Here is a 454,838-nt window from a genome sequence, read left to right as displayed (position 1 = left end):
GGGGGGGGGGCCGGGGGGTCAGGTTCAAGTCAGTTGGTATCTAGACAGAGATGAAGCATGGATATGGTCGTAGTGAATGAGGAAGTAACCAAAGAAAGTAAAAATAAAAAATAGATATAACGACACAGGAAAGAAACGCAGTGAAATGCCGTGCACGTGTCAGCAGTACGTGGCCGGAGCAAATACAGAATGCAGAGCGTGGAAAACGAAAGGCAAGCAGAAACGCATCTACAGAAAAGGAACGAAAAAGCATCGTCACCCTTGACACAGAACTCAACGTCGGAACCAACGTCCAACACTACGTCTGAACACTTGGTCAGTTATCACGTGGATCACGGCTCGTCTCGTCTTTCCTTTTTTCCTCTTTTGTCTTCCTCATTCTCCTTCCGCGTTGCCTTCTCCGTTTCCTAGGATAATGTCGTAGTAAAACACGGCTCGTCTGCAGTCGCCCCCTTCTTCCAACATTTGCAGGGGTAGCCGGCTATTCTTGCATTTTCTCCGCATCACATCGACAAATCGACAGGGGACGGAAACACGGCGATCCAAGCTCCGTTACGGTTTGCTCGCAAGGCGATCCAAGCACCATGGCCTTGGTTCTTGGGCTGCGCTCAGGCCCTGTTTATTTATTTATTTATTTATTTATTTATTTATTTATTTATTTATTTATTTATTTATTTATTTATTTATTTATTTATTTATTTATTTATTTATTCTCTACTTGTTGTCCTCGCTTCGCTCGCAATGGATGGATCACCGTAAATCCCCCCTGCGGGTCAGTGTCGCCCGCTTTACTCATACAAATGGCACGGCATACTCCCTCGCGCCCTCGGTGCAAATCAAGACCACCACCGAATCCTGCTGCACCTTGACAACATCCCGTGCCTCGGAGCAAATCTTGCGCAGACCAGCCAGCGTCGCCGCACCACACGGCCCCGCGGCCACGCCCTTTGCACCCGCCGCGTCGCTCTCGCTCGTCTTTTGGTCGGTGCCGCCCATCGGCTCGTCGCCGTCTGCGTCCGCGTCCGCGTCCACGCCCACGACACTGCTGTCGGCGTTGAGCAGCTGCTGGACGGCCACGTGGGCCTGGCGGTCGGAGACGGCGACCGAGTAGTCCACGCCGGCATGGAGGATGGGCCAGGCGTTGCGCGACAGGGTGCCGCAGTTCAGGCCGCACATGATGGTGTCGGCGGTGGCGACGGTGACGCGGCGGCCGACGGCCTGCGAGGCGCGCAGGCAGGCGGCGGTGTCGGCCTCGACGGTGAGGACGGACGTGACGGGGGTGTCTGTGTCGGCGTGGTCGTCTGGGCCTTTGGCGTCGTCGTCCACGTCGTTGGCCAGCGCCTCGGCCGACTCGATGCTCTCCTGCATGGCCTGGCCGGTCCCCACGGCGCCGCCGCGCCCGTGCGGCGCCTTGTAGTGCGCCGTGACCGCCTGGGCAATGGACCCCACGCCGACGGGCACGACGACGTGCGTCGCCGGGCGGCCGCCCGTGGCCTGCCGGACCTGCGCGTCCGCCTCGGCCAGCAGCGTGCTGTAGCCCTCGACGACCCACTGCGGCACGTCCTCGTAGTCCTCGAGGCCGACGTCCAGCAGCAGCAGCATCGACGAGTCGCGGTCGGCCTCGGCGCGCACGAGCGTGACGCAGTCGTCGTAGTTGGCGCCCGGCACCACGCGCACGTCGGCGCCCTCGCGCGCCAGCAGCGCCTGCGTCGCCTGCGGCATGAACGCCGGCACGTACAGCCGGCACGACACGCCGCCGGCGTAGCGCGCCATGCGGGCGACGGCGCGGCCCCAGTTGCCCTCGGTGCACGACAGGATCTGCAGCGGCCGCAGCCCGTTTTCGCGGTTGTGGCGGTCGTTGTGCGCGCGCACGGCGGCGGCGAGCGCGTCGAGGGACACGGCGTCGGGGCCGGTGCTGGGCAGGCCGACCGCGCGGGCCAGCGCCTTGTAGACGGCCCACGACGCGCCCAGGATCTTGAACGACGGCAGGCCAAACCGGTTGGACTCGTCTTTCAGCAACAGGTGCCCGATCCCCAGCTCCGCGGCCAGCGTCGGCAGGCTGTGCATGGGCGTGACGGCATAGTGCGGCAGCTGGCGGTGCAGGGCGGCGACGGCAGCCGTGTCGATGGGGGGGATGTCGGGCATCACCACCACCTTGTCCTTGAAGTGGGCCGTGGTGGTCGGATCGTTCATGGTCGCTGGTGAATGGCGGCTGGGCCGGCGAGAGTCGTTGCAGCTGGGTCCAAACGTTGCGAGCTGGCCGCCCGGCCGTTTGTAGATAGAGGACAGGAGAGAGTCGAGAGGAGCTGGTCTGGTCGAGCAAACACGGCGTCGAGGGTCGTAGATTGTGTAGATTGCAGGCAGATTGTCGCCGTCGTCGTCTTGGTTCGTGCTTCGACGCTGGCCGCGGTGTAGGTTGTTTGGCCGCAGTCTGTCAGTCGATGTAGTATGTCAATACCAAGATTGAAAGTAGAAACGGTATGGAATGACGTCGAATAATACAAACCAGGTCAGTGCATCAACACGAAGGAATCATGAAGCGAAAAGGCAGCGAAGCAGAAAAAAAGAGAAAATGGCCTCGTCTGTCGTCCCAGTTGGGGAACGCCAATACAACACTATATATAACTGGGAAGAGAGATGGACGGCATTGGGTACATGGACGAGAACAACAATGGCGACGGCCTCGTGCATTGGAATCGAGAACCAAAACCGAGATCGGGGGAACAACAAAAGCAGCGGGGAGACGTGCCAGGACAACTGCCCGAACGACAAGTCGCGGCGCTAAAGTGACGTCAAGCATCTCGGGAAAGGCCGCGCCCCGAATTGGGCAGGTGCGAGCCAGACACCCACTGTAAGTCGATTTGGCTGCCAGAAAACGCACCAGTGATGAAATGATAGGCATGCGACTCTGTTCGAATACAAGTTTTGGCACCGAGGGAAATACTCCAACGGGGAAACAAGGATACAAGGTCAAAATAGGGTCTCGGTTGGGCTGGGGGAAATGGGCAAAATACGGAAAACAATACGGAAAACTACAACAAATACAACATGACAAGAAAAAATACAAAAACACGAGTTAGCTGAAAGGACTGAATGCTCCGAACGTCTTTCCTTTCTCCATCCAATGGCCAATGGCCTAGACGTGTCCATGGAAGAAGGCATTGTCTTGTGCTCTTGTGCTCTTCCGTCATGGCGTCATGGTGGCGTCCTCGAAGCTTGTTCTTGATTCAATCATCAAATGCACATCAACAACATCGTTTTCCTTCTGCGTCTGACCTCTTGTCCAAGTCTTCGCCAAGACCAAGGATCACTACCATGGATGGCTAGGCTGACTTGCGTATGGGGGGCCCTGGAGCTTAATCGCTTTGGGAAGTTGAGACGCGGCCACTGCATATGATTTGGGAGCAATATCGATTCAGGCCTGCCACCAAATCGCGCCAAAGTTGCAGCCGCAAGGTCCTCCGTCAAGATGGACGCAAAAGACGCAAAAGGCAGTAAAGGGACTACTGCAGATCCGACGACAGGCCAGACAGATTACAAGGATGCCGAGGATGCCAAGAACACCACCTCCGCGGCCACCACCTCGCGCATCGTAGCGGCAGCCGCTGAGCGCAATCGCCTTGTCCAACAGGTCGCCGCCACACAACACGCCAAAGCGACCCTCGGCCAGCTCGCGCCGCAGATTACCGACCTCACGAACAAGGGCTTCGATGCCTCGCAGCTCGTGGCGACGCTGCTGGCCCAGCTGCGCGACCAGCGGGCCGCGCTCGACAAGCACCAAAAGAGAGCGGGCAGCTCCGTGTCGAGGCTGTTCCATCGGAGCGACCCCAAGGCGCTCGAGGCCGAGGAAGATGCGTACTACGAGGCGGAGGCCTGGGCCGCCAAGGCCAGGGTCAAGCTGGGCCGCATCGACGCCGACTTGGACGCCCTGAAACAGCAACGGGCCGACCTGCGCGCGCGTCACGACGAGCACACGGCCGCGCTGAATGCGCTGGACGAGCTGTACGCCGGCGTGTTCGACGGGCCGTCGCCGGACGTCGGGGAGGGCGACGAGGACGCATTCGAGGGCGCCGTGCAGGCCGCGCAGGCCGTCTACGATGCCATCCAGGCCCGTCTGGCCCATGCCCTGGCCGTCGCCGGCCACCTGAACGCGGCCCGCGGCAGCGTCGTCGCCGCCTTGAACCACATCGCGTCCGCCCTGCAGTACTCGCGGCAGGACATTGTCGACTCCAACGGCGTGCACCACGGCTCCGCCGCGTCGGCCGCCAGCATCGTGAACCCCCATTTCTCGTCCGCCCGTGCCGACCGTCTCGAGCGCGATCGTCTCAAGCTGGTGCCCGCCTGTCTCGCCGAGGCCGAGCACCATCTCGCCCTCGCCAAGCAGATGGACCCGGCCCATCTGTCGCGGTTTCTGCTGCTGCCCCGCGTCCCCGTCGCCGGCGAGGGCCACAGCGTCGCCAACCTCCTCGACCAGGCCGTCAACACGCCCCTGACCGACTACCTGTTCCACATGGAAATCGAGGACACCCAAGAGGGCGTGCGTGCCTGCCTGGACGTCCTGGACCCAGAGGCCGAGCAGGCCGAGGCGCGCGTCGAGGCCATCCGCCAGGAACGCGAGCCCGCCGAAGCCGCGCTCCTCGAGGGCCGGCGCCAGCTGCTCGACCTGCGGGTGGAGCTGTTTGAAAAGGTGCTGCGCGCGCGGGACGGCGAGAAAGAGGTAGAACCGCCTGCGTATGGGTGAAACATGATGGTACAAAATGGTTTTTTTGTCCTTTCTTACAACTGGTTATGATATACTTCAGGTTTACTTCTAAGTTTTTTTTTTTTTTTTTTTTTTTTTTTTGTATGACAATAAATATTGTTTAATTTATGTTTAACGCAACGTTTTTTTTTACCCCAAAGTCCAGGAAAAGAAACAAGTAGAAATAAACATCCATTTGAACTAAACAAGTAAAATTTACTTGCAAATGCCTTTCCTTAATGACTGCACCACTAAAGTCGCTTTAAGCATGTATCAACGGAGATAAACGTCCGATGAGGGCCAGTCCAAGCTCAGCCGAGAACAAAGCGCCTCACATCATGAACGAACCCAATCAGGACAAACATACTTTCGCAACAGGACCACATCCCTTACGTTCCGAATCAAAGGCGTCTTGTATAAAAAAATACCGCCCAAAGCAAATGCCTTCCAAACAAGGTCACGTGCTCAGCCTTACTGATTACTCATCTGTCTGCCCCGCCAGACTTCAGCCGTCGCCTTGAAATTCACAGCCTTCTGCCTACCCTCACGACGACGACCATCGACTCATACACACCTTCACACGTCCACTCATTCACTCACACGCATCTGCACGGCGCGCCACCTTGTATACGTGCTACGCTGCATCCCACGATGGCCGACTCCACCCCCAACGTCGCCGCGCTCCGGCCCATCGAACTCCAAAATGCCTGGCAGGTCGACCAGGCCATCGTCACCGAAACCGAGCGCGTCGTCATCATCCGCTTCGGCAAGCACACCGACCCGGACTGCATGGTCCAGGACAAGATCCTGTGCAGTATTACGCCCATCGTCATGAAGTTTGCCACCATCTACTGCTGCGACAACCAGCAGGTGCCCGACTTTAACAAAAGTATGTTTTTTTTTCTTTTTTTTCTTTTTTTTTTCTTTTTGGTCCTCGCTTCGCTCGCCTTCATGGTTTTTGCTGCACCCGCTCTTCCTCTCCTGGCTTTGCCATCACACGTGAGGCCGCTCGCTAACCGTCTAGTGTACGAGCTCTACGACGCCTGCACCATGATGTTCTTCTGGCGCAACAAACACATGATGATTGATCTCGGCACCGGCAACAACAACAAAATCAACTTTGTCATTGAAGACAAGCAGGAACTCATCGACATCATCGAGGTCGTCTACCGCGGCGGCAAGAAGGGACGTGGTCTGGTCAATGCGCCCAAAGACTACTCGACACGCCACCAGTACTAGGCCAGCGGCCGACACGCTGTCTTCTTGTCTCACCAGTCTCTGGGACGACATGACTTTCATTTACGAGCGCGCGTTGCTTTTGCTCTTTACGTTACAAAGGACGGTCGGACGACTAGACATTCATGTCACACATGTTACAAAAGTATGACACTTCTCTTGAAATACACGTTGCCATCTGCTCTTTGACTCTGTTTGCTGAACATCTCCCAACGACTAGGCCGCTCGACTCGAGGATTGCCCGCAAACGTCGAGCTGGGACCAGGTATGTAAAGACGTCTTGTAGAGCGTCCCACATGCGCGACGTGCCCTGTGATTGATGGCATTGTCGCTTCGTAGTCATACTGTAGTGGTTCGTGTTGTAACTCACATGCCTGACGCGTGACCTGCCACGATTCCTCAATCTGCTTTTGACTTTTGAATTTGGTCTCACCAACGCCGCCACAACGGTCTGCCGTTGTTATAATAATAAAGCAAAAACGTGCACAAGATACCCATGATAGAAACATATGGCCGCAGGAAAAAAAGTACCAAATACAAAAGCGCGAGACGGCGAAGCACAAGGAGAGGACAATCCGCCGTGCTTCTCTTTAGCCGTCTCTTTTTCAAACTGCAACCGCTCGAAGCACAATCGCGCAAGCGAGGACATCGTCGTTGGTTGCCCGTTGATGCTGCTGGCCTCGCAGAGCCTCGCCCGTCCGATCGCCGGTTTGTCGTTGTTTGCTGCCGCCTCCTCCATCCGCGATCCTCGCTCACCGCTCCTGGTGCTGGCGTCTGTCGTCGCCGCCGATGCGCTCCAGCGCCTCGAGCATCACAATCGAGTTGCCACGGATGACCTAGGCTGTTAGCACGTGGCCCTGCATTGCGCCAGGGGAGAGTGTGTCGTGCGAGTGTATCGTTGTACTCACCACCATGCCAATCTTGACCTTCTCGCCGCCGTCCTTTTCCTCCACGGCCTCGTCAAGGACAATGTTGAGGAAGACCTGTTTGGTTAGCAGGCGCGCTTGCCCTTTCCCCGCTTCTGCGAAGCACGCAGGGACTTACATCGTAGCCGCGCAGCACGCCAATGACCTTGCGGCTGCCGTTGAGCTGGACAAACAACCGCTTGTCGAGGTACTGGTTCTGTTAGCAGCGAACACGACAACCGACAACAGGCGGACGAGACATATCTGGGTAAAGGGCAAAGGCCTACCTTCTTCAGTTCTGGCTGTGCGGGTGCCATCGTGGCGACTGTGTGGGCTGTTGTGGAACGGGGAGGTGGTTGTGTGGAAAGGAAGCAAGGTCGTGTCGTCAAAATGCGAAGCTCCAGAGCGCGACAGCAGTTTGTCGATAGCCTGCTGGCGCCAGGCTCTTCGGCTCGATTTTTTGGTGGGCAGCGGCACGCCACTACTGCGAAGAACAGTCACGTGGCGATAAGATAACACCACAGTCGCAGCCTGCGCAAAGAGGCAAAACACGACCTCATTCTCTTCCTCTTGTTCCATTCCATCGACAACCACTTGGCACCATGAGTTTGTTCACAAAGCGCAAGGGACGGCGGATATCGACATTTGACGATGTGGACGAGCCGCAGGGGGGTGGTGCGCCAGCCGGCGATGGTGAGTGCAAGCTTCCACCTTTACTTTCTACAATGACGTCTTGCACGATCTTTGCGATTGCTGATGCGCGTTCAAGGCTGACCGACTCTCTTCTATTTGTGCCCATAGACCAATCCGCCGAACCCATCGTCCAGCCGATTCGTTTCGGCAAGCGACCTCTGAAACAGTCTGCACTGCGCCGCAGCATCAACATTGCCGACTCCGAAGTTGGCCTCGGTGAACCCGGCGGCAGCGGCGACGACGAGACCAGCGGACCGACGACTGCCGACGAAGACGCGGCAAAGCCACCGGCAAGTGGAACCGACGTTGGAAACAACAACAATGACGACGACGACGGCCCGGTAGTGGTCCGGCCTGCTCTCAGTCGGACTGGCTCGCGAAAGAACCGGAAACGACTCTCGACAGCTTCTACCTCGTCTCGACTGTCCTTTGGCGGCATAGGAATGAGCGGTGGAGGCGATGACGACGACGATGACGACGACAGCGGACCGGCCGTTGTCACGCCAAACAAGCGAGGCGCCGCCGGCACCGGCACGCCGTCACTGACCCAGCGGGTGCTCGAGACCAATGCCTTTCGCAAGTCGCTCTCGGCCCGCTTGCCGACACGGCACCGCACCGACGACAGCGACGACGATGAGAAGTCGAGTCGGCCAGATGCAGGCGACGACGACGACGGCCGCCCGCGCTACAGCCAGGCCTACCTCGATGAGCTGCAGAGCTCCACGCCCAACACCCCACAAAACCTGGCGGCGCAGCGGAATCGCCTTGGCGAGGGTGGGGACAACGACGAGGGCGACGTCATGGACCTTGATCCGTCTGAACTCGACGGCGCCATGGTCGTTGACGCGTCTGAGCTGGGACGACACGGCCTGTCTCCGGCGTCGTCGTCGGCCGTCGCCAGCATGGCGCCTCCGCCGCCCGTCGCGACCATGCTGACGGCCACGGAAATCCAGGAGCGCAAAGACCGCCGCGCGCGCCGCGCACTCGAGGGCGACGCCATGGCCGACGACGACGACGACGCGGAGGCCAGCGGCGACTACATTTCCTTGCTGACGGACGAGCAGAAGCGCAAGAAGCGGGAAAAGGAAAGGACGCGGCTTGTGCGCGAGGACGAGGATCTGGGCGAAGGCTTTGACGAGTTTGTCGAGGAGAAGGAAGCCCTCTCCATTGGCCGCAAGGCCCAGCGGGCGGCACGGCGCAAGCGCAAAGAAGACATGGCGGCGCTGATTAACGCGGCCGAGGTAGGCGGTGACGGCGACGGCGACGGCGACGGCCAGGCAGCCAACGATGCGGCCGACGACTCGGACGTCGAGCGGCGGCTCGCCTACGACGCTGCGCAGACACGCGCCGGCATGGACGGCCTGCCGAAAACCAGGATGCGCACCGAGGACGACGGCCTCGAGCACGGCGTCCAGGGCACCGTACCCATCCCGCGGATGCGGCCCCTGCCCGACCTGGCGACGTGCCTCGAGCAGATGCAGAGTGCCGTGGCGGCCCTCGAGGTGGACGCGGCCGAGCACCGGCGACGCCTGGCCGAGGTGGAGCAGGAAAAGGCCGAGATTGCAGCGCGCGAGACAGAGGTACAGGCGATCCTCGACGCGGCAGCGGCCAAGTACCAGACGGTGCTGGGCGGGGGCGCCGCGCCAGGGACGGCTGGTGTGGCGTCTTCGACTCCAGGTGCAGCAGGCATGGCTCTGGACATGACACAATCGCCGCTGCGGGCCCTGCCACCCGGCCTTGCGGGTGATTTCCCCGTACAGCGCGGCCTGGAGAGTTTAGGAACGACACCCACACGGCGGCCGAATCCTGACGACGTGTTTTGAGAACGAAAAGGTCACGGACATTGTAATACTAGACAGCGAATACCATGTGCTTTTATTGTTTTCCTTCTGGCCCAGAAGTGTAATTATATTTCATTTGCATACGAAATGATGTGATGCCAACGCCTGAAGTCAGAGTAAAAGATATAAAAAAACTATAGAACATGGAAAATGATGGTTGCCAAAATTCGATGGTATTTGTCATCGCGACAGAAGGAAAAAGTCACACGACAAAGCCAGACTCTACAGCCTCTTGATGCAAACAAATCCCAACAAGACTCGGGTACTATTACAGGGCCACAACTGACACTTTGTAACACGGGATGCACGCCTGTTAACAGGCTCTACTTCGCCCGGCTGACGCCTGCGCCAATGACGCCCGGCAGCTTCTCCTCGCCCACGCTGAACAGCAGGCCAATCGCAAAGCTGACGGCGCCCACAATCGTCACCGTGAAGCCTGTCAGCAGCCAGAACGGCACGCTGACGTCCTGCTTCTGGCACATGTTGCCGGCCCACTGCGTCGTGCTGAGGCCGCCGGGGCTGTCCGCTGGGCGATTCAACGTCTTGAAGCAGTGGCACACAAAGCAGCTGCCGGCGGGGCTCTTGCTCGAGACCCCGCCGTTGTTGGCCGCGTACTTGTCGATGCACTTGCCGTGCTCGCTGCAGCTGTTGGTCTGCGCGACACAGGCGTTGAAGGACTGGAAGCAGCCGGGGATCGGCGCGAGGGGCGCCGCGGCGGCGACGAACTTGACGCCCTTGCCCTCCTCCTTCTCCTCCTTGTCCTCCTTCTCCTCTTCCATGACAAACTCGGAGCTGGCGCCGCGGATGCGCAGCTCCGAGGCAGCCGGGCGGGCCTTGGGCGGCAGGAGGCGGGCGTTTGCGGGCTGCAGGCCCTTGCTGGAGGCCCACTGCTTCCACTGGGCGTAGCGGCTGGACTCGGGCAGCAGCAGGAGGGCGACGTCGGCGGCGCCGGACTCGACAAGGGTGACAATGTCGGGGAGCGTGGCCACGAGGGCATCGACAGTCGTTGCGTCCTAAACAGTTAGGGAGGAGCAAAACGAAAAAGTACTGGGACGAGGAGACAGTCTCACCTTTTTTGCATCGTAGAGACCGACAAAGATGCCGTGGGCCCAGGACGCGGGTGCCGCGACGGCATCGGCCACCGACGTTGCCGTGTGGGCCGCAATGCCCGCACTGGCCAGCTCGTCCACGAAAAGACGGGTGTTCGCCGCCTCGGACGGCGGGTCGGCGACCGTGAACGCCGGCTTGGCAAACGCGCTCGGCAGCGCGGCCTCGAGGGCGGCGACATGCTCGGGCTGGGCGCCCTGCACGACCACAAGCATCTCGCACGATGCTGCTGCTGCGGATGACGCGTCCTCGGCAAACAGTGCAGGCTTCGCCTTGCTGCCAAACTGCTCAATCAGGCCAAGCGCTGTCTCGGGGTCAACGTCGCGCGGGAGGCTGTCGTAAAAGCTGCTGCCGTCGCTGGCCCCTAACCGCCGCAGCAGGACCTGGCGAGCAATCTGGCGGGGGAGGTTGGGCGATGTAGAGGAAGAGGAGGGCGAGGATGACGATGGTGATGATCGAAGGAGGTAGACAGGCGCCGGTACGGCAGCGGCAGCGGCCGAGCTGGCCAGGCAGGCCGCGACAGCCAAGCCGGCAAGCAACTTCATCGTGGCGGCGTCGACAGGAAGGGTGTGTGCGGTCGTGTGATGATGGTCGATTGCGGGCGATGATGGGCGACGGCAATGGGCAGTGAACGGAAAGGTGGACGTCGTCAAGCAGGCCGTTATCGCGAAATGAAGCTGGAAGCTACGCCAGACAAAAGACGCAAGAGCGACCCCAGCAAGGACGACAGGCTGCAGCGTAAAGGTGGATCATTATTCATCCGTCCCTGCAATTGGAGCGGGAAGGTGCCCAGACGATACGAGGCCGTGCGTAGAGTCCTGTAGGTACGGTCTTATCCACTGTATTCGGCTCTGTGAACTGCGATGGCCCGTCGGCGATAGTGGCTCAGTGGGACCGGACCTTCCAACAGGGGTGGTGGCCTAGCCTGGCGAGCCCTGGGCGGAAGGCTTCTGTTGTCGTTCTTGCCCTGAAAAGGCCATTTTTAGCTCATTCGGCGACAACGGGAAGGAGCAAAGGACATCATCTCGCGGCTCTCAGGCAGATTTTCGTGACACTTCGTGACACTCTTTTTCGTCTTCCTTTCCTTTCTGCTCGACTACCCACGTCCTGACGAAATACTTTATCGATACCCACCGTCATCCATCTGACTGCCGGCGGTGCCTGACAACTGCCGACAACCGTTTTCGTACCAACTGTCTCTTGTCTCAGACGGCATCGCACCATCACCAGAATTGCCTGGCGACGACACCCTCACAGCGTCGGGCCGCCGGCCACATCTCGAGATCGCCCTCTCCTCTACGCACTTCGCACCGGAACACGGTACTCTCGCATATCTCACACCATGCTCCGCTCATTATGGGCGTCCAGGGCGCCGCTCGCGTCCTGGCTGCCCCGACGACCACTGACTGCCGGCCTCTCGCGCGCTGCCGCCTCGCCAGCAGCAACGCCCTCCACATTTTACGTCCGGATCAAGTCCGGCCGTAGATGGCGGAATGCGGCCATCGGCGCGGGCGTCATATACATGTGCTGGTCGGCCTACTTCACGCGCGTGGTCCTGCCGCCGTTTGCCGACATGATCGACGACGAGGACGCGCAGCCCATTTTCTTTCCGCTGCCCTTTACGTTCCAGGTCGTGGAGTCGCGGCCGTACAAGGGCACGGACCCCGAGTGGCAGACATACATCCGCATCGCACGCGACCGCGAGCTGCTCATGAAGATCCGCAACGACATGCTCGAGACGGTCCGCGCCGCGGCCGAAGCGAACCCGGTTCTGCGGCATCGCTGCGGCCATGGGATGAAGGTGCGCAAGCACTGGCTCGACGTCGACTTCCCCTACCGCCCACCACCCAAGATCACGCGCGACGGGCTGCTGCTGACGGCCGACGGCCTGGACTACGTCACGGCCGAGGTGGACTCGGTCACCATGATGCGCATCTCGCGGGCCCTGTGGCCGGAGCCCGTGGCGCTGTCGGCGACGTCGTTTGTGACAACACTGGCCCGCCAGAACATGCAGAACGTGGCCCGCTTCTTTGGCTTTGGCGAGGAGCCAAAGACCAGCCCCAGCTCCAAGTTTGCGATCCCCCCGCCCGAGGAGATGGCGCGGCTCGCCGAGAAGCTGAAGCGCATATCCGACGACATCAACAAGGATGTGTCGCGGGCCAAGCGCGGCGGGTTCGGAGAGGGCGACAAGGACGACAAGGAGGACAAGGACGACAAGGACGACAAGGACCTCAAAGGAAATGGCCAGGCGGCGCCCGGCACGACACCTGGGCCCTTCACCAGCACGGGCTTTGACTCGCACTCGCCGCCTCTACGCCGGCCGCAGCCTGCCGGTCGGCCAGAGAAGCGGCCCGCCAACTGGGAAGAGCTGTCCGACCTCCTCCGCGCTCGGGACATGATCCCCTTCCAGTCTGTGCGCGCCAGCATCGATGCCTCGTGGCGTGCGTTCCGCCAGAAACTGTCCGAGACGTGGCTGCCGCTGCGGCCACAACCACCGAGCGGCAGCGTGGGTGTGTCCGGGCTCGTGGAGCTGCAGTCGCCGACGTCGCGCATTATGATTGCGGTGTCGGCATACTGGGATCCCAAGACGCGCAAGTACGACACGCAGACGATGCACTTGAAGCTGCGCAGCATCCGCCCGCTGCACCAGATGCCGCTGTAGATGGCGGTGTCGAGCGTCCTACGACCGAGCATGCCGTTCGATGCCACGGCGAAGGATGTCATGAGTCTTTTCCTTTCTTTTCTTTTGTCCTTTTTGTCTCTTTTCTCGTCCACATGGCAGCCCTCATACTTTCCTATCCTCTCACTTCTTTTCGTGTGTACACTTATTCTCCTGTGTGGAAGGCATCAGCGTTGGTTCGGCTTTACGTCTTTTTCTTTTGTTTTCATGGACATAGATTTCCCCTTCAGAAATACCACGACTTGTCAAAACACTACCTGCTCGGCTTTGCCTCAGCACTTGTCGTATCGGCATTGTCCATAACCATTGGATTGTGTAGAGTTGTGCACGGCTGCCTGGCCGCCTTACTCTCCGGGATCCGTACTCTTCAGCCACCGACATTCAAATAATTCCACAGCATCGTAACCTAGCTTATCACAAGTTACACAGAGTCGTCGCAAACCTTACCAAAGGTCTATCAATGCGTAGCCAAAAGGCGCGCCCAGCAAATCGCGCCTTTGCACAGTCGCTAGTTTAGCCTAATGAGGGAAGCGGAGAGCGATGCTCCGCGCCTGCCTTCCGAAGTTTACACGACAGGAACAGCAGCCAAAGCAAATACGGGGCCGCAACGACGAAGAACCAGGACGAGGCCAAGCTCCTGCCCACAACCCCACCATCCCCACACAGGGAAGGAGCAACCGCCATAAGGCCCCATGCACCCCACCGCTACCGGAACAACGACTGCCAATACCGCCTCACGCCCGCCTCGTTGATCGCGCTTGCTGTTGTTGTGCATTCACCGTCAGCAGCGTGGTGACTGCCGCGGCCGCACCTTCCGCCGTCTGAGCTCTAACACAATCGTTCGGTGGCGCCTCCCCCGAGCCGACGGTTTTGGTTAAGAATCAGCTGATTTGCATGGCCCCTTTTTGGAATCGTACATTGTACTGCTTTCGAGCTGCTTCGGAGGGGAAGCTCTCACATCTACAAATATATGACGTACACCACGTCCTTCCCGGCGGTGGCTGACCTGGCCTCGCAAACACCCATTGCGCACCATACACGGCCGACCACCACGATGGCTTCCTCTTCCTCCCATCCCCGCGTTGTTGTCCCCGTCGACCAGGGCTGGTCGTTCAAGCAGGCGGACCAGGACGACACACATTGGCTGCCCGTGGGCCAGTTCCCGACCAATGTGCACCTCGACCTGCTGGCGCATGAGCGTATCCCGGACCCGTTTGTGGGCAAGAACGAGCAACTCGTGCAGTGGATTGGCGAGACGACATGGGTATACAAGACGACGTTCGCCCTGGACAAGGCTGCGTCGTCGCCCGGAGGGAGCAAGACAGTTCTCGCCTTTGATGGCCTCGACACATTTGCCACCGTGGTGCTCAACGGCAAGACCATCCTCGAGGGCGACAACATGTTTTTACCGTACCGCGTGGACGTGACCGACACCGTGCGTGCCGATGGCCCCAACGACCTCGCAATCACCTTTGACAGCGCCTACCTCCGTGGGTGGGACCTGGTGGAGCAGCATCCGGACCACAAATGGGGCTGCTGGAACGGCGACAACTCGCGGCTTGCGGTCCGCAAGTCGCAGTACCACTGGGGCTGGGACTGGGGCCCGGTGCTGCTGACGTGCGGGCCGTGGCGGCCGATCCATGTGGAGGTGTACGACGCACGCCTGTCGGACCTGTCCTTTGACACGACGGTGGACGAGTCGCTGCGGTCGGCGACGGTCGCGGCCCGAGCGGAGGTGGAAGCCCGGTCGGTTGCCGGTACACAGGTGCGCTTCGACGTGTCGCTGGACGGCGTGGCTGTGGCGTCTGAGACGGTCGACGTGGCCGCCAAGGAGAAGCGCAGCAACGACGACAACGACGACGACGACGACACTCCCAACGGCACCGCTACGGCCACGTTCCTGATTAACAGCCCGGCATTGTGGTACCCAGCCCGCTACGGCAAGCAGCCGCTCTACACGGTCCGGGCGACACTGCTTGTCGGGGACACCGAAGCAGACACAGCCACCAAGAAGATTGGTCTGCGGCGCTCCCGCCTCGTGCAGCAGCCGCTGGAGGGTCAGCCGGGCACCAGCTTCTTCTTCGAGGTCAACAACGTGCCCATCTTCTGCGGCGGCAGCGACTGGATCCCGGCGGACAACTTTGTGCCGCGCATCTCGAGGCAGCGCTACCACGACTGGGTCAAGCTGGCCCTGGACGGCCACCAGGCCATGATCCGCGTGTGGGGCGGCGGCATCTACGAGGAACAGGCCTTTTACGACGCCTGCGACGAGCTCGGCGTGCTCGTGTGGCAGGACTTTATGTTTGGCTGCGGCAACTACCCGGCGTGGCCGGCGCTGCGCGACTCGATCCGGCGCGAGGCGGCGGCCAACGTGCGCCTGCTGCGGCACCACCCCAGTATTGTGATTTGGGCGGGCAACAACGAGGACTACCAGTACCAGGAGAGCGAGGGCCTGACGTACGACTACGCCAACAAGGACGCCGAGAGCTGGCTCAAGACGGACTTCCCCGCGCGCTACATTTACGAAAAGATTCTGGCCGACGTGTGCAGCGCCCTGGTCCCGGGCACGCCGTACCACTACGGCAGCCCGTGGGGCGGTGGCGTGGACACGCACGACCCGACGGTGGGCGACATCCACCAGTGGAACGTGTGGCACGGCACGCAGGAAAAGTACCAAAACTTTGACCGGCTCGTCGGCCGGTTCGTGTCCGAGTTTGGCATGGAGGCGTTTCCCAGCGTGCGCACCATTGACCAGTTCCTGCCCAGCGGCCGCGACGACGCGGACCGCTACCCGCAGAGCGCGACCATCGACTTCCACAACAAGGCCGACGGACACGAGCGGTGCATCGCGCTGTACCTCGTCGAAAACCTGCGGTACGCGCCCGACCCGCTCGAGCAGTTTGTGTACTGCACGCAGCTGATGCAGGCCGAATGCCTGGCGTCGGCGTACCGGCTGTGGAAGCGGCAGTGGCAGGGGCCGGGGCGCGCGTACTGCGGCGGCGCGCTCGTGTGGCAGCTCAACGACTGCTGGCCCGTGACCAGCTGGAGCATCTGCGACTACTACCTGCGGCCCAAGCACGCCTACTTCACGGTGAAGCGGGAGATGGCGCCCGTCACCGTGGGCATGACGCGCAGGGAGCATGCGCACAGCAGGGCGGGCGGACACAGCCACTCGCGGATCGACATTGCGCGGCGCACACAAATCGAAATCTGGGGCTCCAACTTGACCCTCCAAGACATTGACGGTGTCGACTGCGTGGTGCGCGCGTGGGACGTGGAGACGGGCAAGCTGACGTACGAGGGCACGGTGGCCGAGGGGATCGTGCTGAAGGCGAACCGGTCGACGGAGCTGGCGGCGCTGGACGTGCCGGGCGTCAAGGGCGAGGAGGCGAAGACGGTCGTGGCGGCGTACTTGGAAGCGTCGTCCAAGCAGATTGCTCGGTATGTCAACTGGCCGGAGCCGCTCAAGTACCTGCACCTGGCCAAGCCCGACTTGACGGTGGACGTGGTCACGTCGTCGGGCGACGCGGTTGTCGCCGTCGCCGTCCGCTCGGACGTGCCCGTCAAGGGCGTCGCCGTCGAAGTGCACGAGGACACGCCCAACGCCGAGGCGGACGCGGTGCGGTTCGACGACAACCTGGTGGACATTGTGCCGGGCGAGACAGTGCAGCTGGGCGTGACGGGCGCGACGGCGTCTACGCGGTTTACCACGAGATACTTGGGATTGAGCTCGTGAGGGGGAATAAGTGGATGACCAAAGCGGCCAAGGTTACGCAAACAACTTCGTGGACGGTATAGTACGGTAGGCAATACACGAGACAACGACAAACAGTACCAACAAGCCGCATACAACAAACTGCATGCAAGAAGCAGCGGATTCTCATATATTCAATGGCCTGCAGGAAACCGCAACAGCTGTCTGCAACACGCCGTTACATATGCACACATGCACGTCGCTCTTTTTTTTCCGAGTCCCGTGGACGACCGAGATTTGGATCGTTGCAGTAGTGCCGTCGTGAGTTGTGGTGTTTCGGTGAGTGTCTGCACAGGGTGCGTGTAAGTGAAAAGGGTGAACAAAAGGAGAAGAAAAAACCAGAAAGTGAAGGAGAAAGAGACCCAAGAACGGGGCCACGTTCATGATTGGTGCGGTTAAAACGGTTATTTACAGAAATGGGGAAGAGGGTCGACCGACGAAAGGCTGAGGGGATCGGACGACGAAGAAAAGCGACTGCAAAAAGCCAAAACGCTCGGCGAATTATTGATATGAGTGGTGGAATGGAGGGCGATGGAAGTGGGTTTCGGAGTAGTTGAAAACGGCAGTGGTCTAGGGAGGGGGGGAGGCAGAACAAGCGACCTGTTGGAGCGACCCGAAGGAGGTGCTTGTTCTGGAAATTGTTCCCGAGCGGGCGGCATGGGATATGGCAGGAGACGCGCCGAGCGTCGGACGCAAGAGTAAGCCAGAGAGCATACGGCAAAGGAATGACGAAGCGTGTGGTCAAACCACAGAAAACGAAGCTGTGTCAATGTGACCTTGATGCGTGATGCAAAAGAGCGGCAAAGAACAGAACAGCGGGGGTGGGCGCCAGGGGGGGGGGGGGTTTACTTGTCTCCTTGTGTTCCAGAAACGGTCGCCCCCGCGCTAACAGCTTCCGACATGCGGCGGGCGTGTTGTCGAAGCGTGCGAGGTGTGTGCGCGTGCTTCTGGGTAATTGGGGTTTAGTGGGCTCAGTGGATGCAGTGGATGGAGTGGGTTGTGATCGTTCCAAGCTGTCATAGCTGCTGTTAGCTCGATTCGTGAGAGAGTGAGCGAGACAGAGCCAGACAGAAAAAAGATGAAGTCTGGGCGTTCGGCTTTCTTGTCCTTCATCTTTCCTCGATTTTATCATTTCCTGTCGTGACTGCTTCTCCTTTCTACCATTCCCCTCCTACTTTTCCTTTCTCAACGCCTTCTCACAGCTCTCCTCGCTTCGACTCCTCACCAAAGTATCGCCATCGACTTCCCCTCCTCGTCCTCAACCCGTCCCATCACAATGGCTTCCGCAACAGACGGCAAATCGGTACGTCCTTTCGTCCTTTTCGTTGGACATTTCATTCTCGTTCTCAATGCATTTCTATATGGCATGGCTCAAGCCCTAACATTTTAGAACTCCTCGTTCGTCCTCAACAAGCCGCATGACGTCACGTACCAGGACCGGCCGGTGCCGTCGGTGGCCGACCCGCACGAAGTGCTCGTGGCCGTCAACTACACGGGCATCTGCGGCTCGGACGTGCACTACTGGGAGCACGGTGCCATTGGCGACTTTGTGGTCAAGGACCCGATGGTGCTGGGCCACGAGTCGGCCGGCACGGTGGTGGCCACGGGCGACCAGGTCAGCGACCTCCAGATCGGCGACCGCGTCGCCCTGGAGCCGGGCTACCCGTGCCGGCGGTGCGTGCGCTGCCTCGAGGGCCACTACAACCTGTGTCCGGACATGAAGTTTGCCGCGACGCCGCCGTACGACGGCACCCTCACCGGCTTCTGGAAGGCGCCCGCAGACTTTTGCTACAAGCTGCCCGAGCACGTGTCGCTGCAGGAGGGCGCCCTGATTGAGCCGCTGGCCGTCGCCGTGCACATTGTCGGGCGCCAGGCGCGCGTGCAGCCCGGCCAGTCGGTCGTCGTCATGGGCGCGGGCCCCGTGGGCCTGCTGTGCTGCGCGGTGGCCAAGGCGTTTGGCGCGACGACGGTCGTGAGCGTGGACATTGTCGAGTCGAAGCTGCAGTTTGCCAAGCAGTTTGCGGCGACGCACACGTACATCAGCCAGCGCGTGACGCCGCAGGAGAACGCCGCCAACATTCTCAAGACGGCCGGGCTGGAGGCCAACCGCGGCGCCGACGTGGTGATTGACGCCTCGGGCGCCGAGCCCAGCATCCAGGCGAGCCTGCACGTGGTGCGCGTGGGCGGCACGTACGTGCAGGGCGGCATGGGCAAGCCGGACATTACGTTCCCGATTGTGGCGCTGTGCGTCAAGGAGGTGACGGTCCGGGGCAGTTTCCGGTACGGCGCGGGCGACTACCGGCTGGCCGTCGAGCTGGTGGCGTCGGGCAAGGTGGCGGTGAGCAAGCTGGTGTCGGAGACGGTGCCGTTTACGAGCGCGGAGGCGGCGTTCAAGAAGGTCAAGCAGGGCGAGGTGATTAAGATCTTGATTGCCGGCCCGAACGAGAAGGTGTAGGGGTTGGGGAAGGTGCCCGGAGTAATTCTGAAGAGTTGAGGTTGTGGTTACAGATTGACGTCGATCGCTGGTAATCTGTCATACGAGAATGAAACTTTACGTACTGCTTGCTACTATGGGAGAAGTGAAGCTATGCACCATCACAGCAGAACTTACACGTCGGAAGCATCGCCAATACAGAGCAGTTCAGTTGAGGAGTAGGCAATGCCGGTAAGGCACTGGAAGGCGGAGTCGAAGCTGCCCAGGATGCCAATGCCCCAGGGCCCAAAAGTAAGTCAATTTTGCGTCAACCGAAAAGTGAACCCTGGGCATGTTGATGGCCTTCGATGCACTTCACCAGAAGTTAGCGCCACAGCGGCCGAACACTGTGTAGGCTGGAAGGCAGCGGCACGCTAGCTTTGCCTGTCACGGATGCCGCCTTCTGATTCGCTCGAGCCCGTAGTTGCCTAACGAGGCTGGCCCGTCCATCGTTCCTTCTGCATATCACATCACATTGCTCTTTCCGTCACACTCCCCCTTCCCCCTTCCCCCTTCCCTCTTCCCCCTTCCCCCCTTTTCTGCACTTCCGTTGCCCTCCCCTACTATCTTCCCTTCTCCCCCTTCTCCTCGTCTCCTATTGTTTACAATCCGGCCATGCTCTCCAAACAAAAAGGACGTCGTCACACACCCCTGCGTCAACGACAGCGCCACCGTTAAATCATCCATTCCCACAGCGCGTGATTGTTGACAAGACGGTAGACCACTTTACTTGAGACAATATGGACAACGACCTTGTCAAGCAGCTGCAGGAACAGCTGGCCCAGGAGAGAGCGCGCGTTCAAGAACTGGAACAAATTGCCAAGGCTGAACGCGACGCCCGCCTAGCCGAGCAGGCAAGAAATCGCAACACGGTGTACTTCAACTACCTGCACAACATCCACCTAGAAATCCGCCCAACGCTCCGCGTCGAGACGGACCGCAATCAAGCAGCAGTCGGGAAGGCGGCTAATGTCGCGGGCAAGGTGTACCCGCGGGCGCTGCGCCCATGGACCGATTTTGCCCGGCTGCACCAGCAGCACTTTGACGTGCTCACGAGCCTTTTTGGCGACGACCTGCTCTTTCCGTCCTACAATGACTCCCAGTCGGTGGCACGCAATCTCTCGCCCGGCAAGCGCCGCGACGAGCAGGACATCCGGCCCTTTATTCGGGCGTACCTCGAGGTACCGTCGATGCAGATTGTACACGAATTTCTCCGGCGGACGCCCGACGCCCGGTACACGGGGCTCGGATTCCACTTTGGAAACAACGCCCACGGCACATTCGGGCGGAAAAAACGCGGTCCTGCCAGCACCAATGCACAAGACGAAGAAACGAGCAGCCCCAGCAACAGCCAGAGCAGCTCGTCTCGCCTCAAGCGGAAATTCGACAGCTCTTCGGCTCTGGTGCCGGACCGGTGGGGTCTGCGCGTGCGACGACCCGCAGCGGATGCCGGCGCCGACCCAAATGCCGACGTCGATGCTGGTGGGCTAGAACTGCCAGCATTGTCCGAGAGCATTCTCCCCGGCGAGTACAAAGCTGCGCACAAAGTGCGCGGCAGCGACTTGCGCAACGTCCTCGGTGGCGTGCCGCCGGCCGCGTCGTTCATGGACGATTGTGCGCAGCGTCGTTCAAGTAGCAGCGGCATCACCACCACCACCGACGCTACTGATGCCGCCAGCAGTAGCAGCAACGAAACAAGAATTGCCGAGATTCTATGCCAGGCATACCACTACATGGTCGCCTGCGGGACCGTCTACGGCTACGTGTCCTCTGGCGAGGCGACGGTGTTTCTCATGATGTCGCCCGACAACGCTGACACGCTGCTCTACCACTTTGTCGATCACACCGTACCGGCGACGCCCATTACACGGCCGGACGCGGAGCTCATGCATGTGCCCGCGGCCCAAATGGTCACGCTGGTCCTCGAGGCGCTCATTGCAGAGATGCGAGCTCCAGCGGCCACAACAGCCTTGCTCGACGGCCTCCCGCGATGGCCTGCCGCGCCCGCAAAAGAGCCCAGCAGTGGCGGGGACGCAATCGATCGCAGCAACGTCCGTTCGCCAAGGGGTGGTGGCGGCGACGGCGGCAGCGGCGGCGGCGCGGCCATGCCGCCAGAACAGCCTCCATCGCCTTCACCGTCGTCGCGTGGTGGTGGTGGTGCTCCTGCGAGCGGCAATTCTGCACAACCTGGCAGTGGATCATCGCGGCCTTTACGTGTTGGTCGCATAGAGCCACCCCGGCGAAACTACTGCACGCAGGCGTGTCTGCTTGGTCTCTGTCGCGGCGGTCCGCTCGACCCGCGCTGCCCGAACACGCCGGAGCATGTGCGGGGACCGCAGGGCGAAAAAGGACGGTCGGTGTCGGTCGGGGCCGATGGCCAGCAGCCGGACAGCCAGCTTTGCCACCCCATCACGTCTGCGGAGCTCTGCAGTCTGCTCCTCGAGCAGCTGACGGACAGCCTCAGCGCCGGTGTCGAGTGCCTCATGAAGTACGGGCTGTTTGGTGCCATCGGCACGCTGTTCAAGGTCACGCTGTGCGCCTACGGGTACACCTTTGTGGCCAAGGGCGTCCAGGACGCCGACGAGGAGTATCTCAAGGACGAGGCCGCCATCTACACGCACCCCGTTGCGCAGCCGCTGCAGGGCGTGCTGATGCCCGTGTACCTCGGCTGGGTCGAGCTCGAAGAGTGGCCGTACATTCTGCCGTCGGGCGCCTGCGTGTGGCACCTCGCACTCCTGTCGTGGGTCGGCGTGTCGCTGGACCTGTACGTGCCGCCAGAGATGGCGCTGGACGTCTATGACAACGACGCCGTGCGTCAGTTGCTGGATGACATGGAGAACGCGCTGTTCGAGCGCGGCATTGCCCACGATGACATCCGGTCGCCCAACTTGGCCTGGAACAAAGAGCTGCAGCGCGTCATGGTCCTGGATTTTGATCGCGCCTGGATTCCGAGCGACGAGGACAAAAAAGACGGCAAAGTTGGAAACGATGGAAAGAACGGTACTGATGGCAAAGAGGGCAAAGAGGGCAAAGAGGGCAAAGAGGGCAATGATGGCAAGGATCGTAAAAGTGAGAAAGACCATGGCACATCCGAGGTCCCAGGCTGGAATCCTGATTCGCCGACGACAAAGAGAAAGGCAGCTGTTGAAAGCTACGAGGGTGCCGAAAATACCGACAAGCGGCAACGACTATGAGTTGTCGTTGCATTCTCTGTCCAGTTTTGGTCAAGTCGTCGTTGCTTTGACGATTGGGTCTTAGTTTTGTCTGCCGCGACTGCACGTTGCAATGAACCCTCGGCGCTTCCTTATCGCAGCTGTACACCCGATCCATTGCGGCGATTAATACCTGTTATCATCCCCGTTATCCATGCAGGGTCCACGTCGCGGCCGGCTCCGCGATAAGGCATGCAGGGACGTCTTGTATTCCGTTGTTTCTAGCGTGTGCTTCACTATTTACGATCACGACTTTATTTGACTCTTTTCATAGCCTGCCATCGTCAAGTTTTATCATTTTATCATCTTTTCGTTCTCTCTATACCTCTTTTTCTTGTGGCTTTTATGTTTTTCTTTTTTTCTTTGTTAACGACCATCTCCTTCCCACCATGCTCGACTTGATTATACGCAACGGCCGTATCGTTACGGCCACCGAAATCTTGCCGGCCGGGCTCGAGATTGGCGTGAGGGATGGCACGATTGCGGTCATCGGTCTTGATCTCGACGCGGGTCCGAACACGGAAATTGTTGATGCCGAGGGGGCGTACATCACACCCGGTGGGGTGGATTCGCACGCCCACATTGAACAGGACAACTCGCCCACCGGCGACACGTGGACAACAGGCTCGCGGTCGGCCATTGCCGGCGGAAACACAACAGTACTGGCGTTTGCGTCGCAGCGGCGCGACGAGACTCGCTTGGGGCCTTGTGTCGAGCGGTACCATGCCAAGGCCACCGGCAACAGTTACTGCGACTATGGGTTCCACGTCATTGTCACCAACGCAACCGACGAGATTCTGGACGAGGACCTCCCGCATTTGGCGCGGGCCGACGGTGGTGGCATCACCAGCGTCAAACTATACATGACGTACGCCCCACTGCACCTTGGCGACGGCGACTTGTTCCGCATCATGCTGGCCGCACGCTCCCTGGGCGTCACCACCATGATACACGCCGAGAACCACGACATGGTCGAGCAGATTATGCACCGGCTGGCCGCACGTGGCCACACCCAGACACAGTTCCATGCCGTTGCGCGCCCCCAGATTGCCGAGACCGAGGCAACGTACCGCGCCATCAGCCTTGCCGCCGTGACCGACGCACCCATCCTGCTGGTGCACATGTCTGCGCCGGCCGCTCTGGAGCACGTGCGGGCCGCCCAGGCGCGGCTGCTGCCCATCCATGCCGAGACGTGTCCGCACTACCTGTACCTGACGAGCGAGAAGCTGCACTCGCACGATCGTGACGGTGGTCTTGGTGGTCATGACGGCATCGACGGCGCCCAGCACATCTGTGCACCGCCGCTGCGACACGACAAGCGCGACCTCGAGCAGCTGTGGGCCGAGCTGGCCAACGGCACGTACACGGTCGTCTCGTCGGACCATGCGCCGGCGCTGTATGACCACCCGGACGGCAAGAAGCGAGGGATCACGGCGGCGGGCCACGTCGACTTTCGCGTGGTGCCCAACGGCCTGCCCGGCATCGAGACACGCCTGCCGCTGCTCTTTGACCGGACATACGACCCGGAGGTCGGTCCGCCAGCGGCCGAGGATGCGCCTATGCACATTTCGCTGCCGCGGTTTGTCGCGCTGACATCGACCAACCCGGCGCAGCTCTACGGGTTGGCGCACAAGAAGGGGAGTCTGCAGCCGGGGCTGGATGCGGACATTGTCGTGTGGTATCCGGCGACGTCGCCGCCCTTTACAATCACCAACGCGGCGCTCCACCACCGCATCGACTACACACCTTTTGAAGGGCGCGCCGTCCGCAACTGGCCGCGCTACGTCTTCCTCCGCGGCCGCCGTGTCTGGGACCGCGACCACGGCGGCGTGCTCGGCCAGCCGGGCGACGGACAGTACTTGCCGCGGACCAAGTCGCGCATTCTGACGGGCCAGCCAGGGCGGACGGCGACAGGCATGGGGTATGGCGAGAGGAAGGCGTGGATGTAGCGAGGCGTTCGTGGCAGCTGTGGAGAGGGGTGGAGGGTGCGGAGATTATGGAGCTTTTGCGTCGGTGAGGGTTTTCTCGTTTCTCCCCGAAAACAAAAACACTCTGGATAATAATGACGACACTGGACGGCAGCGGCTTTTCCAGCCGCTCGGAAGACGGCATTTGCGTGCCGATTATATCCCCGCTTACAATCAGCTCGCAATCATCTTGCAATCAACCCGCAACTTAGCCGCTGTATGGCCCAAGAGAACGGCAGCCGAATGCAATTACCGCTCATCAGGAACGCAATTAAACAGCTGGAGAACTGGTGTACGCACTGGCGTAAGCAGTTGAATGCTGAAGACAATCACATATAAAATGAAGTGTGCGAACAACAAAGGACATTTTGTTGCTGTTGCAAGACCAATGGTAGCAACAAACTTTGTTTAGTGTTGACTGTTGACTGTTGACTGTTGACTTTTGACTATTGACTGCTGACCTTGTTCACCCTGTCAAAATGCCCTCTCTCACAGCACTGCTGCTGGCAGGCGTGGCCTCGCCAGCCGCGGCCCTGTACACCTTCCCCGACTGCGCCAATGGGCCCCTCTCCAACAACACGGTGTGCAACCCCAAGGCGGCGCCTGCGGCCCGCGCGGCGGCCCTCGTGAAGGCCATGACGGTCGACGAGAAGCTTGACAACCTTCTCGACGCCAGCCCCGGCGCACCCCGAATTGGTCTGCCGGCGTACGAGTGGTGGAGCGAGGCGCTGCATGGCGTGGCCGGGTCGCCGGGCGTCAAGTTCAACATCGGGACGAACAGCAGCGACTTCAGCCATGCCACGTCGTTTGCGGGCCCCATCACCCTGTCGGCGGCGTTTGACGACGACCTCGTGGAGCGCGTCGCGACGGTGGTGAGCACGGAAGCACGCGCGTTTGGCAACGCCGGCCGGTCGGGGCTCGACTTTTGGACGCCCAACATCAACCCGTACAAGGACCCGCGCTGGGGCCGCGGCTCCGAAACGCCCGGCGAGGACCCGTTCCGCATCAAAGGGTACGTGCGCGCACTCCTGCGGGGGCTGGAGGGCCCCTACGTGGGCGGCGGCAACGGATCGGCGAACGCGCACCCGAGCGGGCCGGGCAATCACGGCCACGGCGGAAACAGCACACGCTCCAACATCCGCAAGATCATTGCCACCTGCAAGCACTACGCCGCGTACGACCTCGAGCGCTGGAACGGCACCGAGCGCTACGGCTTCAACGCCATCGTGTCCCTGCAGGACCTGAGCGAGTACTACCTGCCGGCGTTCCAGCAGTGCGCGCGCGACTCGCGCGTCGGGTCCATCATGTGCTCGTACAACGCCGTCAACGGCACGCCGGCGTGTGCCAACACGTACCTGATGACGGACATTCTGCGCGAGCACTGGGGCTGGACCGAGGACAACAACTACGTGACGAGCGACTGCAACGCGGTGCGCGACTTTGACCACCAGCACGCGTACGACAAGAACGGCGCCGAGGCGGCGGCCGCGGCGTATGGGGCCGGCACGGACACGGTGTGCGAGACGTGGTCGGCCACGGGGACAGACGCGCGCGGCGCGTACAACCAGTCGCTGCTGTCGGAGGCCGTGCTGGACCGCGCCCTCTCGCGGCTGTACGAGGGCCTGGTGCGCGTGGGCTACTTTGACCCGGCCGACGCGTCGCCGTACCGCGCGCTCGGCTGGAAGGACGTGGACACGCCGGCGGCGCGGGCCCTGGCGCGCCAGTCGGCCGTCGACGGGCTCGTCCTCAAGAAGAACGACGGGCTGCTGCCCCTGGCGGTCAACACCAACAAGACGGTGGCCCTGATCGGCCACTGGGCCGACCAGACGCACACGATGCTGGGCGGCTACAGCGGCATACCGCCGTTCTACCACAGCCCCGCGGACGCGGCTGCGGCGCGCAACTGGTCGACGGTCGTCTTTGGCCGCGCGAACGGGGCGCCCGTCAGCGACCTGTGGCACGGCGCACCCGACTCGTGGACGCGGCCGGCGCTGGCGGCCGCGGCCAAGGCGGACATCGTCCTGTACTTTGGCGGCACCGACCAGAGCATTGCCGCGGAGGAGAAGGACCGCGTCGACATCACCCTGCCGGGCGTGCAGCTCAACCTGGTCAACGCACTGGCGGCGCTGGGCAAGCCGCTGGTGGTCGTGCAGCTGGGCGACCAGACCGACGACACGCCGCTCCTCACGAACAGCAACGTCAGTGCCGTGGTGTGGGCCGGCTACCCGGGCCAGGACGGCGGCAACGCGGTGCTGGATGTGCTGACGGGCGTGAAGGCGCCCGCGGGACGGCTGCCGGTGACGCAGTACCCAGCCAACTACACCGACGCCGTGCCCATGACCGACATGCGCCTGCGACCGGCGGCGGACGACGGCACGCCGCACTCGTCGAATCCCGGCCGCACGTACCGCTGGTACGACAAGGCAGTGCTGGCGTTTGGCCACGGCCTGCACTACACCACCTTTGCGGCCAAGCTGACGACGCTGACGCCGTCGGCGGCGCGCGCGCGCAACGCGACCATCCCGCGGCCCATCGCCGGGAACGGCACCAGCGCGTTTCGCATTGCCGACGTGGTCGCGCGGTGCGCGCAGCAGGGCGGCAAGGCGGCCGTGCGCCACAAGGACCTGTGCCACTTTGCCAACGTCGCCGCCAGCGTGACCAACACGGGCAACACGACGTCGGACTTTGTGGCCCTGGCGTTCTTGTCCGGCGAGTACGGGCCGGCGCCCTTCCCGCGCAAGACGCTCGCCGCCTACCGTCGCCTGCGCAACGTGGCGCCGGGCAAGACGACGACCACAGCGCTGTCGCTGTCGCTGGGCAACCTGGCGCGCACAGACGCCGCGGGCAACCTGGTGCTCTACCCGGGCAAGTACACGCTGCTGCTGGACGAGCCGACGCAGAGCACGCTGGCGTTTGAGCTGACGGGCGATGCCGTCACGCTGGACGCGTTTCCGCAGCCAAAGTAGGTTGGCAGATGGACAAACAAAGTGAGGTGAGGTTGTACATACGGGGAGGAAAAGAATAGAACGAAGAAGGAACTAGACGGTGCAAAATAAGACAATGATCGCAACACAGACCAAGTGAGTGCCAGTCGTGTTATTGTAAGATGGGATGCCCTTTGGTGCGGTGCCAAATCATGCCACGTTGGGTGCTGTCGAAGCGGCGGGCAGGTAAACTCACACGATGTGCAGCTGTAAGCAGGTAGCAGAGCAGTCTCCTGTCCGTGGCAATCAACTTGTCCGAGGCCGAGCTGTAGCTGTCACTTGACGATGCCTGTGTTCGCTGCTGTTTCTTTGGCTTTTCTTGTCTTGTAGTCCTCTCCCTCATGCCACCGGCGTCACACACATGCGCCTCCTCCACAACGCCATCGTCCGCGGCTGCAACAGCATCGTCTGGAACGACAACCGCGACGAACGCTAGGCCCAGGGACAAGGAGGCGTTGTCGTCGTCCTTTCTTTTGTTTGTTTTGTTTGATGTCCGTGCGACATCGTGTCCTGTCTCATCCGAGCTTGCTTGGCGTAAGCGGCGTCCCAACATATGAGAATCTCTCACTCGTCTGCATCCCAATCATTTCCATCCGTGCAGTGCCTCAGTGCTTAGCTGGTCGTCGTGTCGTCGGATTGCGCTCTCTGCTTTGAGCGTCATACCAGAGCCATCTCCAGTTCTCCAATTTACAGTGGGTCCAATCCCACCGGCAGCTCGCCTCCAGCAGCCAATCAGCGTCCAGTGGGGCGAACGACGTCGAAAGGCCTAGAAAGCTTTCCTGCCCCACCCGCGCTGCCTCGTTCCTGCCCTCTGCAGATTTATTCTGTGCCTGCCTCCCGGCAACGACTTGTCACCCAGCCCGATCTTTCCCAGTCGTACCTTCCCAACGTTGCAGCCTCCGGTGTCAGTTATCGGGAACGATTTGTCACAACTCCATCCCAGCGTCTCGACACTCACCAAACTCTCTCACCCAGTCTCACTCCGTCACCCGCCACACTCTCCAGTCTCCCACCGCCCGCCGCCAACACACGCACCCATCCTCGCCCCCCCGCCATGGCCACCTCCGACGAGCTCAAGGCGCTCGGCAACAAGGCCATTGCCGCCAAGAACTTTGACGAGGCCGTCGAGCACTTCACCGCCGCCATCGCCATCGACCCCGAGAACCACATTCTCTATTCCAACCGCTCGGCGGCCTACGCCTCCAAGCGCGACTGGGACCATGCCTTTGCCGACGCCGAGAAGACCACGCAGCTCAAGCCCGACTGGCCCAAGGGCTGGGGCCGCCTGGGCAGTGCGCTCTACGGCAAGCGCGATCTTGTCCGCGCCTACGAGGCCTACCAGGAGGGCCTCAAGCTCGACCCCAACAACAAGGGCATGAAGACCGACCTCGACAACGTCGAGCGCGCCATGGACGCCGAGCTGCGCGACGGCGGCCGGGCCGGCGACGGCAGCAGCTTCCCGCCATCCAATGCAGCCGACGAGATGGGCGGCATGTTCAAGGACCCGGCGCTGCTCGGCAAGCTGGCCGCCAACCCCAAGACCGCCGCCTACCTGCGCGACCCGACCTTTATGCAGCGCCTGCAGGCCATCCAGGCGAACCCGAGCAACGTGCAAGACATCTTCAGCGACCCGCGCATGATTGAGGTCATGGGCGTCGCCATGGGCCTGGACCTTAGCATGGCCGGCATGCCGGGTGCCGCGGGCGGTCCGGAGGCCGCCGACGCCCCGACGGCCAGTGCTGGTGCTGCTGCTGGTGCTGCTGCGGCGGCTGCCTCTTCCACCGCTCCAAAGGCAGAGGAAAAGGTCGAGGGGGTCGTCGAGGAGCCCGAGGCGCCCGAGGAGGAGGACGAGGAGGCCAAGGCCAAGCGCGCGGCCAAGGAGGAGGCCGACAAGGAAAAGGCGCTGGGCACCGCCAGCTACAAGAAGCGCGACTTTGACGACGCCATTGCCCACTACCAAAAGGCGTGGGAGCTGCACAAGGACATTGTGTACCTCAACAACCTGGGCGCCGCGCAGTTCGAAAAGGGCGACTACGAGGCCGCCATTGCCGCCTGCACCCAGGCCGTCGAGGAGGGCCGCGCGCTGCTGGCCGACTGGAAGACCATGGCCAAGTCGTACGCGCGCATCGGCACCGCGCACGAGCGCCTGGGCCAGCTCGACCAGGCGATCGACAACTACAACAAGTCGCTGCGCGAGCAGCGCACGCCCGACGTCGTCGCCAAGCTGCGCGCGGCCGAGCGCCGCCGCATCGACGAGGCCAAGCAGGCGTACATTGACCCGGCCAAGGCCGAGGCGGCCCGCGAGGAGGGCAACCGCAAGTTCAAGGAGACGGACTGGCCGGGCGCCGTGCAGTGCTACACCGAGATGATCCGGCGCGCGCCCACCGACCCGCGCGGCTACAGCAACCGCGCCGCCGCCTACGCCAAGCTGCTCGAGCTGCCGTCCGCCCTCGACGACTGCGACGCCGCCATCAAGCACGACCCCACCTTTGTCCGCGCCTACATCCGCAAGGCCCAGACCTACTTTGGCATGCGCAAGTACTCGGACTGCGTCGACGCCTGCGCCGAGGCCGACCGCGTCGACAAGGAGTTCCACAACGGCGCCAACGCCCGCGAGATTGACCAGCAGCAGCAAAAGGCCCTGGCCGCCATGTACAGCGCCCGCGACAACGAGACCGAGGAGCAGACCCGCGAGCGCATCGCCAACGACCCGGACATTATGGGCATCATGCAGGACCCCGTCATGCAGGCCATCCTGCAGCAGGCTCAGGGCGACCCGGCCGCCCTCAACGAGCACATGCGCAACCCCAGCGTGCGCACCAAGATCCAGAAGCTGATTGCCGCCGGCGTCATCCGCGTGGGCCGGTAGACAACGAGGACGAAGGGCAGCAAAGATACCAAGAGGGTAGTTCCATGCAAAAAATAAATAAAAACAAAAACAAAAACAAAAAGAAAGAAAGCACAAATAGCATTTGTTGGCGGCGTCCGACCAGCGGTTTCCATTCCGATTTTGTCCGTTTCATGGAGTGTTTATTTTGGTTTGCGTGTATTATGTTTTCCGTCGTGTTGATGCACGTGCATGTCACACATAACATTGTAATAAAGCCCAGAATGTGTCCGACTGCTGTGTAATATTAAGTCTTATCGACTGGGTTTTCATATGCATATGCGAATGCGAATATGGCACGGCGGATGCCTGTAACAGACGCCAGCCCATAAACCTGCGCCGCGTTCGACAAGCCCGCCAGTGCCGTTCTATCTATCTACTATTAATGCGGCCAATACAATGGTCCGAGATGTGGGGGTTTAAGAAACATTGTGTCTTTAACTTGGAATGTACGTTCCCCATTGCTGGTCGTGTGACACAGTCAAACGTGGACAACCCCGCCCGCCCAACCGGCCTATCGGCGCGACCGTTCCACCGCCGCCGGGCTCAGCGCCGCCGTGCTGGCCGACCGCTCCACGCCGGCAGCAGCGGCACCACCAGGCACCACGGGCGTCAGGCCCGTCACGGGCGTCAGGGCGCCGCTGGGCGTGAGCGGGGCGGGCGTCGTCGTGCGCGTCGGCGGGGCCGAGCGGTTGTGCGCCATGTGGGCCTTGACCAGGTGGCCCGCTGCCAGGGCCGAGCAGAGAGACAGCTCGCCCGCCAGCGTGGCGGCAGCGATGATGCGGGCGAGGCGGCGGGCGTTCTCGCCGGGGCTTGTGGGGTGGGGCCCGCGGACGCCGAGCAGGTCGAGCATGGCGCCCTGCGGCTCGAGGATCGTGCCGCCACCGATGGTGCCGACCTCGATGGACGGCATGGACACGGAGATCTGCAGGTTGCCCCGCAGGTTCTTCATAATGGTGATGCAGTTGGCGCTCTCGACGACCTGGGCCGGGTCCTGGCCCGTGGCGATGTAGATGGCGGCGACAATGTTGGCGGCGTGGGCGTTGAAGCCGCCAATGGCGCCGGCCATGGCGGAGCCAATCAGGTTCTTCGAGATGTTGAGGTCGACGAGCGTGTCGACCTCCGTCTTGAGCACGTTGCGGACCACGTCGCCGGGGATAATGGCCTCGGCCACGACGCTCTTGCCGCGGCCGTCGATCCAGTTGAGCGCCGCGGCCTTCTTGTCGATGCAGTAGTTGCCGCTCAGCGACACAATGTTCATGTCCTCGAAGCCGGCCTCGTTCATCATGACGTTGAGCGCGTGCTCGACGCCCTTGGAAATCATGTTCATGCCCATGGCGTCGCCCGTCGTCGTCTTGAAGCGCACATACAGGTTAGTGCCCGCCAGCGCCGTCTTCATGTGCGACAGGCGCGCGAAGCGGCTCGTCGAGTTGAACGCCTTGCGCATCGTGTTCTGGCCCGCCTCCGAGTCCAGCCAGATCTTGGCCGCGCCCGCACGCTCGACCGTCTCGAAGCTCAGGCACGGGCCGCGCGTCATGCCGTCCGCCGTCAGCACCGTCACCGCACCGCCGCCGGCGTTGATGGCCTTGCAGCCCCGGCTCGTGCTCGCGACCAGCACGCCCTCCGTGGTGGCCATCGGGATGAAGTAGCTCTTGCCGTCAATGACAATGGGACCGGCCACGCCGACGGGGATGGGCATGTAGCCCACGACGTTCTCGCAGCACTGCCCAAAGACCTGGGCCCAGTTGTAGTTCTCAAAGGGCAGCTCGGACTCGTCGAGCAGACCCGTGAGCTCCTCCGTGGCCTTGGTGCGGGCAATGGTGGCGCGCCGGATCTTGACGGCGCGGGTGTAATCATTGAGCGTCTTCTCGAGCGCGTAGCCGGGAATCTTGCCGCGCAGCGACAGGTAGACAAGCTCGCCGTCCGTCAGCTCCTGTGCGCGGTGGTCCTTGAGCATCTGCTCCATCTCGGCGGGGGTGCGCTGGATCAGGGCCGCCTGGGCCTTGGCGGCCTGCAGGTCGGCCTGCGACGGGCTGGGCTTGGGGGCGCCCTCGCGCTGCTTCAGGGGCCGCATGGCGAGCAGCTCGCCCTCGTCGTCCGTCAGGGCGGGCGTCATGGGCTTGTTGCCGATGGGGGTGGGCGGCATGTACTCGCCCATGGGCAGCGTGGCGGACGCGGTGTCGTTGAACTTTTGGGCCTGGGCCAGCTCACGGGGGTCGATGGGGTGGTCGGGCACGTTGGGGTCCTTGATGCCCCAGCGGGCGACGTTGAACAGGTAACCGTTGAGGACAACACTCAGGGCCAGAGCAACGATAATCCACTTGGACAGAACGGGATCCTCGAGGCTCTTGAGGATGCTGTCGACCATGCGGCCGCCGACGCCGCCGTAGGTCAGGTCCGAGGCGGTGGAGCCGGCGGCCGAGCTAGAGGCGCCGTGGCTGCCGGAGCGGCTGCCCGTGGGCAGGGCGTAGTGGACCGACGGGAACTCGAGCTCGTACTTGATTGGAGTGAGGATGGTGACGACAGTGTCGCGGTTCTGCGCCTTGGCCGAGGCCAGGATGGTGTCGAGACCGCTGGCGGCGACCTTGAAGGGATCGACGGGCGGGGAGGCGACGACGCCACCGAGGCCACCGGTCATGGACGAGATGGAGGCCAGCGAGTCGGCGCTGCGGAAGGGCAGCGTGCAGAGGTTGAGGACATTGATAATGACAAACCCAGTGACCATGAGGACCTTGAACTTGGGGACGCTGGTGCTCTTAATCTGGCGGCCAAAGATGGAGGCGGCGGGCTCGCCGCGGCCGTCGGTGCGGAAGCCGTCGTTGCTCTGGGCGACGTTCTCGGCAACGCGGCGGCTGACGCCGTCGTCCTCGAGGGCGCGGCGCAGCTCGACGTGGCGCTTGATGCGGTTGATTTCGAGCTTGATGCAGAGGATGGCACTGTAAAACGTAAACAGCAGGACACAGTCAAAAACAAGAATCCAGGCGGCGAGGAAGCAGAACTGCTGCAGGCCGCCCTGGACGCCCGAGGCGGCGCCGATGACAAGAATCAGAATCTCAATGGCGTAGTCGCGCACAATGTCGTAGCCCTTCTCCTTGATGGCCATCTGGATGGCGTACTGGATGACGCTGGGCGAGCTGGTGGTGGTGACCTTCTTGGCCGACGCGGCGGCGGCGCGGGACGACGATTTCTTGGATGAGTCCGAAGCAGCAGCGGCGACGGCGGCGGCAACCGGACGCTCCAGGTTGCGGCGGCGCTCGAGGGCGTGGGACAGCACGGCTTTGGTCAGAGCAATATTCTTCTCAAAGCCAATGGTGACGACCAAAAACGGCAGGCCCTCGGACAGCAGGACCATGCTAACGGGGACGCCGAGCTTGGTGGTGACGATGAGGCCGAAGAGGAAGGCAAAGGTGGACGAGAAGAGGACGCTGGTGCCGAGCCAGAAGTTGGAGCCGAGGCGGCGCATGGACAGAAAGAGCGAGACAAACGTCAGGTGCATGGACAGGTAGCCGAGGACCATGATGATGATGTCGAGCGTGTCGGCGTTCTTGAGCAGGTCGACAAACTCGACCCAGCCGTTCTGCAGCCAGCGCAGGATGCTGGAGCCGGGCTGGGCCGCGCCGGCGGCCTTCATGATCCACATCTTCTTCTCGCGGCCGTGCTCCTCGGTGACGCGGGTGGCCGAGGCGTCGTCGGCATGCTGCTGCCGGTCGGCATCGGCACTGTTGTCCGCCGCCTCGTGCAGCGGGATCTCGCGGGCGGCCGACGTGAACTGGGCGGCGTCGTCGTAGGCGGCCGCAAAGGCCAGCGAGGTGTCCTGCGAATAGGCGCCGAGCGGGTTGGCGGTCGAGGGCAGGGCGGAGACGGAAATGTTGGCGGGGATGGGGACGCTGTCGACGAGTGGGGCCGTCTTGGGGGCGCTGTCCGACGAGGACTCGGGGAAGACAAAGGTCAGGAGGGCGAGGTGGTCGGCGGTCTTGGGGACGCGCGCCGCGTCCACGTCCCAGGGCTGCCACTTCCAGGCGGTGTCGGCGCTGACGCGCAGGCTGCGGCTGCCCTCGGACAGCGACGACCAGTCGGCGCGGCGGACGGAGCGGGAGGCGTCAAAGATGCTCTCCTCGAGCAGGCCCATGTAGGTGGAGCTGGCGAGGACGGCGACGATGACGACGGTGTGGATGGGGTGGGAGGAGGTGAGGCTGGACAAGAGCTGCAGCAGCGGGGTGAGCTTCTTGTTGAGCCACGACGGTGCGGCGGCCTGGGCGGCGGGCTGCTCGCCGCGGAAGCGGGAGGGCAAAAAGGCCGAGGCGGAGGAAATCATGGTCGATATGGCGGTGGTGGGCAATGGTTCGCGTTGAGGCTATTGGGGATGCATTGGCTGGCAGGTCGAGGGGCGCGTCAACTGTCAACTGTCGAGAGCTGGAGACGCGTGATGTTAGCATGGGGACGTCACAAGTGAGGCTTTTCAAAAGCTGGCGATGCTCAGAGAAACGCTCGTGTGCAGGATGACAAAGCTGAGGAAGGCGCAATGGAGTGGCACGGAGTACAGCAGGCAGGCAGGCAGGCAGCTGTTTATTGGGAGGCATGTGAAATGCACGTACATGTGAGGTAGGATTGGCGGGTGGTCGACGAGCAGTCGGCAGGCAACTGGGCAATTGGCCGTTACCGGGAGGAGATTGCAGCCAGAACAGAGCTTGCGAGAGCCAGCGTTGAGGGAGAAAGATGAGGCTGTAAACTGCAAAGTTCCGAGGAAAAGGGAAGGGGAAAGGGAAGGGGAGGAAAAGAAGATAGAGACAAGGGGCACGAGAAAAATCTCCAGAAAGGAGAGATAGGGGAAGAGGAGAACCACTGGACGGTGTGGCGACGGTGGAGTCGTGGCAGAAAAAGAAGGGCATAAGGGGGGTGACGAGAAGGAAAAGGAGAGGAGGTTAAAATGAAAGAGGAAGCCCGCCAAAAAAGCAGATGGTGAAAGACGGTGAACAATGGCAGAAAAGGATCCACTTTGGTGGTTGATCTGGGCAGGAACAAGTGTGGAGCGTGGAGCATGGAGCGTGGAAGGAGCAGGGGTAAACGGTACAAACTCAAAACAGAAGGAACGACGCAGTGCACGTCTACGACATAAGGTACGCTGTGTGGTTGCGAATAAATAAGACGGACGCGGGAGATCATTACAGGCCGAGGCCAAGGAAAAACAGGATTGCGAGGCAAACAACGTTCGAGCAACGAAAGCGCACGCCGAAGATTGCCCGTCCCGGGTAGGCTTCTTGCCGGGAGATGCTAGGGGACGATCAGAGAGCAAAATGGAAGGCTTAAAAAGGCAGACCAAAACGATGCAAGGCAGTTAGTGGGCTCCTTCCTTTGATTCGGCTGGACGGCGAGACAAAAACCAGGCTGCGCCTTCCCGATTGCGACTTGAAAAAAAAAAATGTGGGGTCCACAGGCTCGTCCGTCGCAGCTTCCCGTCAAAGTCGTTGTCTCCTATTGGCACATCTTACATTGAAGACCGTCGGGATTGGACAGTGCCAAGTACAGCGGTTGCAGCCAATTGGAGACAGCGAGACAGCACAATTCTCCATACAGGAGGATGTTCACAGCATCGAAGTCACCTCGACAGCCAAAGCCCGGTAAGAACAGCCAGAAAGGCTAGAACCAAAGGACATCAAAAAGGAATTCCATCTTGCGTCGGCTAGGAATCAGAAAGCGGCGTCCGTGGTACGGCACTGCGAATTCGTGGTAACATCGCGTGCGCTGCCAAAGACGCAGTTTTAGGCCTCTTAGGCCTCCTTTAGCGCTAAATTCCATTCCCTGGCACCTTGCGCTGCTTCGCTGCTCATCTCCAAGTACGAAGTAAGAGTTCATGTTTTTGAAGCTCGAGGTACGAAGTATTCGGTCCCAAAAGCCACAGGCGATACGTGTTATTCCTCGGCCGCGTGGAACCCACCGGTCCCATCAATCCTCCAAAGCTCTCGAGTACTCGATCCATCATGTCAGGAAGCAACTGCCGAAGGAGTAGGAATCGTCACGATGGGCATGCTGGCGTCATTTCATGCTGGGTTCGAGAGAAGGGCATCTACTCTGCGCGACATGGACACAACATCTACTGCACATGAGACGACTGCCGTACACGCGCAGCCAAATCTGGCCACTCTGGGTGACTAAGCCTGGTGATATTATTCCATGAAGCGAAGGGGCGGGGCAGAGCATCTATACCCCATCATTTACACCTCAGAGAATACTGCGTACCAGTTCGAACATTGTAACCGTGTTCGTCATATTTTTAACAACAAGGACGAAGACGTGAATTTCAACAGCATCAGCAATGTCCATCATCACAAAACTGCCGTGCGAGATCATCAACGCAGTGCTGCGGCACGTTGGCAGCCTGCAAAACTTGTCCTCTGCATTGCTCACTTGCCGTCATGTCTACTCCAGCTTCCAAGAAAACCCACACGTCGCAGTCGACATTCTGCAGCGACAGATCGCCCCAGAGCTGCTTCCGTACGCCGTTTCCGTGATGGAAGCATCGCGTCTTGGTCCACGAACAGACCCAACGGTCCAGGCGCTGCTCGATAAGCTCAACAGGGAGCTGCACACGGCGTCGCAAGAGGCGCAAGAGTTGCAGCGAAGGGCGCTTGCAAGCCAGCTGGCGACAATGCCGTTCCCACTGCTGTCGCAGATGAGCCATATACACGACGTCATCCACAGCTTCGTAACGGCATTTTCGGCCAGTGCATGGACACTTCTGTCGTCCCGGATCGTGCCTGCACACAGCGGAGAGGGCGTGTCTCTGTCACCAAAGGAATACATTCGCTTCTGTCGCGCCTTTTACCGCATGGAATTATACTTCCGCCTCTTTCCACACTCTGACTCGCTGGACGAAGAAACAAGTAGCGGTGCCCCGTTTCTACGCATGTTTCCGGCGTGGGAAAACGAGGCGATTGGCTGTGTGCAAGACTTTCTCGAACTTCAATTTTCAAAAGGTGCCATCGTCCTCCTTGCCCTTATGCTTATCGTATTTCTTCTTATTTTTCATGCTAATTATGACTCATAAAGCCTCCCGGGACATTGTTGCCCATGATGTTTTCTTTGGCGAGATGAGCATCGACTATCTCACGCCGGGCCATATGAACCTTTCAAGACAGGCTTGGGTAAGAAAACAACTACATTCTTACTCCACTAAACTACGTCTTTTTATATATATATATATACTAACGTATATAATATGTCTTTCTAGCTAGGCCAAGGTGTTTATTTTACGCATCAACTCTTAATAAAAACGGCGTACAACGCAAGGCGACAACTCCTAATGTCTACGTTTACGTCCAACGGATCGGATCTACACGAAACACTCATCGAACTATACGCGGAAGACCGACGCGTCAACGACACGCCGCTGCAAGGCTATTCCAAAGAGAAACGAGAGGCCCTGTTTCAGCCATCGGAACCTCGACACGATGCCGACAGGGGTCCCTTTGAGGCATGGTGGGCCGCCAACAAAGAACTGCCCCTCCATAGCTCGCTCATGATGTACCACAATGCGGGATTCCGCGAACGGGCATATGTTCTCTGGGACGAGGATCGTCTGAAGCGATACAGCTTACTCGGGCTGTTCACTGGAAATGCACCCGAGTCGGAGCTGGAGCTGGAGGATACGATAGAGGAGCATGATGTTATGGAAGCGTCATTTGATGCCCGGTCCGAGATCTACCAGAAGGGCGGCCAAGGATACTGGAGCAAGGATGACGAAAATCGGATTGTATGGCCAGAGATATCCAGTGGGCACTGAAGCATAATACTGTTTGAGGTTCTGTGTATTCATTTGTCAGAAAAAAGAGAAGAAAAAGGAAGACAAAACATGTGAGATGACTCCTCTGACAATAAATAAAAAGATTACCCAGGTCAAACCAGATTCCCAAAAGCCAATGTTCGCGTAAGGATCCGTAGCCACATTACTGTTGATGAACATCTTCTCCAACTTCCACCATTGAAGTGCTCGGTACCTCAGAGAGGAGAATGGCACTTAAAGTACTTAATGTGGACTGACTCAAAATCGAAAAGATTTAAAAAACGCAAAAAAAAGACGCCCCGAAAGGCGAAAAGAAAATCGAACTCTGCGTCGGCCGGGAATCGAACCCGGGGCCTGTCGAGCTTGCATCGGATCATGTAATCCGGCCTGGCAACGACAGATTTTACCACTAAACCACCGACGCCTGTCGTAAGGGCTACTTCTTGGTTCGCTCGTTTTTATACTGTTGTTACGCACACTGGCTTCGTGATGCCAGGAACAAGAAAGAGGGTATTGAGTCGGGGCGGGATGCCCATGATTATGTAAGCACGCGATTAGATAAGCCGCCCCTTTCCTGACAAAGGGTATTCCTCTAATTGTTCATCAACGAAACTACATCATGTCAGCGCGACTAGAAGAGCATATGCGAATCCGAAGGCAGTTCCAAGCCTGCGGGGCAAAGAGGTTAGGGCCTATACTACCAGATGAAATCCTCGACCAGTTTACGGCAGCCGTCACCGCCGACGACCGCGATGCCGTCCGGGCGCTCCTCGATACATACTTTCCGGATCGGACCCAGCTAATTCCGGGCCAGTACAATATCCACGAGCTGTTCCCAGTCATCAGCCAGGCGGCCCGAAACGACCAAGCCGACGTCCTGAAAGAACTCTTTGTGCCGTACCCGTTCCCTTACCAGTCAACGGACTTTGTAGCGCGGGAGGCCATTGATGCCGGTTCTAAACATACACTCCTCCTTCTTCTCGAGCACGGGTGGGACATTAATCAACGAATCCACCCCGGCCCTAACGTGTTGGAATCGCTCCTACACCTCGGCGCTCAAGACCGGGACATGGTTATATGGTTGGTCGCCCACGGCGCAAGCCTTAACGTACGGCCGGAGCATAAAGACATGACGGGTATGTCCCAGGCCGTGGAGCACACCTCGCTCGAATTAGTGCGGGAGCTGGTGGACGAATGGGGGGGAGACGTCCACCGGGGACAGCTATTACACCATGCCCTTAAGCGACAGTCGCGGACGCAGTCCGGGACACCGGTATCTAAGCCCGCGGCCGCCAGCGACATTGTGGAAATGCTTGGCTTATTACTAGAACGTGGCGCGCCACTGAACCTGACCTTCTACGCCGACGACGAAGCATCATCCCAAAAATATCGCAACTCTGACCATGGCACCCCCTTACACGAGGCGGCATATATGGGCCACGTCGAGGCCGTTCAGTACCTACTGGCGCAGGGTGCTGACACGAGTATTGTAAGCACCAGGAGCAAGACAACGGCGCTGGCATGGGCCGAAAAGGCCGGCCACGAGGACGTGGTTGCTATGTTACGGGAGCCAGACCAGTATAAGTTGTAAAGGAGTAAAGGGAGGACAGCGCGTTATTTGTATTGTTGATGTTTCTTCATTTGCATTTCATATTTTTAGGATTTTTACTCAATACGCATAGTGGGGCAGAGGACTACAGATTGTACTTTTTCGAAGGGATGGTTTTCACGAGGATGAAGTGAGATGAATTATTGGACGAGAATGTATTTTAACTACGTTTTACCGAAAGGTGACGGATAATAATGCGACTAGACAGATGACGGGCTATGTATTCTAGCGGTTGGATTCGGGGCTCGATCGATGGGAATTGTATTATATAATACAACGGATATAAATAACGTCTAAACAAGTAAACTATTGTTATGAGTGGTTGTGGGATAGGTCTTCACGATAGATTGTTGATGAAAAGCACTGGTTTCGAGGGCGAAGGTAGGTGTGTATTGTAACAGAGACTAATTCTTACCCCTTCCCAGTGGGAAGAAAGGAGTCCTCTTATTTAAGGAGAAAGCTTTTCGTTAGCGTGGCGTTAGCGTGAGGCTGGGGACCAGCCACCCCGCGCCTTATTATGTAAGCCTAGTCACATGATTCGTGGCCTACGGTTCATGACAATTAGTAAAAATATTTATTAAACTAAGTAAATCCTTTAAAATGTAGAACGGATACTACCTTGTAGTGTATAACTCTCGAAACTAGTTTAAAAAAAATAAAAAGGAAATCCAACTTGCGTCGGCCGGGAATCGAACCCGGGGCCTGTCGAAGTTGCGACAGATCATGTGATCTGACTTGGCAACGACAGATTTTACCACTAAACCACCGACGCTTGGGCTTGTTGCTGTTATATTCGAATGCGCAGTATCCAGGATTATGAGTCTCACTTGTGAAGACTTCATTCATGCACGCCGTACACGCTGCTCCCTACACATATACAACTCCACCCCTTTTGGACAGTTGCAACGACTGTCTGCTGTGTTTGTTTCTTCTTCCTTCCCTTTTCCCGGTCCTGTTTTTCTCGACTGTGTCCGCCCTATGCGTCTTACATTTGCATGCTTTACGTTTGTCTCCCTTGCAGGCAACAAAGAAGCGCCCTGACGGCAACGTGTTACGCCCTGAGAGCCCTGAACAGGCTGCTCCCGCTCGCATCTGACAAAGAGAATGCGGCCGGGCTAATCAATCGGGTTAATCGATCGGGTTAATCAATCGGGCCAACCGTCTTATTCGGCCATCATTTGGCTCGTTTTGGCTCGTTTGGCTCATTGGCTCATTGGCTCATTGGCCTTGCGATTGTACGCCCGACGCGTCGTCAACTTGGCTTAGCATTGCTCGTCCCACACTGCTGCCCGCCGGCTGTCTCTCTCCCGGAATCGTCATCTTCCGAAGGCGGCGACGCAAGGAAAAAAAAAAAGAAAAAAGAAAGAAAACAGACAGACATAAAGCTTCACACCAACACGGACTGCCGTTCCGCCGCGTCTGGGAAAGTGTGGGTGAACCATGTGACCGTTTCTTCGGCTTTCTTCTTTCACTAGATTTTCTCTTTCCTGGCTTTTGTGTGTCTCTTTTCCGGCTTTTCTCTTGCCTCGCTTTTCTCTTCTTTTTGAATTACGTCAACACATTATTCGGACAATTTCCGCGCGTGTTACAAGGGATGTGCTCATTAGCATGGCCCAACGGCCGGTGTCCCTCTGAATTCGTGACATATGCCGCCCTGCCGACGTTCAGTATCCTTCTTATACAACGTTAATGTGATGACATTGAGCAAAGAAGCTCTGCAATTTACAAAACGAGAGCATTGTGTAGAGCTGCGCCTGTTGTGCCGTGGCACGTGACGGGCCTTCGGACTTGCTATCGCGCCGTTGACATCCTAGCTCTTAGCGGTCTGACAGCTCGCCGTAGTGCTCCGTACTATGCATAACACTTGACATGCAAAGCTCTAGTAAGACAGCTTTTGTCACACGGCAGCACAGCTCCACCGCTCCCCCCCTCCCCCCCCCTTCTTATCAGCGCTGACGACATCGACGCACGACGACAGAGACCGGCCATGTTCTCCCATTTTCCGCAAGCACTACGACCTGCTCTTCTTCGTAGTCACTGCTAGCAACTGCGTCGCATGCAATTGCTCGTCGTCGTGCCATGGTCGACGACACATTCAACCCGGCGTTGATCGTCGTTGATTTGCAAGAAGACTTTTGTCCACCTGTGAGTTTTTTATTTTTACTTTTTTTTTTTACGTTTTTAAACGTCCGACACATCGCCCCCCCATCGGTGACGATAGACAGTCCTGACGTGAACAGAACGGCACCCTGGCCGTTGCCGAGGGCCGCGCCATCGTCGCCGTCGTCAACGAGCTGCTGGCCCGCCCGCGCTTTGTGCTGCGCGTCGCCACCAAAGACTGGCACCCGCCCGACCACATCTCGTTTGCGAGCAACCACCCGGGCAAGCGGCCGTTTGTCGACTTTGCGACCGTCACCAACCCGCTGAACCCGCGCGAGCCGTCGTACCAGACGCGCCTGTGGCCGGTCCACTGCGTGCAAAACTCGCCGGGCGCGCAGCTGCTGCCCGACCTGGACATGCGGCGCGTCGACGTGGTCGTCGAAAAGGGCACCCACAAGGACGTCGAGATGTACAGCGCCATCTACGACCCGTTTACGAACCCGCGCGTCAGCGACAGCGGCCTCGTCGCGCGCCTCCGCGCGCACCGCGTGACGCACGTCTACGTCGTCGGCCTGGCCGCCGACTACTGCGTGCGCAGCACGGCGCTGGATGCGCTGCACGAAGGGTTTGTGACGTACATTGTCGAGGAGGGCACGCGCGCCGTGGACCCGGACGCGTGGCCGGCCGAGCGCGCGGCGCTGGCGGCGGCCGGCGTGCAGATTGTGCACATGGACAGCCCCGCCGTGGCCCAGCTGGGGTGACGAGGACCGGGGGTTGGCTTGAAACTACATCGTACGCAGGTTATGACAAGAGCAGCCAAGCAGCTACGCATCGGTCTGGCGCCACACAGGATCGCGGCGGCAGCCATCGAGATGGTTGGCTGCGACGATGCACGGAGACCCCCCTTGTTTGAATCTGGTCCTTTTTTTCCTTTTTGGGCCGCCGGCCGAGATGGACGCGCGTGCTGTATCTCCGTATTTTTAACACCCTCCGGACACGATGCCCCCATCAGGCAAAAATCCGAAAGGCCCCGTGGATCGTTGGAAAAAAGGAACCGGTGCGGCTGGCTCCTATCGCCCAAGGTCCAAGAGATTTCCATTGGCAAAGGATCAGGATGGGCCAGGAGGGGGGGGCGCCCGGTGCCCAGACTTGAGCTAAGACTGGAGAAAGGGCTTTCTGTCTGTGGGGTGCCGGTGCGCAGGTGGCACGACGGACGAGGCAAAGAGGAAAAAGGGAAATGGCCTTGGGCTCATGTAGGCGAGAGGGTTCTTCAAATAGAGAAAACGTAAACCGTCTTCAATAGCAGTGAAGGAGAAAAGGCGACATAACATTCTGATACAATAGGACGCAAGGGGACAGCATACGGCGTAGTAAGCAATTACTGCCGTTTGCGGTGTACCGTGTTCTCACGTTATTTTCCGCATAACGTTCCGACCTCAATGGCAATTGCTTGGCTGAAATGGCGACATTGCTGCACCGTTTCCCAGTGAGTCAACGCGGCCAGGCGCACGTTGCAGCTTCGGACGGGCGTCGTATCGGCCGCTTTTCAGTTTTCAGCTTTCGCACATCTACTTGGCCAGTGTTGATGCGGAGACGGACTCGCCCAGGCGGTGTGGGTGGGCGACGTGGAGGATGGCTGGCGTCGGGTCGGACGGCACTTCTCGTTCACATTTTTTTCTTTTTTTCTGTTATTATTTATTTTCTTTTCTCTATTATTTTTTTAAAAAAAAGGTCAGTCCGTTTCTTTTTACGTTACAACCCCGAACCAACATCAAGAGGGTAGCCTCCTTGCCGACGCCGTAAACGTTAATGTGAGGAGACGAAGTGGGCAGGGGACAAGGAAGCAGAGCCGAGTGGTGGCTTTGAAATTAGTAGTCGTCAGAAGCGGACTACAAACGACAGTTCATATTATGATACGGAACACTAGCCTCTGCATCCACTGGCCGTAGACACAATCTCACACCCTAGGCACAACTTTGTTAAACAACGCCGGCACCGGACGTTGGTTTCGGTTCAGGTTTGTCCGTCAAGTATCATGTCATTCCTTTGATTTATATATCGTGACGTCCATCCTTTATCAGCATCACCACATCTACACTTCACATCTACACTTCACATCTACAAAACAAAACGCACACAACTCACACCATGGCCGTCTCAGACGACGAGCCCCGACTGGGTGACAAGGAACTAGAACAGTCCACCCTCCATAACGGCAGCCTCAATGGCAGCCTCTCCGACGGACCTGCCGAGGGCCAGCCGTCTGCACCACCCGACGAAAAGGACGTAAAGGACGAAAAGGACGTTGTCGAGACCGGGACGGATGCAAACGCAGCTGCCGCCCCAGCGCCCTCGGCCGCCGAACCACTCTACGAAGACGGCCGCTCGACGCTGCAGACCGTCCTCATCATGGTGTCGCTCTGCTCCGCGCTCTTCCTCGGCGCCCTCGACGTCACCATCGTCACCGTCGCCATCCCCACCATCTCGGCCGAGTTCCACAGCACCATTGGCTACACCTGGATCGGCTCCTCCTACCTGCTGGCCAACGCCGCCACCGCGCCCTCCTGGGGCAAGATCTCGGACATCTGGGGCCGCAAGCCGGTGCTGCTCGGCGCCGTCGCCATCTTCTGGGTCGGCTCGCTGCTCTGCGCCGTCAGCCGCAACATGACCATGCTCATCGTCGCCCGCGCCGTCCAGGGCATCGGCAGCGGCGGCATCATCATCCTCGTCAACGTGTGCATCGGCGACCTCTTCTCCATGCGCCGCCGCGGCCAGTACTACGGCTTCACGGGGCTCGTCTGGGCCGTCGCCGGCGGCATCGGCCCCGTCGTCGGCGGCGCCCTGACCCAGCACGCCACCTGGCGCTGGTGCTTCTACCTCAACCTGCCCATCTCCGGCGCCGGCTTCGTCTTGTTGGTCCTGGTCCTGCGCCTGCACAACCCCAAGACCCCCATGCGCGCCGGCCTCGCCGCCGTCGACTGGCTCGGCAGCGCCGCCGTGTGCGCCGGCACCCTGCTGGTGCTGCTCGGCCTGACCTTTGGCGGCGTCCTGTACCCCTGGGCGTCGCCCGCCGTCGTGGCCCTGATCGTCGTCGGCGCCCTCGTCCTCGTCGCCTTTGCCGCCGTCGAGGCCCGCGTCGCCCGCTACCCCATCATCCCGCTGCGCCTCTTCCGCGCGCGCGTCGCCGTCGCCTCCTTTGTCTGCTGCTTCTTCCACGGCGTCGTCTTCGTCGCCGGCAGCTACTACCTCCCGCTCTACTTCCAGGCCGTCCTCGGCGCCCCGCCGCTGCTGTCCGGCGTCTACGTCCTGCCCTACTCCGTCAGCCTCTCCGTCGCGAGCGCCGCCACCGGCGTCGCCATCAAGAAGACGGGCGTCTACCGGCCCTTTATCATTGGCGGCTTCGTGCTGCTGGCGCTCGGCTTCGGCCTCTTGGCCGACCTCGGCGACCGCGCCCACTGGGCCAAGATCGTCCTGTACCAGCTCGTCGCCGCCCTCGGCGTCGGCCCCAACTTCCAGGCGCCCCTGCTGTCGCTGCACACCACCGTCGACCGCCGCGACATCGCCTCCGCCACCGCCACCTTTGGCTTCGTCCGCCAGATGGCCACCACCGTCTCCATCGTCCTCGGCGGCGTCGTCTTCCAGAACCGCATGCAGCAGCAGCACGACGCCCTCGTCGCCGTCCTCGGCCCGGACGCCGCCGCCCTCCTGTCCGGCCGCAACGCCGCCGCCAGCGTCGACGCCGTCGCCACCCTCCTCACCGACCCCGCCGCCCGCCAGACCGCCCGCACCGCCTACTGGGTCGCCCTCCGCACCATGTTCGCCCTCTACGCCGCGCTGGCCGGCGCCGGGCTCCTGGGCTCCCTGTTCATCACCCAGACGACCCTGAGCAACGAGCACGTCGCCCACAAGACGGGCCTCGACGGCATGCGCGGCCGCGACGACGACGACGACGACGACACGAAGACCAAGAAGACCAAAAAGGCGCAGCAGACCCACAGCGACGGCGCGACGGGTGTAAAGATGGAGGCATAAGCGGGGAGGACGGGGCATTCTTTTGCTTTTTTATTGTTTCTTTTCCATTCATCATGGGTCAGCGTGGCATCATAAACGTAGATAAAAGTACATCCAATTTCATTACCGTTGAATGACATTGACAAAGATGAAATGTGTGATTTTTTTCAAGTAATTATTGAAAGAAATTAAAATTTCCAGAAATTCAATTTTTACCATCACGTATCAGCTTTCATAGGAAAAATACATGCAATAATGCGAACCTGACAATTGGCACCACATGGCACAGTGATTCAATCCAGTTTATTTTGCTCGTGATTTCATTTCTCGCACCCTAAATGCTCCCAACATCCCATGCAATGCTTGTCCCACAACACAACGCCTGTCTATCCTATCGGTTTGGCCTCTCTGAGCCACCCCCCCCCCCCCTCCCCCTCAAATCTACCTCTCCTCCCACTTGAGCGTAAACACCTCGTCGCCCGCGCGCGAGTTGCCCACCTCCACGCGGCCGTCGGCGCTGCGCACGCTCGGCGGGATCGTGGCGCCTTCGCGCACCAGCACAATCTTCTGGGTCGACGTCTCCGCCACGGCAGGGAGCTTGTAAAACGCCCGGCCATGGTGGCTCAAGAAGTTGGCCAGCGTCGCCTCGGAGATGGCGTCCTCGGCAAGCACGCCGCGCGCGATGCCGTCCTGCAGGCCCCGCACGACCAGCTGCGTGGCAAACGGCTGCGTAAAGACGCCGGCCGGGGCTTTGCCGGGCGCGGCGTCCGTCTTTGTCTGCCGCAGGTGCGGCGCGGAGTCGCTGCCAAAGAAGAACTTGGGGTCGCCCGCGGCGACGGTGCGCACGAGAACGTCGCGGTCGGTGGGCTTCTTGGGGATGGGCTTGCAGAACGCAAACGGGTCGCAGCAGGCGTCCGTCTCGGTGAGGTACAGGTGGTGGGCGGTGATGGTGGCCGCCACCGTCGGGCCGCAGGCCTTGACGGCCTCGACCGCCGCGGCCGTGGAACAGTGCTCGAGCTGGAGGGAGTTAGGAACAAAAACAAAAACAAAAACAAAAATAAAAACAAAAATAAAACAAAAGAAAGACCACCGGATACAAGGACTGACGATAATGCGCAGCTTGGGGAAGCGCTCGTGCAGGGACTTGAGGGTGGGCAGGAACGCCTCCTCGAGCGTGGTGCCAGGAGGTGCGAGCGACTCGAGCACCTCGCCGTGGATGTTGAGGACCATGTCGTGCTTCTCCATGGCCGCAAACGTGTCGTAGAAAGCCTTCATATCGGCCACGCCGGCATCCGAGTTGGTGGTCACGCCCTGCGGGTACAGCTTGACACCCGTGATGCCCGCCGCAGAGGCCTGGGCAATGACCTCGGGCGTGATGGTCGGGTGGAGCTGATGGTCAGCAACAGATACATGACGGCAAGATGCGGCGAGTGCTGTGTGAGAGCTCTAGGTTTGGCCGGGTGTAGGCTGGCTTACGAAAAGAGACATCAGAAAGTTGACGCCGGGGGCCGCCGCCTCGAGCTCGGACTTGTACTCAAGCACCTGGCGCTGTTAGTCGTCTGTGCAGTGCCGCATGGCGTAATGGAGTGACAAAAGGGCCACTTACCCGCTCAACTGTCGTCAATGGCGGCACCTGTGCTGTTAGCATGCTGTCGCTGACCGCGCCGTGCTCGATCCGGCACACAAGTCCACCTGGGTACCGCGCCATCGGGACACACCAGATTCGGCATCCTACGCTGTTAGTTGATGACACCGGACAACGTCGATTGGGCCCTTAAAAAGCAACTCACACAAAAGCCGTGTCAACGCCACCCTGGCGGACGGTCGGCGCCACCAGCTTCATCAGGTCGCCGTGGCGCATGTGGACATGCATGTCCGCCGCGGGCGGCAGCTCAATGCGGTCCACCGTCCGGAGATGCATGTTGCGGGCGGGGATGTGGTGGAGAGGGAGGATGGAGCGAAGAGGAGAAAATATGCGTAAAGGCGAGGCAGAAAGGTATCGTGGAAGTGGAATTGCCGAATGCAGTCAGGCAGCCCTTAGCATGTCTGTCTTGGGCAGGTGCAACTGAAGAATGTCGTCGGTCTCTCTTGCTGCGCCGTCACAACTTTTTTTCTCCCACCTGCAGCCTTCCCGGCGCACTTGCCTCAACTTGCCTGGACTAAGGCTCTAAGTCGGTAACGCCGCCCTCTATTGGCCAAAACAGGTCAAAGCAGGCCAAACCCGGAAGGCGGTAAGTGCCCCAATTACAGCGCCCGCGCCTACCAGCGCGCCGTCGAGTCATTGCGGGGAGGTGCCTGTGGCAGAAACGGAAGCGGCAGAAAATAAGTTCGAGTGGTGCAGCGCAAAAAAAGTCGTGGCCAACCCAAGCGAAATCGTCTTCTTGATCTTCTTGGTCTTCTTCCCTGACGATTGTAGCCCGCAGCATTGACGACAGACGGTGAATAACGAGTTACTTGCTACGAGACGACCCTTACGTTGTCCAGCGGAGCGATATGAATTTATAGCCTGGGATCTTACTCGAGCCAAAGCCTTTCTGGTCGACTGAGGCCATCTCTCGATTCTCGATTCTCAGTTCTCGATTCTCGATCTCAACCTGACTCTCGCGACAGTCTCGCTTCGACCTCGAACTGAACGTCTCTCGACGACTCTTGTCCCGACCTCCTCTCCTCCCACCGACACAATGTCGTCCCGCTCCCCCAGCGAAGACCCCTCGAAAATCGAGCTGCTCAAAGATGCCCTCTACCAGGCGGCCGTTGACAACGGCGGCGAGGGCCGCCTCTGGACCCAGCAGGACCTCATTGACTTTGACATCATCCCCGAGGGCAACCTGGACCTGCTCATGAAGGCCGTCCAGGGCCTCTGCAGCGATTTCCTGTTCAAGACCATGAACGACGGCCGCATCGGGCTCTGCTGGCGCTACCGCCCGGTCGAGGACGCCGCCAAGTACCGCACCCTCAACCAGGACCAGATCATGGTGTACGAGCTGATTGACGACGCGGGCGCCGACGGCATCTGGGCCCGCAGCCTCAAGCACCGCCTCAACATGCACGAGTCCGTCCTCAAGCAGTGCATCAAGCACCTGGAGACGCGCGGCTACATTCGCGACATGAAGTCCGTCGAGAACATTGGCAAGAAGATGTACATCAAGGCGACGCTGCGTCCGTCGGACCGGGCGACGGGCGGGCCGTGGTACTCGGACGGCGTGCTGGACGGCGACTTTATCGAGTCGCTGCAGGAGCTGGTCTTTGACGCCATCCGCAACCGCAGCACGTACCTGAGCCGCGTGCGGACGGCGGCGCCAGCAGCACCAGCAGCACCGACAAAACAGCCGAAAAAAGGGGTGGTCCGTGGCGGGACCAGTGACGCTTCTCCTGGGTCAACAACAGCAGCCGTAGGGGTCACGCGGGGACGGAAACGGACAGCCGATGCGTTGTCGACCGGCAGCGACCACAACAACAACAACAACAAAAAAGAGACCAACGGCCACGCCAGCAAACACCGCTCCCACGCCCACCACACCGCCCGCCGCCAGATCCTGCTGCCCATGCCCGCCGGCTACACCGAGTACCCGACCGTGCGGCGCATCGCCGAGCTCATCGAGCAGTCTGGCGTGGCGATGAACACGACGCTCGGCGAGGCCGACATCCAGCAGCTGGTGGACCTGCTGGTGTACGACGGTCTTTTAGAGCCCGTCCGCCTGCCGGGCTCGCACGACACGGGCTACCGCGCCCTCAACGCCGCGCGGCTGGACGAGGCGTCCAGCTCAAACCACGCCCCCGACACGCCCGGCGAGCCGCGCACCACGCCCAAGGGCGCCCCGCCGCCGCTCAACAACGGGCTGACCGAGTCGCCGTGCGGGCTGTGCCCCGTGTTCGATCTGTGCGAGGACGGCGGGCCCGTCAGCCCGGCCAACTGCGTGTACTTTAACCGGTGGCTGGGCCTCGAAGAGGCGCTCGAGCCGGCCGCTGTGACCGTCTTGGCGGAAGACGACTTTGATGAGGACTGAGATGGGGGTCTCTACAAAAGAAAATGATACGTTTGGAACACGGCTACTTGCATAACGGGGCACTCTATTTTTGGCACGGGCGTTTCGGAGCATCAATCTTGGGTCTGCATCTGTATTTTATGAGTACCAAACTACGTGTATTAGCATTGTATTGGCATTGTCTACGCTCTAGCCCAGTTTCACCGACGAGACGAGGAGCGTATTCTGAGCATAGCTTACAATTACAGACTACACATGATTCCTGGACACGGTTACGCGCAGATTGTACGTGCAGAAATGCTCGAAGCCTTTGTCAATTGAAGTTCATGCAGAGATGTGCCCTATGCTGGCGTCTGTCACGAAAACGTAATGGATACAGACCCCGTTTTTGTCCTCCGTTATTTTATGCAGACAGACGGTGCAATCGACCGTCTCACACGTGTGCAAGCGAAGCAAAATGTTGGCCGCTTCTGCTTTACAGGACACCCGCACCGGTAATGGTGGGCTTGGGCGACTTGACGTTGCCGCGCTCGTCACCACACGCCTCGAGGGACTTGACGACCTTCCACGAGCCGTCTTCCTTGTTGATCTGGCCAAAGACGACGTGACGGTTGTCGAGCCAGTTCGTGACGACGGTGGTGATGAAGAACTGCGAGCCGTTGCTGTTACATTGTTAGCGATGGAACAGGGCATTGAGCATTGAGTGCATTGCAAGCATTGGCAGCCACAGCACAGGGGTAACACGTACGTGTTCGGGCCGGCATTGGCCATGGACAGCAGACCCTCGCGGTCGTGCTTCAGCTTAAAGTTCTCATCAGGGAACTTCTCGCCGTAGATGGAGCGGCCGCCCGTGCCGTTTTGCCGGGTGAAGTCGCCGCCCTGGATCATGAAGTTGGGGATGATGCGGTGGAAGGGCGAGCCGACGTAGCCCTGGCCCTTGGGGCGCGTGCACAGCTCGCGGAAGTTCTGCGCCGTCTTGGGGACGACCTTGTCGAACAGCTCAAACGTGATGCGGCCCTGCTGCTTCTGCGGCTTGCCGACGGGGTCGAAGTTGTCGTTGAGCACCGGGCCCTCCCACTCGACGTCAAAGTACACCTTGCTGTTGCTCGGGTCGCCGGCCATGTTGTTTGCGGGGGAGGATGAGAATGTGCGGGACGTGGTGTTGGTGTTGCTGGTCAGAGGAGAGTTGGTGATGAAGGGAGAGAGAGTGCGGGAGAAAAGAGGAGAAGAAGAAATGGAAAAGCTCGACCGAGGGGCAGCACCCAAACAAATAGTCCCCTGGCGGGGCAGGAGGGGTCGGACAATGCTGGCTGCCAGTGGGCCCTTCATGGCTGCTTTGTAGAATGCAGAGCGCGGCGTGACGGAAGGAAGGAGGGGGAGCTGAGCTTTTTGGTGCTTTGTGCTTTGCTTGTCAGCGTGTTTTGCTTATTGTGTGTGTTCAAGACCAGTCGTTCTTTCCGTTTCGTTCGATTCTTTTCCTTTGCTACCCCACCAAAACGTTAGCGTCCCGTTGCGCCACTGCAGCTTCCTGCCTCCTGCACTCTGCACCGCACCTCAGCGATCTCCCCACCAACCGCGTCCGGCCTGGCGCCCATTCCCCTCTCGCCCCCTCTCCTGGCTCCTTCCATGGTCGTTCTTTCTCATTGCCGTGAGCTTGCCTTGCTCTTGCCCCTCTGCACAAGCAGTAAAGAGAACGCACAATATCCCTGGTAAGGATGACCTGCTTCTCTGCCTCTCCGTTCAGCCCATTGATGCCATTGTGCATTTGGGGATTCCAATGAGTGATTTGACTGACCTCGCACCTTGCTCAGCTACTGGCTGCATGAACAGAGCTAGATGCCCCTCGCCCCATCCCATTTGTCCCGCAAAAGTGCCCCGCTCAGACCGTCGACGCCCTAGCAAGGCCTCACTCAGGGCAACACGAAACACAAGAAGGAGGGCACGATTCTTGTGTCGTTCCCGAAGCTTGGCGCTGCCTTGTTTGGTCAGAACGTGCTGACAGGGCGCATGGGCGTGGCTCAGCGGCTTGGTGGCAGTGGCTCGACGGGATCGATGGTTACCACGCGGGCATGGAAGCTCACGGGGATGGAGGACGGGGCAAGGAGCATGCACGTTCCAGGGGAAAGCAGGGAATGACGGTCCAAGGACGAAGACAGGCAAGAGCAGGCGAACCAAGAAAGGATGCAGAGCAACGGCATGAAGCAGGCGTCATGGAAACGAGAACCGGTGTGTCTGTACTCCGCAGAGCCTGGCTCGCCTGCCAACGGCATCAGACACACGTGCAACATGCCGCTCGGGACACGCAATTGACCATGCAGGACGCAAGACGAGACGGGAAGAAGGTTGGCAGAACTGGGAGGACAAGCAGAAAAGGTGGGCAGCCAGAAACAAAGAAACAAAAACGACAAAGCACCAGGACGGGGCAGTGAACACCCAACTCGACTCGACATCACGGCATCCGAGACACTCAGCACACAGTCAATGCCAGTTATCCAAGCTTGCATGGTCGGTTGAGGACAGTGACGAGCTGGAATGAGCGCTGCAGGTCGGCATTGACTTCGAGGAGAGCTCTGGGCTACTCACAGACGATATGACTGTTGACTTTTTGGCCTTTGGAGAGAGCTCTGAAGCGGTGACGTCTTCGGTCGGCTGGCCAGACACTGGGGAGACCCGGAAAGGACCGCAAGACATAAGGAAGAGCAGTACGCACCTTACAGATATCAGAAAGTGATCAGATGGCAAAATTGGCGACGAGAGCTGGTGATTTCACAGACGAGAATGCGCAAGAGCTCCAAAAGCTTCAAAAGCGGCTTTTCAAGAGCTCGTCCAAAATGGCACGCAAAGCTTTTTCACCGCTCACCTTTGCCGGGCCTGCCACGGCCTGGACAACCGCCAGCTGCCGCTCGTGGGTCACTTCCAGGCGTTCCAGCCCGCTGTACCTACCTGCCTCAGGCACTAAAGGTACTAAATAGTGGATAAAGTGTCGAAGCTACGCTGTTCTCCCGCCCAGCTGTGATGGAAGCGGAGGACAAAGACGATTTCCTGCCCACGCCAATATTGCTATGCTGCAGTCGATCGTTCAGATGAGAATGTCCTATTGTAGGTACTGGGACTTGACTAAGTTTCCCTTCGTGAACGAATTCGGTTGTCAAAAAGTCAGATGCAAACATGTGACATAAGTAAATGAAATGGAGCAGCACTTACTTTAGATATATCACGTGATTATCTTCAGGTCGTCACCAGCCCTGCTCCTTCCTCGAAATCCCACTGCTGCCCACAGCGGCCTGCACCAATCAGGGACGCCCGTCCGTACCGGGCATAGCGCCTTGACCATCGCGGCCCATCTGGCATCTCCCTCCAACCATCGCCATCTGCAAACCACCCCTTTCGCGACGCACCCGTTTCCGCTTCCGTCCACGTATCTCCCGATCGGACATCCCCGAACCTTCCCCCGTTACGACCTTTTCCCAGTTTCGTCGCCGCTGCAAGCCCTCATCGGTTCGAGGTTTACGACAGCCTCGACGGCTGGCCTTTTTTCCGAATTGGACCCTGAGTCTCACTTGTGCCTCACCACCTTCCGTCTCCCTCCACAGCCCCCCTCCGACATCGAGACAATGGATTTCAGCAACCTGAAGGAGTCCGTCGCCAACTTGACGTTGTACGACCTCAAGGCCGGCGTGCGGAAAGTGCAAAATGGTGAGACAGCCCGAGAACCTTATTTTTGGCGGCCCGTTTTGGCTTTGCTGACCCCTTTCTTCTTTCTTCTTTCTTCTTTCTTCTCGTGTCTGTACAGCCGTCATGAACTACACAGAAATGGAGTCCAAGGTCCGCGAGGCCACCAACAACGAGCCCTGGGGGGCCTCGTCGACGCTCATGCAGGAAATTGCCAACGGCACCTTCAACTACCAGACCCTCAACGAGATCATGCCCATGATCTACCGCCGCTTCACCGAAAAGGCCGCCGAGGAGTGGCGCCAGATCTACAAGGCCCTGCAGCTGCTCGAGTTCCTCGTCAAGCACGGCTCCGAGCGTGTCATTGACGACGCCCGCTCGCACCTCACCCTCCTCAAGATGCTGCGTCAGTTCCACTTTATCGATGCCAACGGCAAGGACCAGGGCATCAACGTCCGCAACCGCGCCAAAGAGCTGGCCGAGCTGCTGGGCGACGTCGACCGCATCCGCGCCGAGCGGAAAAAAGCCCGCGCCAACAAGGGCAAGTACACAGGCGTCGGCAGCAGCATGGGCAACGGCCGCTTTGGCGGCTTTGGCTCGGACTCGGGCGGCTTTGGCAGCAGTTCGAGTGGCGGCGGCGGCAGCGGCGGCTATGGCGGCTACTCGGGCGGTGTGTACGGGGACGGCGGCGGATTCGGTGGCCAGGGCGACTACAACGAGTCGGGCGGCAGCACGGCCATGGGCGGCTCGCGGTCCGAGCGGTTCGAGGAGTACGACGAGTTCGACGAGGGCGAGACGCGGGCGCGCACGTCGTCGGCGGCGCGCGCCGGTGTGAAGCGCACGACGGGCGGCAGCAGCAGCGCAACGACGTCGTCGTCGCGGCGGACGGCATCGGCGGCCGCGGCGGCCGAACCGGCGGCGCCGCCCAAGGCCAAGGCGCCCGAGGTCGACCTCTTCTCGTTTGACGATCCTGTGCCCAGCACGTCCTCTGCCCCGCTGTCGGCTGCGGCGGCTGCCGGCAACGACGACGACGACTTTGACGATTTCCAATCGGCACCAACGGCTGCCGCCCCCTCTGCCGCCTCCAGCGATCCCCTGGCCGGCCTCGCCGCGCTCTCGAGCCCGCCTCTCACCACATCCAGCGCCGCCGGCGCCCAGTTCGCTGCACCGCAGCCCGTCTCGGCGCCCCAGCAGGTCAACCTGGCCGGCATGGTCGGCATATCGTCCATCTCGCCGCCGCCTGCGACGGGCAACGGTGGCGCCAACTACGCCGCCTTCCACGCGCCGCCTGCCGCACCACAGCAGCAACAGCAACAGCAACAGCAACAACGGGCAGCCCCGGTCAGCGGCTACCAGCCCACCCAGCCCAACTACTACCAGTCCGTCCAGGCCCAACCGACCGGCACCTCGCCCGTCTTCCAGTCGTCCACGGCCGGCACGACGTCTTCCATCTTTGGCGCCGCCAGCACGTCGTCCTTCAACAAGTCCGCCTCCAGCGGCTCGGCGGCCGGCATGGCGGCCCTGCGGCCGGTGGTGTCCACCGCCAACAGCGCGTCGTCGGTGGCCAAGGCGCCCGCTGCCGCGTCGTCGTCGGGTGGGAGCGACGCATTTGGCTCGCTGTGGTCGACGGCCAGCACCGGCATCAAGAAGACGGGCCCCGGTGCCAAGGGCCCCTCGATGGGCCAGCTGGCACAGGAGAAGAGCCAGGCGGCCATCTGGGGCGCGCCGGCCTCGTCATCGTCCACGCCGGCATCCTCCTCGGCCAAAACAAACCCGGCACCGACGGGCAACGGCCTGGACGACCTGCTGGGCTGAGAGCACTGTGCTGCGAAGCAACACGATTTGTGATGCAGGTTAGGGTAGACGGACGATACGGATGGGAGAGTTAAAAATATAGATCATGAGTACTACTGGTGTCGATTTGAAACCTTGCTTTACTATATTGCCTGTCTTGTATTTGACGTGTTTTTGTTTGTTCTCTTTTGCGATTATTTCTTGTCGTTTTATTGTTATCTTGTTTCTTTTTTTCTCGGCGCTAGATACGTTCTCCACGAAAATGACTATTCTTTCTGACATGTGTAAAAATTATGAATGAACTGTACAATATGGTTTCGACCTCTGTTGTGCTCGATCCATAAAACGTTTCTTGGGCATGTCCTACAACCCCTGAAATCAGAACCGTCAAAAATCGCAGTCTAATGAGCTGACATTACCAAGACCCGCCAAAGGAGCGACAGCTGGTCTGTGCGCCACAAGGCGGCAGTAACTTACACTTTTAAACTACCTTCGTACGGTGTACTCCGTATGGAGGACTGGACGACATGCCTTGCAAATCCACAAGGTTGGGCTGGCGATCCTTCGATTGTTTGGGGGTTATTCCCATTCCTTATTTCTTTCTCCATCTTGTTTTCTCCATCTTGTTTTCTCCATCTTGTTTCTCTCCTTCTTCTCTCTTCCTTTTTTTGTCATTCCCTTTTCTTCATATTTCTCAACCACGCGCCAATTTAGCGATAAGAGTTCTGCTTTCCACCGTTTCGCGTCGCACCTCATTGTGTGTCCCATGGCAATCGAGCTTTCGATCAGCCATGCCGTCAACGCCGCTGGCTGGCTGCTGGCGGCCACGGTGCTCTGGTTTGGTTACCGCGCCTATGTCGTGCGCAGCCATTTCCAGCGCCTTCAGCGCCAGGGAGTTGTACGTCGAGATCCTGTCCCTCGTGTTCCCGCACATGGCTAACCACGCGGCAGCCCATGCTCCCGCATCATCCCATTTTGGGCCATCTTGGCGTTGTTGGCAAGCTCATGAAGGATATGCCGGGCGATGTCCATGGCGACTACCTTATGCTGCTCATTCAGGACAACTGGCGCACATTGTTTGACGAAAAGTACACAGCGTGCCCGCCCGCTGTCTATCTGGATATGTGGCCTGCGTCCATGCCGTTCATGCTCAGTTTGCACCCCGACATGTCCGCCCAGTTCACCCAGGACGTCAACATGGAAAAGGCCGAGGCCCAGGGCCACTTCTTGCGGCCCCTCACGAGCAACCTCGACGTAGCGTCCAGCCACGGCGCGGCATGGAAGAAGCTGCGCCGCCGCATGAACCTGGGATTCAGTGCCCAGGCCATCCGCGCGCGGCTGCCGGCGCTGATGGAGGAGGTCGAGGTGTTTCGGGATATCTTGGTGAGCCGCGCCGGCAAGAATGGTGCTTGGGGCACTGTCTTCACCCTTGAGGAGCTCGCGACGATGCTGACGCTCGACTTTATCGGCCGCTTCACATTCGACGTCCGCCTGCACGAGCAGACGAGTCCGCTGACGCCCATGACCGCGGCCATGCTCGACACGCTGCCCCGACTGCGCGTCTTCACCCACATTGGCAATGTATGGTCCCTCTTCAACCCGTGGGTCACGTACAAGCTCTGGAGCAACGTGCGCTGCATGGATGCGTACCTCGCGCCCCGCCTGGAAGAGCGTCGTGCAGCCTTGACGGCCGGCGAGCCCCCGGCAGGCGGTACGACGCTGGTCGACACGCTGTTCACAACGATTGCTGCCGAGAGCCCAGCCGACGCCAACACCACCGCCACGCTCGACTACGTGGTGGCCGAAACCAAGCACACGCTGTTTGCCGGCCACGAGACGACGGCCTTCACCTTGGCCTGGCTCTTCCGCACACTCGCAACGGAGCCCACGATCGTCGCCAACATGATGGCCGAGCACGACGCCGTCCTGGGCCCGGACCCGGACGCCGCGGCCGACCGTCTGCGTGACGCGCCCCACCTCATCGGCCAGCTGCCGTACACGACGGCCGTCATCAAAGAGTCCATGCGCATCCACACCAACGTCGGCACCCTGCGCGCCGCGCCGCCCGGCGCCGCCCTCTATGGCCCCGCCGGCTCGGGGTACGACGGCGTCGCCTTCCCCACCGACATGTGCGTCCTCTGGGATGCCAACTTTGCCATCCACCGCAACCCAGCCTACTGGCCGCGCCCGCTGGAGTTCGTGCCCGAGCGCTGGCTCACCACCGACAAGGACGACCCGCTGCACCCGCGCCGCAACGCCTACCGGCCCTTTGAACAAGGCCCCCGCAACTGCGTCGGCCAGCACATGGCCATGACGGAGATGACCATGGTGTTGGCGCTCGTGGTCCGCACGCTGGAGGTCGAGGAGGCCTGGGCGGAGTGGGACGCGAAGCGGGGGGCCACGCACAAGAAGAAGGCGACCGTCTGGGGCGACCGGCTCTACCAGGTCAGCAAGCACGGCCCGCCACACGTCAAGGACGGCATGCCGGTGCACGTGCGCCTGCGCCAGAGGTAATGGCGAGTCCGTCAGCCTTGTAGACCAGTGCACGTGGACCTCGAAGGAGGATACAAAAAATGGAACCGGGAAAGAGCAAAGGAGGGCAGAGGGGGCAGGAGGAGCATGCAAAGGAAGTGCACTTGCCATGTATGGTCGAATCCTGTATCTACATAGGGAAAGGACGAGGAACGGTGACCAAACGCACCTGCTCATAAAACAGCTCGTTTCTGGGTGTGACGTCAACAATCATGTAGAACATGTCGCTCCTGCCGCATAGACATGGGCTGCCCTTTCCTTTTGCAGGTACTGCTCTCTAGAGGAAGCGACCATTGGAGAGGTGTGGACAGGTTAGGACAGTGTCAGGCACGGGCAAAATATTGTAACAGGAAGGAGCAACTGGGGAAGAAGCAGCTGGAGAAGGAGCAACTATGAAAGTAGTAACTAGGGAAGGAGTGACTGGGGAAGGAACTACGAGGGCAAGGTGGAGCCGCTCGAGACGTCTGACCTCGAGCATAGCTTACTGGAAAGAAAATCAGATTTTCCTTTCTCGCCTCCCCATGAAGATACTTTCACTCCTAGTTCGCGTTTTTTCTGCTTCCTGGGCTGAAGAACCTTCTCTAGTTGCAATGTGCATATACCAGTCCACTCTTGAGTAGACGGACTGATGGCAGCTGCGTCACAGACGGCAAGAGCGCAAGCAAGTGGGGCCAATCTCCATCGACATGACGAAGCTCCTTCCGAAAATGTTGCACAGAGGTCCTTGGAGGCAGACATAGCAAGAGCGACTTGCGAGTACTGCTCCTCCCCGTTCTGGACATATACCGTGCTAAGAGAAAGAGTGGCCGGGCGGGGAAATACAATGATCAGACCGATGTGAGCGCTGGCCATGAAGAGCAGAACATGTCGAACCGCGATGCGTTTCAAAGGAACAATATCCCACGACATATCAAATAGCCAATTTTTAGAAAGAATCGAGAGAACAGAACATGTAATTTCTCACCAGACGCTTATCGTGTATTTCCTATCTGCCCCTCCAATGGAACCTCTTCCCCTTGCACCTGCCTCCTCTCACCAGTGCGCTCTTTCCTCGCTTTTCAAAGTTTCCTAAAATGGAATTCGCGATACTAGGAACTTGCAACGTACACGGAGGGCCAGCACTTTTTTGACCATTCCCTCTCAAACGAAGTGGGTCTCTCTTTGGACATCAGAGACACTCCTTCCTTCCTCATAAAAATTCGGCACCGAAAATAATCCTGCTTGTGGAAGGAGCATTTTGAAAATTCGAGAATTCAAGATGAGGAAGGAGGGTCTTTTTCACATCACTTGCCCAGGATCCCCTTCGGTCGATCACCTTAAGTGAACAACCATGCCGTATATATATAGTAATAAACGAAAGCAGAGCCTAAGATTGTGAATATTTAAGGACATAAAAAGAATAGGTCACGCAAGGAGACTTACCTTTTTTACAGGCACTTTCCGGTCACACTTTCCATTTTCAACCCCCGGATCGGTTGCGCCTGCCGTAGAAGCAAGTCTTTCCTTCACCGTACCGTTCATGGCCGGTCCTTCTTTCCTGATATGTATCTCTCTCTTTCCCATTTGAGGCTACACTTGACCGTCACCCCTGAGTGCCCCTGACGCCACTGAAATAAACAAACATTGCCTTTTCGCGGAAGGCACGATGGTGGGTTGACCAGTTCGGGAAGTGGAAGCCCATCCATTTATATCTCGGCTCGCCGATTTCTTTTCTCTTCTTTCTCTTCTTTCTCTTCTCTTTTCTTCTTTTTTCTTTTCTTTTAAAAAAACCAGCCGCACGACATGATCGTCTCTTCAATGAGCGATTCTCTTGAGGTTACCCAGCCGCACAGCAGGGCTTTCACGTTAATGAACAATCCAACACACTGCTCAGATCAAATATCAAATTCCAGCTGGCTACCACAGGCTCAACACTTCGGTGTTCCAGATTAGCTTCTACCCCTATAGCTCTTCTGGTTCCCTTGGTGGCGGCACATTTCAATTCCTCTTGGAGATTCATTTCTCAGCCGGCACGGCGGCACATCATGATCGGGACTGGGGGGCAGCAATACCTGACGGTTACCAAACTGACGGAACAAAGATGTATCAACTTGGTTAGTGTCTGGGGGCTCAATCTATCTGGATGGTAACTGGGGGACTGATGGTCTGGGGGATGGATGGTCTGGGGGACCATGACTTCTTGACAGCTCTTGAGGTCAACATAGGTTCAGGGGTGGATGAGTGGTGAACCGCAACTTTTCAATTGATGAACTGGGGGATAGATGGTCTGGGGGATAGATGGTCTGGGGGATAGATGGTCTAGGGGATAGATGGTCTGGGGGATGGGATGGTCTGGGGGATCATGACTTCTCGACAGCTCTTGAGGTCAACATAGGTTCAGGGGTGGTTGGGTTGTGAACCGTAAATTTTCGACTCAGCAAATAAACAACAGGCAACTTACAAGTCATCAAAAAAATCGACACCATGGTTCAGGGGCGGTTGGGAGGCGAACCATCAGGCATAGGCGTTTCGTTTTCCCTCGGTAAGTGATCTCCCCTTCTGCATCACCAGTTAGTCTCGCTACCAGCGCTGCATGACTTGATACTGACTGCCCCTGTTCTCTACAAACAACCCCCGTATGTTTCGTGGGCCAGGACCGAATAGTGCCTCACAGGAGGACTTCGAATACCTGGCATCTGGCAAAGATCGACTCAATACCGTGGCTTGTAAAGCTCTCTCTGACAATCCACGAAATAAGAGGTAAGATGTATCCCCTCGTGGCATTCCATTCATACCTGGTAGCATGCTAACGTCTTGCATGGCGCTATTCTCCCCGTGGTTGTCTTGGTTCAAACCGATGTAACCTGATTTATGTGACCTTTTCAAGGTTCGTTGCACTATGCTCTTTCAATTCTTCCAATACTGTCTTTTCCTCTTGGGCCCGCTGCATTGAAATGATAAAAGACATATGTCGAGCTTCTTTTTAAGGAGCAATGATAAAACATCGACGGCTGCTGGCATGATCTTTGCCGGGTCTGATCTCTTTTTTTTTGACTGTCTTTTTATTTCCCTCTACCCGTGCCAGCAAATGATTAAAATCCTTTTGCTAACACCGTGGGTTTAACAATTTTGTCGACCTATGCACGCCTCGTCGTGTCCTCTAGAACTGCCTTCGACTGCCAGTCGAAGAAGCCCTACTTCAGCCGCTTTCCCTCGACCACGCCCTCGGTGACAGATATGCCACAAAGATTCAGTCACGCGCAAGAAACAATCGTGCAGCGGTCATCTTCTGGCGGGGAAGCTAGGGTGGGTGCATTGCTCTGCTGGGACAGTGGTGCTGCCAGCTGCATCCTTGCTTCATTGAGATGGAGAAGCAAAGGCCGGTGTGCATGTTTGCAGAATTGCATATTCTCAAAAGTCTAAAAGCCCCCAGATTGCCGTCAAGCTTTTCCCCGAGAGTGTTTGAAACTTTATGAACAAGAATAGGACAAAGCGGGATAGGGACTATGGCACGGGTGGCCTCTGATGCCTTGAAAAGCAGAAAGATACCTGTCAAATATGAAAGCATCCCAATGTATCAGATAGTGCAATCAATTGATGAAGCTGAATAGCGACATCGTTTGCGAATGCGAAACCCATCTTGCTTGGCCTTGTGTACTTGAACCCTTTCTTGACCTTTTGTTTTTGAGCCATCGTGAGCCATCGTGAGCCTTCATGAGCCACCGTGAGCCATCGTTTGAGCCATCTTTGTAACCTGTTGCAGGACTCTCTTGTAAGCCCACAGTCCACAAGGACCATGTGTGTGTCCTACTTGTCGCTCAGCTGATATAAAACCCCTGCAGAACTTTTATGCTTCTACTTGATGAGTTTGAAGTCTGGAGGTTGTGAGACACGAGAGGGGAAGAGGAATATTTATACGCAAAAGCAGAACCTTATGTTGCCGCTGAGTAAGGAGCAGCAGTGGGAGTTGGCGTGTTGTTTCCCTCACGGGTGTGGTATCACTTACATGCAGCATATGTGGATGTGTCAGCGTGAGCACACATACTTCTCATCTGTAGACAGTATGGAATGGAATTAGGAGAGGCTGATGTACGCCATTGTTATCACCATCAACCCCGACAGACTGTACAAAGTAGAGCCCATGAGTCACGTGGCAATGTCCGATGGCATCTCAGAAAATGAAGGCATGCGTACGAGCCAGAAATGCAGGTATTGAAGCTAGTAAACTTACATAATTCAAAAAGTGCTACCCGGTATGCATGAATGCATCTGGACATGCTACTACGCACTGGCACATACTGAGTCCCTCTGGGATTCTTCAACTCCATGCAAGCTTCCCCCACGAGCGTGTTTGTCATTTGATGGCGCCTGGTGTTCGCCTTTGCGTGGCGTTTTGGAATCAGCGCTGCTCACGTAAACGGTGCCCCGAACGAGCGTCTTACACGGAAGATGTACGATGTACATTGCCCGCCGCCCTTGGCGCGCCAACGGACAAGGCGGCGCTAATGCTAATGCCCTGCAAGTGCAAAGTGTGGGAGTGCTCCGCACAAGTATTGCTCCGAGCACGGTCAGACCATAACTATGGAGTACATGTACGAAGTACAGACGACAAACGGACCACACGACCAGTGTACGAGGTACCTGTACGAGGTACGACGCAATAACTGGAAAGGAGATCGGCAGTCGTCGCCATCGCACGCCATCGCACCCTGGCCTTGGCAGCATCGATGTTATTGGGCGCCTGCTGTCTGACTCCTTCGTATTGTCGTTGGTTTTTTGTTCTCTCGGCTACGTTGTTACATTTGTTACAATTTTCTTTCTTTTTTTGTTTTTTCTTTACTTTATTTCCAGCTAACATGCATGCAGACAGTTCGGTCGCACCTTTGCCCCCACCCTTCCGTCTCCCGCACCGTCCTTTTCAACTCCACATCAGTAGTCGAGCTGCACCCAAACTTTAATTAACTTACACGACAGCTGCGCAGACTCGCAGACCGTGGGATAAATAGACGGGGAGAGGACACCCCGACACAAACAGGTCTTGCATTCAGCTTTTCCATTGCACATTTCCTTCCATTTGCACCCTTCTGCGTCTGTGCTTTTCGATCGACGTCTACTGTCCATCCTTTTCACCATGGCCGACATTGAGAACGCGGCCCAAGAACCGCCCAAAGGTCCTCCCAGCGATACGGTTGCTGACATTGTCGATCCCACGAACGGCCATGACGCGACCGGCAAGACCGACAAGACCGACAAGACCGACAAGACCGACAAAGGTGACGATCTCCCGCCACCCGACGCATCGGTTGCGTCGGCCGAGCTCCTGCTGCCCATCGGCGAGATCGACCCCGTCTACGCGGCCAAGGCGCGCGTGCTCAACCAGGCCGTGCAGGCCATTGGCATGGGGCGGTACCAGTGGCAGCTGTTTGCCGTCGTGGGCTTCGGCTGGGCCAGCGACAACCTGTGGCCGATTGTGACGTCGCTCATCTTTACGCCCGTGGCCAACGAGTTCCAGCCGGCGCGGCCGCCGCTGCTGACCCTGGCGCAGAACCTGGGGCTGCTGGCGGGCGCCGTCTTCTGGGGGTTCGGGTGCGACATCTTTGGGCGCCGCTTTGCCTTTAACGCGACCCTGGGCCTGGCCGCCGTCTGGGGCATGGTGGCGGCCGGCTCGCCCAACTTTGCGGCCGTGGGCGTCTTTGACGCCCTGTGGTCCTTTGGCGTCGGCGGCAACCTGCCCGTCGACTCGGCCATTTTCCTCGAATTCCTGCCCGCGTCGCACCAGTATCTGCTGACGATCCTGTCGGTCGACTGGGCGCTCGCGCAGGTGGTGGCCAACCTGATCGCCTGGCCGCTGCTGGGCAACCTGACGTGCCAGGAAGACGTGGCCGCCGCCGGCCAGTGCACGCGCGCCGCCAACATGGGCTGGCGCTACTTTGTCATCACCATGGGCGGCCTGACGCTCATCATGTTTGCCATCCGCTTCCTGTGCTTCACCATCTACGAGTCGCCCAAGTACCTGATGGGCCGCGGCCTCGACGCCGAGGCCGTGCAGATTGTGCACGAAGTCGCGCGCCGCAACGGCACGACGTCCGACCTGACGCTGGCCGACCTGCAGGCCTGCGAGCCCGCGGGCTACGTCCACCCCGCGGCGGGGGCGGGCGCCTCGTCCGACGCGTCCGCCGCAAACGCCGGACGCGGCAGCAGCGCCCGCGCCAATGCCGCCACGGCCATCCGCCGCAAGCTCGCCGAGGTCGACGCCGACCGCATCAAGACGCTCTTCGCCACGCGCCGCCTGGCCCTGTCGACGGGCCTCATCATGGCCGTCTGGGCGCTGATTGGGCTCGCCTACCCGCTGTACAATGCCTTTTTGCCCTACATCCAGGCCACCCGCGGCGCCCACTTTGGCGACGGCTCGACCTACCTGACCTACCGCAACTCGCTCATCGTCGCCGTCCTCGGCGTGCCCGGCGCCCTCATCGGCGGCTGGCTCGTCGAGCTGCCCCGCTTCGGCCGCAAGGGCACCCTGGCCGTCTCCACCGCCGTCACCGGCGTTTTTTTGTACGGCTCCACCACCGCCCTGACCTCCAACGCCCTGCTCGGCTGGAACGCCGCCTTCTCCTTTGCCAGCAGCGTCATGTACGCCGTCCTCTACAGCTTCACCCCCGAGCTCTTCCCCACCCCGCAGCGCGGCACCGGCAACGCCCTCGCCGCCACCTGCAACCGCATCTTTGGCATCATGGCCCCCATCATCGCCATGTTTGCCAACCTGCAGACGAGCGCCCCCGTCTACACGAGCGGCGCGCTGTTTTTGGCGGCCGGCGTGCTGGTGCTCCTTCTTCCGTTTGAGTCGCGGGGGAAGCAGGCCTTGTAGGTGGGAGGTTGAGGGGGGGAGGGGGGGGAGGGGTGAGGGAACGGGAAAAGATGTACGATGGAATACCCCAGAGGAGACAACATGTTGAAGTTTTGTATCAGATAGCCCTGCAGATACTTCTTTACCAAATACAGCTGCAGCCTGTGAGCACGCCACGGCAAGAACGAGACGATTGTTTTTGCGTAGCACAGGTTCCTCGATTGCATGTCCTGCGGAACATTTGAGTGACATAATATACAATGAATTTGAAGAGGAATAAAATATGCCGACAACGATCGACAAGCGCAGTAGACAGAAAGAACAACAGTAGAGCACCATACTTTTCATATTGCCTATGCTCTTCTCCTGCTCTTTGGTCTGTTCCCGTGGATCCACAAACACCATGCGAGCTTCGTCCACGCAACCCTCGCCCTCGTTTTTGCATCTACGCCGCCACCGGCTTCTGCGCATACACAAACAGGTGCGTCTCCTCCCACACCTCGTCCGGCGCGCAGATGCCCACCTCGGCGCCCTTGGGCGTGAACGTGGTCACGCCGTCGTAGCGCACCTCCAGGCCCGCCGCCTGGACCGCCGCCACACCCTCCTCGGGCGACAGGCTCGACACCACCACGGGGCGGCCCATCCACTTGATGGCCTCGTTGTTGACGGGGATCGGGACCGTCGAGAACACGAGGAAGCCGCCGGGCTTGAGCAGGTCGGCGAGGCCCGCGAGGACGGCGCGAATGTCGTCTTGGGTGACGCCGGCGATGAGCGAGAAGAAGACGGTGACGGCGTCCAGCGTGCCCTGGCGGCCCGCGGCGGCCTCCCGCTGCAGGTAGGCGCGCACGTCGATGAGCTCGAAGCGCGCGTTGGGCACGCGCGCGCGCGCCGCCGCCAGCATGGCCTCGGAAACGTCAATGCCCAGCACGTCGTGGCCGGCGTCCGCCAGCACGCTGCAGGCCGGGCGGCCCGTGCCGCAGCCGACATCGAGAATCTGTTTCTTGGCCTTGGCCGCCGCGTCGCCGTTGGACGGCAGCGACGACGGCGGCGGCGCATCGCGCAGCTGCTGCACCAGCCACGCCAGCGCCTCCGCCTGCGTCGGCAGGCCCTTGAAGGCGTCCTCGTAGGCCGGGCCGACGCTGTCAAACGCCTCGGCGGCCGTCAGGTTCTTCTGGGTCGGCGCCCCGTCCATTGTGTCGGGGGTTTGTGCGGCGTCCGAGTGATGTGGGGAGCGGGGGAGAAGAACAAAGGATCGTCGCGCGGCCTCGGGTAGGACGAAGAAGAGGAAAGGAGACGAAAGAAGCACAAACAAAGAGAGGCGTTGGCTGCAAAGGACGAGGAGCAGGAGGAATAAACGATGCACGATGGAGATGGGAACCCGTTTATGAATGGACGCAGGACAGTACGAAACGAGAAAAAGAAAAGCAAAGACAAAAGAAGAAAGAAAGCGCGGCACGCGAGATGCGTGGCCGGCAAGCATGGAAGCAAGGGGGCTTTATGAGACTGAACGGCGGGTCGGCCAACCACCACGAGAAAGCGAGACACAACGACGCACTATGGACAGACGAGGAGAGGACTAGACGAAAGAAGAGGTTGTTCGTGGGGTAAAGGTGTCATCCCTCTTGGTCGTCATTTTCTGGCCACCTCCATCCCCCGTGGACTTTCTGTCAAGCCCAGCACGTATCTCCCTTGCATGTACGTACATACGAAGTAGCTCGTGGAGCATGAGCAGAGTCGGTGGGTTCAGCTCGACCGTTGAAAGAGGAAACGGCACTGTCGATCCTTGCAGCTGCTCGTTGTTGGACGACTCTTTTTTTGTCATTTTATATTCTCCTTCTTACTTTCTTTTGCCTTGCTTATTTCCGCCCTTCCTTTTCCGCCAACACGCTCGCTTCTTCCAAAATCAAGGAGGATGTCAAAAGAACAGAAAACGTCAAAAAAGAACCCCGAGGACCACATCAGACAGAACAGCTCCCGAATACTGGCCACCTAACTTGCCTTGGAATAGCGTCCAGAGCAGATCCAGGGCCCAGTCAGAGTGTGGGGTCTGGCCCCATTCAGCTGCGCGCGAACCCACTAAAAGACATGCGGTAAGCTGTGATAGCTAGCGCTACATGGGGGCGCTATCCAGCCTCCCGACGCAAGGGCCAGGGGCTTTGTAGGCCTGAAGGGTGCCTGTGCCTGTGTAGGCGCAAAGTCGGTAGAAGCTGAAATGGCAGTAATCGAGGCTCAAAAGACGAAGCTGTCCAATGTCTTGTTCGACCTCGACGGCCTCGTTGAGCTGACGGAGGACGGAGGAATGCGGCATACGCAGTGCCGACTTTCCCTTTTTCGACTGGTCCCTCGCATCTCTCCTTGGACGTGCAGCATCGCTCCGAATGGTCGTACATTTCCCTCATGCACGACCTGACTTTCGTCACAATTGCGCAGACACGTTGACCACATTGACCACGTTGACCACGTTGACCACGTTGACCACGTTTTCTCGTTTCTCGTTTCTCGTTTCTCGTTTTCCCGTTTTGATACCAGCGCCCTGCTTATCGTGTCCTTTTTCTGGCTGCTTGCATCCTGCATCCTGCACCCACGCGCCAATGGACTGTCTTGCCTGCAAGTGGGCTTTGTTCGTCCCCTCCACCAAGTCGGATGTATGGCAATGGCTCGTCACCCTCAGTCATTAAGACGGCTCGATCTCGAGTTCATGTGAGCGACGCATTCATACCGATCACTTCTCAGTGCCATTGCCTCATTGTGATGAATCTCGCAACACAAAGCGTGAGACCATCGCGGAGTACAAAATACAGCTTGTTGTAGTCGCACCTCCGTCCTCCTCCGTGCTCCAACTGCGTTCTGTCAGTTCTTAGTATTACATGTTCCTTCGGCAGACGCTGTTGCATTGGCCACGGACGACAACACTCCCAACGCTACGGTAACTGACACACGCTGCACATCGCATCCACGGAGTCCGGGCCAACGCCCTCCATCCTCCCTCCTCGTTTGTCTTTTACTTCTTCTGGAATTGTTCTGTCTCTGCCGATCCTTGCGACCCTAGATGGTTTACGAAATCCCACGTGGATTGTCCAAGACAAGGCCATTGTCCATTGTCCATTGTCCATTGTCCATTGTCCATTGTCCATTGTCCCCATACAATCGACAATCTTCTGTGGTCGAATCGGCAGAGCGGCTGTGCCCTCCGTGCCCTCCCGGCTGGCGATGCGTACGGCGGAACGTCAAAACAGTGTAGCATCACTAGTTTTGCCATCTCAATGTCGTTCACGTGTGGAGTTTAGTAAACATTGGCAGTCGAGAGATGCCGGGACGTGGTGGTAGCCCGCGATGGACTCTGCAGTCTCATATTCAAAACACAATCTCACACATTTTTGCCTCCGCCACCCCACTGATTGTCGCTAGTTTGAGTACAAAGTACTTCGTAATACGGTCCGCTCGAAAATCCCCCGCGTCCCGTTCCTGTCAGCACTTAAAATAAATTGACTGTCGTCGGTATCTGAACATTACACGTTTTATGTCGCAGCGTTGCAGTGTGCTGACCGCCAAGGAAGAACATCTCAGTATATGGGTATGACGACATGTAACTCTTCCTTCTCGGATAACAACGTCACAACAGTCTACGTCAATGTACACTCTTCTTTTGTGTACGATCATATGCCGTACAGATTGTGAACGAAGTGGCACAAGAGCTTGCGTATTTCTGGCATGCAAAGCGCGGCAACTGTCGGATTGGCAGTCCCAGTCGGACGACACGTTTGGACTTTGAACTTTGCCCGCTTGCCCGCTTGCACGCTGGACATCGCTCGCCTCTGCATCTCTCGTCTTGTTGGTCGTAGCCCAACGAGCCCACCAGTCCTGCCGATCCCGCTACTGATCCAATCGTCCCCGTGGCCAAGAAAGGATCGCAAAACAACCGCTGCCGGCCGACAGACATTGTAAGCGCCCATTTGCCCCCCGTTGTTACGCATCGGTGTGGAATGTGCGCCAAATTGGTACAGTTCGTACAAAGGCCGCTAAGCAGCGGCACATGAAGGCAACCGAACCGGAGGCATTCCTCTGTCTTCCCCGGAAAACAGACGCAGATCATGGAGAGAGAAAGGAGGGGAAAGACGGGAACAGGGAACATGGGGCAAGTTCTACATCGCAGCAAAGAACTGCGATCATTTGTTTGGCCTCGTTGTGAGCGCATCTGTTCATCTTTTGGGTCTGTCATGGATATGGCGTCCGCAGATACGACAGCGGCTAGATAAGTGAACGGACAGCTCAACCTGCGCGATGTCACCGTGTTTGTTTGTAAGCAGCTGGTGTACGACGTATTGGGTCTGAGAAACGGGGAGACGGATTCAGACAACAAAGTACGAATTATGCTGCCTGCAGAAAACATGCGCCATGCCGTTGCCGTTCGTCCCTTCCTCAACACAGTCCCTGTACACTTTCCCCATTCGGGTCAGTTTTGCCCGCCAGCCTGTCGCATGCCCAGCAGAGTCGCCCCTTCCCACGATAGCTAAGCTACCCTTACCTACCGTCCCAAAATTCGGAAAATCCTCCGCAACGGCTTGTGACAGTAAACTGCAACATTATCCGACACCGCAGCTCAAAATCATTGGGAACTGACATGTATTGCGACAGTTCGTCCGGGGCCAGACACTGGTGATTGTTCCGGCCTTTCCATATATTTCTCTTCTTGATTTTCTTTTGCTCTTTCCATTTTGGACTCAGTCGACTCCGCCAGTCTTCGTTCCTTCCCCCCCAGTTCCAAAACGGCATACGCCCTTCATAGCTCTTTCCACGCTTTCGGTTAACGCTTCTTTCCTCCCTGCAGATTTGTACTTCAGGTCCATACCTCTTTCCCCTTTGGCTTTTTCTGCTCTTTCCAATTCCAACTGCGACTCCTTTTCTATTTCCCGTGGTCGCGTCGTCTCCTCTCGTTTCTGTTTCTCCTTTCTTCTCCTCTCTCTCCTCAACAACAACACTACCCTTCGCCATGGGCTCCGCCAGCGTCGAGGAGCTCGACGTCATCATTGTGGGCGCCGGCCTGTCTGGCCTCAACTCGGCCTACCTGCTCAAGAAGCAAATCCCCGACGCCAAATTCGCCATCCTCGAAGGACGCAACATCATCGGCGGCACATGGGCCTTTTGGAAGTACCCTGGCGCCCGTTCCGACTCGTCGGCGACTGTCTTTCGCTTCGCATGGCACCCGTGGCCGCATGACTTGAACTTCCCGGACGCGCCCCTCGTGCAGGCCTACGCCGAGGACGCCGCCAAGGTGCACGGCCTCGACAAGCACATCCGCTTCAACAACAAGGTCGGCGACCGGCGGTGGTCGACCGCGGAGCAGATGTGGACCGTGGACGTGACGGACGCCGAGACGGGTGCGCAGCTGCCGCCGATCCGCGCGCGGTGGCTGGTCAACTGCAGCGGGTACTACAGCTACGAAGAAGCCCAGAAAGTCGAGATCCCGGGCATCAAGCAGTTCCGGGGCGAGGTCGTGCACCCGCAGTTCTGGAGCAGCGACATCGACATGAAGGGCAAGAACGTCGTCATCATCGGGTCGGGCGCCACCGCCATCACCATGCTGCCCCACGTGAGCAAAGTGGCCAAGCACACGACCATGCTCCAGCGCAGTCCGTCGTACGTGATGGCGCTGCCCCGCAAGGACAAGATGACGCACCTGCTGCAGCGGCTCCTGCCGCGCCGCCTCGCCGACTGGATCGACTGGTACCGCCAGATGTTCCTGGAGTCGGTGTTTGTGTGGTGGCTGCAGACCTTCCCGGGTGCCGGCCGCTGCTTGCTGCGCGCATTGACGAAGCGGCGCCTGCCCAGCGACCTGGACGTCGATGTGCACTTCAAGCCGGCCTACAACCCCTTTGAGCAGCGTCTGTGCCTGTGCCCCGACGCCGACTTCTTCAAGGCGCTGCAGAACGACCCCTGCACCATCGTCACAGACCACATTGACACGGTGACGCCGACGGGGATCCGCCTCAAGGGGTCGGGGGACGAAATCCCGGCCGACATGATCATCACGGCCACGGGCCTGTACGTGCAGCTGATGAACGGCCGCATTCCCCTCGTGGACGGCAAGCCCATCCGCGTCACCGATCTCTACGGCTGGCGCTCGTGCATGATCGAGGGCGCGCCCAACCTGTGCTTCATCATTGGCTACACGACGGGCACCTGGACGCCCGGCGCCGACGCCCACTTCCGGACGGTGCTGTCCGTCATGAAGGAGATGCGCAAGCGCGGCGCCACGTCGGCCACGCCGACCATCGACCCGGCCGTCCGCAAGACGATGCCGAAACTGCCGGCCGTGCCCGTCACCTCGGGCTACCTGGTGAACGCGCGCGACCGGCTGCCCATGTCGTCGGGCCGGTACCCGTGGTCGACGGGCCTGACATACGCTGCCGATGCATGGCACAACCTGACGGGCAACGCGCACGACGGCATGGTGTACACGGTACCGAACAAGAAGCGGCTATGAGGGAGAACAGAGCGGTAGCGAGGCAAGGGTCCGACGTTACTGTATGGAGTCGGTTTTATAATGGATGATTTTGGTTCCTTTTTGGTTGGGTCTCTACCGTCACGCAAGACATCCCGATTTCACATCCTTCTTAGTCAACACAATGTGTCAAGTTACATATTTTGGATTTGCCTTGGGCATTGGTATTGGTATATCAACATACAGAAAACTAACAAAACGCAAAAAGAAACGCAAACGCCAGTTGTGTGTATCCAGGCCGTGTTCTATCATGATAGAATGCAATAAACATTAAGTTGGGAAAGGCGAAGCGACCGACCACCCCGCTTACAGCAGCGACAGGACGGCCTGGATGCCGACCAGACCAAACAGGGCGGCGGCCGACAGAGGCAGCAGACCGCCGGCCGCAGCCGACTTCTGGGCGACGTTGCACTCGCCGGTCAGGTTGTAGTTGCCGCCCTTGGCCAGGACCTGCTCGTTGCTGCCGCAGTTGGCGGCCTGGGCCATGTAGATGTTCTGGTTGTCCTGGTCAAAGACAACATAGGCCGAGCGCAAAAAGGTGTCGCCGAGCAGCGCCGTGGTGTCCTCCGAGGGCAGCGCACCGACGGCGCAGAGGTCGCTCGTGGCGGCCCAGATAAAGTCGGACAGCGGCACGGACACGACGAGCGAGCCGAACGTGAAGTCGACGTAGCCGCCCTTGTCGCCAAAGTTGCAGTCGACAATGAGCGAGCCGTCGGACTGGGGCTTGACGCCGAAGCTCTTGGCCAGCGCGTCCATGACCGGCTGGGGCAGGTAGCTCAGGGACGAGCCGCTGTCGAGGACAATGGGCAGGCTGCTGCCGCTGTACGTGTCGGACGTGGCCTTGCCCGGCTGCGTGAAGCCGACCGCGTCGAGCTGCACCCAGTAGCGCCACGGCCGGCCCGGGTCGCCGGCCTGGGGCGGCAGGTTGTCGAACTTGACCAGTGGGCCGGCAAACTTCTTGGTGTCGACGCCGCCAAAGATGACGATGCCGTTGCCAATGTTCTTGCCCGGGTCCTCGCGGCCCGTGTCCGACGTGGCGCTGCCGAGCGCCAGGCTCAGCGTGCGCGAGTTGGTCACGCCCTGGGCGAGCAGCTCGTCGACCAGGTTGTTGTAGTCGAGGTTGAACTTGTTGCCGAAGCCGACGCCCAGGATGGGCACGGCGGCGTCGTCGCTGGCCGTGGCCACGCCAAACTGCACCTTCTTGAGCGTCGAGTTGTCCGAGCCCGGCACCACAATGGTGTCGCTGACATAGGCAATGTCGGCGCTGCCGCGGCCGTACGCCAGCTGCGTGGTCTCCTCCAGGTCGACAAACGTGCGCGACTTGTTCGGGTCGTACGTGCCCAGCGACTCGCAGAACTGCTGGCTGGCCGACGTGGTCACGGTGCTGCAGTCCGGGTCGACCCAGAGCTCGTTGGAGCCCGTGTCCAGCTGCACGCGCACCGTCTGGACCGGCGTGCCGAGGCCGAGCTCAATCATGTAGGCGACGTTGGTGTGGTTGTACAGGACGGCCTCGTCGTCGCGGCGGGCCACGCCCCGGCGGCGCACCGGCGGGCCTTGGTACGTGCGGCGCTCGACAATGGGGAAGCTGAGCAGCGAGCCGGTGTCGGGGGTGCGAGCGGCGACGCCGGCGTCCACAGCCGGCGCGGCAGGGACCACAGATGCCGACACGGCCGACAGGGCCAGAGGGAGGAGGTAGCGAGACATGTTGGCGTTGAAGTGAGGAAGACTTGTGAAAAAACGACAAGGACGAATGGCTCGACTCGACGACAATTAAGGCTATTCACACTTTCACTTCAATGTCATCACGGAAATTTGAATGGCAAAAGGGGGGGCGACGGCGCGCCTATTTAACTCCATGTCGAGCCTCACACATGACGACCAAAGGACCCTCTTGAGGGCTCTCGATGGATGCAGGACGAAGGACAAAATACGGGGACAAGCGAGCAAAACGTCCATCGCAAGCCCCAATGTACATGTAGGCCCCCCCCATGCTCGTTGCCAAGACCAAATAAGATTGCCACCAGGCAAAAGAAAGGAAGGACGGAGGACAAAAAAGGCAACAAGGGTCCACCAAAAAGGCGCTGGCACCGCCCCCATGTGGGCGAACCGCGACGAAAAGGTGGGTACAGGCGCGTGAACAAGGTCACCTTGGGAAGAGACGAGGGAAAATGAGAGAGAGTCAGAAGGAACGAGTCAGAAGGAGGAACCCGGTCGCCAAGCCGCCCCAGGCAGACGGTTGGCCTCGCAAGGAAAAGGAAAGCGGAAAGGCACTGATAAAGACGCGAAATGCAAAAGAAGGGAAAAGAGAGGACAAGACAAGAGAGAGAGCGCCAGTGGCCGTGACAGCGGCTGAACTGAAATACAGTTGATGCGGCCGGTGACAGGCCCACTGTCGAGGCTAACTCGAGCTTGTTTCTGCTCTTGTTCCGTTTTGTTTCTTTTGTTGGACCGCAGTCGACTTGGCGCAGTTCTTGGCGAAGGAAGATGAAAGGGGGAGAGGAGAAGGGCAAGAAACGGTACTGGTACGGTCTTGGCAAGGCTTACAGGCAGCAATGGGGGTGGCTTTGGGCCGATGTTGATTCGCTCAAATCGCTCTTTTGGTTATTTCGATGCCATTGAGGCAGAGCCCCAAACCCCGGAAATGGGAAAGAGGGAAGAGGAAACAGGAACGAAGAAGGAGAGACACCAGAAAGGGACCCAGCGGCACAAGCGGTCATGTTTGAGGCAGACGAGAGCAAAAAATTACGACGAGGATACTTCGTAGTGACTGCCAGCGACCAGGTCAGGAAGGACCGCCGATGGACAACACACGCCTCGATCCTTCCCAAACGAGTCTGCTCTGCGGAGTGACACGACAGGCGCCAAGCGGGCCATACGGGCCATGCGGGCCATACGCGGGTCAGCCGCATTCATGCGAGGAAGGTGCAATGGGACAGCAGGACGCCAGAAATAGGGGCGCGGTCTGGTAGTGACAGCAGGGATAACTTGGACGTGAGGCCAAACGAGTATGGTATACGATTTACGACGAACGACATTACTCGAGTCAACAAACTCGGTCAATACAGTGCAGGCTCCAATCTGCCAGCCAGTCCTGCCTTAGCCGCCCATTAAGGCCAACCGACCAAGATCTGTCGATCGAGTCATCTCACATGGACTCGTACAATGTGGCTTCCTCATTATCGCACAGCCTTCAATAATAGGCGTAGACAAATCAAAAAATAAAAAAACAGTCAACTGAGGAAATCGACCTCCCCCATATGGCAACGGCCAGAATGGCTTCAGGCGCCCAGAAACGTCTTGCCGCATTCCCCAGACCAAGAGTTTCGCAGCCAAGACGCCCAAGACTCCCCAAGGCGCCAACCAGCCCAAGCCTCCCAAGCTTTTGTGCCAAGATGCCGACGATGCTTGTGGTTCTTGTTGATTCTCGGGGCTTCACCAAATCCGACGTATGTTCCGAATTTTCGGCAGGTACCTCCGCCATAGTCCAGCGCCTGTCCAGTATTATTTTCATGTTTATTTTTATTCACGAAATCCTTTCTTGCACTGCCTGCCACCTCACGCAGCGGAAAACAACCTTAAAATACAAAATAGGCCCACTAGCGTGCTGCACCGGCGTTTTTGTGCCCTCTCGACGTTGTGCACGACTCTTGGCCGGCCATACCTTTTTTTATTGCATTTCCAATTCCAGCCCTGAATATGGCTGGGTTGGGGTTTTCGGTTCTCATTTCAATGGAGGCTCAAATCTAGTGACTTTGCGACCATATTCCGAACGGCAAGGACTACAGCTCCTGAATGGCGAGTAAGAAAATGACTCTCGAAGGATTATGCTTAGACCGTGGTTAGCCCTTTTGCCGATCTTCTGGGCAGACATTTAGCACATCCCCTGACCTGCCAACTTTAATTACACAAAGAGGCCTTGGTGGAAGGATTGCAGGCGAGAAGGATACGTCAACAGAGAAAGGACACTATCGGGGCCACCATGCCGACGCCGTTCAGAGTCAAACGGTCAATAGGCGTTGCAAAGAGAATCACCAAAACACGGAGTAGGCCATAAAGAGCGAATCCAACTGTACCAAATACTCCGTACACGAACAATAATAAGGCGAGCCGTCTTCGGCCTCGCAGCCACGAGTGCATTTTGTGCACAGCCTCTCTCTTTTCAAGTGTTGACTACCGTCGACTTCACTTACATGTCTTTGCTGGCTGCTGTGTGTTTTTGATCCCACGCAACGTCCCAGGAACTTTTGCTTCGCCAAGACAACAGACAGCCAACTTTTTGAAAGAGTCTGACAGGGCTACGATGAAGGAATGGCAGCAGGGCCATTTTTGGGCCTTTTTGGAACAGAGACGATGTGCTCAGCGCTGCTAGCTTAGATGAATGAATGTGGTATCAAGCTGCGTAAATGGGGGAGGGGAAAATACGAAGCAAAGTAAACAAATGACCACCGCCAGTCAAGATCGAATAAATTCCGAAAAGCAACAAAAACTAAACTCCAAATCCAGTAAACAAACAGTAAACAGTAAACAGAAAACGGTTTGATCCAATGCTGCATACATAAACGGCAACCAAATTATTTAAGTGCAGTCCCAACCCATGATCCATATCCTTTCCTCGAATGTAGTCCAGTCCAGTCCAACCCAGCCAGTTCCAGATGGCATCGTATCTACTCACGACCGAATCGTCTACAAGGGAATGCCCTTTTCCAACTCTTGGGTTGCCGGTGCTCGCGACAGGCCATCCTCTTCAACTGATGTTGCTTGCTGCATCCGACCAGTCGAGCCGTTTGCCGCTTCTGTGGCAGTTGTATCTGTGACGGCCCCAGGGGTCGCACCTGGCATAGGGGCGCTCTCTTCGCTGCCGGCCCACGACGCCGGCTTCCGCACCGACTGGACGAGGACGCGCATCATGGGCACAGACGCTGCCATGATGGTCACGGCCGGCTCGGCGGTGCCCCACAAGGTGAGGGTGACGCCGTCAAAGGCAAAATCGGGCGACGTCAAGGAGGGGAGGGCGGACGCCTTGATGAAGGCGGCGATGGCGGCGAAGACGCCCATGCTCATGGCGAGGGTGACGCCGAGCTTCTCGGCCGGGCTGATCTGGAGGTGGCGGAGGAGGAACCAGGGGATGATGGCAAAGGCGAGGTCCATGAGGCCGGAGTAGCCTAGTCGTGGGGGTTAGCGAGTGTGAGCAAAGCAAAAGGAGGACACAAAGCGAGCGCAGCGAGGACACAAAGCGAGCGCAGCGAGGACACAAAGCGAGCGCAGCGAGGACACAAAGCGAGCGCAGCGAGGACACAAAGCGAGCGCAGCGAGGACACAACAAAGCGAGCGCAGCGAGGACACAAGAAACTTACTGCTGGCGACAATGCCCAAGACGATGCCCACCTGCGGACGCCAGCAGGTGCCCGGCAACAGCGGCTGCCACGCCTTGGCCACGGGCGTGCACTGCAGCCAGTAGATGAGCGTGGGGCCGGCAAAGAACAGGTTCATGGACACGAGCGCAAACCACACGAAGCCGCGCAGGCGGTGCCAGCCGCTGGCGACGCGCAGCAGCGTAATGGCCCACGAGGTCTTGCTCCACGCCTGGGCGCAGATGCCAAACGTGATGGTGAGCAGGCCCGTCAGCGTGATGCGGTTGAGGCGGCCGGTGATGTCGGCGGCCGTGTCGTCGCCCGCCGTGGCGGCCACGATGGCGGCGGTGTGCTGGCCAAACCCGTAGGCGACTTCGATGGTCGTACAAACCTCGGCCGCAATCAGCATGGCCCACGCCGCCATCAGGAACCCGTCGTCCACGTGGAGGGTGCGGTGGCGACGCCATTTGCAGTAGAGGCGCGTGCCGAGAAAGGCGCCGGACACGGCGACGAGGACCCACACGGTGACACGCAGGGACGGGCCGAGGTCGACGCTGAGGCGGATTCGGTTGGTAGCATCGTGGGCCGTGGAGGGAGAGGTGGAGGTGGACGAGGAAGTGGAAGGCTCTATGCTAGACGACATCCTGAGTCGTATTGGTGGAGGACATGGCCCGGAGCGTGTGATGGCAGAGCGTGCGCTACAAGAACGACTAATTTTGTCGTCGAGGTGAGTATGGTCGAGTCGAGTCGGCAAAGAAGCTTTTCACAGCGTCAGAAAGGTCAAAATGTTATGTGGGGAAGGGGAGGGAGGCAGGGATAGGAAAATATAAAGAAAAAGAGACGAAGAAAAGAAGACATCGGGTTGAAGGAAGACGGCTTCATAAAGACAAACAGCGAGGGCGTCACAGGACATATACTCTCCAGGATCGTTGGAGAACAGAAAGGGGACAACACGTGGACCATCCGAGTCTGGGCCGGGTTCGAGCCGGTTCGATAGACCAGGCAAAATCCAGGACAGTTGCATACTGCAGTCTGCCGATTCTCAAACGAGAAGCAAGGATAAGACACATCTCGGAGGTTTTTGGTCTGCCTCGTTCTAGGCCCTTGGCCCACATCGGCCCAAAATTTGGGACGACGCGTAGATCATTCGTAGATGAGATCGGTGACCAGCGACCCGTTAGAGGAAGTAGACGATCAACCGATTTAAAAGCAATAAGCGAGAAACAAGCCGAAAAGAAGGGAAACTGGAAAACTGGAAAACTGGCAGACGATCAGGCCGGCACGAAGTCGATGCGGGGACAATCCCGGGGCAACTCATGTGCCTGAGAGCGCAAAGGCTGGTCTTGGTCGACATGAGACTCATCGAAATGCTTGCACTCTCCAGCATATAAAAGGACAGTAGAACAAAAGACACAAAGAACCAGTGATGAGAATCGTCATTATTATTATTGAATTAGGGATGTGGAAATGTTTTGCGTTTGCCCGGTTTTTATATTTCTATATTCAAATTGAAGTTCACTATCTGAGACTTCTAGTATGCACAACGCAGCGAAAGTACATTTCCCGTCATAGCACATGGTCCAAAAAACCCTTATCTGGCTACGACATGTTGTCATCAAACGAGTTCGATGTAATGGGAAGAGGCCATTGGAATTTAAATGTACGTTGGCAATCAAACATTCACAATCGAAACGTGTCAATGGGAAGAGGAAGAAAAGGCTTCTCCTCACCTCGCATTTCTGTGCTGCATTCCGCTTGTTTCAGAATCCAGCTGTCTCCAAACCAGCACGCTGTCACAGCCATTTCTCCCCATACGACGTCGATCTTTTGTGTCGAAAGAGCCCGAAATCTGGTCCATGGTATTGGACATTATGCATTCCGTCTGTCGTCTTTCGTCCGTATCCCTCCGTCGCCAACGGAGTTGTTGTTGTCGTTGTTGTTGTTGCTAATGGTACAAACTCTGCAGGCCGACTGGAGATGTGCAGACGTGAAATGACGACCAAATATATGAAAGTGCTTCCTCGTTAATTTTTCTTGGCAAGTCATATTCATCTTGTCTTATTTTGTTTTTATTTTGCTTTTTTTATTGTCAATTCCACTTGAGTTGCGTATCTACCTTGACATTGTGGATCTTCTCAACTTTCATCGATCAGATTATCAAATATACATATATGTATGTACATTTTAAGAATCCTTTCGTTTATTCCAAGCGCTTTTCAATATGTCTCCAAATTTCAACTCCATAAATCAACACAACCTTTTGGTCCTCCGTCTTGCCTGGCTTTCGGCAGTCAATCATCTTGGTATATCCGCGTAGAAAAAGGCCGAAATGCGCTGGCTGCAGCCTATGGACGGCCATTGTGCGGCACAAGTAAGCGTGCAAAGCGTACAGGATCGAAGGATGGCGTTACATGCATGAATACATTGAACAAAGAGAACAATACAGACTGTAGCAGACAGAGTCCCTGTCATTCGACGATGGCGACGAAGATGCTCTTGAAGGTACATCATCCCACACCAAACACACACCAATTTACAAGTACCTAGGCGCTGCGCAGCGTGGATGACAAATTCTGCCGTAGACTAGCACCGGCATCGTTCATCGCTCCTTCCTCACGAACATCGAGTGTTCACTGGCGATTAATAACCTCAAACGCCTCTTTCCTTCTTTCCTCTTTCCTTCTTTCCTCTTTCCTTCTTTCCTTCTCCCTCCCCCCCTATTTCCTCCTTTCGCATACATTCCACTGTTCTCGCTCACACACACAACTACCAATACACACGCCGCCATGACATCTCGCAACCCCCGCAGCTCGGCCGGCTGCTGGACGTGCCGGCTGCGGCGCAAAAAGTGCGACGAGGCGCGACCAGTGTGTGAGGGCTGCGCGGCGCTGGAGATTGAGTGTCTGTACAGCGAAGCGCGGCCGAGCTGGATGGACAATGGGCCGCGGCAGCGGGCGATGGCGGACCGCCTGAAGCTGGCGGTCAAGGACCGGGCGGCGTGGCGGCGGGAGAAGCGGTTCTTGCGGGACATTGAGACGGGCGCGGCGGCGATCCGGCTGCGCGAGGCAGACGACGACGTGGCAGGCGGTGCCAGCGGACGAGGAGGGGGCGCCGCACACATGTTTTCGGTGGCCTCTTTCGCGACGCCCGTAGCCCGTCCTGCGTCGCCGCCCGCGACGGCCTCGACGGCCTCGCCATCCGACAGCAGCGGCGCCGAACATGCGCCGACGGCAGCCGCGGCAACGACGGCGACCACCGCCCCGTCGTCGTCCCAGATGCCGCCAAATGGCACGTCTTCGGACGGCACGTCTGTGGACTGGACGACGCCCGCCTCGCTCGAACCGCCCAACCTCGACCGGGAGCGCGAGCTCAATCTCATGATGCTGTACCTCGACTTCGTCTTTCCCTTTCTGTACCCCTTCTGCCGGCCCACCATGCTCGGCAGCGGCCGCGGCTGGCTTCTGGTGCTGCTGATGAAGAACAAGGCCGTCTTCCACTCGGCGCTGAGTCTGTCGTCGTACTTCTTGGCTGTCGTGGCCAACACGACGCATGCACTCTCTCTGCTGTCCACGCCCGAACCCATGTCCACGCCCACGCCCACGCCCACGCCCACACCCACACCCCCGACGTCGGGCGGCGGCATCGACCTCGTCGATCATGCCAGCAACGCATCCGGCGACCACGGCTCGTGTCTCATGGCCATGGCCTCGGAGCTGCACAAGCAGCAGGAACTGTCCCTGCGGGAGCTGCAGCGCACCATTGCTGCCGTCTCCGGCGCGCCGCCGACCGCAGGCATCGGCAGCGAGAGCCACCTGGCCGAGAGCGCGCGGGCCCTCGAGAGCATCCTGCAGCTGCTGTCCTTTGAGGGCGTGCTGCAGCGCTTCGACCGGTGGCACGTCCACCTGGACGCGGCGGTGACGCTGTTTGAGCAGATTATGCAGCAGTACGGAGGAAGCCCCGAGGGCGCGGGCGCCTCGTCCACGTCGTCCACTTCGTCTCCCACAGGCTGGCCTGGTATCATAGCCCGGCTGTCCCCCTTCTCAGCGAACTTGGCTGCGCAGACAATGTCTCTCCCGGTGCCCTACGGCTCCGACCAGGCCGCCCTCACATTCTATGCCTCTGTCCTCCTGTATATGGACATTGTCACGAGCACCGTCACCGAGACGGCGCCGCGGCTGCAACAGCACCATGCCTCGCTGCTCGGCAGCTGCGAAGAGGGCAGCGCCGACGCTCGGTGTGGTAATTATGACGTATTTAAGCTGTTCGACTCCACCAAGAACTCCCAGCTGGCCGCCCACGAGGTCGTCGGCATCCGGAACTGGGTGCTGTTGGCGCTGGCGAAAGCGGCTGAGCTGGCCGCCTGGAAGAAGGAGGCGGCCGCGGCGCGCCGGCTGACCGTGGCCGAACTGCTGGGCCGGGCGGCGCCCATTGAGCGAAAGGTACGGGCCAGCCTGGCCTTGCTCGAAAAGAAATTAAAAAAGCAGGGGGACCCCACGTCCACGTCCATGTCCACCACCCCAACAGCCGGCCAGGCCGGCGAGCCCATCTTGCCCTCGGGCTTCTACTCGCGCTACATTGCCGCCGCCGAGGCACAGCTCGAAGAGGCCCTGTCGGCGCGCCAGGAGGCGTGCCGCGACCGCGAAAACGACCCCCACCACCACTACAGCCACGGCCGCCAAGACGACCCGTCGCTGCCGCCCCATTCGACCCATTCGACCCATTCGGCCCATGCGCACTACCGCGACAGCGCCGCCGTCCTGAGCGTCGACACCGCCACCTACATTTGGGGCCTGGCCGTCCTCACGTACCTGAAAGTCGTCGTCAACGGCTGGCAGCCCGCCGCCGACGACGTCCGCCAGTGCGCCGACGCCCTGCTGCGCGAGCTGGCCGCCCTGCCCTCCGCCTCGTGCCTCCGCCTCTTTGCCTGGCCCCTGTGCGTCGCGGGCTGTCTGGCGGCGTGCCCGCAGCAGCGCGCCCTCTACCCGGGCATGGTCAGCGAGATTTGCAGCGGCGAGCTGTACGGCACCGTCAACGAGGCGCTGCGCATCATGCGGGCCGTGTGGGCGGCACAGGACCTGCAGGCGCTGGGCGGCCGCAGCGGCGAGGCCCGCGTGCACGTGGAGTGGGACTTTGCGCGGTGTTTCAACATCTTGGGGCGGAGGGCCTACTTGTTTTAATGGGTGAATGGGAGCAATGCAGCAGGCGTTTATTGACGTGATACCTGGGCGACTGGTTTGGGGCATGATACCTGGATTTTGAATTTGAACAAATTAAATATTGAACAATGGGTGCATTTTGAACATCTATGAACTGAATGAAATGGGGATGGAACGAAAAGACCATCCAGCAGAGGCAAACGTCCCAGTCTGCCCTATTATTGCCGGGTTTTCTCACAACCCGGAGCCTGGTCGCCGCCAAAGTAAAGCTGTGCGTTTTGTGTGTTGTGTTTCCTTTTTGCAAGGCCCAGTCTAAATCCGTATAACTATACGTATACAAAACAAAACGAAAAAAAAGACAACAAATAAATATTAATAAAAAGCCGTTTGCTGTCAACTCCCGCCTATACAAACGTCTCCGGCGACGGCCCCGGCACGTCCATCTCGGCCGACCGGCCCGTCCGCGACGAGAACGGCGACAGCGACGAAAACGTGGCCAATGCGGGCAGTGCCGTCGTCTGGAGTTTGGGCGGGGCGCGCCGGCTCTTGATCGTGCCGACGCCCCGCAGCAGGCCCAAGTCCCACCAGCCCTCGATCCGTTCCAACAAGGTCTTGCGATGCGAGTTGCTGCTGGCAGACGCAGACAGCGTCCCATGGTCTGGGGCGGCCGGCTGCCTCGGCTGTGGCGGCGGCAGAATGGGCGAGATGGGCGAGATGGGCGACAGCGAGGCCGGCGAGACCAGGGCGGTCGCCTGCTGCCGCCGGACGGGCGACCGTTGAAACGCGCGCGGCCACAGCATCTCGCGGGCGAAGCGGCTGGGTGCAGCTGCCGCTGCAGATGTTGATGGCGGTGTTGTCGTCGATGCCAGAGGCAGGATGTATTTGGATGGATTGGCGGGCGTGTAGTGGGCAATGTGCGTGGGTGTGTATTTTTGGGTCAGCGACCGACTTGGTATCGGTCGACGGGCAGCTGCTTTGGTCGGAGCGGCAGCTGCTGCGGCCGGTATGGGCATCACGGCGGGCGGTCCAGGAGCGACGGCGGCATTTGGCGGCAGTGGAAGAGGAGAAGGAGGCGAGGAAAGAGGAGGCGGCGACTGCGTGGACGACATGAGCGCGGGCGACGCCGTCGGCGACGCAAACAGAAACACGGGCGACAGCGGCGTTGGGGTCCGCGGCGCATAGCGGCTGCTGGCGGCTGAGCTGCGGCCCGAGCCGTTTCCGTGTCCGTGTCCGGGCCCCGATGCGGACGGTCCCGTCTTGGTCTGGTGCGTCTGTGGTGGCGGTGACAAGGGTGTCGTCAAGCCGCTGTCGTACATGTCCTCCTTGTCCTTGTCGCTGTCCTCGCCTCCTGCTTCTCCTTCTCTCTCTTCGAAGAGCGGCCTCGCCGTCTTGATCCTGGGTGGCACGCGCTTCCGCTGAAGCCGTGACGCCCCGCGTCCCTATTGCGAACTGGTCTGCAGACTGGACGGCAAGCCCGCATGCAGATGCAGACCGGCCCTAGAGCTGTAGGGGCTGTCGGTGATGCTGCGGCCGATGCCGAGTGGCACGGCGGCCGACAAGCGTGGGTGCAGGCTGCGTCCGTGCGCCGAGGGAAACGCAGGTGCGGCCGCCGGCAAAGCAGCTGTCCCATTGTCTTGGCTGTAGAAGCTGCTGTGCAGGCTGTTGAGACTGTGGAGACTGTGGAGAGAGTGCAGGCTGCCGTGGATGCTGCTGTGGTCTTCAAAGTTGTCGTCGAAATCATCGTCGTCGTCGTGGTCGTCGTCGTGGTCGTCGTCGTCCAGGGCCCACGTCTTGGACTGTGACAGTTCGATTTGTTCCGCGGGGCGGAAGGCGACGGCGCTCGGCGGCAGGGCGATACGGGCAGCAGGGGCCATGGTGGTGGCGGCGGCGGGCCGTGTTGCGTTCTGTTGGGCCTGCGGCGCTCTCCGCTTGCCAGAGACTTGCAGGACCGTGACCAGGCTCGTCATGGCAAAGAGCACGCAGAGGGCCAGCACGAGACCCCAGGCGGCCTTGATTTCGTAGCATGTCGTCTGGTTGTCGCCGACAAACAGGATGTAGCTCGACGCCGGGGACGACGGCGTCAGCGAAATGGCCAGCAGGTCGTTGGCGTTGTCCGGGGATGGCATGGCCAGCACCGAACACGAAAAGCCCGCCAGGGGTCGGCCCAAAACAACAGCGACCACAACGAGCGGAATCAGAAACAGGACGTCGAGCGAGGCCGTCACCAGGTACGGCATGTGGGCGTCGTCGTAGGCGGTGGCCGACACAAGCGTCCATAAAAGGGCGAGGGATGCCGTCACGATGGTGCCCGTCACGGCGCCGGGGACGTCCAAGTGAGCATGCATGTCCTGCGCGACAAAGTGGCCGGCGAGACCGACCAGGGCGGCCAGGGCGGCGATCTGGCAGGGCCGGGCGCCGACAAAGGCGTAGCCATAGTAGCCATGGTCGCGGAGGGTCATACTGGTTATGGCAGCTGTGGTGGGAGTGTTGGAAAAAGAAACGACGGCGAATTATCGATTGCTTCCTGCGCTGAATGGTCGTCGAGATGAATGGGAGTATACCGTAATCAAAAGGTTAATGTAGGCAATGATTTCGTTGAGATCCGCAAAAAGGCCGTCAGGCCGTATTTAAACGCGTTGAACAAAATGGCAGACTGTTGGAAAGCCCAATGGGAAAAATGGAAGCAATATCGCCTCTGTGGTTGTTGAGGATGTAGTGAGTGGAAAGTAAGTAAACAGTGAAAATGTTGAAAGAATGTTACAATGATGCGAAGAGGCTGAAAGACACGAAGCCAAAGCAGCAAGAATAGTAGAGAGTCGACAATAGAGCAAAACAAAGACAGCTGAAAGAAGGAGGTTAAGAGCGTCGAACAAAAAGGCACAAAACAATAGTCAAAGGATGGACAAAGGGTTGGTGAGATGAAAGGAGGAACGAGTGTTGGCAAATGAGTGTAAGTGAGGATAGATGAGCGAGAATGAGAAAGAGAGTGCAGACAACAAAATGAGCAAACTGTTGGGGGAACCGAAAGATAATAAAGGTTTTTTTTAAAAAAAGAAAAAAGAAAAAAAAGAAACTATAAAATGAATAGAATAAAAAAGACCTAGGCGACAACAGAAAGAGTGAGTGGACGCGAGATGCCCCAGCACGCACGAGACGAAGGAGACAATGGAGACAAGGTAACGAAGCACAAGACGACGGACGCAACGACGTGGAGGACGAGGTGGACGAACACAGACAAAAACACCGACGAACAGGCGCCCACGCCGAATCCGGAGGCGTCGGTCGTGATGGTGTGTGCCAGCACGCTGTCCCGGTGTCGTGGTTCGCGAGGGGATCCTGGTCGAGACGAGCGGAAAAAGTCCCCAAGGTCGTCAGAAACAGCAAATTGCCAGCAATCTGGTTTTGTATGGAGTCTTTCTGTACTTCTGTAATTCCTGGCAGCCGTGTCTTGTCGTGCGTACTTTGTGTGTCTTGTGTTCCGTATGTCTCGCCTGTGTGACGAGAAACGAGCGTAGCAGACGAAGCAGGGCATGGATAAAGACTGGTCAAGGCTGACGAAGACCGATTTATGTATGTCCTCGGCTGCAGTGAGAGTGGTTTTTTTTTTTTTTTTTTTTTTGTCTGTTGATTGTTTCTTCTCTCTTACGGCGCATCCTATTTTGGGAGCATCTCGAATGGCCGTCTAGATCGATCGAACGGCAGATTGCAGACACAGTCATAGACGTGGCCGTGCATGCGGCCATAGCCGCAGCAGCTGTATGGCTATCCGCGGTCAGTGGCCATCAATGTCCGTCGATGGCCACGACTCGTTCCAGTAGCCGCCCGGATGGGATGCCGTGCAAGGAGAGTCGGCCATGCAGGCCGCGACTGTACCTGCATACCTGTATAAAGGCACACTTGTGCCATGCACACCACAGAGGGGTTTGTCCACAAGGCGCATTTTAGTTTGTTTCTCGTGTCTCGTTTCTCGTTTCTCGTTTCTCGTTTGTCATTTCTCGGTTCTCATTTCTCGGTGTCGTGGTTCTGCTGCAAAGGACCCAAGACCCGGGAAACGAAGTCCAAGGAGCAGGTACCAGAAAACAGGGAACGTCTGTCTTATCCTGGACGGCGCGTAGCACAGCAATATCGAATACGAAGTTTGGGGAAGATTAAGCGGAAGGAGGAGAAAATCAAGGTAGGGAGTGAGGGAGTGAGGGAGTGAGGGAGTGCAAAAGACTGAGAGAAAGAAGGAGAGAGACATCGACACGAGTCGCGGCTGTACAAACGAACAGGCGCAGTTGCTAACGTGCTCGCTCACAAACAAAAGTACACGTCCTGTGGCTGCCACTCTCGCTTGTCGTCAGGAGGGCCACTTGGGCAACGGAGCCCTACGACGACCCGACGAGTGTCGAAGTGGAACCGGACCCTCTTCTGCTGGCAGTGCCGTCCCAGGCTCTTTTCGTTTGCGTGCCGCCCGCTCGGGAACGACCCCTGTCGAGTCTCGATCAGACTTTTTTGGGTCAAGGAGAGTCTCCCCTGCACCCACCAATTAGCACCCCTGTCGCCTGGTCGTTCTCTGACGAGCTCCCCTGTCCTCAGCTCGCTAACTGGCGAACTGGCGAACTGGCGACCTGGAGGGAGGAGAGAAGGAGAGAAAAGAAACAAATAAATAAAACAATACTCCGAGAAGAAAAGCAGACAAATACGGAGCGACGCCGACGACTCGCAGGAATAGCCGCGGGAATGTTGGTTGGACGAGGTCGAGAGGAATGAGCGAGCGGCTGTGAATGCTCGTTTGAACAAGCGCTGCCGACGGGAGGCTGCAGGTTGAAGATTGCAGGGCTCCACGAGGACTCCTTGGACTCCAGTATGGGGAGAAGAATAAGGTCCCTATATTCACGCACCTCTGCTCGCGTTCTGGGCTTTTTGATGAGCTGAACCTTTCTGGGCGACCCCACAGCGCGGCCAAGCGTGTATGGCCGAGACACGGCGAGAGGCCGTGCGATTGGCAAAGCGCTGTCGAGACGGTGAAACACGAAACGAAGGAGAAAAACGAGTCAGAATGGGGAATGGGGACACGGCGAAACAGAAATAGAACAGAGAGAAGGGCCTTCTAAACTACGAACAGAAGGGCGGGTCGACAGCGAACGGCCTCATGTCAAGTCACGTCCACCCGAGTACATGTAGGCATACGACGGGAGAGTGGACGGCGATGTTTGAGACAGAGACGGCCGTTGTCGCAGTGCATTCAGTCAGGTTTGAGTCAGGTCATAATCGGACGACGTGCTTTGGTGACGCGGTGAATTGTATGGTATTAAGTGGTAGGTATTGCCTCGGACGTCGTCCATCCGGCTTGCCATTCATTAGGGTCTCTATTCTGGGACAGATGGAAAAGGAAAACAAGTAAATCGAGGGAGGAAGCCAGACATCAAATCGACAGAATTCAAACAGGCTTGTTGAACCAATGCAGTGCAAAGACAAATGACAAAAGACAAAAGACAAAAGGCCAAAACAATGCAGACGCGGACAAAATGGAACAGAAGGAAAAGGCAAGGGAAATCAGGAAAACGGAAGAAAAGGTATCGTAGGTCGTCTTTTGGACGTGCGCGGTCTTCAACACCCACAGGCCCCTCCGCGTCGCCGGCTCGGCAGCGCAAACACCTCTTCCCACTCCCGCAGCGCCATGCCGCCGCCGCGCTTGGCCTTGCGCCCGCCGCCCAGCACGGTGCCGTTGCGGCGCCGTCTCGGTCCGCCGCCGCCGCTGCCACTCGCATCGTCGACGCCGCCACCGCCCGCCATGCTGTAGCTTCGCGTGCTGCCGCCGTCGCTGGCGCCGGCGTTCCAGCTGGCGCCGGCGTCGCCGTACTGGATGCCGCTCATGGGGTCGTCTGGGTCGATCTCGCCGAGCTCAATCTTGGTCAGAATCATGCGCGCCATGCGGCCAAAGACCTCGTCGACGCCCTCGCCGCTCAGCGCGCTGACCTCGAGGGCGACGGGCACGTGCACGGACGTGGCCCAGCGGCCGGCCTCGGCGGTGCTGACCTCGCGGCCGTCGGGGGCGACGGAGGCCTTGAGCTGGGCGCCGAGCCCGGGGGCGGCGGCGGCGGCGGTGGACGCGGACGCAGACGCAGACGCAGACGACGCCGGGATGCTGGCCGCCGTGGTGGCCACCGTGGCCACGCTCGTGCCCAGGATGGATGCGGACGGCGACGACGACAGATACGAGGCGGACGACGAGGTCGGGGCGGCGGGGCGGCTGTCGGCGACGTCGATGAGGTCGGCGGCCAGGTCAGCAGCCAGGTCGAGCTTGTTGCCGACCAGCAGCGTGGTGAGGTGCGGCGAGGCCAGCGCGCGCGCGTCGTTGAGAAACGGCGGCAGCGCCGCAAACGAGCGGTGCGCCGTCACGTCGTACACGAGAATGGCGCCGGCGGCGCCGCGGTAGTACGACCGCGAGACGGACCGGAAGCGCTCGGTGCCGGCCGTGTCCCACAGCTGCAGCTTGATGCGCTTGCGCCGCGCGCCGCTGCCGACCTTGATGATTTTGCTCGAGAACTCGACGCCGATGGTCTGCGACGAGAGGACCCGCCACTCGTTTTTGACGAACCGGTGCAGGAGACAGGATCTGGGCGAACCATGTTAGCAAGCAGCACGCGATCCCCCTCTGACTCTGTCTGTCCTGCACGACTTACTTCCCCGACCCACTCGGCCCAAGCAGTATAATCTTGGCCAGGTAGTCGTACATGCTGCCGAGCTCCTGGTCGTGCGCCGTGCCGGAGCTGTCCTCGCTGGCGGCCGAGGACCCGCGCGGCCTCGTCATGTCGGCGGTGTCGTGGGGGAGGAGCGGACAAGTGGAAGAGGGCTGTCGGTAGGTCAGGGTCCCTGCCGAGTGCTGTCGGTCTCTGTCTCTTTGTCGTCGTCGTCGTCGCTCGATTTGCCGGCAGCGGAACAGTCCAAGGTCGAATCTCCGTGGAATAGCAAATGTCCGTCGAGGCAAAGACACACTGCGAAACGCTGTTGAAGCGAAGGATGCGAAGCGCGAAAGTCGGAATGCGGCGAGAGACAAACCAGCGGCAGGACGTTGACCGTGTGATGCTGTCGCGTTGAACGAGCAAAGTCGAGTCAACGCAGCAAAGCAAAACCGGATGACGCCCTCTCCTTGGCGAGGCCTTATCTGTCAGGTGGGTCGCACCTCCCTCGCTGCCCAAACGATTAGCACGGAACGACGGACGTGTGGGGCTCGTCGTAGAATGGCAGGAGCTTCCCGATGCTTTCGTTAGCGTGCCGCTGGCCTGGAAGGAACCATGGAGTCGCCTAGGAATGGCCTGGAATCACCTGAGACGCTCTGGGAACCTGCAAGCACGCTGCAAGCCCTGGACAGCTCCCACCATCCACTGTCCTGCAGCTCGCCCCATACGGGAAGACGAGCGGCCATGCGGAGCCCCGTAGCGGCGCTGTGGTTCACAGTTCACATGCCGAGGCTGCAGATTCCCCAGACAGCCGCTGGGTCGCTCTTGCTGGCGGCCGTTCCTGCCTTTCTGCCTTTCTGTCTTTCTGCCGTTCCTTCCGTCCATCATACCGACAGCACATCGGGCCACGACTTTCGCTCCTTCCTTCTTTTACGGTCAACTTCTTCCACCGTCTCAACATCGTCACCTCTTTCGACCTCCTCCTCTTCTACGCCGCCACCACACTTCGCCATGAAGATTGACGGCCGCACCTTTGTCATCTCCGGCGGGTACGTTCTGGACTGACTCCTTTCTTTTTTTTGTCCCATCAACCCCATCAACGCTAACAAACTACAGCGCCTCTGGCCTGGGCCGTGCCGTCGCCGAGGACCTCGTCCGCCACGGCGCCAATGTCGCGCTTCTCGACCGCAACGAAGACGACGGCCAGGCGGTGGCGGCGGCGCTCGGCGGCGACGCGGTCGCCAAGTTCTGGCCCGTCGACGTCACCGACACGGCGTCCATCACGGCCGCCGTGGCGGGCGTCGTCGCCTGGATCCAGGGCACGACCAAAAAGCCGCTGGGCGGCGTGGTGCCGGCCGCGGGCGTCGGCTTCCCCGGCCTGCTCCTCGACCGCAAGCTGCGGCCGCTGCCGCTGGCCCACTGGGACGTGGTCCTCAACATCAACCTGCGGGGCACCCTTGACCTCGTGCGCCAGGTGCTGCCGTACATGGGCGGCGCGGACGAAACGGACGGCGTGGTGGGCGCGCCCGACGGCGCCGACCAGGAGCGCGGCGTCGTCGTCATGGTGGCGAGCTCGGCGGCGTTTGAGGGCCAGATGGGCCAGGTGGCGTACGCGGCGAGCAAGGGCGCGGTGGCGGCCATGACGCTGCCGATGGCGCGCGACCTGTCGAAGCACGGCATCCGCGTCGTCACGATTGCGCCGAGCATGTTTGACACGAGCATGACGGCCGCCATGACGGACAAGGTGCGCCAGAGCCTGCTCAAGAGCATGGAGTTCCCGCCGCGGCCGGGGCGCGCCGACGAGTTTGCCGCGCTGGCCCGCCACGCCATTGAGAACACGATGCTCAACGGCGTCGTCATCCGCCTGGACGGTGCCAGCCGGATGCCGGCGCGGTTGTAGTGCGTACGTGCGTAAACGGAAATGAAAAGCACATTGTAAATGTAGTTCATGTATATAGGACATTCGATTGCATCTGTTTCGTCGTTCCAACCCGTTCCGCTGCCCTGCTACGCATGCTACGCCTGGTTATGCCAACCGGTTCGGCAGCGCCTCGCCCCGCGACCACTTCAACAGATTCTCCACCTGCGTCGCGTACCACGTCTCCATCGTCACCCGCTCGCCATACCCCATGTGCGGCGTCAGCAGCACCTGGCTGCTGCCGTCCGGGCCGCCCCAGCTCGTGGTCCGCCACGGGCTGTCCTGGGGCAGCGGCTCCACGTCAAACACGTCGAGCGCCGCGCGGTGGATGGCGCCGCGCCGCAGCACGTCCAGCAGGTCGTCCTCCCTGACGATGGGGCCCCGCGACGTGTTGATGAAGATGGAGTCCTGCTTCATGCGCGCCAGGTCCGTGCGCGTCACCAGCCCGCGCGTGCGCTCCGACAGCACCGTGTGGATCGCCAGCACGTCGGCCTCGCGGAACAGCGCCTCGCGCGACACGGCCGCAAACGTGCCCGCCGGCAGGCCCTGCGCCGCGGCCTGCTCGTCGGCCTTTTGCTGCGTCAGGTTCGCGCTCCACGCAATCACCTTCATGTGAAAGGCCTGGTGCAGCAGCTTCGCCGTCGCCGCGCCCAGCCGGCCCAGCCCCACGGTCGCGTACGTCTTGCCCGCCAGCCCAAACGGCGCGTGCCCCGTGTGCCAGCCGCCCGTCTTGACCGACTGGTCGTCCAGGGCCACGCTGCGCGCCACCGCCAGCAGCAGCGCCACAAAGTGCTGCGCCGTGCTGCTCGGGCCGGTCACACTCTCGCCCTTGGCCGCCCCCTCGCCGCGGTCGACCGACGCCACCACGGGGACGCCGTGCCTCTGAAAGGCGTCGAGGTCCAGCCCCCGGTTGCGGCCGCCCGTCGTCAGCAGCAGCGCGAGGTTCGGCAGGCGGTCGACCAGCGCGCCCGGGAACGGCGTGCGCTCGCGCATGGTCGAGATCACCGCAAACGGCGCGAGGCGCGCCACGAGCGCGTCCTTGTCGGCCTGCGCGGTGCTGGCGTGGTCGTACGGCAGCAGCGTGTCGGGGAAGTAGACGACCTCGAACGCGGCCGGGTCGAGCGTGTCAAAGTACGCCTTGGCATGGCCCTTGTAGTCGTCGAGCACGGCGACCTTGACGGGAGCCATTGTGGGCAGAGGGGATTGGGGTGATCTTGAGCGTTTGGTCGAATCAAGTCGACGCGTGGGCTTGACACTGCGTTCTGTGTCGTTGTACGTTGACAAAGTCGCTGGATATGACCGGATATCACCATCGCGGACGTCGGTTTCCCCCGCCGGCACCGGCACCGAGTCGCTGTCACGTCAAGCGTGGCTCAATGGCGTATGAATTAGAGAGGCTGAGAGGGAAGCGGTGGGCCATGCTGCACCCCGCAGAAGGAAAAGGCTGCGCTTTGACTCCACTTTTGACACCAGGATAAACGCAATTCCTCCGCATGAGAAGAGACGTAGTGACTCCGCGAATGGTTGGTCTCGGCAGCAGCATGCGGCAGGAATAAAAGCACCAAAAGGAGAAAGAAGATGATGCATGCAATGACAAAATGTAGACGACGAGAGCGTGGCAGCTGGGATGCCTCTCCGCCCATTCTCGAATCACAATGGCATCACTTTCATGCACGTCCTGGCTCCTGTACTGTCTGACTCTGTCGGAGGATTGAGACGGCTGCTTCAATGATAACCAAAAGCAAGCAAACAAAGAGCCTACGATCTATCATGCTCGAGTCGTATTGACCGCATTCAAGTATACTTCACGCCATGGGGTCAGCCTGGAACGGGGCATATGAAGGTCGCAATCGATCGATTTGAGCCTTTCGAGACTTCCTTTCTCCCCCTCGTCAAGACTCGCCGACGCAGTGCGTTGTCCATCGCAAGAGACACATCCTGGCTTGTGGGCAGCCTCGTCAAGACAGCCTGGCTGCCAGTTTGTCAAGATGGACCGTGACGTCCCCCTGACTCTCTCAAGTCATATCCAACATCCTCAGTGTGTTCTCCGGAGCAGACATATCGTATTCTTAAATGCATGGCCAATAAAACATCACATCAACAAATATGTGTCAATACGACACGTCAATACGGATTTGACCATTGGCATCGACGCACCAAAGCATCGACCCCATCAAGGGTCACACACCTCCCATGGCCATGCGTCAATGCCACATGGCTTCGGGCTTCTGCTTCTGCTTCTGCTTCTGGCTTCTGTGTCTGGCTTCTAGTGATTTCCTTTTTGAGCCCCTTTCCTCATTCCTTTGACTCATCTCGCGACAACTGGCTCCCCTTTTCTCTTCAACGCACGGTGCACTTAATTGTGTCTTTCCAGAAGACTGCCTCGACTGCCACGAAGAACAGAAAGGCGGTCTGCGTCAGGCAGGCTAGCGCGTTTCCATGGCCCCTGTTCCCCTTCTAGAAGAAAAAAGGAACAAAATTGGATCAAAAATTGGATCAAAAATTGGCATCGAAGAAAATTTCTTCGAGAAGAAATTGGACGGATTCTGCGACAGGGGCACAGGGGCGACCAGTGCTGACGAGGACAGGAGCAGAACAAGGAAGGAATGGTCCGTGAGCCGTTTTCCGAGACGCAAGGCAGCCCTGTTTTGTCCAGTGTTTTGTCCAGTCTCGCCAGTGTTCTGTTTTCCCAATACGTCTACGTCTTAGGCAAACAACAGGAGGTCCCTGCATCGTCATATCTTACAACACCTTCGCCCCGTCGTGTGGGAATTACAGAGGAGGTTCCTTTGCTATTTGCTTTTTTCTGGGTAGTCAGTGCTCCATACAAAAAGTGGCTTTTAATGAGTCCTGTCTTCTCCTTTGGGCACCGTATTTCCCACTTGCGCTTCTGGGGGCATCATGACAACCGATCGCCGCTACTCCTGACAGGCTGCATGCGGCGTCACCAACGTGCCTTGCATTTTGTGAGAAACCTGTGCTGCGCGTCTGCACGCTACTGCAGGAACGGAAATGCCCACGAAGTGCTCCCAAACTTGGATGCTGCACGGGGAGGCAAGGATTCAGGAGGTGGCGAAAACCAAATATGTTCAGTAATTGCATCGAATGCCATCACCACACAAACGGCTAGGCGGTTGTTTGATGTGAGCCGGTTCTGTGGAAGTATTCTACTAGGCAAATCGAAACGGGGCGACGGATCTGACCGGCAGCGCGTGATCAATTTTCGTGTTGTCTGAGGAGTGGAAAACAGACTCGGCGATGCATTGGCACGGCAAAGGCGGTGTGACTGGTCAAGCCGTCACATCTGTCACTCTGTCACATCTGTCACCTGTCACCTGTCACGTACTTTGTCTCTTTCGCATCACATATTCACATCCCGATTCGGGAGTGCCTGCGCATGCACATGCCAGAAAAGTGCGTCGCTCGTTGTCCTTTCCACGTGTTGCCGTGTTGCACGCCCCTTTATTTGCCACTGTTCGGTGTCAACTGTTGGCAGACGGAGTCCTCTCCAGGAGGCAGATTGCAAGGAGAGAGATCGGAGACGACTTTGCCAACAAAAAAAACCAGCTCCATCAAACCCAGAACAGTCGCTGATCCAAAAGGCCGGGATGCCCAGGTGACTGGAGAGACTCTGAGACTGGCTGGCTCCTGGCTACCAATGGAGCAACCCCGGTTGTCTGGTTCTCTGCTTGTCTGGCTGCCCGGCTGCCCGGCTCCCCGGTTCGTCGTCTTGTGTTTTCGTGTTGGCTTGTTGCCTTTCCTGGAGAAAATACGGTGAGCAGACTCGCAGGAAGCAGGGTCCTTGGATTGCCTGGCATACGGAGTGCTCTGTAACGACTCCATATTTACCGCCTTGGAAGCGGGAAATGAAGATGTGAGCGAGGACCCTCAGGACCCTAACCATACTCCGTAAACGTTGGTGTTCGGGCCTCATGATTAAGTGGTTGCGTCTCGACGTTGTATTTTATTTTATTTTTATTTTTATCTTTTTGCCAAGGAAATACCCTCGGAGGCAAACCGGCAGAAAGGCAGGCGCGGCAGGACAAAAAAAAGGAAGAAAAAGAAGACGAAGAACCTCCGAAGCGACCTTGTTTCGCATTCTGCATTCCATTCCGCAGAAGCCGTTTCGTTTCCTGGCAAAGTCAGGAACCAGCAAAAACCAAGAAACGGGACCCCGCCCCTGGTCTGGAGTTCCACGTGGAAATGAATAAACGAATAAAGGTTGGCTCGGTTGGGAACGAAAAAGTGAGGAAAGAGTGGAGACGATCGTGTATTTGCCGTCTGTTTGATACCATGGCGGATAATACTCGTCGTTGCTCGTTTCGATTTGCCGCCTTCGGCCACCAAAGATAGTCTCCAGTTTGATTACAGATCCAAGTTTTTTTTTTTTTCTCCCTTTCCCTTGACTCTGTGAACAAGTGCGTCTCGACGCATTTGTACTTGGTTTGCCTCCGGGTCTTTAAAAAATTGAAAACCCGGAAAAGCGATAGAGAAAGGACAACAGAAAGAGCCATGTCCAGGAACCGGGGACTTCAGCACATACGGAGTACGACGGACACTCTTGTTTCTGATGGATTCCACGACTTCCGACATATGAAATACGATTGGCTGTGTGCACGTTTGTTGGTGACAACCTAGCTGTCAGATTCTTGCCTTTCTGGCACAAATTCACACCCGAGCCTTGCCAAAATCGGCGTAGACGACTGTGCTGGGGGGTTTATCCTTCCACCCTTTTGGCACTTTGACTGTTTTGCCAAAACGGGAGAGAAGAGGACAAGGGAAAAGGAAGAAACAAAAGAAAAGAAAAACAAAGAAACTCGTAAACTCGTATTTACGCACAGATGTCGAGAATGTTGGTGACAGCCCAACTGTTCAACCGCCGAAAAGAGCGTCATGACACAAACCATACCGGACATTGCCGACGTAAAACTGGCATGGCTCAGCCACGGAGCAGCCATTCCGTATATGGACGACTCACAATGAGCGTATGCCATAGCTTACCCGTTGATGACGGCAGCGTTGGCTGTGGCGTTTCGCGGTTATTTCTCCTTTTGTCATGATCGACCGTTTCTCGTACTCCGTCAAGCCACTTGGGGGAGTCCACGTCGTCACATGGCCTTGTCACGTTGTTCTGTCCCGGCTGTTTGGTCCGCAAGGCGAACACGAGGATGTGATTATGGGATGTGCGGACCGGGCGAGGCTTGTAGGTAGAGGCTTGAATGAGGGCTGAAGGAGGGCAGTTGTTTCACCTTAGCGTACATCGTATTGAATTCAATACTTGGCAGTTTCCATGGCCGAGTCTCAGCCAGGAGAGGAGTCTTGCATTTTTAGAGGGACAGAATCATCTCTCGGCGTTTTTTCTTTCTCTTTTTGTGCTTCACGTTTTACCCCATATCATCTTGTCACGCAGGGCCGAGGCGATTGTCCGCGCAACTAAAATCGGTTCTTTTTTTGACAGCCTCGACTTGTCACAAGACCCGCAAGGGATGGCGTAGCTTTGTTCGTTTTTGTTTTGCTGTTGTAGTCAATTGCCCACAGCACTCTCATTAGTTCGCCTCCCCCTTGACTATTCGACTAGCCAGGCACATGGAGGCACACAGACACACGGGGCGCGCGAGACAAGAGAAACGGCGTCGCGGGAACAAGTCTCAATTCAGGTTTGAGACGATACGGATCGTCGTTTTTTCTTTGTCTCCGCAAACTGCGCAGCAGTGAGAAAACAAAACTGAGACACGCCAGGGACACTATTGACGTGGCTTCGCATTGGGAAAGCCCAGCGCAGTTGGTTCAGCTGAACAGGTGGTGGTGAAAGGCACGGACGCAAGGGAGCCAGCACGAGTTGCCTGGACGGCCGGGCACACTTTTCACAACGTTGCGCCCGTGTGAGTGCGTAAAGTGGTAGAGTGCGAGAGCAAACCTCGTTTGTCGTGGGCCGTCTGACAATGATCTGCCCATGGATAGATTCTTGCCGCCGTTCCCTCACAACTCGGCTCAATATTTCGTCTCGGACGCGGTGATGTGCCTTTCGTAAAGCGAGGACTAGTGAGGTGGTGCGAGGCCCTGCTAAGCTTCGCTTGCCCGGTACGAGAGCGAGACGAATAAAAAAGGTTGTTTCCGATGGTCCCGCCGGAGGGACATCCACCGTTTTCGTCTATTCCATTGCCCGCTAGTCACCGTTTTCTGTCATCGACGTTTATGATTGCATTCAGCTCTGATCCGTCAGGCACACGGCTGTTGCATCTCACCATTATTAATTTTTATTTGTTTCTAGCAGTGCTATTTGCTTTCTTTTTCGTGGACTTGTGTACGACAATATGTACGACAATGTACGACGCCTGCAATGGAACATTCACTGCCACGCACAAAAATAAAAGACTACGCAGCCCATAAGCATAACCCGTGCAACGTAATGCATCGTACGGCTGAACGCAACCAGACCACCTCTTACCGCTGCAAGCCATATCTCTTATTTTAGCTCACGGGACTTGACTCTGCGCGGGCGGCGCGGCTGACGGACCTTTACAACATAAAGTGGCCTGCCCGTCATGTGAGAGATGCAATTACGACAAAATAACACTGCGCCCCGTTCCGATCCTTTGTCCACATCCTTTCCTTTTGCGTCCCGTTCACTCGACCGGGCCCGTTCACGGCTTCACGGCTTCACGGCTTTTTATCTGCCACCGGAAAAGTAATCAAAAACAAAAGGCAGCACGTCAGATGGGTGCCCCCTCGCCTTGGCCGCCCAGTCAGCGGCCAACCTGGTATGCTGGCACAATACCAATAGGAAAATAGCATAGGAAAATAACATAAAAAAAAAACCGATCAGAAAGGCCGAACCCCCACCACTTCCGCAAGGCTCGGCCTTATCATGTCTGCAGCTCGTCTGCAGAGTACTTTGTCCTGCGCACGCAATTCTGCATTCTGCATGCAAGCGATGCATGAGATCACCGACGTGGAAGGCTTGGCCCTATGCGTGAGCCGGAATCCTGCGCAGTCCATCGTTTCCGACGTCTCATTGCCCTCGTCTTTGGTAAAATACGCCCCTCACGCACCACGACAGCCTTGTCGCCTTGGCGTGTTGGTTGTCTCGGCGTGTTCGGAGTATGCCAGCCACTGTGACATGTCCATTTGCGCATCGCAACTTTATGTGTAATTACGACCTCCTACGCACAAAGCCATCGTGACCGCCTTGCAATCCAAATGGTCTTAGCCTAGCCGGATGGAGGAAGACAACCAAAACGGTGAATAATGAGTCATGACCAAAAAAACAACAAATGGCCGACGGCCCCAAGACAAGGGGTAATGGGGGCGCTGCCTCGCTGCCTTGTGCGGGCCCGCAAAGGGTTACATCGGGTGCCCAGTTGTGAAGACGAAAGGAGGAAGAAAAAGAAGGAGGAAGAAAAGAAGAAAAAGAAGAATGGAAAGAGAAAGAAAAAAGAGGCTCCATGGCCTCCGTTTCTTTCATTTTGCATGCATGCATGGCATTTTACGATTCCCCATCTGCAAGAGCTCCCGTGACCCGAGACTAGGCTGTCCGCGACTCGTGTAAAACATCGACCATGTATGTTGTATGTTGCAGGTTGTACGGAGCAATTACGACGTACGAACGGTTCACCACCTGACCACGCAGACGTCGTTTGGCCTCCGGCGATCTGTTCTTGGCTGTTGACTCAACACGCCTCCATCTCCGTAGATACGACGCACACCTGCGGCTCACCGTAAGTCGCCTCGTCTCTTTCATACGTCCGCCTTTTTTGGCTTCGGCAGGGGAACAACCAAACAGGGGCAACGTGATCTGGATCTCACCGCTGAGGCGTGTGCGAAGTACGTCTTGGGGGTGACCGTTTCACGCAAGGGGATTTGCCCACACATGACCGCATTGCACATTGGTAGCGCCGAGAGCGCGACACAGAGAGAGCAGTGGTTGCAAAGTCGGTAGCTGAGGGGGGCAATGTCGTATTCGCGACAGCCGGCAGTCAATCAGCCGGCGACAGACAAGCATCAGAGATTTTGTTTTCTCACATCATCACATCAGACCAAGGGAACAACGGGGAATAAAGGAAGTAAAGGAGCCGTTTATTTTTATTTCTGTTCATTATTCATCATTAGGGGCTGCGAATCTCCAACGGTCCCTTGCCCAAGACAAATAACGGGATAAGGGGATCGACAGGCACGAGGACAGAACGTCAGTGCGCAAATATGTCAGTACGATATACTTGCAACAAACAATACGGTGATTGTTCATGACAACAAAACATTTCAACCGTTGCGTTTGCATTCCGGGTTCGTCCGTTGAGTCGGTGCTGCCTAACTCTGTTGGGTCTGGTATGCATTGTTTTTGTGTTGTTTTTTTTTTTTTTTGGTTGCTTTCTCCTTTGTTTCCTTCACCGTATTTGCATCGTGGAACGACAAGATTAGGTCTTCCTGCTTTTTCCCAGCACTGGTTCAATTTCCGCCTCCTCTGGTTTGGCCCCTCCGTCGTGTCCACAAGAGGAACCACAGCCCCGGTGTCGGTCCGCCACTGCTCCATACTACCTACGTCGTTGATCACAAGCCAAAAAGTTGTGCACAGAAATGACGCGAGCGACAGACTGGAGGAAGCATGGGTCACTACCTTTTTGATGTCGTATTTTTTGCCGTCTCGAATGAGACTGCGTGAAATAGCTCCGACGCAAGGAGGCGGCGGCGGGCCAGCTGGGAAACGTGGCATGTTGGGCATGCGTTGTTGGGCAGTTTTGACGGCACTTCCGGGCCTGTTGGCCTGGCCGTCCGTCTGTGGTCGGCTTCGGTGTCTGTGGATGTCGGTCTCTTTCCTATTTTGCCATTCTGACTTTTTTTCTTCCAATACACATGTACGACACAAAATGGGCTTTTCCCAACTCGGATCGTGAGATTACATGTTGCCAAGGGTCGTGGATGAGGAAGAAGAAACGTTGAGGGTCAAGTAAGATTTCAGGGTCCACTTGGGTTATGTTTTTTCTTTCTTTCCTTCTTTTTTAAACATTTTCCGCGCCTTCCTTTCGGCTTCCACGCTAGAAACCGCAGAGAAGGAAACTAACGTGCTACGATCCTAAGTTAAGACCAAGAAACACAAAAACGCCAAGTGACACGAGCGCGACAGGAGGTGGTCAGAGGGACTATCATGTTGTCGACGAAAGTAAGACCAGACGAAGCCTCCGTCCCAGAACACGAAAAATGTCGCCAACCAAAGGTCTTGGCGTGCGCCGTGGGGTCCGTATTCTGTTATTCTGTACAGAATATGTAATACGATGTCCTGCGCCCGGTGCATGAGGCCCGCCTATATTCTCGATGCCGTCGGTCACGTCACACGGCACACGGCAGGACGGCGTGTTGGGATTCGTTGTCTGTCTGCTGTCTTGTTAGTTGTCATCTTCGCATCGTGTCTCGGCAGTACAAAGTCCTCAGTTTGTCGATGTTTTTGGTGACATCTGTTGGCACTGCCTCGTGCCTGCCTGTTTTGTCGCCCCGCCTCTTCGGCCGCTGCCTTCCCGTGCCTTCCTCCTTCCTCCTTCCTCCTTCCTCCTGTTGTCTATTCGTGTCCCTCCGTGCCCCTCGGCACCTGCCTTGCGATCCTTGCACTACTCTGCCGTGCCTCTTTCTCCGTGCCTGCCTTTTGCGGCGCGGCTCAACGTTGACAAAATCCTACTGCGAACATTGTATGTTGTATTTACACTGTATTCTCCCGTCTTCCGTGTCCCCTTTAACTCGCGTTTGCGCCTCTGCTCCTTTGCCCTGTGGCCTTGCCCCTTTCGATTCCAGTCGAGCGGCCCCCTTTCCTCCCTGCGCTCAAATGGCTTTACTTTAATTAATATCCGCAGCTAGAACGCTCTAGAAAAACTGAAAGGCCGCAAAACGCCAGGTCCTTTTTTTGTTGGGTTTTCGAGACCCTGTGCCTGGGTCAATATCTGCAGTGTAATTTCCAGACCCAGGTCCTTTTATTTTGTTGCTCAGGGTCCCGATTTTTATTTTAGTCCTATTGCCCTGCGCCCCCAACGGTCGACGACAGCTGAATGGATTGTACGATGTAAGATTATGTTAGTACGTCATCTTCTGTAAAATGAGACGAGACTTTCGTTAAACAACTACTGTGTGCGATTTACAGGAGAAACAAAAGAGCCGCAAGAAGCGGGCTAGGTAGGTCTTGGGTTGCCATGCTCGGAACCACCCCTGGAAGCAAGAGAAATTGGCGGAAATTGCGCCTGGACCACTTTCCAGGCGGCGACCAAGCCAACCGTCACCCCTGTTTAGCATTTAAGGTATTTCGGCATTTTAAACAATGTATTCTGTAATTACAGACACATTTTGCTACGAAAGTATGGAACGGGTTCTTCCATTTCGCAGGGGACCCCAATGCGCCTGAAATGAATGGAATGAGGTCTTTGATGCATAATGCGCCGCAGGATCGTCTCGCAAAGTAAATAAAACTGAGAAGGCTGCAACACGATAAGATGATGGCCTATTACGCATAGGTATGAAGTGTGACTATTGGTGTCTGTCTTTGCATTCTGTGATACGTTGGTTAGTCTACAAGGCCCAATACCGACGGTTTCCCGGCAATAAATGTTATATTATTCCCAAAATAGAGAATAAAGATTGAAAAAAGGAACTAGCGACCAACTGCACTGCTCTATTGGTTTTCTAAGTTTGTCGTCTTTTTTGTCTTCTTTTTGTCTTCTTTTTGTCTTCTTTTTGTCTTCTTTTTGTCTTTTTTGGCATGATTTCACGCCGGTTATTGCCCAGCCGGCGGCAGGAACGAACTACGGAGAAACTGCAAGAGAGCAGCGGCGTAAAAGGGCCGAGTCGCAAGCCACCAAAATACCAACATGTTCGTGTTTGCGCCAGGCCCAACAGAGGCAGGGCATGGCAGACGTAAAGAAGTACATGAAAGACGAAGGACGACAACTCCCCGCCGCGGCCCACAACACGGCCGAAAACAGCTGCACGATGCGGCCCAAAAACGCGGCCACGATGCCAGCGCACAAGGAAGGCACGATACAAACGTACAAACGGCAGGCGCGGGATACGATACAGGGCAAGGAAGGACTGGAAGGAAGGAAGGACTAGCAGGACTAAAGGACTTTCTGTAGGGAAGGAGCTCAGCCGCAGGCCGGGACGACTTTTAGGTGCATCGCAAGGCTCTCCAAAATAAGGCCGAAACGGTCGCCAGAACGAAACGGTCAAACCGTCGCCAATGCGCCATGCGTCCTCCGTATGTGCGGTGAAGGCTGTCGAGCACATGAGCGCCAGCGCGGCGGTTGCGCAGGGAACTGTGTTGGGGCGGCCTGACCTCTTTGCAAGCGCTAGCGCACCCCTGCCCCTGGTTCCTGCCCTCGCTGCCCTCTTTTGGGCGCTTTGCACTCGCTCTTTCCTCCCGACGCAGTATGTCGTACGCATCGCCCGCAAGCGACGCCCCCCCCCCCCCCCCACACCCCTGATCCGGCGTGGCTGCCTGACCCCTGTTCCCTTGTTCGTCGTTTTGGCTTCTTTCGCATCACCACGACCACAACACGATCGCCGCAAAGCCTGAAAGCCCAGCCGAACCCGCCGCACACTCCGTTTTCTCTGCCCTTCTGCCTTTCTGCGCCGCCAGTCCACACCCCTGCCGCGCTATTGTTGTTCACACGACGCTTCTTCGGCTTTGCGGGCGCGCCGCAGAAGGCAAAACGCAAAACGGATCGGACGTTCTGCCTTCTGTCCTTTGTTCTGTCGCCGAGAGTGGCACCAGCTGCGCTTCACTGCACGCCCACTAATCAAGTCCCGTCCCATCATCTCGAAACGGCCGATCTTGGCTCGCACCCCCCCCCCCTCTCCTTCCCCTTTCCTTCACCCCCTCTGGTGCTGGGCAAAAGGCTGCCTGGTCAGAAAGGAGCCACGCGAAATTGTCAACTGCAAGGCCCTTGGCCCTGTTTTCACTCTGCCCGGTTTTTTTTTGTTTAATACTGTTTAATACGCAGTACACTTCTTTTATTCTTTTCTTTTGTATTGTGTCGTTCCGTTTCCCAGAAGCTTTTGTTCACATTCTCACACCCCCTTCAAAGTCCATATAAGTCAAGTGTCTGCCCCGAGCCCTTTCCTCTTCCCAACTCTCTCTCCTTCTCTTCGTCTCTTATCATCACCAAGCCAAATCTCAAGCTACACCAAACAACAAGCCAACACAACTCTCAACTACTCTCATCAACAACTAGAAGACACTTGGCAGCCTTGGTCTCATCCCAGTCATCTGCCTACAACCGCGTTCTTGCAGAACACCATCACGACCATCTCGAACACCTACCAACCACAACCACACAACCTATCCGCAATGGCGTCTACACAGTTTGCCTCCATGGAGCAGCGTCCGTCGCAGCTGCCGCCCTGCCCCGGCCCGCCGCCAAGTCGTCCTCTGCCGCCGCTGCCGAACCGCGGGTAGACGGCACCACTCGGGTCTCTGCGCTTTGCGCAGAACGAACTCTGAGCTACGGCTTACAACAACTACAAACACCAACACAAACAAGCCCGCACCCGATCGGGGGAGCGTGGCGTTGCACACCGGAAAGAAAAGAATGAGCGCAGCATGAGCACAGCATGAACACAGCACCGAGAGACCGAGAAACACCAAGACGAGGCCGACTAAAGGCACAAAGCCTTGACCCTTGACCGACCGGTCTGGTCGCACAGCATTTGTGCACCACGCCACGACGGAACGCCTCATCTCTGCTCGTCTCTCCTGCTCTGCAACATCCGCAAGTCTCTGACTGGGGCACGCGGGCATCCCACCACAAACATCCTGTTCCTTGTTCTCACTCTGACTGCGACCAACTTGACGACCAACTTGACGAGCCGGCTCGGCCAAGTTCGCGCCCTTCATGGCAAACCTCAACGCTGCGGCACAACCAACCTCTTCACAACCGACACTTCCGTCACGTTGTGATGGACTTTCTTTGCCGTTGTTTTTTTTTCCGGCGAATATCGACTTGGCCCGCCTTCCCCTTCACTGTACCACCACCGTTTTTATTACCCATTTCTTTTTTTATGTTTCACCACCATACACTCTTGTTGTAATCACGAACCCCCCTTTGCTTTACCTTTGTTCACCTTTTACTACACGACGCGTACAACCTTATTTGTTACGAAGCATTATCGGTTATTTTTTTTTTTTTTTTTCTTTTTTTTGTTTTGTTTCGGGCGGTATTCCCCATAACACAGCTCTGGGTGGTTTGGTTTTTTTTTTTTTTTTTTTGTTTGCTTGCGATTAGAAAGGGATATCCTACTTGTGTGCCGACCACTCTGGCAATTTCCAATACGCTTGGTTAATTTTTTGTATCACTAGAATGAGCATATGGGCTTCATCGGCGTCGTCGTATTTTATTTGCTTAACCTGTTTTCCGTTATTATTCCCAAGAATCCGAAATAACAATATTATCGTATCCCAGGCAAACCATTTCCATTCGCTTGTCTTGTCCGTTCATGTTTTTGCCACTCTGTCCTAGGAGAACTGGCTTCCTTGCAACTGTCGATTGCGTGAACGCCTAATATGTTTGAATTTGAAATGTCGAGAGCACCAAACGACATGAACATCTATTATCACAGTCAGCCGCCACCACTTTACGAACGTAATATAAACACATGCATGCGCCGTACGTCGTATGTCGTACTTGGGATGCGATATGTTATATTGCTGACTGAGACATATGGCAACCACTTTTACGCACACACACTTTAATGGCTTTTCTCGACAAAATAGTGTGAGACAAATCCCTCCGCATTCTGGCCGTTTTGCCACCGCTTGTGCCTGGTGCCTGTTCTTTCTTTTTCGTGCTTTTTACTTTTCCTTTTCCTTTTTTCCTTTTTCGTCTTCCTGCTTTCCGCCTCCCACCATGTGTCTCTTGTGCCTGGATTGGACCGAAACCAGCGCCCGGCCCTGCCGCATGTTTCACACGGGGGAACAGGAACGAGAACAAGGTAGGAAGGGAGGCGAAGGAGGTTGCGAAAGAAAAAAAAGAAAAAAAAGAAAAGAAAAAAAAGAAAGAAAAAAAGAGTGTGTCCGACAAGAAAATCCGACAGGACGAAAAGTGGCCCAGCAGGCCAAGGACTTCCAAGACTCTTCACAAGACTTCCAAGAATCGAAAACCAGCCCAACTGCTCAGACCTTCCAGCAAGTGTCGTGAAGCGGCCACAGCTGGCATTGGTAGGCCGCGGCCAGTCTGTCGGACACTCTCCCGGTGATCAGCAGTACTCGATCGGAGATCGTCTCTCAAGGCACGTCCTCATCTATCTTCACGTTGGAATCGATTCCATCTACGTAGTTAATCGTCTCTTCCCCTTTTACTTTGCTCATCACATCCTTGTCGTCTCCTCTTTCCCCCCATCCCTCTCGTCTCCTCTTTTCTTATCACTTTGAATGGCAGTTGACCACTCCGTTCACTTACATTACTCGAAGCTCGACTACCTTGTCCGTTGTCTCCTCTTTGTACGAGACGGCTCGATTCCCATCGATCCCCTCTTTCTGCCCTGAATGAGACGTCCCCACGCGCCGCCTCTCTCAACGTCCGACCCACTCCACACTCCACTCTTTTGTCCTCCGCTCGACCCGTTCGACCCATTTCAGCGATACTTTTGATACTTTCCATCCCTTGCTTCACACTGGCCCGTCCATCAGCCTTCTTGTGTGGCACACGTGCACCGCCCTGTAGGTCGAAAGCGAACGCTGCCCGCCCCTGATATGAGCCATGAGCTATCAAACGCCACAAGACACCGGTGCCAGTCGACCATTATTCTGTCAATATGATCGCCCTCGTTCCGTGCTTTTCCCTCGTTTTCAGTTGATTAACTGAGGGTCCTGGATCCCGGCGCGCCTCGAGTCGTCGTAGGTGACAGGTCGAAAGGAGATACTACACCAAAATCAATGTCGTCATTCCAGCAATCTCTACCTCCAAACTGACACAATGTTTCGCCGTACGGAGAGTACCGTCGCACACTGTCGGTATTTCCCACCGCCTCCTGTCCTCTTGTTCTCTTGAAGTGCTGGCCTTGCCAGGACATTTGGTCCACGTTTCTGTCGTGTCCTTCTGCTGGTACAAGAGACGACACCGATGTTGTCGATATTATCGTTCATTTTTCGTTTTTCACTTTTTACTTTCTTTTCCTTTCATTCTCTTCCCTGTTTCCGCACACCGTACACAGCCCCTCCATTTCAACACTTCCATGGTGCTCTGTATCCGCGGAGGTATCCCGTCTTGGATCGTCATCTGCCTACCCATCTCCTGGTCTGTTTCCCCCTCCTCATGTTCTCCCTTACCTTAAGGTTCTTATTTCTTGGCTTCGTTGACTCGTCCCCCTCTTTCGTCCCCCCTTCTCAGCTAGTTTTATCGTTTCACACCCATACCCCATTGTCTGTCTGCTTTTTTACACTTTTTGCGCCAAGATCCAATACAAGCAACTCGAGCCGTCCAAGGCTGTGTCTTGCCGCTTCCCATGTCCCGTTTCTTTGTTTCGTTTTCACTCCGTTTCTCGTTCTGGGCCATTTACTCTCCGTCCCGTGAGACCTGCGTCGGGTTTTCCCCTTCCGTGGCTTCCCTATCGACGATTCTCTCCCGTTTCCCCGGTTCATGTTTGTTCCCTCCAGTACAGCATGGATGGGTGGGTGGACCAGTCGTTGACCTACGTCGTAAGTCTTAGACAGCAGGAAGATAACACGCCCTATGGTCGGGCCGTTGACACAATACGCACGGTGCATTGGAACGTGCATTTCGCATGTGCCAGATAAGGAGAGCAAAGATTGCATCAAAAGGGCCCTTCATATTCTCTTGCATACGGAGGACGGAGTCTGTTGGAGCGGGCTTTGCAACAAAAGCAGTGGAGTAGTCGCAGAGCACGTCACGCACGCATGTCCGTAACACGATATCGATCCCCTTGCGGCGATCCCCTCACGACACACAACTACGACATACGACATACGAGGCCCTCCAGAACATGTCCTATTTTTGAACTCGGCAGCGTCCCACAGCAATAGCCCCTTAATGCCCTGGGATTTTGGAAATGACAGTCCCCTTAGATGTTGTGGGGATGCAAATCTAAACGAAAAAGGGTCCTAACGACGAGAATACGACAGCTTTATTTCGTTATCTGTTTGCAATCTCCACGCACAGACCTGGGATCCCCAAATTACGCATAGGGCATTGTGTTCAATCCTCCCCAACAATCTCCGCTCTCATCCCCAGCTATTTTTGGCAGCGCTTTTGTCTTTGGTGTCTCATTCCCGCCCCATCATTCCAAAATACATTGGCTCCTTGCTAGCAGCTCTGATACGGGCAGCGCCTCGTGTCAGCAGTACGACATACAACATCCTCCTGAGTTGTATTGCTTTCTTATTCATGTTTACGCTGCAACTTTGGAAGAGCAACACCGTTTTGTTACTGCCTTTTCGCAAACAACGGACTGTCCCGTCCGTCTCAACCATCTTACATCGTATGTCCGTGTCTCTCCTACCCCATCAGCAAAGGAATTGACGTCCTTTGTGTGGACCTGGACTCTTTCGCAGGGTTTGCCAGCAAGGGTCCGACGTCGCATTTGCAACGACTCCAGCGCCTGCATTCGCCATGTGTCGCAAGCGCGCGTTTCGTCTGCCATACAGATGGAGCCCAGGAGCGCCCAAGCGGGGGGTGAAAGTGCATTATCACGCTCGCAAAACTGTCGAGAATGAAGAAGTGCAGAGGATACAATGTGAGCGATAAGATCTCCGTATGGAGAACTAATACTGTAAGAAACACTGGTGGAGTCTCTTTCTACGCCACTTTTGTCGACATGCCTCCTGTGAGAGGTTTCTTGATACACATACGATACAATGTCATTCCCTGGAAGACGAACGCTCCAAACGAGCGCAAAACAGGCAAAGCTGGGATGAAGTTGAGGCGTGCGGTAAGACCAAAGCAAGTAAAGTGCGCACAGGACGAAACGGAGATGCCATGCCCTTTTCAAACATATTGGCAGTCCTCGAGACAGGCTGCGTGCGTCCGAACTGTTTTGTTATCGTTTATTTTCATGAGCATCAAATACAATCCACAACGTTCACATCGTGGAAGCATAGGACAGCCTATAACGAAAATATAAAACAAATTTTTTACGAGCCCCGTGGATAATAAAGTTGAATAAAATACATAATGTAAGATAATTTTCGGGAAAAAAAATATATATTAAAAAGATTACGAATATCAAACAGTATAAGAAAGCATCATAGACTGGACATAATTTACCTTAGAAACTCAGACGTACAAAAGAAGAACGACAATGTCAGGCTTAAACGTCGCCTAGCAAAAAGCCAGAAAAAAATCCAAAAAAGAATGATAAGAGTGGGATTCGAACCCACGCCTCTTGCGAGACTAGCAAGTTCACGTTGTTCGACTCGAATCCGGAAATTCTCGCCTAGAACCTGAAGCTAGCGCCTTAGACCGCTCGGCCATCTTACCAGTTGCCTGTTTCATGATGAAATCTGACCGCTGTAAGCCTTAAAACGGAAGGTGCCTTTTGTCACGTGGAGATAGCCATTTGCTCCTTCATTTTTTTCTCGACACCCCGCCGTCCGATAAAGTGCATGCAACGACGTCAACAGGGGAAGGAGGTTGCCCGCTGTATTGTTAGGCACATCCACCGTCACCACCCTCACGTCAAATCCATGCCTCTCGAACTACACATCTGGGGCCCGGCATTTGGCCTGCCGTCAATTGACGCAGAATGTCTCGCTGCTGTTGCCTACCTGAGCGTCACACTGCCACGGGGCTCCTGGACACGCCTGGCCGCAAGCCCGTCGTCGATTCCTCGTGAGTTGCCGGAGGCGACAAATCCTTGGAAAAATTTGGGTGCATCATACACCTGCTAACAGTAACCTCTTGTCTAGACCCATTGCCTGCCCTGCGTGACGACGTGTCCGGCCGCTGGGTGGCCGCCGGCTTCGACTCGATCGTGGCCTTTGTGCGAGCAAAAGCCACGACGGACGCCTCGATCACCGACCTGGATGTCGGCCTCACCCCCGCCCAGATTGCCGACGCCACTGCCTACTCAGCCTTTCTGCGCGCCGAGGCCGCACCCCTGCTGGCCCTCTCCTTCTATGTGTCCTCCGCGAACTGGATCGCCGCCACCCGCCCGGCCTACAGCCGCATCCTGCCCTTCCCGCTGACCTGGCTCGAGCCGCCAGCGATTCGCGCATCGTACGCAGCCAGCGCGGCGCACCTGGGCGTCTCGAGCCTGGATACGGACAATGACGTGAGCGACGAGGACGGCAGCCACAAGGCGTCGTCCCTGGCGGCCGCACTGCACGCCTTCCCCGACCGGATACGAAAGTCGGTGCAGCAGCAGCAACAAGCGAAGCCAGCCCAGACGGCGGCGACGGAAGCGAAGCCTGCAGCGCGCTCGCTGTCCATGGCCGAAGCTGCGTCGCGTGTCCATGCCCAGTCGTCGTCGTCTCAAACGCCCGAGGCCACGGTACCGTCCCGCCTCGACGAGGCCGTCCGCAGCTGCTTGTCTGTCCTGGCGGAGCAAAAGGGCACCAAGCGTACATTCCTACGGGCGTCCTCCACAGACACAGACACAGACACAGACACAGACACAGACAGCCAAGCAACCGCACTCTCCCTCGCGACGTCCCTGACCTCCCTCGACTGCCTTGCCTGGGGCTACCTGGCGCTGATGACGGTGCCGGACGTGCCCCGCTCGTTTCTGCGCGACGCCCTGCGGCGGCACCACCCTGCCCTCGCCGTCTTTGTCGCCGACGTGCGTGCCGTCTGCTTCCCGGGCGAGGACGCGGCTGTGGCGCTGACAATGGCCGTCGCCCAACCCCGCGGCCGGTCTGCCAACCCGCTGTGGCTGCGCACGCTGCACGGCCTCGTCCACAGCGTCCCTGGCCTCAGCGGCGAGTGGGTGGTCTGGCTGTGGCGGCGCATCCGCGTAGAGAGCGATGATTGTGATGATGGCGCCGAAAACAGCTCGGACCCTGCCGTCGCCCGCTGGCAGCGCGACATGACGGCCGCGCGGTGGCAGCGGCTGGTCACGGTGTCGGCGACCATGGCCGGCACAGCATTTTTTGTCGGTCTGGTCCTAGGCTACCGCCGGCTGCCGGCCTTTGGCTCGCGTATCGTCGTGTACCGGCGGGCGCCCATCTCGTTTGCCGGACTGGGCGCGGCGGGTGCCTTGCTGAGCGTGCTGTAAAGGGTGGTTGGTGGACTTGCAATCCTTTTTCTTTTGGTATTAGCATTTTCAGGCGTCATATGTGAATCCGATCTAGTATAATGATATCATGGAGGGTATGGGATAGGAAAAGGAAGGCAGTGGAAAATGACCTCTACACTCTTGAATTCGGTACATTGAAAAGCATGCGATCGAATTTATACTATATTTTCTTTAAGAAACACGCAATTAAAACACAGTGTGTATCTGTCCCTTTTATAACCAGTCCCGACAGAGGAAATGCGTGCGTGTAAATGACATAAAATGCAAATGAATACAACACCATAGCTGCAAACCTTATACAAGCATACGCTTTGCAACATAAAATGTTAAATGAGGCCGGGCCGTTAGGCTGAGCCTGGTTCTTCACATCAAAAGAGGTCTCGCACGGGAGACGTCTCGTCACCGCCATTAAATCTGCCGGATCTCTTTGCCAACCATCTCCGGCCGCTCCACCTCCCACTCGTCCCGCAGCACCGCAAACGTCAAGTCCGACACCAGCAGGCTCTGCCCCAAGCTCCAGACCAGAGTAATGGCGTAGAAGAAGTTGGCGTTGCCGCTGCCGGCGTAGATCCACAGGTGGTAGAACGCCGGGCCCAGGAACGTCGCGTACATGATGGTGGCCGCCACGACGAAGGTGTACCGCATCAGCGGGAACACGTGGCGGAACAGCGGCACGAGCGCCAGGAACAGCGAGGTGTCGCCGATGCTGGGGTACGGCTTGAAGATGGCAAAGATGCCCGTGAGCAGCGTGAGCACGACGAGCGGCTGGCTGCGGATGCGGATGGCGAGCCCGCCGACGTAGCTCGAGAGGTGCAGCCAAAAGACGGCGACGAAAAACGCACGGAACGAGTCGAACATTTCGATAAAAAAGTACCACCAGAGCCCGACATTGGGCGTGAGGTCCGACAGGGTGAGCTGCACGCCGTAGGTCGACCGCAGAAACTCCCAGGAGCCGCCCGTCAGCACAAAGGACATGCCGAGCAGCACGACGAGGCACGCCGCCACGAAGAGGACGTGGACGGCTGAAAAGGCGAGCAGCGGCCTCGCCCGCGTCCTTGTCTTGCGGCGGTCGTAGGCCAGCAGGACGAGGGGCGGCAGCAGGAGCAGCGGATACATGGAGAGGTAGGCGGCGAAGGCGAGCGAGACCATGGCGCGGAGCGGCGCGCCGGCAATGGCCTTGCTGATGGCGTGGAGGATGGCACAGGTCGAGAAGACGCTGGTGGAGCGGCCGATGCACGTCGCCACCGTAAAGGGGTTGAAGAGGTAGCTGCAGCGTGGAAAGGGTTAGTTGGATCCAAGTTGTGTACCGCGCGAGACCACCGGCGACTTACACAGCCGCCACGACAAAGCCGCTCCAGCGCTTCTCGCGCCGCGGGGACGTGAACAGGGCCGAGGCACCCGCCTCGCCCGAGTCGGCAATGCGCACCAGAGCATCGGCGCTCAGCAGATCGACGGCAATGTAGAGCAGGTAGGTGAAGACGGGCAGGCTGGCCGGCGGCAGCAGCGAGAAGAGCGGCAGCAGCAGCGGCGCCTGGTGGTAGACGCCGCCGTCGTAAGGCGACACGTTGTGGTTGTACAGGAACAAGCCCTCCTGCAGGCGCTTGAAGCTGGTGACAGGCGTCGAGATCTCGACGCGTCCAGTCAGCAGGTCGGGGAGGCCCGGGAAGACGGTGAAGAGCGCGAGGCGCACGGCGGCCGCGGCCGCATACAGCGCCGCCGTCCTCCCAAAGGTCATGGTGCGTCCGCCATTCATCGCCCGGCTGGTTGCAGGGGGGCTGGTGTCTGTCGTTGAGGGTGAGTTGAGGTGAGAGAGAGGACGTTCGTGATGGTGGCCATAGACGCTTTTAGGGGAAGGTGCAGCCCGTAGTGCTGTCCTTAAAACGCGCCGCGCGCTAATTGGACGGAGCTTGGTGTCAACCGTGTCCCACTTACAGGAAGCTGCGAGGGAGCCAGCCAGGGGACAGAGGGGCCCTGACGGTGGAAAGACCCCCTGTGGCGGCTGTGGCTTGAAAGTGGGCCCAACGAAAGGCGGTGAGTGCCGGTGGTGAAAAAGTCTCTGCGGCCAGGAGGCTGGTTGCCATGAAAGGGTGGCAGAAAAAAAAAACTAGTGCGCCCATTGGAAAAAAAAGTTTACGCTACAGGAAAGTGCAACTGGCTTGCTGCTACCGCTTTTGGAGGCTTTCCCCCAGCAAAAACCTCTTCTCTCACCACGACACGATCACCATCGTCTGTGATTTGTGATCAACAAGCATCGCCAGCCGCACCAACAACTCTTCCCTCCCCCGCATCCGACCTCACACATGGCTCGTCCCAAGAGAAAGGGCGAGGCCGGTGCCGCCCGCAACTACGTCACCCGCAACCAGGCGGTGCGCAAGCTGCAGCTGAGCCTCCCCGACTTCCGCAAGCTGTGCATCTGGAAGGGCATCTATCCGCGCGAGCCGCGCAGCAAGAAGAAGGTGTCCAAGTCGTCGACGGCGTCGACGACGTTTTACTACGCCAAGGACATCCAGTACCTGCTGCACGAGCCGCTGGTCAACCGGTTCCGCGAGCAAAAGGCGCTCGAAAAGAAGATCTCGCGGGCGCTCGGCCGCGGCGACGTGACGGATGCCAAGCGCTTCGAGCGCAACGCCGCGCGGCCCGAGAAGACGGGGCGGCCGCGCTACACGCTGGACCACGTCATCCGCGAGCGGTACCCGACGTTTGTGGACTCGCTGCGCGACCTCGACGACTGCCTGTCGATGCTGTTCTTGTTTGCCAACCTGCCGTCGACGTCGTCGGTGCCGGCCAAGATGATTGCGCGGTGCGAGCGGCTGTGCCTCGAGTTCCAGCACTACCTGATTGTGTCGCACTCGCTGCGCAAGTCGTTTCTGAGCATCAAGGGCGTCTATTTCCAGGCCAGCATCCAGGGCGAGGACGTCACGTGGCTCGTGCCGTACAAGTTCAACCAGCGCGTGGTGGGCGACATTGACTTCCGCATCATGGGCACCTTTGTCGAGTTCTACATGACGCTGCTGGGCTTTGTCAACTTCCGCCTGTACACGGCGGTGGGGCTCAAGTACCCGCCCAAGTTCGACCAGGCCAAGGACGACGGCGCCGGCGAGCTCGGCGCGTTTACGCTCGAGGACGCTGCGGCGGTCAACGGCCAGCCTGCGGCGGAGACCGCCGCGGCCACAATGGCCGCCGGCCCGGACCCCAAGGTGCAGGCCGAGGTCAACAAGCTGGTCCGGGAGCTCAAGGACGAGGAGGCGGGCCGGGTGGACACCGCAGACGCTTCCGAACCGGCCGACGCTTCCGAAACTGCCGACGCCGACGTCGTGTCCGACGCCATTGACAAGTTTGAGCCGGCGGCCCAGGGCGGCGACGTGCTGCCGCAGCCGTCGTACAGCGCCAGCAACCCGCGCCAGCTCTTCTCCAAGTGCACCATCTACCTGTCGCGCGAGACGCCGCGTGGCTCGCTCGAGTTCTTGCTGCGCGCGTTTGGCTGCAAGCGCATCGGCTGGGACGCGGTGCTCGGCGAGGGCGCCTACACGACCAACGAGATGGACCCCAACATTACGCACCAGATTGTGGACCGGCCGCCCGTCACTGTGACGGCGACGAGCGACGGCGAACAGGGCAAACAAGACAAGGAAGACAACCAGACGGCGCAGAAGCTGGCGGCCAACCGCCGCGTGGCCGGCCGCATCTACGTGCAGCCGCAGTGGGTCTGGGACAGCGTCAACGCCGAGGAGCTGCTGCCGGCGGACGTGTACGCACCGGGCGCGCAGCTGCCGCCGCACCTGAGTCCGTTTGTGAAGAGCGTGCAGGGCCAGTACGACCCGTCGCTGCCGCTGGACCAGCAGCAGACCGAGATGGAGGCGCTCGAGTCGGATGCCGAGGCGGACGAGGATGAGGACGACGACGAGGACAACGACGACGAGGACGAAGCGGCGGCCGTGGAGGCGGCCGTCGAAAAGGTCAAGAAGGCCAAGGCGGCCAAGAAGGCTGCGGCGACGCAAGAGTCGGACGACGACAGCGACCACGGCATGGACGTGGCCGGTACGGACGATGAGGAGGAGGAGGAGGAGGAGGAGGATGAGAAGGTGACGGCCGCGCCCAAAAAGGTGTCCCAGAGCGTGGGCGAGACGGAAGACGCCGACGAGGACGAGGAGGAGGCCGACAGCGCGCTGCAGCGCCAGCTGGAGCTCGAGGCCGAGCTGTCGGGCAAGCCCGTCCGCAGCGCCCACAACAAGGCGCCGCTGGACGCCCGCGCCAAAGCCAAGGCCAACGCGCGCAAGGCGCTGGCACGCGACGCCAAGCAGCGGCAGGACGAGCTGGAGCGGGCCAAGGGCATGCTGCCGAAGAAGAAGCGGCGGCTGTACGAGCAGATGGTGTACACCAACACCAAGCGCAGTGCCGAGGACGAGAAGCTGCGGGCCAAGCGCCGGAAGCTGGAGCGGAAGAACGCCAAGGCGCAGGCGTAGCGGGACGAGTGTGTTGGGCTGTTGTGCCATCTATTCCTATAAAAAAAGTTGTGTTGTTTTGCATTTATTTTATTGTCTCATTTTCTCGTTACATTTAGGTCAAGAATGGCGTTCATAGCTTATTTATGATATTGTATCCCATGTCAACCATGACGTAGTGTGTCATTTTTTGACTGGAGTATATCCAGGTGCAAATGTGAATGTAAATGTACGTGTTCTTCAATGTACCTTTGTAAATGTTAATGAGTTGCATTAAAGCACCAACTTTATGGCTTGTTAGTTATCGAATGGCCCCACTTTAATTTTCACATCGACAACAACTGACAATCGCTCACGTCACAACGCAACGTCCACCACAGCTGCCACGCACCGAGCTTTGTCGCTCCGCACAACGTCATGCTGCACCCGAATCAGAAGCAGATAAAAGATCGCCTTGCAGCTCGGAATAGGGAAGCGCAAGAATGGCGCCATACGGGGCCGCAGAGACGCATCAACGGACAAGGGAGATTGATGGAAGGGAACGGGAGCGACAAGAAATGACGGAAGAGTGGGAGACACCCGTGCCCGAACCTGAGCATGAGCCTGCGGCCCTGGCTGCCAGCAATGACTGGTCCGACCCAGACACGGCCAGCATCGCCTCGCGCGACTCGGACGACCTGGCAGCGCGTCGACCGAATCGCTGGCAAGGCAATCCACGCGCATGGCAGCACATTACCGAGCTCGACCGCGCCGTGGTGGCTGCCATGAACCGCACGCGTGACCGCGACCTGGCTGCACACCTCTACAATGCCTTCCACATGAAGCAGACCGTCGACCCAGACGACCCAGACACCTGGGCGCCGAAGCCGTATTGGACGGCGTGGCCGTTGCGGCTGCGCGACAGTCTTGGCCTCGGCGTATTTGACGAAGGCCAGCCGGATGCAAACGACGACGACGAAGGCGACGACGACATCGTCAAGCACAAGCACAAGAGCATGCCCATCTTTCAGAGCCATGAGCCGCGTTCCGAAACGCGGCCCAGCAAGCCTCTCGAAGACATGCTGACGGCCACGATTCAGCGCGTGGCCCGCGAGCAGTTTTACCAGCGGCGACGAGCCCGGCGCCCACAAGAGCAACAGGAGGGACGTCCCGCGCAGCCTGTCGTGGACAGCCGCATGGATACCATAGCGACCCAGGCGAACACGGAAAAAAACACCAATGGGGCCGACGACGCCCCGGCCGTGGTCCTGGCCGACGACGAGCTGGCCGCCCATCTGCTGCTTCCGAGTGTCCACCATCTACTTGCCCAAGTCGACAAGGTGCTGTCGATCCTGCACAATGCACGTGTCGCCACGGCGGCCAATGGTGAGAGCAACGCGACGGGCTCGAGCGCAAGATCGAGCTCGCTTGCCGCACGGTTGCGGCGGCAGCCGTCACCATCCGTGGACGCCCTGGAGGGGACAGGGACAGGGACAGGGATAGGGACAGGACCAGTTCTGCGAAAGATTGCAAAGAAACTGCCGCAGCCCAGCAAGAAACGCGTCTGCCTGCGGCCGAAGGAGTGGTCGCCGGGGCCCGAGGTGATGGTGGCCACGGCGCCAGTGCCGGACGTTCGCACAGTGGCCGGTTTGGCTGACCATCAGACAGGCAGCGAACAGACGCTGCCGAAGCAGATAAACCCCGCCAGGACGAACAAGGGCCGGCGGAAAGAGGTTGACGGGCGCGGACGGCCAACGAAGCGGCGGCAGCCATTGCCGGGCGAGACGGAGAAGCAGTTTCTCATCCGTATAGCGCGGCAGGCGCATCGACGCATCCCCGACTTTTCAGACGACGAAAAGGAGGGCGGAGACGACGGGGAGGAAGTAGACGAAGAAGACGAAGAAGACGACAAGGACAAAACCCCGCGGCCCAAGGAGACGCCGGTATACCCGCCGTCTTTCGGCGTCCAAACCAAGACAGCTGCACCTCAGGAGCGGCAACGACGAGTCTCGTTTGCCGAGCATGTCGACAGCGTGGCCACCGAGCCAGGGAACATAGGGGTGAAGGGGTTCATTGTCGACGCCGATGACGACGACGAGGACGATAATGAAAATGGAGAGAGGTATGATAGCGACTGGCAGACGGGCGACGACGAAGAAGGAACCGGAGCACAAATTGGCCGCCGAAAACGCACACACGTCACGGCCACAAAAGGTCATCCATCGGACAAGACCATGGCCCGTTGGCCGCTGCGGGACTGGACCGACGTGCTGGGCGCGGCTGCCCTCAGTGGCGGCTTCAGCCCAGAGGTCCTGGCCCGCACCGCTCAGCGCTGTGCCGACCTCTTTGGCCAGCGCATGGCGATGGACACGCTGGCCGGCGTTGGCGCAGAGCCGAGTTCGGCGGAGAGTTCGGTGGTGCCTCCGTCAATCACGCGCACCGTCTACACGCCACGAGGAACAGTCGTGTCTACCGGACCGTCCGCCCCGTCCACAGCGACCGCCGAGGCCGACACAAAGGCACTGGATGTGCTGACACTCGAGGTAAAGCGTGCTCATGCCCGGCGCCAGGATCGACTGGCGCAACGCGAGACGTTGATGAAGCAGATGCGAGACAGAATGCAGGCGGAAGTGCCGGCGTTGGCTGCGGGTGTCGTTGGTGCCGAGGACCAGGAAGACGATGAAGAAGGCACCGGAGAAGACGACGACGTCGAGGATGCTGGCAGTGACAACCCCGACGGGAGGATGTCCACCGCGTCCCAGCCTCGGCCAATGTCCGTCGTCCCTCTGCCGGTGATTCCAGGCGCTCCGACGGCCCCTCCGAAACCCAAGCCAGGCCCGCCAAAGAAGCCAACACCCAGCGTCTGGTACTGTCCTCGGCCCAACTGCCCACGCGCCCTGGACGGCTTCACGCGGCGGCCGAATATGGTGCGCCATATGAAGCTGATGCACAACCTTGTTCTTGGTCCAGACGAGAAGGCGGCGGCGTAATGCAGCCCTCCTTGTATTTATAAAGATATAATGATAATGACAATGCGAGAAACAGCTTTTGTACACACCTTCAGACAGGTCACAGTGACATCCACATACGAACGCTTAATTTACATGCTGATTTATTGTATTATACTGTACACATGCATCGGCTCTTCCTTCCTCCAGTCATCCTCCTTCTCGTACATACGCCCTCGTCTGTCTCTACATGGTCTATTTTTGCCTTCTCCTTTGCCCGTTCCTTCAGATGAAAAAAGTATACACATATAACGACAGAAGCAAAGATTGAACACATGACAAAAGAAAAAGAAGAAAAAAAACAAAAAAAGGACAGATTATGAAAAAAAAAAAAAAGACTTCATGTCATCCGTCTTTCTCAACGCGCTCTCTCATTTTACCGGCTCTTCTCCAGCTGCAGACTCCGTAACCGGGCCTCGGCCGTAATGACATCCAGCGCCTGCTGCACCTCCAGGACCTTGCGCACCTCGCCCAGCCAGTCCCGGCTCAGCGTCTTGGCCCAGCCCTTGAGGCCGTTCATCTCCCGCGCCGCGCCGTCCAGGTTGCCCTCCTCCAAAAACGCCTGCGTGCGCGTCAGGATCGTCTCGACATTGGCATTGGCTGCGCCGTTGGCGTCGTTGGCGTCGGACGCGGTGGCCGCGGCGGCGCCGCCGGCGGCGGCGCCTTGCTTGCGGAACAGCACCTTGCTCAGCACGTAGCTCGAGGCGTGGCTGGCGACGCCGGCGTCCTCGGGCAGCAGCGAGGCCTTGCGGACCTCGCCGGCGACGCGGCGGAAGCGGTCGATGAGCTCCGACGTGGTGGCGATGCCGCGCTGGTAGGCGGCGGGGGGGATGGAGGCAATGGCGGCGTCCACGACGGGGTCGGCGGCGGCAATCTCCTTGACGGCGACGAGCTCCTTGACAAACGGCCGCAGGACAGGCTGCGCACCGCCGTGGCTGGCGGTGGCGTCCTCGTCGTCGGCGAGGCGCGCGCGCACGGCGTCCATGGCGACGTGCAGCTGCTGGGCGCGCTGGCTGGCGTCGACGACCTCGGTCCAGCCGGCCGTCAGGCGCTCGAGCTCAGCCACGGACGCCGACAGCTCGGCCAGGCGGCCGAGGCGGCCGCTGCGCTCCGTCTCGACGCGGTCGCGCAGCTCGCCGGCAAACTGCTGCGTGAGCTGCACGGCCTGCTCCGCCAGCTTGTTCTGCAGCTTCGCCTCGCTGAGCTCGCGCTCGCGGGCCGTCGCCAGCTGCAGCCGCGCGTCGTAGCTGCTGCGCACGGCCGCCATCTGCTCGTCGAACTCGGCGCGCCACTGCGCCTCCTGCGTCGCCATGGCCGCCTCCACGCGCGCCACGAGGTCCTGCGCGGCCGCGTCGAAGCTGGCCGTGCGGGCCGCCACCTGCGCGGCCGCGTCCTGCTCCGCCGCCGCGCGGATGGCCTGGATCTTGCGGCCCACCTTGCTGACCTGCTCCTTGGCCTTGCCAATCGTCGCCGCGTACTTGCCGTTGGCCTTGTCGGCGTTGACCACGGTGATGATGTCGTTGAGCAGGCGCACGACGTCCTGCACGACCGGCTCGGCCGCGTCCGGGACGGCCAGCGGGTCAATGGGCGACGCGGGCGGCCAGCGCGACGGCTCGTCCACCTCGGGCGCGCGGAACGCCGGCGCGGCGGCCGCCGCCTCTGTCGTCGTCTTCGCGTCCTGGGTGTTGGCCACCACGGCGGCCTCGGCCGCGCTCGTCACAGGCGACTCGACAAGGGCATCCTTGGCGCGCGCGGGATTCTCGGCCTTGGCCGGGACGGCCGGCGCAGATGGGGCATCGCCGCCCTGTTTGGGAGTAGCGGTGGTGGCGGGGGTGGCAGCAGCAGCAGCAGGGGCCGCCTCGGCACCGCTCTTCTTGGGAACCGCAGCCGACTGGCGGCTCGTCTCCACGTCGGCCACGCGCCACGAGGCACCGCTCTGGGCAGGAACACGGACATTGGCACCGGTGTCGCGCGACTTGTGGCCGACGCGCTCGGCAATGTTGGGGAAGCGTTTGCGGAAGTCGAGCTCCTCGAGGTAGAGCACGGCCTGCTCGCCAAAGGGAATGTACTCGGTGAAGAAGTCGTGGAAGTTGTCGTTGATGCGCGAGTACCACACCCCGCCGCCAAACGCCAGCGCGCCCAGGAGGGACAGCGTCAGCACGTAGTTGCGCAGCTTGCGGAAGAAACCGCCCTTTCGCCGCGGCGCAGCGTTGCCAGCAGCGTTGCCAGCAGCAGCAGCGTTGCCAGCAGCAGCAGCGTTGGCAGCAGCCGGTGGCGCTGGGGGTGGCGGCGGCGGCGTCAATGGCACGCTGTCGGACGGAATGCGGGCAGAGGTCGTCGTGGGCGGCGGCGGCACGGGGCTCGAGGCAGCTGTTCTCGTCTCAGACGCCGGCAAGACGGGCGGTTTCGGGGCATCGGCATAGAATCTCTGGGGGCGAGGAAGGGTCAATTAGTTTCCGACAGCAGCTTACGAGCTCGCCAGAGCTCACCAGAGCTCTCCAACAGGCTCTGCTTACCTGGCTGGCACCGACAACGCGCCATGTGCGGGCAGACGCGGCCGACGGTCGGCTGCCCAGAGCTCGTGCTGAGCGCAACGACGTGCGGAGCATTGTGGCGGAGAGAGGAAAGGGAGGAGCGAACGAAACGAAGAAACAGAACGACAAAGCGTCAATTCGATGAATGCAGATGAAATGCAGATGGCGAAACGAGCGACGGGCGGAACGGGGTAGAGTGGCGATGGAGGCCGGATGCCAAAGCGTCGATGCGTCGATGCGTCGAAAAGGCAGTTTTTCGAGATGAGCAGCGTCGCGTGTGGTGCAAATGGCTTCAGTCATGCAGAAATGCTGGCAGGAGCGTTTGGGCGGCCGGCGGCACTTTCCCGTCCAAGCCAGGCTAGTTTTTCGCTCCTGCCAAAGCTGGCGGCGCCTTCCTGCTGTTTCCTTGCTCGAAAAAATGACGGATGCGGGATAAAGTTAGCTCGGCAATAGGGAAGAATTAAATTTAATTCAAAAATAAATGCTAAAACTGCCCTAGCTGGCGACTGCGAGACTGTTGGGAGCGCTGCAGCATGCTTTGTGCTGCTAGCGTAAGATATGATCCTCTAGCACATGCAGCTCACATCCTCCGAGCTGGGCAGCGAAGGATGAATTGTCTACAATTCGTTTGGAGTCTACTGCGTTTGCTAGAAAGGAATGGCGCAATTAACAGTTGGGAGAGATATTGCTGTGAAACTCTGAACGGAAAGAACGGGGAGGTTACTATAAGCAGGCGCGAGCGGCCACGAGGTGGACTATATAATGAAAGGTTATTCCGACTTAGAATCAACGATGCACCAGGCAACATGCCAGAGTGGTTAATGGGTATGACTCGAATTTCCTAGTTCGATATATCATATGGCTTCGGCCGCGTAGGTTCGAGTCCTGCTGTTGTCGCATATTTTATTTTTGGCTAATTTTTTATTTTATTTTTTATTCTATGTACCATGTTTTGAGATTGTTTATTTCGTTCCTTTTCTTTTAATTTTGCCTATCAGTTTTCATACAAAATAAAGAAAAAACCAGAAATGCGTTACTGGCAAGAGCCCACAGCGAATGCCGTCATGCGGCCACTAGACGACCCTCCAATCACAACGGCAATGCGCATTTCCAATCCAGCGAAACCAGCGAAACCAGCGCCGGCCATCTTTTCGCCACTTACCAATCACAGCATATGTTTTTCTCGTTGTACATGGTCCGTCCTCCAAACACACAAGATTCTGTAGAAACGCATTTCTCGGCGTGGAGAAAGCAGAGAACACGATCAGAATCAGAGACAGCATCAGAAGCAGAGACAGCTTCCGCTTCGCATCACCCTCCATCTTTCATACAACCGTTTTACACACCTCCCCCAACGCCGAATGGCGCCGGCACTGGACCTGCCCGAGGCGGTCGAGGATGTCCTGGCAAACCCGCTCAAGGCCAAGCCCAAGCTGGTCGCGCCCGAGCCCGAGCACTGCCCCGGCCCCGAATCGGAACAGGCCGGCCAGGCCGACTCGTGCGCCGGCTGTCCCAACCAAGAGATCTGCGCATCGGCGCCCAAGGGCCCGGACCCCGACATCCCGGTGATCACGGCGCGGCTGGAAAACGTCAAGCACAAGATCTTGGTGCTCAGCGGCAAGGGCGGCGTCGGCAAGAGCACGTTCACGACGCTGCTGGCGCACGCCTTCTCGGCGAACCCGGACAGCAACGTGGGCATCATGGACACGGACATTTGCGGGCCCAGCATCCCCAAGATGATGGGCGTCGAGGCGGAGACGATCCACGTCAGCAGCGCGGGCTGGTCGCCGGTGTGGGTGGCGGACAATCTGGGCGTCATGAGCATCCAGTTCATGCTGCCGAACCGCGACGACGCCATCATCTGGCGCGGGGCCAAGAAGAACGGGCTGATCAAGCAGTTCCTCAAGGACGTGGACTGGGGCGACCTGGATTTCCTGCTGGTGGACACGCCGCCCGGCACGAGCGACGAGCACCTCAGCGTCAATGCGTTTTTGGGCCAGAGCGGCATCGACGGCGCCGTGGTCGTGACGACGCCGCAGGAGGTGGCGCTGCTGGACGTGCGCAAGGAGATTGACTTTTGCCGCAAGGCCGGCATCCGCGTGCTGGGCCTTGTCGAGAACATGAGCGGCTTCGTGTGCCCCAAGTGCCGCCACGAGAGCGACATCTTCCGGGCCACGACGGGCGGCGGCCGCGGCCTGGCGGCCGAGCTGGGGCTGCCGTTCCTGGGGGCCGTGCCGCTGGACCCGCGCATCGGCATGGCGTGCGACTACGGCGAGAGCTTCTTTGACAGCTACCCGGACAGCCCGGCGTGTGCGGCGCTGAAGACGGTGGTGCGGACACTGGCAGGCGAGTTGGGACTGAACGGGTCCGAGGTGCTGCCCGACGGCCACGAGGAGACGTCTGGCAAGGCCCGCACGGTGTAGGTCGAGTCGTGGCTTGATGTCTTTTCGACTTGTATATAGAATGGTGCATTTACATAGCGTTTTGCTTTTTCACAATCACATAACGACTCAGGACACCTGCAATGCAGTCAGATGCAAAACACAGACGTGCAAGTACGAATGCCTTCCAAGTCAAGCTGCACAGGAGAAGCAATTTCATGAATTCGAATAGCAGCGCGCCTGTCCCGTTATCCAAGCAAATCTGTCCATCTGCCGATTTGTCATCCAATCGTCCAATATAAAAGCAAAGTTCATTAGAGCTTGTGACGTAAGAAACACCTCGTCTGTGGCCGTCTGCAATCGTCACCGCCGGCGAATGTTGGTCTTCATTCGCCCCCCCCCCCCCCCCCCCCCCGTCCCCCCCCCCCCTACCCCGCCCGACCCGACGACGCTCCGGCAGCTCCTCAAAGTCGTCCGTCGACTCCAGGTCCAGCACCTTGCCCACCTCGCTCGTGTTGCGCATCAGCTCCTTGGCGCCCGCATACAGCATCCGCAGCTCGCTGTTGCAGGTCGTGGGCAGGTAGTACAGCAGCACGTACGGACACGACAGGCGGCCCGACGGCAGCGTCATGGGGTAGCTGAGCAGCACAAAGCGCGGCGAGTTCTCGGGCAGGTCGTCGGCGATGGCCTCGAGGCTCGTGTAGACTGTCTTTTCGTCGTCCTGGCGGATCTCCTTGGTGGCGCGGTCGATGAGGTAGATGACGGCCTGGGGGTCGCGGGCGCGCGAGGTGCCGAGGCGGAACTTGCGGAGCTGGTCCTTGGTCGCCTCGGAGAAGGTGTAGAGTCTTGCTTCGGAGCTCTGTGTCGGGGTAAGGGGAGACGCGGGTTAGCGGTCGGGGGTCGAGATGGAGGCCAATGACGAATCGGCGCAACGATGACGCAACAGACTCACCATGGTGACGACGGTACGGCTGTTGGTGGGTTACCAGGCAGAGTACAGAGGCAGAGTACACAGGCAGACAACGGAGGACGGGACGGGATTGTGGCCGTGTAGCTGGAAACTGGCGATAGTGTCGTGCACTTTGGCGATGGCAGGATGAATGCCGGTGTCAAGTGCAGCGATCAAAAGCGTCGCGGGGAAAAGAGCGTGACGAGGACAGCCGAGTCCACTATGGCAGCGTGTGTTCGTGCTGCAAGGGCGCTATTGATGGGCCTAGAGGCCTGGACGGACCACTGACGAGCCCGTCTTTAGCGTATCGAGGCGCGCTAATAGAGGGACGCTGCTCTCCACAGTGGTCTGCCTTTTGCGTCCCTCTTCTTATCCCCGCCATTCCGTTCTCCGCCTGTGACGCCCTTGTTCCTGAGGAGGAAAGAGCCGACTTACGTGCTTTGACGACTCACGATCCATATATCATTTTGCTGGTTACCTTTGACTAGCCAGCCACCTTTGACTGCTTTCACGACATACTTGTGTCTTTTCTGTGTCAATCTTCGCTTTCTCCCTTCGTCCTCTCCCTCATCCATGTCGCAGCGCCTCACCCATATCCTGCGTCACGTGTCCGCGCCGACATCGCCGCTCCTCCGTGCTTCCGCTTCGGCTTCGGCTTCGGCTCCTGCTTCTCCTTTCTCGGCGTCTGCTCGCCCCGACTTCGCTTCGGCTCGCAACAGCTTGACGGCGGCGCGGCCGACACTCTCCGCCATGGCCGAGCTCTCCACAGCGGCCCGCAACCACTCCAAGCCCATCCACACAGCGGCCTGTCTCATCATCGGCGATGAGGTTCTGGGCGGCAAGGTGAGTCTTTGGCATACTCCCTCTATTTACAGATATCAAGGTTGACAGTCACTGCTAACATTAATAGACAAAAGATGTGAGTGGCTTTGTTGAGAGACGGCGCAGTGGCCACGACTGACAGCGGTAGACCAACTCTGCATATGTAGCAAAATGGTGCTTCTCGTTAGGAATTGTAAGTCTCGACGATGATATCATTTGTTTTTTGTTCTCAAACTGACACACCGCAGTCATTGAAGCGTGTCGAGGTGATTGAGGACGATGAAAGCCAGATCATCGAGGCCGTCCGGCGCATGAGCGACAACTATGACTTTGTCGTGACGAGGTGAGTTTCTTCGCCCGTTTCGTGGGATGCGATGAAGCCCAGTTCCATCTGACACGCCCAGTGGCGGCATTGGGCCGACACACGACGACATTACGTACCCGTCCATCGCCAAGGCGTTCGGCCTCGAGATCAAGCTCTACGACGAGGCCTACCGCCGCATGCGGGAGATTTCCATTGCCCGCCCGCGGCCCAACCAGCCCGTCGTCGACTGGGACGTCGACTCGCCCGCCCTGCGCGCGCGCCTGCGCATGGTCGAGCTGCCCACCGACCCGGCCATCCCCGCCGAGACGCAGTTTGTCTTCCCCCGCGAGGACCTGTGGGTCCCCGTCTGTGTCGTCAACGGCAACGTCCACATCCTGCCGGGCGTGCCCCGGCTCTTTGAGATGCTGCTCGACAACCTGACGCCGCTGCTGCTGCCAAGGCTCGAGGGCCGCCAGATTGCGCGCGTGCTCATCTCGACACCCCTGCCCGAGAGCGTCGTGGCGCCGTACCTCACCGCGCTGGCCGCGCGCGTCGAGCCGCAGGGCGTCAAGGTCGGTAGCTATCCGCGCTGGGAGCGGAAGCGCAACACGGTGACGCTGGTAGGCAAGGACGCGGCGCTGCTGGAGAGTCTCGTGGCGGAGGTGGTGGAGAATGTGCAGGGACGGCGGATCTCGGTCGAGGGCGAGGACGACGAGTCGGGGGACGAGACGTAGTTGGGAGCAGACACGCGGCGCCCGGGCGGCGAGGGCATGACGGCCGGGATGCGAGGCCACTGGTCTTGCGACGTATGTCGTACGGGTGCCTGCATAGAAACAAGATGACCCTGTGTGGCTGGGCCTTCCTGGACAACTGATTTGTACGGCACCAAAGAGCAAAGAGCAAAGAACTGCGTACGTGTACATGATGAAACATGACAAACATGCAAAAGCAGCGGTATGTGGCCCAGGCCGACCAGAACACAAGAACCAAAGGATTATCGGCATGGGCTCTGCCGGATCAGGGGGCTTGTTGACAAGCGTCGCTTCTTACCACGTTGTGTCCGCACGTGGGGATGCATCCCAGTTGGCATACGATGTATACCTCCATGTTTCACACACCAAACTAGAACCGATGCTGGACCAAGTCAAGCGACAAGGGAAAAGACAGACGATGCTGTAGCAGGTCGGATGGCCATGGAAGGCGCCGAAACGGAATACTGGACAAAAACGGCGTCGGTCGACTTATGACCCCCACGCCCGCGTTCTTGCAACATTGAGCACGGGGGGTTGCCTACGGTCGAGCGAACAGCACAGTATCTTTTTTTGGGTACGTAATGTCCATCACAGGAGATGTGTCCATTGTGATTTCGTCGTCTTGTCTCTTGGACATCACCTCCATGCCTGAGCCCGCTACAGCACGACTGCAGCGAACATCTGCCAGCGGGGATGCCGGTGTTGGACCCGCATGTTGACGCACCCTTATCAGCACCTTTGGCTCTCCAGATCCGCTGCAATGACGAGGGACAGGGCACGCAACGAGGAGAATGGACAATGAAACCACCAACCGACACGGTTGACGTACGTAGTCGCCTCGTCCCCTTCCCCTTGGGATCACCAGAAGCAATAGACTCTATTTAGCACAGCCTATTTATCTGTTCACCTGCCCGCGCCTTGCCGGTCTGGATGTTAGAATGTAGTTCCGTACGGACGATGCATCAAATCTATATCCCGGTTGTGCAAATAACTCCTATTAACAGCCTGCAGGGAACACAAAAAGTGCAAACCTTATTTCGATCGTTGCTTTCGTCCTCTTCAAATGGCCGGCCACGCCGTGGACCAATTTCCGGGCGTGGGCGTAGTGTCTCTACATTGTACGACATACGACATACGACATACTCCGTACCATGTCGTATCTTCTTTTGATTGTCGTCCCTCTTTCCCCCTTTTTTCAAATTCGTTCTAGAAACCTTCCTTTGATTAATCTCGTTGAAAGGGGGGGCGTTTTCCCCGAGCTAAACCGAACACGGCGTGGCCATTGGAGGGTGCCTTTTGACTCTTTCTTTGTCGTGCCACACCCTCCATTTCCTAATTTAACCCAGCACAAACGAAAACAAAAAAGGTTGGCTGCCCATAGTCTGCTGACAATACTTCATACGTTGTAGAGTGATCTGAAGTGCGTACGGAGTTGATATCCGCCCAGGCCAAGCAAAGAATACCATCCGAAGCTAGGACAATGCCTGAGCGCAAAATAGTATAATCGTTCTCACACAATGTCAATCGTTCTCTATTCCCGAGGGCGTCGACTCTCGTGTTGTCCCACATTTCTCATGTGCTAGTGTGGTCTTGACCCGGGTTTGTCTTGCTTGTGATCTGCTGTTCATGTGTCAAGGTCGGTTGGCCGGTGTCTTGTTTTACTTGTTCGGTGTGGGCACTGCTCATTGTACGATGGGAGATTTTGGGCACGACGTGCGGAGTCCTTTGCACATAATAAGCGTTGGGAAGATAAAAACGGGTGATTCGTCTTGCATCCATTCTTGTTGTACTCAATTTCCGAGCCCCGAAAGGTAAATGCATTTCATGATTTGCACGTTGCCGCTTTATGACCGCGCTCGGCCGTGAAGTCCCGACTTGGCAAGAGGCATGCCGCTCACGCAGTCGACACGTTGGAGTGTCGCACTCCGGCATGCTCTGCTTCATGGATTGGCGCCGATCGCTGGCGGAGGATCGTGGGCGCTATGTGTTTCAGCTTGCCCAAGAGACGTTGACCAGGCCTGTTTCGACGGATTGGCTCGATTGGGCCATCCACGACAACGAATCAGCAATCATACAGGTCGTACAATAGTGTGACCCAAGTCAGTGTAATCTTATCTTCCAACATCAACAAGACGGCCGGCCTCGCCGTTCCCCATAAATAGAGTCGCCACCATATGTTGATCTCAACAGACAAATCAGCAACAGGAACCACGGCACTTGCAGTTGACGATGTTGAATTTGTCTTTAGCTTTTGTTAAGAGCATCGACATCTTTCTGCATCATTTTGGCGTCGTTCTGTCTTCCGTGTGGCTCCACCGAACGCCGTTGCTCCCAAAAACGAGCATCCCGTGGTCTGCAGTCTGTGGTCTGTGTGGGTTCTGCAATATGGGCATTGGGGCAAAGGCAAGATTGCGGCGGCCGTCTTGGAGCAAACCAAAGGCAACACAGTTGATTCTTCCATTCGTCCTCTTTGAACAAAGAGATGCCAGCGAAAGAAACAAAGGGAGTGCAAGACGTATTTTGCTTTTGCTCTTCGCAAAGCGGGGAGGTGTTGAAATAAACCACCGCGAGCCTTCCATATTTATCTTCCATCTATATAGTTTGTTAGTCCGATGGATGGCTAAAATGGCAGGAAGGCATTTTGGCAAAACACGGGCAGGAACTACCCAAGAGAGCGGTTACACAATTCCTACAAATGGCAACTGCTTTGCCTCGCCTCTTTGCCTCCTTCCTTGATGGACAGTGAGTGTCCAGGGTCGCTTGCATCTAGACGTGCTCGACTCGAATATGTACTCTGTACCGAGTATATTGCGTACAAGAGCACATCGTACCTGTCGTCACGTTCACATTCGAAGCTGTGGTTGCCGGCGTCCATCGTCATCCACAGTCATCTACAGCCCTTACACTGCACGCCGCACTGAGCCGGGCACGGCTCGACGCCCGTGCAGCAACGTGCACTGCATGCAGACGTGCAGATTGTCTGCAGAGAGGGCGGAAAAGCGACGAGCGCAACGGGCAGCCGTTGATTGGATGGCACTTTAACGTTATTTATTTGCTCCGTGCTCCGTACGATGTACGTCGGGCGCCGGATGTCGCGAGGACATTCGTTTTGTCTTTTTGGCAGTCCAGACAATGATCCCAGGCAATGTTCAGCGGCTCCTTCCCTTTCGTCCCGGAACCGTCTCTGGCAATCCCTGTCTTGTCTCTCTACCACACGTACTGTGGACACGGTATCTTAGCCGCACGGTGTTGTAACATTCGCTTGGCTTTGGGGCCTATGAAAGGCAGTAAAAGCAAAGGAAAGAAGGTGAAGACCGGAAGGTTCCACCGCAACAGGTGCGAATGGCCCCGTAAGACACCTGGTATCTTACATTATCTTTCTCTTACTGAGACTCTGGTAGCTCCTAGCTTGTTCCTGGAGATCCGGAGCGAACGAACGAAGGCAGAGGTAAGTCGGAGAGGCAAAAGGCAAAACTTTATTTCATCATCGTCCTCGTTTGCTCCCATTGGCCTCGCCGGTTCTGTTCTCTTCCACTTCTTTTTTATTTCATCTTTCTAGCCTTTCTCTTTCTTGCCGCCGGCCCGTCTACCATGTTCTGCCGCCAACCGCCGGTCAGCGTCACACATTGTGTTGCCAGATGGCGATTGGCTGTTCTTGGTCGTCCCTTGTTTTTCCTATTCGATTAATTGTGTGCGGTGACTTTGCCAGTCGCACTACGCCATGCAAGGCAAGGGTCCCTCCATCACCCCCTCCCCGCATACGAGTTGCAGGCTGGTGCTTGTGGTCGTCCTCCCTAGCTTGCCGGGGAAATGTAATTCGTAGAAAAAGATACGACGAAACGTTGTGCTGCGCTCCCGCCCAGCAAAAGGTCGAAAACACAGTTGAAAACCACCCCGGTTTCCCAAGCTGCACACAGGTAGTTAGCGTGGTTTTTTGGCTGCATGGATGGTGCCTTTGACTGCATTGGGCCCACGGTAGCTCCTCTAGCTACACAGTAGCGGTAAGATATGGCATCGTAGCTCCGTGTTTGACCGGCGGACACGACACCGTCATCGCTTCCGGCGTATTGGCTCCATGCAACGGTTCTTCTGGGCCGAGTAGAAATGGTTCCTTTGGTAGCAAGAGTCATTGCGATATTTATCGGAGTCTAATACATGTGACTGGCCGCAGCCCATTCAATTAGTCCACTTCCCCCACGACCACACACCACAAAACACCATACACAGTTATCATTGCCCAGGCCGTGCGATTCATGAATAAGGAGGCGTGCTAATACTGAGTATACGAAATCATTATTGAAAGCCTTTCGGACAGCAATGGCTCCATCTTCATCTTACCTTGAGCACATGACTTGCCGGCTGCAATCGCTCCTGCTGCACTTGCACGCTGGGGTCGACCCCGTCCGCCAGACGACAGAAAAGGGAAAGAACGACGGCAACGTGCAGCGTGCAGCACAGAAGCTCCCTGCAAAAGCAAGCAAGAGCGGTGGGTCCGTGGGCTGTTGCTGGGAAGGTGGCAGGGAGGATGGCAGGATGGCTACTTCGTAGAAGGGTGCATATGCGGTCATTGCGAGCGCTTGACGTTCGGCGCGGCCACCGCCCAGTCCAACCAAACGAGACCAAAGAAAAGCACCGACAGACTGCAAACGCCCGCCCATGCTACTACCACACCAACCCTGGACGCACACGCCCACACACACACCCTATTTGTGCTCTGGCGCCGGCCCCCCCTTTTGGCCTCATCCCCCCCTGCACTTGCCCTTTTCGTCACGTCTCCTGTCTCCTGCCTTCCTTGTGGGTTGATTTGTGAGTCGGGACATCCAATCGTGGCTTCCCCAGTGTGGTAGCTGTCGCTGTTGATTCGGTGCTGGTTCGCGACTTCCTCCTTGGGTTTTGGTTTCGTTTCTTGAGCAAAAGACTCCTGTTTTGTGTTTTTGTTCTGTTTCTGTTTCTGTTCTGTTTGTTCTCATCACATTTTGACATCATCTCTTCCCCCTTGTCTACCACTCCTCGCCTCCACGAACCTCCATCGACCGCATCCCCTTACAGACCTAGGCCAGGTTTACCGCCACCAATCGTCCCTTTGCCTCGTCGCATTCACTTTCTTTCTCTTTCTCCCCCTCCCTTTTTGGTCTTTTCTTTTCTTATTTCTTATTCAGCCTCACAGTTTAATTACTCTTTGCTTCTCGTCACCACCAACGCCTCCCCACCGTATCAATTCATCCTCGTCTCGATCGATCGTCCCTCCAGAGTCTCACTTGGCCCCCGACCGCCGACAGTAAGATACCACCAATACCACCAATACCACCAATACCTCCAATACTACTAATATCACCAAATAACACCAAAAAAACTCACCAAGAAAAGGAGTTCGACCAGGGAGGCCCTGATAGCCCAAAAACACGAAGCCCCTCCCCTCCTGTTGCCATTGATCATCAACTAGTCCCAACTCTGTCTAGACTCAAGAGACCCTCAGTCCCAAGCACTACCCAAGACCAGTAACCCACCACCTGCACCCTGGCGACCTTTCCCCATAGACACCGCCTGGGCCGTATCTTTTTGCTGTTTCTACTGTCTCTCTCGGGCCTGGCCTCCTGAAAAAAAACCCGCCCCGGGTCCAGAAAATCGAAATAAAGAAAAAAGGATAATATAAGGAACCTCGCAAAAAACACAGTGATCGCCGGTTCCTCACCTCTGGCTGGTCTCTTTCTCTCCTTCCTCCCCCTCCACTTTTTGCCCTTTTCCAAAAAGAGAACCACGAGAGAAACTACACTCCCCAACCACCGTTGTTTTCTATCCACGCTTCTGCAATCGTGCATCCATCCCGGCTTTCTCTTCTTCGACACCAGCAATTTTCGACTTTCGAAGAAGCCGCGAAGAAACACAATCCGATTTCTCGACGACGAAAGAGACTGCTCGCCCCTTTTCGACTGCTTTTATTTTCGCCTTTTTGACCTTTGCTCCGGCTTTCGCTTTTGACTTGTCGAAACCGCCCGCATCGTTTTCCTCTCTCGATTCGACTCGACTCGCTTACCAGTTTCTTGTCTTCTTTTCCTCTACTCCTCCCCCTTATCCCTCTGTTGTGCAATCACGCAACAGACTCCATCACAATGGCATCGAAGGTACGACCACCCGGCGACCCAACGATTCTGCGCGCCGTTTGCTTGCTTGCATTTTCCGGACACCACCCCCTTTTTTCCGTCCTTTATGAAGCTTCACTTGACAAGCTCCACAGCACCGACCACCCGCAATCCGTCTTTCGGCACTCCTCTATACTCCATACCACATCCCATCACAACCTTCCCTACCCTCTTGAGCAACCTGTGCCGCGGCTGCGTGCCGTCTCGCGCCGCGATGCAGGCACGGCTGCGCGATTGTCCAATTCCATCATTCTGCTCCTATCGATTACCTAGAACCCCCGGCAGCGCCAAGCTCCAGCCAATCCTATCGAACACGCCGTCTATCTTTCGCAAGCCTTGTTGACTAACATTCTATTTTCTCACCACTCATAGTTCCTCAGAGAATACAAGCTCGTCGTGGTTGGCGGTGGTGGTGTAGGCAAGTCTTGCCTGACGATTCAGCTGATCCAGAGCCACTTCGTCGACGAATACGACCCAACAATTGAAGGTGCGCGCTTTGTCCATTTCGCCTTTTTCCCATGCGATGCGCCTGTGGCGCGAACCACGAACAACGTCGCTAACTTGACTTTCGTTTCCTTCCCCCAGATTCGTACCGCAAGCAGTGCGTCATTGACGATGAGGTCGCACTGCTCGACGTGCTCGATACGGCCGGCCAGGAGGAGTACTCGGCGATGCGGGAGCAGTACATGCGGACAGGCGAGGGCTTTTTGCTCGTCTACTCGATCACGTCGCGCCAGAGCTTTGAGGAGATCACGACCTTCCAGCAACAGATTCTGCGTGTGAAGGACAAGGACTACTTTCCCATGGTCGTGGTGGGCAACAAGTGCGATCTCGAGTCCGAACGCGAGGTGACCAGACAAGGTACGTGGATGGACCGCTAGATGTGGATTCTGGAAACGACCCGGGGGCGCATCGGCAACCAACTGACAACTGTACAGAGGGTGAGGCGCTCGCAAGATCGTTCGGCTGCAAGTTCATCGAGACGTCGGCAAAGTCCCGGATCAACGTCGACAAGGCATTCTACGACATTGTGCGCGAGATCAGACGGTACAACCGCGAGATGCAGGGCTACTCCACTGGCAGCGGCACGTCCAACGTTGGCGGCCCTTCTAACAAGATCGAGGTCAGCGACAACGACACCGAGGCAGGGTGCTGCTCCAAGTGCATCCTGATGTAAAGAGTACGACGGGGCGCTTTGTGAATGGTGGGGGGTGAAGTGATGCGTGTTCGGTGCGGACGACAGTGCAGACGTTTGGGTGCTGGCAGAAGACGACGCCAACGACGACGGCAATCGCCAAAATATACAAGCAACACCCATCAGCGGCGAACGGCACAGCGAGTCGGAGGCAGCAAAACGATGCAACACGTTTTACTTACTCGAACGGCGACGACGAGAACATGCATTCGGGCATTGTGAGCTCTATTTCGAGAACCACGGACGACTGTACTTGGACTGGAAAGTCCTGCAGTATGGGCTGCCAGCCGCTCTGAAAAGCACGGCTGGGGGGCTGTTGGGTGCCATTACCGCCCTAGCCTCGTGTGCCGCACGCTCGCTACTCTCCTTTTTGCGGCTGTTCTTATGCGACGCTGCCAATGCGAAAGCGTCATCTTCACTGGCTCTTTTGTCGATTTTATTTAGTCCTCTTCCTTTTTTCTTTTCTTTTGGTTCCGCTTGCGTGTCTATGATTTCTAGACGCTCTTCGTAGTTGCTCACCAGCCGAGTCTCATGTTTTTCATTTTTCATCTATTTTTTTTTTTTCATATCTATTTCTGTTGCTGCTTCGTTTCCTTTTTTCTTTTTCTTTTTGGTATTTCTGGCACAAAGTCTTTCCGATCCTAGTTCCCTATTTCCCCCGTTGTTTATCTCTATTTATTTTATTATCATCTTTTTTTCTCTGTTTTCCAAACTTCTCTCTCGCATGTCGACTATCTCTCTCTCTCTCTCTCTACCTCTCTATCTCACTCTCATCCCTTTTTTCCTTTGTTTGGCGAAAAGTACTCAATGAAATAAAAGGTTTCCAAATCTTAAAACAATCGCTCTTGCAATATTGATTTTGGACGGTTGAAAGTGGCATGGACAAGTGAAAGTCGAGAACAAAGATAGCTGGCTGGGCAGTGAACGAAGATTGTGCCATGCAAAATGTGCAGCGAACGAACAAGAGCACATATTGCTGGGATGTTCATGAACTCGGACGCCTGACGATATGGGCTTGAACAAGAATACCACGATATGTTCACGATGTGTCCACGATATGCCCACAGAAGAACATATTGTTCATGTTCAAGGTGAACATGGCCGTTCTTTCGTCGTTCGTATATAAGTCTCGCCAAGATGACGTCTTGGTGTGTATTTGGTTTCCTCGTCCTCCCCATATCATCACACCAAACATCATCAACACTGCCATTAACACCGCTGTCGACCACTAGCTGTCAACCGCTCAACTGCTCATTCTTCGCAATCGACATCTCTCCAGTCAGCGTCTTTCGATTTCGTTTTTACGTTCCTCTACGTTTCTTCTGTAGAGAGATTCATTGCCAAGATGAGCAACGTTAACGGCAACGGCAACGACGGCGACGGTAATAACCAGAGCCACAACCGGGCCAGAAACGACCGTTTCCGGCTGCGGGATATGGCCGCCGCTCGCGGCGGGCCGGCACGGATGCAGGCGCCGGCGCCTGCGCCTGCGCCTGCTCCGGCCCCGGCACACGGTGATGGTGACATGGACAACAACGACAACAACGACAACGACTTCGACATCAACAACGACATCGACATCAACGACATCATCGACATCGTCAACATCAACAACATCATCAATGCCATCAACAATGCCCTCAACGACCAGGCCAGAAACGACCGTTTCCAGCCGCGGGACATGGCCGCCGCCCGTGGTGGTCCGGCTCGGATGCAGGCGGTCGACAATCTGAACCAGCGGCCGATCCAAAACGAGATTCGGGTGGCCACGGGCGGTGCGCCTCGCGACAGCATCGGCGGCGAGGCGCCCCTGTCGCCGCGTCCCGAGTCCCAGCATGGCATGCTGACCCGTTCGCAGGGCCAGTCTGTGGTAGTCCAGGCCGGCGCCCGCCGCGGCGAGACGGTCATTGTGCCGCGGCACCGGATGACGCGGCGCAGCCAGACCAACCTCGCGGCGGCCACGGACGAACAGGACGAAAAGGACGACGTCGACATGACGGACGTGTCTTTGTCGGAGGGGGACAAGGACGAATCGGACGCGGAGTACACCGCCTAACGGATTCGTCCACCCCCGAGGGCCGTTGTCCACTCTCCTCGTAATCTCTCGTACGACGCGATGCTCTCGAGTACTTTGTCGTAACATTGTAGATTCGTAGGAATTTGCCTCGTAGTTGGTCGTAGTCCATTTCGGTGATGAGCAAAAGCCAAGCCAATCCTCTCTGGAGAGACGATTAGCCGGCGCAGGGTTGCCTTTTGGTAGACAGGTAAGTGAGTCTCGCATAGTGGTGCGTTTTCTGAGTGTCCTTTCTTGAAATTCTTCAAACCAGTTTTTTTTATAAAAAAAAATAGAAAAAAATCTCTTTTTTGCTTCCTTAAAGTTTCTGTTCCAATAAACCGGCAAAGTGATATCAACGGAGGTCTTTGAAATTGTGCACAAATGTCACCTGCAAATGTCTTGAACGAGCACGACTTTTATGTTTAAAAGTACATGGTCATATATTCTCATAAGCTACACTGCGTGTTTTGGAATTGCTTCGGACATATACGTGAAAAAAAAGACAAAATAGTAGACAGGAGAAGCAATGCAACATTACAAAGTATGCTAATTTTAGGGCTGAACATGCTCATGGGGACAAATGAGTAACGCGGAAATCGTAAACAAGAAAAGACAAGAAACAACGCAACAACCATATCCACGTTTTGTTTTTTTGTCTCTACTCCCTCAAGTCGGCTTCGCTCTCGCGAAAGGCACTTCGCCGCGACTGGCCAGGACTGTCACCGCCGCTTCCCTGCAGACTCGTTTGGGACGGCGACTCCAGTGACTGCGGTTGCGCTGGAGGCTGCTGTTCCGTCTGTACCGGCGGTGCTGACGGCTGGGCCGCCGCTTCCGCCGCCGCCTCGGCCCCGGCGTCGGCCTCGGGGATGGTGGCGCCGCCGACAACACCGCCAACACCCGTAACCGCCGGCGGGAACTGCGCACCCAGTGGCGAGACGGCGCCGCTCAGATTCAAGCTGTTGCGCTGGTAGCCGCTGGTGCCGACGGCCGAGGAGACGCCGGACGTCGTCGACTGGCCGCCCTCGCTGCCCTGGCGCAGGTGGCGGCGGTCTTGCTCGCTGAGATCCGAGACGCCCGACTCGCGGGCCACCGAGCGCGGGGCTGCTGGCGCTGGTGCCTGGGCTGGCCGTTGCGGCGTCTGCTGCGCAGGTTCCTGAGGAGGCTGTTGAGCAGATTCCTGAGCAGCTTCCTGTGGAGGCTGTTGGGTTGGAAACCGTGGTGCCTGGCCGAGCGAGGGCGAGTCGGCGCGGGCAAACACGGGCGGCTGCTGCTGCGGTGCGGGACCAAGCGACGAGGTGCTGCCGTGCTGGGCGACGTGGCTGCCCGGGACCAAGGGGCTCTCGAGCTCGGCGGACGACGTGGGCACGCTGTGGTAGGTGGCGCCGCCCCGCAGCATGCGGCTGCTGCTGTTGGCATCCGTCGTGACGGACCCAAAATCGGACGACCCGGGCAGCTCGGCGCGGTACTTGGTATCGGCAATCAGTTCGGAAATGTACGTGTTGTCGGCCTCGACGGTGGGAGCGCCAGCGCCAGCAACAGCGGCGCCACCCACCGCGCCCGCCGCCAGCGCAGCCGCGTAGCCGCCGGCGCCGCTCCCCGAATGCTGCGCCGCCAGATGGGCGGCCTGCAGCTGCTCCATCTCGGGCGACAGGGGCGTGCTGCTGCTGTACTGGCCGCCGTAGCTCTGGACGCGCCCGCGGTTGGCCGCGCTGCTGTTCGGGTCGTCGTACGAGGACGCGGCCGGGGTCGAGGCGGCGTGCTTGACGCTCGGCTGGGCGCGCAGCCACGAGAAGACAAAGTTGCGGCCCGTGTCGTAGGTGGCCTCGCTCTCGGTGCCGGGCTGGCCGCTGCCGCCCACGGGGCCGGTGCCGCCGCGGCTGGAGCGACGGCCGCCACTGCGGGTGCCGGCGCTGCCGTACATGAGGATGCGCCGGCGGCGGTACAGCAAAACGCCGACGACGGCGGCCGTCAGCACAATGAGGCCGCCAATGACGCCGACGAGCGGCGCCACAAACGCGGGCGTGTGGTGGCCGCCGCCGCCCGACGGCGCGCCGGGCGCGTCCGGATGGGTGCTGTTGGGCGCGGTGGTGGCGCTCGCGTTGAGCGGGTAGGGGTAGAAGGTCGTCAGCTTGGCGGTCGGGTAGGCGGTGGCAAAGACGGCCTTGAGCCCCGCGTCGGCCCAGCCGCCCGCCGCGGCCGGCGCCGTCGCGGTGGCCCCGCCCTTGCCGCTGCCGCCAATCACGCTGACGACGGCGTCCGGCACGCTGTACGCGGACCACTTGGTGGGCGTGTAGCTGGTCATCCAGGTCGCCGACGACAGATTGAACAGCTGCACGATGCCGCCGCCCAGGCAGCCCGCGGCCTCGCCGGCCTGGGGCGTGTAGCCGCCGACGACCAGCATCTGGTCCGGGTAGGGCGCGAAGCACTTGTGGCCGGCGCGGGCGTGCGCGGCGGCGTCGCTGCTCTTGTAGACCTGGGTCCAGGTGAAGGAGGGCAGCGACAGCACCCAGACGTCGTCGTTGAAGGCGTCGCCGACGTTGATGCCGTCGAAGCCGCCGTAGTAGTAGATGTTGAAGCTCGAGGCGTCGGCGGCGGCGACCACGACCGAGCAGGCGCGCGTGCGCTGGCCGAGGCGGGCGCCGCCCGTCGTCGGCTGCTTGTACCAGGTCTTGCCGGCGACGTCGTAGACGTCCAGGGTGGTCAGGAACGCGGGGCTGGCGGCGCGGCTGGCGGACGCGTTGTAGGAGCTGCCGCGGACGGCGACCCACTGCGGGTCGACGACGCCGCCAATGGCCACGAGGAGGCCCTGCGGGCCGACGGGCACCCACACGAGCTCCGGGTTGGCGCGGCCGCGGACGGCGGGCGGCAGCGTGCTGTTGGACCACGTCTCGGCGTTCTGCGTGGCCATGTCGACGGTGATGAGCGTGTCGGAGACGTTGATGGCGGTGAGGCCGTCGACGCCCGACACGGTGTAGACGGGCCCCCACGACGGGCTGCGCAGGCCGGAAAAGTACCACGCCTTGTTCTCCGAGGGCGCGCTGGCGGCGCCGCCGTAGGCCACGTAGCGCGTCATGTTGGCCGGCAGGTCGACGTTTAGAAACCCGGGCCGGAACGCCCGGTCCACGCCGTACCGGTCGGCCTGGTACAGCTGCACGGCGTCGCCGGGCGGCTGGCTGTACTGCGACGTGTACTTGAGCAGCCCGCCGTACAGGAACCACTCGTCGTCGTTGGCGAGCATGGCGCCGTCAATGTAGTTGGGCGCAATGTTGTTGGCGTTGGAGCCCGGCGACACCTTGTAGAGCACGCCCATGTCGGCCGTGAGGTTGTCCGCGACGGCAAACGGCACGCTAAAGTTGAGCGTGTACACGATGCCCAGCGGGTTCTGGTCCGCCGTCACGGGGCCGTACGAGCTGTCGTTCATGCCCGGAATCCACACCACGCTGCCGCCGTCCAGGTACAGCGTGTCGCGCACAACGGCCGCCCGCGGCTGCTCCCAGTAGCACATGGAGGCGTTGACCTGCCCGGGGATCCAGCCGGACGCCTGGGCCGCGGCCGACGCGACGAAGCCGGTCGCGGTGAGGAGAGAGGAGGACTTCATGATGGCTGCGAGCGATGTGTGTGACTGAGGGGGGCGGGAGGGATGGGGGGGGGACGTGGTTGTAGACGGACAGGGTCCGCCCTGTTTCACAGATGTTCGCGGCGATGCCGCATAGGAGGATGGCGGTAGGCACGAAATGAATGTGACTGGTGTGAAGGACAAAAGATAAATTAAAGAATAGTAGGAGAAAAGAAGAAAAGAAGAAAAATGAAACAATAAATCCCGACACACTGGGAACAGGTTCTCACCAGGACATGGAGTGTCGATGGAGGGATCGCGATCTGCTGAGATGCGATGGAGGCGCAGAAGCACAGAACCACAGCAGCACACAAACACAAAGCACAAGCTGACGTCGCGTATCGAGTTTGAAACGGTAGAAAATACCAACAGGCGGCAGGTAGGGCACAGGGAAGGCAGAGAAAGAAACTGGGAATGTATTACTTCGTAAAACGCCGAGGCGCAGAGGCGTTCAGGTTGACTGAAACAGGGTTGCAGACAGGGCCAACAGGCAGTGGACAGGCCGACAGCCAGGGTAGGATTATCTCACTGCAAGCGTGCAAGTGCAGCGAGCGAGGCCCATGCACGACGGACGCAGTGCATACTTGGTAGATCCTGGGGGTGGGTTTTCAACAGAAAACGAAGACAAATGAAAGCCAAAACGGCTGCTACGAAGCTGGGAACAGACAAAGCAAACAAGAGGCAAGGGGTAGAAAGGGTGGCGGCCAAGGAAGAGGCAAACTCTGAAAGAGACGGAAAGGGAAGGGGATGAAGGCAGAGGAGAAAACATACTCGGTGGCGACGAGGATAAGGAACTGTAGACACAAGGGAGCTCGTAAAGGGCGGCATCGTAAGCACAGCGGACGAAGAAAACTACATAATGGACGCTACACTTTACGCACGACTCATCTCAGAAAGCAGTCCACAAAGTAACATGTCCTTCGTAGGCGAGACGGAACCAAGAGTGGAAGAGTGGAAGAGTGGAAGAGGAGACGCAGCAAGGATGTGGCTGCAAAGAAGAGAGTGGAGAGGGTGGATGGCGGAGGAGGCCGAGTGGGTGACCCATATGCAGCTTGTATGATGGAGTCCGTTGCCAATGTGCAGAAACGAGGATAGGGAAAACAGGAAAGGACAGCGAGAAAGACGAGGAAACAAAACAACACTCCAGAGCTACTTTGTACAAGAATGTGTGTCCGAGACTGACCAGCCTGCCAGGTGACCATTCTCCTGGGACTATTTACTATTTACGGCGTGCGGTGAACAGTCGCATACGAAGCAGAGCATAAGCTTACCAGGCATGGCCCGCCTTTCCTTCGTACCGTTGCAGGACTCGATAGCAGGACACCACTCTCGAGGGCCTCACAGGGCTGTCCAAGGCCGAGTCGTGCGGCTGACAGCGGTGACGGTGAGAAAGTGGCGGAAACGGCAAGAAAAAAGAGTGGTGGTTGGAGAGACAGAGACGGCCTCTGTTGGTGATGTTGGTGATGTTGGTGATGGAGCTGCTTACAGGGCTGTTCCTCGCCTGGCCGTTGTATTTGTATTTTGAGTGGCAGTCAGTTCTCCGTGTTATTTTAGTTCCGTTGACTCCAACTCGTGCGCTTCTTTGTCGAAACGTTCCTGGCCTAGTTTAAACTGGCCTGGCGGTGTTGGTCTGTTTTTGTGCTCATTTTTCTCTTCCATTTCATCACCAACAGACATCCCTTTCCTTCCATGCTGTTTGCGGCCCATTCCCGCTGGCCATGGAACAATATGAACGGTCCTGTCAAAAGTGTCCTTCTTGCTTTTCTACAAAGCAGCTCTTTTCACGACCGTTGACATAGAATGTACAAAATGCGTCAGCTTATGCTCCACGACCGACACGATCAGCCCGATCCTTCCTGTCTGACCACCTTCTCCGTCGTGTCGGTCGTGTCCCGCAAAAGACAAAAGACCCAAAAGTAAATGAGCCGTGGGCCTTTGGCTGCCGTGGTCATGCTTTTTACCTTGTACTTTACAGGAGGTACTTCTCACGGTGTATGCAAGTAAGATGTCCGCGTCCTCGTCCCAGCGCACTGCCCTGGAAGGATTGCAGCTTCATTTCAGCAATGGGGCAGGCAAATCCCAGCCAGGGTATGGTTTACATCGTACGTTTCTCGGTTACTTTGCGTTATGCCAGCAGAGCCTCACGCTCGCGTTTGTTTTCCTCGTGCCTCTTCCTCCCTGCTCGTCATCGTCTCGCTGCATCTGCACTGGACGGCTGGCTCCATCGCTGCCTTCCACCGCCAATCTGCCCACCGAGCCGATTCAGACCAAAGCCGGCTGGTCCTATGGAGGCGAGAAAGAGGAATAACGAGTGAGGCGGCATCTGCCCGTCTTGGGTGGGATGGAAGGATTTGCGACAGCATTGGCATCACACGCTTGGTCAGCCGTTGAGGCCCAAATAAGGTTTTCGACGCGAGGTCCCTCAGTGCCAGCAACGATCAAATTATGTTTGCTCAAGCTCCAGTCTAAGATGTGTATGTTTTGTGTATGTGTATGTGTTCGTTGTATTTGTATGTGTATTTGTATGTTGTACTCGTACTCGTACTGCGTATTCCGTACTTTCCGTACTTTCCTTTCCGTACTTTCCTTTTACGCTGTCCGATGGACATAACGCAACAACAGCAGGTGCGACTGCTGGCCACCTCAGCCCTGCGCCTTCCTCTTCAGGGTCCCCCCGCCGCGCCTGCCCACTTTGGAAGTGCCTGCCTTTCTGTGGTGTAAAAAAAGGAAAAAGTCCACGACGACAATCCTTGTTTTCAACCTCTCCTCTTCAGTTGACAACACACCCATGCTTGAATGCAACCCAAGTCGACCTCTCGGATGGACCATTCCGCAACTAGTTAGTCAACTCGAAAAACAGCCAACCACAGAACACCAATCGTCCAGGGACCCTGGCGGCGCGCCAGCCCCTCCGAACAAAAAGTGGAGAGAAACGCACTTTGTACATTGTCATCGTCTCTCGTTTTCTCTCTTTGCGCGGCTCCTCGGTCTCCTCTGCAGCAAACAGCGATCGGCAAGACGGGAGAGTAAAAGCTGACGGGGGAGAAGGGCGCAGCCTCTGTGGCTCCATGTCCCTTTGGGAGAGAGAGAGAGAGAGAGAGAGAGACGAGTCAAACGAGAAACGAGAAACAAAAGACTCTGACGCAACAAGTGACGAGCATACGAAATACCTAGATGGGCCTATGATAGCCTTACAATATACACGGCCACGAGAAACGAGACCCAGCCCTCCCAGCCTTCCCCTAATAACGCCACAATCGGGGATCGGTGATTCTGCGAGTTGCGGAGCACAACTAAAGGCACGTTTGTTCGTTCCTTCGTGCGCGTGCGTGGGTTGAGTGGCGCCCATCTGCCCTGCGGCGTAATTACGACATGCACTAGCGGCAGGGCGTTGCAAGTTAATCTGTCTCTCCGTCTCCCAGTCTCTGTATCGACGTCTCACGATCGTCCAATGCCTCGGTCTGCCCGAGCAGGTCAAAGGACAATACGCAATAAACTGCACGGTCACTTTACATTGCACGGAGGACTTCGTACGCCAACCACTAACAGAGTGACGGCCCATGGCGTTGAATGAGCGGGGAAACCCGAGTCGAGTCCTGTCTCTGGTCTCTGGTCTCTGGTCTCTGGTCTGTGATGTGCAAGACTTGCGACGGACGTTTGTACACCGCTCTCCACCGCGACGGCCAAGACACCCTCCCAAGAGTCAACGTCAACCGCGGGGATGCAGGCTGCAAGTGAGGAGCTTCTTTTTCTTTGGGGGCGCCGTCCGTGTACATCGAACGACGAACAAGACGTTGGGCCGACGTTTGTGCGGCACGTTGGATCGCGCATCGGCTTCGACAAAGGACCCCGCGTTTGCTTTGCACGAGTGGCAGATACGAGTTACGGCACAACGAGGCACAACACGGTACGAATTAAAGACAATGTCGTTTGTCCACGAATGGCGAGCCGGCCCAGCCACGTCAAAGACGTTGCGGCTGACTGCCAAAACAAGATGCCAGGGCCGAAGCTCCAGCCAGCTCAGCCACTTTCTGACAGACGACTCCTCCTAGGTCCTGTCGGAAGCTTCTAGCTGCAGTTGTTCGTTGGTAACGGAGCAGCTTCGGATGAGGCGCTCGAGGCGCATTGGTCTCTCGGTTGCTGATCGTCGGTCCTTGACCTGTCGGTCCTTCATCTGCAGGTTACTGTCTCTTTCTCTCTCTCCTCCCCCGCTCTCCCCTTTCCATCGCTGGGAACGTGTTATGTTGGGGGCTAACAAAGGGCCGCCTGTTGATTTGAAAGACGTTGCCTGTTTGCCAGAACACAGCCTTGGGCTGTTCATTCTACGACGAACTGCTGCAACCTGCAACGATCCCTGCAATCTCGCATTCTGCGTATTGTCACGGTCGGTGACAGTGTCCGTCGTGCATGCTGTGGGCTGCTGTTCCTGCTTTTCATTGTGTTCCCGAGGTCGTCACTCGAGGCTCATTACGTCGTATATGTTTTTTTTTCTCTCTCGTTTTCTTCACATCCTCTCTCGCAACATCACGATTTATTCTACGCACGGAGATGCCATACACCATGCCTCTTTTCTTCCCTTGTCCCTCTGCCATGGTTGACTCAGCTCGCTGCCCAATTCGGCCACTTTCTGTTCATCACACGTCCCCGCCGACCGTTTGATTTGTATTTTCATCGTGAGCACTACGAATGTACCCTGTTTGTTGTCGACAGCATGGCTGCTGCTTGAATTGGCCCGACCAGGACAAAAGACCGCCCGAGTGGACAGCGTGACACCATCGACATCGACAGGGGTTGCTCAACCGTCGCGTTTTGGACCACTTTGGCTGCCTTGCTGGTCACTGGAAACTGGGTCCTCGTCCAAATCTCACGCACTCACCTCCCCACAAGGGTCCTCACAATCATAATCAACAATCTGCCATCGCCCGTCCGCAGTATCCTTGGCCCCAGTCTTTAAATTTATTTCTGCGTTCGCGTTTGCCGTATCCCCTATTTTCAGCATATTCCGAGTCCCAGGCCTCTGTCATTTCGTCTGTTTTGTGCTGCGTCTGTTGCTCTTGTTCTCCTCCGGCTCCTATGGCTTCTATTTTGATTTCCTGTGTCTCGGGGGTCCTTTTCCCAAGGCACCCACTGCAGCAATTCCGTCTTTATTGACTCCACCACCTTTCCTGCACACTTTCGACCATGTCAAACAGCGTACGCAATTTGTTCCTTGTTCGCTTGTGGCGTCCCTGACTGAAGCTAGCGGACTTCTTTTATTCCTTTCCTTCTACGCCACTCATATGATTCCGAATGCGGCGGGCGTCGTGAACAAAGCTTCTGAACGTGTCACACTACAGAGCACTTGTCCTGTCGGCGAGTTCCTTTACACAGCACGGACATATGCCGTAACAAGACGGCGTGTTGGCTCCCTTGCTTGAATCCAATGCATTATTTGGTGACGCATTCGCTGCCGAGTTGTTCTTGTCGAGTTGGTCTGTCCCAAGAAACAACGAGCTGGTCCCAAACTGGTCCCTCGTCTCCCTTTCCGGGTGATATTGCCCATTTTCGTCGGTCAGAAGCATCGACTTGCAGTACCGTATCCTCCTCACTGTGGCTCACTTCACTTATTCTGTACACCCACTGCTGTCGTCGTCTGCCTTACATCTGACATTCGGAGCTGGATTGCATCCCACCCACCCAGGAAAAGCCACAAGTGTACAAAGTCCCGGCGTGAGAAAACAGAAAACAAATTAGGTAAAAAGGAAAGGCAACCTCAAAACCTCACTGCAGGCCTGGCAACAGCCTCAACCCGCCCCACCCTCTCCCGTTGCCCATTTCTTTTTTCTTTTCCCGTCTCTTTTCTCTTCTCTTCTTCGGCTTTGGGTGAGGCTCTTGCATGTCCCCTGTAAGATATGTACTTTCTTACTCTCTGACCTCCCCTGGCCTCTGCCCTACCATCGCCTGCCATCCCCGTGGCTTGACCAAATATATCCAACTGCATGAGCCGCGCCAAGTCTGTCGGTCTTGTTGTTGGTCGTGGCTCTTGTCTCTTGTCTGTTTGTCCCCCCCCCTGTCTGTCAACCTAGCTAGTTTCTTTTCTCTACCTTTTCGCCCACCGTGCGGTTGCAGTCCGTAGAGGTGCAGCCCGTAGAGGTGCAGCCCGTAGTTGCAGTTGCAGTTGCTGTGCTGAAGTCGCCCGTCGTCCTGCTCGTCACTCTTCGTTGCCCGTTTTCTTCTCTCTCTTTCGTTTCTCGCCTTTTGTCTCCTCACCTTCTTTTCTTTCATATCGTTGCCCTCTTTCCTCTCTCCCCGCCTCCTGACCGCCCTCTTCCAGACAATCGTTTGACAACACATCCAAACACATTCGTTTGTGCTTACAACGGAGCTTCCCAGCTTCGACCGTTCGTTACGAGGAGAGAGACGTCGACATAAAACGAAGGAGGAAACAAAAACACAACGACAGCGATGCACCGCTCATCCGTCTGGCGGCTGGCCAGCGTGCTGCCCAGCTTGCTGCTGGCCGCGTCGCCGCTCGTGACGGCCGACACGGCGAGCGCCGCCAACGCGACAAACCACAACGGCCCTGTCGACGCCAACAACAGAGGCGGCGGCCCCGGCCATGGCGGCGGCCCCGGCGGCAACCACGGGGGCCAGTGCTATCCCGAAACCATCACCGAGTACTGCACCGTGACCGAATGGTCGACGTGCTACGAGACCGTCACTGAGACGGTGTCCGTGCCGGTTGTGTCGGTGTCGGTGACGGTCAGCACCGAGACCATCACGACGGTCGAGTCGAGCATTTCCGTGGAGACGGACACCGTGACGTCCACCGAGACGGACTACAGCTCCTATGTCGTGGTAGGTTGCGGCCACTTTTCTCTGCGTCTGCTTTTGCCAGTGGGCCAACGTGCCCGTGATGTTCGCCGCTAACGTTGCAGTCGTACCCCGTCACGGTTGTTGTGACAGAATGCGTCAGCGATGCGGCGCCCACGCCGTCGGGCTACTACCGCCGCGCTGTGCCGGACCCGTACGAGTGTGTCGTGTCGACGCAGGTGGTCTGGAGCACGACGACCGTCACCTCGACGCAGCCGGGATCGACGGCCACGTCCACGGCCACGTCCACGGCCACGTCGACGGCCACCGTCACGAGCGACGTCGAGCACGACGTCAGCGTGACCATTACGCTGTCGGCATCGACCCTCACGCTGCCCGGCACCACCATCACGCAGTCCGCGTCGACGCTGACGCTGCCCGGCTCGACCGTGACGGACATTGTGTCGGAAGTCGTGACCCTGTCGCTGCCCGCGTCGACCGTCACGCTGCCTGCGTCGACCCTGACGCTGTCTGGCACCACCGTGACCATCCCCGCGTCGACCCTGACGCTGCCGGGCTCCGTCACCACGCTCCCCGGCTCCGTCACCACGCTGCCCGGGTCCGTCGTCGTCGTCACCTCCACGCTGCCCGAGTCCACGACGACCTTTACGGAGCGCGGCAGCGACACGACCGTCACCGTCACCTCGGTGATTCCCGCGTCGACCGTCGACGTGACCATCACGGCCACGACCACGACCACGACCACGAGCACGCAGATCGAGCCCGAGGCGACCGAGACCATCACGACCACCATCTCGCTGGCCGTCAGCACCTGCGCTGCGCCGTCCCGCGCCGGCCAGGCGCTCGCCTCGCTCGCCCCCAGCTCCGACCTGACCTGGGGCTGTGCGCCCGGCACCGTCTGCAGCCCCAAGAAGCCCGCGGGCTGCACGCTGTATGCCGACTCGCCCGCCAACACGTTTGTGTGCCGGCCCGACGAGTGCATTCCGTCGCCGCCGTTCCCCATTGTGCAGTGGCCCGAGAACACCACCTCGTACTACCCGCCCACGGAGGGCTACTTCAACCTGGCGCCGCCCGCCTTCGGCCTGTCGTACGACATCTTTGAGGAGGAGCTGATTGTCGAGCGCATTGGCGGCCACGTCTTCACCGTGACCACCGGCAACTGGCTGACGCAGTCCACCATCACCCACTACCCGCCGCCGTCGCCGGCGCCGTCGTCGCCGCCGTCGTACCCTTACGGCAAGCGCGCGCCGCGGGCGGACCTGGACCGCGACGTCCGCCACCTCCTCGCCAAGCGCGACGACTCCATCATCCCCGCCGTCTGCTTCGACGTCTGCAACAACGCCTACCTCGAGGCCCAGTCCGTCGGCAAGACCCCCGGCCTCTGCGCCGCCGCCTCCGCCTTCTTCACCTACTACAACGGCTGCAAATCCTGCGTCACCGACAACAGCGCCCAGGGCAAGCTCGGCATCGGGGAGTACCTCGTCGAGAAGTTTGGCCAGTTCCTCGACTACTGCGCCACCGTCCCGGCCACCTCCGCCTCCTCCTCCGCCGGCACCCCGCCCCAGTCCGACCAGTCCGGCACCCCCACCTTTGTCTCGTCCGCCCAGAGCGCCCCGCCCAGCAGCTCCAGCCCGCCCGTCATCATCCCGCCGCCCTCCAGCAGCCCTCCCATCAGCCACCCGGCCTCCCCGCCCCCGAGCTCGTCCCCGCCGCCCGTGTCGTCCCCGCCGCAGCAGTCGCCCCCTCCGCAGTCGTCCCCGCCGCAGCAGTCGCCGCCGCCCCAGTCGTCTCCTCCAGCGCAGTCGCCTCCCCCGCAGTCCAGTCCGGCGCAGTCTCCTCCGGCGCAGTCGCCACCACCTCAGTCGTCTCCGCCTCAGCAGTCGCCTCCACCTCAGTCGCCTCCGGCTCAGTCACCTCCGCCCCAGTCTCCCCCGGCTCAGTCTCCCCCGGCTCAGTCTCCCCCGGCTCAGTCCCCTCCGGCCCAGTCCCCTCCGGCCCAGTCGCCTCCGGCTCAGTCGCCACCCCCACAGAGCAACCCCGCCCAGTCGAACCCCGCTCAGTCGAACCCGGCCCAGCCGTCGAGCTCGCCTGGCGGCAGTGGTGGCGGCGCTCCGCCCGCGAGCAGCAGTCCTGGCGCCGGCACGGGCGGCAACACCGGCTCGAGCCCCAGCGCTGGTAATGGTGGCGGCGCGTCGGCCTCGGCGTCTCCCTCGGGCTCGGCTCCAGCCTCACCCTCGACCGCCGCGTCGGGCTCTGCGTCCGGCAGTCCTGGCGGCGGTGCGGGCGGCGGCGCCGGTGGTGGTGGTTCGGGCTCGGGTGCCGCGTCGGGCGGCTCGGGTGCGACTCCCACGTCCAGTGGTGCCGGCTCGACGAGCTCTGGCTCGTCTGGCTCGGGTGGATCAGGCGGCTCGGGTGGTTCGGGCTCGGGATCGGGCTCGGGCAACGGCACTGTTCCCTCACACGTCACCACGGCTTCGTCGACCCCGTCCGTTGTCACCGTCAACGCCTCGTCGCGGATGGGCGTCGCCGCAGGCGTGACGTCGGCTCTGGCCGCGTTCTGTGCGGTAGTCTTCTTGTTGTAGGGGATATGATTTTGATTTTTACTTGGTCTTGATCGTTTTATTCACAGCGTATCCTCACGTCACTCCTTAATGTCTATTTTTGCATCTGAACAAGCGGACCCCCTTTTTTACGAAAATGATAAACCAGCAAGCGAGTAGTTGGTGTTATCTTCTCCACTGGCGAGCGAAGCGAGGACAAGACAAAAAATAAACAAAATCGACAAAAAACGACAAAAATTCACAAATTCATCTAGGATGCGAGGGTACATACGTTGGAGACAGGAGAGCGTTTGATTCATACCTTTTTGTTTTTGTGAGAAGAAGGCGAGCGTCTTGTGATTCTGGTTGCGCAATTAATATCGGAGGGAGATGGAGAAGGTGGCAATGTTTTGGCTTGATTTGATTTTGATTTTGATTTTGATTTTGATTTTGACTTTATTTTAATTTGCTTTGCTCTCGTTGATGTATGGCCGTCTTGGGGAAAGGGACATCTCCCCGTGGGTCACTGGTTTCTGGGTTTTATACTTTTGTGCACGCTGGTGGTACCGGTTGCATTTCACTTGCATTTTGACACTGGTTCTCCCGCCTTTTATTAAAAATTCTTCCATTCCTTTACAACAAAGCCTAGATACCCTCTCGAAAGAGAAGAGCACCCAACTCGTACGCAATCGAGATCGTTTTGAAACAGTGCGGCATAAACAACGCGAGGACAGTCAAGGACTAGATTGAGAGTGCATTGTACAAAGGTACAAACTTGTCTAGCCATGACAAGCATTGAACGCCTCTTTTGTTGCTCCTATGTGATGCTGTTGAAACACTATCTGAATGCCCTTTCTTCACCCTTGTGTCTCGGTCTTCCGTCTTCCGTCTTCGGCATTCCGTAGATGGGTCCTGTACCTCGCGAATCTATACCCTATGCTCCATGCCCTATGCTGGCGGCGCACAACGCAATGCGTAATGCTGTTTTGTCCTGTCCTCCTCCGTGACGGTTTGTCGTTGCCCCATGGTCGCAACGTAGACAATGAAATCTTGTGAATAAAATATATATAGTGTTTCCCAAGAAGATGAATGAAAATGAAAACAAAGAAGCTCCTATGCGTGACAGAAAAAAAAAAAAAAATCCAAAAGGTAAAACGCCGCTCCTTGGTTGTATGTGTCTGTGTCTGTATTTTTGGTCATCGCAATGCATCGCTCCTCGTTTTTGTGGTGTTTATGGTGCAGCTGCTCCCTCCTCCAACTGCTGCCGTCGCCGCTTCTCCGACTTTTGCGTCTCCGCCAGCTCGTCGTCAATGAACCGGTTAAACTCGTCCGGGTTGTCCAGGTACAGGTGGTGGCCCGCGTTGCGCACAATCAGCACCTTGGCGCTGCCGTTCTCGCGTCGCTTCTCGTCGGGCGTCCCGTGCAGCAGCGCCTGCACGATCCGCTGCTTGATCTTTTCTTCGGCCGCGTACCCGCCCGCCACGTCCATCCAGTCGTGGTCGCCGTACATCATGACAATCGGGAAGCCCGTCTCCTTCACTTCCGGCGTCGCCGGCGTCGTTGCCGTCGCCGGCCGGGCGGGCGTCACCACCTGCCGGCCCACGTTCTGGATGCGGTTGATCACAGGGCTGCGCGCGTACGCGCCGGGCGCCAGCAGGTACGGCAACGCGTACTCGCCGCTGCCGCGCTGCCGGAACAGGTTGTACGTGTACGTGTGCAGCGCGTCCGCCTCGTCCTGCTCCAAATGGCTAAACCGCCGCGACGTCCAGCCAGACACCAGACGCGGGCCCAGCGGGCCCGACGCGCGCACCAGACTAAAGGGCGATACATTGGCGTCCCAGAGCCACACAAGCCAGCCCGGCAACGGCCGGCGTTCTGGTTTGGTCGACGTCGTCTTTTTGTTTTGGTGGTTGTGGTTATAGGTGTAGTTGTGGTTGGAGGACGGGGTGGCCGTAGTGGTCGTCGTGGTCGCGTTGGCCGGGCTGCTGCCCTCGGCAACAGCACTCTGATCTTGTGTAAATTCGTTGACGAGCGTCGACTCATCGGGTTCGGGCATCGCCGCGTTGACCGCGTACGGATCCTCGGGCACGCCGACGGGAGACGCGAGGATCAGCTTGTTGAGGTGGCCGGGGTACTTGAGCGCGTAGGAGACGGCCAGGTAGCCGCCCATCGAGTGGCCCATGAGCGTGAAACGCTCAATCTTGCGGATCTTGCGCCACTCCTCGAGTGAGTCGATGAACCAGCTCTCGGCCTCGGTGATCTTGGCCTGCGGGTCCTTGGCGCGCACCTTGAATGGCGGGCGCGACGAGTTGCCCATCCCCAGCATGTCGAGCGCGTACAGCTTCCAGCCCTGCCGCCGGCTCAAGGGCTCAAAGTTGCGGTAGAAGAACCCGAGGCCAGCGCCGTAGCCGTGCAGCATCACCAGAGTCTCCTCGTGCTTCTCGCCGACGCGCTCGATGGAGAACTCGTTGAGCGCACGGTTCTTTCCGGACAGCGGCACCATTTGTGACCGCCAGAGACGGGGGCCGTACGGGTCCTCGCTGTTGGCGCTGTTGATGGCCGAGAGGGCGGCCCCGCCGGCCTGTTGCTGCTGGGCGTTCATGCTGAGGTCGGGTTGCGAGCCGAGCTTGGCCTCGCGGATAAATGGTACATAGGCCAACACACCGCGTTCGGCCCCGGATGCCGAGACACTGTGCCACTGATATTGTTAGCAGTGGAGTGGCGAGAATAACAACAACAAAAAAACTCACCCATTGGTGCACAGCATCCCGGTAGCCGAGAGGAAAGTAGGAAGTGAACCGGGACGCTGTGCGCGTCTGCCGCGCGGCCTCGGCGTGGTCGCCATCGGCCTCCGATGCAGGCCGCTCCTCAGACCGCGAGCGCGGCTGTGTCTGGGGCTGACTGGCCATGGCGGACCGGCGGTTGTTGCGTGCCGCAACGTTGGGTTCGGAGGTGAGGCGGAAGACACGGACGGTTGCAGCAGCGGCGGGGGTTGCTGGCGCGCTCGAAGAAGTGGCGGACGCGCGCGACTGCGCGTGACTATGAGAGGAGCGCGAAGACGGCGGCGGCGGCGGCGGTGGAGGTGGAGACTTTTCGGAGTTGTACGATGCAGCGGCAGTGGTCAATGTGCGTCGACTGGGTGCGACGGACAGCTGCAAGACGAGGTGCTGAGGACTTCGGAGCATCACTGGCGTCGGCAGGGGGGCGAAGCTGGAAGGAGGACGGGCGGAAAGGGAGGGGAAGGGTTATTAAGGGCCCAAGGGCGGCGGCCAAACGGGGCTTGCAGCAACAAAGCGGAGAGGCTGGAAAGTCTGGAAAGGCTTGAACGGGGAATTAGGGGACGCTATAGCCCGTAAAATCCTAATTCCGTGTCACGATTCGCCGACGCAGCTCAGGCAGCAGAGGGTATGCATAGCACGGCGTTTGTCCGTCGGGGTTGCCGGCTAGGCAGGCGTTGCCAGGAGTGGTGTGGATGTCTGTGAGTGCGTTGGTGTTGGAGAAGAACGGTCAATTGATTGTGAAGATGAGGACGTTTTAGGTGACTTTTGTCGACGGCGATGTTTCGTGATCTTTTCAGGGGAACCTGGTCCTTCGTTCTTTCTCCTTTTGTTCGCGAAGTTACTTTAAGAATCGGTAGTGTGGGGGAAGGAAGGAGCGGGCTGTCAGGAAGGAAAGAGATGGCAGGATGTGAGGATTTATTCGGGCGTGCCTGTCGACTGAGCCGTTCGCTCCTGCCCGTCGTGTTTATTTAATTATTTTTACGTCGTTTTCCGCTGCCGTCGCTCCTGGCCTTTTCCCGTGCTTTCCCTTGCCCCTTCTATTTGCGCGCGACATCCTTCCCAACAAAAAAATAGTACGTCGTGGAGTAGAAAAAAAGGGAAAGCGCCCGTAAGGATCCAGCAACGTGCCTGGTCTTGTGGCGGAAGGCGCGAATGACCACTTGGCTATAGTCGGGAATTCTCGACCACGGAAACAGGACACTCCACTTTTCCGCCGCGCTTGCTGAGGGTTGAGAAGTACGCCAGAGCCGAGGCTTTAGGGGTCACCTTAACAAAAAGCCGCTAGAGGACGGCCCTGAGAGACACTTTCTACAGCTGGCAGCCCACAGGCAAGTGCTGTACTTCGGCAAAAAGCGTTATAAGGCTCGCTAAATGTATTGCTTTCTCCCCCTGTAATTAAGGCTCCCTTTAACTATGTCATAGTACACATGCGAACCGCCAAACAACCACTCGACGCTTCAAAATCTCAATATATTCCATTGAGCGCAAGGTGATTCCACGACCATGCCCCTCCATTCCTGAGCCAATGTATTGTCCGTGGACATTCTAATCATGCTGTTAAGCCGCTCATGTTGGCCCCGTGCCGCCGTCGCGCCTGCCGCGCAATGTGCCCGTCCTTTTGTCCTCGTGACCCACTAGCTCCGCTTAGTCATCTGACACGAGCATTTGGATGACGATGATCGCCAGCAGGAACAACGGCCACTGAACATCAGCTACCTGCGACGCACGAAAGTACACACGGACCCTGGCCCAACGTGCAGACCATCCCGTTGGCGTGCCTTCGACGCCGGTTCCTCCACAGCATTGGGAGCTCTATTTCGGCATTTGACATTGACGGCGGCAATCGACGCCTCGCGGATCGTGCGCACACCGACTGCCACAGGGCCACTGCCGCCAAGCCGCCCTTTGGCACCACCGGCCCTTTTTTGACTACACCACCTGTTGGTGTGCTTCCACTACATTCTCGACGACGACGCTACACGTGTTTCTGGGTTGCCTCACGATCAGACGCGACCGTGGGGCCTCCGATCTTGCCCATTTTCCTTCCTTTCCCACGTGTGCATCGCAACAATGGCCGACGACCTTGACTCCCTCGTCAAGGGAGCGCCTTTGCCTGGACGCGACATACCCGCCACCCGACCGACCAGCGGCGTGTTTGGCAGCGATGCCGGCGGCAATGGCTCCGACGGAGGCTCGGACACGGGCTCCATCGCCGCCAGCACCGGCGCCAAGGCCAGCGACCCGCTGTCGCACACGCCCAGCTCGCCGTCCATGATCTACCTCAACCTGCTCATCCTCGAGGCGTCGCTTCGTGCGCAATACCTGGCCCTGCGGGCCCGCCGCCGCCACCACACGTTTTTCCTGCTGATTCTGGGCACCTGGAACCTGGGCTTCGGCTATGCGCTGTTCCTGGCTCCGCGCGAGGACGGTAGCGGCGTCGGCGGCTCTGTCTACTGGGTCGTCGACGTGCTCGAAAAGGTGTGCTTTATGGGCGGCATCATCACGGCCGCCCTCGTCTGGGCCACCGGCATCTGGGACCGCGGCGTGCGCTGGCCGCGCCGCTGGTTCAGCGTGTCGAACCGCGGCCTGCGCCACATCAACTGCAAACTGGTGCTGCTCAAGCGGCCGTGGTGGGCCGAATGGCTGGCGACGCTCGGCTGGTTCCTGACCTACGGCCTGCTGTCCAACTCGGGCGGCGCCTCGTCGTACCGCTACGTGGAGCCGGCGCTGCTGCGCGAGGTCGACCGCGAGCTCAACCTGAACACGGGCGCGGCCGGCGGGCACAACCACCCGTCGGTGCCGTCGTCGTCGGTCGGGCTCGATCGCGACGAAGAAAAGGGCGGCAGCGGCCTCCGCCGGCAGGGCACCGCGTTTGGCCACACCGGCGGCAGCAACAACAACAACGGACACGAAGAGGATCTGGCGCCCGGCGGCGACTATGTCAAACTGCTGCTCCTTGCCAAGCCCTTTTCGCCCACCTTCCGCGAGAACTGGGAGCTGTACCGCCAAGAGTACTGGGACCGCGAAAACGAGCGCCGCGCCCTCGTGCGCCAGAAGCTCAAGGAGCAGGACCGTGCCCTGCGTCGTGCGACCGGCGGCTGGTTCTGGTGGCTGCCCGGCCGCGGCGTGCCGCACGGCCACCTCCACCATCACCACCACCACCCGCACCGGCCGCACACGCCCCGCGGTGGCAGCGAAACCGGCGCCGCTGGCACCGGCGAGAAGCACGGCCACCACCCGCAGCACCCGCGGCACGCGGCCGTGGAGCGCGAGCACCGCCGGACGCGCAGCAACAGCTCGCGTCGGAGCAGCATGTCCATGACAGCAGTGCCTGTCGGTGGTGGCGGTGGCGGTGGCGGCGGCAGCGGCGGCAGCGGCGGGACACAGACTACAAGCTCGCGCAGTGCGACGCCCACACTGGATGTCGACGACACGGGCGAGTCGGTGGTCACGCGCAAGACGAGCACGGGATCGAGCGCGTCGGAGCGGCGACGAAAGAAGTCGTCCGTCTCGGGGCCGCGTCGGCCGGCTGTGACGTCCGACTCGCGCTCTGTTACGCCCGACATTCCGTCGCCGCTGGCGAACGAGAGCAGCGTCTCGTCGGCTGCGTCCGAGGGCCGGCGGGGCAACCGGGCATGAGGGCCCAGGGGCGTGTCTATACGACACGGCAATGTGTCTGAGTTGTATTGTACGGAATGTCCGGCGTAAAGGGACTTTGGTGTGAAAATTACAACGTTAATCCAGCCGTTAAAAAGTGCATCTATTTTGTTTGCTACATATTTATGGTCTTGTGCTTCCATTGTTTCCAAAAGTTTTGCTATCCTGCACGCAACTCCCCGGCTGTCATATCTGCCCTACGTCCCTTGCATCTCGAGTCTGTGCTTCGTCTAGGCTTCGCTTTGCGTTTTCCACATTTCGATGGCGTCGGGGCAGGCGGCAAAGTGTTTGAAAAAAGCCGCCTCGGTCGCAAACACGGTGTTCATGTAGACGAGATTCACCTTGAGATGGCCATACAGCTTCTGGATGGCAGCATCGCACCCGCGGCATGTGTAGCCCCCGTCGGCCGCGTTGGTGTGGCGGTCGAGAAAGGGCATCATGACAGTGTACTTCTCTCGCTCTTTCAACTCGCTCCACCAGCTAAATTCGTCTTGGTACCCAGATATGTAAATCATCTCTTCGGCACGGCTGGCCGAGAACCCGGCTTCGAAGAGGATCTGCAACGCCGCCTCCCGGGTCACCATGCCGACCTTCATCTTGTAACCGTCGGACCCGGGACGGGGGCTTGTGCGTCTGGCCCGGAATTCTAGCGCTGGCGGCGCGAGCATCTTGTTTTTCGAGAGCCACGGTGTGATCACATAAGGCAGAAAGTAGCGCCGCGGCAGGTCAAAGGCTGTCCGCAGTTTGACGACCGGCACAACGCGGACCCGGGGCGACTCTTCGAGGCACGACTTGCAGCACCGCGTCAGTGTCGGCAGGAACAGGTACAGCCCGGCGGCCATTTCATGGGCCTTGATGTGGTCGGCGTGCTGGTCGTTCGTCTGGGCCATGCGCATCGCCGTCAGTGCGGTCGGTTTCTTGTGCACGGGCGGCGCTGCGTCGACCGGTTCTGTCTTGTCCGTGCTGGCAATTTTCGTGTCTATTGCGCTTGGAGGACGGTTCATGATAGCCTGCTCGAGCGCGGCTTGACCAACCTCCATGCTCTTGATGCCAGGCGCCAGCAGGGGCCGCTGCATGGGCGCGCGCGAGTCGTAAAACCGGTAGCTGTCCCAGCCGTCGGGCACGCTGCAGATCATGCACTCATGGGTGCAGAGCAGCCGATGCAGGTCGGGAAAGGTCACACGCGTGCCCATGCCCGACCAGAGCACGGCCTGCACGACGCCAAGGGCATGCGTGACCACGGCGACGTATTCGGTGCTGCCCGTCACAATTTCGCGCGCCCGGCGGTTGACCTGGCGGAGGGCAAGGCACGACTTGACGTCCAGCTCGCGGCAGATGGCAAAGACGAGCTCGAGAGGCAGACCGCTGAGGCCGCCGAGGTCCGCCGCGGGCTTCCTGCGAAAGGGCTTGGTGAGCGTCAAGACGAGAGGCTCGTCAATAGGGCATTGGGCCCTGTTTTTGAGGTCCACGTCTGTGTTGGCGGCTGCCGTGAGATTGAGAATGCCCACTTTGTCGTTTTCAGTGTAGAGGGGGACTGCATCTCCGTCGTCGTTGTCGAGGGCATTGGAACCAGTCTGTACCTTGCTGGAAGACATGGCTACAACGGCTGGAGACAAGGAAATGCTGAGTGTGTAGTCGTATGAGGCTCGCCGTGGAACAATAGGCTTGCCGGGAGGACAGTGGCAGTTCTACGAGAGAAGAAGAAGACACAAAAACACAAAGAGAGAAGAAGAAAAAGCAGGAGACAGTTATGGGAGCATCGTCACATATTTATGCGGACGCAGCTGCCAGCTGCGGCTTCTTTTTTGTGGTGACTGCATGCTGCTCGGAGTGAATGAGGCAAGAGCGACGGTCGTGTATATGTTATGAGAAGGAGTTTCAAACTCGAGGAAAGTGCAAACGACGAAGTGAATGGCCGATGTCGCCAATGGGAATGCACCCGGCGGCGAGGGAAGGAACAACCGGAATCCTGGGCGTCGCGCAGCTCGCCAATCGCACCTGCCGCACGTTCAGCTACGTGAGTGAGGCGAGTTTGCAGGATCGACGCGCCGATGTCCGCTCGCAAGGCTGTGTTGGCGGAAGGCGCTACCGGCAGCTATTCGCTGCGCCAAATCTAGAAACACAGCCAGGCTAGTCGTCCAGTCGTTCTCACCCGTCACTCCGACTTTTCTGAGCCGCAAAGTCACAAAACAAAAATACACAAATCTCAAAATCACACAATCAAACAACGCAGTCCTTTGCGGCCACACACAGTACCCGCTACGACAGACAGAGAGCACCAGCCGCCGCGCACCGCAGGACGTACGGCCGCCCGGCGACGCTCTAGATTAATTTTTAATATCGCCATCCGGCTGTTGGGTGTCGCAGTGTCTCGGAGCGCATCGGCGTCGATTTCTCTTATTCTCTGATCGCTGACAGGCCCTCACCTCGCTTCACCTGGCCACGCCTCGTACCTGTTGTCTCAGCACGAATATATTGTCCAGAGGCGGCAGTTTGTTCGCAGACGTTTCTACGTCGAACTGTCCTGACTCTCTGGCCGAGTCTCTTTTTCGCGAATCATTCTCATAAGCAAGGCGCCGCATTCACGCATCTGCGCACCATCTACCTCGTGGCCGAAGACTTTGCACGGCCCTGTTGCGGTCATGGATGGCGGCTTTGATATGCTTGAGGGCGTGCTCCAACCCGGGCCAAGTCATTCCTTGCGGCTGCCGGAGGGCGTGGTCGCCAATGCCGAGTACCAGGGCGCTGCGCCCTCGTTTCCGCACATTCCCATTCCATTACCAACCACCAACACCGGCACCTACGCGGAACGCAAGAAGGGGCCTTTCGAGGCGGTCCAGGAGAAGAGGCGGCTGCTCGGACTGAAGGAGACAGAGCCAGCATCACCAACGTCGTCCAGGGCGACGGCGGTGATGATGCCGACGATGCGCAACGCGCCGGTGTTGACGCTCACGCGGCCACAGCTGCATCAGATTATGGGCGAGTTTGTGTATGAGCAGCGCGACTGGCAGCGCCCCGTGTCCTATCACACGTGGAAATACGAGATGCGGCGCGAAGCACAAAAGGTGCTCCCCTTTTTGTATCTGGGCCCGGCCAATGCGGCGCGCGACCGTGCGTTCCTCCAGGACGCGGGCATCACCAAGGTGATTGCGGTGCGGGACAGCCGGCTGGCCGACGCACGGCTGCTCGTGGTGGAGCACGTCACCGGGGCGATGGGCATCCGGTCCGAGTGCGTCGACGTCACCGGCATCGACGGCCTGCTGCGAGCGCTGCCGGCCGCCGTCCAGAGCATCAACCACCATATGCTGCACGACGTGCCGGCAGATGGACACGGCGTCTCGACGGGCAAGGTGCTCGTGTTTTGCGAGACGGGCAACGTGCGCGCGCCGCCGGTGGTGACGGCGTACCTGATGTCCATGTTCGGCATCGGCCTCGTCGACGCGCTGCACTACCTGTCGCAGATCCGGTGCTGCATCAGCCTGGACGAAGAGGCCAAGCACATGCTGCTGTCCTTTGGCGACCTGCTGACTGCGCGGCGGGACGTGGCCCTGGCCGAGCAGGAGATGGCCGGCGATGATGGAAAGCACGGCGACGCTCGTATGGAGGACATGGCCGACGACAGCGACCGCCCGTCACGAGCAACGCGGGTCGAAGCCAGCACCTTTCTCGGCGTGCCGTCTTCGCACGCATCCCCTGCGCGCGACGCACAAAGTCGAAGCCGGCCTGCCAAGCGGAGCGTGGACGAGACCATGGACGAGGACGACGACCGCGTCGAGGCGGCCAGCGAGCTTGCCTTTTCGCGCGAACCGTCGGCAGAGCCCTGCCGACCGAACTTGGACAGCGCGCGGTACCAGGACCGCGCCCACTTTACGCCATTTACCGACACGACCGTGCAGTAGACGGGGTGCCTCTGTAGAACTCTGTGCGGCATGGAATGCGCGATGGTTTTTTGAATACAGGAGGTCACGCGCTGGGGTGCCCATATTGGATGGCATGAACAATGGAGTATTGTTTGTTTTCGGGTTTGCTTTATTGTACTGTATGTTTTCGAGGTATTTTTAGCAGGCGTTCCGAGCCAGTGGTGACTGCAAAGGAGCACAATAGATTTATAGATTCATAGATTCATTGCATGTTCTTCACCTTTAGTCCATGGATGGCGGACGGGCACCATTGTGAATTCTCTATTACGGACCTGTGTGGTCCGGGGCCCGTCCCATTCACTCGTTTCTCGTCCTGGAGTAGTGTAGGTTTGTCAAAAGTGACCCACCGTTGCCGACCAGCTGCAGACATTGTCCTTTGCATGAATGACCTCTACGTCGGCCAAAATACTGTGGCATGGCACATTGACGGGGGAACGTGAATAGATGGCCGTTGGAACGGAGGTGGTCGTCTTCTTGGGCGTGTTATATAAAATATTCCGTCTGGATCCTGAACATCATTTCAATCTTTCCTTTTGTTCACTTTCTTGACGCCCTGCTGACGTTTTGCTGTGTAATTTTGATTTTGTCACTTCCATGTCACGTCCTCGCGGGAGCGTCCTCAGCTTGTCCTCACCTTTTCACTTTCTGCTTCCACGACCACACCTCGCTTCACTACCATGCACTCTCTTCGTGCTTCGACCATGCGCAGCCAGCCGGGCAGGTACCCTGCATCAGTGATAGATGAAGTGCAAGAGTCGACGGACAGGCGGCTGGTCCACCCAACGTCCGTATTTGCACCAAACAATCACCAGCACAGGAAACACCAAGAGCCTTTGCCTCCTAGCCGTCAACCTCCTGCGTCTGAACCATCCAAGACTGCAACGACGCTGGCGTCTGCTCCATCCACATCCTCTCAACAGGCACAAGTCGGCTTTGAGCACCTTTTGCATTCATTCTTCACAACCACCACTGCCACCACTGCCACCACTACCACCAACAACGCCCTCCCGCCCGAACGTACACCGCGTGCCGCCCTGGTCCAGCTGCAAAAAACAGCCGGCCGCATTCTCGAGTTGGAAAAGACACACGCCCACCAAGCGTCTCAAGCCCAATCGGATCCGTCAAAGCCCGTGGAGGCCGTTCTTCCGACCGGACAGGACATTGCAGAGTTTCTGACACACTTTCTCGAAGCCAGCAACTCGATCCTCCAAAGCAGCTACACCAACTGGCGTAAATGCGGACGAAAGACCGAGGACACTGGCAGGGCCAAAGAGGACGAGAGTGACAAGGAGACCAAGAAGAGAAAGCGCGAGGACGACGCGGGTGAGGTGCCCTCCACGAACGCAAAGAGGCCAAAAGCCCACGCAGAGACGCAAGTCGACAGCAAAACGAACGAGACCAAACCCCAGCACGGCAAGTCCACGCCCGACGTGATTGTCATTGTCGACTCAGACAGCTCCGACGACGAAACAGCCATCGCCACACGTCCAGAGACAGAGACCGGTTCCGTCCAGCAAGAGCCACAGCCCCAGCCCGCGATGCCTTCCAGACGTCCCGTGGCCTTTCCCCCGCCGCCGCCACGGAATCCGCGCTGGGACCACCTGCCCGACGCCATGAAGCTGATTCTGGTCAAGGAGATGACGTCCTGGTACCGCTACCGCGACGCCGTGCTGCTGCTGCGTCTCACCGTGGTCCAAGAGCAAGCCTTCCGCGCACTATATGGCGGCGAGCTCAAGAAACAGCAGCAGTTTGACCGGGCCGTCCGCGCGCGGCTCGACGTCCGCGACCGCGAACTCTTTGACAACCGGCCGTACACGTCGTGGGACCAGCCGACACCGTCGCACGCGCGCAGCCTGGCGGAGGAGGCTGTGGGCGCCGGGGTGGTAGCCGGGGTGGACGCGAGCCTGCCCCGTCTCGAGCTGCTGACCGACTACATTACCGTCCAAAACATCAAAATGGGCGAGGCGTACCTGGTGGCGGCGGGGTTCGACCGCGACTGGGTCGACCTGGGCCACTGGACGGGCCACACCGGCACGGCACGCTTTGAGATTGAGATGAAGGGTGTCGACGACGGCGACGACGGCGGCGACACCAAGGGCCATCACCAGCGGTCGTGCGGCGCCGGCAGCCAGGGCACGAGCCGTCTGCAGCGACAGGCACCCGAGTGGCCCGGGCGGACGCGCAGGGCCGAGGTGCAGCAGGCGCGAGCTCGAGCGCAGGCCCACGCCGGGGCGCAAACACAGGCCAACACACTGGCACAGGCCAGCGTACCCTTGTCCTCTCGGCCATCGACGTACCGTCGACGCAACCGAGCCGGCGCCAACTGCGGCGGCAGCACAAGCACAAGCACGACGCGTGGCGCGCCCATCGAAGAGCCCGTCGAGCCGAGCGAACGGCCGACACAGAAACGAGGCCGCGGACGGCCAAGAGTGCGCAACAGCGTCGGTCGTCCAGCACGTAAGCAGGCCAAGGCAGACAACGGAACTGCCGCAGAAGACGGCGTCACGGAAGACAGAAACGTCGCGGCCGGCATGGAAGGTCACCAAACAGCGGCTTTCGTGCCGTTGGAAACGCTACAGGGGGCAAGCACGGAGACGAGTGTGACTGGTTGCCACAACGGCGAAGAAGATGGGGTGCATGTGATGGAATAGTCTGTTTTGAGGGATGAAGGGCGATGACGTTACTTGCGATTGAAATTGGGAGCCAGATAGAATACAGGCAGTAGACAGGCAGAAGACATGCAGAAGCAGGCAGAGGCAGGAAGACGACAGCAATTGATTACCGTTTCAAGTCACAGTTAGAACGTCAAGAAGGGATGTCACTGATGGCTGCAACATGAAAACAGGAGACATTGTACAACTTATCCGGGCACCTTGTCTACATGCATCAAAAGAAAAACTGTCGTTGGTGATGACAATAGAGTTGAGCTCGTATCGCTCACGCTGTGCAGACCGTGCACTCCCTCCTGCCGGCTTTGGTCGTAGTTTTGCTTCCAGCTTCGGATCATGTTGCTGTTCTGTGTTGTTGGAATGCAGAGTTGAGTCAAGTGAGGTGCGAATTGAGGTGTAAATTGTTCCAAATCTGTTGGCAGCTCAGATGGCTTTTGTATATTGGCCTCTATTCCACCGTCGACTGCCGCCTGCCGCCTGCCGCCTGCCGGTAACTGGCGTCAGTTGGCGCGGCCTGGCCCCACTGGGCTTAGCGCCGAAGGGACCTGCCATATGACGTCTCACCTAGAGCTGCCCCGCCACAGCAGGCACGCCGTCCCGCGTCCATGGCGGGCAGGAGCGACCAACGGCGTCACAAGGCATCGCGGGTAGTGACTCGCACCTGACAACTTTGGAAGACAGAACGTCTATTTCTCTCCTCTCCAAACCTCTCTCCTTCATTTTCTCCTTTCCTCACTCCATCGTAAACTCACTAAAGGCCATCAGCGTGACAAGCGACGACATTGCGAAATTGAGCGCTCGCGGAACCTCGAGGAGCTGGCCTTTGCTCGGGAGACGACTCACTGGCCATCGTCTCTCCAGGTTCGATCGATATATCCCCGCAAACTTCTCTTTTCGACAGCCTCCCTATCAAGCCCCCTTCCCATCCCCCGGCCATGTCTCTCTTCACAGCACAGCTCCACCCGGGACGGGCGCTGGGCTTTCTAGGTGAGCTGCAAAGAACAATGCGGGGCGGTACAGAAACAAGCGTGTCATGACCCTACTGACCACTTCACCCATATGTCACAGTCCTTGGCGCATCCCTTCATGACATTCTGACGCGGCTCAAGGCCGAGCCTCACCGTTTCCCAAAACTCGACCTCACCTACTCCCCAACCGACCCCGTCCGGGACCCCGTCGTCCTCGCCCTGCCGGCCAACGGCCTCCGCCTGCGCTTCGACGGCCCCGAACAGCGACTGCGGCTGATCGAAGTGCTCGACTTCACCAAAAACCACATATTTTTCAGGGAGCAGAATAAGGACCGCGACCTGGTCAAGCCCAGCAGCGCCGACGCGCCGGCGCCTACTGGCGGTCCGACCTTTCGGCACATCTACTCGCGCTTCCTCGGCCCGACCTACGACGGCGAATTTGTCCCGGGCGAGGGAAATGGAAACAGCAGCAACAACACTGGGACGTATGTTCTGTCGTATCCCGGCGTCGCCTTTACCTTTCCGATGGCACGGTCTGCCTACTCGCCGGACAAGGATGTCGTGTCGCTGCTGTCGACGCCCAGCAACCTGGCTGCGGTGTCCATGGCCGTCTTCAGCGGCGACTCATGGGCCCAGGCGCGCGACCACTTGTGGACCGAGGTGCTGCCGGCCATCAAGTCGTTTACACCCCTTGCCAAGGGCAAAGACGTCGCGCCCGACGAGGTGTCGCTGGTCAACATCCACGGCGGCGGCAAGCTGCAACTGTTTCGTCGATGGGCACAACCAGCACAGCCGACGTCCACTGACGACGCGGCTGCTTCGGCCGACGCGTCGTCTTTTTTTTGGATCACACTGGCCGAGACAACACCGCAGGAGCTCGTCGCCGAGCTGGGCCCGCCCGACGCCATCTACCGCAAGAGCGACCAGCGCATGTACATCCACAAGATCCGCACCGCCAGCACCAGCCGCTCGCGACGGCCCACCACCCATGCTGCGGGCAGTCTCGGCACCAGCGACCCGCACAGCTACAACGCCGGACACGGCCGGCGTCCCGACGAAACGCTGACGGATACGGACCAGTCCTCGATCCCGACGGCGTCCTCGGACGATGACGACGGCGACGACGCGGCAGAGGACGAATTGATGACGGGCAACGTGTCGAGCGAGTGCTTTTTCAACTACTTTTACCTCGGCTTTGACGTCCTCGTCTCGACGCCCACCACGCCCTCGCGGCCGCCACCATCGCTGGAGGCCGGTGGTGGTGGTGCGCCTCCGCCCGAACGGCCCCTCAAGACCACGGGCCCCGACCGCCTCGTGGCCACCAAACTTGTCCTGCACGGCAACGTCCCCGGCTCCTACCCGTTCAACCGCCACCGCCGCTGTCGCTGGTCCATTGCCTACGCGCCGCCCGGCGCCACCGTCGATTCTGAGTCGCCCTTTGCCCAGATCGAGGAGCAGCTCCACCGCGCCTGGCGGCCCATCTATGCCTCCGACGAGGAGGCCCGCCAGCGCCAGCGCGGCATGGTGCTCAACCGCGGCTGGGGCGACAGCCCCGGCAGCAGCATCGAGCTTCTGGGCGGCTGGGAGGAGAGCCAGCGGGTCGCCTCGAGCGGCGCCGGCCGGGGCGGTCGCGGCGGTGGGGGAGGCAACGCTGGAACCAGCGGCAGCAGCACGTTGCGCGGAGTCAAGGGCACAGAGGACTCGACGACGACACTGTACGGGTTCCCGGGCCTGGTCTTTGAGGTGCTGCGCAACGGCTACGTGAGTGCATTGACGGTGTTTTAGAGAGGACAGAGACGCTCGTTTTGCATGTGACTGGACGTCGCCGGCGTTTTGGGTTGCACCGTTTCATATGTCGTTTTCTGCGTATGCCCTTTCATTATCATGCCCGTAGTTTAGCAACCGGCCATTGCAATCATATTCCCATCATCATGTTATGCATATTATCAAGTCGTTCTTTACATATTTCTTATAAAAAATATCCATAACGTGAACTCGACATGCGAGACCGTCTTTGCGATGTCTTTGCGATGCCTGGGATCCTATGTAAGCCGCGTTTTTAAAGCCCTGTCCTGTCTCGCCTGTTTCTATCTTAAGGTTCTGACGGCCGCTAGCCAACTTGGCCATGGCCTGGCCAGACGCCCGCAATTGCCGCCCCTGCCCTCGCCATCGGCCAATTGTCATAGCTGGAGGCAGCCGATATCAAGATTTATGGGCCTATTGTGGGTCTGTCCGTGTGCTAAATACGTCGCAAGAATGGATCCTAAAGGGCCTGGAACTACTAAAAAGAACCAGACCGGACAAAAGGGCAAAATGTCCGCTACAGGGGCCAAACAGTGGGCGGGCGATCGCTGCTCTAGGGGTCATTTAGGGACTGTATTTAGGGGACTCACCAACAAAACTAGCTATTAACAGCTTTCTGGGGCCCAGACATGCCTCCACACCGTCACTTTACTCGCTAATTAGTAATTGTGTTACTGATCACCAGCTGCCTCCTTCCCTGATTTTGGGGGAAGCGGCAGCAACGCTAGCACGGCCAACAGACGCCCTTTCCACTGCAGCCTGCAGCCCGCACATTAGACCGGCGCGCATGCTACGACGTGCAGCTGCCAAACTGGTCGTTCGACGAAAGCGTGACTGCATCTTTTGGCTTTTTCCTGTTTCGCTCTTGCCATTCTCGTCACCCCATTTGTCACGACGAGGCAAGAGCCGTCTCTCTCTTCACACGTGAAGGAAGGTGCAACGCAACCGTCTTGGAAGCCACTCCCCCTTCAGCCCCTGTCCTACCATCTCCACGATACCTCATTCGTTTCTGCCCTTCGTCTTCCGTCACACACCCAGCGGCTTTCTCCTCCTGACATGCCGACACTCGTATGACCAGCGTCCATTCGATTTTCCTCTTGCGTCCTTGCGTCGACAGTATTCGCCGTTCGCCCGGCCACGTCATCGCGCTCGGTCGTCCTACCTCGGCCTTTGACGACAGCACGATTCTTCGGCTTCCTCCTTTTTGACCAGCTTCCCTAAGCCGTCAGCTGCATCATTCGACTGCTACGAGGAGCATGGCCAGCAGCTGAACACGAGGACGCATAATCTCCTCGCTGCATTCGACCTTCCCCTCCTCTCGCAACCATTTCCTTACCCGTGTCGTCGCTATGGACATGTGACCGGATATTCCACAGACACTTGGCGACTTCATATCCACGTCAATCCTGTCCATCGACCAGACGGTCCCTCCTGACGAGGCGTTACGACACGACGACATCTCGCATACAAAGCTAGATACTGCGTCCTCACCGACCTACATGGCCGACAGCCTCCACGAGGCCGCCAGCGCGGCCTCGCGGGACCCCAGCTTTGGCGGCTCGACTGGCGGCTCTCTGTCTCCGTCGCCGTCTGCTCCAAGACACTCCAACGAGATACCATCGCCATCTACAACAGGGCCAACAGCAACATCAGCGGCACGCCTTCAGCCCAATGCCCTGGCCTCGTCCGATGGCGCCTCCCCTCGCCAGCTACAGGGCCACCACGACCACAACCCCGACAATGTCTACCTCACACCTGTATCCTCTTCCTCGTCTCGGCAAAACTACGAACTCTCCCCTTCACCCTCAAGCTCGAAATCGTACACAAACTCGATACAGCCGACGAACCTGCCCGCAAACTCACCCGTAAATACAAGCGCAGCCCGCACAGCAAGCCATCGTACCTCCCACCGACATAACCGATCCAGCGGCGCTTTCTTGCTGGCCGATCCCCTCTCGAGCAAAGGCCACGCATCCAGCAGCCACGGCAAGCCGACATCGACTCACACGCGGTCCTCGCAGCGTGAATCAACGGTTGGCTCTCATACGGGCCGGACCAGCTTCGGTCGTGCTGCTGGTGCCGGCTTGCGCGCTGCTGTCGCAGCTGAAACGCCAGAAAAGAATACAAAGCATACACCCACCTTGACTGCAAATACCGACATCAACACGCCGGACAGCGTCCACAACAATGGCTCGTCGAGACGGAGCCATGATACGTCGACATCCGGCACGGCGCGAGCGCAGACGCCAGAGAGTGCAGCTGCAGCCGCCCCGCCTGCCGCACCTGCTGTACCTGCTGTACAGGCCCAGCCCAGGACCCAACTCGGCACGCAGCCTCTCGACCTCGACTCGGCCCAGATCGTCAACATGGCCCTCAACCTCAGCGAGTCGCGCCGTCGTGCTGCTCGTCGTACCGTCTCGCAGCAGCTGCCGCCGCGCCTCTCACCGCTCCCGGATAGCGCCGTCGGTGGCAGCCTGTTGCGCCAGCTGCAACAGCAGCGCAGAATCTCCCGCACCATGTCGCCCAAGCCCGATCGAGCTGGCAGCGGCCGCGTGTCCTCGTCTGGCCAGTTTCCCAGCGGGCAGCATCCACACGGGAGCACCAGCACCGGCAGCCCTTTGCAGCCCCCGTTTGAACTGCTGCCTGACGGCACGCTCGGTGGCCAAGGGCCGTACCGCTATCACTTTTCGCAGTCAACATTAGCCCGAGCTCAAAAGGCGAAGGACTACCTCGAGCTCTTGGCCCAGCACAGGCGGTTGCTTGAACTCATTCCACCCCTTACTCCGGACGCCACGTCCCGCAGCCGCGCCACGAGCCTCGGCTCGCCCCCGACCACGTCCGCAACCCCCGGCCAGCCCCAGCCGCTCTTCATGACGGGAACAAATAGCGACGGTGACCCCGTTCTGAGCTCTACCCCCCTTGGCCGGCCCTACAACCCCCTACAGTACATCCGAAACCGCAAAGTGCGTGTCCGTGAGCGCAGGACCATCGACGGCCAGGCCCAGGGGTTTGGTGACGTGATTAGGACCACCGACTGGATCGACGACGTGGCCAAATGGACCGCTACTGGCCAAGGCCGCATGCTCGGCGGCTACACGCTACCCGCCTTTCATACTGCCGACGCCGGTGCCGCGCTTCAAAGCTCGCCGCCGTCCATCTCACGTGCCGCCGGCCAGACCGCGCTGACCAAGCCCAAGCGGCCCCGTATCGATTGGATTATCGACCCGGCCGATATGATCGCCGACGTTTACTGGCTGGAGCAGGGCGACAACATGAAGCTCGTCGAAGACCACCACTGGCGGCGCGTGTTCCCGCAGGATTCGGCGCTATACCGCCCCATCTCTCAGAGAGGAGATGATGGCATGGTTGGTGCCATGGCGGGAGCTGATCAATCCGACTCTACCGCACCCGCAACCTTTTCGATGCCGACCGCCGATGTAGGTATTGCTGGCGCGAGCTCGCGGCCGTTGTATGCTCTCCCCGTGGGGGGGCAGCTCAAAGCGGCCGGGCACTCGCCCGAGCCCGAGCAATTGTCGGCTAGCTCCGCCCGGAAGCGTGCGCGGCAGAAACTCAGCGAGCTGCGGTCATTCCGCCACCGCCACAACAGCTCCGTCCACAGCCACGATGGCCAGCGTCTTCGTCGGGGTTCGTTTTCCGACACATCCGATTCAGACAATGACAGGAGGCGGTTCTATCGTGCCCGGCCGGATTCCGGCACGGCCAACGGTGTCGAGGTGCTCAAGAGGACCATGATGGACAAAATGGCCAAGGAGAGTCGTGAGACGGAGGAGAATGCGGCTACCGCCACCTCTACTGCCGCCTCAAAGGAGCAGAAACTTGCAAACGGACCTCCGACCGTATCTACAAGCAACACACCCTCAAATGCTAAACGAGCACAGCCCGACTCGGCATCGCCAGCTCAACGTCCTACAAGTACAACGGCGGCGGCGTCCGTTGATTCTCCTTCGAAACAGGGCCGGGCTAGCCTTGAGATCCCGTCGGTGGGTCGTCGCCTGTCTCTGGACTACGACTCGTCACGGCCCACGTCGCCAGAACTGCGGCCCTTCTCCAAAGATGGCCTCGGATTTGTGCCTCCCCTTGGCGGTGATCTCTCACCGCCATCCAGCCGAGCTGCATCGCCACCGCGCCACCGTACTTTTGGCAAGGTCAAAAGCATGTTCCGCGACCACAGCCGGGACCGAGAACGGGAACGGGACCGTGCACACAACATTATGCTTGACCGCGGGGATGATTCCTGGGATCCTAGTACACGATCAAGGGCGCCAGCACAGCAGCTACAGCAGCAACAGACGCAACAGACGCAACAGCAAGTCCAGGAGGCGCAGCCGAAATACCAAGAATACGTCGAGTCTACCTCTGCGCCCCTCACTGCTGTGAGCACGCTCCTAGACGACCTCCGTGCTGCGTCCAGCAACGAGGCCAAGGCCACGCATAGTCCCATCCGAAAAGTGAGAACACGTACAAATGCGGGCACGTTTGATACCCACAGATCACACAGCAGCATCGCCGGCCTTGCCAACCACGGCAGTCATAGTCATCACCGCAGCGAGGAGGGGGATTCGTCGGCTGGCACGCTGCGTGGTTTCTTCAAGGGCGGCCCACGCATTGACACTGTGCTGCGGAGCGGTGTGTCCAAGGTCAGCGACATCTTGTGGCGTCGTGAAGGCAGCGAGCCCCTCTATGGTGACGCTGCGGCCCCTGCTTCTGCTAGTACTATGGGCGCTGCTGCCCACGTGTCCCAGTCCTCGTCCGATGATGACTCTGAACCCGAGGCGGCACCGAGGGGCCGCTTTAGGAACTCGCCGATTCACTCCCGGTCGCCCTCTGCCAATGCCGGGTCAGAGCCACAGGGTGCAGACAAGTTTCGCACAACCACCAAGACCAATGAAAAACACTACCTCAATATCATGCCATCGTTTGGTCGCGGTGGCGGACATGCCTTACACCGCCCTCCAAGCCGCCAATCGGGGCGCTTCGAGCGCCTCAAACCGCCCCGGATCGATGTGAGCGATGCCTCACCCAGTACCGACGATGTAGCCAACAATGCGAAGCAGCTCGGCGAGGAACCAGCGGCAGCTCGCCGGCGCAACTCGTCCCTGCAGCCTCTGGGCCGACAGTTACAGCAGCCATACCGCGGCTCCCAAGACTCGGATTACTCGGAGAGCGACACCAGATCACGCCGTAGCAGCCGTGTTAGTGGCGCGGCATCTTCCATCTCGGGCAGTCTTGGCCTTGGCCTGCAGCCGCTGCCGCGCAAGTTTAGCACCGCATCGGCTACGAGCGGGATCAAAGGCAGTCGCCCTCGCTGGTCGCTATCGCAGCCCGCCTACCACGGCAAGAACAACCACGGCCCATTGTCGCGCCGTGAGCTCGCGCGCCTGCGGGCCTCCATGTACAGTTCGGCCGTGTTGGCCAAAGAGCTGTCTCGGCGTGCCAACGAGCCCATGGTGCTTGTACGATCTTGGACTGGCAATGGGACCGGCAATGGGAAAGCCAACGGGAAAGCCAACGGAAATAGCAAGGCAAATAGGGGCACTAGAAGACGGTCCTCTACAGCCCTGGACGCAGCAGTGGTCGACACCAGTGCGGATGCCGACGACGAGACTGATAAGGATGTCAACCGTGAGTACGACGACGACGACGACGACGACGACGGTGCCGGTGCAATGATCCCCAAGGGGGATACCAGCGGCCCCATTATCGTGCGCGGCAGCAACGGCGAACAGTCGCTGACTTGGGCCGACATTGCCGCCTACGGACCCAATCCGGCCGAACTGGCCCGCCGCCCCATCAAGCAGGTCGAGCTCTACCCGCTCGCCGCGCAGGTGCTCGGCAGCGCCGTTCAGCGCTCCGGCCAGTCGTGGCAGGTGTCGGCCGAGACGTTTGCCAACACCACCGTCCCGCAGCTGCGCCAACGCATCGAGCGCGTCCGCTCGCGCGTGGCGGTCGACCTCTCCGGGCTTGCCAGCCAGGCGGCCGACGAGGCCGACGAGGTCACGCGCGACCTTATGGCGGTGCAGCGGCTGCAGGTCAAGCGTGTCGAGGACAGCATCGACAAGATGATGCGGCGCCGGCGCCGGCGGTTCCGATGGGTGCGGCGGGCCGGCTGGCTGACGGTGGAGTGGCTGTTGGTGGGCTTCATGTGGTATGTGTGGTTCGTGGTGATGCTGGCGCGGATCGTGCTGGGCTTTGGCCGCGGAATCTACGCCGGTGTGCGCTGGCTGCTGTGTCTGTGATGGAGGTCACGATATGCCGATGGCACTTTTTTTTTGCTTTTTTTTACCTTTTTCCCTTTTCGTCTTTTTTTTCTCCTACGTTCCTTTTTACGCCCGTATCCCATTTCCTCTTGCTCTTTTCCAAAAAATTCGCTGAGCATAACGTGAGCGCGCAGCATGGCGTTCATTCCTATTTTTCGTTTCCTGTCTTCATCTTTTCTACGTTCTGCTCACCTCTCCGCAATGTTCTTTTGTTCTGGACGATACCCAAAGACGACATTTCCTATTATCTACCATAGTGTATGACATTTGCACCTTTTTATATGACTTTTAATCCAACGCTTTCATTATGCTTCGCTTCACTTGGACACAACGTGATCGAATCAGGACCCGACGATAGAATCTAAATTACATGTATTTCTAAAACGCTGCAGCATCAAGACGCATTCCTTGCAAAAACGATTAAAAAGTAAATGACCCAGGAGAAGCCCAGAAGGGAGCAATACAAAACAAATACATAGATCAACAACATCGCCAGTGTCAACAAGGGAAAGTCTACAGTGGCTACAGTCAACGCGAAAAAGAAAGAGGGGCAGACAAAGCAACATACGGAAGAAATGTCTTGCCGGGACACCATTTTCTACTCAATCCTCTTCTTGCCCTCCTCGGCACTCATATACCGCGCGGTGCTGAGGCCGCGCTCGTGGCGGGCCACAAAGGCGCCCAGCAGCTTGTCCTTGCGCGCCTTGGTCAAGGCCGCGTGGTAGTCCTCGACCGACGCCGGGCGCGGGATCAGCTTGGGCCAGTTGACGTACAGCTCGCCGCTGCGGAGGACAAAGCGGCCGCTGTAGGCGGCCACAGCGGCCCAGAACAGCAGGAAAAAGCGCATCGGCAGCACGGCCGCGTCGGGCAGCCGTCTCGTAAACAGGCCGACCAGCAAAAAGAAGACGGCAAAGGCCAGCACGTAGGGCACGGCCTGAATCAGCACGGGGCGGCGATCGGCAAATACGAAGTGGGCGGTGGCCTCGCTGGGCGCGTAGGCGCCCAAGAACAAATCAAAGGCGTCTTGGCGGGGGCCGTCCAAGAAGTTGTTGCGGCAGTACCGCGTGATGGCGACCTGGCCGTCGCGCAGGGCGCCCACCTTGGTGCGTCGGCCGAGGCGCGTCATGTCCGTCTTCATGGCGCCGGTGCCCGCATAGCTCTCGGCGACGCGGTCGGCGTTGTCGGCCCACAGGTTGCGGAAGAGCACCTCAAAGGCCGGGTCCTGGTCCACCAGCGTGCCGCCGCGGGCCATGATGCCGAGATCGGCAAACATGCGCTCGAGGGTCCAGCGGGCCAGCATGCTCTGGACGACGTTGGTGCGGTCGAGGCAGTCCATGCAGTTGGTGCGCACGACAGACGTCTGCACGGTGCGGGGCTCCAGGCGGGCGGCCACGCCGCCGTGGCCAGGCAGGTCCGCGGCGCGGAAGTACTGCTGGGCAATGAGGGCATCGTGCATCTGGTCGAGCAGCAGCTTGGCGCGGTCGAGGCGCTGGCCCTTGGTCTCGCTGTGGAAATCAAAGTAGATGTAGTGCACGCGGTCCAGCTGGCTCTGCGTGTACTTTTGGCTCTCGGCGAAACCGCCCACGCTGCCACCGCGGCGGGACGCTGCGGCTGCGGCGGCCGCAGGGGTGGTCCCGTCGAGGGCGTGCAGCTTCTCGCTGAGCTCCTTGCTGCTGCTGCTGCTGCCGCCGCGTCCGGCGGCGCCGCCCTGGAAGAACTTGATCATGCTCTCATAGGCCTCCTTGACGCGGCGCTCGCGGCCCTTTTGGTTGACGAGGTTGACGAGGTAGTTGTCGCCGTAGATGCGCACCTGTTCGGAAAAGTGGGCGCTGGCGGCAGGAAAGGCGGCCTCGATGCCGCCGGCATCGCCGCGCACCTCCAGACGCGGCGTGTACTTGAGGTTGTTGATCTCGCTCCAGAAGACGGGCACGCTGCCCCGGGTCTGCACGTACGACAGGATCTGGGTCTCGGTGCCGGCGGTTTTGTTGCCAGCATCGCCCACCAGCTGGCGACCCGTCTGCATGTCGCCGGTCCCCGAGTAGCCGGCCAGGTTGCTCTGGCCGCTGTCGTTGAGGACGACGATCTGCTCGGTCTCGTTGTAGTTGGCCACGTGGCCATCCTCATCGATGCCGCGCGAGAAGAAACGCGTGCCGGCGCGGAAGCGCGAGCGGCGGGTGATGAGCGCAATGGTCAGCGGCCGGCCGCGGAAGGTCGTCGGGTGGATCTCGAGCATGCCGAACATGACGGGCAGGATGTAGGGATCGATGCCGGCCTGGACGCCGAGCTGGCCGCGGGCGCCGCGGTGGCGGTACTCGACAAAGTCCGACTGCACAAAGCGGTTCCAGAAGAAGCGGTCGTCGGCGCGCATCCAGAGCGGGGCCTCGGCGTGGCCGGCCGCGCTCGCGGCGTCCTGCTGCGCGACCTGGCGCTGGAAGCTGTTGGTGAGGTCGAGGGTGTAGGAGAAGTACATGGAGCCGGACTTCAAAAAGCCACGCAGCAGGCTCAGGAAGCGGTCCTCGTCCGGGTCGCTCAGCTGGCGCTCGTGGACGGGCAAGACATCGACCTGCACAATGCGGTGGACCATGTGGCCCTTGAGGCGGCCGACGTGCTCGTCCTTGGTGATGACGATGACGTACTTGTCCAGGCGCAGCTGGATCATGCCGAGGATGCCCTTGATGCTGAACACGCGCGTCACACGCTTGCCAGACAGAAGCGCCGCATCGTTGAGACGGACCTCGCCGGTCGGGCGGTCGATGGTCAGGGCCGGGGCGTTGGGCGTGGACGGCGACTTGAAGACATAGGAGTCGGGGCTGACCTGGACATTGATGTCGCGGAACGGAAACGCCATGGCGGGCGGTGCGGGGGAGGGTTGGTGGGGGGTGGGAGGACGACTGACGATGTCGATGTTCCTTGTTGATGCCGAGGTGTTGACAGCTGATTCGAGCTATTTCGAGCTATTTTGGCACGGTTGTCGGGCCGTGTATGAAAACAGGCCGCAGACAGCGTCGAATATCGCTCAGGGAAGCTTTTCGGCCGGCCGGAGAATGGCGGGCGTCGTGTTGGCGAGAGACGTGCGGAAACAGAAATGGCGTGGACATGGAGAGCACGAAGCATCGACACTTGATCTGGCATCGCATCCCCTTTTGGCCTGTAGCAAACACGTACGCCAGAATAGCGTGGACTCCAAGCGCCGCCAAATTGCACCTGCCAGGGCCTGGCCGGTCGGTCTTTCTTGGTCTCCTGGTGTCGTCACCCTGCCTAACGCTACATTATTATTGGCTGGTAGTCGTCCCAAACCGGTGGAAGTGCCCCACTCTGCCACTGCAGACCACAGAACTCTCTCTCTTGTGCAGTCACGTGCTACTCACTTTAGTCCGTTTTGGGAGGTGCGGCAGCTGACTGAGAAAACAGAAACTGGAAATTCAAGGCAAGAGCGGGCAGCCACGGCGCAGTGAAGAATGGAACTAGGCTGGCGGCAGCACCAACCCCTCTATCGTTTGTCGCTGGACAGCCGAGCCACGGCAGGAGCCCAGCCACTACCAGTTCCGGGGGCCGCTGTCCAAGGCATCCATGAAAGCACCAATTTCCTTCTGGGTCGCCCCTTCCCAACAATCTAACAGTCGTGCCAGTCCACACGAGCCAACCAGCAATTACACAACCACTCTCGGGGGCTCTTTCCCTTGGTTCCTGGACATTACTTCATCCTCAACGCCTCACGCCCCTCGTACCTGCCTTGTCACGTTCTGCACATCGACGGCCTCTGCATCACCGCATAATCACTCGCACCGTTTGACAGCCTCATTTCTCCGTTCTCGCCCACCTCCCGGCGCACCGCAGTCCGCACACGCCCACTGCCGCACATCTCTCTCGCCCTGTCATTTCATCATCGACTTCATCTTGCATTCGCCGATCACTGCCGCCGTCTTCGTCCACCGAACACATCGGCCTTGCACAACGTCCGAGCGTTTCTTTCCAGACTAGACTAGACGAAACTCCTGTTTATCCTTTGCGCGCCACTGCATCGTCGCCTACCATCGCGACGACACGACGACACCGTTCCCTTCTCTCTTCAACCACCGCTTTCACAACCACACACATCGCCACCATGGCTGCTCGTGGTCCCCCCGGTGCCCGCGGCCTGAGCAACCGCTTTGCGCAGTTTAAGCTCGTGCTGCTCGGCGAGTCCGCTGTCGGCAAGGTACGTTGTCGTCAACGGCGTCGGCGAGCCTGTGTGTTGCACCGTTTACCAGACTAACCAAACCAGAGCTCGATCGTCCTCCGCTTCGTCAAGGACCAGTTCGACTCGTATCGGGAATCCACCATCGGCGCCGCCTTCTTAACGCAGACCATCTCGCTCGACGAGGCCACCACAGTCAAGTTTGAGATTTGGGATACCGCCGGCCAGGAGCGCTACAAGTCCCTTGCCCCCATGTACTACCGCAACGCCAACTGCGCCGTCGTCGTCTACGACATTACCCAGACTGTAAGTTTTATCTGTCCTCGCTTCGCTCGCTTGTTTGCCCGTACCAGTACGTCTCTTGATCGCTAACACGCTCAGTCCTCTCTCGACAAGGCCAAGGCGTGGGTCAAGGAACTGCAGCGCCAGGCCAACGAAAACATCATCATCGCCCTCGCCGGCAACAAACTCGATCTTGTCACCGAGCAGCCCGACAAGCGCGCCATCCCCACGGCCGAAGCCGAGGCGTATGCCAAGGAGGCCGGCCTGCTCTTCTTTGAGACGTCTGCCAAGACCGCCGAGAACGTCACCGAGCTGTTCACTGCGATAGCAAAGAAGCTGCCGACCGACCAGGTCGGTCCCGGCGGCCGCGCGCGGCCCGGCCAGCGGCCAGGTGTCAGCCTCGCGCCCGAGGGCTCCAACACGCAAGCTGCAGGGCAGTGCGCCTGTTAAGTATGTTACGAGGGCGCGGGTCGAGACGTGGAGACGGGACGTATCGGGACGGAGCTGTTCTGACCACGCTGAAGAGCAAGGTGGCAGCAGACACGCTGCATTAATACGCACGATGTGCGATTCGTGGAAGCGATGGAGAGCCATGGGGAGACGCAATATAGACTGGCCACCCAGAGAAGGAGTCTTCTGTCATTATAATTGCTTATCGTTTTAGTCTTTTTCTTTTATTCCTACATTTTTGGTTCCTTTTCTTTACTCGTGTTTCCTCTTGTTGCCAATTGTCACTGTTCAGTTTCATTTCGCCTTCATGTTCATTTTTAACCATGGTTTCGTACTTGTTCCGGTTTGCAGAATCAATCCTGATTTCCTGTTTAGTCTCGCTGCTCTTGTTTGCTGTGAACCATAGCTGCCGGTCCACTTCGTCCTTGCCCTGGCAGATAATCAACGTTGTGCCTGCAACAGTCCATCGTAGATGCACCTGTGGTGTTGGCGTGGAGCGCTGCTCCTGACCCTCCGGCGCGTTACCGTCCGAGGAAGTATTTGGCGGCGGTGCATCGGATTCCTCTTACTCTTTAAGTCCTTCCTACTATAGACAAGCGTAGCGTTTGGAATAGGCGTCGGCCCTGTCTCGTATACTGCGGGAGCCAGGCTTGGGTGGCCGTGGAAGTGTATCGTATCGGGGCTGCTTTGAGGAGAAAGGGGGCGGTGGTACGTCAACAGCCTCTCGTGCAGAGTGCAGAGCAGTCGCTGCCTTTATATCCGACAAGGGTGAACTGGCGGAGAAGAAAATGGTCACAAATTGTCTATTGAAGAGAAAGAAGACAGATCGGACGAGGAAGAAGAAAAGAAGAAAAGAAGAAAAGAAAAAGGATAAAGTATCAAGGAGAGACGAGGGAGACTTCAACTCGTTTCTAATCTTTTTTATTTACGAGAATAAAAGACGGACAGGTTGGATCCTTTACAACCTTTCACTTAAGCCACTTACAACAACTTATACACCCTCGTTCCGTCGCTGTACTCAATACAACAAGGCTCGCGAGGTTACATATTATACCCGCCAAAAAACTTCATTAACGTCCCTGTAAATCGCCTAGCACATACGCTAAACATACCTACACAGACGTACGTAAGTATACACGTCTATTGTTATAAGTAGTTGTTAGATACGTCTTCAACGTAAAGGTTGGTTTTTAACTACACCGTTTATATTATATAAGTTAATGTTATGATTAGTTGTTGGGTAGGTCTTCACATAGATTAGTTGATGAAAAGTGTTGGTTTCGAGGGCGAAGATAGGTGTGTATTGTAACAGAGACTAATTCTTACAGTCCTAGTATTTAAGGAAAAGGGCCACGGATCGATCATGACATGTATAACGGCTTAAATAAATACGTATCGAGTCGTAACGTTAAGTTACGGTTGTACCTGGCCACTGACGAGGGGAGGTTCTTTTTTTCTTGGTAGTTTTCGATAGTTATTTCGTTTAGAACGTGATTATCGTGATCGTCGATGCGTGGGACGAAATTGAATATGGTTAGCCACTCTTGGATTTGGCAGCCGTCCATTTTAATTTAATGTAAGAGTGAGAGGATGTTGCGTGGCCATCGACGCGTTCGCGACATGCGTAATGTTCAAAGTCATTTTTTACGTAGGATACCCACGATTACACATAAACATGGGATGGGAGTTAAAAGAGAGTGACAGTTTACAGTGCCGGCAAAGTAGAGTCGACAGTCTACGTAGGTAGTTGGGAGGTTAGGAAAAATAAGAGTCTTATTAGTTTAAATCGTGGCACACCACCTCCCCCCTTCCCACCCACACATGGCGCACACAAAAAAACATAATAGTAAGGTCAAAGTCCGCCTCGTTTTCAATGTGCAAAATGAGGAGTTGTGAGCGTGGGGGTTTGCAGAGAAACATACTCGTCTTGGTAGTGAGGCATCTATAATACTACCCTGGATAGGCAGCACCTGTGCTTGCCACGCTGACGTTCCAGTAATGTGATTCACGCCATTTCATCCATCTCTCGGGTTTGCTTGCTCGTTCCCGGCAGAGAAAAACAAAGGCAGACGGGGAAAATGGCAGCTAGAAGATGCGTGCCATAAAAGGTCACGGAGCTGGGCCCTACTCTTTTTCTATGTCTATGAGAATGCAGACATTCTCTCTGATTAATTTTCGTGTTCTGGCTCTATCCTAGCTTTGCAGCAAACACCCATTCCAACGTTTAAGAACCGCTCTCCAGACTTCCTTATATCACCATGTGTAAGTTTAACATTCGCGTCTATAAGTGCGGCCACTATATCAAAGACCTGGTCACTCCCTGCGACGATGCGGTCGAAGACGAGCGGGCTTGTGATTCAGGAGTGAGGTGAATTCAACTACACTGAATTGGTGCAACTGGTCTGGCAGCGACAAAGCGGCGGGCGGCAAGCGTGAAGGACCTGGTAAGTAAAAGCCAAATAAGAAAGCAAAGTATAGGAAACCTGGCAGACGGCATGCGGTGTATTCAAGCTAAACGACTTTTTATCACGATAGGCTCTCGTTATGACGGGGATTTCGCGTCTTCCGACGTCGACTGGTCCATGTATCAGTAGCGGTTTGAGATTCAGGGAGCCCGGATTTGTGGTTTACTTAGTTTCTTGTTCGGGCAGATGTTCGAGTGCCGCCGCCGTTTGGTGCAGGGTGACGAGGGGCGGGTCAGCCATGAACTTGCGTGCTTCCGCCTGGACGGCTTGGCCGTGCTTTTCGTCGCCTGTCGCCATGAGAAGCAACGTTTTGCCGACAGCCCACATGTCGTTCTCTTTCCTGTCCGCCAGAGGCGCATCCAAAGGTTCCCCATGTTTTTCCAAGGACTCCATGTGCGGCGAAAGCCATCCCCGTGTATATCCACCTGCGCCACCAACATCAATCAAGACCAAATTGTCCTTGTCATCAATGACCATGTTGGACGTCTTAATGTCCATGTGCGTAAAGTTATGTACGTGCATTGCCGCCACGGCGGTGCACAACTGCGATGCCCACCGAACCCAGGGCCTCTCGGTGTCGGACTTTGTCTTCAGTACGGTTTCTAATGTACCGCCCGGATAGTATTCGAGGAGGAGTCCACGTAAAACAGTGTAGTGTGTCGTTTGACTGGCCCCGTTTACCAAGTCCGTCGTATCCACCGTGTCCACCGTGTCCGTCGTTCGTGTCGGCGTACTACTGTAGGGATTCTCCGAGACCACTACGGCGACGAGCCGGGCAATGTGGTCGCGGCCACCCACTCGTTCGAGAACGTGGAGCTCACTTTCCAACGCTGGCGTGTCTTGGGGAATATAGATCCCACGGTCGATAGACTTAAGCACGTACAACTGTTCCTCGCCGAACAGTCGGACCGTATGTGTGGCCAACGCTAAGGAGTCCTCAACCACTTGAAGGTGGTCCCACGTAACGCGTCGTGTCGTTGGACGTGTTGACGTCGTCGTCGCCGTGTTACCGTTTAACACCGGGAACAAAAACCGCGTAGGATCTTCACACGTCTCTACCACGACCGCCGCGTCATCGGGATTAAACGGGTTACCGTCGGGGAGCGAACGGTACACGAACGGACAACCACCTGAGTCCTGACAAGGATCCTCGACGTGAATGAATACCTCGGTGAGTGTATCGTCCAGTAGATCCAACGTGCCGAAATCAATAGCGTGGCATAGCTCTTTCAGTGCTACGACGCGCTCACGCGTGGTCTGCGTCGGTAGGAGACGGCACTCGACGACAACGCGGACATGCCATCGTTTCTGGTCGCGTTGGCGGATGGCCACAAATTGCAGGCTGTATCCGAGGGCGCCCCAGCTTTTGCTGTGTTTGTACGCGAAACGGGGCACGTCAATGACCCACGGCAACGATGCGTCTGTTTCTGCGGTCATGTTGTTAGCTGCCATTTAGCGGTGAAACTAGGGACTGCTGTGTTTGAATGGAGGGGAAAAGTATGGTCTTAAGGAGACCTGTGTGTAACAGACCAATCAGAGGATGACATCAACGGCCACATAATTATGCCTCAGTCATTAATTGGATGATGTCGATGATGTTCTCGGCATATGCTACTTCAAAACATCACGAAAAGGAGTAATTCAGCTTATCGACAATTCTACAAGCACAACGTTGCGCGCCCTGATTACATAGCTTGTTGAAACACTCCTTGACAGGTAGGATTCATAAGCAATAGAAACACTGTTGATTCACCGTTGATTCGACCTCACCTAGGTCCTGCACGTCCTCCCTTGTGGGAAGTTATGTAATTGATCTGGTGGTGAAAGATCTTAGTCTCTGTCTTTAATCTGATGCACTAAAATTTGGTGCGCGAGACTACATACAGAGACGGCCTGACAGTACCCCTATCTTTTTGGTGGGTGTGGCGGCCTACGCCGCCACACCTCCATGGCACCGCGACGCCTCTGCGTGTGTGCCATAGCTATACAGCACATTTATACCGACAAGAGGAAAGTAAGAGAGGCAAAGAGGAGCGGCAGGTGGCCGAGGTAGCAAAAGAGATGAGAGGAATAGGCTACCTCTTTATACAGGGGGATATAAGTCACAACCTAATACCACCTCGATAAAGTTGTGAGTTATACAGTTCCGGCTTTCCGAGATGCACTTAACCGTGCTTCTTAAACTGTAAGATGGTGGCCGAGGTCAAGGTTCTGTGACTGTGCCGGCTTGCGATGGAACAGTTATAGAGGTACAGTAGGTACAGTAGGTACAGTAGGTACAGCGGTCACAGGGAGCACAGGGGAGCATATGCGAGCATACCCGTTAAGTAGGTTAGAGTAGGGACGGCACAGGTGTACGTTTAAAGAAGGAAATTCCTAATGAGGTTTTTCGGGTGGTATATGGGCCTGGTATAATACGCCGGGATATGTGGTATAAACCCGGGGTTATTAAGTGTAGTAAGGTATTCTTAAAATAAATCAACCAAATTATAGTAAAACAAGTAGTAGACTGACAAATAGTAAGGTATGAGCTCGTCCGACCTCGTCAAATTTTCGCATAGTAACTACAACTAAGACGAAGACAATGCGCCGCGCTGGCGCCTATACATTGTAAAGAAATAAGTAAGTAACGTTTTTTTTTTTTTTTTTTTTTTTTTGTGTTAATGACCATAAAAGTGTCATATCATTCCACATACCCCACTGCCCATGCAAATCATACGTCATACAGACAAAATAGTCGACGACGTCCGCCATCTCCTTGACGGGAAACTGCTTCAGGTACCAGTACGATGCCGGCAGAGCAATGCTGAGCGTCCTGTCCTTTCCGATGAGGTTGCGCACCAGCTTGAGGAACTCGAGGTAGTTGGCCCCTTCGTCTGTCCCGCCCGCTGGGATGCCTGGAATGTCTGGCTCGCCCGGGTACTCCCAGTCAAAGTCGACGCCGTCGACCCCATATGACTTGACAAAGGCGACCACGTTTCCTGCCAGTTTTTCGCGATGTCCGGCCGTCACGCCCTGCCTGAATATGTTGTACGTAGCCGGCCGAGATGTTACCAAATGCAAAATGAATGTGGCTGGACGCGGTCGTGTCAATGTCTGCGGGGCTCATGAACAGACACGCTCGGTTGTAGTGCCAACCCTCAAAGTAGCCCACCCGCATGACGGACGCCGGTTTCTGCGCGTTGTTTACCACGGTCGTGCCGCAGTTGCTCATGCAGCCGTTGCCACCGGCGTGCGTGCCGGGCGCGCCACGCGGACCCTTGCTGGCCGTACAGAACTCGGCTGTCGTGCCGCACCCGCCCCAGTCGTCACAGCACGCGTTGAGCGGGCACGGGTTCAGGTCCTGCAGCTTGGTCCCATTTGTCGGCCGCCGCGTGCCCGGCTTCTGCGGTCCACATGGCACATTCGCCACGGGTGCCGGCATCGGCGGGTTGCCGGCGCTGATGCAAATCACCTGGTTCACCTGGATGGCATTGCAGCCGGCCGGCCCAGCCCCACGTGTTGCTGTTGAACGTTTCAATGTCATCTGCACTGATGGAGTGGTTCTGTCCAATCGTATAGCAAATGTCCTTGGGACCAACCGTGTATGTTGCACAGGTGCCATCGGCCTGCGGCTGGGGTTCGGGCGGACGGTCGTAGTCGTCGTTGGCAGAGGATGCTGCCGGCCGGGTTCGCGGCCCAGGTGCAGAAGGTCCGGTGAAGACGCTGCTGTTGCCTCTCCTGGTGGCGTACGCGTCGATGGCGTTGCGGCTGCCCGTATCAAGAAACACGACGCTGGCATCCGAGCTCCTGCTGCGGCGGCTGTTTGCCGTTAAAACACACGACGCGTTGGCCCACATGCCGAGTGTCGCTTGGACAAAGCCCAGGCTGTCAAACGTGCCCGAAACAAATCCAGCAGAATGGGTGGCACCTCTGTCGGCATCGCACACTTCAAGTGCGTCGACGTTCCGAGACGTGAGCTGCTTGTCCAACATGTCGACCAGTCCGACGGCACTGGCTTTTTGCAATTGCTCGCCAACATATGCTCCGACGACCGCGTTGCCCGACTCAGCAAAGAGCAGCGCGTAGCCACATCGTGTGTTGTTGGCGAGGTAGTCCTTGAGATGGCCAATGGCGATGCCAGCTGCTGATGACGAGCCAGATCCTGCACCGATTGAGCCAGTGTACACTTGCCCCTGGGAAGGCCGTGCAGCAGCACCACAGGTGCCTGGCTCTTGTGGTGGGCTCGTCCGGGTTGTACTGTTGCCTGGCTGCCTGCGTTGCCATGGGCCCTGTAGTGAGCCAGTCTCGGGAAAGGGCAATGCAGTCGCATCTGCCGGCGAGGCCGATGAGTGGCCCCAGTCGGCGGCGGTCAGACTGCAAGCGAAAATGACTGTATCGGTGTCGGTGGCGGTGCCGTTGACAGAGCTGCCGACATGCATTTCAAAGAGGAGGTCATCGTTGCATCGTCTGAGCAGATGCACGTCGTGGTAGCGTGTCCAGTTGGCCGACAGAAGGCCGGCATCCGAGCACGCTCCAGGGCATGCAGGGGCTGGGCGGCCAATGCCGTAAAACCCGCCGCGCTCGGCCTTGAAAGGCGATGCCAAAGCAGCCGGTCGGAGGAAGGCCAAGAAACCAGCCAGACACAAGACATGCAAAGACGCCATGACGGGCTAAGGGATGCAAATAAACAAATAAAATCTCAAATAAAAACACTGAGAGTTCTAACGACGCTGAAAGTCTCGAGGCTCTAAGAAACATCCAGACTAAGAACGACAAGGCGGATAACAAAGTGGCTTCGGACCAACAAACACACAAACAAACATGCAAAACAAAAAATGAACGCTAGAAGATGAGTGCATGGCATCTTCTTGTACGCATGCTGCAAGACAATGCTACATGGTTTCGTAAAGAAAGTAAATGTATTGTTATCCGACTATTGCAGTGTCTCTTCATTTTACTCCTTCACATCGTCATCCACCTCATCCTCCACAATGCCCTGGTAGAGCGGCATCATTTTGCCTGGCTTGCAGAGTGCCTCCTGTCGCAGCGACGTACGCATACGGCCAAGTCCACGTAGCTGGTGGTCGGCTGAAAACCTTGGTAGATGCCACCCGATCCGTGCCCGGCAAACAGCATCAGCGACGGATCGAGCTGGGTGTAGAGCCAGGCATCCGTCGGATCCGTGTCGCGGACACGGATCGCCCCCACGGCCTCGACGTGGTCTGCGGGTCGTTCTTCGTGGAGAGAAAGTCCGAGCGCGTCTGCGCGTTGCTCGAGATCCTGCGCGTAGTGCGGATTCCGGTGCATCTGTCGTTTGGCTTCTGTCCAGAGTACGTACGAGGGCTCCGGCTGCAGGCCGTCATAGGTACCCTGGTAGTCGGCCACGATGCAGGCGTGAGCTGCCTGTGAACGCATGTCGGGCCGGCGGCGGACGAGCTCGCGCAAGGTGGCCCAGTCCGGCAGGCGTGGGTGCCAGATCACGTAGGGAATCTCGCTGCTGGGTGTCTCGGCGGTGATGCGTGAAACGTCGTTGCTCATGATGTGGCGGGCGTTGACGGCCTCGCGCAGAAAGGGAGCGTTGTTTGTTTGCAAGGCCTCCAATACGGGGCTTGGAGCCCTTGCTCCGTCTCGCGTGTCGTCCAACTGCATTGCCCACCACTTGGCAAACATGGTGCTATGGTAGATACCACGAACCACGCAGAAGAGCTCGTTTTCCACCAAAGACGGCCGCCGCAGCCGCGCGTACCGGTCGACATTGCCCTCGGCGGCCGCCATCAGGATCAGCATGTCCTTGTTGACAGCTTGCAGGTCGGGCGGCAGTGGTGCGTAGAGCAGTGCCAGCGTACCTTCATCGGCGATCAGAGGTGACCAATGCGGACTGCGCGTCTCTTCGGCCAGCCCGTGGTCCTCGGCAATGTCAAAGTACACGTGCCGTCGTCCGTTGCGACGATAGTCTGCAAGACCAATGGAATCGCTGTCGAGCCGCGAACGCACGGCCGTGTCGTCATTGAGCAATGCACCCGCTCGTGGTTGCTCCAGATGCACGGATCGCGTGTAGTCGTCCATGACAGCAAACCGCAGCGTCTGCCCCATAATGTCGCGAAAAATGGCACGGCTGCCGGGCACGCGCTCCATGTTGTCGCGTGCCTCGTCGGCGATGGACACATCCGGCAGCAGGCCCAGTTCATGGTACAGAGCGGCATAGCCAGCGACTGCACAGGCGCGACCGACGGCGTAGCGCATCTGGGGATACTGCCGCACAAGCGCGCGGTAGGTCTCCTCGCGTGCGACGTCCGGGTACCAGATGCAGTAGGGCAGCGTCTGCTGGTCCGCCCCGTTGCCGTCGCCCATATCTTGGGGAATGACGTCGCTCATAATCAGTCGGGCATGTCTGGCTCGTACAATGGCTGGATACTGCCTTGAAGCACAGATTTCCAAGATCTCAGGCGAGCTGGCATAGTCGGCGTGGTGCCGCACTCCGTGTATCACGCACCGCTGCAGCGTCTCGTCCTTGAGACTTGGCAGCGCCGGCACCACCTCTCCACGCAACGCCTGCAGCTGCACCGTCTCCTTGTCGGCACCACCATAGCCATCGTCGCTTGTCTCGGACTCGGACTCCGTGTCTGCAATAAATCGCCAAGGGGAGGGCATTTTGAACATATAGCGAAAGGATGAGCCTGACAGTACAGCTTGGAGACGGCAACCTATAGGTGTTGTGGAAGAACACGAAACCTTCTCATAATGGTCTTTCTGACTACAGACGACAAAGAGAGAAGTGTGGTGACCAGGGTAAATACCTCTGTGTATGTCAACAAGCCGGACGAGTTCGATATATAGTCACGTGGTTATATAAAGGCCGGAAGGCTGTGACACATCCCACAATATAACCAAAGCCCTTCAGGCTTAGTGCCTTCGGTCGGAATAGATTTATATCACATATATTTGACTAACATCCACTACGGCAATGAGGCATCTAACGGACGGCACAGAGTCGTATGATACTATGCAAAGAAATGCGAATTATAGCTGGAAGACAGGAAAATGCGGTGTTATGCCTCGGCCTGACTTAGATCTTTGTGCCGAGAAGCGCTTCCAAAAAGCTTAATTTGAGCTCCGATGTGCACAGCATATTCGAGTTTTGTTTTTAAGAAAACCACCCCTGTTGGTATTGATAGTAGGAGGCATCATTTTAAACTTTAACGCGGAGATTCATATGTTGTTCCGCAAGACCGTCGATTTGATCTTATATGCGCACCGCATCTCGTTCTGGAGAGCTGCCGCAAAGCCAGGAACTTCCGCAGAAGGCCGGAGCAGTCACTTCAGTCATTACGCAGAGCGTTGTTCAATCTACACTTGTATACTTGAAGGTAATGTCCTCCTGTACTTTTTGGTTAAAAGACTTCCTTTACAAAAGTCAAGCATATTTGGTTTTGATATATTTCTTCCTAAGTCGTTCTCCTCGGGCTGGAGGGAATTTAACCTGTATGACTTTGTTCGCTACCAGTGCCTAGGTCGCGATTATTTAACGGTGGAAAAGAGTTGACAGATGCCGGCTATGGCGACCGACCAGCCCAAGTGCAGAAATGCAACCCCAAATTTGGTGGGTGTTGGCAATGTTTACAATGTTTCTCTTCTTTTCACGGCTTCTTTATTCTGTCCACGTTTTGCTTCTGGACGACATAGCACACATTCGAAACTTCGAAACGAAGCCTTGGTTGGTCAAGGACGTTAAGGCGTTCTTTGGCACTGGCAGGTGATCGATGCCATCGATTCACCACGCACAGAGTTGCAGAAAACGACGGACGACTGCGAGGCGGCAAAATAAACAGTCAGGCATTGTCACAGACCTGCCGCCTGGTTTGCTGGGCCCTGGACCCGCCAGCATGCATTTGTTACCAGCAATTGGCAGGAGAGATCAAATCATATCGTATGAGAGAGTGGCCAAAAGGAAACTATCTCGTCATTGGATAGCATGGGCAGATGCTCTTTGTATGGCGGCCCAATGACCAACTGTTCATCTTAAGTCTTAAACTGCTCTGACCGATCTGTTTAGTCCTCAACGAAGGTTTACTCTGCAGTTTAGCAGATGGTATAAAGGACCCTTATATCTTGTCAGGCTCCCGAGGGTGCAGCAATGGGCAGGGGATTGGGCACCAGGTTGCATTCACTTCGACAATGGTAGGATGCGGCGACTTGCGTGAGTTGAAAGCTAGAGGTGGAGGTATATATAAAGTCAGGGCGAATCGTAAACACAAATGTTTTCTATTTTCGTTTGGAAAAACTGACAAAAGTAGATTATGAGCGAGACTACATATATTAGAGCAAACGCTCCTGCATAAGACTCGAAAGGAAACAAACAAAATTCGTGAAAGAACGGACAAAGAAGTCAAATGTCAAAGATGGCACAGACACGCAGACACTTACTGACCAATTGCGCGACGTTGCCAGCGCATCGTATCTGGTGTGCGTGTTGTTGCATCTCGACCGACGACGCATGCAGCGTGCAGGAAGAGAAGTGTAGGGTGGCATGTTCAATGTCGATGCAGCTCGAGATATTTGAGGCGGACCTGTCATAGCAGGGAACCGTTGGATGGCAATTGGCAGCCGCGAGTGGATCCCACTAACGAACGCGGCACGCTAGCGCCACGCGCCAGCGACAACCAGAGAAAGAGCGATCCCCAAATGCCCCCAAAACGTGCACTAAAAATTCAATGCAATGAGGCCACTTAGGGAAGGCGAGGCCATGCAGTTCACCTGACTTCGTGTGCCTTCCTTTCGACTCCATTGGAACCACGACCGTTGAGAAAGAACGGCACGACCTTCCTTCCCCCCCCGCCAGTTACCCCATACTCAACGCATCCGCCCTTTGATATTCTACTCGACCTCCACATTCTCCCCCTTTTCTCCTTCGTCTTGCAAATTGACCCAACTCGGTTTCTCGAACTCATCTGCGGCCCAACGTTACCTGTGTCCAACGCACCATCCCACGCACCCAACAGAACGCGCCGTGACAGTTATAAGTCTTCCGATTGCACCGACTCCCCGACCGTCCGTCGACCTTCTTCCTAAAAGGAACAAGGCAGCAAGCAGGTCCTTGCTTTCTCAACCACACAGACTCGCAGCCGACTTGTCCCCAACGAGACTAGGGAACAGGCGAACGCCTCTGACGCACACTGTGCTGGCACACGGGCAACTCTACACGAGAACCACTGGGGGACGCGGCGGCCTAAGGACGATACATACTGTGATACGCTATCGCCCTCATATTTTCGACACTATAGGGCAGCAGTTGTTTACATCTCCATACACTTTGGTATATCATTCTTCGCCCCCAACACTATAGCACACTGTCCTGTGCTCGTACCGCACCGCAGTCCAGCGGTGGCCTGGCTCTCACACAGCTGGCCGCCTCTTCGCCGGCAGCTGCTGCCGCCGCGACTGCCCATAGTTGTCTGTCCTGCCTGCGCAGGGCGATGATGCCAGCAACACAACTCAAGATGCTGCGATACATGCGAAGCTCCGAGCCCAAGGGCAACGGCAATGGCAACAGCAACGTCAACGGCAACACCACCGCAAGTGCCAGCAACGCCGCAGGCATCAACACCAGCGGGGCGCCCGGCGGCAGCCCCAAGCAGCCCTCTTCTCAGTCCGGTACACAGCATACCCCCCACACGATCCATGCGCCGCTCCCGCTGTCTGCGCGGCAACAGCTCGCCGAGGCCGCAAAGATCCCCGTCCCTACTCCCCTTCGTGGCGCAACCCCGAACCATCAGACTAATGGCGCACTCCCGGCAGCTTCTCCGTCTCCAAAGCAGGCACAGAAACACGCAAGTACACACGACCAGCCTCAGAGACAGCCGTCGTTTCAGCGGACACGGTCAAATTCGGACAACAACCGGCCGCCACCCTTCTCCGAACTGTCCCAACAGCAGCAACAGCAGCAACAAATATGGGAAGAGTCCAGCATTAACTCTATGTTTGCAGAGAGCACAACGACGACAACACGACCACCACCCCGCTCGGCCAACTTGGGCCGCTATGAGAGCTCCTTCCCACAGCAACGGGAGCAGGCGGCTTCTCTTGTGATGGGTGATCGGGGTGGACTCCGGATACTGCCAACAAACGGAAACGGCGACACGGCAGCTCACACCGATGACCCTTACGTAGACCGGTCTCCCTACGGCTCCCCGTCGAGGCATATACCTGTCCTGAAGCACTCCAAGTACGCTTTGCGAGATGCCCGTGGTGCGACCCGACGGTCTTCATTTTCCGAGCGACAGCCACATGGAAGCGTGGACGAAGCCAACGGAAGCTCCCCCGAACGCCGCATGCATCAACGAAGCGAGAGCATCCCCAAGTTGAACGGAGCAGTCATGGCAGGCGGTGGTGTAGGGCTGGACCACGACTTGGGCGCCCAGCGGTCTGCATTTTTCCGTGACATTGATGCGCCGCTGCTGGGACGGACACCTGCTCGGCCCGAGACCGACGATGGAAGCGACTTGCCGTCACAGGGTGATGAGGCAACCAATCAACGTACTCCGCGCCAGAACCGATCGTCGCCGCCAGGACCACCACCGCAACAACCACCACCCGCGATCCCAGTACAGCAACAGCAAAAGCGGGTCCTGCAGGAAAGCTCCTTGCCCCGTGTGGGCGGCGGCGGTGGCAGCCGGCGCGACAAGAAACCGAGTCGGAAGCGGCGCCACAGTCCAGACTACGACGACAGCGTGCTGCACGCGATGAGCTACTCAGAGCTCCGCGACGAGCCATTTGACCATGACCCGGCCCGCATGGCCGTCCGCCCGGCGCCCGCCGCCCCGGCCAAGCTAGCTACCATGGAAGACCGGCTGGTGCATTTCAAGACCAAGGACGCCAACAGCCAGCACCATTTCTTTACAGACATGTCGGTCGACGAGTGGGATGAGTGCGGCGACTGGTTCCTGACGCAGTTTGCCGAGCTGTCGAACAAGATTCGCGCGAAACGGCAGGCCAAGCGGCGGCGGATGGCCGACTTTGAAGCAGAAGTTGCCGAGCGTGAAAAGACTGTGCGCCTTAAAGCGGAGAGCATAGAGCGCACGCTGGGCGACCTCCGACACGAAGGCGAAGGAATGATGCGCGGCAAGGCTGTGGACCTTTGAAGCGCCGTTGGGGACGACGGAGAATCAAGTGTGGAAAGGTGCACAAACTCAGGGCAGTTGAAGGATTTGAAGAAACAGAGAGGCGGCATCGCCCACAAACGGCACCGACGAAGCTCCACTGGCTTGTGGAGGGCTGGGAGCTGGAGCTTGGAGACTTGGAGCTGTCAATAATACGCTTTACCAGGGGCTTAGCATGCACAGCAAATATTTTACCGCGCTCGGAACAATCCGCCCGAAAACAGGAGAAAACACCACAACAAGGCTCAACATCGACTTGAACACCAACGAACGAGAAGAGTCGCCGATCCCGGACTGGGGTTTTCTATTTATTGTTCATAACACATGGGTGGGCATGGCATCACGGTTGGCAAGGTGGCAATGATCATTTGGCAATGGATGGGAATAGAGCAAGGTCGCGTTTTCGCTGTATATCATTCATGAACCAACTTTCTTTTTGCTTCTTATTATGTGTTCTGTGCATGTTTCTACGTATTCGTTTCTTCGCTTTGTTTTCTGACCTTTGATTTGATGCAATACCGCTTACATAACCCGCATGGATATTTATGTAAGTATTTGTGTATGGCATTATGAAACTCGGCCGCTCACTAGACACGATAACACGATAATCCCCGCTCTGAATCTTTGTTGGCGTTTCTTCTGTCGACCGCCTTATAACTCAATGGTCTCCTTGACGCGCCGGTCCTTGCCGACAACGAGCCGCAACTGCCGGCCAGGCTTGCCCTCTACTTGCGGAAAAATGCCCTTCCGCACACCGTCCGCGAACAGCTCGTACGCCGGGTAATACGCGTCCACAAACTGCTCCACCTGCTCGTCCGTCATGCCCGTGCCCCGCGCCCGGCGCAGCGCCGCCTCCTGCTCGCGCCGCCAGTCGTACACATACGGCGTATGCTCGGCGTCGAGATGGATCAGCGCGTCAATGTGGTTGGTCAGCGCCGCATCGTAGGCCGCGAGCCGCTCGTTGACGAGCAGCAGGTGCCCCAGCTTGTGCGTGTGCAGCTTGGAGGACAGCTTGGTGTCGGGCGACGCGCCGGACTGCTGCCACTTGGCCTCGACCGCGGCCGGCGCCACCGCGCGGAACGCCACGCACCAGCCCTCGACGATCACGACCTGCAGCGGCCGCTGCTCTGGCCCGTTGACGAGCCGGCCGGGGTTTGTAGGCGTCGGCGCGGCGCGGTCGCCCTTCCCTGCAAACGCGGCCTTGTCGTACTCGGGCACGTGGGCGGGCTGTCCGGCCAGGACGGCGTCAAAGAAGGAGGCCAGCAGGGGCGTGTCGTGCGTGCCGGGCTCGCCGCGGACCTGCACGAGCGCATTGTCCGGGTGCGCAGCGGCGAGCGCAGTCTGGTCGGCGTGGGTCAGGTAGAAGTCGTCGATGCTGACGACGAGGGTCTCGAGGCCTTCGCGGTCCTGCAGCGTCTCGTAGAGCGTCTGGACGAGCGTGGTCTTTCCCACGCCCTGCACGCCGTTGATGCCGACGACAAACGGCCGCTGGGTGTCGGGGTTCTGTTTCCGATACTGCGTGAGGCGCTCGAGGATGAAGGGGACGCAGATGGGTGATTTGTCGTCGATGATGCGCGACCCCAGCGGGGCGTCTGGTGTGGAAGTCATTGCTGCGGTGGGTAGGCTGAAGGAAGTCAATCAAGTAGTTATGACTGGCATCATTCTGTTCACGACGGTTCTTTTTTCAGTCGATTTGTGCTTCATGGCCAGAATCGGACATGATGCTGGCGATGACGTTTTAGCATGGTAGGGGCTAGCAAAGAGTACTCCGTATCGGAGCGCACCTAGTGAAGAAGCTCTGGCATTAAGCCTGTTTGGTGTTACCCCGATGGTTGGCGCAAGGAGGTTTCAATTGATGACCCCAAAGCCAACGAAGAATCGCACAAATCCAAGGATCATGAACTTGGCGATCAAAAGGCAAGATTCACATTTGAGACACGCATCGCTCTTTCCTACAGGTCGCGTCTTGCTGTGGCAGGTTCGCCTTCCGCGTCCCTCGTGACTTTTGGTACCTCTGACCTCATGCCGAGTAGGAGCGACCACACGACTGTCCGAATTAGGAAAGGCATCGATTAGTGTGGCAACATACGACATTCTGTATAGCACTGTCCGCTTTTGACATGTGAAGATCACACTGGCCCATTCGTCAGCGAGCAAGGAGCTTTCAACTTGTTCTCCAGACTCTGCGAGAACGAGGACGACAGCCGACTTTGTGGGGAAATTGAATCATCGTTAGTTGCATGTTTGGTGGCTCTTCGTCGCACCTTCCTCGCAAAGATCAGTCGCAAGCGTGCCTTCCTACCATTCAAGTTTTATCGTGCCTAGTCGGCTCGCTCCTACCGTCTGAAGCATTCTATGGCACGCGCTGACGCTGTTCTAAGACCACTTTCTACAGAGTGGGAAGGTACGGCTGACAGGTGTTCAATTGGTTCCAGCAACGAACAATGGCTGCTGGGAGTCCTCAACTCGGCTCAAAACACCCCTAATTCTTCTCGTTGTGGAGTCAGTTAGTTGCACATGCAGTCGCTGGGCTGGGGCGATTGCCTTGGACAGAAATACGGAGAAATTACAGTGGGCGACAAAGTAAGACTTACACAGGAGACAGTCCCTAATTATGCTCTATGTAAGATATGCTGGCAGGGAAGGCGCGGTCGCAACAACGCCCCGCTCGGCAATCACGAGTCAGGACGTTGCTGGGGAAGGTGCCCACATTTTCCACCTTCCCATCCGGGGTATCCGCCAATACCAGGCCAGCGTTCTCGCAGTGCAAAGCACCTGAAGGTGCCTCGGCTTGAGACATGCGAGGAATTTGGAGATGCCGAGAGCGTTTTCGTCAGTGTCTCCAAATGGCTCCCCAAACAGGGAGCTGCGAACAATCACCGCCGCCCGCGCCTTCCCCCCTCCGCGCTTTCCCATCGCCGGAGTAATCCAAAGCCATAAGCTTGTGAGCTCATAACGGGCCGCTTCTTTTCTTTTTCTCACCCGTAATCCTCCTTTTCTCCCTTTTCTGCCACCTGCGTACTTTATAATCTCGCATCCCCCAGAACGTCCTGAACGTGACCGGCTAATTGACTGGCTCTTCATTTTCTGTCTCTTTTTTGCATGTGGAGGTGAATCTGGCATTTTATCTAGACGTCTTCTAAACTCATTTCCTGCATCTTCTCTTTTCCATTTTCTTTCTTTTCTTCCTTTCTCGTCCTTTCTCAACTCCCGCATCTCCTCATCTATCCCCATCCTCTCCCGCCCTCACACACATTCACAATGGCTGAGCAGCTGCGCTTCGACGACCAGGTCGTCGTCGTCACCGGTGCTGGTGGCGGCCTCGGCAAGGACTACGCTCTCTTCTTCGCCTCGCGCGGTGCCAAGGTTGTCGTCAACGACATTGGCGTTCAGCTGTCTGGCAGCGGCAGCACCTCCTCACGGGTAAGCGACACAGTGACAATGCTGGCCAGGCGTCGATGAGGTCGAGATGAGACACACTGGATTGCTGTTTGCATCGCTAACACATTCGCAGCCTGCCGACGATGTCGTCAACCAGATCAAGAAGGCTGGCGGCGAGGCCGTGGCCAACTACGACTCGGTCGAGGTCGGCGAGAAGATCATCGAGACGGCCATCAGCAAGTACGGCCGCATCGACGTGCTGGTCAACAACGCCGGCATTCTGCGCGAGCTCCCCTTCTCCAAGACCTCCGACAAGGACTGGGACGACCACATCCGCGTCCACGTCACCGGCAGCTTCAAGTGCGCCCGCGCTGCCTGGCCCCACTTCCGTAAGCAGAAGTACGGCCGTGTCATCAACACCACGTCCGCTGCCGGTCTCTACGGCTCGGGCAACCTGGCTGCCTACTCGGCCGCCAAGACCGCCATCATCGGCTTCACGGAGACCCTCGCCAAGGAGGGCATCAAGTACAACATCCTGAGCAACGCTGTCGCGCCGCTCGCGGCCAGCCGCATGAGCGAGTCGCTGGGCAGCAGCAAGGAGCTCCTGTCGCTGGTGTCGCCCGCCTGGGTCACGCCCCTGGTCGCGTTCTTGGCCCACAAGTCCAACGAGACCGAGACCGGCTACGTCTACGAGGTCGGCGGTGCCCACATCTCCAAGATGCGCTGGCAGCGCGCCGACGGTCTGCTGCTCAAGTGCGACGAGACCTACACCCCGGGTGCCCTGCTGAAGAACTGGAAGAAGATTGGCGACTTCTCCAAGGACGCCCAGTACCCCAACGGCCCCAACGACTTCATGACCCTGCTCGAGGACTCCATCCAGATGGGCCCCACCAAGGGCGGCGAGGAGGTCAGCTTCAAGGGCCGCGTCGCCCTGGTCACGGGTGGCGGTGCCGGCATTGGCCGTGCCTACTGCCTGGCGTTCGCCAAGTACGGTGCCGCCATCGTTGTCAACGACCTGGCGAACCCCGACGACGTTGTCAACGAGATCAAGGCGATGGGCGGCAAGGCCGTCGGTGTCAAGGCCTCGGCCGAGGACGGTGACACCGTCGTCAAGGCTGCCATTGACGCCTTTGGCCGCATCGACATTGTCATCAACAACGCCGGCATCCTGCGCGACAAGGCCTTTGCCAACATGGACGACAAGATGTGGGATGCCGTCATGAACGTGCACGCCCGCGGCACCTTCAAGGTCACCAAGGCTGCCTGGCCCTACTTTGTCAAGCAGAACTACGGCCGCGTGGTCAACACCACGTCGACGTCCGGCATCTACGGCAACTTTGGCCAGGCCAACTACTCTGCGGCGGTGAGTTTACTTTGCATTGTGCAATTTTCATTCATTGAAGCGATCATACTAACTTGCTAGAAATGCGCCATCCTCGGTCTGTCCATGGCGGCTGCCGTCGAGGGCCAGAAGCACAACATCTACGTCAACACCATCGCCCCCAACGCTGGCACGGCCATGACCCGCACCATTCTGCCCGAGGAGATGGTCCAGGCCTTCAAGCCCGACTACATTGCGCCCCTCGTCCTCGCCCTGTGCAGCGACAAGGTGCCCGAGAACCCGACCGGTCTCCTGTACGAGGTCGGCAGTGGCTGGGCTGGCCGCACTCGCTTCGAGCGCTCGTCGGGTGTTGCCTACCCGCGCAGCAAGGCCCTCACCCCCGAGGACGTCGCCAAGACGTGGGACCAGATTGTCGACTTCGACAACGGCAAGGCCGACCACCCGACCAAAGCGGAGGCCTGCACATCGTGGCTCAGGGCTGAGCAGCAGATTAAGGCCAAGGTATGAGCTATTTCTGCTTCCTCTTTTCTTCCTGTGTCTTGTTCCGTTTTTTCTTTTTCCTTTTTTTTTTTTGTCGCACGATTGGGAACTTGGGGAAAGGGCGGCAACAGTATGACCGCCTCTGCTACTTTGTTTCTTTTTGCACATTGTTACCTGTATCTATAGCTAGAGAAAATGTTACCGGATATTAAACGTTCCTTTTTTCTTCCACTTTGCAGTCCGATGCCGCTCCTTCCGGCGAGTCCAACGAGTTCCTCCGCGCCATCGAGGCCGCCAAGGCGGCCAAGCCCAGCCCGTCCGAATTCAAGTTCCAAGAGCGCGACGTGATGCTCTACAACCTTGGTGTTGGCGCCAAGCGCTCCGACCTCAAATACGTCTTGTAAGAAGCTTCCCCCTCCCTTTTGTCACCGTGAAGGCCGTTGCCTACCTACCGGGTCACTAACACGCCGTAGCGAGGGTGCCGACGACTTCCAGGTTCTGCCGACGTTCGGTGTGATCCCGCCCTTTGATGCGGAGCTGCCGTACAGCTTCGACGACATTGTGCCCAACTTCAGCCCCATGATGCTGCTGCACGGCGAGCAGTACCTCGAGGTCCGCAAGTACCCGGTCCCCACGTCGGGCCGCCTGCAGTCGTACGGCAAGCTGCTCGAGGTCGTGGACAAGGGCAAGTCGGCCATTGTCCGCAACGGCATCACCACCGTCAACGCCGAGACCGGCGAGGAGCTGTTTTACAACGAGACCACTGTGTTCCTGCGCGGCTGCGGCGGCTTCGGCGGCAACCCCAAGGTCCAGGACCGCGGCGCTGCCACGGCGGCCAACACGCCGCCCTCCGACCGCGCCCCCGACGTCGTCGTCGAGGAGAAGACGACCGAAGAGCAGGCCGCCCTGTACCGCCTCAGCGGCGACTACAACCCGCTGCACGTGGACCCGGCGTTCGCCAAGATGGGCGGCTTCAAGGTGCCCATCCTGCACGGCCTGTGCTTCTTCGGCTTCGCCGGCAAGGCCGTCTACGAGACGTTTGGCCCCTTCAAGAACATCAAGGTGCGCTTCGCGGGCTCGGTGCTGCCCGGCCAGACGCTGGTGACGGAGATGTGGAAGGACAAGGCCAACCCGGGCAAGATCATCTTCCAGACCAAGGTCAAGGAGACGGGCAAGCTGGCCATTGGCGGTGCGGCCGCGGAGCTGGTGTCGTCGTCGGAGAAGAGCAAGATCTAAGTTAAAGTCCACGGCGTGCCTCGGCTGACCTGGACGAGCGAGTGGAGGAAAAGAGGAAAAGAATGTACTATACTATCGGTTTCCCTGCTTCTTGCGTGTTCTGTATGATTTACATGGAATTTATATATTTCGTTTTGACAACGCCTCGAGGACAAGATAACCAAGTGTTTTGTTCATTTGTAGTTGTGTTTTGCTTGGAGAAACCTTCAGCTTTCATTGAAAATAAAATACAATAGAGAATAAAAACGGCCTGTGCGGTTTTGTCTTTTATCTTGGGCCGTATTTTGTAAACAAATCATTACGAGGGAGGTGGTATAACGTGAAAACAAGCTCCGTAGGGAATGTCATAAAAAAAGAAATGAGCGGAAAACATGAAGCAAACACCCTGTAGACATGATTAATAAAGAAAGTAGGGTAAAAGGAGAAAGAAGGGTACCCAGAAGAATATTAGAAGAGGGGGAATAAAGGGAGTATCCAAAAACAAAAACAAAACAAAATGGAAACGCAAGCTGAGCCATGTTCATTCTCGCTCATACAAGGATGCTCTCAAGTAGCCAGTCCAGGGTCTCGGCCAAGGTTGGGAACCGGGCCTGGTTGGCAGCGTCAAAAGCCTCGGCCGCCGTGCGTCGACCACCACCGTCTTCTTTGCCGGACAACGGCGACCACGACAGCAGCGACGTCGCCCATGCCACCACGCCCGTCATCGCACGCCGTGCAAGGATGGCACCGGTTGGTGTGGCACCGAAACCGACGCCGGGGCCGCCGGCACCACTGCTGCCCATGCTGACGCTGACGCTGCCACCGGCCGCCGTGCCGCCGCCAATCGCAATACCCGTCTCCAGGTACGCGCGCTCGGAGAGGCTCAGGTCACGCTGCTCCGTTTCCCGCCACTTGCGCTCGGCCTCCTCGCGGGCGGCCTGGAGCACGGCCTCGGTGTCCTCCGTCTCCCACAAGTTGCAGCGGCGACACTGGGTGCAGGGACGGCCGTCGCCGTGGGGCCGGAAGTGCTCGCAAAAGTGGCGGTAGCCGGCGTCGGGCCCTTCGTTGCCGCTAATGTCTTTGCGGCAAACATAGCACATTTTGTATCCGCAGGGACAGGTCAACTTGTTGCAGCCGACGGCCTTGACAAACGAGGTGTGGCAGCGGGGGCAGACGCGCTTGATGGCCATGCTCATGGCCTGCTCGACCTGGGTGCGCAGTGCAACGAGGCTGGACTCGTGGCAGACGTGGATGTCGGTCCAGGCCTTGGAGCAGCCGATGCACGAGACGCGCGCGCAGGCCGGGTTTTGGCAGCGGAACTGCTGGCCGCGGCGGCGGCGGCGGAAGCGGGTAACGGCTGCTGAGACCTGTTCGCAAAAGTAGTTGGGCTTACTGGAGGCTGCTGTCTTTCTCCGTCGCAATGTGCCATTGTTGTTGTTGTTGTTGTTGTTGTTGTTGTTGTTGTTGTTGTTGTTGTTGTTGTTGTTGTTGTTGTTGTTGTTGTTGTTGTTGTTGTTGTTGTTGTTGTTGTTGTTGTTGCTGCTGCTGCTACTATCGCTACCAACGCCGCCAAAGTTGTATTTGAGGACACTCCATGCAGACACAACCCATGAAGCGAGGCCGACGGGGGCCATAAACCCGGGCAGGATGGTGACGAGGACCAACAACACAAGAAGCGGAAGGATTAGGACGTGGGTCACGCCGGACACAAGCAGGATAAAAGCGAGGCTGTAGAGGCCATCGACGCGAATTCGTAGCGGAGCCTCGTGGAAAGGCACGTAGATATCGTCAATCTCGGCGTAGGCGCAAAAGGGGCAGCGCACGAGAGGTAGACCGCTCCCCACAAGGCTGTGGTCGGCCAGGCGGCGATCGAGATGCTGCAGGGTGTCGGCACCACGCTTCTCGTCGAGCAGGGCGCGCTGCATGTGGTCAACGGGGATGATGCCTCTGCACTCGGTATGGGAGACGGCCGGACACCACAAGGTGCCGCGGCTGGTGTCGATGGTGCGGGCCCAGCCCTGGCCGAAGACTGCCTCGCGGACCGAGTGTTGCACGCAGCGGAAGCAAATGATATGCGCACCGTCACCGTCATCACCCCCGTCGCTGTTGCTGCACGTCGTCACCTCTTCGAATGTGGTGGACGTGAAGCAGCACGCGCACTCAAAGGTGGCGCCAGCGGCCTCGGCCTCGGCGGTGTTGAGAGCGGACGCCATGGTGCGGTCAGCATCTTCCTGTTCGGAGCGTTTCTGTGCTCTCAGCGGCGCGACGAGGGCGGTGTACAGCTCGCGGTCGAGCTCGGCGCTGCCGGTGGCTTTGATGGTCGGGATGATAGACCCCTGGCCCGTGGACTTCCAGATGATGAGGGGGTGGTTCTCGGCCTCGGTGGAGGCAACGGGTTTGCGGCGCAAAAAGAGCGACGAGATGGTGAAGCGCCAGGACTTGGAGGACATCTCGACGAGGGTGCGGCGGGCGTCGAGGTAGGCGTAGTTCTGCTCGGCCAGTACGGCGTTGATTGTGGAGCGAGAGAGACCCATGAACTCGTGGCTGGCGAGGGTCTTGACGGCTTTTTTGTACTCGGGGGTACGGAACCGCTCGGCGGCAGAGATGGCAGAAGCGGTCGGAGTGACAGAAGAAGAGGCGGAGGACGAGGCCGAGGGCAGCGGCGGGGATTTGTCCTTGTCGGCGATGCGCCAGCGTCCCTTGACCCAGGTGGCCCTGCTCTTGAGGAGAGCGTCGGCAACGAGAGCCAGCCGGGACTCGCCGTCGAAGCTGGTCAGCATCTCGCGGAACACATCCACCTGGACATCGGGAAAAACGACGGCAAGAGCAGCCAAGCTGTTGTTGAGCTCGCGTAGGTCGGGCGCTTCACGAAAGACGGGCGCGAGGTGCGTTTCGTCGGCGATAAAGTCCGGAGGGTGTGAGGGTGGTGATGATGGCGAGATTGCTGCTGTGCTGCGTCCACTGCGAGCGCCCTCTCCGCTGCGGGCGCTACGGGCACTATTCATCGTCCGGGTCGAGGCGGCGTCGTTTGCGTCATTGGCACTGTCTTCACCACTGGTATCTTCCTCATTGTCGTCGATCGCATCGTCTGCATCCTTGCCCTTTTCCTTTTCCTTTTCGTCTACTGTGCGCGCGCTCGAAGACGATCCCGGGCGCAGGAAGCCGCTACGGCCGCTGGCGACAGAACTTTGCCGTCGACGCGGCTGTTTGGCGGTGCCCAGGAGGCCAGCAAAGACCATGGTAATGTTGGCCAGTCGGGGTCACGATGTAGCTGGTCTTATGTCGATAGCCGTTGACCGGCTGTTATTTGTGTCATTTCTGGAGCAGCGCGAGATCAGCGTGCATGCCGCGATGAGGCTGTAGGAGACGCTGTCGACTTGGGCAATATTTGATGTTGGCGATGTCTTGATGGAGTCGATGCTGTCAATATTGTTGATACGAGCAGCGCAGCGCGATCGTCTGTCAAAAGTCGATACCGGATATCAGATGCTGCAAATTCGTATTTGACTTCTGTAGCGAGCAGGAGGACGGCTGCCGATAGTCCTACGTTCGTCGCTGTTGAGGTGGGATATTCGCGATATTGTCGGAGAACGAAACAAATTGGTTGGAGATTGCGGTTTAATGAGGTGGACGAGTACGCGGCGTGTTTTGGCGTCTTGGTGTTGCCGTGGCGCTGCCGCGTAAAGATAGTTGCGGGTAGGGCTGGTGCCGCCTGTGTTTGTGCAAGACAGGCGCTGGAGAGTGCTGGGACACGCGCTAAAGATGCAGCTTTCCAGGGTTTCTAGGCACCCTTTGCTCATTTGCCCATCCGCCCTTGTTACGAGCCCAACTAGTTTCTGTGGGCTCACACATAATGTCGGACTTTGACTTTATTGTCCGCTCGACTCTTCGTATCCGGTTTCACAGTTTCTGACAACGCCCGACACCTCATTAGTGGCGGAGATGCTATCACGGACGGCGTGCAACATACGTACACCTGCAGCGAGGAAGAAGACTGTCGATATTTGCCCTACTGAATTCGGTTTCAGTGTTCTTCAAGGTTCAGTCAGGTCGTTGTGGCGTGCAAAACGGCAGCCTTGGACGGGTGGGGCGGTGGTGGCGAGAGAGAGACATACAATAACAAATCAAAGTTGTAGAAGTGCTCTCTGGATGGATCGGGATACGGACAGCTGCAGACCCAGGCAGCGAGCAGCAAAGAATGCAAGCCGAAGAAACATAACAAGCAAAGGTCGGCCAGAGTGTTGGTATCGATTAGGGATGCTGATAGAGCCGTTGTATGAGGCTGGCCGTGGCCAAGTGACCAGGAGCAAGGCGACGATCCTCTCTGATCGCCTCTTCCACCGTTGTTCCCTTCTTCACTGATCAGCAACGGCGTGCCGTTCCTGGCGACCTGCACGAGTCGGAGTTGCCCCAGGATGTATTACTGCGTACGGAATCTGTTGTGCGACATACCGGGTAGCCATATTGGAGTGGTGCACAGCTGTCGAGCCCCATATTTTGGCGGTGAAGCTCTCAGATGCACAGGCCAGCAATCCGTGCCCAACGTCGACGGATGACGGAGTGCCGGAGCCGTCTTGCTTCTCTTGTCTCTTGCTTCTGCATGTACTTCGTATGCCAGTCTACTAGTCCACTTGTCAGTTTCTCTTCTGGTCCCTGGCCTGCCCAGGCGCGTCTCAGGTGCAGGCGGTTTGCTTTGTGGGTGGTCGAGTGGTCACCTACCAATCCGCCTTTTGGCATCCCCTGTCCGTGCAGCTGCAGCTCCTCTGCAGCTTGAGGACTGCAAAAAGAAAGGCGGCCTGCAGCTGCGGAGGTCAGAAACCGCCAGCAAACCCATGCGGGCCCTCGGTGTGCAGACCAACCAGCGGTCGTTCCGCCTCTTTGCCTCAGATAGGCACCGTCTCACCTCCTCTTCCTGCTGTTGCTTCTTTTTGCTGCTTTGGCTTTTCATCGATTTTCTTGATGCAGGGCGACCCAGGCGGCCCACTCGGCTGCCGTCTTGTCTCTCGTCTTTACCTGTCTGTAATACGCTGGGCCCAACCGATGGGGGCAAAGGCGGCCAGGGTGCGTTGTGAGTGGCGGACGCAAAGCAACCGCTTTGTATGGCTCTTCTCGTCTTCTTTCGGTCTTCTCTGTGTCGTTCTGGCGTTCTTCTCTGGGCCAACCAACGGCAGGGGCTGCCACACCATCACCGCTTGTTGGGATGTAAAGAGATGGGGCGACATGCAGGAGGGCACAGGAGGTGCAGGGACAGAAAGAATGACTTAAAATGTGACGAAAATCCACGAAATAAGCAAAGAAATAGGTCAACGAGGTGAAGCAAAGTGTAAACTCTAAAAATGTCCAAAGGCATTCCAAAGGGGAAAAGGGGACGAGACTGCTAAAGATCGTCGTTGCCGTTTTAAGACAATCGTTGCATGCTCACATCGACTGACACCAGGAAAGAGCGGCCGGCCAAAGCACGATGGATGCCACAGAAGACACATGGAAGGAACGTCAGAAGCCGACACGCTCAATCCCCTCTGCACCTTCCTCACGCCCTCTTGTGTCTGTTCCTCCTTCGCGCCTTCCTCCTCCTCCGCCTTTTCGTCTCGGGCGGCACTGGGCTGCAGCGGCCCGGCAGTCACACGGGCTTCAAACTGGAGCCAGCTTCGGGTTCTTGCTAGCCAAATGGAGCACAGAATAATCCCGAAAAGCGCCCCAGTTGCTCCTTTTCACATATCGCTCTGCATGCTCAGCGGAAAGCACCGCAGGATCATTCATCGAAAACTCCAGATTCGTGTGTTTTAGTCTGCTGGCCCCCATACAGGGGTCCTTTGCTGCCTTGTGTTGAGCTCACCGACTCTCGCCGGCTGTGGGTTGCATCTCCATTTTTGTATAAATCCTTTTTTTTTTTTTGAAGTAAATTTAATTCCCATGCTTTCTTTCCCCATTCTGTCGCATGCTGCAACGCAGTTTCCTCGCCATGGCCAGGTCGGCTCTTACCTTGCTTTAAATCGTCGTTTCCCTCTTGTCTTTCTCTCTGGATATTTCATTTTGATTTCCTTCTTTTCTCCTTTCTTTTCTCCTGCTTTGTTTCCTCAGCATCGAGGCGCCAAGCCTCACGCCGCCAACTCCCACCGCCCTTCCCCAGACTTACAGGCTACTTTTTATGCCCGATTTAGCTGCCCGTTGGCTCTTGTCGTTTTGTCTTTAGTTCCCTGCCTACTGTCTCGCCGCCCGCTTTTTGTCAGCGCCCGGTCCGTGTGCTTTGTATCAACAACATATATGAAGCCTTGCCGAGCGCTCTCCTTCGATTTATTGCCTTCGTTATATCCGGCTCTCTTGTGTCTCACGCACGCACACCGTTTGTGCTTTTGCCCCTTGCCGTCACATCCAACAGCATACGATCGTGATCTCGTGACCCGAACCTCACCTCATTGAACCGCACCATCTCTGGGCCGCTCTGGCCTCGTCCCTCACTCCGTATCCCTCTACGCCCGTCTTTCCTCTGCAGCATGGACAGCCTCCCGGTCGAGCTGCTCCAGCTTATCCTTGGCTACTGCGACTCGGAATCCATCCGCAACCTTCGTCTTCTCACACCGACGCTGGCCGATATTGGCTACGACTATCTCCTGCCGCCAGACTTTTTTGCTTTGCCATGGCGCGACGACGTTGCACGTTTACGTGCTATTGCCACCCATGAGCGCCTGCGCTTCAGTATCAAGTCCGTCACCTTCAACTTCACCGAGGTGGACATCGAAAACGCCCGCCAGGCCACGTACTACGAGACTATGCACTACCGCCCTGACCACCAGACAAATGTATTGACAAAAGCATGGCGCCAGTGCGCCGAGTTTGAGCAGCGTCGCCTTGCCATCACGCCTCTACACGCTCTGGACCCGGCTGACTTGGCCGCCACGTTCCGCTCACTCGTCAATCTGCACACGCTCGCTGTTACGTTCCGCCATACGCCTTACGACATTGACGAGCTACGCATGGCCATGCTCAATCCTGCCAGTTCCAAGATGAACTACGGCGCCGCCATCAAGCGCCTCAATGTCCTCATGGCAGCCCTGCAGCAGGCATGTGCATCCCGGCCGGCGTCGGGGTCGTCCTTTGGGCACAGCACCCGCAGCAGCCGCAGCTCGCGCGGCGACCTGTTCTCGTTTCCCTCGTCGGCATCTGCCTATGCCTCGGCACCCACCTCCGCCGTGGCGTCGGCCGCCGCCTCGATCGCATCCACTCGCACGTCGTCCCCTGTCTCTTCCGCTGTTTCTTCGCCGGCCCCGTCGTCACCCGCATCCCCGTCAGCAGCAGCAGACGAGCCCGCAAGCCGTTGCCGCCTCGACTCCTTTTCTATTGATCGTCTGCCCTTTGAACTGTTTCGCCACCAGGCCGACCGCCGCCTGTGGTTCCAGTGCCGTGACGTATTTGGCGGACTGACACTGCTCGAGCTGGCGCTCGATACGTCCAACGTCGGATTCCCCCTCGCCAAAGTCAAAGCAGTCAATGGCTTGGGCTACGTCCTGCGCATGGCGCCGAATCTAACTCACTTGTCGCTTGCGTTTCACAATCACTCCATTGCCCGCGAGCTTTTCATGCTGTCGCTGCGAGAGCTGCTGGGCGAGACGGGCAGCCTGGAAGGGCCGCCTCTGGTCAGCAACAGTCATGGTTTCGCCGCCCCCAGTAGTTCCAGCGCAAGTGACAGCGGGTTCCGCTTCCGCGCTCTGACGGATCTCAAGCTGGAGGGTGTCGTGTGCGACGAGAGTGACTTGCGTGGCTTTCTGCTGCGGCACGCTGCCACCCTCGAACGCCTCCGTCTCGGCGGGCGCGGCATGGCCGGCGGCAGCTTTGACTTGCCCATGGGCGGTGTCCGCCTGAGCAACGGCACGTTTTGGTCGCTGTTCCGCAGTCTGCGCGGCGGCCGGTTGCCGCATCTGCAGCGCATGCACCTTGAGGGCGCGTTTTTCTGCGAGACCGGGACGCTCGTGGACGGACCAGGTGTTGCAAGTCATGTCGGTGCCGGTGATGCTGGAAATGCCACCGGTGACGCCGTTGGCAATGCAGGCTCCGACGTTGGCGACACTGCCGCAGATGCTGTACCTCCACCCCCTCCCCCTCCTCCGGCTCACCCAACCCACCCAAACCTTGCACGGACACGCTACGAGCACTACCTCTTCCGCGCCATCACCGACGACGAGTGGGAACCGGCCACACCGGAACGTGCAGGCCCCGTCACCGCCCGTTCCATGACCTCGGAGTCCTTTGAAGCATATGTGCTGGGCCGGCAAAACGAATATCCAGGCCGCTTCCAAGGCTGAAATGGTTGTCTTTCTTCGTCTTTCTCTTTTTTTATTTGTCTTCTTGAGAGTTGAGTGTATGATGGCGAATGCATTTTACGTCATTTGTTTACGGCATGCTGCACTTCCTCTTTTTTTGTTCCTCTTGATCAAATACATTGATACACATTCTGGATCGCATCCAAACGACACGAATCACGAACAACGAAGAAACAACAAAAATATACGACTGCGCGCGGCGGGCAAAATAAACCCTGCTGGCCCAGAACGCGTTGATGGTCTTAACTTTCCTTGTACTGCTCCGGTTCTACGGATAGGCTTTTTTTGTATTTTGTCTTTGGCATCTTTTGCATCTCTTACTGATACTCTTCCACTATATTCTTCTCGTCTTCACAGATACCTCTAATTGTTTTCTCTTCCTTCCTCTTATACAGTCTATATCTTTGGGGCAACTCAAAAAATAACCAAAAATGTACACTGGCGGCCACGATATGGATTCCTGGTGTATTGGATATATGCAGTTCTTCGATGCTGTGTTTGCACAAAACCATTCTTCTCGTTGCTTCTCTTTCTTCTCTTTCCCTGCCATGGGCTTTTCTGTCGTTTGGATTGATTTTGTTCTGCGGAGTCGGTATAGCTGGCTTTTCTCCGTCTGGCATTGCAAATTGCATTCCCGTCACTTCTAGACGACCTCGTCATGAACGAGATGGACCTTCTGATCATAGAGACGGTCGAGATCTGTCTTCCAGAGACGTGGTTCATATAACAAAATAAACGAGAACAGACAAGTGTATGATGTCCGAAAAGACTACAGAAAATAAACGAGTCGTACAACTTCCACATTCGTCCAAGTGAAGTTTGACTCATACGGGTTCATACGGCGTCGAGTTCCCATTTGGTGTCCTATATCATTGACCCCTATCCGTCAATCCGTCCCAAACAAAGGGGATGCGTTGAAACTCGAGTCGCGGTAATTATATCCCCATAAGAGCGGTGTGCCCAGTATTCACGCTGCCGCCGTTTTAGGAAGGATGCGGTGTTGTTGTGCTTCCCACCCCTCTCGTATCGCTGCCCCTGTGCGCATACGCTAAGAGATAACTGTCTGCCCCGCCCGCCCGTTCCTGTCTACCAGACGACTAGCCTTCACCCATTGAAATTGCCCCGCACCAAAAATTACTGCCGCCAGCCCTTCGGAAAAAGGGTGTGTTGGCTGTTCTTTCTGCGAAGCGAGTCATAGGTGGTTCCTTCCGCTTTTTTTTTGAGCCTATCCGTTCCTACCGCGCACCTGCCCTTCCCCTTCTTTTCCTTTACCCCTTCAGCGGCCGCGCCTTCCCTGCCATTGCTTTGCTCTTGCCTTGTCCGGCCGTGACTCACACATCTCACGATCTCTGTCTATTGCTTCGTCGACCTTTATATACTCATCCAAGGCCCTGCGTTGTCCCTTCACTCCCACGCCTATTCGACACCCCCCCGCCCAACCGTCCCCCCCCCGTCTGCTGCGATGCCTCCCAAGGCCCCGAAAGTAAAGGCGCCCAAGGTCGTCCCGGTCGTGGCCGACGCCGGCCCGCCGCCGAACCTCGACTTCATCCCGCACCGTATCGCTGTCTACGACCGCCTCAAGGCCGCTGCCGACGCCGAGCTCGCCAGCAAGCCCCGCGAGCCCATCACCGTCACCCTGCCCGACGGCCGCCAAATCGCCGGCACGTCCTACGAGACCACGCCCTACGACATTGCCCGCGGCATCAGCAAGTCCCTGGCCGACCGCACGGTCATTTCGCGCGTCAATGGCACCTTGTGGGATCTGATGCGCCCCTTTGAGGGCAGCGCCAACGTCGAGCTGCTCGACTTTGAGGACGAGGAGGCCAAGCGTGTCTACTGGCACTCGAGCGCCCACATCCTGGGCGAGGCGGCCGAGAAGACATTCGGCTGCCACCTCTGCTTCGGCCCGCCCACCGACGAGGGGTTCTTTTACGATTTCGGCATGCCCGCCGAGGACGGCGAGGGCAAGCCCAACGCGCACAGCGCCGTCACCGACGACGACGAGAAGCGCATTGCCTCGCTCATGGAGGGCATTGTCCGCGAGCGCCAGCCCTTTGAGCGCCTCGTCATGACCAAGGCCAACCTGCTGGAGATGTTCAAGTTCAACAAGTACAAGCAGGTGCTCATCAACTCCAAGATCCCCGACGGCACGTCCACCACGGTCTACCGCTGCGGCCCGCTCATTGATCTGTGCCTGGGCCCCCACGTCGTCGACACCGGCCGCATCAAGGCGTTTGCCGTGCTCAAGCACAGCGCGTCGTATTTCCTCGGCGACGCCAAGAACGATTCGCTGCAGCGCGTGTACGGCATCTCGTTCCCCGACAAGAAGCTGCTCTCCGACTACATGAAGTTTTTGGAGGAGGCCGCCAAGAAAGACCACCGGCGCATTGGCCAGGACCAGGAGCTCTTCTTTTTCCACAAGATGTCGCCCGGCTCGCCGTTTTTCCTGCCCCACGGCATGCGCATCTTCAACGCACTCAAGTCGTTTATCGTCAGCGAGTACCACAAGCGCGACTACGTCGAGGTCATGTCGCCCAACATGTTCAACGCCGACCTGTGGCGCACGTCCGGTCACTGGCAGCGTACGTACAGGACGGCCCCCAAGTGGCGCGTTTGCTCTGCATTGAACATTGCAAAATCAAAAAAACACTAACACGCGCTTGCAGACTACCAGGAGGACATGTTCACGCTCGAGATTGAGAAGCAGCAGTGGGGTACGTCCCAACGAAGAAGCCCCTCCCAAAACACAACGTACACGTTTCTGTCCAGCCACTAACAAGCTCCCAGGATTAAAACCCATGAACTGCCCCGGCCACTGTCTCATCTTCGGCTCCAGAGAACGCTCGTACCGCGAACTGCCGCTCCGCATGGCTGAGTTTGGTGTGCTCCACCGCAACGAGGCATCGGGCGCCCTCTCGGGACTCACGCGCGTGCGCCGCTTCATCCAGGACGATACCCACATTTTCTGCCAGGAGGACCAGATCGGCGAGGAGATCCGCGACCAGTTCGACTTCCTCCAGACCGTCTACGGCAAGCTCGGCATGAAGTTCCGCCTCAAGCTGTCGACGCGCCCCGAGCAGTACCTCGGCCACATCGACACGTGGAACCGCGCCGAGGCCACGCTGCAAAAGGCCCTCGACGAGTTCTCCGAGAAGACCGGCGACGAGTGGGAGCTCAACCCCGGCGATGGCGCCTTCTACGGACCCAAGGTCGACATCCAGATCATGGACGCCCTGCGCCGGTGGCACCAGTGTGCCACTGTGCAGCTGGACTTCCAGCTGCCGCAGCAGTTCAACCTGAGCTACATGTCGGCGGCCAGCAGCAACCCTGCCGACGCCGCCAAGGCTGACGAGACGCCTGCGGAGCGGCCGGCCGAGGCTCCCGCTGCTGCTGAGGCCGCTCCCGCCGAGGCCGCTTCTGCCGAGGCTGCTCCTGCCGACGGTGCCATCCCGGCGGGCGGCCCTGTCGTGCTGCCCCTGGCGCCGGGCTACGCGCGCCCCGTCATGATCCACCGTGCCGTGCTGGGCAGTTTCGAGCGCTTCATTGCCACATTGAGCGAGCACTTTGGCGGCAAGTGGCCGTTCTGGATGAGCCCGCGGCAGATCCTGCTGGTGCCCGTCATGGCGGACGCCGAGGACTACGTGCGCGAGGTGCACAAGGTGCTCAAGGCCAAGGGCTTCTACGTCGACTCGGACCTCGGCGCCAACACCATGAACAAGAAGATCCGCAACGGCCAGGTGCTGCAGTACAACTACATCTTTGGTAGGTCGCATGTTCTTATTATTTCTTCCATCCCCCCGGCTACAATCGATTCATCCTACTAACACCTTGTAGTTCTCGGCTCCAAGGAAATGCAGGACCGGAGCGTCAGCATCCGCATCCGCGACTCCAAGGGCGACCTCACGACGCTGTCACTGGACCAGGTGGTGGAGCGGCTGGTGAAGCTGCGGGAGGACAAGGGCCTGGACATGGACCTGTCGGACCAGGTCGGGACCAAGGTAGAGGAGAAGACGGAGAAGACGGAGAAGGCAGAGAATTAAAGGTTGGGGAGTACAAAATTATATACAGGCACAGGTGGCATGTAGCGTGGTGGTTTTTATTTAGTGTTTTTTATCTTTGAGGGTATTGGAGGTTTTGAGGGCATTGGGAAAATAACAAGTGCATGGACCGTTTTGATACAAGATCTGATCATGGGACCATGGAAAGGCACAACGGCCCAAAGACACAGGCGCAAAACTCGTGCTTCGGTCCTCCATCGTCGTGCCTATCGGTATCATTCCTTCCACACAAAAATCTGCCACTATTTTAAAATCGTTTTCTCTTTCCCCGCCCGGCCCTCCGAAGAGCGCCTTCTCATACCTCGACAAGGCCAGCCCGTCCTTCAATAACGAGATCGAACGCCCGGTTAGCTCAATCGGTAGAGCGTGAGACTCTTAATCTCAAGGTTGCGGGTTCGACCCCCGCATCGGGCTCAAATCCTGATGCGCTTCTTCACGGAAGCACCATTTCGAATTCTCAATCATTTTTGGCCATTTTTGCCATGCCAGATTCAATGAAATAAATCCTCTCAACACAATGGTCACTTTTTATCAAAAGTAAATACAATTCAATCTCACATCTTACCATCCTACATTCCAGTCTCGTTTGATCGGTTCACTTAGGACGTACTATCATGACATTTTCTCACAATCATGCTTCGCCTCACTCTTTGCAGACCTCACATTCTTTGCAGAAACAAAGCGGATGAATATGAATTATGACATCAAATGCAGAACAGCAGAACGTACAGCAGAACATATGGAATTTCCCCAGGTCTTTTCCCAAATAAAGTGTTTTAGAACCAAAAAGTAAAAGAATTCAAATGCGCACGTAAAAGAACAGTCCCGCTCCATCCCATTGGCCATCCCACTCAGCTCAGCAGAACAAGAATCACGCTGTCTCCCCGCAAGAACCTAGACCAGGAGGTTAGTATCGCTGCTGCCTCGACGTGTCCACCTCGTCCTGTCCCGCGGTCGTCGAAGTTGGCTTACATCTTGCTAATGAACCGGTCCTTGTTGACGGGCCGGCCCTTCTTTCCGTTGGTTATCGGCGTCTCTGTCCACATCTCTTTCTATGTCGGGTTAGCAGCTGCGCGTTTTGGGGCAGGGACGCACGAGTGGCCAAGGACACCATAACATACCACGTTCTCCAGAATCATGTTGCAGTGCCGGTCAAAGGCCTTGACGCGGGCCAGCAGCTTGCGGTTCGAGCGGATGCTGATGAGGACCTGGGAGTGGGTGCGGACGGCGGTCTGCAGGATGGACAATGGGCCATTGCTAAACTCCCACTGCTCGAGCTGTGCAATCTCGTATTCCCTGGCCAGGTGTTAGCATGGCGTCCGTTCGTCGTGGCGTATAGGAAGCATTGGGGGATGTACGTACGTGCACTCGTTGCGAGGCTTCTGGAGGAGTTCTCTGTTGGAAAAGAAGAAGAAAAAGAGAAGAAAGATGGTCAGCGGCTGTTTGCCCCTCTCGGCACGCGTCGGCGAGGGGGTTCCAAATCCTCCATACGGTCGGGGCTTCGGAGGGACATACTGGATGTTGACGTCGGCCATGCTGGGTCGCGTATAGGAGATATCGGGTGAGGGAAAAGGCGGTGGTGAAGGGACTGGTTGAAGCGTTTTGCAGCGCGTCCAAGCGCGATTCGAGTCCGACGAAGGGAGACGAGTGTCGGCCGCGTCTTCAATTCGGGGAGATGATGGCAGTCGCGCGAGCTTAAGAGCAAAGAAAATGGTCGCAGGGTCGCTGGGCTCGTCGTGGTCGTTGCTCTAGTCGTCACGATGCGTGGTCGGGTGAGCTTCGTCGTTGGTCGCTGGTCGCCTGCCTTCTCTCATACTTTTTTACAGAGGAGGTTGACAAAGCCTTGCAGTGACCTACTCCCATTGGGCCCCATCCGCAGCCCCAAGCTTTGGCGGCACGTCCAGCCTCAATTTTCAGGTATAGACAATACTTGTCCTACACCGCCCGGCAGAAAAAGCGCTAACCGCCTTCCTGAAGCGATCTCAGCCCGAGTACATGTCCCACGATTTATTTTTGGGCTTTTACAAGGAACCAGGTCTGGTATCATCTTCTTCTATGCGCAACGCGAGATGCTTAATTTACTGGTGGATGACAGTTGGCTTTTTTGTATGAAGGCGATCAATACACTTTGTGGTGTGGATGTTATTCAATGGCTGGGGTTGTCACCATTGAGTGCGGAATAATTTGCGTAAATTCAAAAATTCAAAAATTAAAATAAAATTAAAATAAATAAAATAAAATAAAGAATTGATGAGTTTAAACATATATGAATCCTACAAAACGTAAACTTTCCTGTTCATTAGACAGCTCCGAAGTTGCATGGACAAGGCAACTCTGATGCAAGGTCAAGGTTGTCTTTTCAGCACCAGGATATCTCATGATGGTGCGGTGAAGGGGCACATCCTTACTCCATGGGAGGTAATTGCTTTTTCTCCGATATTCAGCTCCATGGCTATGCGTTGACGGGGACATGGTCATGGTCGAGGACACTGCCATCTTTGACGCCCGGGTTTCAGGGGAACGACACAAGACAACGTGGGCGATGAAAAATACAGGAGACAGCGCGGAGAGTCTGTCAGGACCGCAACACGAAGTAAAGAGAAACAGACTCAAACCAGGAGCTAGAGCGAAATTAGCAGAACAGCACAAAGCATGGCACCTGTAAACACGTCCCCTCGTCGTCTCTCGTGCCTTTTCTTTGACCAGGCCGCTGTTTTCCGTCTCTTTCTATTTAGCTGTCGATCGCCAGAGTTGTGCACAGTGAGAATGCAAATGGTAGAAAAGGACGGCGGAGGACAGTTCGCGACAAAGACAAAAAAACACACGCAAAATTAAAGGCCAAGATCGTAGAAAACAAAACAAGTAGAAAAAGCAAACGAACGCTGTGGTTGCTCATTTGTGTTTTGCTTCTTCTGCCTCGTAATTTCCTTTAACCGTTCGGACTATACGTGACTGAGACATTTTAGTGGCAGACTTTCTTGATTTCCGCCGGATCTATTTCGTCTGAACATTCCCGCTGCAAGGGGCAAACGGGAGGTTGCAACATGCACCAAAAAAAACGAAATTATCTTGATACAAGTCCCTCTCGTACGAGTCCTAAATTAAGCATTGGCGCAAGGGAGTCAAAAGGGCGCCGCGCTGCAGACGGGATGGTGAGCTCGTGAGGTAGGGAGAGACAGGCGGCAACGGACGTGGTGGCCAAGGCTCCTTTTTCTTTGGTCTTTGTCGATGTGCAAGGGACGTCGTTGTTGTATCGTTCCGTTCCCCGTTTGTGCCCACGGAGAAAACCCTCAAGATCTCACCGTCGGCTTAACCAGCGCGGTCGCACAGACTGCTACGTCCTCGTTTCTTGTCATATGCCTCTCGCCCTTGTACGACGTACAACCTGTCACGTTCAAGTTTGCCCGACCGACGCCGGCTCGTCACAACCGGCCCATTCCATGGCCTCTGTTCCTGACTAGTCCACTGACCTGGGGACCTTGGACGAAACTGTCACTTTGCCCATTCGTGCGCCTCCTTCCCCGCGAGTTTGTTCTCGAGTTACGTGTCCGTCTTTTGAAAATGCAAAATCTAGCCTGTGAAAAATAAAAACCCACTTCGATGTCTACCGACGCCGAGAATATTGTTCGTTGCATGCACCGGTTGTCGATCGCAACCAAGGCTTCTTTTGTTGCAGTGCTTTTTTATGGTGGCATGGCTACAATCAACGCCGTAATTGGCGTCGTTCCCAGCAGCGGTTCCCAGCGCCTTGGTGCAATTGTCGCCTTTCAGCTCGCCAGGGATGCCCCCCGTTCGTGTAGAGAGTTAAACGACGCGATGCCTCGATCAATTTTCAATATTTGCCGATCTCTCACCTATTTTCCTGTCGTATCCTGGCAGCACATCTGCTCATCAGTTCGACCCCGAATTCGCTAGCCGGCTGGGACTTGTAGCTACTCCCCTGCATGCACTTTAATTTGTCCCTGCTTGTTTGTTGTGATTATCCAAAGTCGTTTTTTTTCGTTTTTTTTTCGCTGGCTCTGCTCGTCATACGTTTTTGCATCTGTTGTTAATGTGACGAATGGCCCTATTTACTTCGACTGGAGCTGTTCTTAACAGCGCCGCGCACATGGAATTTCTTTCATTGTTCCTCCTTTTTGCTAGCTGGATGAACCCCTGAAAACCTGCCTAGTAAAAGGAGACTTGGCTTTTGCACACCCCCTGTTTACGATCGGAAGGAAGATCACAGAAAAACAGGGTCGATCGATGTGCCAAATGGATTCTTTTCTCTTAGATCTGTTAATTTCTTGACTTTGTCGTCCGGTTAGTTACCATTGGAGTTCATCGTCTGTCCTTGCAGTTTGCTTTGTGTTACTAACAAGATCAGGGAGAAAATATCATTTGGTCGTTGAAATATGGGAGTCTTTTTTAAAAAAATAAATTGTGGTTGTGATGGTGTACTCCTTCAACTTGCTCGGGACTCGTGTACCACACGTTTTCAAGTTCCTGTCTGCCGCTGGTCGCTTGGACGCACGCCCGTAATCTTACTTTTCTCGTTTAAAACAACCCGATGTGATAAAGTGGCCCAAGTGGACGAGCATGTAGTATATCGAATACGTCGAGAGCCATTCCAAAGATGGTATAAAAACTCAAGTTTCAACCAGACCAAGACCGAACTTGGATGTAGCTGAGCTCGCATCGTGAAATTGCAAAATTCTCTTCGATTGTGAGGCCACAGCTTGCCCTCTTTCCATGGTTTAGGCCACTTCAGCTTCGGACGGCAGATCTACGGAGTTGGCACGCTCCGCAATGGTCCGGGAACCTGCGGAGTAAAGTATGCTTGGCAATTATACCCACACACCTTTCCACTCCTTCTTCTGCGAGCAAGAAGAATAAAATGCTCACCCATCAGCCACAGTGGTGGAAGTTCACCTGTTTTGGCCTGGAGCGGCATACATCGTCTTCGCCGTCCCAATATAGCGGGGAAATAAGCAAGCATCAATCCGCCCGTTGTATACCTCATGCATTGAGCGGCTTTCGAAGCATTTACCAGCACGCAGAGAATTGTGCACGATATCCCGCCGACACGTTTGCTCAGCACGCAAAGATCGGAGCAGACAAGTAGCATGCTTGGAGTTCTCCATTCCATTCAGCGACATGTACTTTCTGTTGTTCCTGGCATTCCAAACCTGTTTGATGCCACGCCTTGCTGTCCGGAGCCTGTCGAGCCTTTCCACATGGTTAAATACCCTTTTGGAGCCCAATTTTGTTCGCTTTAGGATAGGATCGTCTACTGTCTTGCTTTGTCTCTGTATCAATCGTTTCTTGTCTCGCTTTGACTCAGCACTCAACACCTTTGGGAGGAAGGGCAGGTAAACCGAAAGTGATCAATGAAAACAAACTGAAACGGCAACCTTCAGAACGACAACCTACGCATCATTTTGACATTGCAAGTGCAAATTAGTAAGATATCTTAACCTGTGCACCACCCATGTATTCACACGTTTTCCCGTGCCCGGGGTCAGCCCTGTCTGTTCCCCCTCCCACACCATACACACTGTCTGCGCATCCGGCAGCCTCCCGCAGCGATCGACAGTTTTGACAAAAGTGCCTACATATATGTTAATATCGACCCACAGGAGGTTGCAGACGTGCAAGAGGCCCGCATGGACAGGAATACACAGTAGATTGCGACTCCTTGTTTGAAAGCTATCCGCGCGCCAGTCATTTCGGCATTAAAGCAAGAAAAGCAGAGCGGGCAATTAACTTTATCCTATCAAAGGCGACAAAAGACGGCAGTATATTCAGGAACAGGTCCCCTTTTTCGACTGTTGCCGGGATTGGGATGCACACCTTCTCAGTGCTTGCGTTTGGAGCATGCACGGTGACGGAGTATGGGCATGCGCCTTTGACGGAATAAATTGGAATGCCGTAGCAAGAGCAGTAGAAAAAAACGAAAAGGAACGAATCAAAGCAGGACAAGAACCTGCCTTCTGGCTGTTGATGCATGACTTGTATGCTTCGTATGATTTCCTTTCCTAACCCATGTTGTCACTCTGTTTGCGCTTTCTTTTCTACCGGTCCCTCTTTCTACCAACATCGCCTCTACAACCGAACCGAGACAACCAACGTATCTTCAGCTTGCGTGTCTTGGACACTTACTGTCTAATGGTCTCCCTTCCGCGATTGGTTCGGCTTGCATGCGGAAGGCGATGTATCAAGTGGTGCTCAGCGACGGACATTGCAGCGGGGAAAGGATGCCGATGTACAGTACATTGACGGGGCTATTCACTTTGTGTGTGTCGTATGTATCTTGCTTGCCTTTGAAAATGAAGAAGCACTCTCAGGTGTTGCATCTCAGATCGAAGTTGCGATGTCTGTTGCTCCCCTTTTTAGCGTTCCTCCACTTTGGGTTGCAAGTACCTTCCGTACCGCCGCCCGCGATCGCTCCTGCCTGCGCGGTGCCTTATTCAGGTCACATAACTTGCTCTATGACAGTTGGAATACGAGTCTGCGCGTCGCACACTACGTAAGGCACGGGGAGGCACCAAACGCACAGGCCCAATGCTGCCCCCATTGCACCCCGCCCTTTCGATAACAACACGCGGCGGCAAGGAGTCGTTGTGTGCTGCCGCTTTCCGTGTATATGCGCTGTTGATTGTCTGGTTCTTTCGCCTTCGTTGGAAGTTGCAACTGCAGTGTTGCAATTGCAACAGTTGCTCTTTCCTTGCTTCTCTTGTGTAAACCCCAAAGTGGATCTCCATGGGCAATGGCGCAAAAGGACAAGATGGGGGCAGGTGCACGTCCTGTTCTGCCCCATGCGCCTGCCCGGTTTGCTAGCAGCTGCCCTCGTTTGCTGCTTCCATTATCCCACGCGTCACCACTCGTCGTCCATTCCTTCCTTCCCTTTGTCGTTGCTGCATTCGTCATTCCCTCCGGTCCGCTCTTTCTGCTTCTGTCGTGTTCCCTTTGCCTCCTCTTTACTTTTATTGCATCCTCCCCCAGTCTCCTTTTCTCTCCTGTTCCCCACATCTTTTCAGCCTCTTTTTCCGCCCCTGTTGGGTGTGCCCTTTTACGCACCCCTTCAAACAAGTATACACCCCGTCTCTATTTTAGTTTCATTCCGCCGTTGGCCCTTTGCTCTCAATTCAACTGCACCAGAGCACCCAAAGCACCAAAAGCGTCTCGACGGCACCGTCTGCAGGTTCCTCTCTTTTCGCACACCTACAGGACCAACCAGCTGCCATTCCAACCATCCATCACGCGCACCAAGTGGGCCCCATTCTAGACATACGACGCAACAAAACGACAAAGTAGAAAGTAAACGACAAAAACAGTCGAAGAAGTCTCAGCGAAAGCGGACTGGGCTGAAGGGGAGTCCAAGGTCAGAAACGGACAGAAAAAGCAACAATACGGGGCGCCCCCAAATTCCCAAAGACCAAAGAAAAGGAACCTCTTTGCTAGCCCGCGAGATTAGCAAGCATGCATATGTTCCGCACTGTGTTATGTCTCTAGTGTTCTGCTCTTTTCGGTCGCCGGGTATCTTCGCGCTCGACCCCCTCTTTGCCTCCTCTCTCACATCGTCGCTTGCTTCTCACCAGCTCTAATGCGCCATTGAGCCCACGAAACACAACCTTTCGGCAACTGTCGAAAGAGACGAACGTCGATAAAGACAAGGGGAAGAGAAAGAAAGAGAGAAAAGAAAAGCAGCTGCAATTTACCAAGATACAGTGCTGTGCACTGAGTACGTCACCCGTCGTACGGCAAGATCGACTTGCAGATGGAGAGCAACCTTGTGGTGGCCTGCTGCACCGAGACCGCCCACCCTCTCGCATTCCCTATAGTCCATCCGCCGCCGCCTCCGCCGCCGCCGCTTCAAGGGCCTCGACGCACTTATTACTGGGCGATCCCTGCAACCTACCAAACTAAAGTTTCTCAAACCTAGACAACCTAGCGCTCCACCTGTCACTTCTCACTCACCTTTCTTCCGTCATCTGGGCGTGGGCTTTGCTTTTTGGCTCTACCCTGTCTCCTCGTTTTTCTATTCTATCTTTTCCTGCGGTGCCTGTGTCTCTCTGATTGTATCGTCAGGTTTCCTTTTCTTCTTTCCTCTTCATTTCTTATCCGCCTCATCTTCCTCCCGCCTCCTTCTTATTCCTCCTTCTACCCTGTCGCTTTCCACTCGTGTCGTTCTTCTCTTCTACCGTCTCTTGTCCCCAGCCGAGCGTTCTCCGTCTTCGTCGCCTGTTCTGTTACCTACTTGAGCAGCGTTTGCAAACCTCCCACCGACGCACCCGCGGCTGCAGGCAAACCGGGCTCACTTCGTCAGGTCTACCCAAGATCCGAGAGCACAACCACCGGACAAAGCAAAGAGGACGCAGCCCGCTGCATTGCTGCCCGCCATGCAGCGCGTTTCCTCTTTGCTCCCGAGCTGGGACAGGGCCAAGGCGGCTGATGGCGCATCCAATCCCGGCAACACAAGCAATACCGGCGGGAACACTACAGCGGCAGCATCAAACGCAGCCGCCAACAGCACCGGCTTCAGCCTTAACAACAACCGCAGCAGCACCAGCAGCAGCATTAGCAACGCCAACAACAACCGGAACAGCAGCAACAGCACACAGCTGCGCAATGGCCGCGGCTTTGCCAAAGTGTTCAGCTGGGCCGACCGCATCGGCGGCCACAAGACGCTGACCGTCTCGCCCAGTATCGCCAATGCTGCCGCCACGCCTTCGCTCTCCGGCCAGATGGGCCGCGAAGCGTACTGGCCTTCGGCGCTCGATCGCGAGTGTGAAAAGGCGGCGCGCATCCTCAAGTCGTTCTGCAGTATGTTGTTGAGGCGCCCTTTTTGATTTTACAACCTTGCTCAATCTTTCTTTCCTTGCTCTTCTCTTCTTGCGCCGGTCCCAGTGCTAACAATCCCCAGCCGATGGTTTTCTCGATGAGGCCGACGCCGCACCAGCCAGCCCGACAAATCGTGCAAGCATGAACAGCCTCACATCCCCGCGCTTACCGCCAAGGCGTTCGGGCGATGCGCCGCCCATGTCGCCCACGAGTGGCCTGACGCCCGCCAAGAGGAAGATTCCACCTCGCATCATCCAAGAGGCCGTGGGCCTCGCCATTTTCTCCTGCATGCGCTCGGGTCTCTGGATGTCCGGCTCGGGCGGCTCTGGCATTCTCATCGCCCGCAAGGCCGACGGCACCTGGTCGCCGCCGTCGGGCATTCTCTTGCACACTTCGACGGTCGCCTTCATGATGGGCGTCGATATCTACGACTGTGTCTTGGTCATCAATAGCGTCGCCGCGCTAGAGCTGTTTACGCGGCCACGCCTCACCCTGGGCACCGACATCCCACTGACTGTTGGGCCGCTCGTCACGATGGGCTTGTTGGAAAACGATGTGCGGTTGAACCATGAGCTCGGAAATACTGTGTTAACGTACCTCAAGGCACGCGGACGCCACAGCCCGGCGCAGCTCGCCGGCTCCCTCGTCACGGAGCGATCCAACGAGAACGAGCGCTTCTACTCCGAAGACGGCGCCGGCAATGGCTCGCAGCCTATTGACATCCTTGACATTCTCGCGGGCAATGTCCGCAAATCCATCCCCGAAATCCTCCCGCTCTTCGAGGCCATCAAGGCCGCCGAGGGTCGAATTGACTTTGACACGGCCACTATGGACCGTCTGTCGCAGCAGCCGGCTCCGGGCGACGCCGATATTGCCGACACCCCGGGTATCCTGACCCCGTCCTCCCCGAACTCCGCCACGTTTGGCATACCCGACGCCGCCGACCCAGACCCCTTTGGCATCATTGCCCTGGAGATGGCCGGCTTGGAGATTCGTGAAGCCGGTTCCAAACACCGGCCTTCAAGCCATCAGTTTGATTACAACAACAACGCAAGTCCCACCAGTCCTATGTTTGCTTCTCGTTTCAGCCGCCAGAGCGCCGATGTCGCCGCCCTGGAGCACGGCAACAACCGGACAAGCTACATGTCCACCCGTACACAAGCTACATCAATGACTGATGCTTGTACACAGACGAACGACGTCACCGGAACCCCAGACACCTCTCTCAGTCCCACCCACTCCGACGACGGCAAAGATGCTCAAGCGAACCACGACAACATCCGCAACAGCTTGGCAAGGAATGTCCCCTCCCCCGTCCCAGAACTGTCTGTGCATGCCACACCCGTCGAGCAACCCGTCGAGCAACCCGTCGAGCAACCCGTCGAGCAACCCGTCGAGCGGCTCGCCGCGCCTGAGGAGCACTCGACCGGACTGGCCATGTCCAATGCCCCGCCGGCTCTGCCGCCAAGGCACCGTCCAGTTCCTGTTCCTGATGCTGTTATGACCGACTCCGCCGCAGACACAACGAATTCAAAGTACCTCAAGGTCGACCGCGGTATCGAAACTGACGAGCAGCTGTCTGATGGTGCCGCGACCCCGGCGACCAGTCACTTTGTGGAGGATGAGCGGAACGAGGATGCTGACGACGAGGACGAGGAGACTGACGGCTTTGGCGACGACGGCGGCAACGAAACGCTGGACGATGCCGCTGATTTCGACGATGGCGACGACGACTTGGACGATGACGACATGGAGGAGGAGCCAGTTATTTTCGAAGTCGCGTCGACTACTGTGCGGCCGGTTCGTGTTGCACCCGCACAGATGGCCACGCAGGTCGCCCAGGTCATCCAAGCCAAGGGCGCACTCGTGAACATCCCCAAGCGCGTTGCGCCGCCCCTGCCGCTGCGAAGCCCCGCCCGGACGTCGAGAGCTAGCAAGAGCGAGTATGGCGACCTCTCTGCCATCGGCAGCCCCTTGCGCAGCTCGTTTCAGAGCAGCGTGACGTCTGATGTCCGCGCCGAGTCACCCGACGTCGCGAATACGAAGCCAGTTGCTGGGTTGGCGGAGTCGGCTATGAAGCGCACGCCTGTTGCTCTTGCCGTTCCTGTCAACGCCGTGGAGAACGAGTCCTCTGTGACCACGTCTGCTTATGAGTCTGCCGCTGACACGACTGTCGCGGAGAAGACGAACACGGTCGACGATGCCGAGGCCCTATCCTCCATTCCCAATGCTTCTGAGCCCACGACGTCGTCGATTGACGACTCCGACCGGGAGCCGCAGACGCCGCGCCCTGATGCTGCCTTTGACGAGGCTCCGGCGGACGCGCAGAAGCAGAACGACGATGACCTGGGTCTTACCACCGACCACCTTCACACATCAACACTGGCGGTTTAAGAGAACGACGACGTGGCTCCCCTCGTGTTGCTGTTGATTTTTTGTCTTGGCACGATCAAGGGTACATGTGGGCTACCGAATGATAATACGACGACAGGAATATGGCTCGACGCACAAGCGTCGACTGCTTCCTGCTTTAATGATTTGGAGACTATGTTTTCAGATACAATGCATATGAAAGGCGAAAGAGGACGTGTACAGATAGACCTGCCCATTTGGGTTGGCGGACCAGGACGGCATTCATACCCGGCGTTAATTGTTTTTGGCTCCTTTGCATATGTTTTCGGTATTTTTCGTCCTCGGAACGGACAAAACGGAGAAAATAAATTAGAGCAAAGCACATCGCTTCTCTGGTTTGGGGCATTTTCTGTATACCCCATTTGCGACGTCTCTCTTTTTTTGTTCCGATTTACTATTTGGTATTTTGAGATTATTGGTAGTCTGGTTATTGGTTATCGGTTATTGGTCACCTTTTATCAGGCATCCTTTGTTTCTTGGAAGAAACACAGCAGTGGCACTTTACTTTGTCCTGCTTTTAATACTATCACGTCGTTACGCCACCTGACAAAAGCTTCTCCCTACCATGATATTTGAAACACTGCATGTCGTACTCTGTAATTGCTTGAGATATTTTGACTACAATGTCCCGGTTGAGGAGTATCGTGTTCTGTCAATTGTTTTGTATCAAATCAAACCAGCCCCTTTGTTGTTTTTGGTACAAAGGTTGGTAGGCTCGAAGCACTACCGTCCCGAATATGGGTTACCAAACATACAAGAATATGACAGAACCTCGAATGTAGAATGAAAAAGATCAAAGAAAAAAGACTCACGCAATAAAACACCAGTCGTCCTTGACCGGGTCCTCGTCCTTGAGGCCGCGCCGTGCATGCACGCGTGAATAAACGATAAAAAGACAGAAAGTAAAATAAAAACAAATAATAAAACATAGAACAATAAGAAACAGCAAATGCCAGCCCCAGGTATGCATCCCATATGCACACACCCTTCTAACATGGAATCTTTTTTTGATCCTCCACTTTGTCTAGCCCGGGCATCCGATTCTATTCGATAAAACACATTGTTTTTCGCTTCTCCTCGTTAGAAATCAAATTCGCCGTCGCCATCCTCGTCGAGACCGGCGCTCTTCCTTGGCCGGCCTCTCTTGCGGGGCTGCTGTGAGCTCGACCGCTGCCGCTTCTTGCGTCCGCCCGGTGTGTTGCCGCCCTTGCGCTTCCGGCCGCGCTCGCGGCCACCGTCGTCTTCGCCGCCACTGGGCGTCGCCGGGTCGTCGTCGTCCATGCCGTTGCCGTCGTCTTCTTCGAGCTTAAAGTCGGAGTCGACCGTCAGCAGCTCCACAAAGGCCTTGCAGCGGGCGGCCATGAGCGCCTCGGAGTCGAGTCCCTTCATAATAGAGCTCATCTCCTCCCAAAACTTGTCGGCCGTTATGCCTTGGACCTTGGTCGGAGCACGCGTCGAGTCGCGCCCGGCGCCCTTGGCCTTGTTGCCTTCGCGCTTGAGGCCGTACTGCCGGCACAGGAACGTACGAGCCTCCCAAAGGCAGAGCAGCACCATGCACCCGGTGGCAATCTGCTTCAGGCGGCGGGGAGCGAGGCCAGGACGGAGGGCAGGCCCAGTTGGTACCGGTTCTGACGTCTCGCCACCCTCGGCGCCGTCAGGGACGACAGGCGTCTCCTTTTGACCACCAGACGGATCGAAAATGTCCGTCTCAATAGTTTGTGAGATGGTGACACCTGTTGTGTGGACGATCCTTTCCATGGTTGAGACGAGCGACTGGAGTTCGGCCACGGTGACAAATTCGAAAAACGCCATATTTTCAATAACGAAGCGAGAAAACTCCAGGTGGTGCGGTGTCTCCTCAGACACGTCCAGCTTGTTCGGTTCAAAGTCGACTTGGCCACACATCTTCTCCAGCATCCGGCCGCGGTTCTTGGACTTGCTGTCTTTGACGACGTCCATCAGATGGTGCAGCTTGGATGTGAACGGTTCCGTCGTGGCGCCGCGGGTGTCGTTGATTACATCTCGTTGGTACTGGAACACAGTCTGCACGGCTTTGACGTATTCACGCTCCAACACCGTCTCGTACTTGTTGTGCAGTGCACGGTGCTCCCGATACGCCAGTTCGGCCATCTTCGGCATTGTCGATGTCTCCAAGGTGATCATTGTCACGCCTGTCTCCTTGGGATGCACGAGACCTTGCCGGCTAATGCTGGCAAGTATCTCGGCAGCCAAATATGCTTCTTCGCTGACCGAGCCAAGCGCAATGCGTGTAATGTCACCCATAAACCGCTGTGTCGTCGCGCTTGCAACATCATCGTGGTTTGTGCCGCCCATGACGGTGAGCTGTCTCTTCTTACCAGCACCCTCGCCGACACGGGCCGACTTCCCAACATCGTTGCGTGCAGCCTTCTGCGCCTTGGGATCAGATCCTGTCTCGGACCGCAGTTCCTCCTTTGTGAGGAACTCCTTTAATGATTGCATGATTTTGACCTCCAGGCTGGGGTCTTGCTGCTTGAATGCAATGTGGAACGATGTATAGACGTTCTTCTCCACAAAGTTGCGCGGCCATGACTGGCAAATCAGACCCATTGCGTCCAGGGCGATGCGCCGGATAGCGAGGGGCCATGGCGGGATAGAAATCGGGCAGAGCGTATCAACCATGAGCTTCGACACGGAGGAGAAGTTGTACGACGGAAACTGCGCCCGGAAGGTCTCGATCTCGCTGTCGAAATCGCAATGCTTACCCGCCATGCCAACAATCAGAGCGTAGCGCAGGAATCTCTTCGCCTTCTTGTCAAAGTCCGAGTCGTTGTCCGTCATCTTTTCTTGATTGACTACGCCGCGGATGGCTGAAATGACAACACGCACGAGCGGTTTTGGGTCTTTCAGAAGGACACTGACCACCCATATACACCCCATCACGTCGTCCAGGAGTGTTCTGCTGACCGCGACAACGCTCGGTAGCAGGTTACTTCTAATCTCCTCCAAGAACGGCTTCATCACGCTTGACAGTTGTGGCAGGACACGGCTGTAGATGACGACGACAGCGCGGGCTGTCGCCATGTCTTGAGCAGTCTTGACGTTCTTCACATTGACAATGTGCGACTTCAAGAGGCGGATCTGCTCAAAGGTAAAGAGCCGCGGGTCTGCTTTGGCAAAGATCATCATCAGTTGGAGTGCCTCGTTTCCAGATGGTATAGATGGATCGTCACTGTCGGGGTTGTCGGCAAGGTCGCACATGATTGCGACAAAACGTTTGCAGACATCAAAGTTCGCCGTCGCCGCCTTGGCCGTGGGCGACAGGATGGTTTGAAAGACTCTGTCAAGGATGGGGGTGATCGACCCGTTTTTCACCGTTTGCAGAATCAGAATGACATGCTCAGTCAACGATGACTTTTCGGCAGTGGTCTCCGTACCGGCCGCGCTGGCGGCCACCGTCTCTGCAAAAGGCGTCACCCAGACTTCTTCGATCGTCTGCCGTGCCAAGTCCCGGACGCCCTCGTCAGGATCCTGAATGCGGTGAAGCAAGCCGTTCGCAATGTCACTGCGGATTTCCTTGGAATGGTTCCGCAAATAGACGTCTCGCGCAATCTTGATGGCACGTTTGCGGACACCGACACCAGAGTCCAGGAAACGATCGATGACGGTCTTGATCATAGTAGACTCCAGATTTGGCCGCAGGATGATAGCGCGGCTGACCAAACCCAGTGCAGAGTCTCGTACTTGCACCGACGAGTCGGCGCAGCATTCGCGGATGAGACGACCGACAATCGACGCTGGGTTGTCGAAAATTGACGGGTCCGTCTCAAGAACTTCTGTGATACTCTTCAAACTCTTGCTGCGGACGGTGGCCTGGTCGCTGCCCATACCCATTGCTAGGATGTTGATGATATCGTTGAAGGAGCCGCCTAGTGGCGATCTCAGAGCAACAATGGCATAGGAGAGCTTTGCCTGCGCCGCGGTAACACCCTTGAAGGCCCGGTTGCCGGCCACTCCACGGTTGTCTTCGATCATGACACGGAGTCGGTAGGCGATTCTGCCAAGGTCTCTATTTTGTCGCTCTAGCACGCGGTTGTCCCGCGCCTTGATGCTGTCATTGCCCTCGCCCTCGTCGCTAGCGGCCGCGGCCGCAGCGGCAGCTGCGGCTGCAGCCTCGGCACGTGTGGAGTACAGACGGCAGACCCGAGCAGCCCAGTCCGCCACAGTATAAGAAATGGCGCCCCGCAAGTGAGGGTCTTGCGAACTCCGGTCCTCGAGGTATTCCAAGGCGGGGGAGAAGGGTCCCTTCCAAGCCAGAAACTCTTCCGCTGGGGGGTTGTCGCCTAGTGCTGCCCCAGCCAGGTCCGACAACAAGCGGTCCAGCTCGTCAGGACCCGTATTCTCCGGCGAGTTTGCAGACTGGTGGATTGTTGACCGCAACTTTGCAAGAGCCGCTCCGATGACACCAAGCTCTTCCAGGGCCATGTTTTTCACAGGTGCTGGGACCTTGTCGTTTTCTGTGAGCTTGAACATGGCCATCATCAGAAGACGAAGAAGAAGCTCTGCAGACGGCCAGTCAGGGGTCTCGAGACATGCTGTGAAGTCCTCGACAAACAGGTCTAAGAGGTTGCGGTATGGGGTGTCGGCTGACTTGGACGACATCTGCGCCCGTTCAACGATGAATTTGATAACGTACTTGGCGTGTACGTACGCCGTGCTGTTCAGGGGCGATGCGGCGTCCGTCAGCTCGGCAATCGAAAGTTCGTGTTCATAAGCGCCTTGCTCTTCCGAGGCGATGGTAGCCACGGGAGCACTGGGCGCTTGGTTGGACTCCTCGGCTTCATTCTCGCTTTTTTCGCCGTCTTCCATAACTTCGTCGACGATGCCAGACGACGACTTTTCCTTCTCAGCCACGCGCCCAGCACTGGCTTGCACAAGGCGCATGATGAGGGCCGATACTGGCTGGATGCTCTTGCCGTCTGCAAGCTTAAACTGTCTGGCACTCAGCTTTCCAACAGGTAGCTTCTCGAGGGAAGTGAGGATATCGTCAAAGATACCACGGCGTTGCATGGGCTTCTTGACAAATATCTGCGACAGCATATCCATGGCCGCTAGGCGCAGGCCGTCAAAGGCCTGAACACCCAGGACGGAGTCGCGCTCGGTGTGCGCGTTTTCGACAAAGATAAGGTGCGAAGCGCAGAACTCGAGCGAGTTGATGACCAGCTCAGACAAGTCGATCGCCTGAACAAGTGTCGTCATGCCAGAGAACAGACGCTGTGCAGCCATGAAGAGAGGCGAGATGGCCTTCTTGTACGACGACAGCTGCTTGAACCGCCGCTCCAGGGGACCAGAGCTGCGCAGCTCTGCAATCGGCACCACGGCATTGTCCATGACAACCTTGAACAGGTCGACGGCCGACTGGATGACATTCTCAGAGTACAACTGTTTGTCTTCGCGGCCACCGGACATAATCTTGAGAGACAGGCGAGCGGCTCGGAGGCCCGTATCGGCAAAACGCAGCAGGGTGACCCATTCGTCGACTTCAGACTCGGTCGCTTCCGTGCTGAGCTTGAGATCGAGGCTGAGAGAATGACGTAAGGCGCCGTCACAGAGGCGCTGCAAGTGTAGAAGATCATCGATGGGTATGTCTGCAAAGCAGCCCAATGTGATGGCCTTTTGCATCGTGCCCTGCGCTTTTCTCAAGGCATGGTCGGTAAGCGTTGGCTCATCATCTGCAGTCAAGGAGATAAGCGGGGCGTTTCCAGGCTGCTTGTTCACATTCATCTCAGCTTCGAAAATGTCCTGGAAAAGACGTAGGAGCTCCTGGAAGGCGGCTTCTGCTCTTTGACGCTGGTCTAAGTCGCTAAAGAAGTCCTGTGCGTTGTCGTCAGGGAGGTCCGCAACAACCTGATAGTCTTGCGGGTTGAAATTGGGCGCAGCTACAAGCTCAATCGATATTGAGCCCTTGGTATCTTGTCCTGTGATGGGGGGCTTTATTGGGGTCTCGTTTTTCGGAACCGGGATGGGCACGGGAGTCTCTTTTGGTACCGAATGTGGACCGTCCGTGATATTTTCGGTCTTCACTGGGGCATCCAGCCCATTTGTCGGCGGCGTAGTGTTGATGGGGCTGTCGTCAACAACAATGGCGTCCGCGGCATACGATGGTGGAAGTGAAGGAATGCTAATCTCAATCTTGGCCATACTATTTTGCGAGTGCGCCTGTGCATTGAGTGAAGTAGTGTCGCCCGCCACGCCGTTGCTGGTGGCGATGTTGCCGTTACCGACAGCACTCTCCTTTGCTTTTGACGACGTGCCCGACTTTTTGGTCGGAGTAGACTTGGTGTTGGGAGTTGTGGATGCCTGGGGGGTGCTGCCGTTGGTGGGCGGCGGCTTGCTCGGAGACTCTGGGCTCGGGTAGCGGAAGGGGATGTTGGCTTTCTCAAACACGGCCTTCGTAATGGGCTTCAAGTTCGATGCAGGGTTCGGTGTCGACAGGTCCGCCGGCGCCGCGCCGTTCGAATCGCCTCCGCTTGCTTGAGGTAACGGCTTGAAGTTGCTGCAATGTGTTAGAAAGGGGATGATCTCAAGCAGTGAAGGGACACCGACGAGAAAGAGGGAGCAGCCGAGACATACAACTGAGGTACCCTGCTGTTGGCTAGGAGCTGGTGCAGGTCGTCCACGCTGCGTCCTGTTAAAGAAGCAGCCTGACCAAACGCATTGTTGTTCAACGTATTGAACTCTTGCTGCGAGACAAGCTGTGACAGTTCGTTAGAAGCCGCCTTCGCTGCCAGGGTGGGGATCGGAATGATGCCTGCACAAAACTAGTCAATGAAACGTCCGTAAAGAGAGTGTAAGCAAAGGGACGGGGGAGACGCACGCGTTTCCAAAGGTGAGATGGAGGTGAAAGGCGAATATGGGAGCGCTTCCCCAAAGGCAAAGGGGCGCATGAACTTTTGCGGGCCGGAGGACGACGGCGGCGGCGGGAGTGCGGGTACTGGTGTGTGGTGAAGGGCCGACGGCGAGATAGTGTTGGCCGACGATGACGAGGCGGCGGAGATGGAGATGGCGAGCGGTTCGGCCTTGGGTAGCTGGGGAAGTGGAGGGTTGGGATTGAGAAGCAACATGCTGGGGTCGATGCCCCCGCTGCCGTTTTGAAATCCATTCTGTTGAGGCTCATGATGCTCGCCGAGCAGGATCCTGGGGTCGGCCATGGCAGGAGCGACTGCGCAGCCCGCCGCGCATGGCAGGTGCGACTATATGGTGTGGTAGGATGGAAGGCGTCGGCGGCCGAGGAGGGAAAGGGCGACGGGGGCGCGGCGTTCGCTTGGCCCAGCGTCCTCAATGGCCGCGTTACGGACAAACGTTGATGGAAGGAGGCTGCCGGCGTCGAAGGAAGGAGCAAAGGTCGTCCTGTTTGCCGGCGCAACAATTTGGTGAAACAGGAAAGAGCAAACCGTCGCGGCCTGTCGGAGGAGGGTAAAGGAGCGTATGCCAACCAGAGGAATGTCGTGTAAAGTCAAGCAACGTCTTTCCCGGTCAGTGAGGTGCGATTCTCGATGCTCCGATGGCAGAGGCAGGATTGCTGGCTGGTGGATTGTCAAAGGGAGGAAACCGAGAAACAACTCCGGGAGTTGCTGTGAACTGTAGTGTACAGACGGGGCCGAGCATGGGCCAAAGTTGGGGGTGGAAGGGGCTGTTCCAGCGAATGAGCGCGCTAGACTCTCACTGCGCGGCATGGGGTTGGAAAGGCAGGAGCCAGCCAATAGTGGGCCTCGTGTGGATCACCACTGTGCAGCTGCGGCAGAGTGGCCCGTGCATAATCGATGCTACCCAAATTTGTGGAGACTAACCTTTTGGTGAAAAGGCGGAAAGAGCATGTGGTAATACGGTGTATAAAATTTAGATACGGCAGAAAAAAAGTTGGCATTTCGAGGTCAAGCATCTCACTGAAGAGTTTCGTTTCCGAGCTTCTGCTTCACGGACGCAACAGCGAACTCGACGATAACCACGAACCGGATCTCCTCTACTCTAAGCACTATCCTACCGAGTTCTTAACACGTTTTCATATGCCCATCAATCCCAATGGCTTCCATAGGATCGCTGGTGTTCTGCACCGACTGTGGTAACATACTGCCCCTGTCCACGGGGTCCAACCGCAACCTGCTCGTGTGCCGCTGCTGTGGTGCCGAAAACAGAGGTACGATGTTCTCGAGGCGAAAATAGGACATTCGTGCGATGACAATCTTGTATGAGGGACTCTGTCACTGACTCGCTGTACTAGACACCTCTGTCGCGAAGACGATCTTGACCGAGTCCAAACCCAAGGACTTCCCCTCACCGCTGCGCCAGAAATTGTCTTCGGTTCAGGTCGTGGAGAAGCACAAGGTCAACGGCGAGGCCACGACGAACGAGACGTGCCCCAAGTGCGGTCGCACCGAAGTGCGCTTTACGACTGCGCAGATCCGTGGTGCCGACGAAGGTTCGACGGTGTTCTTCCGTTGTGACTGTGGCTTCCGATGGTCGCAGAACAACTGAGTGGGGGGTCTGGACGAGAAGACACGGACGCGACATACGCGCGGATTCGTTTCGTCATGTCGTCCCTCTCCGCGCTTCCCTTTGCGGAGCACCCTGTTGGAAAGCCTTATTTAATGATACCCATTTTACCCACGATTGTATTAATAGATAGAACAAAAGAATGTAACGATGACAATAGAAACTCCATTAGAAAATCAGATGCAGACGCTACAGATTATGATATCTCCAAAACTGTTATCCCTCCATTTTGCTGTGAAATTCAGAAGAATACACAAAAGACAGAGACATGACCATAGAAAATTGACTGCAAGCTCTTCTCTTACGCAGCAGTCGCCGCGGCCGGCGCGGCCTCGGGGATCAGCGCGTACTCGGCCTCGCCGCCTTGCTCAAACTCGGCCATATCTAGGGCCACAATGACGCTCTCGCGCACGACCTTCTCCTTGTCGTGCAAGAACAGCTTCAGAGTATCTTCGACGCCCTCCTCGTCGCCCAGACTGCCTAGTGCCTCGGCCGCCTCGTGGCGCACCATGCTGGCCTCGTTGACATTGCTCAGCGCGGCGGTCAGGGCAGGGATCGACGCCGGGTGCGACAGCTGGCCGAACACAAAGGCGATTTCGTGGCGGAAGAGCGCCGAGGTGTCTGCGAAGCCCTTGGCCAGGGCCTGGACAGCCGGCACGGCCGTCGGCAGGTCGGGCGGTGAAGCCAGGTCGCGCAGGGTGAACATGGCGCGGTAGCGGCGGAACAGCGGCAGCGTGATGTCCATCAGGTCCTTCTCCAGGACCTCGACGGTCTGTGCGGCGGCCTCTTTGTCGGCGGCGTTCTGCGCCATCGGCGGCGCCGGGTCGACAGACGCAAAGTCACTCGGGCGCAGGTGCTCCTGGGCGCGCTGGGTCGAGTTGGCCCACTCGATGCGGTCGATGGCAATCTCGCAGGTCTCGCGCACGACAACCTCTTCGCCCTCACGATCGCGGTACTGCCGGAGCAGCTCAAGGTCGGCGGCGTTGCCAAGGGCACCAAGGGCCTCGGCGGCCTCATGGCGGCACATGGCGTCTTCGTTCACGTCGGCAAGGACATCGCGCAAGGGCGGCGCGGCAGCGGTAGCATTGCCCGTTTGGCCAAGACAGTAGGCGAGCTCGTGTTTGAGAAGTGCCGAGGGAGACGTGAATCCAGCGGCGATGGCGTCGATGGCAGCCTTGGCAGCAGGCAGGTCGATACCGCGGTCACCAGTACCTTCCGTGGCCTGCTTGGCCAGATGCTTAAGGGAGAAGAGGGCTCGGAAGCGTATGGGAAGGGGGGTCGTCTCGTCGCAAAGAGACTTGCGTAGGGAAAGGACAGTCGCATCGGCCGCGGCCAGGGCCTCGGACTGGTCAGCTGCGGCCGTCATTATGGATATTGAAGAGGTGGACTGGTCGTGGGTAGTCGATCAAAAATCCGAGATATGAAAATAATTGTTGTGTCGGTGTTCGTCGCGATAGTTTTTTTTTTTTATTGTCAAGAGGTCTAACACGACTCGAATAGGCAATGGACGGGCGCTATAAAATCTGGCAACGTCAGAATATTACAGTAAATTTCGCCGGTTCGGAGGGGCAAATACTGTTTTTTTAGGTGGGGTGCGCAGCGATTAGATAAGATAAGCCTTTATCGACTACGCGTTTTAGAATCACCAGCGCGAAGTCCAGTCAGAGAATCAACAAGACGAAACGGATACAAACTTTCCTCAAAGTAGTTTTCTGTTATTCCGACCATTGTATGGTGCTCTGTGGTGTTTTAAAGTATCTGCATTTTATGACAACCCGCAGCTAGAAGCGAGTCGAGAAAAGTAAAAAGTCGGTATCGATTTGTAACAAGGTGCCCACTTGGCTGTACTGTCGAATTCGTTTTCAAAATCGGAAAGATACTTCGGCTGTCGGGTACAACGTGGCGGCTTTTCAGGTTCAGATGCAATCTTGTGTGGCCGTGTGAGGGGTGCGCGTGATGTTGTACCACGCGTGTCGCATACGGATCGGCATGCATCCCTTGAGATTGGCAGACGGAATAAGACATGCGGGCAACAAATGGATAGCAAAAACGGCGTTGGAAAAAGATGAATTGATAAAAATGGGAAAGAAAACAAACCAAATATCGCCCAGTAACTGTACACTCGTAGGAGACCCAATACAGCTCCGTATGCAAACCGTTATCCATAAACCAATGATGATCGTGATCCAAAAATATGACGAGAGGCAAATGCGAGAAATGCAGAATTATGAAACACGCAACGCAGACAACCGATGGGAAATGCAAGGAACAATAAATTAAGCCCGAAAAAAGAAGAGATAACATACCATACACGGGCCGCGAGACTTCCCAGGACGACGAAGATGCAAACAGGTCACGCAGCTGGCAGCCAAAATATTACACACAGGGAGCTGGGCCCGGACTGTAACGAGGAAGGTGAACAGACGAAAAGAAAATATCCAGATGACACATTGGGAGAATCAACAACATTTGTGCCGTTGCAGTGCGCTGTCGTTTCGTGGCGGCTCACCGGGGGCATTGGTGCCATTCGGGTCTATGGACACCTCCGGCGAGAATCCCGGGGCAAACAACCAGCTACGGCGGTCGCGTCCCACTCGGAAGCTTCCGCGCGGGTTGTTACTATCAAAGTAGCCCCCACCATAGCCGTAGCCGTGACTGCTCTCGCCGCCGCTGGCAGATCCGTAGCTGCCGTCACCAGTCATGGACGGAGGGCCACCTGGGGTTGACGCTGCGGCCAGCAAGGCTTGCTGCATCTTGCGGTTCTGCTCGACGAGCTTGCGCGTGACGACGCGAAACACCTCCTCGACGCCCTCACCACTCTCCGCGGATATCTCGTGGCACGCGTCCCAGCCAGCTTCCTGGCCCCAGAAGCCCGAGCTGCGTTTCGAACTCGGACTGCGAGGTTCGGGCGGGGAAAAGGGAGTTGGATTTGGTGTTGGAACGCTCGACGAGGCACCGGCACCAGATGCAGCACCAGCAAAGCCACCCGCTCCAGGTGCCAGCCCGGGGAAGCCGCCTGTATTGCCTGTCAGCATGCTGCTGACAAGCCCGCCAGCGGTAGGTGGTGGTGTGCTGCTCATCCCGGGGGCAAGGTTCTCGGCAACATAGGCGATGCAGCGTTCAAAAGGCACCTCGCGTTTGGACGGGTCGCTGGCGACAATGTCGGCCTTTGTGCCGACAACGTGGAGAACAATGTCGGAGGGAAGGTTACGGCGTAACTCCGTCAGCCAGATGCCCATTTCGGCAAAGGAGTTGGCGTCGGTGATGCTATAGCAGAGGATGCAGGCGTTGGCGCCGCGGTAGTAGAGGCGGGAGATGGAGCGAAAGCGTTCCTGGCCGGCTAGGAAGAGCATGTAAGTTTTCATATTTCATATTTCAGAACAAAACGGGAAAAACGCGTCATGCATAAAGTAAACAATTTTTTTTTAAAAAAAAAATCCCAACATGCAGCACCGACCTGTGTCCCATATTTGCAGACGGACAACCGTATCCGAGTCCGAGTCGACGACGCGCTTTGTGAGAAAACTGGCGCCGACAGTCGACGTGACCTGTGATGGGTCGAACTGTCCTTTGCAAAAACGCGTCACAAGCGACGTCTTGCCGACGCCCTGGGAGCCCACGACGACGATCTTGGCCTCGAGCGAGGACATTGTCGACGACCGGGGGGGATGCGTGGAAGCTGTCGTGGACGCGAGGCAAAGAACGAGGCCGTAGGATATAAAGGGAACGGGAGGAGACGATGGAAAGGAGGGGCGTCGACAATCGACAAAAAGGGGAATGAAAAGAAACAATCAATATGGAACAGTGTCCAGGGGAAGGAGTGAGTGGAGGTGGAAGGACCCCTGGCAGATGGTGGAGAAGGCGCGGGTAAGGTGAGAGAACATGCAATGGAGGGGAAGTTGCGTCTTGAGGCAAACGACGCCCAAATGCAAGTTCAAGGAAGGAAGCGACGGGCACGGGATAGCCAGGACTTCACAGCCTAAGGAGAGAAGGAGCGTGACACAAGGGAAAAGGGGTGGGAAAGAGCAGTTGTGTGTGAGGCGCGACTTCTTCTTTCGGACGAGGCTGTACGTTTGGGCTGTCGCGATTCTGTCTAAGCGGGCCTTGTTTTGGTGGTGTTTTGGCCACAGTTTGCTAGGTTAGCCTGACCTCGATCTCCCATCTGGTGGCCCAACCTTTCAGTAGTAGACCGACATTCGCGACATTGCGTGATACTGACGATACAAATTGGCCAACAGGCCGCACATTCAACGGGAGATGCAACGGCGTCAGCGCTTTGTGGCAAAAGGAATAGATACGGACAAAAGGGGCAACTGCCAACGAGAATCAAGAGTTGCCACAAACAGAAGGCCCATGCTGCGATAGCCATTCTCCCATTGAAAGGGGAAGGAGCGGCCTCCAGGTTGCCGGAAGGAGCAAATGCAGCAAGGCTAAATAGACCTATGAGGAGCCAAGAGCAGGCGTTGGAGAAATGCGGCGCATGGCAGCACTGTTTTGCAGGCGCTACCACACTGCTCTACCACACTGCTGTCGCACGACCACACCAGTCACAGCTGCAGCAGCACAGCGGCGCGACATTAGCGCAGTGCCCCACTAGCGCCTGCCGAAGCTGCAGCCGCTAACGCCCCGTGATGCACAGCAGGAAGGAGCTTGCAGCTTGGTTGATCGGATGACCGCATCTCATGCATTCACACCAAATCGCATCACCGCCAGACGACGTCACCTCCCTCACCCAGCACAGCCGCGGCCGCGCCTACGTACGTTGTCCCTCTGTTCTTTTCGTTGTTTTTCTTTTTGTATTGGCTGCTCTGTCTGCCGCCCGGAAACCGACATCATGCCCGCGCCGCAGGGCGAGCCGCCGGTGCTCGACGACCAGGCGCGGTTCGAGATTATCATGAAACACGGCCACCAGGACCTCGTCCAGGCGGTCGCATTCAATGCCTATGGCGACCGCTGCGCGACGGGCTCCGTTGACGGCAAGATCCGCGTGTTCAACCGCCACCGCGACGGCATGTGGCGGCTGTGCGACAACTGGGGCGCCCACGGCGGCGAGATTCTGGACGTAAGTTTCGTGATCGGAAACGGCGTTTTTGCATCGGGCTTCAGAAGCATAGTCTAACAACAATTTTTTTTTAAAAAAAAATGCAGCTCCAATGGCTGCCGCCAACCATCTATCCCAACCTGCTGGCGTCTATGGGCATCGAGGGCCGCTTCAAGCTGTGGACCGAGGACCCAGCAGCGGCGCCCGGCCGGCGCTTCAGCCAGCGTGCCAAAGGTAATGCCAAGGCCGCTTTTGAGACACGGTCGCCTCGGTCGCCGTACCGGTCGTTTTCTATGAAGCACAACGACGAGACGCGGCACACGTACTTGGCTCTGCTCGCGGCCGACGGCACGCTGACCGTCCTGGAAAACGAGGTGCCCGAGAACCTCTCCGACTACGCCAACGTCGACGAGCTGCGCGTCTGTCCGAAGCCAGCCCGCGGCGAGGAGGCGAGCTTCCGGGTGCAGTTCGACCCGAATCCGGAGCCGTGCTTTACGGCGCTGCGGGCGGGCGTGCGCGCCGACTCGCTGAGCCTTGTGGTGGCGGCCATGGACGCGGTCAAGATCTACCGAACACGGCCCATCACGACGACGTCCTACGGCTTGCAGGGTATGGGCCGCGCATTTTACCTTGCCGCCGAGGTCAAGGGCCACCGCGGGCTGGTGCGCGACATTGCGTGGGCCCCAGGCAACTTCCGGGGATACGACATTATTGCGACGGCGTGCCAAGACGGCTATGTGCGTGTTGTGCGCCTCGACACGCCCTTCTCAGCCAACGAGGACGGCAAGACGTGGGCGGCGCACGACATTGTAGTGAAGACCGGCGACGGGGCCGGCGGTGGCTCCAACAGCGTCAACGCACGGCGGAAGCGCGACGGCAAGCCCGGGTCGTCGTCGGGCGGCCTGATCACGGCAGCGGCGGCGGCGTCGGGCTCCACAACACCCGCCGGGCCCAGCTCGTTGTCGACGCCCGCCTCTGTGGCGTCGTCGCTGTCCTCCACGACACGCGACCTGGTCCCCGACGCAGGCGCCTCGGACGAGACGGGTGGCACGCTGCTCGACCCGCACGGGAACAGCAGCGCAATCAGTTCAACGGCGACGTCGTTCTCGGGACTGCCGCCCATCCCAGACGCCTCGACACACGGCGGCGGCATAGCAGCTGGCGACCGCCACTGGACGGGCGAGGCTGGGCAGGTGCGGCACACGGTGCGCGAACTGTCCAAGCTGGAAAACCACCGGACACCCGTGTGGCGTGTGTCCTTTGACGACGATGGCCAGATCCTGGGCAGCGTAGGCGACGACGGCAAGCTTCTGTGCTATCGACAGACACCAGACGGCTCGTGGGCACGGAGTTCAGAGTTGACAGTCATGAAGATGCGCATGGCGGCTCCATGACAGGAGTTGGGTGGGTTTTCTTTTACTTTTTCTCTTACCTTTTTTGGCATTTACTTGGCCAAGGTGTACGATATAATGTGGTGAATATGCCATCTATTTTTTGATAATATGAATAAACTCCCGCAAGAGCCGAAATGACTATGCAAGAAAAACAAAATGTGAATAAATACTGTACAGGAATGTCACGCTGCCGACTATTCCAACTGGGAATATGCTGTTGACCTGGCTGAGCCACATCCTCTTTACCCGTTAACCACGCCGACGCTTGCCGCCACCGCCGCCCTCCGTCTGCATGTGCCGCTTCTTGCCCTCGCGGCTCCAAAACTCTTTCGTCTCGCGCTTCTCACGCTCCGCCCGCTTCGCCTCGGCATCCGCCACCTTCTGGCGATGCTCGGCGCGCTTCTCCTCCTTCTTGGCCGCCCGCTTCTGCGTGACATCGCGCCGGATCGTCGTGAGGTTCTGCAGCAGGTTGCGCACCTTGCGCTCCTCGCCGCCGACCACCACCGCGCGCTTCTGCATGTACGTCGTCTTCTTCTGCTTCTTGGTCTGCACAATCTGCGACTTGAAGGGCAGCGACGCCGCCAGCTGGCGCGGCACCTTGAGCGTGTTGAAGTGCCGCTCCTGGCGCACGACCTCGCGGTACTGGCTGTTGCGCTGCTGCGGCGTGGCAATGTCCGCGTCGCGCCGGATCTCGCCCGTCAGGCGCATCGGCTGCCACCCGATAAAGTTGTTGGCCGGGTTGTAGAAGCGGTGCGGCTTGATCGGGAACCACGCGCGCAAGAACACAATGTCGCTGAGCAGAATCTTGTCTTCAAACGTCGCACGGAACGCGCCCTCCTGCTTGAGCGCGTGCTTGATCTGGCCGCGGATGCCCGACACTGTTTTGATGGCCGCGCCCTCAAACTTGGCAATCTCGAGCGCCGAGTTGAACATGTCCTTGATGAAGGCCGTGTTCTTGAAGATCTTGTACGGCGCGCCCGTCAGCTTGAGCTTCTTGACAATCTCCGTCGACTCGTCCACGCTCAGCACGCTGCCCGTCGCGGCGATGCGCAGGCCCTGCTGGTTGATGGGCGCCGCCGCCGAGAAGTTCTTGAAGCACACAAAGCCCGTGTTGGGCGCCACAAACGGGCCGTAGAACTGCGCGAAGCAGTGCATGTGCTCGGGCGTGTACTTGAGCATGCGGTTGCGCGTGCGCGAGTCCGAGATGCTGTAGATGGGCATCGTCTGGAACCGCCGCCAGCCCAGCGAGAAGATGAGCGGGTCGTTGGTCTTGAGGATGCGCTTGTGCCAGCGGTGGCGCTTGATGCGCACCTGCAGGAAGCCGAAGCGGTCTTCTGTCGCGGTCAGGCCGCCCATGATCAGCGGCATGCGCGCCTGGAACATGCGCACAAACTCGGCCGGCACGCCCTCGAGCACCATGCGGCCGTACTGGCCCGCACGGAAGCCCTCGACGGCCACGCGCTGCCGCTCGTCCAGCTCCTCGTACTCGGCCTTGTTGATGTCGAGCTGCTTCTGGATAAGCGACTTTTGCGCGTCGTACCAGTCGTCTTCGCCAAACTCGTCTGCCGTTGTGCCGGCCTCTTTCCGTGCCTGCGCCTTGGCATTGTTCAAACCTTCACGGTCTTCCTCCTCGAACCGCAGCCGCAGTTCTTGCTTGCGCCGTGCGTTCTTGTCGCGCTCCTCCTCAAAGCTCTCCGGTGCCCCTGCCGTGTCGTCCTTGTCTTTCCGGGGGCCGTGTTTCTCGCCCGTCTCGAGATCCTCAAAGTCGCCGTCGCCCTCGCTGTCCGAGCCGCCCTCGGCGTCGCTGCCGAATGCGCTCTCGTCCTCATCCTCATCCTCGTCGCCCTCTTCGTCGTCAAAGCCACTCTCGTCATCGTCGCCCCCACCGCTCTTCTTGGACTTGACGGACGTGAATCGCGACCGCAGCGCTTCAATGGCATCCGGCGTCCAACGGGACTTGAGCTCGTCATTGTCGGCCGCGGGGAGAGACCGGTCTTCGGCTTCGTCTTCGGCCTTGTTGGCATCCTCCGTCTTCTTGAAGAAATCGTCCTCCTCCTCAATATTGTCCTCGGCTTCCTCCTCGTCCTCCTCTTCGCCCCGCCAGCGCTTGGCGACCGTACTGAGCGAGATGGAGGTGTCGTACAGCATCCGTGCCAAGTCCTTTACCTGGAACGGCCGTTTCCGCTTGTGCAGATTCCGTGCCCGCTCCAGCATATTGTCCTTCCACCGTATTGCTGCGTCCTCGTCGTCGTCAAAGCCGTTGCCCTCGTCGCCGTCCAGTGAGCCCAGGTCGGAGTCACTGTCCGCAAACTCGAGCGTCTCGCCGTTCTCGTCGTTGTCGCCATTGCGGTCGCCCTTGTTACGGAACATCTTGCCGAGCTTCGTCTCGTCGAACTCGCTCTCATCGAATTCGTCGTCGTCGTCGTCGTCGTCTTCGTCTTCGTCCTCCTCGCCGTATTCGCCGTTGGCAAAAGCACCCTCCCCGTCAGACGAGCCGTCATCGCCGTACTCTTCGTCTTCGCCCTCGCCCTCGACCGCGCCTGGCACGCGCGCATTTCGCTGCTGTTTCCGGCCCGAGTTGAGTTCCTCGGCAACGATCCGACGGCCCTTGGAGAACAGCTGCACACCTTCCTCCGTCTCACCCAGCAGCTTGCGCTCGCCCTGCAGACCGATAATCATCTCCTCGCCCTCGTTCCGCTCCACGCCGACAGCGTCCTTGTCGAACGTGAACCCGTTCTCGCGGTAGATGTACACAGCATCGCCATCAATCTTGAGGCCGCTGCGGTCCGACATGGGCGCGTACAGCTTGCGGTCCTTTTCGTCAAGACGCCGCCGGCCCGTCTTGCCGGTCGCTTTGGCCGCGGCCTGCTCCATGGCCGGCGTTGGGCACGGGTCGGGCAGGGCCTCCATCTTGGCCACGGTAAAGTCACCCAGACCGGGAATGTGCACGCGCTGGCCCTGGGCGGCAAAGTTGGTGCCGCGCAAATAGCCGGTAAAGGCGATGGAGCGGTCGCACAGCTCGTCCTCCTCGATCTTGGTGGGGTGGGTGACGTCGCGGAAGCTGTCGATGACGGCGTAGGGGTGGGAATTGCGCCAGATGAGCGGCCGCGGGTTCTTCATGACAGACAGGAAGCGCGACAGGTTGTGGACTTCGCGGTCCGGGTAGCGGCCGTTGATGACACCTGACAGGTAAAAGAGATGCGCGCCCTGGTACAGCTCGTTCCACAAGCGGTGTTTCAAGCGCTTCTTGGCGTCCTTGAGAGCCTGCGGCTTGCGGAACAGGTCGAGGTGGGTGAGAACGCCAAAGACGTTGCCGGGCATACCGGTGGCGGCCAGCACATTGAGGAACTCGAGCGTCTCCATCTCGAAGCCGTAGTTGCCGTCGATCATCAGCAGGACAATGTCGGCGACCTTGGCCACGTCGACCATGGCCTCAAGCTCGTTGGGGCACTCAAGGAAGGTCAGGCGCTGCTTCTTGGACGTGACGACGGTCACGGGGCCCTGCGGGTCGGTGATGGTTTCTTTGGCATAGCGGCGGATCAAGGAGCGCATGAGAGTCGTCTTGCCCACGCCGGACGGGCCGACAATGGTGACGAGGCGCGGTGGTGGTTCATCGGGAAGACGGTCGACGAGGGGGACGTGGAGGCGCTTTTCTTTGATCTGAAGAGGAGGAAAGCGTTAGCACACAACACACCCAGCAAAACCAAACATGCCAATGTACTCTGAACATCTCGATGGACTCACATCGTGGGACCGGGCGGCACTTCTTTGAAGCCTGCCTGGATTCGAAAAAGCAAAGGCCTTGGGATTGGGTCCTGGAGAAGATCAGTATGTCTGTCGTCGGAAGCGAGGCGCCGGCGCGTGAAGTGAAGTGAACGGAAAAACTACCCACCGGAGTGCTTCTTCTTCTCCTTCGACTTTCGATGGGGCTTATGGGCTTGGTCTTCCATCTTGCCGCATCACTTGACGAGGATCGTGGGTCGTGATGCCGGTTTCGGTGTAAGAAGAGGCGTCAAATGGCAGCGGAAAAATCGAGAGTAAGAGCGCCCTGGCAGAAAATTTGTGCCTACCGCATCGGGCGGCTTCAGTCCTCTGGGCGATCTCAAAAAATTCTGGACTATCTTATCGCAGACGGCAGGAAGGCGCTTATCGATAAGGAGCATGGCGACCGCCTTTCGCTTCCATGCTTGGATCCACGTTGACCAATCAGCGGCGGCAGTGGACCCCCCAAAGGCGCTGAGCTCCTACCTATCGCACCCACTAATACTATACCCCTCCAGGCTGTGATGCTCCTGCCGTATTACGAATGTAGCCATTCAGACAGCTGAAGCAACTGACAGACGGCAAGAGCGAGCACGCGACGATCTAATTCAACTGCATCTGCTCACACAATCCACGGCCATCGATACACAATCTCGCCAACCACCACATCCGTCATCCCATCTACGGCGCGTGCCTCAGGAACCTGCGGTTGTTCCCCGCCGGCACCGAAATGACCGAAATCGTGGCAAGCCAGACGCCTCCCATCCTACACGGTCCGTCCGAAAAAGAGCGGAAATATGACCGGCAGCTTCGGTTGTGGGCAGCCAGTGGCCAGGCGGCACTGGAGTCGGCCAACATTCTCGTGCTGAACGCGGGTGGCGGCACCGTGGTCGTCGAGGCGTTGAAGAACCTCATTCTGCCAGGTATGTCGCGTGTGCGTGGAGTGGAGTACGCACGACATGGCGACATGGTTGGCGGATTTGGAAACTGACAAGACAGGAATCGGCCGGTTTACAATCTACGACGAGGCGGTGGTTGAGGAGGCCGATCTGGGCGTCAACTTCTTCCTTGACGAGGCCAGCCTAGGCAAGTCGCGGGCCCAGAGCTGCACGGAACTGCTGCAGGAGCTCAACCCGGAAGTCCAGGGTGAATGGCACCCAAAACCACAGGTATGTCGGAGGAGATTTGGGACATGTGTAGGAATTGTACCGGCTGTTTTGGATGCAAACTGACTGTCTCAGGCAAGCCTCGACCTGGCAAAACTGCTCGAGACGTCCCCGACATTCACCATGATCCTCTACGCCCACCCTGTCCAGCAGGACACCCTTGACCTCCTCGACAAGTATGGCGAGGAACACAAGACACCCCTCGTGTCGGTCCACTCGGCGGGCTTTTACTCATACTTCCGCGTCCGGTTGCCCGGCGCCTTTCCCATTGTCGACACACACCCGGACGAAACGGCAGCCACAGATCTCCGCCTCTTGGCACCGTGGCCGGAGCTGACCGAGTTTGCTCGTGAGCTGACGGGTCACATCGACGACCTGGGGGCTCATGAGCATGGCCATCTTCCGTACATTGCCATTCTGTTATATTACCTGGAGCGCTGGCGCGAGGCCCATGGTGGCGCGAACCCATCGACATACAAAGAGAAGACGGCTTTCCGGCAGACCGTCGCAGATGCTGCGCGGAAAGACAACCCGGAAGGTGGCGAGGAGAATTTTGACGAGGCTGTGGCCGCCGTTCTGCGGAACATTGACCGGCCATCGGTACCGTCCGGTCTCCGGGAAGTGTTTGAGTACGAGCCAAAAGGATTTGTATGCGGCCCGTCCGTCCTGATGCGATGCTTGTCCGGTATTGGTTGAGTACTGACACACAGTAGGAGCTGAAGTCTGGTTTCTGGATTATCGCCAACGCCGTCAAGCAGTTCTATGAGAAGCACCAGGCGCTGCCGCTGTCCGGCAAGGTCCCCGATATGAAGGCGGCGTCCCAAGTGTACGTGAAGCTGCAGACAATTTACAAGACCAAGGCCCGCAAAGACGCAGCCGAAGTGCTAGCGACGGTACAGGCCGCTCCCGGCGGCAAGGACATTGATCCGGGTGAGGTTGATCTCTTCTGCAAGAACGCTGCGTTTGTCAAGCTGATCAATGCGACCCCTCCCGGCGAGAACCGCCTGGTCAAACTGTTTGGTACGTAGTGTACAGGCCCTGTTGCACTGATGCACGCGTTGTCATTCTCTTGCCATACGGCTAACACGGTGCAGAAGACGAAATGGCCAACGACGAAAACGTCGAGATCACAATGGCGCCGTTGTCGTTGGTACCGATCTACTTGGCCCTGCAGGCGACGGCGCACGCGCCCTCGTCCTCCGCGGAGACCATCCTCAAGGGCATTGACGGGCTTGTCCCGGGGGCCAGCCAGTACGAACGAGTGGCCAAGATTGCCGAGGAGCTGGCCCGGACGGGCGGCAGTGAGCTGCACAACGTGTCGGCTCTGACGGGAGGCATGGTGGCGCAGGAGATGATTAAGATTATTACGAAGCAGTACGTGCCAATCGACAACACGTGCGTCTTTGACGGGATTACGAGCCGATGCCAGATTCTGCACTTATAAGAAGGGAGCCCGCGAATAAAAAGGCACAGCGCCATGTGGCCCCTCTCTGCACGATATATAACGAAGAGGCATGGCAGTGATCAAAGATTTATAAGAGAACAAAATGAAAAGAAAAAGAAGAAAATAATAATACATGTCACTTTAGAGAAATGCGGCCAGTGGCAGGCTCAACTGTATGGGTTGCATCAAAGAAAGGAGACCCGTGGCAAAGCAAGCGAACCACGACCTGGAGACAAGGGTATCCCTCTCCCTGCTCACGAGTTATGTACAGGGAGGGAGGCATGGCGCAGCGGGGAGACGGGCAGAGGGCAAATTAAAAGCGAGTTCGAGATGGTGGGTGGCTGCGTACGTTGAAAAGACGCCGTGGCGGAGGAGAAAATAAAACAAAAGAGCGCAATTGGCCGGGGGGGGGGATCCTGACCGCACGTTATATACTGTCTGCGTGTCTTGTGCGTTCTTCAAGACGGTGCAGTCCGCCTTTTCTGCATATTTCGCGCAGCATTCTCCCACGTCAATTCTCGCTTCACTCTTCTCGTCGCCAGTGTCTTCCAAAAGCAGAACAGACACGGGGCAGAACACGGCAAAGCAACGGCACCACCACGGGCGGGAAAACGTGGCAGATGCTGCACCCCAATCCGGGTGAGTGGACGGCCCAAAGGGAGGGGGAGGAGGGGAGAGAGCGGAGATGAATACGACAAAAGAAGATGAAAAACGACAGCACAGGAAACAATTGGACGAGAGACAAGCGGTAGATGGGACGAGAGCCGGTGCTCGGGCTCGGCATTGCGGCTGTCCCCCCGCCTTCTGGCTTTTTTTATCCATTGTTTGCCGTGCGCTCCATGCATTTCGTGGCTAGGGTCGCCTTGTATGTCATATCCGGCCGGCTCCAGGTTTTCTAGAAGGCCAATACAGGGGCAGGTGGCTGGAAGTGCCGGTTGGAAATGTTGCCCATTTTCATGGTAAACTTGGAGGCCAACGCAAAACATATTGTGGCCGCTTTCCGGTGCATTGTGGACTGTGCCAATTCGATTTACTTTCGACCGAGGCCGGCCATCTTGTGAATCATTCGTACTAACTGTAAACTATGGAAACCAGCATTCGTCGACATTGGTGGGTCGCGAGATGTTCAACCACAAAATATCCCCGGAAAGCGTGGCTCATATTTTTCTGACATCCGCGTCATTAATCGTATTCTCACTTTCAAAGGGTCAAAAAGGGGAAGGAGGGATGGAAAGAAATTGAAGAAAAAAAATGAAAGAAACATGCGAATACTGTTTTAAGAAAATGCCAAGGACCTTTTGCGGCTTCTTATTGACGGGCGGGCTGCCCCTGGCGGCTTTCGATATTGATTGAGATGGGTCCACAGGCACACAATGTGGAGACAATAAAGAGGTACGAAGTAGAGAGGTTCACTGTGTGGGCAATCGCAGGTAACGTCGGGATAGAGTAAAATGAGCCTTCTGGAAGAGACAATTTTTGCAAGTGAAATAAATGAAGACGGCCAGACTTTGACGTTTTGAGAAGAAAATACAACAGCAGAAGGGATCAACAACCGGCTCGGAGCATTTGTCGGACCGCGCGTCCTTTCCGTTGGGCAGAACATGAGATGATGGTTGCGGCTACGATTTTGTACGATTACAAAGTAAATGAATCTCGAAATCAAGACGTTGCGTGTCTCGTTGCGTTATGTTTGTCACGAACATGGACGTGTCAAGAATGATGAGCTTCTGTGACAGCATGGTTCTTGATGGAGTAAAGGTCGCGAGCGGGGTTTTGGAACAAAACAAGGCCACAGATGTACAAAATACAACTGTGACATTGGACCCTCATGTCCTGGGATCGGCAGCCGCCATCCATGGGTCAAAGATCTCGGCACCGGTCCGTATGCCGTACGAGATGATACGATGTTACCACCTCGGGATACTTCAGCACCACCCTCAAACAGCAGCAGGCTTGACCATACGAAGTCGTCGTCTGCCTTTCCATGCTATCAAACGTGAATTTATAGCGAGACGGTGGCTTTGTGACGTTGACTCAAATAGAAAACAGGGTCAATAAAGAAAACAGGAGACCCGAGATGAGCAAGGAGGCCAAGCCTTTTTGCTTTTCGACTTCGTGCTGTTGCATGTGCTCTCCTTGTATTAGTTTTAGTACTATTTGTCGGCCACATTTTCGGGTTATTTATTTATTTGACTGAGAACACAAAGGACTATCCGTTCATGCGTAATTGCGATATCGTGTGGCTTCTATGGCCAGGCACGACCGGAGGCGTGTCCCGATATGCCTGTATGAGAGTGAGGAGGCGAAGAGTCTTGCCTGGCAAGGTGAAATGACAACGACTGTATGGGACCTTTCTCGGCTCTCACCGCAGTCCGCTTCCTTCACCCTGGTCTAGTCTGTCATGGAAACCGTCAGATTCGACTTCATTCACATTGATAGGTTACAGCCGGTTTTTTGTGTGTGGTGCTTATTTATACCGCAAAGTCAAAGGCATTGCGTGGATTAAATGGGTTAAAATACAAATAGGATCACTTCTTTTCAAATCTCTGGCTGAAATGTCCAAACAAGAGTCTGTTGTTGGCAATTGACAAGTCAAGTTCTCGAGCTATCCAGATAACGTATGTCGTTCTATTTCTGACCTATTTCTGAACCTTTCTTACCTTTTGTGTTTTTAAACAAGACGTGACGTTACAGAGCATAGCATATCTTGTCTAATTAAGGTTGTGAACATACGCCGCGCGTTGTGTAAGTTGATACAGGGTGGGTATATCGGGCGAGACGCGGCGGCTCAAGGGACTTTGTGTAGTTAAGCAATCAATGAGAGGGTCCATGCTATACGGCTTTCTGTCTGTTGTGTGCAGGTTCAATGGCATTAGCGCCCCAATGTACGAATAGTAGTCTTATGCAAGTAGCTGTTCAACTCCAAGTATATCGCAGCTACCTCTCGCAATATTCTTCATCCAGAATGAGTTAGTTGATCCGGCCGGCTGATTGCAAGTGAGAACCGTAAAATCAATTCCCAGGGTCATCCTTGGGCAACTGGCCGTCTGGCCGCGGCTGTCGGTGAGGCGAGTCGATCGATGGTTTGTCTAGTCACATAGCTCGAGCGTTTTCTTTGGCTGCCGTCGCATTATGATAGGTTGTAAAGTTGGTCAATATCATAATGGCTGCTGCGAAAATGTCAGGGAGGCCATGGCAGGCTATATTAATAAGACCGCACAAAAGCAAACCTGCCAGGGGCGCATTTCCACATTTCCAGCCTCCTCTTCTCCTAGTCTCCCTCTCTTCATGTAACAAAAACTCGACGCGGTCGAGCAGCTGTCTGTGAGTGGCCGGCGCGGCGACTTGTCGGGACTTTGTTAAATTAACTCGGGCATCGTGGGCAGACGGGCCTCGCACGCGCCCGAAGTAAAAGGACGGCGAGAAGAGACGAAACAAGAACGACGATGTGATTACAGATCGACGGGTTGGTAAATCGGCGCAACTTGAAGCTTTTCTTGTTCTTTTGTTTTCTTCTCCTTTTTTTTTCTCTCTTTTTTAGCCCTGACATCACATGCCATCAATCTCATATGCCGGATCCAGTCATGTGAGGAGAGAAAAAGCGGCATCTTTGGGGAGCTTCTTTTGGGCGATGAGGACGGGACTGGTCGCTGGTTGTTGCGGCGAGGCGTGAGTGAGTGTCGTTTTGATGTTCCCACGACGTCGAATCCAAAAGGGGCCAAGAAAACAAATCCGGTATGGCCAGGCTCAACTTGTGAGGGTAGCACTTGCCTTGCAGCCAAAGGGAAGCCCCCTGCCTAGTTCTCCGGACATCCAGCCGTTGGCTCCTTCTACTACTAGTGGGGGAATTGTTGCCTTTTTAGGACTGTGGCGGTTGGTGCTGCTGTCCCATTTTGTCATCCTCGGTCTGTTGGTCGCACCTGCTGCAAGCGGCAGTGTGCGCGACGATAGTTATGACGTCGATAAATAGCAACACCATAGCAACACGCCGCTTGTCGAGGTTGTGTCCCATCTTGATTCTGATTTTGTGGATGGCAGAGATTAAGGGCCACGCGCACGTCGGGCAAGCGCATAAAGGTACAGACACCGCAGAAGCAGACAAATGGGCCTCTTCCGGAACACGGGACGTCGAGCCTTTGGTCGCATGCCGATCAGCCTTTCCCCCTCGCTTTTCCCCAATCTACTCCAAAAAGCGACGCTGCGACGTGTCATGGGAGGCACGAAATATTCTGGGGTAAGGGTGGCTCGGGTGGCTGCCGCAACTTAAGATGGGGATGACCAGCCCCCCAGCCACTCGTGACAGAGCATGAATATGATCGTCCTCAGGTTGATGGGTCTGCCCAGTTTCCAGTGGACGGCAACAGGGGCAGAGACAAAGCTATAGCAAGAGAACAAGAAAAATGACAGGAGGAGGGAAACGCTGAAGCCGATTTCAGAAATAGACAGCCAAGCAATATTAGCAGGCCGTGTTAATGGTTATAGGTGGGCCTGTCGTGTCCAATCAGAGTGCTGGGAATATATGACCTTCACATGGCAGCGCCTCAGACATGAACAGGTGGACATAGGGGGATGATCATAGTGAGAGATACTCCGTACATTCATGGAGAGAGAGGGAGAGGGAGAGAGGTTATACTGGTGAGAAAGACATGCCAAAATTGGGGCGGCTGGGTTTTAATATGTGCGTCTCTGCAATGCTGAGACGGGTCAGTATTGTGTCCTTTTTTTGGCCTGCACGCTGTGACTCGTCTCCCTTTCAGTCCTTTGGCTTTTTTTTAGATCTTTCTTCGTTCTCTTTCAGCCAACTCTGTCACGTAGACATCCTTTGCCTTCCACGCGCCGAGTACTTTAACTACTGCCTCCTTCGTCCTGTGTCGGCTCACGCGGCCTCACTAAAGCTCGCATAGCCACGGCTCAACATACGAGATGCCGTCCATAGGCGACGCATCCTGTCTCACAAGACGGTTCCTTTTTATATCGTGCAGCTCCAAGATATTAAAACACCGTAAGAAATTCAAATCATCTACCACAGGACCACTGCGTGAGAAGCCAAGATTGAGGCACGTGTTGGCAAAACTCCGCAAATCGTCTACTCAGCAAGGTCGAAAGCAGCACGGAGACGCCGTTTGTGCCACAGCGCCTAAGGATCCCAGAGATTCCAGAGATTCTAGACGCTGAGGGACATATCTACTTCATCCTTTTCCGGGCATCCCATGTCTGACAGGACGTGCAATATTCTTGCGACGTCTCGTCCTGAATCCTTGAGTATGTTGTGGGCTGTTATGATGCCTGAAGGACTATTACAATGCTCCCATCGCATTCTTCTTCCTTCATTCTATCTTGTATCACATCCTATGTCTTCAGCTACTCCGATTTCAATCTAACAAATAAATGAATAACGCTGCTACTAAGCAGCGTCGCATGCCATAGACGAGGCAGGATTAAAGTCACCACTTGCTACAGTCACGATATGTGATAGCTTGAGGGTACGCGTGAAGGTGTGCACACCTAACGGGAGCGATACTGTATTATTGCCCGCGGTGGACGGTTGAGAACCAAGATGCGGCCATACAAGTGACTCTAAAATCTTTCACAACGTGCTTGCGGATCCAGATGCCGAAAGCAAGGGGACGGATGCCCAGGCCACAGATGTCAATTTAGACGTAGACGTATCTGCACATTACTGGGCAATGGCACAACAAGCTTCCTCATTCGTCGATTCCCGCAGACCAACAATAAAGTGGAATTTGGAGCTTCCTATTTCAAAGACGAAGGGCGGCTCGCTTCTCAAAAGGCCAAGTGTATAAAAGCGCCTCTTATACCCTCAATGCGCGTGAGGATTGTATGCCGTTGGGACACGCTGCTAGTGGCAGGATGGAAGAGGAGAAAAAAGTGAACTACAGCGCCGATCGAATCATCTAAAACCTGGTGAAAAGAATCAAACCACATGTTGTGCATGTGCGTCGTACGTGTTGGTGACCTGGCCTGAAAGTCTGTTATTGCAAAGTCTAGCTGTTGTGGCACAGCTGCCGGCAAGGTGTAGGGATACGGTTTTCTGGCAGAGTTCTTTTACAATAGTAGACATGAAAGATGCAACGAACGTCGGACTAGAACAGCCATGTTCGCCGCTGTCGTGGGCGCATATTCAATATCTTTGGTGCATCCTTGTTATCTATCCCCCGCAATGACGCATGCAAACAGAGGAAGCCGAGGTAAGTAGGGGGGAAAATGGCGCAGTGAACCCGTCTATCCAGAACGCTTGCAGCGTGCAGACGTAAATAAAGCACAGAAGGACAAAAGACATTTGGCCAAAAACGTGATTATATCCCACGCCGGATGCACAGAGATCCGGCGGCCTGGTGAGTGCGTCTTTTTCTGATGTTGCACGAGATGTTGGGGGTAGACAGAGTGCCAATATCAGATCCGGGACGGGTAACCGAACTTATTTTAAATAAAAAATAACAAAAAAAAAACTGTCTGACTGTCCGTTATGTGATACATTTCACGGCTTACCCGAAACTTCACTCTAGCCCAGGCAGAGGATGCACGAGTTGCGGACTGGATGACTAGGAGATTTAAACATCGTCTGACATGGACGTATTGTGTGAGACTACCTTGTTTTCGATTATATTTGTATGGCTGCGAATGTAGTGTAGACTACATAATACTTTTGAATTATAGCAACAGTGCCGTGAGACTTGAATTCAAATCTTAGCGCTGGGCTCCTTTTTCGCCGGCCGATGTTCCTACTCCATTCTTGCCACGCACTTTACAATCCCCTCTTTTACAGTGTCGTCGCCCGGGTCTACTGCCTGCAGATGGGGCTGGTACAAGTGGATATTCATGGTGCTAGAATGAAATAGGATATGATAGATCCAATCAGACACGAGTACCGCAGATTGTATAAATTAGCAAAAAGCTTGGGCCTTGGCACAGTACGTGGACAGGAGGAGGCGTCTTCTCATACTCAAAAAAATCTCCGAAAGGAGTCACCTTTCTTGAAAGTAGTACAGTCAGTCTACAGTCCATGAAAATCTGAGAGTTCAGGACGAAGCTTGCCTACGTAAATCAAATATTCCATGGCTTGCGCCGGAGGAACGGGAAGAGGTGTCTGCATATTGAGGACAAAAGTTGGGCGAGAGTGGAGTCTTACATATTGAAATAATAATATATCAAGTGAGGGCCTCGGTGACGATAGAAGCGTTCACGAGGACAGTATGGTGGCAAAAAGTCATGTCTAGACTTCTCGAAGATATAATACAATTGTATTGGAAAGGGGAGCAGGAAAGGTCAGCAAAAAGAAAGGGACAAGACGGCACAAAAGGTACAGTCAGGTATTGAAAAACAGTGACCACGCTTACCCGTGACGACGCTCCATCCCTTCATATATCGAGCAAGTCGTCGCGTCTTGTGCCATGTGCCTTTGTACATATTCTTGGCTTCTCCACGTTCTGTCCATTGCCATCGCTGTCCGTTGTGCGGCAGGCAAGGCCCTGGTATATGAGTACGAAGGCATATCTGGAGCGTGACAGTACCCGGAGCATGAGTTCCAGCCCTAGTGCAAGACCCCAGACGGCCCCGGACGACCAGAAATGAAGAAAAAATAATACAACACGGTACAAATATCCGTCAGCTATCAAAGAAGGGAAAGAAAGGGACTCCCAGAATTCGGACGCGAGATTGCGAAAATGGAGACCGATATGAGATTGAGCACTGGCCGCAGAAACGGCCGCCCGTTGGCCCCCATCTGGTGCACATGACACGATGGGTAGTTTAAAAGCCGTTTGTACATTTGCTGTCGTAATTGCTGTCGTCGTCGTCGTCGTTGCTATTTCACAGCAGCTCATTTCATCCCGATTCTGTCAAGCAAAGCAGCGAATGGCATTCTTCTCTTGTCCGTTTATTTTCGTATCCTCCTTGATTTATTCCAAAGCAACCTGCCGCCTCTCTTTACTGGCGACAGTTCAGCGAATAAAACGCAATGCAAAAGAGACAGGACACCTCAAATGAATCATGTACCACCCAGGTAGCGGGCCAAGGAAATCCTCCCGCGCTCTTCAACACTACGCTCGTCTCCTTGTATGTAGATTTGAAGCGTGTCGATGTTGTCTCTAACAAACAAGAACGACAAAGAACGACTAAGAACGACAACCCACCAGTACCCAGTGACAGGCAGCAAGCTCCGGCCGATAATATACCCCTCGCTTCATTCGCCTCGCCTTCATTTGTAGCCCGTTTCTTTCAGTCGGAGGCTGATCGTCTAGGAACCGTAGATCAACGGCCACAACCGAGTTGGCAGGTCCTTGCTGTCGAAGGCGATGATGAGAAGTCGAATGGTCACAGGCAACCTCGCATGTCCATCGTCTTATTTTTTTTACACGGCAGAGCGATACAGACAAACAGGTGGAGGACTCCGAACGGAGTTGGCGCAGAAAGAGCAGCATATTGACAACATGGCGTCGCAGATTGAAAATGCGTGTTATGCGACTGGAGGAAAAAGCACACAGGGGCCTGGCCTGTTGGTGGCGGCGTCGACTGCCGTTTTGGGCCATCCTTCCTTTGTGCTGGGCGCCGCACTACGCTGGGTCGAGCCCGCACTTGCCAGGCATGCCTTCTTTCCAATGCAACCCTCTTTACACCTCCGTGTAAGATCAGGTTCCCCTCTTTCCAAACTTGGTAGGAACCTGGATCAACATCAGAGATACTGCCGGAGAGGCCAGGCCATGCGCCATCACTAGAAGAACTTTAAAACATTCTTTTCGCAGAGGAAGGGGCGAACCGCAGTTGTCAACTGTGAGGTAGGTGCGACCGCGCGCAGTAGCTCCAGAAGCGGAATAGTTTGCACGTTCCTTCTTTTTCTCTAACTGCGCACTCTGATACGTTAGCGGCCTCTAAAGCCTTCCTTCCGTGTTGGTAGGCGATCTTCTCATTTTTTACATTTTTTTTGTCATCATTTACATCTGCTTTCCGTTTTGAGTATGTGGGCTTGTACGCCCTGTGAAGCTTTCGAGTACTTCGTAGCGGAAAGAATACACTCTCAACGGCCTGGTTCGTGGCCGGTTAAATAACGCCCTACCACTGGTGGCAAGGACATTGGCCGGAGGACGCTGATCTGCGGGTGGACTGCTGAATGACCTTCTTCTCGAGAGCTGGCCACACCGTCCATGTCGTGGACGACATACGACGTACGATGTACAATGATCGCTCTTCTGTGATCTGGACGTGCGTCGCTCTGGTCGCTCCTTCTTTTCATGGAGTATGTTTCCTTGGTTGTTCTTTCCCGCGTCCTCGTTGCCTTCTTTCCTTTTACAGAGTCTGGACTATGTTGGCTCCGAAACTTGAAACAACCACACAATGTTGGTCTTTTGTTGGGATGCACGCATCGTTCTTTCCTGTCTCGCCTACCAGAGCAAGTCTTGCCCCTCCCCGTGCCCCATCACGTACCTGCCCTGCTTTCCGGCATTACGAGTGCGCTTTCCTGGCATATCTTCGTACCTGCTCAACATGTCCGTCGTTGCTGCGTTAGACGCCGCCTATGCTTCCTTCCGGATCGGTATTAATTTGCACAACCAAGGGAAGGAGCTGGTTTGTTGCTTGATGCCCGTTTGCTAAATATATCGTGAAATGCAAACGCCCAAAAATGCGTCTCTTTTGACATGTTCCTGTTTTCTTGTCCGCATCTCCGGTCCAAGTGGTGCGACACGCGCCGCAATGCAGCCCATCTCCACATCCAGCCGCCCCTCCTCAGGAATACCGTATGTGCCTGAACAATGCTGGCCAATGCCACTCTGTGCCTGTGGCTGGTCGAGTGTGCGACTCTGCCCCTGTGAGTAATAATGGCCCCCCAATATCGAGTTCTTCTGCGCTCTGCGCTCTGCGCTCTGCTCTCTGCTCTCTGTTGACAACTTGTGTCTGCCCGTGCGCGCAGAAACAGCCTTCCCTCCTTCTCAGACTCGCCCTCCCACTCGCCCTCAGCCGCTATAGCAATACGTCCCGCGTCTTATACCCCCATTCCGCACTATACGTACGCCGCAAGGCCCATTGCTTAAGCTCGACGCATGTGGTCTCTGCGCTCTGTCCGAGGGCTGCTCTGTGTCGTCGTGCTCCTCGCCCGGTCGGCCTCGCTATCTGTCATGTGCAGTCCATCTGCTCCGTACGCAGTCTGGCACACGCGCACCAGCCGTCAGTACGCTATATGCGCCCATATATGCCTTGTCAGAAACGCTATTCAAATGCAGGCGCAATGAAGCTCAGACGCCTCTAAATGCACAACGCACGGCATTGCGCGGCGATGCTTTTCTTTTATCTGCGGTTTTCCCACAGTGATTATCGAGGGCCTCTCGTTTACTTTACCTCTCACTCATATGTGATGAGTCCATCCATCATATTGTTCCTTCGCGCTCCCTCGCGCTCCCACAGCTCCTTTGCTGATTCTTATTTACACCTCGCTTTTTTCTCGGCACCCCCTACCATGCTCCGACCTTAGAACGCCCGTTATGCGCACTATACTTTGAATAGTGCGTTGGCACTTTCTCTGGCCCCCTCATCCATCCCCTGACGTTCCCCAGAATACCCTCGTACTAGCGGGATTTATTCCACCTCCTCCTGCACGAGTCAACATCTTCATACATGCGCCTTGTCGTCTGCTCTGCTCGACTTGCCCGTCTCCATGAACGGGATGTGGAGAAGGGCATCTCAGGGCATGTCTGCCTCCCGTCGCCAAGTCACTTCCACATCATATCTCAATCAGGTCCTCGTCGTTCTTGTATTGTCTTAGTTTAATTTCTCTTGTTATATTTTTCCCAGTCTTATATGTTTTGCTTTATTTGTCCATTGCCTTATTGCTCTGCGTATTCTTTTTTTTCTACGTCCCTCCATCACCTACCTTGCTGCACCCCACCCCATTTCCCCAGCTTCGCTAGATCTCCATCTGCACACTAGTCACTGAAGATAAATAATTCCCCCTTCCCCCCTTCCCCATCGTTGAGCTTCGTTCACGCCATCCTGGTCTTGATCAATCAACAATCACTTCATTCTCTCTAACAACCCACTTTTCGCTCCTCTCAGCAAGCACTCAATCTTCCTGTCACTCTGCCTTTCACTCACTCTGCCTCACTCTGCCTCAATCTGTCTCAATCTGTCTCAATCTGTCTCACTCTTGCCGGCATCACATTCCATATCCAGATCCCTGGCCCAGTTGCAAAATCAAAATTGCCTTTGCTAGAGAGTCACACCTGACACTCTGTACACATTGCCCACCATGGCGCCGACCATCCCAGTGGCGACCCAGGCTGGCATGTTCCACACCTTTCAGGGCGTCACACCGCGGAAACAGTCAACAGACTCACAGGATAGCACCAAAACCGCCACGACCAACACCTCCAAGAGAGTCACAACGCCCCATGCATGCGCCGAATGCAAACGTCGCAAAATGTAGGTCAAATGGAATGGCATGCCCCAAGTTCTGTTCCGGCAGTGGAATGTTAGGTGCACACCACTTTAGAACGCACACTGACACATCACTGCCCCCTCAGTCGGTGCGATGGCAAGCAACCTTGCGGCCAGTGCCTGTCTAGCCGTGCACCCAAACGGTGTTTTTATGACAAGCATCGGCAAAGGGTCATTCCTTCACGCAAGACTCTAGAAGCGCTCTCCAAGTCGCTGGAGGAGTGTCGGTCGATTTTAAAGCGGCTGTATCCCAGCCATGACGCGCAGTCCCTCCTACCGTTGTCGCGGCCAGAGCTTCTTGCTTTGCTCGACCGGTCCGCGGGCAGTGAACCTGGTTTAACTACGCTGCCATCGCCGCCTCTCAGGTCTGCATCGATGAGCGACGAGCTCCAGTCGCCCGTCTGCTTCAAATCGGAGCAAACGCTGTCCAGCCTCGAACAAATCCCGACCCGCGGTGCCGAATGGGACGAAGAGCGCCGGGACCATGATCCTATTCCCGCAGAGGCCGACGACGTGAATGCCCTGTCGCTGGCAGTCGACCGCCAGACATCCTATCTTGGTGCATCTTCGATCAAGGCTGCTTTGATGGTCATGCTCAAAGTTCAGCCCGGCCTCCGCAACTCTCTCGCCTCTGCATCCATTCATAACGCCGTTGAGATGTCGCACACGATTCCCGCTACCAAACCGCAACAGAGCCTACAGACCCAGAAACATGAAGCTGCCACCAGCGCGGCGGGCATATCGGCAACCCGGAAGGAGCTACAGAACGTGTCTTGGTCGTGGAAGGGCCAGACACTGATTGACGCCTACTTTAAACGCATACATGCATTCATCCCCATGCTTGACGAGACTGCGTTCCGTGCCGACTATCTCGAGGGCCAGCGCTCGGATGCGCCGTGGCTGGCATTGCTAAACGTGGTGTTTGCCATGGGCAGCGTGGCCGGCACCAAGTCGGAGGACACCAGCCACTTCACCTACTACAACCAAGCCATGGAGTACCTGCCAATGGACGCCTTTGGAAGCAGCCACATTGAGACGGTGCAAGCGTTAGCCATTATCGGTGGCTACTACCTCCACTACATCAACCGTCCCAACATGGCCAATGCCGTTCTGGGTGCTGCCATTCGCATGGCTAGCGCCCTGGGTCTGCACCGCGAGAGCTTAGCCCATGGGGGCACGACCGACGTCGCTGCCGCCGAGACGCGCCGCCGGACCTGGTGGAGTCTGTTCTGCCTCGATACTTGGGCTACGACCACCATGGGAAGACCCTCGTTTGGACGCTGGGGCCCTGCCATCAACATCCAGTCCCCCGAGTTCGGCATCGCAGGCGCCCGTGACGCCGCACAGCACGCCGGCAGCCTCCCGCTGATTGAGAACATCAAGTTCTGCAAGATCGCCACGCAGATCCAGGACATGCTCGCCATCTCGCCACTTCTCCGACTTGACGACCGCTGCGACCTCGACGCTCAGCTGGTGAACTGGTATCAGGGTTTGCCATGGCTCCTGCGCACGACAGACCCTTGTGCCGAGCCTCTGTACATTGCTCGCTGCATCATGAAATGGCGCTACCAGAACCTCCGGATGCTGCTGCACCGGCCGGTACTTTTGGGATTGGCATCCAGTGGTCAGACACATGCCCCCGAGTCCGAAATTGCAGCCGTCGAGACTTGCCGCGAGCTGGCTAAGCAGACTATTGACGATATCTCGCACGAATGGTCTCGCAACCAAATGTCTGGCTGGAACGCAGTCTGGTTCGTCTACCAGGCTGCCATGGTGCCCCTCGTGTCCATATTTTGGCAGTGGTCCAGCCCTCGTGTCCCCGAGTGGCACAAGCAGATTGAGTCCGTGCTAGCTATGCTCGAGGCCATGGAGGAGTGGTCCCTGGCGGCACGTCGTAGCCGAGAGGTTGTCCTACGCATGTACGAGGCGTCACGCCAGCCCGGCCTGCTACAACCACACCCAGCCAGTCGCATCCACGCCAACGCTGCCCAAAATGTGCATCCACAGCAGCAGCAGCCACACGAGCACCAGCATCTCGTCAATGAGCAATCGCATAGCCTGATGCTTAGCAACGCTATCCACGCGGCGTCGGCCGCAGGCGCAGCGGAGTCTGAGTTCCACATGTCGCCCATTGGCTTCGAACCGGACATCGGTATGCTCAGCATGCTGGACCAACAAGGACTCTGGGACCTTGACGGCATGAACTGGGCCCAGGACGAAGACATGGACTTTGGGGCGACCGTGTCGGCATCCACCGCTGGAGCCCAGGCCTCCACAGCAGTCCCCTTCAGTCACAACATTCACGACGGTATGATACCCATGGACCAAGGGATGATGGACCATTACTCAGGTGGCAACTTTCCCTTTGTCCATTAAACAATTTTTTTGACGACCACCAGCACACTCACTTTACTACGCTACGAACTTATACACTCTTTTATGATGCACGCTCTTTACTTTTACGACCCTGGCTCACGGTTGCTTCGACGACACTCTTTCGCAAATATACACGGAGCTTTTCACGACTTTTTGAAATGATTTTTTTGTTTTCACTTTTTAATTCGATTGACTTCTTGATCGACACGTTTTGATTCTCTATACTTTGCTTGTGTCTTGCCTGTGATTAATTTGGAGTTTAGAAATAACTTTTCTGGGGAAATATCGCCGCTACAAAAATAGGGATAGGTTTTATGTCTTCCGTTTTCGACTTATGTTTTTTTTTTTTTTTTTGTCTTTAGGCCACATAATGTCTGGTTCGTTTTTTTAATTTGCCGTTTGTTTTGATTTGATTTTTTTATTTTATATTTCTCGCCTGATTTGAATGCTGGATTTTCATTAAAAGACGCTCTCTTGCCTTCATAATATCCTTCTTACGTCCATCAGAAAGAGCGTTGTTTTTCAGGTAAATCGAAGACGAAGAGAAAGTACCCCAAAAGAAGATGCCGTTATCTTAGTGTGTCAAATGACTTTTGGCTTTGATATTTGTGTCACCGCCTGTGATGAAAGAATACGTCTGTTGCTACTACCGAAAAAGCCTCTTCCGGTTCCGCATTTGCGCACCGACACCGAGATGCATAAAAACAATCGTGCACATGTCTCTTTGAAACGAAACAAACCAGAACCAGGGATGTTGCCAGCCCAGCCACATGGCATTTGGAGTGTCGATCAATGTTACTTGCTTAAAAAATAATGAAATATACTTGCACAAAAATAAAATAAGCTAAGACATTAAAAATATTACAGTGTTTGAGCACACATTTATCGTGAATGTCTAGCGTCGCATTCGTCGATAATTCTTTTCGCTCCCCGACCTCACTCGTTCATTTGGGAAGACGGCCCGACTGGTTTCTCATGTCGAGGTCATATAACTTATACATTTTTTCTTCTCTTTGGCCCCCTGCCACACTGTATGCACCCCGCACTTTTTTTCAAAAAAAAAAAAGAAAAAAAAAGAAAAGAAAAGAAAAGAAAAAGAAAGTAAAAGCATCTCTCGCCCAGCCCCTCACATTATTCTCTGGATGCGGGGAAGATTCAGTCTGTCTCAGACCCCGTTCCGTTCCTTCTCTTTCATACGACGATGGAAGGGTACATTAATGTCTCATTTCGATCTCATCCGGCACTTGTTTCGTTCGATTGCCCTGGCCGTCATGTTGTGGAGAACATGGGGATCTCATATGAATTTCTGGAGCTTCTTCTGAAACGAGGTGTCAAAAGTCGGGGTAGGCGAATAGACTGGATTTTTTTTTTCAATATGAACTACTCTTCATATGTTATTTTATCTCTCATGCTCCGATGTGCCTCTTCCTATTTACCTGAATAATATTTCTGTGAATGAAAACGACCCAGTGACGAGAAGAAAAAAAAAAAGAAAAAAAAAAAAAGAAAAGAAAACACAAAGAAGGCCTGAAATCATATCGTCGTTGAACGCCAAGTCTTAACGCAACTATGTCGTGTTTCAGGCTTTCTCTAAGAAAATACCTGAAGCTGAGAACAACAGACATCGGAGGATTGCTGTCTTCTTCTAGCCGTGGTCAATGTTTGTTGGTAGCTTCAACATTACGTGCAATGCACAGATGCCCAAGCGTAGACGTCGCCAATGCCGCTCTGCACGGGCTCTTATGAGATGGAGGGGCATGATGCAACTACACCAAAAGACCAAAAAGAGATAAGGCTCTAACAGCCTTCATGGAGTACACGGTTGAAACAAAACAAAAAAGGACCGTGTTGCACACAGAAATAAGGTTTCCTGGTATGCAATGTGCACGGAGCTCGCAGGGGTCTCAAATAACCCGCTTATACGTATTCAAACAGAGACAGCCCGTGTACGGCAAAGCGTCCAGTCACTTTAGTCCAACCACAGGCGACACTGAGTTGGCTGTTTGTGTTGTCAGTGTTTCTGGCGGAGAAAACGCGAAAGCACCGATTCACCGACTACCAGAGAAGCGAGTTGTTTGGCTCAAATATACATACAAGTGGCCGGTGAGTTCTTGTTTCATGTTTCGAGAAGCCATTGCATGAACTTTGGCAGGCTTGACTATCAGTTCTGCAGTGTGAATTGGAGGTCGCTTGTGCATGCCAACCTTTTCTTTTTTATTATTCACCGCTCTCTCTACTATATCTTTCCAGGTGTATTGGTGATGGTTGCATATCGAACGGAGAGATTTTAAAACACAGAGTAAGCGTCGGTTCCAGTACTTGGCACATACGGTTGGAAGGCCATACATGCTGCAGGGTTGCCTATCCCGCGCTTCTCGAACATCACGTTCCTCTTCTGTACATAGTACATGGCTAAACCAACCAGTAAACTAGCCAATCTCTTCGTGGGTTGGCTCGGATAAGGCTTGCTCTACATCACGCACGTGGTAGACGGGATGTATTTATTGATGCTCATACGTCTTGTTTACTGACTTTGATTTGCTTTTATTTCACTTACATTGACTCTTCTTCACTCATATCCAATCATCTTAATATTTTATATACGTCTTACACACATTGTCGGTACAAAGCATGTGCTATAAATGCATGACATTGTTCGCCCCAGTATGAAATTGTGTACATTTTTGGCGGAGTAATATGTCATCCGTACTCGTGTTGCACGTCCTGTTCGTATCGTATGTCAGTCAGTGGAACCACTCAATAGTGGGACGGCCACCACCCTCAACAGCCGTCATACTCCATATAATGGAATTCAGTTTGCAGGAGAAAGTAGAGCTGCTCTTGGATGTGACAGCTGTTTTGCCATGATGGTTGCATGTATTTAGGTAGTCATATTCGGAGTCTCGACACTTTCCAACCAACAACCGCGAAGAACTTTGAAAACCTCAAGCTGTACTACTCACCACGGCGGCGTCAACTGGTGCGGCAAAGCACGCTCGTTCGATGGGTCGACACGTAGCAGATCCGATCGGCTCCGACGACCGACCCAGATCTTCACTCGTCCTCTTTTTCGCTTGTGCACCACACCGTATGTCACACTGACTCTTGCAGCAGTTCAATACCAGAGCTGCAAAAACAACAGTCCTCTGTTTGTATGGAAAAGAGAGTACTACAGAAGACTGTTGTCCTCCTTGTGCTCTCCGTTCGCAACATTTCCTTCCTTTAAATGGTCTTCTCGGATATTGTCGCTCGATTCTCGTCGTCATTCGTCGCACTTTCACCGGTTATCCTGTATTTTGCAAACCTTTCGGATGGAATAGTATCTCTATCACAATGTGTTCTGTGTAAGATGTTGTTCTTCCTTCACTCACTTTGCCCCAGTTGCTCGTTATCGTTCTCGTTTCCTTCCCCTGTCGCTTACATTTCCCCTTTTGGCACAGCCTTCCCTGCTAGTCCTGTGGCCAACAGCTCCAGTCGGCCTGTAAAAATCGCCCTAGGACACACCTAGCCCACTAACTCTCCACAAGTGTCCAAAATGGGTCTCGCATTCGCTTAAAACTTAAAAAGAGTGCAGGTGCAAACGGAACAGGAAATGACGAAGGGCATGGAGCAAACGAGCAGCCGTGAAATAAAGGCAATTACCACTTACACGCTTACTTAGACGCGATTGAGGAAGGCACGACCGAGCCATGGGATGTACGCACGTATGCGACTCCCAAATCTAGCGTGGTCTTTCCTTCCCAAACAACTATTTTCTTCGCCGAACGCAGCATGGTGGCAGCCCACGATTACTATCATTCTGGTAGCCTCTGGGCTCAAGAGAAGTGTATCTTCGTGCCGCGTACGAATGTGTGCGCACCACGTGCATCGATCGTAACATAATCTCGAGACTGAAATAGAGTGCATGACAAGATGATACACGTACGTCGTAGGTAACATTGTCGACCTCGCCTACAAGCTACAGTCGCGCCTTCCTCATCCAAAATTTCCAGAAACGAGTAAATGCTGAGCTCATCCCACGCTTGCCAAAGGCATACAATTCCCATCGAGGAAGGAACAGCCAACATGTGGCCACGAGCCAATTCGCCGTGATCACCCAACTGCCCAAACCCAACGGAGAAGGAGCGCCTCATGCGTAACGCGTCCCTACCCTGTCTGTTCTTCAGATGCAAAAGTCGGCCACCAAAGGACGCCGCGGCTATCTTTTTCTTAGTCGTCGCTTCCTTTCCTCTTGCTTAGTCCGCCAGGTGGAAACGTCGACTTGCCAGGCTCCACCCCAATCGGTACGTCTTCGCATCTCGACTCTCTTCCATTTATTCCTCAGTGTTTTGGCCTTCCTCGCGGCCCCTTTGCACATCTCATCCCACTATGGAGCAAGCCTGCATGCATTGGATCCCGACGCTCGTCATTCATTTGCCCTACCTACATACGGACAGATAATTGCCCGGCAGTGCCCAGGAGCCACCTTACTCTCCTGTGCCGACGTCTCGTCGTCTCTTGTTTCTATATTGACCTGATGTCTTCTGCATCGTAGAGCAACGACATCGTCAACAATAGATTACGCATCTCACGTCTTCCATCCCTTCATTATCCTCGCACTCGGTGCCACACAATACAGTGACAGCTGCTCCTGTCCGAGCAGTACAACATCGACCAATACTAACGTTCGTAGACGTCCACTTTTCTTGCCGTGTCATCTTTCACAAACCACGCTCTGTGTCTGACAGCCTTTATTTTTTTGTTTCCCTCCTGTCGTCTCCACTGTCGTCTCTACAGCCACTGTCTTTCGACGTTCGGCCTGCAATCGCCGAGTACGGTGCCTGTCTCACCTCGGAAACGAGCAAAGCAGTTCACGTCTGAACGTCCCACGCCGTCACCGCCAAAGAAAGGGCCGTTACTGCCTTAAGACGGAAGTACGAAAGGACGAAAGTGGGACACGATCCCAGAGCAACAAAAGTCGAGGATCTCACCTATTCCGCAGTGCTGGGCACTTGAATTTTCCCACTCGCCATTCTGCTGCCATGACGGCTGCGGAAACTACCTCAGTCAAGTCGGTGGCTTCGACGGTGCCGACACCGAAGCTGGAGACGGAAAAAGTATCGTGTCAACAGAAGCAAGACCGGCCTGTTGAAGACAGCCATCGTTCCCCAGCAACAGCAGCCGGCGATATCGAGGCAGCCGCCGCTGCGCTGCAAGGTGACGACAATGGGTTCCCGCTATCCAATCTCGCGGCCTGGCGGTTTTGGACTCTCAGTTTAGGGTAATTTGTTTTCCCTTCTGTTTATTCCACATTGCCTTTGCTCCTTACTGATGAAACAGTGTCGGACTCGGCCTCTTTTTAGCCATGCTGGACTCGTCCATTGTCGCAACCAGTCTGCTCACCATTGGCCGCGAGCTCGGCTCCATCGAGCTCATCAACTGGGTCGCCCTCGCCTACACCTTGGCCTACCTCAGCTGCGCCGTCATATTCGCCCGCATCGCCGATATTGTCGGTCGCCGCAACGCCTATCTCGCTGCCTTCCTCATCTTTTTCGGCTTCTCTATCGGCTGCGGCTTTGCCAAAACGCTGCATCAGTTGATTGCCTTGCGTGCTCTGCAGGGTGTCGGCGGCTCCGGCTTGTATTCGCTGTCCATGATCATCTGGCCCGAGCTGTCACCCATACACCTGAAGCGCCACGTTGCCAGTCTGGCTGGCGTGGTTGTTGGTATGGCAGGCGTGCTGGGTCCGATTTTGGGCGGCTTGTTGACCAACTATGCATCCTGGCGCTGGATTTTCTGGATCAAGTATGTCATTTTTCGTTTCCGTATTGTTTGCTCACTCCCTCACTCCCTCTCCCAACTGCTAACAGTGCAGTGGACCAATTGGCTTCTTTTCCATGGCGGTGTTTGCTCTTACTTGGCCCGACGAAAAGTATCTGCCTGCCATAGCGCGGCATCCATGGTCGTCGCTTGATATCATCGGATCCATTTTGCTGATTGCAGCTGCCGCCCTCGTCACCTTTGCCTTTCAGAATGCCGGTGTCAACCCAGACCAGTGGAGCAAGGCCATCTTCCTGGTGCCCCTTATCACGGGCATCTTCTGCTGGGCCGCACTGTTCATCTGGCAAGCCATTGTCGAGAAGCGCTGGACGAACATCATGCCTGCGTTCCCGCTCAAACTCCTCCGGAACCATGTCTACGCGGCGGCTGCCCTCACCACGCTGCTCCTTGGCTTTCCCCTCTTTTCCGTCATTTTTACCTTTCCCCTGCGCCTGCAGATTGTCAACGGCAAGAGCGGCCTCATGGCGGGCGTCATGATGCTTCCCCTGCTAGTCGGTGTCTCTTTTGGCAGTGCCCTGACGGGGTTTGTGAATGCCAAGAACAACCGCCTGACCGAGACGCTCCTCGTTGGAGGGGTCCTCATGGTTATTGGCTGCGCGCTCGAGACGACACTGTCCGACTCGGCCACGCTTCCAGCCAAGGCGCTCGGCTTTCTCCCCTTCATCGGCCTTGGCCTCGGGCTCTGCATATCTACCACCACCGTCCTGGCCGCCACCGAGGCACCACCGGGCGACCATGCGGCGTCCCAGGGCGTCATCGCCCAAGCCCGTGTGCTGGGTGGCAGCATTGGCATTGCGGCATCGTCGGCGATCCTGGCGCGACAGGAACTGGCCAAGCTCGGCACCGTGGTCACAACAGACGTCCCCGCCGACCTGACAAGCGACTCACCCGCGGCCGTGCTGGTGCGCCAAGTCTTTAATGCGGCTTTTACGGAAAACATGCGCATCTGCGCCGTCATTTCGGCCGTCGGCATTGTCGTTGCCTGCGGCACCTACACCCGCAACCGCCAACCCCTCTTGGCCGCACTGGAGGAGCGGGCGAAGCAAGAGGCAGCCAAGCAAGAGGCTGCCGCGGTCTAGATTGCCCAAGTCGCAGCGACAAGCAACAGCCAAGCCGGCGCCGCCACATTGCGCTGCGAGTCGGAGCAACCTGACGGCGCGTCAAAGAAGCGATTTGAGTTTGAGTTGAAGTGGTTGCCTTTGTTTAGTTTTCGTCATTTATTTTTGTTTTCATTTTGTTCTAGAACGGCTTATACAGAACAATACCTTGGGGCAGCTGTCCGCGACAGATCGCAGGGCGGCGTTTGAAATTAGAGGACACGGCGAACGGGTTACTTAAGGGCGCGTTTTCATATCGGGATATTTGATAAAGGATTTCGGCGTTGAGATAACGGAGCAAAGAATACGCATTATCAACTTTTTGAGACAAAAAAGGCGATAACGAAATGGCGCGGCTTACACGGAGTAAAGCGTCGGCTATTGTTTCTTAGCCCGACTCTAAGCATCGTCGTAAGCCAACGACCAACTGCGTGTAAAAAAGTACCGGGTCTGGTGAGAGAGTCGAGTCCGGAAAACAAGACGAAGCTGCTTGCATGATCATTTATTTGTCTGTTTCTCCAAGTCGCCTCTTCTGCAGCCCACACGGAATTTATCACTAGCAGACGCCGTTCGTCGCGAGGATTTCGCTTCCATGCGGTGCTGCATTGAAGCTCGGCCAAGTCGTAGATGGCCCGACGTTTAGCTAGACCCTCTCTTCTCGCAGCCGCTGGCTTGTTCCGTACAGTCCTTCATGCTTGGTCATTCGGAATCGAAGCTTGGAGTCAATATCGCCCTTTCTGGGCATACCTAACATTGGCTCTGACGAGTCCTTTTGTACCTTCCTGGAACTGGCCTTTAGTGTGTGGGCCGTTGCGGAAAGAGCACCCGGCGGGTTTGGGGCAGACCACTGGGGCGCGATTGCATCAAGGTCGCGGGGTTTTCGTGCGCGGGCCTCTCCTGCCCTCGGAGGGAATAATACGCCATTTCCGCAGCGATCTCGGGTCCCGCCTTCCCTCGAATCAATACAACGCGATTGCCCCGTTCGTCCTATCGCAAGTGCTGCCCATATGTGAGCTCTCGTATCGTATTTTCCCTTCTTCTTTCTTATAAACGTGCCCTCCCCCTTTCTTCTCTATGTTGCCTTCTGCTGCGCGCACAATCTCTCGTCTCTGCCGTCCATCTGCCGCATTCGCGAAACGGTCTTTTACGGCCCCTGTCCCTCGGCCCATTGCTCCCGTTTCTCCTTCTTGCTCCGTTGCCGCGACCACTCGTGCAAGGACCACCGTTTCCCGTCGCTTTGTCCCTCGCACACACAGCTTCAGCACAATGTCCGCCGTCGCCAGGCGCCTCGCCGGCAAGACCGTCGTCGTCACCGGCGCTTCCTCCGGCATCGGCCGCAGCTGCGCCTTTGAGTTTGCCCGCACTGCTGCGCCTGCCGGTGGCTTGCGTCTGGTTCTGACGGCGCGCCGCATCGATACCCTCCGCCAGATTGCCGACGACCTCGTCAAGGAGCTCGGCGCGGACAAGGTCAAGGTCCTGCCCGTGCAGCTCGACGTCAGCGACCGCAAAGCCGTGCGCGGTTTCGTCGAAAGCCTTCCCGAGGAGTGGCGCGATATTGATGTCTTGGTCAACAACGCGTACGTTTTTTGGTCCTCGCTTCGCTCGTTTTTGTCCGGCACATCATCTCCCCAGCCCGCCTGCCGAGCTTGCTGAGCTTGCTGAGCTTGCTGAGCTTGTTGCTCGTCCATCACACCCACTAACCGTCAAAGTGGCCTCGTCAAAGGCGTCGCCCGTGCGCCCGACATCGCCGAGGAGGACATTGACGTGATGCTCGCCACCAACGTCACCGGTCTCGTCCACATGACCCAGGCTGTCCTGCCCATCTTCCTCAAGCGCGGCTCCGACGGCGGCGCCGGCGACATTATCAACATTGGCAGCATTGCCGGCCTGGACCCCTACCCCGGCGGAAGCATCTACTGCGCCACCAAGGCCGCCGTCCGCAGCTTCTCCGAGAGCTTGCGCAAAGAGCTCATCTCCACGCGCATCCGTGTCATTGAGATCGACCCGGGCCAGGTCGAGACTGAGTTCTCGGTCGTGCGCTTCTACGGCGACAAGTCCAAGGCCGATGCCGTCTATGCGTACGTCGCGTTAACCCATCACCCATGCTCGTACATTGTCATTGCCCGTCCCCAGGCAGCGCTAACACCGACAGCGGTGTCAACCCTCTGACGCCCGAAGACATTGCCGAGGTTGTCGTCTTTGCCGCGTCCCGGCCCGAGAACGTCGTCATTGCCAACTCGCTGATCTTCCCCCAGCACCAGGTATGTCACATCTGGACGTCCATTCTATCCATACAGCATCTTTCGTCTCATCTAATGCGTCCAGGGCGCCGCTGGTCTCCTCTACAAGAAACAATAAAATCTGCCGTTTCGATGTACAACAGATCTAGTCTGCAGACGCCGGCATCCGGAGTGCAAAATTATAGATGTATTCTTGATAAAAGAAGCATGTCCAGTGCATTGCAGACGGAGTGCTTATGCGTGTTTCATGGTGCTTTCCCTCGTTCTCTCGTCGTAATTGCCTTGCCATCTGTTCGATCCTCCCCCTTCTGCCGTCCGTCCCCCGCCAATTCGGCACTAGCACCCCTCGTCGCCAAGACGAAATAGGGCCGGCAGAAAAACACGCGGGGTTTGGCCAATTGCGCCTTCCTCTGTGGCTCCCGTGCCAAGCCCCGTACACCGACTGCAGCCGTCACCACGTGACCTAACTTATCACCACGAAACATCTCTATCGCGCCTTATCGGGCTTATCGCGCGTGGCGGCAGGCGGCAGAATTTTTTGGCCCTTTCCCGTTTTGGGCGAATTTGTCTTTCGGTGTGCATTCTGCTGGTCTTTTGGGTGTCCACAGCGCCTGCCCGTGTTATTGTTTTCGCTCCTGCCCTTGCTCCCCGCCGTGTGCAAAAAAAAAAGGAAAAAAAATTACACCTGCCGCCCATCACCGCCCATCGCCAAAGGCGAAAAAAAAGAGAATCCACGAAAACGAATCCACAATCGAAAACGAACGAGAGCCACTTTGTCTCTCACCGCCAGGCGACAAGAGGCACAGCGCAACCCCCCCCTACACCGCAGCCCCTCGACCCTCGACGATCCTCGACGCAACGACAAGACACGTCGACGCATAACAACAACAAAACAGGGGCCACGCGTCGTGGAACCCAACTGACGATTGGACGATTTGGACAGTCCGCCGCGTTGACACGACCAAAATGGGCCGCAAGCCGAATCCCATTATCCTGCAGTTCTTCGAGCGCGGCCCACGGCTGGCCGACAACAGCAACCGCTATCCGCACCGGTGCAAAGCATGCGGCGAGTCGTTCCCCAAGGGCCGCGCCGAGTCGCTGATGACACACATCTCCAAAAAGTGCCCGGCCATCAGCGAAGCCGACCGGATTAATGCGTGTCTCTCGCTCAACGGCCTGAGCCACCACATTGCGGCGGCGGCGGCGGCATCGGCGAGTGCGGGTGGCGGCGCGGGAGGCGGCGGCCAGGGGGGTGTGCGTGGATCGGCAAACAGCCGCATGCAGCACCTGCAGGGCCTGCAGCAGCAAGCCCACGCCTGGCCGCGGCCAACGGCGGACCGAGCCAGACACACGCCCACCACCACCACCTGCTGGCCGCAAGCAACAACGGCAACGGCACGAACAATGCGGCGGCGGCAGCGGCAGCGGCGGCGGCCGTTGCAGCGGCTGCGGCGGCCGTGTCGTCCTCGCCCTCCACGTCGGCTGTGGACGCCGCCGCCATCCAGCGCGACTGGACGGCTCTCGAGACGCTGGCCGAGGTGTCGCGCCAGATCGACCTGAGCGAGAAGCACGACGACCGCGCGCCCGGCGGCGAGGGTGACGCGACAAACGGGGCGAATGCGAACGCGACAGCAGGCAAGAAGAACGGCGACGCGGCCGGTGCCTCGTCTTCGTCGGTGAACCACTTCGACCCCTCTGACCTTCTTCGATCCGACCCGAACACCATGGAGGAGGACACGGACGCAGACCAGAAGCTGACTCCGGAGCAGTTGCAACAGCAGCAACAGCAGCAGCAGCAGGCCGAGGTGGAGAAGATGCTCAGTGCGGCCGCCGACCAGGACGGCATCACGTTTGACCAGATCAAGCGTCTTGAAGAGGCCAACCTGTCTATGGCGGCGGCGGCCGCCTCTGCGCAGCTGAACCCTTCCTTGCTCGACCCTCAACTGCGCGCAGAAGAGCCCGTCGCCGCGACAGCGGCAGCTGCCGTGGCAGCTGCTGCGGCCGCCGCGGCCACGGCCTCGAACAACGCCGGCACGCCGCAGTCGGACATGGCAGCCGCCAGTGCGGGCGTTGAAAAGCTCGGCGTTGACAGCGCCGTGGCCACTGGTGCGACGACGCCGGTGGATGCCACCCCCAACAACATGGCCGAGACGGCCGTCATGACACCCGACGGTGTCGACGGCGATGAGCCCATGCCCGACGCGCTTCTCACAGCCACGACGGGTGGTGGTGGCGCCGCCAGCGTGGCCGCAAGCCAGCCCTGGGGCGAGATCACGTACCTGGCCGAGAACGTCGTGCTGCCCGTCTTTCCATCGTCGGCGGCGGACGCCCACCACCACCACCACCTGCTGCCCGCCAGCCCCGGCGACCCCAATCGCATCAGCTTCAACATGAACAACCCAAACGAGGTTGGCCGACCCAGGCAGGGCCGTGCCCGCTTTAACACGACGCGCCGCAAGGAGGTCCAGGAGGTTCGCCGCATCGGCGCCTGCATACGCTGCCGCATCCTGCGCAAGACCTGCTCCAAGGGCAGCCCCTGCGACCAGTGCCGCAAGGTCCTCTCGCCGCGCGTCTGGCGCTCTGGCTGTGTGCGCACCAAGTTCACCGAGCAGCTCGACATATTCTGTGCGGGCGTGCAGGTTGTTCTGGCGCAGCACCGCGCCAACCAGCTGCGCGAGACGGTCGACGTCGTCAACAAAGGCCTCATGATTGAGGCCACGCACTTCCCCGACAACCCAGCCGTCTCCGTCACCCTCGAGGTGTTTCAGAGCAACGGTCCCAAGGACCCGAGCGCGGTCGACAACGCTGCTGCCGCTGCTGCTGCTGCTGCCGCTGCCGCATCGTCTACGACTAGCGCTGCTGATGTCGCTGCGGCTGCTGCGGCGGCTGCGGCGGCCGTGTCTGCTGCTGCTGCTGTATCTGCTGCCGCCGCTGCCGCGGGCGATGTCACCCCTGCAGATGGTGCTGAAGCGACCGCACCCGAGCCTGGCAGCAATGAGGGGGGCGCTGCTACAGCCTCGGATGAGACGACGGCTGACAATTCGGCTGCAGCCGCCACCGATGGCGACACAGAGCCTGCCAAGGAGCCCGCAGTCGAGGCGGCGCCGGCGCCAGCGCCAGCGCCAGCACCACCCACCATTGCGCCACTGCACCTCTGGGAGAAAGACGAGATCGTCATGGTCGACACCGCCAAGGACGACGTCCCGCTGAAGATGGAGTACTACATGCGCAACATGCTGCCCGAGTTCATCCAGCGCGAGCCCTCGCTCTTTGTCCGCACCTTGCTGGAGACTGCCACCGCCCTGGCCCAGGAGACGAACAGCGTGCTCTTGAAAAAGGCCATTGAGCTGTGGGGCCTCGTCGAGATCTTGGACCGTGAGCGCCAGTGGCAGATCCGCGTCAAGCCGATGCCCGGAAACAACGGCAAAGCCAAGGAAACGGGCGCATCAAACGACCCGGCCGACGGCAAAGACGGCAGCAACGAAACCGGAAAAGTCGAGGAGCCGCGCCAGATCCGCGCCGACACCGACCAGGAGACGTATACGACGCTCTGCCTGCAGCTGACTGCTGGGGCCGAGCGCAAGGCGGCAGCTATTAGCAACAGCCTGCTGACCACGATGCAGCGTCTGCTGCAGGACAGCAAGACCAAGATTGACTTTACCATGTACTTCACGACGCTGATCCTGCTCAACTGCGTCGAAAAGTCCACCTGGGGCTTCAAGGCCTGGGACCAGGAGACGCTGCGCGAGATGTGGCCGCTCGAGCGCACGCCGCACGATTTTGCCCAGCAGGGCTACGTCATTGCCGACCTGCTGCGCATGCTCCTGAGCATCCGCAAGGCCCTGCCGCGCACCTTTTGTCGTGCCAACGACGGCATGCTGGTCACGGAGGAGACCGACCCGGTCGTCCGTACCTTTTTCGAAACCATCAAGCTGAACTGTAAGCCCCTTGCCCGCCCTGTCACGAACGTCTCTGGGTATCGTCCACCAGCTAACAAAATAACAAAAATAGACGACGAGGTTGTGGCCAAGCACGATCACCCCGTCTTCTCGCCGACTGACTCGCGGTCGTTTGAGCTGCTCTTCTGCTCGTCCCTGCTGGTCACCCTGCGGGACTAATCTCCTCTCGCTCCTCCTCTCTTTTTTTCTTTTTCTTTTTCCTTTTTGCGTATTTGATATTTTGCGTTTTAAGGAGCTCTTCTATAACGTATTTGTGATGACTGGAAAAGGCGGCGTCCTAGAATTGTTTTCTCTTGTTTAATGGTATTTGGGCGTTATAGGGCTATAGGGCATCTCCGACTCACCATCGCGAGATCAAGGAAAAAACATACGAGGCACACAAACAAATGACGGGAACACGACAAAATTAGGGAACTCATAACATGGCACGGCGGACTTGGAGGAATGGGGGATAAAAAGAAACAAAAAGAAAACCCTACCTGTACGGGAAGAGGAACAAGCATTTGGTTCCGTCGCTCTCTTCCCTTTTTAAGATTTTATGTCTATTTCTCGCCAGAGAACACTGCCGGTTTTTATTATACCTTGCAAGTTTTCTGTTTTTGGTTTTCTGCGCACGGTTTTTACTTCTTTCACTTTTTCCACATCTTTTCATTCATTGAGCAGTGCGCCTAAAAGCAGCATATGTCGACGGGATGAAACAGGAGGGATAGGTGCAATTTGTCTCTTATTCGTTTTCTTTCGTTCAAAAGACGAGGATGTGATACGAACACTCATTGATGATACACGCAGTCTTTACCTCCATACCACCTACAAACACGGCTTTACAAAGTACGAAATACGAAATACGAAATAGGGTTTCTATTTCAATAGTGACCTGTGCAACGCAGTCTCATGCCTTATATGTGAATTGCATGTGTATTTTGCACTGATCGTATGTTATAAAAAGTAATGTATATTGTACATGCCCGTGTGAATGTAGCAATGGCAAGAGGCAAGCAGACAAGGAAACCAGAAAACACGGAAAACCAAGAAACGATGAGATAAAACAATATGAGAATGGGGGTCAGAGGGCACAACAACAAAGGCGATGCAGGGCCAGAAGAAGCCAAGCAATAAGCCCGTCTATACCACCCGCTCCGTGCAACAGAGCCGGCTCAATCCCCTCGCGCAAACAATACAGCCCATTCCGAATTTCCAAACCGCGCTCCCAACCTTTTGTCTGAAACCAGACGAAAAACAAACAAATAACAACAGTAGCACGAAGCCGCAACCAACGCGTAATAAATCAGACGTAATTTTCATGGTGAGTACGGAAGGCCGGACTGGCGCGGGAAAGACAACAGACAGCTCGTATCTCCTTTACTGGTCCTGGCTGAACGACGACGTCAGACCTCCCTGCACCTGTTCCATGTCCGCCATCGTGCTGTTGAACACCTTGCTAAGGTTGTTGATGACGCGAGACCGGTTCCGCTCGTGGCGCGACGTCCAAATGTAGTCCATGATCTCGCGGCTGATCTGCTCGAGCTGGTCCACCGTGCAGCCCGACGTGCGGTCGAGAATCGTGTCGAGGAGCGGGTCCAGGTTGGCGTCCGGCACGCTAATCGGGAAGCCTTGTGACGAGAGCCGGCTGGCGCTCTGCTGCACCTGCTGCTGGGACGGAGGGGGCGGCGGGCCGAGGGGCTGCACTGGCGACTGCTGCGACGTGGGCGCCTGCGCCTGCGACGGCGACGAGAAGGCACCACCGCTGCTGCCACCGCCGTGTCCGTCGGATGCACCACCGCCGCCGCCGCCGCCTTGGCCCGACTTGCTGCCGTCAAACTCGCCCTTGACCATGGCGTGCATCTGCGAGTGCACCCACTCGTTGCTCGATGTGGCCTGGCTCGGCAGCGACCCAAAAACAGACTGCGTGTCGGGGATCTGGGAGCCATCGCCGCCGTCGGCACCGCCTGACGCACCGCTGACGGTGTTGCCGTGCAGGGCGGTGCCAGTATGCACGCCGTTTGTGGCCTGGGTGCTCTGCGGGCCGGTCGAAGGGTCGGAGGTCTTGGTTGTCGAGGCCTCGTTGACAATGGCAGAGGGCGACATGCCGGCAGGGATGCCCGTCAGTGCCGACACCTGCGACACTTGCGTGTTTCCACCCGTTGCAACTGCAGACGGCCGCGGCCACTGGGGCGGTACAGGCAAGTCAGAGCCGGTCATCAAAACATCCTCGCCGTTGGACGTGGACGCAGACGGGATCGAGTTGCCATTGCTCAGGTGCGGGTGGATGCCATTCGAAGACGGTGGCGTCGAAGTGCCGACGGTCTTCAGCTCAAAACGTGCTTGTGCCTGCTGCTGCTGCTGCTCTCCAGCCGGCTCGGCGGCGCCTCCGCTATGAGGGAAAATGTCGGAACCAATGATGGGCAGCGGCTCGTCCTCCAGGCTGCTCGCAGCGGCACCGAAGATGGCCAGGCCAGCCTTCTTCTTCGAGGCCTTTTCTTCGGCTTCCTTGGCCCGCTTCAACTGCCGTTGGTAGAGGCCGTCCCAGTCCACTTGAGACAGACGCGCCTCCGCTTCAGCAACATCAACCTCCACATTGGTCGACAGCTCGTTGGCCTTGAGGAGACGCTCCTTGTCGCCAATGTTGCGCGCATCCTTGGCCAGCGAGACGACGTCGCGGTAAAAGTCCTTTGGCCGGGCGTAGAACCCGTTGGAAAGACGCTCCTCAATGGTCGACAGATCCAGATTGTAGTAGAACTTGTTCGTGGCCTTCTCAAGCAGACCGCGGACGCCGTCTCTGTCGAGCGAGATGACAAAGGGCCGCGGCTCGTCGGTCGGGATGTCCGGCTGCACGTAGTTGGGGTCGGCGTCTTGCCAGAGGTACTGGATCTGCGTATCGGCAATGACCGGTTGGCGGAACTTCTTGTATTTTTTGATTTGGTCCATGATGGGCTGCAGCTGGACCTTGAGCAAATTCAGCAGGAGGTGATCCTTGCGCAGTTCTTCCTTGAGTTCCTCCTTCGTCTTGACCTTGGGTGGCGGTGGTGGCGCGACAGGCAGCTCCTCCAGAACGCGCTTCTTGCGGTTCGCCGGGTCGGGGAAATCATTGGGATTCTTGGTCGCGTGCTTTAAGAAGTTGAAGAAGTACGTGCGGCGGTTTACCCGGCTTGGTTTCTCGAGGGCAAAGCGGTTCTTGGACGAGTAGCTGAAGAAGTCACGCAGAACAGACTCGGGGATCTCATCACGCTCGCACTCGCACGTACCCAGCACCAGGATGGGGTCGTTGGGCGGAATGGTCTTGAGCATCGTCGCAAAAGTCATGTAGGCCGAGGCCGGCAGGCTGTGGTACCAGGAATCGACATTGGGGATGTAGAGCACGGCTGGCTTGTGGCGCTTGACCTCCACAAACAGGCCGACAATAACTTGCTCAAGGGGCTACACATATATTAGAACGCAAGAAAACACAAGATTCAAAATGGAAAGTAGAAACAAAAAAAAAAAAAAAAAAAAAAAAAAAAGGACAACGTACCCGTCCATCACCAAGAAGAATCGGCAGATCGAAGCTTTGGATGTGCACGCCCTCGAAATGGTGCAGGATGGCAGCGGCGAGGTAGCCCTGGCCCATGCCACCCGTGCCTGTGAGCAGCAGCCGAGGTCGGAAGGTCCGTGACCGCTCAAACTCTTGGATCATATTCTCGCGGCCAAAGCCGTGGTCGGCATCCTGGAACGGCTCGTACATGGCCTCTTCCAGCGCGGTCGTCTTCTTGCGGCGCGGCATGACGTCGTCGAGCAGTTTCTTGATCTTGTCGAGCTGGTCCGACAGGAGCGGTGCAACCGCCTTGGGGAGCGGGGCCCAAGCAGGGGCCGCCGACCGCTCCGACGAGGGAATCATGCGGTTCATGGAGAGCATGAAGTCGGTCGCGTGGATGTTGATCTTCGCTGGGTCGACAATCAGCTTGTCCGGTGCCGAGTAAATCTGGGGGTAAGTACGCTGGATGGCGTTGAGCGCAGCCTCGGTGCACAGAGCGCGCAGATCGGCACCGCCGTAGCCCTTGGTGTTCTCCGCCAGCATCCGCTTGAAGTTGTCCTGCAGGCCCCAGTCCTTGGTGTGGATGTCGATGATGGAGCGACGGCCGTCGAGGTCGGGCAGCGGGAAATAGAATTCGCGGTCGAAACGGCCAGGACGACGCAGAGCCGGGTCGATGTTGTCGGGTCGGTTGGTCGCGCCGATGACAATGACCTGGCCACGGCCGTCCATGCCGTCCATCAGGGCAAGCAGGGTCGATACGATCGAAGCGTGGATCTGCTCCTGTTTGCTTGAGCGAACAGGCGCGAGACCGTCGATTTCATCAAAGAAGATGATGCTAGGCTGTGTCCGGCGCGCTTCCTCGAACAAGAGACGCAGCTGTTTTTCAGCTTCACCCACCCATTTGCTCAGTGCATCGGCACCCTTGCGCATGTAGAACGTGATCTTGCGACCGCCAACACCGACGGAGTTGGCCAGAGCGCGGGCAAGCAGTGTTTTACCAGTGCCAGGAGGACCGTGGAACAGAACACCACGCGGCGGCGTCACTTTGAAGCGCAGGAACAGCTCCGGGTAAAGAAGGGGCAGCGTGACCATCTCCTTGAGCTGGTTGATGTGGTTCTGCAGACCACCGACTTTGCTGAAGTCGACATTGAGGTCCACGCCAAGAGGGTCAGCGTCGGCAAGCGCTTTTTGGTTCTTAACCTTGCCAACCCCGGCATTTGCCGCAACGCCCGTGATTGCCTCAAGGTTGAGCGGAGCAGCGAAGCCAGCGGGTGCTGTGCCAGTTGTGGGCGTCATGCCAACAGCACCGCCAACAGCGCCACCAGGGTTGGCCGTGCGGAAGTTCATCTCGTCGTCGCTGCTGTCCGAATCAACACCACCAGCAGCACCCGTGCCCCAGGGTCCGCCGATGAGAGCACCTTCGCCACCGCCGCCACCAAAGGGACCAAAGGTAGACATGAGATTCCGTTGCCACAACGATGCATTGGCGCCGCCTCGAGCATTGCGACGCCGCGCCGGGGTCTGGACGGGCTCCTCCTCCTCTTCCTGCTCGACGAGAAACTGGTCAAGCGGCTTGATACTATAGTCGACAACTTTGGTCGTGCGCCGGCGGGATGTCTCCTCGTAAACGATGGATGGCGAGCGGCGTCTGCGGCGGGTCCGGGCACGTGAGCTGTTGCGGAGCTCTTCGGCCTCCATGGCGACCTCGTCGCGATCCACGGCGTCCTCGTCGTCGGATTCGTGACGGCTCCGTTTGCCGCTTGACTTCAGGCGGGTCGACCTGCGCCGTCCTCTTGAGTTTTGGCTGGAGTCGTCGTCACCGGTCGTAGCGCGCGTGTTGTTCTTCTCTGACGCGTCGCTGTCCGACATACCGCCGTCACCGGATCCGTCATCGTCAATGGGTTCAAAGTCGCTGCTCTGCTCCTTGACAGACTTTGCCTTGCGCAGTCGGGATCCCCGAGTCAGGCGCCGACCAACAACCTCGTTCTGGTCACCTTCGTCGCCTGCATCGGCAGCCACATCTTCTGTCAATTCGCCGTTATCAGCCGCAGCCGCCAAGGAGTTGCGAGAAAGTCTTGTGACGCGTCGTCCGCGCGGCTTCACGTCGTCTTCGTCCTCATCCGCTTCCTCGTCGTTAGCGTCATCGTTCATTTCAATGTCTGCGTCTGCGTCCTCAGGCGCAGCATAGTCATCGTCGCCAACGGCATCCTCATCTTGTACGGCGCCATCAAGGGCCAGCTCGTCTTCCTCTGCAGCATCAACGTCGCCGACAATCTTATCCGGTGACTGGCTGTGCACGCGGTTCTTGTCGGCACCGCTCTTGCTACCAAGACCCGCTAGCGGCTCATCGTCTTCGTCATCATCGTCATCGTTCATGCCGAACACGACGCTGTCCTCCTGCGTTGCCTCCTCGATAGGCGGTGCAGGCGGCTTCTTCAGACCCTTGGATGCACGACGCGTCTGCCGCCCGGCCGCATAGGCCTCTGGGCTCTTGCTTCGTGATGCACGCGACGGCTGGGCGTGGCGCCCCGAGTTCGTCAGCTCCACAAAGTCGTCCGCCTCCTCGGTCGTGGCTCGCGTGCGGCGCGTCATGGGTGCAGTGGTGGCAGCACTTAGCCGCTCGCGGAGTTTCTTAGGGCTGGTCTTGAGCACGACAATGCGCGAGGGTCGGGCAGGGGCCTTTCTGGTCGGAGAGACGTGTCTTTTCTTGTCGTCACGGTCCGAGTCGGAGATCTCGTCCTCGTCTTCACTGCTCTCCTTGTAGCTGATGTGGTTGACGGCAGCTTTTCGCGCGCGGCGGCCTGTGGCCGTGGTTACCGGCTCGCCGTCGTCGTCGTCCGAGTCCGAGTCGGACGCGTAGGATTCGCCGAGGCTATCGTCAGAAACCTCCTCGTCGTCTTCGTCGATATCGGAGCCTCGGTAGCGGTTCTGTCGACGTCGGTTGGGGGTGCGTTGCCCTTTCTGTGCCTTCTGTTTCTTCTTGGTGCGGCGCGGACGCTCGCCGTCGTCGCCTGGAACAAAGTTCTCGTCCTCGGAGTCCGACTTGTTCGGATCAAAATCGAGGATATCTCGCTTCCGCTTACTCGGCATTTTCGGATGGTCGAGTCAAGGTGAACGATCAAACGCAGCCCCTGCCAGCGGTGCCCAGATAAGCAAGCGGCCTGGGGTAGGAAAGGCGGATGTGTAGGACCTTTGCAGCTCGTCGATGCGCTTTACCGCAACAAGGCCATTTGAGATGAGAGTGAAAGGTGAGGCGAGAGTAGTGATGCTAGTGTCGGGAGATGGGGCTAGCTGGTTGATAATCACGGCCGGTAAAACTGGCGTCGATGGGCGCGTCGAGATGGAACAGTTGGGTGTCGAGAAAAAGGAGACGTCCAACTACGTCCTCGTCGTAAAAGAAACGCGGACACAGTTGCGTGAATGCGAAAGAGCCAGTATGGACGATATTGAATGGGCGATGAATGACGCCGATGCGATCGAATGAAGTGAGTGAGTGCACGCAGGCGTGTCGACAAACACGAATTGACGGGGCGATGAGGCGATGTTCATAAGAGAGTGCGGGTGAAGAGTGAACACAATGGGGAAATCCAGATAGTTACAAGGAGACAGTGGAGGAAAAGACGTGATAGCCGAAAAAGGATGCAAGCCGATCGTCGCGTTCGCTCCTTCCTCACGAGTCTGTTCGATGTCGCGCAACGCCACAAAGACTTCTTTTTTCTGGCGAACGAGGGAAGGAGAGGAAATGGGCAGACGAGGAAGCGTGGGAAGTCGCGAGCGAAAAGTGTGGGTCCCCTGAACCGTGAATAGCCAATGAGAAACGAATGAGGCCTACTGTCCCCTTGCTTCTATTTAGCACTTGGTCCGTGCGCAGGCAAGAGGCCTTGCGACTCGCTATTGTCCGCATCCATTCTGCTCTTTTGCGGCTCACTTCGCCCCCCCTCTTTTGGGCTTCGTGACGCGCAAAGTGAGGCACACAAGGGGCGATGACCGACTCATCCCCCCTCCCGCGGCCATTGATGTCGCGTGTCTGGATGAAATGCGTCAATCGAAAAAGAACGAGGCTGCTCGTACGAATTGATTGATGCTGGGCGCTGGCCGGTGCAAAGGCAGTGTTGTGCTGGGCGGTGGCATCAAAATGCAAAGGTTGTGTGGTGATGAAGAAAGATTTTTGACGGATGCAAAAAACAAAGAATTGTCGTCATGGCTCATGATAGCCAGGGGGTGGACAAGGCTACTACCGGAGCGGGCAGAATAAATAGAGTTGGACACGCATTTGCTCGGCAAACCTATGTGGGGCTGCGCCGATGCGGCTCAAGGGCCAGGCCGTCGGCAGAAAAGGGCTGGGGCCAGCCTTGGCCGCTTATGTCTGTGGAGGGCGTTGGGCTTGGGAGGCTTTGGCAGCGTGGTGGCTGCGTCGTGTAAGTCGAGGTGGGCGATGAGTCGAATTTGGGCCGCGGCGAGGTCGTGGTGATGCCGCGGCGAGATGCAACTCAAAGTGGAAGATAAGCGCCCAAAATCACCTCAAAGCACGATCTGGGAAGGTTTTGACGTGATTCGGGTGTTTTGAAGCCCCAGAGTGGTGGTCGTGAGGTGACCGTTGCGGGTGCAAAATTGGGCATTTACGTGCCGCTTACTCTGCGATTTTGAAGCTTTTCGCCGCTTATTTTTGGTCATTTTGACGTATTGCCAGTAACGTTGTCCTTCACCACTCGGGATATAAATTGGCAAAAATAACACACAAGCTATCTCAAAACCGCGTAAACACTTCAGAATCGTCTTCAGATTGCACCTTTCACGAGGTGGTGGCCATGCAATGCAGACATCTCATCAACGTTATCAGGTGTGAGGTCTTGCTTAATGGCAACTGACCAATCAGAGGCCGCTAAACCGGCTACACCAAAATCCATCCATATTCACAGCAATAGCCAGCTTCTGAACTGTCAACAGAGGTTGGCTACGAAGGACTATAGTGCCAATGGAAATCCATTCTATCATAAATCTTTATCCATTCGCTTGTCCCAATGCTGGGCTGGAATGCATGCTATACGTAAATGTCAACCCACCTATATGTGTTGTAGACGCCAAAACTCCCTGTAAACAAAAATGATAACGCAATGCAGCGGCCCCTCCGCGCCCTATCATCACTATGCTGCTACGCGTAGGCCGGTCGTCGAATTTCCTACTTTCTCGCCCGCTGCCGCACGCTTCTCGGGAACTGCAGCGGAAGCTTCAGCTTCGCAATGATCTTGGTCTTGTCGCCCTCCTTGACAGGCTTGATGCGGGCACCAATTTCAGAAAAGTACTGCGACATCTGCTTCTGCTCGACCTTAAGGTCCTCCCGCAGATCCAGTGTGTCAACCTCATAGTTGTCGAGGATGCATGCAAACACGCAGCAGTGCGTCATCAGCAGGTCGTTGTGGAATTTGCGGATCGTGCCATTGTCGGAGAACCGCTGTCGGATGTGCTGGATGATGGTGTCTGGCGCACCGTCCATCATCTCTTTGAGCTTGTCACGGGGCAGCTGGCGCTTGGTACCGCGCTCCTTGCCAGGGCGTGCCGCCTGGATGTACAGGATGATCCAGTACATGTACCGCAGCAAGCGAAGGTGGTCGAGGGCGTCGTCGCGAGCGGCAACGGTTGCCACACGTTGTGCGACAAACCGCGAGAAGACGTCGATTGCTTCGCCGTTCTTGGCCAACTGCTGCCAGTCGCGGACAGGAATGGACGCCAGCACGTCGGCACCCACAATCTGGCTCGGCACGTACACGTCTTGGATCTCCTCGGCCTCGTAGTTGCCCCGGGGCACCGGTTTCGCCTTGTCAACAACAGCCTGCAGCTCGTCGCGTGTGGCCATTGTCGACGTGAAATTGGCCATGTCCTGCATCAACACGCGGTCGCCAGCGTTCAGCTCTTCTGTGATCCACGATCCGTCGGCGTTGCGTCTCCGGCTGCCAATGGCGTTCTCAGCCACCGACTGGATAGCCTTCTTCGCCTTTTTCGTACCGAACGTCTGGCCGAGGTCGTTCTTCAAGTCCAAGTTGGTCTGTAGAGGAAAGGAGCATGCGTTAATATTTGCCCTGTCTGAAGCAATTTCAAGTAGTCGCAGCAGCGACCAAAACAAATGCATACCTTGCGAAGGGGCACACCCTTCATCTGGTCGTCCGTAGCGTCCCGGGCCCGCACGTTACCCCTTATCTCCATCTTCTTTGCGTTCACCACCTCGAGCTGTCCGGTGGTCGGGTCGTAGATGCCAATGTAATGCTGCAGAGATGAGTCGGCACCGACAACCTTGTCCTCCTTGGCCGTAAAGTCGACGGAACGGTGGCTAGACGTGTGCAGCAACATCTCGGCCGACGGGCCCGTTGTTCGTTGCCGCTTCGACGGTTTTGACGATTTTTTTGTGAAGCTGTCGAACTGGAGCTCGTCGGGGACGCAAAGTCCGGGTGTTGTCGCTGAAATAAAAGTCTCCCGTTAGCATGTCTGTCCTGCAATTTTCCAAGTACATGGCCGAAGAGTTGTGTGAACCATACCGATTACTGGTGCTGCGAATTGAGGCTGCACAACACTGGTGATGCGGATTTCCGATGCTCCCAATTGTCGTGACGGCTCTTGTATCGAGACCTTCTTCTTTGTTTTGGCCTCGCCATCTCTCTTCCGCTTCTTGAGTCCTTCGACTGACATTGCGTTGGTCTGCACGAGTGAAGACATTGACTTACGCTGCGTGCTTTAACGTTGAGTATTGTCTCCCAACAGTGAATGTCGCCGGCGTAACAAGTCCCTATGAAAACATCCCAGAGATTTTATTAGCTCGAAAATTTCGTTGCTCTCCACGCAAAATTCGAGTTGAGAGCGAAAAGACGGCAGAATGCTGAACAAAAAAAGGCGGTGAATTTGGATCTCAAACCAAAATTTTTACAGCACATGACCGATCACGGGAACCGAGCTGTGTACAGTGCAGAGTATGCACCTTGCTCGTTTCTATACACTGTATTGTGGCATGACACACCCAGCAACGCTTGATGTCATAGGGGTGCGGGGATCCGGCGGATTAACTCTCGGTGCGGTTTTAGGGCACACACCATAGTTTCTGTCACCCAGGACCTGAATAACGATAGTTACTTTATGTCCCCTCCTTCGATCTTCTCGAAACCTTCTCTCCTCCCTTCTCAACCAAACCACAACACCAACAATTTTCTCATCCAAGAACCAGTGAGTACCACGCCCTCAATTGCGACTCCAGATGGCTTCGAAATGCACTTGAGCTCCCCGGCACCCCCTTTACCAGGCGCTCGACCTCGTTTTCACCTGCCACGAGCAGCCCGTTCAGGCAAAAATATTTCTTGAGAGCTTCAAAGCTGACCGCCACCTTTACAGATAGTTCAAGATGAGAGCCAAGTGGAGGAAGAAGCGCGTTCGTCGTCTCAAGCGTAAGCGGAGAAAGATGCGGGCCAGATCGTAAGTTATACGTCCCTTTTTTCATTCAAATGCCGACCTTTTCGATGTCGCTGTATTTCTGAAGAGCTAGTGCTAACACACGCGACAGCAAATAAACAACTTCCCTCGACACGACTTCTTGTCAGCTCCGCAGCTTCACTCCAATGAAGAGGGCGACTGCATTTACTGCTAAGCACTCTTCGACAATTTGGCGCCAGAGAAGCCTGTACTTCTTTTTTTCCGTCCTCTTCCGGCACACAACAAGCAAACTTCGAACCGCTGCTACCGCAAGCGAACACACCGCACTTCATCATGAACTCGGAATTCGACCTTGCATTTTACGGAGCAACTAAACGGAGGAAGACCGCTGGTGCTGTGCTTACAAACGGGACAATGGATGGGGGGAAAGGAACGTTTTTTTCTGAGGTGGATTTCTTGCCGGATCTGATCGAAACTTTTTGGGACAATTTTGGAAGAAAGTCGTGATTCCCAGAGCTCTCACAAGGGAACGAAGGAAGTGTTTAAACACCGGGTCGCTACCGTATCGAAGCTTTGTTCTTTCTCGCCGAGACACTGTCCATTTCCTCTGCCTACCACTTCGTGGGGACATGAAAACCTAGCCGACAAGACAAGATAACACAATTGAAAGAGTTTGCTTCGAAAAATAAGCTGCTGGACGAAACAGTCGTGACAGATTTTTTGTGAAGTGGGTGTGTATCCACGAGACGTATTATTTTACGGCATATTTCAGTGCGACCCATTTTAAGACGTAACAGCAAGTTTAGTGTGCGCAGCTCAACACACGAATGTCGAAAAGCTTGCCCACGCAAGCTCTACTGAAGCTCAATTGAAGTCCAAGACTCCAATCGAAGCTCAGAAGAAGCTCTGTCAGAACTTAGCTGCACTGGGCCGGCCTTTTTGCTACAGAATCTGACAGCTCTGTCTCAACCTTGTGTAGCCACACCAGTCTTTCCCCCGTGACAAAAAAGCCAAAGTAGCCGCAGCATTTCAACTTCAAGAACAGGCTGTAGGTAAAATGTATCGTCTTTTGATCTGTAAACTCAATATTAATATTACATGCCGTTGTCCCCTTGATTTTGCGGAGGGCTGCATCGGGCATTGTCGCATCATGATCGCTCCTGCCTGCTCCGTAGACCCTGGGCCAGTTAGGGAAAGAACGGCCACGTTCCTTCCCTTTGAGATTAGCCAGACGCTCATAGGTAACGCGTAAGACGTCGTGACTACCCCTGAATCCCTTCCTGTTATTTGTGTCGTTTGCATAAAGATAACATGTAGCTGCATCTCACACATCTCCATGCCATGGCCGAGTCATACTCCATCGAATACACGCCCTCGGTGGCATCCTACGGCGAGGGACAACCATCTGGCACAGATGTAGAGCCGTGCATCCCGCTGGCATGGCTCGAAATCGAAAGTGCTCCTCTCGGCGAGTTCAAGCAAAGTCGGTAATATGCTTGCCTCTCGTCGTGTGGGAAGGGCAATAACTAACTGAGAACATGTACTCGAAAAACAGTTGTCAGGGTACCTTTCTTCAAGAATCAGGTCATTACAATTGGAAGAGATACAAAGGCATGGTAAGTCAACAGTCATTGGGCTTCCCGTGGGAATCGTTTCGCACCCTTCAACCTCTGACGACTCAGTAATCTCCGGTTCCAATGCAAAGCCGTCTCATCAATCCACTGCGAGATCTACTCAGTCCTGTTTGATAAATCGGAGCAGTACCGGCCCTTGATCTATGTTCGCGACTGTCAGTCCACTTTCGGAACGTTTGTCAACGGCCAGCTTATCGGCCAGAAACCATTTGTGACCGCCGGTTGGATTCTAGAAGACGGTGACGTCGTCTCAGCTGGGCCTTGCTCACTTCGACTCTGTGCCTATCCTGTTTCAAAAGATGAAGAGACCGCGCTGAGTCGACTTCAACAGCAAGAGGCTTTGGTAAGTTCACATATCTTCTTTGAAATTTTTTTTATAAAAAAAACGAAAGAGAGAAAGAAACAGGGAACAGGGAAGACAGCAAGAACTAACTGCCTCGATACAGCAATTTGCAGATCAATATCTCATCAAGGACACAATTCTTGGCAACGGCTCTTTTTCTACTGTGCACATGGCTATGAACGTCAAGACAAACCAGCAGGTGGTGTGTAAAATACACGATTTTCCGTACCTCAAAGGAATCTGGGGAGATGTCTCCGATCGCATCCAGAGAGAAATGTCCATCTGGAGCCAGCTTGATCACGTATGTCAAGTAACCGCCTTAAACGCATCCTGGCATCTGTAACTAACCTTCGCGACAGCCAAACATCGTTGCGTTTCAACGTGCCTTTTACACGAAGAATACTATGTAAGGACTCAATTATCCTTGACATTGTAAGTTAGCTACTCGTTGCTGACATAACAGGTTCACATTTGGTGATCTGGCCACTGGTGGTGATCTATACTCGCTCTTGGAGCGTGAGAGGTCGATCCCGGCTCTGGAAATCAAGTGGATCGTCCTTCAACTTCTTCGTGCAGTCGGATACCTCCATTCCAAAGGAGTCGCGCATCGCGATATCAAGGTAGAGAACATTTTATGTTCGTCGAGCGTACACCTGGAGCATCGTATCGCGCTCGCTGATTTTGGGTGTGCCGGTGTCACAAGCCTTGGTAGAATGATGTCCGATGTAGGAAGTGAAATCTGTCGAGCACCGTACGTTGTTTCCACAGCCATATGCCTAGAGCAAAAATCTTATGCTGACCTCTTTAGAGAAGCTCAAATAGATGGGGGCCCGCACGGTGTTGCCGTTGATATCTGGGCAGTCGGTGTGCTCACTTTACAGTTGCTGGTAGGCTACGATACCGTCGCCATCACACCATTCGAAAACTCGTGCGCCAAAGAAATCGAGAATATGGTGGTAAATGTCAATGCTGGGCGTTCTGGTAAAGAAAATGGGGCCATCTCACAGCACGGAGTTGATTTCATCCTTTCGTGCCTGAGTCTCAAGCCCCGAGACAGGCCAACTGCTGATGATGCAGCAAAGCATCTGTGGTTTCGAGAATCTGCGTCGGAGACGGCTCTGTTTAAGAGACGTGAGAAATATTTAACCTGGAAGCCGAGGGGACTCATCATACCTGCTGTTGTGAGGCTCAAAGACGTTGACCAAGCTATCCCTTCCGGCGGGGTCCAGCCAGTTGACCTGGGAAAGGGTCCAAAACACGAAAAGGATACACAACAGGTCAGCGAGAAGGAAGTACTCGGCCAGTTTCTCTCGTCATGTCCGATACCAGATTCAGTAGGAGACTCCCAATCGTCCAGATACGTCGACCAGCAAAAATTCGACTTTATCAAGGCGCGCAAGGATACGATAGTAGACGTTGGGAAGCCCCAGGCAATTATCGGCTGCCGAAGGGCTTCCGTCCTATAGGTGCAACTCGACTGAGGAAATTCAAGCCACTTGCACACCCACGTCACATCACATCCAGCATCTGCAAGTTTAAATGGTGACAGGCGTTCCGCGCAAGATTTTCCCCCTTTATTTTGGGTTGTGGGAGGGAGGTGTGGAATGCATTTATAGCTAATTCAAGTGAGTGGTATCAATACTTATGCTGCCAATGGGCCGACTGTGACTTGCTCACGCTGCTTCTGGATCCTTTCGCGTTCTTGTGCGGATTCTTTCTTCTCCTTGCGCCGACGGCCAGCATCGATGTCCGCAAATCGACCCCGCGCGCCATGCTTGATTTTTGTAATCATGTCCGAGGCCGTTCCTTTGTCAATGTCCTCGGCAGTCAGCTTCTCCTCGCCTTTCCCCCGAATCTTGTTGACAAAGTCCAACTGCCCTTGCGTCGGAGGGCCCTTGCGCCAGTTTTGGTATCGATGGATAAACGCTCGAGGGAATATCTTGGAGGCATAGTTGTCTGCGCCATGCACAGCATCAGAAAATGTCACACCGCGACATACTTCTCGTGGTGCAGCAAACGGTGACTTGGACAATCCAGCAGGCAGAGCGCGCACTTCGACAACGCGAAACTGGCACTCCTCCTTGCTGCCCTTCTTGCCATGCTTCATCGCCATGGCATATTCAATATCGTCAGGATCAGCAAGGCCATCCGGTGTACCGTCTACCTCGCCGCCCAGTCTCTCAATGCGCAGATACGTGCCTGTTGGCCCGCAGAGCACATGGCGGTCCTTGCCCACCTGCACCCAAGAATGCTCACTGATTGCTCGGATGTGCCTCTCGCCTGATGTGTCCGAAATAAGATCCAGCACGGAAGTGTACTCGGTGAAACTGACATTCTTGATTGGGACGTTGGACGCCGACGAGCTGCGAGCAAACCCTCCTCGATCCGCGGCGGTATCTCGCGCAGCCTCTTCCTCTCTCTGTTCTTTTATGGCGGCCATTTCTTCCACCGAGGCACCGGACAGCAGCTCGCCAGGGTCAAGGCCGAACAGGGTCGGCGTCGTGACAATACCGGTCTCCAGACTCGACACCATGTCAATGACATGGCAGTTTGTTTTGCCTTTGTGGAGCCGCATACCGCGACCGATCATCTGGACCAGCAGGTTTCGGGACTTGGTCGGCCGTGCCAAAATGACGCAGTCCACGCCTGGCATGTCGGTGCCCTCGGTAAAGACGCCACAATTCACCAGCACAGGAAAGTCACCTCGCTTGAAGGCCTCGAGTCGGCTGCCACGCTCTCTCTTATCGGTGTCGCCCGTCACAAACTGAGCATCGATGCCGTGTTTGCGAAATGTGTTTGTCAGGTCCGCGACGTGGTTGAGGTCCACACAAAAGACGAGCGTCGATTTCCGCGCCGGCGCCGTCTCTGTCGCTGCCGACTTGGCAAGCCACGTGCGGACTGTGATCTCGTTGACCTGTTCCGTATTGACAGCCCGCGACAAGTCTCCAGCCTGAAAGTCTTTGCCAAGACCGCTGCGCACGCGAGACAGATCGGCCGTCGACTCGACCGTCGTGAAGATGACATTAGACAGCCAGCCATCACCAATCATATCGAGATAGTCCTTGTGGTAGACGATCTCGTCTATGGCGGCGCCAAGAGCCAGACCGTCGAAACGCGAAAAGGTGGCCGAGACACCGACAAGAGCTGGTGTGCCGGGCTGCTGGCACGTCTCCTTGTCGGCAAGCCCAAAGTGGCCGAGGGCACGCATATACCCCGGCGCCACAATGTGGTGAGCCTCGTCGACAAGCACGAGCTTGAAGCGCGACGGGTCGAATTTGGCAATGCGGTGTCCCGACGTGATGGACTGTACACTTGCGACGGTAATGTCAGCCACACCGCTCGCATGCAGGGATCCCATCTCGATCTCGACCGTCTTGTCTGGATAGGCGCGCGTGCAGTGGCGTGCAGCCTGCTCGACGAGCTCGCGTCGGTGCGCCAGGATCAGCGTCTGGTTCGCATCGGCTGAGGCGGCCTGGATGCGGTCAAGGAGCTGAGTGAAGATGACCGTCTTGCCAGCGCCCGTTGCGAGAGACACTCCGAGCCGCTTCTGGCCCCTGTCGAGCGAGGCCAGTACAGACTGGATACACTCTTCCTGGTAATCACGAAGCAGAATCTTCGACAGCTGCTCCTTGGCTGCTGTGGTTGTTGCGGTTGTGCCCCGACATCGTCTTGGCTGTGACATGGATGACAGGGTGCGCCATGCTATCCGCCAGCGTCCTTTTCCGAGCATTGCATCATACGCGCTCCTTTAAATTTCGTTTGCCGACAAGTTCAATTATCACAACGCGTCGTGAGGGTGTCGAAATGCGAAGCTGGTCTCACATACATTTTGATGTACGCGATATCACGTGCGCAAAGTGGACGGACCTTCTTTTTCTCATTCACGTCACTGTGACCTTGCAGCTCTCAGGGACCAACAAGCACTAAGTCATCTACTCCACTAAAAGCTACAGCTCAGAGTCTTCAAGTCCACATCCGACGACTACGAACAACTTGCGAAGACATTATTCGGGCGGCGATAGCCGACAGTGTATGAGCTCTTTTTTTTTCAAGGTATACCGGCCGATCATGCGGTATAATAAACAGCTCATAGGGCTTAAAGGGAGGAGATCAACAACGACATAGCCCGGCGCAAGGCACTGTTGCTATAGCATTATAGCATCTCAAGCTTCGTCACCCTCTCAGTCTCGGAGTGCACGGCAAACGATGACACCAAACGCAGACGGGCAGTCGCGGCAGCCATATGCCAAACCCTTGTCATCATATGCCTTGCGGCCAAGGGCCGGGAGCGTGGCCATGACTGAAAGGAGCCGGCCAGAAGATGACGAAGACGACGACGGGCTTTTACAACACCAATTGGCAGAGACCGTCGAGTTTGTCGACACGCAGCAATGGCCCTTGAGAGAAGACGGCTTAGTGGGGGCCCGCCGAGAATTAGAGTCAGAAAGCAGTGATTACCAGCCGTCCGACTCGGAACCTTCTCCCGAACCCGCTCTGTCCGGGATCAAGGAGGAAGAGGACGGCAGCGTCAGAATGGGCGATGTTGAAGCCCATGACGGCAGCAGCGAAAGCGAGAGTGAAGGTGAAGACGAAGACGAAGACGAAGACGAAAACGAAGACGAAGGATCGGCATCCGCGTTCAGAGCCGGCCAGAAGCGGTCTCGTGAGCGCACGTTTTCAACACCACTGGTCGACGACAATGAACCGCAAAACAAGAAGCTAAATCGAGCCAAGAGCTCCGTCAATCTGCTTTACACTGAGATTCTCGAGGACGACATGGACGACGCCCGCCGAAAGTACGTTGCGGAGGACCGGACGAAGCTGTCGACTACGCAGATTGGATTGACCGTCTGGACCGCCGAAGAAAAGGAAATATTCTTTGAGTCCATAGCCCGCCTTGGCAGTGATGATATTCCGGGCATCGCTGCCCGTCTCCTGGGGTCGAAGAGCGAGATCGAGGTGCGCCACTACAAGCATGTACTGGACGAAAATGTACAAGCCCGCAAACGCGATCCCCGGGCGCCGTTTCATCGTCCGCTGCTCTCCGACATCCCAGCGGCAACCGAAATCGGTAAGGTCTGCTGCGACGCCCTTCAAATGACGGCTGATGCAGTTGCACGGCGCGAATTCCAACAGGACGCCAAAGCCGAGCAGCGCAAATGGGGTCCACAGTGGCTCCTCACGGGCGACAACTGCCGCGCCCTGTCCAAGGCCGCCTTGGAGATGGCCGGTATGCCCGGTGACGACGAGGCCAGCAACCAGTCACCCATGCCAATCGGCGGTCCCCAAGGCGAGCGGATGGCTGAGTTGGGTGCACAGATGCATCCCGACTCGGTTCCTATGCTCACTCTTTTCGACGTGCGGACCATGCTGCTGCTGTCCGAGCGCGTCTTCATGAACGGCACCGAAGAGGACGCCAACTACATGGGCCTAGGAGACGCACTGCCGGCGATGCACATGTCCGCTCTCCACGACCTCTACGCACTCGTGTACGCGCTGACACAACGGCTAGCTGCCACGGCCATGCACTTCTGCCGATCACGCGACCAGGCGAAGCGACATCTCCCACGAAGCGTCAAGAAGCTCGTGCGACCCCGAGATGTTCGTGCAGCCGTTGCGTCGCTAGGCCTCAAGAAAGACAGCCAGGTCTTCTGGGCACGCTGTCCACGGCGACTGGGCTTGAATGTGAGGAGAACGGCCATACCGTTTGCTGATATGCAAAGCTCCGGCATTCGGACCGCCGCCGCGGCCGGCTCAGCACCAGATGTTTCCGAAAACAATGCAGAAGGAAGCTCTGACGACAAGGAGGGCTCACAAGACAGCAGTAGTGATGACGACAGCGACATAATATCAACATACGGCGAAGTCGAAAAAGAACTTTTACCGGAAGCTGCCGACCAGAAACCGTCTTCACTCGGCTTTGATGAAGATGAAGGTAGCCTTGGCGAAGAAGACGGCTTGAGCGACATTGATGACTACGACGATACCGACGAGAGCAACGAATACAGCAGCAACGACACCGACGAAAGCCAAGATAGGGACACAGATGCCGCCACAACCGAACAGCGCGTGACGACAGAGGCCAACGAAATCATTCACCACACTGCCAACGGCTACCCGACCGCCGCGTGGGCCGAGACCAGCCTCAGGAACCGCATCCGGGACGAGCTCAAGGAGGAGGAATACGCCAGTGCTGTCGATGAGCACGCAAGCCGTCGCGACGAATTGTACTTGTGGGCGGTCCTTGGCCGGCGGCCGCCGCCAGAGGCGGGACTGGACCAGTTTAACGAGAATGTACCGCCGCACGTCGAAGATTTCTCGGCCGATGCGCGGCGCTACCCCGTCGACGAGATTATCGCGACGGGCAGTGACTGGCGCGATAAGCTGCAGTACGAGGCCGAGTGGGAGGGCGCAGCTGTTCGGGCACAGAAGACTGCCAAGGAAGAGGTGAGGCAAGCGAATGAACTGTGAAGAAAATTCGTTGTTGAAAAGGCTCTTGTATTGTATTTTGTTGCAGAATACGGCATACGAGGCGATTTGCGGCAGCCATGAGGATTTGCAGATACCCCAGAATGGATTCGAGTCCATTCATGCATTCACGTTTGTTTTCGAGAACAAAATGTACAATTGTACACAACGCATTCGCTATTTACCATGCCATGCATTAGATAGCTCCTGACACACCACTCCCGAACACGTCGTCTTTCCGTGTCCGCCTGTCCCACACCACAACGCCGTCGCTGCGTCGCTTAAAGTACAGGATCCGGTGCTGCGGGATGAACTCCTCGTGCGTCTGCTCCGACTTCCACGACTCCAGCGGCCGCTCACGCGCGCCCAGGAACCGGTCCTCGTAGCCCACGATAAAGTCGCTGCGGTCAAGGTGCGGGTCCCAGCGCAGGCGCTTGATGACATCCTGTGCGGTGCGGAACTTGCCGCCCCCGGGACGGTGCGCTACCGCCAGAGGCAGCTTCTTCGCGTTCTTCTTGCCGCCTTTGCCTTTCTTGGTTTTGCCCTCCTCGCCGGACTCGACTTTCTCGCCATCTTCGTTGTGCGTCACCTCTCCGTCGTCCTTGCCGCCGCTCTCCTCGCTCTCCACCGCTCCCTCCTCCGTCTCCTCCTCATCGTCGTCATCGTCGCTCTCCTCGTCACCGGGAGTGTACTGGCCCCAAGCACGGTCGTCGAGGCGCAGCCGGTCTACATTTCCCAGATCCGCACGGTTGGCAACGCTCACATCGATCCACTGCCACTGCGGGTCAAAGTGGCCGGCGTTCGTGTGACCATCGCCGCCCCGCCGGATCTGCTTCTCAAAGTGCGCCAGGATCGTTTGCAGCGTCCCCAGGGCAATGCGACGCTCGTCACGCGTCATAGTCGCCGGAAGGTCGAGACCGACCAGGTAGCAGCCCTGGTACTGGCGGGTTTCGTCGGCGTCGTCCGTGTTCTTTGCCTTCGCTTCAGACTCCTCTTCCGCCTGAACAAATCGGCCAGGCCAGATGCGGGCATTCAGAGTCGGCAGGCGCCGGGCCAGGTCGACCAAGAGCAGAACGCACCGCGACTCGAGCCAGCCCACAAACGACGATCCGCGCGCCAGCGACAGCCCCCAGTACTGCAGGTCCAGCTTGATGTAGGAGCGGTAGGCGCGGACAAACTCGGCTGGACCAGCGAGCAAGGCCGGCGGGATCGTGGAACGTCCACCATCAAAGAAGGCAGACCACGTCAAGCCGTCCTTGCCCTCGCGCAACAGGCTGGCGGCCCGCTTGAATTCGTCCGAAAGAACGCGGACCGACGGCACAGAGGCGGCCATGCTGGTGTTGAGCTGCGGGCGGTGGTAGCCGAGAATGGCCAGGGGTTCGCGGCTGGACGGGGCGTACGGCGCCTTTTGGTTGTGGAAAAAGGGATCGAACGCCATCTTGGTCGTCCAGTCAAAGTCGGCGTAGTGCTGGAAAAAGGTGACTAGGATATCGGCAACAGTGTACTCCTCTGCATTGTCGGAAGCGGCATCACCAACGTCCTCCGTAGCCTTGTCGACTGCACGCTGCATCAGCTTCATAACGCGCGCCAGGAGGAGCGCGATCTGGATACCGCCGAGGTAGCCAAAGCGTGCGGCATACAGGCCCCGGGCGCGTGCCCAGGTCTTGATGGCACGGTGGGCAGTGCGGAAGTTGCTGGCTGAGCAGATTTTTGCAGTGTCGGCGGCCATGTCTGGGAACGATTTGCGAAAATAGTAGAGGTCGCGAGCTGCCTTGAGCTTGGACAGTGTCTGAGGCGAAAGTGCAAAAACGGGGTGCGTTTGCGGCAGCACGAGTACGGCAGGCCAGGTCTCAGCGATGACGGCGGCACCGCAGTACTGGAGGTCCATACGGATGCCGTTGATCTCGAGCTCCAGCATCGTGCCGGTGTGAGCACGAACACGGCGGATAATCTTGACGGCGTCCGCTGCATCGCCGCCTGCACCAGCGGAAGCGATACCAGCCGCTCGCAGCCTCTGTGTAGCCAAAGCAAAGAAAGTCTGTGAGCCAAACGGGCCGATGCAGAGACAGTCCATGTCGGAGGACGGGGTCCAGACACCGAGGCCGTAGGACCCAACGGCAACAACAACCAGCTGACGGGACCTGGCGTTGGCTTTTGCAGGCTCTATGCCAGCCTCCTCGTCCAGAATGATAGCCTTGAGGCGGTCGAAGGCGGCCTTCCGGCGGGAAATTTCGTCGTCTGACGGGATGACATCGAGCTTCGTGAGTGCAGACGTGACAGCGGCAGTACCGCCATCGACGAGAGGTCCAGCAGGAGTCCGGAGGGGCAGAACAGGTACAATCAGCTTCTCTATATCAGCGGAAATATCTGGCCGTTCGGCTTCGGCCTCGACAGCCTCTTTGGCGATGGCCAGTGTCGTGGCTGCGGTATCATCGTCGCCCTCCTCGTCTTCATCGCCAGCAGGCTCAAAGGAGCAGCGGATGCCCCAGTGGTCGCTTGCGTAATCACTCGCAGAGCTGTGGTCCATGCTGGCGGAAGGGAATCCAAACGAGTTGTAGCCAGCAATACGATACTGGCTTCGGCCATATTCGTCCTCCTGGCCGTCGCCGTCATGCTCGTTCATGTAGTCTTTGGCACCGCCACGAACCAAGATACGGTCGAAGCGTTCCGGCCGCGTATTGAGACCACTGCCAACAATTCGAGCCGCAAGCGCGTTTGTGAACGGGTTGTATGTCGCACCCTCTTCGCCGTCATACAGGAGAATATCGCCGTTGTCGTGCCGCAGATCGTGCTTCGCTTCATCCGACGCGGGCCTTTCGTCGTCTTGGCCATGGATATTGCTGAGCGTCTGTGTCGCGCAATATGTGTCGGTGAAGCCGTATTGGGCAAACAGCTCGTCGAATCCAGTCTCGACGTACCGCGCGGTCTGTGCTGAGATGCCTTTGCGGCGAATGGCCGCCTCTATGGCAAAGGACGAGGAGTGGATATTGAGGTCACCCGCAACCACAACCGCATCAGCGCGATGAGACGGGTAGTACCGCTCCAAATGGCCAAATAACCGCTGCAGCTCGGCGCGCTTGCTGGCGACCGAGCCGTTGGTGAGGCCGTGGGTGAGATGGACCGTGGCCAAAACGAGGCCGTACTTCTTGCCGTCCTCGTCCCTGTCCTCGTCGTCGTTATCATCTTCTACGTCGCCGTCCTCTCGATCGAATCGTGCAATTAATGCGCCTTTGTGAGCTCGGTGGAGGCCCAACCACGACCAGGCAAACGGTCGCCGGCTCAGCACGACCATGTTCAGCAGACTCGGCAGCGGTTCCATGTCTTCCTGGTCTGGAGGACCGTGGGAGGCAAAGGGATACGCAGACCGTATGCCGTCGTCGCCGAGCAGAGCGGTGAGAAAGTGGTCCGTCACTTCTTGCAAGACCAGCATGTCCGCCGTAGCATTGGTGGCCAGCAAGTTCTTAATCAAAAGCGGGAAACGGTCTTCCACAGGTGGCCACTCGAATTCGCCCAGGACATTGTATGTGGCGACCGAGAGCGCGCCGGGGGTGGGTGAAACGGAGGCAAGCGAGGTGTAAAGGTCGTGCTCATCCGAGCAGCGGATCCATTCGTTGTCTTCTGGAGCAAACGTGACACACTGGAAGGCGGGCAGCTCGCTGTCACGCTCCTGATCTGCGTACACGTTGCCCGTTTCGTCCGTCTCAACGTCCCCGGATGTTCTGTCTGCGTCGAACGGCAACTCGTCGTAAAACGTCTGTGTCGGGCTGAGCTTCTCGATCCGCCCGTCATCCAAGTAGATGACGCCCCATAAGCGCATCCGGCTTGATGTGGCGACGACCTCCGCATCCCTACGATTGCCTCGTGTCTTTGTGAGCCGCTCGCGCAAAACAATGTGCAGCCGGTCGGCCGTCCATGTGACGGGTGGCACTCGCTCGACCTTATGCAGCAAGAAGCGGTGCGCATGGCCATGTGTGTCGTCCGGCGTGGCGGCTGCGCCGGCAGCAACGTCTGTCTCGGCCGCAGCCGTGTAGTTCGCTGATGCGCTGTTGTTGCTCTGTGCCACGGTCATGTGCATCCGGTAGCTGTTAGAATCGTAGTCTTCCTTGGCCGCATCACCTCCTGCCAGGGCCTTTACGATCCGGAAGCGCAGATGGCGCAGAGTCTCAATGCAACTGCCTTCGTCGCCATCTTTCAGGTGGAGGGTCTTCTCATAGCGCTGGGCAAATACGCCGGCTGTGTTAAGACGAAAGTGGATGGGGTCTTCTGGTTCATCTTTCAAAAAGGACTGAATGCGTTGCGAGGCAGCATCAAGACTTTCGGGCTGCACAAAAGGGTAGACAAGGTTGACATGGGGAGGCCACTTGCGGGCAGCCTTGTCGTAAAGAGTGCGAAGACGATCAACCGGTGGCCACTCGCTCTCTGGTGGAATAAAACACAACGCCGTGGCGTGTGAATTCAGGGTAAACGACATGCCCTGTGAGTCAGACTCTAAATTCGCCATGATTGGCCAGTAAAACTTGTTGATGCGAAATTGGGACGCAGTATAAGGGGAAGAGGTTAAGAAAAGAAAGTGAAAGTGAAAGTGAACACTGCAAATGAAAATACAAGTGAAACCGCTTGTGAATTTGTTCGTGAGAGATCGTTTTCTTTTTCTTCTTGATGATCGCAGCTATCATATCTCAGTCCGGGCCAAATGCAGGACAGCCTACTTATACGAGACTGAAGCCAGAGCCGCTTGGCATCACGAAACTGAGATCGTCGGGCAGACGGTCCCCTGAAGCTGCATCGTGCAGCTTCTCCACAGATGCACTAGCTCCCGAAAATGTGCCTTTTGAGGACAAGGCTGCAATCGGCGTTGGATTCAGAGCTGTGGCATTTTCATTCGTCTTGCTTGTTAAACATTGTAGTGGCTGGCGCTGGGGCCGGACAGTGACTCAAGGAGGCAAATCCCTCGCGCAGTGTGCTGGAGAGAGCGACGAGTTAGCACACATTCGAATACTGCAGCCGAGACGGGGCAGAATGTGTGAGTCAAAGGCATGGGGTTGAACGATTAGAGCGTGGCTAAGCACGAATCGTGCAGGGATGTGGGAGTCGAGTGGTCGACAGAGGAGTTCGTCCAGGATGTTGCGGAAAATGGGTCGTGGCGCAGCCTTGTAGTTAGTTGCCAACACAGCGTTTCTGTTCTCAGCAACGGTTGTACTTTGACAAAAAAGCAGAGGCAAATCGAATGAAAACAAAAAGGTCCGCATCGGAATAAAACATGAAATGCAAATATTATCCAATATATTATGAACCAACTCCGTCGCTAAGAATGGTGATGTGCCGCGATATCCAATTCTTTACCAATCGCACAGATGACAAGCGAAAATACCAAAAACCAATAATTAAGTTGCAAGTCCACATGCCTGACAAACAGCAGAGGTCGAAGCCGCCGGGATTTCAGCTGTACTCGCTACCCCATTCAACCGTCGTGATGTTGCGGCCGACGCCCTCCATGAGCGCCTCCAGCTTGTCCTCATTCGTCACCCAGCCGGTGCGCTTCGTGCTGATCGCGTAGCGGATCGGGTCGCGCCACTCCTTCCACCACATCTCCTCGCTCTGGACAGCAAACTTGCGAGCTGGGTCGCCGGCCTTGTGCGTTGCAAACGGCCACACGGCCTTGACAACTTCGTAGGTGCTCTTGCCGGTGAAGAGAGTGGCAACGGACGTAAAGAACTTGTTGACTTTGTCGGGGTTCTGCACAATCACCCGCGCATGCGTCACGGGGAAGGTCACAGTGACGACGCCCTTGTAGCCCGTCGTGGCCACGAGGCTGCGAATCTGGCCCTCGAGCCAGCCAATGTCCATGTTGGCGACCTGCCGCTCAAAGACAAAGGACTTGACGGACGACTGGTCCTCCACAAAGCGCCGGCACCAGGCGTCTATGGCGCTGCCGGCATCGCTGCTCTCGATGTCGGGTTGGGCCGACGGCTTGTTGGCGTTGCCGCCGCGCAAGGCCAGCTCGCCGCGGCCGACGCAGCGCACGTAGTTCATCCGCCGCCGCGGGTCCTCGGACAGGAGCAGGTGCATGAGATTGGCCTTGACGGAAAAGTCCACTTTGCTGCCGCGGGTGCCCTGGATGTGAATCAACGGCTTCGGCGGAACAGTGGCCTGCGTGCGGATGAGGTTGGCGAGGGCCGATGCGGTGGCCGACAGGTAGGGCGCGGACGACTTGAGGACAGTCTTGTCGAGAGACAGATCGAAGAGTGGCGGCGAGTAGACGCGGTAGTCGACGTACGGCAGGCCCGGGTATCGAGGAAAGGGGCGTTTCTTGGCCGCCACGACGGCTGCGGCGGCAGCACTGCCATCTTGCCGTTCGAGGGCAGCCTCGTGCGCGGGTGATGCGGGCCCCGAGTAAATCGGTGGCGCGTGGTCGGCCGGCCCCGAAGACGAAGACGGCCCTCCTCGAGTCGTTGTCTCGTCATCTGTGTCGCTCTCCACACCGATAAGGGACTCGCTGCGGACAGGACCGCCGATGGCGTCGTCATCTTGGTGGTTCACAGCAGCCAGGCCGTTGTAGTGCTCTGCAAGCCGGCCCTTTTCGGTGCTGGCAGACCGTAATGAAGGCATTGTTCTTTGGTTGGTTTTCCAAGTGTCTTGCTGGTGAAGGAAAAGCAAGGAGAGGCAGCTCAGAGAACTGGGCCGCTCAGGTGAGGGGCACTCGGTGGTTTTGTGCAACGATGTGCTCCGTCGTGGCTTCCGCGTCTGTTCGTAGTTCTTTCGTCGAAACTCCTTCAATCACGCTCGCTCCTTCCTCTGCAATTGCTGTTTTCGTTGTGGGAAAGAAGGAGGTATCGTGGGACAAAACCAACAATGGAAAGAAGCAACAAAAACGGAGCTGGCGTTCGTTATGTAGAAACACACAGGCGAATCGGATAGAGCGACTCGAGATAACAGCTGATTCAACCCAGTTGAAGCAGAGGCGCAGCCCGCGGACACCCTTTTGCTCCTCCCAGTGGTCTCTGAGGACTCCAGCAGCGACCGCTATCAAAGCCGGCTTTAAGCCCATATGCCTTGTGGGACAGTCTGGCGGCCGCCACGCAAGCTAAAACTCTAAAGCGACCCCTTCAGGCTAGGCACCCATATTTCTCAGGGAAGAATCAAACAGTGCTTTCGCTCGCAGCATTCAGCCCAAAGTGGAATGGTTCAGCGCCGTTTTAGCCCACGTCCATCCAACGTCGAGGACGACTGCCAGGCAGCTGCATTTCTGGGAACCTGAACGAGGAATCGCGAGGCTGAACTAGAGCGAAGCGGCTCTTTGACGTCGGCTGCACCGAGGCCGATCACTATCTATGATGCGCGCCACATCAAGGAAAAGCGTTCGCGTCCGCGTCCGGACACTCGGTTTTATATATGTTTATTTCAGGTTCGATCGTGGATCTATTTATATAGACGGGGTTGGCATGGACGAGACTTGCAGCCCGAATTCCAGACAATTCGTCTACATCACTGGCTCTCAGAAACCGGCCATGTGAGCAGCCAAATCATACATGAGAGACCCCTGGTCCATTCATAGGCCAACCGAGCAGCGACAACAGCAGCCTTCGTGTTCTTCAAGTGTAATTGAGTGCCGTATGCCGAAAGTGTCCTATGCAAGTTTGGTGTTTACATCTCCACCATCGTTATATACAAGAAGCGAATGAAGAAAGAAGGGGCGCTAAATCAACTGACCGGCAATAGCTATCGTGGCCACACGTTGCCATGTCGTCATATCCTAGACGGGAAATTTTGTAGATTGGTAGTGTTAAGAGCTATCTCTCTCTTTTGAATTACTTGTCCGGTTTGTTTATTCTCTTTTCTCCGGAAAGATACCCTGTCAACGTCTGAATTTAAGAAATATCTTGTTACACGAAACATCCGGGGCCCGATACGAACCTGCTTCTCGTACAGTCTACAGAAAAGGTATTGCTGACGTAGAGCCTAGACAGATTTAAGACTATTTTAACAGTTCTCACTTACGTCCTAGTTGATTCGATGAAAGTATTTGCCGCATCTACGACTGTATTGTAAGCACTCGTGTTGGACATGTCTGGAGTGTAAATGCACATGTCGGTGGGACCTAGCTGCCAGTTGGTTGGCCGTTGGCGCGCCATGCTGCTTTATTTTCTAGATACTACGTCCAAGCTAGCAAAGCAGATCGAGGCATCACCAACTTACAGCGAAGCTCCTCAGTCCAATTCGTCCAGCCTTGCCGTATCTCTGCCCTTGTTGGTTATGAGTTCAATTGGTCCAATTCACATGTCACGGTAGTAGTTCGCGGTACCGGTTCCGGCCCCCTCCCACGCTTCTCGATCGCAAAAGGCTGTCAACTCCGGCATTGCACCAGCTCCAACAACCCAAGGGAACGTACTGGACCCTTTTCCGACACAGACACGGACCAGCCCGTGTCATATTGCCTTTTCCCGGGCATTCGATCCTCCTCCCACTGTCCTGATTGCCAGGTGCCGGAAACCCGGCCGCTTCGGGAGAGACATGCGTTGTCGGCTAAATGGACGGCCTTATCGTGCGTTTCTAGCATCCTCTCTATTATGTTACTTTTTGTCAGCTTGTACTCCTTCAACAGATGTCGTGATCCTTAAAGCTGGGCTTCTGATTTCAACTTGTGGTCGGTTTGTGGTCGTGCAACAGCTGTTTGTGCATATTTTCAAAGGAGCACCACTTAACGCGTCATACCCGCCTCTTAGCTTGCCGCGTTTTCGCGTTCTGGGGCTAGACGAGGTCGAAACAGGGGCAGACCAGCGTATCAATCGTGGTCTGTTAGTGCTCTTCAGGGCCCCGGGCAGGGTCGAAACGGGCAAAAGATACCTGGACCTCGCACAGCTTCAACGGGCAAGCGTGGCCACCAACGCCTTCCCCACGGCTGATTCCTCTTGGCCAGCCATCCCTGTGCTCTTGCCGTCTGGGCCCGCATATGAAGGAAACTGACGTGCATTCCGTAGACCTGCATCCCTTCCCCCTTCCCACACTCCTTCCCTTTGATCTCCAGTTTTCCCATCGGCACCTTCCCTTTGTACGGAGTAAGCTGCCCAAACTGGCTTGTTGGTTCTTTCCCTTGGTGCTCTGTACCGATTCCGCTCGCTCGTTCATTTTGGATTGACGTCCTTTTCACCTTTACTTCTGCCTTTCGTTTCGTTTTCCTTTCCTGTTCTTCCTCATGCAGATCTAGCTCCAGTCCACGACGACAACTTTACGAGCCGTGGCCCATTCGACACTCCCTCCGCCTCGTCCTCGACTACAATTACATCTCCCGTCGGCGCAGTTAGAAACACGCCGTTCCCGCATCTGCCACTCCTCGGTATCGAAGTTGTCTTCATTTTTTCTTCCATACTCTCGAACGTACCGGTTCTACGATTGCCGCGTCATCCACTCGTCAAGCCTATCTCGAATTCCTTCAAACCTCTTCTCAAACCTGTCCGCGGCCAGCAACCCGCGCATCTAGCTGCCTGGCCCTTGCCTCCTTACCTTGATCAAGTCGTCCTTGTTGGCGAGTTGCTCGCCGCCACACCGCCATCATGCTCACCGAACTCCGTCACATGCGCGCTCTGCGAGTGGTTGTGTTGCTACCGCTCCTGCTTGTCTGCAGTGGTCTCGCTGAAGCATTCTATATTCCCGGTAGGCTGTCGCTTTGGCGCCGTGTTGTCATTTGTCCCGCGGCGTTCACTTGCTAACGCTACTTTCGCAGGCTGGTCTATAAAGAGCTATGGCGACAAGGAGCAGATTCCCCTGCTTGTGAACAAGGTGTACTCTGACAACACACAACTGCAGTATGCCTATTTTGACCTTCCATTCGTCTGCCCACCGACGGGTCAGCGTCGCTACGGCGGGCTCCTCAGCGGCCAGAGCATCCCTCTCAACATCGGCGAGGTACTGCGCGGCGACCGCATTTCGACCTCCGACATCGACATCAGCATGGGCCAGAACAACGAGTGCAGCTACCTCTGCACGCGCCAAATCTCCCGCAGGGAACTTAACCGCGCCAAGGAAATGGTTCGCGACGGCTACGTCGTCGAGTGGATCGTCGACAACCTCCCCGGCGCCACCAGCTTCGTCACCGTCGACAAGACCCGCAAGTACTACGCCGCCGGTTTCAAGCTGGGCTTCACCGACTCGTCCTCCGGCCGGTCGCGGTACTTCCTGAACAACCACCACACCATCGTCCTCCGCTACCGCAAGGCTCCCGGCCGGGCTGGCGACCGTGGCAACAAGGTGATTGTCGGCTTCGAGGTGTACAGCAAGAGCATTGGCCCCAGCAACCGCCGGCTCGAGAGCGGCTGCCCGGCCAGCCTGCGCAACATTGACCAGAACTTTGAGCTCTACCTCGCCCCCAACCGCACTTCCACCGAAGACCCCAATCGCTACGCCAAGTCGTCGTACCGCCCCAATCCGGCTGACGAGATCATCGACGAGGACGACGGTGCCCTCTTGTCGATCCCCTACACATACTCAGTCTACTTCCAGGAAGACAACTCGGTCGACTGGAGCCGCCGCTGGGACCTGTACTTTGTGAACCAGGAGGAGGGTTCCAAGATCCACTGGCTGGCCATTATCAACTCGCTCATCATCTGCGGCCTGCTGACCGGCATTGTGCTCATGATCTTTGCCAAGACGATACGCAGCGACATCAAGGGCTACAAGGACGCTGCGGTCGAGGAGGGCAAGGGCCGCAGACGCCGCGGCCGGCGCACGGCCGGCACGGCTGGTTCCGGTGCGGGTTCCGCAACACCGACCGGCGGGGACAAGATGCTTGTGTCCAGCGTGGGTGTCGGCTCGGGCGGTCTGCTCGACCAAGACGGCGGCGGCAGTGTCGACATGAGTGCCCTCGATGCCGACGTCCTGTCCTCGGACGACGAGGCGCTCGAGGACGTCACCGGCTGGAAGCTGCTGCACGGCGATGTTTTCCGGAAGCCAGCCTATGGCTCCCTGTTAGCCCCCTTGATTGGCTCTGGCATGCAGCTTCTCTTTATGGCATTTGGGCTGGTCTTCCTGAGCGCTGTCGGTGTGCTCAACCCCAGCTTCCGCGGCGGTTTCATCAGCTTCGGTGTCGGCCTCTTTGTGTTTGCCGGTGTCTTCTCGGGCTATTTTTCTGCACGCGTGTACCGGACCTTTGACGGCCAGAACTGGCGCCGCAATACGTTTGTGACGGCCATTCTGTTCCCGGGTCTGATCTTCAGTGCCGTCTTTGTGCTCAACCTGTTCGTTTGGGCCCAGGCCTCGAGCACGGCCATTCCCTTTGGTACCCTCGTCGGCATCCTGGTGCTGTGGCTCTGCATCCAGATGCCCCTCGTCTATGCCGGCGCCTGGTACGGCTACGTGCGCGTCGGCCCCTGGGAGCACCCGACCAAGACGGGCGCCGTGCCGCGCCAGATCCCCCGCCAGGCGTGGTACATTCGCGACATCCGCTCCGTGCTGCTCGCCGGTCTTATTCCGTTTGCCGTCATCTTCATCGAGCTTCTCTTTGTCTTCCAGTCGCTGTGGCAGGACAAGAGCGGCTACTACTACGTATTCGGGTTCCTGGCTGTCGTGTCGACCATTCTGATCCTGACCATTGCCGAGGTGACTGTCATCACGATCTACATCCAGCTATGCTCGGAGAATTATCACTGGTGGTGGCAGTCCTTTATGGTGGGTGGCGGCAGCGCGATATGGGTCTTCTTGTACTGCATCTGGTACTACTTTGCGAAGCTGCACATCACCGGCTTCGTGAGCAGCCTGCTCTTCTTCAGCCACAGCTTCATTGCATGCTGTGTCTATGCGCTGCTGACGGGCACCGTCGGCTTCTTGAGTACCTACGCATTTATGCGGAGAATCTACGGGTGAGTTCCTACGATACCCCCTGTCCGATTTGAGGCAATCAACTAACAAAGTGCGATAGTGCCATCAAGGCGGACTAGTTGACTTGAATGCGAAATGGGAGTGGCGCAGGTGAATGGTAAAAAGCAGCTTGTTTCGACTTGCATCCAAGCCCTTTCGGCGTCACATTCGGCGTCACACATGGATAGAACTTATTTGGAAACGCGGCGTTTGGTTTGCTTTTGTCTCTTATTTGGAACTGATGGCGCGTCCTATTGTCTGGCCTCGGCCACACCCACGTTCTTGGGTACATTAATGAATTATAATCGCTGTGAAGGCAGGCGAATGAAGTGCAGGAGAGGTTGTCGGAGGACCTCCAGGGCCGTTTATACCGACAGACTACGAACTGATTAACAAAACGTCTAGCTTGGATAGATCAGCAGTCAACTCACGCAGGAAAATAAATTCAAGAATTAAATAACAACTCCAGCATCGACTGTCTAAATATCGGTTCTCGTGTGCGTCAAACGTCGTCGTTGTTTTCTTACCAGAATCGCGACACGTGTTCTATCACGTGTTAATTACATAATCCACGCGGTCGCGCCTCACGCTTCGCGCACCACTTGTCGCAAAATCCCCAGCCAACAAAATCACCAGAAAGTGCAACACAGCGAACCCTCCAAGCAGCCCACAAGGGAGCTCGACCGCAAGCTAGCCACGAGCACCGCTCCCACCGAGCCAATTGTCTGCGCCTGGGCTATTCTCGATTGCACGCGTCAATTCACCAACCCCGATTGAACGTCCCCTCCCATTTCCCCCTGCTTTCTGCCTCCTCGCTGTAGAGATTTAGCAGCCATACCGACTCGATTCGACTCGCTCACCCCTCTATCCCCATCACCGCTGCACGCCACGGCATCCAGGCACGATGTCGGGCCAGCTGAACAAATGGAAGGAGGAGCAGATCCTCATCATCTGCCCCGGCAGCCACACGACGATGGCCCAGCTTGGGTGCAATGAGCTGACGCCGCCTGCCTTCCGCGTGCCGACGCGCATGTTCCGCGACGAGGAGACGGGCGAGTGGCGGCCGTACCGCACGTTTAAGCGCAAGAAGCAGCAGCCGAAGCAGAAGCAGAAGCAGCTCGCGTTGACGGCAAACGGCGACAGCGGCGCCGACGGCAAGGAGGACGAGTGGGAGTATGTGGAGGACCCCGAGTCGGACGAGGGTGCCGTGTACCCCATGCAAGGTGAGAACCCCGTCTTCTGACTCTCTCCTTCTGTTCACGTTCCCTTTTGCCGTGCATTGCCATACTAATGACCTCTAACGCCATACAGGCGGTTATATTATCAACATGGACGCCTTTCTGGCCTTCCTCGAGCATGTCCACGGCCTGCTGACGACCACCTACCACAACACGCCCATTGTGCTCATGACCTCGTCGCAGTGGACCCGGCCCGACTGCGAGGCCATTGCCCTCTACATCTTTGAGAAGACGCGCACGCCCGCGCTCTGCATGATCAACAGCGCGCTCGCCACGCAGTACGGCCTCAAGTGGCCCCACATGACCGTCATCGACATTGGCTACGAAAAGGTCGACGTCACCTGCATCTACGACAGCCGCATCGTCAACCACCTGGGCGTCGGCCCCACGGGCGAGCCGGGCGATTCGGGCGACGACCGTGCCATCTCGGGCGGTGAGGTCTTTACGCAGCGCCTCCGCGCGCTGCTGCGTGACAAGAACTTTACACAGGAGATGGCCGAGCAGCTCAAGAAGAGCAACATCTGCGAGGTGCTGCCGTACGCGCCCGAGTTTCCCAAGCTCATGGAGTTGCCCGAGGACGACACGTCGGCCGCGACCGCCGCCGCTGCCCCCAGCGGCCCTGCGGCTGTCCTGTCTGCGGCAGCCGGAACCGACGACCCGCAGGCTGCCAGTGCTCCCACGACCGGCGCTGCCACTGGACCCGTAGCCGATGGTGCCGACGATGCGGATGACGGCGCACTGCCGGTGGCAGACGACGGCGTGCTTGACGTGGCCTCGATTGTGACGAGCGGCCAGACCAAGGAATTCCTCGCCAAGAAGGACAAGGAGCGGTCGGAGCGAGGCCGCTTCGGTCGGCGCGGCAAGGACAAGGAGGCCGAGGCGGCCGCGGCACGGCCGGTTCGCCTACCCAACGCCAAGCGGGCGCGCGTTACCTTCCACTATGAGGAGCTTGTCGAGGAAGAAGAGGAGGAGGACGAAGAGGCGCCTCTGCCGACCAGCAACGGCGTGCGCAACGATGCGACGGGCGCCAACGGCAAAGGTCGCCACGAAGACGGGGAGGGTAGCGAAGAAGGCTCCGAAGGCGAGGGCTCGGAGATGGACGAGGATGAGGACGAGGAGGGCGAAGGGGACGACGACGCCGACGGTGCACCAAAGACAGACAAGACAGCGCAGGCAGACGCAGCGGTCGGCGACAAGGACAAGGAGGCCGACAAGCCCAAGGACGGCAGCGCAGCACGCAGCACAGAAGTGAAGGGCGAGGACACGCCGTCCGTCGCAGCACCAGCACCAGTGGCCGACAAGGCCGCATCCGCGGACCAGCCGTCGGAGGAGAAGCCCAAGGAGGAGACCTCTGCTTCCACGGCCGACGCGGCCGAGAAGCCAAAGGCAGCCGAGGCGCCTGTCACGACAACAGATGACAAGCCCGCCACGCCAAAGGCTGCGACCGAGGACGCCGTGATGGAAGACGCCCCAACCGCAAAGGAGGAGACGACGGAGGCGGATGCTGCCGCTGCCAAGCCCGCCGAGACCGAGACGCCAGCAACGACGTCGACGGAGCTGGTCCCCGCCACCCCGGCGGCGCCTGTGGTCGTGGAGGAGGCCCCCGTGGCCGTGGTCGAGGAGCTCAAGGGTCCGCGCTACAAGCGGCAGCGGCGCGACTTCGAGATTGGTCTCGAGCGGTTTACGTTCGCGGACCGGTACGAGATTGACCGCATCGTGTCCACCATCTACCGAGCCGTGCAGGGCATCGAGGAGATGTACATGCGCCCGCCGTGCTGGGAGAACCTCGTGTTTGTTGGCAACGGCTGCCGCCTGCGCGGCCTGCGCGAGAACATTCTGCAGACGCTGAACGCGCGGCACCTGATCTCGCCGTCCACGGCGACCATATTCACGTCGGAGCTTCCTAGCAACATGGGCACACCGTCGGGTACGGGGTCGCAGACGCCCACGGGCAGCTTCAACACCCCGCCGCACCAGCTGCCGACCTCGTCGTCGGTCAACCCGCTGCTGCAGGCCGCCACGACGGCGTCCCTGGCGGGCGCGCTACCGCCGGGCTCTGTCACGGGCGGCGGCCCTGGCTCGGCGGCGGGCGGCGATGCCGGCGGCGCGCACTCGCACCATTTCCACTCGCAGACGCCGACGGCGATCAAGCTCGCGACGCTGCCGACGTACCTCGGCGAGTGGACCAAGAACGGGTTCGAAGAGGCCATGTTCCTGGGCGCACAGGTCGCGGCGCGCCTGGCGTTCTGCGTGCACAACCTGGACGTGGCGGGTCTGGAGAGCCAGCGGCAGATGAGTCTGACGCGCGTGGATTACAAGTACGTTGACCCATTCCGTGTCCTTTTTTTTTCGTGTAGGATGTTGTCTGTACTAACAACCCAGTGAACTCGGCCCCAAGGGCATTCGCACGCATGCCATGCTGGGTTAGTTTCCCTGGTGTAAGGTACGTGCGGAGGAGTCGACCTGGCGGACGCACCGGCGCCGGCGGACCTCACACGCTCATAAACTGGGGGAAGCATCTGGGCCGGTTGTTGAAAATTGGGGAAATTCGAAAGGATGGAGGTAAGAAAGGTGTCGAGGGAGGAGGACAATGGGTCTGTTTTCAAGGTCAGGGGTTCTACGGGATGTCTTTCTGTTTGGTTTTGGCTTTTTTCTTTTGCCTGTCTCTTTTTTTATCGCTTCTCGTTGTGATTTAATTTTTGTAAAATGTGACTGGCACAGGCTCAACTCGTCCTACTCGACGGTTGTTTTAGTTTTTAGTTTTTATTGCAGTTTCTTTGTCGGTATTGGTCCGTTCAGGATTTTTAATGCGTGATTCAAAACTAACAAGTTGCTGTGAAGATTGTCAAACGATTAAATACGTAAATAGTAAACAATAGAATGGGTGCACAAGTACGAATATAATATTAATTAAATAAACAAAGACTAACTTCAGTGCGACCTCACTTGGAATTTGACAACTTTGATCGTGATAAATATTATTATGTTTCTGTGCTGCTATGCGTGCACTCTATTAAACGTGTCATGAGATTATGTCCCCCAAGCCATGCGACCCTACAGTTCCCAAGAAACCGAAAACCAACCCAACCTGTGCAATGAATCCTGCCGTCATATATAGTGAAACAAAACATGCAAGAATAGCATCCAAAGCAAACAACAAATAGCACGTAGCATATAACAACATTAAAACAACAAGATCCATGCTGCTCTGTTTGGATATCTCTGCTCATACCACCATTAAAAAAAGGAAACAAATGCAACGCTTTTATGATGTAGACAAAAAGAAGCAAAGAACAGAACAGAAAAACCAACGACGGATACAGTGGCATCACTGCCGGCCGCTGTAGCCAGGTAGGACGCTCGTCTCCTGATACTGTGTGTCGGGCACAGCCATGACCCGCGGCATCAGGTGCGCATCGGCCTCCGCCTCCTCAAGGGCGTCGTCGAAGCTCGGCAGGCCCGCAGCGTCTTCGTTGTAGTAGTACTGGCTGGCGGCGATGGTGGGCATGCCGGATATGGACGCGTCGTTGGCGTCGCCAACAACGATCTGAACAGGCACAGAGACAGACACGGTGGTGGTGGAGCCGGACGAAGAGGAGGAGCTTGAGGAGGACGTGGACGAGGCGGGCACCATGGAAATATTGAGCTGCAGCGAGTAGGTGCGCGAGACGATGCACGAGTGGAAGGTCGGCAGGAACGTTCGTTTGTGCATGGGCAGCTCGAGGGGCACAATGAGCGGCGCGGCGTAGACGAGGCCCATCTCTTTGCTGCTGGAAGGAGACGACGCTGAGGACCGCCGGCGGGCATTGCCGCCGCTTCCGCTGCCCGTCACCATCTCCTCGCGGCCGCCGCTGTCGCTGCTGCAGTAGCCCGAGTCGCGGCGCCCGTTGTCCACCTTGGCCTCCCACTGGAAGGTCTTGAGGCTGTTGTTGAGCAGCGTCACCGAGGTCGCGTACGAGCCGCGGCGCTCCATGAGGACGTTGTCGCTGTGGGCCCAGTCGCCGAGGTTGGGGAAGGTGGTGATGGCACCCGTGCTGTAGTAGGTGTGGGCGTTGAGCTTGGCAGAGACGCTGGTGACGCGCGGGGGTGCAACGTCGGGGCGCGCAGGGTCAAAGTAGAGCTGGACGAATGCGTTGGTTGGTGAGGCTGCGATGCCGTCGGGGCGCAGCACGATGGGAGTTGGCTCAGGCGCGCCGATGGAGTCGTTGCCGGTGATGGCGGTCACGCGGCCGAGTTTGCTGCGGGCAAACAGCCCCTTGCGGATTGATTTGGAAGACTGCAGCTTGTAGGCGCGGTCCTTTTCGGAAACGGACAGAGGCGGGTCGATTTTCGAGGTGGGCAGAACACGGATAGGCTGGGTGGCCTCGACAATCTTGACACGGGTGGACCGGCCAGAGCCGTCCTCCTTGAGCGTCTCGCGGTAGACGCGCGCCTTGACGGTGTACTCGACACGGGCCATCTCAGGTGCCATGTCGTCGCGCTCCCAGGCGGCGGCGGCGCCGCTGCCGTTGCCGCGACCCAAGGTGGGTGGCAGGCGCATGTGGTGGTCGTGGACGTGCGGAGACACAACCTTGTGGCTGCATGCACTCAGAGTCAGGTGGTGCGGCACGACAAAGTGAATGGGAAGCGTGTAGGTCTGGTGCGCCTCGAGGACGCGGGGAACGGGGTAGGCATCTTCGGCAATGGGCATGAAGAGCTTTAAAAAGACGTGCGAAGACTCAATAGGCGCGCTGACGTGCTCGACGCGGGAATGGGTGGTGCCGAGTAAGACGATCTCGAACTCGTCGAAGGGGATGTTGCGCTGGGGCACAATGGTGACGGTGCCGGTGATGGAGTCGCCGGAGGTGTACACCTTGGCCTTGAAGTAGTTGTCCAGCTGGATCTCCATTTTTGACTTGGGGAAGGCGATGCTGCGATGGGGGCCGGAACCGGAGAAGTTGCTGCTGCTGCTGCCGCTGTCGCTGATGCCAGTCATGCTGTCTCTGTGCAAGTCGAGGAGCTGTCGAGTCCTGGGCATGAGACAGGGGCCGAAAATGACAAGATGGCAAAGTGATATGGCCCAGTATTTAGAAAAGCTATGCTCCTCGTTTGTTGTCTTGCGCCGCTCTGTAACGATGTTGCTGGATGGTGATGTTTACACGACAATGGTGTAAGTGAGTGTGCAAGCGAGCATGCACGCAAGTGTAGAAGTAGGGACAAATATCCAATGTCCAATATTCTGGATATATAACTGTTGACGCAATGATGATTTGAACGAAAGACCAAAAAAAGAAAACAAACATGAGAAGAACTGGGGCATCCCAAGTTATATACAAAGAATATCCGTTCTGGGTAGTCCTCGACCAACAGCGGAGCGTCATCGCACGCCATGCCATAATCAATATTCCATAAGCAGTCTTACCAACGAGCATTCAGGGTCTGGCTGAAGAAGAACGGTAACCTGGCGACAGCTTCGAGTTCCTCTCCCTGTCCTCCTCCCTGGAGAAAGGCTAATGCCTCGAGTTGAGGATACCAGGGCACCTTGGCCATCAAAGCAAGGCCACCCGTCTAACGGCCAATGAGCCTGGCAAGATCATGTTAGTCGGCTGCCAGTTCCACATGGCCATGGTTGGGTGGAGTCTGTTGACACCAACAACGGTGTAAGAGACCAGCCCCGATCGAGACATGGGAACGAGCTGTTGGCCCCAGCACACACGCCAAAAGCTGAGTCACATTTGGGGCACAGGGAGCAGGTCAATAGTCCGTAACCGTTGGTCTTGGTGTGGACGTCGTACTTTGTTCACAGACAGGCAGACTACTCCGTAGTCCAGCACGATCGGCTGGGGTGGGCGCCCTTGCCGGTGCACAGCTGCGTTGGGATATTGGATTAAAAATGGAGATCGGAGCGTGAAGGAGGTACAACAATGAACAAAGCGACGCAACACGAAGAAAGACGAAGGACGAAAAAAAGACAATGAAAGGGCCACCTAAACTGTCCCGATGACTGCAAGGTCGGCAGGAAACTGGCAGCGTGAATACCCGCTAATGCAGTAGGAAGAGAATCGGGTAGAATCTGGGCTGTACATTTCGATGGAGCTGGGAGGCTTCCCCCTGCGTTGGATTGGCGGCGTGGAGGATGTCAAAAAATAAGTGTCGACAAGCGGCTGGTGAAGGGCGTAGGGCGTGATGTCGTTTTCCTTGTCTTGGGGTGGGATAAAGGGGGTGTGGGGAAAAGGAAAGAAGGCTGGACAGGAGACAGCAGGGCCGGAAGGCGCGAGTCGCAAAGGCGCTACTCGCATGGCAGTCATCACTACAACATACAACATGGCACTTCTCCATGTTGAAAGTGCTGTTGCACTCTTACTTTTCTGGACGGCACCACACAAGCGCCTGTTGGCCCACTTGCCGTTTTGCCTTGTGGCCCTTTTTGTCGTTTTCGATGTCCGTCAGATGCCCGTAATTACACGTCAACGTCCGGTTTTCATTCATTACGACATGCCTCTAAGGGCTGGTGTTGGTTTCGTGGTGCTCTTTCCTCATTCCCACGATGACCAATCTACGGAAAGAAGATGATCCAACGACCGTCCCAAGGCAGTTACGATGAAAGCTGCCACCAAGATGTCGTGCTCGCACGTGTGCTTTTCCTCGGTGGCTCTTTCTTATTTTGCTTATTTTGGTTTCTTTTTCGTGATGATGAACTTGGGAAAGAGCAGCCAGCCCGCCTACGACAGCCATTTGCGCCTTCCCCAGTACCGGAGAGGCAGACCGACAGCCGGGGACGACAGCCGGACACTGCAGCCGTATACGTGGGTAACTCTTTCCCTACACGCAACTGAAAATGACGACTGAAATTCCGTGGTGGGAAAGAGTCAATGAACTATGTGATGTACCAGCGTTGTACACCATCCGCATAGACGACTAGTCGAGTGACTCTGCTCTACATCCAATAGTCTACCTGTCAGAAGACAAAGAAAATTTTGCAAACGGGGCTCTGTCATTCAATGGGCGTTGACTATTCCCCTTTTGGGCGTGTTAGTCACAAGAACCCCCAAACCAGTGGAAAGGACACCCCAGACCCGCGTTTCTACCCGCCCTGCCAAGCGCGACCGCTCTGCAGAGGATGTAAAGGATGTGCTGGGACTGATTAGTCGACTCTCCTTGACTTCATCTCGCGTCTTTGGTCGCTTTTACCCAGCGTTTCTCGTTGCGTCCGCATCGCAATTTCGGTACCCACGCGAGACGGCTGTGAACGGAGGCGTTCGCTTTCAGCCACGTGTGTCAGTACGCCCTAGCGAGATGCCCCTATTCGGGTCTATCAAGAAGCAAAAAGAAAAGGCCAAAAAAGAAACACGAGTCACGGCCGCTTGTTGTCTACGTCCCTCTATCTGCTGTTTCGTTGCATGCCTACCGCCTTCTGTCGATATCTGCCAGATTCCCTGCAACGGCATTGCCGATCTTTCGATCTTGTTAGCGGCTTGCTCGAAAGCATGTTCAAAGGCTTAATTACTGTTGGTAAGATACCGTTGTGAAGACAATGCGAAGACAATGTGCAGACTCGGGGGTGTTCGTCTTGCAAAGTTATTGTTTGTTGTCATCGTTTTTCACAGCCCTCGCTGCTGACTCCTCACTGGTCGTTGCTCACCGTATTCTCCTGTCTCGTCTCTTGTGTGGCCTAATAATCGGGCCAATTGTCCCCTCGATGCCTAGTTTCTTACTTTTGTTCCGGCTTTCGCTCGTGAGACTTGCTGCTTTCTACGTTTCTGCATCAATACTGCATCGACCCGCCCTTGCCATCCTGCTGTCGTTGCTGCTGTGTCAGTCGTGGCTGGCTTGCCGATAATGAACCGGTGGGCGTCGAAAGTCCAGACATGTGCTGGCGTTTCAGATTGTCGCCAAGCACTGTGGCTTTCAACTCACCGGTTTTGAGCCACTGTCGCTTCCAATTAGCCAACTGCGCTTAACGGACTGGTTATGCTTACCTGATAGTGTCTGACAAACACAGGCTGACAAACGTCGTCCAGAGTCACTGCTTAGCATTTTGCGTTTACGTGATACGCCAACTTCGACTTGGTTTGGCTGGTTCTTTTTTTGCGTCGCTTTGTTTTCGTTGTGTGTATTTTTAATCATCGTGACTTGCTTGACGTTATGCTCCTTGTCTACGCGTTGTTGCGATGGAAGACCTATGTCGTCAGTGCCGTTCGTCAAAACACGCTCAACTGACGACAACTGTCGATGTCATGTCTAGAAGCAAAGTCTGCAAGCAAAGCCTTGATCGTGTCTGCCCAGAATATGAGAGCTTCTGGTGTCCATTGAGGTTCTCATCGCGAGCACAACACCACTACCCGCCTTCTTGCCAACCACCGCTGCTCTCTGTGTTGTGAGATTTGATATCAACCACACGCAACTTTTTTTCACGCTCTGCTTGCGTTTTGTGTCACCGTTTCCACATTAGACTTGCTTTTGAACTTTCAAATCATGTCAACCATGCAACCTTTCACTTTTTTCAAGCTGAAATACTCTTGTACTTTGTACTTGCGCATCTCCTTTAAAGAATACGGAGGTGTATCGAGTGGAGTGTGGGGAGGAGAACGATGGGGCCCGATATCGCCCATACTTTTTAGCCAAGCCAGTCACAATTTTCCCGAGACAACTACCGTGTGGCATCGTGACGAAAACGCCTAAAGTAGAAACATACCAAAGAACGGGAGGGGAATTCATGGAGAAAATATAAGTGAAAGGGATTTCTGAAATTATGGTGTCATTTGACGTAGTTGAATATAAAACGTAAAAATGTAAAATACCAGAACATAAACATTCATCATACCGTCACGGAAAAGGCTTAGCTACGGCTTAGGGACAATTCTCCAAGATGGAGAGAAGTCTGGCCGTGTTAGTGTGGGCGGAGTTACATCGTAATTGCTCTGACGGTTTAAGCTGTGGTCAAGGCGCTCAAAGGAGTAAGCAGACCAATACCAATATTCTTCGAAATACAACTCGGCGTCCGCCAGTTCCCTTACATGGATTTTGAAAAGAACGAAAAGGTAAAACTGGAAGGGCCTCATGTGTACACGTTCTAAAACCGATAATATCAGGCAACACCAGATACATCAGACGTAAGCCTTGCACGATAAGCCGGTGCAATCCAGGCCACTGGGAGCATGTAATCCACGGTTTGAGCTGACATGGACAGTGACAGGAAATTTCCACAAGAAACAAACCGTTAGCCAATGTTATGTCGAAACAGAAGACACGACGAAATATAATATATATAAACACAAAGTCGTTACTATACAAAATCAAAAATAAAAGCGGAGGACTGTAAAACGCTCCACTGAAGCTGAAGAGCAGGTCCGATGGCCCAGAACGAGTCGCAACATGAGTATATGCAGACGAAGCAGATATTTGAGATTGAGGGCTTTACCAGCGGGGAAACGAGCCAAGCGAAGTCTGGAGCAAAGTGGAACTCTCCATGCAAACGGTTGCATCAATCATGTGTTTGCTTTGTTTCTTTTTCGACGTCGTCGACTTCCCGTAACCGCAAAGCCGTTTCTAACCTGTGTTTCCGTTTTGGAGTTTTGTTTTCAATTTCCGATGTATGATGTGCTTGTTCCCTTGTGTTGCCCCCCGGCTTCGCACTTCGGTAGAAAGTTTAATGAGAACAGAAATAACAAAAGTGATCCTCCATGCCGTCTTGACATACAGATCCGTCGACGCGCCTTGGCAGATCGTGTTCTCTTGCCTGACGAAGGAGGCGAAGCTTGAATAAAACTAATACACGTCCGTCAATAAGCCGCGTAAGTGCAGTCCACTCACATGAAAGCGATTCAGCGACGATGTGACTCTTTACAAAATAACGGGCATGCACAGGCTCCGCTTACGGATGCTGGAAGTGGCCGTGAAGAAAGAAAGAGTAGAAATGAACTATCTCTGCTACATACCGTAGCGCTGAACTACCCCATTTTGACCAGGATAAAGGACCTAAGAAATGAAGAGTCACGTCTTGAAAATTTTTATGAGAACCATATGAAAGAAAACGAGAATGAAGAAACAACAAATTGACATTATATTTTGACAAGTCACAGTACCAAGGAATAACTCTGGGACGAAATACGAAAGCACATCTTGCGATTTCGGACTGCTGTTTGGTCACACTACCATTACGTCGTAATCGTCGTTGACAGCGCCAAACATATTGGCAGCAATAACATGGTTAGTATAACATGGCAGCATAACTACTGCTCGACAGTCTTGGCTGGCCACTTCAAGGGCGAATTGAGTCAAACAGCTACTGCCAAACTTGTGCGACACAAATTGGAGTCCCCCATGCAAGACTTCTCGAAGCCGTCGACCGAGCCCCAATCCTCCTTTTGTTGATCTCGCTGGAATTTCGGAGTTGGAGGACGCAACGCCTGCCCTACGAGGGAAGCTGACGCCGAAGGATCTCCGTAGGAGAGCTTCTGCGGTTAGGCGTTGTCAATGGTTTGTCAAACAATGTTCCCGGTGACCACGTGTGTTGTCTCTCTCTTTCTCTTTTAACAGAAGCAAATGGCGGCGGCTGGGGCAGACCCTGCATCTTAGATCGCTGCGCATTTTGCGCGACAAAGCACTGGCCATCCTTGGCTGGTCCCAATTAACCGGCTCCGGTTCCTTTAACACCGACGGGAGCAGTTTACAAAACAGACGCCTCGCAAGCTCTGGATTAGGCAGTCTTTCCAGATACGGGTTTGGTGAACTGTCCTCGATCCTTCGTCTTCCATAGCTTCCGAAGGAACGTAATTAGGTACTCAGGAAACGGCCCGCGCAGCATCTCTTTTTCGTACATGGAAAGCTGCATGTTTGCCTCTTCCAGAGACACTTGCCACTATACGGAATCAATTTCACGACTGGCTACGAATTCTTTGGGTTATATGATCTTCCGCCGGGCCAAGATCGATTACCTTCTTTATTCCAGATCCGTGTTTCATTCTCTTGAAACTCCCCACACAACGTCTTGCAGAAAATCGACAATGATGTAAAAGTGCCTTATTTTAATTCTTCTCTGTAATTGCGCGTCAGATAAATCTCGGAGCCAATGGGGCCTGTCGACTCTGATCGTCAAACCGCTTTGCCGCTGTCTGGGAAGGCATACTCCCAATACGGATACCACACTCACCGTTGTCGCCATCCTGGTCGGAGTATACCTTCCCTGCTTCCTATGCTCGAGACCTAGCACTTGCTCTGCTTCATCCAGTTTTGTTACGAACATAAGACCGCTTGTGACTCTTGGGATGGTGTACTCTGCACTATTTTCGCCCCTCTCCGTCAGCTTACGGCGTAGGGCGCAGTGAGAACTACCACAGGGACACGGCGAAGGCATGGCGAGAGCTATGGTGTGCGGGAGCAAATAGGCAGGTGTCGGAGTAAACAGTAAGCTCGACATTTAAAACTTCACTTAGGGTCCACTCTGGTGACATCACAGTGTTGGAGGTAGCCCTTTTCTATGTGCGACGTTTGCCGTAATACCCGCGACGGAGATGCGGCGATCATCCGGTGTGCAGAAACAGCTGCAATTGCGCGAGCCCGACTGTCCCTCACGTAAGGAGCATTGCATCCCGAACGAGACAGAAGCATGCAAAACAGTCGTTTATATGCCTCATTCGGACGGCAGAGCTATCCTGAATCCAATGCAACCTTCCCGGTATAGTAAACAAACGCCAATCTACGAAAACAAAGTCGTATTTCGTCCAGACAGTCGTCTTTTATGTTCTGAAACCCTGTTCGTCCCGTCTATGATTGGGACTGATGCCAGCCCCTTCATTGTTGCCGAGCATGCTGTGTTATGTGATATCCAAAGTTCGACACATGCCGAGCCGTAGCCCCCCCCTCTCCTCATTTAATGCCAGGAGATGTACAGCATAATGCCCGCGCCTGTCGCAATCGCGGCAAACTGGATCAGCGTCTTGCGCAGCTCTGCTAGCTTCGTGCTGCCCTCGAGGTTTGTCTCCAGCAGCTCGGGGATCACCGCCACTGTGCCCACATACAGGAACGTGCCCGCCGTGAACGGCAGAAGCATGTCGCCCCACGTCAGACTCGTGCCAAACAGGCCGGCCTCGACCACGCCGTCCGCCGCCGCCGCCGCCGCCGCCGAGCTGCTGTTGCCGCCAAACTCCTGGACCAGGATTCCGATGACGGTGCCCAGCAGGGCGCCGAGCGCCGTCACGAACTGCGCGCCCATGGCCGCGCGCTTGGAGAAGCCGGACTGGATCAGCAGGGCAAAGTCGCCCACCTCGTGCGGGATCTCGTGGAAGAAGACGGCCACCGTCGTTGTGGCGCCGATTGTCGGGGACGCGTAAAAGGAGGCGGACATGGCGAGGCCGTCGGTAATGTTGTGTGTGAAGTCGGCACTGCAGGAGAGGGGCGGAACAAACATGTTAGACAGAAAACCTAGTCTTTGTTCTTCTGGACACCGAAAGTGCTTACATCAGGTTGAGGTAGCCAGACAGCTTGACGCTGGCGCTCGCCTCGGGCACCGCGACGGCCTTGCTTGCCTCCCCATCCTTCTTCTCGGTGCTGCTGCTGCTGCTGCTGCTGCTGCTGCTGTTGGTGTTGTTGTTATTCTTGTTGCCGCCCTTCTTGCCGCGCGACTTGGCCGAGCCAGACGCCACGTCCGACGACGTGGTCACGGCCGTCGCACTGTCCTCAGGAGTACCGTGGTCGTGGTTATGGCTGCCGTGGTTGTGGTTGTGGTCGTGGTCGTGGTCGTGGTCGTGGCCGTCGCCGCCGGTCGCTATCCGCAGGCCCTTGTCCATTGCCACAAACGTCAGGAAACCGACCAGAATCGCCACGCCCAGCAGCAGGTTGCGGTTCGGCTCCACGAGCACCAGCCGTGCCCGGTCTGCCCGCTCGTCGTCCTCGCCCACAAAAATCTCGGGAAGCAGGTGGAACAGCGTATCGCCCAGCAGGCCGCCCACCGCAAAGGCCACCATCACGGACAGCGAGGCGGGGTCGATGTTGGGCGGGCAGAGCGCCAGCAGAAAGTTGGGGGGACCGGAAATGTAGAGCGTCGCGAGCAGCGCGTTGACCGCAGGGCTGCCGGGGAACAGCACCGCAAAGACCTTGGCCGTTGTCGAGGACGTCGCGCCGCCGTGGCCGAGCTCGCCGCCGTACCGCCTCAGCTTCTGCTGCCCGAGCGCCTGGACCACCTCGCATTCCTGCAGCCGGTCGTTGAGCGCCTCAGAGCTAATGGGGTACGGGATGGCGGTCGAGGCTGCCTTTGTGTCGGCAGAGGCCGTCATCGAAAACGCGAGCACGGCAAGTGCTCCCAGCGCAAACACAAACCCGAAGCGGCGGCGGCCATGGCCACTGGGCCGCGAGAAACGGAAGACCATCGCGTCCGGTGTCGGTGCCAGTAGAGGATGACGAGCTGAGAGCGACGCGTGAATGAATGTCGAAAGGCGGAAAGGGAGAAGAGTGACAGGAAAGACGAGAATAAAGAGACACAGACGAAGCCGAAGTAGCCCCAACTGCAAACCGTGGCGTCGTTGGACGCGTTTCCCTAGCTGAAGAGGTGGGACAAGCCAGAAGGCCGGAGATTGGACCGAACACGAGAATGTCCAGGCTGCTCAGCTCGAGAAAAGGGGAATGCTTGACAGCTAAGCTACGCTGATGTCGCGTGACCTGCAATGACTTCGTTTTGCGCTTTGTGGGCTTCCCTTTCCCTTTTCAGAGAGAGGGTGGGTGGGGGCTGTCAGGGGAAAGAGCTCGTCGGTGCGTGCTCTTTGGGTTCGTCTTCCTTCCCCATTCGCGACATACGTCACTGGTGACTGCCCTTGTTGTATTTTGACAAGCGGTCGTTCTTTCCTCATGGTGCTCGCTCAACTGAATCGTAAATAAACAGAACTCAACCGCTGATTTGCTCCTTTTTGGCTTCATTCCCCCTTTTCATAGTTGATGCATATTAGAACTTTCAGCCGCCTTTTCGGGCTCCGGCAATGTTTGGTGCTGTCGAGACGTTTGCACCACTGGCAGGGCCTCGACGAGCCCCGTGTTCACTTTTTACGAGCCTCGCAGCATCCCCTCGCGATCCCCTTACACAAACCGTACCACCAACCCGGTTTTGCAAATGGTTCTTTTCCCGGACGGAATTTGGCATCGAGGCCAAAACAGTGCTGCCCTCCATCTTTCGTCTCCACTCTCCAAACTATTGTGTCAATGGGCCAGCAGCAGCTGAAAAGCTGGCTAGACTATGCGGCTAAAACTTGGACAAGAGAAGAAGGGGGGTTCATGTGAGGGGCATTCGTCACATTGCCATTCGTTTCATGTTCGAGAAACTTGCTACGAGTCCGTGTTTCTGGTGAATTTGCACCTTTTCTCCATCGTGGGAGTGCTTTTATTCATATCGCTGCAGCGAGCCTTGCAGATACAGAGTCTTGGCAGGAGAAACCTCGCATGTTGTACCACAATCTCAGCCTGTGCTGCTTATAGACAAGGCTGGCCCTAAGAAGCTCGCTTCGTCAACGACCCTGAAAAAGCTACCCACCCTCGGAGCCAAACGTTCGCAATCGGCCCCGCCATTCTACCATGTCTTGGCTCCCCCACGGCAGGTCAAAAACAGGCCTGCTCTTCGACGACGGTCATGGCCAGTCGGCTACCGTGCCCGCCGTGGCTGCATACCGCGGCCGTCTCTGGTGCATATGGACCGACCTCGACGGCCAGCTCTGGTACTCGCAAACCGGTGGCAGCGGCAACGAGGAGCAGTTTGGCCGTCCTGTGCTGTTCGCCGAGACGGGCTTGCCGGTGATGGCTAACCTCAATGGTGTGCTGCACATGGTGATTGTGCAGCCTGGGTCTGGTCTAATGACGCACTTCATCCATGACGATGACGATGCAAGTGTCGCCTGGGCGAACCTCGGCCCGCTAGACGCCGACGCGGGACTCGTGGCGCACTCGACACCTGCTATTATTGCGTTCCACAACAAGATCTTCCTCGTTTTTCTGCGTGACGGCCAGTTGTACTACACGATCTGGTCGGCTCTTGGCCCTGGCGCGCGGCAGTGGACGGTGCCACAGCTGGCGGCTGGTCCCGAACAGCGGTTTCGAGGCATCCCGGCCCTGTTTGTCTTTGAGGGCGTCTTGCATGTCCTTTGCGGTGCCGACACGGAGGAACGCCACATCATCGGCTTCCGTTACGACTACATTGGCCAGACATGGACACAGACGGACGATGTGTCCGAGGGCCGTGCAGCGACGGGTGTCAGCGCCGTGTCCTTTGGTAGCAATGCCTACCTGGGCATCATCGAGTCAGGGCCGAGTGATGAGACGCATGCTGTGTATGTGGCCGCGTTCAACGACGGCGTCTGGGCGCCGCACGAGCCTGTCGCCGACACGACAGCTGCCGACCCGCCGCAGATCACCATTCTCAACGGTCGCGTGCACTGCATATTCAATGACAACACCAAGACGCGCGACCTGCGGTGGTACTCGCGCCCCGTGCTACAGTACTCGCTGACGTCGTGGATGGCTGGCCTTCCTGACGATCAGCCCGTATCCAATTTCACTATACCGGGCACGCACGATAGCTGTGCACGCAGCAACATCCCTTTTGTCCGCACGCAATACCTTTCCATCAGCCAGCAGTTGGCTCTAGGTATCCGCTTCTTCGACTTGCGACTGCGTCGCCATAAGGATGGCCAGCTTTACTGTTACCACGGAGGCATCCCCATCGACTACCCAAAATACCTGTCGTTTGAGTCGGTGATGAATGCCATATGGTCCTTCATGTCGCCTGGAGCCAATCCTGAGGATGCTTCGGATGTGCCTCCGCTGACTGAGACGGTGCTCGTTTCCATCAACAACGACGACCACTCGAAGGAGCAAACCGACAATCCGGCTGTTTTTTACAGCTCTGTGTCGGATGCGATTGCCTCGACACCACCGTGGCCCAACGGACAGCATCGCTGGTACACGGAGCCGTTGACCCCAAAACTCGGTGATGTTCGGGGCAAGGCTGTGCTTCTGCGGCGGTACGCAGGTGACCCGGCCATCCAACCAACTGCGCGGCAGGGCATGGATCTCTCGGCCTGGCTGGACGATAACCCAGACTTTACCATTGTGACACCGACGCAAATTCGCATACGTCTGCAAGACAAGTGGAAGTTTGCGTACCGCATTGCCCTCCACGACCTGATTGCATCCAAGGGCGAATTTGTGCAGAAGATGATGGAGAATGCGAGCAGCGGCAGCGCAGACACCGACGAGCCGCACGACTGGTACATCAATTTTTGTTCGGCAGTTGGCGACCCGGCTGAGCACGGCGAGATCGCAGAGGCCAAATGGATCGCGGTCGGCGCTCACAGCCAGTTTATCGGCAAATGGGTGCCCGGAATGAACGTGCTGTCCAATGAGTACTTGCAGAAGAACTACGGCGCGACCAAAGGTCGGGCGCGCTTGGGCATCGTCAACCTCGACTATCCAGAGCTGCCTGAGTCGAACAATGTTGTGGCCCGGCTGATCGAGTCGAATTTCTGATTATGCTTGTGTTTATTATTTTGTGTACTTTTGCGGATTATTGGATCTTCTTGGCTTTTGTTTCACTGTTTTCGATGTGCAGCTGTCTTTTTAGACAGTATTTGGGTACACACTCACATTGGGTACATATTTACGTGCGTGGACAATTTCATTTCATCCGACACCTTGCGTTCCTCGCATTGATGATCGTGTGGTTGCTAGTAGTAGGCCCATCACGGGGTATCTACTTTACTCCCTACTAATCTTCCAACACGGACCACCCGTCATCAACTTTCATGAGTTTGCCACGCAAGTTTCACGAACATTACACTACCACTCAAGAAGCCGCTGCCCATTTCCAGCAGAGCGTTACTCAGTGCTGCAGCAAATTGTGAAATGGCAGCTTTGTGGACCGATTCGCAAAGGAAGCTGTGCTATGCATTCATTCTATCAAAATAAACACAAGTGAAGTGGTGGAATAACAAGCATAACAAGGTTGCTGGAATGTGCTGTCACATGTTGTGATTTCCGGATCTTCTCCTACCACACGCCCAAGCCTTATCAGCCATTTGGGCCGCAAACCTGGTTCACTACCCTACCGAGCCTACCTGCCTGCCTGCCTACCCTGTCGAGCCGTCCACCCATCGACAGGATACTTGCCGTCCTCCGGGACTGGCGAAGAACACCCCTGTCTAGTGCAATTGGGGCCGAACAACAAATCCCCGCCAGCACATAGTTCAAAGCATTCAAACATAGACGAGCACCCACTTTTTGTTTCTTTATTTGTTTTTTGTTGCTATATTTAAGCACAACAGGTATTTAGGCCATCTGTGGGAGCATAGAGCAAAAACTGCCAAAGACTGACAAAAATCTACATTGGGAGCAATGGGACAAAAGGACTCCAAAGATAAAAACTCTCACGGCCTATAAAACCGAAAGCAGGCGATGGCGGCAGAACGGCGAACAATAAGGGCTTCACTATTCTCTGCGAGCGCAAAGCCGGTCATTGGCCTGGCTCTCAGTCAGCCAACAGCGCCTGAGAAAACTCTGCACAGTCCCAGTTCAGTGGACCCCACTGTTTGTGTTTGTTTGCTGTGGGCATTATTGGAACAACGTTGATGACTTTGAGAACGGCCGACACTGTGTTCCACTCTTTGCCTTTTGCTACCTTGGCATATCGACGACAGTTCTGATCTCATATTGTGGGTGACTCGGCCAAGTCTCGACAAGCAGCCGGCCCAAGTACTTTCTTTTGAGCCCAAGTATCTACCCCCTCTGGGAGTCTTTCCGAGCGTCTGTCAGCCATCCAACCTGTCATGACGGCCTGCCTTCCGGAATGCGGAAAGGGATCCAGTCAGTGGCGATCGCTGGTTCCAGAACCTCGATCCCTGACACCAAAATGCCGGACCTAGACGTATACGTATGCACGCTGATCGAATAAACAACATCAACTGCCCTGACGCACCAGGGAGAGAAAGAAACAGACGGATTGAGAAGCGATTCTAAAACGGACACAAAGGAAACATCAAACATCCCAAGCAAAGAACAGACGAATGGCCGTTGGCGAACGATTGTCGTGGCTGCAGGTACGCGGCCACCAGGGGCAGAGAGAGGGGCAGAAGGGACTTCCATAGCGAACTGCGATTGGATGCTTGACGGCGCCTCCATTTTGGCCATCCCTTACTCCTGCGCGATGCGTCCTTTTTCTTCTGTCTTTGAGCCGAGCATCGTCCCCTCCTTTCCATCGCCACTAGTGTAAGGTACGGGTCTAGGCTTAGGACGGACACGCAACGGCCCACTTCTTTGTTCGACTGGCTCGCATGGTCTCCGGCGCCGTTCTTGTCCAGAACTGCCTCGACTGCCTTCCATGGAGGTTGCTCTCCGTCGAGCTTGTGTTTCTGTTGTTCCTACCAGGTTCCTCCGGTGTGCCCCAGGGTGTGGATCGCAGAGCCGTGGTACCCGCGATACCCCCCTGTTTACCCACACTGTCGAGATCGACAGAAACCGGGAAAATATGCTAGGTACGAGTACGTGCCGGCCGGCCGTCCACGATGTACTACTTCGAGTATGAATACATCGATCATAGAATCTGGACTACGACAACGCCCGGCGTGGCCAGTTGAGCCGATTCGAGGAGATGGGCGATGGGCAAAAAAAACGCAAGAGCTCTTCACGCGGCGTACATTTTGTTTTAGTGAGGCACGGGAACTTTTGCGACTGATCGGACTTGAACGGTAGAAACTTCGAGACACCGGGAAACCAAAGGCAACAAACCAAAATTGCCAGCAAAAGCCCACAGAAACGATCTGGAGAGAAATCTCGCCATGGTGGTTCGGGTGGTCCGCACTGTCCGGCCTGACACATGCGTCGTATAGCCGCACAGTACGAAGACACGCGCCGATGGAGAACGGCGATAGGTCGTCAAGTCTTGTTTTTCAAATTTTAGCTCAGCCGGCCACTTACGTACCTCTTGGCAGATACGACCTCGTATCCGCCTCCCTCCTGACCTGTGGTTCTGTACGTGTTCCTGCTTCCTTGTCTCAATTTTCCTTCTTTCTCCTTCTTGGATTTCGTCATTCTTTTTTATTTATTTTATTTTCAACCTACAACGTCCACTTCTTCTTCTTCTTTTTCCTCTTTCTTATTTCTCTTTTTCTTCCCTCTCTCACCTCGTATTTCCTTCGTCGTCCAATCTTCTTCCACACACTCGTTCGGAAGTATTATTTTGTTATTTTTTTTTTTTTGAACACACGCTTGTTGTTTTTCGGAAAGCTTTTTTTTACCTCGTCAAAATGCACTCCGTCCTCTCCCTCACGGCCCTTGCCGCCGTCCTGCCCCAGGCCCTCGCAGCCTACCAGGGCTTCAACTACGGCTCGACCTTCACAGATGGCTCGGCCAAGGCCCAGTCTGACTTTGAGAATGAGTTCAAGACCGCCGCTGGTCTTGACGGCACCAACGGTGCCTTTACCAGCGCTCGTCTCTACACTATGATTGTACGTTGCTGGAATGTCTTTATGCCTACCAAACACGCCTTCTCGCCATTGATCAGTTGCTAATTCGTCAACTCCTGCTACAGCAAGGTGGCACTGCCAACGACGTCATCTCTGCCATTCCGGCTGCCATCAGCACCAAGACCAGTCTGCTGCTCGGTCTCTGGGCGTCTGGCGGTGATGCTGGCTTCGCCAACGAGCTTGCTGCGCTCAAGGCTGCCATCAGCACCTACGGCGAGTCTCTCGGCCCCCTGGTTGCCGGTATCTCGGTCGGCTCCGAGGACCTGTACCGCATCACCCCCACCGGTATTGAGAACGAGTCCGGTGTCGGTGCCGGCCCTGATGTCCTGACCAGCTACATCAAGCAGGTCCGTGAGGCCATTGCCAACACCCCGCTGTCCGGCGCCTCGATTGGCCACGTCGACACCTGGACGGCCTGGGTGAACGGCTCCAACACTGCCGTCATCGACGCCATTGACTGGCTCGGCGTGGACGCCTATCCGTACTTCCAGAACACCATGGCCAACGGCATTGCCCAAGGTCCGGGCTTGCTCAACGACGCTATTAGCGAGACCACTGGTGTTGCCCAGGGCAAGCCCGTCTGGATTACGGAGACTGGCTGGCCCGTCAGCGGTAAAACGGAGAACGAGGCCGTTGCTTCGACTGAGAACGCCAAGACGTTCTGGGACGAGGCCGGCTGCCCGCGCTTTGGCAGCGTCAACGTCTGGTGGTACACTCTGCAGGATGCCGCGCCCTCCACCCCCAACCCCAGCTTCGGTGTCATCGGCTCGACCCTGACCACCACCCCTCTGTACGACCTGTCTTGCAGCGGCTCCAGCAGCAACAGCACCTCGACCTCGTCCACGGCCGCGGCCGCCGCGAGCTCCAGCGCTGCTAAGTCTTCGACTCCCGTCAAGAACTCGTCCTCGGCCGCCGCCTCCCACGCTGCCTCGTCGCCCGGTGTTGTCATCGGCGGCGGCGGTGCCGGTGGCTCTAGCGTCCATGTTCAGACCACGCTGCCCTCCACCACCGCTGTGAACACGGCTACGTCGACCCCCTCGGCGGCCCGCACCTCTGCCACTGGCTCTGGCTCGGGCTCGGGCTCGGGCTCGGGCTCTGGTAATGGTACCTCCCCCTCCACTGGCCGTGTCGGTCCCACCACCACTTCCTCGGGCGGCGCCACCACCACCAGCGGTCCTGTTGTCGTGACCAACGGCGCTGTGGCCATGTCGGGCTCCATCGGCGCTGGCTTCGCTGCCGTCATGGCTGCCATCCTTGCTCTGTAAATGCAGTCGGGTTTGGATATGACATTTGCTTTTGCTTGAATGGGAAACTCGGGGTACGCAATACGGTTGGCGTTGGACATGATATCATATTTTAACTTGCTGGGTCTTTTTTTGATCCTTTTTCTTGATCCTTGACTTTTTGGGGGGATTTTTTCTTCACATTCCATTTGGTTATGGCGTCCACTGACACGGATCGGCAGTTGTTACACGGACACGCAACCCATGACACTATGGACATAGAATGCACATTTTTGAGTGTCCTTGGACGATTCCGGGGCAAATTATAGACTTTCAACTTCTTGTATATTCTTTTTGGAATAAAAGTCCATCTTTCAGCTTGAATTCACTCATTTGGAAACTCACTCATTTGGAAACTTGTCACTTTTGCTCCATCTTTTGCTCCAACGGCAATTCTGGTGTTACTCTTACATTGTGTTGAATGAAACGACTAAAATACAAAGCACACCAGAAACGGAGCTCTTATGATGCCAACCAAAACCATATATTGCGAATATCAAAACAGACGTAATCAACGACCACGTCACAAAGGCCTCTCTGCCCAGCGACGACTACGACGACGGGGCGTCTTCGGCATCGTATGCGTTGATCTCGGCGTCCTCGCCGTTGGCCGCCTCGGCCGGCGCAGCGGCAGCAGCATCGGTCATCGTGGCATCCTCGCCAGCAGGACCAGGACCAGGAGAAGGAGCAGGAGCTGAAGTGGGAGCCGCCGCCTCGGCCGTCTTCGCGTTGTTGTTCTTCTCCTTGAGCGAGTTGTTGACGAGCGGCGTCGTGTCGTTGAAGATGCGCAGCAGCATGGCGGCCCGGTCCTCCTTGGGCAGCATCAGGTTCAGCGAGTGGAAGCTCTTCCACAGCGGCAGCGCCATGGGCTCCAGCGGCACGTCGCCCACCAGCGCCTCCGCTTCGGCATCCTCCGGCCGCGGCTCCACCTTGAGCACAAAGCAGCCCATGCCCAGGTCCGGCAGCCGCTCGCCCACCTCGCCCAGCTTGGTCCACTCGCCGTCGACAAACTTGGGGAACATCTCGACCAGCAGCGCCTTGAGCGTCGCCTTCTTGTGCAGCTTCACCACGCGCTCCTCGCCCACGTAGCCCGACAGCAGCGGCAGGCCCTCGGCCTGGATGCGCCAGCGACACACCTCGGCCGACGGCGACTCCTGCTTGACAAACATGCGCACACCGCCGTGCACAAACTTGACATTGGTGCCGCCGCCGCCGCTGCTGCTGCGCTGCTGCTGCGGGCCGTCGCCGCTGGCCGTGTTGGCAACCAGAATGTCGCGCACGAGGCCGCTCGTGTAGTAAATGGCCTTGGCCGGCTCGCCAAAGGCGTTGCGGACCATGAAGCGGTCCGAGGGAAAGCGCGGCGACAGGTGGTAGAAGGCCTGGATGTCCTTGACCACGGGGTGGTCGGCCGCCAGGTACTTGAACGGCTCCTCGTAATGCGGGCCGTTCTTGGGGCGCGGCGCTTCGGGCAGGGGGTCGCTCCCGGCCACCACAGGGGCGGCAACAGCCTCCTCGACAGCCTCGACGGTTTCGACGGATCCAGCTGCTGGTTGGGCGTCGCCGTTGGTAGCCTCTGCCGCCTCCTCCTTGGCCTCGGCTTTCGTCTCCGTCTCCGCCTCAGTCTTCGCTTCCTCGCCGTCCTGCTTCTGCTTCTTCACAGGCTGGCTGTCCACGCTGGCCACGTCGTCCTCGGCAACACGCTTAGCGCCAGCGCCATTGCTGTCGCCGTTTTCGGTCCCGGCGGCCGGCGCGGCGTCTCCAGAAGCGGGAGCCGGTGCCTTGGCCTTGTGGTTTTGCTGCTGCTGTTTCTTAGGCACGGCCGGGCCGTTCGGCACCGGCTTGGCCTTGAATTCGGCCTTCTTCTGCAGCACCACGATAAAGAAGCCGCCCGTGTCCTGCAGGTGCGGGTACACGCGCAGGCAGCGCTCAAGCGGCAGCTTGTCGGACGCCTCGTTGGCGAACATGGTCGGCACCAGGCGGCTCGGCGGGATGCCACCGCTCTCCTCGGTCGCCATAAACGCCTCAACCTCCTCCCAGTTGCGCCACTGGCGGCCCGACTTGTCCATAACGTCCCACGCCTTGAGGCCCGGCCGCCGCTGCAGGAGCGGCAGCCGGTCGCTGCTGTCGAGGATCTCGACCTTGTCGGACCCGCCGCACAGCGCAATGGCCGACGCGACGACCGACTCGTTCTCGACGGGGTTCAGACTGCACGTCGAGTAGACGACGCGGCCGCCCGCCTTGAGCATCTGCAGCGCGCGCACGAGGATGCGCACCTGCACGAGGTGCAGGCCCAGCGCATTGCCCGGGTTCCACTCCTTCCACATGTTGACGTTCTTGCGCAGGGTGCCGTCGCCCGAGCAGGGCACGTCCGCCAGGATGCGGTCGAACTTGAGGTAGCGCTGCTGGGGCGGCTGCTTGGCGCCGGCCTCGCTGGGCAGCGGCGGCAGGCGCAGCGACGGGTAGATGGTGGCGTCGTGGTTCGTCACGATAATGTTGGGCGACGACAGGCGCTTGAGCTGGTGGACCAGCAGGTGGCTGCGTTTGTAGTCGGCGTCGTTGGCCACGAGAACGCCCGTCGCGCGGCCGTCGTCGCCGGGGTCGGCCGACAGCTTCGTCGTCGGGTCCTGGTTCGGGTCCTGGTCCTGGTCCTGGCCCTGGTCCTCGTCGTCGTTGCCCTCTGCATCCTCCTCGACCTCCGCAATGGTCTCGGCCACGACGCCGCTGTCGCCCGCCAGCGTCTTTTCAATGGACCGCATCACCTTGCGCACGCGCGCCTCCTCGCCCTGGTGCACCATCTCGAGAAGCTGCGCAGCCTTGCTGCCCGGCGCGGCGCACAGGTCCAGCACGGCCATGCCCGGGCGCACGTCCATCAGCAGTGGCGGAATCATGCTGACGACCTCCTGGCGGCTGATGTTGCCGACCGTCGTCTCCGACACCAGAAACTTTTGGAACGCCGCAAACGGCGGAAACTTGCGAATCACCGTCTTGGACGTCGTCATCCACCAGGCCAGGTTGTCCGGGTACCAGGGCACGGCCTGGGGCGGGCTCACGGGCTGGCCGTCGTACTCGCCGATCTGGGCGATCTCGGGAATGTAGCGCGTCTGCAGCAGCTTCTGCACGGACTGGGCGTGGCCCTTGGAGCCGCAGAACCGGAAGCTGTGGGGCAGCTCCCGGCGGAACGCCCCCCAAAAGGCCTCGCGCTCCGTCTCGTCGTCGTCGAGGCGCAGCAGGCTGTTGTAGTACGTTTGCAGCTTCTCGTTGTCCTTGACCAGGTCCGGGTACGATTTGTTGTAGCGCTCCTTGGACCGGCCGCCGCCGCGTCCGCCACCGCGGTTTTTCTGTGGTCGGGAGAAGCACGGTCAGTCTTCCTCTTAAACAAAAATAAAAATAAAAAGTAAAACAAATAAATAAAATAAATAGAACTGGTCCTCGGATCGTCTCCAACTCACCTTGTTAAAACCGCCACGACCCATGATGCCGTCGAGTACCTGTATCTCAGAGAGTGGGCGCCGCGCGTATAAGACACAGAGACTCCGGGTGTGTACGCTCATGCAATGGCGACCGCGCAGCCTCGTCGGGTGGTGTTGGTCGCAATTGGTGGGCAGCAAAAGCTCTGTTTGCACTGCGATGCACCGAGTCCTCGATCGCGCTGGGGAAAATTTACAATGTAATCGAGGGAACGCCCCACTTTCCGTCCTATCGATTGCTTATCGTATGGATGATAACGATGTACCAGATACTAAAATAGCCTTTAAATTTGGTGTGAAGTGAGGTATATAGTACAAATGGCGTTCTCATGCATATTCATACAACGGTTTGGTACATAAATGCTACAGGTCCAGCAGGCCGACGGTCCAGTGGACAATGCGATCGACGCCGTGGCCGTTGATGGCGCTGACGGGGATCGCGGCCAGGTTCTTGGTCCAGCCGCCCTCGACGCCGCTGGGGTGCTCCTCCTCGCCCCGGCCCATGCGGTCGATGTAGTCCTTGAGCTTGCCAAAGTTGGCCTCGGCGCTGGGCAGGTCGCCTTTTGTGGCGACCACAAACCACGGCTTGCCGGCAATGGCCAGCTCAGGGGACACGGCGGGCGCGCTCGCGCTCGTGCGCAGCCCGTCGGCCACGGTGTGGGATATGGTCTGCGCGGGCGGCTGCTGGGCGTCCCATTCAATGCGCGCTTCTCGCTCGCGCTGCTCTTCCTCTTCCGCGCGCAGACGAGCGTAGAGTCCGACCTCTTTCCAGAGGGCCTTGAGCGCTGCCACTGCATCGCCTGCGCCGAGGTCGACCACAAAGGCAAGCACACCGGCGCGCTCGACGTGCCGCAGGAACTCGATCCCCAGGCCCTTGTCGAGATGGGCTCCCTCAATCAGGCCGGGGATGTCAGCAATGGTAAACCGCGTGCGCGGCGGAACGGCGACCGTCGCATCCGCCTCGTCGCCTGCTACCGTGTGGATTTCGCCGTCGGGCGTCGAGGCAACGGCCTTTTTCTTTGTTGGACGCATCGACACGACGGGGCGGCCGCGGTTGTTGTCGAGCACGACCGTGCCGATGTTGGGCTGCAGTGTCGTAAAAGCCCAGGAGCCAACGCGCGCCCGGCTGTTGCTGACGGCCCGCAGAAGGGTGCTCTTTCCGGCGTTGGGCAGGCCAACAAGACCGACGTCGGCCAGCAGCTTCAGCTCGAGGTGGATGGTCAGCGACACGGCGTTCTCGCCCCGTGTCGCCACCATGGGCCGTGGGAGGCGCCGCGACACAAAGTGCGGGTTGCCCAGGCCGCCAATGCCGCCAGCCGCGAGCAGGATCGGCTGCGTGGTCGGCCGTGAGAGGTCGAGGTAGATGGGCGCGGGTGGTTGCACAAAAAATCGGTCCCGGCGTGGCAATCGCGGGTATTCGATGTTCCGCACCTCAGTCGACGACAAGCCAGGGTAGACAAGCCATTTCCGGCGCACCCATTCCATCTCCGCGTCGTCGTCTTCGTCCGCGTCCTGTTGCTGCTGCTGTTCGAGCTGTAGCTGCTCTTCGGACTTGGGCGGCTCCTCACCCTCCTCGAGCGCCAAGCCGGAGGTGGCCGCTGCTTTGGCAGCAGCAATGGCTGCCTGGTTCGCCGCATGGGCCAACTGTCGCTTGCGCTTGCGCGCATAGTGTCGCTCTCGGGCCAACACGGCCTCTTCGGCCACCGGGTCGATGCGGCTGGCTTCGGTCACAACTGTTCCGACGGGGACCGTGACAATCAGGTCGTCGCCACGCGGGCCGTTGCGGGCACTGCCCTGGCCATGCTTGCCGCGACCCGCTCGCATGACCCGACGCCTTGCAATCTTGTGCAGCGACGTCTCTCCAGGCACGGCCTGGATGTACACATTTCCGCCGTGGCCCCCGTCGCCACCGTTCGCGGGGCCGTCTGGAAGAAACATGTCGCGCAGAAACGAGATGCAGCCGGCGCCGCCAGACCCAGCATGGACCGTCAGCGTGGCCTTGTCGGCGAAGCTCGTGGCCGCATAGTCGTCCGGCGCCGGATTGAGACGGGACACTGGGTATGCTACCGGTGTTTCTTGTGGTATTTCCTCTCGCAACTCGGCCTCGGCCGTCTCATCCGCTGGCGGTGGCGTGGTCTGAGAGCCGTAGTGTCGCCGTGGTGGACTTTGGCGGCATGTGACCGGCCGCGTTGCTGGAAAAGTGACTGCAGCTGCGGCAGCCCGTCGCCCGCTATGGCCAGCACAGCGGGCTGCATGTACCGACGGAAACAGAAAGGACAGAAACAGCGGCGTGCTGCCTGAACATCGCAACGCCATGGCTGGTCTTTTTGTGCGCGTTGTGCCATGCGGTTGTTTACTTGCGGTTTTGATTTTTTTTTTCTGGGTCGGCCTCAAGGGTAACCGCTGATGCATATAGCGGGGCGGCAAATTGCTTGCGCTATGATGTTAGCGGTGCATTGGAAATCCTCCACAGACGTCCGAAACCATTTGCTTCTCAACACCCGCCCCAGCTCCGGGAGTTCATAACCCTACCAGTGGTCCATCAATGCGGCTGATATGGGATGCCATCGTCGGCTGTTTGACTGGACAAGGCTGGTCCGGCGGTTGCGTGCTGCCCGAGTTTGGGTTCGCTGTACGCAACGTTCGACTTTGGTTAACGATGCCACTGGGTCCACAGGCATGCAGCAGAGCAGAAGATTGGAGACACGCTGTATGTCGTAGACGAGCCGGGATAGGCGGCCGTGGAACACGAGACCGCGCGGTGGCCGGCTGCAGCTGGGAAATTGTGAGTGGGAGCCGCCGCTTTTTCCTGCCATTTGCTTCTCTTTTTATTGCCAGCCGCGGCCTAAACATGCGGTGTGGGAGGGTTGCATGGGCAGCAGGTCGACGAACAGCGGCCTGCAGGCGAGCCAGAGCCAAAAGGGCAACCGGGCGCGCAGCACAGCACAGTTCGTTGCGCGTGATGTGCGGGTGGTCGTCGTCTTGTTCGTCATCTTCGTCGTCTCTTTATGCTCCGTAATTTTGCATATTCACGTTTGAGGCCACAACGTTGGGAGCTGCTGCCCAATTGGGAACTGGACGAAGCCGCCGTCCAGTGTGCTCTGCGTCGTCCCTTCCTCTCTTCCCTGCCATGTTGAGAGTGCTACTGGTCCCACGCTCTTGCCTCCTGTCCGCCACGATCCGAATCGCCCTTGCCGTTTTTGTTGTAATTCGATGTGCGATGCGCCTGCTCTATTTGTCGTCCCACGAAGCAGTCCCCGGGTCGCACTTGCATTTTATTGTCAATTAAACCGCTCGGTGATGCCCCTAGTTGTCAACTGCCACACCTCAAGTCAGCTGCTGCAATCGAGACGAAGACAAAACGACAAAAACAAAACGACAATCATCCAACCTGTAATACTCCAGACACAACCCGCTCCATGCCCAACGCAAACCGTCTCCCACCTTGCATGCAGCAGTACCCCCCTCGAAACCACGGCTGCAGCGAATCACCTCTGGCCCCTTGGTCTGGCCCTAACCCACTTTCTGTGGCCGCACAGCTGCATTCGCCTCGCTGTCGTCCGCTCCGCTCGTCGTTTTGTTTTGTGGCTCCGTCAGTCTGTTGCTTTCTCACCCTTCCAGCCTGAGCGTATCTGCGTGTCGACTGCCACGACTATGACCGCCGCCGCCGCCGTCGCCGCCATCAATTTTGTCCAGACCACTGCACCGGTCCCTGTGCCTCCCACCTCCCACCACACTCTCTCCGCCACGCCCCCCCCCCCCCCCCCAACCGCTCCCCCCATGAAATTTGAACCTCGTGGTGATTTGACCTCAAGTCGAGCGTGAGTTCATTCTTTCTGCCGTTCTCTCGCTCTGTGCTCACCTACCCTTTGGTCTTTGTCGCCTTCCTCGTTCGTTNTTCCCCCCCCCCCCCCCCTCCCCCGTTCGTTTCCACAGCTTGCTACGTACAAGTGCTGGCAGGCCCTCGGCTCGCTTTCTGGATGCTGGACGCCTTAATAGAGCTCTCATCCCAGCCTCTCCGCCGTGCAACTCAATTGCTCTCCCCTTGGTTCGTTGCTTCTTCCTTCTACGCCCTCTCTCGATCGTCTTACTGCCGCATCGCCTCCAACCTCGCCGAACACTACTGTCCGAACCTCGTCCGCAGAACCTATCGCCCTCTTTGTTTCTCAAACGACTGGCCGAGAACGTGCAGCTGCTTTCACACGCGTCACACGCTGACACGCGAGCTACGAGGCGTTTGTTTACCTGTCTCCCTGTCTCCCTGTCTCAAATCCCGCCCGTGGCTCACGCGGTGTCGCTGTGCATTCGTGCTTGTGTTCGTGTGGTGGTGCGTGTGGTGCATCCATCCGCGGATGATCATTGCGTGAGTGCGAGTGCGAATGCGTGTGCGTGTGTTCTTCATGCATGTGTCTCGTCTCCTCATCTGCACTCTCCCCCTACATCTCAAAGCAGCACCAGCAGCATCAGTAGCCTTCTGATGGCCCCCGAGCAAAGCACGAGCAGACTCTATCGACACTAGTTCGCCGCCCTTTCCCCCTTTCCTACTCACACCACGTACGCCACGTACACTACATATCAGCAAACGCCATAAACAGACCCTGACACCCCCTTCTCCCTTTGCTACCCTGCCGCACGGCGAACTTGCCCCATCCATTGGAAGCTGCCGGGCCAGTGTTCTGCCATTGGGACCAGCAGGTCACGCTCTGCTCTCGCCTGTGGCCATTGGGCGCGACCTGCTGTTCTGCTGTTCGTTGCTACGTATTGGTCTTGACTGGTATCGGCACTGGCACAGATACTTGCATGCTGCAGTATCCTGCTGAAGGAATGTGTTTGCACTCGAGCCACGACACGACGCATGCCGCAGACGACCGGTTATCTAGGCATAACATACAGGCACACACTCTGCATTAGCCCATATGCCATTTCTACGCTCTTCTTTGCCTCCTTCCTCCAATCTTGTGTGATGGGCACCCTTGCAAGCCGCTTGTAATACGAACCTTGACAACTAATCTTGCCTCAGAGAACACAATTCAATTATTCAGCGGCTCCCATACTCGCCATCTGAGCTTCGTCACTGCCGTCTCTCAAAGCTCCACCTCCACGGGCTACGAGTGCCGATTAAAGCCGTTGGACCGCCGGGCTGCTGATTCACTTGTCCTTTCCCCGGATCTCTGGCCACGCCGACGACCAGCTCTCCTGTAAGTCCCGGCTCAAGAATCGCACATCGTCTCTGCTCGTCAACAAATCTTGGCTTGCTATCCTCCTGGAGCGACTCTGTACGCTTCCTGTTCTGGAGCTCGCATCCTTCACGCAATATGCACCTTGTTGCTACCAGTACCACCAGAGAGTGAAAGAACCAAGGAGGTTCTGTCTGCTTTGGCCCGCTTGCGCACACTATCTCCTCACGTCAAACTACCAGTCAAAGTTGTGTCCGGCCCACCACCAGGCTCAGACAGAAGTGGTCGCTTTAGTGGGCTTTGGTAGCAGCGGCAGGAGATGGCGAGATGAACTGAACCAAACAGATCCAGCAAACTGACGGATGTAGGTAAACATACAGAATTTCCGCCTGACGCCGCCTCACTTTTTCAAACAAATCCGCTTGTACTTTCGTGGGGTGGTGATTCTAGCCCTTTCTCTCCCAACCCCCAGGTTAGTGACGCTCTTCTGCTATCTTCTCTCACGACTCCGCATTCCCTCGATGACCCAAATATCAACACATCATACCCGCACGTCTGGTTTCCTTTCCTTTCCTATTTCAGGCCTTTCTCCTCTCGTTTTCCTCTCTTTCTCCTCTGTCCTACTTTCCATGGCTTCTCCGATCTACTTCCTCTTCCCGTTCTTCGCTTCAACCTCTCTCTGCTTGTGACACCCATTTCTGTCACAACAACCCTGTTATGACCCCATCTCCTGGTTTACCTGGCTGGCCCAGTTGTAGACCTAGAGAACAACGAAAGGCATGATCGTTTCCTTTATGCCGGCGGCTTCTTGTTGTGCGCTGTTGCACTCTCTCTGCTAAATCAGTTTTGCGCTCACCACCACCCTCCAATCCCCCCATCGACAAGCGCCTCTCCCCCATTTCCTCCACATGCCATCCCCGGATCTTTTACCGGCACCGCTCCACAACCCCATGCTCCACCCGGGACATTCTCTCCTCCTTCGTCTACCGCCTCTTCCCTGGACCGTCTACTAAATCATGTATGCCCAAGAGTACCACGACCCAAAGCCTCACAGGGTCATCATCAGAATGGATCCCGACTGCGCAATATGCGGTGCGCCGGCCAGCTTCGCCTGCGAATGCGAGGCCCAACGTCTCGAGCTGGCCATATCACAGGCCGAAAAGCAGATGATGCAGTCCATATATGATGATATCAAGTGCGTACTCGCTTTGTCTTTCTCGTTCACTGCAATCTCCTTCTCTCAACGGCGGCACTAACGTCTATAGAACATGGGTTCGCGAACACGCACGCGACTACATTCTCGACTACTTTGCGCTTCTCAAAGAAAGACGACTCAAGGCCCACGACCAAAACATGGACCGCATCAAGCGGCTTGCATACCACTACCACACACAACCGCACCCCGGCGAAATTCAGCAGGCCCAGATGGCCTTCAAGCGCGGTATTGACGAGGATTGGCAGTCGTCCGTCCAGCGCTACCCAGAGGTGCTCGGGTACTACTACAGCTTGGTCAACCTTACCCTGCCATCCGACGACGATCCCATGGTGCGTGACCCGCCGCTCAGCGCTCTGTCCGGAACCCGAAAATCCGGCCGCCGAACCGCCGCGCCTGCCACAGTCGCCAGCGGCATGGAGAGCATCGGTGCTCCCCCGCCTGTACCCCCTCCGCAGCGCATCAGCATGTACGGACACCCAAGAGAGATCCGCGGACGGACCCCGCCACCACCGCCGGCTTCGGAGCGCATGGCGCCTAGGACGCCCGTGCCCATACCACGCTCCGCCTTCCGACAGCCACCGCCCTCTTACATGCCCCATTACTAAAAAGAACGTATGCGCCATTCCCCCTCTCCCTTTTACTTATCTTACATTTACTCCACATAACGCTCTTTACGAAATAATGATCCTACTTATTGTAACTGTCTCTGCTTGTACCTCTCTCTCTTTCTTTTTTTTTTTTTTTTTTTTTTTTTTGATTATCTTCTTGTCCGCCACCGTTGGTCTAGAATCATGTCAAGCGAAGGCGCTGTTGTTTTTCTATCTTGCTTATTTCCCGGGCACGCTTTCTTTGTCCATTTATTTTACTATTCCTTGGAGTCGTCCTAGGTATCCAGTGGAGCATTTGAGCGTACAACTTATTGGTTAAAAGAACGAGACCATCCAAAATTTATCTTACGGCACCTTTTCTACCCTATGTGTTGGCAATTATTTGTCTCTTATTTATTCTGTCTCCGTTATATTCGTCCTTTTTTATAGAGTTTAGTGGACTTTCTCCGAGAGGCCACTCCAAACTAGTACCTTGATTTATCCTGTTGGCGGTCTCCAATATTGGTTGTGAAAATCTTGGTGAAATAAACATGCAAAAAGTAATAATAGGATAATATCCACACATCTATGTGACCATCTACGGTTATTTTTGTAGTACCTGAAGGTATCAGAAAGAGGCATAGAGGCTTGCAACATAATTTCGTAGGTCCATGGCCAAAAAATTTTATATGATCCCATCTCGCTAAAACGCGCCCATGCAGATATATAAAGCCCCCCGTAAAAGTAGTTTAGAAACAAACTGGAGAGGATGAGACAAGAAAAACGACGAGTCTCAAAAGGGAAGACAGGGAAGACAGGAAGACACAATAAGAAAAGTTCGTTAACAAATATTTTTGAAAAAAAAAAAAAATTTGTGGCTGACAAAACAAGATGCATTGAAACACAGAAAGGCCAACAATCAAGCAAACAAAAGCTATGCTTGTGGCAGAGTAGATATGGTTTTGGTGGGGAAAAGAGGAGGGAGCAAAAAGGAGGTGTAAACAAAAAAAGGAGGTGGTCGATTACACCTTTTTAAAGACAGCGTAGGAAAAAATTGGGGGGAAAGAGGCTTGCAAGCAGAGTGAATGAAGATGCGTAGAACAGATGGACCAGGAGATACTGGGTCGGGAGCCCAACAAAACTGGCCCTGTCGGTTCTATTGCTTGTCTTCCTCTCCCTATGCGGTGGCCTCCTCCTTGGCCTCCTCCTTGGCCTCCTCACCCTTCTTCTCATCGAGCGAGCTGTCCTTGAGGTCAGCGGTGACCTCGGCAACGGCTTTGTCGTCGGCCTTCTTGTCGCCAGAAGTAGCCGCCTCCTCCTCCTTCTCGAGATTCTCAATTTCCTTGCTGGCCTTTTCGATGTTCTACATACAGTTAGTCATGGTTTCACTGATAGAGGGCCATAGAGTAACAAAGGCCACAGAGAAATAAAACGTACCCGCTGTGTCTGGGCGGCCTGGTCATTCTCCCAGTGGGCCAACTTGGCCTTGACCTTCTCAATGACCTCGGGAACGTCGGCGGCGCTGGCCGGGGGGTTCAGGCCCATGGCAGCACAGTCCTCAATGACAGATGGGGGCACGTTGTAACCCTTGCCGCTGGCAGCGGCACCCTCCTTCTTACCGCCCTTCTTGCCGGACTTCTTGGCCGCAGGCAGGTAGAAGTCGTCCTCGCGGTCCTCCTTGCGCACCAGGCGCGTGCCCTTGAGGCCGGCGTCGTCGACCTTGCGGGTGGCCTGAGCGCCGAGAGAGCCCGAGCCGTTGGTGGCGGCAGCAGCAGCGGGTGCGGGCGTCGACGAGGGGTCGAAGAAGTGCAGCAGGCTGCGGGCACGGCGGATCTCGTCGAGGTAGGCCGGGTCGCTGGCCTCTGCCAGCATGCGCTGGGCACGCTCCTTCTTGCGTTCGCGGTCAAAGCGCTCGCGCTCGGCCTGCTTGCGCTCCCAGGCCTTGCTGCGGGCCTCGCGCTCAAAGGCAGCGAACGCCTTCTTGGCGCCATAGTACTCGTCCTTGATCTTGCGGATGGCGTCAAACTTCTCGCGCTGCTCGCTGTGCAGCTTGCTGCGCTCGTCGCGCAGGCTCGAGAGGTTCTTGTAGACGCCGTCCTGCTCGGCCTTGATCGCGTCGAGCTCGGCCTGCAGGCTGTTGTACTTCTCGCTCAGGGCCTTGGCCTCCGGGTCGTCCATGCTGTCCTTGATCTGCTTGATGCTGGCGCGCAGCTCGCTGATCTGCTTCTCCTGGACATCGAAGGCGGCAAAGTTCTTGCGCACCTTCTTAAGGTTGGTCACCTCGGCCAGGGCCTTCTTCTCGTCGACCAGCTTCATCATGCCGCCGTTCACCTGTTCCTCGAGCCGGCTGATCTGGTTGTCGAGGTCCTCGACCGACTTGAAGGGGACCTTGCCGCGGGCAGCCTTCTGCTCGGCAACGCGGCTGCGCAGCTGCTCGTCGAGGCGCTTGATCTGGTCAAGCTTGGATGTGCGCGCAGTCTTGCCACCGGCCTGCTTCTGGCGGATCTCGTTGAGCTGGGCGATGAGCTCCTGGCGGCGCTTCTGGGCGGGCGACGGCGGGCCGTCCTTCTTGGGCTGGACATTCTCGATCTTGGCCTTGACGGCGTTCTAGGCGGTGGGCAAGAGGGTTAGTATCATACGACAGAGCACATTCGTTGCGACGGACACGTGTCACATGCATCGGTCCGAGGACGGCAAGAATCACGCCGCATCACCAATTCCGGAAGAGAGAAAAAAAAAAAAAAAAAAAAAAAAAAAAAAAAAAAAGAAAAAAGAACATACGAAGCGAGTCATCACATCCTTGTGCTCCTTCTCGGCCTTCTCCAGAGCCGTCTGGTAGGCCGCCTCATCGGGCTTCTGGGGCCGGGCAGCAGCAGTCAGCGCAGAATCTGCTGCCGGTGCAGTCACAGCTTCGGCCATTTTTTATTTCGGGCAAGGGTTCGTCGAGGCGGCGAAGGGAAAAGAGACGGCGAGCGGTCGTGAGGACGATAACGAAAATACTTCGTGTGACGAAGGTGCCGATCTCGAAGCTACCCGCGTGGTCGTAAGAGACAGTGTCGCAGGAATGTTTACCGATCGAAATGGATGAGGAATGGGGGGCAGAGAAGAAAGGGGAGAAGGGGAACTAGAAAAGGCTCGAAACCGAAAATAGTCGCAAAAGCACAGAAACGCAACGAAATAAACACCTCCGCTACAAATCGGCTGAATAGGCCAAGGCCGGTCGCTCCTGCTGTTCTACGTTCTACTGAGTGACTGAGCAACTTTGTACTGTGTGGGGAGGGGGAAGGAGGCAGGGAAGTGTGAAAGACAGCAAGTCACCCGTTGCCAAAAGGTGTCCCTTTTTCAACAGACGTTCTTAATTTTTGGAATTTTTTTTTTAACGTTCTTTCCCGACTGAGGAATTGGCTCAAGTTTTGGACCCCGTGTCAAAAATTCCAAAAGGAAGGAACCACTGCCACCAAAGTCGATTGGCCTGGTCTGCGCACCCAATCCGTATTAGTGGGGCCCAACTTGGGCAAAAATACACTAAAAAAAGAGCGATTGAAAAGGAAGGGCCCTGCCGGGGTGGTGGATTCGATAAGAAGCCGATAAGCTCAAAGTCACGTGTCGTAGGCGGCGTCAAAAGTGGGTCTATTTGCGCCTGCCGTTTTTGCAGGCGAAACTTTTTTCTGCCAAACGAAGGTGGGAAGGAGCCAGCCGAACAATTGGAAAGCGACAAAGGCTTTTACGCTTCCATCTCCAACTTCTCAACCGCCTTGTCGCCATCCTTTGTCTGCGACACTCTTCCTCCGCCACGGTTGCGTTTTCTCACAGCGTTCCTTTCCAACGAGCAACGCGAAACTCCTTTTTTTTGCGCCGGTGATACGTGCCCCGACGAAAGCTCTCCGCGACGACGAGCAGGAACGGCGATATCACGATCCATACACGGGAGGACTCCGGCAACTCGCGACCACGCAGCACGCATCACGCACCACAGGCACAATGTCGTTCTCACCAAGCGGCGGCGAGGAAGACCCGGCCAAGCAGCGTGAGCTGCGCAAGCTGTGGCGGGCCTGGCGGACGGTTCACGAGATGTGCCAGGACCGGGTGCGTGGTTTCCCACAGTTGCCGGGCGGCTGGAAGCAGCATTCCGCCGGTCAGAGAACGTTGGGCTAACAGGAGGGCCGCTGAACAGGGTTACGAGCTGGCCGAGGACGAGGTCAAGATCAGCTTCGACGAGTTTGTCAACAAGTTCACCATGCCAGACGGCACGGCCGAGTACGGCGTCCCATCCCCTTGGCTTCCCACGTTCCTGTCGTCCCACGCTAACGAGCCACAGCCGCGGCAAGATGCAGTTTTCCGCTCGGCCATCCGACGCCATGATCAAAAAGTACACGCCGCCACCGACGGCCGCCCGCCCCGACCCGGTACAAGAGTGCGGCACGGTCTGGGTAGAGTTCATGACCGAGCCCCAGATCGGCGTCAAGGAGATCAAGCGCTTTGTGCAGCACTGCGACGAGCACAGCTTCCGCGCCGGCATCATGGTCACGCAGGGCGCACTGAGTGCACAGGCACGCAAAGTGATCAACGCGACGATGAATTACACACAGATTGAGTGCTTTATGCAGGACGACCTGCTGGTCAACATTACGCACCACGAGCTGGTGCCGACGCACGTCGTGCTCAGCAAGGAGGAGAAGACGGCGCTGCTGGCGCGGTACCGCCTCAAGGAGACGCAGCTGCCGCGTATCCAGCAAAAGGATCCCGTGGCGCGGTACCTTGGCCTGAAGCGCGGCCAGGTCGTCAAGATTATCCGGACGAGCGAGACGGCTGGTCGCTATGCCAGCTACCGGTTGTGCGTGTAAGAAAACGGCCAGCAGCAAAAGGGAGACTGTATGCGTCCGGGGGGCGGGGCGGTGTGTGTGGGCGCCGCTGTTTGTGGGCATGCATGGTTTGGATTATTTGGAACTTTGTTTCTCGAATGTTTGTTTATCATAGGGCGTTATTACCTTGTCATTTTTTGTTGGTTCTTGCTACATGGCATTCTTTATCATTTCTTCTTCCATCGGAGTAGCAGATGGGGTGTTAACACAAGGAGGTTTACTTTTCTTTTCCTCGTGTTTACTGTCGAAACAGGGTTGTCACTCTACGTTTGAAGTCTTTTTTTATGGCATTTATATTTGTCCCTCATATCACTCAACTGGCGGCTATGGAAACTGGCCGGATATATCGTCATATGATTATAGCAGCAGACAAAGCAACCAAACGCAGTGTACAGAGGGGAGACAAGCACGGCAGGTGAAGTTAATAAGGAAATGGACGGGTAGGCACCCTTGTCTGAGCGGCGTTCGGAATAGGCCTCCGATATGGCTTTGGGTGTGGGAGGCCAGTGCTAAGAACAATGCAATATGGATGCTGCACTTGCTCATAAAAGAAAAAGGTCCAGGAAGGACAACGGCACGCGCACTCTAATCAGAACCACGGTCCTGATATCATCGGTATCGACATCGGAATGAATGGCAATAGTGCGGAGACAGCACGACAGCATCTACGATCCTCTTTACTCGCCTCCGACGTGCATAATCCTTCACACGAGAGGACAATTTCAGTGTCAAGATAAGTTCCAATGCATTTAGATCGCAGGGCATCAATGGCCGGGGTATAATAATAAGTCGCCAAAACAGACCACACAATCGACAAAATCAGTGCCAGCCAAGGCACCAATGAAAAGAGTGTCTAGCAACGCTCTCTTCTCACAAATCAGAATCATAAACAGATCTCACAAAGATCCCCCAGTTGCGCCTGTGGTCCACCAAAATAGAGTCCTGCTGCCGTACTCCATACAAGCAACACACAATTAAGAGAGTAACATCTCATGAGAAAAACAAACACCGCCACTGCTCCGTCGTTCCGTCATGAAGTTCGTATCGAGAGAAAAGGTCGTGTGTCACATAAACAAAGCCAAAGAAAAAAAAGGGGTTCGCGTGGGCGAGTCGTAAGCGGATGGCCATGGTGGTGTCGTGAAAAGCTAAAACTCCGGATAAGAAAAGAAAAAAACAGAGGCGAAAAGAAAAGAAGAGAGAAAGTCATGCGCTACACCCTGCGGTGCGGACCCGGGCTGCTGAGCAAGCCGCCTGGGTCCATCAACGTCAGGTTGTCCAAGTTGGATGGCGTTGCATGACCCGACTGAGTAGGCGACTGCGACGAGGACAGAGGCGACGGCGGCATTTGCATCGGCGTACCCTGGGGTAGCGTCTGGAGCGTCGGAGAGTGGCCATCGGATCGCTGCCGGTTCCGCGAGGTCGGGGGCCCGAGCAGGCCACCAAGATCTTGCAGCAGAGCTGTCGAGCCGCGCCGGAAGCCACGCCCACTCGCCGTGTGGGCGGGCGACGGCGGCACGCTGTCCGTGGATGAGCGCATAACACCCCCACCAATGCTGGTAGGCGAGCGGACGCCGCCGGCCGTACTGATCCGGGCCGTATCTGGCTCAGACTCGTTGTCACCGCTGCCACTGTCGCCGCCCAGGAGGTTGCCCGCATCAAAGAAAGCCACCTTGCGCGGCGTGAATGTCGAGTTGTTGCGCGAAGCGGGACTCAGAGGGTCCCGGGCCAGAAGCGTATCGTCGTCGCTCTGGCCGCTGAGGCCGCTCAAACCGCTCTGGGCACTTTGAGCGCTGTTCGTTGCGGCACTACGGCGCCTGTTTTCGGGAAACTGCCACGAACCAAAGTCGCCCGCAGCGCCATGGCCGTTGCAATGACCGACACTGCTGTCGCCGCCACTGTGGCTGCTGCCTTCGCCGCTATTGTCGTGGGCTTGATGCAGAGGGTCGACGGCCGAGCCGTCCACTTTAAGGATGGGCGCAGGCCGGACGGCACGTCCGCCCGGTGAGCCAAACATAATGTCATCGCCAATAAGCGAGTCGGGGGCGTCGCGCAGCTCGGGCTGGACTCCAAGGCCCAGATCGCGCACAAGGTCTTCGTCGCTGCCCCAATGGCGATTAGCCGTTGGGCGGCGGGAGCGAACGACGCTGGAGCGCTCCATGGAGTCGACTACGGACCCTGCACGAAACTTGTTCTTTTTGACACCGCGGTCACGGACAAAAGAGCCCAGAACAAGTGAGTTGGCGGCCGCGGTGGCAAAGAGAAGCTCGACAGAAGCGAGCAGGGAGCGCAGCTGCTGGTTACCGTGCTCCTGGATGACACGGGTGGCGCGATAAATCGTGATGCCGACGACGCCCAGGCTGAGTGAGAAAAGGAGGATGAGCTGGACCTTGCGCTTGACGGACTGGTGGCTGAAGAAGATGAACGGGACGGGGAAAAGGACTAGCAGGAGGTCTGTGAAGACGTTGCAGACAGACATGGTCAGCAGCTGGGCAAAGCCCTGGCGACATTGGCCGCCCGGGTCTGGGGCGACCTGCCAATAGTGCACAAAAGGATGGCACTCGGACAGGTCGCTGATAACGACAGCAATAAAGGTAACGACGAGGAAGCAGCGAATAGCGATGAGAGCGACTTGTGAGAAGCGTTCTGACAATGCATCACTGATACGCTTGAAGAACTCGAGGATGGCGATCTTGAAGATCCATAGACTAGGTGTGTTAGTATAGGCATGAAGCCTGGAGGCGTAGCTCGCAGCTTGCACGGGAGGCATATAAACGTACGTTGCGGCGTGGAAGACGCGACTGGCAAGGACGAGGCCGCTGCCCACAGCACGGCGGTGGAGGTTCACCTCTGAAAGCTCGAAACTATCGAGTGCAACATTGTTGGTGCCGTAGATGAGAATGACGTGAACGCAGCCCATGCGAATGAAGAGCGGGATGATGGCCAAGGACACGACACGGTCCTCTATAAACAGCCGCTCAGAGCGGATGTAGCGACCGGCGATGCGGAGGAGGATGATGGTGAGGCAGAAGATGGTGCTCCACCAGCAGACGAGCAAGGTGGGCTTGACCTCTGCAAAGGCCATCATGGGCGGGGGATCTGAATAGAGGCCCATGGTTGCGGATGCTCGTCACGAGAGTTCGTAGCAAGGTCCGCTGTGCGGCGGTCGTTACGAGTTCGCTGCGAGGTCGTCGACTCGCGTCTATTGCTTCTGTCCGTCCCGTCCACCTCCCTCTGGAGGGGCGAGCGGGTAGGGTGTCGCAGTAGCTGGCGGGGCAGCAGTGGTAAATCTGAGGCCGAACAGAATATTGCAGTTGCCACCTTTTATTCGTCGTCCCCTACGCGGTGATATCGAGGAATCCGTGGTGACTGATTTTGTGGCTGGAGAGGAGGAAGAAGAAAACCGAAGGCGAGGGCAATGTCCTAACAACAAAGTTTTTGGTGCAACTGGACTCGATTATTTTGCGGCTCGTAACAGTCCGAATCCCGGGTAAAAAGCAAGGTGTTCGTTTTGTGAACGTCGGTTCGCGTTGCGGTTTTCCTTTTTTGCGTCCTTGAAGGTCGTCTGTTGCGTGGTTTTTCACTTGTTGTCTCGGGTTTTTTGGTGCAGTATATGAAGGTTGCTGTAGATTGTGGGGAGTGCGTGCTGCAGAAAAGGCAGTCGAGTTGAGAGTGAGTAGCGCGGCAGCAGCACAGCCGATAAAGTAGGTGTATGTCGCAATAAGGCTGGAAAGTAGTTGAGGTGTAAAAGTTCAATGCGAGGATCGCGTTGGGCAAACGTTGTTTCTGGCGATGTAGGTTGCTGTGTTCGCCGTACGCTTGTTGAAAAGGATGTACAAGATGAAAAGAGATACGTCGAAAAAAAATTGAGGTAAGGAGACAGGGTTAAAAGAGTGAAAAGCAAACCCGAGGAAAAGGAGAAAAAAAGAAAATTGACAAAAAAGGCAAGGCAAAAATGAGATAGCTATCACAAGCGCAAAGCGTGAAATAGCGAGACTATGATACGCAGAGGCAGACAAAAGGAAATAGAAAAAGCAGCGAGCCAACGCCCCCAGAGAGGAGACGAGAGATAACAGGGTCAATTGCCAAGGGCCAATGCCAGGGCCAAGAATGTAACTGCTGACTCTGTCGGTTACCAGATCGGAGAGGCGGCAAACCCAGCAAAGAGTACAAAAAGGATCAACGTTGAAAGGTGGAGAATGGGAGAGTGAGGGGCGTGCGGTTGAACCTGTTTGTATGTGCATGTACAACATATGGGCGTGTCGACAAGGGTGTGTTGGGCGGACCCTGGCCTTGTTTCTTCTGTGCGCCGGCGTAGATGGCGGTTAAAACGGGATTTGCAGACAAGGCGACAGGCTTGCACGATCGATGGATTGAGAAGAGAGCGAGCAGACAAAGATAAAGAGCAGGGAGAAATGAAGCCGGCAAATTGCAAGAGGAAAAGGGGCCATGAAAAGAAGGACAAAGAGGGAAGGAGGTGACGAGATAGAGACTGCATGGAGTGACTGCACGTTTTGTCTTTGGCAGGAACGAACGAAGGAAGGAGCGACTGAGGGGTGTTTTTTGGGACACGATTGGGCAGGCTCGGCAGGTACAACGAGGCACTACGACGTAAAAGACAAACAATGGCTTTGACAGGAAGGTTCGAGGGTGGTAAAGGCAGGCGCGAACCAGGGGTGTCCTACTGTAAACTGGGAGGCCCAGGAAAGGCTGGCGCAGGAAGAAAGGACTCGAGGAGGCAGGAGCCAGTGGCAAGAAAATAAAAGAGGGGTGGCTGTAGTGCCACGGAGTGGCGAGGCAGGATTCTGCGCTACTGCCTATATCCGTAGGAAGCTATCTTCTGGGTATGAATACGGGACAAGTTACGACATACAGTGCTTATTTAAATACTTACAGTACTTAAAATACAGAGAGGCGGTATGACGGCTCCGTGCGTCTTTGCGTCTTGCGTCTTGTTGTGCGTCGTTTGTACGATTGTTTCGCAGAACCAGGACTACGCAAGAGAGCGTGGGCGCGTTGCAACAAAGTGCGGTGTATGTCGTACTTTAGAAAGAAAAGATAAGCATACGGTACGACTCGGTACTCGTAGGGAGTCCAGGAGGCAAGGGCACAGTCCAGGTTCGAGGTCCAGAGCTCTGGATTGGCTGGCTATTTCCCCATCACAGGGCTGGTCACTCGTTTTCCTGGTCTCGAGCGGCTGCGCTCTGTTCCCCTGTTCGTCTTCTCTGGGGATTCACGGATACAAGCACACCATTATTTACAATGCAATATGTCGTATTGACTCAGCAGACTGCATCGATTGCTTGAGCCGTAGCGTACACCCGTATTGGTTTGAAGGTACTCCGTAACAGGCGAAATATTGGTTCTGGCGGGCTGGAGCTGGCAAAGCTATTTAAATCGCTTGGATCCAGGACCAAAGGATGCATGGGGCTGACTTGACTTGCTGGGCCGCAGGACGGGACCGAGCGGATATGGAGAAGTACTCCGTACAAAGCCCTCGGCAGGCAAAGTGGCCAGTGATTCCAATCATCCGAGTGATCCAATCTCTATGAACAGACAGTGTCTCCACTTGCTTCTTAGTGGGCGACTTTGTTACCAAATGCCTGGCTCCAGGGCAGGCCAATAGTGACAGCCGTAGTGGACAACAATAGCCGAGGTGGTCCCAGTTTTTGAGGGAGAAATTACCACAGAAAGCCGTTGTACTTTTTGCAGCACGCACAAATGCTGATAGCGAAATCCAACACTACCTGGAAGAGACCCAAAAGTAAAAGCAAACGCACCAAGCACAGACGGTTGCCCAAATGGGGAAGAGAGTGTTAATATGTTGTACCCGTATATCTTCGTCGTACGGCGTCACGACGTATTGCAGAGCACGGCAATACCACACTGCTCTATACCGAGGGAATGGAATGAGCAAGAAGCAAAATGTGGCTATTGACGGTCCGCTCCACGGGCGACTTGGGGTGTTGGGCGAAGGGATGGGAGGAGGAAAAGGCGATGCTGATTTGCCGCAATTTCCTATTTCCTTGCGAGTCGTGTTGGCTCGCAGATAGCATTCCGATTGACACGTGCCAACTCTGCCAGTCCGCCTTTCTGGCGCTACTTAATTACAGGTTTAGGGCGGCGCGGCGCGGCGTGCTCTTGGAGACTGACAGCTGGCCTGGCCATTGTTACCAATTGGCGTGCTACCAGCGCCGAGCCATGTGCTAAACACGTCCCTTTGCGCAATGGCATTGAGCTTGATTGGTAGCGGCCAACACGGGTACGAGGTCGTAGCAGTGACTCCCGACGGTTTGTCAAAGGGTGGGTGTCTTGCAACGGGAACACAAAATACGGGCCGCGGGCCTCAGGTGTCTTGCGCGGCATTTTGAGCACGGTATGCCCTGACAGTGCTGGTGAACGTGCTCTATCGGACACTGTAGGAAATGGGGAGATGGGCACTGTGGCGCACCTGCCACTGCCCAACAGCGAATAACAAACAACTGAAAAAGCAGGTGTTAATCGCCCAAGGGCCCCTGGCCTTCCCAAAATAACGCACGGAAAGTCGAGCGACTCTGTTCCTCCAGCCCAATTGTCTCAATATGATGTGTCTTATCTCAAGATTTCTGGGTACCTTTTGTCTGCCCAACGCCAAGGCCACATCGGCAGTATCCCATGGCGCAGGTGCTGAGCCAGGCCATAGCACTCGATGACAAGTAGCGGTCGGTGGGACGACAGCGGTCAGGGACAGTGTTTGCATATGCATATCATTGCTACACTGTACGATTCGTATATTTTGCTGCAAAGCGTCTCCCTTCTCCCGCTGTCCACTCTTCAGTGTCTCGGAGCAAGGGTCCCAATTTGTGTGGTTGGGGTGGTCTCAAGCATGTGGGAAACTACGAGGCATTATCACGTCGCAATGCCGCCGCTGCGCAGGAACACTTTGCCCATTCCGCAAAGACGACAGCTTCAGACATTTGTAGTCGATCGTTATGAAAAAGGGGCTTCATGGATAGTCATAGAGCTCGGCCGGCAAAGGTTTGTTGGACGTAGGCATGAAGTCAGAGATGGACACATGAAGGCTCTCCCTCTCGGGACGTACACAAGGCCGTCGAGAGAGTTGAACACACGGCTGTGGGGAAAGTCAGAAGAGGAACCTCAGACAAGAAAAGGGGACAGACATGACGGTGTGTAGGACAATGTCTCGGCGCCTGAACTTTGTGTTCATGTCCGTCATCAGGCACAGCCGCCTATCGATACCAATAGCGATATGTGATGTATGGTGTCTCCAAACACTCGCAAATACGATGCGTTACGTCTTGGCAGACTCGGTGCTCGAGGCCGACAACACCGATAGTCGAGCAGTGAGAATCTACTGCTTCAGCGAGTATGAGAGATGCTGGCCGAGGGATTGCTGTCCCAATGAAGGAATGAGGCACGCGACAGGACCAAGCAGCAAATGGTCAGTCAGTGTAAACACTGAGCAGAAGCACTGTTCTTGCACCGTGGCCCAGGGGAGACGGGCATTGAAGTCGCGCGCGTTGTTTCGCTAAAGTATCTAAACGCATTCATTACTCGGCATGGCATAGTGTGATGCATACTAGCGGAGCAGGGCATTGAGCTCTTTCAGCTCTCTGACCGCTGTTTCGCGCCTCGCCTGTGGCGCTTCTTTTCACTGGTCGCTCCTGACTCGGCGGCATATGCACGAAATGGCTGGTGGACATAGGGTCTTTGCCGCTGAGGTCGATACAGCGAATGCTCAATCCTCAGCAAAATGATGAGGAAAGGAAACGATCATCGATCCGTGGGCACACACAGACGGACGGATGGCGTGGGGTGGACGGCCTGCTCATTTTGTTTCCATTTTCAGTAGTTTTGATGACGAGCTTTCGTCCTAGTTCTCCCCACAGACGCCTGGGAGGGTTGCGTTGCATTTTGCAGGAGGCTGGGCAGGCTGGGCAGGCTGGGCTGCCGGAAAGAGGAGGGAGCGGGCACGGGAAACAAAAAAAGGACACCGCATGCGCCTCGGGACATGTTGTGCTGTCTCTTACAAAGTAGACGAAGAGACAGAACGAGGCGGCGAGAGTGTTGAACTCATTGGCCATTCAACAGACAAGCAAATCGTCATGCGGGCTGGCTTGCCATGTCTTGCCATGCTGGCCTTTGCTTTTCTGGCTCGGTGAGCCGGATCAAGAAACATCTTCTGTCTCCTGCAAAGAACGGCTTGGTTACGCTGCGCGCTTTTTCTTCCCCTGTTTGCCCGCGACGAATTAGTTGGGCAATTAGTTGGGCTTCCTGTTCTAGTAAGGAACTTATGTACGAGAGGATTGGATAGCCAACAGGCAACACCACCACCAACCTCCATTCTCTTTGATCTCCAAGAATGTTTTCTTGGCTGTTGTGGCTTCCTTCTTTTGCTTCGATCATGCTTCGAAGGATCCGAAAGAAGGGGGGTTCGCTCGAAATGATGGTGTGGACGCTTGCAAAGTATGTTGTGGTGGCGCGCAACTCGAAAGTCAGATTGCAGATTCCGAAAAACAATGCCAACACTCGTCTCAAGGTGTGCCCGATCGTAGCGCAGCGCCATCTCTGTGCAGTGTACTTTCGTGGTACAGGCATGAGCAGCATACGCATTCGGACATGAGCGTAGTATTTGCATGACAAAGTGTCTGTCAACACCGTATTTCGCTCGCACGGCCAGGCTGCATCAAAAATTGACTCTGCTCGAACAGAGTGTGAGACGTCACGATGTCACGGGTGGAAAAGTACATCGTACACAAAAACCCTCAAAGCAAGGGAGGACCACATGGCAGCGTCTGGAGAGCCGGTAAGGACGCTGAAGAAGAAAAGAAAGAAATCAAAGTTTGTTTGTCAACGGTTGGTCCAACAGTCGACCTAGTCGTTCGCCAAAACCGCTGTACCTTGTTTATTGTTGTCATAGCGCGATACCATCGACATATCCATTAGGTAAAACGCTTCCTCTCATACACTATTTCACTCACCTTGTTTCCCCAGTTTATGCCACTCAACGGTTTCGGGTGGGTGCCCTTTCTCCAGGTTTTACATTTCCCAACGGTCGACAGTAGTTGCTGCAATTTCGTTTTTATTTCGTAATTCATAGCCGTGTTTTGATTATCTTGCAATCTGATTGGCCCCCTTCACGATGCCTTGCATGTTGTCGATATTCAACCTCACAAGTCCATGTCTGTACATGTCCCGCGCATCGATGCACAATCCCCAGAAAGAACACACAAGGCCACGTAAGGGGGACACATAAGGCATCGAAACGAACCCATCCACATGGAACGGGTCATTAGACCTTGCCCGTTTGCGGACAATGTCGAACAGTGATCCTTTGCAGGTTCGCTCATGGACACAAGCAGGAACCAATAGAAACCAGGGGCAGTGGCGAGGCTGTTTTGAGGGTACGTTGGGCGGAGTGGCACCGCAGTTGTGCCGCATCCACCGGGTCCTCAGGAATACTCAACAATACAGGAGCATGCGCCGATTGAGTTCAACTCGCACTCAAGTTTGCATTGTGCGAACGGCAAACTCCGCACGGTTGCACCTGCTCTGTAAGTACAGCTCTGAGCGCTGCACTCCGTACGCTGTGCGCTCTGACGCCCATCATCGTACCACGGGTATGTTGGCAAGGATCACAACAAGCCGATCCCGTTCTGCCCCGAGCCCAGAGGACAGCGCTCTTTGCTACGGCCACAGCTCCTGCTTGGCCCAGCCGTTGATGACGTCTGCCCCGTCCGGCGCCTCGCCGTCTTCGCCCACGTAGGTGTACTGCCACCGCCGCGGGTCGTCCCCCCTGGACAGGTCCACCTGGTCGACTTCGTCGGGCACAATCACGCACACACGGAAGTTGGCCCGCGCCGCCGGGTCGTCGAGGTGGTCATCGCCCACCGGGTCACCCAGACCCTCGCCGGGGTGTGTGTTGCCGGCCTCGCCGCGGGGGGGCCGGGCCTGGCCGGGCGGTGGGTTGCGGAAGCTGCCGCGCATCCCAGGGCTCAGGTTGCCAAAGTGTGCCGTGATCTCGCGGGACCAGCTCCAAGAGGAGGCGGAGGTGCCAGCGGCAGCTGTGGCCGCGGTCGCAGCAGGCACAGCAGGCGCGCCTCGGCCACGGACCGGACGGCAACGCCGCATGTGCTTTTGGATGGCCGCCCGTGCGGCCGCCCCCGTCGGCGTCTCCACCTCCGGTCCCAGCACCCACGCCGTCCCGCGCACCCGCCATTGCGTGCCGGCCTCGGGGGCCCACCACACCGCTTCGACAGCCCCGCCGCCATCCAGCCCAATCTCACCGGCCTTGGCCATGCGTGCATCTGTCGTAAACACGGGCAGGTCGCTCTCGTAGATGGCCGGGTTGCGCGGCGCCGGGTTCTTTGCGTTGGCCGGCAGCGACGCCCACAGCCCACGGCAGACGCAATTGCGCACGCGAGGCGTCACCGCATCGCCCGTCCTGTGCAGCGTGCTGACCGCACACAGCGGCATGGGCATCTGTCCCAGGTGCTGGACAAAGAGGGCGCGCCACGGCGCAGCGGCTGTCGTGGCGGGTGCGGCGAGCGCCGTTGGCGACGACGCGGCCTGAGGCGTGCGAATCAACATTGCGCGGACGAGGGATGCGCAAAGACCGCTTCGACTCTGTATGCCAATTGTAGTACTTGACGTGGGTTGCGGATTGTCGGCGGTTGAAGTCGCTTACGATTTGAGCAATTGCGTATGTTTGTTGTCAGCGTTGGCAGATGTTTGATTAGCGATGTCGGTGCAGGCGGGACAAGCCGCCAGCTGCAAACTGATTGGTCTCTTCAGAACAGCGTTGCTAACAGCTAGATTCCAGCCCAGTTACTTTTGCGACGCCATTGCCTTACATCGGCTTCGCAAACTCCCACAATCTTCGAAACAAAACCGTGGCATGATACAACACAACTCTCCACTCTCCCAACGTCCATCGCCGCCGTTCATCTTCTCTCCAATATACGACAACAAATCACAGCCCGCGAACTCCGGTCTGGTGTTCGTCCTTTATACGGAGTTATGCACTACCTCCGCCCATACTTCGAAGCTTCTCCTTTACATATTTTTTATAATCCAGTGGCTCCCTTCCATAATCTGGGTCAAACGAGTGGAGAATTCTACCGGGAATCCGGGTCTCAGGCAAGGTTATCGACTCGGGAGGAATGTACTCGGTGGCGTCGTCGAGGCCGCTATAATAACGCTCTTTTGGCGAAGGCGTGTAATAGCGGTCGACATGGCTGGCCCAGCGGTGCTTGAGCCAGCCGTTGAACGCCGGTAGGCGCATGTGGTAGACGTGTGGTATCCACGCCGCAAACTGCTCTTGCGACCGGCGCCAGAATCGGTGCATGGGGCAGCGCACCTCGTTCTGCCGATCTCGTCGCCACCTATCCGCCAGCAAGCGCGAGTTGACAACGTACGAGTGGTTAAAGTCGATGATGGCAATGTTTCGTACGTCGTTGTCGTTGTCTTCGTCGTGATTGTGTTTGGCGGTGCCGGAGGTGTCGAGGGCCCGTTCGTCTTGGGGGCAGCATCAAGAAGGACGACATTGCGGGGCTCAAAGTCCTTGTGCTCGATCCCTAGAAACTCGAGCTGGCAGAGACTCTCCATCGTCTTCGCCATCACCTCCAGGCGTCGCGGAATGGGCATTGCGTCAACAACGCCCTTGACCAGCATGGCATACATGCTGCTGCCAGCGAGGTACTCGATGATGATAAGACGCACAGGGCGCGTCCTGGGCGGGGCGATCAGAGTCTGAGCCTGAGTCCAGGACCATGCCCCGGACGTAGCCTGGGACAAAGCCTGGAAGCGGCATTGGGCCGGAGTCCAAACCCGAGGCCGTGTCTTCTTCCTTCGGCGGCACCGGCAAGTCAAATGTCCACGAGCCATAATACCGCGGCGTGTACCGACCATTGGCGCCTACCGTGCACAGATGCTCGTACGCATGTCCTTCGGACGCATAGTCCCCGTCCGCGTCGAACGATAAGTCACCAAACCAGTCGGCGTCGTCTCGGTAGTAAGCTGCATCGTAGATTTTGGCGACAAAATGGGATTCGGGTGCGGGCTTGTCGGAGCTATGGACGCTTTCCACGCGGCAGCGAAGAATCTGGGCGCCATGGCCGTCGCGAGCGACAATCTCCTCGACAATCTCCAGTGTGTATACCCCGTCCCGGTCAAACACCGCGTCTGCATCTTGACCTCCGTCTTGACCTTCATCTTGACCTGCATTATTGCCATCCTCGTCTCCGCCCTCCTCTGCATCGCCTTCTTCGTCTAGAGGCCACTCTTGCGGTGGGTGTCGCAGGCATCGTTCGAGTTTCGTGAGTCCCAGAGGTCCCCGGCTGTAATCATGATGTTGCCGCATTCCATTGGTGAATGCATACTTATTTTTAAATGGCGGTGGCGCCCGGTGGCGCCGGATAGTAAAGGTACGGCCAACATAGTAAGGAAAGTGTCCTGGTCGTGGCCAGTCCTGCCACTTGTGATATTCATACAAGCTCATGTTGTCGATTGCCGATGTGTGGGAGGGATTGAGAGTAAGAAAATCAGAAAGGTTTCTTAGACGGTCCAGCCGTTTTCAGGGGCTGAATTGGACAAGGCCCTCGACAGTGAGCGATCACGTGGCTTAATCGAAAACGACAAAGACGACATGTTTTCTGTGGTTGGTTCCGACATAATAGGAAAAAAGTCAATAAACGATCCTTGGTGGAATATATTTGGACGTCATAAGTAGGAGAGCTGAATTTATGGTAAGATTTAGGCCGTCGAAAACTAGGGAGGCGAGGCGTGGACCCCGACTTATAAAAATGGACTAAAGAAAAAGCACGGCCTTGTTCCGACTCTCTTACACTGGAAGAGACGTTTCTAAGAAGAACATACATATATTCAGAACCACATCAAAGGTTCTCATCACAAGCAACTACGTAGAAGGAAGTGAAATATGGTTTTCTCCTACCAGACAATGAGTTACGTTTTATGGGGGTTCAACGCTGTCAATCAAAATGAAAGTCGACTCTGGTGAATTCGGCAACATTTATAAAAAAAAATAAAAATAAAAAATAAAAAATCGATGCCCTTCAGGGAATAACTTCAAAAAATAGCCTTGAGAATCTTTTACAGCACATTCATATACTATTCAAAACCAGAGCCATAGTAGAGACAAGATGTACAATAAAGCAAGTATTATTCCAAGGTATCGGGCCAAGATGCTGAAACTAAAACAGCGGACAAAAACACGAGCATGAAATCAAACGAACACCCATAAATGCTGAATCCAGTACAAAGCCACGTAAAACATAAAATGCAGACCAGAAAGGGACGAGCTTGAGGCATGCCAACAAAGTACGCAGTACGGTGGGTCATCCACATGTCCGTACCAGAGCTTTGCGTTACAAAAACTCGCTGAGAACCTTGACGCGTGTCCTGGCGACTTCAGAGCCCTGCTCGCCTTCGCCCATGATGCGCATAATCTCAACCATTTTTTCTGTCATTGTTAGTTAGCATGCTGTAAAAGTAATAAACATAAGGATTTGTAGACAAATGGAAATTCTGTCACCTCGGATCTCCGTCATTTCTAATCTCTGTAAACTTACCAATATCGGCACGAGCGCGTGCATACAGCGGGTCCTTGGCCGTGGCCACCGGGTCGCCGCTGTTCTTAAAGACGGTCTCTTTGAGCACGCCGCCGATGCACAGCGCCTCCAAGAACGCCCGGTGGTTGAACACCCACCAGACGCCAGCTTCGTTCTCAAACAACTTGAAGAGAACAAAAAAGGACGTAATGGCGTCATGCGCCGCCTCCAGGGTGCCCCGCACGTTCACCGGCACGTCGGCCGACTCTGAGGCGTGCACCAGCATCAGGTTATGAAAGTAGTTGCTGCTCAGAAACAGCGTTTGCCGGACCACCCGCTTGTTCGTCTTGGCCAGCTGCGTCACCGACTCTGGGTCCCAGCTGCGGAAGATGTCTGGGAAGCTGCGGTAGATGGCTCGGAAGTCCGACACCATCTTGGACTTGTGGCGTGACGTCGTGCAGATGGGTACGTCCAACGAGCGCGGGCTGCTGATCACCTCCTGCACGAGATTGGCGAGCGTCCATGATCCGCGAATATACGCCGTATCAGTCACGCTGTTTTTGTTGTTCGATTCAATGTCGTCTTCCTCCTCGAGGTCCTCGACGTTGACATCCGTGTGTGTCGCCGTCGGTGGGAGCGACATAAGCACCGTCATGAACGTGTCCTGGAGCAGGACCGCCTGCCACACTTTCCGTCGCCGCTGCTTTTCGTATGGGCTTGCATTCGGAACCACAATGTTTGGGTCCCGGTGCAGCCCCATGGCGTACGCCTGGCGCATGAGGATGCCCGCAAACGCCCATCCGTCGGACGCGTGGTTGTCGTTGATCAAAAAGTACGTGATTAGGACCATGGCCTGGATCGAGCGGACTGATGCAGCGCTGAGGTACGAGCTCAGGCGCAGAGCCTGGTTACTGGCCGACGCATAGAACTCGGCCGTCTGCTTCCGCTCTTTGGGTGTTGTGGACGAGACGAATTGCGTGCCCAGAGCCAGCATGGCAAAGAGGAGACCAATGAACGCCGGGTCAACCATATTCTTGTCCTCGGGCGCCAAGGCCCAGAAGTTTTCAAATTCCGTGTAAAAGTAGTGCCGGTCAATCATCGGGTAGACCGGGTCGAAGCACTCAAAGTACCGGACGAGTAGGATATCCGACTGAATCTTGTCCGGCAGCACAGAAATCACTTCGGTCAGACCGCCTTCACACGTCCAGTAGTTGGCGAATGGGTGTTCGGATCCAATGCCAAAGACGTTTGAGGCTGAGGGTACCGAGTAGGGTACATTGGACAAAAGCCCAGTAGAGAGAGCCACCGAGCCCAGGGACTCGACGTGGGCGTTGAGGATGCCTCGATCGGCAATGTTCGGGATGGAAAGCGAGCTGAACGAGCCCGGCACTTTCTTGGACAAAAGTGGCCGCGTTACTCGGCGACCACCAGCTGCCGCCGCTGTTCTGCTTGTTTCCCTAATGGCGGTTAGTTTTCTTGTGTGAATGGAAGAGCCAGTCATTCCGAAGGATTCCAAAGGGCTGTACACACTCTAACAGGTTTGCAACATGGGCATATTTGCATTCAGTCTGGCGCTTTATACAAGACAAGCAATGGGGTCGACCGCGGTCGCACTTGCCGTTGTTAGCTGTGATCTTGTGAGACTGAATAAGTTTTGGACATTACATAAATACCTTTGTTTTACGCTCGACACACTCAGAGCATGACAATGTGGGCTTGTTGCGCTTTTGCTTCTTTCTTGACGAATCCGTCGGTGAGCTCGCCGTGTTGCTGTTCGGATTGGAGTTGATGGTACCGGCACCCTTTTGGTCATCAGGCGGGCTCTCCACACTGCCGGCCGCACCGCCAATGGAGTAGACTTCGTACGTGGCCGCGTCTCCGCTTGGCGTGGGTGGTGCATACTCATTGCTGGTCACGCTGCTGCCTGCACTCTGGTCGAGGGGCACGTTTATGTTGGAGTGGTTGTTGATGACCATCCGCACGTCCTTGCCGCTACGGTTCTGCGGGCGGACGGTGGCCAGGTCCGACATATCTCCGTATTCGCCGGCACTCAAGCCACCGTCGTTGCGACTCCGGCTGGCTCCGTATGTGTTCATGTCGTACTCATAGTTGCCATCGGCTTCTTCGGCCGCCGGCGTGCCGAGACGCATGTCCTGCTCCCGGTAGATGGTATGATCAGCTTTTCGCTTGGTGGGGCTGCCTATGTCGTTGTTGCCAAGACCATATGGCTGCGGATGCTGCTGTTGGTGGTGTGGCTGGTGTGGGTGTTGTGGTAGCTGTTGTTCAGCTTCGTAACCACCATAGCCTGTAGGGCCAGCGGCATAGACTGTATCGCCGATGGAGCTGCCGGTCGGGTTCAGCCCTGCATACCCGTCGTAATAGTTTGGTGTGCGCTTCATCTCCAGAGACTCCGTAGGGCTGAAGCCGGCAATGGCAACATTGGGCGGTCGTCAGCCAAGAAGAAGAAGGAAGGGTTGGTGGACGGCTTGCTTTGCACCCTCTAGAAGTGCAGCACAGCAATGGCAGTATCACCGTACCCCAGTGACCCACGCCGCAGCTGCTTTCGTCTTCGCAGGTGCGCACCAGTGTAGCCGTGATGTCGAGTCAACCGTAATAACACGATGAGCGGGGGCGGTGTAAGGTTTCGATGTGGACCCGCGCGGGATCGACAACACCAAAAACGGCTGGTGAAAGGTGGGTGGGCCAATGCGCCCGTTGGACGGGACGGGGATATCAACCGGAATGTCTTCGGAGAGAGCCCGGGGATGTTCTGTTGAGGGGTATTTGTTTCCCAAACAAAAGCGTGTACCGCGATAGAAGAGATAAGGTGGGTTGTTAACGAAAATAAAGCCCAGGGGAAGGGTGGCCACCAGGCCTGTCTGCGGCGAAAGCTTGTTTCCGGTGATAATAAGTGTGATGCTCTGGGAATAAAGGGCTGGAATTAAACGGACGAAAGCCAAACAAACAAATCGGGTCGGCCGTAAGGCGGTAATTCCCGTAAAAGCTATAGCAGATATAGCAATTGGAGCGTAGCAAAGGCCGGGACAATAAGGGGTAGAGATGTTGCCCAGAGGATGCCCAATGTGATGTGTAATGTGTTGTGATGAAGACTGTGATGCTGAGATACTCAAAAGAGAGTTCGTGGCTGCCAAAGCACTGGAAACAGCGCTATGAATTGCGGCCTGAGCGTAACGTAGGAGTTGTAAAACAGGGTTGGATCTAAGTATCGAAAAAGCCGCGTGCATGGGCGAGAGAGCAAATGACGTCTGGTAGAACGCTCTCCGCAGGTACAAGATATGCTTAAACCGAATGGTCGCAAAGGTAGAAGACGTGGGTTGATTAGTCTTGTGTCACACGACAAGGTCCTGATGCTCGTGACCGCATTGGGCGACGTTTGCTCAAGATACGTGGTGTACAACTGAAGGCGCAATGCATGCTGCACAAGCAATGACAGTTACAAAACGGGGCGAATCTCGTTGTGACTCGGTGGTTCCGCGGCGTCGTGCCAGGTATGCCCGGGGTGACGAGGCTGCGGGCGTGGAGAGCAGGGTGGTGTCTTGCTGTCTACACACGTTTGAGACCTGGATAATAATTTCGAGCGGGGTACAACAAGTGCCAGATCCGGGAACGACGGTGTATTGTACGGTCGGGTTGTAAAGTAGAATGGGAGGCGAATCGGCCGGTGTTGGTAGCCTGTTGCGTCTGGAATTGATATCTAGATGGACAGCGCTGGGCTTCGGTGGCCGTACGCTTTGGGAGCTTGCTTCTGGAACAATTGGAGACGATTGGGGTAACTCTGCTTTCGGCCGATGGGAATAGACGGGGAGAGCTACGACAAAGCCAGCGTCAGGGCGGACTGTACATCAAGATGCGGCCAGCGGATTGCATGGGCTGAGGCGTGGGCTCGAGAGTCGTGTGGGCGTGTCATCCGTAGATAATCTGGGAATTGCAGCGCTGGTGTCGTTCCTCTGTGGCGGACACGCGTGAGAAATTGGAGAAGGCGCGGCTGTGGCCTGGGAATAAACAGCTACGGAGAAGAAGTGAGGGGGAAAATGAGACGAAAGAAGAGAGAAGGGGAATTGGGCTAGAAATATGACAAATGCTGGTACGACGTAAATAGGAGAGGAGCGAGATTTGAGAGGCAAAAAGACAAGACTGGGGATAAGGTAGGGGAGAGAAAGAGCTAGATGCAACAAACAAAGTCAAAACCAAGAAAGAAAGAAACAACTTTACAGGAACAGGAAAGAGGGGGGGCAAAGGGATGAAAAGAGCACAAGGGCATCTGGGATAATGTGCTTGTCAGTCGTTGTTGGGAGTGGGAGGCGGAAGGTGCGATGCGCGGAGAATCCAACTTCGTCGTTCACAGTGAGTTGGAGATGGGGTTGGGAAGGCACGACAGACACCGACGAACGTCTTATTCCGCAAACAGAAACGCGGTTACAAATCAGCAGCTACGACCTGAATGGGGAAGGGGCCAAGAAGGTTTAGAAAGGGAAAGAGCCAAGACCCTTTTCGAGTGGACAAGGCAGGCACTTAAGGGAGGGGGGGGATCATCTACAAGGCGTGTCGTATGGATTGCACGAGGGAACAAAAGACGACACAGTTAGTGTGTTTAGGTTGGCCAACGATTGTGTGAATACTCCGTAAGAGTAAAAGAGCGACGTCAATGGCAGCAAAGGCGCCTGCTGCAGCGACTGCCGACTCGACGACTTCCGTAATGAACGGGGCCCTTCCGACAAGAGTGGAAACTGCGTGGAACAAGCGTAGGGCAAATCGCAAAAGAAGTGGAGCATGTCACGGCCGCAGGGACCGAAAGAGGAAAGAAAACGAGCAGGCGGTACTCGACGAGGTGCGACGACGAGACGAAATACGCAGGAGGCAGGGTGCTCGACACACGCCGCAGCCCAAGCCAGGGAACGTCCTTCCTCAGATGGATGAGCAACAAAGAAGTGATATTCCAGAGGCGGAAGTACGAGAGACCCGGGTCGTAAGATCCATGCCAATGCGACAGAATGCCTGAATGCCAAATGCGTTTTGTGACGGCTGAGAAGAAGGCGGTTGAGCTTTAAGAGCACCAGCTAGCAGGGGAAGGAGCCCGCCGAGCACATTTGTTAGCGCACCAAAAAGTGGACCGGCAGACAGAGAAAAGGCAAGAGCTCGTCTCTGGTCGGGAAGCGCCACAAAGGTCAACCGGGCAGAAGTGTCCCCCCCGAGTTAGTGTGGCCTGGGCGAAGACAGCACAGAGAAGGAGCTACCGAGCCAACTGGTGTCGTGCTTTCCTGTTGAAAGGCGGAAGATCTTGGCTTTTTGAAGTACGTTACGAAAGACGGGCCTATTATTAAGTGCAAAAGTAGTATTTCCAATGCGATAGAATCAATCACGGTACATTTCAGCATCACCGTTTTAATCTTGGGCTGTTTGTTTTTTGGTGGTGTGGATGACTTGTCTCTGCGCCTTTGCTGACATCTAGGGCTCGACGGCAAATTGTGGAGGGAAGGGACAACTGACGGAATGGGCAATAGATCAGAGCTGCGATAGGGCGATCCGAGCAGTGAAAGACAATCGAAAACTGCAGGAGCGCCCAGCTTCCCGTCAGCTCCAAGAGGAATCCTCAAAAAAATAAAACATAAAATAAAATAAAATAAAAACAGAACAGAACAGAACATAATAAAAACGACCATGCACGTTGATAGCCACACGGTATGTTGCTTTGCGCAAGAGCGTAGGAACACCCCGTGCCATTCCAGACAACCACATTTGGATACTCCGTCGCCGCTTCCTCCCACGAGGAGAGTTGATAGAGGACCCAGTTGGACGACTCGCGTCTTCGGTCTTTCAGAGGCAAGTGTGACCAACAGGTGCATTGCTGGCACCTTCCCACACCAAAATAATAAAACCGGATCCCGACCGCCCCTTTGGAGTCAACGTATGTGTATTTTTCTATTCGTGCCTGCCGTCAACGGACCCTTTTTTCGCTTAGCAGAGCCCGAGCCGTTAAGACAACGGAATTCAGAGCCGAGCATCCATGACAGCCTGCCCATTGGACGACAGCTCGGTTCTGCACGAGAAGCTAACAAGAAGCTAACTAGCCAGCTAACAGGAGGGCGCCGCAAAGTGGCCGCAGGTTGGTGATGGTGGTTCCAATATGGGGGCCAAGGACCAAGGGTCTTCAGCAGGGACAAGTTTGAGGGACCGTTGTCAAACGACATGACGTGCCTGGAACGGACGAGGTCCGGTGGCCGGACGCTACTCGGGCGGATCTCGACCGTGACCGAGGCTGGCAAGGTGCACGATATCGTCATTTGACTTTCGACAGTTGGCTGATCCACCAGAGCCTTACGGACATGGAAAGCAATTGTGTGCTGAGAGTGTACATATTGCGATGGATCCCAAGACAATGGCACGATGCTTGTGGTTGTATCCCATCTCTTTGGAAATCCCAGTTCACAGCTGGCTGGCCTTGAGATTGTTTTCGGTCGACGCCGTGCTTCGGCATATCCCGTTGGGTGTGGCTTGTTTTGTCAAAACTACTTTGATGATACATGAATCCAGCAGATCCCAGCAATCACCTCAAGAGCGGCTTACGACGATAGCGAGGCTTGTTACGATAATCTTTCGCCAAATGCTCAGGACTTGAACCTTGAACAGCAGCATCAGGAAGGGAGACATGAGGACAGAAATCAAAATGGCCGCCGAAAAGAACAGAAAACGTGGTTCTACTCCGGTATCAAGGTTCGTGAAGGGGTGCGACATAGCTGGGGCGACGTAGTCTGCCCCCAACTGCCACATGCATCCCAGAAACGGGTTAGACCCTGCAACCCTCTGAGAAAGGCGGCACCTCGAACAGCCGCGTAGGCTATGCCGGGAGCTATATCTTCCGGCACTGACAAACGCAACGTAAGCTGTCCTGCAGGGAGGTTGCAGGCGAAAGAGTGTTCTGACAATGCGACATCAACCTTGGGCGGTCGATTGATAACAGCAAAAAGAAAGGTACGGAGTATTAATGCCCCGTACAACATCAGAGCATGCTTTCGAATGCAACGACTTGTCCATTTCTGAGAACTTTGCGGAGCCGCAAGGTAAAATGGCCCATAATTCAAAAGAAACGACGGAACTCGACCAAAAAAAATACCAGGTGAGTTTCCCTTTAGACTAATGGGGGCCAAAAAGAAAAGGCAGGGAAGAAAAAAGCAAATCGACAGTCGTCTAAGCCGGTACAGAGCACGGTCCACTGGTTTACAGACACCTCGGAGACAAGGCCGAGCGTGCTGATGACTCTTTTCCGTGCACATCAGAGCTCAAGCAAAAAGGCCTAGCAAAGGCCATCCCAGTGACTCGGCTTGTTTGAGCTTTTTCGGAGCTCTTACGACATAAACCTTTCGGATAACCAACCAGGGCAACCCGCCTTTGTGAGGGCTAGTCCAAGCCCAGCATTAGTGCTCTACTGTCGGACCAAACATCGGGTTCCACTCACATGGATAAGGAGAGTTGGATATGCTGGACTGGAGAGAACGACAAAAAACGTGCTTGGAGACTCTGGAGAGGTATTGAAGAAAAGTACAGCACAGCTGCTACTTGTCATTTTTGCTGTAGGCAATGAGTAGTGGACTGTTTGTCGAAAACAAGCTACGAGAATCAAAGACGACATCACCGTGGCAAACAAAGGCAGCGATTTGGGTGGAACGGCGAGAGCGGAAAACGGTACAACTACGATGTAGAGGAAGACAAATCCAGCGGAGAAACGTCCAAAATCCAAATTATTGGAAAAGAACAAAAGTCCCTCTGATTGTGAAAGCAGGGCCCGCAGAAAGACAATGGAGAACAAAACACAAAAAGTCTAGATAGTGTCCAAACAGCGGAGAGGCTGCAGGGACCTCTGCCCACCCGTCACGCCCTAGCCGAGCCAAGCGCGGCAAAGTGACGTGGTGAGTTATCGCTGCTTGCAAGGAAGCACCTTTCCAGAGTGCTCACCGTATATCTGGCTACTCAGTACGTCGTCAATGCGACGTACACGTTGGCGTATTGCCAAGTACGACATACGAATCGGTCCACAGCTCGCATAGCGGGCCCTCCCCCGACGGTTACTCCTCGTCACGGCGACTGGCACCTACGTCGTTAGTGACGGACTCGGCTGACTCTACTGACAAGGCAAAAGAGGCTTCTGACAGCGATCGGGGAAAGAGAAAGTCCGCTTTTGGTCTTCTGGAAGAAACTCTGTAATTTCATCGGCCGAGAGCCTGGTGCGGTCTTTTGAAATTTTTATCACATTTTTCGTCGCACGGACTATCCTCATAGCCAGCGTTTTGCTACGTTGTGTCCTGAAAACTGGCGATGCGTGTGTTCGTCCAGAGAGGAGGGGACAACGGCTCGCAATGAATCATCATTGCATGCAAATATGCCCTAGGGGCGGCAGACAGGCAAGGGTGGTTGTGATTTGCGTTGACTGTCGTATTCGCTCAGAACTGACGCGAACGAGCGCAAGCAAATCCTTCACACCGAAGTTTAACCGTGCATACATGTGCATATGCAAGCTGGCAATGATTGCATACGCAGTCAGACAGGATCTTGCCCTTCGCGAGAAGGGGTCACAGAGTACTGTTGTATATGGAATAAAGTTCGAAATAGAGTACTGTTCTAGTAAAGGCTACTCCCTTTAATCATAAAAACGACGGCTATGTAAAGGTGGAAGAAATTCAAAATAGGTCATTAAAAAGGGCCGCGTAGCAAAGAAAACAGTAAAGGACATAAAAAAAAAAAGACGCGACACAGTTGCAAATCATCGTTTGAATGCTGTCATGAAGGCCGTACAGATAGTAATAAAAAAGCCAAAATAGTGCACCGGAGGAAGGAAGTGGGCGACATCGTGACAAGAAGGAAAGGACTCCCAAGCCAAAGAGCCAATGAGCCAAAGAAAAGAAAAACAAGCCCCTGAATAGCACAATTTCCCTGTATATTTGCCTGGTCTTCCCAGTCTATTCACTTTGTATCCTCTCATGTTTGTTTTTCCTACTTTTTTTCTCCCGTTGTTCTCACAACCGGCGTCTCACCGGCGTCTCGTGTTAGATGAATTGCCGCTTCCGAAACCCCGGAAGAGGGTGCTGAAAAACCCGCCGCCGCCGCTGCCGCCGTTGTTGGCATCGTTGTTGTTGGCGTTGTGAACATCGCTCTCATTGCCGCCCGAGCTCGGGTCCATGTTGTATCCGCTGTTGCCCTGGCCAGTGCCGGCTCTGTGGCCGCCACCACTCGCATTCGGCATTCCGGTGTGCGTCGGGCCCATGCTGCTGTACCAGAAATAATGTGTCGCACCGTTGCTGCCGCTGCCGCTTTGCGTCGGTGTCGGAGTCTGATCTGGGGTCTGGTTCGAGGTCTGACTCGGCCGTTGGTGGCCGTGTGTGGAAAATGCCGACGCAGCTGACGGGAACTCGTCATAGTCCATCCAAGCGCCCGTGTGCGCCTGGTGCTCGCGCTGTTGCTCCTGTTGTTCCCGCTGCTGCTGCTGCTGCTCCCTTTGCTCCCGGAGGCGGTCGGTCTGCGACGCCAGGTTAAAGCGGCGGTTGGACGCGTTGGGGCCAGCACCGGGCGAGTGCGAGTCGCGGCGGCGGCGTTCGCGCTCGGCGGCGGCCTCGCGTTCTGGCACGCGCGAGCTCCGATAGTGGCTGGCATTGTGCGAGGACGAGGGCGGGGGCGTCGTGGATGACGGCGTCGGGGATGGCGAGGGCTGCTGGAAAGGTGACCCGTTGAACGGCGACCCTGTAAACGGGGACCCGGCGGGCGATCCAAAGGCGCCGCCGCCAAAGGCCCCGAAAGGGTTCGGGTTCGGGTTCAGGTTCACGTTCAGGTTCAGGTTCGGACCAGCTCCACGCACCGGCACCGGCCCCGACTCGGGCGGGCGATTAGCAGCTGCACGGATCGCGTTCAGACGGGCGCGGTTGACCTGCTGCTGGTGAAACTGCAGATGGTCGGCCAAATTTGTCGAGGCGTTGATGCGGTGGTTTCGCATAAAGTCGCCGATGGGTCGCTGTTGCGGCTGTTGCGGCTGTTGCGGTTGTTGTTGTTGCTGCTGCTGCTGCTGCTGCTGCTGCTGCTGCTGCTGTGCTCCTTGACCGGCTGGAGGAGCCGCACCTGGGGTTGTATTGGCATTGTTGGGCGCCGTGTTGGGCGCGGCATTCGTGTTGCCCGCAATGGCGTGGCGGCACACAGGACACGTGTTGTGCTGGCGCAGCCAGGTCACGACACACTCCTCGTGGAACCAGTGCTTGCACGGCAAGTACAAGATTTCTTCGTTGAGCTGCACCTCCGTGATGCAGATGGTGCACTCGGCATGACCGTCGGGTTCGAGCATCTTGGCGTCGACCTTCTTGCGCTCGAGCGCATCCAACGCCGATTGAGAGGCTGGCGGGGCACCAGTAGGGCCGCGGTTGTTCTCCATGAGCATCGTGATGATGCGGTCCAAAGCCTCGTCCGAGTGGACAGCATCGCCATTGAAGGTAGCAGTTGCGGCGCCCTGGCCGACGATCATGGCGAGCAGGTTTTGCAGGGCATCCGAGAAGGGTGGGAGGGTGCCGTTGCCGCCGTTCGCACCACCCGGCCCCCGCTGGTTCTGGTTTGGGTTCTGGCGGTCGACGTTGGGCGGGCCGACGTTGCCCATGATGTTGGCGAAGACGGTGCTGAAGTTACCAGCAGCATCTCGCTGCAAGGGCCCCGTGGCAATGGTGAAACTGGTAGTTCCAAAGTTGGTGTTGATGGTCGCAGTCCGGTGCTGCGGCATGGCCCCCGGCATGTTCTGGCGACCGGGGTTTCCGGGCTCGTTGGCCCCGCCCTGGTTGTTGTTCGTACCGCCCGAAAACAGCGTTTCGGGGCCGGAACGGCCAGCTCGGTTGCCATCACCCAGACCGTGCATGAACTGCATAAACGTGTCGATCATAGCCCGGGGGTCGGCTGGGTCTGCCGCCGGCACCCGTCGCGGCGGTTCCTGCGGTTCTCGTTGGGGAGCTAGGGGTGGCTCCTGTGGCGGCGCTTCTCGTGGCTGCTGGCCCGGCACTGGGGACCGCAGGTGAGGAGACGGACCCCCCGCTTGTGGATTGTAGGCATGAATCCCGATGCCTAGAAGCGCCGCGTCGTCGTGCGGGTCGTCTGGGTCGCGCGACCCCGGTTCAAACCGCTGGGTGGAGCGGTACATGTAGACATTGTTCGGCCCGTGGTACTCTTCCACGTCAATGTCGGCCTCGTCCGGGTCCGAGTACATATCGTCGTCCAGCCCGTCGTCCAGTGGGTCGTTCGCAGCGTCCGTCGCGTCGTGACTGTGACCGTTGTCGTGACCGTTGTCGTGGCCAGGGCCAGGACCAGGGCCGCCAGGATTCGAAAAGGGGTCGTAGGGGGCATTTCGATCTCGGCCGTCGTGGTTGTCGTGTCCAGCGTCGCTCGTCTGGCCGTCCGAACGGTTGCCGTTTCGCGCCAAGGACCCGAGACCCGAAAGGCCCATGAGGACCTCGGCAAACATAGGCAGCCCACCGGGCTGCTGGTAACCTCGTGGATCGTTGTCGCTGTCCTCAACCTGTAGAACGTGGTTAGAATGGATGGAGGCGAGGCGGATCTCCGCAGGAGCTCCTGGGGCAAACGAGCGACGTACAATCTCGACCACTTCAGCTCCACAGCGTGGACACGGCGGAGGCGGCGACGCAGCACCGACATTCAGGTACCACTCATGGAAGCAGTTGTGGCAAAATGCAACATCGTAGCCTTCTCTGGCGGCCAGGCGCTGCCGGGACGGGGAAAACGCCGATGCCATGACGGCGGCTGTGCTGGCAACGGCCAAGGCAGTCTCTGCTGTCTAGGCGAACTGTCGCCGCGGACTGTCGCCGCGGACTGCCGCCTGGCTGCTGCTCCCGTTGCAGGAGAGCCGCGGCGATGCGAACGGCAAAAGCCGAGAGATGGCGACGGAGCAGGCGCCGTATGCTATGCGTTTGCTGGGCAAAATAGGGTTCGGGTAAGGTTCAAGGTATCGGCCGGATCGTGGAAGACGTCCGAGCGTCTTGTCGGTAGGGTGGTCGTTGTTGACGGCGGTGTCTTGTCTGTAGGAGGTTTCGGATAATTGCTTTTGGGAAGTTTGTCAGGCTTAACGACCAAGGTGTTGGGTTGACGTGCCGGGAAGGAGACAGACGGAAGGAAGGCGGAACCAAGGGGGACTACGGGACCCACTTGCCTAAGTCTACAGGAAGCAGACGGTCGGTAATCGAAGGGTGTAGAAAGCCGCAAGACAGGTTCGCGGTGCGTTGTGTTGATCCCACGAAGAGAAGAGTGATGAAAAGGGGAAAGAAATGTGAGAGAAAGATAACAGGAAGAAAAGTAAGAAAGCGGATTAAAAATGTGCAAAAAGGAGGGAGCAAAAGGGGCGCCAACGGGTGGCACACTGGAGAGCCTCGTTGGGCGCTGTTGTTTGGCCGACGAGTGATCAAACGGTCAACTGGAGACGAGGGACAGCAGCACTCCTGCTCTGTTCTCTTTGTGTCTTCACGTTCCCACGCTCTTGGGCGGTGCTGCGTCCAGCTCTGTGAAGAATGGCTGATTTTGCTGTTTGGTGGATGGCGACATTTAATCAGCGCTGATTTGTGACGGGCGAAAGTGTGCTGTGGAAACGGCAGGCGCGGTCGGCACAGTGTGGGGGTACTTCAGCTTGGTTGCTGCTGCACTGTTTGCTGCGCAAGGAAGCGACGACCGACGACTGCAGGGCAGCCGCAGGGCAATGTATGGGGCAAAATGAGACTGAAAAGGATACCGATTCAAAGGACGGGCAAAGGAGTGCGAGAAAATAGAAAAAGAGGCCAAGAAGAAACTGGAATCGAGGGAGAGAACAAGGCCCACGGGCACGGCAATTTTAGCCACCCAAATCGAAACGCAGCCTGATGGCCAAGTTGTGGAGATTGGTTGCTTTCTGGAAGCCGCTTGGAGAGCCGCAGAAAGTCAAAGACAGCAAAAGAAGGAGCATAGAGTTCTTAGTGCAGGTCTTGGGCCTATTGGGCAAAACAAATGTAGGTGGATGACAGTTGTCGACGAATGACGCACCACCGGACTGTCAGTTTGCTGTGACGGTGTGACGTGCTGTTCGTGGAGAGTGAGCCTGCTGCCGATAATGACTGCGCGGCTTTTATCTTCTTTTGCTCATTGGAAGACAACACCTGTGAATGTCTCCCGGTTGCTATGGAGAGGACTGCCCTCTATTGAACTGTGAGGCGTTCCTGCCTTTCAGGACATCTGTGACAAAACGGTCGCTATTTCTATGGGGCAAGCACAAACGGCGATACGGCCGCTTTTAAAACAATCCGCCAGACAACCGCCCAAACCTTGCTGGCCGAAGACATTACAACGGTGAGTTTTGATGGCCAGGGCTTGTTATCCGTCTCCCGCGAGTTTTGTCTTGGGTGGCAATATTGTGAGAGGCCCGGGAGGCAGCAATGGTAGCATAGAATACCGCAAGACTACCTGGCCAGTAGCCTCGCCACTTCGACTTAGCCTCATGCTTCACACGCCGTTTCTCACGGGACAGGTTGGCAGATGATATGAGAATATTTATTACAAAAATATTATGCGGAAAGTAACAAAATCCAGGCACTGAATTCATTAAATAAAACCACAGTTGACAGGACTTTTCTTGATAAGATGCAGAACACAGTACACGGACAGTCAGACATAGGTGCATGGCGATGGACGGCAAAGCTGCACGCATGCACATCCATCCTCAGGCCATGACGTATTAACTCCATGCCATTTCCAGCCCATCTGGCTAGGCCATCCTCCCCTGTCACGCTCATGCATAACACGCATCTTATTTTGGCTGCCGCTTTCCATCACCTGCAGGGCCAACGTGCATATGTCTAAACAAACCACACTAACATGGGTTTGCCGGTGTCTTCAAGACAAACGACTACGCTTCTTATGTTGCGTGTCTGGCTCGCAATGTACAAACTGAACTTAAAATTCATTTCGATTCATATGCATTTAGCTATATACTGAGAGTGGCGTTGGTTTGGGACGGTTGTACCCTCTCTGTTCCTTCTGCCGCGGAGACAAAGGAGAGGGCACCCAGCAGTGTACGTTTTCTTTGGATTCCTGTCCGTTCCCTGGTTTTGATTTTGTTTCTTAGGCTTTGGATTGACGTTGGATTTTTGAATGTTTTTGTCGTTATTTGTAGTTGTAAGGGGTGGTGTCGGCGCAAGATGCAGTCGGGCGTGGCTTGTTGTTATATAATCATTATTCGGTAGTAAGAAAACACAAATTCGAAGAAGAAAGGACGTCAGGACGTCAGGACGATGCAGCGAGCATGGCGAATGGCGGCAGAAAAAGATATGAGACAAAGACAAGAAGCATCGAGAAACAAAAAAGACAAATATGCAAAATAAACTCCTCTTGCCCTTTCCTTTCCCAGCCCGGATATAGAAAAAAGGTCCAGCTTTGTTTCGTGATTGCTGGATGATGCGCTGTATAGGTTTGATTCGTGTGGGAAGGTTCCTGGTGACCGTCGGTCGGCGCTCGTAGATACCGTCGGCAGGCCGGGAAGGTGATTCATAAGAGCTACCGCCGGCGGCCAATGTTGCGCAGCAGGACACCACCGACGACGCCCGCCACGACGGCGATGCCGCTGACAATGGCGACGCCAACGAGGCCCTCCTTCTGCACCTTGTCGTCGATCAGCGTGTTGAGGTTCGACGCCTGCTGGTTCGTTGGCTCCTTCTCGAGCAACAGGTCGTTGTAGCGGCGGGCCTCGGCGTAGTTGCCGAGCTTGTAGTTGCCGAGGGCCAGGTAGTACAAGCACTCGCGGCGGCGTTCGGGGGACGTGCGGAAGATCTCGGTCAAGAGCATGACGCCCTGTTGCTGATCGGCACGTGCGCTGGATTTGACGAGGCCCCATGCAAAGTTGAACTTGGTCTGCACGCCGACCATGTCGCCCTCCTTCTCGAACTGGGCGCGCAGCACCTGGAGCTCCGCCGGGTTGAGCGAACTGTACAAAGAAAAACCAAAAAGTCAGCGTATGAGAGGCCTCGCGGTGGTTGAAGGACAATCGGCATGTTCTTCGGCTCGGCTGCAGTCTCAGAGCCGAGTACGGCACGGTATTTGCAGCGGCCACAATGGCACGTGAGCACTCTTTCGAGGTTGCGCACCGCGACGCATATCAATGCCAAGCCACATGGCCGACACCGAGCCGGAGAGTTGGCGGATCGCGGAAAAATGGCATGGTGGAAGCCAGGGAGGCCAGGGAGGACAGGGAAGAGGAAGCTATCTAGACACGTACGTCTCCGCATCTACAGCGTCTGGTCGGTCGAACAAAGGCAGCGTTAGCAATTACTATCGCAGAAAGGGGGGGAAACCGGACAGAAGAGGCCCGTGAATGCGGAAAGAGGGTCGGATAAGCTTCACAAGTGGTGATCGCGCGACGTACATGGTAGAGCCGTCATTTTGTGGGTGTCGTGTGTCGGTGGCGCGAAGCGGATGAGGACGTTGTCGGTTCGTGCCGTCGGGTTGTGTCGTTACGTGTGAAGGGAAACGTCGTTTGTAGATATCGTCGATGTGGTGGTGGGAAAGTAGAGTGAGAAACAAAGAGGAAAGGGAGGAAATCAAGCTCAAGTTGGCTAACGCTGTTGAGGAGGTTGTGAGTGGAAGTTGCTCGTCAGACTCTAGAGAGTTATGGAGTGAACGAGAGTTTGGGCTTGGGGAAGGAACAGGCAAAAAAACCTGCTAGTGAACAGGGAAGGAACAACTGGAGCAGACGGCAGCAGGCACCCACGAAACCCCACCCTTTCCGCCACCACCGCGCACCAAGTTTTGCATCACGGCGTCGAACTCGCTGGGTCCAAACGTGCACGGCACGCGCTCGCTTGTTGCCCCTACGCTGTACGTCGTCATAGCGCTCTCGCGCTGTAAGTTTAATACGACGTAGCTTTGCGTTGTAAGATATTGCTCCGACGGTCCAGGCTCCGGACACACGCGCGCATGGCGCTGTGATTTGGGCCTTGGGGAGTTCGAGAGGGGCCACAGAGGGTTGAGAGGGCGAAGCTGCATGGCGCTAAGACGCTAATTTGCAGCGCTGTGTGTTACCGACCCAGCGACCTTGCATTTCGCAAATGCAAAAGAGAAGAGGGGAAGTTGTGGAAGTAGCTCCTCGGCCTGCTGCAGGCCACCACGCTCCTGCCCGCGTGCACGACGTAATAGCGACATGTGACTTCATGGAAGCGGGCAGGTGCGATCAGCAGCCGCCCAAGAGACGAACTTTGGTTGGCGAGGAAGGCAGGACCGACCGTCTGAACAAGATGGGTGGGTAGTTGTAGCATTGAGAAATGATGCAGAATACATGAATCGTACTTTCCTGTTTTACCTATCGCTGGGAGACACTTTATGTCGTGCTTTCGCGAAATGGTAAACAAAAGGCCATTTTTATAACGTCGCCACAAGTAATTGTCAACCGTATCGAAAGGCTCTGCAGCCGTCAATTCGTACAAATATCTTCTTTTGCTCACAACCCTTTTTTTATAACAAAATAAAATGTAGATCAATGACGGTGTGGTTGTTTCTCTCCGTCAATAATTGGCGGGTCGTTGGGGAAGGAGCGATGGTCACCGATAAGATAATCACCCCAGCGACGCGCTCGCATTCATTAATGGCAACAACGCGCGCATAGTCGTTTCGCGACGAACGTGAGCGGCAAAATCATTTAAACAGTGTCAACACAGCACAACCACCGCGACGACACTTTATGAAACGGTTTCGCGAATTGATTGAACGGCCAACGCATCGCAACGGAGTCCTCACAAATTACGACTAGAAAAATCGCATCTCCATACCCCAAAATCAGCCCATCATGTTGTTCGAAGAAGACCCGTCCGTGGTACGTTTTGCGCCGAGAAAAAAGACCATGGGGGCACCATGACGAGGGGAGGACGATGCCAGGGAGAGCATTTTGTCTACCTAATCCACCTACTAACCGTTCTTGTCTCCCTCCAGCTCATCCAGCACACCGTCGACAACTTCAACACTGCACCAGACAAGGCCGCTGTCGCCCGCATCAAGGAATCGCTGTCCACCCTCCAGGAAGCGCGCCAGCTGCAGGTTGAGCAGGCCGAGGCGTCTATGAAGCGCCTCGCGCGCCAGCTCAACACGCTCGGCGCCCAGCACGACGAGCTCGCGTCGAAGCACGCGGCGGCCGCGCACGCGCCGACGATTGCGCACCTCGACACCCAGAAATTCCGCGTGGCCAAGGCCGCGTCGGACCTCGAGATGGAGACGGAGCGGCTGTCGGCCCAGGCAGCGGATCTTTCGGCGCGTCTGCAAGAGTTGGAGCTGCAAGGAGACGACGGCCCGCTGGTCGGCGGCGGTGGCAGCGGTGGCAGTGGCAGTGGCAGCGGCAGCGGCGCGGCGGCCGCGGCGACCGAGGACGAGGTGCTGCTGCGCCTGCGCGTCTACCGCAGCTTGGGAATTGAACTCGAGCGCGACGGCGCGGGCCACGACGGCGAATGGTCGCGGGCGGTGATCCGCAACGACCGGAAGGGCGACGTGCATGTGGTCAACATGGACAAGAAGTTCTCACGGTTCTTCTACGCCAACTACTTCTGGCAGACGCTATAGCTGCAGCCAGAGGAGGAACGCACAAATGAAGGGCTACGAGGGAAATATGGCCGAATTGTACATATAGACTGGGCTGGTGTACGGCGTTTTTGTTGTCATTTTTGCGCCTTGGGTATAGGCATTGCGCTGCCGTGGACCGGCCGTGCAGCGATGGTATGATACTATGAGTACTATGAATTTTAAAGAAATCACAAAGTGTGAGCCCCTCGACTCCCCTCTATACCAAACGTGGTGACTGTGATGGGATGATTTATGTATTTCGTCGTCCAGTCTGCAGTCTTCTGGAGCCCTTCCACGTTGGGCAAGTTTTAGTGGGTTGCTCCCGCTGTAAAACCCCGCCGGCTGATCCCGCTTGATGACTCTTCCGCTAGCTCTCCAGAACGTGTAACAGGGCGTGGTGCCAACGACATCTCTTTTTAATCCTTCAGCACATCAACTATATATAGCTGTCAAAATTAACACTTTCATCCAAAACAATATTTTTCAAGTGTGCCTCTATCAACCGATTCAACTGTCCTCACACCCCGCATAATGTGCGGCGACAGCGACGTTCATGTGCCGCAGGCGGCGGTGCGTCTGGACGATCCCAATGCAGACGAGATCTTTCCCTGGCAGACAGGTCGCATCTGCGATGCCCATTGCCACCCGACCGACACGATGGCGTCGCTGCATACAATATCGGGCATGGGAACGGCGGCGCTGACGGTCATGTCGACACGAGCGCAGGACCAGGACCTGGTAGCACAGCTTGGCGCCGGCGACCCCAAGGTCGTTCCGGCCTTTGGCTGGCACCCCTGGTTTTCGTATCAACTGTACGATGATACATCGGCAGGTGCTTTGCCAAATGGACAAGGCAGCGGCAGTGCAGACCTCGTATCTATGAAGGACAAGAGACGGCACCTGGCATCGGTCCTGACACCGTCTCCACCGTTGGGTACGGAGAGGGACGACGCCAAAGACGACAACCACGACAATCAAGACAACCACGACAAGACGGCGGCCCTGCTGTCTGCGCTCGATGCGCTGGCCAACAGTCTTCCTGCAGTCCGGCCGTTGTCTGCCTTTCTGGCCGAGACGCGTCAACGGCTCATCGACCATCCAACGGCCCTGGTCGGTGAGATTGGCGTTGACAAAGCGTTCCGCGTCCCCGAACCGGCTGTCGAGAGCGGTAGTGCAGCGGCCGAAGGACTGACGCCGGGTGGCCGCGAGGGCCGGCGATTGTCGCCGTTCCGTGTGCAGCCGGCACACCAGGTGGCCGTTCTCGCGGGCCAGCTGCGGCTGGCGGCCGAACTGAAGCGGCCCGTCAGCGTCCACGGCGTGCAGGCGCATGGCTTGCTGTTTTCGACGTTGGCTGCGACCTGGCGTGGCCATGCGCGGACCGTCCTCTCCCGGCGCGAGCGGCACCAAATCAAGGGCATCGCCGGCATCGAGGGCATCGAAAACGACGACAGTGACAGCGAGGAGGGCGCCGAGGACGACGGCAGTCACTGTAACGATGGCCATGGACGCCGTGCACGGACGGGCAAGGCTGAGGCCACACCCAAACCGTTCCCACCGGCCATCTGCCTGCACTCGTTCAGCGGTCCCGTCGACATGCTGCGACAGTACCTGGACCCCCACATCCCCTCTGCCATATACTTCTCCTTCTCCACTGCTGTCAACTGCAGCACCGAGAGCGGGTGCCAACGAACGGCCCAAGTCATTGCGGCGTGCCCGGAAGACCGGATTCTGGTTGAAAGCGATCTGCATACCGCCGGTCCGGCAATGGATGCTGCACTTGAAAACATTTGTCGGCGTGTGTGTGCCATCAAGAAGTGGACACTGGCCGAGGGCGTGGAGCGCGTAGCGCAAAATTATGATGCGTTTATCCTGCGGGCATCATCAAAACCAAAGAATGGGAAGGCATGAGGGAAGCAATTATCGGTAGTCCGAAATATATCAAATGTCCATGTTTGCGTGATCCAAAAAAGAAAAACTATCTGTCTTAATTAAGGGCGCGAACCTTGCGTTGCCTGTAAATAGATGGTCCGACGATGACATAGGAAATATACAGTATAAAACATAACATAAGAACAATGTACCTGCGGCCCAAGCTTGCTGCAACTTATAACACCGGAAAATACTAATAAGGAAGAAACAAAGAAACCCAAAGGAAACCGTGCTGTTGCGTAAATCGAGAAAAGTGAAAATAGAAAAAGTGTGACAACATAGAATGTGGAGCATCACGATATGCCGTGCAATAGAAAAGAAAACAAATTCCAGAAATGTCCGTATATGGCTCGCTTCAAAGCACACTAGCTTGTTTAGGCGGTCATTTGTATGTTGACTCGATGGTCGTTCCTGAACTTAATGGTTGGCGCCCGGGTGGTACTGGAAACCGTCCGCAACCACAGACGCCTCAACGAAGTTGACATATGCGTGGTCGTCAGGGGAGTACGCAGGCGGCAGTGACTCGGTATCATCAAAGTCCGAATCAATGCCGGCCGCGTCGCGCCGGCCGTAACCGGCAACAGCGTTGGATGTGTTCACCACGGATGGCGGCGGCGGCGGTGGTGGTGGGGGCTGGCGGTAGGGTGCTATTGGTGCCGGTGGTGGTGCGGCACGAGCAGCAGCAGGAGCAGAAGCAGAAACAGGGGCCGGAGGTATGGCATTCCGAGACGCCGGTGGTGAGACTGAGTGCATCGCCCGCTCCAGGTCGTCGTCCTGCTGCTGCCGTCTTGACTCGGCCGTCTGCGCAATGGCAGCGCGACCCTCTTCGGCGGCAATCATCTGGCCAACAACGTCAGCTGCGGCACGGAACTCGGCAATCTCGTCTTCCAGAGAGGGGGCGGGCGAGTGCTGGCGAGACGGGGGCGTGCTGGTCACAATGTGACCGTCAGCCGGTGTGCGGAGGCTCGTGCGATCCGAAGGTCTGGCGTTGGGCTCGCCCAACTTCTCATCGCCACTGTGGCCTCCGAATATAAAACGCCGGACATTACGGAAGAAACCGCGAACAGACGCCTTGTGTTCGCGGCGACGCTCACGGCGACGCTCACGACGGGCTTGCCGACGCTCCTGACGATCTTGTCGACGCCCGTGACGGTCTTGTCGACGCTCGTGACGGTCTTGGACCCCCTCAGTAATCCGTTGGAAGCGAGCTGCAAACCTGCGAAAGCCTCTTGGGCGACTGGCTTCGCGAAGCAGGTGTTCCTTCACACGCCGATTGCGGCAGCGACGACCGAAGACGAACAAAAGGATGAGAACCAGACTGAAGAAAGCGACCATCTTCGCGACTGGGGCATGCCTAAACAGGTGGCTGCCGTAGCCATGGTGGCCATGCTTCCACGCAACCCGTGGTTGGGAGCCATCCGGGCCATAGCCATGCATTTTACGGCCGCGGAATTCGCCCCCTTTGTTGACAGGGTGCTTATCAAAGCGACCACCACCAGCCATACCCACCCAGGAAGGACCTTCAGGACCAGGACCGCCATGATGGTGATCCTCGTCGTTGGAAGGCTGAGAGACTGGAGGAGGAGGGCCATGAGGATGCTTCGGCGGGACCCCTTCGGACGGCGGCGGCGGTGGCGGCGGGGTCGTTAGTTCGTCGTCAGGCGCAGGTAGAGGCGCGAAAACAGACGAGCAGTGGAAGAGGAATGAAGGTGGCGGCGGCGGCGGGGGCGGCGGACCAGCACGGCCATGCTCAGGAACACAGTAGGGGCGGAACATAAAAGGCTGGCCCTTCGGGTGACCATGGCGAGGACCTTGAGGAGGGCCGTGGTGATGGCTATGCGGCGGGGCCCAGCCAGGTTGGCCACGGGGCGTGTCTTCGCCAAACGTGTTGGCAATCAGCTCGCCGTAGAGCGACTTGGCAGTGCCAGCGACCTTGTGCAGGACCGAGCCGATCACCGAAGTAACGTCGGAGCAAGGGCCACCTCTCTTGCCGGCGCCGTACTTATGGGCATCGATAAGAGGAGACGCAGATGGGCCGAAGCGATCGACGATGTACCGCTCGCGAGCGTGGATGCTGTGGTGCAGCAGGGCGACACTTCGGTGCATCATGATGAGGCTGTTCTCCCAGGCGATGAGGTCGGCCGCATCAGCGTCGTTGTCGGAGGTGTTGTCACTGTCGCCGGTGTCGGCGGCCGTGTCAGCCGAGGTTGTCAAAGTCGTCGGAGGCTTGAAGTACTCGTCGTTGAAATGGAAGGTACTGGCGGCGTTCTCAATAAGGACGATGCGGGCGGGTGCGATTTGGCGGAAACGGACGGTTGTGGGAGCCTTGGCGGCGTCGTCCTCGACGGCCACACCGTTGACAGAAACGATGCGGAGGTTCATCACCTGTTCACGGTCCCGGCCACCCCAAGAAACACAGTCGCTCCCCCAGCTGATGACGGCAGATGGCGTGTCCTTGTTGCTCGTCTCGTCGGTGTTAGCGTCGGCGTTGGTGGTGTCCAAAGCCTGAAAATCGGGGTACAGCGGCAGTGAGAGCTTGCCGTCCTCCGGAAGGGCCTCGCCATTGATGGTGACGTTGGCGGTGCCGCAGGGGGTGAGCGACTCAAAGACATCGAGGCGGAAGGTCTGCCAGTTTCAAAAAGTTAGTGGCGCTGTGTCCAAGGGGCTCGACTGCCCGGCGAGAGAATTGTACGAGACATAAATCCAAACGGGCTAATATCGTACCAAAAACGGCGTGCTGTTCTCAAGGCCGGCATCTGGAACGTCAAGGGTGATAAAGGCCGACGGCTTGTCGTCTAGAAGAGAGTCAGTCCCCCGACATTCAGGAGATAGGAATAAGGCACGAGCGTCTCGTCATGATCCCGGGACGTCTTGCGCCTCCGCAACTTCGGTTCCTCCATGTCTTACGTTGTGGCGATGCTGTGGCACCGACGCCTCTGGCCAGCGCCGGCGCCAGCAAGAGGCCGGCCTTGAGGAGGCCGTGCATGATCGTTTGTCTACTTTGCTAATTCTCGTCGTCGTTTGATAGTAGCAGGCTGCCGGATTTCAGTCGTCCTCGCCAATGAGCCGGGAGGCAACAATGAATATGATGCTGGCACGAGTACGGGGCCGAGAAAGTCGAATTGAGGGCAGCCTAGCGAGCCGCCAAGTAGGAACACGACGAGAAGACCGAAAAAGATATAAGAAGCAAAACAAGCGGCCAACAAGGGCCACCACAAAAAAAAGATCGTGAGTTCACCCTCGTGCCTTTTGTTGGGAGGACCAAGAACAAAACGGGCAAGAGCAAACAATCACAACAGCCTCGTGAGAAGAAGCAAAAACGGAAGGAGAGGGGGATGGATTCGGCGACTGAAAAGGGAAAAGGGGCCCCAGCAGCGACGAACAGGGAAGTCACGGCACATTCGGCGACGAAAGTGGGCAGGAACGCCTCTACAACGAACTGGCAAAGGACACTGGAACCACTGAGCACTGAACACTGGACACAACACTGGACGAAAGGACAGTTCCTGCAACAGAAGAGGCGGGACCAAAAGAATAAGCCTACTGCAAGAGTCGGGCGAATCTTGGTCCACACTGCAGAAACCGAGCCAGGAAGCAGGAAGGCACGAGTGTCAGAATGCAACAGGCCAAACCAAAAACTGCAGTGGTGCGTCGGCATAAGGCAGGAGCGAAGGATGAAGGCAACTGACAACGAGAAGACGTGACCGCTAGAAGAGGAGCCCATCTGAAAAGTGGGGCTATCCACGACAGGGGGCTGCATCATTCGCAGGAAGGCGCAACAGGGCTGCTGGGGCGGTGGTCCAATGAGCGTCAACTGGCTGACGAGTCCTTCTAAACCCTTTTCTGCCCAGTGCAGCACACTGAACAATTGCCCGTTTGGTATTAAGTTACGGGGGAGGGGGGCGGGGAGGATCTTTTACGGATTAGCAGATTGTCTAGCAAGTGTCGTGATTTTCAATGCAACTCGAAGTCTCTGGTAAAAGAGGTATGATGTATGGTGCTTGAGAATATCCAGATTTAGTTACATGCCTTTGGAGTACGCGGAGACTATGCGTCATGAAGGAGAAAATATGAAAACATTTGAGTAATCTCTAAGCCATTCCCCTCCGACTTGTATTCATGTTAGTCGGAGCTATTTCAACGACCGAGAAGAAGACAGTTCCAAGAACGGACAGATCCCCTCATCGCCTATTGTGTGGAACTGGTTGGGTTACATATCTATGAGTAGGTTCTGCTGTGAAGCTCATAGGGATGTGGTGTGTCCTGCTCAATGCACGTCTGAGGCAAAGCTACCCGACACGCAACGCTCCATTGGATTCCCTCGTTTTTCAGGGATATCCCAGTCGGGTGATCAATGTGCAGAGGATAAAAAGTAGGCACAATAATGGAGGAGCAAAGAAGAAAAGAAGGGCAAAAAAAGCAACAAGCCGGTAAATAAACTCCTCCCTGGTCCAGCCGATGTATAAAACGCCATCCATATGAAGAGCAAGAAACGACCAAATCAAAAAGACCAAATCAAACGATCAAACAACTGCCACACAACAGTTTATGCCTGCACGGCGTGCACACCTGCATCGCTCTCGCTCACGACGCTGCCCACCTCGGACCAGCTCGTCGGCGTCAGGACACCCTCGCTCTCGCTCTCGTTCTCGCCGTTCTCGCCGTTCTCGCCGTTGTCGCTGTTGTCGTCGGCTTCGCTGAGCACGCCGTAGTCGGAGGCGCCGGCATCGGCGACGGACACGGCGGAAGACGAGGACGGTGTGGTCGAGGGCACGGACGGTGCCGCCGCGATCTGTGCTGCTGCCACCGGGACAAGCTCCGGAACACTGTCCGTCTGCGCATCGGCATGGTCAACGACCGAGTGGTCGTCGCCCCACACAGACACGGACCCGGTGGGCGTCATCTCGCCGCCGCTAATAATGGACGGCTCGGACATGCCGACCGAGGGTGTGACGGGCAGCGGCGAGTAGAAGCCGGGCAGGCTGCTGGAGTTTTGGGCCCAGGCCTGGATGGAGTTGTAGGCCTCGGTGTTGACCTGGTTGGCCTCCTGGTTGGCCTCCTGGGTGTCTTGGCCTGGCAGAACAACCGTGTCGTCGATGGCATTGTCCTCGGGCTTGCGGAACAGCCGCAGAGACAGCTGGGAGTCGATTTCGGCAGCGGCGAGCGTGGTGGGTGACGCCTCGGCCTTGGCCTCGTCGGCGTAGTCGTCGACGTCAAAGAAGACCTCGGAGCGGGTGGTCTGCCGGGCCTCGGGGATCGCCGGCAGAGGATCGAACACGGCGTCCATGTGGTTCGTGCTGGTGTCGGGTTCCGTCGCGCTGTAGATGTCGGACATGGTCTCGTCCCGGTCGGGTGCAATCAGGTAGGCAGTGCCCGCGTTGTACGCCTCGGCGGCCGTCGGGTCGGCCGTGTGGCGGCGCTCGTTGCGGACGCTATGGTCGTCGTCGTGCTCGTCCATCTCAATGCCGTACTCGTCGCCGAACGGGTTGGCGTACAGCGCAGCCGTGTGAAGACCACGCACGCCCTCGGGCCGCCGGCGACGGAGCATACCGCTGCTGAAGGGGTCCTCGGCCGACGACAGCTGCGAGTCACTCATCCGCATCAGATCGGCGCCCGTGTTGACGACAAAGGTACCGCGGTCGGCGTTGTGGTCCGGGCGCATAAACTGGTCAAACGACGTCTTGCTGCGAGGCTGGGCCTGGGGTCCACCCAGCGACGGCAAGTAAATACCGGCCGCTGCGGCTGCGTCCCGGGTGGCTCTCTGCAGGCTTTCCAGCGCCGAGGACGGCGACTCGCCCGTCGGTGCCTGTGTACGGGCCGCCTCTCTGGCCTTGCGTTCCTCCTCCTTCTTGCGTTCCATCTGCATGCGGTTCCAGTACAGGAGCTCCTCGCGCTGGCGGCGGCGGGACTCCTCGTCGGCCACGACGCCCGGGTCTCCGGCCGCGCGGCGGCCTTGCGAGAGCATGAAGCCCTCGGCGTCCTCGGGGCGGTTGAAGACAGGCTCGCCTTCGTGTTGTCTGTTTCTGGTCCGTTCGTCGGTGTCCTCGCCGTTCACGGTGTCGTTGAGGGACTGCATGGCAACGGCAATACGGCGACGGAGGTCGTCAGCCATGCGGCGGACTTCGGGGGATTCATAGACGGCGATGGCGGTGACGACGGCCACGGAAATGGCGATGAAGCCGGCTGAGACGATCACTGGGTTAACAGGAGGCATGGCGAAGAGCGGGCTACGCGATAAGGACGCGAGGAAGTGGAGAGGAAGGAGACAAAATGAAGCAACAAAAGAGAGAGCTGGTGGGATATGGTGTAATTGGGGCACTCCGCCTTTTTCGCTTGTTGACGCAAAAGACGAGATGCAGCTGCTGGCCGCTGTATGGATGATGCGGGCAGCAAACGTAAGCAAAAGTAAGTGAATAAATGGACAGAAAAGAAAAGGGAACGAAATCAAGAAAAGAATAAAAAACCAATCGAAATTTCGATTGGGAACAGTTGGGAAAACAAGACAGAAAAGGCAGAGAAAGAGGAAGACGGCCGCCAGAAACGAGTGCGTAACGCAGCGTCTAGGCAGCCCAATTCCTGGCGATGAGGCAAACTTTTGGGTGAGGCAGCCCTCTTGCCACCAGGAATCAACCTCACTGCCACCGCCTGCCAGGGCTACTTTTTGTAAGACATAGTCTATAGTGCACGTGCCGTCATGGGAAAGTGCCCTGCAGGAGCGCCTGGCGGCGGGAAGGTGCAGGAAAGTGGGCAGCCGATCAATGGCGCTTGTGACAAGTTGCTGTGTTAGGGGCGATTTTAGGGGTGTAAGATACTGTGGTACTTGGAAATAGAAGGGCAGCAGGGCAGGTGGGGGAGAAGAGGGGCGGCAACAGGGGATATCAGCGGGTTCTGGGGGTACATTTTGGTGTGCGCTTTGGGGCTTTCGGGGGAAGAACGCAAAGGGCTATGACGGTAATTCGTAGGCGGGGTCGATCGTGGGTGGTTCCTTTCTCACCTTTGGCAACGAGAGGCAGAGGCATTTTGCCGGCAGAATCGGCTTGGCTTTTTGGCCAACGTAGAGGGACACAGACGAGACAGACTGATGGTGCTCAGATGGAGGAGATCGAAGAGAGCAGGCGACGAATAGAATAGGGAAAGAAAGCAAAAGAGGCAAATGAAAGACACAGGCGCAGAGGACGGGCAAACGAGACGGAGACGCAAATCGAAACGTAGAACGAGAAGCTGCCACGATGCGATGGATCTTCGATGTCGGCGTAGGAGGAAGAAGAATGAAGAGAGGAGGACAAAATTACAAAAGGAAAAAGGTAGAAAAGAAGCCGACAAAAGAAAAGAGAAAAAAAGGACAGCTCCGGGTGCAGCTAACGAGCAATGGAGGACAGCAAGCGAGTGAAAGAGGGCGTACTAGAGAAGGATAAAGAGCCGCCGTGACTTGCGAAAGAGAGGAGTTAGAGTGGGCGACGAGGTACCGCAAGTACGCCGGAGCCAAGCGAGCCAGGGTAGCGCGGCTGCTCATGTCATCCGTCCATTCACTTGCAAAGTGGCTGTTGGTTGGCCTTCAGATGGTCGCGTCTCGAGGAGCTTAATCAGGGAGGCCGACCAGTCGTATAGTTAGCTAGAAGGTCTGTTTGACGCATTTCATGCAATGCACGACGGCACGATGCGGCTGGCAGCAGGTTCAGGTTGCGTCTGGGAGATGCTTGCAGTCACTCGGCAAGGGTAATGAGGCTGAACTGAACGGACCACCGTTGGAGGTCCTGCATGCAATGGCTCATCGGTGTGAATCAAATCTAAATGTACGGGCGATGCAAATGTACAAAATGAAACGACGAGACTCGAAAAAGAACGAAACATGGAAACAAAAAAAGACCCATTTGTATGAAACAGGAAACCAAAATTATGACAAAAGTGACATCCTTGACGGTCGTTAATGACATGCAGAAAAGCACGGTGGACGATGGAATGGTGCGTCGACGCGTCGACCATCCATCCCACCTACGGCACTCGTCTCTAGTGAGGGTGCCGGGCGCCACCTACCATCTCATAGTCTCCCCATACCCCCATTGTGAACGCCTTACAGCTTCTCGATGATGGCGGCCGCAAACTCGTGCGTCTTGGCCTTGCCGCCCAGGTCACCGGTCAGAGCCTTGCCCTCGGCCAGCGTGTCGAACGCCGCCTTCTCGATGCGGGTGGCGTACTCGCCGAGGCCCATGTGCCGCAGCATCATCATCGACGACAGCAGCAGCGCCGTCGGGTTGGCCAGCGCCTTGCCGGCAATGTCGGGCGCCGAGCCGTGCACGGCCTCGAAGATGGAGCACTCGTCGCCAATGTTGCCCGAGGGCGTCAGGCCCAGGCCGCCAATCAGGCCGGCGCACATGTCGGACAGAATGTCGCCGTACAGGTTGGGCATCACGAGCACCTTGTCGTTGTAGGGCAGCGGGTCCGTGACCATCTTGAGGCAGGTGTTGTCGAGCAGCTCGTCGTCAAACTCGATGCCGGGGAACTCCTTGGCGACGTCGCGGGCGACGCGCAGGAACAGGCCGTCGCTCATCTTCATGATGGTGGCCTTGTGCACGACGCGCACCTTGTTGCGGCCAATCTCCTGCGCCTGCTGGAAGGCGAAGCGCAGCACGCGCTCGCTGGCCTCGCGCGTGATCAGCTTGATGCTCTGCACAACGCCGTCGACCACCACGTGCTCGATGCCCGAGTACTCGCCCTCGGTGTTCTCGCGGATCAGGACGGTGTCGACGCCGTCGTAGGGCGTCTTGAAGCCGGCGACGGAGCGGCACGGCCGCAGGTTGGCAAACAGGTTGAAGGTTCTCCGCAGCGTCAGGTTGAGCGAGACGTGGCCCTTGCCGATGGGCGTGGCCAGGGGACCCTTGAGCGCGACCTTGTTCTTGCGGATGCTGTCGATGGCGGCGTCGGGGATGGCCGTCTTGCCGTCCTTGAGGATGGGCGTGACGTCGATGGGCTCCCACGAGATGGGCGCCTTGGCCGCCTTGAAGATGGACTTGACGGCGTCCGAGATCTCGGGGCCGATGCCGTCACCCTCGATCAGGCTGACGGGGTAGAGGCCCTGGATGCGTTAGCGCGGGATGGCTCGTCAAGCAATTGGACGCTGCGCTCGCGTCGTAGCTCGTACGCGAGGCCAACACGGCTCTGTGTTCCCTGTGACGTGCAGTCTGCGATCCACCTGCCGAGACGTCCGTGACCCGGTCAGGTTTCGGACGTGGGGCTGTCCTGCTGCACGGCACACGGAAACTCAAAGCAAAGGGCATAGAGGGACTGGAAGCTTACATCGGAGCCCTTGACACCGGTAAACTGGGCAACAGGCTTCTTCTTGTCCGAATAGAATCTGGCCTACATCGTGTTAGCGAATGGGCTTCCGGAAGCGAGATCCGGTCGACAATCTGTGTTTCTTCTCCCTCGAGCTCAACGAACCTGCATAGAGATCGAGACCGCCGCGCGGGGAGCAGCGCGGATGCACTGGCGTCTGGCCGGGCCAGCAGCAGCACGAAGGGCCAGCATGGTGTCTGTGTGTGGGAGGAGGTTGCGAGGCGCAAGAGAGCGAATAAGGAGGGAGCGCTGGTCGAGGGATATTTCGCCGCGATGCGAGACAAGGCCGACTCTTCGGGCCAGAGGGGTAGTCGGCGAAGGAGAGACGAAAGGACGGGAGAGGCGCAAAGAAACGATTGTCGAGAAGAGTGAGGAGGAAAAGAAGAGAGAAAAGGAACAAATCGAAGCACAGAATGCACCGAGGACGATTTTTGGAGCTGGTGGCCAAAACAAAGAAACCCAGAAAAAAAATAGCCAAAAAAAGCTTTTGCGCGGTAAAATGGAAGGGATATTGGTTTGGCTGGAGATAGTGAGCGCCTTCCTTCCCAGTAGAGCGTAATACCGCAAAGTCGCTGTACCTGCCAAATGAGTGATAAATTGACATGTGGTTCTAGCGGCCAAATACGGGCCAAAGGGCAGCGAGGTGGACCCACAAGTGGCGGGCTGATTGGCCCAAGTGGGGGACAGAGGCATTAAAACAGCAGGAGCAGAGGCGCAATCGTAACTCCGTCGCACGAGTCGCGACAGCCTTCGGAAGCCGGATAAAGAATGACGCACTATCGATAGCGATAAGCGCCGTGCTTAGTCACTTTCATGGGCTCCTTCTGAAACGGGGCGCTGGCGAAGCTCAGGAGCAGCACCAGGCTATGGCGGGCACTAGAGACCAGCCACGTCCCCTAATCGTGTCGAAGAGACGATGACAGTTGACCACATCGCATTGCATCACGACGACGACGATATTGACGACGAGAAGCACAAACGAGGCACAACCGCAGCGCAGCATTCGAATGCCACGACTGTGCACGACCGATTGCACCCGTCTGCACCGCATCTGAACAGTCCCCACACCCGCCGATGCCGCCGCCGAGATGACGGACCTCGAGCGATCCGTCCTCGACTTCTACCAGATCTCGACAGCGTACCCGGACGTGTGGCCCGCGGACAAGAACAACGACAGCGATGGATCCGACGGCGAGACGATGGCTGCTGCGGCCGTCTCGGCCAAGGACCGGGAGCGCAAGGCCAAGCTGAACCGCCGCAAGTCGCGCTACCAGGCGCTGGAGCGCGCAGCCACACAGCGCCAGAGCACGCTGCCCGGTGCCGACAAGGGCGTGCAGCGCGACGAGCCGGACCCGCTGGGCACGACGGACAGCGTGATTCTGGCGCTCAAGCGCAACGGCCTGGCCAACGTGCAGGACGACCCGAAACTGCGCAACCGCTTCCTGCTGTCGTCGACGACCTTTTCGCCGGCCTTCTTTCTGTCGCAGGTGCACAGAGACGCGAGCACAGAGGCCCTTGTGGCCGGCATCGACGTGCTGTCGCGGTCGATTGACCAGAAGTCGGCGTCGCTCAAGGTGCTGGTCGAGTCCAACTTTGAGCGGTTCGTGCGCGCCAAGGCCACCATCGACAACGTCTACAAGGAGATGAAGTACTACGGCGGCGAGCCGACGCCGCCACCGCCGCCGCGCGCCCGTCCCCACTCGCGCCACTCGAGCCGCAGCGGCGGGTTCCGCGGCAGCATCAGCGGCGGCGTGGCGGGTGCCGGCGGGCTGGGCAGCCCAGGCGCCACGCCGCCCTCGGACACGCGCAAGCGCAACGCGCTGGTCAAGGAGAGCGAGTACGGCGTGCTGGGCATCAAGGTGCCGCTGCTCGAGGTGTCGGCCAAGGCCGAGGACGTGTGGGGCCCCGCGCTGGGCGGGCGCGAAAAGGAGGAGACGCTGCGCGTGCTGTCGGGCGAGCTGAGCCGGTTCCAGGAGTACGTCGAGGCCAGCGCCGCCATCACAGAGAGCATCAAGCGGAACGACCACGAGAGCTTGGTCGAGGAATACCACCGCGCACGCCGCTTTGCGGACGAGGCGCGCGCCCTGGCCCAGGAGCTCCAGAAAAAGGGTGCGGCGGCCGCGGCCCAGGCGGCCCAGGCGGCGCAGGCCGCCAAAACAAAAGGCAGCAGGGACAAGAACGGCGGCCCCGGCGGCAAGGACGACGACAACGACGACAACGATGCTGTACTGGACGAGTCGCGGCCGACCGACGCGCAAATGTACCAGATCCTGCTGGCTGCGCGCATGTGGCACGACGTCGAGGACCAGATCCAGGTGTACAAGCGCGACGTGTGGCGCCGCCTGACGTCGATGCACAGCAACGTGGTGCGCGGCCGGTCGGGCGCGGATGCTGCGGGCGGCCGGGGCGACCAGCACATGGAGCTGATCGGGCTGCTGCTCGAGCTCGGCGTCGAAGACAACCCCATCTGGGTGTGGCTGCTGAGCCGCTATGACTACCTCAAGGGCAAGATCCAGGCCGTGTGCGACCGGACCAAGGTCGAGATCGAGGTCCTGCGGCGCCGCCTTGCCGCGGCCGACAAACCGGCGCCGCATGTGATTGCGGCGCACCTGCGGTCCATCGGCCGCCAGACGATCGAGAGCAAGATCGGCTCGCTCGACTCGCCCGACGTCATTGAGCTGTGGGACAAGATCCACTACTTTTTGGTCTCTCTGCTCTCGGCCCAGGGCGTCCTGGGCGAAGTGCTCGAGTTCTGGCACACCGTCGAGGGCTTTGTCGAGGGCAAGACGCAAAAGTCGCTGCCCTCGGGCTACCGCGGCGAGGCCCAGACGCACCACCGCCTGTCGCAACAGGGCGCCGTCGACCTGCAAAAGGGCGCCGTCGAGCTCGTCGATCTGATCCGCGAGCACGTCTTCTCGTTCTTTGCCGGACCGCCGCCCGAGGACGTGTCGCTGCTCTTCTCGCCCATCCCGTTGTCGCCGCGCACGCCCATGTCGACCACCTCGCTGAACGGCGGCTTTGGCGGCGCAAGCGGCCCGCTGTCGCCCAACGCCTTGCGCGACCCGCGCTTCAACCTCGACCCCAAGAACCCGCCACCGCCATCGCCCCGCCGCGGCGAGGCCTGGGAGAAGTTTGCCTTTTGGCCGCCCTGGTCCAACTCGGTCAGCGGCGTGCACTACCTCTCCAAGTACCTGGCGCTTGTCGGCGCAGGCGCGTCCGAGATGGCGGGCATCGGGTCGGTGGCGGGCCGTGGCGCGGACGCCACGGAGGTCGAGCGGCTCAGGACGCTGGTCGGCGCTGTGCGGGAGCGCTGTGTGGCGGCGCTGTGCGCGGCATGGAACAAGGACGCCGAGAACGTCAAGTACGTCGAGGACTGGCACCGCGCCGCCGACCGCCGCGATGTGACCAAGATGCCGGCGGCCTTTGCTGCGTTTGAGGGCGCCATCCTGTCGGGCATGCAGAAGATCCTGTACGTGTCCGAGGCGATGAGCAAGCCGGGCGCGGGCGACATTGTGCTGCCGCCGCCGACAAAACTGCTGCAGATGGTGCGGGCGCAGTACGTCACGACGCTGTACAAGGCCCTGAGCGGCATGGTCGAGAACGCCGAGCGGCCCATGAAGAGGGCCGACGACGACTGGACGACTACCGATGCGGATGGTGTGGGCTACGTGGCGCCGCCGTCGGCCACGGCCATGTCGTCGGCCGTCATGAGCTTGCTGCACGACAGCCGCGCCTCGTCCATCATGGACAACGGCGCCTTTAACGCGGGCGATCGGGTAGGTTTCTTGTGTGGTGTTTTCCTCGTGGATCGATTTTGTCTTGTGTGTGTCAACTAACCCGTCCACCTTTCTAGAATGTCCGGATGCTGCTCACGCTGAGCAATCTGCAGAGCCTGCGCGTCGAGGTCGTGCCGCGCCTGAACACGCAGTTTGAAAACGCCTTCTCCGTCAAGCTGACCGACGAGACCAAGACGATCCGCGACGTGCTCGGCCAGATCGACACGCGCCTGTTTCTGTCGTACACGCGGCCCTCGGTCGAGTCGCTGCGCCGCATCGTGCGCGCCGGCATCATCGACGCGCCGCCCGTCGTGGCCGCCGCCAGCGCCAGCGCCAGCGCCAGCGCCAAGCCCCGCGAGGTCCGCCCCTATGTCTACGAGGCCCTGCTGCTGCTCGTCCTCGTGCACTCCCAGGTGTCGACCACGGCCGCCTCGCTCACCCAGCAGGTCCTGTCGCACCTGCTCGAGCAGCTGTCCCGCGAGCTGCTCGAGGCCTTCAAGCAGCAGCCGCGCGCGGCCGCATCGCCCTCGGGCGCGCAGTACGACCTGGCCGGCCTGATGCAGGCCACGCTCGACGTCGAGTTTATTGCGCAGGCGCTCAGCCAGTACACGACGGAGCGCGCCAGCGAGCTGCAGGGACAGATCTACCAGGAGCTGGACGCACGCACCGACGACGACGCCCGCGCCCGGCTGCAGGGCGAGCTGCCGGAGATGCGCAGCGTGCTGAAGCGGCTGCGGGAGGCGAGCAAGAACGAGTTCGCCTGTTTCCGGAAGCCGAAGCGGAGCGGCGGCGATCGGGGAGAACGAGGAGAACGAGGGGGCAGTCGTGACGGCGCATCGTCGCCAGCGCCACAAGCCGGGCCTGGCCAGGGTGTGCCTATATGAGAGAGTCTGTGACATTAGTTTGAAGCGAAGATAATACATGAACCCACTTGTGTTCCAAAGCCATACTATGCATAGTCCATCGTATCCAAAAAAAATGTCAACTGTGCAAACGCTGTATTGAGTAAAATGTATCAAAAAATGCTGCCCAGCCGTCATCTATTTTTGGATGTCCAAAACCAAAACGCCACAAAATGAAGTCCTATCAACGCCAATAATTTTGAATATGCTTTCCTTTATTCTTTTCGTATCTTTTCGTTTCCTTTGCTGTTCGTTTCTCTCTCACTCGTTCACCTCCGCAAACCAGGTCCGCAGCAGGCCCGACAGTGCCGACGGCAAGTCGTCCAGGTGGTGCACAATCAGATAGTACGGGAACGGGAACGTGTCGAGGTAGCGCTCAATGACAATGCGGCTCGCGCCCGTCGCCGGGTCCTTGACGAACTTGGCCTCTTTGAGGTCCAGCACGCTGTCTGAGCCGTTGGCGGCCGTTCCGTTCTGGCCGTTTTTGCTGCTCTTATTGCTTTTGTTGTTCTTGTCATTCTTGCTGCTGCCGCCGTCGAGAATCACAAACACCACCATGATCCGCGCCTCGGCCGCCTCCCGCAGCAACAGCCGGATGCGCTCGTGCGCCGCCGAGGGCGTCAGGCCGTCCGACAGAATAATGGCGAGCTGCCACAGGTCGGCGCTGCTGCTCGACGCCACGTTCATCTCGCGCGCGTGCTTGAAACGGTCAATCGTGCTGCGGAGCAGCAGCGCCACGTCCGTGCGGTCCTGCTGGAACGTGAACCGCCGCAGCGTCTGTGCGGCCGCACCGCCCGCGCCCGCGCCCGACGCGCCGGCAAACGACTGCTCGGCGTCCAGGGCGTGCGCCGTAAACACGCGCACGCCAAAGCCCAAAACGCCCACCTGGCCGGCCTCGAGCATGGACAGCGCGCGGCCCACCATGACGAGCGAGCTGAGCGCGAGCTGGCCGGGCGAGGCCGCCGATCCAGAGACACCCGCGTCGGACGACGTCGACAGGCCCGCTAGGCCCTCGCCCATGCTCTTGCTGTCGTCGACGCAGAGCAGGATCTGGTACGCACGCTTCGTCGGCACGCTGCGCCGCATCCAGATCTTGTCGCGCTTGTAGCCCGACGCAATGTACGGGATGATTTTGCGGATGCTCAGCCGCTTGCCCGTGCGGAAGCCGCCCGAGAGTCGTGTGGCCTGCGACGGCGTGAGGATCAGGCGCAGCTGTGCCGCCAGGGCCAGCGACAGCGGGTGCGTGGCGGTCTGGAAGCCCGACCACTGCCGGATGGCGTCGTCCATGGAAATGAGCGAGGGGTCGGTGTCGTCAAAGACGTCGTCGTCGAGGTGCGTCGACAAAAGCTGATTCGTGACGAACTCGTCCTCGTCCTCGTCCTCGTCCTCGTCGTCCTCTTCGTCTTCCTGTTTGATCCTGTCTTCGTCTTCGTCCGCATTGCGGTCGTACGCGCCCTTTTGCATCGAAGCACCCGCCCGCCCATCGTCGCGCTCGTTCTTCTTGGCGCTGTTCTCCTCGGTGTCGTCGTCCTTCATCTGGTCATTTTCGTTCACGTCTGGCTCGCCCTCGTCCTCGTTGGTCTCGTCGTTGCCCGCATGCTTGCCCTCGCCCGCCGCGTCTTGGTCCTCCTCCTCGTTCTTGATCTGCTGCGGCTGCTGCGGCTCGTCCTCTTCAATCGCCATCGCGTCGTCAAACGGCTTGGCCTCTTCGTCTTCCGCTGCGCCCATCGCTTGCGTCGTGGGCGCCGCGTCCTCGTCGTGCAGGTGCTGGAACTCCTTTTCGGTGCTCTGGTTCTCGGCGTTCTCGTTCTTGGTCTCCTGCTCGACGGTCTCTTCAGCCTGCTTGATCTCCTGCCGCGTCTTGTGCCACCGTTCGAGAACGTCGCCCAGCTTCTTGAACGGCTGCCGCTCGTCCTGGTCGGCGTTGGCCGCGGACGGGTCCTCCTGCTGCGTGGGGTCCTCATCGTTTTGATCGCGCTCGCGGTTCGAGACCGTGCCGTCACCACCCGACGCCATCTCCTGGTCATCCGCGTCCTGCTGGCCCTTGTCGCCTTGCTCGCGCTTGGCGCTGTTGTTCTTGTTCGGCGCCGACGCGTCGTCTTGGTCGTCCTGTTCCTCAGCGCCGGTCGTGTTGTCCTGCTCCTGGCCGACACCGCTCTGCACGTCGCTCTGTGCCGCATTTTCCTTCTCGTCGGGCTTGGCGTTCTTCAGCGGCTCAGGCGCGCCCTCTTCCTCGTCATCCTCCTCGTCTACCTCCATCTCGTCTTGGCCTTCTTCCTTGGCGCCCTCGCCGTCCACCTCCTCAGCCTCATCCTCGTCCTCATTCACCTCATCCTTGTTGTCTTCCAACTCCTCAGGACCATCCATCGTCTGGTCCACTTCCTCCTTATTCACGTCCTCCTTGGCACTGGCGTCCGCCTCGTCCTCCTTGCCACGTGGCTCCTCTGTTTGCTCTTCAGCAGCCTCTTCGTCCTTGTTGTCAAGGTCGTCCAGGTCGTCCAGGTCGTCAAAGTCATCGTCACCATCGTCGTTTTTGCCGTCCTCGTTCTCGAGCTGCATGTCATCCGGCAGATCCAAGACATCGTTTTGCTCCACATTCTGGTCTTGCCGGCTGAGTTCTTGCTGTGGGCCGGCCTCTTCATCGTCTTCGCCAATGGCGTCGTCGTCGTCATCGTCGTCCTCGTTGCCGTCGCCATCCTCCTTCTTGTCGTCGCCGTCTTCGCCGTCTGCTTCCTTCTCATCCTCGGGCTTGGCCTCGTCGGCGGCCGTCGCTTGCTCCTCAGCAGGTTTGCTCTTGGCGTTTTCGTCCGTGGCCGCGGCCAGGTCGTCTTCCTCGTTCTTCTGGCCGGCTGCCTCATTGCCCTGCTGCTCTTTGTCTGTGTCCTTGGCGTCGTCCTCGCCGTCCCACATCTTCTCGTCGACGGCCGTCGGGTCCAGGTCGTCCACATCGCCAGCCTCTTCGTCCATGTCGTCTTCCTCCTCTTCGGCGTCATTGTCGTCGCCATCCTCGTCGTCCTCGTCTTCGTCGTCACCAGCCACGCTGCCGAGCTCGCCCTCCATTTCGTCGTCCCCCATGTCAACCGCGTTCTTTTCGTCGTCGATGCCCTCGTCCTTGTCCTTGTCGTTCTTCTCCTTGTTGGCCGTCTGCGCCAGCTCCGAAAGGTCCTCGTCCGGCTCAATGTCCTTGCTGATGTCCTCGGCACCCTCGCCGTCACCAAGACCCGTGCCGTCCTCGAGCTTGCCGCTCGTGTCGTTGGCCTTTTCGTCTGACGTCTTCTCGGGAGGTGTGCAGAAGCCCTGGGAGGCAATCTCCACAAAGGCACGGCTGAGGCGGTGGCCCAGCTGGCACGTGGAGCGGTGCACGGTGGTCAGCTGGAGCAGCGTGTGGCGGTAGGTGGAGGCGTATTGTTGCAGAAGCGGCAGCAGGACACGGAGGAGCGCGGCCGGTGCTTGCGAAATCGATGAGCTGCAGACCGAGCGGAGAAGCTCGATGCACCGCTCCACGCTGCTCGACACGGTGTCGACATGTAGAGACTTGACGGCCAGCGACAGCTTGGCGCTGTAGTTGACGAGCCACGCCGTCTCCTCTGTGGATGTGGGTAGGTCCGAGACGGACTTGTTGAACTTTTGCACAGCATCAAGCACCATCTTGGATAGGTTGAGCGCTTCGTCGGTGAAGGCAGCCAGAGCCGTCTCCGGCTGGTCGCCCAGAGGGACGGCCTGAGAGTCATCTTGACCACGCGTGCTGAGCCAGAGCTTGATTTGGCGGAGGATGTAGGCGAGCTCGGGACGCTGATCGATTTGCTGGTCCAGCTCCGCGGCAAAACGAGTGACGTCGGCCGCGACCTCGCTGCGGATGGCGAGAGTCTTGGGTGAGACGAAGCCCGAGGGGAGCGCAGGCGCCGCATCCAGGAGAGCGAGCTGCTTGGACAGCTTCGTCGTCCATCCCTCCAACGTGGACTGCACGGACTTGACGTCGACCGAAGCCAGGCGAGCGTGGATGCTCACGAGATGGACAGCCACTTGCAGAATTGAGACCAGCCACCGGAGAACACGCGTGTGGTCGCCGGACACGCTATCGAGGCTTACGGCGACCTCGGCATCGAAGCAGCTGCTGAGACCCTGAACGTAGGCGATCTGGTCGTCGAAAGCCACCAGTCCCTGGGTTGACTTGGCAAGGAGCTCGCGCTGCTGCAACGAGACAAAGAGTATGCCCTCCAGGTAGCCCACGCTGCGGCGGGCGACAACACGCTGGAGGTCGCTGCTGTGGTCGTAGAGCGCATTGCGGAACTGGGGCGCGAGGCCCATGAACTTATGGAAGCCGTACTCGAGGCCGGGGAGGTCGAATTCGTCGGGGAGTCGCGTGGCATTGTGGCCTGAGAAGATCATCTCGAGCGACGCCTGGGCCGCCAGGCGGCTCGTGCCGAGGTTGTTGCTGAAGCCCATCTGGCGGACGGCCTTGACCGTCTCGTCAAACAGGCGGGTCTTGCGGGTCTTGAGCTGCTTGACGGCCGCCTTGTTCTCGTCCGTCAGCAAACCCGGCGTCTCTTTGCGCAGTTCGGATGCCGACGACACAAGGTCGGTCAAGAACGTCGCGACAATGTCAGACGCGTCCAGGGCGGCTTCGGGCAGCGTGCTCGCCTTAGCCATAATGCCGACGATGCGGTCGATGCCGGACAGGCGGCGCGTGTGCGGGTCCTTGCCCCAGCTCGGAATAAGCTGTGCACACATCTTGGCCGCCGCCAGCGGCTGTTCCATCGCAATGGCGCGCTCGTACGAGTAGAGCGCCAATACACCACTGCCCTGCACGACAGCTTCCGACTCGATGTCCGGGAGACCCTGGAGGATCACAGGCCCCATTGGCTGACCCAGGACGGCACGGAACTTGCGCACGAGACGGAAGAGCTTCTGGTGCGACTTGCGGGCACTCTCGCGGAGCGCCTCGATGTTGGTATCGCGCCAGCTGGCCAGAAGAAGCACATCGTTCATCTTCTTCTGCAGGCCCTCGCGTCCCTTCTTGACGGCCTCGATGGCCTGGCTCTCGAAGCGAGCATAGTAGCCAATGAGGCTCTCCAAGGCGTTGGAGACGACAGTGAGGGCAGGGTAGTCGAGCAGGAGTAGGCGTAGATGGGCGGCAATCTGGCGCAGCAGGTCGAGGCGGGCCCCGTATTGGCCAGCAATGGACCCGGCGAGGTACGAGGACAGCTCCTTGAGAAGCTGCTCGGCGTGGTAGGCGAGAACGGTGCTGTTGGGATCGCGGACGTCCTTGCCCGACTCGAGGAGGATGGCCATGGGCCCAGCGACAGCCGCTTCGTAGGCAATGAACCACCATGTGCCGGCATCCTGCCGGCACGTGTCGACCTCGGTGTCAAAGAGGCGGCTCCACGTCGACAACTCCAGCTTGCGCCAGCTCACGAGCGTGGCGGTCGTACGGTCGTAGAGCGTCGGCGTGAGGTAGACGCGGGGTGCGTATCCACGGAACTGCCACTCGTACAAGAACTCGTGCAGCTTCTCGACGCGGGGAATCACCTTGGCCAGCGGCTCGTTAAAGCCCAGCTCCAGGACCTTGTCGCACCCGTCGAGCACGTCGGCAATGGGCTGCAGGTGGCCGATCTCGTCGTTGCGCTGCAGGGTGCGGAACTTGATCTGGATGTCGTGCACCAGTGCAACCAGCTTTCGCGCCTCGGGCAGGTTCGTGTCGGCGTAAAAGTTGTACTGCGACGGGTTCTTGGCATTCTTGGGGTTCTTGGTTTTCTGGGGCACCGTGACCGTGACACTCGCGTTTTGCAGCTCGCGCAGCTTGTCGTCCAGCACCAGCATTGTCGCCGGGAGGATCTGGCCATCCATCAACGGCGAGATGGCCACGACCTGCTCCTCGTCGACGTTCTCCTTCGCCATGGCGCGGGCGGTCGACTTGCAGAAATCAAGAATCACGTCGGTGGCAGGACGCGACGGCTGCAGAATCTCGTTGTGGATCTGGGCGATGTCGGCTGACAGGTCCCACGTTGACTTGGATGTGGCGGCGGCCGCGTTGTTGGCCGCAGGGGTGCCCTGCTGGTCGCGGTCCTTGTTGTCCTCGTCGTAGTATGTGGGGAACAGCTCGGTAAACTCGGCCGCGTCTTGCTCTTCCTCGTCCTCCAGGCTGCCGCGGAACCGGTACAGGTTGTTCTTGTCCTGCTCCGCCTTCTGGTCCGCCGCCAGCTTCTTCTTCCACTCATCAAAGAAGTGGTGGAACGTCTCGAAAATGCGGCGGCGTCCCTCGGTCGAGAACGCTGAGGCATTGATCGCTTTGCCGTTGGATCCGTCTACAGCTCCGTCGACAGCAGCACAGACACTGCCAAACTGCAAAAACTCCCAGCTCTTGGAGATTGCGTGCGGGATGTCCTCGGCGTGAGCCAGGCGGCCTTTCAGGAACGGCGCCACGTTGAGCCACTGGGCTGCGGGTGTGCGCGTGTCTTCGCCATCAGAGCTGACATCCGAGGGGGGCGGCGCGCTCTCGCTGAGAGAGAGACCAAGCTGCAGACAGCGCAAGAGGTTGGCTAGGGGCACGGCCAGGTCCTGGTATGCGGTGAAGCTGGCCAGAAGACGCTCGATCAGGCGCGTAACGTTGCCCTGGACAAGCTGGAGCTCTTGGCGCGCCTCTGTGGATGCGGTCGAGGTTTTCACAGCGAGAAGCGACGACACAAGGCGGTAGTGCGCGGCACCGAGGTTGTCCTTGACGGTGATGTCCAGAACAGGGTTAAAGACGTCCTTTTGCAGGCGAGACAGCTCGCTGGCGTTGCCCGTGCTGGGCGGGCGGTAGATGTTGGTCGTGGGTTGCTGGTGGTTGCGTTTCCTGTTCGCTGCCTCGATCGTGGTGTCGAGCACAACAATGTCCTCTTCCACCAGCTTCAGGCGCAGGTTCGTCGCGGCGGTGGCCTCCTGGTTCATAAACGAGCGGTCAAACTGGCGGAGTGACACGGCCTTGTGGTCCAGCGACGCACGCAGGGACGCATCAAACTCCTGCTCGGTTTGCCACTTGAGGTACGGATCAAAGACTTTGTCAGGCGTGTACAGCTTGATGCAGCCCAGAGCAAACTGCACCCAGGCAATGGCCGCAAAAGGTTGGTGCAGGGGGCCCGTTGCGTGCTCTTTGGACGCGGCGAGGGCCAAGATTGCGGGCATAAAGTGCTGGCTGAGGACCGTCGCGAGATGGCGGCCCAAGTGCTCAGGCCACGACGCCTCAAAGCTCTTGTCGAGACCGGGCCAGATCACACTCTGAGCCAGGAGCGCGCGGCTGGTTCCATCGTCCTGGGCGGCGGTGAGGACGAGGCCGTTCTGAGAAATGACCACGTCGGCAATCCGGGGGTGGTTGACGGCCGTTTCAAAGAGTGACTCGATGTTGGCGTGCAGCGTCGCGTCGTGCGGTGCAATAACAAGAACGAGCAGGTCCCAGAGCCCCTGGGTTAGCTTCGCCACCGGATCCGCAACGATGGACGCGGACGACTGTGCGACCATCTTGCTGACTAATGGCAGCTCGCTCTCCAGCGAGCGGAGAGAAGCAAGGGTCGACGACGACGTGATGACGTCGCATTTGCGTAGCAGCTGGCTCGACAGCGTGCCGCTCCACGGGCGGATGGACGAGTCCTGGCTGAGCAGGTGGTCGACGGTCTGCAGCACGTTGGCGGCGCCGACGGAGCTCCGCAGACGCAGCTGGGAGGCGGTCGGCAGGTCGGACAGGACGAGGGTGCTGAGCTGGTCGTCCTGGCTCGTTCCGGCGGCTCCGTATAGAACATGCAGCTGGCGCACGGCTTCAAAGATGTTAGTAAATAGCGGCAGCGCGCCAGGCTGCTGGCGGTCGTCGCCCACCATGGCCTCGAGCCGGCCAATCTCATCTGCGAGAGCCTGGACGAGAATAGCAGAGTCAGCGCCGTCCACGCGCAGAAGACGGTACGCGTCGGCCAACGAGGTGATGACCTTGCCGAGGTCGGCAGCCGTGGCGGACGACACGCGCCACTTGAGGCTGTCAAAGCGGGCGGCCAGGCGCTCCATGCTGGTGATTTGCCTGTAGGAGGCAATGTTGGGGATGGGCAGCGGCCGGAGCACGGGCCAGAGCACGTCCATGCTCAGACCGGTGGTGAGCTTGAAGCCGGCCGCAAAGTCGTCCTCAAGGCGCTGGATGACAGCAGACACAAACGCAGGGAGAAGGGGCGTGGACGAAGAGGCTGTCACGCCCAGCAGCGACTTCTTGCCGTCGTCCAGGAGGCGGCGACCGTAGCCCAGATGAGCCTGGAACTGGGCCTCGTCAAAGCTCGACTGCGATGCCAGAGCATGCGTGCGCCACCAAAAGTGCCACACAATGTTGAGCAGATAGCGGTCGACCAAGCCGCCCCCCCTGCCAGTTCCTGCCGACGGACCAGCCAAGGCCAGGCAGAACTGGAGGACCTGCCGGGCCACTCCGTCCAGGAACTTGTAGGCGTGGGCCGTCGAGTCGCGCTTGATGAGAGCCACCTGCTCCACGAGCGACGAGCGCTGCAGACGCGTCAGGAGAGAGATCTTGGACAGGTACATGGACGCGCGCTGCGCCTGCATCTGCAGGTCCTCGTGGGCGTAGTAGACGTCGGCGTAGCGCTCGTAGCTGACGGCCTGCCACCAGGCACCAGCAGCCGACTCGGGCGAAGCATGACGGAGAGCGCGAGCGAGAGGCGCATTTTGGAAGGGATGCAGGGGCTGTTCGTGGACCAGCAGACGGCCGAGCTGTGCTGCCTGCGCCGAGCTAGCATCCTCCTCTCCAAAGCGGGATTCGGCAAACTGGTTGTACTGGCTCAGGATGGCTTCGCGGATGGGCTGGGCATCAGCAGACTTGACAAAGGCCAGCAGGGCGCGCAGACGGCCCAACACAACCTGCGTCTGCGTCTCATCACCACCGGCGACCTTGACGAGCGTGCCGGCTTCGACGGCGCGGAGGAAGCGCTCGAGAAGCATCGAGTCGCCCAGAGAGAGGTTGTCGAGCCACAGCGGGAGCGCGGCCTCGGCGTTGGTGTTGGCGGACACAAGATGGCCGGTCACCTGGAGATAGCGGTGCATGCGTGCCTCCACGGGCGTAATGTGGTGCTTGTACGGATCCACGCGGAGCGCCGAGGCCTGCTCGTTGTCGGTGTCGTAGTCCATGAAAATCTCAATGGACCGGTTGCGCATGGCTCGCGAGAGCTCGCCGTACCGCGGATCCACGGTCAGGAAGACGCGGAAATCCGGGTGCAGCTCGACGATTCGCGGTGCGCCGTCGGGGCCGCTGTGTTCGTTGATGCTCAGGAATCCTTGCGGCCGCTCAAGCAGCGAGTTGAGACGGTCCAGGACGGACGCGTTGCAGAGGTTGGCGTTGTCGAGCACGAGCCAGTGGCCGGCTTGGGCCGCCTGGACGATGATGCTGTCGAGCCACTCGAAGCGAGGGTTCTCGAGCGTGAGTGGCTGCTGGAGGAGGTCGTGCGTCTGGGACAGGACGGCGGCGAGCGGCGACTGGGCATCGATCAGGGGCGCAAGGCGGGCGATGCACTGCGCCAGGCGAGCGAAATACTCGGCCTCACCGGTAGCAGCGCCAGCAGCTCCACTGGCTCCACCACCACCCTGGTTGTTGCGAGGCCGAAGACGGATGGTACGCACCAGCTCGGCGGCAGCTGTCGACGCCGGTGCCGTCGTATTGTCGGTCGGCGTGTCCGAGGCGTGCTCCAACAAGAAGAGCTCGAGGCTTTCTTTCAGCTCAGACACGCTCGCGAGAACCTCGCGGACAGGGTCAGCCTGCTCAAAGCCACCCACAAGGTCCATGGCATCCACGTCGGCGCTCAGGGGGAACACGACCAGGGGCTTGCCCGCCAGAGCCGCCACGTGTTGCAGCAGCGCCGACTTGCCCGTACCGGATGGGCCCACGAGGATACACGGGAGATTGTTCTGCACGCACACCAGCAACGACTCGAGCTCGGGCAGGCGCGGCGCTGCGTGGAGGCCGGGAAAGTCGGGCGTTGGCTGCGAGACGAGGTTGCGGCCGAGGAGCGCAAAGCCAACCTGTGCTGCACTGGCCCCCACGGCGTGGTACAGGCTGTGCGGCTCGTGGGGGCGACCAAAGGCGGTCGCAAAGAGGCGCGCGACCTCCTGGCGGTCGCGCGCTGTCCGGAAGCGCTGGCGCACCGTAATGTCAAAGTAGTCCTGGACGGCCGATGCATGGGGCGCGGCCGCCAGCGCCAGCCAGCGCAGCGTGTCGCGCAAGTTGAACTCCCACGGCGCGCCCTGCAGGCCAAACGAGCGGTTCGCAACGACCTCACGCTCCAGCGCGGCGACAAAGTTGGTGATGCTGCGGACCGTGTCGGCGGGGATGGTCGGGTAGCGCTTGTAGGCGATGCGCAGCTGGTCGGCCTCGGTAAAGACGTCGGCGTAGACGACGATGAACCGGTTGACAAACGAGCTGGGCAGACCCTTGCGGCCGCCGCCCTGGTGGTGCGGGTTCTGCGCGGCAAACAGGCGGAAGTCCTTGTGGCGCTTGAACGTCTGGTCGAGCTCGGCAATGTACACCTCGCCGCGGTGGTCGAGACAGGCGTTGAGGCCCTCGAGGACCGTCTGCGACGCCAGATTCATCTCGTCGAGCAACACCCACTCGCCCTTTTGCATGGCCTGCAAAAAGGGGGCGTCGCGCCAGGCAAAGTTGCCCGCCTCGGCGCCCTCGACCGGCACATCCGTACCAAAGAGGTCCATGAGGTCCGTCTGGTCCGACAGGTTGATGCGCGTCAGTGGCTGGCCGCAGGCACGCGCCAGGGCGCTGATCAGGGTCGTCTTGCCGACGCCGGGGTTGCCTTCGAGCAGGACCGGTTTGTGGTTCATCTGCAGCGCGCGGACGACACGCATGACGTTCATCTTGGTCGTGGGTGCTTCGAACTCGAAGCTGGCATCCAGCGCACCGGCGGCCGACCGCTCGATGCTGAAGTCGCCGGCCCACAGCGTGTCCTCGGTGGCTCGCAGCACAGGTTCTGACTGGTAGATGGACGCCACTGCGTTGCCCGTGAGCTGCAGCAGCTGGCCCAGCTTGTGCAAACAAAGCTCGCGCTGCTCGCCAGCCACAGCAGGGTCGGCCGAAACCATGGCGGACGGGTTGGCGCCGAGCGTGTCGATGAAGACGGTCGCCGCACCGTGGATCAGGGCAGCTTCGGGCGTCGACGTCTGGCTGCACTTGTTGACAAACTGCGCCCAGACGAGAATGTCTCGGATCGAAAAGGGCGTGGCAGAAGACGCGCGGAATGTGCGGCCGAACCAGTACGAGAAGGCCACAATGGGCTTGGCAAGGCGGCGCACGTTCTCGTCCAGCGTGGCGGAGACGATGGCCTCGACGTCCTCGCTGTCGGTCAGCGGCGGGACCCAGATCTCGGTGAACCGGTTGCGCAGGGCCGGCGACAGCTCCTTCTTGCCAAAGTCACCGCCAGGGTTCATGGTCGCGAGGAACTGGAAGGTCTCCTGGGCCTGCACTGTCGGGTCGTCGTCGCCCTCGCCCACGCCCTTTTCCGCCAGCAACAAGGTGCGCTTCGGCTCCAGGACCGAGTTCAGACGCTCAAGCACCGAGTCGTCGGCCAGCGAGATTTCGTCGAGGAGGAAGAAGCTGCCCGTCTTCATCGCGTGGACAAGGCTGCCGTCCGACCACTCAAACAGCGCCTTGCTCCGCGCATCGTCGCGGGCAATGCGCCCAATCAGGTCCGGGGGCAGCAGGCTTTCTCTCTCTTCCAGGCTGTGCAGTCTGTACTTGTCCATCAGCGTGTCTGCCGTGTCGTCGCTGGTGACGGCCTGGCTCTCGTCGCTTGCAGGCAAAAGGGCCAGCGCCTCGACCAGGTCGCGACGCAGGGACTCGGTGATGGCGCTGCGGTTGCGCACGGGGCGCTGCGAGCCAATCAGGTCACCCGTTTCCGTGTTCTGGTGGGCGTTGACAATGTGCAGCTCACGGCCCGCGGCCTCGGCCACCATCTGGCAGACTGTCGTCTTGCCGCAGCCCGTCTCGCCGACCAGCAGGATCGGCTCGCGGTTCTTCAGGGCCTGTGTGACCAGCACGAAGAGGCGCCGCATGGCCTTGGTCCAGACGACCTGCTGCGATGTATTTTGCTTGGCCTCGAACCGGCGCAGATCGGCGCTGGCGCCGGGGCCGTAGATGGCGTCGAGGTCGATCTTGGTCTTGAAAATGGTCTCGATGACGCTCTTCACCGACATGCGCTCCTCCTCGTCACGCACACGCTCTGCCAGCAACATAAATCCGTGGCAGGCGATCTGGTCGCGGTTGTCGGCCTCGCGCAGAGCCCAGCGGAACAGGTCGCGCAGCGTGGCGAAGCTGTTCTTCTGCTCAAAGACACGGCTCGTCTGGCGCAGGCGCGACAGCTCTTTGTAGACGGAGACGATGCGCTCGCAGTCGGACGGCGCCGTGTTGCGGCAGCGCATTTGCAAGATGTAGCCCAGCTCGTTCTCGGGGATGTCGTCAAAGTGGAGCTCGAGGAAACGGTTGCGGAAGGCCCGCGAGAGGACTTTGCGACCGCCGTAGAGGCCCGGCGGGTTCTGCGTCGCAAAGAGCATGAAGCTCTCGTGGGGACGCACAATCTCCTGCGTCTCGGGGATCAGCAGCTCGCGGTTGTCGTCCAAGAGACGGTTGAGCGCTTCGAGCACGTCGGTCGGCGCCAAGTTCAGCTCGTCAAGAACAATCCAATGCCCCTGACGCATCGCCTGGACGAGAACACCCTCCTGGAAGCGCAGCTTGCCGTCGGCGCCGGACACATATGTGCCGAGGTACTCTTGCAGGTCGGTGTGCTCGTGGTTGTTGATACGGACAAATTTGTTGCCGCTGAATTGGGCCAGGTACTCGATCATGCTTGTCTTGCCCGCGGACGTCGGGCCCTGTATGAGGATGGGAAAGCGGCGCGTCGACGTGGCGCGGACGAGATTCAGCAAGTTGCGCTCGACGTAAGCAGTACGGATGTAGTCTTCGCGCTCAACGACAGGCTCCGCGCCCTGCATAAGCCAGTACTGGCGGTCCTTGTCCTTGTTTAGGAAACGCACGTAGGGCCGACCATCGCTGGGTGTCCGCGGAGCCTGGGCCAGTATGGCCTGGCGGCGCTGCTTGCTGGTAGCGTCGCCAAACAGGTGGTCCAAGATCAGCGGCATGACCATGTTTTCCGATGTTTGGCTCAGTAATGTGAGGAAGCCCATGCAGAACCCCTCGAAAAGGGCACGCTCGAGACCGTAAAAGGGTGCCACATCGTCGACATAACGGAGAACGCGGGTGAGCGTGCGCAGACTGTAGTGCGGCACTTCGTTGGCACCATCCACAAGCTTCTTTTCCTCAGCCAGGCCCTTGATGGAAAGGTACAGGCGGGCAACGCGCTCGACAATGCGGTCGCTGACCTTGGCGTTACCCTTGAGGTAGGTCTTGATAATCGGCACCAGGTCTTGGATCTCCCGGTCTGGGCTGGCCACGTAGAGCTCGGTGAAGCGTGACCGCAGACCAATAGGCAGGTCCCTCTTGCCGACATCGGTGGCTGGGTTCATGGCACCGAAGACGCGGAACTCGGGGTGGGCCTCGATCTTGTCAATCTCGCCGGTCTCCGACAGCAGAATAGAGGGAGTATGTCCGGGGCCAGACGAGAGCAGATCGGCAATGCTCTCGAGCGTGTCGGGCGAGGCCAGGTTGATTTCGTCCAGGAGCAGCCAGTCGCCGTTCCGCACAGCCTGGACGATCTTGCCCTCGACAAAGGCAAACGCAAACGCGCCTTGGCCGCTGGCGACCTGGATGTCGAACTGCTCTAGCTTTTCAGAAAACAAAGCCCATCGCGGCTTCAGGTCTTGCAGGGCCTTGAGCTTGGACGACTCCGTCTTTCTGCGCTTGGTTGGCTGGGCGTCGGCAGCGCCCTCTGACGCTGCGCCAGCTGTCGCTGCTGTGGCTGCTACGGTTGCCTCGACACGAGCTGCGTTCTGACGCTCCGTCAGCTGCTCCAGGATCTTGTCAAACATCTTGGGTGCTTGCTGCCAAAGCCGACAGACATCGGCCCAGCGCCCACGGGCGATGCTGGAGCTGATGCGCTTCAGGTATTTCTCATTCTTCTCCGTGGAGATGCCCGTGGCCGCAAAGAGGTCCTCAAATTCCTCCTTGAGGGGCATCGCCAAGCTGCGGGCATTGACGGGTTTGAAACCACCGAGCAGGTCGCCGACCTCGCTCTGTTGCGACAGGTTGACGACGACCAGTTTGTGGCCCATGGACTCGGCCAGCTGCTGGACCACAGTGGTCTTGCCGATGCCCGTCTCGCCGACAAGCAGAAGCGGCTCCTTGAGGTCGACGGCGACGGCAATCTGCTCGAGCAGGCGGCGTGCATGTGCTGTCGTGGCAAATGGCCGTCCCTTGGACTTGACAAGGCCGTTGGCACCGCCGACCCGTCTTGGCTTCTTGAGCGTTACACGGCCCACAGAGAGCTGCTTCTCGCCGTCTTTGAATGGGGGCTCGTGGGACACAAGCGCGTGCTCGGCCACGTCGGGTGGAATGCGCAGCGCCTGCGCAATGGTCTGGCCAAGGTACTTGCGCACGCGGTCGTCCTTGACACTTCCGGCAAAACAGTCCACAGCATCAAGGAAGATGCCAATCATGTCCGTCTCCGTCACTGTCCTTGAGGCAGCCGACTGTCCCGAGCCGGGACGGAAAAGAACACGCTGTAGTCGCCGACACCACTTCATGAGGTCACGCAGGGTCATGGGCCGCTCAATGGCGGCCGGCGAGAGTGAGCTGTTCTTCTTGGATGACAGGGCCGTCAGCTGGTCAAAGACGGCGAGGATGTCGGCTGCAAGGGCTTGCAGAGACGGGAAGCTGTCGTAGACAACTTGCCGCAGCTCCGTTGGCGGCAGCGGCTGCACCGAAAGCTGCCGCCAGAGCCGCTCGCCGAGCAAGGAGCGCGTCGTCTCCTGACCGTTGAGGCCCAGGGTGGTACGGACCGTAGCAAAAATGCGGAAGTTGCGAGCGGCCTTGATCGTCTCGCGGCGGCTGGGGATGAGCAGCTCGCGACGCTCGATCAGCGGGAGGATGGTGCTCATGACCTCGTTGGGGGCGCGGTCGAGGTCCTCAATCAGAACCCAGCGGCCCTCCTGCACCGCAACGGTCAAGATTCCCGGACGCCACTGGAACGAGCCCGGCTTTGTACCGGCCGAGTAGAGGCCAATGAGTGTCTTGGCATCGGTCTGCTCGTTGAGGTGCAGTGTGACGAGGCCGGCCTCCATGCCGAGCTCGCGTGCAGCCTCGCGGACCACAGACGTCTTTCCAGAGCCAGGTAGGCCACGCAGCAGGATTGGCTGGGGATGTTGCAGGCACTGTGCAAGAGATTCGAGGTTGCGGAGCGTGGTCGACGTCTTGGTAAGAGGCGAGGGCTGGGTCGAGGCGGTCGTGCCGTCCAGCGCCGTGTCTGCAGCAGGACGCGGGATGACGCTGCGACCCCATGCACTGACGAGGGGTGTGAGAGATAGGACTAGGGGCAAACCCTCTGTCTCGTTGTCCGCAACATCCTCCTCTTTTGCCTGACGGGGGGGAGACTGAATGGCAAGGACCCGCTCGTGCAGTTCTTTGCACCGGGTGTGATCATACAGCGTGAGGAAGGTATAGTCGGCCTGGACGCCGTCGAAATCAGCCACCAAGGAGTCCCCCTCGAGAATGCATTGTCGGAGGACACTCTCCAGTTTAAAGTCGGCCGCGGCGTGCACGAGACAGAAGATGCGAATGGCGAGAAAACGGACGGGCGGAGAGGTATGGTGGAAGAGCGACTGGAGGCCCGCGGGCACGAGCTGGGCGTAGGCCGAAGCGTCGAGGTTCACCAGACGCCACAGGACGAGGAGAATACGGACAAGGTCGGAGTCTGGCGGCGGGGCGGTGGCCGAGGTAGAGTGTGACGTAGACTGTGAGGCGGAAGGGGAGGGGGGTAAAGAGGTGCTTTTTTCGTTCGGAGCGGCGTCGTAGAGAGTGGACAGGGTATGTAGGAGCGGTACGGTCGTCGAGGAACCCGGTTCCGCAGCCACGGCTGTTTCGTCTAGGTACTTGTCCAGAAGGACCGACAGGTAGGGTGCCAGTGGGAGGATTCTGGCAAAAGCAGCGAGGACAGTGTCGTCCTGAACGCCTCGGCGGGAGTGGAGCAGCCACCGTGCGCAGATGTCGGCAAAGAGGGGTTCGAAGTGGGCAAATAGCGGCCCGGTCAGACGCGGCAGCAGTGCCGCTTGGGCCACAGCGTCCAGAAAGCTGGCCGCGGTTTGTGGTTGCGGCGTTGGCGTGGACGATGTCGAAGTGGTCGCCGTTGAGGCAGCAGACGGCGGTTGGCTCTGGAGGGCACGCAGCAGCGCAGGAGGCAGCAGGGCCAGTGTGGTCGCGTCGGCCAGCAGAGAGCGCCTCTGTGACGATACGTCGTACACGGCCATGGCTAGCCAAAAGGAATCGGGATCGGAGTGTGTGTGGTGGTGTTATGTCATGTTTTGTCCCGTTGTATGCAACTTTTTTGGCGGCCGTTTTGGTGATGCAAAGTAGGCCGAATTTGGGGCAGGCACGCATTGGACGCAGGGTCGCTACTGCTGCTTTTTTTTTTTTTCTGCCGGGCAGTTGGCCTTATCGATAAGGCGGTCGCGCCTTCCATCAGGAAAAGAGCTGGCAAAGCTGCCCAGTGCCCCACTGACCTCCAGCGAGCCAATCACGGCAGGCCAATGCGAACAGCGGAAAAATCCCTTAATTTTTTTCAACATCGGCCGATTCAGTCGACATTCAGACGCCACGCGACCACACCCGCGATCACAACCTCCGCCCTCGCGCACCATCGTATCTCCTTTTCTCCGTCTTTGTTTTCGATATCGACTCTCAGTTCTTCTGTTTCCCGCGTCGCCTCTCCCCACCCACCCCTCACAATGTCGATGACCTGCCGCTACGCAGCCCAGCGCTGCGCACAACAGCTCCGGACGGCAAGCCTCGTCCGCCCGAGCGGCACCATGGCGTCCTTCGGCGTCGCTCCCCAGCGCATCGCACGGCGGAACAACTCGACGGAAGCCGCCGTCGACCCCAAGATCGCTACCATTGTCGACCAGATCAGCCAATTGACGCTCCTCGAGACGGCCAGCCTGGTGTCGAGCTTAAAGGTGGGACGGCTTTTGCGGAGGACGAGGGTTCTACATACTGTCGGACGACTCCATACTAATTGAACTGTTAGACCCGGCTGAACATCCCCGACCTGCCGATTGGTGGCTTCGCGGCGGGCCCCGCAGCACCTGCAGCAGCCGCCGAGGCCCCAGAGGAGGACGACGCACCGGCAGCGGCCGAGAAGTCGCTGTTCACGCTGAAGCTGGAGAGCTTTGATGCGGGCTCGAAGCCCAAGGTCATCAAGGAGATCAAGAGCCTGCTGGGCCTGAGTCTGGTGGACTCCAAGAAGTTCGTCGAGAGCGCGCCCAAGATGATGAAGGAGTCGGTGCCGAAGGAGGAGGCCGAGAAGATCATTGCGACGCTCAAGGAGCTGGGCGCCGTGGTAACCATGGACTAAGGGAGGGACAGCAGTGGTGATTGACTCCTTGGCGATGATGAGGACCGGGACGGAAACGGAAGCGGCACAAAGGGCCGCATAAACGCATTGTATACCAGAAACAGCATATATGACGCGGCAAGCCATGTAACATTAAGCAACTGTACTCCGAATTGGAATACCATCTTCTATCTACCACGGGGTCTTGTGACAGTGACATCCACCTACGACGAGAACAGAGGAGGTCCAAAAAAAGATTGGTATCGATGGCAACTAGCAAATACGTAAACAATGACCAGCACGAGAGCCGTGTCGCGCAACGAATGGCTCAGAAAAGAAGCAGGCGAATCTCAAAACACGTTTCCAAGCCCAGGTGTATCCCGCAGACCATGCACGGACCCAAACCAAGCTAACAAAGAGCACCAGAACGCCGTCATATGAAAGACAGTGCAAAAAGACAAGCAATCACATTACCCAGGCCGGCTATGCAGCCTTCCCGTTTGCGGCGGACGGTGCTGCCTCGGCACGATGCAGGCAGCTCGCCTGCACCGCCCGCTCGCGCTCAGCCTCCTCCTCCTCGCCCATCAGGTGGTCATCCTCGCCCAGGTCGCTCGTCTCCTCCCACAGCCGCCACATTTCCGCATCCTGGCCTTTGGGGACGGCCCAGATGCTTTCGCGCAGGCGCTTATGCCGCTCGCGGTCCTCCTCGATGCGCTCCTCAATCTGCCGCTTGTCGAGCCGGCGCGGGGGCTCGACGGCCGATTCACCGCCCCCCGCACCGCTCCCGTCGCCGGCACCGCCGTGGTCCGTGCCGCCGCTGCCGCCGCCACGTCCGTTGTGTCGCCGCGAGGGGACCGTCTGTGACGGCGGTTGGCCGTCTACGTCCATGACATCGCCGCTGCCCCGTTCGCCGCTTGGTGCGCCCGACGCGCCGCGGACCTCGCCGTTCGCCAGTCCGCCTGCACCGTCCGTCCCCGCATGGACGGGCGACAGCAGGTCGGTTTCGCGCTCTTTGAGGACCTCCTCGATCTCGGTCACGGCCTGGGCTTCGAGAAAGCCCTTTTGCTGCAGGCCCTGCAGCACGCGGCGCACGACCTTGACGTTGGCGGCGCCCTGGCCGCTCTCCGGGGCCACGGCATCGACGACGCGGATAATGTCGCGCTGGATCATGCCGACGTAGTCATTGTGGCCCTCGCGCTGGGCGAGCTCGAGAAAGTGCTGAATAAAGTACATAATGTTGGCGCGTTTGTTAAGGGCCGTTTGGGGCTGCAGACACAGGTCAGTTAGCCGGTGATCAGGCCGGAGGTCGGACACAGATGGCATGCACGGTGTCACCCCACCTTCTCGAGCTGCTCGATGATGCATGAGTGCAGGTCCTCGTCCATGTCCTTGTACTTGAGCGCATAGGCCGCGGCCTTTTGGGCGGAGTTGACCGAGGCGTTGAGGTTCTGCAGCTGCGCGCTGAAGCGCACGCGCACCTCGAACGGGTCCGCCATCGTTCGCAGTGGTGAGTAGTCGTGCGCGAGTGTGTACGGCGTGCGTGCTGACGGTCGTTTTCACGTCGCCACGAGGTCGTGATGCGATGCGATGTTGGAGCAAGAAGCTGTCCATTATGGTTGGTCGAATATTCTTTTACTGCGTCACTAGCCTAAGATACGCCTGGCCGGCATAGTCGCCCGAAATCTCCACTGAGTCTCCCCCACTATACTTGCTCCAGGCGGCTATTAAGCCTAAAATTTGGATAGTCGTTCCAACTAAACAGCCAGTTGCAGGCTACCTCAGCGGACTCTCAGTTTGCCAACAGCGGGTTTCAGGCACGAGTGCTGTAAGATTATGCTTGCACAGTCTATAGCCAACATCTACGCTCATCCTGATATAAATTAACCTCCTACCACTTATCCTCGTTCCATCTTATTATTCCCGTCCTTCTTCACTCATTGGCACCCCTGGCCTTCTCGGCCTTCTCGGCCTTCTCGGCCTTCTCGGCCTTCCCAGCAAGCTCGGCGTCGACCTGCGCCTGGCACCCAAGCATGCGCTCGGCAGTCAGGCGTGCCACTGTGCGCAGATCGTCGTCGAGGCCCAGCCGTGTGCCGCTGTTCGGGTCGCTTGTATCGCTAGACCCCAGCGTCTCGAAGCGCTTCTGCCAAAACAACCAGCGTTGGCCGTGTTTCCCAGTTTCCGTGCCGCCGTTCTTCACGTACAGCTCGTACATATTCTTGCGCATCATTCGGAGGGACGTCTCGTCACAGAAGCGAGCCGTTCCGTTCTCCAGGTTGTCGTCAATGTCGCGGATGGCCCAGCGGTAGAGTTTTCCTCCTGTGAGCAGCATCCAGTGGCACGCAACACGCACAGCGCACGCAAAAGCCCGTTGGTGTGTCGCGCCGATGACGTCGTCGGGGCCGTCCGGCTGCGGAGGAGGAGGCTTCTCGACAGCCTGGGCGGTGTCTATGAAGCCATACAACAGCCAGCCGAAGCCGGCCTCGGGGTCCGTTGCGATCCGGCGCGCCTGGAACGTGGAAAAGCTGATCCATTGCTGCTCATACTCTGCAAAGCGCCTTCGTTCGTCGTCGAGCCTGTCCCGATGGCCTTGTTCCACGCAACGCACCACGTCGTGGGCTTTCAAATCTGCGGCTATATGAAGCGGTCGCCCGGGACAAAAAAAAAGAGGCTTGCGTATTAGTACTCAAAATTGAAGATGAAAAAGGCACAGGCAGCATAGGACGATGTTGCTCACGTATCCATTCTTCCCGCTCCACGGCACCAAGCAGCGGAAAGTCAGTCCAGAGATTGAATTCTTTCTTCATGAAGGGACGACAGGACGTTTGTGAGAGTTTCGGGTCAGTGTCTCCTTGTTATTTACGTCTCTCGGCACTGCTTCCATTCAGGTAAGTGAGGAAAGGGAAAAGGAAACTCACCTCCCACACACGCACAGTTCCTCTAGACTTTGAGCCAAGGCTCCTGAGGAAGCCCATGAGCTCGTACTGGAGAGGGTTGTCGTACGGGACTATCTTGACGGCATGCAAGAAGACGGTCCACAGTTCAAACAGATAAAGTTCCAAGCCGCCATCGTCCCTGGGGACATTGTCTTCTGTAAGCTCCGTGCCATCCCGGCGATAAGGGCACTTTTTGTCAATGAGCGTCGCCGCCGCCGCCGCCGCTGGCGAGATATACACGTCTGGCTGGACTTGTGCAGTGACACTGAGCGCCCGCTGGTCGGCCTGAGGCGCCGCAGCAATGATCATATCGGCAACGATATGCTTGAACTCCGCTACAATATAGCGGTTGTGGTCGTGGGCATCGGCGATGTATTTGAACACAGTGCCGTCGACTCTGTCAGACGCGAGGAACTTGTCCAGGCCATCCTCGCCGACCAACTTTGTGACGAGCGCCTTGGTGTCGGCGTCCATATGCTGTCTTGCATACTCAACGGATCCGGCCGCGGCAGGCTCGATGAACTTGTCAGAAACAGCGGACATGATGAAGGCAAGAAAAGGAGCAGCAGGTGTAAAAAGAAAGTGTGGGAAAGCTATGAAGGGAAGATCTAGGTGGTGAGAATGGAGGTTGGTGGTGGGGTTGGGGTTGGATTTGGCAAAAAACTTGGCTAAAATGTTGCCAGGGGTTCGGGGTAGATCGGCAGCTCGGTGACGGGCCGTGTTGGTTTTTAACACAGTTGTCAACGTCGATGATGTGATGTAGTTGAAAGAGACAAAACAGAAGAAGAACGAAGACGACAGGAAGAAGGAAGGGGGGGACGAGGATCTACACCTGCCGTATTTGGATTTTAAACGTGGAATTTTCATTTAGTATTCGGTAATGTCTGACGTCGTAATTTCTCTGTACGAAGTACTCTTGTTCATTTTGAGCCGGATGCACTACTCTGTTCTGTTGATTCGGCCACGTTTTCGCCATTGCGAGTCCCGTGTAAGCTGATTGGCTGTACTCTTTTCGCCGGATCTCATCACACCCAAACATGTGATTGAACAAAATTGAATGAAACTAGGATGAAAATGAGAAATCATATATCAGGGGTTAAAAATAATACGGAAATTCAGCGTGGGCATTTAGTTTCGCCATCCTGTCGTAACAATGATGTGCGTATATAATTTTTTATAGGAAAAGAAAAGAGAAGGCATGCAAAGGTGGCCGAGATGATATGATATATCGTGCGCCAGAACTCATGCGGCAATGGTCCCAAATCATGCAAAGTACGATGTACAATGCGCAGGACAAAACAAGGATGGCTTGTTCATTGTTTCGTATCTGCAAAGAGTTCGTGATGGCTTGCGCCCTTCGCGTTTCAAAGTCCATCGATCTCATCTCGATCTATCATATTCGGGGCTGTAGAGACTTTCCTCACCGCTCTCTTTGTTTGTATCTCACTTGACGTGTTCACGATGTAGGTGCATCACAAAATCGTCCATGTGAAACAAAGATTTGGCCAAGTACAAACATTGTAGAGAATTGACCACCAGGGTGGCGGTGTTTGAGACGAAAGATGAACAAGACGGAAAATGTCATGATACAGATGAAGAACAAGACGGAGGCCGGCCAGCAATACTTAAGTAGCGATGCCTCGCAATGAAGACGTGTTGTTGTCTGTAGTCTTCACATCCATTCAACAGAAAGAAACACAATCACAGCACCTACATACAGACATTTCTATAATGTCAAAGAAGTTCGACCAAATCAGCCTTGCAATGCCAAAGACATCACCACATGTCTACGACTACGTTCGTACCCCCCCCCCCCCGGCGCCCGCCCGTGTTCTCATGCTGATTTTTATTAAGAATACACTTAACTAACTCTTTCATAGTACTTCATCTGCAAGAATCTCCCTGCAGGCAACGAGAATCGCTGCCTGCGGTGGCGTGACGTGTATAATCAGGTACAGCACGTGAGGAACACCCCATATGCCAGTCCATGTTCCTACCCAAAGACTCACATGAACAGAGAAGAAAATCCACTGGAGCTAGAAGGAGCACTCCATGAGTATCCTGTCATAAAAGGTGGGCGGCCTTATATCAGAGGCACCCCAGGAGCGGTCCGAGCCGTCTACCACTGGAAGGAGGAGGAATGGCAGAAAGCGGACTCGCTTAGGAACGAGTTCCGTGTCGTCTATCATGACCCGAAAAGAAAATGGGAATCAAAATGGGGCAACAAATCCAAAAGCCATCCATTTTCCATGGCCGAGCTAATGTATCTCTCTCCTCAAGAAGCAGCCGGTTTCATGCCTCGCGACAGAAGGACCAGAGTCGACCACAACCAGTCCGTTACCAAAAGGAGCCCATGCCAGGGATGATAGCAAGTCAGATTTCCCGGTATAAGTGCCCCGGAGGAAGTCACTTGTTGTGGCCAGGAATGGGGGCTGGATGGTCTCATTTGTGTTGTCTTTCCTTGAGATTTTTCTTTTTTTGTTTCGTTTTTGCTTCTCTACGATTTTTGCGAATTTGCGAACTAGTTAAATAGAAAATGCCAGTACAAAATACGACATATTGTGCAGCTACAACATACTTTGGCTTTTCCTAGTGATACTCTGCACCCTGCCTGGATATGGAACTACTTTCGTCGACGTGCATTCTACAACTCCGCACTCTAGTGCTCAAACAGTTTGAAACGCCCTCCTTCATCAGAGCCGGCGACATTCGCCAGATTCTGCAGAAAAACGCACATTTCTCCGGTTTCTCCCGCAATTGCAGACACCGACGAAGAAGCCTTCTACTCTGTACATAAAGATCAGAATTCGAGTCTGTGGGAATAGGACGGAAACCACGGTGTGAAGTCCTTGAAAGTGGCTTTTCAGAGCCTGTGGATTCTGTTTCAATCTGGCACAGCCGTGTGCTGTGAATTACGCCGCAGTGCGCCCTCCTTTCCCTCTTCCCAGCACCAATCCGGACCGTTCCTGCCCAATCCCAACCCTTGTCGCATGGGTGACTGCCTATTTGGGGTGCTCGGTTGTCATCCCGCGGCGCGGTCCAGCCGCTGGGCCCACTGTAAGATACCAAACGGGTGCTTCCACTGGTGATTCCCGGGGTGACAAGACGCAAAAAGCGGGCTGCTCGGTGAAACCGACCACACAATATAAGACCGCATGGGGCGTCGCGTGCGCAGTGTGCCCAAACAGGCGTGGAAGGCGACGGGAAGAACAAATAGAAAACGAAAAGAAGAAAAGACAGAAGCCATGGGAAAACTGGAAGAAATGGACGAAATTAAAAGATTGTGGAATTACGGGATGGAAGAAAATAAGACGGAACGTCACCGAGACTGGCCTGCTTTTATCTCGCAAAGCCCCCTTGTTTTGGGCCCCCTTTTCTTTTCTTCATCATCCTTATTCGTTTTTCCCATGTCTTTTATCACTTCGTCTCTTGGCCACAACTGGCCTGTGCTTTTGTCTTGTTTTGTCGTGTTTGGTTCCTGTTTTGAGACCACAAGCATGCCAGCTCGTGCGGCACTTTTCACCTGGTCCTGTCGCCTGTGATATATGCCGTGCTCCGTCGTAGGGTAGCAACTTTCAGTATTGTGTTCGTATATAAAGACGAGTACACAGCTCAGTTGTGATCGCACCTTCCCTGTCCACTTCTCTTTTACCCTCTTTCCTTACTGTCTCCCCCGTGCTCCTTCCCGGTATCAACAACACAACCATCGTTCTTTCCTTCCTCGGATGTCCCCCAGCTCTCCATCCAGCCCATCACATCGTCACTTCCTCATGCTCGAACCTCCAGACGACTTATCTCTCCTCTTTGTCTCCTCAAGCGAACCCTTCTCCAACCCATAATGCCCGCCACCACCTTTAACCTGCCCATTGTGGGCACTTCCAACGCCTCTACTACTGTCATGTCGTCGGCAAGCTCCGTCTCGTCGTCGTCGACGCCTGACCACCTCACAATGGCCGTCCTCGGCTGTGGAACCATGGGCATTGCAATTCTCTCGGGCATCCTAACCGAACTCGCCGACATGGACGCCCCACGGCCCCTGCAGGTCGTCACCTCGTCTGCTTCGGTGTCGTCGCTGTCCGCGCTCTACACGGCGTCGCAACCGACCAACGGTACCTCGTCATCAGCATCCGCCTCAGCTGCTGCTGCGGCCACCGAAGAGATGCCGGAGCGTCTGCCCACGCACTTTTTGGCCTGCGTGCGCCGCCCCGAGGCGGCCAAGCGCCTGCGGGCTGCCCTTTGGGCGCACTCCTCCGTCGTCAAGGCGGTGGTCGACGACAACGTCGCCGCTGTCCAGCAGGCCGGTGTCGTGCTCCTGGCCTGCCAGGCATCCGAGGCGCCTGCCCTGCTCGCCAGCCCGGGCATGGCCCGCGCTCTCCAGGGCAAGCTCCTGATTAGCATCTGCCAGGGCGTCACCGTCGCGCAGATCGAGGATTATCTGCATGGCGATGCCTCTGAAACTGCGGACGCATCGTCCGCTCTCACGGCCACCTCGCCGAAGGCGGAGGCGCGCTGCCGCATCGTGCGAGCTATGCCCAACGCAGCCAGCCTGATTGGCGAGAGCATGACCGTCGTGGACACGTCGTCGGCCTCGGGCCCTCTGCCGGCCGAGACGGCTGCTCTCGTCACGTGGATCTTCCGCCGCATCGGCAACGTCGTGCACCATCCGTCCCGCCGCGCCGTGGCCGGACCCGGCACCCGTGCTCTGGCGACCGTCGACCGTGTAGCTGCATCGTCGGCTGCGGCATGCACCGCCCTCGGTACTGCTGGTCCCGCGTTCTTTGCTCTCGTGCTCGAGGCCGCCATTGACGGCGCCGTCGCCATGGGTCTGCCGCGCGCGGAGGCGCAGCTGCTAGCGGCGCAGTCGATGCGTGGCGCGGCCGGCCTGGTGTTGCAAAGTGGCGAGCACCCGGCACTGCTGCGGGACCGTGTCAGCACGCCCGGCGGTTGCGCGATCCAGGGTCTCTTGACGCTGGAAGAGGGCGGCGTACGCAGCACGATTGCGCGTGCCGTGCGCGAGGCGACGGCCGTGGCCGTCCAGGAGGGCAAGTAGGGGAGTTGTGCCGTGCCCTCTTATTTTCGCCGTTTCCCTGTACGATACTTGTAACAGTATAATTTTGGAGTCCAGTTTCCTTTGTTCCTTGCAAGTTTAGATCCCTATAGACACATTAGATTTTTAAATATCAATACAACAGGTTGACGTGCTTCCTCTACGCGCATGCATGTTGAGATGGTTTGTATGGGTTGTATGGTTTGGTATTGTTTCTGCAGATGGTAAGAATAAAACCAAATGCGAAAGTAGGTATGAACGTGCCACGGCCGGGCCTAATACCCACCAACGGAGCAAAGCAGAACAAAAAAATGAGCATGCACATCAAAATCATAACGCCAGCCAAAAGAACCCCCCATTTTCCCTTTTGTCAAGCTCGCCATCGTCCTTCACCACACTTCGCTCTCCTTTCATGCATCTTCCACGCGCGCCCGCTTGCTGCTGTTTTGCACCGCAGCCACCTCCTTCTCGTCCTCTGCCGACAGCTTCCGCTTGACGGACACCTGCTGATCGGCTGCCAACTTGGACCGGCTCTCAAACATGCTGAGAATGCGCGCGTACTCCAGCTCGACGCTGACCAGCGTCTCCTCCAGCTTGTCGATGCGCTGCGACCGCTCCAGCTGGCCCAGGATCTCCTTGTTGTGCCGGTACAGCCGCTGCTTCACAAACAGGCGCCACAGCTTGTACTCGTGCTCCTGCTCTGCGGTGGCGGGCGGCAGAGCGGCCGCGGCACTCTTGCCCTTGCTGTTGGCCACAGCCACAGCCGCCGCGACCGACTTGCCCTTGCCACCAGCGTCCTCGTCGCCGCCGTCGTCTTCCCCGTTCTCTTCCTCTTCTTCTTCCAGGGTCGGCCGCACTGCCGGCGCCAGCTTCTGCATCAAGTACATCTCCACCACGCGGTTGAACTGCCGTGGTGCAATCTTTGTCGTGTGCCGCAGCGTCTCGAGCGCTGCCGTGTCGACGATGTTGCGTGGCGAGGGCCCTGTCCGCGGGATCTTGACTGCCTTGTTGACATGTACAGCGTCGGTAAAAGCCGGCAGCTTGGACACGTACGCCAGGTCGGCAATGTCGCGCAGATCGTCAAACGCCTCGTTGGGGTCCTCGACTGTGATCTCGGTCGTCTGTGGCTCGTTGAGGTACTCGTCAAAGATGGCGCTGTACAGCCGGCCGGCGTTGCCCTTGCCCTGGAAGGGCGGCAAAATAATAAACTGCGAGATGCGCGACCGGCACGGCAGCTTGGCGAGGGCAAACGAAGTCGTCTGGTGGCCCTCGTCGTCGCTGGGGGGCAGAGCAAACGCATCTGCGTCGCCTGTGGTGGTCGCTGCTTTTTGCCGTGGTGGCGTGGCCGGCCCAACGGGCAGCAGGAAGCGGTACACAGTCGAGTAGCCGGCAAACTCGTGCTCATACAAGTCAGCTGAGCCGGGCAGCTGGCGTGTGCGATACAGGAAGAAAATGGACCAGCGGTCAGCCGAGTCGACCGTGTGGGACGTGGCGTCTTCCTTGGCAATAAAAGTGCCGCCCTCGATGAAAAATGGCACAAAGATCTCGACGCGCTTGACAAGCTGCAGTACAGCGGGGTCTGACAGCGTGCCCTTCCAGATTTCGTACCGGCCGTCGTTGCCGACAAATGTGCGGATGCGCTCGCCGGGGGGGGTGTAGTTGGCACCCGGTGTCTGCTTGATAGCCTGCTCGAACTCGGAAAGCTTCTGGAAGGCAACTGAGGAGGTCACGCATCAGCACTGTGTTCCCATGCCGCCATACGCATTGCACGCGAGGTACTTACCGTCGACGAGGTATCCCTTCAGAACGGTCCGGATATCGGTCGGCTCGATCTCGCCCGTCTTGAGTTTCTTCGTCGACGTCACCTGAAGGTTCGGCCGCATGTCGGACGCATTGAAGCGCAGGCTGATCTTGAGGCCCTGGTATCCGACGACGGTCTCCTCGTCGCCAAAGATGGAGTATGTGAACTTGGGGTTGAAGGATGCAATCGAGCGCAGGCCGGTCGGGGCAGGCTGGACGAGGCTGATCTCAAGCGCCTCGGTGGCGTTGGAAACCCCTGCAGGCCAGTGTCAGTGACATGTCATTGTGAACAAAATCAGTCCGACATTACAATGTCGTCACCTACATTCGTCGTAAGAATGCTCCATATTGGCGATTGGGAGCCCGCAGTGAGCCCGCAGTCTGCTTTTCGGTGCGAGGCAGTGTTCGATAACGCCAATTTCGATGTTCCTTTAACGTGGGCAGGCCGCAAACTCGAAATGTTCCAGATTCCTCAAATGTGTCGTGAGACGGTTAGGCGTCGATGCAAATCGCAGTCTCTCTAAAAAATGTCGAAACGCGAGTCGCGATGGACTAGGAAACCGCGTTGAGTGTTAATTGACCAAAAGACAAGGAAGGAGCTGATGTTCGACACTAGTCCCTTTTTGGCTAGCTGCCCGGGTGCGCCTTCTGTTTAGACACGGTTTTTATGCCCACATAATCCGAGTTTCCAGGGGCTACGTAGCACTGACACCATATTCGAACCATTTGACTGCCCTCACCTTTCTACGCATCGTCAACGGCGCCATCGTTCGCACCGCAACCGACACGGCTGACGGCCATTCCATGCTGTCTTTTGTTCATGCGATCGGCAAGCATCGGATACATATACCAGTACAGATTATATCCAGCCAGACGCTTCCCTTCCAGCTGCGCTCCACAGTGCTCGAAGGAGTTTGAAGCTTCACGAAGCTCTCGATCCCACCGCCGCGTGCCAAATCTCCTCGCACACGGCTGTGTGTCCGGGCATATATCACGGCCTCGCGCTCTGGCACTAGCTAGATTGGCACACGCCTGCTCACACTGTCGTCTGTCCGCCGCCAAGGCGAGCCTGCACCATGGGCGGGCTGTTTCTTCTTCTGGCGCTCTGCGTACGTCGGCTATTTATTCCGTCACTCGATGTATCTTGTCCGTCCTGCTGCTAACCAGTCTTTCTCTTGCCACAGGCCGTCATGACATTTGCGTAGGTCCCTCGAGAAGCGTGGCAGTGGACGTCCATTGGCTACCTCCGGTACTAACCTCATTACACAGATCTTTTCTCGCCGGCGCTCTTCCTTTGTCCATGACCCTCTCGCAGTCGCAGCTACGGCTCATATCCAGCATAGGCGTCGGCATTCTCGTCGGCACCTCGCTTATTGTCATCATCCCCGAAGGCGTCGAGGCCATTGCGAACCCGATGCTTAACCCGCCCGGCTCGGTCGCCGCAAGCCACAAACACAATGCACGACTCATGTCCTTGCTCAACAGCCGGTCCGTTCCTGAAGCGGCAACTGTCGTTGCTCGCTCAGTCAATGGCGACAATGCGCTCAGCGACGTCCTCGGTCTCCGCAGTGCCGACAACCGTGCGATCCACGCGGCAGTGGTACGGTCCTCCGCCAAGGCGTCGAGCCGAGACGACGAAGAAACGCCTGGTGGCACGGCACCCGGAACGGGCGGCGGCGGCGGCGGCGAGACCTCCACAGATCCGAAAAAGCACCATCAAGGCTTTGGCAAGTCCAAGCAGAAGCAGGAGGGTGCTGCCGCGCCGGTTGCGACGGACGAACCGCGGTCCCTGCCGACGTTTTTCATTGGCTTCGCCCTCGTCACGGGCTTCGTGCTCATGTTCCTCATCGATCGCCTGCCGCGCCACGCCGTCGACAAGCTGCAGTCGGCCCCCGCCACGCGCCACATCAGCCTCGACAACCTGGCCTCGTCAAGCGTGGCTGGCGACAACGACGAGGGCTTCGAGGAGGAAGGGTTCCTGGGATCGCTGACACCGACGCCGCGGCAGTCGCGCGGCCTGGCAACAACAGTCGGTCTCGTGATCCACGCGGCCGCCGACGGCATTGCCATGGGTGCATCGGCGACGACCGAGGACATGAAGCTGGGGCTGGTGATCTTCGTGGCCATCATGGTGCACAAGGCGCCCGCGGCGTTTGGTCTGACGTCGGTGCTGCTGAAGCACGGGCTGTCGAAACGGGCCGCCCGGGGCCACCTCGTGGTGTTCAGTCTGGCGGCGCCGTTTGGTGCGCTGGGGACATACATCCTGATCACGCTGCTGGGCGGCGGCAATATGGAGGGCGAGCGCGGGCAGTGGTGGACGGGCATGCTCCTGCTTTTCTCGGCAGGCACTTTCCTGTGAGTTTGAGTGGCGGTCCTGTGTCCCCTAGTTGAGTGGTGTACTTGTACCCCTGTCCGCAATGCTAACAAACCAGATACGTGGCTATGCAGGCAATGCAGGAGGAGACCGGCGCGCACGACCACCACTCGCTCGGCAATGGCTACGCTGACGCCGCGACCCTGGCGGCACAGCGCAAACAGAGCCGGCCGCAGATGCGTGACACGCTGGCTACCATCGCCGGCATGCTGCTGCCGTTGCTGACGCAGTTTGGTCACCACCACTAGGGGTGGGTTTTCTGGCTGATGTTGGCTGTGTACGCTTGTGTCTTTGCAACCCTAATCTACTGCCCGAGCGTGTTGGTCTTTGGCGTGCGGTATGGTCGAAAGCGGTCCGTTGTATAGGATTAGGGCCGTGATCTTGCCGTGATGCCGCTCTCGCCGTTAACGTCGGGCAGCTCCAATAAGGAAACTTGAAAACTGAGTGCGCCGCAGAGTGGCGGCACGATTCACGATACGCCACATTTTTATCTTATTTTCACATGGCGTTTCTTTTACTTCCTCGTCATTGTTCTGTTTTGTCTTGGCACCCCATTTATGGTTGGCTTTGTTATCGGCGCATGGGGTGTTCTGTTCTGCTGATTCCTCGGTCATCTTTTTTTGTTTGCTGTTTTTGCAGTATGTGTATGACAAGTGACGTGTTTCGGTATCGTTTTCATTAGACAAAGGTATACATATTTAGCTGCCATGCGAGCTGGTGACAGTTTCGGCTGTGCTACGTTGGGTAGTATGTGTAAATCAAACGTATTGCTCGTCAAGCTCATGGTTGCATCTTTGTGTGCGTAGTAGCATTTATTGTAGCAGAAGATATCGTCTCTGGTATTCTGTATTTTCCGTTACTCATTCACGCACTGTTTTTATGTTTTAACGAGATTTGATGATTGACTATACTCTTATTTTACTATTATTGTTGGGTTTCTTATTTTCCCTTTTTTATCCTTTGATTTGTAAATTAAGTATTGCCCATAGAACCAATAATGTTACCCACGTATGGAGTAAATTCATTGAAACGAGAAATTTCATACTGATTTTCATCAACACGGACACATGATGCAGCGACAAGGAACATTCGCCAGATGGTTAATTTCATGTAAATAAAACACGGCGACGGAGGCAGGCAAACGATGTATTTACACTCGACTTAGCTTGTTTCAACTGGCCGTGGCAAAACGACAAAAGAGGCACAGCTACTGCCAAAAAGATACCTACCTCTAGGGAGTAATAACGTGGAAAACGTACACATAAGATACTGTCCTCTTCGAGTCCTTAGCAGCGACTTGGAGTGTCGCATTCTGCGGCTGCTAATTATACTCCCTCCAGCTCCTCCGCATCCCAGAGCCAGAGCATAGTGCGTTTCAGCCCTCCCCCTTTCCCCCCTTCTTTCTCCGATTGACGCCCATCGCACCTGCCAGCCCATAGCCTAACAATGTCGCCTGCGAGTTGCTACTTTTGCCCTCTTTCGCTCCTGCTCGGATCTGATCCCTTCTTGCCCTGCCCCTTCCTCATTCGAAACTGGCCAATCCCATCAGACTTACGATATTTCGTGCCTCCTTCTTCTTGCACCTCCTCATACAAATGCCCTCGCGGCTCACGCCCGAGCACACCTCAGAGGGGGGCAATACATGTCAATTGCCACCCTGCAGCGAACATGTCTTGCTTCTGCTCCGCGGCCTCCCTCTTTGCGATTCCTAGCCGCCGAGTCGGACAGAGGTGTGGAGCCGCAAGCTGCACGTCTTCTTGGAGGTTCAAGTCTCGGTGCATTGGTGGCCTTCAAGAGGATGTCTCAAGAGTTTTTCTCCATGTACGAATGTATTCTCCCTTCATCGACATGAGAAGGGAGGGTGGAGTCGACAGGGCGAGCTTTGGCGAAGCTAGACCAATCTCAGTCTTCCCGGACACTGCGACGTACAACAGACGTCTTCGTAAATGACTTTTTGTCGTCGCTTCAGACACCTCCCCTTTGTGCTCGACGTTGCATAAGTTACGAGCACCAAGCTTTTCGTCTTTATTTTTATCTCTACCTCACCGGCATCGCTGCTTCCACCTGACCCTTTGGTCGAGGTCTCCTGGTTCCTGATCGACTGCAAATGAGAAAGGGGTGCACGGGGGGAGCACATCTCGTCTGTATTTTGCAGGTATGTGTGCGCACATGGAAACACGCCTGGACACGCCCGCCAGATGCACGTCGAGCTCGGTCCCTATGCTGGCGATCGCCGTGCCCCAACCTCTGTCCTGGGTTTCTCGTATTACCTTTGTCTTGAGACAATGCATCCACCTACGGAGGGACAATCTACCTGCGGAAATGTCATGGGAGCTCCCTTCATGCCGAGTACAAGTCCCACGATGTTTTCCCAAGGCGTCCCTTTCTTGCTTCTCTGCCCGTTTGTGCCGTGTCAGTTGGCGCTCCGGCCCTGGCTCAGCCATCCTAGAGCCTGGAGTCATGGACACACTCTGGCCAGGCCCTCTCTTCATGATCGCCCATGTTGTACACTGCAGCGCAGGACGCCATGAAAACTCATCGCAGCAGACAGGCAAGGGATCGTGGTATTGGTTCCCCCGGACGGACGATGCGATCCCGTCTTAGCCGCCCAGACTGTGACATGCACCGGAATGCCTTGATATCCACTGTATATCGTAGAGACCCATATGGTTTATGGGCTGAACGGCCACGCACACCTGCCAGCCGTGTCTCTAGCATGAGCCTTCGTAAACGCAAACTACGACGTGAGATCAATCAGATCATGAGCGATGGCGTCTTACACTTGCTGCGTATTGCTTCCCTCTGCGGCTTTGCTTCGAGTGGGTCTTTGCTTTTGCTCTCCTTCCCCCCACAGACATGTCAGTGGAGTAGCCAACGACGACCACGCCTGACAATGGGTTATGCACCAGAATGCGCTTTTCCCCCGAGCGTCAGCGGCCAGTCGCACGCCCTGATTCGCTCATGTAGCTGGCTCCACCCAGCCTTTCATCTGTCGTCGCTCTTTGTCCCCTTTCGCCAGGCCGTCCCCCCTCTACCGCATGGCCCCCAAATGGCTCCTTCCCCTTAGCCTACCGAAAAAGAGTCCCGCCATGGAGTTATAGGCTGTCGGTCGAGGCCTGGAAGCCGGCCTTCGCGCCCACTGCTCAGGCCTACCAAGCCCGTCCTCTTGCCCTTTCCCACCGACGCTTAGTGCGCGCCCCTTTGCGTCTCTCCCCTCTCACACTCCACTGCCTCTCATCACTTTGCTTCCTCCCTCGTTTCCTCTACCGCCGCTGCCAATTCGACGTCTTCCACGCTCTGCCGTTCCTTTCTTTTCCCTTGAATCGTCGAATCCCTTTCCCGACCTTGATACCAGGAGTTATCCTCTTTCCTCTTCCTCTTTCCTCCTCCGTCTTTGTCCCTTTTCTCGAGTACTGCACCTCGTTACGCTATCGACGCTTTCACGTTAGGGACGGCACTCACGGGCATCTCCTCTATTTTGTTGCATTCTGGACCAGACGCCCCCAAAACCGCCATACCGCCTCGATCTCCCTCCGCTCTTGTTTCTCCGCGACGACATTCCAAACCAACGGGCCTCCTCTTTCTGTCTTCCATCTCCGCCATTCCAATGTCTTTCTGAAGGTACACCGCCAAAGCCTTTGTCTTGCTTCCACGCCAGATACGCTTAGCATTTCGTACGCTTCCGGACCGGACCTTCACTGCACTCGGATGACCACCAATACTCCGTACCCTTTTGCCGAATCGACCACCAGACGATTTCCCCGTTGCTGTTTCGAGCCAGCTCGCCATACGACCCGACATTTGTCGAGACCGACCGCTTTGTTCCCCGTCGCTCCTGCCCAGCCTAAGACGATTTGTCATATCCGCCGCCGCCCGCTCCTGCCCTTTCACGCTCAACAGCACTTGACGTCGTGACGCCTTTGCACCTGCCGCACGATCACTGCCATCGTCTTCTTGCCCACCTTTTGGCTTCAAACCGGCCGTTTGTTCCCCGAGTGTCCTTGTTGACGTCTCCTGTCGCTACTTCCGTAGCAAGAGTAGGAGCATCCGGGTACGGAGCTCTTGCCTAGGTGACCCAAGGTCTGTATGGCTCCTTTCCTCCAGCGCCGTGCTTTCCTTCTTTGGCCTCGTCATTTTGCATCTTTGTTGTGTAGTTTACTTTCTCCGCTCTGCTTTTGTGTAGCCTCCACAGCCTTGGGTCATTCGTATTCAACGTACTTCACATGCTAACAAGTTTGTGTTTCGTATCTCACAGCCACGCACGTCTCCTCTTCCCACGCTACGGAGGACTAGGAAGACACAATGTCCGGATACCAGAGACCGCCTAGCTTTTCTGATCGGAGGGGCAGTGCTTTTGCCCGGGACGAGCTGGCTCTCAGCACCTCGGCCAACCCTGTCGTCAAGGCCGCCCAGGTTCGGCCACCACGCGGACCGCCGACCCCAAGCATGACCACGCCTGCCGCCGAGTACGACCAGACCATGACCGGGTCGCCGCCGCCGCCTCCCACACCGGCTGCCTCGCCGGGCCCGTCCCATGTGCAGCCGGACTGGAGCGACGCCAATGCGGACGAGGATTTCTTCCACTCCAAGATCCGCCAGCACTTTAAGAGCTGCACGGCCTCCCAGAGGACGCGTCTCTTGGCCGATCTGTTGAACCTTTGCACCAGCCAGCAGCTGAGCTTTGTTCATCAGTTTGTCAGCCCGCTCCTGAAGAAGGACCCGTTCACAAGCTTGCCTGACGAGCTCTGCTTACGAGTACGTGTCCCCCCCCGCCTTCCTCTTTGCCCCTTGTCGTGGCCTGTCCCACTAACACATATTAGATCCTCTCCTTTATTGATGACCCCAAGGTTTTGGCCCGTGCTTCCCAGGTGTCGCGACGCTGGCGTGACTTGCTCAGCGACGACGTGACGTGGAAGAATCTGTGCGTCAAGCACGACTACGACCGTCGCCTCTCCGAGGTCCAGCCGGCAGCGCCGCCCACCCCCGTCCGGGAAGAGACGCCGACGACCTTCCCTCTCAGTGTTTCCGACAGCGACTTCCCGACGCACAACCTGCCGTCCCTGGCCCCGCCCGAGAATGACGTGCCCATGGCCACCTCGCGCAGCCTGGATGGTGCGACACATGGCGGCACATCCAGCAGCGGCAAGAATCGCCCGCGGCTGCGGTCGTACAAGTCCCACTTCAAGCAACGATACCTGGTTGATGCTGCGTGGCGCACCGGGGGCCAGACCATCACCAAGAATATCACTCAGGATGGTGGTCTGGTGACCAGTCTGCATCTCACTCCCAAGTACATCATTGTGGCCCTGGACAATGCGCGCATCCATGTGTTCAACACCGAGGGCGAGGACCAGAAGACGCTGCAAGGCCATGTCATGGGCGTCTGGGCCATGGTGCCTTGGGAGGACACCCTCGTCAGTGGTGGCTGCGACCGCGATGTCCGTGTCTGGAATCTTCTCACAGGGTAAGCCCAGCCACCGTTCTCTCGTCAGACCTGACGCGTCTTCTTTCACTCCCCCTCCCAACGGTTTCTCTGGCTAACACGACTAGGCAATGTGTGCACACGCTCCGCGGCCACACCTCGACGGTTCGCTGCCTAAAGATGTCTGACGAAAACACGGCCATCTCGGGCTCCCGTGACACCATGCTACGCGTATGGGACATCCGCACTGGCCTCTGCAAGAACGTCCTCGTTGGCCACCAAGCTAGCGTGCGCTGCCTCGAAGTAAAGGGGGACATTGTTGTCTCCGGCAGCTACGACACCACTGCCAAGATTTGGAGCATCTCTGAGGGCCGGTGTCTCCACACACTGCAGGGTCACTATAGTCAAATCTACGCCATCGCTTTTGACGGTGTCAAGGTTGCCACGGGCAGCTTGGACACCAGCGTGCGCATCTGGAATGCAACCACGGGCGAGTGCCAGGCGGTGCTCCAAGGCCACACGTCTCTGGTTGGCCAGCTGCAGATGCGCGGTGACACTCTTGTGACTGGTGGTTCTGATGGCTCCGTCCGTGTTTGGTCGCTGTCTCGCTTCTGCCCCATCCATCGCCTGGCCGCACACGACAACAGCGTCACCAGTTTGCAGTTTGACGACACACGCGTTGTGAGCGGCGGCAGCGATGGCCGCGTCAAGGTGTGGGATCTGAAGACTGGCCAAATGGTCCGCGAGCTGATTTCCTATGGTGATGCAGTCTGGCGTGTTGCATTTGAAGACGAGAAGTGTGTGGCTATGGCCCTTCGTGGCGGCCGCACTGTCATGGAGGTCTGGTCGTTCTCTCCACCTGACGACGTCCTCAGCGATCGACCACTCTCCCTGCCGCAGCGGTCCTTGGACCCACCGTCGGACGCGTCGCCGCCGCGGCCTATGAGCGCCTTGGCGATCGACTTCCGGCGGCCCCAGGCCCTGTCGGGCCTCCCGCGGCGAGATACTGCTGGCGACGACGTTGATATGCGAGACGCCGGACCGGCGACAGCGCCGTTACAGCAGGGCAACTCGACGTTCTTCCACGATGCCTAGCGGAGCGATTTTAGGCTGCATCGGGTCCCGTTCTATTGCTGGCATTTGCCATATTCTCCTCGTCCCATTCGAGGACGATGGCTCTATCCTAGGCCGAGGCCGGCCTTTTGACCTTTTTGCTATTATTACACCATTGCAGCAGCACGATGCCATTTTACGGTGTTTAGCACAGCGCTGGTATGTCGTACCGTGACAACACGGAACTTTTCACTCAACGTGCGATGCGCGCTGCGCGTCCCGTATACTTCTTGTTTTCCTGGGTGGCCTGCACACTGCGTCTATTGCCCAACTTATATCCCCTCTTCATTTTCATCTTTTACACAGCAAACCATGGATCTGGGCGTTTTGGCGTGGAGCATTGTTGTCTATCCTATTTTTTGAACTTTTTTTTTTACAATTCGAAGACCGTTGTGTGTCGGAGGCTGCGATGAATGTATTGCCCCCGAGAACTCATCCACCTATGGAGGAAGAGGGAGTCTCCATTCTAGGGGCTTTTGTGCATCGTACCCTCTGATCGTCTTCAATAGCCGGGATCCGAAACTCACTGCTTGCTGCTTTCCGCATGACTATTTGCTTGCTCTCTGATTTTGCTTCTTTTTACTATGGTTACTTTTGGGAGCTGGAAGGGACACAATAAGGGCTTACGATGGCATAGGGAAATGATTGTAGGAGAAGGATTAGAAATTAGGAACGGACAACCATTCTGACATCAATAAATCAAGGCAAGCTTTTACACGTCCAGCGGAATAGTTTGGCGAGGGTGTGGTCCCTGTAGGCTGGCATGTGTCTTGTGCATGTTAAACTGCGCTGTTTTTATCTGTTTCTGCTATCCAGCGGGACGATGGGCAAGTTTTATTTGTCGTCCGCCTGCGGTTCTTTCCCCTTGTCATTTGCGCTCCTGTTTTTCACGATGTGGAAAGCGAAGGCGAAAACCGGGGCGCGCTTGCCGTCGGAGTGATATTGTAGCGAGCAAAGACAGCGAGAGGTGGCTGCGAGATCGCTGCTGCACAATGGGCTTTTGCAGGGCCGTCGCGGCTTCCCTGCGCTGTTAAACCGTTGGGGTTGGCAGGTGCTTCCAGGAGGCCTTTCCTAAAGAGGCTAGTGCCTCAACTCCTGACTACAGCCAGGGCGACAGTTCAGGTCCACCCGCGCGCCGCTGATTGGCCTCCGACAGCTGTTTCTGGGCCTTGTATTGTTGCAATTATTTTTGGTTTAAATTTTATTGCTCGCTTTTCTTCGGACGTGTCCTAGTGGGAAGTCCGGTGTAATTCTGACCCAGCAAAGCTGTCCTACTCCATACGTTTTTTTGATTATTTTTTTTGCTCTGTCCGGATCGTTCCTGCCCCCTTCCTGCGTGTTTTATCTCGCTCACTCTTTCCTTCTCGCCATATCCCGTCCGCCTAGCGCTTGTTTTCTTCTTCCTCCTATCATCAGCCACTCCGAATTGTTAACTTGTATTTCGACAATCTCCTTCGATTCCTCTCGATTGTCTGCGTTTTCTGCAATTGAGCGGCCGTCCCAATTGATTTGTCGAACCCTCCAACTCTTCTCCGCCCTCTCCCCCACACCCCTTTTTCACACCATGTTCTCGCGTGCGGCGTTCCGCGCTGGCCGGGTGGCTGCAGCCAGCGGCGGCCTGCGGACGGCTGCCACGGCGTCGGCAATGCCCCTGCGTGCTGCTTCGGCGATGCCCTCTGCTTTCGCCAAGACGACGTCTGTTGCCGCCCGGAGGACAGTCACGACCGATGCGGCGTCTGCTCACGTCGACAAGAGCGCCGTCCCCCAGTCCGACGACGAGGTGTTTTCCGTCAACCTGAGCGACGAGAGCTTCGAGACCTACGAGCTTGACCCCCCGCCGTACACGCTGGACGTCACCAAGAAGGAGCTGAAGAAGATGTACTACGACATGGTTGTCATCCGCCAGATGGAGATGGCCGCCGACCGCCTGTACAAGGAGAAGAAGATTCGCGGTTTCTGCCATCTGTCCACGGGCCAGGAGGCGGTCGCTGTCGGTATTGAGAACGCCATTACCCGCGAGGACGATGTCATCACGTCGTACCGCTGCCACGGTTTCGCGTACATGCGCGGCAGCAAGGTTCGCCAGGTGATTGGCGAGCTGCTGGGCCGCCAGGGCGGCATCTCGTACGGCCGCGGCGGTTCGATGCACATGTTCGAGAAGGGCTTCTACGGCGGCAACGGTATCGTCGGCGCGCAGGTGCCTGTCGGTGCCGGCCTGGCGTTTGCGCACAAGTACCAGGACAAGAAAAATGTCTCCGTGGTCCTGTACGGTGACGGTGCCAGCAACCAGGGCCAGGTCTTTGAGGCGTTCAACATGGCCAAGCTGTGGAAGCTGCCTGCCCTGTTCGGCTGCGAGAGTGCGTCTCCCCCGCACCCCCCCCCCCCCCCCCCTCCCCCAGTATGATGATGGTGGCCGTCAGAGCCGTTCGTTGCTAACAAACGTTACAGACAACAAGTACGGCATGGGTACCTCCGCCTCGCGCTCGTCGGCGCTGACCGACTACTACAAGCGTGGCCAGTACATCCCTGGCCTCAAGGTCAACGGCATGGACATCCTTGCCGTCAAGGCCGCCGTCCAGTACGGCAAGGAGTGGGCCCAGAACGACAACGGCCCGCTGGTCCTGGAGTACGTCACCTACCGCTACGGTGGTCACTCCATGTCGGACCCCGGCACCACCTACCGCACGCGCGAGGAGATTCAGCGCATGCGCTCGACCAACGACCCCATTGCCGGCCTGAAGCAGAAGATTCTCGACTGGGGCGTCGTCAACGAGGAGGAGCTCAAGGCCATTGACAAGGAGGCCCGCGGCTACGTCAACGAGGAGGTCGCCGCCGCCGAGCAGATGGAGCTGCCCGTTGCCAACCTCGACGTGTTGTTCAACGACATCTACGTCAAGGGCAGCGAGCCCAGCTTCATCCGTGGCCGCACCGCCGACGAGATCCGCTACTTTGATTAAGCCGCTCCAGGGGACGAGGGGATAGACGGGCGGGCGGTTTCTGGGTCTGTAGTTAATATGAAGGAGCGAGGGACGGGACCTGGGCCAGATATATAATCCTGTACACAAGCCACTTGTGCTATTTTCTTGTCACCTCTCCTTGTGGATGGTCTTGTTTCCTTTTTTTTTAACCACCATCTTTGTTGGTGATTTAGTTGCGCCTGTTGTTCCGATTCATGTAAGATTAAACCGCAAAATCACACATATATGGGCTGTCTTTCGAAAACAATCCAGGAGGCGATTCCAACAAGATCATAAAGTGTCGCGACTATCGATATTTCCTCGCCGGAACACGTTGAGCTTTTATCGTTGTTGGGTGCTCGTAGGTTAGTCGTATGTCGTGTTCGGGGCGATAGGCACCGAGACGACGCCCTGAAGAGCGCTACGACTTCGCTGGGCTGTCACGTGGTGTCGCTCAGCCTAGGCGCTGGAGCCTAGCGGGTTTGGCAGGGCAGATTGGCGGATTGGCGACGTCTGAGCCTATTAAACTGGCAAGACGCGATATGGGGAAGCGACGACCCGCGTTTTCCCACAAAACGCGCGTGGCTCTCTATTTTCTGTGCCTCATCTGCCGCACTGCCTCTTGCCCTCTGGTCCCCAAGCAAGTCCAACTCGCATATCTGCCTGGAATTGATCCAAAACACGACGACTTTCAACCGACGACCTTCTGTATTTAAGAACCCCTCAGTTCGTCTTCCGTCTTCATTCCGTTGCACGGCCCAAGAGCCTGCACCCGCGCTTCCAGAGCAATCGTGGCTTCGCGACATTTGGTGCAGCTCGCGCCCGGTGCAATTTCCTCGACTTTCATAAAACCAACGACAACGACAACATCGACGGTGACGATCAGACATAGTAGCAGTATTTGCAGCAGGCGGACACGCTTTACGGTCTTGACCTCGGCCGTATCCAGGACGTCCTTCTGGCCCATTGCTGCTGCTGCCCCGCTACTGCGAGCCCGAACATCTCCCCTCTCCCTCCCTTATTCGCTGCCTCGTACCATGGCTCCCAACAAGCAGGCCACTCTCGGGTATGTCAAGCCGACGCAGACCACGCTGGGGCACGTTCTTTTCCTTCTCTCAAGGGTCCTGGCGGCATATTTGACAAGAATGTTCCAGGCTAACCATATGATATAGGAAGTTCTTTGGAGCACCGGGCAACGCGCCGCAACAGCAGTCCAAGCTGTCCTTTGCGACAAAGGCGGCGACCAGCAATGGCGACGGAAGCAGCTCGTCAAAGGAGAACGTGACGCCTGAGAAGGGTGTGTATATATGCGTCTATATGGGTGTGGAGGGTGGAGACAAGTCTTGACGTATGTGCTAACTGTTTCAGACAAGAAGAAGCGCCTGTCAGACGACGACGAAGCTGGGCCCAAGGACGAGTCAGACGCCGAAAGCATCGGACAGCCAGCCGCCAAGAGGGCGCGTAAGAACCGCCGCGTTGTGGAAGAGGACGAAGAGGACGAAGAGGACGACGTCGCGCCAATAATCAAAAAGGAGAAGGTTGTGACGCCGAAAAAGGACAAGCATGCCGCCATGACCGATGCGGCTCCGAACGCTACAAAGTCAAGATCACCACCACCGGCTGCCAAGCCCAAGGCTACGGCCGCTGCTGTCAAGAAGGAGGCCATGGACGACGATGACGAGGAGAAGGCGGCATCTTCGGTGTCTGAGGAGTCCAGTTCCGACGTTGACGAGGAGGACGAGGAGGACGTAAAACCCGAAGTCGCCGCCAAGGTGCGCAAGACGATCCAGACTGTGCTGTCTACACCCAAAACAGATGCCTTTCCCGACTGGAAGGCCGGCGAGCCCGTGCCCTACGAGGCGCTGTGCCGCACCTTTTCGCTCATTGAGCTCACGACCAAGCGCCTCATCATCATGGAGTACTGCTCGCTGTTCTTGCGCCAGGTGCTGCGCCTCACGCCCGGTGACATGCTGCCCACTGTGCTGCTCATGATCAACAAGCTGGCGCCCGACTACTCGGGCATCGAGCTCGGCATCGGCGAGTCGCTCATCATGAAGGCCATTGGCGAGTCCACCGGTCGTAGCTTGGCCGTCATCAAGCAGGACCAAAAGGAGATTGGCGACCTGGGCCTGGTCGCGGTCAAGTCGCGGTCGACGCAGCCGACCATGTTCAAGCCCAAACCGCTGACCATCCAGGGCGTGCACAAGGGCCTGATGGGCATTGCCACGGTTTCCGGCAACGGTGCCCAGCAGCGCAAGGTGGACGGCATCAAGAAGCTGCTCTCGGCCGCCGATGCACGGAGCCAGGGCCGCGTCGACATCACCAAGGACAAGGGCGGGCCGAGCGAGGCCAAGTACCTGGTGCGCTTCCTCGAGGGCAAGCTGCGCCTGGGCCTGGCGGAGCGCACGGTGCTGGTGTCCCTAGCCCAGGCCGTCATCCACCACGAGGCGCAGGTCGCGGGCAAGACGGCGTCGCCGTCGGACGTCGAAAAGGCGGAGGCCATGCTGAAGTCGGTGTACAGCGAGCTGCCGAGCTACGATATTATTGTACCGGCGATGCTGGAGCACGGAATCATGCACCTCAAGGAGAACTGCAAGCTGCGGCCCGGCATCCCGCTCAAGCCCATGCTGGCAAAGCCGACCAAGGCCATTACGGAGGTGCTCGACCGCTTCGAGGACCAGACATTTACGTGCGAGTACAAGTACGACGGCGAGCGCGCGCAGATCCACTACGTGGCCAAGGAGGGCTCTTCGTCGTCCGCGGCGGCGTTGCCCACGACGGCCACGACGACGGCCAACGCGGCGCAAGGCCTGACGGCCATCTTCTCGCGCAATTCGGAGGACCTGTCGAAAAAGTACCCGGACATTCTGGCCAAGCTGCACACGTGGGTCAAACCCGAGACCAAGAGCTTTGTGCTGGACTGCGAGACGGTCGCGTGGGACGTGGAGGAGCGCAAGGTGCTGCCGTTCCAGCAGCTGATGACGCGCAAGCGCAAGGACGTCAAGATCGAGGACGTCAAGGTCAAGGTGTGCGTGTTTGCGTTTGACCTGCTGTACCTCAACGGGGCGGCCATTGTGGAGCAGCCGCTGCGGGCGCGCCGGGCGCAGCTGGTGGAGGCGTTTTTCCCCGTCGAGGGCGAATTTGCGTTTGCGACGCACATGGACGGCCAGGAGCTGGATGCGATCCAGACGTTCCTGGACGAGAGCATGAAGGCGTCGTGCGAGGGCCTGATGGTCAAGATGCTGGACGGCGCCGAGAGCGGGTACGAGCCCAGCAAGCGGTCGCGCAACTGGCTCAAGATCAAAAAGGACTACCTGTCGGGCGTCGGCGACTCCCTGGACCTCGTGGTGCTGGGCGCGTACTACGGCAAAGGCAAGCGCACGTCGGTGTACGGCGCCTTTTTGCTGGCATGCCACAACCCCAGCAACGACACATACGAGACGGTGTGCAACATTGGCACGGGCTTCAGCGAGGCGGTGCTCGAAGAGCTGCACACGCAGCTGAGCGCGATTGTGATTGACCGGCCGAAGCCGTTCTACGCGCACAGCACGGGCGGGCAGCACCAGCCGGACGTGTGGTTCGAGCCGCGGTACGTGTGGGAGGTGAAGACGGCGGACCTGACGCTGAGCCCGCGGTACAAGGCGGGCAGCCACGAGGGCGTGGACAGCTCGGGCGAGCGGCGCGGCATCAGCTTGCGGTTCCCACGCTTCATCCGGATCCGCGACGACAAGAAGCCGTCGGAGGCGACGTCGTCGCGGCAAGTCGCGGAAATGTACCGCAAGCAAGAGAGCGTGGCCAAGAGCAAGGGCCCGGCGGTCGACGACGACTTTGAATACTAGGGACGGTGTGTACAGCTACTGGGATTCGTTTGCGAGTTGCATGCGCTTTTGGTCTGTTGTCTGATGTATTTGGCATTGTGCCTCTTTACGTACGTTTATATGCATGGCGCTTTGTTTTGACTGTTTTGACGCATTTTGTGTTTTGTATTTATTCTACCATGTACGGCATGCGGCTGTTTTCTATCCAATCGAGGCCAACCTCTCTGCTGCTCTATAAGATCGACTCTTGTTCTGGTCCAGGACTTAACGGGTCGTCGAGCATATCACCATCCTCGCGCAGGTGGCCCGACGCGCCAGCGACAGCACCAGCGTTTGCCATGCCGCCCGCTCCAGCGCCGGCGCCACCACCACCAGCGCCGCTGTTCCCTCTGCTCTCCCCGCCATTCCGCCCCAGCGATGCACTCCCGCGCAGGTCGTCGTCTTCGCCGCTCCGGCGCGACTCCTCGGCGCCGTTGAGCACATACCACACGTCCTTCTTGGTCAGCAGCCCCTGGAGGACGCCGCGGTCGCTGAACAGCACGTAGCGCAGACCCAGTTTCTGGAAATAGTTGACCACCAAATGCAAGCGCGAGCGCGAGGGCAGTGTCAGGGGCGTCTGGTCCATCCAGGGCCGCAGGTCGAGCGTGGTGCGCGGGTCGGCGAGCGGCTGGTGGGCGAAAAAAGCCTCGGTCTCGTCGGGCGGGAGAGAGCGCGGCGGCTGGACGGCGGCTTGCAGGGTGTAGTCGAGCTCGGCGCGCGAGATGTAGCCCAGCAAGATGGCGTCGCGCGGGTCGGAGACGATGGGGAAGCCGCGGTACGGATGGGTGTCGAGGATGCGGCGCAGACTGGCGACGGTGTGGCCGGTGGCGGTGAGCACGACCAGATCCTCGATGCGGGTCATGACCTGGGCAGCGGGCACGTCGGGGAGCTGGAACTGCATGTCCTCGCTGTTGTCGAGGAACGGGTACTCGTTGAAATGGATCCAGGCCTCGTAGATGCCGCGGCGCGAAAAGGCGTCGCCAACCCACTTGGAGAGCATGACGGCGACCATGATGGGCAGCACGTAGCTGAGCGCGCCCGTCAGCTCAAAGACGATGACGACAATGGACACGGTGACACGCGTGACGCCCGTCAGCGCAGCGGCCGCGCCGACAATGGCGTAGGTGCCCGGCGTGACGCACGACAGGTCCTGCTCGCACGACTGGAAGATGAACAGGTCGGGGTGGCTCGTCTGCCAGATCTCCATGACGATGCCGACAGCACGGCCCGTGAGGGCGCCAATAGCCATGGAGGGCAGGATGATGCCGGCCGGCAGCTGCAGGCCGAACGTAATGGCGGCCAGGAAGAACCCGAGCACGGCGGCAAAGAGCAGCAGCACAATGGTGGCGGCGGTGGCGGCGCCGGTCTTGCAGAGGCCGAAGACGTCGTCGAGCTGCGGCGAGCATTCGGCAAAGATGTTGGACACGAGCTCGGACAGCTGGGCGCGCATATAGAGGTTGGGGTAGTTGACCACGGCGGTCAGCAGGGCGACAAGGGCCACCTGGACGACGGGGCCGGGCAGCCAGCCGGCGCTGGCCTTTTTCCAGCGGGCAATCCACATGTTGGCCTTGATGAAGAGGCCGCCGTAGACGCCGCCGAGGATGCCGAGCAAGGCAAAGGGCACGATTTCAAAGGCATGCCAGCCGGTGGAGTACTTGACCTGATACAGCACGAGCTTTCCCGACCGGAAGGGGTCGAGGGCCTGCAGCACAAAGGCGGCGGTCATGGCACACACGAAGCTCTGCCACATGGTCTTGTCGGGGAAGTAATAGGAGAGGGTCTCGAGGCTGAAGAGCACGCCGCCAATGGGGGAGCCAAAGGCGACGGAGATGCCCGAGGCCGAGGCGGCCGAGAGGACTTCTCTACGGCGGGCTAAACGAGTTAGTAAACGACACAGAAAGACAGTCAAATAAAGCAACGGCAAGACGACAAGACGGCATGACAGGTTACCCACCCTCGTTGTTGTTGATGCTGGGAAACAGCTTGATAAAGAGATTTGCGCAGCAACAGGCGACATGCACGAGCGGACCCTCCTTGCCGAGCCACATGCCGGACGCCACGGCGAGACACAGGCCCAGCGACTTGGTCACAAGCGTCCAGCCGCCGAGAAAGCGGCGGATGACAAAACCACCCAGCATCGTCTTGATTTCAGGGATGCCACTGTGCTTGGCATAGATGGCGTACTCTTTGACGAGAAACGCGGCGCAGACGGCGCAGGTCACCGACAGCACGACAAAGAACAGGTACTCGAGGAACCACTTGCCGACGGCCGACGACGCCGACAGACCCACGGCGGCCGCCCAGGGCCGCCAGCCGTCGCACTTGGCGCCCTCGTCGTAGCCCATGCAGCAGAAGCCGTGGTTCAGGTAGAACGCGCCGCCGTCGGTGCCGCCCGACGCGCAGTAGCCCGTCTTGATGTCGCCCAGCCAGTCGGACGCCACGTCGATGCCGGCCGCCAGCGTGCCGGCCGCCAGGCCCGTCAGCACGAGCACGACCCAGATCTGGCCGTCGTCCAGCAGGCGGCGCACGAGGCCCAACAGACCGCTCGTGCCGGAGACCATCGCCCGCTGGCGCTGGCGTTCCTTGTTGTGCTCAAAGATCCAGTCAATGGCCGTCAGGTCTTCGTAGCCGACGCGGCGGCCGAGCCCCTCCGAGTACCAGTCGACGACGTGCGGCAGGCCGGCGCTGTTCTTGCCGTTGCTGCTGCTGACATAATTGACGTTGACATTGCTTGGCCCGCCGTCGGCGCCGCCGAACGTGCCCTGGGTCTCAAACGCCTCGTCGTTGCCCGCGCTGCCGAGGCCAATGGGCCCGTCTCGTTGGTGTCCATAGAGCGCGTGGGCCGCATGTGTGTGTGGCGAGGAGGCCGTGCCCATGCCGAACGTCGAGAGAAGCGACCGCGCCGACTGGGGCAGAAAGTTTGTCTGCTTCTGCCGCCGCTTGAACGACACGGGCCCGCCGAGCTCGGCCGCAGAAATTGTGTGCTCGTCGATGCCGTCGACGCTGTAGTCGTCATCGTTGCCAGCGTTGTTGTGCGCGTCGTGGGCGCTGCCATGAGAGTCGTCGTCGTCACCGCCGCTGTACGGCCCGCTGGGCTGGCTGACGCTGTCACCGCCGAGCAGGTCGACGCTGCCGCTGTTTTGGCGCGGCGCGGCTCGCGCTCCTGCATCACTGCCCCCACTGCCGCCGCCGCTGCCGCTCCTCCCTGCTGCTGGTATTAATGGGTTCATGGTGAGCAGCAGGAAGCGCCGTCATCGCACAGCTCCAACGGCTGTGCGAGAGGCCGAGACGCGAGAAAAGGCGCAGAAATGAGCGGGTGCAACGATGTTGACGTATCGAGATGGTAGACGGTCGGCTGGAAACAAGTGCGGTCGCAAAAACAGTCGCCAAGAGGCCGTGTCGAGGTGCTGTGGACTGTATCGCGAACGAGGGTCGTCGCAAGCTTCAAGCTGAGCTGTATGGAGGCTAGGGTCAGGAGGCTGTGGCCTTGCCCATATTACGTCGCAGGTGTTAAAGTGGGTCCAAACGTGCGCACCCCGATTTGGACATGTATTAGTCAGCCTGCATGTTATGCAAATAGGCACACGTCAACGACGGACTTACAGCCTTGCATCATGGCACCAAAAAACACTTGACTTTGTCCCGAATCCAACAGCAAGGACGTATCTCAGGCAGTTTTATTTCAGCATCGCCGTAGAAAGAGCGGCGCCATGGCCGTTGCTGCACCCAACGCGACCCCATTGACGTGACAGGCAATGGCTTCTTCCGGCGACGACGCTGCTGCATCCGATGCGGCGATGCCACTTGTTGAGCCTCAAGACAGCGCTCAGCAGACAGGCCAGGCCGACCAGGCACGACAAGCCCAGAAAACACAGACACCGCCGCCTGGCCCACAGGAAGCAGCCATCGCCAAGGTCGAGCAGCTTCTGGGGGTCAAGGACGACACCTCGCGCTTTGTCGCCCTGGCGCTGCTCAAAGCTCTCCTCGACGACCAGGTGCGAGAAGCCGGGAGAGATGGACAAGCGGGCGAAATCTGCTCGCCACGGCTCTTGAAGCTGTGGGACGCCATCCCTGTCAAGTTTCTCGACAAGCTGTTGCGCGCGGACCTCGATGCGCACTCGACGCCAACAGTACCTCGGCCCGGAAAAGGCGGTGCCGACGCTGCGCATATGCGTGATCTGGCCGTGGCCGTGCTGCACACGTTTGCCGTTCGAATTCTGCCCGACGACCGGCGTGGAGACCGACGGCTTGTCGGCCGTATCCCGCTGCTTGTGGCGTCGCTGCTCAATACGCCATCTTCAAGCGCGCCTCCGTCTGGCGCAAATGCCGGCGCAGAGTCGGCCGCCACGCTCATCCTGCAGTCCCTTGCGACACTTGTCAGCCGCCCTGAGGGTGCGGCCGTCTTCAACACGAGCGTCACCGACCTCAGCCCGCTGACCGAGCTGGCGCCCGAGCAGCCCTTGGTGCTGGAAATTCTGCTTCGCGCCTGGCTGCATGGCTTGCTGGCGGCAACCCACTCGGACGCCACGGCCGACGTCGACGCAATCACAAGCACCATCAACACGACGCTGCCCGCACTCGCCGCCGCCTTCAAAGGCACCGACGGGGTGACGCTGCTGGACTTTTTGGCCCGCTTGCTGCGCAATGCTGAAGCGTTTGCCGAGCAGCAGCAGCAGCAAAGACTTCTTCCCGCAGCAAGCACAGCCTGGGTTGCACCCACCATCGGATTCATTCGCCGCCTGGCTGCCAGCCGACCCACGGCTGCGTCTCGAGCGGCGTACACGCATGCATCCGCTGCCCTGTTACGCGCTTACCCTGCTGTGGCCTCCACCCTCTTGTTTGGCGAGGGTGAAGCCACGGAGAAGGCCGGCGGCAAGGCCTCGTTGCGCGAAGACAAACCCTTTGCCTACCTTCTCGTCAGCATGCTCCTCGTCGACCTGCGCGCCACCCTCCCGAGCCTCCTCGCCCAGCTCAACAACCAAGACTACTACCCGGCCAATGCGTCCCGCCTGGCGTCCGCCCTTGACATTCTCTCCGCCTTCATCGGTTACCTCGTGCGCAGTCTGGACGGCGACGGCGAGGAGCAGGACGAACTGCTCACCATGTCCCTGACGCCGGACAACCTGCTGCGCCTGCGCAAGTCCATGTCTGAAACGCTGTCGGTCACTGCCGAGCACCTGCGCGACCGCTGGGACGCTGCCGTCGCCGGTGCCCAAGGGCTGCACCCGGACGCGCGCACCGGGACGGACGACACGCGCACGCATTCACTGGACACGGCGGGCCTGCCGCTGGCCTGGGACGCCGCCGCGTCCGAGACGACTGTCCACCGCGACCCGCTGGTGCTGGCGGCCGTGCGCGCGCTGGCGCTCTGGCTGCGCGAGGACGACAATGACGTGCTGCGGCGCGAGGCGGCGGGCCTGACGGACATGTTTCTTGACCTGTACAGCAGCAGCGGGTCAGCGGACGCCGGCAGCCTCGATTTCCGCCGACCGGTGCTTGTCGCCTTTGAGGGCATCTCGGCCTCGACTCCCGACGGCGGCCGTGGCGGAGACGCCGCGCGTGACGACGATGCATACGAGAGGGATGCGACGGCGCTCTTTCTCGAGCATGGCGCCTGGAAAATTCTCACGGCAGATTTGGTGACCATTCTGCAGGGTCCTGCGTCTGCCGCCGACGCAGCGCGCGGCATCGAGATTGTCCGTGTCCTGCTGCCCATTGTCGAAGACGAGCGCCCGGGCACCCAAGAGGCGTGGATGGACGTTGTCACTCTTGTCGCTGCGTGGGCCGGGCCGAGCGACGATGACGACGACGACAACGACGACGGCCAGCCTTCCCATGCCGATACCGCGGTTGCTGCCACCGTGGCCGAGTGCCGCGTGGCCGTTCTCCAGCTGGTCACCGCCCTCGTCGCCAACGCACATCCGTCGGTGCGCCGCCGCTACACACACTCCATCCGTGCCGTCATTGGGCTGGCCAACCAGCTGCGACCGACTCTGGCACCGTCGCGAATCGGGTCCTCGCTGAGCACAAGTTTAGTCGAGGCGCTTGACGATGTGCATGCCACACTTGAGCAGTGATGATCGAACGGTCGAGAATATGCTTTAACCATCATGTATGAAATTCATGTAAAATATAGTACCATAGAGGACTCATGCTATGCACAAAAAAAATATGTGGCCGTACGGCAACTATGATGACCGGTAGCAGGGACGCCAAACAAAATCTGAACAGAAAAACAGATGCCCGAGGATATAAAAAAATACAAGGAGAAAATGAGAAATCAGAAAGGAAAAGGCCAATCCAAAATGTACAAAATCACAGAACGATCCAAGAAAACAAATGCAAAATAACTTTTTAAGATTGTCGCCATTTATGCATCCTGCATCAGCTCGACCGGTGGCCGGGCGGTATGGGCCATGAGAGGCTTCTGGACGGCCAGGGGTGCGGCCGACGACTGCCACGTGGCGCTGTTGAGCTCCTCGTCCGTGCTGGCGTCGGTCATGTCCTCGACGGCAATCGCGGGTAGGTCCGAGTGCGTGCTGTGCTCGGCCGGCTGGTAGATGACGAGCGTGGAGCTGCGGCTGCGGCTGCGGCCATTGCGTTTTGCGGCATGGGTCGGGCTGGCGCCGGATTCGCTTGCCGGGGACTGCATGGCCAGGTCCTCGTGCATCTTGGCGTCGCCCTCGCCGGGATGCTCGCCGGGCAGCTCGTCGGCGGCCTGGTGGTGCAGCTTGGCCAGCGCGTCCGCCAGGTCCTCGGCGTGCACCTGCCTGTTGGGTGCCCCCTCGAGGCGCATCTCCCAGTCGTGCGGCGGGCTCGGGGGCGGGCTGATAAAGAAGAGCTTGCCGGCGTCGGGCAGGGCCAGGTGGCCGGCCGCAGTGGCATCGCCCAGCGGCGTGGCCCGGCCGTAGTACACCTGGCACGCGGCGCCCATAATCCGCTCGCCTTCCCAGACGGCGCGTACGCGGGCGGCGTCCTCGGCCGAGTAAAACGAGGCCACAATGCGGCGGAACGACTTGAGGGGCGCCCAGGAGTGGATCGCGGCCGACTGGCTCACGAGATCACGGATGGTCGCGAGGTTGTCCGGGCGGAAGATGTCGGCATGCACGAGGTTGGTGAACAAAAGAGTGTTTGTGGGGAGCGGCGCGGGCGCGGCGGTGGTGGAGGTCTGTGGGGGTGCGATGCCAGAGAGGTCGAGCGTCAGGTTGGAGGAGCGTCTCGAGCGCAGAGACGAAGACGAGGCGCCGGACGGCGCGGAGGAAGAGAGTGAAGACGAGGAAGACGAGCGCGAGAGGTTGTGGCCAGCGGCCAGCGTTGGTGCTTGAGCGTCCATTTTGTGTCAAGTTGGAGCTGTGGTGGTGATAGTTGAGAGGGTGTGGTCGACAACGAAGAGGGCTTGCTGCAGGAGAGTAGATAATGCAGGGAAGGATGCAGAGATGTCGATCCGGGGTGACAGGAGGTTATATACCGGAAACGTGAGGGGAGGATGAGGAGGAGAGTGTGAGGCGTAGGAGGTAATTACGTATTCGCACTCAGTATGGCAAAAGTAGTACGGAGCCTCGGTGGACCGCTAGAGGTTGAGAGTCAAGATGTAAAGGAAGGGGCAGGGCGGGCGGCAGTGGATCGATCAGGAAGGACAGACCGACACAAAGGACCAGAGGCCCGGTGGGGGCGAATTGGGAAGGAGGCGAGCAGTGTTTTTCCCCTGGCCAGACCGCAAGAGGCAAGTGCCTAGGGCTTATCAACGCTGCGGCGCCAGAAGGCGCTAACGAGGTTCGTTGCGATAGCAGCCCACCGTATTACGCCAGTGGCTGTTTCCGTTTTGCCTGTACGATGTACGACCGCCATACTCCGTGGAACCTGCTCTTAGCTGATCTAGCCAATGAGTGGGTCCGCGACGCCCAGCCAAAGGAGGCTGAGCCTCGCTGGCATTCATTTTGCCCGCCAGAAGGGAAAAGAAGGCAAGGAAGGCTGCCGCAGTTTCCGCTGGAGCGGGCTCCGCGGGCGCTGAAACAATAGCTCACCAAGCCGCTGTCAACGGGCCAGAGAGGCCCAGTAGGCCAAGGAAAGGACCTTCAGACCAAGGTCGCGCCGAGAGGGAGAGGCAGCCACCGAATGATCTGCCATGTGGTTTCGGAGCATTGCGACGTTTTATTTTGTCTCTTCGTGTCATTTGACATTTTTCGGTCGTGTTCCACGCGGCATGAGCATTCACTGCATCTCATTGTTATTGGACGGCTGTGACTGATCGTCTCGGATGTTTTCTCTTCCTGTTGACCTCATTCTTTGTCGGTCTGCTCTTTTCTCTGTTTCAGGATTTTGGTCATTCTCCCCAGCTGCGCCTACGTTTTGGTCATTCCCCACGTCACAGGTAAACGTTCGACTCATCACGTTGGACTTTCGTTGTATTACACATGGCCGTGATGCCCGTGCCCAAGGCTGTCTCGGCCCTGTGTTGCACTTGCCTATCCTAGGCAGTAATAAAAGGCGTCCCAAGTTTCCCCCGTTCAGGCAGTTTGCGGCGCAAGAACAACTGTAAGATAAGACTTGCGGCAGGCGCGATGGGCGTTGGGATTCACACACGGCAGAACGAGTCTTGGTCGCCATAGCGCCGCTACAGCGCCCTGCCCAGCCTGAACGCAAGTAATCTTACCATATTAGCGCGCTTGGGCGCTATTCGGTCTCGACGACACAGCCTGCCATGGACAGCGCAGGCACTGCTGAATCCAGCAAGGCGGCCTCTCGGCTGCCCAATCAGGCCAGCCGCTCAGCCTCCCACGCCGCCTGTTTCGCTGGGTCGTCTATGAAATTACGTCGTTGAGGCGTCGCCAGTAACTTACAACCACGACATACCACAGACCATGCTTTCGGGACTGATTTCTAGGATATGGCAATGATATGCTTGTTTACGAAACACGATGAACGAATTAAGGATGACGGAGTACGGCCTCCTTGCTACCACCAGAGAACGAGGCTTGGCTAAGATTGCAAATTACACGATTGCCATGCTGCCTTGTCTGTATGCCTCTGCTCTGTCAGCTGTGTTGTCGAGGTTGCCGTGGCATTGTTGCTGAATGGCCTGTGCATTTGACTAATAGGATCGATCTCCTTGTCGTTCTGTGGCTGGGCCGACTCGAGATGACAACGCCTCATAGTACGAGATGCGCTATCAAATGCAAACAAAAGTCGTCTACGAAATACTTCGTACGGTCATGGACGGCGATAACCAACCGCCCGGAACATGTGGCGCCGTTGTAAAGAGCGTTTGTCTACATCAGAGCCATTCATGTCGACAGTTGCTCAAGACAAAGATGCACTGCCTCATCTGATCATAGCTGTCGGGCAAAACGCAACACCACGCTACGCCTCGCATAATACCTCACATATGTGGAGAAAGGTCCAACTGCCGGCCCAAGAACAGCGGCGTGTGTCTTTGACAAGACAGTCCTGACTTACACTGGCTCTGTCCACTTTGTCTCAGTCGTCCTCCGTATTGCCTGTATGGTGATGTAAATTGCTGCAGTAAATGGAGAGACGCTTTTTCCCGTTTTGTTTGCCCTCTTCCACATGCTTTTATCGTATCTTACAATGGCTATCGAATACAGCCAGGAGCCAGGCAAGGAAACTACCGGATCTCCACGCCCAGCCGCTGCACCAGCGCGTCCGTCACCTCGTCGTGCAGTCGGTTCGTCTCGGCGTTCGTCAGCGTCCGCTCCAGACTGCGGTAGCTGATCCGGTAGCACAGGCTCTGCTTCTTCGTCTTGGGGTGCGTAAAGTCGTCAATGAGCTTCACGTCCTCGACCACGTCGCCCGCCACGCTGCGGATCACCTCCATGACGTCGTTGCTGTGCAGGCCGGGGCTGCCCGCGCCGGCGTCGGCGGCATCTGCCTCTGCCACCCAAAAGGACACGTCCTTGTAGCATTCCGGGTACTTGGAGAACGGCACAAACTGCCGCAGCCGGTCGAGGTCCGCCGACACGCCGCGGAACTGGCTCAGGAACCGCTCGTCTTGGGACCAGAAGAGCCGAATGTCGGTGATCTGGAACAGCAGCATGGCAATGCGGTCGAGGCCGATGCCAAACGCCCATGCCATTTGCGAGGGCACACCCGCCGCGTCCAGGATCGAGTGCTTCGATATGCCGCACCCCAGCACCTCGAGCCAGTCGCCCTCGTAGTACACCTCCAGCTCCCACGACGGGCTGGTAAAGGGAAAATACGCCTCGACCCAGCGCATCCGCAGCGGCTCGTCCTCCCTTGCGGGTGTCGCGCTCTCCGATGCCGATGCCGATGCCGCATGCGACGTCTCGCTCCGCGCCGCCACCGCTGCCTTCTTGGCCCGCGTAAACACCTCCACCACCATCAGCTCCAGCGACCGCTTCAAATGCCGTCCCAGCGCCTCCACCTCGCTGGGTGAATGCTGCGCCTGGCGCGGGTTCCGCTCGTCGTGGAACGGCGGGCCCGGGTCCTCCACGGCAATCCCGTGCCGTGGCAGCGTTTCCAGGTCCGCCAGAATGGCTGCCGTCAGATCGCCGTTTTTGTCCGCGTCTGTGCGCCGGTCCCACACCCGCGCGCCCTCCATCTGGTGGAACACGGGGTAGTGCGTGCGGTCGACCTCGTCACGCCGGTACACGTCGGCACTGAGCAAGAATCCGGGGCTCGCATTGGCCCGGAACGTCTCGAGCTCGTGCGCGCTTGTATGTGTGCGCAGCAGCGTGTCCTCGTTGATGTAATACGTGTCGGAGCGGGCACGGCCGGGGTGGTCGGCTGGGAACCCGAGTGAGTCGAAGTTTTGAAACGTCGACACAACGGGGTGCAGCGAGTTGACGTAGCGGAAGGTCGGTGCTGGGAAACGAGACTCGATAATCTGCCGCGTAATGGCAACCGGGTGGTCTTCTTGCAGGTGGAGCCGGCGGGAGGCGGCCGCGACGACGTTGGCCGGCGTGTTGAACCACTTGTCAGTGTTGTATTTGTGGCCATCGATCTCGACCAAGGGTGGGGGTGCCGGCGAGGAAGAAGAGGAGGTGACCGAGGAGGACGAGGAGGACGAGGAGGACGAGGACGAGAAACGGAGTACTGTGGTGCTGACGAGGTGCGCCGATGGTGAACGGAGAAAGCACTGGCGAGTCAAGACCGGGGCAGTCGACAGGCCCCGTGCCGCTGCCAAGGCCATAGACCGAGGCATTCGTATTGCTGCGGCTGTCATTGTGTAGGGCAAAGAGGGTGCAGAAATAGTCAAACAGACACGGCCTCTCTACGTCGGCCGTTCCTGCACGCAATTCGAGACCTGTCGTGCAAATCCGAAAATGCGGGACCAACCGTCGTTCCTTCCCAAGCTCACTGGCCAATGGCAGGGTCGATTTGACGAATTCGAGGAGTGCGAACTAGCGCTGCAGACAGTGTAATGCACTGTGTTCGCTACCTGTCGTCCCGTAAGAGCCTTGCTCTCTCTCCGCTGGCGGAGCTGTCGGGGAGAGATGTGCCAGACCGGCAGCGACAAAGAAGCACTGCCGGGAAGACCCCCGAATGGACCTACTTACCAGCTCTTCAGGGACATACATACTGTAACCGCCGACTTGCATACTGTGCTTTGGAAGTAGCCGACCTAACAGAAAACTATCGGAAGCAGCGAATCGCGAAGGCTTTAAAAAAAAAAAGGCGATTGAACCCCCAAAATGCACTATGACGCTGTCATCGTTACTTTTTTTCCCCCTCGCCTTTCTCCAAAAGTGCCTCTTTCTCGTCGCATATCCTCGGCTTCATCGATAACAACCAAGGAAATAAATCGTCAAGGAACAAAGCAAACTGGGCCAATCTACTACGGAGGAAAGCTTCTTGACCAATTTGACGTACTTTCCCTCTTTCCGTTTCATTTCACTATTTCGATTCCCGGGGAAAGGCTCCTTCCTCCTGTCGAAGTTGCTCATCCTGCTCACCTCATTCCTTCCTTCCCTCTTTCCCTGGACCTTGCACCTTCCCTTATCGTACCTTCCGCCGCACCGGAGCAATCGAAGCGAGTTTAACTCCCTTCAGACTTCCCTCTCTATTTTCTATTTATTTGGGTCTCGCCTTTCATTCCTCCATCCACTGCACATCGTCTCGGCCGGCGTCCGCATCTTCGCATACAGGCTTCGGCATCACCTCCGCATTGTTTCTTTCTTGGTCTCTTGGTGTCTCCTGGTATCTGTTGGGCTCTGTCTCTGTTCTTCTTCAACGGACCAGTGCCTGCATAAACTTGACGATCCGCTGCCAATCACCTCATTGCCTTGTTTCCAATCTCCTTTTTTTTTCGTACTCTGCTTTCTTTCGCCTGACACCACTCGGCCTTGTTCTGTCATCGCCGTCCCATCCTCCTGTTTTCTGTGCCTCGACGTGTCTGTGGCTCACCCGTTCCTCTTAAGCAGCTGGACTTGAAAGCGCGGCTGGCGAGTGTCGATCTGTGAGCAAATGATTTGCTTGTGAAAGCTACACCGCCCGCGGTCGATATATGTCATCAAAAACCAGCTAGTAATTAGATGGCATAACGAAACACACCACACGCACCGCCCACTGCATATAACCCCGTCCACCATGGCGTCACACAAAACCAGCGCACCGGCTACTCCGGCCGTCAAGTCCGCTCCCTCCGTCGTATCGGCGACGGCCACCTCAAAAAAGCCGGCATCCAAGTCGATACACTACCCCTTCTGGTTCGGCGGCAGCGCCAGCAGTCTGGCCGCCTGCGTCACGCATCCCATGGACCTCGTCAAGGTCCGCCTGCAGATGCGCCACGGCGACATGCCGCGCACAATGAGCGGCACCTTTGCCCACATTGTCCGCACGGAGGGCATCCGCGGCCTGTACAGTGGCCTGTCCGCTTCGCTGCTGCGGCAGCTGACCTACTCGACCACCCGTTTCGGTCTGTACGAGGCCATCAAGGGCCGCCTGGAAGAGTACGCCGCCGGCAAGCCAGACGCCGGCCGCAAGAAAAAGAAGGCCCAGGTCTCGTTTGGCGCGCTCGTCGTCGCTGCGTCTGTGGCCGGCATGGCCGGTGGCTTTGCCGGCAACGCCGCCGACGTGCTCAACGTACGCATGCAGCACGACGCGGCCCTGCCTGTCGAGAAGCGCCGCGGCTACCGCAACGCGGTGCATGGCCTGGTGCGCCTGGCGCGTGAGGAGGGCCTGGCCAAGGGCTGGTTTCGTGGCGTGTGGCCGAACAGCATCCGCGCAGCGGCCATGACGGCGTCGCAGCTGGCCTCGTATGACAGTGCCAAGCGCGTGCTGCTGGCGACGACGCCGCTCACCGACTCACTGGCAGCGCACCTGATTGCGTCCTTCTTGGCCGGTGTGGCCGCGGCGACAGTGACGAGCCCGATCGACGTGATCAAGACGAGAGTCATGTCGTCGCACGGCGCCAAGCTGACGACGGTGCTGGGCGAGTTGTACGCGACCGAGGGCCTGCGGTGGATGTTCAAGGGCTGGGTGCCGAGCTTCATCCGTCTAGGACCGTGAGTATTATCCTGCCTCTTTGGCAATGTGCCATTTCTGAGTGTTCCATTTTCAATTCGTGTCTCCTTGCTAACGAGCCAGACACACCATCTTTACATTTGTCTTCTTGGAAGCCCACCGCAAGCTGTACCGAAAGATGAAGAGCTTGCCGGACCCGCAATAGAAACGGCCTTGCTCGTTTTCTCGCACATTTTCTGTTTGCATATTGTCTTTTTCTTGGTTATATTACGCATTCATGACTGGGCGTTTGGGTTTTTTTTGTTTTTGTTTTACATCTAAAACACTAGAAAGACGGACATTTTGGTTTTCTGTTCGTGCTTGTTTCCCCCCCTGCTTATTTCTGCACTTCTTTCATCCCCTTCTTGTCTTATTTCCTTGTGCATTTTGGATAGACAAGACATAGACGGGCGTTGTTACCCCGATAGAACGGCTTTTCCGCCTGCATGTGGACTTGGCGTTTGTTTTCAACTATTGGTTGTTGCACCTTTCGTGCAGCCATCAGCCTTGCATATTTTGGGGTAAGGAATTAATTATGTGTTATATTGGAGATATGATCTCCTTTTCTTTGGTTGAATTCTGTATTGTTGTAGGTACAACCAACTATGCAAATCAAAGAAAGCTCTCCCCTCGAAGTTTTCAGTGTATAATAGGGTGCAGGAAAGGCAAAAAAGCAACGCAAAAGCTGAGCATTATAAATACCAAAGATCCCCGTGAACGCCGCCGCCGTCTGCCCAACCAGCTGAATATGATGGTGTGGTAAAATACAAAAGAGTATCTGAAGAAAAAAAAAAAAAAAAAACTCAAAAAAAAAGCTCAGGGGCCTAGCCCCGCTTCTCATCTTTTTGTGCCCTCGCTTTTCTTTTGCTTTTGACTTAGTTCCAGCCCGACTGGCCGGCGTTGCCGTACGGGGTCTGGCCGTACGGCGTCGTGCCGCCTGCACCCCAGCCACCTTGGCCGCCGCTACCACCGCCACCGCCGCCCGCAGCATAGGGTGTGGTATAGCCCTGGTCTTGCCACGAGTCAGCTCCAGCACCGCCGTTCATGCCGTTGTACTCGGGCGACTGAGGGTTGTAGTCGTCGTTGCCGCCGAGATCGTCGTCGACGCCGCCGCCGCCTTCTGTCGCATTCAGCTCGTGGATGAGCGCGGCCAGTTTCTGCTGTAGGGCCTTGATGCCGTTCTGGACGATGGCGTCGGGCTCCATCTGGCCAGTGGACTCGATGTCGTAGTAGAAGCGGCCGGGAACTGCGTCGTAGTCGAACACCTCGCCTTCCTGGGGGGGCTCCTCGAGGCGAGCGTTCTCAGTTGGGGGCCTGGACAGCAAAGAAAACGATGTTAGGAAATGATGCAACAGATATATACAGTAGGGAGACACGGGGAAGCACGAGGAAGACGGTGCCCCCTTTCACACTGGTCACACGTACCACTCTTTTGCTGGATCTTGCTCGTACCACATATCCAGATGATGCAGCTTGTTGTGAGGGTCGTACTCGAAGCCGACGGCGGCCGTCGGGCACCACTTGGCATGCTCCTTGGCGATGCCCTTCTTCGCAATGCACGTCATCTGCAGCTCCTGGCCCTTGCGCAGCTTCGCAATCATGACACCCAGGCCGTCTGGGTCGCGGATCACGGGCGTGCCCACCCACTGGTTCGGCCGCGACGGGTCGACGACCAGGTCGCGCGCGTACACCTTCATGATCTCGTCGCTGGTGCACTTGGCGTGCAGGGTCAGCTTGATGGAGCACAACTCGCAGTACTGCTCGCAGTCGCAGTCGCGCGAGTAGACGACGTCGTCGGCATTTTTGGAATTGAGGGGCACGAGGCCCAGGCGGTGGGCAATAAACTCGTCGGCAAGCACGCTCGTGTTCTCCTCGACCTCGACAATGTCGATGGCGATGGTGGGCACCTCGGCGAGCACGATGCGGCGCACCGAGTTGGCAAAGGACAGGTCGACGTTGGTCAGCTCAAACTTGACGCGCTCGAGGTCGGCTTGAGAGATCTTGACGGCGGGGCCAAACGACTCGCCGTCGTCCATGAGCATCGCGTCGTAGTCCATGGCGGGCGACAGCTGTGTAGGAAAGGGCGAGGAGCAGGTGAGGAGGAGGTGAAGGGCGATATACGTAGGGAAAAGGGACGGGGGAAGAAGTTTTCGCCGAAAGACAGGTTCGCCGGTGACTCCTGTCGATACACGGCGAGCAAGAAACGGACGTCGGTGTCGTCGTGGGGGCGCGCAGGGCTGTCGGCGTCGTCCTTGGATTATCGTGAGGCAGAAAATGCAACGAGAGCTTTGCGCGAGGTCGATTTCAAAGAAGGCCCTAGCGGAACAGGAAATAGCCAAGGCTGGGGCATCACTGGTGGCGGTGGCGCTTGGTGCGCGCCCACGGCTTACCGCTTTCAGTGGTCCCTGTGCTATTGTTGTCAGCATAATAGGCCCTGAAGCTGGGCACGTGAGGATCCCTACAGCAGTCCAGCCGAGCAATTGTCCAATGTGCTTGCTCTCAAACCAGCCAATTAGAGGCACTCAGCAGCCGGAAACGGAGGTATTAAGTGGAGAATCTCTTTGTACCGTCTGGGCATGCAAGATTTTCAGTGTGCTCGCTCTCTGTGGAAGGAACCACCAGGCTGCATGGAAAATGGCAGGCGCAAGTGGAAGGAGAACCCGAACGTCGCAAGTAGAAGGTAGTTAAAAAATAAAATAAAAAAATAGGAAAAAAGAGCTCGTCCCCTCCACTGATTGAGAAAATTATTCGACGACGAGCTTAACCCGAGGGCGTAAAAACCAAGTTGCTACACGATCACACCAGTCCGCCTCGGCTTTACGTCCCAGGATAACAACCCGTTGCCATCTTTGTGCCGCCCGCGTCGACCTTTGCTCGCCACCATTCTCTCCCCTACCATCACCACTTTTGTCTCTCCCGAAACCACAGCGTCGAACCGCCTTTTCGACCTCACCTTCAAAATGCTTCGCCAGTTTGTTTCCGCCCCTTCCAAGGCCGCGCGCATGGCCGCCCGTGTCCCGCGCACTGCCGCCGCCACCTCTCCCTTCCTCCAGACCGCCACGCCTTTCCGCAGCGCAGCCGCCACGGCCGCCGTCCGGTCAAGACAGCCGCTGTCCGTTGCTGCCGGCCGGTGGTACAGCAGCGAGTCCGATGCCTCCAAGGCGGATGCCTCCAAGGCAGATGCCTCCACGGCTGACGCCAGCGAAGCCGCAAAGGACGGCGAGGCCGCCGGCGAGCCCGCCGGCGAGCCTTTGAGCGCCGCCGATGCCACGGCTCTGCGCAAGGACCTCGAGACCAAGACCAAGGAGGCTCTCGAGTGGAAGGTACGTTCACTCTCTCGCTCACTCTGTGATGCGTACACTCTCACCTCTCACCTACCTATGTGCTGACCATCTCGCTAGGACAAATTCCTCCGCTCCGTCGCCGACTTCCGCAACCTGCAGGAGCGCACACAGCGCGAGATCCGAGCGGCACGCGACTTTGCCATTACCGGCTTCGCCAAGGACCTCGTCGACAGCGTCGACAACCTGGACCGCGCGCTCTCGATGGTCGCCGAGTCGGCAGTGAAGACCGAGGCCGGCGCCGAGGCCGGCGCCGAGGCTGCGAACCAGGACTTTGTCAACCTGGTCGACGGCCTCAAGATGACGGAGACGGTGCTGCTGCAGACGCTCAAGAAGCACGGCCTGGAGCGCTTCAACCCCAACGGCGACAAGTTCAACCCCAACGAGCACGAAGCCACGTTCATGACGCCCATGCCCGACAAGGAGCACAACACCGTCTTCCATACGCAGCAAAAGGGCTTCCGTCTCCACGGCCGTGTTCTGCGGGCCGCCAAGGTCGGCGTTGTCAACAACAAATAAAATACGAACATACGGCCCCATGTACCGAAATGTCCATTATTCTCCCTTTTCACCCACCCTCCCTCTTGTCTCCCGTGTGACGTCCTCACGCTCACGCTTTGACGGCGTCCCCTCATATCCTCACGTATACATGCATATATTCTCGGGCATGCATCTCCCCGCCCTACCTCTACATCATCTCTCATTCATTGCTTGTTGGGTTTGCCTTCAAAATTTCCTGTCATCTGGCATAACTGGCGTTTTGGGGGGCAAGTGAAGTAAAAAATATTTTCGGCGGCGGCGAAGGCGGGGGTCCCTTGGTCTGTAACATACGATACTCTGCTCATGATATATATTCACACTATTTTTTTTTTTTGTTCTGGAACGCCCTGCAACTCCTGTTTCTTTGAATATTACATCTCGTCGGTGGTTGGCTGACACATGAGATGGAGCACATTACGAGACGTGCAACTTTTGGCTGCCTGACCGATGGCATGGGCACAATGCTTTATCACGCGTCGAAGGGGGTCCCGCTCCCTTCCATCACACGACGTCTGCGACGCCCATCCGAGCGAGCTGCGCTGCGAGGACCTTGGAGAGCTCGCTCGCGTCGGCCACGTCATAGTCCCTGCACAGACGCTCCAGCCGGGCCTCGCCATCACGCAGACGCCGAGTGAGAACTGTCTGCAACTCCCGCCCCTGTGCCAGCTGGGCCTCTGTCTCGCTCACTGTGGTTCGCACGCTCTGGAGGTGCTCGTTGATGCCACGTACCACGCGATCACGGCGACGGCGCAACTTCTGCACCGTGCGCTCGGACTGACACTGCTGGCGGTAGTGTTCCTTTGCTTCGTTGAGTTGGCGTGCCAGTTCGGCTGCCCGACAGACCGCAAGCTGGTGCTCAATGTTGGCGAGGCACCGCGCCTGTTCCGTGATGGCCGCCTGCGCCTTTTCGTTGGCAGCAACGAGGATGGCATTGGCCGCTTGCCCGTTTTGGATGGTGCGCCAGCTGTCGCGGAAGGTCTGCAGGAGAGCTCGCTCGGTTTCGAGTCCGGCGGCCATTCTATTCGGTCCCCAGCTGCAGAAAGATCCAGCTGGAGCAGTCGGTGGCCTTCTTCTATGGCAGTGGTCGACATCCAGAGATGTCAAAGTTCCGGTAGCGGGATCAAAGCGGCAGCCATGCACGGCTTCATTGACTTCGGACTACATTCAAAGTGGAGCATGTCAGGGCGTGTCAGCAGTGTACCAACAAAAGTCCAGCAAACAATACAAGTACGAACCCAAGTAAATGTCTTGGTTCTGCCCGTTCCCTTCCCAGCACCGTTCGAGCTACATGGTCTCGGGCCTGGTGTTATTGACAATTCGGAGCTCGACGAAGAGAATGGTGCTGATGACGGTGACGCGGATGGTGCTGAGCCACCAGCTCTGTTTTTTTGCACCCCGCCGTACAAACGAGATCGCAGTTCTTGACAGTCCCATGGTGCCATCCGCTGGAACAGCCCAGGCATGCCGGTTCCTCGAGGCGGTAGTTGCTGCTCGCCTTGCCCCTCTTGGAGCAGGAGCAAGTAGAGACCGGCTCGCTCCGGCGTGACTCCTGGTGGTGACCATAAAATGGAGCTGACGGGTCCGGCCTCAATGCGGTATACAGGGCTCAGCTCTTCTCCCGTGTGGATGTCAAACTGCCGCCGGTGGCAATATGGCACGACGTTGTTGCAGTGCTTTGCATCCATGGACACGTCTAGGATCTTGTCCTGCGGGGTGAGTGGCCGAAGAGACGCTTCGGCTGACGCAGATTGGCGGAGAGTGTCGACATCGTCGAGTGTGCAGCCAGCAGCAAGAGCCCGGAAGATGGCTGGTGATATGCGAACTTCGGCGGGATCCCCATCGTCATCGGAAACGTACGCATCTTCTTCTGTAGTTCGATTTGAGTTGTTAGTCGTGTCTTTCGAGTTTGGCGTCCGCCCGCATTTGACAGTCATGGTATGGCAGATTCCATACCGTCAGATTCGAAAGGTCCAATTGCCTTGGTCCATCCTTCGTCCAGCATGGCGTGGTCCAGCAGGTGGTCAGTGATGTCATCCCCGTTGTTATCGCCATCAAATTGCCCTACGATGCAGTCTTCGGAGAGTCTTTGAGTCCCCTGTGACAGCAACGGTGAGACAATTGGCTGATCGAAGTAGAAGACCGTCTGGCGTCCGAAATCGTCGTCGTCATTGATGTCGAACGAAAATGGCCGGGGCTTGTACGCTGCCTTGTCGTGGATGCAATCGCGGATGATCGCATCATTGACTTCGTTTAGGAGCCTGCCACTATTGTAAGTTTCCTGCTGCATATCAGACGCCCAGAAAGAGAGAATTCAGTCTTCCAAAAATGTGGACTAAACTTGACTTCATCGCGCCCGGCCAGCCTGAACGGGTCATCTACCGTCTCTTGTTCAGAGCCACCTCCGTTGCACTTCTGGGATTTAATAAAACAGCCGAATAACGGGCTTGGCTCAACGTCGCGCGGCCCACGCATGGCTTTGTATGCTCTCATGAATGGCATTGTGATCTTCATTTTTGGGAGGACTGTCTCCGGTGCAGCAAGTGATGGCGACACTGCCGACGAGGCAGAGAGCGGAGACACAGGCTGGTGCCAGCCAATGCTGTTGTCACCGTTTTCGCCCACGTCGTCCGTGTCTTCGGGGCCGACTACTTCTTCGGTACGAGCGAGCTCATCGTCGTTTCTGTCGTCTTCGCCACCTCCTACAAAGCTGAAAGGCAGCGTTGGGCTATCGTTAAAGGCAACACTCACATCCGAGATGCTGCTGTTGCTGCGGGCGTCCTGCCCGCTGCTTTGTTCGTCTTGCTCGTTCATTGTATCGTATTGTTCCTTTCGCTGGGGTATAAAGGTGCTCGTAAAGATATTGTGGTAATAATATATATTTGTGCACGAGGCGGTCAAAAAAAAAGTTCACGCCCTTCTCGTCGCGCGTATGTGACGCGCGGATATTTTTGTTGGGGGTTTCATCCGATGTCGTAGGGCTACTTGGAGTATCTGAGCATGTTAGCCAAAGTATTCCGTCTTTAGTCACGAGGCGTGGCTCCATATTCGAGCTATCCTGGAACAAAAACTAGCAGAAACAATCGACAGGCCGTCAATGGAGAGGCAGCTCTGTGTAACCTCAGCAACACAAGGGGCTTCCTCCATAGCACGTCGCATTTCTTGTCGATACCTTGACAATAGGACACGAGGACGCAGGGAAAACAATTCGATGTGAATGATACTGTCGACTTATTCGTTAACTGCAGCTAAGCATGTCTCTTTGGCACTTTTCACCCGTCAATAATTGCGTCGATCTTCGTCCCCTTCTTCGTGATGACATTTGGCTCGAGGATGCCCTCTAGCTCTCAACCGCCTTGGCCTTGTAGCCCAGGAGATTGCCGTCAAGATGCGACACCAGCCAGTACTCAACCCGCACCGAATCGATCTGCACACGGTACACGCGAACGTCATTGCCCCTGGACTCAACCCGAAGTTCGTCAATCAGAGGCTTGTATTGGCCCCGGGAATCCCAGTCCACAGGGTCGAGGATCGTGATACTGTCGGCGGGCTTGTTGAGCCCTGTGATGCCGACAAACTCATCTTTACTCACATGTCAGCAAGTGGCTTTCAAAGTAGGCGAGATCGGACGATTGGATTCGTGTGCTTACCCTCTGTAGGGAGGCTGCTCGCCTCGCCAATGCCGTAACTCACCGGCACCCAAGGCTCGTCCGAATCACTAACGTAGAAACGATCCCTGGCGGCCGTGACGAGTCTCTGCGGGACCTCCGTCTGGCTTACGCCAGGGTGATTTCCATTCAGGCCGTTCGCGCCGTTCGCACCCCTTGCATGGGCTCCGTTTGTGCGGTCGGCGCGACCGCCACTCGGATCTTCATTGGCCTTATCAAGGAAAGCCGCATAGGCGTCGTCCGAGGACATGATGCTGGTCGTGGAGAACCGGAAAGCTTGGAGTTTTGTTCGTTGTTGTGTCGATGTACGTCCGGGAGCCGATTTGTAGATGTGCCTCTGTTCCTTTGGTGTGCAGCGATGTGGTGTCTGTAAAATCACAAAAGGGGCGCGTCTGCCGCTGTGTGTGTAGTTTGTCGTGGCACGGGCGACGAAGGTGACAAGTCGGGGGGCCGCCAGCTTTAAGTATTGTTTTGGGTCATAAGGGTTACGTGGTGATTACGATTGGCTTAGATGAAGAATAGAGGAAAGAGGCAATTGGACAGGGCAGGTAGGTGCGATCAAAGTGTGCGGGCAGCTTGCTCTATCGTCCTTGCCCTGAAAGCTTGGATTGGAGGGGCAATTTTCGCGATTTGGGGAAGGAAGTCATGACGCAACAAAGCCTTCCTTCCCGCTGGGGCCCACACAACACTATCGGCGCTGCAAAGAAGGCACGACACAGCATGTCTCACAAGTATTTAACATTACTCTACGGTATGGACGTCATTCAAGGCACACAGTGGCACAGACGAAGGCGTATTTTGGAATATCTTTCAATTTTTTTGCTCATATTGATAAGTTTTAACGCCCCCGATTCACGCGGCGTCGACCGTCAGGCGTATCCCAAATGGATGAAGAGGTGTATGGCGGCATGGCCAGTCCGCCCCGCGCGACATTTTTGGTTCTTGGGAAGAACAGCTCCCAAAGCGTTCGCCCAACAAGCAAAAACAACAGTTACATGAAGAAACATGAAATAAATAGCGCAAAGCCCATCCCGATTTTCCTGTCCGCTGCTTTTAAATCGTCTGTCCATTGTACACAAGCCCGAACCAGCACCCAAACTCTTCCGCAACTTACACCATTTCTGGTGAAACTGCTTATGAGCTGGCGACAAGGTCCTTCTTGAGGGTGCCTTGGACCTGCTGCTTCTCCGCCGGCGTCTGGAAGGCACCGTGACCGAACTCGGACGAGGTGTCGATCCACTTGAGGCTGACCTTCTCGAGGGCTTTTCTGGAGGTGTGCGTGAACAGCGACTTGCGGAGGGTAACGACACGCTTCTTGATACCGGGGATAGAACCCTTGACCATGACGAAGTCGTTGTTGATCTCGCCGTAGCGGACGAAACCACCGAGGCTGCAACCGAGTTAGTAACATTGTACGAAGAGAGCTAATTAGACATAAACTGAGGAGTCCAAACATACGGAGTGATGGTCTTCTTGGTGACATCGACCTCGGTGGAGGCGTTGTCGTCGGCACCGCCCTTGCCAACACGGTAGATCTTGTGGTTGACCGAGGTACGGTGGTGGTAACCGTCCTGACCAGCACGGGCAACGGTCCACTGGACGTGGGCCGGGTGCCAGGCACCGATACAGGCAACCTTGCGCAGACCCTTGTGAGTCTTGCGAGGCAGCTTCTTGGTGCCCCAGCGGGCGGTGACACCGGTGAAACCGTGGCCCTTGGTGACGGCAATGACGTCGATGACCTCGTCCTGCTCGAAGATGGTGTCGACAGACACGGGCTTCTCGAACAGACCCTGGCCGAACTCGACCTTGTCGGCGACGGAGCCGCCGTTGATCTGGATCTCCATCAGGTGGGCCTTCTTCTGCTTCAGGGGCGTCTTGCGGATCTGGGTGTGGGCCAGGACACGGACGACCGTGCAGTATTTGCGGATGCGCTCCAGCTCGCGGGCGATCGAGGCACCCTTGCTCTCGGAGTGCTTCTTGGCGTACTTGGTGAAAGCCTTCTTCTTGCTCTTGTACCAGTTCTTGTAGAACCGGCGCTTCAGCTCGTCACCCAGATGCTCAGCCCACACAGTGGTAAGCGACCGCAGGCCGCGGGGGGTCTCGATGTACCCAACAAGGCCCACGACGATCATCTGCATAAAAAGATGTTAGCCATTGGCGCATTTCCAAAGCAAGTTGCAAATGCCAAGCGGGCTGCGTCGTACGCACAGGCGGGGTATCAATAATTGTCACAGCTTCCACCACCTCCTTCTTGTGCGCCTTGGCACCCGGACGGTCGAGGTCGCGAACGATCGTGGTCATACCGGCCTTGTAGCCGAGCGAGGCGGTCAGGTGGACCGGCTTCTTCGGGTCATCCTTGGGGAAGCTTGAGAAAAACCGTTAGCATTTTGTCTCGGTCGTAAAAACCATCTTGTGGCCGTTCTGCTTCACGGGGCCATCTCGGGGATCCTCCAGGTAGCCACTTACGACTTGACGCGACCACGGTGGCTGGCACTCCGCTTCCTGAAAAATTGTTAGTCCAAGGCGTCCATTTTCAGTCGATAGTTCGGGTCCACGACAGGGAATCGCGCTTTATCGAGGAAGACGGTTTCGAAGAGAGGGAGATCGTACCGGGGAAGGTAAGCGAGCGAACCGTGGCGAGGAGCCTCGTACTTGCGGTGAGACCTGGAGAACTTCTGTCAGCGAATGTCGTGTGTTGCGGAAGGCGATCCGGCGGCGACGCCGAGGCCGGCATTGTCGCAATTCCAGAAGTAAAGGGCACAGTAATTCATGAGGAGATGATTGCTGTTGTACAAAGAGTCGTAACTCACATTTTGTCGACAAAGGGTGGGCGGTGATGTTGTTGAGGTTGTCGAAAGTGGTGTCGATGTCGAGAGGGGAGAGGAAGATTTCAGAGGGAAGGGAAAAGTTCGACTATCAAAAAAAAACTAGTTCACTAAACAGGACAAGCGGGACAATTTTCTGTGCTGAGCAGCCCTAACTCATCACGTGCGCAGCTGGGCGTGACTTTTTCAAATTAGGGTGGAAAAAAAATGCTTCGGAGTAAAGTCCTTCACGTGACTAATGCTGTAAGTACCACGTGATAGGTATCGTGCCGTGCACGGACCATGAGCGCGTTAAGTGGAAATGCCTACCTGACCGCGACGCGTCGTGCTTTTCACGATATGCCACCGTCACTCCGTCTTCCATCGCACATCACCACTTTCGCGGCTCATTTTTGCTTTTCTTCGTATTTTGTCACCGACTGCGACCGTTGCGGAGTTGTAAACCGATACTCCACACCAAGAAAACATCTCACCACACTCACAATGGCTCTCATTGTCGACAAGCATCGGCCTCGCTCACTCGATGCCCTCACCTACCACCCTGAACTCACAGACCGGTTACGGTCCCTAGTATGCACCCGGCCGAGAAGGAGTGAGGATTGGAGCGTCTCTCTGGATATGTATGACTGACTGTGCTGTTCTTTCTTACGCAACAGGCACAAAGCGGCGACTTCCCACATTTACTAGTTTACGGCCCATCCGGAGCCGGCAAGAAGACACGCATTGTGTCTACCCTGAAGGAGTTGTACGGGCCCGGCGTGGAGAAGATCAAAATCGATGCCCGCGTATTCCAGACAACCAGCAACCGCAAGCTCGAGTTCAACATTGTCGCCTCTGTGTACCATCTTGAAATCACGCCGTCGGATGTGGGCAACTATGACCGAGTCGTGGTGCAGGATCTACTGAAGGAGGTGGCACAGACGCAGCAGGTCGACCAGTCAGCAAAGCAGCGCTTCAAGGTCGTTGTAATCAACGAGGCCGACCACCTGACACGCGATGCGCAGGCCGCTCTTCGCCGGACGATGGAGAAATACTCGCCCAACCTGCGCCTCATCCTCCTGGCGACATCGACCGCCAACATCATCGCGCCCATCCGGTCCCGTACACTGCTGGTCCGTGTGGCCGCACCAACACACGAGGAGATTTGTAACGTGTTGGCGGCATCGGGCAAGCGCGAGAACTGGCCTGTGCTGAACGGCTTGCACCAGCGGATTGCCGAGTCCAGTGGGCGCAATCTGCGGCGAGCGTTGCTTATGTATGAGGCGGTTCACGCGCAAAAGTAAGCTCTGTCTGCTGCATGAATCCGTGTACTGTGTTCGGCATCCGGCTAACAACAACATTTTTGCAGTGAGAAAATCACAGACAACACACCAATCCCGCCGCCCGACTGGGAGGCACTCATTGGCCACATTGCCAAGGAGATTATGGACGAGCACACCCCACAGCGCATCCTGCAAGTTCGGGCGAAGCTCTACGATCTGCTGACACACTGTATCCCGCCAACGACCATCCTGCGGACGTTGACGTTCAAACTGGTGGCGCTGATCGACGACGACCTGAAGCCCGAGGTGATCAGGTGGTCGGCGTTCTATGAGCACCGCATCAAGACGGGCACCAAGGTGATCTTCCACCTCGAGGCGTTTGTTGCCAAGTTCATGCGGATATTCGAGATGTATCTCATGAGCATGGACATGTGATGGATGCGGCGATGCTAGACGACAAAAGGAGCAGGAGTTGAAAACCTGTGTGAATAAGAGAAACAAGGTGGCATCGGTCGGAGACACGAGACTACGGATCCAGCTTGTCCCAGTCTTTGCGTATGACCTGCATCGCCTGCTTCCCTTTCGGCGCTTGCTGAGCTTTGTCTTTGAAACGGACAAGCAGGATTGCCCGCACATGTAAGCGACAGGTCGCACAGTCGCTGTTACAGAACGAAGAGGCGCATCGCCCTTGTCTCCGCTGCTATAGGAACAGTTCGGCGATTCTGCAATAAATCGGAATGATTTAATACGGACAGCGTGCGGCAGGGTCTACAGGTAAAGGGAGGCAAATGCATGGAGGCAACGATTACCACGCCTTGATGATACTAGGGAGCATTGTTTTTATATATTTTTTGCACGGCACATATGTTCTTGATTTTTTGGCATTGCGTCCGCGTCATTCTGAATGGAGTAATAGAGGATCCAACTGCACACCAGCAACACTCAACGTCCCACCACTGTGCAATGAATGGACCACTACGTTTACCAAGCACCCATTGTATAGATCCATGCGATCGTCTCCGACCCGCCAGCACCCATACTCGGAGGATTTATTTGGGGAACTGCCTACATGCTAGGCTTAACGTCGCACACCCAGCGCCGGGCGCCAACACCCCAACACCATTATCCTGGCGTTCCGTAAGGCTCTCTGGCCAGCTGTGGTGACCGCCTAAATTTTTGGGGCGTCTCACATGCTACCTGGAGTCTGGAGTTGCGAATGTTCCTTGTAGTAGTGTCCTCTGCTGAGCACCAGCTTGAACTGTGCGCCTGTGTGTGGTGATTATATGGGTATAACATTCGTGCAATTGCTTGGTAAGTCGCCCAACTTCCTTTGATAAATCGCTGCTCTAGTCGCATATTTAGGACAGCAGCCAGTCTGTAGCGTGCTCGTCACTACGCTTTGGTATATTACAAGTGAAGAAATGATCGCCCAGCCTCCATCGTTACCAACAGCCTTGTACGATGCTTGATCCAGGAGTAAATCTGCTACAGTGATCTTCGTTGCCTACTCGTCTCCCATAAAGGCCATTTAAAGTCTGTTTGCCGGCTGAAACAGGCGTCGTATCGAGCTGCCTCGTGTTGCTTGTTTAATACTATATTTCGTGCCGAGACTGCATCAAAACCTCGTGGATACTCTATATATATGACATGTTGCAGAAGGTGCCGGGCCGTTTGGAAACTTTTAAAGAGCGCGGGCTTGGTATTAATATGCGGGTTCATGTGCAAATAGGAAATGCTATGCTCTCTGATGCGAACAGGAAAACCACGCCCACACATTCTCATAGTCCCTGAGTGCTGCAGCGTTCTTAGATAAAATCCACCGTCGAGGACAACCGCAAAGCGTCTTCGCACCCGATACTTGTTTCGATGTTATCACAATTTGCCTTTCATATATTCTATGCGGCCGGACGAGGAATGAAAATAAAATAGGATAGTGCCATACACGAGCAGACCGCATGCCCGTTGGGGCTTCATTCACATCCCGTTTCTTTCCATTCTCATCCGGTCCTTGCCACATATTTCCCATTTCCGGAGCCCACTGAAGAACAATGAAAGTCCTGCTAGTTTCCGAGCCTCAATGTTGGGACTGGCGCGTGTTTGTTGCCTATTTGGGTTGTCTTGTTCGGTTCTCGGATATCATGCGGTAAACCCAAGGTCAAGTCAAGGGTAAATGGCGAGTTATGATGAAGCGGCGCCACAGAAAAGAGACACATTGCCGCGTTCGGGCGGACATACGGCTAAGGTGGACTCCTCCAAGGTTCGCCCTTCTAGAACATTACTCTGTTTTACCATTCCTCCATCGTCTCATTTGCGGGTTGGTGGCCGCTATCGCACGCACGTAATATTGCGGAAGTGGACCCCTTTTCTCATTTGGCTAGCCCTCGACTCCAAACGGATCTTGCAAGTTAGTCCCAACAGACCTCCGTCCGTCCAGACAACAATACTCTGTAGAATAGCTTTGGTTTCTGGAAGACTTGAATGACCGCAGAAGCCCAAGCCTGTCGCTAGATTTCTATTCGGACGAAGAAGGTATTTAGATGTTTATTTCGCTGAACCTCCGGAAGCCTCGTTGGTTACAGGTTTTGCAGGTATCAGAGGACTTACCCGAATTTCCGAACGGACGTTGAACCTGGTGTTGCATTGTTTATTGTCTTGACAGCCACTCCAACAAGTGGAGAAGAGGATTAGGCAGTGAGGAGACGTGAAAGTAAGCGTGAGATCTCGGACCTCCAGAGTTGCGCAAATCTATTCGCTAGAAAAGGAGAGGATTATGCAAATCGTATGTCCAGGGTAAATTCGACCAACAGACGTCTTCAATTCTCTTTGCTTCTGCGGCCAGGTACGGCATGCAAACGTCGTACAGATGTGGCACAGCGAGGGCCGGGGTCGCAACGACGGCCAGGCCAAACTCTAAACCGTGAGCGCCTGTGATGTGCACCTGGTCGGTGAGCAGAGCACGGTCACTGGCTCTTTGGGCTGCCGTATTGTTCGGCGCGTATGTGCAGCGACGCCGGGCCCTAGAGTCATGAATCCGACAGTCCACTTTCGTTGGCAGAGGCTGTCGTTGTTGATATAAGAAGCAATAGCAGTGCAGTGGCATGTCTGCTGTGGATTTCCATGTCAACAGCTAACTGCCAACGGAGACGCACCCTTGCGACTTCTTTGAGTGTGCGCTGCAAGGTGGCGTATATGCCTCCACCCCAGCAGGCGATCCCTGGTGTTTGTCTTCCTCCGTCTTTCTTCTCGGAACTCTTTAGTCGTTTTCTGGTTGCAACTTGCCATTTCCCCTTCACCCATAGGCCCAGTTGCGACCCCATACTGAATCAGGCCAAACGCCAGGAGCAAAAGCGGGTTGGGTTGGATTGCATGAAGGGGAAGCTAAACCCTTCGGGGGTACACCCCAACTCTTGTAAGTACTGTCGAGTCGCACCGGGTGTAATTCGTACAGCAAGGGGCCCAGTCGTCAGACACTTCCTGGCTCCTGGCTTTTCTTTTAGCGGGAGAGTCGAGCTGGCGAAGTGGTTAGGGGGGTGATACCTTGTAATCGATACACCTCCATCTCGTATGATGTACTTCGTACAAACAAATACGACGGGAGTGGGGAAGATGGCGTGTGCAAATTGTGTGCGGTTGGTTTTTTCGAGATGCGAATGGAGTTGTTGTCTGTTGTATTTTGTTGAAAAAGCGCTGCCGATCAGGCCAAGCTGCTAACGCAGAAGGCATGCACATTCTCAGTATTAGGCAAGAGACAGGTCACTAGACTTTGTTTTCCCTGTCGGGGAGAAGGAAGGCAGAGGAAAACAGCAGCCGACAAAGGAGGAGCGAATGAGCCAGTCGCTGGGCCTTCCCAGCGATTGGACTAGGGCGACTTGTTTGTCGACGAAAAGTGGAGAACGCGCTTCTCGCAGCCAACAAAAGCACAACGGGGCTAGTGCGACGGACAACGAACTGCGGACTAACCAGTGCAGACGAGATGGAACACGAACGAATCCCCAAACGTTAATTTTGAAGGACACGACCGCTAAAGGGACCATGTACCGATACAAAATGAGCAACATGTGGCGCAATGAACATGTGTAGAGAGATGTGGCCCAGGTTCATAAGACACAAATAGAGCTGCGGCTGCAAGAGCAAACCCAGGGCCAACGCAACTGCTTCATTGGGTATGAGGGAGATCTGCCGTTGGATAGGGGGGGTGCTTGTGCTCTTTCCGTTCCTGCACTGGGTTCACACAAAAAGGAACGAGTGCGGGGTTCGCTCCTTTGTGGCTTCTCCTTTTTCCAGTCTCTTGCCTTGCCATCTCCACTTGAAAATAACGTCCCCATCCATAAATCAAAGAATAAGAGAAGCACATTGTGACCTGCAAATAGCCCACAGGTTTGTACGACAGGAACGCTAGACCCTTTGTTTGTCCGGGTGCCTCGCATCGTCCTCGTCATTCGTGACAAAGACCCTTTCAGGTACGCGATGTGGTAGTGGGTGAAGGTTAGAAAGAGGGGGCTGCAGAACGTAAGCAAGCGAAATCACAGTATTTTTCCGTGCTGGCGGGAAGAAGCGCCGAAGGAAAAATGCGACCCCTGTCAACATGAGAAGAGAATACCGTCGTGAGCAACCCCATACATGTGTGTTGTAATGGATGTGAGGTATTAATGGAGTAGAATCTGTGAGGCATACGGCCTCCATGGCGAAAGTTGCGCATTCATGCGCGGCCTTCGTTTTGCCGTTCATTGATATATAGTCAAGTCTGTCGGTCGTGGTTGTCTTTGGTCGGTGGGGTTTCGCAAGTTGGGAAAGTGCGATGAATGGTGCTGGTGCGCATCTGCTTGTTTTGTGAACAAGAAAGAAGACGCAACTGCACAGTCTCACGGTCTCGACTCAGTTGCAGGGAAAGTGCGACCGCCAACCCTTCGCCATCATGCAGTGTAAAATTATGCAAATACTTGTTCTGTGCAGCCCCTGCCGAGCAACGCACCTGCCCAAGGCGGTACACATAAGGCGTAAACATCCTCGCCAACAACCATCGCCATCTTTGTCTC

The 454,838-nt window shown here is 57.3% G+C and overlaps 128 protein-coding genes and 5 non-coding genes across 133 annotated transcripts; 72 read left to right on the top strand and 61 right to left on the bottom strand.

Moving 5' to 3' along the window:
• Positions 1 to 792: 792 nt before the first annotated feature.
• SPBR_03735 (uncharacterized protein) lies at positions 793 to 2,193 on the bottom strand (the record flags this gene model as incomplete). Its single annotated transcript, XM_040762025.1, has 1 exon — positions 793 to 2,193. The coding sequence occupies one exon, from the start codon at positions 2,191 to 2,193 to the stop codon at positions 793 to 795; it is 1,401 nt and encodes a 466-aa protein (XP_040622868.1).
• A 1,276-nt stretch (positions 2,194 to 3,469) lies between these two features.
• On the top strand, positions 3,470 to 4,741 carry SPBR_03762 (uncharacterized protein; the record flags this gene model as incomplete). The annotated part of the gene is made up of 1 exon (XM_040762052.1): positions 3,470 to 4,741. The coding sequence occupies one exon, from the start codon at positions 3,470 to 3,472 to the stop codon at positions 4,739 to 4,741; it is 1,272 nt and encodes a 423-aa protein (XP_040622867.1).
• Positions 4,742 to 5,392: 651 nt separating this feature from the next.
• On the top strand, positions 5,393 to 5,980 carry SPBR_09241 (U5 snRNP protein, DIM1 family; the record flags this gene model as incomplete). Its single annotated transcript, XM_040767367.1, has 2 exons — positions 5,393 to 5,630; positions 5,766 to 5,980. The coding sequence occupies 2 exons, from the start codon at positions 5,393 to 5,395 to the stop codon at positions 5,978 to 5,980; spliced, it is 453 nt and encodes a 150-aa protein (XP_040622866.1).
• Positions 5,981 to 6,729: 749 nt separating this feature from the next.
• On the bottom strand, positions 6,730 to 7,199 carry SPBR_03868 (small nuclear ribonucleoprotein G; the record flags this gene model as incomplete). The annotated part of the gene is made up of 4 exons (XM_040762158.1): positions 6,730 to 6,813; positions 6,886 to 6,960; positions 7,022 to 7,093; positions 7,170 to 7,199. The coding sequence occupies 4 exons, from the start codon at positions 7,197 to 7,199 to the stop codon at positions 6,730 to 6,732; spliced, it is 261 nt and encodes an 86-aa protein (XP_040622865.1).
• Positions 7,200 to 7,484: 285 nt separating this feature from the next.
• Positions 7,485 to 9,398, top strand: SPBR_03655 (uncharacterized protein; the record flags this gene model as incomplete). The annotated part of the gene is made up of 2 exons (XM_040761945.1): positions 7,485 to 7,575; positions 7,684 to 9,398. The coding sequence occupies 2 exons, from the start codon at positions 7,485 to 7,487 to the stop codon at positions 9,396 to 9,398; spliced, it is 1,806 nt and encodes a 601-aa protein (XP_040622864.1).
• Positions 9,399 to 9,739: 341 nt separating this feature from the next.
• SPBR_03750 (uncharacterized protein) lies at positions 9,740 to 11,068 on the bottom strand (the record flags this gene model as incomplete). The annotated part of the gene is made up of 2 exons (XM_040762040.1): positions 9,740 to 10,429; positions 10,487 to 11,068. The coding sequence occupies 2 exons, from the start codon at positions 11,066 to 11,068 to the stop codon at positions 9,740 to 9,742; spliced, it is 1,272 nt and encodes a 423-aa protein (XP_040622863.1).
• A 797-nt stretch (positions 11,069 to 11,865) lies between these two features.
• Positions 11,866 to 13,185, top strand: SPBR_03752 (uncharacterized protein; the record flags this gene model as incomplete). The annotated part of the gene is made up of 1 exon (XM_040762042.1): positions 11,866 to 13,185. The coding sequence occupies one exon, from the start codon at positions 11,866 to 11,868 to the stop codon at positions 13,183 to 13,185; it is 1,320 nt and encodes a 439-aa protein (XP_040622862.1).
• A 1,072-nt stretch (positions 13,186 to 14,257) lies between these two features.
• On the top strand, positions 14,258 to 16,939 carry SPBR_03604 (beta-mannosidase; the record flags this gene model as incomplete). Its single annotated transcript, XM_040761894.1, has 1 exon — positions 14,258 to 16,939. One exon carries the CDS (start codon positions 14,258 to 14,260, stop codon positions 16,937 to 16,939), a length of 2,682 nt encoding a protein of 893 aa, XP_040622861.1.
• Positions 16,940 to 18,233: 1,294 nt separating this feature from the next.
• SPBR_03778 (L-iditol 2-dehydrogenase) lies at positions 18,234 to 19,412 on the top strand (the record flags this gene model as incomplete). The annotated part of the gene is made up of 2 exons (XM_040762068.1): positions 18,234 to 18,260; positions 18,348 to 19,412. 2 exons carry the CDS (start codon positions 18,234 to 18,236, stop codon positions 19,410 to 19,412), a joined length of 1,092 nt encoding a protein of 363 aa, XP_040622860.1.
• Positions 19,413 to 20,170: 758 nt separating this feature from the next.
• Positions 20,171 to 22,624, top strand: SPBR_03617 (uncharacterized protein; the record flags this gene model as incomplete). The annotated part of the gene is made up of 1 exon (XM_040761907.1): positions 20,171 to 22,624. One exon carries the CDS (start codon positions 20,171 to 20,173, stop codon positions 22,622 to 22,624), a length of 2,454 nt encoding a protein of 817 aa, XP_040622859.1.
• Positions 22,625 to 23,031: 407 nt separating this feature from the next.
• On the top strand, positions 23,032 to 24,591 carry SPBR_03710 (dihydropyrimidinase; the record flags this gene model as incomplete). The annotated part of the gene is made up of 1 exon (XM_040762000.1): positions 23,032 to 24,591. The coding sequence occupies one exon, from the start codon at positions 23,032 to 23,034 to the stop codon at positions 24,589 to 24,591; it is 1,560 nt and encodes a 519-aa protein (XP_040622858.1).
• A 497-nt stretch (positions 24,592 to 25,088) lies between these two features.
• SPBR_03614 (uncharacterized protein) lies at positions 25,089 to 27,575 on the top strand (the record flags this gene model as incomplete). The annotated part of the gene is made up of 1 exon (XM_040761904.1): positions 25,089 to 27,575. The coding sequence occupies one exon, from the start codon at positions 25,089 to 25,091 to the stop codon at positions 27,573 to 27,575; it is 2,487 nt and encodes an 828-aa protein (XP_040622857.1).
• Positions 27,576 to 28,647: 1,072 nt separating this feature from the next.
• Positions 28,648 to 30,462, top strand: SPBR_03671 (stress-induced-phosphoprotein 1; the record flags this gene model as incomplete). Its single annotated transcript, XM_040761961.1, has 1 exon — positions 28,648 to 30,462. The coding sequence occupies one exon, from the start codon at positions 28,648 to 28,650 to the stop codon at positions 30,460 to 30,462; it is 1,815 nt and encodes a 604-aa protein (XP_040622856.1).
• A 532-nt stretch (positions 30,463 to 30,994) lies between these two features.
• On the bottom strand, positions 30,995 to 34,795 carry SPBR_03567 (hydroxymethylglutaryl-CoA reductase (NADPH); the record flags this gene model as incomplete). The annotated part of the gene is made up of 1 exon (XM_040761858.1): positions 30,995 to 34,795. One exon carries the CDS (start codon positions 34,793 to 34,795, stop codon positions 30,995 to 30,997), a length of 3,801 nt encoding a protein of 1,266 aa, XP_040622855.1.
• Positions 34,796 to 36,793: 1,998 nt separating this feature from the next.
• On the top strand, positions 36,794 to 37,525 carry SPBR_03847 (uncharacterized protein; the record flags this gene model as incomplete). Its single annotated transcript, XM_040762137.1, has 1 exon — positions 36,794 to 37,525. One exon carries the CDS (start codon positions 36,794 to 36,796, stop codon positions 37,523 to 37,525), a length of 732 nt encoding a protein of 243 aa, XP_040622854.1.
• Positions 37,526 to 37,780: 255 nt separating this feature from the next.
• Positions 37,781 to 38,260, top strand: SPBR_03867 (uncharacterized protein; the record flags this gene model as incomplete). Its single annotated transcript, XM_040762157.1, has 1 exon — positions 37,781 to 38,260. One exon carries the CDS (start codon positions 37,781 to 37,783, stop codon positions 38,258 to 38,260), a length of 480 nt encoding a protein of 159 aa, XP_040622853.1.
• Positions 38,261 to 38,586: 326 nt separating this feature from the next.
• SPBR_09464 lies at positions 38,587 to 38,684 on the bottom strand. Its single transcript has one exon. It is a non-coding gene; the product is annotated as a tRNA-Gly (tRNA).
• Positions 38,685 to 38,879: 195 nt separating this feature from the next.
• SPBR_03808 (uncharacterized protein) lies at positions 38,880 to 39,851 on the top strand (the record flags this gene model as incomplete). The annotated part of the gene is made up of 1 exon (XM_040762098.1): positions 38,880 to 39,851. The coding sequence occupies one exon, from the start codon at positions 38,880 to 38,882 to the stop codon at positions 39,849 to 39,851; it is 972 nt and encodes a 323-aa protein (XP_040622852.1).
• Positions 39,852 to 40,543: 692 nt separating this feature from the next.
• SPBR_09463 lies at positions 40,544 to 40,641 on the bottom strand. The gene has a single exon. It is a non-coding gene; the product is annotated as a tRNA-Gly (tRNA).
• A 1,307-nt stretch (positions 40,642 to 41,948) lies between these two features.
• Positions 41,949 to 42,730, top strand: SPBR_03836 (uncharacterized protein; the record flags this gene model as incomplete). The annotated part of the gene is made up of 2 exons (XM_040762126.1): positions 41,949 to 42,014; positions 42,110 to 42,730. The coding sequence occupies 2 exons, from the start codon at positions 41,949 to 41,951 to the stop codon at positions 42,728 to 42,730; spliced, it is 687 nt and encodes a 228-aa protein (XP_040622851.1).
• A 1,387-nt stretch (positions 42,731 to 44,117) lies between these two features.
• Positions 44,118 to 46,001, top strand: SPBR_03659 (uncharacterized protein; the record flags this gene model as incomplete). Its single annotated transcript, XM_040761949.1, has 1 exon — positions 44,118 to 46,001. The coding sequence occupies one exon, from the start codon at positions 44,118 to 44,120 to the stop codon at positions 45,999 to 46,001; it is 1,884 nt and encodes a 627-aa protein (XP_040622850.1).
• A 420-nt stretch (positions 46,002 to 46,421) lies between these two features.
• On the bottom strand, positions 46,422 to 47,901 carry SPBR_03725 (dihydroorotase; the record flags this gene model as incomplete). Its single annotated transcript, XM_040762015.1, has 5 exons — positions 46,422 to 46,997; positions 47,088 to 47,369; positions 47,457 to 47,522; positions 47,587 to 47,716; positions 47,771 to 47,901. The coding sequence occupies 5 exons, from the start codon at positions 47,899 to 47,901 to the stop codon at positions 46,422 to 46,424; spliced, it is 1,185 nt and encodes a 394-aa protein (XP_040622849.1).
• A 760-nt stretch (positions 47,902 to 48,661) lies between these two features.
• SPBR_03751 (DNA-directed RNA polymerase III subunit RPC6) lies at positions 48,662 to 49,987 on the top strand (the record flags this gene model as incomplete). Its single annotated transcript, XM_040762041.1, has 1 exon — positions 48,662 to 49,987. One exon carries the CDS (start codon positions 48,662 to 48,664, stop codon positions 49,985 to 49,987), a length of 1,326 nt encoding a protein of 441 aa, XP_040622848.1.
• Positions 49,988 to 50,441: 454 nt separating this feature from the next.
• On the bottom strand, positions 50,442 to 51,088 carry SPBR_03853 (peptidylprolyl isomerase; the record flags this gene model as incomplete). Its single annotated transcript, XM_040762143.1, has 2 exons — positions 50,442 to 50,628; positions 50,715 to 51,088. 2 exons carry the CDS (start codon positions 51,086 to 51,088, stop codon positions 50,442 to 50,444), a joined length of 561 nt encoding a protein of 186 aa, XP_040622847.1.
• Positions 51,089 to 53,580: 2,492 nt separating this feature from the next.
• SPBR_03664 (uncharacterized protein) lies at positions 53,581 to 55,453 on the top strand (the record flags this gene model as incomplete). Its single annotated transcript, XM_040761954.1, has 2 exons — positions 53,581 to 53,662; positions 53,760 to 55,453. 2 exons carry the CDS (start codon positions 53,581 to 53,583, stop codon positions 55,451 to 55,453), a joined length of 1,776 nt encoding a protein of 591 aa, XP_040622846.1.
• Positions 55,454 to 56,198: 745 nt separating this feature from the next.
• On the top strand, positions 56,199 to 57,946 carry SPBR_03680 (taurine catabolism dioxygenase family protein; the record flags this gene model as incomplete). The annotated part of the gene is made up of 2 exons (XM_040761970.1): positions 56,199 to 56,330; positions 56,384 to 57,946. 2 exons carry the CDS (start codon positions 56,199 to 56,201, stop codon positions 57,944 to 57,946), a joined length of 1,695 nt encoding a protein of 564 aa, XP_040622845.1.
• A 5,128-nt stretch (positions 57,947 to 63,074) lies between these two features.
• SPBR_03683 (membrane transporter) lies at positions 63,075 to 64,811 on the top strand (the record flags this gene model as incomplete). Its single annotated transcript, XM_040761973.1, has 1 exon — positions 63,075 to 64,811. One exon carries the CDS (start codon positions 63,075 to 63,077, stop codon positions 64,809 to 64,811), a length of 1,737 nt encoding a protein of 578 aa, XP_040622844.1.
• Positions 64,812 to 65,235: 424 nt separating this feature from the next.
• Positions 65,236 to 65,982, bottom strand: SPBR_03844 (methyltransferase type 12; the record flags this gene model as incomplete). The annotated part of the gene is made up of 1 exon (XM_040762134.1): positions 65,236 to 65,982. One exon carries the CDS (start codon positions 65,980 to 65,982, stop codon positions 65,236 to 65,238), a length of 747 nt encoding a protein of 248 aa, XP_040622843.1.
• A 3,798-nt stretch (positions 65,983 to 69,780) lies between these two features.
• SPBR_03722 (flavin binding monooxygenase) lies at positions 69,781 to 71,274 on the top strand (the record flags this gene model as incomplete). Its single annotated transcript, XM_040762012.1, has 1 exon — positions 69,781 to 71,274. The coding sequence occupies one exon, from the start codon at positions 69,781 to 69,783 to the stop codon at positions 71,272 to 71,274; it is 1,494 nt and encodes a 497-aa protein (XP_040622842.1).
• Positions 71,275 to 71,598: 324 nt separating this feature from the next.
• SPBR_03736 (candidapepsin-4 precursor) lies at positions 71,599 to 72,996 on the bottom strand (the record flags this gene model as incomplete). The annotated part of the gene is made up of 1 exon (XM_040762026.1): positions 71,599 to 72,996. The coding sequence occupies one exon, from the start codon at positions 72,994 to 72,996 to the stop codon at positions 71,599 to 71,601; it is 1,398 nt and encodes a 465-aa protein (XP_040622841.1).
• A 2,979-nt stretch (positions 72,997 to 75,975) lies between these two features.
• Positions 75,976 to 77,286, bottom strand: SPBR_03753 (uncharacterized protein; the record flags this gene model as incomplete). Its single annotated transcript, XM_040762043.1, has 2 exons — positions 75,976 to 76,454; positions 76,647 to 77,286. The coding sequence occupies 2 exons, from the start codon at positions 77,284 to 77,286 to the stop codon at positions 75,976 to 75,978; spliced, it is 1,119 nt and encodes a 372-aa protein (XP_040622840.1).
• A 2,143-nt stretch (positions 77,287 to 79,429) lies between these two features.
• On the top strand, positions 79,430 to 82,579 carry SPBR_03587 (uncharacterized protein; the record flags this gene model as incomplete). Its single annotated transcript, XM_040761877.1, has 2 exons — positions 79,430 to 81,780; positions 82,183 to 82,579. 2 exons carry the CDS (start codon positions 79,430 to 79,432, stop codon positions 82,577 to 82,579), a joined length of 2,748 nt encoding a protein of 915 aa, XP_040622839.1.
• A 4,812-nt stretch (positions 82,580 to 87,391) lies between these two features.
• SPBR_03774 (Ras family protein) lies at positions 87,392 to 88,595 on the bottom strand (the record flags this gene model as incomplete). The annotated part of the gene is made up of 2 exons (XM_040762064.1): positions 87,392 to 88,400; positions 88,468 to 88,595. The coding sequence occupies 2 exons, from the start codon at positions 88,593 to 88,595 to the stop codon at positions 87,392 to 87,394; spliced, it is 1,137 nt and encodes a 378-aa protein (XP_040622838.1).
• An 880-nt stretch (positions 88,596 to 89,475) lies between these two features.
• Positions 89,476 to 90,364, top strand: SPBR_03823 (uncharacterized protein; the record flags this gene model as incomplete). The annotated part of the gene is made up of 2 exons (XM_040762113.1): positions 89,476 to 89,513; positions 89,581 to 90,364. 2 exons carry the CDS (start codon positions 89,476 to 89,478, stop codon positions 90,362 to 90,364), a joined length of 822 nt encoding a protein of 273 aa, XP_040622837.1.
• A 126-nt stretch (positions 90,365 to 90,490) lies between these two features.
• Positions 90,491 to 91,570, bottom strand: SPBR_03790 (uncharacterized protein; the record flags this gene model as incomplete). Its single annotated transcript, XM_040762080.1, has 1 exon — positions 90,491 to 91,570. One exon carries the CDS (start codon positions 91,568 to 91,570, stop codon positions 90,491 to 90,493), a length of 1,080 nt encoding a protein of 359 aa, XP_040622836.1.
• An 11,134-nt stretch (positions 91,571 to 102,704) lies between these two features.
• SPBR_09240 (uncharacterized protein) lies at positions 102,705 to 103,313 on the top strand (the record flags this gene model as incomplete). Its single annotated transcript, XM_040767366.1, has 2 exons — positions 102,705 to 102,808; positions 103,061 to 103,313. 2 exons carry the CDS (start codon positions 102,705 to 102,707, stop codon positions 103,311 to 103,313), a joined length of 357 nt encoding a protein of 118 aa, XP_040622835.1.
• A 4,409-nt stretch (positions 103,314 to 107,722) lies between these two features.
• Positions 107,723 to 107,847, bottom strand: SPBR_09462. Its single transcript has one exon. It is a non-coding gene; the product is annotated as a tRNA-Leu (tRNA).
• A 206-nt stretch (positions 107,848 to 108,053) lies between these two features.
• SPBR_03715 (mitochondrial import receptor subunit) lies at positions 108,054 to 109,582 on the top strand (the record flags this gene model as incomplete). The annotated part of the gene is made up of 2 exons (XM_040762005.1): positions 108,054 to 108,198; positions 108,276 to 109,582. 2 exons carry the CDS (start codon positions 108,054 to 108,056, stop codon positions 109,580 to 109,582), a joined length of 1,452 nt encoding a protein of 483 aa, XP_040622834.1.
• Positions 109,583 to 110,011: 429 nt separating this feature from the next.
• On the bottom strand, positions 110,012 to 111,356 carry SPBR_03745 (phosphatidylinositol glycan, class U; the record flags this gene model as incomplete). The annotated part of the gene is made up of 2 exons (XM_040762035.1): positions 110,012 to 110,870; positions 110,935 to 111,356. The coding sequence occupies 2 exons, from the start codon at positions 111,354 to 111,356 to the stop codon at positions 110,012 to 110,014; spliced, it is 1,281 nt and encodes a 426-aa protein (XP_040622833.1).
• A 547-nt stretch (positions 111,357 to 111,903) lies between these two features.
• On the top strand, positions 111,904 to 114,066 carry SPBR_03638 (pescadillo; the record flags this gene model as incomplete). Its single annotated transcript, XM_040761928.1, has 1 exon — positions 111,904 to 114,066. One exon carries the CDS (start codon positions 111,904 to 111,906, stop codon positions 114,064 to 114,066), a length of 2,163 nt encoding a protein of 720 aa, XP_040622832.1.
• Positions 114,067 to 114,527: 461 nt separating this feature from the next.
• Positions 114,528 to 117,014, top strand: SPBR_03613 (uncharacterized protein; the record flags this gene model as incomplete). The annotated part of the gene is made up of 1 exon (XM_040761903.1): positions 114,528 to 117,014. One exon carries the CDS (start codon positions 114,528 to 114,530, stop codon positions 117,012 to 117,014), a length of 2,487 nt encoding a protein of 828 aa, XP_040622831.1.
• A 394-nt stretch (positions 117,015 to 117,408) lies between these two features.
• Positions 117,409 to 119,641, bottom strand: SPBR_03633 (Formation of crista junctions protein 1; the record flags this gene model as incomplete). Its single annotated transcript, XM_040761923.1, has 2 exons — positions 117,409 to 119,460; positions 119,549 to 119,641. The coding sequence occupies 2 exons, from the start codon at positions 119,639 to 119,641 to the stop codon at positions 117,409 to 117,411; spliced, it is 2,145 nt and encodes a 714-aa protein (XP_040622830.1).
• A 725-nt stretch (positions 119,642 to 120,366) lies between these two features.
• SPBR_09469 lies at positions 120,367 to 120,463 on the top strand. Its single transcript has one exon. It is a non-coding gene; the product is annotated as a tRNA-Ser (tRNA).
• A 464-nt stretch (positions 120,464 to 120,927) lies between these two features.
• On the top strand, positions 120,928 to 121,989 carry SPBR_03794 (protein NBP35; the record flags this gene model as incomplete). Its single annotated transcript, XM_040762084.1, has 1 exon — positions 120,928 to 121,989. The coding sequence occupies one exon, from the start codon at positions 120,928 to 120,930 to the stop codon at positions 121,987 to 121,989; it is 1,062 nt and encodes a 353-aa protein (XP_040622829.1).
• Positions 121,990 to 123,469: 1,480 nt separating this feature from the next.
• Positions 123,470 to 124,756, top strand: SPBR_03757 (molybdopterin binding protein domain protein; the record flags this gene model as incomplete). The annotated part of the gene is made up of 5 exons (XM_040762047.1): positions 123,470 to 123,739; positions 123,807 to 123,815; positions 123,867 to 123,911; positions 123,967 to 124,061; positions 124,123 to 124,756. The coding sequence occupies 5 exons, from the start codon at positions 123,470 to 123,472 to the stop codon at positions 124,754 to 124,756; spliced, it is 1,053 nt and encodes a 350-aa protein (XP_040622828.1).
• Positions 124,757 to 130,884: 6,128 nt separating this feature from the next.
• SPBR_03772 (Ras family, other) lies at positions 130,885 to 132,091 on the top strand (the record flags this gene model as incomplete). The annotated part of the gene is made up of 4 exons (XM_040762062.1): positions 130,885 to 130,896; positions 131,287 to 131,401; positions 131,500 to 131,775; positions 131,853 to 132,091. 4 exons carry the CDS (start codon positions 130,885 to 130,887, stop codon positions 132,089 to 132,091), a joined length of 642 nt encoding a protein of 213 aa, XP_040622827.1.
• Positions 132,092 to 133,454: 1,363 nt separating this feature from the next.
• Positions 133,455 to 134,165, top strand: SPBR_03850 (uncharacterized protein; the record flags this gene model as incomplete). The annotated part of the gene is made up of 1 exon (XM_040762140.1): positions 133,455 to 134,165. The coding sequence occupies one exon, from the start codon at positions 133,455 to 133,457 to the stop codon at positions 134,163 to 134,165; it is 711 nt and encodes a 236-aa protein (XP_040622826.1).
• A 658-nt stretch (positions 134,166 to 134,823) lies between these two features.
• SPBR_03593 (uncharacterized protein) lies at positions 134,824 to 137,763 on the bottom strand (the record flags this gene model as incomplete). The annotated part of the gene is made up of 1 exon (XM_040761883.1): positions 134,824 to 137,763. The coding sequence occupies one exon, from the start codon at positions 137,761 to 137,763 to the stop codon at positions 134,824 to 134,826; it is 2,940 nt and encodes a 979-aa protein (XP_040622825.1).
• Positions 137,764 to 144,225: 6,462 nt separating this feature from the next.
• SPBR_03592 (uncharacterized protein) lies at positions 144,226 to 147,176 on the top strand (the record flags this gene model as incomplete). Its single annotated transcript, XM_040761882.1, has 2 exons — positions 144,226 to 144,618; positions 144,699 to 147,176. 2 exons carry the CDS (start codon positions 144,226 to 144,228, stop codon positions 147,174 to 147,176), a joined length of 2,871 nt encoding a protein of 956 aa, XP_040622824.1.
• A 1,189-nt stretch (positions 147,177 to 148,365) lies between these two features.
• On the bottom strand, positions 148,366 to 150,319 carry SPBR_03649 (cardiolipin-specific phospholipase; the record flags this gene model as incomplete). Its single annotated transcript, XM_040761939.1, has 2 exons — positions 148,366 to 149,832; positions 149,885 to 150,319. 2 exons carry the CDS (start codon positions 150,317 to 150,319, stop codon positions 148,366 to 148,368), a joined length of 1,902 nt encoding a protein of 633 aa, XP_040622823.1.
• Positions 150,320 to 151,984: 1,665 nt separating this feature from the next.
• Positions 151,985 to 153,553, top strand: SPBR_03709 (spo7-like protein; the record flags this gene model as incomplete). Its single annotated transcript, XM_040761999.1, has 1 exon — positions 151,985 to 153,553. One exon carries the CDS (start codon positions 151,985 to 151,987, stop codon positions 153,551 to 153,553), a length of 1,569 nt encoding a protein of 522 aa, XP_040622822.1.
• A 248-nt stretch (positions 153,554 to 153,801) lies between these two features.
• Positions 153,802 to 155,166, bottom strand: SPBR_03741 (uncharacterized protein; the record flags this gene model as incomplete). Its single annotated transcript, XM_040762031.1, has 1 exon — positions 153,802 to 155,166. The coding sequence occupies one exon, from the start codon at positions 155,164 to 155,166 to the stop codon at positions 153,802 to 153,804; it is 1,365 nt and encodes a 454-aa protein (XP_040622821.1).
• Positions 155,167 to 156,213: 1,047 nt separating this feature from the next.
• SPBR_03766 (dual specificity protein phosphatase 3) lies at positions 156,214 to 157,470 on the top strand (the record flags this gene model as incomplete). Its single annotated transcript, XM_040762056.1, has 1 exon — positions 156,214 to 157,470. One exon carries the CDS (start codon positions 156,214 to 156,216, stop codon positions 157,468 to 157,470), a length of 1,257 nt encoding a protein of 418 aa, XP_040622820.1.
• Positions 157,471 to 158,168: 698 nt separating this feature from the next.
• SPBR_03647 (uncharacterized protein) lies at positions 158,169 to 160,142 on the top strand (the record flags this gene model as incomplete). Its single annotated transcript, XM_040761937.1, has 1 exon — positions 158,169 to 160,142. The coding sequence occupies one exon, from the start codon at positions 158,169 to 158,171 to the stop codon at positions 160,140 to 160,142; it is 1,974 nt and encodes a 657-aa protein (XP_040622819.1).
• A 953-nt stretch (positions 160,143 to 161,095) lies between these two features.
• Positions 161,096 to 162,913, top strand: SPBR_03670 (uncharacterized protein; the record flags this gene model as incomplete). The annotated part of the gene is made up of 2 exons (XM_040761960.1): positions 161,096 to 161,147; positions 161,229 to 162,913. 2 exons carry the CDS (start codon positions 161,096 to 161,098, stop codon positions 162,911 to 162,913), a joined length of 1,737 nt encoding a protein of 578 aa, XP_040622818.1.
• Positions 162,914 to 164,430: 1,517 nt separating this feature from the next.
• SPBR_03563 (uncharacterized protein) lies at positions 164,431 to 169,188 on the top strand (the record flags this gene model as incomplete). Its single annotated transcript, XM_040761854.1, has 1 exon — positions 164,431 to 169,188. The coding sequence occupies one exon, from the start codon at positions 164,431 to 164,433 to the stop codon at positions 169,186 to 169,188; it is 4,758 nt and encodes a 1,585-aa protein (XP_040622817.1).
• Positions 169,189 to 169,807: 619 nt separating this feature from the next.
• On the bottom strand, positions 169,808 to 172,057 carry SPBR_03631 (SAC1 protein; the record flags this gene model as incomplete). Its single annotated transcript, XM_040761921.1, has 1 exon — positions 169,808 to 172,057. One exon carries the CDS (start codon positions 172,055 to 172,057, stop codon positions 169,808 to 169,810), a length of 2,250 nt encoding a protein of 749 aa, XP_040622816.1.
• Positions 172,058 to 173,314: 1,257 nt separating this feature from the next.
• On the top strand, positions 173,315 to 174,118 carry SPBR_03834 (Rab family, other; the record flags this gene model as incomplete). The annotated part of the gene is made up of 3 exons (XM_040762124.1): positions 173,315 to 173,407; positions 173,474 to 173,692; positions 173,768 to 174,118. The coding sequence occupies 3 exons, from the start codon at positions 173,315 to 173,317 to the stop codon at positions 174,116 to 174,118; spliced, it is 663 nt and encodes a 220-aa protein (XP_040622815.1).
• Positions 174,119 to 176,745: 2,627 nt separating this feature from the next.
• Positions 176,746 to 178,020, bottom strand: SPBR_03759 (protein kinase domain-containing protein; the record flags this gene model as incomplete). Its single annotated transcript, XM_040762049.1, has 1 exon — positions 176,746 to 178,020. One exon carries the CDS (start codon positions 178,018 to 178,020, stop codon positions 176,746 to 176,748), a length of 1,275 nt encoding a protein of 424 aa, XP_040622814.1.
• A 3,499-nt stretch (positions 178,021 to 181,519) lies between these two features.
• On the bottom strand, positions 181,520 to 183,216 carry SPBR_09234 (uncharacterized protein; the record flags this gene model as incomplete). The annotated part of the gene is made up of 2 exons (XM_040767360.1): positions 181,520 to 181,561; positions 181,621 to 183,216. The coding sequence occupies 2 exons, from the start codon at positions 183,214 to 183,216 to the stop codon at positions 181,520 to 181,522; spliced, it is 1,638 nt and encodes a 545-aa protein (XP_040622813.1).
• A 2,846-nt stretch (positions 183,217 to 186,062) lies between these two features.
• SPBR_03694 (uncharacterized protein) lies at positions 186,063 to 187,703 on the top strand (the record flags this gene model as incomplete). Its single annotated transcript, XM_040761984.1, has 1 exon — positions 186,063 to 187,703. One exon carries the CDS (start codon positions 186,063 to 186,065, stop codon positions 187,701 to 187,703), a length of 1,641 nt encoding a protein of 546 aa, XP_040622812.1.
• Positions 187,704 to 188,372: 669 nt separating this feature from the next.
• On the bottom strand, positions 188,373 to 189,329 carry SPBR_03811 (Uridine/cytidine kinase; the record flags this gene model as incomplete). Its single annotated transcript, XM_040762101.1, has 1 exon — positions 188,373 to 189,329. One exon carries the CDS (start codon positions 189,327 to 189,329, stop codon positions 188,373 to 188,375), a length of 957 nt encoding a protein of 318 aa, XP_040622811.1.
• A 1,653-nt stretch (positions 189,330 to 190,982) lies between these two features.
• On the top strand, positions 190,983 to 194,160 carry SPBR_03585 (multifunctional beta-oxidation protein; the record flags this gene model as incomplete). Its single annotated transcript, XM_040761875.1, has 5 exons — positions 190,983 to 191,144; positions 191,236 to 192,465; positions 192,526 to 192,945; positions 193,164 to 193,324; positions 193,398 to 194,160. 5 exons carry the CDS (start codon positions 190,983 to 190,985, stop codon positions 194,158 to 194,160), a joined length of 2,736 nt encoding a protein of 911 aa, XP_040622810.1.
• Positions 194,161 to 194,690: 530 nt separating this feature from the next.
• On the bottom strand, positions 194,691 to 197,378 carry SPBR_03602 (ring finger protein; the record flags this gene model as incomplete). Its single annotated transcript, XM_040761892.1, has 1 exon — positions 194,691 to 197,378. One exon carries the CDS (start codon positions 197,376 to 197,378, stop codon positions 194,691 to 194,693), a length of 2,688 nt encoding a protein of 895 aa, XP_040622809.1.
• A 3,255-nt stretch (positions 197,379 to 200,633) lies between these two features.
• Positions 200,634 to 202,439, top strand: SPBR_03672 (uncharacterized protein; the record flags this gene model as incomplete). The annotated part of the gene is made up of 1 exon (XM_040761962.1): positions 200,634 to 202,439. One exon carries the CDS (start codon positions 200,634 to 200,636, stop codon positions 202,437 to 202,439), a length of 1,806 nt encoding a protein of 601 aa, XP_040622808.1.
• Positions 202,440 to 203,919: 1,480 nt separating this feature from the next.
• Positions 203,920 to 206,497, top strand: SPBR_03608 (threonyl-tRNA synthetase; the record flags this gene model as incomplete). Its single annotated transcript, XM_040761898.1, has 4 exons — positions 203,920 to 205,039; positions 205,124 to 205,171; positions 205,245 to 206,219; positions 206,292 to 206,497. 4 exons carry the CDS (start codon positions 203,920 to 203,922, stop codon positions 206,495 to 206,497), a joined length of 2,349 nt encoding a protein of 782 aa, XP_040622807.1.
• A 359-nt stretch (positions 206,498 to 206,856) lies between these two features.
• On the top strand, positions 206,857 to 206,929 carry SPBR_09470. Its single transcript has one exon. It is a non-coding gene; the product is annotated as a tRNA-Lys (tRNA).
• A 554-nt stretch (positions 206,930 to 207,483) lies between these two features.
• Positions 207,484 to 208,050, bottom strand: SPBR_03861 (small nuclear ribonucleoprotein sm d2; the record flags this gene model as incomplete). Its single annotated transcript, XM_040762151.1, has 3 exons — positions 207,484 to 207,567; positions 207,637 to 207,811; positions 207,878 to 208,050. The coding sequence occupies 3 exons, from the start codon at positions 208,048 to 208,050 to the stop codon at positions 207,484 to 207,486; spliced, it is 432 nt and encodes a 143-aa protein (XP_040622806.1).
• A 6,846-nt stretch (positions 208,051 to 214,896) lies between these two features.
• SPBR_03595 (uncharacterized protein) lies at positions 214,897 to 217,732 on the top strand (the record flags this gene model as incomplete). Its single annotated transcript, XM_040761885.1, has 2 exons — positions 214,897 to 215,320; positions 215,421 to 217,732. The coding sequence occupies 2 exons, from the start codon at positions 214,897 to 214,899 to the stop codon at positions 217,730 to 217,732; spliced, it is 2,736 nt and encodes a 911-aa protein (XP_040622805.1).
• A 1,098-nt stretch (positions 217,733 to 218,830) lies between these two features.
• On the bottom strand, positions 218,831 to 224,940 carry SPBR_03558 (cohesin loading factor subunit SCC2; the record flags this gene model as incomplete). The annotated part of the gene is made up of 3 exons (XM_040761849.1): positions 218,831 to 224,285; positions 224,363 to 224,540; positions 224,607 to 224,940. 3 exons carry the CDS (start codon positions 224,938 to 224,940, stop codon positions 218,831 to 218,833), a joined length of 5,967 nt encoding a protein of 1,988 aa, XP_040622804.1.
• An 871-nt stretch (positions 224,941 to 225,811) lies between these two features.
• Positions 225,812 to 226,264, top strand: SPBR_03869 (DNA-directed RNA polymerase I subunit RPA12; the record flags this gene model as incomplete). The annotated part of the gene is made up of 2 exons (XM_040762159.1): positions 225,812 to 225,926; positions 226,011 to 226,264. The coding sequence occupies 2 exons, from the start codon at positions 225,812 to 225,814 to the stop codon at positions 226,262 to 226,264; spliced, it is 369 nt and encodes a 122-aa protein (XP_040622803.1).
• Positions 226,265 to 226,583: 319 nt separating this feature from the next.
• On the bottom strand, positions 226,584 to 227,648 carry SPBR_03793 (deoxyhypusine monooxygenase; the record flags this gene model as incomplete). The annotated part of the gene is made up of 1 exon (XM_040762083.1): positions 226,584 to 227,648. The coding sequence occupies one exon, from the start codon at positions 227,646 to 227,648 to the stop codon at positions 226,584 to 226,586; it is 1,065 nt and encodes a 354-aa protein (XP_040622802.1).
• A 1,093-nt stretch (positions 227,649 to 228,741) lies between these two features.
• Positions 228,742 to 229,932, bottom strand: SPBR_03775 (ras-like GTP-binding protein; the record flags this gene model as incomplete). Its single annotated transcript, XM_040762065.1, has 2 exons — positions 228,742 to 229,614; positions 229,765 to 229,932. The coding sequence occupies 2 exons, from the start codon at positions 229,930 to 229,932 to the stop codon at positions 228,742 to 228,744; spliced, it is 1,041 nt and encodes a 346-aa protein (XP_040622801.1).
• Positions 229,933 to 231,116: 1,184 nt separating this feature from the next.
• Positions 231,117 to 232,717, top strand: SPBR_03700 (nucleoporin SEH1; the record flags this gene model as incomplete). The annotated part of the gene is made up of 2 exons (XM_040761990.1): positions 231,117 to 231,344; positions 231,431 to 232,717. 2 exons carry the CDS (start codon positions 231,117 to 231,119, stop codon positions 232,715 to 232,717), a joined length of 1,515 nt encoding a protein of 504 aa, XP_040622800.1.
• A 249-nt stretch (positions 232,718 to 232,966) lies between these two features.
• On the bottom strand, positions 232,967 to 236,667 carry SPBR_03568 (ribosome biogenesis protein BMS1; the record flags this gene model as incomplete). Its single annotated transcript, XM_040761859.1, has 3 exons — positions 232,967 to 236,377; positions 236,462 to 236,532; positions 236,610 to 236,667. The coding sequence occupies 3 exons, from the start codon at positions 236,665 to 236,667 to the stop codon at positions 232,967 to 232,969; spliced, it is 3,540 nt and encodes a 1,179-aa protein (XP_040622799.1).
• A 542-nt stretch (positions 236,668 to 237,209) lies between these two features.
• SPBR_03661 (amyloid beta precursor protein binding protein 1) lies at positions 237,210 to 239,089 on the top strand (the record flags this gene model as incomplete). Its single annotated transcript, XM_040761951.1, has 5 exons — positions 237,210 to 237,402; positions 237,479 to 237,648; positions 237,721 to 238,293; positions 238,359 to 238,665; positions 238,740 to 239,089. 5 exons carry the CDS (start codon positions 237,210 to 237,212, stop codon positions 239,087 to 239,089), a joined length of 1,593 nt encoding a protein of 530 aa, XP_040622798.1.
• An 11,257-nt stretch (positions 239,090 to 250,346) lies between these two features.
• SPBR_03610 (uncharacterized protein) lies at positions 250,347 to 252,910 on the top strand (the record flags this gene model as incomplete). Its single annotated transcript, XM_040761900.1, has 2 exons — positions 250,347 to 250,519; positions 250,705 to 252,910. 2 exons carry the CDS (start codon positions 250,347 to 250,349, stop codon positions 252,908 to 252,910), a joined length of 2,379 nt encoding a protein of 792 aa, XP_040622797.1.
• Positions 252,911 to 257,931: 5,021 nt separating this feature from the next.
• Positions 257,932 to 259,809, top strand: SPBR_03662 (major facilitator superfamily transporter multidrug resistance; the record flags this gene model as incomplete). Its single annotated transcript, XM_040761952.1, has 3 exons — positions 257,932 to 258,170; positions 258,230 to 258,694; positions 258,765 to 259,809. The coding sequence occupies 3 exons, from the start codon at positions 257,932 to 257,934 to the stop codon at positions 259,807 to 259,809; spliced, it is 1,749 nt and encodes a 582-aa protein (XP_040622796.1).
• A 1,284-nt stretch (positions 259,810 to 261,093) lies between these two features.
• SPBR_03788 (uncharacterized protein) lies at positions 261,094 to 262,185 on the top strand (the record flags this gene model as incomplete). The annotated part of the gene is made up of 4 exons (XM_040762078.1): positions 261,094 to 261,404; positions 261,537 to 261,905; positions 261,980 to 262,088; positions 262,153 to 262,185. The coding sequence occupies 4 exons, from the start codon at positions 261,094 to 261,096 to the stop codon at positions 262,183 to 262,185; spliced, it is 822 nt and encodes a 273-aa protein (XP_040622795.1).
• An 848-nt stretch (positions 262,186 to 263,033) lies between these two features.
• Positions 263,034 to 266,185, top strand: SPBR_03586 (uncharacterized protein; the record flags this gene model as incomplete). The annotated part of the gene is made up of 3 exons (XM_040761876.1): positions 263,034 to 263,319; positions 263,361 to 266,006; positions 266,079 to 266,185. 3 exons carry the CDS (start codon positions 263,034 to 263,036, stop codon positions 266,183 to 266,185), a joined length of 3,039 nt encoding a protein of 1,012 aa, XP_040622794.1.
• Positions 266,186 to 267,385: 1,200 nt separating this feature from the next.
• Positions 267,386 to 272,624, bottom strand: SPBR_03559 (AAA family ATPase; the record flags this gene model as incomplete). Its single annotated transcript, XM_040761850.1, has 2 exons — positions 267,386 to 269,440; positions 269,535 to 272,624. The coding sequence occupies 2 exons, from the start codon at positions 272,622 to 272,624 to the stop codon at positions 267,386 to 267,388; spliced, it is 5,145 nt and encodes a 1,714-aa protein (XP_040622793.1).
• Positions 272,625 to 274,713: 2,089 nt separating this feature from the next.
• Positions 274,714 to 276,215, bottom strand: SPBR_03717 (DNA-directed RNA polymerase I subunit RPA49; the record flags this gene model as incomplete). The annotated part of the gene is made up of 3 exons (XM_040762007.1): positions 274,714 to 275,577; positions 275,664 to 275,986; positions 276,065 to 276,215. 3 exons carry the CDS (start codon positions 276,213 to 276,215, stop codon positions 274,714 to 274,716), a joined length of 1,338 nt encoding a protein of 445 aa, XP_040622792.1.
• Positions 276,216 to 278,288: 2,073 nt separating this feature from the next.
• On the top strand, positions 278,289 to 279,548 carry SPBR_03765 (uncharacterized protein; the record flags this gene model as incomplete). The annotated part of the gene is made up of 4 exons (XM_040762055.1): positions 278,289 to 278,434; positions 278,630 to 278,924; positions 279,028 to 279,225; positions 279,501 to 279,548. 4 exons carry the CDS (start codon positions 278,289 to 278,291, stop codon positions 279,546 to 279,548), a joined length of 687 nt encoding a protein of 228 aa, XP_040622791.1.
• Positions 279,549 to 280,566: 1,018 nt separating this feature from the next.
• Positions 280,567 to 282,606, bottom strand: SPBR_03644 (uncharacterized protein; the record flags this gene model as incomplete). The annotated part of the gene is made up of 1 exon (XM_040761934.1): positions 280,567 to 282,606. The coding sequence occupies one exon, from the start codon at positions 282,604 to 282,606 to the stop codon at positions 280,567 to 280,569; it is 2,040 nt and encodes a 679-aa protein (XP_040622790.1).
• A 524-nt stretch (positions 282,607 to 283,130) lies between these two features.
• On the top strand, positions 283,131 to 285,395 carry SPBR_03630 (uncharacterized protein; the record flags this gene model as incomplete). Its single annotated transcript, XM_040761920.1, has 1 exon — positions 283,131 to 285,395. One exon carries the CDS (start codon positions 283,131 to 283,133, stop codon positions 285,393 to 285,395), a length of 2,265 nt encoding a protein of 754 aa, XP_040622789.1.
• A 193-nt stretch (positions 285,396 to 285,588) lies between these two features.
• On the bottom strand, positions 285,589 to 289,893 carry SPBR_03564 (uncharacterized protein; the record flags this gene model as incomplete). Its single annotated transcript, XM_040761855.1, has 1 exon — positions 285,589 to 289,893. The coding sequence occupies one exon, from the start codon at positions 289,891 to 289,893 to the stop codon at positions 285,589 to 285,591; it is 4,305 nt and encodes a 1,434-aa protein (XP_040622788.1).
• A 938-nt stretch (positions 289,894 to 290,831) lies between these two features.
• SPBR_03780 (uncharacterized protein) lies at positions 290,832 to 292,001 on the bottom strand (the record flags this gene model as incomplete). Its single annotated transcript, XM_040762070.1, has 1 exon — positions 290,832 to 292,001. The coding sequence occupies one exon, from the start codon at positions 291,999 to 292,001 to the stop codon at positions 290,832 to 290,834; it is 1,170 nt and encodes a 389-aa protein (XP_040622787.1).
• Positions 292,002 to 294,943: 2,942 nt separating this feature from the next.
• On the top strand, positions 294,944 to 297,248 carry SPBR_03625 (uncharacterized protein; the record flags this gene model as incomplete). The annotated part of the gene is made up of 2 exons (XM_040761915.1): positions 294,944 to 295,043; positions 295,114 to 297,248. 2 exons carry the CDS (start codon positions 294,944 to 294,946, stop codon positions 297,246 to 297,248), a joined length of 2,235 nt encoding a protein of 744 aa, XP_040622786.1.
• Positions 297,249 to 298,146: 898 nt separating this feature from the next.
• Positions 298,147 to 300,908, top strand: SPBR_03598 (uncharacterized protein; the record flags this gene model as incomplete). The annotated part of the gene is made up of 3 exons (XM_040761888.1): positions 298,147 to 298,465; positions 298,554 to 300,798; positions 300,863 to 300,908. The coding sequence occupies 3 exons, from the start codon at positions 298,147 to 298,149 to the stop codon at positions 300,906 to 300,908; spliced, it is 2,610 nt and encodes an 869-aa protein (XP_040622785.1).
• Positions 300,909 to 301,808: 900 nt separating this feature from the next.
• SPBR_03693 (uncharacterized protein) lies at positions 301,809 to 303,455 on the bottom strand (the record flags this gene model as incomplete). The annotated part of the gene is made up of 1 exon (XM_040761983.1): positions 301,809 to 303,455. One exon carries the CDS (start codon positions 303,453 to 303,455, stop codon positions 301,809 to 301,811), a length of 1,647 nt encoding a protein of 548 aa, XP_040622784.1.
• Positions 303,456 to 310,331: 6,876 nt separating this feature from the next.
• Positions 310,332 to 311,826, bottom strand: SPBR_03721 (solute carrier family 39 (zinc transporter), member 7; the record flags this gene model as incomplete). The annotated part of the gene is made up of 2 exons (XM_040762011.1): positions 310,332 to 310,842; positions 310,919 to 311,826. The coding sequence occupies 2 exons, from the start codon at positions 311,824 to 311,826 to the stop codon at positions 310,332 to 310,334; spliced, it is 1,419 nt and encodes a 472-aa protein (XP_040622783.1).
• Positions 311,827 to 313,018: 1,192 nt separating this feature from the next.
• Positions 313,019 to 314,965, top strand: SPBR_03651 (phosphatidylinositol-specific phospholipase; the record flags this gene model as incomplete). Its single annotated transcript, XM_040761941.1, has 1 exon — positions 313,019 to 314,965. The coding sequence occupies one exon, from the start codon at positions 313,019 to 313,021 to the stop codon at positions 314,963 to 314,965; it is 1,947 nt and encodes a 648-aa protein (XP_040622782.1).
• Positions 314,966 to 317,736: 2,771 nt separating this feature from the next.
• SPBR_03723 (uncharacterized protein) lies at positions 317,737 to 319,220 on the top strand (the record flags this gene model as incomplete). The annotated part of the gene is made up of 2 exons (XM_040762013.1): positions 317,737 to 317,937; positions 318,021 to 319,220. 2 exons carry the CDS (start codon positions 317,737 to 317,739, stop codon positions 319,218 to 319,220), a joined length of 1,401 nt encoding a protein of 466 aa, XP_040622781.1.
• Positions 319,221 to 319,789: 569 nt separating this feature from the next.
• Positions 319,790 to 322,711, bottom strand: SPBR_03594 (multisite-specific tRNA:(cytosine-C5)-methyltransferase; the record flags this gene model as incomplete). The annotated part of the gene is made up of 2 exons (XM_040761884.1): positions 319,790 to 322,576; positions 322,688 to 322,711. The coding sequence occupies 2 exons, from the start codon at positions 322,709 to 322,711 to the stop codon at positions 319,790 to 319,792; spliced, it is 2,811 nt and encodes a 936-aa protein (XP_040622780.1).
• A 357-nt stretch (positions 322,712 to 323,068) lies between these two features.
• SPBR_03650 (GTP-binding protein) lies at positions 323,069 to 325,021 on the bottom strand (the record flags this gene model as incomplete). Its single annotated transcript, XM_040761940.1, has 1 exon — positions 323,069 to 325,021. The coding sequence occupies one exon, from the start codon at positions 325,019 to 325,021 to the stop codon at positions 323,069 to 323,071; it is 1,953 nt and encodes a 650-aa protein (XP_040622779.1).
• A 3,928-nt stretch (positions 325,022 to 328,949) lies between these two features.
• On the top strand, positions 328,950 to 329,703 carry SPBR_03843 (uncharacterized protein; the record flags this gene model as incomplete). Its single annotated transcript, XM_040762133.1, has 2 exons — positions 328,950 to 329,077; positions 329,148 to 329,703. The coding sequence occupies 2 exons, from the start codon at positions 328,950 to 328,952 to the stop codon at positions 329,701 to 329,703; spliced, it is 684 nt and encodes a 227-aa protein (XP_040622778.1).
• A 1,159-nt stretch (positions 329,704 to 330,862) lies between these two features.
• On the bottom strand, positions 330,863 to 332,604 carry SPBR_03681 (nuclear segregation protein (Bfr1); the record flags this gene model as incomplete). The annotated part of the gene is made up of 3 exons (XM_040761971.1): positions 330,863 to 331,048; positions 331,123 to 332,292; positions 332,467 to 332,604. 3 exons carry the CDS (start codon positions 332,602 to 332,604, stop codon positions 330,863 to 330,865), a joined length of 1,494 nt encoding a protein of 497 aa, XP_040622777.1.
• A 1,062-nt stretch (positions 332,605 to 333,666) lies between these two features.
• SPBR_03828 (DNA-directed RNA polymerases I, II, and III subunit RPABC1) lies at positions 333,667 to 334,529 on the top strand (the record flags this gene model as incomplete). The annotated part of the gene is made up of 3 exons (XM_040762118.1): positions 333,667 to 333,771; positions 333,860 to 333,942; positions 334,004 to 334,529. The coding sequence occupies 3 exons, from the start codon at positions 333,667 to 333,669 to the stop codon at positions 334,527 to 334,529; spliced, it is 714 nt and encodes a 237-aa protein (XP_040622776.1).
• A 1,228-nt stretch (positions 334,530 to 335,757) lies between these two features.
• On the bottom strand, positions 335,758 to 337,659 carry SPBR_03656 (pth11-like integral membrane protein; the record flags this gene model as incomplete). Its single annotated transcript, XM_040761946.1, has 2 exons — positions 335,758 to 337,252; positions 337,325 to 337,659. 2 exons carry the CDS (start codon positions 337,657 to 337,659, stop codon positions 335,758 to 335,760), a joined length of 1,830 nt encoding a protein of 609 aa, XP_040622775.1.
• A 6,572-nt stretch (positions 337,660 to 344,231) lies between these two features.
• SPBR_03818 (uncharacterized protein) lies at positions 344,232 to 345,134 on the bottom strand (the record flags this gene model as incomplete). The annotated part of the gene is made up of 1 exon (XM_040762108.1): positions 344,232 to 345,134. One exon carries the CDS (start codon positions 345,132 to 345,134, stop codon positions 344,232 to 344,234), a length of 903 nt encoding a protein of 300 aa, XP_040622774.1.
• Positions 345,135 to 345,561: 427 nt separating this feature from the next.
• On the bottom strand, positions 345,562 to 347,043 carry SPBR_03724 (uncharacterized protein; the record flags this gene model as incomplete). Its single annotated transcript, XM_040762014.1, has 3 exons — positions 345,562 to 345,928; positions 345,997 to 346,295; positions 346,327 to 347,043. 3 exons carry the CDS (start codon positions 347,041 to 347,043, stop codon positions 345,562 to 345,564), a joined length of 1,383 nt encoding a protein of 460 aa, XP_040622773.1.
• Positions 347,044 to 347,929: 886 nt separating this feature from the next.
• On the bottom strand, positions 347,930 to 350,511 carry SPBR_03607 (zn 2cys6 transcription factor; the record flags this gene model as incomplete). Its single annotated transcript, XM_040761897.1, has 3 exons — positions 347,930 to 348,024; positions 348,134 to 349,569; positions 349,808 to 350,511. The coding sequence occupies 3 exons, from the start codon at positions 350,509 to 350,511 to the stop codon at positions 347,930 to 347,932; spliced, it is 2,235 nt and encodes a 744-aa protein (XP_040622772.1).
• Positions 350,512 to 357,155: 6,644 nt separating this feature from the next.
• On the bottom strand, positions 357,156 to 359,900 carry SPBR_03600 (uncharacterized protein; the record flags this gene model as incomplete). Its single annotated transcript, XM_040761890.1, has 2 exons — positions 357,156 to 359,666; positions 359,742 to 359,900. 2 exons carry the CDS (start codon positions 359,898 to 359,900, stop codon positions 357,156 to 357,158), a joined length of 2,670 nt encoding a protein of 889 aa, XP_040622771.1.
• A 2,780-nt stretch (positions 359,901 to 362,680) lies between these two features.
• On the bottom strand, positions 362,681 to 364,009 carry SPBR_03749 (mitochondria fission 1 protein; the record flags this gene model as incomplete). Its single annotated transcript, XM_040762039.1, has 2 exons — positions 362,681 to 363,107; positions 363,891 to 364,009. The coding sequence occupies 2 exons, from the start codon at positions 364,007 to 364,009 to the stop codon at positions 362,681 to 362,683; spliced, it is 546 nt and encodes a 181-aa protein (XP_040622770.1).
• Positions 364,010 to 364,961: 952 nt separating this feature from the next.
• SPBR_03838 (uncharacterized protein) lies at positions 364,962 to 365,725 on the top strand (the record flags this gene model as incomplete). The annotated part of the gene is made up of 2 exons (XM_040762128.1): positions 364,962 to 364,988; positions 365,105 to 365,725. 2 exons carry the CDS (start codon positions 364,962 to 364,964, stop codon positions 365,723 to 365,725), a joined length of 648 nt encoding a protein of 215 aa, XP_040622769.1.
• Positions 365,726 to 366,256: 531 nt separating this feature from the next.
• Positions 366,257 to 367,633, top strand: SPBR_03740 (cut9 interacting protein; the record flags this gene model as incomplete). The annotated part of the gene is made up of 1 exon (XM_040762030.1): positions 366,257 to 367,633. The coding sequence occupies one exon, from the start codon at positions 366,257 to 366,259 to the stop codon at positions 367,631 to 367,633; it is 1,377 nt and encodes a 458-aa protein (XP_040622768.1).
• A 438-nt stretch (positions 367,634 to 368,071) lies between these two features.
• SPBR_03609 (uncharacterized protein) lies at positions 368,072 to 370,640 on the bottom strand (the record flags this gene model as incomplete). Its single annotated transcript, XM_040761899.1, has 3 exons — positions 368,072 to 370,279; positions 370,379 to 370,449; positions 370,562 to 370,640. The coding sequence occupies 3 exons, from the start codon at positions 370,638 to 370,640 to the stop codon at positions 368,072 to 368,074; spliced, it is 2,358 nt and encodes a 785-aa protein (XP_040622767.1).
• A 1,560-nt stretch (positions 370,641 to 372,200) lies between these two features.
• SPBR_03692 (uncharacterized protein) lies at positions 372,201 to 373,868 on the bottom strand (the record flags this gene model as incomplete). Its single annotated transcript, XM_040761982.1, has 1 exon — positions 372,201 to 373,868. One exon carries the CDS (start codon positions 373,866 to 373,868, stop codon positions 372,201 to 372,203), a length of 1,668 nt encoding a protein of 555 aa, XP_040622766.1.
• A 1,857-nt stretch (positions 373,869 to 375,725) lies between these two features.
• On the bottom strand, positions 375,726 to 377,179 carry SPBR_03730 (isocitrate dehydrogenase (NAD+); the record flags this gene model as incomplete). Its single annotated transcript, XM_040762020.1, has 3 exons — positions 375,726 to 376,727; positions 376,949 to 377,011; positions 377,093 to 377,179. The coding sequence occupies 3 exons, from the start codon at positions 377,177 to 377,179 to the stop codon at positions 375,726 to 375,728; spliced, it is 1,152 nt and encodes a 383-aa protein (XP_040622765.1).
• An 896-nt stretch (positions 377,180 to 378,075) lies between these two features.
• Positions 378,076 to 381,647, top strand: SPBR_03572 (Exocyst complex component Sec5; the record flags this gene model as incomplete). Its single annotated transcript, XM_040761863.1, has 2 exons — positions 378,076 to 380,763; positions 380,841 to 381,647. The coding sequence occupies 2 exons, from the start codon at positions 378,076 to 378,078 to the stop codon at positions 381,645 to 381,647; spliced, it is 3,495 nt and encodes a 1,164-aa protein (XP_040622764.1).
• Positions 381,648 to 381,926: 279 nt separating this feature from the next.
• SPBR_03555 (midasin) lies at positions 381,927 to 398,102 on the bottom strand (the record flags this gene model as incomplete). The annotated part of the gene is made up of 1 exon (XM_040761846.1): positions 381,927 to 398,102. The coding sequence occupies one exon, from the start codon at positions 398,100 to 398,102 to the stop codon at positions 381,927 to 381,929; it is 16,176 nt and encodes a 5,391-aa protein (XP_040622763.1).
• A 477-nt stretch (positions 398,103 to 398,579) lies between these two features.
• On the top strand, positions 398,580 to 399,205 carry SPBR_03855 (50S ribosomal protein L12; the record flags this gene model as incomplete). The annotated part of the gene is made up of 2 exons (XM_040762145.1): positions 398,580 to 398,807; positions 398,879 to 399,205. The coding sequence occupies 2 exons, from the start codon at positions 398,580 to 398,582 to the stop codon at positions 399,203 to 399,205; spliced, it is 555 nt and encodes a 184-aa protein (XP_040622762.1).
• Positions 399,206 to 399,667: 462 nt separating this feature from the next.
• On the bottom strand, positions 399,668 to 400,680 carry SPBR_03803 (CTD kinase subunit gamma; the record flags this gene model as incomplete). The annotated part of the gene is made up of 2 exons (XM_040762093.1): positions 399,668 to 400,450; positions 400,525 to 400,680. The coding sequence occupies 2 exons, from the start codon at positions 400,678 to 400,680 to the stop codon at positions 399,668 to 399,670; spliced, it is 939 nt and encodes a 312-aa protein (XP_040622761.1).
• A 434-nt stretch (positions 400,681 to 401,114) lies between these two features.
• On the bottom strand, positions 401,115 to 402,660 carry SPBR_03713 (uncharacterized protein; the record flags this gene model as incomplete). Its single annotated transcript, XM_040762003.1, has 2 exons — positions 401,115 to 401,809; positions 402,111 to 402,660. 2 exons carry the CDS (start codon positions 402,658 to 402,660, stop codon positions 401,115 to 401,117), a joined length of 1,245 nt encoding a protein of 414 aa, XP_040622760.1.
• A 3,295-nt stretch (positions 402,661 to 405,955) lies between these two features.
• SPBR_03771 (pyrroline-5-carboxylate reductase) lies at positions 405,956 to 407,167 on the top strand (the record flags this gene model as incomplete). Its single annotated transcript, XM_040762061.1, has 1 exon — positions 405,956 to 407,167. One exon carries the CDS (start codon positions 405,956 to 405,958, stop codon positions 407,165 to 407,167), a length of 1,212 nt encoding a protein of 403 aa, XP_040622759.1.
• A 407-nt stretch (positions 407,168 to 407,574) lies between these two features.
• Positions 407,575 to 409,311, bottom strand: SPBR_03682 (histone acetyltransferase 1; the record flags this gene model as incomplete). Its single annotated transcript, XM_040761972.1, has 3 exons — positions 407,575 to 408,881; positions 408,948 to 409,220; positions 409,290 to 409,311. The coding sequence occupies 3 exons, from the start codon at positions 409,309 to 409,311 to the stop codon at positions 407,575 to 407,577; spliced, it is 1,602 nt and encodes a 533-aa protein (XP_040622758.1).
• Positions 409,312 to 410,040: 729 nt separating this feature from the next.
• SPBR_03712 (solute carrier family 39 (zinc transporter), member 9) lies at positions 410,041 to 411,586 on the top strand (the record flags this gene model as incomplete). The annotated part of the gene is made up of 4 exons (XM_040762002.1): positions 410,041 to 410,073; positions 410,149 to 410,165; positions 410,234 to 411,319; positions 411,397 to 411,586. The coding sequence occupies 4 exons, from the start codon at positions 410,041 to 410,043 to the stop codon at positions 411,584 to 411,586; spliced, it is 1,326 nt and encodes a 441-aa protein (XP_040622757.1).
• A 4,054-nt stretch (positions 411,587 to 415,640) lies between these two features.
• Positions 415,641 to 417,855, top strand: SPBR_03636 (F-box and WD-40 domain protein CDC4; the record flags this gene model as incomplete). The annotated part of the gene is made up of 3 exons (XM_040761926.1): positions 415,641 to 416,093; positions 416,159 to 416,802; positions 416,889 to 417,855. The coding sequence occupies 3 exons, from the start codon at positions 415,641 to 415,643 to the stop codon at positions 417,853 to 417,855; spliced, it is 2,064 nt and encodes a 687-aa protein (XP_040622756.1).
• A 1,582-nt stretch (positions 417,856 to 419,437) lies between these two features.
• Positions 419,438 to 420,830, top strand: SPBR_03737 (pyruvate dehydrogenase E1 component subunit alpha; the record flags this gene model as incomplete). The annotated part of the gene is made up of 2 exons (XM_040762027.1): positions 419,438 to 420,230; positions 420,322 to 420,830. 2 exons carry the CDS (start codon positions 419,438 to 419,440, stop codon positions 420,828 to 420,830), a joined length of 1,302 nt encoding a protein of 433 aa, XP_040622755.1.
• A 712-nt stretch (positions 420,831 to 421,542) lies between these two features.
• Positions 421,543 to 421,797, bottom strand: SPBR_03877 (uncharacterized protein; the record flags this gene model as incomplete). Its single annotated transcript, XM_040762167.1, has 1 exon — positions 421,543 to 421,797. One exon carries the CDS (start codon positions 421,795 to 421,797, stop codon positions 421,543 to 421,545), a length of 255 nt encoding a protein of 84 aa, XP_040622754.1.
• A 70-nt stretch (positions 421,798 to 421,867) lies between these two features.
• On the top strand, positions 421,868 to 424,669 carry SPBR_03597 (DNA ligase 1; the record flags this gene model as incomplete). The annotated part of the gene is made up of 3 exons (XM_040761887.1): positions 421,868 to 421,896; positions 422,003 to 422,127; positions 422,199 to 424,669. 3 exons carry the CDS (start codon positions 421,868 to 421,870, stop codon positions 424,667 to 424,669), a joined length of 2,625 nt encoding a protein of 874 aa, XP_040622753.1.
• A 211-nt stretch (positions 424,670 to 424,880) lies between these two features.
• Positions 424,881 to 427,917, bottom strand: SPBR_03589 (chloride channel, other eukaryote; the record flags this gene model as incomplete). Its single annotated transcript, XM_040761879.1, has 2 exons — positions 424,881 to 426,559; positions 426,642 to 427,917. The coding sequence occupies 2 exons, from the start codon at positions 427,915 to 427,917 to the stop codon at positions 424,881 to 424,883; spliced, it is 2,955 nt and encodes a 984-aa protein (XP_040622752.1).
• Positions 427,918 to 428,442: 525 nt separating this feature from the next.
• On the top strand, positions 428,443 to 430,764 carry SPBR_03623 (uncharacterized protein; the record flags this gene model as incomplete). Its single annotated transcript, XM_040761913.1, has 1 exon — positions 428,443 to 430,764. One exon carries the CDS (start codon positions 428,443 to 428,445, stop codon positions 430,762 to 430,764), a length of 2,322 nt encoding a protein of 773 aa, XP_040622751.1.
• Positions 430,765 to 431,057: 293 nt separating this feature from the next.
• On the bottom strand, positions 431,058 to 432,020 carry SPBR_03809 (calcineurin-binding protein; the record flags this gene model as incomplete). Its single annotated transcript, XM_040762099.1, has 1 exon — positions 431,058 to 432,020. One exon carries the CDS (start codon positions 432,018 to 432,020, stop codon positions 431,058 to 431,060), a length of 963 nt encoding a protein of 320 aa, XP_040622750.1.
• Positions 432,021 to 434,312: 2,292 nt separating this feature from the next.
• Positions 434,313 to 435,890, bottom strand: SPBR_03708 (phenylalanyl-tRNA synthetase alpha chain; the record flags this gene model as incomplete). Its single annotated transcript, XM_040761998.1, has 1 exon — positions 434,313 to 435,890. The coding sequence occupies one exon, from the start codon at positions 435,888 to 435,890 to the stop codon at positions 434,313 to 434,315; it is 1,578 nt and encodes a 525-aa protein (XP_040622749.1).
• A 1,364-nt stretch (positions 435,891 to 437,254) lies between these two features.
• Positions 437,255 to 438,335, top strand: SPBR_03789 (solute carrier family 25 (mitochondrial dicarboxylate transporter), member 10; the record flags this gene model as incomplete). The annotated part of the gene is made up of 2 exons (XM_040762079.1): positions 437,255 to 438,171; positions 438,254 to 438,335. The coding sequence occupies 2 exons, from the start codon at positions 437,255 to 437,257 to the stop codon at positions 438,333 to 438,335; spliced, it is 999 nt and encodes a 332-aa protein (XP_040622748.1).
• A 709-nt stretch (positions 438,336 to 439,044) lies between these two features.
• SPBR_03777 (DNA-directed RNA polymerase II subunit RPB3) lies at positions 439,045 to 440,226 on the bottom strand (the record flags this gene model as incomplete). Its single annotated transcript, XM_040762067.1, has 2 exons — positions 439,045 to 439,483; positions 439,595 to 440,226. The coding sequence occupies 2 exons, from the start codon at positions 440,224 to 440,226 to the stop codon at positions 439,045 to 439,047; spliced, it is 1,071 nt and encodes a 356-aa protein (XP_040622747.1).
• Positions 440,227 to 441,129: 903 nt separating this feature from the next.
• SPBR_03822 (molecular chaperone GrpE) lies at positions 441,130 to 442,029 on the top strand (the record flags this gene model as incomplete). The annotated part of the gene is made up of 2 exons (XM_040762112.1): positions 441,130 to 441,492; positions 441,571 to 442,029. 2 exons carry the CDS (start codon positions 441,130 to 441,132, stop codon positions 442,027 to 442,029), a joined length of 822 nt encoding a protein of 273 aa, XP_040622746.1.
• A 522-nt stretch (positions 442,030 to 442,551) lies between these two features.
• SPBR_03865 (uncharacterized protein) lies at positions 442,552 to 443,067 on the bottom strand (the record flags this gene model as incomplete). Its single annotated transcript, XM_040762155.1, has 1 exon — positions 442,552 to 443,067. One exon carries the CDS (start codon positions 443,065 to 443,067, stop codon positions 442,552 to 442,554), a length of 516 nt encoding a protein of 171 aa, XP_040622745.1.
• A 267-nt stretch (positions 443,068 to 443,334) lies between these two features.
• Positions 443,335 to 444,861, bottom strand: SPBR_09235 (uncharacterized protein; the record flags this gene model as incomplete). The annotated part of the gene is made up of 4 exons (XM_040767361.1): positions 443,335 to 443,495; positions 443,579 to 443,917; positions 444,004 to 444,331; positions 444,631 to 444,861. 4 exons carry the CDS (start codon positions 444,859 to 444,861, stop codon positions 443,335 to 443,337), a joined length of 1,059 nt encoding a protein of 352 aa, XP_040622744.1.
• Positions 444,862 to 445,387: 526 nt separating this feature from the next.
• Positions 445,388 to 445,965, bottom strand: SPBR_03859 (uncharacterized protein; the record flags this gene model as incomplete). Its single annotated transcript, XM_040762149.1, has 2 exons — positions 445,388 to 445,608; positions 445,698 to 445,965. 2 exons carry the CDS (start codon positions 445,963 to 445,965, stop codon positions 445,388 to 445,390), a joined length of 489 nt encoding a protein of 162 aa, XP_040622743.1.
• Positions 445,966 to 446,849: 884 nt separating this feature from the next.
• On the bottom strand, positions 446,850 to 448,449 carry SPBR_03701 (large subunit ribosomal protein L3e; the record flags this gene model as incomplete). Its single annotated transcript, XM_040761991.1, has 6 exons — positions 446,850 to 447,105; positions 447,174 to 447,847; positions 447,924 to 448,080; positions 448,182 to 448,217; positions 448,326 to 448,379; positions 448,436 to 448,449. The coding sequence occupies 6 exons, from the start codon at positions 448,447 to 448,449 to the stop codon at positions 446,850 to 446,852; spliced, it is 1,191 nt and encodes a 396-aa protein (XP_040622742.1).
• A 574-nt stretch (positions 448,450 to 449,023) lies between these two features.
• On the top strand, positions 449,024 to 450,237 carry SPBR_03770 (replication factor C subunit 3/5; the record flags this gene model as incomplete). Its single annotated transcript, XM_040762060.1, has 3 exons — positions 449,024 to 449,110; positions 449,197 to 449,819; positions 449,889 to 450,237. 3 exons carry the CDS (start codon positions 449,024 to 449,026, stop codon positions 450,235 to 450,237), a joined length of 1,059 nt encoding a protein of 352 aa, XP_040622741.1.
• Between the last annotated feature and the right edge of the window lie 4,601 nt (positions 450,238 to 454,838).

This window comes from Sporothrix brasiliensis (assembly GCF_000820605.1).
Source record: "Sporothrix brasiliensis 5110 chromosome Unknown Cont14, whole genome shotgun sequence".
Classification (NCBI taxonomy): domain Eukaryota; kingdom Fungi; phylum Ascomycota; class Sordariomycetes; order Ophiostomatales; family Ophiostomataceae; genus Sporothrix; species Sporothrix brasiliensis.
Note: the sequence above shows the minus strand (reverse complement) of the source record. Positions and strands in the feature narration are given on the sequence as shown.